At 44.8% G+C, this 576,716-nt stretch overlaps 1 protein-coding gene across 4 annotated transcripts; it reads left to right on the top strand.

Annotated features, from left to right (window-relative positions):
- Positions 1 to 131,143: 131,143 nt before the first annotated feature.
- SETBP1 (SET binding protein 1) lies at positions 131,144 to 397,423 on the top strand. 4 transcript variants are annotated; one of them, XR_014556165.1, is made up of 6 exons: positions 131,144 to 132,300; positions 153,374 to 154,030; positions 311,595 to 315,066; positions 380,874 to 381,047; positions 388,487 to 389,426; positions 389,483 to 397,423. XR_014556165.1 is itself a non-coding variant. In XM_083702558.1 (5 exons), the coding sequence occupies exons 2-5, from the start codon at positions 153,515 to 153,517 to the stop codon at positions 389,038 to 389,040; spliced, it is 4,716 nt and encodes a 1,571-aa protein (XP_083558684.1). In that variant the 5' UTR covers positions 131,144 to 132,300; positions 153,374 to 153,514; the 3' UTR covers positions 389,041 to 397,423. The 4 variants fall into 4 exon arrangements, 2 of the variants coding, with proteins under 2 accessions (XP_083558684.1, XP_083558685.1); XM_083702558.1 differs by having other exon boundaries at positions 388,487 to 397,423; XR_014556166.1 differs by lacking the exons at positions 131,144 to 132,300; positions 153,374 to 154,030 and adding an exon at positions 220,059 to 220,695.
- Positions 397,424 to 576,716: the final 179,293 nt, after the last annotated feature.

Here is a 576,716-nt window from a genome sequence, read left to right as displayed (position 1 = left end):
TTACTCTTTCTTCTTGCACGCAAACCTGCTTTGACATTCAACACATACACCTCTCATCCGGAATGAAGAAGCCTCCAGAGTTGCCAGAGAATCAAGCCAATAGATTCCCTGCTGACAGGTGCTCAAGGTTCAAGGTCAATCGGATATTCTGCAGTCAAATCCGGTTCCCCAATCCCTCCATACATCAGATCAAATTGCCCGCCTGTCTTATCTCTTGTCTGGCTCTGCTTTTAAACAGCACATGTTTATGGATGCCAGGCCTGTGTTTGCACAGAGTATACCCCCGGGAAGTGTCCTTCCTAGAGATCTCTTGGGCTCATTAATTTTGTCAACAGATCTGGGTGTTTTTTCATGCTACTGTGGGAAAGGCAAGGGGAAAGGCTACGAACACCAGAGTGAGCTATCTGCTAGAAACCTGCTCTAAGGAGGCAGGGAAAGTCAGCTGTTATTCAAACACTCTGTCCACTATTCTGCTGGGGCTGAGGAAATGAATGGTTAGACATCCTAAAGCATGGGTAGGCCCGGGGGCTGGATCTGGCCCAACTGCCTTCTAAATCTGGCCTGTGAACAATCTGGGAATCAGCGTTTTTTGACATGAGTAGAATATGTGCTTTTATTTAAAATGCATCTCTGGGTTATTTGTGGGGCATAGGAATTTGTTCTTTTTTTTTTCCTTTCCAAAATATAGTCCACCCCCCCCCCAAGTTCTGAGGTACAGTGGACTGGCCCCCTGCTAAAAAAGTTTGCTGACCCCTGTTCTAAAGAGTTGCCGCCAGATTTCAGTTAAAGGAACAGTTCACAGTGAAGAGAGAAAAGGATGGGGAACCTGTAGCATTCCAGATATTAAAAGGTAAAGGTAAAGGGACCCCTGACCATTAGGTCCAGTCGTGACCAACTCCGGGGTTACAGTGCTCATCTCGTTTTACTGGCCGAGGGAGCCGGCGTACAGCTTCCGGGTCATGTGGCCCGCATAACTAAGCCACTTCTGGCGAACCAGAGCAACACACGGAAACACCATTTACCTCCCCGCCGGAGTGGTACCTATTTATCTACTTGCACTTTGAGATGCTTTTGAACTGCTAGGTTGGCAGGAGCAGGGACCGAGTAACGGGAGCTCATAACGTCATGGGGAATCAAACCGCCAACCTTCTGATTGGCAAGTCCTAGGCTCAGTGATTTAACCCACAGCGCCACTTGCGTCCCACCACTCCATATATTACTGAGAAATAACTCCCATCTTCCCTGACATTTGAACATAAGAAGAGCCTGCTGGATCAGGCCGATGGCCTATCTAGTCTGAGCACAAAAACCCTCTCAGTTCCTGAGATTCCCAGCAAATGGTATTGTCAGGCTTTGGGAGATCAGCTTCTTCCCCCATGGCAGTAAACAAAGGATCAAATGAAAGGAACATCTTACCAGTTAGAAACTTTAATAATCACAGTGAGAGAACAAAAACACATCTCTTAGAAATGGTGGTGTCTCCAATTAAAGCTCACACCCCCTCCGTCCCTATTAATCTGAGTCACTCCTACATCTTATAATCTGAGTTTGTACCCTCTGTGCTTTCTGTTCTGAGACTTTCTGAGTTCTTCTTGACCTTGGGCTGGGTGTAGGAATGCTGTCCGATGACTGTAAATCTGTTAACCCTCTCCCTTCCAGTGTTTCTTCTCCTAGCTGTTCCCCATCCAGTGTTTTCCAGCTTCTGCCTTCTGAACTATGCCCTTCTGCAAACCACTGTTCCAAATCTATACTGTCCTCCTGCTCCTGGGAAGATTCAGGATCAGGAGGGGGAGGGGGTGGCTCCCACCTTTCCTCCTCAGTGCAGCCCTCCTCAGCACGGTCCCTGACAGGTATTCAGAAGCATTGCTGCCTCCAAATGTGGAAGCAGAGCATAGTCATCAAAGCTAGTAGGGCAGGGCCTGATGGGCTCTATAAAGGACTACTGCTGCTGCTGCTGCTGCTGCTGCTGCTGCTGCTGCTGCTACCACCCAGGAGGACTCCCCTGCACAGTGCCTGATGGCCCCAGTCCTGCCACTCACCACCTGGCCTTATGGGCTCTATAAAGGATTGTTGCCGCTGCTGGGCTGAGAGGGCTCTGTTTTCTTTTGTTTTTTGTTTAAATTGCTGCTATTTTTTACCTATGTCATTTTAAACTGTGATATTAATGCTGTATCCTTAGCTTTAGGTTTTGATTTATGTGGAAATTGTTTTCCATTTGGTTGTGTATTTTTTTGATGTGATTTATTTATTGTTTATGACTTTTGTAGTTATGTAAAATGTGTCATGTTGAGCATTGTTTATTTGGCATACAAATAAAAAATGGTGGCTGTTGATTGATAATCCTCTCCTCCATCAATTAGTCTAATCCTCTTTTAAACCATCTAGGTTGGTGGCTATCACTGCCTCCTGGGGGAGCAAATTCCGTAGTTTAGCCTATGAACAGCATGTCTTGTTTCTGTTTACCTGTTCTGATTCTTCCAACTTTCAGCTTCATTGGATTTCCATGAGTTCTAATGTGACGAGAAAGGAAAACTTTCTCCTATCTGTCTTGCATGATTTAGACCTCTGCACAATCAGGGGTTCCAACCACCCCCTTCCAAACTATGGGAAGCAGGGAGTCCAGGCAACAGATATGAATGTGGGGGGCAAGGCTAGTTAACAAAGCCCTTCTTTCTTTTTCTTTTTCTTTTTTTTTGAAATAATATTTATTGAAGTTTCAAAAAAGTTACAAAAATGAGAAAAAAGAAGAAAAACAGAAAATACAAAATACAGAAAAATAAAAACAATTAAAAACAAGACAATCTTTCCTTGTCATATCTTTCATTTGCTTGTTTCCCTGACCTCCTCACACTTCCCTTTTTTGTATTCTAGTTCAATTAATTATTTCAGCAAATCCTTTCCATCTTTGCTTTTATCTTAATAATTTATCTTATTGCGTTGTAACTTCACATTCTCACCTATTTCATAATCCGATTTTACTTAATTCTATAACATTGCTGCTAAAACCACATAACTTCATTCCAGCATCCTTCTAACATTCCTTAATTTTACAATGTTTCTGTAAATAGTCTTTAAATTTCTTCCAATCTTCTTCTACCGACTCTTCTCCCTGGTCTCGGATTCTGCCAGTCATTTCCGCCAGTTCCATATACTCCATCACCAACAAAGCCCTTCTTTCTTCCACCGCCACATACATGAGAGCAAACAAGGAGATGGGCAGAACAGTCTATAAATTATGGTGATTTTGCATTTATATGTCAGTTCTACCAGATTTTTGAATTAACCCAATATAGGCAGATATAGATATTTAAAGACCCATGTGAAAATTCATATTGTATCACGAAACCCATGCTTAAACCCATGTTATGTCACTGTACACATTTATAAATGTGTTTTATCCCAAAACATTCCATTTCTAATGCATTTGATACATTTTCACTCAGCCAAGGAGTGGATTGCAAAATTCAGAGAGGTTGTTCAACCTGAAATATAATTACGTTGCAATCCATGCATTCATCCATAAGGTGCAAATTAGGTTGGTTCAGCTTTTAAAATGCAGAACAAATGAAATTCTCCTCCACCCCTAAGTGGGACACTGTAATTGAGCACAGGTAATTCAGGAAGCCCAAATCCAGTGAGAAATTCAGATGGGGGAAATTTGGCAAGGATGCCCGATTATTCTGCGTGAAATACTGGTTTTAAAAATGCTGCCTGAAAAATGCATCATAGTGTTACAATGCTAGGGATAGGTGAATGTGTCTATTTTGGTTTCTTTCAGATTCTCATTTTTCTAATCTTAAGTTCAGTTTACCACATTTCTATGGAAAGCCCTTGTAAAAATTCATCAGCATTTTAATGTGAGTTTCTCCTAAAATACACATTTATGTATATAATGCTTTTCTGCATGTTATTTCCACTAGTGTAAGATCTACATTGGCTCTCTGTACGTTTCCGAGCACAATTCAAAGTGTTGGTGTTGACCTTTAAAGCCCTAAACAGCCTCAAAGGCCCAGTATACCTGAAGGAGCGTCTCCACCCCCATCGTTCTGCCCAGATGCTGAGGTCCAGCACCGACGGCCTTCTGGCGGCTCCCTCACTGCGAGAAGCCAAGTTACAGGGAACCAGGCAGAGGGCCTTCTTGGTAGTGGCACCCGCCCTCCCACCAGATGTCAAAGAGAAGACAACTACCAGACATTTAGAAGACATCTGAAGGCAGCCCTGTTTAGGGAAGCTTTTAATGTTTAACAGACCACTGAATTTTAATATTTTGTTGGAAGCCACCCAGAGTGGCTGGGGAAACCCAGCCAGATGGGTGGGGTATAAATAATAAATTGTTGTTGTTGTTGTTGTGTATTTAAATGCACACTTTGTCCAACCATTTGCTGCCTAATTTCATTGCGAAACCTGCAGAAGTGAGAATTTTGAAAGACGGTGGTGCTTCAGTTGATGACTTGTTTCAGAAAGGGCAAGTTATTTCTCCCACATACCCCAGCTCAAGCACACAACTTGAATGTGAAAGGAGGCGACTGAATTCTACCTCGCAATTTTGAGCGTGGTAGCAGCAATGTTGTTTATTTACTCCAGCCAATTAGCACACATGATCATACAAAGATCCTTAAAAGTCGCAAAACGCTAGAAATCATTTCCCAATGATTTGAACAGTCCCATGGAGAAACTTGAAAGACAATCAAATGAGCCAACTACACACTTTAAGCTCTGCAGATATGGTCTCAACAGGCAGCAATTACATTTCGAAGGAAAATGTTTTACAATTGTAATTAGACATAATAGGAGGAATGTATTTTTTCCCTTTATCCTTCTCCCATGGCGAGTCAATTTAATTCTTAAATACAAGAGACATAATTGATTTTAGCCCTAGATTAGTACTGAAAATGATCTATATGCATTCTCGCTAATGGAACAAGAGAATTCACCTTCCTTGGGGACCACAGCCCAGCCCAGTTCACGGCAACAATTATTAGACCCTGACAGGTTAGCTAATGGGGAGGTGGGGGAGAAGGGGAGGATCATATACCCCACAGATTAACAATTTATTGCCATAATTAATGCTGCGTTCTTCCCAGTTAATTATTGGCTGTGTACACAAACTTATTATTGTTGTTATAAAGACCACAAAGGGGAAATGGCAATGTGGAACCATGACATCAGCTGAGCTGCAAAGGGAGAAGGGCTAAGAATTATAAGAATGTATGAGCATAAGGAGATTTTGCAGGATCAGGCCAATGGACCATCTAGTCCTTTTCTCACAGTGGTCAATCAGGTGCGTGTGGGAAACCTCTCAAGCAGGATCCAATCACAAGGCACTCTCTCTTCCTGAGGTTCCCAGCAATGGGCATTCAGACACTCTACAGCTTCTCACCATGGAGGCAGAGCATGCTCATTATGGTCTGTAGCCATTGATAGGCTTATTCTCCATGAATTTTTCCAATCCTCTTTTGTAGCCATTCAAGCTGGTGGCTATCTCTGTGTCCTGTGGTAGTGGGAGCCATAGCTGAACTATGCACTTTTATCTATCCCCGGGGATAGACTTTGGTAATTTTTGGTAGTACGGCAACCTGAGGAAGGCTAACATTTGCCCCCCACTCCCAATGGATCTTCTCTGCTGTGGATCTTCTTGATTTTGCACCCCTTTGGCTGTAAGGGGAAAGCGCCTGCCTTAAATCTGGTGCTGTGTCCTGAATCTCTCAACTTTATTGGATGTCCATGAGAGACGGCCAGCCTTCAACATGGCCCCTAGGCCAAGAGCGGTGAGCCATCCCTGTTCTAACCTGAGGTCGGCTGTACCATTAAGCAGAATGAAAAAGGCAGCACAGTTTTGGCATCATTATTTCCATACAAAGATAGTCAATGTGCTGTACCAGTTAGAAAGATGGACTGGGAGCTCGGAGACTAGGCTTCAAATCTCCACTCAGCCAAGAAGCACTTTGGAGCAGTCACTTACTTTATAAGTAAGTAAGTAAGTAAGTAAGTAAGTAAGTAAGTATTTTTTATTAAACAATTTCAACATAACAAAATATCAATCCACATAATCAATCACATTATTTCCCCCCTCCCTGACCCCTCCCTCTCCCCCCCAAGGACTTCCCTCAGCTCCCCTCTCTGATTTCTTTGCACATACTGTTCTCTGCATGTTATAAAATTGTTCATATCCTTACTTTATCATGTGTTCAACTAATAAATTTGTGGGTGTTTATTCAAAATCTGCCAAGGAGTCCAGATCATTTTGTTGTCTTTTTAAGTACCGTATTTTTTGCTCTATAAGACTCACTAAAAAGTAAGGGGAAATGTGTGTGCGTCTTATGGAGCGAATGCAGGTTGTGCAGCTATCCCAGAAGCCAGAACAGCAAGAGGGATTGCTGCTTTCACTGCACAGCGATCCCTCTTGCTGTTCTGGCTTCTGAGATTCAGAATATTTTTTTCTTGTTTTCCTCCTCCAAAAACTAGGTGCGTCTTGTGGTCTGGTGCGTCTTATAGAGTGAAAAATGCAGTAATTTGTAAAAAGTTCCTATTCTTCCTTGAAGTCACTGTTGTCCTTTTCATGCAGTTTATATGTCAATTTGGCCAGTTCCACATATCTCATCAATTTTTCTTGCCACTCTTCTTTTGTTGGGATTTCCTCATTCTTTCATCCTTGTGCTAACAAGACTCTTGCTGCTGTTGCAGCATACATAAATAAATTCTTTATTTTCTTGGCAGGTCTTGTCCTACAATCCCTAACAAAAATGCTTCTGGTTGTTGTTTTTTTTACAAATGTCAATTTAAACATTTTTTTAAATTTATTATATATCATTTTTTTTAACTTCTCTGCATTCCCAACAGGCACTAACTTTCAACCTATCTTATGTCACAGGGTTGTTGTGACAATGATATGGAGACTGGAAGACCCATATATGCAACTCTTAACTGCTTGGAGTGAAGGTGGGATATAAATGCAGTCCTATATAAATAAATAAAAGCTAAACATTATTACTAACTGGGTTTTTATTTTGCCATTCATCATTTTTGCTTCCCCACTTCTCATAGCCATTCTGTCTTGGGATGGTTCTGGCCCCATCCCATAACACAGAGGCTCCTTCCCCCCCCCCTCCCCATCTCTTCATCCAATGAAGATTTCTTTTTAAAAATAAAAATAAAAAATTGTCATCAGAACTCTTCGTTGCAAGCCCTGATCAATAAGCAGATTGGATATTCCAAACCAGAAACCTCAGAAAAGCTCAGAGAGGGGTAAATAATCACTCAATGTTATTAAAGCAATGGCTGATGGCAGCACTATTCTCCCGTCTTGCAGCTTATTGATTTGTCCTTATAACAATTAGACTCCATTCAATGAAGCAAAGGAGGCAGGAATAGCCTAGCAAAACAGAAACAACAAAAGGAGGGCTCTGCAAGGTAACCCTTAGCTGGCTTTAGAGCTGGCTGGCTGACCGAACCCAAAGAGTTCTCATTAATGGTTCCTCAACATTCTGGGGGGGGGGGGCAAGGCGGATGCTTCAGGGTTCTGCCCTGGGCCCGGTGTTGTTCAATGTCTTTATAAATGACCTGGGCAAAGGAATTGAGGAGTTGCTCATCAGATTTGCAGAAGGCACCAGACAGGGAGGGGTAGCTAATGCCGCAGAAGACACAATCTGGATTCAATATTGTGATGTTAACATATGAGAGTGCTGGAGGTGAAATGGTTAAAAAGGTTACCCAATCAGAACCCAGGGGAGTGGAGTCAGAGGGACTATAAAACCAGCTCTGGGAGGGGCAAATGGAGAGTTCTTTGGGAGTTGGGTGGTTGGTTGGAGTGGGAGTGAATTGGGATAGAGTCTGTGGGTAGGTTGAGTTAGTGTAGCAAAATAAGCTGAGTCAGGAACAGTTAAGGGCTAGGAAGACAAGTAAATATCTGAGAGGTGGTTTAGTGAGTGAGAGCAGGTAGCGGAAGTTATAGGTCTGGATAGGAACCCCATGATTGTAATTGACCGATATTGTTTCTGAAACCACACACTTGTTAAACTGCAATAAATAAACAGAAGTTTATGTTCCAATTTAAACCTGACTGGACTCAGAATTGTACCAGGTAGGGCCTGGGTGGTGGCAGCGAGAAATAAAGTGGTGGCACAGGGATCAATAGACGGTGAAACGTCCGGGGACCCTGTGTAATCGCCACAAAGATGACCTTAACAAATTGGAGAATTGACCCCAAAAAACAACAAAAAGAATTTGAGTAGAGACAAATATAAGGTTCTGCACTTAGGGAAGAATAGCCAGCTGCACAAATATAAGATGGGGGAGACCTAGCTTGTCAGTAGTACTAAGATCGAGGTATCTTAGTAGAACCACAAGTTTAACATGAGTCAACAGTGTGATGCAGCAGCAGCAAAAACAGTTAATGCTATTCTACGCTGCATCCACAGAAGTATAGTATCTAGATCAAGGAAAGTAATAGTGCCACTCTATTCTGCCATGGTAAGACCACAACTGGAGTCCTGTGTCCAGTTCTGAATGCCACAATTTAAGAAGGACATAGAATCATAGAATCATAGAGTTGGAGGAGACCACAAGGGCCATCGAGTCCAACCCCCTGCCATTCCACATGGACAATGTGGAATGTGTGCAAAGAAGGGTGATCAAGATGATCGAAGTCTGGAAACCAAGCCTTCTGAGGAACAGTTGAGGGAGCTGGATATGTTTGCTTGGAAAAAGAGGAGACTGAGAGGAGATATGATAGCCATCTTCAAATATCTAAAGGACTGTCCCATGGAAGAGGGAACAAGTTTGTTTTCTCCTATTCTGGAGAGTAGGACTCGAACCAATAGCTTCAAGTTACAAGAAAGGAGATTCCAACTAAACATCAAGATGAACCTTCTGATGGTAAGAGTTGTTCGACAGTGGAATGGACTACCTTGGAAGGTAGGGACTCTTCTTCCTTGGATGTTTCTAAGTGAAGGTGTCAGGGAACTGCCATCGGAGCCAGAGGCGGAGGCAAGGCTCCCAAGCGATGCTGGAGAAGGGCCCAGCAGGGAGAGAGGCAGCTTATCGGCTGGGGAAGGAAATCAGCGTGACACCAAGGATAAAGGGGGGCAGATGGGGGAATCGGCGAGGGGGCTCCAGGACTCCTCGCCGGAGACCAGCAGGGAGAGCACGGGTCCTCCGCTGCCCACACCCACCCTGCGCAGAAGACTTCCGCGCAGGGAGAGTAGGCGGAGACTTGGCGTCAAAGAACTTCTTTGCTGGAAGAGGTTCAAGAAATGCCCACTGACGGATTCTGCTAGCGACTGAAACAGCCACGAAGTGAAGGGCTGTCAAGACAGAAAAGGTTTAACCAGGCAACCTAGCCAGGAGTGGCAGCAACTTACGCACGAGCAACCCCTATAACCATTACAGAAGGTTTCAAAGCAGAGGTTGGATGGCCATCTGTCATGGATGCTTTAGTTAAAATCCTGCATCCCAAGGGGGTTGGACTACATGATCCTTGGGCTCAATTAAAGCATACATGATGGATAACCAACCATGAAAGGAGATTCTACCACCTCTCATGCGAGTATGTTTCACTGTCAAAGGACAAAGAAGTTGAGGAATTACTTGCTACAAAATCCCAACATGAAAAAGGGGGAAATTGTTAATTACCAATCAAATTCATATGTTCACTCCAAAAATATTTAAAAGAAAAACAGTTTTTCATCACACACTTGTGTTAAGAAACCCACTCACCTGTTTTTAAACCAAAATTAAGAAACTGCATTGTGCATAGAAACACTTCAATACCAGGTCAATGTGCAGAGCAGGTGGAACAACCACCAAATCCAACTCCCAGTTCCCAAAATTTGTTCATTTTGTTCTCACATAGAGAACATACCAGATATTAAGCTGAAAAACATACTAGATATTAAAACCCCATGCATACATTTCCATATGTCTGAGTGGGATGGTCTGTACTGATGTTATTGAGAGAAATGGGGGGAGAAAGTTGATTCAGTTCACACTGAAAGGCAAACCTACTTAATTCATACTTTTCAAAACAATAAGCGGACTGGTGCACAGCCATCCTTCAAAATCTGATGATCTTTGAATTTTGCATCACAGTTCTCCAGCCAAATAAAATGAACAGAAATGCATGTACTAGTGCAAAATGTGCATAGAAGATGCTTATGTTAGTGAAATCAACACACAAAATTGTGTTGTATTAGGGGGAACTGCTTTGCGATAAAGTATTTATTAGGCAAAATTACACACAAAAAGTGTATTATTGGATGAGATTTGCAATAATGTGTTAATGGGGACTTTAAAAAAAATAAGAAGACAGCTGATAAGGAAATGGGAGAACTGATCTTAAAAAAAAAGAGAAGATGAGTAAAACCAAAACTGACGGATTTGTCCACCACTAAGACATGTTCAAATGAATGCACATCGATGACTGTCAGAATTTGCAGTCATGATTTAAGTCTCATTGCCCACCCACTAAAACACTTGAAAGTAGACACAACCCTTTCCATCTGTGAAAGGCAGGAAAGCAAACGGTTCAGAAAACTATATGCACACCTTAGCATTAACCTGCTCTGCTGACGTTCTAAGAGGCAGCTGCATCCCACATGTCCTTGCAAACAGATTCTTGTGCAATCCTTCCCAAGAAGGCCTAGGGTAGGGGGTGGGGAGGCAGCAGGAGACCAGCTCACAAGTTCACTTTCCGACACCACCTTCATCGCCTCTCAAAACCCACTTGGTCTATTATTTATGAAAACAACGGCACGGTGAAACAATTGCATTAGCAGATTCCCCCTGTAGTATTGGCGTGTGAGGCATCTTATAATTATTGCAAGACAATCACACTCTTGGGGGACAAAGGCTGAGAGGAAAATGAATGGCATGTTTTTTTTGCCGGGGCTGGTGGCAAAAGAAGTGGAGTGCCAATGCATAACTTAGCACCGTAATAATGCCACTTGGCTCACATAAATTTTAAATGATGCATACGTCTTGTTTCAGTTTAGCTGCATTTTGCTCTCTCTCTCTCCAAAAAGTGTGAAACAGTCACAGAAACTCCCTGTGGTGTCTATGGAAGGGTCATTCACCTCTTCCCATTAGCAGGCCCAGAATAGTTTGGGGTTTTTAAAAACAACAACAACCTTAGGTAAAGGTAAAGGTAAAGGGACCCCTGACCATTAGGTCCTGTCGTGGACGACTCTGGGGTTGTGGCGCTCATTTCACTCTATAGGCCGAGGGAGCCAGTGTTTGTCCACAGACAGCTTCCGGGTCATGCAGCCAGCATGACTAAGCCGCTTCTGGCGAACCAGAGCAGTGCACGGAAACGCCGTTTACCTTCCCGCCAGAGTGGTACCTCTTTATCTCTTTGCACTTCGACATGCTTTCAGACTGCTAGGTGAGCAGGAGCTGGGACTGAACAATGGGAGCTCGCCCCGTTGTGGGGATTCGGAACCGCCAACCTTCTGATGGGCAAGCCCTAGGGTCTGAAGACATGTGTATGCACACGAAAGCTTATACCAGAACAAACTTAGTTGATCTCTAAGGTGTTGCTGGACAATTTTTTATTTTTTTATTTTAATTTCGACTGTGTCAGACCAGCACAGCTACCTACCTGATCCTATCTTAGGAGGATCGCCTCCTGGAACCTTATTATTTAACTTGCCTATTTACATAATTACGACATTCAAAGCATTTTGGAAACAAATCTTTAGCATTGCTCTGTTTATTGTCACTATCTGCTGGTGTCTGTGGTCATCCTCCATCCTTCTGGATCATAGAATGTATCAAGCCTCAGTCTTGACGATCGCTTATCAGATCTGTTCTCCTTGCACGCCATCTCTGTGACCCTCAACTGACTCTGTGGCTTGCAAAGCAAAAGATAATTCAAGTAACAGAGTTTTCATTTAACTCAGCATTATTTAACATGGTATTCCCTCAAGGGCATGTGTGTATGTGTGCAGGAGGTGCTCTGACTTTTTCCAATGGTGAGAGAGATTATGCTTCTTATGGAAGACCTGCAGAAGGGACATGGAAAAGAGTTAAGAGCCTCGGACATAAGATCACCAGGTTGATGGACTATATGGAGTTGACGGAAAGGACTGGCAGAATCCGAAACCAGGGAGAGGAGATGTTGGAAGAAGATTGGAAAATTTAAAGTTTATATATAGACATATGGTAAAACTAATGAGTGATATAAAAATGGTGGAATGATATTTTATGGGCTTAGCAGAAATGTTATAAGGAGTTAAGCATATATAAGTATTTTAGTTTTAATGGAAAATAAGGTTAAAAAATATGTTATTTACAATATGATAGAAAATGGAGAAAGATGGAAAGGATTTGCAGAAACAATTAATAGAAGTGGAATACAAAAAGCGAGGTGAGAGGAGGTCGAAGAAACAAGGGAATGAAAGATAGAGTATGGAAAAGGGATGATGTATGTTTTTAAATTGTTTTTGTTTTGTTTTATTTAGGCTTAGGGATAGGGAGTGGGTTTTGTTTAGTTTAGTTTAATGTGTTTAGTTTTGGGTTTAGGTTGTGTTTTGCATTGTCTATATATTGCATTGTATTTTTTTTCTCTTTTGTTTTTTCTCCTTTGTCTTCTTTTTTTTCTTTTCCTTTTTTGTAATCTATAAAAGTAATAAATATTATTATTTTTTTTAAAAAAAGAGATTATGCTTCTTATGTCTCTGTTTCCATTTGATGATTAAACTCCAGTAGTTAATCAAAGGAAATTATATTGTAGCAGGAAACCAGAAATGGCTAAGTAGGTTGGAAAGGAGATTATTATTATTATTTTTTAAGCAGCATATGTGAAATCTGCCTCAGGAATTCCATATCCTGCTCTCCACCCCCCTCCACCCCATCCCAAGGGTAAAAGATTTCCATGAAGAATCCAACAACCTGGTTGAATTGCCTCTCCTGGCCACTTGGATGTTCATCATCTTTAAAGCCCCTTCATATAATATCAACAATTCAATGATGGTGCACTTCCTTGAGTGAAACATGCAGGCATAAAGATGACTCACTATGCTTCCCACAATACTTTTGGAACTTGAGAACACTGGCAGGTAAAGCTAGTGGTTACTCCTGTCCTATCAGAATCCACAGAGGGACACTACCAGTTGGTATGGACAGTAGTCTTCAACTTTTTCAGGTCCAGGACCAAGGGTGGCCAAATCTATCAATTTCAATTTCTCTCAGTTTCTCATTTTTCCAACCTTAAGTACAGTTTTCCACGCTACTAGATTTGTTTGCATTTTTGAAAATCATGAAAATTCACCAGCATTTTGGTGCAAATTCCTCCTAATATTCACACATTCAGATGCAATTTCCCCTAATATACACATTTCTGCAAATCAATTTTCCTTAATAGTTTAATATTTTAGATTCTTCTTATGCACACATTGCCATAATATTTGCATTTTTCTACACATTGCTTGGCTGGTGAACAGCATTGCGAAATTAAGAAAAGTACAAATTTTGAAGGATAATTGTGTTTTGTATTTTCATATTTTTTAAGAATGTGTGATTATTATTTTTAGAATGTGTTTAAGAATGTGTGGAGTTCATGTTCACCTTTAAACATGAATTGAATCAAATTTCTCCACCATCGCTACCTAGGACCCACCTTAACACATCCATTTCTTATTTTCTCCCTATATATTTGTTTGGCATAAAGTAGTTTCCTATCTTCCTTACAGCTCCCACTGAGGACATCTGAGGCAAGGCCATGATGAAGTCGAGTCTTCCTTTGGGAAGAATTAGCCAAGTCAGCAGTCAGGAGTGAAGAACAAGTCAAGACCAGAGGACAAACTAGGATGCAGTGCTGAGAAGCAAGCCGAAAATAAGGACTGAAGAATAAATCAAAGCCAGAGATAGGATCAAACAGCAAACTGGACTGCTTGAGCAACCTGGGATCATTCAAAGATCTAGGAACACGCCAGAACTGAGGATGGGTCAAGTAAGGTTCAACCAGAACAGGAAACTCTTTCTACTCCTTCCTGCTGAAAGGATCCAAATGACAGGTTGAATGAGCTGAATCAGCTTGGGGCTTAAAGGTACTTTATGGAGAGATCCATCACTTGCTGTTTCACCACAAGGGGGAGCCACACAAATTCAGACCCAGCAGTTCTAGAGATTGCATTCTTGGAATGATAAATTTGTGAGCTCTATCCTCTTATTTCAAGGCCCCGTGATCTGATGGTGTAAAGCAGCTTCATTTGTTTGTAATAATCAAATGAACATCTATGATGAATCTCAGAAGATTAAAGATGCTTTGCTGTTAAAAGTAACATGTCAGGAATCTGGCTGAAGGTGCATAAAGTAGAAAGATTCAGGACGCAAGTGTCTTCGCGAGTAAGTATTTATAAAAATCAAAGCTCCCATCATAACAGGCAACATGCTCTCATTAAACTCTGATACATGAAATAATAATACAAAAACTGAAAGTGTTTTCACATTCTGAAATCCTTTGAGAAATCTCTGCTATCTGCATCAAATGGTACCTCACAAATAACTGTCCCTGAATGCTAGTTCATTCATCTTTTTTTTTTAATCCGTCAAATTTACTTTCACTTTGGGAAGAAGCAAAGGTTATACAAAGCCAATTATATATATTTTTTTCTTTTAACAGCATCATGTTACTATGAAGAATTGCGCACAATTCATATCAATTAGTTCCTATTAAATTTAATAGAGGTTGAGTTATTGAGTTTAATTCAATTTCAATACATTTCAATTAGGTCCACATTTTTTTTATTAATCCCAGTCACTATCAATTACCTTCAATTAATTTCATTTACTCACAATACATATTCAGGTAGTTCTCCATTACTTTCAATTAGTTGCTATTAATTTCAGCCAGAGTCTGCGGCTGTGAATGGACTTCACAGGAAACAAATGATCCTCTTGAAATGTGGATCCGTCATATCACCTATACAGAACCAAGTTTCCTCCTAGGTTTTCACAGCCCAGGCATGGTGATATTCAGTGGTTTGGTGGCAAATGCTGGAGTGCAGGATCTCTTTGTCACACCCCTGAAAGCCACGTCCCCATGGAGCACGCATGTGAAGGCTTTCAGCATAGTGGCACCAGTATTTCAAAAATCTGTAACTAGAGAAATCAGTTAATAACTCATTTATTAACTAGCAGTGGCCATCCATGCTTTCATATCTGTTTTCCCCGCCCCAGCCCTACCTAGAGATTATTATTTATTATTTATACCCCACCCATCTGGCTGGGTTTCCCCAGCCACTCTGGGCAGTTCACAGCATATAGCAGAACATACTAAATCATCAAATAATAAAAACTTCCCAATACAGGGCTGCCTTCAGATGTCTTCTAAAAGTCAGACAGTTGTTTATTTCCTTGGCGTCTCTGGGAGAGTGTTCCACAAGGAGGGCGCCACTACCAAGAAGGCCCTCTGCCTGGTTCCCTCACTTCTCTCAGTGAAGGAACCAGCAGAAGTCTCTTGGAGGAGGATCTCGGTGTCTGGGCTGAACGATGGGGGAGGAGGTGCTCCTTCAGCCAAGGCCATTTAAGGCTTTAACGATCAGCACCAAACTTTGAATTGTGCTTGGAAACTCACTAGGAGTCAATGAAGATCCTTTAAGACTGGTGTTATATGGTCCCAGAGGCCTCTCCCAGGCACTAGTCTATCTGCTGGTCCCGGGGGTAAGGTACCGGGGGTGTAAGCAGAGTCCACACGAAGAGGGGCGAGGTCCGAGGCGGAGAGCCGGGCGGGGAACAGGAACGCTGGAACAGGAGACCGAGCAGGGAACAGGAACACCGGATGATCAAGAACAGGAGGCCGAGCAGGGAACAGGAGCACCGGATGGTCAGGAACAGGAGGCCGGGCAGGGAACAGGAGTATCGGATGGTCAGGAACAGGAGGCCGAGCAGGGGTCAGGAACACAGGAAGGTCCGAAGCCAACAACGACGTTGCTCCCGCAACCTGGGACCGGGCTGACTAGGCCTTTATCCTCTTCTAAGGCCGGGGGCAGTCCCGGCCCCCAGGAGCCCCGCCTCCTCTGGCCTTAAGGCGAGCACTCCTCCTAGGAGCAACCAGTTCCCTTCACCTCTCTGCCCTAAGCCTCTGCAGATCAGGAGAGGCCGAAGGGTTACTGGGCCCTGGAGGAGGCTCACCTGACGCCACTGAGTCCTCAAGCACCTCTGGGGCCAGAAGGGTTTCACCTGGGGCCAGCTCCTGGTGCTCTGCCACAGGTGCAGGCTCTTCAGCATCTAGGCCTTGCCCCAGTTCAGCCGGCCCTGGAGGCGGGGACTCCTGTGCAGGCTGGGATTCCTCTGGTTCATCCTCTGAATCGGAATCCCAGGCCATCACACCATCCCCCCTCCCAGCCCCCCCCTCAACCGAGGGTCCGGACCCGGCTTGCCGGGGTACATCGCATGGACCTCTTGGAGGCAGGCAGGTGCGTGGACGTTGGCTGCTGGTTCCCAGGAACGGTCCTCCGGTCCGTACCCCTTCCAGTCAATGAGATACTGCAGCTTTCCCCTGCGGTATCGGGAGTCCAGTATGCGTTCCACCTCGTACTCAGGCTCTCCCTGAACCAACGCTGGCTGCGGTCGGGGACGTTTCAGGTGGAACTCGTCGGGTGGGGCCACCAGACTCAGAAGGGACCTGTGGAAGACCGGGTGAACCTTCAGGGTTGCGGGTAACCGGAGACGGAATGCCACAGGAGAGACTTGGTCCACGATAGGGAACGGGCCAGTGAAGCGGGCGTCCAACTTCTGCGAAGGTTGAGAGGGGTGGAGGTGGCGAGTGGAGAGCCAAACCAGGTCACTGACGCGAAGTTCCGGCCCCACCTGGCGGTGGCGGTCGGCCTGGGCTTTGTACGCTTCCTTGGCCTGGTGCAGTTGCTCCACCAAAAGCTGTTGCTGGGACTGGAGCTCTTGAAGCCACTCCGTCACCGCCGGGACCGCGGAAGCCGGCAGCACATCTGGAAACAGCCGTGGATGATAACCGTAACTGGCCTGGAACGGGGTCTGCTGGGTGGATGCATTCACCGCGTTGTTGTAGGCGAACTCCGCCAATGCCAGGTGGTCGACCCAGTCATCCTGCTGGTAGCTGCAGTAACACCGGAGGTACTGCTCCAGCACTGCGTTCGCCCGTTCCGTCTGGCCATCGGTCTGTGGGTGGTAGGCTGACGAGAGGCAGACCTCTGTCCCGAGAGTCTGGTGTAATGCTCGCCAGAACCGGGACGTGAACTGAACGCCCCGGTCGGACACCACGCGCTCAGGTAGGCCATGCAGGCGGAAGACATGCTGAAGGTAAAGCTGAGCGGTTTCCTTGGCTGTGGGTACAGATGGGCAGGGGGCGCAGTGCACCATCTTGGTGAAATGGTCGGAGAAAACTAGAAGGCAGGTACAGCCACGAGACGGGGGTAAGTCCACTACAAAGTCCAACGAAACCGTGTGCCAAGGGCGTGGTGGAACTGGCAATGGCTGAAGTAGGCCGGGGGGTTGCCCGGTAGGGCCCTTGGCGCACCGGCAGACATCACAACCAGCAACGTAGCGAGCCACGTCAGCCTTCAGGCGGGGCCACCAAAACTCACGACTTACCAGATGGGTGGTCCGATATCGTCCAAAATGCCCCGCTGCTGGGACATCATGAGCCATCCGGAAAACCTCCAGCCGCAGTGGCCCTGGCGGGATATACAGACGACTGTGGTGCAGCAGAAGGCCCTGATGCAGGACCAGCCCCGGATACTGAGGGCTGGACCCTTCAGCCAGCTCCCGGAGTCGTTCCTGGGCCCAAGCGTCGACCTGCTGCTGTTCCTGCACCCGAGCCTGCAGTGGCTCCGCCTCCTGGGTGGCCAGGAATGCAGCTGGAGGTAGGATCGTGGTGGGTACTGCTTGCTGTACCGTGTCTGCGTTGTCTTCAGGTTTCCGGGACACGGCATCCGCTTTCTGGTTCTGAGAGCTAGGGATATAGCGGATCCGGAACTGGAACCGGGAAAAGAACAACGCCCACCGGATCTGTCTTTGGTTCAGCTTGCGGGTGGTCTGGAGGTACTCCAGGTTCCGGTGGTCAGTTCTCACCTCCACCGGATGTCGTGCCCCCTCAAGATGGTGGCACCAGACCTCAAAGGCCACCTTGATGGCCAGTAGTTCCCGCTCCCACACAGTATAGTTACGCTCCGCTGGTAGGAGCTGGCGGGAATAGAAGGCACAGGGTAAGAGTGGCGCTTCAGGTCCATTCTGTTGAGACAGGACGGCACCGAGAGCCGTACTGGAGGCGTCGGTCTCCACCACAAAGGGTCGAGAGGGGTCAGGGTGTTGTAAGATTGGCGCCCTCTGGAAACAGGCCTTCAACCCCTGAAACGCCTCCTCTGCCTCCTTGTCCCAGGAAAACGGCGTCTTTGGGCGCAGTAGCCGGGTCAACGGGGTGGTGCGATGAGCATAATCTGCAATGAAGGTCCGGTAGTAGTTGGCGAACCCCAGGAAACGCTGTAGGTCCTTGCGGTTCCGGGGTGCCGCCCATTCTCGAACTGCTGCCACCTTCCCAGGGTCCATCCGCACCCCATCTGGAGAGAGCCGGTGACCAAGGAAGTCCACAGTCCGCTGATGGAACTCGCACTTGCTGAGCTTTGCGTACAAACGGTGCTCACGCAAGCGCTGCAGCACGGTCCGGACATGTCCCTCATGGCAAGCCGGGTCACGGGAGTAAACCAGTATGTCATCCAAGTACACCACCACGTACTTGTCTAACAAGTCCTGGAACACGTGGTTGATGTAGCGTTGGAACACAGCAGGCGCATTGCACAAACCGAAAGGCATAACCAAGTATTCGAACTGCCCGTACCAGGTCCCAAACGCTGTCTTCCACTCATCCCCGGCTCGGATCCGAATCAAGTTGTAGGCCCCCCGGAGGTCCAGCTTGGTGAACACCTGTGCCCCTTGCACCCGCTCCAGCAACTCCGAGATAAGGGGCAAGGGGTACCGGTCTGGGATGGTAATTTTGTTCAGGGCTCGGTAATCATGGCAAGGGCGGAGTTCCCCACATTTCTTCTTAACAAAGAGCACTGGTGCCGCGGTAGGCGAGGTGGAAGGCCTAATGAACCCACGCTCCAGGTTCTTGCGCAAGAAGTCCTGCAAAGCCTCGCGCTCTGGCTCTGTTAGAGAATATAAGCGACTCACTGGTAAAGGCGCTCCGGGTTGGAGGTCTATGCCGCAGTCAAAAGGCCGATGCGGCGGCAGCTGGTCTGCCCCCTGTTCCTCGAACATGTCCTGGTAGTCCTGGTACATGGCTGGGAGCGTGGGTGCTGCCTCCTCCGTGGGCGCGGCCGCCAGCGTCTCGGATTGAGCATGGGAACATGGGTCTGGGAAGTGCACAGTCCGTTTGACCCAGTCAATCTGAACGTTGTGAGCTTCCAGCCAGTCCATCCCGAGCACTAGGGGGAACCGGGGCATAGAGGCAATGTCCAAAGTTCGCAACTCCCGGTGCTGCTGGAGACACAGGACCAGGGGCTGGGTCTCCTGAGTAACGGCACCTGAACGCAGAAGCCGTCCGTCAATTGCTTCCACCTGAACCGGTTCTGGCTTGTTCCGAAGTGGCACCTGATGATGGGCAGCAAAAGCAGCGTCCATATAGGAGCAGGTTGCTCCTGAATCTACCAAAGCATGAGTAAAAATCCAGGGCCCACCTGGAGGGTATAAACATACCGAAACCATAAGATGTTGCAAGTCCATTGGTGCGGGCCCATTCTGCGCTGTTTGGGACCCCCGGTAGCTAGGGCCATCAGCTACTGGGGTTGGCGGTTTCCCTGCGGCTGGCGCTTCTCAGGGCAGGACCGAGCGTAGTGTCCACTTCCGCCACAGTAGAGACATAGATTTCCCTCCCGACGCCGCGCCTTCTCTGCGGGGGAAAGGCGTGGCCGCACTGCCCCAAGCTGCATAGGCTCCTCCGTTAAATCAGTTGTGACCGTGGGGCTGCCGGAAGGAACTGGTGCCGAGAACTGAAAGTGTCCGCGACCCCGGGCCTGACGACGATCCTCCAGCCGGTCGTCTATTTGTAGACTCCATTGAATGAGAGTGTCTAGCGTGGTGGGGCGTTCCATTGTGGCCAGCTGGTCCAGTATCTCGTCCGAAAGCCCTTCGAGATACTGGTCCCGCAGTGCCGAGTCATTCCAGGTCAAGTCCTGTGCCAACAGCCGAAACTCCGTGGTATATGGGGCCACCGTGGACTTGCCCTGTTTCAACCGCCGAATCGCCCGGTTGGCTTGACTCCCTTTCTGGGGGTTGCCGAACGCGGCCTCCAAAAGATTGCAAAACCCCGTATAGTCTGCCAGCAAGGGGGAGTCTTGCCTGAGTAGCGGCAACGCCCACTTGGCCGCCTGGTCCTTTAACAAACTAATCAAAAAGTGCACCTTGGTGCGGTCGTCAGGAAAGTTCCGGGCTCGCCCCTGAATATACAGCTTGGCTTGGGCAAGGAACATGGGAAAGCTGGCCGGGGCCCCATCAAATTTCTCAGGCAAAGCCACTGGGTACTTGCCAGGAGCCGGGGCGTCGGCCCCAGGAGCCGGTAGGGCTTCCAAGCGCTGCTGAAGTGCCGTAACCGCGACACTGAGCTGCTGCACGGTGTGAGTCAAGGCCTGGTTCTCCTGGGCCAAAGCCACCAGCGCAGCAGCCTGGTCAGCCATGGCCTCTGGCTCTTCCCGAACGCACCCCAACGAAGGGGGAGTGCGGGTGTGGCGGGAGCAAACTGTGCTGGTCCCGGGGGTAAGGTACCGTGGGCGTAAGCAGAGTCCACACGAAGAGGGGCGAGGTCCGAGGCGGAAGGCCGGGTGGGGAACAGGAACGCTGGAACAGGAGACCGAGCAGGGAACAGGAACACCAGATGATCAAGAACAGGAGGCTGAGCAGGGAACAGGAGCACCGGATGGTCAGGAACAGGAGGCCGGGCAGGGAACAGGAGTACCGGATGGTCAGGAACAGGAGGCCAAGCAGGGGTCAGGAACACAGGAAGGTCCGAAGCCAACAACGACATTGCTCCCGCAACCTGGGACCGGGCTGACTAGGCCTTTATCCTCTTCTAAGGCCGGGGGCGGTCCCGGCCCCCAGGAGCCCCGCCTCCTCTGGCCTTAAGGCGAGCACTCCTCCTGGGAGCAACCAGTTCCCTTCGCCTCTCTGCCCTAAGCCTCTGCAGATCAGGAGAGGCCGAAGGGTTACTGGGCCCTGGAGGAGGCTCACCTGACGCCACTGAGTCCTCAAGCACCTCTGGGGCCAGAAGGGTTTCACCTGGGGCCAGCTCCTGGTGCTCTGCCACAGGTGCAGGCTCTTCAGCATCTAGGCCTTGCCCCAGTTCAGCCGGCCCTGGAGGCGGGGACTCCTGTGCAGGCTGGGATTCCTCTGGTTCATCTTCTGAATCGGAATCCCAGGCCATCAGTCTAGTTGCCACATTCTGGATTAGTTGAAGTTTCCGGGTCACCTTCAAAGATAGCCCCACGTAGAGCCCATTGCAGTAATCCAAGTGACTTAGTCATGCTGGCCACATGACCCAGAAAAACTGTCTACGGACAAACATCGGCTCCCTCGGCCAGTAAAGCGAGATGAGCGCTGCAACCCCAGAGTGGTTCGTGACTGAACTGTCAGGGGTCCTTTACCTTTTGTAAAAAAATAAATAAATAAAAGCAGGCAGCCCCCCCCCATCTCCTCCTTTCCCTTGGGTGGTTTTTGATGACTGTATTTGGTTTTGAGGGGAGAGGAGGGGAACCCCTCTCTCTGGGTCTGTTTACATGAGCAGAGCCCCTCTGCATTGTATTTGGGTTTAAGCGGTCATGTGTTTCCTCTTGGCAGCGGGAGCCGGTCCGAGCAAATTACACCTTGGCTTCAGTCAATGCTTATATCAGTTTCAGTTCAACTGTTCTGCTTTGGCAAGGAGAGATCCTGGCACTATTCATCCTGCCATGGAGCTCAGGTTACATAAAACAAATAGTTCAGCTCCATTCATATGGACTGGATTAAAATGTATTGGATGGAAGAGGAGGGAGGGAGGACAACACAGCCCAGCAGCTCAGAGGAAACCTGGCCTTCATTATAACTCAGCCTGTTCCAGCATCAGCGCAGCCCAATGGCGAATAAATGCTGGCTGTACTTAACACACATTAGTTCGACAAAGAAAATAAGCACCATCTAAGCATTCCTCTCACTCGCCCACCCCTATCACTTCTCCCTCATCCAAAGGCTTTCATTAGGAAAGGAACTGGTTTCTGTAAATACCACAGTGAGTTCAAGCCTCTTTCAAAGTGTCCAAGGCCATGGATGAGACTGAATTTCTAGCTGTGCAGATTGGCTGATGGTTCTTCTTCCTCTTCGAGGGATGGGAATTAAGAACATCAGAACCTTAGAAGAGTCCTGTGGGTTCAAGCCAAAAGCCTCTCTAGTCCAACCTCCTTGTTTTCACGAGTGGCCAATCAGCTGCCCATTAGGAAGCCACCAAGCAGGACCTCTCCCCACATGAGATTCCAAGCAGCAGACAATCAGGGACATCCTACCTCTGAGAGCAATGGTAGAATATACTGTACTCCAGTACTTCCATTATGGTGCTGGAGGAGACTCTTGAGAGTCCCATGGACTGTAATAAGAACAAACCTATCCATTCTTAAGGAAATCAGCCCTGAGTGCTCACTGGAAGGACAGATCCTGAAGCTGAGGCTCCAATACTTTGGCCACCTCATGAGAAGAGAAGACTCCCTGGAAAAGACCCTGATGTTGGGAAAGATGGAGGGCACAAGGAGAAGGGGACGACAGAGGACGAGATGGTTGGACAGTGTTCTCAAAGCTACCAGCATGAGTTTGACCAAACTGCGGGAGGCAGTGGAAGACAGGAGTGCCTGGCTTGCTCTGGTCCATGGGGTAACGAAGAGTCGAGCACGACTAAACAACTAAACAACAAGTCCTTCCATTCAGTTGCCATGAGCTGCGTGGGGCATGCTGAAGATTTAGCTCTTTGCCAATATTGTGTGGTGTTCAGAGTCTAGCTCATAATTTCTACCTTACTGTCCATCACTGTTGGCTCAATCACATAGGGCATCAATGGGACTGCAAGATACTGTAAAGCTCTCTTGGCAGGCGGTCTCCATGCAGCCTATGGGAATATATAGCCTGCTACACCAATGGGCTTTTGGAACAGAATGTCAACATGCCTTCTTTGACATGACTTTCCCTCAGCACCTAAACACATACTGAAAAGGGTGAGGCACAGAAACAGGGAACTTTATGAATGCAATTTAATAAATGGGTAGCAGAGGCTGGACTTTCACAGCAAGAGACTTTAAAGACAACTGGATTTGGTGAGCAGTGACTCATTCTCAGGTCGTGTATTGTACTGGCTGAAAACAGGGAATAGATCTTCAAAGAAAATGCTGCCGTTTCATTGTGTCTCCCTAAGCCCCAATACCAGAGGGGGGAAGAATGACTTCAGTCCAACACAGTGAAATCGGTGGGTCTAAATGCCTGTAACTTTGTGAAGAATTGCAGCTAGGGAATCTACGATACACCCTCACCCTGACCCCCAAAGCATATCAGTGCAGGGAGATTATGTGTGAGGACTGATTTGCCTGCAGCCTGAAGGGTTTGTGCATGAGCCTAGCTACTCGGAATGGTGAGCCCCACCTCATGCCAGAGCTTCAGGTGGGAGCCGGTTTCTTCAAAATGATGTTCCATTGTTTCTCCTGCTGTTTGTCCCTCTCCACCCGCAGGATCAGTGCTCAAGGAAGATCACTAGCAAAGAAGGCTGGCTCAAAGAAAATTAGGATGCTATCGATGCTTGGGGAGCACACACACAAACAGGAACATAGGAGGAATCCTGCTGCATGAGGTTTAGAGGTATCAAAAAGCTATCTAGGTCAGTAGAATCTCTGTTCGCAGTGTCCACAACCAGATGTCTATGGAAACTTGCAAGCAGGACCTGAGTGCAACAGCTCATCATCCTTCCCCTAAGCGGTGCAGGATGACATGCATGGTGTCACTCCCATTTTATCTTCACAACAACCATGTAAGGTAGGTGACTTGCTAAAGGCCATCCAGGGAACCTCAAAGCTCATAAGTGATTTGAGACCTACACTCTCCTGTATAAGTCCAACACTCCAACTACTACAGTGGTACCTCGGGTTACATACGCTTCAGGTTACAGACTCTGCTAACCCAGAAATAGTGCTTCAGGTTAAGAACTTTGCTTCAGGATGAGAACAGAAATTGTGCTCTGGCGGCGCGGCAGCAGCAGGAGGCCCCATTAGCTAAAGTGGTGCTTCAGGTTAAGAACAGTTTCAGGTTAAGAACAGACCTCCGGAACGAATTAAGTACTTAACCCGAGGTACCACTGTACATCATTAGAACATAAGAAGAACCTGTTGCATCAGGTCAGTGGTGCATCTAGTCCACTGTGCTGTTCTCGCAGTGGCCAAGCAGATGTCTGTGGGATACTGTGATAGGAATTTTGAGATCTTAGATATATGTTAAATGTTCATAAGTGTACCAACCAAGCACATACATAGATCAGCACAGGAAGACCGACCTGAAATCATTTTTGATTCCCAAACTGACCAAATGTTTTCTCTGCAAGGAGGGAGCGGGGTCAGGGAGCCTTACCATTGTCTCAGGAATTGAGTAATCAGCATTTTAATGGGTGACAGACCATCAGGAAAGGCAATCGGATAACAGGGCAGACAGGAAAAACACTACCACCTTTTCTGTGATGTAGATATGATGTTTGGGGGGGGTGGTCTTGGGTTACACCCCTTCTGTGATGTATGTATGATGTATGGAGGGGTGGTCTTGAGCTCCAGGGCAGGGAATTTAAAATGTCTATATAAGGCCTTGCACGCCATTGTTCTCGGTTCCTCCTCCTTTCCTGTGTGTGAGGGAAGCACCCTGTTGCAACAGATCAATAAAGATCAGGCTTACTAGCTGCTTTGTTTCTCAATATTCTCTGGTTGGCCTCTGTTATTTTCTCCTACCAATAGGGAACCTACGTAAGGACTCTATATGGGCTCTTGGATACCCCATAAGGGGAAAAGGGCAGATTTTTGTTTACAACAATACCAGCAAGTAGGACCCAAGCACATGAGCACTCTCTACTCCTGTAGCTTCCAGAAACTGGCATTCAGAAGCATAAAGATAAAGGTAAAGGGACCCCTGACCATTAGGTCCAGTCGTGACCAACTCTGGGGTTGCGGTGCTCATCTCGCTTTATTGGCCGAGGGAGCCGGCGTACAGCTTCCAGGTCATGTGGCCAGCATGACTAAGCCGCTTCTGGTGAACCAGAGCAGTGCATGGAAACACCGTTTACCTTCCTGCCGGAGTGGTACCTATTTATCTACTTGCACTTTGATGTGCTTTTGAACTGCTAGGTTGGCAGGAGCAGGGACCGAGCAACGGGAGCTCACCCTGTCGTAGGGATTCAAACCGCCAACCTTCTGATCGGCAACTCCTAGGCTCTGTGGTTTAACCCACAGCGCCACCCGCATCCCTTATTCAGAAGTATAGCTGCCTCTGATTGTAGAGGGAGAGCATAACTACCATTCATAGCCCTTTTCTCCAGGAATTTGTCTGATCTTCTTTTAAAGCCATCCAAGCTGGTGGCGGCCACCACCTCCTGTAGGAACGAGTTCCATAGTTCAGCTATGTTCTGCGTGAAGGAGGGCAGTGTGAATTAGGCAGGTTCACCATGAGAATCAAATCGATTTTCTCACTTCAAGTCCAGCCTAGATGTTCATCTGGGGCCAAAGTGGTTTCAACTGTCCAATTAGGCTGGAGGACCAATTTGGATGAAGCACGACCTCATTTCCCAAGCCTACCAGATTCCGTGCTGCATATATTGACGCAGGTTGTTTATTAGTTCATGATAATCACACAGCCTCCGCTCTTCCTTTACTACTATTATAAAAATGCTTTTATGCTGGAGAGATGCGTTATTTATTGCGTGCTACAGGAGGAAATGAAGCTGGTAGCTTTGCGTCTTGAGCGGTGGTTGGCTGAGCTGTGGCCATGCTACTGCAAGCCCAAGAACCCTGTCTCCTCTTTCGCAATCATAACAATGATTTACTCGCACGGTGCCATCAAGGCCTTTTGGAACGGCTCCAAGCAACTCTCCGGGCTGGCAATTCTCTTAATTTTATTTATTTTTTGTCATCTTCCCCAGTGCTGTGATAGCTTCAAAGCCAAATTGTGGGAATGTTCTGGGGTGCAGGAGAGAATATATTGACTAATTATATCCTTATCCAACTTGTGCTAACAAGTTCCCAAAATATCAGCAGAGTTTATAGACATTCCCCTTTAAGTACGCAACGATAACGTGTGCACAGGTTCGCTAGAACCTCTATAATAATTACTCTGGTAATTTCCCCTTTGTTCCCTCTTAAAATACAAGACACGACACAGTCTTTATAAAAGTATAAAAGAGTTTACTCACGTTCTGTTCACAATATGATCCCAGAAGGCATACAGCTTTAAAAAGGTAAAATACATTTAGAATTTATCTTATAGCAAGATAGTCCTTATCTTCTCTCTTGGCTGGGAGCCAAGAGAGCATCCTTAGATGTTTCCTCATCAAAGGAAGATGGCAGAGAGAGATGGCAGAGAGAGAGATGGCTGCCTGCCCTGTGCTTTTATCATTTACCTGCACAGGTGAGGCCACACCCACCTCTGGTCACATGCGGAGGAAGTCCGTCCCCAGGAAGTGTACCTGCTTGCTAGACAGACATCCCTCCCCATGTTCTAACATGTACACTCTAGGAATGTTGTCATTGACTGCTCCTGTGTTTACATCCCACACAAATGAGCCGCATTCTTTCATTTCTCACCAAAGTTTGCATTGGACTCAGCACCAAGTTCATCCATCCTGCAACTATAAAGCTAATAAAAGTGAAAGTTCAGAACCCTCCGTTCAGTTCCATACCCTCCAACATTTCTCCAATAAAATAAAGGATGAATAATAATAATAATAATAATAATAATAATAATAATAATAATAATATGCCCATCTGACTGTGTTGCCCCAGTCACTCTGGGCAGCTTCCAACATATATAAAAACAAAATTAAACATTAAACATTAAGAAAATTCCTGATACAGGGCTGGCCTCAGATGTCTTCTAAAGGTTGTATCTCCTTGGCTCCAGGGGTTGCATAACTGCAACATTTCTCCGGTGAAAATAGGAACATCCTACTGTACCCTCCAACATTTATCTAATGAAGAAGAAGAAGAGTTTGGATTTGATATCCCACTTTATCACTACCTGAAGGAGTCTCAAAGTGGCTAACATTCTCCTTTCCCTTCCTCCCCCACAACAAAGACTCTGTGAGGTGAGTCAGGCTGAGAGACTTCAGAGAAGTGTGACTGGCCCAAGGTCACCCAGCAGCTGCATGTGGAGGAGCAGGGAAGTGAACCCGGTTCCCCAGATTACGAGTCCACCGCTTTTAAACACTACACCACACTGGTGTGGTGATGTCCTAAGGAAAAGCTGGGATCATAGTCCTGGACAGCTTCTGTAAATATGGGACTGAGGCTGAGAAATAGGGACACTTGGAGGATCTGCAGTCCCCTCATCCAAAAATTCTAGGGTCCCTCCAGAAACCCTTTTACTTGCACATCATAATGCTAGTAGCCACAAACACACTCTGCTTTTAATACTGTTTGTAATAAATTACATTATTGTAATAGTTTTTGCAAAGGTTTGGGAGCAGTCACACTGCTTCATTTCCAAAACAGTGCACATCGTGTAACTTCCTGCTGCAATCCCATAACTTTTTAAAATGATAATTGTTCCAGTTTATTTTTGTCCCGTTGTGCTGCAGCCCCTCCATACACTAGTAGTGGGGAAGCATCGCAGAACAAATCAAACCAGAATAAACCCACCACTAATGCACTATTAGGGATGTGGGTGGCACTGTGGGTTAAACCACAGAGCCTAGGACTTGCTGATCAGAAGGTCAGCGGTCCGAATGCCCACAACGGGGTGAGCTCCCGTTGCTCGGTCCCAGCTTCTGCCAACCTAGCAGTTCAGAAGCATGTCAAAGTGCAAGTAGATAAATAGGAACCACTCCGGTGGGAAGGTAAACGGCGTTTCCGTGCGCTGCTCTGGTTCACCAGAAGTGGCTTAGTCATGCTGGCCACATGACCCGGAAGCTGTACGCCGGCTCCCTCGGCCAATAAAGCGAGATGAGCGCCGCAACCCCAGAGTCGGTCATGATTGGACCTAATGGTCAGGGGTCCCTTTACCTTTAATGCACTATTGTTGTGTTAAGAACACTGCCTGTCTTAAGAGCAGCATGTTGTGGTGGTTACAGTGTCAGAGTAGGACCTGGGAGACAAGGGTTTAAATCCAGTCAATGCCTCCCATCCTAACCTACCTCAAAGGGTTGTTGGGAAGATTAAATGAGGAGGGGTGGAACTATGGATGCCACCTGGAGCAAAAGAATAAAACAAGGCAGTTGTTCTGAAGTGGCTGTTCAAGTTACGGTAAGTTCCAGTCTTACTTGCATGTTCAGTTCCAGAACAGTTACCATTGTACTGTGGAGAGTGTATTAACGTATGGTCTGTGTGTGTAGTTTGGGAGCTGCACAGTCAGGGGAAAAAACTATGCTGTCCAGGGTTGTAAAGACTGCGGAGAGAATAATTGGGTGCACTCTTCCCACCTTGGATCAAATCTATGCTTCCAGGTGTCATAAGAAAGCTGCAGAGATAGCGCAGGATAGTATGTACCCCGGAAATAATCTCTTTCTGCTTCTGCCTTCTGAAAGAAGGTACAGGGTTATAAAGACTAGGATGAGCTGCCTAGTTGGGGAGTGCTCTTCAGCCCTATTGTGACTTCAATGTGGGCTTCCTCAGGGTTTGATTTTATCCCGCAGACTGTTTAACATCTACATGGAGTACGTTGTTATCAACATATTGATTACATGCAAAAGCCTGTAAAAAGTGTGCTTGCCACTCTGAGGACAGACCCTCCAAGTGTCCCTATTTTCCAGGGAGGTCCTTGGTGTAGAGAAGCTGTCCCGGTTTCTGATTTGATCCTGGAATGTCCCACTTTTCCTTAGGATGTCCTTATTTTCATTAGTGAAATATTGGAGGGTATGGTAGGATGTCCCTATTTTCATTGGAGAAATGTTGGAGGGTATGGAGTTATCCGACCCCTAAGCAGTCTGATGGCAATCCTGTATAGGGAAATTTAAAAAATAATAATTCATGTTTTCTTACGTTTTTATATATGTTGGAAGCTGCCCAGAGAACTGGGGCAACCCAATAAGATATGTGGGATATAAATAGTAAAATTATCATTATGGAATGGGATGTCCCTATTTTCATCAAAGAAATGTTGGAGGGTATGCTGATATATAGCCATTTTCAAGAATAAACAAGAAAACCAGCAATAGCTATTTCGTGATTAGCAACATTTTCTTTTTCTCTTTCAAAACGACTTCGGCTCCTAAGCTGATTAGAGACATACATCTGGAAAACTGAACTTCATCCAAACCTCCTCAAAATGACAGTGCCTGTTAATTTGCCACATTTGTTCGTTTTGGGGAAAAATGAGAAATTCTGCCACAGCGTAACATTTCTCTCAGCATGGATTGTGCCAGAGATGCTGGAACCAGGAGGAAATATGGTTTCAATGTTTCCATGGCACGGAAGTGACATTCTGGAGAAGACGGGTGGAAGGCCGCGGAAGGCTTTTGAGTAAAATTTGACATACTTAATCTGCCGGCGTTCATGGAGAGCAATTTACTGATCAGTTATTGTGAAAAAGAAGGCTGGGGAAGGGGAATGCCATGCAAATGGAGCCAAAAGACAGAGGGAGGTGAATCCCCAAAGGGTTGAGGCAGAATAACGAAACTGTTCCTCTTCAGAAGCAGGAATATATTCCCATCTTTAATTTAAGAAAATCTGCAATACTCATCAGAACATAAGAGCCTGATAGATCAGGCCATCAAAACTGAGGGACATCCCTAGCGCCTATGGAAGTGAGTTCCATAGTTTAACTCAGGGGTCAGCAAACCTTTTTAGCAGTGGGCCAGTTCACTGTCCCTCAGACCTTGTGGGGGGGCTGGACTATATTTTGAAAAATATATATATATGAATGAATTCCTATGCCCCACAAATAACCCAGAGATGCATTTTAAATAAAAGGACACATTCTACTAATGTAAAAACACGCTGATTCCCGGACTGTCCATGGGCCGGATTTAGAAGGCGATTGGGCCAGATCCGGCCCCCGGGCCTTATTTTGCCTACCCATGGTTTAATTAGTTGAGCAGTACATTCATTCAGCAACATTCAATGTATGTGGACTATGTGCCCAATAGTTGAGCTGTACAAATCAGCATTGGTCCATTCTTGCACACAAATATTTAACATAAGAACAGACTAAGAGCTTACTGGATCAGGTCATTGGCCCATCAGGTTCAGCATCCTGTATCCACAGTGGCCAATCAGATGCCTGTGGGAAACCAGCAAGCAGAACATGTGCAAAAGAGCACTCCAGTGGTTTCCAGCAACTGGTATTCAGAAGTGGAGGCAGAACAGGTAAAAGTAAATGAACCCTGGACAGTTAAGTGCAGTCAAAGGCGACTCTGGGGTTGCGGCGCTCATCTCGCTTTTCAGGCCAAGGGAGCTGGTGTTTGTCCACAGACAGCTTTCTGGGTCATGTGGCCAGCATGGCTAATCCGCTACTGGCACATGGAGGACCATGACGGGTGCCAGAACACACAAAAATGCCATTTACCTTCCTACCACAGCGGTACCTATTTATCTACTGCACTGGCACGCTTGCGAACTGCTAGGTTGGGAGCAGCTGGGACAGAGCAACCCTATCATGGATTTGAACTGCCGACCTTCCGATTAGCAAGCCCAAGAGGCTCAGTGGTTTAGACCACAGTGCCACCAACCATCATCGCTAGTAGACCTCTACTCCATTAAGTTGTCCTCCCTGGAGAGAGCATTTCACAAGCATTCAAAGTTGAATGACACATTCTGGAGAGGCAACAACTCTCGAGATGAGAAGCAGAGGCAGTGAGGGGCATGGCCTGGGGAGAGTGCCAAGGGCCAGACAGAGAGCACTGGAGGGCCACATAAACCCCCCAAGTCTGAGGTTTCCCAGTCCCCACTGAAGAAGAATACAAAAAATGCCACACAGAGAAAACACCAAGCTGGAACTAAACTATTACATGACGCCTTCCTTTTGTTTATAACCTCCTCCTGAAGTCCCTTATTTCATGCTTCAAGCAGCCTTCCCCTAAATAAAATTGGGCCGTATAAAGTGTTCTTATGATTTCCAGTGCTCATTTCCAGAAAGGCTCTTGCAACTCTCTAGCCATAACCGTGATGAAAGGGGGCCTCATGGAGCCCACTGCAATCATTCTCTGTGATCATCCATCAAGGTGCTTGGTTGCACGAGGAGCTTCTCCTTGGGACAGAAGCGCAGAGGCATAAAAATCATTGTGCTTCTTCACAGGAGGGGAACGAACTGTTGTTTTCCTGACTGCGGGTGCTGCCTGGAAAGACAGGAAGCTGCCTTTTGATACAGAGTCAGACCATTGATCCATCTGGCTCAGTAATGTCTCTGCACTGACTGGCAGTGGATCTCCTGGGCTGCAGGCAGGATCCTCTGCCAGCCCTACCTGGAGATGACAGGCATCAAACCTGGGACCTTCTACATGCAAAGCAGACACTCTACCACTAAGCCATGGAGATGTGCCAAATATAGATGTGGGTCAGCAGGAGTCTGCCCTCAAGTGTGTACAGTTCAGGCCTCCTCGGGGTCTACAGTTCTGCACTATAAGACAAAGGGAACAGGTTGTAAACTGGGACTTCAGTGGTGTTGTTGAGTGCATGCATGCACACTTGTCTCAAGAAACAATCATAGAACTGTAGAGTTGGAAGGGACCCTGAAGGCCATCTAATGCAACCCCCTTCAATGCAGGTGTGCTGGGCCTGGGCATTAACCCGAGCCACACGTTCCAGGGCCAGTCCCGAATCCAAGGATTCCGCAAGGAGTCAGTCCAACAGGGCCAAGGCAGGAAACTGGGCTCGGTCAGGCACAAGGTCTCAGGCAGGTTCCAGCAAGCAGCAATGTTGCTCCCGCAACCTGGGCAGGGTCCAACAGCCTTCTATCTCTGATGGGGTAATGGCTGGTCCTGATCCCCTGGTGACTCACCTCCCTGTCTCGCCCGAAGGCGAGCACTCCTCCTGCAAGTACTCAGGTCTCTCCTTCTTCTCCTTCTCTCAGACCTGAGTCTCTGCAGCTCGGGAGATGTCGGTGGGTTACTAGACCCAGAGACCGCCTGGTAGTGGAGACCCAACTGGTAGTGGAACAGCTGTACGTGATGGCCCAGCTGAAGGCAACAAGGTAATCCCCGCATCTGGAGCCAGGGCAGACTCAGGCCCCTGACTTGGCCCAGCTGATGCTTGTTGCAGGGGAACCTGTGCAGACTGGGGCTCTTCAGAATCAGGCCCCAGGCTTGGTTCAGATGCCCCCTGAGGCAGAGGATCTGGTGCGGACTGAGACTCCTCCGGCTCCGAGTCCGAGCCCGAGTCCCAGGCCAGCACAGCAGGAATATTTCACCAAATGTGGGACTCACACTCACAACCCTGAGTTTAAGAATCTCATGCTCTACCAACTGAGTTATCCAAGCTCATATGGAGGAGTGCACTTTTGGGAGTGAAGCCAAACCATTTGAGAGTTACAGAATCTGAAGTGACTGTAGAGACCAATATGAGAGACATTTTTTGTTGCAGCTGGGGAAGATAAAGGCATTTGGTTGTGCTGCTAAGGGTGACCCATGATGTTTCTTCTTTCTGCATTCCTCCCAGTGGTCATTCCTTCTCTGGTCACCCTGTGGATACACAACTTGACTGATTGTCTCCAGGTGCTGCAAAGGATCCCCATGAAGCGGGATGAATGTTGCCAGTCTTCACGCCATGTTTGCAGACATCTTTGTAATGCAGAAATGGTCTGCAAACAGGCCTGGTCCCTGAAGCCAGCTCCCTGTGGAGCACATCCTTAGGGATCTTCCATTTTGTGGCCATGACCAAGCCAGTGTAGATGTCACTGAGGTAGGAATGTGAATGTGCTGGGAATGTGGCCTTGGGAGAGCACATCTTTGTTTGCGACTCAGTCCTGCCATGTGATGGCCAAAATCTTCCTGATGCAGTGTATGTGGGAGGCATTGATCCTGGCAACTGAACCATAGCTCAGTGGTAGAGCATCTACCAGGTTCCAGGATTCAATCCCCAGAATCTTCAAGTGGGAATGACTCCTGTCTGAAACACTAGAGCGTTGCTGCTGGTTTGTGTAGATCAGGCATGCCCAACTTGGGACTGTGATCTACTCCCACTATAAATAAACTGGCAGTGATCTACCATTGGATTGATCAGAGTTGTTGAACTTTTTGGGATGAAGCTTTACTAAAGTTGGTTTTTTTTGGGGGGGGAGCGTTCAATCAGGATCCCGCGATCGACCATGATTGACCACAGACATACCATGATCGACCGGTAGATTGTCATCGACCAGTTGGACATGCCTGGTGTAGACAATACTGTGCTAGATGGACCAATGGCCTGACTCCATACAAGGCAGCTCTCTATGTTCTCCCATAATAATGCATGGCTTCCATCAGTCCATCTTGCCTTCTGCAAACAATGCCCTCCTGACATTTAATAGGTGAAGCTCATTCACTGGGTGACTTTGGGCCAGTCACCTATTCTCAGCCTTTGCAGGGTTCTTGTGAGGATAAAATGGGGAGGGGAAGAAATCTTGTGTGCCACCCTGAGTGTCTTGGAGCTATGGGGGATAGAAATGCAATGATAAAATAAAGTAAAATATTTCCCTAGTGCAATATGAGTGAGCTCTATGGGGCAAAGGCTCAAATATGTGACTGCCACTAGGGTTGCCGCCTTTGGTTGGGCAAAATACAGGACAGGACTGGGAGGCACACACACACACTCATGATGCAAAAAGCAAAACAAAAACAACCACCCTTGTGGAGGGGGGTTCCCCTCATTCAGTCTCCTGCCTCCCTCACCACCCTGGCCCTGCTCTTCCCCTCGACTCACATAGATGGGCAAAAGAAGATGGGATGCGGGTGGTGCTGTGGGTTAAACCACAGAGCTTAGGACTTGCCGATCAGAAGGTCGGCAGTTCGAATCCCTGCGATGGGGTGAGCTCCCGTTGCTCGGTCCCTGCTCCTGCCAACCTAGCAGTTCGAAAGCACAACGTGCAAGTAGATAAATATGTACCGCTTCAGCAGGAAGGTAAACGTAGTTTCCATGCACTGCTCTGGTTCACCAGAAGTGGCTTAGTCATGCAGGCCACATGAACCGGAAGCTGTACGCCGGCTCCCTCGGCCAGTAAAGTGAGATGAGCACCGCAACCCCAGAGTCATCTGCGACTGGACCTAATGGTCAAGGGTCCCTTTACCTTTTTTAAGGAGTGTCAAAGTGGCTAACAATCTCCTTTCCCTTCCTCCCCCACAACAAACACTCTGTGAGGTGAATGAGGCTGAGAGACTTCAGAGAAGTGGAGCTAGCCCAAGGTCACCCAGCAGCTGCATGTAGAGGAGTGGGGAATTGAACCCGGTTCACCAGATTACGAGTCCACTGCTCTTAACCACTACACCACCCTGGGCAGGGGTAGACAGCTGCCTGCATCAGAAGAGACTTGAGTGCAGAGGGGGAGGAGTGAGGAGGGAGGAGGGAGGAGGTCAGGTTGGCGTGGCAGAGGAGGCCAATTGGCAGCAGACCTGCACCACGCTAGACCAGCAGGCAGCAACTGAGGAACACCAGCGACAGAGAAGGAAAGAGGAGACAGAGGAAGGAGATAGATGAAGTCTCTCCTTCCCTGTTCTCTCTGTTGTCACTCGACCCAGGCAGGGCTCCTTGTCAACCACTCCAACAGAGACACAACTGAGTTGGCGGAGATCAAATACAGGAAGAAAGGAATCCTGTTTGAAGTACAGACGATGGGACAGGGGGCAAAAACAGGGTGGTTGTATTTTTCTAGGGATGGGTGACAACCTTAACTGCCATGCAGGATTGGGACCATAGGGATTAAAGATGCTGATCATTAGAGAGAGAGAGAGAGAGAGAGAGAGAGAGAGAGAGAGAGAGAGAGAGAGAGAAATGTGCAAAAAACACCGTGGATGAAGCAAGTTTGTTCTGGCAAACGGCGCTGCAAAGCTTTGAGTCTCATATGTTGACCTTTTCGTGATGTGTGTGTGTGTGTGTGTGTGGTACATTTTGAGCACATTTCCAGCTCCAGTGTTGCAATCCAATTTTTGCAGCGAATATTTAAAAATGCCTTGGCAAGCCTTTGTCCAAATTCCAAGGCTGGGTTCTTTGAAATCACGGCAAAACTCTCTCTCCAGGGAGGCATCATACAGAGAGAGCTATCTTTGCGGCTCACCCTTCAATGCACTTTGAAAAAGCAACTGCTTTTACTGTAAGCATGTTATTCACGGTCTCTTTTGAAAAGCAAGAGATAGGACCCTGGAAAACGATGTATTGATTTTCCTACCACTTCTTCCCTGTCCTTGTTTCAATCACAGCTGGTTTGAATGGCTTTCATTTTTAGCAATGACATGAGATTCTTCAGGAGTAAGCAGGAATGTATGTGTGCGTGAGACAGAGAGGGAGGGGGGAGCTTTAGAGATTCCCAACTTAAATAACATCACTGCTCAATTTAAGCTTTGGAGGAGGAGAAGAAAATACTATTGATGTTTTTAATAGGCCTTTGGAGCAGCTATTGGAGGGTTGATAATAGCTACAGTGTGTTGGACTCGCGGGCCATTTTGTTCCTCCTCCTGTACATGCTTTAACGACAAATGGTTTAAACCTTGACTTGCTCTGGATCAAAGGTCTCCAGAACATGAAAGCTTTTTGCTCTCAATATTTAAGGAAGGAAAGGTGGCAAGGGAGTCAATGGATGTATTATGTACATAAGGAGTGGGGTGTGTTAGGAGCTATCCCATTTAATAATGATATCCACCTCCTGCTCCATCTCGTCCTCTGTTTAAATTGGGAGTGGGAAACTTTCGCCCACTGGGTCCTTCACTTTAGGCCATGGGACTCTCCCCAGGACATACTCCCGCCTCTCTACACCCCTTTGAGGTAGGTAAGGCTGAGAGACGAGGGTGGTGCTGTGGGTTAAACCACAGAGCCTAGGACTTGCCGATCAGAAGGTCGGTGGTTCGAATCCCCGCAACAGGGTGAGCTCCCATTGCTCGGTCCCGCTCCTACCAACCTGGCAGTTCGAAAGCATGTCAAAGTGCAAGTAGATAAATAGGTACCACTCCGGCGGGAAGGTAAATGGCACTTCTGTGCACTGCTCTGGTTTGCCAGAAGCGGCTTAGTCATGCTGGCCACATGACCCGGAAGATGTACGCCGGCTCCCTCGGCCAATAAAGCGAGATGAGTACCGCAACCACAGAGTCGGCCACGACTGGATCTAATGGTCAGGGGTCCCTTTACCTTTACCTTAGGCTGAGAGACTGGCCCAAGGTCACCCAGTGATCTTTGTGGCTGAGAGGATATTTGAGCCCTGGTCTCCAACGTCTGAGTCCAGTATTCTAACCACTATACAGTGGTACCTTGGTTCTCAAACTTAATCCATTCCAGAAGTCCGTTCCAAAACCAAAACAACCCCTAAAACAGCAATTTAACATGAATTTTATTATCAAACGAGATCATTGATCCATAAAATGAAAGCAATAATCAATGTACTGTACTATAAAATAAATAAGACAGTATTGTACATGACAAAAATTAAAATTCTTTTTTCTTCTTCTTACCTGCACTGATGATAGTCATTGTTTGGATGCGGGGCTTTTATCCATTTCAGCAGTCATACAATCAATCAATCATTCACTAGCTGAACTAGTCACTGTCACAAAAACAGATTAACCAAAAAAGCCTCAAAAACAAAAACGCAAAATAAATGCAAAAACAAAAGCGCCAAACTTAATCCATTCCGGAAGTCTGTTTGACTTCCAAAATGTTCGAAAACCAGGGCACAGCTTCTGATTGCAGGTGCTCCAGAAACAATAGCTGACAGCCTCATTGGACATTCGGCTTCCGAAAAACGTTTGAAAACTGAAACACTTACTTCGGGTTTTCGACGTTTGTGAACCAGGGCGTTTGAGTACCAAGATACCACTGTGCTGGTTCCTTGGGAGATCTGTGGGATGAACAGTCTTGGGTGGCTGATGAGCTGTTTCAGTCTCTTCTCTCAAACATTCTGGGCTCCCACTTCTGGGAGTGGAGTCTGGTAACTTTTCTTCCTCTTTCTCTTTCTCAGAGGGGCACAAGCAGGGTTTTACCCCCCTGAAATCCTACCAGAATCAACCCTACATAGCTGCCCTGGGTCATGAACCACCAGGGCTTCAAGACGGAGCATCCCCACCCATACAATTATTATTTTTAGATAACAATTTATTGATTTTCCAAAAATTAAAAACAATAACAATACAAAAAGAAAATGAAAACAAAACAATGCAATATGAAACAAATTGACTTCCCTCTAGTCCCTTCCTTGGTTCCATTATTTATCAATACACCACATGTTCATTGTTCAGTTTGAAACCTTATTTAAATTTCTTATCATCCATTCATAACAAAATTACAAGAAGTTTTCAAACCCTGCTAATGTATTAACCTGTGTACAATGCTTCTGTAGATATGCAATAAACATCTTCCATTCTTCCTCAAATTTGTTGTCGTCTCCTCCTCTTAGTTTCATTGTCACTTTTGCCATTTCAGCATAGTCCATTAATTTAACTTGCCAATCTTCTTTAGCAACCCCACCCATACTGAGTCTTTCCCAGGTCTGGTGGAGTTCTGCCAGCCATTGGTTCTTCAACAACAGGAATGGCCTTAGCAATTTCCTGTTATGACCCAGGAAACAAAAGCCTTTTCCCGGCTGTGGCTCCAGGTCTGACCATTGACTCCTGCATTGATTCCTAGACTTCTTTGGATGACTGTCTGTATGTGAAAGGACCCTAGGCAGTGATTCGGCCCGGAGGCCTGTATCAGAGAGGTCACTCAGAAATCAGACTGGGTTACCTTGAGCGAGGCTTTCCGAACATTTCCTAGCTTTGCCTCCTTTTACTACTGCGGCTGTTCTTTTTATTTCTCTTCAGTGCATTCAGCTGGAAGCTAATATTTCCTTGCTGACTGTCAGCTCTTTTCCCTTCTACCCCATAATACAGGGTCATCTCTGAAAAGCTCTGAAGGTTTGACTCACAAGCAAGGAGCAAAATTTGTTTCAGGTTTTAATGTTCCCCAGTAGGAAAATGCTTGGCAAAGTACTTTGTTATGAGAATATAAAATCCATTTCCAGAATGAACAAGGGGATTGTTTTTGTTTGTTAGCACTGGGAAGATAGCGAGCAAGCAGCCAGGGCAAGCCAGAAAACAGGCCAGATCATGCTTTATTTTCATTTCTGCCACCATCTAACTCTTCCTGTCCCCCCCCCCTTTCTTTTTTGTTCCCAGCTGCAGAGAGGAAACCAATCTTAAGAATTAACGTGTGCAACCTGGAAACTCCAAAGCACAGAGCCACAATCCTCTGTCCACAGATAATAAAGAAGTTACAGTGGAACCTCGACTTATGTATGGCTCTACAGTGGTACCTCGGGTTAAGTACTTAATTCGTTCTGGAGGTTTGTACTTAACCTGAACCTGTTCTTAACCTGAAGCACCACTTTAGCTAATGGGGCCTCCTGCTGCTGCCGCGCTGTCGGAGCCCGATCTCTGCTTTCATCCTGAAGCAAAGTTCTTAACCTGAAGCACTATTTCTGGGTTAGCGGAGTCTGTAACCTGAAGCGTATGTAACTTGAAGCTCATGTAACCCGAGGTACCACTGTACTTTTGTACGATTCCAGTTACAATCTTCAGTAGGTGCTTCGACTTATGAAGTTTTCTCTAGATACGAACAGAAGCCTTGCCAGCAGCCTGGAGTTCACCCGGGAAGCTGTGGAGCAGCGCTGAGGCCTCTGCCACCAGGGACAGGGCCTCCATCCCACCCCTGAAGCTGTGGAAGAGGTCCTCCTGCAAGAGGCACAGCAGGGCGCACTGCAGCCCCAAACCCCACCAAGGAACTAACCTGAGGAAGTCCAGAGAAGAACCTGGCCTGGCAAGGGGGGGGGAAATGACCCTGGCCGAAGTGAATCAGCTCTTTACTGACCCTTGCCCCTCCCCCAGCTTGTAGCCAGGTAAGCCCACCCACCCTCAGTGCACATAAGAAAAAAAATGTTAATTTTTTTCATCTACAATACTCTCTTATTTATTTTATAGTATGTTGATTATTAAAAGGGACACAGGTGGTGCTGTGGGTTAAACCACAGAGCTTAGGGCTTGCTGATCAGAAGGTTGGCAGTTCGAATCCCCTCAATGGGGTGAGCTCCCGTTGCTTGGTCCCAGCTCCTGCCAACCTAGCAATTTGAAAGCATGAAGTGCAAGTAGATAAATAGGTACCACTCCAGCGGGAAGGTAAACAGCGTTTCCGTGTGCTGCTCTGGTTCACCAGAAGCAGCTTAGTCATGCTGGCCACATGACTCTACGCGGGCTCCTTTGGCCAGTAAAGCAAGATGAGCGCTGCAACCCCAGAGTCGTCCGTGACTGGACCTAATGGTCAGGGGTCCCTTTACCTTTATGAGACCCAGAGAGAGGGAGAGGGAAATAAACTTCATGTTAGTATAACAAAAGTTCTGTGTGCAGAGAACTGTACACATGGAGACATCCTTTGCAGTTGTTGTTATTTAGTCGTTTAGTCGTGTCCGACTCTTCGTGACCCCATGGACCAGAGCACGCCAGGCACTCCTGTTTTCCACTGCCTCCCTCAGTTTGGTCAAACTCATGCTGGTAGCTTCAAGAACACTGTCCAACCATCTCGTCCTCTGTCGTCCCCTTCTCCTTGTGCCAACGTCAGGGTCTTTCCCAAGGTGTCTTCTCTTCTCATGAGGTGGCCAAAGTCTTGGAGCCTCAGCTTCAGGATCTGTCCTTCTAGTGAGCACTCAGGGCTGATTTCCTTAAGAATGGATACGTTTGATCTTCTTGCAGTCCATGGGACTCTCAAGAGTCTCCTCCAGCATCATAATTCAAAAGCATCAATTCTTCGGCGATCAGCCTTCTTTATGGTCCAGCTCTCACTTCCATCCTTTGCAGATCTTTTACTAAATACATGGAGCCATGATCCCACTCCTGCTCTGCACATTGGGTTCAAGGAAATATATAAAAGCAGAATTCCTGGATGCTAAGATCCAAGTTTGTGGCAAGTGCTCTTTGGTGAGAGAATCCCAGATTTTTTAAAGTTTCCCTCCCAAGGTTTCCCTCTTCCCCCAGCATAACTCACTTATTTGGTGAGTTAAAAAACGGTTTACTTACAAACTCCCCAATGGTCAGATTCATGTGTTTTCCCATATATCAGAAAAGTTGCACAGGCAGTAAAGCATAGCCCAGTTACAAAGTGGTAGACACTCCTAAACTGTTGTTATAGGAACACAAAAGAAGCTATGTAATTATGTAATTGTAGAGTTGGAAGGGGCCTTGAGGATCATCTAGTCCAACCCCCTGCAAAGCAGGAATATGTAGCTGTCCCAAATGGGGATCAAACCTGCAACCTTGGCATTATCAGCACCATGCTCTAACCAACTTTCCACAGCCTCAACCTCAAGCCGTGTGGCTGAGCTGAAGCAACCAGCTCAGACCTCCTCAAGCACTGAATTCACAGAAAGATTGGGTACAAAAATAGGCTTTATTACCTATTTTCTCCCATGGTGAGGGAAAGTGGCAGAGCTAAACCTGGCAAGGCATTAATTAGACTTCAGCATGTCAGTTATATGAGGCTGGCTATCCCACAGATGAATGAAGAAGGAGGTGCAAACTGGGCTGGGTCAGTAAGTCACGTAAAGGAAACAAATCCCAGTCAATCACTTGGTAGCAAGGTTTAGTTGAGCGAAGAGGGCAGGAGGGCTCAGTACTTCATGAAACCATCTTTTCCTTCCTGAAACTTTGTCCTTCTCCATAGAGAACTGCTGGAGACATGATGCAAAGCATAGGAGCCAACTCCTAGGAGCTGTGGGGGCTCCGCCCCCCACAATAAAATATTTGAGGGGTCCGGGCCCCCACAAAGTTGATGGACATTCCCACTTAAATGGTGTGTGTGCACTGCTTTATGTGATCGATTATGCAGGGCAGGACTTACCCTGGTGCAAAGTATTGTCTGCACTGTGCACAGCCAACCCACAGGTCTACCAGCTCCCCTCCAGGTAGGCCAGAAACTCTTGCTGCCTGTGAAATGTGTGGCATCTGTGCCACTTCCGACCTATGAAACACTGCTGCCCTCTGCTCCGGAGCCTTCTGTGAGTTGTAAGCCTTTCAGCAGCGAGGGAAACAATGGAACGGAATTAAATGAATGTTCCTTTTTTTTCAATGAGTGCAGCCGAGAAGAGCTGATGGCACAGGAGTTTATCATTTGGCGTCCAAAGCTGGGAGCGAAACAGCAGTTCAACACCCCATTCCAGTAATGCACAGCTGGCTACTAGCGTATTGATTTGCTTTTATCCTTTTTTTTCCTCCTCAAGTAGGCACCACACGCCAGGAGACAGGATGCTTGACTTGATGGAATAAATGGACCGCTATATTTCCTGGAGCTCAAGATCAATAGACCTTCATATCTGGAAGTATTCCTGTCAACGGGCCAAGTGATGAGTCTCTTCCTTATGACAAGATGGTCCTATTCCTGGGCAGTCATCATCGCTGGCTGTAAGACAGAGTTCCTAAGTAAAATAGCATTTTGTTTGAGTTAAGGTTAACTCTTTGCATCTTTCTCAGTCCTGGAATCCACAGGTTTGTCCACAGTTGCCCCATGTGACGTTCCATGCATTATTGGACTACAATTCCCATCATCCCTGGTCACTGGTTGTGCCAGTTGTGGCTGATGGTTATTGTAGTCCAAACCTCCCAGAGGGTGATTTAGTCGTAGATTTCTTGCCGCTCACCCTGCGAACAGTGAGATCCTCCTTTCCCCAACTATTGGTGGTTTTGTTCGTTTGACCTTGAAATAAAATATTCAGATGCATGGGGGTGGAACTCTATCTGATGCTGTCCCTAAGGGGTGTGATTCATCCATGGAAGTAAAATAATATAGAAGGGCAACCCTCAATTGGCAGTGAGTTGGGCTCCCGAAACAAGCTGCACGAGATTTGAAAAATCCTTATTCAAGAAACACTCCCCACACCAATACACCCCCCCCCCAAGCCTGCTCAATTCTTATTGGGAGTGGAGTGCAGAGGAAAGAGATCAAGAGGTTAAATAATGTTGTTAACAAACTGAAGTGGATTTTTATCTTCCAGCTACACAGAGGGCCTTTTGTGTGAGAATAGCTTAAGCCATACAGCAGATTGCTTTAGTGGTTCCTGCCAAGGTAGGATGGGTACTCCATGAAAGGCTGCTCTTTGTGTCGGGCATGGCTTATATTGACTCTCGAGATATGCTCCTTTTGCAAAAAAAAAAGAAGAAGAAAAAAGCTCTATTAACATTTGGCACATCCCAGAGTTGGAATCAGCCCATTTGTGCATCCTGGCTCTTGAAAGAGGACCTTGTTTCATTCCTCTGCCTACCCCGCCCCTCTGCCCCCACTCCTTTTTACAACCTCTGGGACTATTTTTAAAATAAAATGTAAACAGTTTGAAAGGGTTCATTACAGCTGTTAATACATAATTTCTAAAGAGAATGAAGCTGGGGCCCAGGGAATGCCTGGGAGCATCGCCCTTTCAACTGGAAGGCCTTGCCATTCAACCCAGATGTTGGTCACACTAGAGTGTGACATGATGTTGAGGAAAACCCCTCCTCCCTAAAGAAAATATACTGGCAGCACAATAGCCCTTGTTCACACAGGGAATGTCCAAATGGTGGAATTCGCTCTCTGATGATGTAGAAATGGCCACTCACTTGGATAGCTTAAAAGCAGGATTGGACAAAGTCATAGAAGATGTTATCAGTGGCTACAACTAATCCAGAATGCGGCAGCTAGACTGGTGACTGGGAGAGGCCGCCGAGACCACATAACACCAGTCCTGAAAGACCTACATTGGCTCCCAGTACGTTTCCGAGCACAATTCAAAGTGTTGGTGCTGACCTTTAAAGCCCTAAATGGCCTCAGTCCAGTATATCTGAAGGAGCGTCTCCACCCCCATTGTTCTGCCCGGATGCTGAGGTCAAGTGCTAATGGCCTTCTGGCGGTTCCCTCACTGCGAGAAGCAAAGTTACAGGGAACCAGGCAGAGGGCCTTCTCGGTAGTGGCGCCCTCCCTGTGGAACGCCCTCCCATCAGATGTCAAAGAGGTAAACAGCTACCTGACATTTAGAAGACATCTGAAGGCAGCCCTGTTCAGGGAAGTTCTTAATGTGTGACATTTTAATGGCTGGGGAAACTCAGCCAGATGGGCGGGGTACAAATAAATTATTATTATTATTATTATTATTATTATTATTATTATTATTATTATTAGACCTTTGGGCGAACACCTCTCTCAATCCCATCAGCACTAGAGGTATGGTGGGTGGTCACACAAGAGACCTTTTCTGTGGCTCCTCCCATATTCTGGAACTCCCTCCCAAGAGAGGTTAGACCAGTTCCCTCTTTTTCACCCTTCCACTGGCAGGCTGAGACTTTCTCGTGAAAGCTAAGGTGCAAATGGCGCTGATCTCTGGTTTGCTATCAGGGCACGCTGTGTTTCAACTGCCGGTTTTAAGTGTGTTCCAACATATTTGAACTTCATGCTTTTAGCTAGTTTCTTTTTATTACATTGCATTTTACAGCGTTGTTTTTTCAACGTTGTAAAGTCACATTGAATCCCAGGAAGGCGGGACAGAAATGCATTTAAACAATAATTGTAATGTCCTCAATGCCTGCATAGATTTACCATCACTGTTAGTGGCCCTCTGGCTCTGAACGCCAGTTGCTGGGAACAGACATCTGGTTGCCCACTTTGCAACTAAGATACTGAATTGCATCGGTCTTTCAGCCGATCCATCTGGGCTATTCTTATGGCCTCATATCTCACACCATCTCCAGGAAGCCCTGATCAGCTCTGTGTCTCCTATCAGCTTGCAATATATTGTGGTCTGCACTGAGTAAGCTGCACACTGTGTGTGTGTGTGTGTAGATGGAGATTGTGTAGTGCTAGACATGGAATGATCCTGACTCACAGGAAGTGATTGGTCTGGATGGGTTTGGGTTTTCTTTTGGTGATGAGGACCCTGTTCCCATTCTGCTTTATTTTCCCCTAATGGGATCATTAGCAGTAACTGCCTTCCACCTGCATTCCTTTCCCTTTGCTTTCAAACCTCAGAAAACAGTTTCGGTGCAGGACTCCGCTCAGCCAGTCTCTCATTCATCAGCCATAATGCCACTTTTGTTAAATGCCAGCTTGAGCAATTGTTCCTTGGCCATATTACCAGTAGGTGTTTTTTGAGGACTTGGCATCCTAAGGAACGACCAGCTATCATTCCCACGCGTAACGAAAATAATAACCAACTAGGATCTCAAAACCAGGTGATAAATCTCACCAGGGACCATAGTTCATTATGAGGATTATTCCTAGAATTTGGGAAAGGTTCATTCTGTGGGAGAAAGAATACTGTACTGCTTTCCATCTCCTCCTCCTTCCTTTCCACTCTCTCCCGCCCCACACGAGAAGCAAAAGTCTCCTTGTTCCTCTTCTACATCCTGTTACTTCTCTGTGTGACTCACAGCTACCCAGTTGGCTAAATAATTAACTGAAATGACACACACACCCAAGCCAATTATCCTTTCAGATTACACTGTGCATAGAGTTGAACTATATCATCCAAGTTATTTTTAAAGCTCCCTTTAATGATCATTCCTAAATCTTATTCTTCCTTTCACTATTTCTTTTAGCATGGATATAGGACGGTGGGGGAAATTGGGGAGCAAAAATGTGGCAGCGCTTCTTCTGCCCCTGATGACTTGCTTGAATGACTGTATTCTATAGGGTCTCCCCAGACTGGGTTTTCTTGCAGGCGGTCAGGGAAGCAAGTGTATTCTGCAACATGCCATTGATGCAATAATAGGGCATCGGTGGTGAGTTTTTACTGGAACGTCCACACATCATTCTGCTTTATTAGTTGCGCTGGGATGCTTCTCCGATGTTATCGGATTATTGCCATCTGGAGCAATGCTCCTGCACTCAAGCAGAACAAAAGCAAGACAAAAAATAAATAACGTGGAACATTTGTGGCACAAAAAGTTACAGGATGAGGGCAAGGTGTTATGGGATATGTACTGATTGGAAATGAAGTGTTGTGACTGCCCGAAAACTTTTGCAGGCACAACAGTTGTCTCTGACTTTGCTCATTAACTACTCAGGCCTCCTCTTGACTCAGGTGGTACCTTTCCTGATCCACGATATACATCCTAGCTGAACATGGAACTTGTGCTTTCCATTGCTCCCACATTCCGGAGCAACATTTACGTTCTCTTGTTCGGACGTGTGCAATTTAACTGGAGAATGTGCACATTGCCCAGAGGATGTACGAAACAAAGTCAAAGTGTGCACATTCCCTAAGTCCTGTTGAGGATTGTGAATATTGCCCCCAAAATGTACAAAATTCACTTGATATACAGGCACATTTTCTAAGGCCTGTTAGAGATTAAGATTAACAGAAGGCCTGGTGAATGTGCACAATAGCTGGTTGTTTTGCACATTAACCACATAACATACATTCCGCTTAAGAGAGAGAGAGAGAGAGAGAGAGAGAGAGAGAATTCCAGGCCAGACTATCTTTTTTTTAACCATAGTTATTCTTGAAGTACCCTCAGATATATCCATGTGCAGATAAGCATATCAAAATATATATCTTATCTCTTTTCCTTTCCTTTCCTCCCCAGAAAACAGTTTCAATGTTATCTGTTTTAAGATACTTTATACCTTCCATCTCCACTCAAGGAAGAAACCATGATTCACCATTAGCAATGTCTTTCCTCCAGTACTCCCCAAAATGGCTTTGTTTCTACTGCTTTATGTCGGACATTTCTTAACAGCCCAGAGAGGGTGAAGAGAGGGTGTCTATAAAGGAAAGTGTGAAAATGTTATTGTACTTTTTATATAAAAAGGACTCCGAACAAATAGTAGAACTTGGGCAAGTGTGTGGCTTTTTATTGCTTTCCATAGAACTCAAACCTCCAGCCAGGTATAACTGTCAAGGTGTTGTTTATACATCATAAAATGTTAAAATCCACTTATATGTTTAGCTTGGATAGAGAAGGTTCTGTCTACTCCTTTGCTATTTGACACTGAAAACCATGTTACAGTGGGGGGGGGAATGAAACCCTCCACATTGTCCCTCCCCACACAGGGTGGCGGGGTTGCAGGTGTATTTTGCAACACGTCATTACTGCACTAATGATGTATTAGTGGTGAAATTGTGCCGGACCATCCACACCTCATTTATTCATTGTTCTCTGAGGCAGTGTCGCCACACTGCTGATGTCTGGAGGAGCACTCTTGCAATATACAGTCAAACCTTGGTTCCCAAATGCCTCTGTTTTGGAATGTGTCAGTGTCAGGAGTGCACGCAGGAGCCAGGCCCTGTGACCAGTAGGGCTTTGCAGGACTGGGGCCTTCCTAAGTTTGTTCTACTAGCGTAATCTGTTCGTTACTATTACTTTTCAAATAATTCATATATTTACTCCAGTCTTCTAAGAATCTCTGGTCCCGCAGGTTTCGAATCCTTCCTGTTAATTTATCTAATTCTGCATAGTCCATCAGTTTCGCCCTCCATTCTTCTTTCGTCGGTAATTCTTCTTGCTTTCATTTTTGTGCCAATAATATTCTTGCGACCTGAGGAATTCTTGAGTTGTAGCAATGGCCACCAACTTGAATGGCATTAAAAGAAGATTAGACATTAATTTCACAGAAAGGGGATTTTCCCCCCTAATGTCTTGATAAACAATTGAATGCAGATTATTGAAATGCAATAGTAGAACTAAAACTGCAAAGAGATAGAGGGAAGTCAAGAAACCTATAAGGGACTCAAAGCAGTTTAGTGGAAAAGAAAGTAACTGTGAGGAAATGGGGGGAAAGAAGAAATATGAAGGTAACTTCTTTCTAGGAATTTTGTGTATAGAATATTCAAGTCATGGTTTGTACTCCTTAAATAATGTGGTATTTGATAAATATGCTTTGTTCTTTTTGGTTTTTATTTTCTTTATGATTTATTGTTATTATTTATTCTTTTTTGTAAATTTTGAAAATGTAGTAAAGATGTTTTAAAAATAAAATAAAAATAAAAAGAAGATTAAACAAATTCATGAAGGATAACAAGGCTTTCTAAGGCCACTAGCCATGACTAAGTTCTACCTCCAATTGTACCTCTGGAGACCAGTTGCTGGAGATCACTAGTGGATCAAGTGTCCTGTTGCAAACATGCAACATCTAGATGCCCACTATAAACATCTAGATGCCCACTGTGAGACGGAGATGCTGGACTACACTGGCCATCAGCCTGATCCAACAAGATTCTTCTTATGTATTGATGGACTTGTAAACTCACCTGAGAGTTCTGATCTAGGAGGTACAGAAACTTAATAATGAAGGATGACCAATAACAATCACTCTCAGGGTTTCACTTAAAGAAAATAAAAATGACCATGATGCAATATAAAACATCAAAATCCAAAACTCAACCCTTATAACAGCAATTATAAAACAGCTGAGGACCATTATCAAGCAGCAATCGACCTAAAAAAAATAAAGAGCATAAAAACCCGTTCAAAGCTACGAGAATGGAGAATTTAAACGGAAAATTTAAAAGCAGCAGATGTTAAAAGCTGCAGTTTTAAAAGCTTGGGGGGAAAAATCTGGGAGAACATAAAGGGATTTGCCTGGCATTGAGGAGATATTAAAGTAGGTGCCTGGTGAGTCCCCCTGAGGCTATTCCATAGTTGAGGGGCCACCATTTGTAGCCACTGTTGCATCTATGCAGACCAGAGCAGTTGAATGGAGTGTATAATTCAAAGGCTCCCAGAGGCTCAAAGGCACTTGTCTCTGCCACCTCTGAGCCTTACAGAGCTCCATTAAAATCAGTTGAGATCATAAAGTAGAAGCACCAGACAGTTCCTCAGATGTTGCCAGACAACATCTTCCATCATCCCCAGTGATTGGCCATGATGGCTGGGGATGATGGGAGTTGTAGTCCAACAACCTTTGGAGACCCAAGATGGAGGGAAGCTGGGTCAGAGAAATTCATGAAGGAGGAAATTGTCAATGAAAATGAGCCCTGACAGCTAAATGTACTGTTACAGATAGTGTAACTCTGAATATCCTAGCTTTTTTTGAGGCTGAGCCAAAACGACCCACTCTTTACATTTCCCTCAAGTTAGAAAGAAACAGCTTGCTTATTCTTTGATTTGCAGCACTAATCTCAAGAAATTTTTTGACCATGTTTTAAATGGTGATGTTCAAGCTGCTTCCTAGAGAGGCTGCACTATGGATGCGGCCGTGTTAGATGATGTCATCCAAGCTGGTGGCCTGCATGGCTGAGCTCTCTAGGGAGCAGCTTGAATGCTCCCGCAAGTATCCTTATTCCAGTCAAGCACCTGCTTTTGTTAACAGAATGTAAAGTTATTTGCATTAGCCAAATGAGCAGACATGTCCCCAAAACTTCGTGGTAATCTCTGGAGAGCTTTTATTATAGGTGCCACCTCAAGAGGTCCAGAGGGTGGCAACACAATAAAGGGCCTTCTCTGCAGTGGCTCCCAGTGTACGGAATGCTCTCCCCAGGGAAGTGCACCTCGCACCTTTATTATACGCATTTAGGCACCAGACAAATACGTTCCTTTTTAACCAGGACTTTGATTGACATCCTATGCCCTTTTGAAATGTGTAAACACTGTTTACATATAAAAACACTGACAGGTTTGAGATAAACCTTACAACATATAATTGATGGAGTGTTCTATTGAGGGAGCATTCTAAACGCAGTGTAAGTAGTCTCTATATGAGTATATTGTATTTTAAAATGGGGTTTCAGAATTTTTAGAGGTTTTTGAATGTCTTATGTAGATTTTTCAATTTCATTGTTCTGTATGGGACAATGGCAATAAAGATATCATATAGAAAGAACTATGTATAGATATGAACAGTAAAGGGTAAAGGTAAAGGGACCCCTGACCTTTAGGTCCAGTCGCAGATGACTCTGGGGCTGCGGTGCTCATCTCACTTTACTGGCCGAGGGACAGCTTCTAGGTCATGTGGCCAGCATGACTAAGCTGCTTCTGGCAAACCAGAGCAGTGCACGGAAACGCCGTTTACCTTCCCGCCAGAGCGGTACCTATTTATCTACTTGCACTTTGACGTGCTTTCAAACTGCTAGGTTGGCAGGAGCTGGCACCGAACAACGGGAGCTCACCCCGTCGCGGGGATTCGAACCGCCAACCTTCTGATCGGCAAGCCCTAGACTCTGTGGTTTAACCCACAGCGCCACTTGCGTCCCTCATATGAACAGTATGCTGATATAAATCAGTGTGTAAATATTATAGTGTTGAAACAAGAAAACCAGAAGAGGGGTAGAGGGAAGTGGTAATCCTGAGAGTTCTAGGTTACTAATATGGTAAGAATGTATAAATATATAATATGAAAATCAATAAAAACAATTGCAAAAAATAAATAAAATGTGGGGGGTTTGGGGGGGAGGTTATCGAGTTGTTTTTATTTTGATTATATATTTTGCGGTTTTATATTTTGATTTTGTTCTGTGAACCACCCTGAGACCTCCGAGTATAGGGCGGTATATAATTTTAAAAATAAAATAAATCTTGGGTGCCTACTGCTATATCGTTATATATTTCTTCCTGTTGGCACTAGGGATCTTCCTTAGCTACACAGTTTAGTAATTAGAAATTACCTAACTGCACGAGTTAAAGGTAAAGGGACCCCTGACCATTAGGTCCAGTCATGACCGACTCGGGGGTTGCGACGCTCATCTCGCTTTATTGGCTGAGGGAGCCGGCGTACAGCTTCCGGGTCATATGGCCAGCATGACTAAGCCACTTCTGGCGAACCAGAGCAGCGCACGGAAATGCCGTTTACCTTCCCGCTGGAGTGGTACCTATTTATCTACTTGCACTTTGACGTGCTTTCAAATTGCTAGGTTGACAGGAGCAGGGACCGAGCAATCGGAGCTCACCCTGTCGCGGGGATTCAAACCACCAACCTTCCGATCGGCAAGTCCTAGGCTCTGTGGTTTAACCCACAGCGCCACCCGCATCCCAATTGCACAAGTTAGTTAGCTATAAAGTACACAGCTTAGTAATTAGGCAAAAATCTGTTACTTTAGCTTAGCTGTACTTTGCTTTCTATCATTGATACTCAGTGGTTATGTGCAGGCAGGCCATGGAAGAAGCCTAGCCTGTGCTCTAACAAAACTCTCTTAAAAAAAAAATAATTATTAACAGTTTAAAGATTACAGAAAAAAGCAAAAAAAAAATAAACGAAACAATACAATACAGTACAAAAACACACATAACAATAACACTAAAACATTAAATTAACATAACAAAACAACAACAGTTTAAAATACATCCAATAGTTTCAATATCTTATCTTTCATTCACTTGTTTCAACGACCTCCTCACACCTCCCTTTTTGTATTCCACTTCAATTAACTGTTTCAGCAATTCCTTTCCATCTTCCTCTGTTTTCTGTCCTGTAATTTTTCTTAACATGTTCAAACCTTTTCCCCCCCCCTTTAATACATTAGTATCTATTTGTACTTAGTTCCTTATAACCTTTCTATTAAAGCCATGTAACTTCATTCCAACATTTTTCTAACATTCATTAATTTTACAGTATTTCTGTAAATAGTCTTTAAACTTTTTCCAGTCTTCTTCCACCGACTCTTCTCCCTGGTCTCGGATTCTGCCAGTCATTTCCGCTAGTTCCATGTAGTCCATCAACTTCATCTGCCATTCTTCCCGGGTGGGTAAATTTTGTGTCTTCCAATACTTCGCAATGAGTATTCTTGCTGCTGTTGTTGCATACATAAAAAAAGTTCTGTCCTTCTTTAGCACCAATTGGCTGACCATACCCAGGAGAAAGGCCTCTGGTTTCTTCAGGAAGGTATATTTAAATACCTTTTTCATTTCATTATATATCATCTCCCAGAATGTCTTAATCCTTGGGCATGTCCACCAAAGGTGAAAGAATGTACCTTCAGTCTCATTACATTTCCAACATTTATTGTCAGGTAAATTATATATTTTTGCGAGCTTGACTGGTGTCATGTACCACCTGTAAATCATTTTCATTAAATTCTCTCTTAGGGCATTACATGCCGTAAATTTCATACCTGTGGTCCATAACTGTTCCCAGTCAGCCATCATAATGTTATGTCCAACGTCTTGTGCCCATTTTATCATAGCAGATTTCACCGTTTCATCCTGAGTGTTTCATTTCAACAGCAAGTTATACATTCTTGACAAATTCTTAATTTTTGAGTCTAACAATTCTGTTTCCAATTTTGATTTTTCCACCTGGAAACCAACTTTTTTGTCCAAATTGTATGCCTCCATTATTTGATAATAATGGAGCCAATCTCGCACTTTATTTTTCTATTTTTCAAAACTCTGCAGTTTTATTCTGTCTCCATCTTGTTCCAGAATTTCCCAATATTTCGGCCATTTGGCCTCCATATTGAGCTTTTTCTGTGCCTTCGCTTCCATTGGTGACAACCATCTTGGGGTTTTATTTTCTAACAAATCCTTATATTTTATCCAAACATTAAACAGTGCTTTTCTAACAATATGGGAGAAACTTGGACTGTCATTCCTGTTTGACAGCCTGATTGTGGAATCATTATAAGTACACCTGTGATAACTGGGTCCAGCCATGTGACCAGACAGCAGCTGGGCATTTACTGCAGGCAGAGATGGAGATGGTGTGAAATTTCTGCAAGAAAGCCTAATGTTGAACTTGTTGTTTTATGTTGCCCATCAAATTCTCCCCATCAAAAATGGATATTTTGAGCTGGCTCTGCTGCCACCTCCTTGGAACAATACAAAGGCGCTCTCAAAAAGGACCAATACAAGGTAGTTGTATTTTACTTTATGTCCTGTTTTCCCTTCTGCACAAAGAATTATTTATGAGTCTGCAGGCGCTCTTTGCAGCAGATATAGATGTTAGCTCTCACACCATTGCTGATTTTTACACCCAAAAAAGGTATGAATCTAGACAAAGGGAAAAGGCACGCGTATGGACCAAAGACCCTTTTTGTTGTCAAAATTTGTAATAACACTGCCAGCCGAACAATCCTATCTGGTTTCTGTGTGCCAGCCACAGGGTTATTTTGCCCCATTCCCCTGGAGTTGCACAAATGAGATTTGGCAGGAGGTGTTGTGTTGTCCCTCTGGTGGGCTGCAGAAAGCGCACATCTCTCACTCTGGCACATCTGGCCACTTTGACTGGCAGCCACTGGCACGGTGCTGCAAATTTAATTATATTTCAGAGGCTCGGCTCAGGCAACCATCCCTCGTGCCAAACGCCGAACCTTTGCTTTGGTGCCAGATGCCAGACATCTGCTTCTCTTGACTGAGCTTAATTCCGTTTGGCAGCGGAGGTGGCATAAAGCAACACAGCTGGAAGCTGGGGGAGAGGTGCAGGGTGGGCAGCTGAGTTCAAGGGTTCAGGGGAGATGTGGGAAGCTGCCTTCTTCCATGTCAAGGCACCCAAGACACATCCATCATCCCCATCACCTTTCCTACTTGCATTGCTTAAATCGTAAAATATCAGCATATCATTGGTACATCAGAATTGCCACCCTGAATCACACCAGAGTCCATTTAATCCAGCGTTCCATTGCCAGCTGCAGCGAGCCAGATATCTCTTGTTTATTTAACATCCCTGTTATGAGTATCTAGGCTTTATCTGCGTTGCTGCTGGTCCACAGTTCTCATTCTCCCTTACCGTTGGCCATGCGGGCTGTGGTTGATGGCAGCCAAAGTCGAACAATAACTGGTAAAAGTACAGTGGTACCTCGAGTTACAGACGCTTCAAGTTACAGACGCTTCAGGTTACAGACTCTGCTAACCTAGAAATAGTACCTCAGATTAAGAACTTTTCTTCAGGATAAGAACAGAAATCGTGTGGCAGCGGCACAGCAGCAGTGGGAGGCCCCATTAGCTAAAGTGGTGCTTCAGGTTAAGAACAGTTTCAGGTTAAGAACGGACCTCCAGAACAAACTAAGTTCTTAACCCGAGGTACCACTGTAAAGGTAAAGGGACCCCTGACCATTAGGTCCAGTCGTGGACGACTCTGGGGTTGCAGCGCTCATCTCGCTTTATTGGCTGAGGGAGCCAGCGTACTGCTTCCGGGTCATGTGGCCAGCATGTCTAAGTCGCTTGTGGCGAACCTATTCCTAGAACAATAGGATTCAGAATGCAGCAGTCTGACTGGTCCACAGGAGCCACCCAATCCAGCTCCAGGTGGAAGTGAATCCGCAACCTGATTGGCCTACAGGAGAATCCCGGAATTAGCCAATCACGTGGGGCCCATTGTGTAAATAATGTATATAAAGCAGACATTCTGGAGGAACTTCCATTCCTCACCACTATGAGCTGAATAAAGAGCATGAAATCCACTCTCAACTCCGAGTATATTTCAGTAGCCATTGGTTTGTGTCTTACCATCCAGAGCAGGAGAGAACAAGCTTTCTCCATCTTCCATGTGACAGCCCTTTGGATGAAAGGCAGTATAGAAATTTAATATATCATCATCCTCACCCCAGGTAGGACTGGGAGGGGACAATGGCTAAAACATTGGAGAGCCACTGCCATTCAGTGTAGACAAATGGACAGAGAGGAAATGGACAAATTGTCTGACTTGGTATAAGGGAGCTTCTTGTGTTTATTTTTTCCCCCCAAATAATATTTATTGCTTTTAAAGTTTACAAAAAAGGAAAAGAAGAAAGAAAAGACAAAAGAAAAAAACAAAAGAAACAAGAAAAAGCTTGTTGTGTTTATGCCCCACTTGTGAGATTCTCAGAGGCTGGGCACCCTCAGAAATCAAATGCAAGGCCGAATGAAACCTGGCCGGATCCAGCAAAGCTATAGCATGCCATTACTCTGGCTCAGAATGACAATCCTCATCCTTATCAAGTTCCCCCTGCTAAATCAGTTCCAATATCATGCTGTACTTTTCCTTTCTTTTTTTAAACTGCTGGCTTTAATGTCTACTTTGGAGTAAATGAGGTGTGCAACGTTATGCTATTTTGTTCGTTAAATGTGGCTGCTCCACCGTGGCACGTTCCTTTTTAAAAATGTCTCCTTCCTGCTCATCCCCTTTCTGTTGCATGCTAAATAACATGAAAAACCCACCCTGTTTTTGCACAAACGTATTTATTCTTCCTTTTGTAATTAGCACTTGGGCTGCACTCCTCTATTCCTCACACTTAAATGTGTCACCTTATTGATTGTGCTCCAACAACCCGACTCGCTAAACAATTTTATGTGGTAGCTTCCAGTGATTTACTGTGACTAATGATGTAACTAAGGAGTATCATTTGGGCTAGCTAATAGGAAGTATGATGCCAATCAATAGCCGTAATGGCTTTGCTAATAGCTGGGGGGCCCTTATTCCGTGGGAATGAGTTGCCCTTGCAAACCTATTATCTCTAGGCCTGATCTCCAAGTTGATTTAAATCAACTTGGGTTGCAGAAGAGCTGCAGAGATTTATGCCCCTGGTGACTTTTGGGTCTCTGGCCCATGTAATTAACCACCTTCAAAATGTAAGCATCTGCAGGGATGGGTAGCGCCAACAGATAAGTAGAACTAACTTTGATGGTGGATAGAAGATAAAGGTAAAGGTAAAGGGACCCCTGACCATTAGGTCCAGTCGTGACCAACTCTGGGGTTGCGGCGCTCATCTTGCTTTATTGGCTGAGGGAGCTGGTGTACAGCTTCTGGGTCATGTGGCCAGCATGACCAAGCTGCTTCTGGAGAACCAGAGCAGCACACAGAAATGCCATTTACCTTCCCACCAGAGTGGGACCTATTTATCTACTTGCAATTTGACATGCTTTCGAACTGCTAAGTTGGCAGGAGCAGGGACCAAGCAATGGGAGCTCACCCCGTCGCGGGGATTCGAACTGCCGACCTTCTGATCAGCAAGCCCTAGGCTCTGTGGTTTAACCCACAGTGCCACCCAGGCAAATGATTCAAAATGAAGATCCAACTTCAACAGACAGAAATGGATTCTTCCTTCCCATTGATGTGTGTGTGATATTCTTTGGCGTAGACATGTATCCTAGTGGGGAAATGTCTCAAAGGATCATGGCAGAAGCCCGTGTAAGGGAGGACTAAAGGGAGAGGGAAGAGAGACCTTTTTTTCCCCCTACCTACATCCCAAGCTGTTTTTCATGCAGAAGATTTCAGATCCACTATCCAGTTGGGCTGGGAAAGAGTCCCTTTCTGAAACCCTGGAGAACCACTTTCAGTCAGTGTAGACAATACTGAGCACCTGCCTGTCTCGAGAGACAATGGAGTGTGCCTTTGGGGGTGAAGTCAAACTGCTGGAGGATTATAGTGCCTGCTGTGGCTGTAGAGACAGATACGGGGGAGACATGCTTCGTTGCAGCTGGGGCAGATGAGGGCTTCTGGTTTTGCTGGTGCAAATGCTCCTGGTTTCTTCTCTCTGTGTTCATCCCAGTGGCCATTCCTTCTCCGATCACTGCTATGGATGCATGACCTGATTGTCCCCAGGAATTGTGGTCAACCCCATGGGATTCCCAGTGCTAATGTTACCAGCCCTTATGTCGTGTCTGCAGAGTAAATATTTCTGTGGCTGGGGAAACCCAGTCAGATGGGTGGGGCATACTGGTAAATAATAAAATTATTATTAATGCTGTTAAAGGTCTTGTAAATTAATGCAACCTTGGCCTTGGTGGTGAAAACCCAATAGAGATGAAAGTAAGAACACGTAACTAAATTCAGTCTTAGACTGGATGGGCCAATATGCTCTGTGTCCGGACTGTGACTGTCTGTGAGGAACTCGAGAAGCTGTCTTGCAACAAGTCAGACTATAAGAATATAACCTCAGCCTGCTGGATCAAACCAGTACCCCATGTAGTCCGGCACCCTGCACTCATGGTGACCAACCAGATTCCCATGGGCAAGCTGCAAGCAGGACCTGAGTGCAACACACATGGAGCACTTTCTCGTGTGTGCAAAACACGCATGTGGTGTAGGCAGGGCAAGTGACAGCAAAACAAGCTATTTCTTTTACAGTGGTACCTTGGTTCTCAAACGCCTTGGTACTCAAGCAACTTGGAACCCAAACACTGCAAACCCGGAAGTGTTATAGTTTGCAAACTTTTTTCGGAAGCTGAACGTGCTCCGTTTTGAGTGTTATGCTTCCGATTTGAGTGCCACGCTTCCGTTATTGAGTGTTACGCTGAGGTCTGTCTGTTTTTGCTATTTTCTTTTTGTGCCTTTTTGTTTTTGTGACTGTGCGGAACCCAGTTCAACTCCTGATTGATTGATTGATTGATTGATTGATTGTGTGACTACATGATTGTGTGACTACAGTACATTGTTTATTAGTTTCATTTTATGGTTCAATGGTCTCGTCAGACAGTAAAATTCATATTAAATTGCTGTTTTAGGGTTGTTGTTTGTTTTTTAAAGAAGTCTGGAATGGATTAATCCATTTTGCATTACTTTCTATGGGAAAGCGTGCCTTGGTTTTGGAATGCTTTGGTTTTGGAACGGACTTCCGGAATGGATTAAGTTTGAGAACCAAGGTCCCACTGTATTGGGGTGCACTCAGGGCCTACAATGCGAAAAGGCTATCATGAATATACAGCCAGCAAATAAAATGCCTTTGTACAACAACCGACATATAGGCAGGGCACAGGGTAACAATATGGCAATAACAGCATGGCTATGAGTTGCACATCGCATGGACGGAAGTCAATGTAAGAGGATGTAAGGAAAGCTTGGCTGGGTCAGGTCAAAGGTCTCTATAACCCTGTGTTATAGATGCCCTAGTGAGAAGACCACAAATAGGATCTGATCACAACAGCAACATTGACCATGGAGGCAGAAATCTGTTGCCTATCGCCAGCCAATCCAGTACAAAATAAATGTTTTGCCTCCCACACTCTTCGCCACATAGAATTTAGGGTGCATTTGAATTAAGTATTAAACAGCCTCACCTGTAGCATAAAATTCTGTTTCGAGAACATGCTGCGGAAGTGCTAAACTATTACAGTCAGCCATGGAAGCTATAAATTAATAATATGGGTACATTTATACAACGGATAAAAATAAATTTTTATTTCCTCTATCTTGCAACATCTCCCCACCGCCGCCACCCGCAAGCTTCCTGTTCCACGGAGTCGTTGAAATGACACCCCTCGAAAGCTCATTGATAAATGCTGATTAATTTGTTCACAATGGGTTCTGTTAGAGCGCAGGAGACATGTAAATAAATATAGAAGGTGAAGCAGAGTTCAGGGTGTCACCACAGAGATTAAAGACCCTGTCTAGCTCCTGAAGCTCACTTATTACCATTGTGATGTCGATACATCTTTTTGACTGGTGTAGGATGCTGCCTTAATCGAGTTTTCTTTTAGTTTACAGGAGAGACTGGGATTTTCAGAGCATGGATAAGGAAGCTTTCTGATAGCTGTGCCCAAGCAGGATTCAGCCACACACAAGTTGGGATGTATATTTCCAAGCCACTTGATTGCCCATGAGCCAAGCTATTGTTCTGTAAATAGTGGACACACACCTATTTTAGCAGCGTCCGTATTCTGTGATGCTTTCATTTTAGCTCCTTAACGTAACTATTCTCTGAGAGTATACAAGGAGATGCTATTTGCGTCGGGTGGCTACTCTGGGGAGTGCTGGCGGTGTAGGCACAAAATCAGCACATTTGCTTGCAACCTATTTGTTAAGTTGTGGGTGAACATATCAGACGACACAGCGATTCTTCAAACAGCTCTTGTTTATTCACAGGCCAGAACAGAACAGAACTGAAGGGTTCAGCCAGTCTGCTTATATAGAGCTCCACTAGAATGCAACTGTAACCACTTTCTGTAACTATCCAATCACTGAATGTTACTTTCAATCCCCTATTTGCATATGTGGACCTGAGGGGAAACTATCTACAGTATCCCCCTGCTGGCCCAGGGTGAGAACTTCAGTACATAACACTATTTTGATTTCAATGACATATGGAGGAGGAGGAGGAGGAAACATAGCTCAACTTGGAATACCATTGAGCATTGCAACCTGGGAAGAGTCATATTCAGGCCCGTTGTTTTTGAACTTTGACAGCACAGCATTATTGATGACAAAATATACATTTGCAGTCCTCCCTGATGTGGGCAGAGCAAGACATTTGGCACCAGCTTGGTGGCAGGAGTTGCTGGAAGGAGGCATACAAGACGCCATCCAACCATCCTAGTTATTTCACTCCAGATTTGAGTAGCCTTTTCTTCTCCCAAAGACATCTCTGAAGGAAAGCGACCTGATAAGCAGCAAGGACTCTTCATCAGTTTCATGTAAGTTTATTTACAAGAAAAACACATCCAGGGCATGGCGTTCTGCTTGATTTCATTAACAGTAGTTGATCAGTCTGACTCATCATCCCTCCTCCAACAGGAAGAACACCAAAATCCCGCTTTTCTTCTCCTTCCCTTCTGTTCTTCTCTCCAATCTCCTCATACAGGCACTGAACGGCTGGCCTGTCTCTTCCCCAGAAGACACAGCCTCAGATTCTGGCTTATCTGCTGGTTGCCTGGCACGCTTTGGCCAACTTCCAACTCTTCCTCTCCTTGGGAGCTAACAGTGCTTTCCCTTGGAAGGAGGGAAGCCGGGATGTCCCCTCTAAACTCTCACAGACAGCTCTCATTCTCAGAGTCAGCCCCTTGCTTGCTCAGCTCAATTTCTGAGGCTGACTCTTCCGCTATGCTCTGGGGGGCCATGTTTCTGACATCCTGCAAGGCACTGGAGGTTTAGGATCAGAGTTTTCCTTCTCCTAGGTTGGCTACCTTCCCAGGTTGATGAGCCCCTCTGCATGTGCAGAAACTGTTGGGCCCACTATTAGTTTGTCTACTCAATTCACCAGAGTCTGTCTTCACACGCAGGGGAAGTCTCTAACTTACTGAGGGTTTGAGACCCACCAGTTACCCACAATGTGTTCCTTACCAGACATATTGCCCTTCCTTAATAACACCATTGTGTCATGCCATTGATAGTTTCTACAAGAGTTACACATCCAAAACTCCAGCTCTGTGTAATTTCCAGATTTCTGCAACCGACTACAAAGAAGTCCAAAAATATCCCCCCCCCCAAGCGTGCACACTGCTGCGAGTGCTGCTTTCCTACCAATGGTTCCTAACAATTTTCTCTGCAGTGATATCTGAGCCTTTGAAGACCACACACCAGCAAAAGCTAAAAGCATCCTGCAAGATGGTGCTCTTTGAATTTGGCTTGACAGTCCGCTCTTTGCCTTCAACACTTATGGAAAGCGAACCATTTGTTTGAAGTTAGGGGTTTGAAAATATTCCACTGTGATGAAATGGTAGAGGTGTAAGTGGCCTTGCGGAGAGAAGCGGGAAGGATGGGATCCTGGACACATGTGTTGCACTTAACAACATATACGACTCCTTTCTTAGCAAATTTAGGTGATGCTTTTGCACACCTGTGCACAGTGAAGCTGGGGGTGGGAAACGGGGAACCAAATAACAACCAAGAGTCACAACTTTATTGGTTTTGTGTAGGCAAGGGACATGGTGTCATAGAATTCTACTCAATATTGATCCAGATCAGATTCCAATGTATAGTTAGCAGAGTAAAAACTTAAACACGTTGCAGGATTCCCAAAAAATAGACCAGTGGCAATTGTATTTCATCCAGCAGAGCTTTACTGCTACTGAAGGCAAATGAGCATAATGTGTCACAAATCCAATACATTCAGGATTGGCACTGTCCATAAGAAATCCAGTTGCAGTAGACTTAACTTAAACTTACAATAACTTATAATAAGTCTAAACCTTTAACACTAAGCATACTATGTACAGAACACCACACCAGAAGGAAAAGAGATAGAAAGAAAAAGTGAAACCCAGGCTCCTTGTGGCCTATTTTTATAGTCAGCATGGCCTTGACAGAAGAGATAAGAGAACCAGTTTAAGCCAGCTGTACTCAGCTTCTCTGAAGGAATAACCCAAACATCAGGAACCTCCTGCTTGTTTCTTTCACACAGAGAAGCTTCCAGAACCCTCTTGAATGAATTAGAATAGGAAAGAACTCTACACATCAGATCAATACTTTCTGCACTAAGAAATGCAAACTGACGCATGCATCCATTGATCAACCAGTCCAAATACTGGTCAATATACAGTGTACAGACAGGAGGGGTTGACCAATGTTGGGGTCTTCCACAGGGTGGACTGTTTCTAATGAACCCCAGCAAACCACAGGTATGTATCAATGTGGCCCATCATACTCTGGGCTGAGCTTCTGGACAAAAGCTGTTGTCCTCTAAGATCCCAATGGGATGGTGCAGGGTGCCCCTACCCAGGCCATCCTGTGGAATGTGAAACACAAGAGCAGTCAAGTACAACATTCCTAGAGTTAACATGTTTACACATGGGGAGGAATGTTTGTCCAGCCAGCAGGTAAACTTCTTGTTTCCTTCTGGGCTGGGACAGACTTCCTCTGCATGTGACTAGAGGTGGGCATGGCCTCACCTGTGCGGGTAATGACAAAAGCACAGGGCAGGGCAGCCATCTCTCTCTCTCTCTCTCTTTGACTACATGCATCAAAGAAGCAACATCTACTTAGCCAAAGATGCTCTCTTGGACAAAGGGATTGTCTTCTTATGAGATAGTTTCCAGATGTATGTTACTTTTCTAAGCTAGGTATGCCTTATGGGATCCAATTGTGAACAGAATGAGTAAACTCTTTATACTTTTATAGAAGACTGTGTCATGTCTTATCTTTTATGAGGGAATAAAGGGAAAATACCAGAACAGTTATTATAGAGGCTTTAGCGAGCCTGAGCTAACGCATCCGCTGCAAGTTTAAAAAGGGGAATGTTACTCTGCTAAATTGTGAACTTGTTAACACAAGTTGGAAAGGCTATAATCAGACAATATATCCTCTCCTGCATCCCTGAACATTCCCACACATACTTCTTAAGGATCCAACGCAATGTCTTTCCTGCAACTAGGCTTCTCCCAGAGTATCCTGGGAAGTGTAGTTTGTTAAGGGGGCTATCCCCCCCCCCAGAACTACAATTACCAGGGTTCCCTGTGAGGGGATTTGGGCTCTCTTAACAACTGAGATTCTCTGTGGGAAGCCAAGACTGTACAGTGGTATCTTGCAAGACGAAATTAATTCGTTCTGCGAGTTTTTTCATCTTGTGAATTTTTTGTCTTGCAAAGCACGGATTCCCATGGTATTAACGGTTTTGAGAAAAGGGAAACAAACTCGCAAGACGTTTTCGTCTTGCGAAGCAAGCCCATTGGGAAATTCATCTTGCGAAGCAACTCAAAAAACGAAAAGCTCTTTTGTCTTGCAAGTTTTTCGTCTTACGAGGCATTCGTCTTGCGAGGTACCACTGTATAAAGTGGTATGATACAACTTCAAATGTATATACTGAACGTTGGGGGCATTGCTTCATAGTCCCTGTTCCCCATCACATTGAGCCCCATCCACCTGATTATCCAGTTGGGTCCAGCAGGGGTGGGAAAACATTACAGAGCCCCTCACATCATAATGGCATACACTGTCAAGTGCTCCATAGGATGGAGAAGAAAATTCAGCTTGCTTCACCTTTTATTGCATGTCTATCCAATTCACACACCCTGAAACAATTTGCAAAACTGACAGGTAGCCATCCGTTCAAATTCCTTGACATTTACAGTTCTCCAGATTTTTCAACGCAGTGCTCCAGCCAAGTAACGTGTATTAAAAATGTGGACATCAGGAGAAAGCGTTCATACAAGTGCATATATTAGTGAAATTGTCACAAAAGAATGTATTCTATATGGTGAAAATTGCATGCCAGAATGTGTGCAGAAATTCTCAAGAAATTCTGCCATTTCTTTGCAATAGCTTATTTTATTTTATTTTTTATTGATTGATTGCAAAATTATGCAGAAATGTGGGAAGCTGCAATTAAGATTGAGAAAATGAGAAAAACAAGAAATTGAGAGAAAATAAAATTGGCAAGCTCCTTAGGTGTCCATGTAAAACGAAAGGCTCAAAGAGTCCAGGGCTCCAGCAATATGACCTTAACTTACACATATTCGTTCTGAACCAGCTTTGAAAACTCACCTGGCTGTTATCTCATTTAGCTCCTAGTTGCTTTATGAATGGGCTACATTTATCAGTGCCCAGCAACCTTTGGCCTGGATTCTTGTAAATGAGGCATTTACAGTTAATGCAAGTGATGAATTAAAAACCCGACTGCTGAACATTTAATGTTGCTTATGGAATAACCATGACTTGGCTTGATGGATGGAGCCCATTCCCCAAACTTCCCACTGACATTTTCTCTGTGATCTTTTATTAAATAGATACGGATTGAAGCTGTTGGAATGCAATTGGGGGGGGGGGGAGATTTTAACTGGCTATATAATTTGTACAAATCTCTCTCTCTCTGTGTGTGTGTGTGTGTGTGTGTGTGTGTGTGTGTGTGGATTGAGAGTCATCCACCCCAGTCCAAATTTTTCCCTATTTCTCATTTTTCCAACAGTCCTGCTTATGAACGTTTCAGGTTATGAACTCCACAAACCTGGAAGTAGGTGTGTGCTGGTCTTGAGGGCTAACCGAGAGGTGAGGTCCTAGTCCAGTCCGAGGTCGAGGGTGCGGTATGGAGGCTCTCCATCAAAGCTGTAGCTGGGTCCAAGGCAGGGAGTCGGGTGGGGTCAGGAACTCTGGCAGAAGAGCAGGACAGGGTGCAGGAAGGAGCAGGCTAGCAACAACATTGCTCCCGCAACCTGGGGCTGGGGCTGACTGGCTTTTATCTGCCCCAAGGCATAGGGCAGCCCCAGTCCACAGGTGACTCGCCTCTCCTGGCCTGGAGGCGGGCATTCCTCCTGCAGGAACTTAGTTCCCTCCGCCTCTCTGCCCTGAGCCTCTGCAGCTCAGGAGAGGCTGGAGGGTTACTGGACCCAGAGGCAACCTCCTCTTCCCCTGACGGGGCTGAGAGTGGAGCACCTGCAGGCAATGGGTCCTCCATCACCTCAGGGGCCATAGCAGACTCAGCTGGTGCCTGCACCTGAGGATCCAGCACAGGTGAGGACCCTTCAGGCTCAGGCCCCAGCCCCGGCTCAGCTGGTTCTGGAGACGGGGACTCCTGTGCAGGCTGGGATTCCTCAGGTTTAGCCTCTGAGTCTGAATCCCAGGCCATCACAAGGTGTCCTCGGTTGCAAACTTTGCCCCAGGATAGAAACGCAATCCACTTCTGTGGCCACGGGAGGCCTATGTAGAGAATGCATGCCTTGGGTTAAGAACGCTTCGGGTTAAGAACGGATTTCTGGAATGAATTAAGTTCATAACCCGAGGTACTACTATAGAAGCTCTCATGAAAATTCATCAGCATTTCAGTGTCATTTTTCCACACACACACACACACAATTGCTTGCAATTTGGTCTAATATACACATCTTTGCAGAGCAATTCTCTGCTAGCACAATACATTTTTACATGTTAGTTCTGCCAGTATATGTATTTTGAATCACAATTTCGCCTAGTATATGCGTTTGTGTAAATATTACCTGGCAGGAGAACAGTGCTGCAAAATTCAGAGAAATGCGAATTTTGAAGGGTGCTGTTTTTTTCAGTTTATGTATGCGTTTCGGAAAATGTGGATTAGGTAGGTCTGCCTTTAAATGCAATCTGCATCCAGTTTCTACGCTACACAAATATGTAGATAAATATATAGATGGCTTTGGTTCGATTTCTCTTTGTAGGTCTCCATACTGGCCTCCCTATTGATGTTTCCCCCGGAGGTACCCCTATATTCTTCTGGAGGAAGAGTGGAGAAGCTCAGGCTGAGGCACCAAATGCAGCCCTCCAGGTCTCTATCTGACCACCAAGAAAGTCCCCACACCGCCCCCCCTCGCTGTCAGGCAAGCGCAGGTCATCCACAGGGGAGGAAAGAACATGAGGCATGAAATGCAATTAGCTATCAGTATCAGTAGCAAACTTTATTTCAGTCACAGACCAGCATACAGCTAAACAGAACACATAAGACTTAAAACAAGTAAGGGATAAAAACTAGTAGTTAAAAAGTGATTATATCATAAAGGGACCCCTGACCATTAGGTCCAGTTGTGGCGCTCATCTCGCTTTATTGGCCGAGGGAGCTGGCGTACAGCTTCCGGGTCATGTGGCCAGCATGACTAAGCCACTTCTGGCGTAACCAGAGCAGCACACGGAAATGCGGTTTACCTTCCCGCCGGAGCGGTACCTATTTATCTACTTGCACTTTGACGTGCTTTCAAACTGCTCAGTTGGCAGAAGCTGGGACCGAGCAACGTGAGCTCACCCCGTCACGGGGATTCGAACCGCCAGCCTTCTGATCGGCAAGTCCTAGGCTCTGTGGTTTGACCCACAGCGCCACCTGTGTCCTGATTATATCATACATAACTTAAAAAGATGGAAGCAAGGACAAACGGTTAATAGCAATGATAAGGGAGGGAGCATGAAGGCCTTGCATTTGGGGCCTCAGTTAACTTTTATTCACAGAAAGTAACAACACAGTAGAGTTATTCTGGCTCGACTCATTCAGCCTGAAAGATTGCGGAAACTGACCATTGGCCCTGCCTCCCCTCTCTAGCCTCTCACTCTGGATCCCTCCCAAGCAGACAGAGTCTGCGATGAGGTGGTGGGCTCCTCCTTCAAGCCTGCTTGGTCCATTGCTCAACAACATGTAGGACTCTCCTCGAGAGAGAGGTGTCAGGGGGAGGCAAGCCAGCAGGACTGCGACTGTCCAGCTGCTGGGTGGAAAATCTCTGACTCCTCTCTCTCCGAGTCTGAGCCAACACTGAGACTCCAGCCCTGTCCTGGAAAGGCCGCCTCCTTCTGACCCTCCTTGATCAGTCAGTCAGTCAGTCAGTCAATTTTATTGCACATAGCCAAAGGCTGCCGCAATGTACACAGAATCATTCAACGATTAAAAGAAAATATACTGAATTGATACAACAGAACTTAAAGCATTTATATTATCAATACATTACCTACTCTAACAAAGCTATAAAAGTACCTTAATGTACAGGTTAAGACATTAAACAATAAAATTTATAGGCTAAAATTATCACATGGCCACTAATATATTAAATAACAATGTTAATTAATACAGTATGCAATTATATTCAGAGTTTGGTAATAAAGATAGAGTATAGCTTGATGTAGATAGGGTCAAATAATTTCATCTCCTTTACAGTTGGTGGCTACCTTGGCTATATAATTTGCTCTAATTTTCCTAGCGGCAGTTGCAAAGTGTGCCCTACACTAGGTCACATACTTGATCACACAACTCTCCTGCATCTTGCATCTCCCAGCTCATCCCTTCCCCAGGCTGCTCCCCAGTGTCCCACCACTGCAATCTAGGGTCTAAGCCATCTTCTGTGTATTCCCACCACTCTTCCTCATCCAACCAGTTTCTGACATCAGGCCTGCCCCACTCTCTCTTTGACTGTTTTTCCCTGGCTGCAATGTGGCCTCGAACTTGGATCACGCTTCTTGCCTGCCTGGGTGGAGAACAGAGAGAGGTCTGTGAGCGTCTGTAGAAACTAGTCTTCGCTACAAAGGTAAAATTTACATTTCTTGCTCTGCCCAGTTTTTGCCTCTGGCCCCACCCTCCACTGGCAGGCGGCCCCTGCAAGGTTTCCCAGGTGGGAATAATGGCCCTTAGACTGAAAAAGGTTTTCCTTCCTCCTCCACAACCCTTTGCAAGGGATGAATGCTCCTGTGGAATGAGGAGGTATTTGGCTCAGACGTCGTTTCCACAACTGCGGGAGCTAGAAATTCGCCTAAAATACCCAGGATATCACACATCAGTGTCCCCTGGTTACAAAGGAAATCTTCAGAGAGAGAAACACAAACTCTGTCACTGGGACATCTTCCTGTGCCATAATTCATGGCTGGCCTGCCCATAAATCTGTAGTTCTCTTTGAGAGAACGAGACAAGCTAACCAGAAAAGTCAATATTGAGTTCTAACTAACTTGGCTTGCAGGAAGAAGCAGCGGTTTGAACCAATCCCAGAGATTCTGAAGCTGATGAGTCAAAATGGGAACTTTCTAGCCTCACCAAAAGAGCCTGCTTCCCCTTGGTTCATCTGTCAATGCGCTCAGCTCGTGGTGTCTACCACCTTTATCTTGCCTTTTTCCTCATCAGCGGGGCATCAGACTTCAGCGGGCCTTATTGAACTGGAACTTGGCAGTTTGTTGGAACCAATAAAGGAAATGCATGAAGGTTAGGCCAAATTGATATAAATCACTGCCCCAGAGGAAAAGGGCTATTACTTTGTCTTTGTCAAATTGTGACTGTAATTGAAACTTAAAATGCTGTTTCTTCAGCCTACGAATTACATCATCTCGCAAGCTGGTTCTCTTGTCTCGTCATAAGCAGGGTCCCTCTGGACCACAGCAAAGGCCAATCAAGCCTAGTATATTATTTCCAGCAATGACCAGCCAGATAATTGTTGGCACCCATCAGTCTCAGGAGACAATGGAGTGTGCCTCTGGAGGGGAAGCTGAATTGCTGGAGAATCACAACACCTGCTGTGGCTGAAGAGACCAATAACTCATAACTGCTGCCTCCTTTCCAGGGCACAAGCCTGGGCATAATGTATGGACGTCCTGGGATGCCCAAATGACAAGATCCCCCTCTTGGCCTCAGTGGTGTGATCCAAAAGAAAGAGCAATAAGTTTGGCACCAGCCTGGCTGCAGGATTTGTCAGAAAGAAGGGTACCAGATTCCATCCAACTGTCTTATGGACTCTACTCCAGATTTGTGTAGGGTTTACATTTACTCCATAGCGTTTTCTTCTCCCAAAGATATCTGACAAGGCAGCAGAGGTTTAGGAGGTTCTCTTAGATGGGCTAGCTTCCCATGTTGACAAGCCCCATCTGACCCTCACATCCTTCCACAGCAAGTGCAGAAACCCCGTCGCGGGGATTCGAACTGCCGACCTTCTGATCGGCAAGCCCTAGGCTCTGTGGTTTAGACCACAATTTGATGGTTTTTTCTTTGAACGTGTACTGGGTTGAATTTCTCATCCGTCCCTAGCCAGGGGTTTGCCTACCAATTCTCAGCTCTGAAAACTGAGAAAGAGGGGTTATTTATATTACTACCAATATCTAGATTTATTGATATGCTCTATTCGTACCTCACCTTTCAGCCTATAGGATAAAGGTGAGCTGAAATGATATTTTAAACTTCTTGTCAAAAAGCACTTCCAACAGCCTCCCTCTGCCATTTCTCTCCTGCTCTCACCGCCAAGATCAAGGGTGTTTGCTTACTTCGAAATCCCTTCCACAAACCAGTGTGATCAGAATGGGCTTCAAAAATAATCTGCTGAGATCTCCCCTCGCTCCCCTCTCAGGCTCTGAGTGTTCCTCCCATCAGTTTGGTTTCCTTCCCTGGAAAAGAAAAGGAGAGGGAGGTCATGTGTTTCACTTTATAGCGGCCACAGTGTGACTCAGAGGTCTTAGGGGATTACTGAACCACCTTCAAGGTGCCTTGTTAACAGTGCATCCCGGCTCAGGAACATGAAATGGTGACCTAAGTGAAACACCTGAAGCATTTCGTTCCTCAGGGTACTCAGAGCCAATTCACACATCACAAGCAAATCAGAACGAAAGCTCAATAAAGACTCGATATAATCTAACCCCCAGGTAAGGTTTGTGCAAGCATATCAGGATGGAAGCTCTGTAAATAGATTGTCTGGGAGAGGGAATCCCCGAGAATTCAATACGGTTGTTCCCAATGTTACTCCTACTCAGAGTAAACCCACTGAATTTAATTTAGGTTCGTACATTTCAGTAGTTCAGCTCTGTTTAGGACCAGGATTGGCATTCGCCCTCGTTTTGTAACTGGGGTTTCCTTTAAGATATCTGCAAAAAAAATCCCCAAGGTTGCTAATAACATCCATTTCCGCAAATGCAAACAAGCCAAAGGTGAGCAGAATTACAGCTAATTACACAAAAGCCAATTAAATGGTGGCACGTCAAATTAGGGCTAACGAAGTTCCCATCAGTCAAAAGCAAAGTTCTCAGAGGGTAAGTTAATGAATGACTGATGCAAGAAATGTTCATCTGAATTTGATTTATAAGATAGACTTGCCCTTTTGAAAAATGTACTCTCAGAAAGATGGATTTTTCAAGGCAGTTTTTGTCTTTGCTTTTGCTTCAAAGATTTGTAAAATGTGATCCAGAAGGTTCTTTTTCTGATGATATACTCAAGGAAAGGAATGATCTGTGCTGCAATGACTCTTGTGTTATGAGGAGTTGTTTACCAAAAAAAAAAAAAAGGTTCCTTAAGTTGTTTACAAAGATCAGTAGCCAATATACATCAGTACTGTATAGCTTTGCAATGGGAAAAAGGATGGAAACAGCTCAGAGCATCTCTTACCCTTTTTTAGGGGTTCAGGTCAAAGTTGTTGAGCTTTTTTAAGGGGAACCAATAATCTACCTGTGATCTACCACAGACATCCTGTGATCTCCTGGACTTGCCTGCTCTAATCTAAAACGTTCCAAACACTGCAACCTGTCTTCACAATGGGGAGTTTCTCCCTCCCCTTGATCATTTTGGTGGCCCTTTTCTGTGAACCTTCTCCAACTCTACAATATCCTTTTCGAAGGGAGGCTACCAGAGAACCACACACACAGAGTATTCTAAAGGTGGTTGCGCCACAGATTTGTACCAATGGGTTGAAAAGGTACTTATTATTTGGCTGGATTGTGGCCATCAAATGTCAAGCTGCCCTTTTCTACTGCATTAGATCATGTCTTGGCATACAATCAGCCGTTCTGCTCCAGGCTTTGCTCCAATACAGAAATCAGAAAGTGCCAGATCTTCTGATACAGCAAAGGCCCCGATGCTCCAAATAACTCTTTAGCACTTAGGTATGTGACAGCATTACGGCAGCAATCTGGGGAGATGAAGTAATTGGCTACTCTTCACAATATAATTGCGGTGGAAGCTCTCGCCTTTCTGAATAGGATAAAACTTTGCCAGTACACCTGCTGTTCATACAAGCATCAAGAAGAAACCCACTTTCCTACAAAGTGTCAGGGAGCAAGTTTGAATGAGGATTGTGTAACGCTATTATTTGGATGAGGTCGTGATCAGGGAAGGGCTGTAGCTCAGTGGCCAAACACTTGCTTTGTGCAAATAAGGTTCCTGATTCAACCCCCAGCACAGCACCAGGTTTATCCCAAGATTGAGGGGCCCCAGTGTGCAACACACACACACACATCATCTTGTTGTCTGGAGGAGGCCAAGAGTTCTGGAGGACATCACATGCACACATGATGCCCCAGCCCCCCTTAACATTGAGGGGGCCCAACCTGCTTCCAAGGAACGCGGGTGGCACTGTGGGTTAAACCACAGAGCCTAGGACTTGCCAATCAAAAGTTCGGCAGTTCGAATCCCCATGATGGGGTGAGCTCCTGTTGCTCAGTCCCAGCTCCTGCCAACCTAGCAGTTTGAAAGCTCATCAAAGTGCAAGTAGATAAATAGGTACCACTCCTGCAGGAAGGTAAATGGCATTTCTGTGCAGTGCTCTAGTTCACCAGAAGTGGCTTAATCATGCTGGCCACATGACCCAGAAGCTGTACGCCGGCTCCCTCAGCCAATAAAGCGAGATGAGCACCACAACCCCAGAGTCGGCCAGAGATGAGCACCACAACCCCAGAGTCGGCCACAACTGGACCTAATGGTCAGGGGTCCCTTTACCTTTACCTTCTAACATGCTGAGTCCCAAAACCTTCCTGTCCATGCTCCCACACAAGTCATGTGACCCACGTGAGATCACAGAACCCAAAAGATACACTTTTTGGGGGGCGTGCTGTCACAGTACCCAAAAAATCATATTTTGAGTTGCCATGAGATCAGGGTATGAAAAGTTCACTTTTTGGTGTGAGATCACAGTGCAAAACCATGAAATATTGTGGCGGTCAAAACAGCTGCCAATCTCTTGCAGGAAAAATTGGGATGTCCTGGTTTTTCCAGGACCCTTGTGGCGTATCTGTAAGCATTATTGAGTATAAATTGGTATAAATTGTTTAAATAAGTAACACCGAGACATGCACACAGACATACAAGGTGTGAACAGAAAGTTCAGTGAATGGTCACAGAAATTGGATAGCAAGAAATATTCAAACATACATACCTTACAGGCCTTCAAAGTAGACCCCCCTCTGATACAATGCACTGTTGACAATGTTTGTAGAACTGTTGGAAACTTCTGAAGAAGTCCTCTTTTCATACTGCTTTCAGTTCCGTTGTCACAGCAACCTGGATGAGTGAAATGTTGGAAAATCTATGCCCTTTCAGTGCAGATTTCAGTTTTGGAAAAAGAAAGAAATTCATTGGGGCCAGATCAGGAGAATATGGAGGGTGGGACAACTCAGTAACCTCAGTAACGATTTCAGGCGGAATATGTGATTCTTCCACCACCATTCGGATGGACAAAAAACGATCCCGCATCAATTAACTCATAAATTCTGTCGACATTTGCCACCGTTCTGCTTGTTGACGGTTTGCTAAACTGAGGGTCATCTTCGATGGTTTGCCACCCTTCATGGAAACGCTTAAACCACTCATACACTGTCTTTTGAGTTACAGCTTCATCTCCGTACACAATTGTGAGCATTTTGTGGGTTTCCGATGCTGAATGCATGTTCGAATATTTCTCGCTGTCCAATTTCTGTGACCATTCACCAAACTTTCCGGTCACACCTTGTCTTTTGCTTTGCCTGCTCAATTTTTTCTCTATGCCATTGCAGGTTCACAGGGGAATTTCTTTTCAGTTTGTGAAATCTTCAGGGGAAAAGACAAAGGCTGTCTTTGGGGTTCAGTGTGATGGCCATTCAATTCAAGTCTGAATATATCATCTGACTTCCCTCAGAGAACTACAACGACCAGAGTTCCCTGGTAAGAGACATTGATTGTTAAACCACTCGAGGAAAGGTTCAGGCTATCCTTGAAGTATCCTGGACCCAAGTGGCTCAGGGCTTTTACATTGATACAAGAACCTTGAACCTGGCCCAGTAGCAGATGATTGACAAGTGGGTACTGCCCCACCCACCTGTCAAACGTGGTCTGGGGGAGGATCCAGCCTTCAAGCTGGGAGCAGCACCCTCTTCCTGGGGTAAACAGCACTGAGTTGCAAGCAAATGGCCTGACTCAATATCAGGCTGTGTGTGCACACTGTACGTTTAAAACACATTCTCTCTCTCTCAGAGAATTCTGGGCACTGTGGCTTGTTCAGGGTTGCTAGGAACTGTGACTCTAAGGGATAAACTACAGTGCCCAGAATTCTTTGAGGGAAAGAATGAGCTTTGAATGTGTTTTAAAGGGAGAGTGTCTACACAGCCTTTGCCACCTCCCTATGTTAATATGTACCAGAACCATAAATAAAAAGGGAGAATTGAGTATTTCCTGGGCATCCGTTCCAGTTCAAGCCAACAACCAAATAAATCAGAACTCCAAAAATGTGAGGAACAAATCTGAGGAGAAGAATTTCAGAAGCCCCCCCCCCCACACCTCATTTTTTCTCTATTTTTATTTTCCGCCACAAGCTGTTTGAAGGCATTTAAACCCCGGAGAAGAAAAACAGAAGTTAAAACACACATACTCGCAACTTAAACAAATAAAAGCAACGTTAGGCTTCAGCTTCTATAATTTTATGTGTTTGCTGTTTGGAATGTATGATTCATTCGCTGTCGCATTTTGCTAAAGGGGCCAGCCTGGCCATTTGGAAAAACACAGCAGTTTTAGAAAGAGAGACAGCCTCCACCCAGCCAGACCTCAAGGAGGTCATATCCTCCAAATATTTTCATTGCTTTTCAACTGCAGAAAACTCTTGGGTGTAGCAAGGAAAACTGAGTGCCAGCGGCCTGAGCATTCTGGGTAATTGGAACAAGTCCTTTTGCAGAAGAGATCTGCACCAAGACTCGGGGAAATATAATGCAGCTAAGAAGAGGAGGAGAGTCTCATGCATCAGGCCAATGGTCCATCTGTCCCAGCATCCTGTTCTCACAGTGACCGACCAGATCCCTATGGGAAGCCTGCAAGAAAGACCCAAGCACAAGAGCCCACACCTCTCCCGTAGCTTCCAGAAACTGGTGCAGTCATCATACGTTGGAAGTCGAATGGCATCCGTTACAGAAGTCCATTCAACTTCCGTTACAGAAGTCCGTTCAACTTCCAAAACTTTCGGACACCAAAGCATGGCTTCTGATTGGCTGCAGGAAGCTCCTGGCATACATTCAGAACACTGGCAATTTCTTAAACACAGAATCATAGAATTGTGGCAAATATAAGGTTTTAAGTGTGTTTTACGTGCATTATACAAATGTGACACTAGATTGCGAGCTAATGGCAAATTCAATATAGCGCTAAAAACTTTTTTAAAAAGCAGTCCAAGGGTCATCTAGTCCAGCCCCGTGCAATGCAAGGATCTCAACTGTAGCATCCATGATAGATGGCCATCCAACCCCTGCTTAAAAACCACCAAGGAGTCCACCACCTCCAGAGGGAGTCTGTCCCAATATCAAACAGTTATTACCATTAGAAAGTTCTTCCTGATGTTTAGTTAGAACCTCCAAGTTAGTTACCCATCCAATTGGATTTTAATTTGATTCTGACTGTTTTTAGGAGTTAATTTAATTACTGTTTGATTTTATACCAATGTTATATATTTGATGTTAGCCGCCCAGAGCCCAGTTTCAGCCTGGGAGGGCAGGATAGAAATAAAAGTTTATTATTATTATTTCTTGATGAACTCGTTGGTTTGGGTCCTACTGTCAGGAGCTCATCCTACACTTGAGTAGGACTCTGGCAGAGACACATGCCCGACTGGCATGTTCTCTCCCTCCTGGTCGACCGTTCGGGAGCTTCATAAGCTTTCTTCAACCCGAACATCACAGCGACCAATGCCAACAGACATCAGCACACTTAGGGATCCGCAGAGTTTGTGCACCTTGCGTAACAGACCTCAGCAACTCAGCATTTTGGCTAATCTACTTTATTTACATATAAACACGGAGCACTGCAACATGGCTCCCTCTCTCTCTAGCATCAGACAGCAAAGAGAAAAAGACAAAGGACAATAGTCCCACTTCACGGAACACAGTAACACAAACATCCTGTCTCTGTCACTTCCCACTTTGTGGAGTCAAAACATACACCGTCATGTGATAGACAAAAATCCCATGACTGCAATCATGGAGCAGGAATTCTAACACCTACCCTTCAGAGCAGGAGAAAACAAGCTTGCTCCACCTTACATATTTGAAGATGGTTCTCATATCTCCTCTCGGTCTCCTCTTTTTCAGGCTAAGCATACCCAACTCTCTCAACTGTTCATAATCAGGCCTGGTTTCCACACCCTTGATCATCTTGGTTGCCCTCTTCTGCTATGTTCTAGCTTGTCAACATCCTTCTTAAATTGTGGTGCCCAGAACTGGGCACATTGCTCCAGGCATAGTCTGGCTAAGGTAAAGTAAAGCAGGACTATTCCTTCCCTCGAAGGCCCAATGTCACTTGCTTTCTGTTCTCCCAAGAAATCTTTTCTCTGTCTTTTAACCATTTCAGGACTTTGCACAGCTGTGCAGAGCAATAACATACTCCGTTAGGAGTTTGAATCAGGTTCTAAATTTTCATTATCCAGGTGGTTGATTTCTGAGCTTTCACAGACACCCCCTTCCCCTTCCGTCTTTTAAACTATAATCTTGCCTCTCTTCCATTTTTCCGTAGATGCTTTGCTACAGTGTCTCTGCAAAGGAACACACAGGTTTCAGGGGGGCCGGTCACACCTTCTCCTCGTCACCCACCACAACACACACACACCCCATTCATGCAAACATCTGCCTTCCCCCAAGAATCATTCGGCACATAATTAAGGAAACACAGACCCTCTTCTGGTGAAATGGCTGGCTGGTGACATCATCTAGTAAACACCAACTTGACTTCACAGTCTCATCCAGCCTATTGGGTTTCAATGACCACAGAGCATTTATGCATCCCTGAATGTCTAAGGGGAGGTAAAGGCACAGAGAGAAATTGTGTGATGCTATTTTTGTAGAAGAGGAAACGAAAGGTGGGGAGGCAGGGGAACAGCTGTCTCACAAACATTTCTAGTAGCTCATCTGATAAGAATCATTTGTTTTTGAGGGTTTGTTTGTGGGGGGTTGCTGGGGCAGGGTGCTGATGACGTTGCTCTTGGGTTTTTTAATCTTTATTTTAGATCTTGTGATTTACGTAGAAATTGCTCAGTTCAGATGTGCAGTTTTAATGTTTTGTTGTTTTGGAATACAGTCATACCTCAGGTTACAGATGCTTCAGGTTGTGTTTTTTCGGGTTACGGACCCGCCAAAACCCGGAAGTACCGGAACGGGTTACTTCCAGATTTCGGAGGTCGCGCATGCGCAGAAGCACCAAATCGCAAACTGCGCATGCACAGATGCGCCGCTGCGGGTTGCGAACGTGCATCCCGCATGGATCACGTTCGCAACCCGAGCATCCACTGTACTTTTGTTATATGTCACAAGCACATGGTTTGAATTGTGGGAAGATGAACTACAAATAAAATTAAATGGCCTCAGCTCAGTATACCCGAAGGACCATCTTCAGCCCCCATCGTTCAGCATTCAGATCATCTTCAGCCCCCATCGTTCCCAGCACTCTGGGAAGTGAGGTTACAGGGAACCAGGCAGAGGGCCTTCTCGGTAGTGGCGCCTATTCTGTTGGAGCGCCCTCCCATCAGATGTCAAGGAAATAAACAACCAACTGATTTTTAGAAGACATCTGAAGACAGTCCCATTTAGGGAAGTTTTTAATATTTGATATTTTATCATGTTTTTAATATTCTGTTGGGAGCCTTCCAGAGTGGCAGGGGAAACCCAGCCAGATGGGTGGGGTACAAATAAATTATTATTATTATTATTATTATTATTATTATTATTATTATTATTATTATTATTATTATCTGTATGTATCCAACCTATCTTATTCACTTAGTTCATAGCATTTATGAACTAAGTTCAAATCTCACCAGTGGGAATGAGGTCTAAGGCAGTGGAGGCTGCTTCATAAGATTTGGGATTAAATGAGACTGAACTGTGTATACCAGCTTGAGGAAAGGTTGCAGATAAATTTAATAAATAAATAAGTAAAAAGGGGGGGCACTGCTCCACCAACCTCCGTCAACATCTAGGCAGCCCCCACCTGCCTGCCTTCTTACTTACAACCAATCTAGGGGGTGGCACCCACTATCAGCCTCCTCCTATTTTCCCTCATTCTCATAAGACTCAGCAAAGAGGAGGTGGGAGTCCAAACAAGAAAAGGGTGGCTCTGCAGCGCCACCTTCTGTTGTACTCCCTTCCTTCCACCCTATCAGTCTCAATGGGCACCAGTCACTACTGCCCTTATGTTTAGCTATCCATTATCCTAGTATCTTTGACCCGCTACAGGCATCGAAACCCTACAATTCCTGTGTTGTTGTTTTTATTCCAGGTCACAACACAACCCTTTCAGCTGAAATAAATTCTCTTTCTTCCTCCAAGGAAGAGGGTCCCACTGCCGTTTCAAGGTTCAGCAGCTAGTTCGGCTTCAACACTCCCTGCTATGTTACATCCATGGAACACAAACACAAAAAAAGGGCTGAGAATTTCAGGTCTCAAAGAGCAATGATTGGAAGGGGGTGGGCAGGAAGGCATCTGTTACATATTGCTGTGAATTTTGCCAGCTCTCTTTTTGAAACGGGAAACAGAGCAGAGAGCCAAATGGGGGCAAAGGTCTTTATCTCTCTCTCTCTCGCTCGCTTCACTTTTTCTTAATCGGCTAGAAAAATATGCCCTGCGCCCCAGTCATAAAAACAAGCTGCTATGAAGTAACCGCATTTGAAGTCAAACAGGAAAAGAGAAACAAAACAAGTCAGGTCTGAGAATTTCCCACAACATTACAGCTTCAAAAATGTCACAGAACTGTTGACGGAACGAGGAAGGCTGGAAGGCTTTTGTCTGACATCAACTCTGCCTAAGGATGGTTCAGTCTGCCAGTTTCGGATTCTATTGGTTTCTCACTTTTCTGCATCAGTTTCAGTCCTCGTGAAAATCTGTCAGCATTTGAGTGCAAATCCCTCCAAATACAGTGGTACCTTCGTAGTTGAGCAGCTTGGCTCCCGAACAAATCGGCTCCCGAACGCTGCAAACCCGGAAGTAAGTGTTCCTGTTTGCAAACTTTTTTTTGGAAGCCGAACACCTGATGCAGCTTCCATGGCTTCCAGTTGGGTGAAAGAAGCTCCTGCAACCAATCAGAAGATGCACCTTGGTTTGCGAACTGTTTTGGGAGTCGAGCGGACTCCCAGAACGGATTTAATTCGAGAACCAAAGTACCACTGTATACACATTTTGGGGTGCCTAATGTACAAAAAGTTGCAAAGCAATTTCCCTTAGTATAATGTATGTTGCTTTCACTAATATGTACATTTGTGTGCAAGCTTTACCCTATCATACTCATTTTGGTACACATTATTTGGCTGGAGAGATTAATTGCAAAATTCAGAGATACACGAATTCCAAAGGATGCCTGGGTTTCAGTTCTTATATTGGTTCCAAAAGTGCGGATTAAGTAGGTTTGCTTTTAAACACAAACTAAATCCATCTCCACCTATATCCCTACCCACCCCCACATGCATACTCCTCTTAGTGTTTGTTCTTAAGTCATTGCAACATAGGGTGGATCTATACACGGGGGGAAACCACTATAAATAAGTCATAAATTAAATCATTATAACAAAAGAAAAAAATTCTATGTAAAATCACATAGAAATGTTTTGTGCTCTACAGCGCCATCTGGTGTTGCATGCTCATAATACATTTATACAAAATACATTTTAAATGCTGCTTTTTGAGTAATGTAGCTGAGTCCCCACTGACCCTGTTTATCAAGGGCTGCTCCATCATGGTATGGATTCCCATTAAAGCCCTAGGCACATGTCACAGGAGAATGGACTGGAGGAGGGACATTCTTTGAGCCTGTTTGTCTGTATTGACAGGCCAAATCCAGAATTTTAATTGCAAAAACTTGGAAGGGAGAAACCATCCCATCCAAAGCAGACTGGCAAAACAAACTAAGAGAATATGCAGAATTAGCGAGGCTATGAGCAAGGCTACGAGATGTTACAGAGGGAAAAATTGGAATATATACAGAGTCAATGTAAAAGAACATTGTCAAAATATCAATCCGTTGGCAGGTCTTGACTGAGCTTCTGTGTGTAAATAGGACAACTTGAAAAATCTTTAAGTAAGCTAAATAATAGGGTGAAAATAAAGTTAAGTGTGTATTTAAGGAATTTGATTCGGAACACAATGGAAAGATCGGAGGTCATGTTAAATTGAATTTCAGAATGATATAGAAAAAAGGACTAACCAAGGAATGAACGAATGTTTATTTTTATTTTGGTAGCAACTTTTATTGATCATTTCTGTTGTATAGTTTTCAAAACCAATAAAGCATTATTTAAAAAAGCCAAAGCACAATTATCTCACTAGGCAAAGGACCTGCATGCAATCAGGACATTGGGTGGTGGAGAGGTCCCAACTCAAGGAGACGCTTGCCCAATGGCTTTTCTATGAAGAAAACCAGTGCTCAGTTGCTCCAACAAGACTTCTGAGAAACTGGGGGCAGATTTTGGGACTGGACTGCAAAGGAGGCTGGTCCATGAGGGCAACCAAACCTCAGACCTGTGAAGTGAAATGCCCACCATTCGCAGCATCGTTGAATCATGGAATTGTATAGCTGAAAGGGGTCCTGGGTCATCTAGTCCAACCCCCCTGCGATGCAGGGATCTCAGTGAAAGCATCCATGACAGATGGCCACCCACGGGTCTCCTTTTCCTCATGTTACCCTTACAACAACACAGTGAGGTAGCGTTGTCTGAGAGGGACAGGGGCTGGCCCAAAGTCACACACTGAGTTCCCTTGCAAAGTTGGGTGACCACCTTATTTCAACCGTCACCCAAGCACTTACCAGTACAGTAGTACCTCGGGTTAAGAGCTTAATTTGTTCTGGAGGTCCGTTCTTAACCTGAAACTGTTCTTAACCTGAGCTACCACTTTAGCTAATGGGGCCTCCCGCTGCTGCTGCTGCGCCGCCGGAGCACGCTTTCTGTTCTCATCCTGAAGCAAAGTTCTTAACCTGAGATACTATTTCTGGGTTAGTGGAGACTGTAACCTGAAGCATCTGTAACCTGAAGCGACTGTAACCTGATGTACCACTGTACAGTAGTACCTCGGGTTAAGAGCTTAATTTGTTCTGGAGGTCCGTTCTTAACCTGAAATTGTTCTTAACCTGAGGTACCACTTTAGCTAATGGGGCCTCCTGCTGCCACCGTGCCACCGGAGCACGATTTCTGTTCTCATCCTGAAGCAAAGTTCTTAACCCGAGGTACTGTTTCTGGGTTAGCAGAGTCTGTAACCTGAAGCGTCTGTTACCTGAAGCGTCTGTAACCCAAGCTACCACTGTAACCTCTTCTCTGGTTGGCAGACTAAATGGCCTCTAAGTCTCCTCCAGCCCCTGTAGCACTGCGATTCTTGAAAATCAATGCCTTCAGGGGAGATGTGTGTCTGTGTGTGTGTGTGTGTGTGTGTGTGAGAGAGAGAGAGAGAGAGAGAGAGAGAGAGAGAGAGAGTCTGTCCTCTTCTTGCACTTCTCTGTATCTCTCCAGCTGCGCCTGACAAGACACACTATTATGCAGCACCAAATTAACACGCAGGGAGCCTTTGTCATTAAAGCTCATTTGTTTTTATTATTGCTGGCAAGAGAGTCGTGTTTGCAGCGCAAACAGCAATGCAATTATCGGAGGTGATATTCCTCCATGTGGTGCGGTTCTAACTCACAGTAGCCTAGATTCAGGAACTGGGGTAATGTTTGTGTTCCGAGTCCCTGGGGGAACGAAACTTCTTCAAAGCTCCACAGTTAGCAGCGCAAGCTAACTATAAAGTTAAATACACACAGCCCATCAATTTTGCCGTCATAATAAAAAAAAGAGAAAGAGACTGGCAGGAAAGGAACCTGAAAGTGTGTCGTGATTTTACATCAGACTGGAAATAGCCTAGATGTATGAGGATATAAATGCTGGATTTTATCCAAATGGGATTCAAGACTTTGTGTGTGTGTGTGTGTGTGTGTGTGTGTGTGTGTGTCTCCCAGGAAAGCTTTTAACGAAGAGTAGAGTCATTGTTATTTTTTCCTTCATGAAAGCAGGCAGTAGAGGTGTGTGGAACATTTCACATGAAGGAAATATCCTAACTGGAAAATGTCGTTTTAAGCACTTCTTTTTTCGAAAGAAAAAAGTCATTTTCATTCTCTCTCTCTCTTCAGAAAAGGAGGGGGGGATACACCACTTACCCTGCGAAACAGCTTGGAAAGATTAATTATCAAAGAGCTCCAAGTGTCAGGTTTTACTGGAAAAGGGAAATGAACCCACCCACAGTTCTCTGATCATCATTTCTGCTGCAGAGAAAACACTGCAAATTCCTTCAAGGGAAATCTTTAGTAGTGAAGCCAAGGTGGGCTTTTCAGGGAGGTGGGTGAAGACCAGAATGAGGTAGAAGGTGCCAAGACGAGAATGTGGGTTTCTGAAAAATGTGAGATCCTTAAGTGGCAAATCTAGAATGAAGAAAGTGCTTTATTTGAGGAGCAACCTTGCATGAAGAACTCAAATGCAGAAACAGGGAACCTGTTCATTTAGCAAGCATGCAGAGATCGAATATTTTCCTATTGCAGCTTCTCTCATCATAGCTCTAGGATGGAGGGGAAAAGTACACATCCTAATCATCTTAGACCTTTGCAAGCCATTTTCCCATAAGCGTCTCATCACATATTAAATGAACGTAATGATTCAAAACATATTAGGAACTACTTATCATAATATCAATAAGAGCAAAAAAAAAAAATCAATTTATACAATGTTGTGTAAAATAATACAAATAACCTAACCTAATTTAATAGCTTGCCGAAATCTCACCTGTTGCAGAAATCAGGCCCAAGCAGCTATTAAATTCACAATCTCCTCTAGACTGAACCTGGTCACTCTTAGAAGGATATGGATAGTAACACATTTCGCCTATAAATTAGACAGGCGTCGATGATCTGTGCTTTTTGCTGCATGCTTAAAAAAATATTATTTCCTCAAGCCTTTCAAGAATGATGAAGAACTGGTTGGTCAATTTTTTTACTTTGTTATCTGTGATACTGAATTCTTAGAACTGCTTTTCGCTGTATTCGGCTACTTTAATTTTGTAACCCACTTTGTGATGGCTTCTTTTTTTTAAAAAAAGTGGTGTATAAGTCCCTAAATAAATATATGCCAGCTCTAACCATATCCACCACCTTACCAGAAGCCTTTTTGTTAGGTATAAGGTAATGGGACCCCTGACCATTAGGTCCAGTCATGACCAACTCTGGGGTTGCGGTGCTCAACTCACTTTATTGGCCAAGGGAGCCGGTGTACAGCTTCCGGGTCATGTGGCCAGCATGACTAAGCCACTTGTAGTGAACCAGAGCAGCACACGGAAACGCCGTTTACCTTCCCACTGGAGCGGTACCTATTTATCTACTTGCACTTTGACGTGCTTTTGAACTGCTAGGTTGGCAGGAGCAGGGACCGAGCAACAGGAGCTCACCCTGTTGTGGGGATTCGAACCGCCGACCTTCTGATCGGCAAGTCCTAGGCTCTGTGGTTTAACCCACAGCGCCACCCTCATCCCTTTTGTTAGGTATAAGAGATATCAAAAGAAGATAAGAGAATGTTCATGTATGCAACGATGGCAGCGAGAATGTGTTTAGCCCAGAGATGGAAGGAGAGAGAAGTCTGGGTAGGACCAGAGAAGAATGGCCAATTTAATGGAATATGCAGAGATTGTGAGACTGATGGGAAAGATCAGAAACCAGGAAGATCAAGTATTTATAAACGACTGGAATAATTTTTTAACATACTTTTTAACATACTACAACTAATCCAGAATGTGGTAGCTAGACTGGTGACCGGGAGTGGCTGCATAACACCGGTCTTGAAAGACCTATATTGGCTCCCAGTACGTTTCTGAGCACAATTCAAAGTGTTGGTGCTGACCTTTAAAGCCCTAAACGGCCTCTGTCCAGTATATCTGAAGGAGTGTCTCCAACCCCATCGTTCTGCCCGGACACTGAGGTCCAGTGCTGAGGGCCTTCGGGTGGTTCCCTCACCGTGAGAAGCAAAGCTACAGGGAACCAGGCAGAGGGCCTTCTCAGTAGTGGCGCCCGCCCTGTGGAACGCCCTCCCATCAGATGTCAAAGAGAAAAACAACTACCACACTTTTAGAAGACATCTGAAGGCAGCCCTGTTTAGGGAAGCTTATAATGTTTAATAGACTATTGTATTTTAATATTCTTTTGGAAGCTGCCCAGAGTTGCTGAGGAAACCCAGCCAGATGGCAGGGGTATAAATAATAAATTATTATTATTATTATTATTATTATTATTATTATTATTATCATTATTATTACTTAAAAGACCAATGTAAACAGTTAAAATCATTTGCAGTGATATAATGACACTTGTAATGTGAAATGAACTTCGGAAACTATGATTATATAACAGATAAACGTAAAGGTAAATGGACCTCTGACCATTAGGTCCAGTCATGGCCGACTCTGGGGTTGCAGCACTCATCTCGCTTTATTGGCTGAGGGAGCCGGCGTACAGCTTCCAAGTCACTTGCTTCTGGCGAACCAGAGCAGCACATGGAAATGCTGTTTACCTTTCCGCCAGAGCGGTACCTATTTTTCTCCTTGCACTTTGACGTGCTTTCGAACTGCCAGGAGCAGGGACCGAGCAATGGGAACTCACCCCATCATGGGGATTTGAACCGCCGACCTTCTGATCAGCAAGTCCTAGGCTCTGTGGTTTAACCCACAGCGCCACCCGAGTCCCCCTTATATAATAAATAGATAACGGTAAAAGATGCAGAAAAAGAGAAAGAACATATTTTCTTTGACTTGTAACCCATGGAGGGAGGGGAGGAGGTCCAAAGGTTCAAGAGAACCTTTTTATTTTTTATGTTTTGAAATGGTAAAATTATAATGTATAAAATTATGTGAAACCAATATTTTTTTTTTAAAAAAACAACAACACACACACACACCATATCCACCACCTTGGACTGGGCAAATTCATGGAAAATAAAGCTGTCAATGGCTACTAGGCATGGTGACTGTTCTGCTTTCACTATTGGAGGCAGTGATGCTTCTGAATACCAGTTGATAGAAGTCACATGTTAGAGGATGCTGTTGTGCTTGGGTCCTGCTTGCTGACTTCCCAGATGTATCTGCTTGGCCACTGACACGGGTGGCGCTGTGGTCTAAACCACTGAGCCTCTTGGGCTGGCCGATCAGAAGGTTGGCGGTTCAAATCCCCACAACGGGGTGAGCTCTTGTTGCTCTGTCCCAGCTCCTGCCAACCTAGCAGTCCAAAAGCACGCCAGTGCAAGTAGATAAATAGGTACCGCTGTGGCGGGAAGGTAAACAGCATTTCCGTGAGCTCTGGCTTCCGTCACGGTGTCCCGTTGCTCCAGAAGCAGTTTAGTCATGCTGGCCACATGACCTGGAAAGCTGTCTGTGGACAAACACTGTCTGTGGACAAATGGTGGCTTCCTCGGCCTGAAAGCGAGATGAGCGTCGCAACCCCATAGTCACCTTTGACTGGACTTAACCATCATGGGGTCCTTTACCTTTACCTCCCTTGGCCACTGGCAAGACAGGATGCTAGACTTGATGAACCTTGACTCATGAGCCAAGAGGTCAGGTAAGCAGCCCAGAGCCAGCCCACCAACTATTACTGTCATTTTCCAAATAGCAGATCAGGGAGGACGATCTAATGTGACTTGCTTGTTCTGCATACATACGTACCTCTTTTTTCCCCCCATGGGGGGAAGAATTTCAGGTATGGGGTCTTTGTCCCTTCCCCACTACAGTCTGAAGCGGTAGAGCCTGGTGACAAGTACGGTATATGAGGCTTGTGATCCTGCTGCCTGCCTCTAATATTCGTCAGGTGCTTATTAGTTCTTTGACATCTATTTCTCTCTCTCAAAAGAGGAAGCCTGTGTCACATTTATTTCAGACATTCGCATCAGGGTCCCACTGCTCTGGTAAAATATGTATCCTTTGTTCAACTTCGTCCTGGCCTACATACGCGTTTCGTTAATATTTTAAAAGAGAGAACACAACAAAGAGAGGCGAAATTAACAGTTGTTGAACTTCTCCAATTACCGCTAATCACATTTACACCCCGGGGTGTGCGGAATTGGAAAATCAATCGCAATGTGTCTCCCCCCTTCTTTCTTTCTGCCCTTTCCCCCCCTCTTTTTCCTGTGGTAGGCAGTAAAAGCGATGTTTTTTTGCAGGGGCCAGAAAGACTTCGGAGGCATCTCAATTCAGACACACACGCACCCCCATCACCATCACTGCTAAATACCCCCTAGTGAATTTATCACCTCACCTTTGATGTGACAGAAAGATTAGACAGAATAATTTACTGGAGCGATAAAGCGTTCTGCACAGTTGATATTGAAAAATACCAGTATCGCCCCTTGTCCTCCCCCACCCAAACCCGATTCAGCCCTTTCCACACTGGAGGAAATTGCATGCCTAGCAAAACACATGGTTGAGATAGTGCTGAAACGTTTGATGGGCAATGCATTATTTTTTGAAAGGGATGAAAAATGAGTTTTCAAAAAAAAAAAAAAAAGGAGAAGGAGGAAGGGAGAGGGATGAAGGGTGACACCTCGGATGATGAACTGCAGTTGGTATTATGGAGCAAAAATTCAGGCTTCCCAAGCGCTGAGTGGCAGCATGCCTGCCAAATTCAGCCAGGGGGAAGAGTATTCTCATCAGCGCCTCTCCAGCCCAGCCTTTCAAGTAGAGAGCGTCGCCTAAAGTGGTTTGCTCAAGTTCATTTGGGCCGTGCACATGTTTTTAAATGCCGCGTATGATCATCGGGGAGGGTCAGGGCAACCGGAAGCATCTGTGATCCTTTACGCGGGGAAAAGTCTTAGCGGGAGGTTGTCAAAGCCTATCTGGCCATAAGTGCATGAAAATAAACCGACACTCAAGTAAACACACGCTTGTATTGGCAGCATCAGTTTGCGGCGGCGGCTGGCTAGGAAATTGCAGAGGGGCGGCAAAGGACTTTCCGAAAGCACAGCTTTTGCAAGATTGGTTCTGAGTTAGGGGCGGGGGATTTGGGTTGCAGTTCTCTAACGCACACAGAGAGGTTGCAATAGAGGCAGCATTGCAGAGCCGGCCTCCTAGAAACATTCAGCAGCAGCACGTGAGACATTCCCTGGAGGCTGCCTCTACTATCCCTGTGTAGGGCTGCCATACGTCAGGGATTTCCTGGACATATCTGGGATTTGTTCATCGGAAATAGTGTCCAGTCGGAATTTCAGAAAATGAGTAAAGATGTCTGGGGAAACCCGGGCATATGGCAACCCATGTCGGAAGTGTTTTTTGGGGTGAATTTCCTTTAAAATAGCTCAAAAAGCTTTGGAGGGGGGAAAGCTCAATAACTTTGCCGCCACCCCCAAAAAGAAAAAGATTAACAACTTTGTCAAAAAAAAAGCTCTGGGTTTTCACTTCTTGAAACATGGCAACCCTATCCCTGTGGATGCTGCCACCTGAGGCAGTCGCCGTCGCTGCCTCATGGGTAGGCAGGACCTGCTGTGGACTAAGAGGGAAGCTTGAGAAAACCTCTGCTCCTCCCAGAGGGGAGGAGTTGTGATTGGGAGCTGTTTCCTGGCTTTAGCAGGGGGCGTTCTGACCCCTGCTATGTTGCCCCGGCTGCCGCGCCACACCCCCTGGCAGCCATCCAATCTGGGGGAGGCTTGGGGGCGGGGTTTAGCCGCTTAAAATGCAGCCGCGGCAGCACTTCCTCCTCATTGCACTGCTGGTTTTCGTCGGATCACCCACCCACCCTCCCTCTAGCTTATCGCTTTTCTTGACCTTGCTATGACCTATGGTTGGTCGCCTTGGTTGTCCAAGGATCCTGGTAGGAATTTTTATCCAACTGGCAAGTTGGCACCAGCCACTTGGTTTTTTGCCAACCTCGTAGCAAATCGTCACAACTTTTGGGTATTGGCGGTTAGGCATTGGAATATGTTTGTGTATTGGGGGCAGGGTGTGGCCATTGCCTACCCCTCCACTTTATGGGTATTCCGTTAAAGGAATCCGGTGGTTGTGGATCCTGTCCGATGCCCCTGCTGGTGGCTAGGGCCATGGCATGACCCCTGGTGACATCAGGGGGAGCTTTCAGTTGTATTTGCATCAACAGGCTCCTCCTAATAGTGGTTAACCCTTGTTAGACTCACCCCTTCCTGAGAGGGTGGAGTCACGCTCCATTGTTGTATCCAATGCCTAAGCCAATACCTCTCACATGCTGCAATCAATAAAGTTGTGGCCTTTTTTAGCCCATTAACCTAATATTCTGTGCCCATGTGTCTTTTATTATCCTCAAGCGAGTGACGGGTCCTCGAATCACAAAATGATGGATCCAGGATCCAATCTGTAGAATCCAGAAGGTTCCAAACAGAAAAGTTCAGAGTAGAGGCGGAGGCAGAGCCGCTGGCCATTGAACTTGTGTTTCTGCCATGTTCAGCTCCCCACAACACTCCTCACAACATCCTGACATTGTGCGCATGACGCTGCTTATGTGCAACGTCATGTGCAATGTCACACATGTGACGTCCCCCCCCATCGCCCTCACAAGCTGCCACCCCTGCTGTCCATCAACCCACAGATGGTTTTCTGCTGGAGACAAGCTACATGAATACAGGCCCTAAACTTTTCAGGAAATTCACCACTGAATGAAGGCCATCAATGTGATCTTTATTTCAGTCGCACAAACGACAAAATGATGAACCTGTGCATTTTATTTTATTTTACTGACTGGAGTCTTGTGCAGTTCATTCCTCTTAAAGCTCGTGTCCTCTATGTCCCCCTACTCTTGTGTCAGCAGCAAACTTCCCCCAGTGTGCATCAAGTTGTTAAGAGTGATGTGCTTGGAAAGCAGCTTTTCTTCAGTAAGTTGAGGGTTGTTGGCTTAAAAAAGAAAAAAAGAAAAGCATTCATTGATGCTTCTCTGCTCCAGGGGTTTTTGTGAGCAAACTAACTGCACTTTCCCCATTTTGGAAGCAGGTGCAGGAGACTGACAATAATCTAATAAAAAAAAGCCTATTAGCCGTGTCTCCATGACACTCTCGGTATCCCTGGGACCTGCAGTATCTTTAATGTAGACAATAAATCCAGACCATTTCCTCCTGCAATTGCTCCCAATATGGGTCCAGCTCCTCGCGATGTTCCACTAACCTTCCCGTCGTTGCATTTTACCCTGAACACGGAATCGCTCTCTAATCTTGGCGATGGAACAAGCAGAGTCCCCACTAACTGAAACAAATCTATCCTGTTTGGATAATCAATAGTGGTTGCAACCAGAGCTGCTTCTGTAGAATTACCACCGTCGGTGATACCAAACCAGAGAACCATAAAATACCAGTAGCGTGAGTTCATCACCGGTAGGATGAATCACAGCAATTACAGGACAGTCCGGGACGGAGGAGAAAATTACTGACTAACCTCATCTTACCCGAATGCTATCATAGTAGCCTTGGAGCTACCTTTAACGCTGCTCCCAACACCAGAATGTTGTGCTTCTTCTCCATTCTGTGAAATTGACTGTGTTGTTCAACACTCTGTGAAATACGTCACCCTAATAGAACTTGCTTGGTTAGGACTCATATCGTAGTCGCCTCAAAGGTACCTTTGATGCTGGCAACCTGCTACTCCAACCCATTATGCTCCTCCTACCCATTCTGTGCAATTGCATGATTTGTGAAATACTACTGCAATAAGAGGGACGCAGGTGACGCTGTGGGTTAAACCACAGAGCCTAGGACTTGCTGATCAGAAGGTTGGTGGTTTGAATCCCCACAACAGGGTGAGCTCCCGTTGCTCGGTCCCTGCTCCTGCCAATCTGCAGTTCGAAAGCACGTCAAAGTGCAAGTAGATAAATAGGTACCACTCTGGCGGGAACTTAAACGGCATTTCTGTGCGCTGCTCTGGTTTGCCAGAAGCTGCTTAGTCATGATGGCCACATGACCCGGAAGGTGTACGCTGGCTCCCTCAGCCAATAAAGCGAGATGAGCACCACGACTGGACCTAATGGTCAGGGGTCCCCTTACAATAAGTCCCCACTTTGTTCATGGCTTCTTTCTGCAGATCTGCAGTAAATTTTCAGAAACGGGACACAATTCCCGCATTTGCAACTTTGTTATTTCACTTTGAGAAATGGAAACCGCTGCTTTTCCTTACAACCTTGTTTGTCTGCCTGTCCCTCCCTCCATCTTTCTTTCTGTTTTTATGGCCAAGGCATCCATCACCCAAAGAAGCTTTAGCATACAAATAATAATTATTATTGTCTGATAAAAGATACAAACTCCTTTCTCCAAATGATAGAAAGATTTTGGAGTCCCATACAATTTGTGTTTCTAGTAAGGATTGAAAACTGCCTTTGACTACCATTCTCTGTGTGGCAGTGACATCACACTGATAACATCAGAGTGAAGCAGACAGTTCTATTTAGGACAAAAAGGAACAAGATGGTGTCATAGACCAGGGGTGACAAACTGGAACCAGGGAACAGGTAGGATCATTTTCATCATCCCCGTGAGTCCAGGTTTGACAGGTGGGTGGGGCTTCCCCTGCCAGTCACTTGTATTAGGATATTTCCATTCCACCTTAAAAGGGAGCAGGCTTGTGAGTCACAGGGTTTGTGTATTTCCTGTTCACAGGATGTTTATGTTTGCTATTGCTTTCGTTTTCTCTCTCGATGCCTGAACACGCTAGCAGACGGTCATGTTTTTCTTTGTTCTGACCAACGCAGAATAAACTTGTAAATATGTTCTCCTGCTGTGCAACTTTTGCTGTGTGTGAATTCTGCTGATAGAGTGTGCATCAGCCTAGGAATGTGGCAATCTATTTCTGGAGCTTGTGTCGCTAATAGCTGATACTGCGTGACTACGGGGGATCAATGGACGTCCGGAGTCCGGCTGGAGGCAGTGACGGTCAATGTCTCCCTGGCAGTATCCCAACAACTTGATGTTTAACCTGCAAGAAAGAAGGGCTTTTTCGCTGGATAGGTTCAATTCTAATCCTTCTAACCTCCTTTTGGGTAGGTTTGCAGGTATGGCAGAAGGAGATAGGATCTGCCCATGTGATGCTCACCTGATGGAAACTCTAGCTCACATGGTCCTTAAATGTAGAATGTATGATGATCTCCACCAACAATTTTTAGACCATCTATGTATTCCAACATGGAAACCAGAGACAGAGGTTATACGCTTCTTATTACAAGGGAGAGACCAGGAGCTCACCAAGACTCACTAAGTTCCTCTATTTGATTTTTTTGTTTTTTGTCGCTGAAGTACGCTACAGTATCCTGCCCTTGCTGAAGACCCAGAGATGAAATATATTGCTCGCCTCTTCCTCCCTTTGGCAAATGACTGCATTGTTGAAATGGCGACGAGTTCGCACTGGCCTATTTATTCTGAAGGTTTGTAAGTGATGCCAATAAAGGTTTGATGATGATGACTTGATGTTGTAATAATGTCAGGTGACTTACCGGTACATTTGCTCACACAGTCTGAAACGAAAACATGCAGATGCAAACCCTGCCAATCAACTGATTGTTGGGACTTTCAAAGCGGCATGTACTGTGCTATACATTTTATTTTATTCCATTTATATGACACCTTTTTCTTCCGGGGGGCTCAAGATGGCGTACATGGTTCTTCTCCTCCCCATTTCATCCTCACAAGAACCCTGTGAGGTAGGTAAGGCTAAGAGATGGCCCCAGGTCACTCAGTTAGCTTTATGGCTGAGTGAGGATTCGAACTCTGGTCTCCCAGGTCAACACTCTAATCATTATGCTAGTCAGCTGATTGGTGGTGTCTGAAAACCCGATTTGGTCCCAGCCCTGTCTCTACCTGCCCACACCTAACATGGCTTGGTCAGAATGGACTCATGGATTAGACACCATCACTGCTCGGCACTTTTTTCTGTATCTGTGGTTGGAACAGTCATCTCATCTGCATAAATATGTAAAAAAATGTAATAATAATAATAATAATAATAATAATAATAATAATAATAATAATAATTTTTATACCCCGCCCATCTGGCTGGGTTTCCCCAGCCACTCTGGGCGGCTTCCAACTGAATATTAAAAACAATACAGCATTATTAAACATTAAAAGCTTCCCTAAACAAAAATATGTAAAAAATACAGCAATATTAAACATTAAAAGCTTCCCTAAACAAAAATATGTAAAAAATATGAACGTTCGCTCTTCTCATATGACTCATGGAAGCAAGTCAAGCTGCATTCTGAATACCATATTGTTCTGCAGGTTTATGTAACAAACTGAGCATCTGCTTTGTTCAACTGAGAGCAATAAAGGCAGACTTAAGACAAAGGGGAGAGAAAATACCGTGTGGTATCTCTGTTGACAAGCTCCACGAGTTCCCTGTCCATGAGTTCCCTGTCAGTCTCAGAGCCATGGCACTAATTCTACCCTCCAATCACCCACTGGAGCCACTATCTCCAGGGCAAATGTTTCCAGGAAGAGAAGTGGAAGGGAATGCTAAGTGGCTTGCTTATAATTTCAGCGCACTTTCCCATGATTTAGAACACGTTCTTTAATTCGTTTACATGGCTGGCTGGTCAGCTGAATAGAATTTCACATTGTTTATAGACCTTATTTCAAATTTCAATATGTGCTCCAAAGTTATGAAATTGCCTTTGTCCTCTAGACTTCAGGAGAGCTAAATATGGTGACCCACACCTCTTTCTTTCTGTTCTTGCCCATACCAAAGAAACCACAACCTCTGGTTCCTTTTTCCTGTTCGTTATCTCCTGTGATTTGACTTACTCTTATGCATCCAGCTTCTAATCTCCTTTTTTAAAAGTTACCTCTCTTCTATCTAGGTCTTTTTCACAGTTGGCCAGGCAAACATCTGAATTTGCACAACATTCCTATCAGGTACAAATCGGAAAATATAATGCAGAAGATCACCTGTCTTCTCTTTCAGAGCAACATCAGCTCTGTGTGCTATCTTTTTTAGGAGTAAGGGAGAAGGTTGGGTCCAGGCTTTTGGTTGTATCTAAAGCAGGGCTTTGGGATGCGGGTGGTGCTGTGGGTTAAACCACAGAGCCTAGGACTTGCCAATCAGAAGGTCGGCGGTTCGAATCCTCACAACGGGGTGAGCTCCCGTTGCTCGGTCCCTGCTCCTGCCAACCTAGCAGTTCGAAAGCACGTCAAAGTGCAAGTAGATAAATAGGTACCACTCTGGTGGGAAGGTAAATGGCATTTCCATGCACTGCTCTGGCTTCACTAGAAGTGGCTTAGTCATGCTGGCCACATGACCCGGAAGCTGTACGCCGGCTCCCTCGGCCAATAAAGCGAGATGAGCGCCGCAACCCCAGAGTCGTTCACGACTGGACCTAATGGTCAGGGGTCCCTTTACCTTAAGGCAGGGCTAAGTCACAGTCGCATCAGCAAAAGGATTTTTGCTCTTGCAACGGGACTTTCCTCCCCTCCTCCTCCTATTTAAACCTGTTCTAGGAGTTCTCCATACCCTCTTGAGCAGATTTGGGGAGGGTGCAAATGGTGTCTGCAAGGAGAGGTTGAGGAATCCCATTTCACATGCAGAAACTGTTGCACTGGTGGGATACCATTTGCTGTATACCACCCTTAGATAGTTGGATCCCGCTGAGATCAAGGAGGCAAATTAGCCACGACTTAAGTCCTGTGCTTGGAGACAGACAGTTTCAGGTGTGCATGCAGGAGCCAGGCCCTGTGACCAATAGGACTTTGCAGGACTGGGGCCTTCCTAAGTTTGTTCTGAAGAGGCAAGGCCTCACAGGTGAGGACAATTGGTCACTCACAGCACCTGGTGGCAAAAGCTGGGAAGGGTTATAAGGTCAGCATTTCCCTTCTTTGCCAAAGCAACACTCTTCCTATCTTGCTGCGTTTGGCTTCTAGCTTCCTAATCCTTGAACCTCGGCTTCTTGACTCCCTGCTTCTTGATCCTCGGACCCTTGACTCCTTGCTTCCTGACCCTTGGCTTTCTGAATCCTGGCTTCTCAACCCCCGTTCCTGCTGCCACCGCACCATCTTGCCCCTGGTCCTGACGTCCCCTGCTGGGACTTCGATTGCCTGTGAACCGGACTGTAACAGACAGTGAGGTTGTGCTTCCATAACAGTGTCAAGCAGCAGAGGAACCAACCCCTAAGGCAGGTTGCCAGGAGTGGACAAGACAAAGGAAAGTCCTTACCATCTGCTTTTATTCAATATTCATGGAGAGAGGCTTGGGAATGTGGCTTCTCGGAAGAATGGTGTTGCTCCAAGTGAGTCTCCACCCTCTTGCCCTCTCCCTTCATGCGTCATCACTACGGGTGCTGAGAAGTGCCCTCTGTCTCTGAGCTTTCCTACTTTCAATGCCTGCCAGGTTCTGGGAGAGGGGGGTTCTGGAATGCTTTCTAAAGACACTGTGTCTGTCAGCTGCCCCCCCCCCTCTGGTGGTGGTGCTTCTTCTTCCTCCTCTCCTATTATATCCCAGTATCTTCCCCTCTGAGCTGTGATCTCCCTCAAACCCCTGTTGTAATTCTGAACTGTCTTCCTGCTCCTCCTCCTCCTCCTCTCCCTCCTCCTCCTCCTCCTCGGTCAGTTGGGGGGGCAATCTCCACCATTCCTCCTCTGCCCAGTCCCTGACAAGCAGTGACCAGAGCAGGAATGACCGCTGGGAGGAACTCAGAGAGAATAAATGCCTTGGTGCATCTGCAGCAGCAAAACTGGGCCCCTTCATCTGCCTCAGATGCAACAAAACATGTCTCTCCTGTATTGGTCTCTCTATAGCCACAGCAGATGCTGCAACTTTCTAGTTTGGCATCGCCCCTCAAAGGCACACTCCTCCATTGTCTCCTGAAACAAACAGATGCCAACAAGTCCAGTGATTTCAGTATTTAAGTTACTCATCAGGTGCACAGGGCTATATGGACACCGACACCCACCGAGAAACTTGAAGAAGAGGAGTTTGGATTTGATATCCCACCTTTCACTCCCCTTCAGGAGTCTCAAAGCGGCTAACAATCTCCTTTCCCTTCCTCCTCCCCAACAAACACTCTGTGAGGTGAGTGAGGCTGAGAGACTTCAGAGAAGTGTGACTAGCCCAAGGTCACCCAGCAGCTGCATGTGGAGGAGCGGGGAATCGAACCCGGTTCACCAGATTACGAATCTACCGCTCTTAACCACTACACCACAACTTGCTAGCCTTGACAAAAGTTTTCATGTGTCCTGATTTACAGTGGTCTGTCCTCTATTTGAAGGCATCCTCTATTGCAGGGGTGGCCAACTCCCAAGAGACTGCGATCTACCCCATTTCCCCCTGTAGTGCTCTACCCCCTTTTTGGGGGGTGCAGGGCAAAAGTGTTGAGCTTTGTTTAGGGGAGCCACAGTTGTTGAGCTTCTTGGGGGGGCAGTGATCTGCCAGTGATCTACCATAGACGTCCAGTGATCTTCCTATTGGACGTGCCTGCTCTATTGGAAGGGCTGTATGGCTCCAAAGATCATTTAAAGAGGAAGAACTATGAGAAGGGAGAGCAGGAGGGGCCTTGAGGTTTCCGTGGAAAACCTGACTGCCGTTTGCTCCGACTGTGGCAAAACACTGGTTTTCCCAGAGAAAGCCCTGGGGCAAAAAATGACCTGCTCAGACCTGGACCTGGAAAACTTGGACCTGTGCCTAAAGATTTGGCACAAAATGAAGTTTGGATGAGCCCTAAGCAAGCACAAACAGGACACGTGGCCACAGTCTTCCCCACTAAGGTGTGATGGACTGTGTTTCTATTTAAATTACAGTAGTTATTTCTAAGGGGACGCAGGTGGTGCTGTGGGTAAAAGCCTCAGTGCCTAGGGCTTGCTGATCGAAAGGTCGGCGGTTTGAATCCCTGCGGCGGGGTGCGCTCCCATCGTTCAGTCCCAGCGCCTGCCAACCTAGCAGTTTGAAAGCACCCCCGGGTGCAAGTAGATAAATAGGGACCGCTTACTAGCGGGAAGGTAAACGGCGTTTCCGTGTGCGGCTCTGGCTCGCCAGATGCAGCTTTGTCACGCTGGCCACGTGACCTGGAAGTGTCTCCGGACAGCGCTGGCCCCTGGCCTCTTGAGTGAGATGGGCGCACCAACCCCAGAGTCTGTCAAGACTGGCCCGTACGGGCAGGGGTACCTTTACCTTTACTTAATTATTTCTAAATGTGTATTTCTACATTCACACACACAAATTGAAATGTGAATCAGTGCCCTCTTTCCTTTGCTTACTTCTGTGATGTATAAGTGGTCACCCCATTCACCTTGAACTTTTGCCAAATTTGTTGGGGATCTAGGACAGAAACTGGGGGAGGAAAAGCAAAATAGTTTTGAATGGGGCAGGATCCCTCATCAGAAGCTTTCAACTTTCAAATTGATATCACAATAACAGCCGTGCTTGGCTGGAAGTAAGAACAATGGATTTCGAGGTATCCATGCACTTTTGCTAAATTCATAATTTACGGTCCTATTGATTGTGGAAAGGAAAATACAGTAAGAGGAAAAAAACCATGCTGAACAAATCTGTGTTCATTGAGCAGAAATAAGACAGGGAAAAATGTGGGAAAAAACAGCAGCATGTCAGTTTATTGAGTGCAATTCTAGACTTCACAATGAATCTTTATGCATTAAAAAAAAAAGACCCCAAGAATCTGTTCATCAGCTTCAGTTTTTGCAGTTGGAGTCAGTCCGGACCCCACCTCCCAGGCCAGGTGGTAGAAGCTCTACTAGGCAGGGAACAGGTCTTCCAGGACTCACAGCCAAGATGGTCTCTGGCAGGGTGTGATGTCATGGTGTCACATTGTGATGTGACATCATGCTCCCCCCCCCCCGGCTTCAGAATCTGACTTCCTGTGGCACCAGAAATCAGGTTCTGAGACCTTCCAGCAGGGGTGGTCTTTTTTTCAAAGAGGGCCAGATTTGATGAAGTGAGCATGCGTGATGAAGTGAGCATGCGTGAACATGCGTGAGGGCCCTTTTTTTAGGATTCAACTTGTTTGACTGAAGTTGTAGAGCTTTTTTTTTTTAGGATTTTACCCCAGGAGATAGACTGTCATGGGGGCCGGATTAAACTGACCGGTGGCCCGGAATAGGCCCTGTTCAAAGGCCTCGGACATGACGTCCAGTGCTTTCTGAGGCACCGGACATTGTGTTGGGGGCCCCCCAGTGTGGGTGCTCAGGCACCCAGAGCCACCTATAGTTGGTGCCCCTGGCCTCTTCAGCAACCTCAGCTTTCGTAGCTGGAGTCAGTCAGGGCCACCACTGAGAGTTGAACCATGGGCCTTCTGCATCTAGAGCAGATGTTCTAGTACCACAGAGCCACAACCCCACACCCCCTGGCAGGCTGGGCATCCCATTTGCTTTTCAGGCTTGGCCTACAGACAGTTACCAGTGCTAGGCTACCAGAAGAAGCGAAAGCTGCAAGCCACAGAGGCCAGAGGGGTTTGGAAATGTGGAGGAAATGAAGACATCTGACTGAAATTAGCACTTTTTGAAGTGCGGCCTTATGTAAGAGGCAGGTAGGCAGCTGTCAGAACAGAATTCCACCGAGTGGCTTAATTAGTCTTTTATGCTGTTTAACGTTTTGAAAGATTACTTGCCCGAAGTTATAAATTTAGTTATTAAAGACTCATTATTCATTAGCAACGTGGCATGTGGGACAAATAGAAGGGATAGGAAGTGTTACGCACAGATCATGTTTTTACCCCTAGGTTGCTACACCCAGAGAGCTTGCAGTGTGTTTACCTTTAGATACCTGCATTTAAGGGTTGGCTAGATGCAATTAATTAGAGATAAGTGAGAATCTCCAATAGAGTTGGCAAAAAATAAATAAATCCTAGCCTTATCTAGCCTGCTTGCCTGCTTGTGTTCAAGTTTCCCGTTCCAATAACTGGGTGAGCTGCTGTGATGTCATGGAATGTTCAGGAACATTCCGGGGTGAAAGCTTCAGCCACATAAGATGCCAGCAAACAAGCCAGCTTCTGTGCTGGGTGGGGAGAAATTTATCATGTGACTTAGGGATGACAGACAGAAGAAGGCAGGGGACGCTAGAAGGCAGAGGATGATGGAAAGAGGGTGTTAAAGGGTGTGTGTGTGTTAGGTGTGGGTTCAGCAACTGGGATCTGGGCACCCACCTTATTCCTGCCACGCCCTTCTGAAAAATACAATGGGCATTTTACCTAATCAGAAACCACAAGTTGCCTTGGAATTTCACTCCAGGAAAAATTTCGCTGCAACTCTTAACGTTTCCAGATTCTGAGTTGAAAAATGGATTTGGGCTACATATACACAACTCTTTATTCCAGAATCAATGAAAAGAGAGGGTTTGAAAAAAGCCCTGTTCCCACATGGCACCCCGTAAGTTTAGCTTGCTGCTCTCTAATGGGTTGCAGAATGCATCTCCACCCTCAGCAACAGTTAAGTAGGATCCCATCGCCAATGCAAGTGGCTTCTGAACATGGAACTATGGGAGAGGGGGAATCCTGTCCCGCATCAAGCAGCAAAATGTCTTGAGCCAGTCCTGGTGAATTGGGATCTCCATAATTCAGGGGAAATTTGGATTAGAAGGCCGTCCAAAGCACCTCGGTCAGTTGTTTTGTGCAAGAGGGGCTTCTTGACTGAAACAGGCCGCTTCTTCCTGTCAGTGTTCTCCCACAATGTGCAACCAGCGCATGTGTGTCCATTGTGCTGCATTCTCACAGAACCCACAAACTTCCTAAAGCACATACAGTTTTCCTCAAAAGCTGAAGTCTGCAAAGTCTCTTGACAACTATTTTTTTAAAAATAAAATAACTCTGTGCTGCAGCTGTGGGAGGGAGGGAAATCCCTTGAAATATTTCCTCCCCAGTCTGATTGAAAACAGACTTTTAGATTCTCCTGGGGTCCAACTTAAATGTAGATTTAAAGTGGGAGGGGGGAAAGGAATAACTCTTTCCATTTCTTGAAGAATGAGTTCCCAACTTCTCCGTGCAACTTTGACAGGCTACCATCTACAGTTGACAAGGCTTGTCATCGTCAGGATTTTAATAGAGGAAACACCACCCAACCCCCTCCCTTTGGGTCCCATATTAGGCTGAAACACATTGCCTTGTTTAGACTAGATCCAGGTTGGTTTGACTCCCTGGGAAAAAAGGCCAGCTTTCACTTCCTGGCACTATTGGACAGGTTGCAAATCATAAGCCGCCCTAATTACCCAGCGCTGGATTCCATAGCATGCCAAAGTAGGGGGTCATGCGCCAGAGAAAGGGGAGGACTGGAATTTGAGCAGAACTGAAATATTGGACAGATGGTAGGATTAATGCTACAACACACCGGCCCTTTTCTTGCTACTTTCTGGTAGATCTGAACGTGCGCGTGCACACACTTTTCAAGAATGATTGTTATTCCTGTAGATGTCAGATAGACCTCTGGATAATGAAAAGAACTGAATAATTTGCAAAAAAATAAATAAAAGTCAAAACCCTATTACGTCCATAAAAGGATGTTAGAACACAGTAATTAAGGTCTTCTGATTTGGGGGGGGGCATGCAAATTGCCTTGAAATGCAAACTGGTTGATTCAAACACTAGGGGTTCGTCCTAGGTATTGATCATTTGGAATCCCCCAGGGCAAACAGAGGGAGCTGCCTTAAACGGAGGCTGACCTCTGGTTCATATTGTATTTTTATTTATTTACTGGGTTTTATAACGTGCGCTGCTCTGATTCGCCAGAAGCGGCTTAGTCATGAATCAGAAGGTCGGCAGTTCGAATCCCCGTGACAGGGTGAGCTCCCGTTGCTCGGTCCCTGCTCCTGCCAACCTAGCAGTTTGAAAGCACGTCAAAGTGCAAGTAGATAAATAGGTACTACTCCGGCGGGAAGGTAAACGGTGTTTCCGTGTGCTGCTCTGGTTTGCCAGAAGTGGCTTAGTCATGCTGGCCACATGACCTGGAAGCTGTACGCTGGCTCCCTCGGCCAATAAAGTAAGATGAGCACCGCAACCCCAGAGTCGACCACTGAACCTAATGGTCAGGGGTCCCTTTACTTTTACCTTTTATAAACAAGAATAACATTACACAAATAAGTCTAACAAGTTTTCTCATGTCATATGTATATCACAAAAACAGCACAATAAATGTGGGAAAATATCTACAACATATGTTTTATTATTAGCGGTCAATGCATGAGTTCTTGGTTGATGAATTGGTTTAAACAAGAAGAAGAGGAGGAGAAAAAAGGGGGAAGGGAGGAGTGGTGGGTGGGGTGGGGTTAGGTGGTTATGCTTCTATTATTCTACTTAGCATGTGTGAAGGGTTGTGTCAGCGTTACTTGTATGGGTTCTCTTACTATTCACTTGTATTTTCTTGGAGGTGAGAAAGGTTGGGTGTGGTTGGTTGTCTTTGGTGGACTGTAGTGAGAATAGTTTTTGTGTGAGAGTGGGGTGTGAGTGTGTATTTTTGAATCAGGTTAGCCAGATTGATTCATACTCTGTCGGGGGATTCTTCCAGTGTCTTGTTGGGCTGTGTATGTGATAAAGGGGAGCCATACTGGGGTGAATGTGTCATCTTCTATTTGTCCCCGTGTCAAGTTTCAGTTTATTGGTTTAATTGTTGTTTTGTTGTTTAGTCGTGTCCGACTCTTTGTGACCCCATGGACCAGAGCACGCCAGGCACACCTGTCTTCCACTGCCTCCCGCAGTTTGGTCAAACTCATGCTGAAATCTTTGAGAACACTGTCCAACCATCTCGTCCTCTGTCGTCCCCTTCTCCCTGTGCCCTCAATCTTTCCCAGCATCGGGGGCTTTTCCAGAGAGTCTTCTCTTCTCATGAGGTGGTCAAAGTATTGGAGCCTCAGCTTCAGGATCTGTCCTTCCAGTGAGCACTCAGGGCTGATTTCCTTCAGAATGGAGAGGTTTGATCTTCTTGTAGTCCATGGGACTCTCAAGAGTCTCCTCCAGCACCATAATTCAAAAGCGTCAATTCTTCGGCAATCATCCGTCTTTATGGTCCAGCTCTCACTTCCATACATCACTACAGTGGTACCTCAGGTTAAGAACTTAATTCATTCTGGAGGTCTGTTCTTAACCTGAAACTGTTCTTAACCTAAAGCACCACTTTAGCTAATGGGGCCTCCCGCTGCCACCGCTGCGCCGCCACTGCACAATTTCTGTTCTCATCCTGAAGCAAAGTTCTTAACCCAAGGTAATATTTCTGGGTTAGCAGAGTCTGTAACCTGAAGCGTATGTAACCCGAGCTACCACTGTACTGGGAAGACCATAGCTTTAACAATATGGACCTTTCTCGGCAAGGTGATGTCTTTGCTTTTATTAGTTTTTCTAATAGGGCTGCTTCCCATACTATTTGATACCATTGGTCCATGCTTCCTCCTGACAGGTCTCTCCAATGTCTGGCTATGATGCTTCTGGCTGCTAAGAGTAGGTGGGTTGTGAGCTCTATATGATATGTATGGGCATTATTATCTTGGACGGCCAGTTCTGGGGTGACTTCTAATACATATTTCTTGCATGATTGATGTCCACAAGAGTTGGACCATATTGTATTGACTTCACAGAGTAGCAATGGCTCTGCATGGTCTTAGGCAGGGAAGACTTGCATCCCTACCTGGGGAAGCTACGCATTGAACCTGGGACCTTCTGCGCACAGGCAAATGCTCTACCACTGAGCTATGGCCCTTCCACAATATATGGTTCCCTTGATGTCATGGACTGGCTGGACACAGAAGAATGGTGAGAGGCACCAGTTGAAGGACCCCCAAGGGAAGAAGGCCCCAAAACCGGGGATTGGTGGTAAGATGACATTGTACTACAATATCCCACCATTGCTGACTGCTGCTTCTGCTGGACTACAGATTTGTAGTCCAACAACATCAGGAAACCCAAGTTTTTATATAGTATGTTCTTATGTGAATGTAAATTTTAATATGGAAAATCAAATATTTTTTTGAAAAAAAATGTTAAAATAAAGCATCCATTTAAGTTGTTTTCAAAGCATGTTTTACCCCTCTTTTGAGTGCGACACTACACAGACTCTAAACATATTTATGGAGTAGCGTTGACTCAGCCTTGACTTATCAGTATTGTCATATTTCATGACATTTCATCTCTCAGTGTTGCGTGGGAGGTGGGAAAGTCACCCCTGACCCAAGAGTGCAAATAGACCCCGGCGGCATTCCTGTGTTTTTGAAATTGCAAGATAAAGATTTGGAGCTGTAAACCTCCTTATGATCAGAGACCCCAGAATGAGGTGGGGGTGTATGTGGGGGGGGTTTTATCTCTGGGATATTAATCTTCGTGGCAACCCTAGAAAGACAAGCAAGAAGACAGCCTTCTTTAGGTTAGGTCCTCTAGAGCTCAGAAGGCAAGGGGAGAGACCCAACCAATGTTGCAGCACTTAATTTACATGACCATAAGGAAGCAGGGGCAAGAATCTAAGGCAGAACTGAGAAGCGATGTAGTTTGGAGACTCGGGGCTGGCTTTGAGGCTGGATTACTGCAGTTCACTCTCTTTGGGGCTGTCCTTGAGCCTGGTCCAGAAGCTCCATCTAACGCAGAATGCGCCAGCTGGACTGCTGATGGGGGCAGATGGCCAATAGCATGCAAAACCTCTGTTCGAACATCTGCACAGACTGCCCATATCCTACCACGCCAGGTTCAAGTTTCTGACATTTATGTACAAAGCCCTGCACAACTTGGATTCAGGATACTTTAAGGACCTCCTGAGCCCTTCTACCCCAGTTCGATCATTGAGATAATTTGGAGGAGCACCAGTAATTGCCACCCACAATTGACTGTGTTTCCGAACCCCACCTGGCTTCAACTATGCTGTGGAGCACACCTCAACAGGGATCAATGAGGTTCCTTGCTGCTAACTTTCAGCCCTGTGTTTAGAGAGAGCCCAACATAAGCTAGAGACAGTTGCCTGGATGAGTTTTCTTTATGCTGGCTAAGCATTTGTTTTTCAGCAGACAAAGTTACCTTACTCAGTGAGGTTTTGTCTGACTCCTTCCCTTCCCCAGGACTACAACTGTTTTGTACAAAATTACGGCAACTCGGGCTTTCAGAGGGTCTCCTGGGCGCTGTGGGACTCCCAGTCACCAAGACCATGTTAAAAACTAGGCTGTGGGACATAGATTGCCAGGAACTAATCCCAGCTGTGGAAAAAAACATGCTCCCCTCTTTATTTTTGACTCTCTTGGGCGCAGGAATTTAATCTTAATTATTTACAATTTTTGTTTCATCCTCAAGAAAGAAGGGCCTTTTCGCTGGCTAGGTTCAATTCCAATCCTTCTAACCTCCTTTGTGGGTTTGACAGAAGGAGATAGGATCTGCCCATGTGATGCCCACCTGGTGGAAACTCTAGCTCACATGGCCCTTAACTTGTAAAATGTATGATGATCTCCGCCAACAATGTCTAGACCATCTATGTATTCCAACATGGAAACCAGAGACGGAGGTTATGTGCTTCTTATTACAGGGGAGAGACCAGGAGCTCACCAAGACAGTAGCTAAGTTCCTCTATTTGATGTTTTGTTGCCGGAGTATGCTACAGGATCCTGCCCTTGCTGGAAACCCTCAGAGATGAGGCGGATTGCTCGCCTCTTCTGCCCTTTGGCAGGTGACTGTGCCTTTGGGGTAGCAATGAGATTGCACTGGCCTATCTATTTTAAATGTAGTATGAATGTTCTTATGTGATGCCAATAAAGGTTACTTGACTTGTACAGTAGCATTTTCTATAAGGCCTCAAAAGAGCCCTGCTGGATTTTGATTTTGATTTTTACTTTATTTTATTTATTTATTTTCTATCCTGCCCTTCATCATAAGATCTCAAGGAAGTTCACAGAATAAAATACAGGATAAAAACAACAACAAATAAACAAGGAAAACAAAAGAGGAACATTTTAGCCTGGTGCCTAAAAATGCATAATGAAGGAGCCCGATGGACCTCCCTGGGGAGAGCATTCCACAAACAGGGAGCCACTGCAAAGAAGGCCCTTCTTGTGTTGCCACCCTCCGGACCTCTTGAGGAGGAGGCACACGAACAGGGCCGTCAGATGATGAACCAAGAGACTGGGGTGGTTTATCTGGGAAGAAGCAGAGGCCAACCAGATGCCTATGGGATGCCTGAAAGCAGATCCTGAGAGCAATGGTGCTCTCCCAACCCTCAGCAACTGGTATTCAGAGACATATTGCCTCTGACATTGGAAGCAGAACATAGCCATCAGGATTAGTAGCTACTGGTAGTCTTTTCCTCCATGACTTTGACTCATCATCCTTTAAAGCCATTGAAGCTGTTGACCACCATCTAGTGGGATCAAATTCCCTAACTACTGACACTGGGATCCTTTCCTCTGTCCTAAATCTTCCATCATTCAGCGTCATTGGATGGTCCTGAGGTGTAGTACTATACAAGAGAGGGAGATAAAAATGTCTCCTTCTCCACTATAGGGAGAACCACATGATGATGGTGATGCTGAATATATTTATACACCGCCCATCTGGCTGGGTTTCCCAGAATAATAAAAACACAATAAAACATCAACCATTAAAAACTTCCCTAAACAGGGCTGCCTTCAGGTGTCTTCTAAAAGTCAGGTAGTGTGCTGGAAATGCAGTCCAGGACCGGTCCAGAATCCGAAGGTTCTGCTAGGAGTCGGTCCGACAGGGCCAAGGCAGGACACGAGGCAGGAAACCAGGCAAGGACAGAGGCAGGATCTGGCATACAGCAATGTTGCTCCCACAACCTGGGGCAGGGTCTGACAGCCTTTTATCTTTATTGGGGTAGCGGCTAGTCTGATCCCCCAGCGACTCTCTCACCTGAAGGTGAGCACTCCTCCTGCGAGTACTCAGGTCTCTTCTTCTCTCAGACCTTAGTCTCTGCAGCTCAGGAGAAGTTGATGGGTTACTAGACCCAGAGGCCGCCTCAACCTCTCCTGATCCAACTGGTAGTGGAGCAGCTTTAAGTGATGGCCCAGCTGATGGCAAGAAGGTAATCCCCGCATCTGGAGCCAGGGCAGGCTCAGGCCCCTGACTCGGCCCAGCTGATATTTGTTGCAGGGGAACCTGTGCAGACTGGGACTCTTCAGGATCAGGCCCCAGACTTGGTTCAGATGATGCCTGAGGCAAAGGATCCGGTGCAGACTGAGTCTCCTTTGGTTCCGAGTCTGAGCCCGAGTCCCAGGCCAACACAGGTAGTTGTTTATTTCCTTGACATCTGAAAGGAGGGTGTTCAACAGAGTGGGCGCCACTACCGAGAAGGCCCTCTGCCTGATCCCCTGTAACTTCACTTCTCGCAGTGAGGGAACCCCCAGAAGGCCCTTAAAGCTGGACCTCAGTGTCCGAGCTGAGAAATGGGGGGTGGAAACGCTCCTTCAGGTATACTGGGCCAAGGCCATTTAGGGTGTTGAAGGTCAGCACCAGCACTTTGAGTTGTGCTCGGAAACGTACTGGGAGCTAATGTAGGTCTTTGGTGATATATGGTCTTGGTGACCACTCCTGATTATGGAATCAGGGTGACACCATTAGCATAGCATATCAATGTATGGCACAACTTCAAAAGGTCGTTGTGACACGCTGGGAAGCTGTTCTATGGCGATGGGGTGTGTTACCCGCAAAAAGTGGCTAGATGGTGCTAGACCACAAGAGTGTGACAGTCCGGGAGTGCCGTCTTTATGGATGATAGGAAGCATCAAGGCTACATCTAAGGACATGCATAAATCAATTTGTAGGGCCAGACTTCAAAGCTCTTAGTCCTTTTTTGCACAACCCCAACTCCAAAATTCGTTAGAGTGAATAGATTGACTTAATGGAGGGAGAGAGAATCCCTTTTGCTGGCAGCAGGCAGATGCAACTTGCCAGGAGTGAATAACTAAGAAAATTTAACTTGTCCAAAGCGTGTCCTTTTCCTTAGGCACCCAACTGAACTCAATATCTTGTTTCCACAGTAGAAAAAAGAAAGCCAAAATTTTAGCTCTCAGAAATGAGAGAAATGCCATTTTGGGTCCAATGAAAAACCTTTATGTTTTAATCGGATTGTTTTCCTTTCATATGGTACGTCAGTGAATTCATTTGTTCATCCAATTCCTTTCCAAGCTTTTTCTTTTTCCCCCCTTTCAGCATTTTGGTTATCATTTGTCCTTGTTTTAAAAGGTTCAGTGGGGAATTATAAAACATAACACATCAGTTGTTCCCCAACCTGAATCCAGTGCACAATTTTGCAATCCGAAGTTGTAAACTATAGAAAGCATAACCCAGTATTTATTTATTTATAAAAGTACGCATATACTACTAAATCACAAAAAATATCAAAGCAGATGACAATGTTAAAATTATAAAAACCGTACGATAAAGTCATTTTTAAAAATTTATAAGAATTAAAGCAAAACAATTTAAAACAAGCATTAATAAACCATTGTGGGTGATATATCATTATCTGCCTGCAAAGACCCGGTGGAATAGAACATTTTCAGCAGGCATGTAAAAGCTGGCACAGAAGGCGTCGGCTGAATCTCTATTGGCAGAGAGTTCCACAGGACTCAGTGGCGTAGCGTGGGGGGTGCAAGGGGGGCCGGCCGCACCGGGCGCAACATCTGTGGGTTAGGGTTAGGGGGCGTAAATCCACGGGTTAGGGGGTGCAAATTACTTGCCTTGCCCCGGGTGCTGACAACCCACGCTACGCCACTGACAGGACTGGGCCAATCACACTACAGTGGTAGCTCAGGTTAAGTACTTAATGTGTTCCGGAGGTCCGTTCTTAACCTGAAACTGTTCTTAACCTGAAGCACCACTTTAGCTAATGGGGCCTCCTGCTGCTGCCGCGCCGCCGGAGCACGATTTCTGTTCTCATCCTGAAGCAAAGTTCTTAACCTGAAGCACTATTTCTGGGTTAGCGGAGTCTGCAACCTGAAACGTATGTAACCTGAAGTGTATGTAACCCGAGGTACCACTGTAAATGCTTGGATTCTCATTGTTGTCAAATGAGCCGCACCAACTCATGGAACGACCAGCAGCACTCCTGCAGATGGTCTCAGTGATCCAGCTGGGCTATAAGGGTTCAGAAGATCCCTGAGGTGGTGGTGGTGATAATAATAATAATAATAATAATAATAATAATAATAATAATAATAATAATTTATTTATACCCCACCCTTCTGGCTGGGTTTCCGCAGCCACTCTGGGCAGCTTCCAACAAAAGATTAAAAATACATTAAAACATCAGTCATTAAAAGCTTCCGTAAACAGGGCTGCCTTCAGATGTCTTCTAAAAGTCAGGTAGTTGTTTATTTCTTTGACATCTGATGAGAGGGCATTCCACAGAGCAGGTGCCACCACCGAGAAGGCTGAGAAGGTATCCTGAGACTAAGTTGTTTGTAAATTAGTACAGAAACCTTGAACCCAGATCAGTGCAGCTGTTTTCATCATGGTGTCACATGTTCTCAGCCTTACCCAACCTGTTGCCATAATAGTAGTAGTAATAATAATAATAATAATAATAATAATAATAATAATTTATTTGTACCCCACCCTCCCTGGCTCAGGCTCAGGGCGGCTAACATCATAAAACTAACATAGTATACAAAACTATGTATAGAATACATAAAAAAACAGACAATCAATTAATTAAAATACATCTTAAAATTAGTTCAGAGCAAATTTAATAATAATTTTTTATTTATTATTAGATGTTTTTCTAGATGTTTTGAACTACGACTCCCATCATGGTCATACAGACTGAGGCAGGTTGTAGACTAGATAGGGTTGCCATATTTCAAAAAGTGAAAATTTGGACACAAAGGTTGTTGAGTTGTGGTGTGGTTGTTGGCCAAAGTTGTTGAGCTTTCCTTTTTTAAAAAAATAATAATATTTATTGAAGTTTCAATTGAAAACATATAAAAACAAAACAACAACAATAAAAACAAACATAAACAAAAACAACAAGTATAATTTCAAACCTTATTTTCTCAACCTACTTTCCCCGACTCCCTCATACCTCCCCGTTCTGTATTCTATTTTCATTATCCAGTCAGTAAATCCATTCCCTTATTTACCAAAGTTTTTTGACAATTCCATTCCTTTTCTTATTTAGCATCTCTGAACACCGTATTATTTTCCAACCCATGTCTTTCTAACCTTCATTAATTTTATAATAATACCTATCCGGGCTACCTGCTGTACATTTGAACTTGGCGCGCGCGCCCAGCCGGTAACTTTCCTCTTGACCGTTTCCCCGCTCTCCGATGGAGGCGTGGTCAATCCTGACTCATCTCCTCTCGCTGGTGGTGAGAACACTGGTCCCGATGCCCGGGAATCCTCCCCCCCACTGCGCTCTGGTGGGGAAGCTGGTCCTGATTTCCAACTGCTGCTCTGGGAGTCCCCGCTGGCCCCTTCCTTCTGGGGTTTCCCCCTTGGCACCCCCCTTGCCCTGGCCATCGGCGCTCCCTTCTGTGAATCTTCCGATTCGCTGGAGAGGCTCATGGAATCCCTCTGACCACTGTCACCGCCTACGCTCCCCTCAGATTCCTCCCCCTCGCTCTCCATTTCCTCCCTCTCCTGTGCCTCTGCTCCTGAGCCCCTGACAATATGCAATAATACCAGTAAAATACCAGTCCAGCTCTGGTTTCACCAGAATGGACTGGAAATTCCCTCTTTCTGAAACCTTGGGGCACCACTACCAGATTGTGTGACCTAGATATATCAATGATCTGACTCAGTATAGGGCAGTTTTGGACTTTTGCAACATGCAAAAGGAGTAAACAGCTGCTTTCTTAGAATCCCGCATTCCAAAGCTCACTTGCCTATGTCTTCCTGGTTAAAAAAAATCCCTTCAAAAGCGAAAACTTGGAGCAATCTCTTGCTTTAAGTCTTCTCAAGCAAAGGGGTTACAGTAAAATGCACCCTATTTACCTTCTGCAATAATATGTTAATGTGAGGTTAAAAGACAAGCAAACCTATTTCTTGTACAGAATGCAGTTAGTTCTGCTGCCTTCCGATATTATATATGATGGGAAAGAAAGCCCGCTGCTATATTTCACGTACCCATGCACAGAATGTAACTAAACCAACAGGAGTTAATATTCCTTTTTTATTGGTATCTTAGGTGTGGAATTTAGTCAGTGCAACTGGGAAAATTTGAAGCTGAGCTAATAAAGTTTTCCTGGCGCAGCTGTTTATTAAATAAACCATCAGCCTCCACTGAGGAAACAACACTTTAGGGGTAGTAAACTATGGGTCTTTTGATCCAAACTTGGCATGAAGAAGATCATCTTATTTTGAGAGGAGAGAAAAACAAGCTTAATCCACTTCCTGATTAAACTGAAGTACTTGGCTTTACAACCACCGACTCACATTGAGATCCTTCGGACAAAACATCCTTTAAAATGTTGGTCTCAACAGAGCCTTTTAAATCTGGTATCTTCATCGCCTACGACAAAAGTATTTAACCAGAAATCTCTATCTTGGAATGAGTCTATATCAGGTGCAGAACCTCCAAGTATCCCTATTTTCCGGGAATAGTCCTGGATTTACAGAAGCCGCCCCGGTTTCTGATTTGATCCTGGAATGCCCCACTTTTCCTTAAAGTAAAGGTAAAGGGACCCCTGACCATTAGGTCCAGTCATGGCCAACTCTGGGGTTGCGGTGCTCATTTTGCTTTATTGGCCGAGGGAGCCGGCGTACAGCTTCCGGGTCATGTGGCCAGCATGACTAAGCCACTTCTGGTGAACCAGAGCAGCTCATCGAAACGCCGTTTACCTTCCCGCCGGAGTGGTCCCTATTTATCTACTTGCACTTTGACGTGCTTTCGAATTGCTAGGTTGGCAGGAGCAGGGACCTAGCAATGGGAGCTCACCCCGTCGCGGGGATTTGAACCGCCGACCTTCTGATCGGCAAGTCCTAGGTGCTCTGGTTTAACCCACAGCGCCACCTGCATCCCTTTCAACTTTTCCTTAGGACGTCTCTATTTTCATCTGAAGGATTTTGGAGGGTATGGAGTTATCCGACCCCAGAGCCGTCTGAAGGCGGCTCTGTATCAGGAAATCTTTGATAATTTATTGTTTTATTATGTTTTTATATATGTTAGAAGTCGCCCAGAGTGGCTGGGGCAACCAGTCAGATGGACTGGGTATTATTACTATTATTATTATTATTATTATTATTATTATTATTATTATTATTATTTATTATTGAATAGGGCATCCCTATTTTCATCAGAGAAATGTTGAAGGGTATACTGGTGAGAAGAAATTTGCCATGCTAATTGAGAGTTGGAGTTCAGCAACATATAGACCAACACAATGTCCTCCCATCTGGTCTATGGCAAGGGTGAGTACCAGCAGGCATGGCCAATGATCAGGGATGATGGGAATTTTATTTATTTTCCATTTTATAATATACATTCACATCATAACACTCCACTTTATGTCCCTGGCTCTTTAGAGCCTGTCAACATCCTTCCCTCCCACCTGATGGCTTTCAAAATGAACCTTTATATCTGTCAGAGCTGCCTCTAGGTCCCAGCTCACAGAGGACCAACACCCGGTTGATGTAATGTACAAAAGTCTTTATTGAAGTTTAGTTTCCATTTCAAACCCCAGAGCGTGCAGCCCTACGTCTTGACTCTAGATCGGCGAAGTCCCCTCGGAGTCACTATCCCTTCCGCACCAGTTTAAGATCCTAGCCCGGCTCCACCTCCTGCGCTGTTCCTTCCTCCTCTGGGTCCTTCTGCCCCCTGGGGTTTCCTCCTTCCTGGACTCTTCTGATGCTGACCCCCCTGAGTCTTGCCCTTCCTTCCGGCGGGCTTTAGGACCTGGCTCCCTATCCGGCTCCCTGCTGTGCCGCTCGCCTGTACATTTGAACTTGGCGCGCGCGCCCAGCCTGTGACTTTCCTCTTGACCGTTTCCCCGCTCTCCGATGGAGGCGTGGTCAATCCTGACTCATCTCCTCTCTCTGGTGGTGAGAACACTGGTCCCGATGCCTGGGACTCCTCCCCCCCACTGCGCTCTGGTGGGGAAGCTGGTCCTAATTTCCAACTGCTGCTCAGGGAGTCCCCGCTGGCCCCTTCCTTCTGGGGTTTCCCCCTTGGCACCCCCCTTGCCCTGGCCATCGGCGCTCCTTTCTGTGAATCTTCCGATTCGCTGGAGAGACTCGTGGAATCTCTCTGACCACTGTCACTGCCTACACCCCCCTCGGATTCCTCCTCCTCGCTCTCCATTTGCTCCATCTCCTGTGTCTCTGCTCCTGAACCCCTGACAATATCATTGCATTTTGTACGTTTTCCAATTCTAATTATGGAGGCCCCATTAGCTAAAGTGGTACCTCAGGTTAAGAACAGTTTCAAGTTAAGAATGGACCTCCAGAACGAATTAAGTTGTTAACATGAGGTACCACTGTACAAGTCTTCAAACAACCCTGCTAGTGATGTTAATTGCTTAGAATAATCTTTCAGATAGCGTATAAATTTACTCCAGTCCTTTTGCAATGCTTAATCTTGCTGATTCTGATTTTTCCCGTCAGCTCCACCAGTTCTGCAAAGTCCACCATCTTCATCTGCCACTCTACTTTCATTAGTGCTTTTTGTTGTTTCCATTTTTGGGCTATGAGAATTCTTGCCACAATTGTTGCATACACAAACAGTCCTTTATCGTCCCTTGGTATCTCTTCACCCACTATACCTAATAAAAATGCTTCTTTTTTTTTTAAACAAAAGTATTTTAAACATTTTCTTTAACTCATTATACATCATTTCCCAGAAAGCCTTTACCTCTTTACAAGTCCACCACATGTAGTAATAGATCCCTTCCTTTTCTTTACATTTCCAGCACTCATTAGTTCTTGTCTTATACATTTTGGGAAGTTTAAGGTAAAGGTAAAGGGACCCCTGACCATTAGGTCCAGTCGTGGCCAACTCTGGGGTTGCGGTGCTCATCTCGCTTTATTGGCCAAGGCTTCTGGGTCATGTGGCCAGCATGACTAAGCCGCTTCTGGTGAACCAGAGCAGTGCACGGAAACACCGTTTACGCAGCTTGCATAACAGACCTCAGCAATTCAGCATTTTAGCTAATCTACTTTCTTTACAAATAAACACACACGGAGCACTGCAACATGGCTCCCTCTCTCTCTAGCATCAGACAGCAAAGAGAAAAAAAGAACAAAGGACAATAGTCCCACTTCACAGAACACAGTAACACAAACATCCTGTCTCCGTCACTTCCCACTCTGTGGAGTCAAAACATATACCATCATGTGATAGACAACAATCCCATGACTGCAATCACGGAGCAGGAATTCTAACAGTTATATCCTGGGTGGGCTGGCTAAGCCTGCCCCTTCGTGGCCCATGCCTGCTTGCGATTCACTAATTATGCAAGCAGGCAGGACCCAGGCAGCAGGCTGAGCCAAGAGGCTTCCTTTGCTGCCTGGGAAAGAATCCCTGGGACTTCCCACATTGGACCCCGGTGCGCGGAAAACGCCAGCCCATGATGGCACCCACCAGAGAGGGTGAGTGGACTTTGCAGAGCGAGATGCCCAAAGGAACCTCAGTCTATAATCAAGATTTATGGCCCCAGTTGGAACTCTGAACAGCTGGTTTGAGAGTGTCAGGAGGAACTGTTGGAAACGAGGGGAGTGCTCTTAAGCTCCTTAATTCCCGCAGTTGCTCAAACAGGGTTTCTGACTGCCTCCGGCAGAAATAAAGATGCATTGTCTTTCAAGCGACATTATTCTTGGCATCAATTTGTTTATGGATCAAGATGAAACTCATTCCGAGAAATAGCAACACTGGCATGACATGAAAGAGTTTTGCCATGGGAAGAGTAAAATAAAAATAATAATAAATCAAAACTTATTAAGGTCAAGGCGGCATGGGGCGGGGGCAAAATACTCAAAGGGCCATGCTAAAATAAACACCGCACAAAAATTCCACACACCTGGATAATTAAAAATGCAACTTTTTGGAATGTGTTGCTTATGAAGTTGGCAGCCTAAGGCAGGAGATATAGCTACACCTATGAGTAAAGAACTCCTTTTAAACTCAACGGGCTGGCTTTCAAGTAAATGTGTATCCAAATTTTATGTCTTTCCATTTTATCCATAGTATTTACTACATTGCAAGTGTTATTAGCAATCCTGCTAATGTTTTCATCTGCTTACAGTGGTCTCTCAGGTAAATTATAAAACTGACCCATTCTTTATTAAAGTTTTCATCCTCTTGGTTCCTGAGCTTTCTGGTCAGTTTTGCCATTTTGGCATAATCCAACAGTTTAGTTTGACATTATTCTTTGGTAGGGACTTTGTCTTCTTTCCATCTCTGGGCTTGTAAGATCTGTGTGGCTGTCTTTGCATACATGAAAAGTCTTTTCTGCTCCTTTGGGATCTCAATATCTACAATTCCTAATAAAAAGGCTTCTGTTTTTTAAAAAATAAAAGTTATTTTAAACATTTTATTCAATTCGTTATATATCATTTCCCAGAACAGTTTCAAAAGTTTTAGTCTGCCATCTCGATTCAAAATGGAATCCATTTTAAAGATTGAAACCTGCTCCTCCATCTCGGGGACCATCAAGCAAAATGGTGCCCAAATGCCTAAAAATAATACAGACAAAGAGACAAACGAACATTTGCTCGGCACCTGTCTGTTTCGGAAGACAATGAAAGAATGTTCCTTCGGAGGTGCAGTCAAACTGACGAAAAGTTACAGCGTCTGCTGTGGTTGTAGAGATCAACTTCGTTGGACTGGTCATGTTGTGCAGATGCCTGATTATCGTCTTCCAATGCAACTACTCTATTCCTAACTTTAAAATGGAAAGCGTAATGCTGGTGGTCAACAAAAGAGGTTTAAAGACTCTCTCAAGGCAAATCTTTAAAAAATGTAGTATAAACACCAGCAATTGGGAAACACTTGCCTGTGAGTGCTCCAATTGGAGAACAGCCTTTACCAAAGGTGTCATGGGCTTTGAAGAAACTCGAACTCAGGACGCAAGGGAGAAATGTGCTAAGAGGAAGGCATGCTTGGGAAATCTACACCATGATCAACTCCTGCCCAGAAACCAATGTCTCCACTGTGGAAGGACTTGTGGATCCAGAATTGACCTCCACAGTTACTTACCGACTCATTATTAAAACCGTGTATATGGAAGACAATCTTACTCGGCTATGAGGGATCGCCAAAGTAGAGACCGATACGGGAAAGACATGTTTAGTTGCAGGTGGGGCAAATGAAGGCATCCGGTTGTGCTGTTGCAGATGCACCATGGCGTTTCTTCTCTCTGTGCTCCTCCCAGCAGCCATTCCTCCTCTGGCCACTGTTGTCTCCAGGTGTTGCGGTCATCTGGAAGAGATTCCCAAATGGCAGGGTTAATGTTGCAAGCTGTCAGGGAACTGCCATCGGAAGAACAGGTGGTAGAAAGGCTCCAGGAGAATAGGAGAGACTCTGCAGCAGAAGAGGGAACCAGTAGGGGGAGAGCAGGAGCTCAAAGGGAAAGGGAGTCGGAGGGGAGGCTCTGGGATACTTCCAGTGAGAACAGTGAGGAGGTAACAAGACCCCCTTTAGCAACCCCCACCCCTCGCCGGAAGCTGTCACGCAGAGAGTCCAGGAGGCGCATGTCCGTCAAACAGCTTTTATGTTGGAGTAAGTTCCGCAGACGCCCACTGTCGGATTCTACCAGCGACTGACGGAGTCATGCTTTGGGGGGCTCCGTTAGAGACTTAGGTTGGCTGACCAGCCAAAACCCGGAGGGATCAAGCTTTACGCACAAGCAGCTCATTATCCCATCACACAAGCCTTCAGGTCACATATCTCCAGGGACCCACTCCACAGAATCCATCACTAATCTCCAATGGAGTCAAACCATTCCCAAACAGTATAAAAATTTATTTATGTATGCTACTATATAACACCAGTCCTGAAAGATCTTCATTGGCTCCCAGTATGTTTCCGAGCACAATTCAAAGTGTTGGTGCTAACCTTTAAAGCCCTAAACGGCCTCGGCCCAGTATACCTGAAGGAGTGTCTCCACCCCCATTGTTCAGCCCGGAGGTCCAGCTCCAGTTCCCTCACTGCGATAAGTGAGGTTACAGGGAACCAGACAGAGGGCCTTCTCATTAGTGGTGCCTGTCCTGTGGAAAGCCCTCCCAGCAGATGTCAAGGCAATAAACAACTATTTTACTTTTAAAAGACAACTGAAGGCGGCCCTGTTTAGGGAAGTTTTTAATGTCTGATGCTGTATTGTTTTTAATATTCGGTTGGAAGCTGCCCAGAGTGGCTGGGGAAACAAACTCTTTAGAAAGGAATGGAAGTGGTTCACTGAGTATTTACAAGCCTATTGTAAACAGATTAAGACATTGGCAGGATATATGTATATGAGATATATATCAGAATAGACGAATAAAAGAATAAGTTGAGATAATTTGCAGTATGCAGGAAACGATGAAAATAAATGTAAGGAACTGCAGAAGGAGGGGGAAGGGAGTCAAAATTGAAAATGTTAAAATTTGGCAAAATAATTGTTGTAATGTATATAAATGAAAATACACACCCACACCCACACACCCATTACAGCTCTGTGGTTCTGGTCCTTCTGGTTGAGGACGCTATTACCAGATTCCTTATGGAGGGGAAATGCCTGAAGATTCACCCCACTGCTTAACCTACAAGGATTTAGGAGCAATTTTGTTCAAAGATTTAAATCTCCCAGTTGAGGGGTCAGTTGGGTATCTGATTAACATTTTACACCTCTGAAAAAGTGGCCTATTGATGCAGCAATTTTAAGGAGAAAATTTTGTGGGCATGATAAATTAAATTGTTTTTAATAGTTTTAATAGTTATTTGAACTGCGTAATGTGTTTTATTCTGCTTTATGTATTTTGTGTTGTTTTTTGCAATGGCTTCGGCTACATTGAAGTGAATGGAGTTGTTCACATAGTGCCAGCCAGAAAAACACACACACACACACACACAGAGGGGGGGGGAGAGCCAGAATACTGTGTTCTCTCCAGCAAGATATACCTTGAAAATGGCCTTTCGAAAAAGTGCTTTATGCAAGCAGTTAACATCCAACTACTTTGAAACTATGCCATAAAGGGCTACAAAACAGACTATATTCTTTTATTCCTTCTTTTCCTAAATAATAAAGCTTTTTAAAAATCTCAGGGCCCAGAATAATTTTGTATATAGCAATGGAAGAAACTTTTTGCTCCATCTGGTATTCTGCAATGCTCCCTTGAAGAATAAAGTTTTGCAGCCATTTTTTTGTACTCTGACGCACTGACTGGAAACCATTGAGGGCTAAATCCCGGCTGTGCAAACATTGCTCATGTGTGCAAAATATGACTATGGCTGACACGGGCAAAGCACATGAGGGGCAGGCGGAAAGATAACCAAATCGGAAGTAATTACAGTGGATTACAAACTTATGGAGGCCTTTAGAAAGACAACAGATGGAGCTTTTATTTATTTAACTTGTATACCACTTTACACTTCAAAAAATCTCAAGGTGGTTTATATCAAAATACAAATTTCTGCATTCAATGCAGCGGATGCTACTGCTAATAACAAAGTTAATCATCATAATAATATCCCATATTTTAAGTAACGTAATTGAGAAATAAATCTCTAATTGATATACCTAAGTGCATAAATAAAATGAGAGCAAAACCAAATTGGATACAAAGCAAAAATGCAGCACCAGAATACAACATAACTACAATACATACCTAACAGAAATCACATGGTATTATCCCCCCAAAAAATGTTATCGTGAGTAATAATACAAATCAGGGATTCAGGAAACATATTGTTATACACCCCCCTTGAATAATCGTACTCTCTTTGCTCCCCACCATCAAACTACTCTATCCACTCAATTCACACTTCAGCAGAACATTCAAACATTCATTAATCAATAATTATGTACAAATCCAATAGGCGAAAAGCTTAAACAACCAATTGTTTGCTTCCCATCTCTCACATGAGTCTATACAAACACCACCTCCCCATTTCTCACCTAGGGAGATCAAACATCTAAAGTTAAAACATTCTTTCTTCCCACTTCAATTAATCTTATCCACAGCAACTCCAAAACACCTATCACCGCCTTTCTTTTTCAGGCAATGAGATTGCATTTGTATGATGATGCAGCCTTCAACACAGAGCAACAGACTTCCTATGCCTGGCAGGAAATTCCAGTGCCGCGTTAAGCCGTTCAGCAAGTGAGGAAGTTCTGGCTTAGGACAGTCAGAATGGGCTAAGGTGCAGGGGAGGTCTACTGTACAGTCTTTGAATTATAACTAAATCAATAGTTTGCATAATATCAGTTATGATGTGGATATAAAGGTAAAGGGACCCCTGACTGTTAGGTCCAGTTGTGGACGACTCTGGGGTTGCGGCGCTCATCTTGCTTTACTGGCTGAGGGAGCCGGCGTACAGCTTCCGGGTCATGTGGCCAGCATGACTAAGCCGCTTCTGGTGAACCAGAGCAGTGCACAGAAACACCGTTTACCTTCCCGCCATTTGCCTATTTATCTACTTGGACTTTGATGTGATTTTGAACTGCTAGGTTGGCAGGAGCAGGGACCGAGCAACGGGAGCTCACCCCATCGCGGGGATTCGAACCACTGACCTTCTGATTGGCAAGTCCTAGGCTCTGAGGTTTAACAAAACAGCGCCACCCGCATGGATATAAAAGGGGTATAAATCCAGATGCATGTGCCTGCATTACCCCATTGCATTTTTCATTCTGAGTATTTTTTCCGGTCAACCAAGAATAGGGTATCCATCAACTGATTAGGCATCTCCAGTCTAAGGGCTGAGCTAGTCATCCCTCGTGTTTTATATAAGAGCACACAGACTATGACTCTTACTTGTGAGTAAGAATGAGACCTTTATTCAGGCAAGAAATTGCACAGTCTAGGCCAGGGGTCAGCAAACTATTTCAGCAGGGGGGCGGTCTGCTGTCCTTCAGACCTTGTGGGGGGCCGGACTATATGTTGTCATGATTATGACCACATTTTTGGCAAAAATCCTTATTGGGACCAACCCAAACGTTGCCCAAATGTGATTTTTTTTGGGGGGGGGGGGTGTTCCCTCAGACACCCACGCTGCTTCCTTTGCCTTTTACGTGTTGACGGTTATTATTTCTCTCGTAAGGCAAGGTGGGGGGCTGAGGTAAGTGTGCCATTCCTGTCAGCCCTGGAGAGCATGTGCGCATATGTGGGTGAAGGGAAAAGCCATTGGCCACGCTAAGTCCGACTGGCGCTGCTCAAGCAAGAATGTTCTTTTCTCCATGTGAGGGAAGACAAGGCGGCGGCTATTTACCTTTCCATGGCTTGCTCCATGTAGCTAATGAGTGGCCTCCCCAGCAGAGCACAGAACTACTTCAATGTGCCGCTGCCCTGGCGCTCCCCGCTTCCTCTGGCGGGGAGCACCGCCACCACAGACACCGCCAGGCGTCACTCCCAAGACGCCTCTGAGCCCCTGCCACCGCAACTGCTCTTCCTGAAGTTAGTCACCGGCAGCTCCATAGTGGAAATCCGAACTGTGGCCCCTTTTCCCTCTTCCCCACCCCGGAAGAAAAGATTGCTGCGCATGTGCGATGGATGGACAGCGAAGGTGCTTGTCTTGAGCTGCCGCCTGCCTCACTTTTGACCCCCAAGCCTGGCTGACTCTCAAAAGCCATTGCACATGCACGCTATAACGGCTGCCAGGATTCCTGGATCATCCATGGGCCCGATCTAGAAGGCAATTGGGCCTGATCCAGCCCACGGACCTTAGTTTGCCGACCCATGGTCTAGGCAGCAGGGCTTAAGAGTCACGATTCAGGAACTCAGCAGCAGGGCATTAAATTCAGAACTGGATGGAAGCAGTTTAACAAAGTGACTTCAGGGAGTTGGAAATATTTTTCCTCAAAGATTTTGATATTATGAATTCCCAACTTTTCCTATCTCGTTTGCTATAGCTGTGAAAAGCCCTGGGCAGTATATATTATATTATATTATATTATATTATATTATATTATATTATATTATATTATATTATATTATATTATTATTATAATATTACAGTGGTACCTTGGTTTGCATACATTTTGGATTACAAACACGCCAAACCTGGAAGTGCGTGTCCCGGTTTGCAACCTTTTTTTGGATTACGAACAAAAAAAATTGGAGGCCCTATTGGTGAAAGCGAGCCTTGGGTTGCAACCTGTTTTGGTTTACAAACGGACCTCTGGAATGGATTATGGTTGTAAACCAAGGTACCAATATATTATATTGTATTAATTCTATTCTATTCTATTCTATTCTATTCTATTCTATTCTGTTCTGTTCTGTTCTGTTCTGTTCTGTTCTGTTCTATTCTAAATTATTATAGCTGCTATTATGCCATTTGGGGGAGCAGGTTTCAGGTAAAAGTGGGTGGGGCAATGGGTGTGACTTCATCAGTTACATCATTCTGGGCAATCTATGAATGTTCATGGAATAATATCTTTGCTAATCGCTAAAGTGTTCCTTGACTATCATTTCATTTCTGCTGTAAATCCTGGCTTGTTGGCTACTCCTTCGACTGGGAGGATGCAGCAGTCATGTTCCCAACAGCACATGATGAGCCAGCGACAGAGAGGAATATTTTTAAGTTAAGCCTCCAGATCCTCTGGTATGCTTGTTTTTAAAGGTATTCAGACAAGGATGCTCTTGCCAATTGGCTTACTGAGAAGGAACATGTGCCGGCAATATTCTACCCAATCTAAGTTTGATGCAGCCTTAAAGGGTTTAACTACTAAGCATCACCAAATCCTCCTTCCAAACCGCAACGTCCTCTCACAAATCTGAGCAGCCTAGGTTGCCATATGTCCTCTTCTTCCAGGACACGTCCTCTTTTCCATGGGTAGAGTCGTCATAGCGGTCCATAGTTAAAAGCAAAAGTCAGCAAATGGGTCAGGATTTTTTGCTCCTCAAAATATGGTAACCCTCAGGAGACATGATTAGGGAATATAAGCCTCAGAAATAAGTAACATGAGCATGTACAGAGTTTACCTGTCTCACCAGTGAGGAACCCCTGTATTTAATGAAGTGATAAGGAAGGCTGATCACCGAAGAATTGATGCTTTTGAGTTATGGTGCTGGAGGAGACCCTTGAGAGTCCCATGGACTGCAAGAAGATCAAACCTATCCATTCTGAAGGAAATCAGCCCTGAGTGCTCACTGGAAGAACACATCCTGAAGCTGAGGCTCAAACACTTTGGCCACCTCATGAGAAGAGGAGACTCCCTTGAAAAGACCCTGGTGTTGGGAAAGATGGAGGGCACAAGGAGAAGGGGACGACAGAGGACGAGATGGTTGGATAGTGTTCTCGAAGCTACCAGCATGAGTTTGACCAAACTGTGTGAGGCAGTGGAAGACAGGAGTGCCTGGTGTTCTCTGGTCCATGGGGTCACGAAGAGTCGGACACGACTAAACGACTAAACAGCAAGAAGGCTCATGGCATCCTTTGTATAAACAGTACATTTTACAGCTACCACAGTTGAAGAGCCTGCCAGATCATGCCAAAGTCCCATCTAATCCAGCATCTTGTTCTCACAGTCACCAACAAGCCAAACGCACATTTTTAAAACCTAAAGAAAAAATGAATGCAAGCCCTCGTTACTTCTCTCAAACCTAGGGATGCACACAAACACTTTAGTTCAATGGCACACAAGTTTTGAGAGTTGAAACACACACAGAAGCCACCCACCTGTGATGGCCTGGGATTCAAACTTGGATGCTGAACCTGAGGGAACCCAGCCTACACAGAATTCCCCGCCTCCAGAACCATCTGAGCCGGGGCTGGGGCTTGAGCCTGAAGGGTCCTCACCTGTGCTGGATCCTCAGGTGCAGGCATCAGCTGAATCTGCTCTGGCTCCTGAGGTGATGGAGGACCCATTGCCTGCAGGTGCTCCACTCTCAGCCCCATCAGAGGAAGCTGAGTTGCCTCTGGATTCGGTAACCCTCCAGCCTCTCCTGAGCTGCAGAGGCTCAGGGCAGAGAGGCGGAGGGAACTATGTTCCCGCAGGAGGAGTGCTCGCCTCCAGGCCAGGAGAGGCGAGTCACCAGAGGATCAGGGCCGCCCTATGCCTCGGGGCAGATAAAAGCCGGCCAGCCCCAGTCCCAAGTTGTGAGAGCAACATTGTTGGTTGCTAGTTCCTGCCTGAACCCTGTCCTGCTTTCCTGCCTGAGCTCCTGGCCCACCCTGCCTCCTTGCTTGCAAGCCTGTTCTTGACTTCATCCAACTCCCTGCCCTGCAACCAGCTTTAGCTACTACGGACTGCCTCCACATTGCACCTTTGACCACAGACCGGACTTGGCCCTCACCTCTTGGGTAACCCACAGGACCAGCACACCACCATTTCTCCTCCCAGTCCCTCTCCCCATTCACAAAAATAAGTGCAAATGAGTAAATAAGAAATGGATTATTATAGAACAATACAGATACACTCCTGTCCACCATTGCTCTTGCTTAACAAACATTAATTTAAAAAAAACCCAAGCTGTTCAAACCAGCAACCTCCTTCTAGCTAGCCACAAAGAGTGTGTGTTGATGTGTAGCCTTCAAGGAAACAGATCTGAGTATGCTCAAACTGCCTTTCAAGGCAACCCTACTAGGCCATACTTAAGACAGTTGGTTATCCCTCATAACAGCAGATAGAGCTATGAGGCGCTGGGGCTGGAAAAGACGCAGTCCTCCTACATTTCAAATGTCAGTCACACGTTGTTGTTGTTTGTTGTTGTTGTTTTCTGCCCAGAGGCACGTGGGAGAGACCTCTTTGCAATAATATTTCTGGATTATTATTGACTGAGTGCTACTGAAACCTGACTGGCAGGGAACAGTACAATAGTAGAAATATTTGCACAGTATAAAATGTGTGAGGGGTAGAAAGGTGTGGCTTTGAGATTTGGGGGGGGGGGGGATTCCTAAAAAAATAGCTTGACGTTCTCATTGGGAAGGCTTTGCTCCAGTAGCCCTAGCAGATCATCCTTTTTCTGTCCTTAGAGAAAGCATATGTACTATCACTGAACTATCACTTGCACTTGAAAATGTTAAATGCCCTACCCCGGCTGCCTGGGATTTGGGGGGTTCATTTTTGGAATTTGGCAGCTCAGGCACATCTCCAGGATTAAACAGGAATTCTGAATGTTTTGCATCATTGCGGAGAAGACAGCAGAGCTGGTTTCTCATCTTCGTCCCATTTGATTTTTCTCCCTCCATAGAATTGGTTTTATTACTTCCATTCCTGCAGATTGCGACTTATAAACGTTCAGAAGAGCATCTCTAATCCTTCTTCTTTGTACTGGATCCAGCAAAATCAATGGAGACGTCAAGGAGGCAGAGCTACACCGCTCAGCCTGATCACTACAAGCTTTTTAGAGGGGGGGGGGGAGAATACTACAAGGGACTACAAAATTGCCCTGCTCTAAGGCATCTGTGATCACACATCTGAGGCAAATTATTAGCATTTTTAGGAGAGGGTGATGCTTTAGTGTTTTGTACTTGAAGGGTTCCAATGTTAACTGGCAGCTTGCAGAACTCATCCCCCCTCATTTCCCTTTCTCAGGCTTAGAGGAATTGTCCAAGATAACGCACAAAGACCGACAGGTGGGTGTCTCTGCAAGATAATTCTCACTAGTGGAGAGACTAGGAGGTACCCTGCAACAACAACAACAAAGTCCAGCAGATAAATATAGATGTCTGCATACGCTTCCCCCAAGATCAAGACCCTACCCACGAAAGTGCGAAAGAAAAGTTGACCTGTCAGAAGCTTGACCTAGCCACATCTGTTGTCATGGTATCAGTATCCTTGCAATATTGCAATTGCAATCCTGTTGGTGCCAAACCATCTCATTTAATCCCATAGTATAACATTTCTTATAAATGCTTGTTGAAAGCAAGAAGGTTCATTGTTGGGCTAGGAAGCAGTGATGCCTCTGAATATCAGTTGCTGGAAACCAGTCTTATCTGGCAGCTCTTAAATCATGCTGACTGCCTCCTTCTACTGGCTTTAATTGCCTGGCACGGACTTCAAAGCCCTCTCGCCTTTGTGGCCGAAGTATGGTCCACATTACCTCATAAATCCCCGGAACGCTGCAGCAGCCAACAGCAGTCCTACTCCGGTGTAAAGCCTTGGATCTGGGCCCATAACCTCGATGTCGGAATCTGGGGGTTGAAAGGCCAGCTGGCTTGGCCTCAGATGGAGCGTCTCCCCTCAGCCTTGCCGCTGCAGAGATTCATTGACCTCTGCTCCGACGTGAATCAGTGACTCAGACTTGAGCACACTTTACTCAGCAGTGTACACTGCACAACAGAAGAGGCTTGAGGCTGTATACACATACTAAACTATGCATTTAATATACATAAATCAGGACAAAGAAAACATGGCATCTCTCCTTGTCGTCTTCTCGGAGAGAGACTAAAAACAAAAGCAATTCAGAGCGGAAGTTCCGCTCACGCCAGCAATCTGTGCTGGAATGTAAACAGATATGTGACACGCAACAATCCCATGTCTGCAGCAAAGGGTGGAATGGAATTCCCAACAGGGAGAGTTGCTCTTGTGCTCAAATCCTGCTTGTGCATCTTCCACAGGCATCTGGTCAGCCATTGTAGGAACAGAATGCTGTGCTAGATGGGCTAATCCAGCAGACCCTTCTTATGTTCTTATTACACGTGTGCATCAAATGCAATCATATTTCTGTGTTTCCATTTGTTTAACCAGGAATAGTAAACTGGTGTCCTAAGAGCTGCATCTGGCTTTACCCTGGGCTTTCTCATATACATCCCAGGCCAGATTTGATGGTATATTAGTAATCTGATTAAAGCATAAAAGGAGAATTCCCTGGATACCTAGATCCAGGTTTGGGGCAAGTACTCTTTAGGGAGAGAGTCCCAGCAGAGATTTAAAATAAAAAAAAAATGCAGCAAAGCCTGGAAATAGAGGGAAGTATAGATACCCCCTTCTAAGTTCTTTCCAAAGTGTCCCGCTTTGAGACCACACATTTGCTAAATTAAAAATGGTCTACTTACAAACTATTCTAAGGTCAGATTCATGTGCTTTTCCATATGGCAGCAGAAAAAGACAGGCAGTACAACGTAGTTTCAAAAATACTAAGAGTTCCTAAATTATTTGTTTAGAAACACAAAGTTGGCTTGCTAAAGCAATGTGGTCTAAGCTTGGAGCATCTAGCTCAAACATCCTTGCTGGAAGGGTTTGCATGGTAGGGGAAAAAGAGAGAACAAAGGCTTAGGTAACCCATCCTCCCAAGATGAGGATGTGTGACCTAGCTAAACCTGGCAGGACAGCTTACTCCATGGTGTTAGCCCCTCCCAGCATTAATTAAAGTTATTTGTTATATGTTGGTTATATGAGGCTGAATTATCCCACGATATTTGGATTCTAAGGCTATCAAATGGAAGATAAGACTATCAATGGGTACTAGCTATGATGTCTGTGGGACGCAGGTGGCACTGTGGGTTAAACCACAGAGCCTAGGACTTGCCGATCAGAAGGTCGGTGGTTCGAATCCCCGTGACAGGGTGCGCTCCTGTTGCTCAGTCCCTGCTCCTGCCAACCTAGCAGTTCAAAAGTACGTCAAAGTGCAAGTAGATAAATAGGTATTGTTCCGGTGGGAAGGTAAACGGCGTTTCTGTGTGCTGCTCTGGCTCACCAGAAGCAGCTTAGTCATGCTGGCCACATGACCCGGAAGCTGTACGCCGGCTCCCTCGGCCAATAAAGCGAGATGAGCACCGCAACCCCAGAGTCGGCCACAACTGGACCTAATGGTCAGGGGTCCCTTTACCTAGCCATGATGTCTATGTTCTACCTCCACCACCAGTGGCAGGATGCCTCTAAATATCTCTGAAGAGGAGAAACGTGCCCTAGCCAAGTTGCTGGCGTGACAGGGCAATGATGTCTCCAGACCAGTGCTGCTTGGCTGATGGGAATCAGCCCTCCCAGTCTCAATAAGTTGATTGTCTTTTGTCTGAAACACTACCCATTCTAAACTTAGTCAATTCCTTTGATGTGAACAAAGGAATCTGCTTTATACCAAGGGCAGATCTACACTTGTCCATTATAACGTTGAAAGTGCATTACTAAAACATTACGCCAGACGGCAATGGAAAACTGCATTATATGTTTTATTTTATTTTTAAATATTTTTATTGGTTTTTATCATATAAAATTATAAAACATACCACACAGTTTAACACAAATACAATCTTATTGGACTTCCATCAGCACCTCTGATAATTCCTCCGTCTTAATCACTTCTTATGCATTTCCTAACTTAATATTGCCTTTATGTCTTTTAACATATCATCTCTCCTTCTACATTTTTACAATATTTCTTATCTTATTCCTCACAGAACTTCTTGTAAACCTACAAACGTCGTCTGGTCATCACAAATACTTTTCAAATAATCCATAAATTTACTCCAGTGTTTGATGAATTTCTGGTCCCGCAGGTTTCGAATCCTTCCTGTTAGTTTGTCAAGTTCCACATAGTCCATTAATTTCATCCTCCATTCTTCCATCGTTGGTAATTCTTCTTGCTTCCATTTTTGGGCCAATAATATTCTTGCTGCTGTTACTGCATATAGAAAAAGCTTACATTCCTTTCTATTTATATCATTTCCAACAATACTCAAGAGAAATGCTTCTGGTTTCTTTATAAATGTATATTTCAACATTTTTTTCAACTCATTATATATCATCTCCCAGAAGCATTTCACCTTTTTACATTCCCACCACATGTGATAAAATGTTCCCTCTTTTTCCTTGCATTTCCAACATTTATTACTAACTTTATACATTTTTGCTAACTTCACTGGTGTAATATACCATCTATACATCATTTTCATCACATTTTCTTTTACTGCATTACATGCAGTAAATTTTAAACCTTCATTCCATAGTTTTATCCAATCGCTCAGCTGTATATTATACCCGAAATCTTTGGCGCAATGAATCATAACCGACTTAACCTCCTCTGCATTATATGTTTTAAACGTTATTAAATATAGCATTCTATAAGATCAATGTAGATCCAGCCCAAGTCAACCCAAGCTCAGTACTCTCTACACTGACCAACTTTCCAGAGTTTCAGGCAGGAGAAAATCCCAGCCTTACCTCGAAATGCCATGGATTGAACCTGAGACCTTCTGCATGCAGAGCAGATGTTCTACCGCTGAGCTATAACCCTTCGACATTCAAGCTCTAGGCGCTGTGCTGTAACACAGGGAATATTTTGAATCCACTGCTCGGCCATGCCCTAAGTCTCCTGGACATGCAGGACTAGGTTTCCTGTTGCACACACTTGGAGGGAGGGGTCCCTGGTGCAACCTGATTGTTTTGTTTTCATCTTGAAAGGAATTTGCATTTTGGTGACAAGAAAGAAGATGGCCATTGTATAAAACAAGGACAGATCAATGATTCTGAATAAGAAAGAGCTGAAGACGCTAATCAGGCTCCGTTAAAGACGTACTATTATGCCGTCAGCTGCAGATCCTGCTCTGGGTTTCCAATCAGTTTGTAATCAGTTTGTACAATTTGTCAGGTGCATTGGGAATTTGGGGGTGAAAGGTGTTGAGTAAATGTCAGTCAGCATTTGCTGTTAACCATTTGAGGGAGACTGGCTGCAGCTTTCCCAGAAAGTACTGTTTATCTCCTGAGTGTGGAGAACAACAGGCAGGGTTTGCAGTTCTGATGCACAGTAGGTTTGAAACAGCTAGTCACACCACGTTTTTTATGGGACAGCCACCAACTGGGATGTCTTTAAAAGAGAATTAGACAAATTCATGGAGGAGAAGGTTCTCAGTGGCTACTAACCATGATGGTTGTGTATGTTCTGCCACTGTTGTCAGAAGCAGTATTCTTCTGAATACCTTTTGCTGGGAACCACAGCTGGAGAGAGTGCTGCTCTGCTGCACTGAGGTTGTGTTTGGGGAACTTCCCATAGGCACCTGGTTGGCTGCTGTGAGAACAGAATGCTAGACTAGATGGGATTCTGGCCTGATGCAGCAGAGATCTCAATGGCTGTCCCATGGAAGAGGGAACAAGTTTGTTTTCTTTTGCTTTGGAGGGTAGGACTCAAGCCAATGGCTTCAAGTTGCAAGAAAGGAGATTCCGACTTAACATCAGGAAGAACTTTCTGGTGGTCAGAGCTGTAGGAGCGGTCTCCTCTGGGAGGTTGTGGATTCTCCTTCCTTAAAGGTTTCTTTTTTAAAATATATTTTTATTAATTTTTACATGAAATTTCCAAAAAAACAAACAAACCCAAACATATTTTCTCATCTTATTCAGTGTTTTGGACTTCCATCAACCACATCTGAAGATTTTTCAATCTTTATCACTTAATCTGCATTTCATTAATTTCACTATTACTTTTAATAGTCCTTCACTAATAGTTCTCTTCATACTTTTCTCTGCAATATTTCACATAGTCCTCCTTACAAAACTTCTCGCAATCCTACTAGCGTAATCTGTTGATTACAATTGCTTTTCAGATAGTTCACATATTTACTCCAGTCCTCTGAGAATCTCTGATCCCGCAGGTTTCGAATCCTTCCTGTCATCTTGTCTAATTCTGCATAGTCCATTAATTTTGTCTGCCATTCGTCTTTCGTCAGTAATTCTTCTTGTTTCCATTTCTGTGCCAATAGTACTCTTGCTGCCGTAATTGCATATAAAAACAGTTTATTATCCTGTCTATCAATATCCTCCCCTACACCTTCCTTGGAGGTTTCTAAACAGAGGTTGGAGGGCCATCTTTCATGGATACTTTACTTGAGATTCCTGCATTGCAGGGGTTGGATTAGATGACCATTGAGATCCCAACCAACACTACAGCTCTATGAGTCTATGATCCTAGTCTTGTTTTTCAGGTTTCCTGAATCTGAGGGTTGCTGCATTTGATATTTCTTCTGCCAGACCTACACCATAGTATTGAAATAGGCAGAGCTGGGAACCTACTCTGCCAGTTGGTGTGGGTGGGCTTTCACACGAGCATCTATCACTTGGTGGCTTGCACATCTGAATGCGCCTGCCTCCTTCCTTATGGCAAACACCACAGACAGAGCAGATTAAACTTCAGCAGCCATGCATGTCAATGGTGTCAGTTCCCACTTTGACAGTTAGGCATCACATGCAGGAAAATTACTTGTTTCACTAAATGGCAGCCTCATATGTTCGTACAAATGATTATAGGGTTGCTTACATACCTTAAATATATCCAAATCTGATCTTAAGCAAGACGCATGAGCCTGGGAATTAATTTGGTTATTAATCAATCCTTCTGTTGATGTTATGCAAACAGAAAATCATTTACACTGCAAGAAGTTCCAGCCTCCACCAATCAACTTTGTCAGTTCCTTAGCTACTGAAAGTGGCTCAGATATAAACAACAAGTGGGACACGAAAGACTGTGAGTACCAACAGAAAAGGCAAAAACATAAAAAGTAGGAAATAGATGCACAAATGTGGAGAATTCCCATAGTTTATTGCCACAGACATGTTCTGGTGGCATGTTCTGGTCTCTCAGCCCAACATGACTTGGCCGTGGGGATGCATCCATTGGTAACCTCAAGCATGGACTACTGTAATTTGATTTACCATCACAGTTTCATCAGAGGTTGTGTTTCCCCTCCAACGGATGTTTGGATAACAAGGGGGTGAGAAGGGACAGGACCTTTTCAGTTGTGGCTCCTTGCTTGTGGAATGCTCTCCCTATTAAGGTCCATCTGGCACCAACACTAATGGTCATTCAACTTCTAGTGGAAAACTATCTCTTCTCTAGGCATTTGACAGATTATGATGATTTGCTGCCCAAGTTCTTTGCTGCTGTTTTACCAGGTCTGTTCCATGAATTTTGTAGGGTTCTTTTTATAATGTTTCATTTTTGGTGACGGATGGAAAAGTAGTCCAATTGCCATAACTGCCATTGCCCTTGGCTGTCAAGATCCTTAGCTGTATCAAAAGAAGTATAGTATTCAAATCAAGGGAAGTACCACACCTGGAAGACTGTGTCCAATTTTTGGGCACCACTATTTAAGAAGGATATGGACATGCTGGAACATGTGCAGAGTAGGGCGACCAAGTTTATCACAATCATCATCATCACCACCACTAAACCTTTGGCATCACATACAAACATTCAGAATAAATAGGCCAGTGGGATCTCATCGCCATTTCAACAGTACAGTCATTTGCAAAGGGAAGAAGCGAGCGATCTATTTCACCTCTGTGGGTCTTCAGCAAGGGCAGGATCTTGTAGCGTACTTTGTTGACACACAAAAAAAAATCAAATAGAGGAACTTAGCTACTGTCTTGGTGAGCTCCTGGTCTATCCCCTGTAATAAGAAGCACATAACCCCCGTCTCTGGTTTCCATGTTGGAATACATAGATGGTCTAAAAATTGTTGGTAGAGATCATCATACATTTTACATTTAAGGACCATGTGAGCTAGAGTTTCCACCAGGTGGGCATCGCATGGGCAGATCCTATCTCCTTCTGCCATACCCACAAACCTACCCCAAAGGAGGTTAGAAGGATTAGAATTGATTATCAAGGTTCTGGAAACCAAGCCTTATGAGGAACGGTTGAGGGAATTGGATATGTTTAGCCTGGAAATGAGGATACTGAGGGGAGATATGCTAGCCACCTTCAAATATCTCAAGGGCTATGGTATGGAAGATAGAACAAGTTTGTTTTCACCTGCTCTGGAGGGGCCGGTGGGAAATGAACTAACGGCTTCAAGTTACACAAGAAATGAGATACTGACTAAACATCAGGAAAAACTTTCTGATGGTAAGAGCTGTTCGACAGTGGAACAGACTCCCTCAGGAGATGGTGTACTCTCCTTCTTTTGAGGTTTTCAAGTAGAGGCTGGATGGCCATCTGCCATGGATGCAGAACCCTGATTCTATTTTCCCAACTTTTTCAAGAGACTTGGTTTGGATGTGGGCAGTGATGGTCCAAGCAGACAAACCTCTCATGTTCACGGTAACCTTAATGGTAGGCACAATTTTGCAGTCCCATTATTATTACCTAGTTGATCTTTTAATGATCATTGCAATTATTGTTTATTGGTTTATGAATCATATTATACATGTTTGCCAAGGTGATTTACAAACACGTCTTAAAAACTGCTAAAAGTAGTTATAAAGCAGTACAATGCAAAATTTATATCTAAGGCAGAGACCTTTCCATCTGGCTGGAGAAGCTTGACAAAAGAAAAATGTCTTCAGTTGTTTCCTGAAAGATATTGGGCAACAGTTGCATCTCAGACAGAGTTACTGTTCTACTGAACAGGGGCAGCCACGTTCAAAGCCCTGCTCCAAGTCACTTCTAGAATTTTCTGTGGCTTGAAAAAGAACCTTTCCTGTTGTGATATTTGGAAAACCTGATCCTAACCCGTATGTGGCCTTATATCTTAGTATAATTAGTGCTAACTGTTTTTCCGGATATTTTCCAGATATACCGGTATTAAAAAGAACGTAAAATCTTAGTAAAATTCTGCATAAATGAAAGTGTGTTATACTATAATGCTGTTTTTTGTCATTGCCGTTTCAGCAAAGTGGTTTCCCCGCCCCGCCCCGCCCCGCCCCCCTGTTAAACACTTCCAATCTACACTTTTGATCCATCATTTTTCTCAAAATGTGAAAATGTTAGCAAAATACTGCTTAAATGAAAGTGTTATAATGCTTTTTTTTAAAAAAAAAAAAACTTTTCCCAGTCACCATCATTTTAGCAAGGTGTTTTTCCCCCTAATTAAACACTTCCAATCCAAAACAAACACTAAAACACTTTAGTGTATCTGTGTAAACACCTGTGTATCTGAAGAAGTGTGCATGCACACGAAAGCTCATACCAAGAACTGACTTAGTTGGTCTTTAAGGTGCTACTGGAAGGAATTTTTTTTTGTTTTGACTAAAACACTTTGTTTTTTGACATTTCATGGCTTGCAATGAGAAATCATATTTAAATGAATAAGTGCTTAGCACTAAATAAATAAATGATTTTTTTTTAAAAAAAAATATCATCCAGATTTATTATATATTTTAAAATAGCCTTTTGGGTGACATGTACCATCTCCAGACTTACCTACAGCAGGCCTGTAATACCCACTGATGTGCAGAGACCATAGGAGGATGGATATATAGGAAAAGTGAAACACCCCCTGACAGTGTAGAAGATGAACTGCAGCTGTGCTCGTAGCTTCTTGCAGAAGAGCCATGCTTTATTTGTGCTAGGAGCCATCCATCTGGATCAACCAGCATGTCACAAATGAATGTACAGTCTTGTCTCTGACCATTGGGTCCACCTAGCTTATCATTTATGGAAGGAACAGGCAATCTGTGGCCCTCTAGATGTTGTGTAGTGTTTAGGACAACTTCCATCCTCCTGGACCATTGCTTATGGAGTCCAGCAAGACCATCCCTGGTCTCACATGCCCGCCAAGTGTCCCTGTTTTCCAGGGACAGTCCCAGAATTACCATCCCAGCTTCTGATTTGATCCTGGAAAGTCCCTATTTTCCCCGCCAGAGCTGCTACCACCGAGCTTGGGGAGGAGAATGAGCCAGCACTTGTCCTGAGCACTTGAACTGCGGTGGCTGTGGCAACTGCAACATAATATCCTGTTGTCACTCCATGGCCTCTCCAGAGCTGCTACTGCTGGCCTCCTCCCTTGGGCAGCTTGTAGTGGCTGCTGGAGACCAGGTGAGGAGGAAGAGGAGAGGATGCTACCGCTGAGGCCAAGTCTTGTGTGGTGTGCTGACTCTGAGGAGCAGCCAGAGGGCAGGGCTGCGGTGTAGTGGTTAAGAGCGGTAGTCTCATTATCTGGGGAACCGGGTTCACGTCTCCGTTCCTCCACATGCAGCTGCTGGGTGACCTTGGGCCAGTCACACTTCTTTGAAGTCTCTCAGCCCCACTCACCTCACAGAGTGTTTGTTGTGGGGGAGGAAGGGAAAGGAGAATGTTAGCCACTTTGAGACTCCTTAAAGGGAGTGAAAGGCGGGATATCAAATCCAAACTCTTCTTCTTCTTCTTCTTCTTCTTCTTCTTCTTGTGCAGGAAGAAAGGGGAAGTGGTTCACAAGGAGTGGTTGGTGTGTTTTTTTAAGGCTGTAGGTTAAACCACAGAGCATAGGGCTTGCCGATCAGAAGGTCGGTGGTTCAAATCCCCATGATGAGGTGAGCTCCCGTTGCTCGGTCCCTGCTCCTGCCAACCTAGCAGTTCTAAAGCACATCAAAGTGCAAGTAGTTAAATAGGTACCGCTCTGGCGGGAAAGTAAACGGCATTTCCGTGTGCTGCTCTGGTTCGCCAGAAGCGGCTTAGTCATGCTGGCCACTTGACCCAGAAGCTGTACACCAGCTCCCTCCCCCAATAAAGCGAGATGGGCGCAGCAACCCCAGAGTCGGCCACGACGGGACCTAATGGTCAGGGGTCCCTTTACCTTTACCTTTATGTCTGCATCTCTTGGGACATGGGTGGCGCTGTGGTCTAAACCACTGAGCCTAGGGCTTGCCGATCGGAAGGTCAGCGGTTCAAAACCCCATGACGGGGTCAGCTCCTGTTGCTCAGTCCCAGCTCCTGCCCACCTAGCAGTTCGAAAGCATGTCGAAGTGCAAGTAGATAAATCGGTACCACTCCGGTGGGAAGGTAAATGACGTTTCTGTGTGCTGCTCTGCTTTCGCCAGAAGCAGCTTAGTCATGCTGGCCACATGATCCGGAAAAACTGTCTGCAGACAAATGTCAGCTTCCTTGGTCAGTAAAGCGAGATGAGCGCCGCAACCCCAGAGTCACTTGTGACTAGACTTAACTGTTTCTGAGCACAATTAAAAGTGTTGGTGTTGACCTTTAAAGCCCTAAATGGCCTCAGTCCAGTATACCTGAAGGAGTGTCTCCAACCCCATCATTCTGCCCGGACGCTGAGGTCCAGTGCCGAGGGCCTTCTGGTGGTTCCCTTACTGCGAGAAGCAAAGCTACAGGGAACCAGGCAGAGGGCCTTCTCGGTAGTGGCACCCGCCCTGTGGAACGCCCTCCCTTCAGATGTCAAAGAGATAAACAACTACCTGACATTTAGATAACATCTGAAGGCAGCCGTGTTCAAGGAAGTTTTTAATGTGTGACATTTTGATGTATTTTTAATCTTTGTTGGAAGCAGCCCAGAGTGGCTGGGAAAACCCAGCCAGATGGGCGGGGGTACAAATAATAAATAATTATTATTATTATTATTATTATTATTATTATTATTATTATTATTATCATCATCATCATTATGGTTTTTTGTTATTGTGCTATGTAATTTGTATTTTTAATGTTGTACAGTGCCCCAGGATCTTCAGATAAAGGGCGATATATAAATTGAATAAATAATGTGTGTGTGTGTGTTATGGCTCAGTAGGTTAGAACACCGTGTGGATAACACCAAGGTTGCAGGTTCGATTCCCTTATGGGACAGCTACATATTCTTGCATTGCAATGGGTTGGACAAGATGATCCTCAGGATCATCTTGACCATTCTTTGATTCTAGGATTCTCTCTCTTTCTCCCTCGACGCTCCTTTCCCGCGCTTGGCCACCGGGGGCGCTGGAAGGGAAGGGAAAAGCGACGGAGGGGGGAGCTATGGAGCAAGCCAGAGACCTGCACAAGCCACCGGCGGCGGCAGCAGCAGCAGCAACGACGCACCGAGGAGGCGACAGTGGCGGCGGCGGCGGCGCAGGCTTCTCCTCTCCGGCTCGGATGAAACTGCGGTGATCGGCAGAAACCGTTTCTCCAGCAGCCCTCGAGGGCTCGCCGAGCCAGAGCGCGAGAGGAAGCGAGCGAAAGGGAACCAGGCAGGTCGCCCTTGGAGCCGCGAGCGGGAGCAGCCGGGCACAGGCTGGGGTCCCGCTCGCGCCCCCGGATTTGCCCTCCCGCGGACCCACTGGAGAGAGAAAGAGAGCGGGGGGAGGACCCCAAGCGGCAGCTCGCCCTGCGTCGACGGGGATTTTACGCCAGCGCATTGATTTCCCTTCTTCGCAACGAGAAGAGCAATTCCTTCCCTCTCCCTTTCTCCTCCCCTCCCCAGTCTTTCTCCTTCTTTTCTTCCCTCCCCTCCACTGCCACCCCCCCTTTTTAAAAAAAGCCCGTAGCAATTTTTTAAACCTCCCTCGGCTTTTTAAAATATATATATATCTTTTTTTTGTTTTTGCATGCGTGATTTGTTTTGAAAAAAGAGAAATTGTTCGAGAGGCGCCATTTTTCACCTCCTTGGGAGGAAAAAAAAGAGAGAGAGGAGAAAATCTGTTTCCATCTCCCTTGTTTCTCCACCGTGTGCAATCGCCTCCCTTTCCTTTTTCTCGCCCTCCCTCCTTCCTTCCTTCCCTCTCCTCCCTCCCTCTTTCCTGAGTGGGGGTCTCCGCCGAGCAGCCCCCGCGAACCCGCCCCTCCGCCTCCCGCCCCCCCCCCATCTGACAGTTCCCCGCGCGCCATGGCGCCCCTGCGCCAAAATCGCCAAACAGAAGCGGCAGCCGAAGGAGCAATAATACCTTAGGGGGCGGGGAAGGGTGCTTTGCTTTGCTTTTATTTATTTTTTAAAAACAATTTTTTTGGAGGGGTGCAAAAAAAGGGACTTAGGGGTCGGGATCTGGAAACCCGCCCCTCCCTACTCCGTTCACACGCCTCCCCAACCTCCCCTCTACACGCATCGCGGTCGGCTGAGAAGAAGCGCGGAGAAAGGAGAGGCAAGGCGCGCGCTGCTCCCACGAAGGACTTTGGGGAGCTTAGCGAAGCCGGGCGCTTGGCTTTCCGAGAAGATAATGGGTGAGTCCTCATGAGCTTTGGGGGGAGGGCTGGGAGCTTTTTTTGGGGGGTGGGGTGTCTGTAGGGGGTTCCAGAAGGCTGGCGGATGGATGCCAGGAGGACGAAAAGTTGAGCTCTTTTTTTTTAGGCGCGGGAAAAGGGGGATTTCCCGGCTGCTTCTTGACGCTGCGTTTGCTGCTCAGAAGTCACTCGTATTGCAATAACCTGTGAGTATTATATGCAGATATTAGTTGCGGATCGGCGTGGGTTTGATGTGCTTTTGGGGTTTTTTTTAAGGGGTGCGAGGGAAAGTGGGGGGTCGTGATTTGGGTGCTGGAAGGAGTTTGCCCAAGTACGCATGCGGCCCGAGGCTAGGCGTGTTTACTCGCAAGTAAGCCCCCAACCAGTCACCCCAGGCACAGGCAGTGCTCAAAGGGGCTTACTCCCAGGTAAGCCTGCGGAGCAGACTCCCCTCCCTTTCCTTAAGCTAGCTCACTGTGACTTGGGATGGCAGTGAGTCCCCCGTCCACCACCACCACCCTCTGCTGAATTTAGAGAGAACAGGCGTCGGATCGGGCCCCTGAAGGCGCTGGCTTGGGAGCAGGCCCCGATCCAGTCGGTTTGCTTCCGAGGAAAGCTGCCCAGCTCGTGGCGCTTGCGCGGCTGTCAATTTCCCCGCGCGCTTTCCTTGGGGCCGAGAACGCAGCAGGACTTCCTGCGGGAGGGATCCGGCTGCAGGGCTGTTGCAGGCTTACTTGGGAGTAAGCAAGGCTAGCGCACGGCCTGCAGGGCACTTGCTCGAGAGTAGGCTGACCTGCGAGCAAAACAGGAGCCAGGATCGGGTTGCAAAGGGGCAGGCCTGAGACTTATCCCAGAGTAAGCATGCGTATAGGACTGGACTGTTAAATTCCTTCCTCTACGACCCACCTACCCGTAGTAACCTGCCTGCTTATGGGGTTTTGCTGGTGGTTGGCTAGGAGGTGGCAGACTCGGTGTGTCTGAGGTGCGCGGAGCGGGTGGCAAGACGGCATTCCCTGCAGCTTCCAGCGTGGATTTGCGAGAGTAACGAGCTTCGCGCCAGGAAAGTGTGTCTGTCGAGGAGAATGAGATGGCAGCGCTTCTTTTTTAAGAGAGAGAGAGAGAGAGAGAGAGAGAGAGAGAGAGAGAGAGAACATGCATCAGAATTTGGGGGTATTTCACAGTGCACTACGGCCACACCGTTTCATGTTTGCGCCCTTTGCATTAGATTTTGGCTCCCAACCCCCACCCCTTCTCCGGCCAAGCCTTTTGCGAGGCTCTCCGAGTGCTATTTTGACATTGGCAAAAGGACACTCTGCCAACTGCTACGGTTTGCGGCGCATAAACAAGCCGTGCTCGCTCTGTGTTTGTCCGTGTAGCAGGGGCTGGATAATTAACAATACAGGTTTTCTTTTCTCTCTCTCCCGCCCCCTTCCCTGTTTGTGTCAGAGTCAACCTCGTTAATAGATCGGCTACTAATAAATCCAGGATTACCCTTCAGCTACCCTCCCATGCCTTAGTTGGTTTTATTTTTTTAAACAACAACACACACTGAAAACACAGTGTCTGCGTCTTCCCCTCCAAATCCCCGAGCTCTGCTTCAGATTCCTGCAAACACTTGCTGTGCTTTCCCCCTCCAAAGCTATTTATTTATTTTGCAAGAGGGGAGAGAAAATGCTGGAGGTTGAAGGCATTAAGAAAGCGAAAGAGCTTGTAGCACATGTGGGGGCGAGGGCAGGAGGTGATCTTAGCCTCTGGTTACCTCCCTTTCCTCTTATCATGCCTTTTCTTTTACAAACAGCAACAGAATGCTGCGTGCTTTGAAAAAAAAAATAAATAAGAGGTTGAAATAGCCTGATAGCAAATGCTGCGAGTAATAAGCTGGAATAGATACTTTTGTGTTTGGTGGAGGGATGGCTCCTTTGTAACGCAGCATTGTGATGTATTTGGGAAATTGTAGAAACACCATACAGGTTATGTTGTGTCCAGAAGATGGAGGGAAGAGAAGAATTTCTTTCCTTGTTGTTTGAATGGGGTTTCTCTCCCAACTTCGGAACATTGCAACCTCCCCAAAATTGTATCTACTAAAGTTGTGGGTTAGGAAAATCTAGTTCTCATTGTTGCGATGATTGTTGCGAACTGGCTTTTTGTGTGTGCCTTCTCTTCATCTGGATGTGTTGGAAGCAACAGATTGAGTTTGGACCTGTTTGTGGGGTGGGGTGGGGTGGAAAAACCCTGTCAACTTTGCCAGTCTGTTAGAGTGCCCAGACCTCCCCAGCAGGGAAGAAAACAAACCCAACACCCCCTACACATGCCCTTCCCTCCCCTACTGCCGAATCCAAGACTCCCCCTTCCAAACCGAAGCAGAGGGAAAAGTAGGGAGAGCGGCTTTTGTAGGAAAACCCCATCAGAGCTGCAGTAGTGAGGTTTTCCTTTGCATGGGGTGGATGGCTTTTGGTGTAGAGGGTGTGTGAGGGTGTCTGGGTGTGAAGGAGGGGTGGGTGGGATCTGGGAGGAGCCAGTGGCTGGGAGGGTGAGTGGATTCAGATTTGCATGGCCTTGAAAAGGTTCCTCCTCCTCCAGATCAGTTCTTCTGTGGTGGTTCCTATGGCATGGGTCATCAGAAGCATCTATTTTGCTCCAGGCCTATTTCCTTAGTGCCTGGAGGAGAGACTGCAGTGGCAGCGAAGTGCAAGTGTTCATGTGTTTAGTGTTTTGGAGCTTCTAGGCTCCATAGTCCAAGAGAATGGGTGGGTAGGAAGGAAGCAGAGAGCTAGTTTCTGTTTCTCTTCCCTAGAAAGCTGCCTAGGATGAATTTATACTGGGGGCGAAATACTATTTGTTCTGAGGAAGTAGGAATCCTAGCAGAAGGCCTCTTGAACTCAAGAGCTGAGTACAGTGGTACCTTGGGTTAAGAACTTAATTCGTTCCAGAGGTCTGTTCTTAACCTGAAACTGTTCTTAACCTGAGGTACCACTTTAGCTAATGGGGCTTCTCGCTGCCGCCACGCCGCTGCTGCATGATTTCTGTTCTCATCCTGAAGCAAAGTTCTTAACCCGAGGTACTATTTCTGGGTTAGCGGAGTCTGTAACCTGAAGCGTCTTTAACCTGAGGTACCACTGTACAGTCATACCTTGGGTTATAGCCGCTTCAGGTTGCATTTTTTCGGGTTACAGACCGCCAAAGCCCAGAACTGGAACAGGTTACTTCCGGGTTTCGGTGGTCGCGCATGTGCAGAAGTGCCGAATTGCAACTTGTGCATGCGCAGATGTGGCTTGTGAATGCTGCGGGTTGCGAATGTGCATCCCACATGGATCATGTTCGCAACCCGAGTGTCCACTGTATCTCTCCTTGCTCCTCCTAGCAACTCTGCTCCTGCAGAAACTTCCTAGAGTTTGCATTCTGATGTAGCAGTTCTCCCTCTCCCTGCCACAGATTCCCACATGGGTGCCTTTTCACGGAGGTGGAACGGAATTGGTCCAGAGATAAAGAGGATGCCCTCAAGATTGGTAGGAAGCAAGCTTTCTAGGAAAGGTCTCTCTACATTAGCTGAGAGCTTGAGAAGAGGGGGAAGAGGACAGATTTTCGGTTATGCTTCCTCTCTTGACTTATGGAAGCAAACGGTGGTCTAGACAGAGCCCTGTCAGAGGTTGGTGGCATGTAAGCAAGCGGAAGGGAGGGAAAGCATATGTGGACCATATTTTTGCCTCCCGCCCCGTCCTTTCGCCTCTTACTTTATATTGAAAGCAGAGGTGTTTCATTAACTCTAAGATGTCAGCAGCCCGGCAGTGCGGTCAAAGTGGTGAGGCAAGGGAGCGATGCCGGCCAGCTCGCTCCGGGGTGGGGGCACCCAGTGTGCCATTGCCTTATATGTACATCTGTGGAGTTGGAAAGGATGTTCCAAGCAAGCCGACTGTTGATCCTGCTCATCTTCTTGCTGGGGGGTGGGGAGGGAAGTAACTCGATCCCTTCCATACTGACAGGAGGATTTTGCAGGGTGGCCAAGAGCTTGCAACTCTGGCCAGCTTCAAGGGTGCAGTCAGTCCTAGGAACCTGGGTGGCAATGGTTTTTTTTAAATTAAGAGACACATGTATTTAAAGTCATGCCCTGCCAATCTGATGCAAAGGGCCTGAAAAGCTTTTGGAGCTGGGTTCAACTTGCTGAAGGAGTTCAGAAACAACCAAGTGCCCGGACCTTCAGTCAGAAGGAGGGTTTTTATACTTTCAACCAATAGAAGTATAAAGGAGGTCATATTGCTTGTCTAAACTTTGTGATAATCTGAATTTACTGTACATTCATACCTCAAGTTACAGACACTTTGGGTTGCACGATTTCAGGTTGTGCACCACGCCAAACCCGGAAGTACTTGAATGGGTTACTTCTGGATTTCGGCGCTTGTGCATGTGCAGAAGAGCTAAATCACGCTTTGTGCATTCACAGAAGCGCCGAATCGCAACCTGCGCATGCACAGACGCTGAGCTGTGGGTTGCAGGCACTGCGAGTTGCGAACATGCTTCCTGCACGGATCACGTTCGCAACCTGAGCATCCACTGTACAGTGGTACCTCGGGTTACATATGCTTCACATTACATACGCTTCAGGTTACACACTCCGCTAACCCAGAAATAGTGTTTCAGGTTAAGAACTTTGCTTCAGGATAAGAACAGAAATCGGGCTCTGGCGGCGCGGTGGCAGCAGGAGGCCCCATTAGCTAAAGTGGTGCTTCAGGTTAAGCACAGTTTCAGGTTAAGAATGGACCTCCGGAACAAATTAAGTACTTAACCCGAGGTACCACTGCACTGTAAGATTCCCTGCAAAGCTTTATGTCTGTGTGACCCTAAGAGAACTGCCTTCCTTTTTTTTTCTGAGCATCTGATGATACAAAGTTTCTCTCCCTTTCCTCTTTGGTTTTTGTTTTGAATCTGTTACTTTCTGTTATGTTCTCCTTTTGGACATTATGTATTTCTATTTCAAATCTGCCTTGTCTTTGACAGTTCATTTCCCCTACCTATTTCTTGCAAAGCTCCAGTGCCCTTTTACAGCCGCTGCTGCTGCAGCAGGCAGAAATTCAGCAGGAGAAGCTCCTCCCAGCACAGTGAAGTGGGAAAGCTGTTCCTGTTGGATTTTTTGGCAGCATTAATGGAGTGTGGGGGGTTATGTTGGGGAGGGGGATAACTGAGGCGGTCATTTGGACCACCCTGTGTTGCTCATTGTCTTTGTCCCCATTTTACAGATGGGCAGCTTGAGGGCGAAACAGGAATGGCTTCCCCTCGTCACACAGGGAGTATACCAGGTTTCTCAGGGCTGATTTTAAATGCTGTAGACTTCATGTATAGAGCCCTGCCCTGGGTTTAAGCTTGAAGCTGGAATGTTGTAGAACCTGAAACTAGCTGGCTGTTCAATAGATAGAGCCCTTTTCTTTAAATTTGCAAAATTACTTGCAGGGCTCCTGTGTCCGGGATAAAGCCTGGTGGCATTTGAAGCCCCAGTATTGGCCTTCAACATTCCTACCACATTCTATACAAATTAGGGGCACGGGAAAATCAAAAGATGTCTTATACTGGAACAGATCACTGGTCCATTTAGCTCAGGATTGTCTGTGCTGACTCAGAGTGCCTCTCCAAGGTTTCAGATAGGAACCTTCCCAGCCCAACCTAGAGATGTCAAGGACTGAACCTGGGACCTTCTGCAAAGTGGTTGCTCTACCACTGAGCTATGTAAAAGGTAAAGGGGCCACTGACCATTATGTCCAGTCATGACTGACTCTGGGGTTGTGGTGCTCATCTCGCTTTATTGGCCAAGGAAGCTGGCGTACAGCTTCCGGGTCATGTGGCCAGCATGACTAAGCTGCTTCTGGCAAACCAGAGCAGCGCACGGAAACACCGTTTACCTTCCCGCCGGAGTGGTACCTATTTATCTACTTGCACTTTGATGTGCTTTTGAACTGCTAGGTTGGCAGGAGCAGGGACCGAGCAACAGGAGTTCACCCTGTCGTGGGGATTCAAACCGCCGACCTTCTGATCAGCAAGTCATAAGCTTTGTGGTTTAACCCACAGCGCCACCCCCCTCCTAAATGGAACCAGTGTTAGAAACTCAGATATATCAGCTAGGCACCAATTACCTCCTCCAACCGGGGTTGTGGTCGTCAAAACAGAATGCCCGCTTGGCATTTGGGGGCCAGACAGCTCAAAAGTTGTGTTTTCCATCATGACTTTTTGGTTCCTGAAATTCGGTCTGATGGTGCAGATAAAATATAACTGATGGAATTCCCCAGGATATGTTGCTAGTGTGTGAAAACAGGTAAGGTCCAAGGATCCCCAGGCAGATGGCAGAGGTGTCAGGTGGCATCCTGGTGCCAGGACATCTTCACTTGTTCACAAGTGGCCAAAAGCCAGGTTCAAAATGTTCCTGGTGAATTTTGAACGCTGAACAGAACCATGTAGTACTTTGAGTGATTTGGAGGAAAGGATGGGATATGAATGCAAGGAATAACTAAGAGATAAACTTGAAGGCTGTATCAAGGGCCTTGAAGATGGATCAGCTAAAAAGCCCAGTGGTCTGACTCTGTACAAGGCAGCTTCCTACATAAGACATTCTAGTTTGTCTAGGCATTTGGATATTGAAGACCATTTCCCCCACCCCATCCCTGAATATGGCCTTTGTGTATTATCTACTGTTTTACTTTACTCATTTGAAATAAAATAAACTTGAAGAAGTTGGGTGAACTTAGACCCTCCCTCCCCAATTTCAGGTTAAAGCAGGCTTTGGACTACAACTCCTATCATCGTCCTTGACCGCTGGCCGTGCTGGCTAGGAATGATGGGAATTGTAGTCCTACAACACCTAGGGACCCAAGATTGAGAAAGGTCTAGAATATCCAGGGTTTGTTTTTTCCCCAGTCAGAACTCACTGGAACTCAGTTCCGGCACTTCTCAGCTGGGCACCATTACTATTATAAGAGAACAAGGGAGGCGTTCATGGTGAGTTCTGGCACCTCTTTTTCTAGAAAAATAGTACTGAGAACATCTTTCGCCAACCTAGTCTTGGACTACAACTCCCATCAACCCCCAACCGTTGTGGTCTGAAACATCTGGAGGACTCCCCTTTTGGCAAAGGATGGCCTAGACTAGCCCTCTGCAATGACCACTCCTGTCTTCACCTGTAAGAGGGCTTGGTGAGCAGGGCCTTATCTACTTTGCCACCTTTTGCTCTTGTGCCCTTTGTGGCAACCTGGTGCAGGTGAGGCTTTTCCTGTGTAATTGGTGGGAAGAGCTTCTGCCTTAAAATCTTGCATGTTGGGGTCAGACTGGACACACATGCTTAATCACACAATCGCCCCATTTGTATGAAGCAGGTGTGTTTTAACATCAGATGGGACCACCCTCCACCGTCTTTGTTTCATTGCTCCCCGTCGTCTCAGGATCTTCACATCCAGTTGTGCTAACGTCTGGAACTGAAGCGAGGATTTAGGTACCTGAGTATTGGGGTGATAATAAGGTAAGGAGGGACTGAGACATGCTCCTTTTAAAATCCAGACCTGATTTATCCATGAATGTGAGGCAGACAGGTGGCTTAACAAAATGGCTGCTGTCATTGAGCCTACTTTGGCCTTCAGGCTGCCATTAAAGTCGTTGTTCTCAACGGCGGGCACACACCCCACAGGGGGGCAATTTGATTTTTAAGGGGGGGGGGCAATTTGAGAATGAGTTATTAACAGTTGATGGCCTTTGAGGCTTCCTCCATGTGAATAGGAGTTCACTTTTTGAATAACAAGAATTACCATATTTTTCGCTCTACAAGACGCACCTAGTTTTTGGAGGAGGAAAACAAGAAAAAAAATATTCTGAATCTCAGAAGCCAGAACAGCAAGAGGGATCGCTGTGCAGTGAAAGCAGCAATCCCTCTTACTGTTCTGGCTTCTGGGATAGCTGCGCAGCCTGCATTCACTCCGTAAGACGCACACACATTTCCCCTTACTTTTTAGGAGGGGAAAAGTGAGTCTTATAGAGCAAAAAATACGGTATGTTGTTGTTTAGTCGTTTAGTCGTGTCCAACTCTTCATGACCCGGATCACTGCCTTGCCGTAGCGAAGGTGCTTGAATAACTCAGAGAAGCTATGAGCAATTCCTTGCAGGGCCACCCAAGATGGACAGGTCACAGTGGAGAGTTTTGACCAAACGTGATCCACCTGGAGCAGGAACCGGCAAGCCACTCCAGTATCCCTGCCAAGAAAACTCAATGGACAAAGACAACAGGCAATAAGAATTATAGGTCGGGATTTTAGAGATGCTTAGGTTGGGCATCGCCAAAAAAAGGTTGGGAACCACTGTATTAAAGGGAGAGGAGGAGGACCCGCTAAAGGGATAACACCTAGGTTTAACACATCTTCCACTGCAGATTCATTGAGCGTGCTTCTTGAATTCATTCCCATCCTGCTACTCTTCCCCTCATCTTGGGTGGAGATTTGTGAGCGTTTGCCTCCATTCCCTTCTGTTCCTGCTTTCTTGGACCTACAGAGCATCCTGAGGGCAGGGCCTGTGTATTTTCTTTTGGTTTGTGTACAGTGCCTGGTTAGCATGGGGACTCCAGTAGTAACAGTGAATCACAACAATATGAAGGCATTTGGAAGCGTTGTATAAATAGCCAGCCGTAATGCGGCAGATAATTCAGTTGATGAGGCATTTCAGGTCACTGAAGTATGGGGTGGGGGGGGGGGGTGTCGGGAAAGGGAGATTCCTGCAAAATCTTAATTTGCAGGGCTGTGTGTACCTGGTAATTACACCAGGGGGGGAATTTGATAGTGGATGTTTACTACCCCGAGACTCTCAGCTTCCATTTAAAAACAAACAGCAGTGTGAGTGTCTGCCCTTTACAGAGACCGTTGCCAGGTTTCAACCTGCAGATTCATTATTACCAGATTTCTTTCCCACCTTAAGGTCCCAGGGCGAGTCACGGCAATGTAAGAATACAATATCACGCCTGTGAAATTGGACGGGAAAGAGAAATGTCTGCTGTAATGTCAGAAACCCCCCAGGAGGACTGGGCAAGGTTTCCAGTGAATAGGACATAGAGCCTCAAAGACCTTTATTTGTCCCTTTGTAGGGCTTCCAAAAGTGGTATAAATTATGCAAAACAGGCATATGCAAATCAGCCTTGTTTTTGCAACTTATAAAAACCCAGGTTCTCTTGGTGCAACATTTATATTTAATTTCTGTTTTGTTTTGTTTTGCACATATTTCCCTGGCTGAAACATTTGCATAGAGTGCTGTAGCTCCTAAGCTGTGATGGCAGTCTGTGGGGAAAATTGGAATAAATCAGAACTTTCCCCATAGAACCCAGAAATCTGACAAGTCTTATGAGTAGATCTCTTTTTTCTGAGCCTTCAGAAAACAGTGGGGTTCTTCCCATTTCAATTAATGCAACCAGGAAATGACTGTTTGACTGTGGAGTACAGGCAACAACCAATTACTATTATTTTTGTTTAATCGTGTCCAACTCTTCGTGACCCCATGGACCAGAGCACGCCAGGCACCCCTGGCTTCCTCCCACAATTCGGTCAAACTGATGTTCGTTGCTTCGAGAACACTGTCCAGCCACCTCATCCACTGTTGTCCCCTTCTCCTTGTGCCCTCCATCTTTCCCAACATCAGGGTCTTTTCCAGGGAGTCTTCTCTTCTCATAAGGTGGCCAAAGTCTTGGAACCTCAGCTTCAGGATCTGTCCTTCCAGTGAGCACTCAGGGCTGATTTCCCTCAGAATGGAGAGGTTTGAACTTCTTGCAGTCCATGGGACTCTCAAGAGTTTCCTCCAGCACCATAATTCAAAAGCATCAATTCTTCGGCGATCAGCCTTCTTTATGGTCCAGCTCTCACTTCCATGCATCACTACTGGGGAAACCATAGCTTTATCTATACGGACCTTTGTTGGCAAGGTGATGTCTCTGCTTTTTAAGATGCTGTCTAGGTTTGTCATCACTTTTCTCCCAAGAAGCAGGCGTCTTTTAATTTTGTGACTGCTGTCACCATCTGCAGTGATCATGGAGCCCAAGAAAGTAAAATCTCTCACTGCCTTCATATTACATTTTACAACCAATTTACACACATCAGTTGATGTGCGTCTGTGCCAAACCTGGAAGCGACTTTAAAAATGGCCAAAACAGTCCTAAAAGAGCCCAGAAAGGGGGAAAAGACATGAAAACAGTGCTTAGCAATCCCATGAACCTTTGCAAGTGCAATTCCAGGAGCACTTGCCCTGACTGTTGAGGCCTGTGGAGAGTTGGAGTTTGGAGCAAGGAGGTTTAGAGGGAGCAATTGTGGTGGAGTTTGGCGCAGCTTAGTGTCTCGTAAGCATTGCTGGTTTCTCAAGGGTTTGCAGAGGTTTAGAAGGTGTTTGTAAGCTTTTCCAAGGGTGTTTCAGATATATGCGATAAAAGCCTGCTGCCCAGGAACATAACCCCTGCGTAAATGGGGAATTGCCTGTACATGTTGCACATTTAAAGCACATTGAAATACAGTGGTACCTCTGGTTAACAACTTAATTCATTCTGGAGGTCCGTTCTTAACCTGAAACTGTTCTTAACCTGAGGTACCAGCTAATGGAGCCTCCCGCTGTGCGCCGCCGGAGCACGATTTCTGTTCTCATCCTGAAGCAAAGTTCTTAACCTGAGGTACTATTTCTGGGTTAGCAGAGTCTGTAACCTGAAGCGTCTGTAACCCGAGGTACCACTGTACATCTTTCAAACACATGACTTCCTCCAAAGAATATTGGGAAGTGTTGTTTCCTTCTCACAGAACTATACTTCCCAGCACCCCTAACAAACTACAGTTCCTAGGATTCTTTTTTCCCCGGGGTGGGGGAGGGACCATGTGTTTTAAACGTGTGTTGGATGAGCTTTGAAAATATGGTTTGCTAGGGCAGTGTGATTCCTCACTTCCTCCCCCTAAGTATGTGCTCCATGTCACCCCAAAATCTGCACTGGAAGAACCCTTAGGCTATATTTAGGGAGCACACAGGCGGAGGAAAGAGGAGGATCATTTATTATTCAGTTATAAAAAAACCATATACCTCTAATTCATAAATAAAATATCCCAGCGGTTCAAAACAAGAAAAGAAAAAAAGAATAGTAATTTTATTATTTATATCCTACCCATCTGGCTGGGGTTCCTATACATAACAACCGTACATATAGCCAAACTGTAAACACCATGTAAAAAGGTTAAAATCAGATAATTAGCATGGGAAGACGTGGTCTTAATTGCAACACATAACCCTGATGGAATAAAAATGTTTTCAGCAGGTGTGTAAAAGTTACAACAGAAGAAGCTTGCTGAAGGATGATAAATCTTTGCACTGACGGAACGTTCTCCTTAATGCCACATTGAATACTATTCAGTAGTTATAAATGTTCTCTGTAGAATTATATGCAGTATTTATCTTACAGTATTTATAACTTGCCTTCTAATCTGGTAGATTCCAAAGTTGGCTAACAGGCTTTCTTAAAAAATAAATAAAAACAAAAGCCAAATAAAGATGTCAATAACGAAAACGGATATAGCGCCAGACTTTGAACGCTGTTTCAAAATGGCATAAAACTTTGTTGGAAGTTTGAGAGAGAGAAAAGCAGGATTTCTGTTTGAGAATCAGTGAAGCAGGGGGACTTGCCCAGGTGGACAGAGGGAAGCAGTGTCCGAAATTCACCAGGTGCATTTTGCACCTGGATATTGGCCACTTGCGACTAAGTGAAGATGCCAGAGTGCCTGACATCTCCACTCTCTGGAGCTGCATGCCTGGGGATCCTTGGATCTTGCCTGTTTCCACACACTAACAACACATCCTGCAGAATTCTGTCCGTGATATTTTATCTGCACAAGCTGAACGAATTTGAGGAAGCAAAAAGTTGTACGATTTTAGAGCCTCTTGGTTTCAAAATAGCAACCATACATTCCCTTTGGGGTGACCATAACCCTGATTAAGGACCCATTTGGTGCCTAGCTTATTTACCTGAGCTTCTAACGCTAGAAGGAAGGCATTCCAAAGGCAAGGCGCTACCACTGAAAAGTCCCCGCTTCTTGATGCTGCCTGCCTCACTTCTGGATGCGAGTAGGAGAGGTTCATCTGGAAGCAATTATCACGTTGCATGGCTCATAACTTATGAGCTGCACACTGCGATATATTATGTACAGCTCTTCTCCGTAGGGCCACTCATCAGGGAGGCTTGCTTATGTTACACATTCTTTGCCAATCTCACTTTGGGCGTATTTTCTGCTCTCTTGGTAGGATCAATTGCTCGTATGTAATCTTCTTCTTAGTTTTCTTTCTCCCTTCGGGCCAGCTAAACTTTGACCTTGTGCTTAGGGATGCATAATTGCTCTTTGATTTTGGACTCTCTACTTGGCTTAGGAGATGCCTCTGTCTATAATGAGACAACCTTCACCTCCACATCCCTTCCTCTGAAGGTGTGAGCATCTATTGTGGTTAGAACCATGGTCCCCATGAAGAGACAATGGCTGATTAATGTCTGTATGCCTGGATGCACAGTTGTCTTTCTGTTAATGGTGGCTTCATCTGTTTAAAAAATGCCCTGCCATTGCAATCTCCCTGTTGACACCAGTCTGCCTTGGGTTAGCCTGGGTCTGTGTTCGAAACTCAGACATAAATGGCACCTTAAACCTAGGTTGTGGTCACCACAACAAGGTGCCATTTTCCCCTCAATGAAATTTATTATTATCATTACAGCGGTACCTCTGGTTGTGAACGGGATCCATTTTGGAGGCCCGTTCGCAACATGAAAAGAGCGCAACCCACAGTGGCGTGTCTGCGCATGCGCGGGTTGCGATTCACCGCTTTTGTGCATGCGTGTGATGTCATTTTGTGCATCTGCGCATGTGCGAGCGGCAAAACCCAGAAGTAACCCTTTCCAGTACTTCCGGGTCGCCGCAGTACGTAACCTGAAAGAATGTACCATGAAGCGGATGTAACATGAGATATTACTGTAGTCATTTCATTTCTATACAGCTTTGTATTTTAAAGAACAAATCTCAAAGTAGTTTACAACACATTAAAACAACCCAGAATAAAAAAAGTTCAAGCTTCAAGGAAAATATTTCACTCCTCTAAGTGACATTTTGCTTTCCCCAAATTTATTTACCTACTCAATTTATATCACTGCCTCACAGCAGAAATACTCTAGGAAGCCAGTGTGGTGTAGTGGTTAGAGTGTCAGACTAGGACCTGAGAGATCAGGATTCAAATCTCCACTCAGTCATGAAGCTCATTAGGTGAGCCTTAGAGTCATTTGCAGTCTCTTAAGCTACCTCACAGGGACGTGGGTGGTGCTGTGGGTTAAACCACAGAGCCTAGGACTTGCCAATCAGAAGGTTGGCAGTTCGAATCCCCGCGACGGGGTGAGCTCCCGTTTCTCGGTCCCTGCTCCTGCCGACCTAGCAGTTCAAAAGCACATCAAAGTGCAAGTAGATAAATAGGTACCACTCCGGCGGGAAGGTAAACGGCGTTTCCATGTGCTGCTCTGGTTCGCCAGAAGCGTCTTAGTCATGCAGGCCACATGACCTGGAAGCTGTACGCCAGCTCCCTCGGCCAATAAAGCGAGATGAGTGCCGCAACCCCAGAGTTGGCCACGACTGGACCTGATGGTCCCTTTACCTTTACCTTAAGCAACCTCACAGGGTAGTTGTATGAATTAACTGAGGAGGGGAATGAACTGTAAACTCATTTGAAAAAAGAGTGGGATATAAATGCAATAAATAAGATCTTCTGCTTTTACCTGCTTAAGAAAGCTGGAGGGGTCAGCCAGATGGGGCGATCAGTCACCAACCTAGCATTCAGAAGCACCTTATAGACCAACCAAGTTTCTTCTGGTATAAGCTTTTGTGTGCATGCATACTTCTTTAGATACCTGATGGACTTCCATTTCATGCTGCTCAATGTGGTGCCTTCCATGATTCTAGATTTAGGTAGGTAGCCGTGTTGGTTTGACGCAGTCAAAATAAAAATATAAAAAAATTGTCCAGTAGCGCTTTATAGACCAACTAAGTTTGTATTGGTATAAGCTTTCGTGTGCATGCAGACTTCTTCAGATACCAATATTTTTATTTTCATTTTATATATTTTTATTTTGACTGCGTCAGACCAACATGGCTACCTACCTGAATCTAGCATCCAGAGATCTCCACATGGTCACAGTTGGACCTGCACCAGTTGCAAAACACGCCTGGCGAATTTTGAACAATGCCTGGCAAATTCTGAACACTTGCCTTGGCAATCTCAATGAATAATACTGCAGGCCATAGAATATAATATAGCATGGTATTTAAGTGCCCACGTTTCCCACATATGGCTTCTTGGAGCAAAGGAGCCCTGTGAACTGCGAAGTTCAGTTGTCGGATGCAAATGATGGTATTCAGTATGGAACGATGACTGTGGCTCATGCAAAGTAAGTTGAGAAAAAGTTACTGGCAGAGGAAGTTACAAAGACCAGGTTTAGTCTCCCTGAAAAACGATAGCTTTGTTGTGTTATGAAAGTTAGGCAGAGGAATTTGCAAATTTTCATCACTGAACTTAGTGTTCTGGAAAACTGTTACGGGTCTTGCAGTAAAATAATATCTGCTTTCAATATTGACTTCTGCTGCTAGTACTTTGACACCTATGGCTGTGACTAATACTGGCGGTACTTAAACTTTATTTTGCCCTAGCAATTTCATTAAATTAAGAGAATTCCCTTGCTTGTGTTGACATGGGTGTGTAAGGGGGACTCACATAACTATTCAGACTTAATTACAACTCACACAAACACCACCCAGGCCATGTTGAGCCATAGTCAGGTTTAAAAATTGAATTAAATTCGTCACCAAAAGGAGGACAAGCTTCTGATCTAAAATTTCATTGGCAGAGGTGAAGATGTTCCTGCAAAATAATCATATGTGGTCTGAAATACATCTCCCTGCCTTCCAAAAAGGAAAAAAAAATCATTCTGCTGCCCTCAATATGTTTCCACAGTGACCAGTAATTTTAAAAGGATTTGTATTACAGCTTGAGGAGTGGCTGCATAACCTATATTGCTTAACTTGGTATACAGCGTAGGTGTATAATGTACATCACTTGGCATTACATTGTGTAAAGCATCCTACAGAGGCTCTGTATTTTGAATGGCTCTGGTCCCAGCCAATTTACAAATTCTCCTGCTGCAACACTAAACTATGGTGAATGATTGCACAGATGAGCCTCTGGCTTGTGCTGTCCCTGTCTTCTTCTGCTGCAGGGAGATTCAATTTTTGTTACAGACTCATCCCGCTTGCTATGACACCCGGGCACAGGTAAACTGTGGTTAGTCTTAACTGTGGTTCACTAAAACAAGCCAGTTTCAAGCAGCAAGCAGTTGGCTTGCTTTAGTAAACAAGAGGTTGGACTCAAAAGCTGTAAATGACGGTCATCTAAAATGGAAGTGGACTTTTCCAACCTCTTCCTCACAGCTGCGCTGGCCAGCCGCCCACATTCAGCTTTAGCTCCCCAGGTGTGAAACGGAAATGGTTTGTGGTCTGCCTCACTAGGTTGCTGTGAGGGCAAAGAAACTCAAGCCTCTTGCCACTGTCAAGGTTGCTGGTGAGTGGCATGGAGCTGTACTGAATAGAAAAGTATTATGGGTTGAATATGCCAAATGTCATCCTTTTCTCCAAACTACTATTCATTCATTCATTCATTCATTCATTTCATTCTTATCCCGTGCTTCTAAAATAATGGCCCTTGAGGAGGTGTGGCTTAGGTTGCTGAGGTGTGGGTCGAGTTAGTGTTCAGAATTTGCCAGACACCAGGCACATTTCGCACCTGGCTATCGACCATTTAATAATAGTAATTATTATTATTATTATTATTATTATTATTATTATTATTATTATTATTATTATATACCCCGCCTTCCCTGGCCAGAGCCGGGCTCAGGGTGGCTAACACCAATAAAATCACAGTAAAAACATAATAGGGGAAAAAGAGAGAGGAAATAACACCCCCATTTAAAATACAGGTTAAAATGCAATTTAAAATGCAGCCTCATTTTAAAGTAGCTGATAAATCAAGACCATAAGGGGAGGAAAACCTAAGGGTCAGACCCGAGTCCAAACCAAAGGCCAGGCAGAACAGCTCCATCTTGCAGGCCTGCGGAAAGATGTCAAGTCCCGCAGGGCCCTAGTCTCTTGTGACAGAGCATTCCACCACGTCGGGGCCAGTGCTGAAAAGGCCCTGGCCCTAGTTAAAACCAATCTAACCTCCTTGAGGCTTGGGACCTCCAAAGTGTTGTTGTTTGTGGACCTTAAGGTCCTCCATGGGGCATACCAGGAGAGGCGGCCCTGTAGGTATGTGGACCTAGGCCGCATAGGGCTTTAAAGGTCAAAACCAGCACCTTAAACCTGACCCTTAAACCTGTGACCAAGTGAAGATGCCTGGGCACCTGACATCTCCACCAACTGGAGACGCATGCCTGGGGATCCTTGGATCTCCCGTGTTCTCAACTCATTCTGAAGAATTCTATCTGTTACATTTTATGTGCACAATCCGAATGAATTTCAGGAAGCAAAAAGTCGTATTGAAAAATACAACTTCCAAACCATCTGACCTCAAACTGGCAACCAACCAGGTGTTCCTTTTTGGCGACTGTAACCCTGGTTTAAGCAGCCATTTGGTGCCTAGCTGATCTATCTGAGTTTCTAATACTGGGTTCAGCCCCTGACTTCAGCCAATACTGCTTAGTTTTAGAAGGTCACGACGCCATGTCTCTTCAGACAGACGATGTCCCTGAATCTGTTTGTTGGTTTCTTTTTAAATGCCTCTGTCTTGGATTTTCTGGTCTCGCATAATCTGGAGCCATTTGGTCTCCAGGTAGCTTTTTCCAAATAGGGCACACTGTGTTCAGGAACTGCACAGACTGGACTGGTGAGCGCCATTGAATCTGACCTTTGACTTAGCATTTCCCATAAGCCAGCTTAATGTGCTGTTTACTTGCTTAGAGTTCAGCATTTGTGTTGTTGTTGTTTAGTCATGTCCGACTCTTCATGACTCCATGGACCAGAGCATGCCAGGCACTCCTGTCTTCCACTGCCTCCCTCAGTTTGGTCAAACTCATGCTGGTAGCTTCGAGAACACTGTCCAGCCACCTCGTCCTCTGTCGTCCCCTTCTCCTTGAGCCCTCCATCTTTCCCAACATCAGGTTCTTTTCCAGGGAGTCTTTTCTTCTCATGAGGTGGCCAAAGTATTGGAGCCTCAGCTTCAGGATCTGTCCTTCCAGTGAGCACTCAGGGCTGATTTCCTTCAGAATGGAGAGGTTTGATCTTCTTGCAGTCCATGGGACTCTCAAGTGTCTCCTCCAGCACCATAATTCAAAAGCATCAATTCTTCGGCGATCAGCCTTCTTTATGGCCCAGCTCTCACTTTCGTACATCACCACTGGGAAAATCATAGCTTTAACTATACGGGCCTTTGTTGGCAAGGTGATGTCTCTGCTTTTTAAAATGCTGTCCAGGTTTGTCATCACTTTTCTCCCAAGAAGCAGGCGTCTTTTAATTTTGTAACTGCTGTCACCATCTGCAGTGATCATGGAGCCCAAGAAAGTAAAATCTCTCACTGCCTCCTTTTCTTCCCCTTCTGTTCGCCAGGAGGTGATGCCCCTCCTTTTTCACGTGCTCTTGGCATTTGGGACAACATAGATAGCAGAGGCCCTTAGGGCCCAAAGTGACAGGCTGAATGCTTCTTTGTACAAACAGGCAGTGGTGGTGCTTTATCGTCTATGGCGTTGCACTCGAACATCAGTGCATTCTGTCTCGATGTTTTTTCTGGCATGCTGGCACCTTAGGCTGTGTTTCCTTTATGGGCTTTGTGATTTATGGCGGCATCAGTTGTTTAATCACAGTTGGCCTTCCCATCCCTTCTCCTGTTACTCTGTTAGCTACTTACATGGAAAGGTAACTATCTGATCTAATTATGGCATCTCAAACCTAATTGCAGAGTCAAATATGATTCTGTAATCTACTACCTAACACCTCTGCTTTGGGAAGACAGAAATGACACATGCATCTTCTTTTCACATGCCTTGAGAGTTCTGGGTGTGCTACTTTGAGTTGGAGAATGGCACTTCCAATTTTCTAAGCAGCACCCATGTGACATTTCTAGGGTTCAGACCACTGAGATTTTTGAACCCTCCTTCAGCATTTTGGATGCCTTAGCAAAGGGTGGCGGTAGATTGATGGATCAAAATAATTTTGATTGAGATACAGTCATACCTCATGTTACACTCGCTTCATGTTACGTTCTTTCAGGTTATGTCCTGTGGTGACCCGGAAAGGGTTACCTCCAGGTTTTGCCGCTCGGCATGCGCGGAAGCGCAAAATGATGCCACGCACATGCGCAGAAGCGGCAGATCGCAACCCGTGCAGACACGCCACTGCGGGTTGTGCTCTTTTCATGTTGTGAACGGGCCTCCGGAACAAATCCCGTTCGCAACCAGAGGTACCACTGTAGTCTTTCTTGGCACTTAATTTTCCCTTTGAAGGCTTTATATGTGTCAGTCCTTCTGATAGTAATTGATAAAAAGGTGATATATATTGAGGAGGAGTATATGCAGGCAGGGCAACTTGAATGAAGAAAGGTGATGGAGCATCTCTCCTGTGAGGAAACATCCAAGCATTTGAATGTTGCGGGAGACTAGAGTACTAGGGAGAGAGATGCGAGATGTTCATAAAACATTATCAGTGAGGGGAGAGAACGAGTTGAAAGGGACTTGAAGATCAAGTAGCACAGCTTCATGTGCAACCCAGATCACAGAATATTTCAAGCAAAGATTAGGTCTGCTGCCTCCCTCAAGCTCTGATTGGCTCTCCAGTTTGCTCCAGAAATCTCTAAAAGTCCCAGATTCAGTACCTAGCATCTGAAACTCTGGAGAGCTCCTTAGACAGTACAGTGGTACCTGCGGTTAAGTACTTAATTTGTTCCGGAGGTCCGTTCTTAACCTGAAACTTTTCTTAACCTGAAGCAACACTTCAGCTAATGGGGCCTCCTGTTGCCGCCGTGCCGCCGGAGCCCAATTTCTGTTCTTATCATGAAGCAAAGTTCTTAACATGAAGCGCTATTTCTGGGTTAGCGGAGTCTGCAACCTGAAGCGTATGTAACCTGAAGCGTATGTAACCCGAGGTACCACTGTACTAAACTAGATGGACCTAATCTCTCTCTCTCTCTCTCTCTCCCTTGGATTTTCTCTGCGTTCCCCCTTTGACCTCAACAGACCTTCTGTCTCAAAACCTTAACAGTTCCTTCATTTTGAGGAAGGAACATCACCAGCTACCCATCAAGCAAATGCTCGCTTCCTTTCCCCCTGCCGATTTAGCTCTGTGGCTGCTCCCTTTTTATTGCCTCATTGTGTCCTAAGGTCTTCATTCCTTCTGCCCACAGCTCTGGCACAGCCCAAGCTGAGGAAAGATGGGGATTAGAGGTGGTGAAACAGCCTCTTTGAAGCTCCCTAGATAGACACTATTATTCAGGCAGGTGGATTAAGTTTTCATTGATAGCTCAGGTGTATGTGCCAGAGCCAGGTGAGAGAGACAGGAGTTAGTGGACACACCTTATTAAAAAATCAGCGCAAGACAATTATTTTATTGTTTAGCCAAGAGTCATTGTAACATTGTTTACCATTGCTGGTAATTAAACATGTATTATCCACATTTAAATTACCTTAAGGACCAATTGATTTCTTATGCTCCACCTTGATCGCTGAGATCTTCTGGTGAGATGCTTTTGTTGGTCCCCTATGCCACTCAGGTTCATTTAGCATTTACCTGGGATTGAGTCATAGAATAATAGAGTTGGAAGAGACCCAAAGGTCATCTAATTCAACCCCCTGCAATGCAGGGGTCAACTAACTCATGTTCACAATGCACTCACACCTAACTTGGTTTGGGCGGTCTGCTCCAAGTATGAGACTAAGATATATTTGTGGTTGCTGGCTCCTTTCGGTAGCAACTCATTCAGTATAGTAGAGGTGGCTTGACTTGAAATTTTGGGGCTGAAAATGCCTTGTGCAAGGCGTTAGATTGTGGGAGGTAGTGAAAATTTGCAAATCACAAGCCTCTTAATATGCAGCATGGGGAGAAGATGATGTTTGTGTTCATGAAAAACCCTTCTGAGTGTGTCTATCTATGTTTCAGAACTTAGTCCGGGCTGCTAGTTCTTTAATGTTTGAAGACCCAGGTTGTATTATGACATTCAGCTTTTGGTTTTGAACCCTCTGCCTCTGTGCAATTGAAAGAGTTAAGTAGGGCTGTACACACTGGAAGTGTTATGATGCAAGCACTGACCTCATCCCAGGTGAGGCCTTGTTCAGGACTCGGGCCAAATGCTAGACAAGGTGACATCACTATGCAAATGTTGTAGAGAATTGCCACCTTCCCCAAGACCATCACAGTTGTCTGAGGGGTGGAGGGCAGTGGAGTTCCCTTCCCCTTAAGTCAACTCCATAGCTAGAAATTGTCTGTCTTAGACCTTGCTATGTGCAACTAAGCTTACCATGGTAAGTGACCACAGTCATACCTTGGTTTACAGATGCTTCGGGTTGTGTGATTTTGGGTTGCGCACCTTGCCGAACCAGGAAGTACTGGAACATGTTACTTCCGGGTTTTGGCGCTTGTGCATGCACAGAATCGCTAAATTGCACTTTGTGCATGCACAGAAGTGCCGAATCGCAACCCCCACGTGTGCAGACGCATGGGTCGCAGGTTGCGAACACTGCAGGTTGCAAACGTGCCTCCCGCCTGGATTACGTTCGCAACCCGAGCATCCACTGTATTTAGTAAGTCTCCATTCTCCCAAAGAACAAGTTTATATATTTGACAGAAACAAGTGAATCAAGTTTCTTGGACTGTGCCATTTTGAATTCTGGGTGTGTGGTTGGAATGTCTCCTTGCACATATGGAAGTAAGGTTGTAGGATGTAAATGAATGAATGAACAAACCCAAGTTGACATAAACCTCATTATCAGTAGCTGCTGAAGTTCTGACAGCATTTTCCCTTTCTGTTTTCTCCCCAGTTGCAGATCTGAATGCTTCTGAGCTCGTCACAGTGGTTGGACTATTGGGACTCTAAGAGACCTTAACTGAGAAGCTACCATTCCCTTCTTGGGGCTCCCCAACTCTTCTCACCTTCCCCCTCCCCCCTGTGTAAAAATCCCATGGACCGGGGGGTCGCCATGGAGCCAAGGGAGAATTCGGGCACTTCCCGGCAAAGGGGAGGAGAGTCGGATTTCCTGGGCTCGGCCATTGCTTCTGCTAAGGCCCCTAGTGGTGCCCCTGGTGGCGCTGGGACGGAGGCCATGCTGCCTCAGCCCAGCTCTGCCAAAGGGATCCCTGTGAGCAGTGACCGGATGGAGCCCGAGGAGGAAGATGAGCTCTGTTCCGGGAGAGACGTGGATTCCGCTTCCAACACAGACAGCGAGAAATGGGTGGCCGGAGACGGCTTGGAGGAGCAGGAGTTTTCCATCAAGGAGGCGAACTTTACAGAGGGGAGTCTTAAGCTGAAAATCCAGACGACCAAGAGAGCCAAGAAGCCCCCCAAGAACTTGGAGAACTATATATGCCCTCCCGAGATCAAAATCACCATTAAGCAGTCAGGGGAGCAAAAGCTTTCGAGAGCTGGGAAAAATAGCAAATTAGCTAAAGAGGAGGACCGGTCACACTCCAAGAAGAAGGTAAGAGAATCCATTCCTTCTTCTTTCTCGATGATCCTCATTTTTTATATTATTTTTGCATCTGCCGGTGTCCTGAATGCAACATTTTGCCCTTCTCTGTCTTGCTAACTTTAGGGGATCTCCTTTGTCACACGAAGTCAGCCTTGTTTGGTTCGGGAGCGAACGAGGCAATCTGTGCACCAAAAGGGTGGTTTTTTTTTGCAATCTAAATATGTGACAACAGGTGGACGGGATAAACAGATGGAGGTGGAGAAAGGGGGATGGGTGGGCGTAACAAGACAATGGGGAGAATGCTATTAGCATAAGCGGCTCCCTGGCCCCCTGCACACCAGCTGCCTTGCCATTGTCGGGGGTTCAGCTGAAGGGTGTTTTAAAGAGCCATTTGAAGGGCAATATAATGGCCCTGTTAGTGTTATACACACAAAGGCCGTGCCTTTAAGACCGGAAGAGCTCGTGCGGTTTAAAGGCTCTGGCATGCAACTGCAGTCTCTGTTGGTGTGTGTGTCTCTCTTAATGGCTTCTTTGCATCAGAGCAAGTTCTAACAGGCTGTGTTGACAAGGAAGGGATAGATACAAGGAGAAGGTTTTCCAGAAGCAGAGGGTCATGTGGTTGTTCCATTAGCAAGTTCTGCATTAGGTGGATTGTGTGATGTTTGCTTTTTTTTTTCTTTTAAAGAGAAAATCCAGTTGTCCATGGATGGGGTGCTCTTTGCAAGGCAAAAACTTCCAAGTAGATTTTCCAGGGAAAGCCCACCCTTCCCCAATATCATTTCAACTGTTAGGGATTTAAAGACAGAGGTGAAAGGCTTTGAAATGAGGGACAGCAGAAGTGGTTCTTTCTTTCTTTCTTTCTTTCTTTCTTTCTTTCTTTCTTTCTTTCTTTCTTTCTTTCTTTCTTTCTTAAGTGTTCATTTTTGGCAAGCCACAGGTGGTGGGATTTCTGTTTTGAGTACTTCCTGAGAGGACACAGGAGCAAGGGCTCATTCCATGGTGCATTATGGACGTGGGGGGATGTTTTGTTCTGTAGAAGAGGAATCTTTGGGAAGAAAGTACATTTCTTAGCAATCTTGCAGACCCTTGGAATGACAGCCGACTTTCAGAAGGTGTTTTGCAATTAACATGTCTGTCTGCGTGCTGAAATTTGAGGAGCGGGGGGATAATATGCATCCCCTGGGTGAGATATTTGGAAGAGGATTGCCACTCAAGTGAGCAACACCACTTTAGATGCGACGTAAGGTTGAAGTTTCTGCAGTGCACCTTATTATGGAAGGCCACTGGATTAACTCTAGAGCACTGAAACAGAGCGTGGAAGGTCCACCTGTCAAACCATCTGGAGTCTGGTTTGGTGTGCTTCCACAAGGGTGAGGTCTAGGATACACAACGAAATCATTCTAGGGTTAATGCCTCTCCTTTCCCAAATCTGTGGAGGCTCTTGAACCTTCAACTGCTGCAAAGGAGTTGAGAAATTCAACAAATGAATTTCCTTTTTGTGACACCTTCCATGTTGAGATGGAGCTTCATCCGTGGTATTGTTGCTTGCAGCACAACAGTCAGAGGCAGAGCAGCCATGCTTATTGTTGTTGGGGGATATGGAAACTTGTGAAGCATCCCTAATTGTGGGATTACATCTTCGATTTGATTCTCACCCCTCACAGGATGGGGAAATATTCAACTGGTTGATTTCTACTTATTGCATAACTGCTTAAGGTACAGGAGGGACGCGGGTGGTGCTGTGGTTTAAACCACTGGGCCTCTTGGGCTTGCTGATCGGAAGGTCGGCAGTTCAAATCCCCGCGACGGGGTGAGCTCCTGTTGCTCTGTCCCAGTTCCTGCCAACCTTGCAGTTTGAAGGCACACCAGTGCAAGTAGATAAATAGGTACCGCTCCGGCGGGAAGGTAGATGGCGTTTCCGTGCGCTCTGGCACTCGTCACGGTCCTCCGTGTGCCAGTAGTGGTTTAGCCATGCTGGCCACATGACCCAGAAAACTGTCTGTGGACAAACGCCGGCTCGGCCTGAAAGTGAGATGAGCGCCGCAGCCCCATAGTCGCCTTTGACTGGACTTAACCATCCAGGGGTCCATTACCTTTTTTTTTTTACCTTACAGGTAAAAAAGGTGCCTGTGGGGAAATCAAATGTCAGTTAATCAAGAACTGGATAAAACAGGAGTGTTTGGAAATGCAAACAGCAGGTTATTGAAGATAGTCATTGCATGCCTACTCTGAAGTAAGTCCTGCTGAGTTGAGTGGAGCTTACGCTTAGGTAGGCACGTATAGGATTGCAGCTTGGGGATTTGCTTGAGCCAGGGAGTTCTTGTAAGGTTCCTAGTGAATCAGGAGGCCAGGCTGGGAACCAATCAGGATTTGAGGGTGCTCAGAGGATATATTATAAAAGATGACAAGTTTCCAGGGACTCGCCACTGGACCCAAAGCAGTCAGGCTCCAGCTTCTCAGGGGATATCCTCTTGGTTGCCAGCCACTTTCACGCTGTTGTGTTTCAAGACGCAAAGCAAACACATTAAGGAACCGCTCTCCTCTGTTGCTCTAATTGCCTCAGGGGTGTTTTGCGATCATTGCAACCTGGGAAGAGAAGGCAATTGGAGAAGGCAATCTCCGCTTCTCCCAAGGTGTGGCTCCTCATTAGAAAAATATTTTGAGAATTGCTGGTGTTGTGGTTCTGAGGTGAGTTTATTTTTAGGCAGTAATTCGGGGATGACTGTTCTTTCCTTTGACTGCCTTCTCTCCGGAGAGCAAAGTGGCTCTGCATGTTATGATGATTGCTGCAGGGAACGTCAGTGCGCATGCATGTTTCTCATGCACATACATGCGTCTGGAAATACAGGCCCAGACAGGTCCACATGGCTGTTTAAAGATGGATATGGAATAATGTGTCTGCTTTGGGAAACATTGGTGAGGGCCCCATGTAGTGACTGTAACATGTGAGTCTGCCCAGATCGTTGTACCTGGGGCCATTTTGCACAATCTGCTCTCTGCTTTCACAGGTAGAATCTGTCACTTCTGATTTCTCTCCGTTTCTCATTGATCCAACCTTACGCTCAGTTCTCTGCATTTCTATACCTGTTTGGGATATTTTTTCAAGCCCTCATGAAACTTTCTCGCTGTGTTTGTGCAGATTTCTCCTGATGTATGCAATTATTATGCACAATTTTGTCCGATACACAAATTTTTGCAAAACAGTTTTCCCCAATACAATGCATATTTCTATTATTATTTTTGAAACATTTAGATGAAAACTTTCCCAAGAATATACATTTTTCTGTACACACTACTCGGCTGGAGAGCTGCATTGCAAAATCTGGGGAGTTGTGACGATCAAAGGCTGTCTGTATTTCAGTTTGTGTCTTGTTTTGAAAACTGAAAATTATGTAAACTCACCTTGAAATGCTAACTGAATCACTTGTCATTGGCCATGGTACCTTTTCATCTTTGTATGCAAACTCTTACCATCAGAGCTGTAATTTATGGCTGTCCCATGACTCCCACATGCGCAGAGGACACTGCCTAGGAAAGCAGAAGGTGCTCAGAACTATATCTTACCTGCATGCAAAGGGGGAATGGCGGGAAGCTCCCAATAGCTCTTTCAGCACTTACTGAACACCAGAAGTACAGCTGATCTAGAGTGAGCAGCAGAGATGCAGTGTTCAACGCTCCCATTGTTCTAGGCGCATTTTGCGACAGGGAATTTCCTTAGCGTGAGCAGTTTCTGAGCTCCAGGCGCAGTGCTGCGCCTAAGATTTCAGATTAAAACTGCAGAGTGGAAAGAAAGGAATACCTTTTTCTGCCTCCCCGCTTCCAGCTACTCTCTGAAGACTGGAGAAAGAGACCTTCTTAAGAATATTAGGGGGGTGGGCAGGGGAATGACTAGACCATGTTAAAAATGAACATCATATTTTAGCTGTAGTTCATACATTTTCAGCACCGTATTCTTGTTATAAAAAAGCACACCTAGACATTCTGTTGTTGCATCCATAACCTAGCTTTAAGGTGTCATTTAGCACGTAGCTTTCATATCTCTGTTTCTTATGCTGCAGGGAGGTGACATTCAGGAGTAAATCAGTGGTAAATGGGCCAGTGTGAATGTTCTCCTGGGTTCCATTATCCAGATCTTCTCCCCCTTGCTTTTAGGATGTTTTGGACTCTGATTATTCATTTGATCCTGCTTTCTAAAGGATAAAATAGATATTTTAATAAATTCTGGTGCTCTAATGTCAGGGTGCATCTGAATTGCAGCACCAATGTTTTGGTGCTCATGCATGAAACTTGAAATGCAAAAAGCAGGGTGTGGCTGGACTCTTTAAAAACCCACCCACCCTAAGTGACCACGATCCAGGATGATTCAAGCCCTGTGCAATGTAAAGTCCACCATTTCTCTCTACCATCAATATTGCCACAGGAATATTGCCTCTTATTTAGAATGACTTTGCTAAAGTCGTCCCCCAAATCAAAGGGGCTTTAATCTCCCTTCCCTAAACCTGATACAATATGTTAATTTCAACCGTTTTCAAGGTTGTCTGGACTTTAACCAACCAAGCATGAATGGAAGGGACCAGATTAGTCTTCCAATTTTGAGCTTCCCGGATTCTGGTTGTTATCTATAAATGGAAAATTAATGCAATCTTTGATTTAGTACCCAACTCTTCTAAGACAACCTAGAAGTAGGAAAACAGGGCCTGTAAGTACCTCTTTCCACCCTGTTTTTGATGGCTGTGTGTGCACCAGGGTCAGAGTGCCCTATGCTTTTGGCATGCATGAGCCTGCCTACCTAACCAGGGTTGTCCAAGGTGTGGTCTGTGGACAACCAGTGTTTTGCAAGCTTCCTTCAGGAGGCCCACAACTTGAAAGAATTTGTAAGACAGAGCAAGAGGAAGCAGTGTATGTGAGAGAGAAGACAGTCAACACAGGAGAACAAAGGTGAGCAGGAAAGACCTGAATTGACCAGGGAAGGAGGCATTTGAAACACAAAGGGATCATACATTGCATAGCACAGTACATTACAATAGGGCCGTGAGTGGCACTGTGGTCTAAACCACTGAGCCTCTTGGGCTTGATGATCAGAACGTTGGTGGTTCGAATCCCCGCAATGGGGTGAGCGCCCGTTGCTCTGTCCCAGCTCCTGCCAACCTAGCAGTTCGAAAGCACACCAGTGCAAGTAGATAAATAGGTACCACTGTGGCAGGAAGGTAAACGGCATTTCCATACGCTTTGGTTTCTGTCACGGTGTTCTGTTGCACCAGAAGCGGTTTAGCCATGCTGGCCACATGACCCAGAAAGCTGTCTGTGTGCAAACGCCGGCTCCCTCGGCCTAAAAGCAAGATGAGTGCCACAACCCCATAGTCACCTTTGACTGGACTTAACAGCCCAGGGCTCCTTTACCTTCACCTTTTTTTTTAACATTACAATAGCCACAACGGGCAGAAAAATGATTAAGTGGTCCTCCAAGACCCTCAGCCATTTCCAAGTGTTCCATGGGGGGCAGGAAAGTTTGGGAACCACTGTGCTAGGCTATAGATGTGAATCCTGTTGTTGCTGTTGACACCTGACGTACGAGTTTCTATTTTACTTAAGCAGCACCAGTATTTGAAATTCTCCAGGCGCCAGGCACGTTTTGCTCCTGGCATGAGTCCAGTTGCTACTACGTGGAGATTTCTGGGTGCCAGGTTTGAAAACCTCTACCTTAGTCCATAGTCAATAGCATTTCCATTTCCGCTGTGTGTGTTTTTCCTTGCCTACTGGAACAAGTGAATTGTTGTAAGAGCAAGCTACAGTCAATGTAGTTGGGATCATAGAATTGTAGCGTCGGAAGGGACGACTAGTCCAACCCCCTGGCGAATAGATATTCTGTTGTGGTGACCGTAATCTAGCTTTAGCACCTAGTTTATATCTCTTGAGTTTCTGATACTGAGCAGCAGTATCAGATGAAGCACTAAGCTAGAGTACTGTAGTGTGATCTCTTTGGTACCTCAGTCGGATGTGATGTGGGTGGTTAGTTAGCCTGCAGGCCAATGGGAAGCCTCTTGATGACTGTTGTGGTTTTGCAGAGCCTTCTTCCGGCTCTTATCACAGCCCCCTGGCCTGCTTTACTCACCCTCCAGCTGTGTCTGACATATTTAGCAGGTTCAGAAAGGAAATTGCAAGTGTGAACAACTGCAGTGGGAGGGTGGCAGTGCTCAAGAACCGCTAGAAGGAAGCTGTCAGTGAGTGGTTGTAGCGAGAACTAATAGCAATTACAGTCACCCAAAGGCTTCTCACACCATATTGTTGTGTTTAGGGCTCCAGAATGAAGTAGGTGTTTGATTTGGTATACACCTGTGATCACTATGCTTAAAAGTAGCAGGAAAGTTAGTCCTTTGGGCAGCAACTTTTCGGTTTACTGAGTTCTGTTTGTTTGCTGCTTTAACTTGTCACTTTCTCCCTACTCTCATTTTAAAAAAGTGCAGCCCTCCAAATTATGAATTTCATTAGAACACCTTTCCTTTATGTAACACGCTGTTCTAGACGATGGAATTTCACTTTTATGTTTGTTCTGGGAAGAGTGACTGACATTATCAGCTTTGTGATAAGGGGTTGTATCCGGTTTGGAAGTAGTAAATTTCCTCCGGTGGTTTTCAAGGGAGAGCAGAGTGGGGAAGGGAGCAGAGAGAAATATAATGAGACAATGTTGTGTTGGGATAGTTGGCATGGGTGTTACATGAGGGACTGACCAATGGGTGACCCATGGACTGCCTCCCTGTTCTGATATTTCTCTGTCTGTTGGAATAATTAACTGGGAAATATCTGTCTCAGTGCAAAGCGAGTGGTCAGTTTAAAACAACAACAAACCTGCACAAAGAAAACCCTCTCTGGACAACTGCAAGAACTTGGCTTGATGTTCTGAACCATGCTTAGCTTCTTATGTGATGTGACTGGGCTGTGCAAGCAGGGCCGAGGTTTCCAGAGGTGCATGTCTGCTGCAGCAAAACCAGCAAAGGGTCTTGTGGCAAAGACTTGAACCATTTTATTTTCATTATGGAATAAGCTCTTGTGGACAAGATCCCACTTCATCAGATACATGGAGTGTGATCCTCTTTCACCCGTTTGCAATAATATTAATTTTCCCTGCCCATCTGGCTGGGTTTCCCCAGCCACTCTGGGTGGCTTTCAACAGAATTCGTTGAATGTTTTGGTTGCCGTTCACCCACAATAGGCAGGCAAGGTTTGCAGGGATCAAATCAGAGTCCACTCAAGATAGTGCCAGGAATTTTGGCACTGTGCTGCCCTCCCACCCCAGGCTGTATCCCACCTTCTCCTGTGCCCAGATGGCATGATGTGTGTTTTGCGTTGAGCTGTTCACGCTTCTAGTGTGCTGCCAGATTTTCTGCTGGAAGGGCGTTTGCAAAACCTTTCTCTTCTAGACCACTGGGTCCATCGAGCTCAGCATTCTCAACACTGACCGGCAGAAGCTCTCCAGGGTCCCAGGGAAGGGAGAGCCCTACCTGGAGATATGCTGAGGATTGAACCGTGGACCCACTGCATGCAATGCAGATAGCTCTCCCCCCTAGTTATGGCCCTTCCTTGCTCTCTTAGGGACACGGGTGGCACTTTGGGTAAAACCTCAGTGCCTAGGACCTACTGATCAGCGGTTCGAATCCCTGCGGCAGGGTGAGCTCCCGTCTTCGGTCCCAGCTCCTGCCCACTTAGCAGTTCGAAAGCACAATTAAGCACAAGTAGATAAATAGGTACCGCTTTATAGCGGGAAGGTAAACAGCGTTTCCGTGTGCTGCGCTGGTGCCGGCTCGCCAGAGCAGCTTCATCACGCTGGCCACGTGACCTGGAAGTGTCTCCGGACAGCGCTGGCCCCCGGCCTCTTAAGTGAGATGGGCGCACAACCCTAGAGTCGGACACGACTGGCCCGTACGGGCAGGGGTACCTTTACCTTGCTCTCTTGCTTGGATTAAGACTGTGTTAGTTGAAATGCACCGCCTATATCCCAGCCAGCTAGCATCTTCTCTCCCTCTTGCCTTGCTCCTTAAGGAGTCACTCGCTGCTCAACCATTCCTTTTCAGAGGGCCCTGTGGGCATTGCGCTCTTTCCTTGCTTCCCTTCCAGATCACTGGCTGCCTCTGCCTTTGCTTTTCCTTCCCAGCGGGCTCTTGGGGGCTTCCTTGGTGCCTCTGCCTCCCGCCGCATTAGCCGTATTCTTTCCCCTTGTGGGCGGCTTGAGCAGAGTGCCTGGATGTTCACGTTCCATGGTGGCTTCTCGCTGAAAAGGGCAGCCCATTGTGGGATCCCCTCTGAGCATATGATCTTCTCCTTTGGGATCTGCAGTTGGATTTGAAGCCAGAATAATCTTCTTTTCTTCATTCCATGAGAAGGCTGTGGGTTTTTCATATATATATATATATATATATATATATATATATATATATATATGAAATATTCCATGATGAAGAGGCTGATGAGAGAGGGACAGAGGATTTCCCCTGCTTCTACTCATTCCTCACACCTTTCTTTATATTCCCATGGGATCAGTAACTAATATTTCTTAGGGGTCCGTGAATAGCTTAGGTCAGATTAGTTGAATTTATGAATCACTTGCCACAACAAAAGTCCCCAAGCAATTTACAACAAGCATAAAATGCAGGAATGAAGAGACATAAACACAGTTAGAGTAAAACATCCAGTCATTGGTGCTTCTTAAATTCCCGGGAACCGAAGACGTCTTTAGGCCTAAAAAGGTTTGTGCTAGAATATCTCCCTTGGGAGAGCACCTCATAGATAGGGAGCTGTGATAGAAGAGGTCTATTCACTCATTGCTGGTCCTCCCTTGGAGGAGACACACAAAGAAGGGCCCTCAAATGATGACCTCAGGGTCTGGGCAGCTTCACATGGGGAAATGTGGCCCTCAAGCAGAGGTTCTTGAAGTTTTAACTCCATCTCCTTGAGTAGGTTGAACATGTAATGGGCCCAGCCTCCTGGGAACTGGCTCCCAACTTGGACTCCATCTTCCATCAGCCCCAGGCAGTATAGCCAACATACTGGATCTGACTGGTGGGGGGCAGCCCACCTGTCAATCAGCGGTTGTTGCACGGTTGCCAAGCTGCGTTATGTGAGAGCTAGTGATCATGACGATGCAATGCAAGGCCAGTGTAAGTTGTAAGATGGGCTGGTGTGCCTTGGCTGAAACAGGCCAAATGGGGAAACCTAGATGGAAGATCTTTCTGTGGGCCATTACTGTAATTAAACCTCCTTAAACACTAGTTGACGTGAGATTTGAACCAAACCACCAGTGAGAAGTAGAATAGGCACTCGTGTAAGATTTTGGTTTTGGTGATGCAGAGATCCTTCTGCAGGGAAGCTGGTTGAAGCAGGCTGAATCCATCACAGCTGTGATTCATCCTCTTTTCAGCTGATAGTAGCGTATGAAAACCAGGAAGCGAAACTTTGTGTCTGGTTTCACTGTGCTTCAGCTATATACAGAAACGGAAATAATGAAAAACAAAGTATACTGTGTCATGGGAAAGGATGAGAAGCTACTGTAATGTTTATTGTTATGATTAGCGCTACTGAATAATATTTATATAGAAGGAGCCATGTGCTTGGAGAGACATAGTTTGCTTGCTAGTATTGAATACACAAAATCATAGAATTGGTAGGGATCCCAAGGATCATAAAGTCCAATCCCCTGCAATGCAGGAACATGCAGCTGTCCCATATGGGGATCAAACCTGCAACCTTGCTGTTATCAGCACTGTGCTCTAACCAACTGAGCTATCCAGGCTGACTGTGATGTAGACCAGGGGCGGCCAACTCTCAAGAGACTGTGATCTACTCTGAGAATTAAAAACTGGTGGTGAGGAGTTCCGCTCAAAGTCAAAGTTGTTGAGCTTTTTTTTTGGGGGGGAAGGAAAGTCACATTTTTTAGGGTTTTGGAAGGAATAAAGGGGGTAAAGTCACTCTCAAAACGATCACTATGCATGAAAGCACAGTTTTGGTACTCCCTTCTGGAGATCAAACAACAAGGGCGGGGCGAGGGGGCAGGAGTCAGTTTTAGCAACTCTAAGGAAAGGGAGCCAGAGATTGACTGTGATCTACCAAAACCTTGTGGGGATCTACCAGTAGATCTTGATCGACCTGTTGGACATCCCTGATTTAGACGTCACAATCACTGCCCACAAGGCATTGGGTTTCCAATAGTCATGTAAGGATGGGGGATACGGAGAACACAGTTTGATAAAAAGTCATGTGAATGGGGTCTGGGGAGCATCAGTTGTTGTACAGTGTCTATATATTGTACAGAATATATTCCACAGGTCAAATGACGGTTGCAGTGCAAAGCACACACACATGCTGGGAGAGCCACCAGACAAGGACCAGGCAAATCCAGCTCCTTCCTGTTTCTCTGTGGATCTGCTCTCCCATGTGCATTTACGGTCAACCCACCCTATGAAGCCAACCACAGTCTTGGCCCAGTAGGTGTAAGAGACTTCTCCGCACATTCCCACATGCTCAGACCAGCAGCTTCTTCCATCATCTTCTTCCATCAAGTGTGGAATGTCCTTTTCCTGGAGACCCACCACAGACCAAGGCTGAGTCAAAGCAGAACCAAAGAGTTAAACAGAACTTACACTCAGCTGAAAACGGCACCTGCATCTCTACCCCATCCATCCCCACCACCAGCCACCATTTGGGACGGCCACTTTAAGCATTGCCTCTGCTTCATGGAGCCCCGTTGTGCAGAATAATTTCCCCAGTGACTGATTATAATTTCAATATTTATTTATTAAATTTGTGTACTGACTTTCACCCTTGAGTTGGTGTTTGACGGCCAGTAGGCTGAGGATCAAGCTTTAATATTTTGCATTTTTTATAGCGTTCCTTGCTTCTTTCTCCAGTACAGTGGGTGCTCGAGTTGCAAACGTGATCCGTGCGGGAGGCACGTTTGCAACCCGCAGCGTTCGCAACCCGTAGCAACGCGTCTGAGCACGCGCGGGTTGTGATTCGGCACTTCTGCGCATGCGCAGAGCGCGATTTACTGCTTCTGTGCATGTGCGACCGCAGAAACATGGAAGTAACTCGTTCCAGTATTTCTGGGTTTCGGCGGGTCCGTAACCTGAAAAAATGCAGCCTGAAGCATCATCTGTAACCCGAGGTATGACTGTAAATGGATGGATATTTCTGACACATATTTTTGTTACTGAACCATGGAAAGGAAGGTCTTCATAGCCTTCAAATTTACTCAATTGGCTTCCTTGACTGTGTAGGCTGGATTTTATTTTAATTCTCCTCTCCATAGCCCTCTAGCCCCCTGGCATTCTCTCTCTCTCTCTCTCTCTCTCTCTCTCTCTGTGTGTGTGTGTGTGTGTGTTTATATATATCTCCATGCAGTCTCCTCAGTTGTGTTTCCTGGTTTATTTAGCACTCGGTGTCCCTGTGCCTTTAAACAAAGCCTCCAGTCTCTTTGAAACATGATAAAACAAAATGTCCCTTGCGCTGCTTTGTGTATTTATTAGAAATGAGCTGCTGTGGTCAGGAAGTAATTGGAACTGGTTAAGGGCAGCTGAGGGCAGAGAGCACCACACTTGCCATTCCAAGAGAGCATTTTAGTGTGGCTGATTTTTCTGTCCTTTTATGGGAGGAGGAGGGAAGTGAGGTTAATGGGCGGGGGTGGAGGGAGAGGGGCCATAACTTCCCCTCCTCCCTCAAGCATAATGTTGTAAAGCAGGCATCTATAACTTGTGACCCACCAAGCCAAACAAAGACCACCAGCCATGTATCGTGCCTTCTGAAGCTCTTGCCCACTGCCCACTCTATTTTTGGACCTGCCCCTCAGGCAGGCGACAAACTGGCAGACCACCATACAGTTTCTCATTGTTCCAAATTTAGTTTCAGTTCACCCTATGTATGCCATAGTTTGCAAACTTTATTATTATTATTATTATTATTATTATTATTATTATTATTATTAAAAGTGTGTATGAAGATAGTTGTGTGCATTTCTCCTAATGTAGATCTTTTTTTGCATTTTTAGTATGGCACATATTTTGGTGTTATTTTTTTTTTCTAAACATGGGCATTTTTTCTGCAGATATTTTCCAAATACAGCCGTACCTCAGAAGTCGAATGTCTTGCAAGACGAACGTTTTGGCTCCTGAACGTCGCTAACTGGAAGTCATTGTTCCAGTTTGCGAATGTTCTTTGGAACCTGAACGTCTATTGCACCTTCTGTGGCTTCTGATTGGCTGTAGGAGCTTCCTGCAGCCAATCGGAAGCCGCACCTTGGTTCCCGAATGTTTTGGAAGACGAATGGACTTCCGGAACAGATTCTGTTCGACTTCCGAGGTATGACCGTATATGCTTTATTTGGTCCGTGTTTTTTCATTGTATGATTGCATCATGAAATTTGGATAAGTGCAAATTTTGAAGTGTTCTTCAAAGCAATCAACCAACAGTGTGACACAGCACGTTTCCCACTACATGATGCTTGAGTGATTTTAGAGAACAAAGCTGAGGGTCATGAACCAATTTTAGCAAAGTATCCTAAATCTGTGACTTATCTGGACTTGAGTGACCAATGCAACACAGGCCCCATCTGCACAATGTATCTAAAGCAGTATCATTCTTCTTTAAACAGTCATGGCTTCTTCCAAAGAATTCTGGGAGTTTTAGTTTGATAGGGCTGCTGAGAATTAATAGGTAGGAGGTTTAAAGTGGTATGATATTGCTTTAATTGTATAGTGCATATGGGGCAACAGGTGAGTTTCGACATACTTCTGTGTGCAACCGAGAACTGAAGCACACTATCCTTAAGAGATGTAAACAGTTGCTGATTCGTTTGCCAGTAGGGCAGTGCCAGTTGGACAAGTTCTTGCCAGGACCGACTGATAACCTAATAAAGCAGTTGGTTGGCCAACAGCTAGCCCTCACTGTCCATTCAGAATTCTTGCCCCTTCCCAGACACCAAGGGTGGGAGCGTCCCCTACCAATAAGATTAGTGAGCTCACACACTAGACCTTTCTTTCTACGACGTGCTTGCAGGAGCCACACTGTGGTCATCTCTAGAGCAGAGCTAAAGGAGTCAAGGAGATTAGGATCCTGCTCAGAGCTGAGAACTGAGCTCATCACTATCAGTGTGGTCTCGCTTTGTGGTGGGTGCATGTGTGCTTGCACAAGCGCTCTGAAATTAAATTTCTGTGCCAATCTGGGCTTCTGATTTTTTCCGTATTAATCCATTCCTTGATGTGGAGACATCAAGTTCTCAGGAGGCAAAATTCTGGAATGCTCCATTTCAGGCTGTAGGTGAGTCATGTTTTCATTCTTCTGCAAAGTTCTCTGGATATAGTAAACTATCACACACCAGGAAAAAGGTTGTACCTTTAAAAAAAAATCTTACAAGTGCTAAAGTACACATTGAGTATTTTTAGGTGAGTTACTGACCTCCAGTTTCCCACCATATGAAGCACAATGGCTAGGGTACAATTCTTTTGCATGTTCTCATTGCACAACCTCCTGGGTTAAGAAGACGTTAACTGGAGAGAGCAACTCTGCACATCTGTGGGTTTTGACAGCGAGACATTCGCTGTATTAGTGGGATGGCTTTTATTATTTAACGGGTATGTTTTACAATCTGAATCCCTGAACATTTTCTTCTCTCCGTGCTTGTTGTCTTGTTATTAATATGTAAAGAAAGGAAAGGAATAGAGAGAAAGAGGCAGCACAGGGTTTCTCAGCTGAAACCTTCTGTACTAAAAACCAGCCTGGAACGCTTTTGTGGTTGCTTTTTATGGCTGGGTGTTGTAAACTCCTTTGAAAGCACAAGTTTACAGTGGCTGCACAGACAGACCTGAATCTGCGAGAGCAGGGGGTTCCGTGGGAAGTCTCAGTTGCGCTTTATGGGTACAGGCAGCCAGAGTCTATTGTTTGAGATGCAGCAGGTGTGTAATTTCCTGACATAACAACCTGTGAATATCAGGGTCCAGCAACAAACGAGAACCATGTCAAGGCTGCAGGAGAGGCTCAAGATGGGAAATGTAATAACAGGCTAAAGGAGAAGCCAGAGACTTCTGTAGTGGTATGGCAATCATTCCTGTTGAAAGATGCACTCAACGTTGTGTGTACATACTTGAAACACTTAATATTTAATCATCTCAATGAGTTCAGCAGCAAAAACTCGGACCGCCTGAAACCCACAGAGCCTCATAAGGGGAGTTACTCATTGGTTTCAGGGCCCCAGCAAACAATAAAATCATAGCGTTGCAAGAGGAGACCTGTTATTATTTTTTGGAAACCGTTTCATACATTTGCAAGTTGCCCTTTCTCTTAATGAAAACACACAGCGACTTGCAAAAACCAATCATCCAGTTGCAACAATGGAAACAACCAATGTGAAACAATCTGTTTTCAAAACCACAGAGTTTCGTTTTTAAAATAACAGCAGAGAAACAGGCAGGCACATCAATAGCAAGGGAAAGCTTATGGTAGCAGACACGTCAACTTCCTGGTTTTGCTGAAAGAGCCTGAACAGAGATACAGAGTCAGACCACTGGTCCATTCAGATCAGTCTTGCCTACACTGTCTGGCAGTGACTCTCCAGTGGTTCAAACAGGGATCTCTCCCTGCCTCACATGGAGATTATGGGACTTGAACGCGAGTCCTGCGTGCAAGGCAGATCCCTAAGCAAATGAAGGAGGGGAAAAAACCACCTTGTCCATCCACCTATCTCAGGACTAAAAGCTTTAGAAGCCCCCACTCATAATGTTAGAGTTTGATGTCATCCAGTGAAGCTAATTGTTGGAAGGTTTGGGACAGGCTTCTTCACACATCACATAGTTAAACTATGGTATTCATCCCCAGAAGAGACAGTGATGGCTACCAATTTGGATGGCTTTATAAGAGGACTGGAAAAGATCAAGGATATAGCTATGTCATAGGTTCACTGTCAGAGGTAGCTTCCCATTGTCATTTGGTTGGCCACTATGAGAACAGGATGTTGGAATAGATGGGCCATTGACCAGATCCTGCAAAGCTTTTCCTTGTGCCCTTCCTGATCGAACAGATCATATGTGTTATGGAACACTTTTGAGGAGTTGCCCTGATTCACACATGGATATGTTGAAGCAAAGATACCAAGCAGTGTTTTGTAATCCATAGTCAACATCCAGTGATAGACAAATGTACATGGTTGGATTCCTGAGCATCCTGTTGAGCACATGCTCTCCTGGATCATGCTGTGGGCATATGAACATGGCTTTGGTAGCAAACCATACAGGGCACATTAGTTTTCTGCTTCCGAACAGGACAGCTTGCACACACTTCTTGGAAGGCTTTTAGCTTCTTTCTTTGTTTAGATTAGTTTTTAAAATAAACCTAACAAGACGCACAAGCCATACATTCAGTCCACCTGTGTTGAGATGTTGAGTAGACTAGTGAATCTACAAGCCTGTTAAAAATAAGAGCGCTTACTTACTTTTAAAAAGAAAAATACCCTCTAGCTAACTAATAGGAAGCTATATCTTTTCAGGCTAATAATCTCCTTGATTCTGTTCTCACGACTGATGAGTTGTGCTAATGATTTCCTCAGAACTTGTTCCAAACCCCTGTAATTGTTTACTCTCCATTCTATCACACTGCTATCTATCTATCTATATCTATCTATCTATATCTATCTATCTATCTATCTATCTATCTATCTATCTATCTATCTATCTATCATCTATCTATATCTATCTATCATCTATCTATCTATCATCTATCTATCTATCTATCTATCTATCTATCTATCTATCTATCTATCTATCTAATCTATCTATCTATCTATCTATCTATCTATCTATCTATCTATGTATCTATGTATCTATCTATCTATCATCTATCTGTCTATCTATCTATCTATCTATCTATCTATCTATCTATGTATCTATCTATCTATCATCTATCTGTCTATCTATCTATCTATCTATCTATCTATCTATCTATCTATCTATCATCTAATCTATCTATCTACCATCTATCATCTATCTATCTATCTATCTATCTATCTATCTATCTATCTATCTATCATCTATCTATCTATCTATCTATCTATCTATCTATCTATCTATCTCTATCTATCTATCTATCTATCTATCTATCTATCTATCATCTATCTATCTATCATCTATCTATCTATCGATCTATCTATCTATCTATCTATCATTATCTATCATCTATCATCTATCATCTATCTATCTATCTATCTATCTACCATCTATCTATCTATCTATCTATCTATCTATCTATCTATCTATCTATCTATCATCTATCTATCATCTATCTATCATCTATCATCTATCTATCTATCTATCTATCTATCTATCTATCTATCTATCTATCTATCTCTATCATTTATCTATCTATCTATCTATATCTATCTATCTATCATCTATCTATCTATCATCTATCCCATTCTGTTTTCATAAGGCCTGGAGTGCGACTATGTAAAGCAGCAGCTGCTCACTGTATGTACCAGGGAGCCTATTCATTCATGTTCTTTAATAGCCCTTTGTGCAAATGCTGGGTTAAAGGCCGCCCCAACATGCCTGCCTCGGTCACATCCCACTGATTTGATTCGTGGCAGCTCTTCTCCCCCCCTCCCTCCTCCCTCCTACTGCCTCCCTCCCCAAAAAAACACTCCTGCTTGTGTATGGAAAGAACCATCTGCTGATCTGGCTTTCAGAATAAGGTTCAACCCCCCCCCCCCTTCTTTCTTTTTACGGCATTTTCTCTTTTGTTCTAAAAGAAAACTCAAATCAGGCCAGTATTTGCAGGGTGGTTTTTCTTCTTCTTTTTTAAAAAAAGAAAGAAAAGGACTCGTATTGTGTTTCTTGCTCCCCATGGAAAAGTTGTCCTCTTTCTTCTTCTCCTTCTCCTCCTACTTGTCTTGGATTTGATTCTCTGCCATTCGGCAAACGTGTCGCAGGCTGCAGCTGCTGCTGTCAGCTGGGAAGGGAGTCCCCCTTGTGTGTGTATGTTTAAATATATATATATCTCCATGTGTTAATCTCCCTGGGTGGAAAAGCAGAAACACTTTTTTTTCAGCATTCCCACCCTCTGGCCATTGATTCTCAGGCACTGCTGCTGGATGGACATTGTTGTTTTAAAGGTTTAGCCCCCCAAAACAAGCTAAGTCTTATCTTAAGGGTTTGGCCTGCAGAGGCTGACATCATCCGAGCTGGGCTATGCCGAATCTTTGCGAAGTCAACTGAGGATGGTTGGGATTTAAAGTGGTGCTGTGGGTTAAACCACAGAGCCTAGGACTTGCCGATCAGAAGGTCGGCAAGTGCTCGCTCCCTGTGTTGGTCCCGGGGGGAAGGTTACCGTTGGCGTAGTCAAAGTCCGGTCCTGGGTCACTAGCCTGGAAACAGTTCACAAGGAACGGGGTGAGGTCCGAAGCAGGAAGCCGGGTGGGGACAGGAACACTGGAGGGTCAGGTCTGGGTCCGGGCAGGAACAGGTACTCAATGATGTTGCTCCCACAACCTGGGACCGGGCTGACTGGCCTTTATCTTCTCTGAGGCCAGGGGCGGTCCCGGCCCCCAGGAGACCCGCCTCTCTTGGCCTTAAGGCGAGCACTCCTCCTGGGAGAAACCAGTTCCCTCCGCCTCTCTGCCCTAAGCCTCTGCAGTTCAGGAGAGGCTGGGGAGTTACTGGACCCAGGGGGAGACTCACCTTCCTCTGGCAGGGCCGGGAGAGGTGCACCTGTAGGCACTGTGTCCTTAATCACCTCTGGAGCTAGAGTGGAATCACCTGGTGCCTTCTCCTGAGGATCCGACACAGGCGCAGGCTCTTCAGATCCAAGGCCCTGCCCCAGTTCAGCCGGCCCTGGAGGCGGGGACTCCTGTGCAGGCTGGGATTCCTCCGGTTCAGCCTCTGAATCGGATTCCCAGGCCATCACACTCCCTGATCCTGCCAACCTAGCAGTTCGGCATTTCCGTGTGCTGCTCTGGTTCTCCAGAAGCGGCTTAGTCATGCTGGCGACATGACCCGGAAGCTGTATGCCGGCTCCCTCAGCCAATAAAGCGAGATGAGCACCGCAACCCCAGAGTCGTTCACGACTGGACCTAATGGTCAGGGGTCCCTTTACCTTTATGGCCAGGAAGGTGAATTGGGACTGACCTTTTCTCAGATGCATTTTTCTCCCTCTTTGTGTGTGTGTGTGTGGGGGGGCAGTTTTCTCTCTGCAGGCAGATGGGTTGCTTGACATGCAACTAGGTCTCAGGTGAGAATAATGGTTGGTAGGCTGGTGTTGTGGAGTTTCTGGAGTCTGCTTGAAATAAGGGCAAGCAGAGGAACATCCGGTCCAGTTCCAAGCGGCCAAAGGCTGCAGATTTGCTCAAAGCATCATTTACTGCCTGCCACTCTGCTTTCTCTCTCCCACCCTCACTGCTGAAAGTATTGAGGACCAAGAAGTGGGACTGGTAGACAAGTTTGGTCATTATTATATAAGGGAGACTGGTGTCCTGTAAACAGCCCTTACCATGTTTGAATGCTCTCTTGGGCATCATTGGCCATCCTTCAAGACCAAGGGTGTGAGCTGGGCTTCTTGGGCGTGTGATTTCTCATGTCCTTGAGAACGCAATAGAGCAGTAGTGTTGGTTGTTTCTGAAATGCCAACACTGAAACATTCATAACACATGGTGGTATTAGTCATAGTTTAGTGTATTGCATTTATATATGTCTTTTCTATTAGACCTCCCTTAGCTAACCTGGTGCACTCGAGATGTTTTGGACGGTGGCGACTCCCTCCAAGTCCAGCCACTGTTTGGGGAAGGCTGAATTAAATGAATGCAATAAAATATAATATGATGAATTGTACGTTGCACATAAAGAAATAGCAGGCTACTGATTAAAAGTGAGCTTTTTTTATTTTTACTATCCATTGAAAGGCATCTTGAAGAAATGTCACACCAGCTGTGGTACGTTAGGACGTGGGTGGCGGTGTGGGTTAAACCACAGAGCCTAGGACTTGCTGATCAGAAGGTCAGTGGTTTGAATCCCTGCAATGCGGTGAGCTCCCGTTGCTCGGTCCCTGCTCCTGCCCATTTAGCAGTTCGAAAGCACGTCAAAGTGCAAGTAGATAAATAAGTACGCTCCGGTGGGAAGGTAAACGGCGTTTCCATGCGCTGCTCTGGTTCGCTAGAAGTGGCTTAGTCATGCAGTCCACATGACCCGGAAGCTGTACGCCAGCTCCCTCGGCCAATAAACTGAGATGAGCACCGCAACCCCAGAGTCAGCCACGACTGGACCTAAGAGTGAGGGGTCCCTTTACCTTAGGGGACATTTGGGCTTCCAGATGTTGCTAAACTACAACTCCTATTATCCCTGGCCATTGGTCATGCTTGCTGTGGCTAATGGGAGTTGTAGTTCAGCCACATACAGAGGACTACAGGCCACACCTGCATTAGACTCTTGGTTAGATGAGTTTTTAAGTTTTGCTTTGTCCTGTTCCTGTTAGTGAATTATCTTACATAAACTTCCTTAGTTTGGTATGCACTTTGAGCATGGTTCACCAAGGAAACGCAGCTGCAAATAGATGATGTTGAGGGTAAGAAGCAGTTTCTGAGGTAAATTGGTCCCAGGCCAGCTAAATTGAACCCCGAAACAGATAAATACAGTGGTACCTCACGTTAAGTACTTAATTTGTTCCAGAGGTCCGTTCTTAACCTGAAACTGTTCTTAACCTGAAGCACCACTTTAGCTAATGGGGCCTCCTGCTGCCGCAGCGCTGCCGGAGCACAATTTCTGTTCTCATCCTGAAGCAAAGTTCTTTACCTGAAGTACTATTTCTGGGTTAACAGACTCTGTAACCTGAAGCGTATGTAACCCGAGGTACCACTGCACCCAGTAAAGACAAAGTTAGGCCCTTGGTTGTCACACAGTAGCTTGGCAGCAGGATTTTGCCCTAACTGAAGTTTCAGACTGTGTTTCTTTATTAATTACATTTTTATCCTGCGCTTCATCTGAAGACTACAGGAGTGGTTTGCAACATAAAAATACAAAATAAGAACACAAAATACATAGCCAACCCCAACCCCCCAACCAAATCGATAATATGGGCAGACTCATATTGTGCTATTATTAGAAGTGTGTATTGTGACTTAGTCTGGGTACAAAGAATAAGTGGAAATGTAGTTAGAGGTTGCTTGTAATTTTATCTCTCTGTGGGGCAAACTATAGTCCGCAGGATGCTTTGCGGGGAAATAATGCGCGTTGAAAATGTACATTGTGTACATTTCCCCCTGTTCACAGTTACTTTACTGGCGCAACTGGCGGTGGACATAACCTTAACTTTTCCCGTGGCTTATGTCAGACTGTTGCAGCAGGAAACACCACTTTGATGTGACATCTGAGGATGAAGTCAGCCGTTATCTCGCTTTGGACGTATCGCAGATCTTTGACAGCTGTAGGAACTAACGTCCTTTGCCTGCTCGCCGCTCCTGGGGGACGTTAAGCGGGCTTATGCTGTGTCTTACAAGTGACTTTGTAATACGCTTGTGGCTTCTGATTCGAAGATCCATCTGGTGCTGGGCCTCTGTGGAGGGATGACCTTCTGTGTGATCGAGCTTCTTTCCTTTAGATTATGGGCGACCTTTGCTCCCAATTTTAGGTCTTGCAAATTAACCTGCATGCCCGTTTCCATATCATTTGGGTTCCTCAGTCTTGGAAGTCGAGCCTCTTTCTTCGTCGTCCAGCTCCCTGTCATGTTAAAAAAAAGAGAGAATTAATTGTCGCTGTGCCAAAGACTTGCCGATCAGAAGGTCGGCAGTTCGACTCCCCACGACGGGGTGAGCTCCTGTTGCTCGGTCCCAGCTCCTGCCAACCTAGCCGTTCGAAAGCACATCAAAGTGCAAGTAGATAAATAGGTACCGCTCCGGCAGGAAGGTAAACTGTGTTTCCGTGTGCTGCTGTGGTTCGCCAGAACGGGCTTAGTCATGCTGGCCACATGACCCAGAAGCTGTACGCCGGCTCCTTCGGCCAATAAAGTAAGATGAGCGCCGCAACCCCAGAGCCGGTCACGACTGGACCTAGTGGTCAGGGGTCCCTTTACCTTTACCTTTACCTTTACCTAAGCCAGGAGTGGGCAAACTTCTTCAGCCCAGGGCCCCCAATTCCTTTGGGGGCAGCTTTTTAGGGGCCGCATGGCAGTGTTTGATGGGTGGGGTCAGGGGCAAAAGTGGGTGGAGCACCAGTTGCAAATTTTACCTTGGTACACTAGGTTAGTTTCTGTATATGCTCACATGCCCCTCCACCCAAACAAGCAACAGGTATTGTCAAGAGTTCAGAAGACACATTGTGTCCTCTGTCACTCGATGTTTTAAGTCTCCTGTTGCCTTTGTTGTCCCCATTTTCTCAGAGTGTTCGCCCAGAACGGCATACACTTTTGTTTCCCCACCCCCATTTTGTGTTGTTGTTTCTATGTATGTTGTGCTATGGCCGCATGGCTAATGCAATAAAATCATTACATAGTCAAGAGTTCAGAAGACACATTGAAGCCAGGCAAATACACTCCAGCAGTGGAGCAGGGAGAGCCAGTTGGAGGTACAGTATAGCCTGGAAAGACACCTGAGGGCCACATTTGACCCACCCAAGCCCAAAATTCGTCACCTCTGCTGTAAAGGGTAGACTATAACCATACAGAAAAATAACCGAAGGCCCCCATCTGTAATGATAAGCAGTCGTATCAAATTGAAGTCAGAGATTACAGGTATGCAATCTTTTTATATCTTAGTGCAGGGGTAGGCAACCTAAGGCCCGAGGGCCGGATGCGGCCCAATCGCCTTCTCAATGTGGCCTGTGGATGGTCTGGAATAGTGTGTTTTTACAGGAGTAGAATGTGTCCTTTTATTTAAAATGCATCTCTGGATTATTTGTGGGGCCTGCCTGGTGTTTTTACATGAGTAGAATGTGTCCTTTTATTTAAAATGCATCTCTGGGTTTTTTGGGAGGCATAGGAATTCGTTCTCCCCCCTCAAATAGAGTCCAGCCCCCCCACATGGTCTGAGGGATGATGGACTGGCCCCCTGCTGAAAAAGGTTGCTGACCCCCGTCCTGTTGGGTTTCAGAACTTGCGGTAGGTTCCTGGTTCCTGGTAGCAGATAGTTTGTTTCCTTCACTTTATAAGCCCCACCCATGATAAAAAACACACACACACTTAAAGTGGGTTACAGTAGTAAACCAACAATAAACTTGTGTGTATGCTCTTAAATGTTAGATTTTGAAAGCAAGCATCATGTAGCAAGTGATGCCGCTGCCCCAGTTGCTTCACTCTCCTCCATCAAGCTACACAAAGGTGTGTCCTTCACTGCCGCCCAAAAGTTATCAGCACCAGCATTGTGCCAGATGAACCTTGGAAAGGAGGAAATTCTAAAAGAGAAGAGGAGAACTTTGATACCTCTTTTTAATTTCATCCCATCCTTCATCCATGTGTTATCCATCCAAGACCATATAACACCAGTCTTGAAAGACCTACACTGGCTCCCAGTAAGTTTCTGAGCACAATTAAAAGTGTTGGTGCTGACCTTTAAAGCCCTAAACAGCCTCGGCCCAGTATACCTGAAGGAGCGCCTCCACCTTCATTGTTCTGCACGGACACTGAGGTCCAGCGCCAAGGGCCTTCTGGCAGTTCCCTCGCTGCGAGAAGCCAAGTTACAGGGAACCAGGCAGAGGGCCTTCTTGGTAGTGGCACCTGCCATGTGGAACGCCCTCCCACCAGATATCAAAGAGAAGAACAACTACCAGACTTTTAGAAGACATCTGAAGGCAGCCCTGTTCAGGGAAGCTTTTAATGTTTAATAGGTTATTGTATTTTAATATTCTGTTGGAAGCTGCCAAGAGTGGCTGGGGAAACCCAGCCAGATGGATGGGGTATAAATAATAAATTATTACTATTATAACGCTGTGACATACATGATTCTTCCCCTCATGTCATGCTCACAACAAGACTGTGAGGTTGGGAGTGAGAGAGAGTGTCCCAAGCTCACACAGTGACAGAGGACTGAATTCCTGTCTCCTGCCCCACTACCCTTGCGAGGAGAAAGATTGGAATCTACTGATTGATTTCCGCGTCATTTGCAGTAGATCAGCCAGGACTCTGACTCACTTCTAGCAACCCCCCCCCCCCAAAAAAATAGATTCATAAGCAAGTCATTTACGGCAAAAAGCAGGCTCAACAAATTCCTCCACCATCCCTTCTTGGTATCCTGTTAGGATTGCTGTTTGGTGTGTGAGGTTTTGGCTAGACGTTTTGCTTTGAAAGCCATTCAGGAAGCACAGGAGCAGATGGTGGGGAGATTCTGCTTGTGTTATTTTTGGACATTCACATGCAGTATTTCAGATGGTCTGTGTGCCTTCCCATCTTCCTCTCCTCTCCCAGCCCCTCCTTTCAAATCTTTTGTTGCATCCTCCCTTTCTCCCCCTCTCCTCCTCCTCTAATTCATGGCAAGCCAGTGAAATAGGTGTGATGTCTTGGAGGAATGTTGTTGTTGTTTAGTCGTGTCTGACTCATCGTGACCCCATGGACCAGAGCATGCCAGGCACTCCTGTCTTGCACTGTCTACCGCAGTTTGGTCAAACTCATGCCGGTAGCTTCGAGAACACTGTCCCACCATCTCGTCCTTTGTCGTCCCCTTCTCCTTGTGCCCTCCATCTTTCCCAACATCAGCGTCTATTCCAGGGAGTCTTCTCTTCTCACGAAGTGGCCAAAGTACTGGAGCCTCAGCTTCAGGATCTGTCCTTCCAGTGAGCACTCAGGGCTGATTTCCTTCAGAATGGATAGGTTTGATCTTCTTTCAGTCCATGGGACTCTCAAGAGTCTCCTCCAGCACCATCATTCAAAAGCATCAATTCTTCGGCGATCAGCCTTCTTTATGGTCCAGCTCTCACTTCCTTACATCACCACTGGAGGAATGTGCAGAACTCCAAATACCGACTTTAGATTTCACTCCAAGCAAAACGCAGTGTCAACCTTAGCACGCCAAAGGTCCTACCTAGTTCTCACCGGGGTCGTATACCTGAGTCCAGGCTGCATCTCTTCAGATTGCAGGTGGATGCTTGCCATTAGCACATGACCTGCTGGGGATGTGACCAGCAGGCACCTTGTTATGGGCAAGGCTATCAGCCACGATTGCAGTTTCCACCTCATGCGTTCCACAGGGTACATGTTGGGAAGATATTTCTTTTCTATGTAGCTCATATCCCAGTGAATGTTCATGGTTGAAGCCGTGCAGATGGATGTGGATCGCATCAGAACCAGAATGGAAAATCACTGAGAAGACCCGCTGGAGCTGCTCTTGGATGGAGCGAGATGGGAGCACAACAATGAAGAAACGAATCCCATTCAGAGGGCTGGTGTCTTTCTCCCCCTGCCCCCCGCCACCTCCTCCCCACACGGGAGACAGATCAGCAGTGAAGGGTTTGGCATGTTGAGAAATGAGCTGAGCAACGGTCTCAGTCCTAGACAAAAGGCAAAACTGACCTACTATTTATGTAGTTACTTAAACATGATTTAACCTATATAATACTCACTGGGACTTGGGCACGTCATTCAGGGTGGGGGGTTGTGGGGCTGTCGGAGAGAGAGGGAAGCCACTTTCTAATGAGTCAAGAGCCAAGCACAATTAATTACATGTGAAGGACAGATAACAGACAACCGACTGCATTCAGCAGAGAGGAGCAAAATACCATTGCAAACAATTAATCTGGCCATGTGAATAAAAGGTCAGCCACTTTCTTCTCTCTTTCATACTGTGAAGGGGAGAGGTTGCAGCTTGGGTATCGGGGAGGTTCAGATCAGGATTCAAATCACCAATAAGGGAGGGGGGGTAAAGGAGAGAAGATTGACGCTAATCACCCATTTAAAATCCAGCCTCCCATTTTTGAAATTCTTACGTTTCCTGAACCAGCATGCATGTTATCTAGCTGCTTGGTTTGTGACTAAATGGAGCCTTTATATCTTCCAGCAGTGTAATCTAAAACCTTCGCTCATGGAGCCCACACACTTGCTGCAAAATTATACCTGCTTAAAGAGGGGAGACAGATTTTTTTGTTTCCTTTTTTTGCTTCTGCAGACATGCAAGGCTATTATGCAGGATCGCTTACTTGAAGGCTAGGACTGCAGTTTCGCGAACATGCGTTTGGAAATGAGTCCCAGTGGGACTTAACTTCTGAGTAATTATGCTGTGCTAGGATCAGCCTATACGGGGCCAGAGCCATCCCATCAGGAGGGACTGGCAGTTACTGGGCAAAACAGTGTTTCTTCACGAGACAGGAAGTAAATCTCCTTGCTATTTGGCCAGTACAGTCATAAAATAGTCGCAATTTGTGAACTGAACACATTTCAGAGCTCAGGTATCTTAGAGGGCATAAAATATGAGTAGAAGATCTCCCCCATGAGCTCTGTGGATGATCTTGGTGATATATAGGATGGCATCGTGCATCCTACATGGTGATTTGCTGGTCCCTGGGTCCGGAAAGAAGCCCACAATAAAAAATGTAATGCATGATTTAAGCATTTACTGTGCTTAACCTCCAGAAGTCATATGGCTCTTTTCCCCCACCGCCCTTTGCTTTTTTCTAACTCTTGGATCGAATGGAGGCCTAGCAGAATTGGGAGGCACAAACACCACTTGTTTTGGAGTCTGTGTAGCCCTTTTCAGGGGCTCTTTCTCGGATGAAGGGACACGTGGGGGCCCATCCCTTCACACTGTGAGTTGCAGGGTGAGCTTTTTCCATGCAGTGCATGTTTTACTCTTTTGCAGGCTTCCTGTGCAGCCTGGAACCCTGGAAGATCAGGAATTCAAATCCCCCAGGGAGCCTGAAATAGTGGGAAAGGTTCCCCGCTGCAGACTTTCAGGCCCCCAACATGTGAAGAGTGATGCTGACACCCACATGGCTTTGTGAGTGGGAATCTAGCACCCTCATTCTTCATCCCATGGGGTAATTAGTGTTATGTACTGAAGTTTTCACCCTGGGCCAGCAGGGGAATACTGTAGATAGTTTTCACACTGGTCCACATATGCAAATAAGGAATTGAAAGTGATGCTCAGTGATTGGATAGTTACAGAAATTTGTTACTGTTGCATTGTAGTGGAGCTCTATATAAGCAGGCTGGCTGAACCCTTCAGTTCTGTTCTGGCCTGTGAATAAACAAGAGCTGTTTGAAGAATCACGGTGTCGTCTGATATGTTCACCCACAACTTAACAATTAGATTGTCTCAGTAGATTTACCCCGTGTCCCTTGTCCCAAAACAAAGGCTTTGCTCGAGAGTCCCTTGATCCTTGCAAAAGCTTTTCAGGGCAGTGCAGGGAAGGAAGTTGCCATGTTGGCTGGGACTGGTGGGAGTTGTAGTCTCAAACATCTGGACGGCACTGAAGTTGCATCATTTGGTCCTTGAAAGCCTGGCTAAGTAAAGGCGGCGTATTGTTCTTTTCTGGAATGCACTTCCACAAGACACAATGATGGCTGCTGGCTTAAATTGCTTTGCAATGAAAATACTGGCAGTACATCCCACAAATAAATAAATAGCTGTATCCACTTAGCTGGGCTTTTGAGGACTGGATAATGCAACCTTTGCCAGCCCTGGTGCCTTCCAGATGTTTTCAACTACAACTCACATCAGCCCCAGGAAGCATGAGAGGCCTGTCAGTGAGTATTAGCACTGATGGCCCAATAGAATCTGTAGGAAGCTGAGTCCAGCCATTGGTCTTATCTGGCTCGATGTTGTTCCCTCTGTCTGGTGGCAGCTGTCCAAGGCTGCAGGCAGGGGTCTTCCCCAGCCATGTCTGGAGACTGAACCTGAGGTCTTCTACATGTAAGACAGATGATGTACCACTGAGCTGCAACCCTTTCCTATTCAGATGAAAGAGTGAGAGCCCTGAACGGTGCCATGTCCTTATGCAACAGCACCTGGCAGGCCAGTATTATGAACAGGATGCTGGACTTGATAAAGTCTTGCAGGGCTTCTGCAATAGAGAATTATATGGCATGGGCGCACCCAGTCCCTCTCCAGAAAGTGGTGGCACCTTAATCCACGTGCAGCATTCCGATCATGAGAACAGACATTAAATACAGGCAACAACCAATTTCTGCACATCCAATTGGAACACCATTGAGCATGTGTGTATGGCGCCAAACCCAGAAGAGACCCTAAAACGTCACTAGAAGGTCAGAACAGAGGCATAGCAGGGTAGAACACTTTACACAAGACCTACCAGGCATGGCGGTCTGGAACGTAACCCCTGCACGAAACGAGGATTACCTGAATATTATATATCATTAAAAACACAATCTGGACTTCTGCTTCAAAAATCCTTTTTTAAAAATTCAAGATGTTTCACTTTTGACATTTCTTGGCATCAAAACTCCCAGAGACTTGGAAATCCTGTGGCCTCTTGACCCTCCCTAGATTTATTTGCCCACTGAAACAGCACTGAACTCCTCTACTAGTTTCTCCAAATCTTTGGAATGCAAACATTCTGCGCCCATTGTCCTAGTGGTTCTCTTTCATTTCATGCCTCAATCTTTAGCAGGATTCCTATTAATTAATTGATAGATCTTCTGCTGGGAGGTCAGAAGTATCAACAGTTAAGTTCCTTTCTTATCACAGAGTGAATTCAAATTACATTGATCACCATTATCCATGTCCCAGAAGCATCAATTTGCGTTGCTTGACTTTGGCAAGAGTTGTGAGTCAGAGAGAGTCTCTGTTGTTTGTCACTACTGATTGACAATTAGATACCTTACAGATGGTGATGTGGGCTCCTTAAATCTCTCTCTCTCCCCCCTCCCCCCTTTGACACATGCAATTTTCTCCCTAGTGCCTTTGGAACATGGCAACAGAGACTGGCCCTTTGTGGGTCTGATTGAGCTATTAGGGCTGGCGGAGATATATTTCTTTCTCCTGCCCCCTCCCTCCCTACCCCCCCCCCAATCCTAAATATTAGATCTTGAAGCCCATCTACAGCTCCTCTCCATGCATGCCCTTTAGTCATTTTGTGGCTGCCAAGATTTGAACTTAAAGGCCAATGGATTAGACCAGGAGAAGGTCAAAGGTTAAATGAGAGCGGTTAGCAGCAGGCAAAGAGCTGTGATTGAAATATTTGCCGAATGCTGACAGGCAGCAGAATAGAGGCAGACAAGTGGCAAATTCTGTTTTCTCTCCTAATTGAGAAAAATATTTTGAGTGGGATTCAGGCGGACTGCATAATGAATTGGAGAAAGAGAGAGAAAGAAAATCTGTTTTATGTATGTCCATGTGCTGGGTAGGACCCTGAGGGGAATTTTCACAAATGCAGATTTGGTTAAGTCAGATCATTTTGAAGAAACAGAAATTATAGGAAGATGGGGATTTAATCAGTCCTTGGCATCAGTGGGCTGAGTACTCCAGCAGGCTGGTATTGGGGCATGGATTCCACCCTTAAAGCTCAGAGCCCAGCCTCTGGAAGCAGAGGTGCAGAAAGTAAGACAGCAAAGTCTGGAGGCTGGGACCTGGAATGTGGTATCGCATCTTCCCTCATCATTGGCCATGCTGGCTGGGCCTTATAAGAGTTGGGAGTCCAACAAGATCTGGAGGACCATAGGTTAGCCAACCCTGCGCCAAACCACAGTTTAGTGTGACATGTTGTTGTTGTTTAGTCGTTTAGTTGTGTCCGACTCTTCATGACCCCATGGACCAGAGCACACCAGGCACTCCTGTCTTCCACTGCCTCCCGCAGTTTGGTCAAACTCATGGTGGTAGCTTCGAGAACACTGTCCAACCATCTTGTCCTCTGTTGTCCCCTTCTCCTTGTTCCCTCCATCTTTCCCAACATCAGGTTCTTTTCCAGGGAGTCTTCTCTTCTCATGAGGTGGCCAAAATATTGGAGTCTCAGCTTCAGGATCTGTCCTTCTAGTGAGCACTCAGGGCTGATTTCCTTCAGAATGAATAGGTTTGATCTTCTTGCAGTCCATGGGACTCTCAGGAGTTTCCTCCAGCACCATAATTCAAAAGCATCAATTCTTCAGCGATCAGCCTTCTTTATGGTCCAGCTCTCACTTCCATACATCACTACTGGGAAAACCATAGCTTTAACTATACGGACCTTGTTGGCAAGGTGATGTGAGAATACAGCAATTGAAGAAAAAGTCCATCAGCAGCTGGAGATTGACTGCCAATAATAAAGGTGTTTTGCCTTCCATGTGCCAGAGGGGAAATGTTTTGAAGCAGAGGTTCCAATGTCCAGACTTAGCTGTCTTCATTCCTGCAGCAACTGGCTTCCCCTGACCCAAGTAACAAATTTTATTTTCGCTTGAGATTTTCAGAAGCGTGGTTCTAGATCTGTTTCGACTGCCCTGTGGTTCTCGAAAATGGACTTGCTTACAATGAAAGCTGAGGTTCCTAGGAAATTCTGTGGCGGGTACCCAATATCCGTGTCAAATTCCTTGCTTGTGTGTGATTGCAAAAGTCGAACGGCCAGGAAGTAACATCTGGTCTTGTAAGTCTGGAGGACCCTGTGTTGATGAGATCACAGGGGGAGAAAAGAGATCTGGAAGGAAGTGCTGCTTCCCTGGCACATCACTAAATCAGCTAAATAGCATACTAATGTTTAATCTGTTCACTGCTTGCTCCCCACGCACAAGCACCTTAAATGGAGTAAATTCCATCCTGGGTTGTGTGTGTCGCCTTAATCTCACAAACCCATCTCTTGCTCTCACCTCTGACTCTCAACTTCTAGGAAGAAATGACTCAGAATTCCTTGCCTAGTGAAGAAAAAAGCCCCTTCGCAGAGCCTTCTCTTGATCGACGCTGACAAAGGACAGTAAGCGATTTCAGTTTGGGCAATTTCCTGCCTATCTAGAAATCTGTGGTTAGTTGAGAGGGTGGTAGGAAAGTCAAGGCAAGATCGGTGTGTGTGTGTTTAGGAGACAAACACCACTGCCATGGCACAACTAGCTGGGGCTGAAAAGGCACAACACAGCGCACTCAGCCCGCTAAGTTTGCTTTTGCTCCGATAGAATAATCCCATAAAACCCAAAGCGAGGTTGTAAAAACATTTTCTGCAGAACGCCATGTCCGCTAATAAAGAACTGGAGCAGGGAAGGATCTTGGCAAGAGGCAGAAGCAGCCGTGGACCACATGTAATGTTGCATCTGGGGCCTCAGAAGCCCTGAGCTCCTTAAAGATGCCCCAGAGAAGCTCAGAAGCTTTTATGGTCAAGTGTGGGTTTTGTTAAAGTGCCCAATGTTTTGTCAGAAGGTCTGCAAATACTGCTGGTTATTAAGTGCAGGAAACCCAACCGTGAGTCATGGATGTTTGACTACTGAGAGAAAAGGATGGGCTGGATGCCACGGAATTCCAGGGCTCCGTTTCTACAGCATCTCTAGAGTTATGGTGGTGGAGAGACACACTTCTAAGTTTCCTGTGCACTGGTGCAGGGAAGATGGAGGAGATTTCCTCACTTCTTCCATCCCTCCCAATGCTGAGAGAACAGGCATATTGATGGAAGAGTGTCCATCTAGACTGTGCTTAACCAAAGGATTGGAGCAAACGTCTCCTTCCTTGTTGGGTATTCCTTTAGTACGTTTATCTCCCACTTTTCTTCTTTTAACCAGGAACTCAGCTTGGTGTTCACTAGTGCTGAGTGACAGGGTATCTGGCTTTCAACATCACAATATATCACCAGCTAAATATCCATAAAGAATGAATGAAGAGTGTCCTGAACATCAGAAGTGGAAAGAGGTACCTGAGACTGCACTGCTGTTCACGGGGAACCAGCCTAGGCCACCACAACCACCAGATGTGGAGCCAATGACTCACTGATGGCAGTCTTGCTGGATGAGATCCTGAACATTCACTTGATGTTCAAAAGGGCACAAGAAGAGCCTGCAGGATGGGGCCAGTGGATCATCTAGTCCAGCATCATGTTCTCACAGTGGCCAACCAGACGTTTATTTGGAAGCACACAAGCAAGTCCTGAGCACAGCAGCACCCTCCCTGCTTGTGATTTTTAGTAACTGGCGTTCAGAAGCATAATGCCTCCAATAACCAGTGTTCGAAATTAGCATTTGCACCTGTCTATCGACCACCTGTGACCAAGTGAAGATGCCTAGGCACCAAGATGGCACTTGACATCTCCACCATCTGGGGATCATCCTGTAGAATTCGATCCGTTTATCTGCACAACCGGAATGGATTTCTGGAACTGAAATGCTTTTTTTTTTGCAGAAAATAAATAATAAAAAGAGGTAGGAATAGGCCAATATATACGTGGACTGTCCCCGGATCGAGTGACTTTTCTATCTTTTCAGTTCTCAAAGTTCTTAACCTAGCTCAAGGTTGCCATCTGAACCAGCCAGATGTTTAACTTATTTTTCAAATGATGAACTGACGGTGATTGGATATAAGACTTTATAGAGCCATCTTGCCCCTAAATGGCAACTGGACATTCCATTTGGGTGACTGCAACCTTGGTTTAAGGAGCCATTTGGCACCTAACTTATATATAACACTGCTCTGTATCAGTTGAGGTGCAACCTATCCATTGTGACTTGCTGCCATTAATAGCAAACATATAGAGAGAGCACAAAGGGTTATTTTTAGAAAGAAAGAACACACCCTAAGTATAGCTGCAAGCAGAAATGTTATATATTCATTTATTAGCTTTGGATATTGATTAACCACCCATCAAATGTGTCCACCGGGGCGGTTTATACTAACGATAAAATAGCTATATAGATGACTATTGGGATGGATGGACCAGTATGTATGGATTGGGAGAAAGGCTTGATTGATGAGAGAGATGGATGGACCCAAATGTTGGGAATTGATTCATGTGAGCCGAGCAGAATGCATTCAAGTTAAGACATTTCTTGGAAGAGGAGAGACTGTTTGCCCTTTCTATCTGCAGCCCAGAGTTCAGAAATGTCAAAGCTGGTAGTTTGAGGTCAATAATGTATCATTTAAGGCAGGGAGACCAATTGAAAAGAGAGCCCCATAATAACGAGGCATAACAAATGATTTGAGAAAATGAATTCATCCTGTCCAGGGAATCCGCTGGCAATGGCATCATAAACCACTCCTGCTCTTTGTGGCCTATGATCTCACCAGAAGGCTTCCCTCTACCATGGGATTATTTCACTGCATCCCATCCATTATTGTCTCCATAATTGCTTCCACAGTGCTCTCATATGAGAGGAGATTTCCTACAGCTGAGCACTTAGATCTCCAACAGTTGTCACCCTCTGGGTCAACTTCCTCAATCTTCTACATTTTGTGCAGCTATATGGGGGATGGAGACATTACAACGAATAGAAAATGCTATATATACGTGTGTGTGTGTGTGTGTGTGCGCGCAATAACGGAAAAACAACAACCCCAAACCCTAGCCATCAGTTTACAACCCAGAGAAGGTTGTGCTCCATTTGCTAAGGAGGGGTGGAGAAAAACTGAATGGTCATCAAGTACTAGCCAAGCAAGGACCCACTAAATCAAAATTCCTTAGCCAGCAGGAGACCAATAAATTGGAAAAGCATGTACAGGAGATGAGGAATCTGGGAGGGAGTCCTGGAAGTAGTCTGAGGAATTTTTACACATAGATGAGGACCATAAAAGGAACCCAGTATATGGATGCATCTGTCTGAAGAATGATCTAGAGCAGCCTTCTCCTCTATAAGCATCCCCATGCCTAGGCAAAACCTTTGCAGCGGGGATCCACTGTAAGCACGTAGGCTTCCTGCACTGTTTAGAAACCTGATATCCCAAGGTTTGAAATCGATTCGGGAGCTGCAGGAAATCACGATTCTAACACACAAGGGGCCCCACAGATGGGGCGGTGAGGATGCGTGTACCAGAGGACCACTCTGACATCAGCAGCTGGGAGACCAGTCTTCGCCCTCAGCCATCTCCTCTATTTGTATTATTTAGAAAGCCCCCCAGCTCTTCAGCCGAGAATCCATGGTGCAGAAATCAAAGGTGCTCATTGTTTAGAGAGCATCCTGATGGCAACTGAATATTGTGCAATAAAGCAAGTATCATTCTCTTCCTCACCAGACTCCTCCCCTCCTCCAGCCACCTTCTCCCACAAGGAGACGGACAGCACCTGGCGTCCTTCCTCATTTGTATTCAACACGAGTTGCTGCTGCCTCTGTGAAAAGCAGACTGTGCCGTGTGTCCCCAGCTGCTGCTTCTGTGGGGCAGGGAAGGAAGGAAGGGGCTGTCCCTTGTCATGATCTGATGAGCTTTATTTTTTTGGCAATTATCCATGTGTCCTGACACCCCCCTTTTTTCTCATGTGTGAGATTTCCTTGTTCTTGGGCATGCTCACACTCTTGTGTGAAAGTGTAATGAAGCAACAAACAGGCACTTGTTTCCTGCAAGGTCTGGGGAGGACCTGAAGTCTGCACAAACGAACACTAGGTCAAAGGGAAAATTGAGCACCCCAAACCTTTGCTCTGCAAGTGTCATTCACAGTGGAAGTCAAACTGCTGAAGTCAAACTTGGGGCTACCTTTGAAGGTGACCCGGAAACTGCAATTAATCCAGAATGCGGCAGCTAGACTGGTGACTGGGAGTGGCCACCGAGACCACATAACACCGGTTCTGAGAGATCTGCATTGGCTCCCAGTACGTTTCTGAGCACGATTCAAAGTGTTGGTGCTGACCTTTAAAGCCCTAAACGGCCTCGGTCCTGTATACCTGAAGGACCGTCTCCACCCCCATCGTTTAGCCCGGACACTGAGATCCAGCGCCGAGGGCCTTCTGGCGGTTCCCTCATTGCGAGAAGTGAGGCTACAGGGAACCAGACAGAGGGCCTTCTCGGTAGTGGCGCCCGCCCTGTGGAACGCCCTCCCATCAGATGTCAAAGAGATAAAGAATTACCTGACATTCAGAAGACATCTTAAGGCAGCCCTGTACAGGGAAGTTTTTAATATGTAATGCTGTACTGTTTTTAACACTGATTGGGAGCCGCCCAGAGTGGCTGGGGAATCTCAGCCAGATAGGCGGGATATAAATAATAAATTATTATTATTATTATTATTATTATTATTATTATTATTATTAACTTAGCAGGCTCCTGGTACAAGGAACATAGGAATTTGGCTTCTGCTGGGTCGAACCATTGCTCCATCTGGTTCAGTATCGTCTGCACTGACTGGCAGCAGTCTCCAGGGTTTCAGACAGTAAAGGTAAAGGGATCCCTGACCATTAGGTCCAGTCGTGGCCAACTCTGGGGTTGCGGCGCTCATCTCATTTTACTGGCCAGGGAGCCGGCGTACGGCTTCCGGGTCATGTGGACAGCATGACTAAGCCACTTCTGGTGAACCAGAGCAGCGCACAGAAATGCCATTTACCTTCCCACCAGAGCGGTACCTCTTTATCTACTTGCACTTTGACGTGCTTTCGAACTGCTAGGTTGGCAGGAGCAGGGACCAAGCAACAGGAGCTCACCCCATCATGGGGATTTGAACTGCCGACCTTCTGATCGGCAAGCCCTAGGCTCTGTGGTTTAACCCACAGCGCCACCCACGTCCCAGACAGGTTACAGATAAAATAAAGTGCTCCGCACAACACATTGTTAAACTACGGGGCTCGCTCCCACAGGAAGCAGCAAAAGCCACTAACCTAGGTGGCTTTAAAAGAGGATAAGACAAATGCATGGAGGACAGGGTTATCAATGGCTACTAGTCGCAATGCCTGTGTGCTTCCTCCACAGCAATGCTTCTGAGTACCAGTTGCTGGAAACCACAGGAGGAGAGATTTGGTCTTGTGCTCAAATCCTGCTTACGGGTTTCCCTGGTTAGCTCCTGCAAGAATGAGATGCTGGACTAGGTGGACCATTGGCCTGATATAGCAGGATCTTCTTCTTCTGCTCAGGGTAATAAAATAATAATAATAATAATAATAATAATAATAATAATAATAATAATAATAATAATAATAATTTATTTATACCCCGCTCATCTGGCTGAGTTTCCCCAGCCACTCTGGGCGGCTCACAATCGAGTGTTAAAAACAATACAGCATTAAATATTAAAAACGTCCCTAAACAGGGCAGCCTTCAGATGTCTTTTAAAGATAAGGTAGCTGCTTATTTTCTTGATATCTGATAGGAGGGCGTTCCACAGGGCGGGTGCCACTACCAAGAAGGCCCTCTGCCTGGTTCCCTGTATCTTCATTTCTCGCAATGAGGGAACCACCAGAAGGCCCTTGGAGCTGGATCTCAGTGTCCGGGCAGAACGGTGGGGGTGGAGACCAGTGGTGCACCCTCTGCGATGAGGGCATCACCCCTCTTCAGAGAGGGAACCAGGATGTACCAGAAGGGGCCCGTGGAATGGCATTCCTTCCCGCTGGTATAGTAGGGTCTCCTACCGGCCACGCATAAGCCAGTCCTTGTCGGTTCAGCTGGACTGTTGCCATGAAAAAAAATAGTTGCCATGAGAAAAAATAGTTCCCTTCTCTGCCTCTTTTCCGTATGGCCAAAGGCGAGGCTTTTGCACTGGGAAGCTTCTTGATGGAAAGGAGGGCTCTTTTGTGCCAAAGGAGCCATGTCTGAGCTGATATATCTGAACAGGTTAAATAAACAGGCCTCTGTTTGGGTTAATTGTCGCTGGTTCTGCTGTTCTCCGTTACTGATCTATCCGGGAGTCTGGCCAAGGAGCAGATGGGAGAGGCAGCGTTGCCTCTTCTCCCTCCTCTTCCTCCTCCTCCTCCTCTTTGTGTCTGTCTTTACCTTTCTCCTTATTCTGTTTCTCTCCCCCCCCCCCTCACCCTTTTGCTTGATCACATAGGCCAGATGGCAGGGGGGCAGCAACAGTGAAGAAGTGAAGCGTGGCATATGGACGGCCTGTTTAATTCCTAAGCCCGTTTGGGAGGAGGGCATGGAGGGAAACAACGAAAGGTTTTGAAAAGAGATGGGGGGGGAATGTGGAGGAAGGAAAGGAAGAAGAGGGAGGGATATTTTCAGTACCCACCTAAAAATATTGGGTGGTGAAAGTGAAGTCTGGGGGGGGGGGGCTTAATTTGGACTGGGGTCACCAGCCCCATAACCACCAAACCTTTCAGTGTCAAGAGAGGTCAGCCTTGGGGCATTTGAAGAATTGAGAGCCAGCGTGGTGTAGTGGTTAAGAGCGGTGGACTCGTAATCTGGTGAACCGGGTTCGTGTCTCCGCTCCTCCACATGCAGCTACTGGGTGACCTTGGGCTAGCCAAACTTCTCTGAAGTCTCTCGGCCTCACTCACCTCACAGAGTGTTTGTTGTGGGGTAGGAAGGGAAAAGGAGATTGTTAGCCTCTTTGAGACTCCTTAAGGGGAGTGAAAGATGGGATATCAAGTAATGATGATGATGATGATGATGATGATGATAATTTATTATTTATACCCCCTCCCCCCATCTGGCTGGGCTTTCCCAGCCACCCTGGGCAGCTTTCAACTAAATATTAAAATACAGTAATGCATCAAACATTAAAAGCTTCCCTAAACAGTCCAAACTCTTCTTCTTCTTGATGACAAAGATGTAAGCTTTGACCATGTGCAGAGTGCCTTGCAATGACCATTCCTGGTTGCTCCTATTTTTGCCCATCTGAAACAGATGAGACTGCAGAAGTAGCATCTCTCTCTTTTTAGGGGTAGGAATCCTCAGGAACTCAGCAGGAACATAAGGCTTTCGATGACTACTGGCTACGATTGCTACCTCCAATATCAGAGGCAATACCTGAATACCTGAGACTGGGAATCACCTGTGGGGAGAGTGCTGTTGCACCCATGCCCTGCTTGTGGGCTTCCCAAAACATCTGGTTGGCAGCTATGAGAACAAGGTACTGGGATAGATGGGCCTTTGAGCCAAGCTCATCTGGCGCCCTTAGCTGGAGATTTGGCCGAACCCCTTTCTTCTTTTCTGCCGGTGCTGCTTTCGGAGGTCGTTCAGTGGAAAAGCTCCGATGAGAAAAAGAAGAAACTGAAGCAGAAAACTTTCTCTGCCTCTCCTGAGAGACGTGACCTCGATGTGATGGTGGCCAGTTTTGAAGGAAAGAGAAGGTGGGGAGATGCGAGAAGCTCTTGGCTGCATTCTGGTCACACAGCCATAAATGAGCTGCCTCTACTACCGTGTCAGCTAGCCATGGAAGCCTTGTCAGCTCTGCAGAGAGAGTAAAGATGGAGTTGTCTGCTTTAAAATGCAGCAGCAGAGGAGAGGGAGGGGGGCACGTGTCTCCAATTTCCACCTTCCCTCCCCTTCCACCCAACCTTGAGGTTATGATGGATGTGGGACACTTCCAGGTTGACACAAGTGTATGCGTGGAATGCTGTTGCCACTGACCTTTTGTGTCTGAACGTTAGACAGGAAGAACTAATGAAGCAAGCTTCTTCCATTAAAAAGGCAAGGGGAGGGAAAGGAAAATGCCATTCCAAGGAGAGAGAGAGAGAGAGAGAGAGAGAGAGAGAGATGTTTAGGTTGCAGTCCGGTTTAGGAAGGGGGGGGAAGGGGGGGTTTATCCTGGACTCTAAAAATAGGGTTTTAGCCCATTGGAACTAAGGGAGAGTTTATACCTAAATTATGCAGACTGTAGTTTGTTGCAGACTTTAATAATAATAATAATAATAATAATAATAATAATAATAATAGTAGTAGTATTGTAAAGGAGAACCCTTTTGGTTGAAGTTTCCTTTACCATTAGAAGGCATGTTTGAAGGCTTTTTAACCAAGTCGATGTCTGGCTTAATATTTTCCCTTGTCAATCGCTCCTTTGATTTTACCCACCATGTAGTAATTTTCGGAATTTACATCTATTCTTTTGGTGATTTCTCTCTTTGCACACCTGCCCTGTAGGGAAAACTGCCAGAGATGATTTACATATGCACATCTAGTTGTCATTGCCTGTATCTGTGTTGGCATAATTTTGACTCAACCGCAGATGCTCTAATGAAGGTGATCAGGGCTGGAAGATAATTCTTGCAGTGATGTGGCCAAAGTTGATCCAGTGAGAGTCAGGCTTTTAAAAAACAAACCAAACCAATGGAAGTCTAGGCAATGGGATTCCGGACGCTGACTCCCAAAATGGTGATCTCTTTCAGGTTCAGAAGATCCAATTGACACATGTCTAAGTGGGCTTCCCAGTCATTGTGTTAAAAACAATGGGAGATTTCTGATGATCAGATATTGTCTTAATAAGCTGTCCCATCCCTTTTTTGTGCATATTTTAAAAAAGTAACATCCTACAAAATCTGCATGGAAAACCCTCCTCTTTATTAATATTTACAAGTTTGTCAGAAGAAAAGGCACATGATTTCATGCTGTTGATCTCTGGGAGATTGCATCCAGCGTTCTTAGCTCCTTTCTCCCTTCTCGTTTTCCAAAATAATCTTAAAACAGTGCACATTTCAGTGCCAATTACTATATTTCTTTTCTAATCAGTTCTGAGACTTGCCTTAAAAGCTCCCTTACTCCCCAAATACTGAATCAAATCCAGAATGGAAGTATATTCTCTCAAAGCTTTCTATGTTCTGTGGTTCTTCTCCTGTGGTCACCTTATCATTTAGGGTGCATCCAGCTATACATCCTTGTTATTATGACAGCGAAAGGGAAGTGGTTATGCTTTAATCAATATCTAGGCATGAGAAGTGACCACAGAAACCAGGTCCCTCTGCTTTTAACATACTTTATTTTATGAACTCATGATTGCAGAATAGTATTGGCTAGCTGAATATGATATATGAAATTTCTCCCTTAGCTTACCCACTGTAGCCCATGTGTTGGTAGTCTAAAGGCTTGATTACTACAATGCACTTTATATGGGGCTACTCTTGACTCTGGCCCAGAAGCTTCAGTGGTGCAGAACATGGTGGCTTGATAGCTGATGGGAGTAACTTTGTGACAGCATTATTAGAGACATGGTTTTGCATGCATATCACATGAAACCATGGGTCAGCACAAGATACATGAGCTGTAACAAAACCAAGCTTCAATTATGGTGTGTGTGTGCAGGAATCCATGGGTTATGAAGCTGGCTTCTAAAAACTGGCCATCATTAGTGACGGACCTGAATCTCAGGCTGGGCTATGATGCTAAACCAAGTTTAAGTGAAAAGTTAAAACTTCAAAAGTTGTACGAGCCACATAGAAGGAGGATATGAGAACCCGGAAGCATGGAAGCCCAAGGCATATGTAAATAGAGGTGTCTAACCTCTGGCCCTTCATTTGTTTGTGAACACTGTAACTCCCATCACCCCTGACCATTGACTATGGTGGTTGGGACTAATGGGATCTGGAGTCCAACAGCACCTGGACAGCCACAGCTGCATTACAGTATGTTTGGTATGATGTAAGAACACAGGTACAGTGGTACCTCGGGTTAAATACGCTTCAGGTTACATATGCTTCAGGTTACAGACTCTGCTAACCCAGAAATATTACCTCGGGTTAAGAACTTTGTTTCAGGATGAGAACAGAAATCGTGCTCCAGCGGTGCGGCGGCAGTGGGAGGCCCCATAAGCTAAAGTGGTGCTTCAGGTTAAGAACAGTTTCAGGTTAAGTATGGACCTCCGGAACGAATTAAGTACTTAACCTGAGGTACCACTGTATTAAATAAAACTAATAATGAAGAAACATTGGGTTCCAGCAGCTTTTATATTTTAGTATTTTATATTAGATGCTGCAAAGGGTTTTGATTGTGTTGAGTGGCACCTGACATAAAACTTGTTTGTGTTTGGAGGAAGTGGAATTTTAAAATAGTAGGTATTGGATCTGTAATCATGCAGTGGAAAAATGAGTTAACAATTGATTGTTTCCTGAATACTCTGTTTTAATTGGAGGCACAAGGTAGGGTTATAGGTCACCATGGCAGTTAATAACAGAATGGTTTTCCATGCCTTAACATTTGTACTTTATATGAAGATATTACTTAATTAGTGGAAAACCTATTGCAACTTTTAGAAGTGATGCTATGGATAATTAATGAACATATTGGAAATGAAATAGGAGACGTTTAGTTCTTAAATCTGTGGGAAGGGTTTCCATCATGATTCAGGAAGTACTATTTCACCCACTAATGTATATGCAACTTGGACAAAGTAAGTTTGAGGTATCCCAGCCTCCAGTATCCTTCACTGCTTGTGGTCTAGATATAACATGCATATCTCTTGATTTTGCCAATCTTAATAAGCTCACATGTCTAAAACAGGAGTATGTACCCTGCAGTAATGAGAGGAAGTTATGAATGGGGACGGGGGAGAGAGAACCCACAGAACAGGCAGCTTGTCACTTTCAAAGTTGTTCATTTTATTAATAGACTGCTGTTGTTATTAGTGGCTACAAAAGTTGTTATTTCTATGTTGTTTGCATAGGGTGGTGTTGCTTTTTCTCCTTGGGGGAAAGGCCATTCAAATCATGGTGATATATATGCATATAAACTATTTTCCCTTGTTGCCTTTGGAAACTATTGGTTTTCTCAGTTTGCTGCTGCTGCAGAAAACATGCATGATTCCACAAACTATTGCATTGATAATAAAAACATTTCTTTATCGTATCATGATCTCTCTCTCTCTCTCTCTCTGTGTGTGTGTCTGTGTGTGTCACACCATCATTCCAAGTAGAATGCAGAGAAGCAAATATTGGGCTATCCATTGGTTGGTTTTTTCTTAGTTGTTGTTTTACATACTTCTGGGGAGCAAGACAAGGGCCTCATTGGACCATGTCTAAAACATCACCTGTTGGAGCACATTGACTAATGTAGATTTGGATCATTGTTGAGACCTCAGATGTGCTTCCAGATATGGTTTTACCTTCTCTGGTTGATGATGGTGTGCCTGCCATGTGTGTCATCCAATGAAGCTGTGTGATTGAAGATTCAGAGAAACTGTGGGACTCATGGCCACAAAGCAAGAGTGATGGCCGCCAACTTGAATGGCGTTAAAAGGGGGGTTGACAAAAATATGCTAGTCAGGGTGGCTATATATTACCTCCAGTATTGGAAGCGATAGGTTTGAATTCCAGTTGCTGGAGAGCATGAATGGTAGCGTGATGTTGTGCTCACATCCTGTTTGTGGGCTTCCCATAGAGATCTGGTTGGCCACCATGTGAAAAAAAGATGCAAGATTAGATGGGGCCATTGGTGTGATCTAGCAGGTCTATCCTTATGTCCTGTTGTAAAGGTAAAGGTAAAGGGACCCCTGACCATTAGGTCCAGTCGTGACCGACTCTGGGGTTGCGCACTCATCTCGCTCTATAGGCCGAGGGAGCCACCGTTTGTCCACAGACAGCTTCCGCGTCATGTGGCCAGCATGACTAAGCCGCCTCTGTCGAACCAGAGCAGCACACGGAAACACTGTTTACCTTCCCGCTGGAGCAGTACCTATTTATCTACTTGCAGTTTTTGGGGTGCTTTTGAACTGCTAGGTTGGCAGGAGCAGGGACTGAGCAAAGGGAGCTCACCCCGTCACGGGGATTCGAACCTCCGACCTTCTGATCGGCAAGCCCTAGGCTCTGTGGTTTAACCTTTATGTCCTGTTGAGTAGTGTTTAAATATTACATAATCCAGTAAAGGCAGGCTGTGGGCTTCATTCAGGGTTTACAAAAGAAGCATCTTTACTGAAATTGCAATATGGAGATATGTGCACATTTAACAAATGGAAAACATAATTGGTACGAAGCCACACAGTTAATTGACTAAAGGCTGTCTAATTGTTTGAGAGCTGGTGTAGTTAGTGGTTAACAAAATGAACTGTGAGCAAGGAAGTCCTCAGTTCAAGCTTTTTTCCTCAGTCATGAACTGACTACAGGCCTTTTATGATAATAGATATAGCAGCAGCAGCAGCAGCAGCAGCAGCAGCAACAACAATCACTATTGCTATTTTGGCAAACCAATAGATCCTCAACTTCAGGTCTCTGGCTGCATAGACCTACCTTACAAGGAGGATCTATAGATTACTGAGGGAATCTATGTGGAAATACATTCCGTACTTTCAGCCCTGGGACCCAGCACAGCCAATGTTAACTACTTTTGAGTCACACTGATTATGTGTTAATGTGCATGTCAACCACCTGCTTAAAGCTCTCTTAAACGAATGCGCCTTTTAAGAGTGCTTAACCGATTGGATTGTGTCCTTGAATCAGTGTCCCAAATCAGTGCCAAGTATTGTATTACAATGGATTGGAGTATGTGTATCATTCTAATTTTCAATCCTTGGTGTGTGATTGCTTTATGGGAGTTTTACTAGCTAGGTGGCTGTATGTTCCCCCTGTTAAACAAAATTGTTTGGTTTTTTTGGTAGGGTATGAATTTTGATATGAATGAAATGAATGATAAAAAAAGCCCTAGCTTTTAAAGGAAGGAGGGTTAGACACCTGATAATGTAAATCCCAGTCATTTTGTGCATACACACACACACACACACACACACACACACACACACAATCTCTCTGTCTCTCAGAGGCGACAAGCAGGAGCTCACACACTTTGCATAAAATGTGAATATAACCCAGCAGCCCCAACCATACCATTGACAACTCCAGCACCATTCTTTGCCCCCCACTCTCTCCCCCCTCTCTTTTCTAAATTCTTCTTTTACTTCAGCCCCTTTCAATGCCAGGACTGTGGCGGTTTTGATCTCCCTTGAATGCTGTCCCCTCATTTGGGTCTCCAATTCTGAGAAGATTTGGGGCATTGTCTGAGGTAGCGGGATGTCGGATTGATTTCGGAGCTTTTGTATCGACTCTGGGCTCCTGAATGAAGCTGTCATGTGTGTCTATGGCTGGCTAGCGGGCTGTCCGACTCCAAGCTGTGCCTTCCTTTGTTATTTAGGCCTCATTGAGCCGAGGGAAGAGGCTCATTTCAGGGTGATTTACCACCACCCAAACACCAGCTGTCCGTTGCAGAGCTGCTGCTCTCCACCTTGGCTCTGCTAGCTGCGGTCTGTCCTGCCTCCACCCCCATCCTGGTTCTCTCTTAGGAATGGCCAAAAGGTTCTAAAACTAAGGGAGGCTGGATATTTCCCCCCCACTGATTCCAAGAGGGGTTGGAGGGAGAAGTTTAAAGAAAATGGAGGGAGGAGGAATTCAGTATTTCCAGGCTTCCGTTCCCTTGTCACTGGCAGATTAAGCTGTAAGGATCAGGCTGATTCCTCTTTTAGCATGGAGGGAGAGAGTGAAAGAATAGTTGAAGAAGCTGTGCGGAAAAGCCGGGGTGTGGGTTGCAAATATTAATATGAATATTAAAAAATATAATAGTAGTAAATAACAACATCAATAATCGTTAGTGCACCGCGTGCAAAGGTCTGGGTGGTTCATTTGAATATTATTTTATGTCAAAGAAGCTGGTCGTTAGCTAAATTTTACTCAGAGTAGACCTGTTGAAAATAGTGAACCGAATGCAATCATGTTCATTGATTTTCAGGGGGTCTACTCTGAGTAAAACTTAGTTGAATGCCACCCAAAGATGGTATACTTTTTCTAAAAGTATATTATAACATCATTAGCAGAGTTCTCGTTTATATCAAAAGGGGTATAATTTGGGCAGTGGAGCGGGAAGTATGTTAGTTTTGCACCAGCATTTTGAGATAGGTTCAAAAGAACTTCCTAGAGAAGGCACAGGAAGTTTTTATATATTCTAGCGTATACAGGTGATTTCCAAGTGTCCATAAATCATTGATTCATTGAATCCCGACCCATATTTCCTAAAATGTTCTTTTTCTTTTCTTGATCCTCACAGTACATTTGATTGAAAGATGTCAGAACTACATGTGCACAATGGCACACATAGGCACCTATATCCAGGTTTATGTGACCCCAGGAAAAACCCAAAAACAATTACCCATCAATTGTGTACATCTTATTTTTATTGTGGTCTGAGAATGAATTCCTCACTGGTTCCATTCTGAGATCCTGTTTCCCCTTGGTTTAGCCACTTGTTGACTACATAAAGTGTGTTTCTGCATGTGTGTGGAGGTTGTGTGAATTCAGCCGCCATTAAGAGAGCAGGAAAACTCTGGACGAATGAGAAGTTTTTTAAAATGTTGGATTAGTTAGGGGCGTGACAAGCTGAATAGACAGCTGATGGCCAAGGATGGCAGCTGAGAGGCAGAACATCTGCTTGGTACGCAAAAGGTCTTTGGTTGAATCCCTGACATCTCCAGAATAGGCCTGGAAGAGATCCTTGTTTGAAAACCCAAAGAACTCTGGTTCATCACTGTTGACAATACTGAGTTAGATGGAGCATTGGTCTGAACTGCATCAAAGGCAGCTTCTTATGTTCGTGATTCAGTGTGTTAAGAAGTGGTTCCAAAGTTCCCAAGGAACCCAAAACTTTTTTTTAAGGAATGATAGATAATGATATACCAAAAGTGTTGGTTAACTTATTTATGTATATAACAACAACACAACAAGAATACCATATGCCCAAAGATGGAAAGAAGTTCCAACACAGGAAGAATGGCTTTTGAAAATGATGGAAAAGATCAACGGCAGCAAGAATTAGAGAACAAAATTACAGAAAATTCCTTTTTCTGGAGTCCTTTTATTCAGTATTTAAAGAACTATGATAGTGTTATTGAGCAGGACTTGAAACATGAGCAACAATGTTAACAATTAAGATAAATAGGTTAAAATGGATGTATTGAATATTATACATGAAATGTGCAGCTTTTAAGGTTAAATATGAAATGCGGGTGGCACTGTGGTTAAAACCACAGAGCCTAGGGCTTGCCAATCAGAAGGTGGCGGTTCGAATCCCCATGATGGGGTGAGCTCCCATGTTTGGTCCCAGCTCCTGCCCACCTAGCAGTTCAAAAGCACGTAAAAGTTTAAGTAGATCAATAGGTATAGCTCCGTCGGGAAGGTAAATGGCGTTTCCATGCACTGCTCTGGTTTGCCGGAAGCAGCTTAGTCATGCTGGCCACATGACCCGGAAGCTGTCTGCAGACGAACGCTGGCTCCCTCGGCCAGTAAAGCAAGATGAGCACCACAACCCCAGAGTCGTCCATGACTAGACCTAACATCAGGGGTCCTTTACCTTTATGGAAACCATGGAAGGTGGGGACAGGAAGTCAATGGATAAAGTAATTTATCATCTATGTTAAAATCTGTAGGGTTTTTTTTGGGGGGTGAAAAATCAATAAATAAGATTTTAAAAATGCAGGTCCAAAGCATTCATAAAGAACCCAACGTTAATATAGGAAGTACATACTTCTTTTGTTTTCAGCAAGGGTCCATTTGGGAGTGCAACGTCCTTTTACCATGTGACTCAGGGGCTACCCAAACCTAGGCTCAAGAACAGTAGGCATGGACTGAATTGCAGTGTGTCACTGGAGGAAAGTTGCACAGCCAGGATTCCACAAAATCCCAAAGTCTGTGTGGATATGCCAGACCTGCATCTTTATCATACTAATTCAGCAATGCAAAGTGGCCCTCAGTTTAAAAGTGGGAACAAGTGGGGATAAAATGGTTATTTTTGACATACATTCTGATGTGCAGTAGATCAACAGCAGCTTGAAAAGGGAACGGAAACCACGTTAGTCTAGGTTGAAGGATCATCTTTTGCTTGGTGACAGAATCAAAAACTGAGCGGCCATGAATATGCATTTGTGGAGGACGGAAAGGGAGAGGGAGAGATTTGTACTAAAATAATATATACATTATGTATACATAGTAATCCGGTACAGGGTGGTGCAAAATAATTCATCTTTGTCCTTTAACTCCCCTCTTCCAGGGACCATTCCATCAACAACAATGCAATTATTGCCTGGAGGTTAGGAGAGAGAGAGGGGGGAAAAATGGATATGGTATTTCATGCATGAATGCCAAAGGTTCTGGTTCTCTGTGAGATCAAGTTGCTAGATTTGCTTCCATCCACAGGGCAGCCTAGGGGACGCGGGTGGTGCTGTGGGTTAAACCACAAAGCCTAGGATTTGCCGATCAGATCAGAACGTCGGCGGTTCGAATCCCCGCGACAGGGTGAGCTCCCGTTGTTTGGTCCCTGCTCCTGCCAACCTAGCAGTTTGAAAGCACATCGAAGTGCAAGTAGATAAATAGGTACTGCTCTGGTGGGAAGGTAAACGGCGTTTCCGTGTGCTGCTCTGGTTCACCAGAAGCGGCTTAGTCATGCTGACCACATGACCTGGAAGCTGTACGCCGGCTCCCTTGGCCAATAAAGCAAGATGAGCGCCGCAACCCCAGAGTCAGTCACGACTGGACCTAATGGTCAGGGGTCCCTTTACTTTTACAGGGCAGCCAATTCATCATCTCTTTCCCAGTCTATAACATAATTTGTTTCAAGAGCCCAGAACTCCGATCTAGGTGAAGGACAGGAGTTAAAAGCAAGAATAATACCTGCAAAATACTTTCAGGGCAGATAAATACTCAAGGTGGAGGATCTTGGTGTCTCTGCCGGCATTCCTTCACACATAAGAAATCTGTGATTAAAGCCAATGGTATTGCTGTGCAGTCTGAGATTATTCATTTAAACGCATCTATGAACTGCTTGGTCTAAGCTGTAGACAAGAGATTGCTCCATCAGCAATAGAGTTTCTTCTCGTCTGATAGAACCAACTCCTTCCAACTCTTCTAGGGTGTCCCAAACCCCATAAAGCAGATGGAACCAAAGTGTGGAGTATTTTAGGCTTGCACAACTCTGGAAACATTTGTTTTCCTGTTATAAGTGAAATTGTGGACTGATGGTTTTTGACCAGGTTTTACGAAAGCTTGGCAGGGCTACACTGGATGGGTGATAAAAAAGGGTTAAAAGGTAATGGACCCCTGGACGGTTAAGTCCAGTCAACGGTGATTATGGAGTTGTGGTGCTCATCTCGCTTTCAGGCTGAGGGAGCAGGCATTTGTCCACAGGCAGCTTTCCAGGTCATGTGGGCAGCATGACTAAACCACTTCTGGAGCCACGGAACACCATGATGGAAACCAGAGCGCATGGAAATGTTGTTTACCTTCCTGCTGCAGCCATACCTATTTACTTCACTGGTGTGCTTTGAACCTGCTAGGTTGGCAGGAGCTGGAACAGAGCAATGGGAGCTCACCCCGTCGCGGGGATTCTAACTGCCGACCTTCTGATTGGCAAGCCCAAGAGGCTCTGTGGTTTAGACCCCAGCGCCACCCAAGTTCCTGGATGGGTGATATCCAGGGTTAGTCATACTAAGAGTAGGTCCACTGAACTTAATGAACTTTTGTTTCAGTGGGTCTACTCTCATTATGATTAATGTTAGATGTCACCTTTCCCAAAGTTCAGATTACAGTGGTACCTCGGGTTAAGTACTTAATTCGTTCCGGAGGTCCGTTCTTAACCTGAAACTGTTCTTAACGTGAAACACCACTTTAGCTAATGGGGCCTCCTGCTGCTGCTGTGCCGCTGGAGCACAATTTCTGTTCTCATCCTGAAGCCAAGTTCTTAACCCGAGGTACTATTTCTGGGTTAGCAGAGTCTGTAACTTGAAGCGTATGTAACCCGAGGTACCACTGTAGTTCATTGGATTGAAGCTGCTCTGTTTTACGTTGGGTTTTTCAGTAGTCTTATTCTTTTATCTGTAGACATTCCCAGGACACTATGCTAGAGCCAAGCTGATAATAAATATTTTTGCTGGTCAGCTATAAACTCAATCTACTGGTTGACTTTTTGTTTTGTTTTTTGGTCTCTACAGAATGTGAATCCACATTTTCCAAATATTTCTCTCTCTGTCTCCCTCTGGCATTCAAATTTCAGTCTTTCAACCCTAATTAAAATTTCAAGTGTGCATAGCTAGTCCTGTACCCCAGGCTCTTTGAGGGGTCTTCCTTGCAGGTTCCTCAGACCTAGAGGCAAAAATCAAAGCGAGAAAGTGTGGGATGATGAAGCCTCCGAGCTGCCACCATGTTTCATCAGGGTGACGTGGATTTTATCTTCCTGTTTGTAATGACTGACACCAGGGGGTTCACCTCTCTGCCATGTCCTGACATTGAGAAATGGATGCAATTCCTTTAAAAGAACCTTCTCCCCTCCCCTCCATTTAGGCCATCGAATTTTCGCCTTGCCAAACTCATTAACCTCCTTAATGCCACAATATCCTTTCTCCATATAAACCTGACTCTCTCTTTTCACCCCTCTCCCTCATCTTCAAAGCAAGTGGATTCTCTCTCTCTCTCTCTTGTCATTCAGCAAGCACCACACATTTTATCTCTCTCTCTGCAGACAGCCAAAGCCGGAGAAGGGGAGAGATTCCTGTCTGTTGGGTTGGTAATGGGAAAGAAGAGGGGTCATGCAGTGAAATGGATCTCATCTTCTCTGTTGGATCTTGAATCGAAGAAGTTTTGGAGTCTTGGGGGTTTAGCGGGGGGGGGGGGAGAGAAAAAGGAAATGTTTGTAGGCACTAAAAAACCTTTCAGAGAATACCCAAAATGCTCCTTCCACATTTTCATCATAGGAGTCAAACCAGGTCGTTCTCCCAAGGCTTTGGCACATTCATGACAACAGCCTCTTAAAATACTGTGTTGCATAGAGAGCAGCTGCTTGATCAGGACTTGATCAAGGTTTATTTTCAGAAGTGACAGCCCACATCATCTTCTTCAAATGGTGTTTCTGCTCCTAACCAGGGAAGCGTCTTATTGAAATGTGGAAAATTAACATGGGTTGATTTACAGGTCTGGGTTGTGAAGTCCCCTGACCCAGCAATCAGGAGTGGACGAAATTTGTCAGTTTAAGTCTCTTTAAGTTTCTTATGTGTGTGTTGTTGTTTTTTTTAAAAAAGTCCTCTCAAAAATTGATTAGCATTTTTGGTGAAAATTCCTCCTAATATACCGTATTTTTCGGGGGACAGCGGGATGGCGCTCTCCAGACTTCAGCAAAAGCCTACATTTGCCCCATAGGACGCACACACATTTCCCCTTCATTTTTGGAGGGGAAAAAGTGCATCCTATAGGGCGAAAAATATGGTACATGTTTGTATCCAACTTGGTCTAATAAACACATTTTTGTAAAGCAATTTTCCCACAATAATGCATTTTTGAATGTTATTTGCTGTAATATTTGCATTTATACGGACACTTTTAAGCAGATTTTTGCATTTTTATATACCTTATGTGGCTGAAGAACTGCACCGCAAAATTCAGATAGTGCCGATTCCAGTTTTTGTATAGTAAAGGAAAGTGCGAATTTCCTAGGTTCACCTATAAATGCAAACTGGATTGAATTTTCCTGCCATCGCTGCCAACTCAATGTGTATTTAATTGTCTTTATAGCCAGCCCCATCCTTAAGGCTCACATCAGGTCACAATTCACCAGAATAAAGCATTCCATTGATTTATTTGAGCAACATATCGTATATATTTATTGCTTTTCAGTCCATGGGGACACAAAGTGATGCTTGATGGCTTTAAAACAAGAATACAGAGATCTACAAGGTGCATCTTGAATCGCTTGGGCAATTTAGGAAAAGGAAGTCAAGAGTTTGACTTTGCATTTAGGACATTACAATGCCAAAGAAAATAGGTATTTATTTAGAATATAATGAAACTTTCTAAGAACATATTAATGCTAAAGTTTTCACTCCCAGCTCCCTGCTTCCTTGAGCCCAAGTCGGTGTCTTTGAGCAAGTGGTATAGGCACCTAATGGCTTTCAGTATTGTTGATGGAGAAGGTTGTATGTGGTGCTGAGGAATGACAACAGTGATACAAACACCCTCTCTTCCAGCCCTTGTATTGCTGTTGTTGTTGCAGCAGACACACGGGAATAGCAACACACACAACCTCCCCAGAAATGTGTAACTAAGCACTGGTCCCAACTAGGAAAAGGGTATTTTCCCTGCCTTTAGAGTCCTCTCCTCTCTGATTTGTGCCCGGCATCAACATTGTTTATTTTTCCTGTGCTGGTTAAAGACCCACCTCTTCGCCCAAGCTTTTGGAGAGGGATGAGAGGATGTGCCAATTGCTGTCTGAGTTCGTTGCCCACTCTGTTGTAGCTTGTTTTAGTAATTATCATTTGCTATGCAGTCGTACCTCGGGTTGTTGTGTGTTTTTGGGTTATGGATGCTCCGAACCCGGAAGTACCGGAACGGGTTACTTCCGGGTTCTGGTGCTCGTGCATGTGCAGAAACGCTAAATTGTGCTTTGCGCATGCACAGAAGTGCCGAATCGCATCACAGGCATTTGCAGACACGGCACTGTGGGTTGCGAACGCTGTGGGTTGCGGACATGCCTCCTGCACGGATCACGTTCGCGACCTGAGGATCCACTGTATAGAAATGTTTTGGCGATAATTGGAGATGTGATTTGTGCAACATTATCTGTTTTGTTCTGTAAGTGGTTTGTGGTGAAAGGAGGGCTTATAAACCCTAAACAAATTGTGTCGAAAGAGGGCAGCTTACTTCTCATTGCCTGGGTGGAGGAGACTGCTGAAGAAGCTGGAGGAGCAATGATGTATAAAGTCCCTTCACTTCCCAGCTTCATGGGGTCTTGTGGTGTTTCCCACCCCCCTTGCATGCTGCTTTATAGCTTGGATGGATGAGAGGCAAGGTGGCTGCTTTCAACAGCATTGATGCATTTGAGAATTCAGATATTTTAAAAAGAATTCTTGAGCCAACTGGATAAACAGATGGGCAAACGTATTAATTAATGACATCATCATTTTTTTTTTATCCAGTGTTGGAAATCGGATTGTGGAAGAAACTTTGAGGAGTTCTCAGGCACAAGTGAAGCAAAAGAAACTAGGTTATTCTCAACAAACGATATGTGCCACCCTGTTGAGTTTTCTTTCTTGTTTCCCACTTCATTTTGAGGGGTTTCTCTCAGCTCTTCTCAAGTTTTTTGGCATCCCTGGGAGTTAACATCTCCTTTTCCTTTTTAGGTTTCATCTTGCAATGATAGATGTGTGCCTCTTACCCTCGCTTCTCTGGAAATAATATCCAGGCTGTTGAGCAATTATTTAGTGACTGGTTGATGCAGCTTGTGTTGGTAAGGATCAGATTAATCATTATTAACCATGACCCTTCTGACAGTAACTGCATCCTGGGCCTAAGTGCTGGCCTCTATTAAGAACTAATAGCTATTAGTGAATGGCGGTGGGTTGCTTCAGTTACACTATCGCTGCAGCCTCAGGATGGTGTCTGGAGATGGAGACACACCAGGTCAAAGAGTAGCACAGAAGGCATGGTATCTTCAGATGATGACTTCTAGAACTACGGTACTCAAAGTGTGGTAGCCCCTTAGAGACAAAATGGTCAATGGTAGCATGAGATTTACTGAGCAGGGTCTTAGTTCATCACATGCATGAAGCCAGCTGAGAAACTGGTTGGGATCTCATGCATGCATGACTGTTCCTTCAGGCTCGTCCATTTGTTACCTCTGTAATGTGACATGGCTCATGCGTGTTGGTTTCTCCATGCAACCAATGTTACCGAAGTGCTGCGAATGACATAATTCTTACTCGTGAAATGGTGTTTTTGTTGTTGAAGGTGGTGGTCCCTGGGGACAGTTGCAATTGCTGCAAAAGCTCTCTAAACCAGGTAGAACAGGGGTTGGCAAGGTTTACCTCGCCTGGGCCAATTCACTCCAGCAGAGATCCCTCTGTGGGCTGGATTGCGCGTGCACGATTTCCGGCGTCTGCGCAGACGCGATTTCCAGCGCTGTGGAAGCGAGTCCCCATACCGCACTGTGCCGGTTTAGTGCAGCGCACGGAGATTTGCCGAGCGGGCGACTCGGTTTGGGGGCAGCTCGTGGGCCAGTTAAATGACCCCCGGGGCCACTTGTGGCCCATGGGCTTTAGGTTGCCTACCCCGAGGTAGAAGTACCATGAGATCTCATGATGGGGCACCACCAACATTGGAACTGAGATGTAACTTTGAATGAGTTGTTGTGCTCCATGGCATCTTTCTCTCTCCCTATAGTTGAATGTGATGGTTATGCTTACTGCATATTGCACCAGACATTGAGAGTATCTAAATGAAAATTTTACCTTAACTAGATCCAGGTAGGTAGCTGTGTTGGTCTGACGCAGTCGAAATAAATTAAAAAAAATAAAAAAATTGTCCAGTAGCACCTTAGAGACCAACTAAGGTATCTGAAGAAGTGTGCATGCACACAATAGCTTATACCCAGAACAAACTTAGTTGGTCTCTAAAAGCGAGATGAGCGCCCAGAGTCGTCTGCGACTGGACTTAACTGTCAGGGGCCCTTTACCTTTACCTTTTAAGGTGCTACTGGAAAATTTTTTTACCTTAACTAATATGGCTGCATTTTGTGGGGACAACACCAATGATTAAGAAAAACTAGATATTTCCCCACAACATTGGCACTTTGGCCACTGCATGGATTGCTCTGGCAGACAGATAATTTTATCTCCAAGGTGTGTCTCACATGGACTTCCCATACAAGAAAGGTAGCACTCTAGATGATTATGAAAGTCCTGAGGTAGAAAGCAGGATACTCAATATGTCACCACATTGTTGTTTCTTTTCACTTAACTTTTGGCCAATTCAACTTCAGTGGAATGAGAGAAAATTCTGCTGTTTCCAAAAGTTGTGGGCTCCTTCTCCACTTTCAGGTTTGTGGAAGCCTGATACTTCTTAGGGAATTTCCGTTCAAATTGTCTGAAGTCAAAATGTGAATCTGCCAGGTGTTTTTCTCTCCCCAAGTAAATATACTTCCTTCTCAAAATTACTAGTTCAACTGAGCCTATTAATTGGCCTTAAGCCTGTTATTATAATGAGACTGAAAGTTGGTAATTTAAAAGATCTTCTCTTCAAAAACTGTTTACATTCAGCTGTGTTCCATCTTCCACCTTCATTTTCTGTTTCTCAGACCTCCTGAGAAGAAAATAATTGTCCTCATCCTTGTAAAAGTTTGTCTTCAGCTTTTATGTGAGATTTTTTTTTCAAAAAATGGAGGTGGAAAGTATTTGACATTTTTGTTAATAGTGCTGTGTTTTCCTTGCTTCGCCAGCTGGATAATGAGTAAAAAACCCAAAGCTTAGGTAAACCATGAGCCTTAAACCTGTAATTGCATTATAAATTAACTTCATTGGCTCTTTGGAAATCTTGAAAGCAACACCCACCCTGGTTTTGGCTAGCGCAGGATAAAGTTGGAAGTGGCAATGTGGTGTTGGCAGGAAATCAAACCTAAATAAAGGTTGTGTGGTGGGGTCTTTTTGTAGAGTGTATGAACAAATGCTTGAATCCAGTTTGAGGAGGAGATTTGAATCTGGAGCCAACCTGATTAACACTTTTGACCTGAACAACAGTTCTTCTGAGGGTAATATTGCTTGACCCTTGAAGGAGCTTATTGAAAAGTAAAAGTATCAGAGTGCAAGAAGAGCTAATTCAAATATTATTATTATTATTATTTTAAAAAAATCAATAATAAAAAAAACCATTTTTAACGTGTGCTGGAATACCTTGTGATTTACTGGCCTTTCTATTAAAGAAAGGGAGAATCAGAGATGCGGGGAAAGACTTAAACAAATATATCAAGCTGTTCAAATAAGTAGCTGTTGAGATCCAAAATGGGAGCGAGGGTGTGTGTTCTGCATGCAGGTACAGTATATTTTGCTATTTATTCAAGGCGAACAGGGCATGCAAAGGACTCCAAGAAGATTGACTTGGCCTTTCTTATATAGTTCCTGGTTACATTCTTTCGCTTGTCAGTAAGAAAATCACTAAAGCGCAAAAAGTTCAGGAGATCACACAGTTGGAAACCGTCCGAACAAATCTGGATCGAGCCCCGGCACTTGACTTTCCTTCCTCTCGCTTTCAAAATTGTTCGGTTCACGTCAGAGAGGAATACGTGGGTAGGTGGAAGCGTGGCGCTCGCAGCCTTTCTGGCCATGACCGGGGATTGTCGAGGGCGTAAAATTTCAGGGATGACTTCACCAGCCAAAGCCTATTGATCACCGTACTGTGCTGTCATCGGGAGTTGCATTCCTCCATGCCTAATACATGCTTAAGCGGAAGTCTTCATAGTGGAGCTGAAGGACTCCCAGTCTCCACCCAAAGTTTTCTGAGAAGTCACACTTTGGTGAGGAGCATGAAGTCTTCCTGAGCCATTTGTTCCCAGTTGCCATTTTGTGCTGGATTAGATATTTGTGTTCAAAGAGATCTCCATGCAGAGCTCCCCCTCATTTAAAGTAAAAGGGAAAGTCCCTCTCATCAACGCTCTTTAGATGGCATAGAAGGCTTTTGGTAGAAGCCCGTAAAGGTAGCGTTGTCATACATCTGGATTTTCTGGGATTCTTGGGGGGAATTTTGGGAAATCAGCAAAATGTCCAGGCTCTTTGAAACGTTCCCAAAAAACTCAACAACTTTCTTAGGACGATTTTCCAGTGAAGAGCATCATAAGCCAGACCTCACCTGGAGTACTGTGTCCAGTTCTGGGCACCACAGTTCAAGAAGGACACTGACAAACTGGAACGTGTCCAGAGGAGGGCAACCAAAATGGCCAAAGGCCTGGAAACGATGCCTTATGAGGAACGGCTAAGGGAGCTGAGCATGTTTAGCCTGGAGAAGAAGAGGTTAAGGGGTGATATGATAGCCATGTTCAAATATATAAAAGGATGTCACATAGAGGAGGGGGAAAGGTTGTTTTCTGCTGCTCCAGAGAAGCGGACACGGAGCAATGGTTCCAAACTACAAGAAAGAAGATTCCACCTAAACATTAGGAAGAACTTCCTGACAGTAAGAGCTGTTCGACAGTGGAATTTGCTGCCAAGGAGTGTGGTGGAGTCTCCTTCTTTGGAGGTCTTTAAGCAGAGGCTTGACAACCATATGTCAGGAGTGCTCTGATTGTGTTTCCTGCTTGGCAGGGGGTTGGACTCGATGGCCCTTGTGGTCTCTTCCAACTCTATGATTCTATGATTCTATGATTCTAAGTTCATGTCTGGTTCAATCGCTAGCAGAATCCGGGAGTGCTCTGTCTTTGTACCTCCCCCAGCATAACAGTTTCATCACCCCCAGTCTTTTCCGCCCCTCCTTGCACCTCAAACTTCTGTGCAGGATGGGCGCTGGCAGGGGGGTGCTCTCCGCCTCTCCGGCTTGCTCAGGCTTGGTGTTGAGGCTCTCCCTAGCATCCTCTTGTTCTTGCACCTCTTCCTCACTGAAGGTGGGGCTTTCCTCCTTGCCGGAGGAGGAACTGCTTTGCAAGATTTTCGGAGGCTCCTTGTAACACAACTGCCTCTCTACCTCCTGCCTCTGAGCTGATGGCAGTTCCCTGACACGTGTATATTTGAAATACCATTGTAAAAGCCTGCAAACACCCTCTACACCTCTGGAAACCCTTGGGAAACCCTTAGAAACAACAACCACCAGCATTGACCAGAAGCCAAACGCTGTCAAACTCCACCACAATCGCTCCCTCCAAATGTCTTTGCTCGAATTCCAACTCTTCGCAGGCCTCAACAGTTGGTGCAGAGGCTCATGGGATAGCCAGGCTGTGTTTTCATGCCCTTCTGTTAAGAGTGCTTGGGTTAAATTCCAGTTCCCAGAATTCTTTTGGGTCAAGCCATGTACTTTGACTGCATGGTGTGGGTGTGACCCAGGAGTGGGAAGTTTGTTCCCCTTGGTGAGTGTAATATCCAGCTACCTCCCTTTGTTGTTGTTTAGTTGTTTAGTCATGTCCGACTCTTCGTGATCCCATGGACCAGAGCACGCCAGGCACTCCTGTCTTCCACTGCCTCCCACAGTTTGGTCAAACTCATGCTGGTAGCTTCGAGAACACTGTCCAACCATTTCGTCCTCTGTCGTCCCCTTCTCCTTGTGCCCTCCATCTTTCCCAACATCAGAGTCTTCTCCAGGGTGTCTTCTCTTCTCATGAGGTGACCAAAGTATTGGAGTCTCAGCTTCAGGATGTGTCCTTCCAATGAGCACTCAGGGCTGATTTCCTTCTGAATGGATAGGTTTGATCTTCTTGCAGTCCATGGGACTCTCAAGAGTCTCCTCCAGCACCATAATTCAAAAGCATCAATTCTTCGACGATCCGCCTTCTTTATGGTCCATCTCTCACTTCCATACATCACTACTGGGAAAACCATAGCTTTAACTATACAGACTTTTGTTGGCAAAGTGATGTCCCTGCATTTTAAGGTGGCTACCCCCCCTAGAAAGCAGTAAAACTTTCTCCCTGCACCACCATCCTGACAAAAAAACCCCTCTTCTTCCAAGATGCAGCCAGGCCAATGTTATTTTTCCTCTTGTGCCCAAATACTTGTGTTTTTGTTTTCTTGGGGGTGGGGAGCAGTTTCTTTAGGAACGTGGTGCATATTTGCAGGGCCACAGTCGCACTTGTACTCCACCCCCCCCCCAACATTCACACTGCAAAAAAGGAGGAGGAAAAAGCCTATTTAAAGCCCTGACAGAATATGCAATTCAAAAATACAGCTTTAATTTAACATGTAGTTTGGCACACATTTCTCTCGGGTGCCTCATCTAAAGATAAATGTTTACTGCGCTGGCTATGAAGTTATTGTAAATGTTGGCAGTGTGTGTTTTTCTTCCTCCACATTTACGGCGGCTTTTCCACGCTCGCTCTATGAATAGTTTTTACGCAGCTAACTTTGGAATTGCAGAGGGTGAGGAGAAGGGAGGAAATGTGGGTGAGGAAGAAAAATGGCTCAGGGAGGGATTTATTTGGTGGTGGTTGTTTTTTTGTAAAATGAAAGATTAACTGGGCTGGCATATAAAATACTGTGGGCAAAGATTCAGAAGGTGCCACAGAGGGGGGAAATGTATGAAGTGTGAACAGGGGGCAAAGATCTATTGAGAGAGACCCAAACCGAGCTTGCCGCCATGAGTTTGTTTTGTTGCTTTTAGTGCTCCCAATCCAGTTTTGATGAGGTAATATATGCTAAAATACACTCCGACCCCAGACTAGGTGGGCGGGAAAGGAGGCCTTCTGGGTGCCCAGACAGTAAGGTGTTGGCTTGTCAATGTACAGCTGAGTTGGCAGTTGACGTTTGTTGATTCTGGCAAACCGTCATTACCGAAGTATTTCTTTCCCCCCTCATTCGGTATGGTGAGGAGAATTTTCTCATTCGCTCGGTTCTTCCTTCGTGGTAGATTAAAAAGCTTCCCTCTCACCCTCTTTTTGGGTTGAGAGGGACTTCAGCTGGTTGCTAAATGGACTTTGCCAGATATCTCTGAATAATCCATCTTTGGGAAGATTGTGTGGAAATCACAGCTGCCGCAGCTACTTCACTGCTTCATATGCAGGTTCGATTTTCAACAGATGCCCGGTCCAAAACCACAGAAGGTTGCTGCAAGTCAGTGTAAGCAATACTGTGCTCAATAGACCAGTGCTCTGACTCTGAAATATGGCAACCCTATGTAATCACATGTGCGACTTGGGCCCTCTGCACTACATCATGTTCAGAAGGAATCTCATAGGGCATGTTGTTGTTTAGTTGTTTAGTCATGTCCGACTCTTTGTGACCCCATGGACCAGAGCACGCCAGGCACTTCTGTCCTCCACTGCCTGGCCGCATTATGGAAAGCAGCCTCCCTGGGTGTTTTTCTTCTCTCCTCTTCCTCCAGCTGCAGGGCACCTGGTTGGCAAAGGCTGGGCTGCAGAGAATCAAGCTGTGTGCATACACACAGGAGATCTGAAGAAGGGAGTGTATTGACTTCCACTCAATTTACTGGAGCAATTGAGTATGTCAGTGAAATGCGACCGGCTCCTTCAGCTGTCACACTGAGACTGTCCTGCCACCGCTCTCAATAGCTTCGAGTTTCTGATCCTTTCTCTGATTAGCTGGGGGAGAGAACATCAAATGCGAGGATGCTTGGAGTGTGGGAGGGAAGGGAGAAACTCTGAGCAGTTACCTAGGAGTCAGTTTACAGGCTTCAAAGTGCTGTCAGTTTTTATCGCGATGGCACGTAGCACCGGGCAAGGAGCAAATAAATGCTCTTGAGTGTAATTTAGATTCTTCTCTTTGGGGACGGTGCCCATACACAAACTGATAACACTGGGGACACAAAGAAGACAGGCCCCCTTCCAGTGTGGGAGCCAGCGGCCAAGTTTCATGATGCTATAAAGACCTTGTTTGAGGTCTAAAGTTTCCTCCCATGGTGAAGGCTCTCCCTGTTGGCGGGAGAGACTCAGGGTCCCTCTGGGAAGCAGGAAAGAGTGGTAGAGCAGCTGATTATTGTGCTTGAGGTTCCAGGTCTGGTCCCTGACCTGGTACCAGACATGGTGTCCACTGTGGATGAACAAGAGACATCCCACAGGTTGTTGATCTTAAGGTGTTAGGCAGAGTCCCCTGGAAACACTTCTGAGAATCTCACTGCTGAGGGGCCCACTGGGTTAGGATCTGCTAGGGAATTCCTGGGGTTGCCAGGAGACATGGTAGACGCTCCCCTCAAAGGCCTCAAGAATCCCAGCTGGTAACTGAGTTAAGATCTGAACCCAGGTTCCCCCCAAACCTAATCCAACATGCTGGGAGTGGGTGGCACTGAAACAAAAGTTCATTAAGTTCAGTGGACCTACTCTTAGTATGACTAGGAGGATATCACCCAGGGGCGTGGGTAATGCTGTGGTCTAAACCATGGAGCCTCTCGGGCTTGCTGATCAGAAGGTTGGCGGTTTGAATCCCCACGATGGGGTGAGCTCCTGTTGCTCTGTCCCAGCTCCTGCCAACCTAGCAGTTCGAAAGCATGTCAGTGCAAGTAGATAAATAGGTACCTCTGCAGCAGGAAGGTAAATGGCGTTTCCATGCACTCTGGCTTCTGTTGAGCCAGAAGTGGTTTAGTCATGCTGGCCACATGACCTGGAAAGCTGTCTGTGGACAAACGCTGGCTTCCTCGGCCTGAAAGCGAATTGAGTGCCACAACCCCATAGTAGCCTTTGACTGGGCTTAACTGTCCAGGGGTCCTTTACCTTACCTCTCCTTTCGGTAATTCAGAAGGGATACATTGTAGAAAGTGCTTTGAAAACCCCAACTGCATTATGACATTCACTGAAACTTCTGCTGGTGAGAGAGAGGATTGTTCTGCCGGAAAGAATGTGAGCAAAAAAAGAGAAAAGAAACAGAGTTCTCCTTATAGGGCGTTTCAAAGTGAGTGCTGGACACATACCTTCTGTGACCTTTCCTTCAGATTAGCCCTGCTTTCAGCTGGTGCACTAGGATTTCACATTCCAGAGGCAGGACTGGTTTGTGAACAAGGTAAGGTGTGTGTTTGTGTTGTGTGTGTGTGTGTGTGTGTGTGTGTGAGAGAGAGAGAGAGAGAGAGAGAGAGAGAGAGAGAGAGAGAAGAGAGAACGAACCTGTTGGGCCTGCCCTTTCACCACTTCCATTCCTAATAATCCTTTTAAGGTTTTGTTTATTTAGTGAGTGGTGAGATGCCTCAGATATTTCATACCATTTAGACTCTCTCTGAGTCTCTCAGGCTTATCAGGAGCTCAGATCTGCTTCTCTAAGCCCTCCCTTGTCAATTGGTGAAAATGGGGTAGAGATTCCTCAACCCAAAATTTATGTTCACTACTTGCTAGTCTAAATGCCTTCCTTTGTCATTTCATTGGTAGTGTTGCTTCTTGTTTGTGTGGTGATGATTCTGTTGCTTCTTGTAGCAATAATGTTGCATGGATTATGACTGTGGCAAAAATTGGAGACCTCGCCCCATTTAATTGCTACTGCAGCCAGTTGTTTCTTTTGAGACATACCCACAACCACAATGCCTATCATGGATTAATGGTGGGGCATAGTTATTGCTCATTTGTTAACACAATAGCCATGTGTCTTCCTTTGAGGAAGCCGTTTTTAAAGTTGGCTTATTAGATTTATTTATTGCTTCATGCAAACAAGGAAGAGTCCTGAAGCGATTTAAAAGAATGATAAAATACAAAATGCAATATACAGGGAAGAATTGGCTAGCACCACTGATGTTATCCATGATGTATATATATATACACACACATACATACATACATACATACATACGTATCATTTTCAACAATTATAAAACATACTTTTATATCTTATACAACTTTTTGATTTCCGTCAATCACATCTGAAAATTTTCCAATCTTTCCCACTTAATTTACATTTCTTACTTTCACTATTGCATTTAAGTATCATAACTAATGTCTCTCTTTATTTTCTTTGCAATATTTCACATATTCCTCCTTACAAAACTTCTTGTAGTCCTACTAGTGTAATTTGTTGATTACAGTTGCTCTTCAAATAGTTCGTATATTTCTTCCAATCTTCTGTGAATCTCTGGTCCCGCAGGTTTCGAATCCTTCCTGTCATCTTATCCAATTCTGCGGGAATTGAGCCCTGATAAGGCAAAGGACGGGACACGGGTGGTGCTTTGGGTTAAACCACAGAGCCTAGGACTTGCCGATCAGAAGGTCGGCGGTTCGAATCCCCACGACGGGGTGAGCTCCTGTTGCTCGGTCCCTGCTCCTGCCAACCTAGCAGTTCAAAAGCATGTCAAAGTGCAAGTAGATAAATAGGTACCGCTCTGGCGGGAATGTAAACTGTGTTTCCGTGTGCTGCTCTGGTTCGCTAGAAGCGGCTTACTCATGCTGGCCACATGACCCGGAAGCTGTACGCCACCTCCCTCAGCCAATAAAGCGAGATGAGCAACGCAACCCCAGAGTCAGTCATGACTGGACCTAATGGTCAGGGGTCCCTTTACCTTTACCTAAAGCAAAGGATGGGCACAAATCAGTGGCGTAGCGTGGGTTGTCAGCACCCGGGGCAAGGCAAATAATTTACGCCCCCTAACCCATGGATTTGCGCCCCCTAACCCGTGGATTTGCGCCCCCTAACCCTAACCCCCAGATGTTGCGCCCGGTGCGGCCGGCCCCCCCTGCACCCCCCACGCTATGCCACTGGCACAAATTCTCCTCTTTGAGAATCTCCATTTTAATTATTTTAAAAAGCAAGTTTCTAGATGTCAAGGCTATGAGGTAGGCTTGAAAGGATGCTGGTAGTACATTCCGGCTCCATCAGTCAGGGCTTCGGTGATCTGTCACCTTGTATCTTCTCCTGACTAGCAACTATATTATATTGTATAGGAATCAGCTTTATACTAAGCCAAGCCATTGGTTGCCCACACTGATGCTGCTCTCCAGTATTTCAGATGGGAGGAAGCCAGAACTTTGCAAAAATTCAAACTGGCAGAATTGTGCAAGGTAGGAAAGAAAAAAACATTTGCTGCATTTTGGTTGTTGTTGTTTAGTGGTTCAGTCGTGTCTGACTCTTCATGACCCCATGGACCAGAGCATGCCAGGCACTCCTGTCTTCCACTACATCCCACAGTTTGGTCAAACTCATGCTGGTAGCTTCGAGAACACCGCCCAACCATCTTGTCCTCTGTCGTCCCCTTCTCCTTGTGACCTCCATCTTTCCCAACATCAGGGTCTTTTCCAGGGAGTCTTCTCTTCTCATGAGGTGGCCAAAGTATTGGAGCCTCAGCTTCACGATCTGTCCTTCCAGTGAGCACTCAGGGCTGATTTCCTTCAGAATGGATAGGTTTGATCTTCTTTCAGTCCATGGGACTCTCAAGAGTTTCCTCCAGCACCATAATCCAAAAGCATCAATTTTTCATGATCAGCCTTCTTTATGGTCCAGCTCTCACTTCCATTAGCACTTTGCTGCATTAGCACACTTTATTCAGCGCTATAGTGGCATGGATTGGGACGCGAGGGCAACAAAACCCTTCTCCAAAGCCCTTTCAGTATCTGCAGATTCCGTTTGCAAGATGAAGACTTCTCATCACTAAAGGAGTTCATTCCCAGCCAGCCTTGTCACTATTTTCCTGGGATGGAGCTGGCGAGTGGTTGCCATAGTGTTGCTTTTTAGCTGATTTTGTTGATTGCATTCCTAGTGGCTGCTTTATCTGAATTCAGGTTTTTGGCACAGCTAATGATGACGGCTCCTGCGCAGAGGATGCCTTTCGTCTCCAAAAATCTGACAAATTGCCAGAAAAAGCCGAAAGCATCTGTGTCGTTAAGCGGTTTTCTTTTCATGTATTTGCAGCATAAGCACCTCGTATGCTCCTTCGGCGTTCAGCATCTTACCTGGAGAAGAATGAAAGTTCTGTTTCTCTAAATGTCTTTTCAGGGTGTGTGAAACCTGGCCCTTTATTTCTGTGGAGTTTTCCGCTTTTCCACCCTGTTGTCTCAGATATCCCCAGATGCTCCATGGAGTGTCTTTGCCGTCTTTGCTTGAAACACCTGCAGCTGAATTGAATGAGCATCGGAATACAGATGCTGTGTTTAGCTTTCAGTGAGATGTGTGCTTCTGTTTTTGAGCTCTGTTCAGTATGCTGGTCTTATTCTCTTAGTGACTTGGGAATCTGGGTAATCTGAAAGTCAGCCTTCTCCCACATAAAGCCCTACACGGCCTAGGACCCACGTACCTACGGGACCTCCTCTCCTGGTTTGCCCCACAGAGGACCTTAAGGACCATAAATGACAACACTTTGGAGGTCCCAAGTCGCAAGGTGGTTAGATTGGTCTCAACTAGGTCCAGGGCCTTTTCAGTACTTGCCCCGACTTGGTGGAACGCTCAAGAGACTAGGGCCCTGCGGGACCTGACATCTTTCCTCAGGGCCTGCAAGACAGAGCTGTTCCACCTGGCCTTTGGTTTGGACTCAGTCTGACCCTTATGTCCCCCCCCCTTAAGGTTTTGATCCTTGGGCTACTTTTAAAATGAGGCTGCATTTTAAATTGCATTTTAACCTGTATTTTAAATTGTCCCCCCCCCCATTATGTTTTTATTATAGTTTTACTGGTGTTAGCTGCCCTGAGCTCTGGCCAGGGAGGGTAGGGTATAAATATATTATTATTATTATTATTATTATTATTATTATTATTAACCTACCCAGTATTTGAGATCTGCTTTCAGTGGTGAGGCAATTGTCTGCTGCAGAAAGGGCCATTCAGATGTGCCATCCAAATTTTGGAAACTCCTCCCTAGACACACGTGACTTATTCATAATATTTTGGCTCCAGGTGAAGACTGCCCTGTTCTCCTGTGTCTTTAATGTCTCTTAATGATGTTTGAGACTTTTTCATTTGCCATTTGCAGTATGCTGATGTTTCCTTTGGTTTCCTTGTTGTTGCATCCAATGAAGATTCATGGCAGAGCAAATGAGATGAAATGTGGAACTCGCTCCCATCAGATTGATGCTGAACTTAGTGTGGACACTCGATCCATCCGTTCCCTGACCATTTGTCTTCCTTTGTAAAGGTAAAGGGACCCCTGACCATTAGGTCCAATTGTGAGCGACTCTGGGGTTGCAGTGCTCATCTCGCTTTATTGGCCGAGGGAGCCGGTGTACAGCTTCCGGGTCATGTGGCCAGCATGACTAAGCCACTTCTGGCGAACCAGAGCAGTGCACGGAAATGCCGTTTACCTTCCCGCCGGAGCGGTACCTATTTATCTACTTGCACTTTGACGTGCTTTTGAACTGCTAGGTTGGCAGGAGCTGGGACCGAGCAACGGGAGCTCACTCCGTCACGGGGATTCGAACCGCCGACCTTCTGATCAGCAAGTCCTAGGCTCTGTGGTTTAACCCACAGCACCACTGTCTTCCTTGATAGGGCCCCTAAATCTGATAGGGCCCCTAAACTTGACAAGAACATAAGGACAACACTTCTGGGTCAGATTGAATTGGATGGAAAGTGGGCTGTAGTCTTCCTGGCTTGTGGAATGGCTACATTTGCTTCATAAATGGATCTCTGTTTGATATTGAATATGCTTTGCTGAAACTGGGTGACCCTGACTCCCCCCCCAGAGCCATTGCAATAACTGTGGGATCCCTTGGCTCAGGAGTAGCCAACATAGTGCCTTTCAGCTTCTGTGGGTCTCCAGCCCCATAATGAGACCCCAGTAACATCTGGAGAGCATCAGTGTTGGCTAGTGCTGCCTTAGGCAGTAAGCTTGAGAATGGAAGCCGTGTGTGTGTGTGTGTGTGTGTGTGTGTGTGTTTGATGAGACACAGAGGTGGATACACTCAAACCTTTCTGCACAAGACTTTCCTTCCTCCCCTCCTACCCCAGCAAATATTATGATAGGTTTAGCTCTGTAGGCTGAGAAATGTCTTTCAGACTTCCTCAGTGCTATCCTCCTTTTGACTGGCTCTCCTAGTGATATATTAATTAGCCCAAGCGCTGCAGACTAACGAGGAGTTGCAGGCCAATCTCGTTAAATGTTAATGCTTAACTAGAAAAACAGGACCAGCTACCTGACAGGCATGGATCAGGGTTCTTTCCTTGTCTGGCCACAAAAGAAGTTGGCTCACTCAGACGGGAAGGTGTTGAGTTTCCTAAAGGAACGGAAAAGGCGGGATCCAGCGAGAGCCATTTTGCAGACGCTGAGGCTGCTGGAAACACTAAAAAACTGCAGATGTCCTGAATTGATATTAATGCCAGTCCCAGCCTTCTGTGAAAGGCTTGGGTGTGCCGCTTCTTGGCATCGCATTTGGTTTTCAGCTGTTCCTGATGCTCTTTGCACTGTTGTTTTCAGCTCAGGAGGCCTATTCCTAGGGAGATCCCTTCAGAGTTATGGGTTATGGGGCGAAGAGGGCCTAACCCTTCAGCCTCCAGCCTTTTCAGACCCACCTTTAACCCAGAACATACATTTGGGGATCTGTTTCTTTCTTCTTATTTCTTTTTTTTACCATATATTTGGTAAAGCATCTAATAGATGTGTTGTTGCAACGCACCTTAGAACAGGCCACAACCTGGTAATGAGTTCTGGATCACCAGTTGAAGACCAGTGGTCTAAACATGATGGAGGGCTCCTTCACCCAATTGACGCAGTCAAAGATACTATGCTCTTTAGCCGTCAAACTCCTGAAATTACAATATTCTGAGCCATCAAAAACGATAGTCTCCCAGCTGCATTCTGAGGCTCCTTGAAAGGTTATCAGCGTTTTCTTGATAAGAAGAGAATTTGTGCCCTATATGCTCATTTTCTCCTGTGTCATTCAGAAGTGACTTTTGTCAGCTGCAGTTGCCACAATAGCTGCTACTGTTCCTGGACTGTGAAAGCCTGGCCATGCTAGTTCATACGTTGGATTGCTGCAATATGCTATATGTGGGGTTTCCCTTGCACTTTATCTGAAAGTTACAGGTAGTGCAGAGTGCTGCAACATGATTTCTGAAAGGAGCAAGAATAAAACACCTGTGCTCACGAGCTCGGCACTGGCCACTGGTTTGTAACCAGGCTAGGTTCAAGGTGTTGCTGTTGGTATATAAAGCCTTCAGCAGCTTCAGAAAAATTTCTCTATAAGAGTGCCTTACCCCAACAGTTTCAATCTGTGGCATTGGCTGTGTTGCAGGTGCTACATAATGCCCATTCCACATTTGTAAGAAACCATTCTTTTAGTGTGGCCTCACCTATAATAAGAATCATCACCATCATCATTAATTTGTACCCCGCCCATCTGGCTGGGTTTCCCCAGCCACTCTGTGCAGCTGCCAACATAATATTAAAAGCACAATAAAACATCGGACATGAAAAACTTCCCTAAACAGGGCTGCCTTCAGATGTCTTCTAAAAGTAAGATAGTTGTTTATTTCCTTGACATCTGATGGGAGGGTGTTCCACAGGGGGGGTGCCACCACCGAGAAGGCCCTCTTCCTGGTTCCCTGTAACTTGGCTTCTCATAGTGAGGGAACCACCAGAAGGCCCTCAGCGCTGGACCTCAGTTTCCGGGTAGAACGATGGGGGTGGAGATGCTCCTTCAGGTATACTTTGGAACTCTCTGCCTATTGAAATCAGGCAGTCACCTTCACTGTACTCTTTCTGGCGTCTGCTAAAGATTTTGTTGAGACAAACAGATATCTAGAATGTTGATGTTTGTCCTTACCTGTTTTTAGTTTATCCCTGATTTAACTTTTTTTGGACATTCTGAAATGATTGACTGTTTCTACTGATAATTTTATTATTTTATTTTTTTCGTAAACTGCTTTGAGGGCTGTTGTTGTTTTACAATCAAGCAGTTTATAAATTTTAGGAAACAAACAAACAAGCCTTTGCTTGTCTCCTTGCATAGCCCTAAAAATAACCATTTGCATTTGCTAGATCTGTAAAAAACCAAAGTGGAAAAAAAGAGCTGCATTGACCTGGGGCGGAGAACACATTTGGTTGCAAGACGATCAAGCTCCTGTTTTTTTTTTAATTATACTAACTGCATTCAGAAGTGGAACATCAGAAACTGAAAGGCATTCTTGGTGACACTTGGGGGGGAGACCTGTTTAAAAACCAAAAACCAAAACCCCAACAACCTGCCACATTAAAAGGATATACTCAAAACAGTGCTGACAGTTTTCCAAGCCAAAGCCATGTGCTCCTTTATGTGTGAATACAGGAGTGCTTTTATTGCTGTCTCCCTCCTGACTTTTGACATGATTGGGCTGAGAGAGGGAATAGAAGGACCCTGTTGAGTTCATAAGCAGCAGCCACAGCAGCAATAGCCGACTTAATGGAGTGCTATTGACTTTAGCTAAATTTAGAATGCAACGTAATGTACACAGAGAGGATCACATGTAATAACCCAGGACAGAATGTGCCGGTCAGATTTTCGAACATTGTTTCTTCCGAGACTCTCTCCTGGGTCTTGCTGCTCTCGTAGCTGTTTCTCACACTCACACACTTCGAGTGCGGCTGTCATGATTGTGCAAAAGCATCCAGTGTTTCGTTCCATCCAAAGGGAGGAGGAGACGTCTCAGCGAACCTCTAGAGTTATGTATTTTTATGCAGGTACAAGCTATTAATATTTCGTGTTTCTGTAGTGCCTTGGAGTGTTTCATCTTCCTTCTGTGCATGGGTTGGGCAATTCATACAGCATAATGTCGGAAGAACAACAATGGCCTGTACTATAGGCCAGTATAATTATCACTATGTTGTAGGTGTCAGAGCTTAATCTGAGATAATAGTAGCTTGGTGAAAGCCACTTTGTGAGTTTGTGGTTCCAGTTCTCTCTCTTAGCTGCTACGTTATTTCCCCCTCTCTTAAAAATGGCTGAGAATTATTGTTGTAAATAAAAATTGCCCTTTTCCCTTATGGGGTATCCAAGAGCCCATACAGAGTCCTTACATAGGTTCCCTATTGGTAGGAGAGAATAACAGAGGCCAACCAGAGACTATTGAGAAACAAAGCAGCTAATGAGCTTCATCTTTATTAATCTGTTGCAATAGGGTGCTCCCCTCACCCGCAGGAGAGGAGGAGGAACCCAGAACAATGGCGTGCAAGGCCTTATAAAGACTTTTGAAATTGCCACCCTGTAGATCAAGACCACCCCCAGAACCATCATACATACATCACAAAAAAGGCGGTCTAAAACAGAAAATTTGAATATTGTTTTTCTCCTGTCTGGCAGGTTACTTGATTGGATTTCCTGGGTAGCCTGGCCAGTCTTTTGTAATGATAAATTCTTAGTTCCTGGGCCAGGTCACAGGCTCACACCCTATTCAAACACAGACATACCCTTAAGACAGGATTTGTGAAGGAAAAGACAATGGGGAGGCTTTTCCATTTTCCTTTGACCTTGCAGAGAAAACATTTGGTCAGTTTCGGACAGTTTCGGAATCAAAATGGTCCCAGGTCGGACTTCCTGTGCTGATCAATGTATGTGCTTGGTTGGTACACTTATGAACATTACCATAGGTCTAAGACCATAAAATTCCTATCACATTATCCACATCACATTCTTCTTGAGTGTACAGTTTGGCCCATGTGGCCAAACCATCTGTTTTCAGCCACCTTTGGTGGGGTGTCCCTCCCTTGCTCTGGGTTCCTATGTGTGGTTTGTTATATGGAGGGAATCTTTGGAAGGCTGATATGCAAAGGAGAGGGAAATACTTTAATTCATAGGGAAATACAGAATTCTAACATTCACATTCCTTTATTGGAAGTCTTCATCCTGCATCATTCCACCCCCCTCAATTTCTCTTTCAGTTTCTTCTTACATGCTTATGTTCAGTTATTCAAGCAACCTTGAAGTGTTCTTATAAATATTAATGCATTGAAATTCTTTTTGTGCAGTGTTTTACCCAGCCACCCATCTGCTGCTGTGCATTGGTAAAACACCACACACAAAGAATCTTGATGCAGTTGTATGGCTGCATCTAAGGTTGCTTTCTTGCAGTGTTTTATCAGTGCCTCATGCCATTCATTAATGGCGAGGAGGAGGAGGAGTGCAAGGATAGTGAAAGCTTCAGCAAACCATGTAGGCACCACACTTCATATGAAGTTTGGAAAATCAAACCCCAAAGAAGTCCTAATACATTGGTTCCATTTTGGAAACCAGATCAGGGAAGTCAGAGATTGGAAATCCAGAAAGAAATTCAAGTGAGCAGAATTTCGGAATCCTCCTCTTTCCTCCTCAACTCAACTTGCACATTGCAGGACAGTTATTTATGGTGGACAATATTCCCACCAACTTGGCTTTTGACTACCATCCTTGGACATTGCTTTCAATATACCCTTCCTTAGATGCTCACCGTCAACCAGTTCCTTCAACTTTTCCTAGAAATTACCTGCCTTTTGATTGCAAACGCAACAGTGATATCGTGGTGGTGTGAGATGCAAGTGGTCTTCAGTTGAAATAGCATGTGTTTGTTCATCAGGAGAATGACTAATGTACAGTCATAAAAAGGTAAAGGTAAAGGGACCCCTGACTATTAGGTCCAGTCGTGACCGACTCTGGGGTTGCAGTGCTCATCTCGCTTTATTGGCCGAGGGAGCCGGCGTACAGCTTCCGGGTCATGTGGCCAGCATGACTAAGCCGCTTCTGGTGAACTAGAGCAGCGCATGGAAACACCGTTCACCTTCTCGCTGGAGTGGTACCTATTTATCTACTTGCACTTTGACATGCTTTCGAACTGCTAGGTGGGCAGGAGCAGGGGCCGAGCAACGGGAGCTCACTCCGTCATGGGGATTCGAACCGTCGACCTTCTGATCGGCAAGCCCTAGGCTCTGTGGTTTAACCCACAGCGCCACCCGCGTCCCAATGTCCAGTCATACCTCGGGTTAAAGTCGCTTCAGGTTGAGCGTTTTCAGGTTGCGCTCCACGGCAACCTGGAAGTAACGGAACACATTACTTCCGGGTTTCGCCACTCGCGCATGCACAGACGCACAAAACGACGTCACACACATGCGCAGAAGTGACAAATCACGACCTGCGCATGGGCAGACGCGGGTTGCATTCTGCTCTGGATGCGAACAGGGCTCTGGAATGGATCCGGTTCGCATCCAGATTTACCACTGTAATTTTACGGTATTTTTAAACTCGGCTCATATCAAGGCACAAGAGAGTCTGTATACTCGGTGGCATGTTAATGGCTCTGCAGGGGAGCACACCTGCTTTGGAGGGTGTGTGCAATTTATATGTGCACGGAAACCCAAGCTGTAGAGTAATGCTGGGAACTTGGCACGTCTGCGCGGTTGCCCCAAGGCATTGCCCGCAGCTCCCAGAACAAAGTTCACTCAGCCTTTTGCCGCATCCCTTCCCATTTCTTCTTACGTTTCCTTGTCACAGGATGTGGCAGGTTTTATTTTTTAATGAAGCTGTTTTGATTTGTGCAAATGCACCGGGCTTGGCTATTTCTAGGGAATTGAGTCGGATATGCCTTTGCGGGTGGGTGTATCATAGGTTTGTACGGACTGACCTGAAATGCAGGCTTGCTGTGATAGGGACAGGCTGTAAGGAGACGTCTGAAGAGGAGCCCTTCGCACAGGCAGTGTGGGAGCGGCTCCCCTCCCTCGCTCCCAGTGCAGTTTCCGGGCTACTGAGGCGTGTGCATGAATATTGCATGCATACAGACATGCTGATCACATAGATGTTTTCCATCTAATTGCCACTCTGCTGGAGGGAGGATGCCAAGCAGGTGGAAAAGATGCTTGGAGCTCTTTTCCTGCCCATGCAGTTGAGATATTCTTATATACTCCTTTTCAGGATGAGTTGGTTCTCAACCGTAGTTCCTCTCTGCCCTGTTCTACCTTCCTGCAAGCAGGCCTATCCCAGGGAGTCCCATTCCTTCCTGCTGTAACCTTTTTGTGTTCCTTTTGTGCACATTCTTCAGTTCATTCATCAGCAAAAATACACATTTTGTACATGGCTTTTATGTAAAGCAGGGACACTGGTGGCACTGTGGGTTAAACCACAGAGCCTAGGACTTGCCGATCAGAAGGTTAGTGGTTCGAATCCCTGTGACGGGGTGAGCTCCTGTTGCTCGGTCCCTGCTCCTACCAACCTAGCAGTTCGAAAGCACATCAAAGTGCAAGTAGATAAATAGGTGGGAAGGTGAACGGCGTTTCCATGCGCTGCTCTGGTTCACCAGAAGCGACTTAGTCATGCTGGCCATATGACCCGGAAGCTCTACGCCAGCTCCCTCGGCCAATAAAGCGGGATGAGCGCCGCAACCCCAGAGTCGGCCACGACTGGACCTAACAGTCAGGGGTCCCTTTACCCTTTACCTTTTATATAAAGCAGATTTCTAAAATGGATTTTTTTCTAAATATCAGAAGTTTGCAAATTGATACATACTTTCTAGATACCAATCCATTTCACATTCGACTCACCCTCCACGGTTCCCCCCATAATTTCTAAATTTGCGGCATATTATAAATATTCTAAGCCTTCATCTTTTCCACGCTTTACTCCCAACAAGTATTCAACTGCTTCTCTTTATTCAAATCCTACCTGCAGTAGTTCTTTCAATATTCAACAAAAGTTTCCACTCCTCCTTAAAATCGGCCTCTTCTCAGTCTCTAATTTCCATAGTTAAATTTTCCAATTTGGCATATTCCATCCGTTTTAACTGCCACTTTTCTTTGGTAGCTATCTCTTGATTTGGCCATTTTTGTACATAGAGTATTCTTGCTGCTGTCATAGCACACAAGGATAGTAAAGTAGGGGTTGTTGTTTTTGGCACTTTATGTGAACTGAAAATATATCAAAAGCCCGGAGAGGCATTCAACTCAGCTGGGAGATGCCTTCTGATTCAGGAGTTCAGTGGACACTCGGGTTGTGAACGTGATCCGTGCGGGATGCACATTTGCAACCTGCAGCATTCGCAACCCACAGTCTGTGCAAACGTGGGTTGTGTTTCGGTGCTTCTGCGCATGCGCAAAGAGCAATTTAGCGCTTCTGCGCATGCACGACCGATGAAACATGGAAGTAACCCGTTCCGGTACTTCTGGGTTTTGGCAGGTCCGTAACCCAAAAAAACACAACGTGAAGTGTCTGTAACCCGAGGTATGACTGTATTGGATCAGGCCTGCCTGCCACAGAAGCTCTTGTTCTTAACCGTGTTGTGGCGGCCTTCATTGTTTTGTACGTTCACACCTGATTTTTGCAAAGCTGCTTTGAAGACCAATTAGCCCAGATATTGGTGGTAGCCGGTGATTCAAAAATGCAAAGGACCTTGGAAATCCAGAGCCTGAATGCCTTTCTCTGCAGCCTCTTTCTGCCTCTATGAAGTCAAACTGCCTTACAGTACCAGCGACTGCATTTCTTTCACTCTGCCCCTGGGGAAGACGATCTGTTAGCCGCAGAAGAAAGCTGGAAAAATGAAGTTAGATTTATATTCCAGGATTAGAGGGTGAGAATAATTAAATTTTGGCCTAGGCCATAAACTGGAGGAAACCCCCACAGGAATAAGGCCAGAGGACGGGCGATCAGGAGAGCCAGGCCTCAGCCCCCCCCCCCCCCGTAACGGATGATTGATGTCTGCAAGTGTCACTGCCCCAGCTGATTCCATCTCTAGTGCCTGACCTTGCGGGATAATGAGCTTTGCTAGATTAGAGCCACACAGTATATCACTTGCAAACAGGGTTCTCCACATCCTGCTTTATCGCAGATCTTGTGATGGTGCATGAACTTCCTTCTACCTTTGCAGCGGACGACGCTTTGCCCTCCTCTGTGCCTACAGGAGGGGTGCTGTTTTTGCTGGCTCCTCTGTCGGAGTCTGCTCCCTCGGGTACTCTGCCTCCTTTGCTCTTCTGCCGCTTCCATAACCCAGCCGGGCGCTGCTTTGAAGCACTCCGTGAGCCAGCAGAAGTCTCCGAGTCGCAGACGGAATCACCGCTCTCCTCCCTTCAAGCACTACAGTCGGACTCCACCAGGCACCCTGCTGTGCCTCTGAAGTTCTGACTGCAGGCAGGGAGAAAAAGGCGAACCTAACTGGGAGCTTCCTTAAGGAAAGAGGTAGGCATCTGCCTCAGAACCTCGCGGGAGGCCAAGGAGTCGAGGAGCAACTTTCAAGTCGGCGCTCGAGATCGCCGCCGGCTCTCAAGGGCCAAATTCTGACCTCGTAGATTTTGTTCACAGCTCACACCAACTTCAGTCTTTTGATCTGCCACGCTTTTGACAGCACAAAGGTGCTGGGCAGGCTGCAAGGGGTTGCTGAGCAGCTGGGCACTTTGCAGTGAAACCAGCCCAGGGCGATGGATGCAGAGACTGTTTGCATTCCTCACAGCCCCTCTGGCAGTGCTGGGTCTACCAGAACACTCAGTGGTGGACTCGGGTCTCTGTTGAGCAGCTGCAAAGTGGCAGCTTGAGATGCAGCTTTCACTTGAAGCTTTCCTAAACATAGGAGCACGGGGAGTTGCTTTGTACTGAACCAGAGTCCATCTAGCCCAGTATTGTCTACACAGACCGGCAGCAGCTATCCAGGGTTTCAGACAGATGTGCTGGGAATTGATATTGTTCTTCTAAGTAGCCTTGAACATGGACAGCTCATACGCTAAAATGTGCCACACGTTCACAGAATGCATTCTTGTGTGGGACATTATGCATGCATGTTTCACCTTTTTCCTTGGGTTTCTATGTAGGGAAACATGTAATCTTCTTTGGCCAGCGGTTCTCAATCTGTAGGTCCCCAGATGTTGTTGGACTACAACTCCCATCATCCCTGAGCTCTGACCGTGCTAGCTAGGGGTGATGGGAGTTGTTGTTCAACAACATCTGGGGACCCACAAGTTGAGAAAGGCTGTCTTTAGCAATCACTCGTATCAGAGTAAGACTACCAACATCTCCTTAATCTCAACTCCCCCAAAGCTGTAGAAGTCCTCTCACAAATTCTGCAAAAACAAGTTAGAGATGAGCTTGCAGTATCTCCAAATCTGGGAGAGTTGTGTACAGCTATGAACCAAATGAAAAACAACAAAGCCAGTGGACCTGATGGGATACCTGCCGAAATCTTCAAAGTGGGTGGAATTGAATTTACACAACAACTTCACAAGCTCATCGGAAAAAGTCTGGGAAAGAGAAGCGATCCCAGCAGACTTTAGGGATGCCAAAATTATCAATCTCTTTAAGAAAGGTGACAGAACTGATTGCGGACACTATAGAGGCATCTCTCTATTAGCTGCGGCTGGCAAAATTCTTGCAAGGATCTTAGCAAACCGTCTCTTAACAATATCCGAGGTGACACTTCCTGAAACATGTAATAAGTCGTAGCTGAGCAGTTGCTTTGAATGCAGAAGAGCCCATGTCCAATCTCCAGCAACTCCAGGGAAGCAGCTGCCAGTCAGTGTAGACAGTATGGAATTAGATAGACCCAAGAGTCTAACTTAGTATAAAACATCTTCCTAGTTTGTTAAACAGCCCTTACTCTGTAGCTTTGAAACTGCTGCCAGCCAAACTATTCAATAGCCCAGGCCACTTTTGAGGGCCAGGGGGAGGCACAAGTCAAAAGAGGAAGCGTGTGTCAAAACTGCCTACCCTTTTTTTGGGGGGGCAAATCTGCCCCCGTTTTAGGCTTGGAGGCAAATTTTGAGAGCAGGAGTAACAAGATTCACCAGCTATCCTTCTTATGCATGGCCAGCTTGCATGTTTCAGTCCTCGGAATGCTGCTTTGTCATGACTTGATGGAATTGCAGATATTATGGACTTTAAATATGGCATTCATCAGCCATGGACAGCTCTGGTGAGTTTTGTGCCCACCCTGAAACTTTGCCCCTTGTCAAAATAGCCGCACACACCTAATTTTTAAGGACTGGGAAACTGGGGAGGAAAGGGAGTCATAGCTTTATCATGAACCACCGTGATCTGTTTCCTTGCTTTTTAGCATTATACGTAATCTGTGAAAATGTGAAAATTTGTCCTTCTGAGAATATCCTCTGAATTGAAAGGCCTTTAAAGACACTGATGGTGTTTTTGTTTGCTGCACACCCTTCTGGAGTCAAAGTTTGCCTCTCTGGAAGGTTGGGGTGAGAAAGCCCTTGGCAGGGTCACATGGCAAGGGTCACATGACAGCTTTGCCTAGAGTTAAGGGCATTAGAGCCTGAGTTCCTTTCCACTTTGATCCTCAGCGCTTGCTTAATCGTGCTAATGTCCTGTCTAATTATGGTAAACACCGCACCCATTTGCATATTATGCCCGATGAAAAATGCATGCTGCACTCAGTTTGTCTGCCAGCCTTTTTTTTTTTTTTTTTTTTTTTTTTTGCACATTAGGGCTTGCTCTGCCGAAACACCCTCTGATATGAACCGGAGGCTCTATATCACTCCCTTAGCTGAAATGGAAAATCATGCATATGTGTCTTTTCGCAGACCGATTCAGATAATGGCTTTAGCTGCCCACTTTGAGTGGAAACATGGAATTGCTCGTTTGAAAAAACGTGGTGTTTCTTTTCTAAAACAAACAAACAAAAAACATATTTGCTTCCAAGTATACTCCCCCCCCCCCCGCAACAGGATTGTGAAAATCTGGGTGGGAGAAACCACATTGCCCTTATCTAGTGCTATAGCGGATCGTTTAAGAGGTGCTTCCAGACATCCTTTTTATTTCACATTTGTGATGAATTGCGCTTCCAGTGCTATTGGTGCAGTCACATGCAATTCCACTATCGATATTGTTTACACCTGCCAAATGTTTTGCAGTAGTCACACAGCTTCATTTCCAACCCCATAACTTCCTGCTGGAATCCCGTAACCTTTTATGCCACAAATGTTCTGGTTTATTTTGGTCCTGCTTTTGTTCTGACAGCAATAATGTAGCATTTGGGAAGCATCACAGATCATACTAAAGCCAAATAAAGCCATTTGTATAAGTCAAGAGCATGTTGCAAAATGAAAACCTAGCCTGGAGGAACCCCAAGATTGGGTGCAGGTCCAGCCATCATAGCTAATGGTTAGGGATGATGGGAGTTGTAGTCCAAAATATTTGGAGGATATCATGTTTGGGAAGGTGGAGAGTATTGCCCATGTTGCTTATATGCCAAAGGGGCAATCTAGGTTCTGAACTGGGCATAGCGGTTTTAAAAAGAGGTCCAGTGGAGATGATCACATCAGGGAACACACTTGCGGGCTGTTCAAAAACTGACTTATCTTTCCAGTTAATCCAGCACCAAGGGTCTTCTGGCGGTTCCCTCACTGCAAGAAGCAAAGCTACAGGGAACCAGGCAGAGGGCCTTCTCAGTAGTGGCACCCGCCCTGTGGAACACCCTCCCACCAGATGTCAAAGAGATAAACAACTACCTGACATTTAGAAGACATCTGAAGGCAGCCCTGTTGAGCGGAGTTTTTAATGTGTGACATTTTAATGTATTTTTAATCTTTGTTGGAAGCCGCCCAGAGTGGCTGGGGAAACCCAGCCAGATGGGCAGGGTACAAATAATAAATTATTAATATTATTATTATTCCAGGCTCTTTTAATATGAATTTATTTTAAAGCTCGCTTTGCCGGCCTTGAACCCAGAACTTAAAAATTCATCATCACCAACAACTTTTGTATGAGCAGCTGAATGTTCTGCTCCTCACCTTCCCTGCGCTGTTAGACGTGCAAAGTCTCACTACCAGCCAACGCCAAGTTTTTTTTGCATCTCCAGAGAGACTATTGAACTGCCCTTTCTCTCGTTTGGTGCTTTGACTGCCCTCTGTTGTGAGGTTAGTGTCGCAGCATTGGTCTGGAGAAGCAAGCAATCTTTTTATGAAAGAGTTGATCTGAAGGAACTGTTGTTTCCTGCGGCGTCCGCTGAAATCTCTTTTCTCCCATGGCCATCCGTCCGGTCCAAACAGGTTTTGCAGATCTTTCTTTTTTTAAAGTGCTACAAAACTCCTGCAAAGCCCATGAATGGAGACAACAGTGAGATGAAATTACTGTATCGTGCCACTTCCAACAATTTAAGGTGGGCAGGCAGGAAGGAGGGGGTTATCTATTCTTTACATCCTTTGGAGTAGCAACCCATTTTATGTCTCCTTCATCCACCTTCCCCCCTGCCCTCCCTCCCGGCTTTCACTCCTTGGGGGTTGATTGCTGAAAGGATTTGTCCCCTTGAAATCTAACTTTTTTTTTTTCAGAGGTGGCCTGCGAACCCGGCTCAATTGCTTTCTATCTGTCCCAGGTCACTCGCTTTGTTCCCGCGGCTTTTTCTTTCAGCATTTTGGGACGAGTTCCCAGACTTTTACAAAGTTAGGGAAATGTGATTCTCAGGAATCTCTCCTTGTTTCTGAGTTTCATCTTCAGCCCCGTTCTCTCTTCTAAACACCCCTCCCCCCCAAAAAAAACACCCCCTCCGTCTTTTTATTTCATGAGATCCTCTTCAAACAGTTTCACAAATGGGCTCTTGTTTTCTGTGGCTGTTTGGAAAATGTTTCTGAGTTTAAAACCAGCCAGTGTAATCCTTCAAGGAAAGTAAGTTTTTGCCGCTCAGCACAGCTGCTAGGAGAAGAGCTTCCCCCTTTTATTTGCATGCCATTATCCTTTTTAATAATAATAATAATAATAATAATAATAATAATAATAATAATAATAATAATAATTCATTTATATCCCGCCCTCCCCAGCCGAAGCCGGGCTCAGGGCGGCTAACAATAATCAAATAATCAAACAATCAAATAGTTACACATTCAAAATATTTCATTATAAAAATTAATTAAAATCAAATTAATGGCAACCGATTAAACAAGATTCTGTACAGGTTGCCAGAGGAGGGAGTCAGGCTGCACCCTGACCAAAGGCCTGGTGGAACAACTCTGTCTTGCAGGCCCTGCGGAAAGATGTCAGGTCCCGCAGGGCCCTAGTCTCTTGTGACAGAGCGTTCCACCAGATTGGAGCCGCAGCCGAGAAGGCCCTGGCTCTAGTTGAGGCCAGCCTAACCTCTCTGAGGCCTGGGACCTTGAGGGTATTATTATTTGCAGACCGTAGGTTTCTCTGTGGGGCATACCAGGAGAGGCGGTCCCGTAGGTTTGCAACATGAAACTTCCAAACTCTCAATCAAGGCAGAGTTGATAGCTACTTAGCCAAAATAGGGGGCTCCATGGGTGACAACCCTGGGAAAGGAGGTGATTTTATTTCCTCGATGGAAGAGATGGGGAACGAGAGGACCACATTCTGTTCTGGGCAACCTTCCAAGAACCACTGGCCAGTGGTGGGCGTGGCCAGAAAAAAGAGCGGGTGGAGCAACTAATGCAAATCTTCCCTTTGTACAGAGGAAAAGGCTGAAGTGGGTGGGATGCTTGCCATGGCAAGTAGAACTGTTGTTTTGTAGTAGAACAAGGCAGGTTCTAGAGTCTCTCTTCTTCATTTGTGCTGGTGGGGCGTTCTTTGCCTTCTGCGGTGGGATTTTTTTGCCCTCTGCGGTGGAGATGCAGCTGTACAGGAAACATGGACATGTTGTCAGAAGACAGATGGTGGAGGAAACAAAACAAGACCAACTTCTCCTTGACATGCTCACTTCTAACATGGATGAGCCTTCGGTCACAGCAACCTCCACTTGCAGCACTGTGCCAGGGAGTTTGGGGCATGTGTGAATGCATAGACCATCTTGAACCTGCACTTTGTTTCTCCTGGAGGGATGTGTGAGTGTGTCTGTGTGGGCAGAGGTTATGTGCAGACTTCTTCACACAGTGCTTTGCAGTCGTGTGTACAAAGTGTTGTGTGAACTGGCAGTCCCTTACAGTTGGCGGGACTTGCACAATTGTTTCCTTGACAGATGGCTTCCTTGCACTGATTTTGATCAGAGAGGTTGTTGAACTGAAACAACACAGAGAAATGCATGAGGAGAAAGAGTGACAGAGAGGATGCACAGTGTTTGCAAGGATTGGACATTGCAGGACTTTGCTGCAGATTAGGAACAATCGTGGCTCTTTGACCTGTGTTTACTTGCAATGGTGAAAATTTGTTTGCTCACCAAGACCATCTCACTTTATTGGCCAAGGGAGCCAGTGTACACCTCCCGGTTCATGTGGCCAGCATGACTAAGCCGCTTCTGGCGAACCAGAGCAGCGCACGGAAATGCCGTTTACCTTCCCGCCGGAGCGGTACCTATTTATCTACTTGCACTTTGACATGCTTTTGAACTGCTAGGTTGGCAGGAGCAGGGACCGAGCAATGGGAGCTCACCCCGTCACAGGGATTCGAACCGTCGACCTTCTGATTAGCAAGTCCTAAGCTCTGTGGTTTAACCCATAGCACCACCCATGTCCCTTGGTTCTTCCTACCAGTGGCCAAAAAGCAGAATTATGCTCATTGTTCTTCCAACTGACCTGTAGCCTCAGAAAGTTGCCCAGAAGGGGATGTGGCTGTTTGGTTGAAAAAAATGTACTCCACCCCTGATCTAGACCAATGCCCAGAATGTTTAGTTCTTGGTGAAATTACACCCTAATCTGAAAACCTTAGACCTCAGGGGAAACACTAGACTGCAGCTCTCTACTGTGACCTATAGGCCTTTCAATGTGGACTCCAGTTTTCATGTTGTGGGTGGGAGAGGCTTTCTAAGAAGCCAGCCACCATTGGATATTTGATGCAACAGTGAGAGGGGCTCTCATACCTCTGGAAGGGAGGATCAAATTGGCTTGAGAGAAGCAGGGTTAAATGAGACATCTCCAGGAACTGGAAGCCAATTCCAGCTCTAAGGGCTGCAGCTGCTCCTAATAGCTCCTCACTCCAGGGGAACTTGGAAGTGATCCACCTGAAGGATGTTATGACATCTCATAGAGGTTCTTTATCTTTCAGTACTAAGGTGCAGAGCTGCTACATAGAGGCCTGCCTCCTCTTTTCACAGCAGGGGGAGATTCCTCACAAGGACACCCAGCTGGGAACTCAAATCCATCCTTACTGCCGGTCCAGCCTCCCTTCAAATGGGTCTGGGGAAAAGTATGTAGCAGGCAAAGATCTCCTTATCTTGAAGGATTGGCCCGTATTACAGAGCAACACAGTGTAGTAGACTGCTACTTCTCAAGCTGCTGACATCTGAAGCTACTGTTCCTCAACATCACTGTTCAGTTTGTGGTGCACCAAGGCCTGGACTTGTAGGACTTCACAACATTGTTTTTTTTATTATTATTGCAAATGCTGTCAACAGCAAACACAAGTTCACCTGAAACAATTCTGGGCTGGGGCTTTGAGGTTGGATACTTCCATGTTTATTGGACATTGATGAGGTTGCTCAATGTAGATGGCTGTCTTTGGGGTACCATTATAAGGCAGCATATTGTCAATTATGCAGTTAGTTGTTGATATTTCTTTACATACCATCCCAGGTAGCATTATTATTTATGCTTTCTGCCTCAGGCACCAACATAGCTTGAGCTATTATTGTGCACCTGTCTCTGCCAACCTTTGGATTGTTGGAGAAAGCCATGGAGCTTCTACCAGCTCCACGGAGCACTGGCAGGGGCTGATGGGAGGTATGGCCCAAAACACATGGAGGGTACCAGGTTAGTGAAGGCTGCTGCACATCCATTAAATAAGTGTCAAAGGAAAAATTAGGTTAATAACTCCATGGGGCTGGGGAAACCCAGCCAGGTGGGCAGGGTATAAACAATAAAATTATGATGATGATGGGGTAGCTATGCTAGTCTATTGCAGCAAAATCAACAAACAATGCACTGCAGCTTCTTGCAGGTGCAAGTCCCTCTGTCTTTGATGAGGCTTAATACTCCAGGTTAAACACATATATTGCAGCCAAGTGGTCCTTTAGCACCTGGAAGATTTACAGATTTATTGAGACATACACGTCATGCTGGGGACACGGGTGGCACTGTGTTCGAAACCGCAGAGCCTAGGGCTTGCCGATCAGAAGGTCGGCAGCTCGAATCCATGCTGCCAGGTGAGCTCCCGTTGCTCGGTCCCTGCTCCTGCCCACCTAGCAGTTTGAAAGCACGTCAAAGTGCAAGTAGATAACTAGGTACCACTCTGGCGGGAAGGTAAATGGTGTTTCCGTGTGCTGCTCTGGTTTGCCAGAAGTGGTTTAGTCATGCAGGCCACATGACCCGGAAGCTGTACATTGGCTCCCTCAGCCAGTAAAGCAAGATGAGCGCCGCAACCCCAGAGTCGGTCACGACTGGACCTAACGGTCAGGGGTCCCTTTACCTTTACATGTCGTGCCACGTCATCACACATTTTCTGAGTTTTATCAGTTGTGCACAGATCTCCTTCTCTGGCTGAAGTAGCTTGACTTCCACTCCTCCCTCAATCCCGTCTTCCTTTAAGGAATTGAGAGAATTCGACGAAAACCAGTCCTCTTTCCCCAGCTCCCTCTTTTCTGCTTTTAATTATTATTTCATTTTGCTTCTTTGCCCGGATAAGGCGGGCTAACCAAAGAGGAGGGAAGGTTGGGGGGGTGTTGAGCCATTACAAACAGGCTCTTGTGTCCCTCCTTCAGCCTGTTTGTTTGCTTTGGAGTTGTCGGAGTCTAATCAAGGGCTTTTCAAGTTTTCCTCCCTCCACCTCCCACTTAAAGGGGGGAGGAAGAAAAGAGAAAACAACCAAACCAAATAAAATCAAACAAGAAGAACCAAAATAGATCTCTCTCTCTCTCACACACACACACTCACTTTATCCCTCTCACTACACTTTGCTGCAAAGACACGGACCACAAGTATCTGGGCATCTCTTGACAGCCAGCAGTGAAGGGGAGGGCAAAACGTTATCAATCATTCGGGGTGTTTTGGAGGGAGAGGCAAAGAGAGGGCAAAGCTTACGCCAGGAGGAGTGGAGGAATGTCTCTCTGCTCTCTCCCACCCCCCAAGAAAAATCCTTGCCCCCTTTTTTGCTGCCTTTGTTGAAGCGAATGGTTTTTGTGCGTTGTTTGGTCTTTCCTCTCTTTTTTATTTTTTTGGACATCTGCCTAGACACATGCAGATTAAAGGACCCGAATAAATTTCTGGAAGGAAGACAAGAGAGAGTGAGAGCGGGAGAGAGAGAGGATGGGGTGGGGAAGATTGCACAAAGAACGAAAGGGTGTATTGGGGGGGGGGGGAGAAGCAGAGAGGAGAGAGAAGAGACCAGAGCTCAATAGCAGACAAACAAGCTGATGGTGATGTGTTTATGAGCGGGGAGAGGGAGTTCAACATAATCTCCAGATCCCCAGCCTTCATTTTAAAACAAAGACTTAAGTTTCTTGCATTTGTAGGGCCAGAGATACAAGGCAAAATGCACAGGCAGTGTTCTTTTCTGGGGTTTTTTTTTAGGGATGTGGGTGGCACTGTGGGTTAAGCCACAGAGCCTAGGACTTGCTGATCAGAAGGTCACGGTTCGAATCCCCGTAACGGGGTGAGCTCCCGTTGCTGTGTCCCAGCTCCTGCCAACGTAGCAGTTCGAAAGCACGTCACAGTGCAAGTAGATAAATAGGTACCGCTCCTGCGGGAAGGTAAACGGCGTTTCCGTGTGCTGCTCTGGTTTGCCAGAAGTAGCTTAGTCATGCTGGCCACGTGACCTGGAAGCTGTACACCGGCTCCCTTGGCCAATAAAGCGAGATGAGCGCCGCAACCCCAGAGTTGTCCGCGACTGGACCTAACAGTCAGGGGTCCCTTTACCTTTACTAGTTTGTTCATTCTGTCAGTGTTTTGCTTAGCTCACCCAAGGGGGGTGGGGAGCCTGTGGATGTCTGTGTTGTGTTTGTTTATTCCATATTTGCACTGCCCTTCAATCAACAGTGATTGGCTAGAAATGAAAATGTCCTGAAGTCCTATTCTGGCCGTAAAAGGGCTCACAGGACAACAGGAGTCTTATCTATGCCCTGGCCCTGTCTCCTCCTTGCGATACGGTACTCACGGATGCCTCTGGTGCAGTTTTAGAATACCAGTTATGTACAGAGAGCCTCCATGAGCATAGCACAGTCTCTATTACAAACCCTCAGGCTCCAGCACCTGGAGGGTAGTGTGTCTGTGCAGTGGGGGGGCAGGGTTAGTTACTACCTGCTCTCTGTTTATATAATAGTGTGGGGAATTTTTTCATCAGTTTAGGATTTTCCCAATCAGCAATTAAAAATAAATAAATAAATAAATAAATAAATAAATACAAACCCATTGCATTCACATTCTCTGTGGTAGCCATAAGATTTATGAGCTTTCCTCATATCATAGAATTGTAGAGTTGGAAATCTAGTGTCATCTAGTCCAGGCCCCTTGCAATGCGGGAATCTAATCCATGACAGATGGCTACCCAACCTCTGCTTCAAGGAAGGAGAGTCCACAACCTCCTTGGGGAGACCGCTCCACTGATGGAAACCAGTATGGCATAGTGGTTAGTAATGGTGAACTAGGACCTTGGAGACCAGAGTTAGAATTCCCGCTCACTGGTTGACCTTGAGCTAGTCATGACCTCTCAGCCTGACCTACCTCACAGGGCTGTTGTGGGGATTATATGACGAGGGGGAGAACACCATCTTGAGCTCCCGGGGGGGGGGGGTAAAAGGTGGGATAGAAATGTAATCAATCAAGCCATCAATCAGTAAAATGACATTTGTTGGCTTCCTGGAACTGCTTATATTTTGTTCCATTTGTGAACTTGTATTTATCATTCTTTTTTTTATAGACCACCCTGCATCCAAGGAATTAGGGGGTTGGACTAGATGACCCTCAAGGGAACCTTCCAACTCTATGATTGTGTGAATTCAAGGAAGCATAATAATAATAATATATAATAATAATTTATTATTTATACTCCGCCCATCTGGCTGGGTTTCCCCAGCCACTCTGGGCGGCTTCCAACAAAACACTAAAATGCAATAACCTATTAAACATTAAAAGCTTTCCTAAACAGGGCTGCCTTTAGATGTCTTCTAGAAGTTTGGTAGTTATTTTTCTCTTTGACATCTGGTGGGAGGGCATTCCACAGGGCGGGTGCCACTACCGAGAAGGCCCTCTGCCTGGTTCCCTGTAACCTGGCTTCTCGCAGCGAGGGAACCGCCATGTCAGGTCCTGGAAATATGCACCTCATGTGTAAGAGGCACAGCCAGTACAATGTGGTGGCTGGGAGTGGAAGAGGGAGAAGTGGGTTCAGATCTGAGCACAACCATGGAGTTTTCTGGGTTATATGGAGCCAGTCATTCTCTCTCACATCCTTCACTGAGAATAAAAAAAGGGAGGAAGACACATGTATCATCCCGCTCTCCTCTTGGGATAGGTAGAATGAATATCTATTGCTCTGAATTTGCTACTAGAGAACTTCTTTCAGCTATAGGAGGGCCATGGTTGAAGGCCATAAATTTAAAGACTGGGGTGGCATATGGCCTAGCATGCCTAAGTTGTGGTCCTCCGAGGAGGCGCCATCATAGCGTTCCTTGCTGACGGATGTCCTCTGGCTGCTTCTCACATCAAAAGGCCCATGAATGATTCATGTTGAAATACATTAAAGGAGATAAATAGATAGCACAGTTCAGTCGACGAAGCAAAATATGTGTGGCAAATTATTTTACTAATGACAATAAAGTGGACTGTTTCCTGGGCATTCCGCAAATGGATCTCTCTCTGGAGAAGCAGGCCTTTGTATCTTAGGGGGTTATGAACGGGATATATGGTCTTTTTTTTTTTAAGTCACAACCTCTGCTGGTCCTGGTGCAACTGAAGGTGGAGGTTTCATCATTCTTTATGGAGCGCTGTGGGCCTTTTGAGATTCACCCCTAAGTTTGGAGAGAATGGTACTTTGCTGGAAACTGAAAGAGAGAAGTTCTTGCTTGCAGAGATTCTCCCACCTTCTGCAAAAAGAGAAATGCACACACAACACTGTTTTGGGTTCTTTTCTCCACTTAGGGAAAAGGAAGCAGACTTTTTTGGAGGGGGTTGGATATTGGAATGCTGGCAGTATTTTGCTGGCTAAACAACCAACTTTGGGCTGCGATATAAAATATTAAGAGACTTTCCTTGATGCAAGGTGCCAGCCTGGGGTTTCAGCTGAGCGGTTAAAGGAGATTTCAGTGGGAGTTGGCAACACCTGCACAAAATGTCGCAGCACTGTGCCCCCACAGCACGCAGCAGACAGTGTATTTGTTGTGCTCCTATCTGTATACTAACTATACCTATGGTATCAAGGCAGGTCAAACCATCACACCTGCTATTTTGAGCAACATGCTTTATGTCTGGCTTGCGTACCTATAGTAGAACCAGCTTTATTTATTTGTGAACAGCAGATAATGAATGTTATTCACATTTATTTGTGAATAACTCAGCGTGCAGAAGGGAGAAGCTAGCTAGAAATATATAGGCTCCTGTTCCCAGAGGTAGCCAGAGACATAGGTCAGTGAGAGGACTTACAGATGACCAACTCCACAATTCTGTCATAAAGACATCTGCAGGTTCAGTTCCTGCTTGAAAACCTAGAGGGCCTGACTTGGACATGCTTGAAATAACCAAAAATAATGGAACCCTGGAGAGGGGAGAGGGAAGTCACGGGACTGGAAAAAAACCCACATTGTGACATTGTATCGATGTTTATCTTATATGATGTTTGTTATGGAAAAACTAATTAAAAAAATTATAAAAAGGAAAGGTGGAGGGCCACTGCTAGTCAGTAACGGGGACAATACTGAGCTACATTGATCACAGCTCTGACTCTGTAGGAGGCAGTTTTCTATGTTTCTTGGTAACTGAAACACAAAGTTACTTTGGATTCACCTGCAGGATCTAGCATCCTTCATCCGTCGCTGGCCCCAAGCTTCCATTAAGCTGTCCATCTCCTTTCCCTCCTCTCCACATTTATTTATGTTAGTCCTTTCCATCTGCTGCCATAGCACAAGAAATGTCCCTGTAGCGGCCATGCATATTGAGACATGATGATGGTAATGATGGTTGATGCATTGATGACTCATATTGAGGCACGATGGTGATATTTGTGCACATGGAGGAACGTAAGAAAAACAACACAAAAAAAGCTATTTCTCTGGGAAACTACAATTTAAGCTTTTAACGGCGCCGAGGCAAAGAGTTACAAAGTGGAGAGATTTGCACGTTGACCCCCTCGCTTGGGTGCAAGAAGGTCCTGATGCTGTTTCTCCGGGAGAACTAAGTGGCTTTCCTTTAAGAGACCTCGCTAGTTGCTGTCTCCCCAGGGGTCTGGACTGACTGTATCCTTCGCTGATCTCCGATTACAGCTGTGCATGCCAACCTGATGTTGTGCTTGGCTCTCGCCCGCTCCCGATTTCTCTCTCCGCAGCAGCGAACTGTGCCAGAATGAAAAACATCTGGTGAAGTCTCAGGCTCTGTTTAGGCTGGATACACAAATGCATGATGTTATGCAAGCCCGGCTCTGATTTATCCCATTTCTTCGCTTCCCTCTCAACTCCACAACCCATTTCAGGGGGCATTTCACAATTTGTTTTATAATCACATCAGTCAGGGCTGTAGGAGAGGTTCCAGGTGTTGCTTTTGAGATCACAATCCTGGCAACATGACCCATTCCGGTCTGCGTTGCTCTGCCACTGTTTTATGATTCTGAAACATGTCTTGTGTGTGCTCCCGACAAAGTGTGTGTTAGTAACACGAGTTCCCTGCAAGGCATTGCTGAACCAAATCCTTAGTCTCTAGCTCAGTAGTGTTGGTACGCAACCCATAGTCTCCTTTGACTGGACTTAACAATCCAGGGGTCATTTACATTTACCTTACTATCTATCCAAACCTGGATATACATTGTGAAGCTTTAACCTGGGAGCTTCTGTGTTCAGTGCATGTTATCTGAGATACAGTCCTTATGTTAACAGGAAGGTAGCGGTTCATTCAGCTTGATCTCCCTAAACCTCTTCCCCAAAACAGAGACTTTAGAAATGTGATTGTTTTATCTGGTAGGGTTGGACTGAGACCACTCAGCTGTGTGGATTAGGCTTGGTTGGTGCAAGGAACAGATGAGGAAATAAGACTGTACCACACCAGACTGAATGTGGAGCAAGCTATGGGCTTGAAGTCTCTGTATAAGTCATACCTCGTGTTGCGTTTGCTTCAAGTTGAGCATTTTCAGGTTGCATCCCGCAGTGACCTGGAAGTACTGGAAAGGGTTACTTCTGGGTTTCGGTGCTCGCGCATGCGCAGATGCTCAAAGTGGTGTTACGCACATGCGCAGAAGTGGCAAATCGCGATCTGCGCAGATGCGCAGACGCGGGTTGCATTCTGCTCATGTTGTGAATGGGGCTCCGGAACTGATCCCGTTTGCAACCAGAGGTACTACTGTAATTGGTAACTTGCAAGGTTAGAGGTGTCCTGCTCCAGATCACAGTGTGAATTGCCTATGTCCCCCTCACCCCTTTTAGAAACTGTGGTGTGTGTCAGGAACATAGGAAGCTATCTTATGCAGAGTCAGACTTATTTCAGTACCATCCACACTGGCCAGCAGTCACTCTCCAGAGTTACAGAAATGGGTCTTTCCCAGTCCTTCCTGAAGATTGAACCCAGGTGCAAAACAAAATGCTCTGCCAGTGAACTACAGGCCTTTCCCATCTACGTTGGGGGTATAAAGCTACAGAAAGTCTCCAGAGCATTCTACTCATTGGTGGCGATGCAGAACTTATTATTACTACCAACGATAACAGGAAGCTTCAAGAATAGTTATCTGATTTCTCTAAGACCTCAATAGGCTGAACATTCATTGTAAAGGAGTTTGGACTAGATGACCATTGCGGTCCCTGCCAACTCTACAATTTTATGTTTCAGTGGGAAGTTTGGTTCAGAGCCTGGTTTTTCTGTTTCTGGGCCTAGATGATGATGTTGGACGGATACCTTCATTTCCATTCCACAGCGAGAGAGGCAGTCAGCAGACATGTTCGCTCTATTGTTCTGAAGTGTCTGGCACCTCTTTGCTGGTGCTTCCCTTGGCTTCTGCTGCCTGAAGATTATAGCAGGGACTGATCAGAACTCCTGTTAAAATGTGGAATAAGAAGGCAATGAAGGGGCTGATTAGTGCTTGTTATCTCCACAGCTCATGCTGCTTTCCCATTGTCCACTCAGTAAGTCCTTTACAAAGATTTCCCTTTTATCCCATTTGTCTTAATCCTTGGCCCTACCAGCTGAGAAGGAGGAATTGCTCCTTTAATTTGTTTGGAAGCCATCCAACCTCTGGAATCTGGTTAGCTTTTAACTGGGGCCATTTGAGTGTGTGTGTCTGTGTGGGGGGGAGCTTTAGGAAAATGTAGAATTTTCCCAGCTGATATCCATAGTGGTTGGGTTTGTTTTCCCCCCGTTTGGGTTGAAGCTTTCAGGCCATTTCTGCTTAGCCGCCGGGATGCAAAAGGCTCTCTCCTTTTGTCTGGAAACCATTGATGGTCCTCAGTGTTTTATTGCTGAAGCAACACCTGCTGCCCGACTCACTCATTCCCATCCTCGCCGACTCATTAGCATCTGAGAAACTGCAGTTCCCTTACACAAGTTTGCCGGGTGGATCATATGCTGAAGGGGCTGCTGCAAACAATGTGAATTTTTTTCATTTAAAAAAAAAAAAACAGACCCGCAGGCTTCCTGCCGACTCTGCATTTTATATCATTTGCGCCTGTACGCAAGAAAGATTTAGCACATCTCTGCTTTTATAAAAGGTCATTTAAAGCGTCTGGGTACGAGTGGCAGTTGGCCTTCTGTGATTCTCGTGTGCTCAGCAGAAATCTGCACATTTGTACAGAAGGGCTGTGGCTCAGTGGTCAAGCATCTGTTTTGAATACAGGTGCATCCCAGGTTCAGTCCCTGGAACCTCAAGGCAGGGCTGGGAATATCTCCTCCTTGAGAGCCAGTGTGGTATAGTGGTTAAGAGCGGTGGACTCGTAATCTGGTGAACCGGGTTCGCTTCCCCGCTCCTCTACATGCAGCTGCTGGGGGACCTTGGGCTACTCGCACTTCTCTGAAGTCTCTCAGCCTCACTCACCTCATAGAGTGTTTGTTGTGGGGGAGGAAGGGAAAGGAGATTGTGAGCCGCTTTGAGACTCCTTCGGGTAGTGATAAAGCGAGATATCAAATCCAAACACTTCTTCTCTTCTTCTCCCCAAAATCCAGGAGAGCCACTGCCAGTGGTTGACAAACGGACCAGGGGTGTGACCGTGTGCAGAATGATAGAATTGTAGAGTTGGGAGGTGTAATAAAAAATTTAAGGTCACACACACACACACACACACACACACATATATATATATATATTCATATTCATAAATGTACCAACCAAGCACGTACATAAATATATGTCTGGAGCAGCACAGGAATACAGTCCTGAAATCATTTTAACTTCCAAACTGACCACATGTTTTCTCTGCAAGGAGGGCGGGGGTGAGGGAACCTTCCCATTGTCTCAGGAATTGGGTAATCACCATCTCAAAGGAATGGCTAGACTGCCAGGAAAGGGAATCAGATAAGGCATTATCAGATAACCTGGCAGACAGGAAAAACAACAACATTCAAGTTTCTGTTGTAGACCACCTTTTCTGTGATGTAGGTATGATATTTGTGGGGGGTGGTCTTGGGTTACACCCCTTCTGTGATGTATGTGTGATGTATGTGTGATGTATGGAGGGGTGGTCTTGATCTCCAGGACAGGGAATTTAAAATAAGGGCAGGCACACCTTTGTTCTGGGTCCTCCTTTCCCTGCATGTGAGGGTAGCACCCTGTTGCAACAGTTCAATAAAGATCAGGCTTACTAGCTGCTTTGCTTCTCAATATTCTCTGGTTGGCCTCTGTTATTTTCTCCTACCAATAGGGAACCCTCTTAAGGACTCTATACAGGCTCTTGGATACCCCATAAGGGAATAAGGGCAGATTTTGTTTACAACAGAGGGACCCCGAGGGTCATCTAGTCCAAACCCCTGCAATGCAGGAATCACAGCTTAAACATCCATGGCAGATGGCCATCCAACCTCTGCTTAAAAACCTACAAGGAAGGAGAGTCCATCACCTCCCAAGGGAGATCGTTCCACTGTCAAACAGCTCTCATTGTCAGAAAGTTCTTCCTGATGTTTAGTCTGAATTTCCTGTCTTGTAACTTGAAGCCATTGGTTCAGGTCCTGGACTCCGAAGCAGGAGAAGGAAGGAAGGAAGGAAGGAAGGAAGGAAGGAAGGAAGGAAGGATAGACAAATGGTATTAGTGAAATTTGGCCTCTGTAGCCTGTAGCAGCTGACAAACGTCATTTGCACTGGACAGGAGGCGAGGTTAATCTTCTCCCCCACACTTGCCCCGAGCGTGTGAAATCTCTACCGCAGCGTAACGACTCCTGAAAATAAATAACTGATAAAGCCTGTAGTGGTGGAAGGGTCTGTGAGGCAGTTTTCACTGCTTTTTCTCCCCTTTCCAGGGTGTTGTCGAAATTGCACCCAAATTGTGGTAAAATGCACATCTTCCCAGAAATGACTAGCGCATTCTCCTCCAGCTCCTCACAATAAGGGGGAATTGCTTTGTCGGGAGCCCCCCCCCATTGCTTTCCATTGATTGCTGCTGGAAGCTGCAGGCGGAGTTTGCCGGTCACATGTGGCGGCGTTACATTGGAGGGGCCGTTCTGGTCTCATGACAAGAGCGGCTGAAGTCGAAACACATGTGTGTCTAAAACAGCCTTGGAGGCATATCAGAACGGCCCTGCCAGGCAGTTCCCCTGTGCCAGAAATTCCCAGGGTTTGTGGGAAAACCAGTATTAGGTTACGTGGCAATCGCTGCTAACAGTCCTGCTGTAATGGAGAGGCCAAGGATCACATGGTTTGCTTTTTGCCACTCGTTTCATCGATCCAAACCTCTCCCCTGTGCATAAAAGAATAAAGTAAAATGCATGTTTTAATTAAACAGTTTCGGACCACTGTATCTATTCCTAGCCACCATGGGTGCTTGTTCCTGCCCTCTGTGTTTCCACGGATGTAGGATAGAGCAGCACTTTTTAGAAAATGTCCCGTAAAAATGGTTTAGGAAGATAGCACAGAACAAACTATGTTTGTGTGTGTTAGAGATTCTTGGGGAGATTGATTTCTGTGAGTTCCTATAGAAATCTAACCTAACCTGCTCCCCTCAGACCAATGTGCAGATGGCAATGCAATTATCCATTGAATTTTGCGCTTCCCTGAATTTTGCGATATGGCTCTCAGCTCAAAAATGTGTACATGGAAATATTTAAATGGCAAATTTCTATACATATATTTTGGGATGAAATACTACTTACACAGAAATTTCCATGCACATTTCTTCCTTCTTCTTTTTTTTTTAAAAAGAATATTAATATGGAATTTTCTCATAATGAGAAAAATGTAAGATTGAGATTGAGCTTCTGGCCTTTCCAGGTGTGTACACACACACACACACACACACACACACACACTTTTTTCTGGCTATATAACAAAAGTAAAATTGTTCCTTAGCACCTGTTGAGATCATCCGTTAGGATACCTGTTAGGTATCCTATTTGCTTCACCATCTTGAGAAAGGCTTAGAAACTCACTTTTGCTTCCCTGGTCACAGAAGAAGGAGGCATCTGTTTATACATTCCAACTCTGGCCTTGGGGTGTGGAGAGGTCAGCAATGCATAGGACAGAGAGCAGGGCAAGCCAGGATGCAAACCCCCAAGAACTGAGGCTTTCTCAGTCATGGTTTGCTTATGTTCAAATTCCTTCCCCGCATTGGGGTTCAGTGTGAATCCCAGATGTGGAAAACTTGCTCTGGAGCACTGGCTTTCGAATCTTGGTCTCTGGAGAATCCTGGAGCTCAGAGCTCCTGCGTTGTCATTCCATAATAGTGAAGAAGCATCCCTGAAGGATAGGTTGCCAACTTCTCCCAATCTTCTCCAGAAGTTTATAGCGATGGGGAAGTGTAAGAAGGGCTATAGGTGTCTACACAGGGTGGTGGTATGCTTGGCTGTGTCTGAGCAGCATTACTCATTACAATAACTGAATGCCTATTCTAAAACACACACACTCATGCACCCCTGACCGCTTTCAAGAGGACTGCTTGGCAGGTAAATTAAGGTGGGAAATCATCATACTCAAAGTAGACCCACTGAAATCAATAGACAAGTATTTAAGAGAATTGGTTTCAATGAACACTTGGGGTGGATCTACACACAGGAAAAACCTGCTATAAATAAGTCATAAATTAAATTGTTATAACAGAAAAAAACCCTATGCAAAATCACAATGAAAAGTTTTGTGCTCTATAGTGCCACCTGGTGTTGCATGTTTATAACGCATTTAAAACACTGGTTGTTGTTTTTTACTACAGTGGTACCTCGGGTTAAGTACTTAGTTCCTTCTGGAGGTCCGTTCTTAACCTGAAACTGTTCTTAACCTGAAGCACCACTTTAGCTAATGGGGCCTCCTGCTGCTGCCGCGCCGCCAGAGCATGATTTCTGTTCTCATCCTGAAGCAAAGTTCTTAACCTGAGGTACTATTTCTGGGTAAGCGGAGTCTGTAACCTGAAGCGTATGTAACCTGAAGCATATGTAACCCGAGGTACCACTGTAATGTAGCTGAATCCTTGGTTGAATTTCACTCTTTTATTTGGTTACCCTTTCAAAACAGTTTTTACAGCAGGAACCTCTTCTTGGAATTCTCTACTTGGTTTATCCTTCTCTCTCTCCCCCATCCCATCCTCACGGGGTCTCCACTTCCACTTTGGGGCTACAGTGGTACCTCGGGTTAAGTACTTAGTTCGTTCTGGAGGTCCGTTCTTAACCTGTAACTGTTCTTAACCTGAAGCACCACTTTAGCTAATGGGGCCTCCTGCTGCCGCCGTGCCGCCGGAGCACGATTTCTGTTCTTATCCTGAAGCAAAGTTCTTAACCTGAGGTACTATTTCTGGGTTAGTGGAGTCTGTAACCTGAAGCGTATGTAACCCGAGGTACCACTGTATTAAGAGTTCCAGGAAAGAAGGATCTGTTACATGGTGCCTCTTTCAATTAATTTCCTACCTTGTGCTCATTAATGGTAAGGGATGTTGTCGATTCAGTTCCTCCAACATTTAGCTGGAAAGTGTGCTGCCATTATTACAAGCCCACTGCTTCTGCGAGAAGCCTTAGGATTTTTCCCGGTTGTGCCTATAAACGGGCGAGATGCAGCAGCTCCTAAGAACACAGAGTTGTGTTTCAATATGGCTCAATCCATGCAATGGAGGTGCTGCTGCCACCAGGGACTGCAGGCTGGAGAGTAGATCTCTGCCCCAGACATGGTTCCAGCCAAATCCATCCTTCCTCTTGCTATTTCATTTATTTTAATCCAATCGGTGGGGGGAAGAGAGAAAGAAACGGCTTTTAATTAATTGCCGTCTACTCCAGGCTCAAGAGGAAAGCCCGCTTCACTTCAGAATGAATTAATGCAATGAAAATCTGCAGGTTGTACAACTTCTGGCAGAGTTCCCTGCTGGTGAGTAAGTGAGTATACGTCTCTGGCTTTGGAAAGAGCTCAGAGTGTAGTTAGCGCTCTGGGATCATGCTCACGGCACTTCTGAATCCGGAAGAGTGCTTTAGGGATCAGGAGTAACTTAGAAAGGGCTCGAGAGTCTGCACATCGCATGGGAACCTGTTGGAATGAGTCACTTCTGCCACCATGTTGCTCTTTGTGGAAGAGAAATTGACCCTTGCACAGTTGCCAAGCAATCTTAAGGTGCACTCACATCTTCTGTCTGTTCCACAGTGGTGGCATGTCAGAAGGTCCAATGATTGAAGACTTCAATAATAATAATAATAATAATAATAATAATAATAATAATAATTTATTTATACCCCTCCCATCTGGCTGGGCTTCCCCAGCCACTCTGGGCAGCTTCCAACAAAATATTAAAATAAAGTAATGCATCAAACATTAAAAGCTTCCCTAAACAGGGCTGCTTCAGATGTCGTCTAAAAGTCTGATAGTTGTTGTTCTCTTTGACATCTCTATACGGTGGTACCTCGGGTTACATACGCTTCAGGTTACATACGCTTCAGGGTACAGACTCCGCCAACCCAGAAATAGTAACTCAGGTTAAGAACTTTGCTTTAGGATGAGAACAGAAATTGCGCTGTGGCAGTGGGAGGCCCCATTAGCTAATGAGGTGCTTCAGGTTAAGAACAGTTTCAGGTTAAGAACGGACCTCCAGAATGAATTAAGTTCTTAACCTGAGGTACTACTGTATAAATACCCACACAATAACACAATCCCCCCCCCCCCCAGTGTATTATGGAAAATGCTAGCCTAGATTATTCTTCCTAATGCAATACAGACAAGCCTCACTTTGTTACACTCTGCTTTCTTGTGCTTCACATTTATTGCTCCTTATGAGAACATGGGTGCAACTGCAGGCAGCCCAGCCACTTACAGGGAAAGCTGCCACCCTTCTTCTGGCCACGGGAGTGAAGCTGTTGAGGGCTGGAGTCGTGCCTTTTCCCTTCTGGCCCCTGCAGGCAGAGTGGCCTAGCTTAATAGACTACAGTATAGTGTAAACACACTTTTATATGCTCTGGAAAGCAACAAAAAATCAGTGTGACTCATATTATGATTCACTTATATTGTGATATTCACTTTATTGCAGTGGTTTGCAACCGAACCCACAGTAACTCTGAGGTATTTGTGACTTTTCTATGTGCGGCGAGCATTTTGCAAAACTTTTAGTTTTGTTCTGATCAGAACTCTTGTCATTTTATCTGTTTGGGAACTTCAACTGGGGCACATCTGGGCCAAATCCTGTCTGCAGAAAGATGTTCCTTCCTGGCTGCCCCAGCTCCCGTTGCTAATTCAGTGGCAGGAGAGGCAATGAGAGAACGTTGCTCTATTTCAAACTTGATAGCAGGCTGCTCCAGGGGCTGTTCAGATGAGTGGGTACCATCTCAGGCTGTGGAGGAGAGTCGACCCCACAAGCCACGCCCCTCCAACATCATTGCACACATTGTTGGTTCCACCTGTGGCTGCACACTCAGCTTCGGTGGGAAAGGGGAGTTGTGTGCTGATGTAGGTAGGGTATAATTTGACACCGATGTCCAATGCACCATTGTCATGGCGAACAAGCATCTCTGCATGGAACAGACGCAAGGCTAGCATTCCAGAAAACTGCTTTCTGGGAGGATGCAGATGTTGTTTTGATGTAACACTTAGCCCCCTGTGTGCACGCTAAGTCAAATAAAGCAAATAAACGATGCTCTCACCTCTCAAGTAACCACAGTCCTGCTGAAAGAGCCTTCTGTCTTCCCGCATCACAAATTGTTTGCCCTTGAGCCATGGCACCTGCAGAGTTCAGATGCAAGAGCTATTCTTCGGCCAGCCATTCTTGGATCTAGACACGAAGCATGGGATTGTGTCAACCCAATTTCAGGGATGAGGCTCACCATGGTCCAGCAGTAAAGAGGTGGGGCAAGAAATCTGATGACCCAGAAAATGAGCAATGAGTATGGTGCTCTTCCCCTCATTCATATTCTTGTGTTTTTGTATGGCCAACTAGCAACAGGGCAATCCGTTTCTCTTGAACGCCTCTTACTGCTCTAACTCTTGGTACTGCGCGTGCCGTTGACCTTTAAGGAAAGGGCTGTATGTAGCTCAATGGCAGAGCATCTTTGCATGCAGAAGGGGCCTGGTTCATTCCCCAGGTTCTCCAGGTTGAACTGGGAATGCCTGCTGCCTGAAATCCCAGAGAGATGCTGCCAGTCAGTGTGCGCAACACTGAGCTACATGGACCGTGACTCTATATAAAGCAGCTTCCTAGGCCCGTTGCTATGGTCCTGTTCAGCAGTGGAACGGTCTCCCTCAGGAGGTGGTGGAGTCTCCTTCTTTTGAGGTTTCGAAGCAGAGATGGAATGAAGGTGCTGGAGGAGACTCTTGAGAGTCCCATGGACTGCAAGAAGGTCCAACCTATCCATTCTGAAGGAAATCAGCCCTGAGTGCTCACTGGAAGGACAGATCCTGAAGCTGAGGCTCCAATACTTTGGCCCCTTCATGAGAAGAGAAGACTCCCTGGAAAAGACCCTGATGTTGGGAAAGACGGAGGGCACAAGGAGAAGGGGACGACAGAGGACAAGATGGTTGGACAGTGTTCTCGAAGCTACTAACATGAGTTTGACCAAACTGTGGGAGGCAGTGAAAGACAGGAGGGCCTAGCGTGCTCTGGTCCAAGGGGTCATGAAGAGTCGGACACGACTAAATGACTAAACAACAACAACAAGCAGAGATGGAAGGGGCATCTGTCATGTATGCTTGAGTTGAGATCCCTGCATTGCAGGGCGTTGGACAAGATGACCTGGGTGTGTGTGTCTCCCTTCCAACTCTACAATTCTGCTATTCTAGCACCAGCAGCCAAATGTTCAGCTATCCTACCTCACCTGTACACTCTGAAGGCACCACAAAGTGATTTAATTTAGAATATTTTTAAGCATACATGCCAGCTCTGTGGGGCTGAGGACAGCTCAACTCCCCCAAAGAATGTGGGAATAGGGCAGAGCTCCCCCCCCCCCAATATTGAGGGGCTGGGCAGCCTCCCTGTGGCTGCAAGGATTCTCACTGGGCTTCCCCACAGTGCCAGAGGGTTTCATCGGGTCTCCCCGCAGCGATGGAGAGCCTCATGGCCTCCTCCCTACACGCGTGACTGTGACGTTAACATATGAGAGTGCTGGAGGTGAAATAGTTAAACAGGTTACCCAATCAGAACCCGGGGGGTGGAGTCAGTGGGACTATAAAACCAGCTCTGGAAGAGGTGAAGAGGTAGTTCGTTGGGAGCTGGGTGGTTGGTTGGAGTGGGAGTGAATTGGGATAAAGTGTGTGGGTAGGTTGGGTTAGTGTAGCGAAATAAAATGAGTCAGGAACAGTTAGGGGCTAGGAAGACAAGTAAATATCTGAGAGGTAGTTTAGTGAGTGAGAGCAGGTAGCGGAAGTTATAGGTCTGGATAGGCAACCCATGATTGTAATTGACTGATACCGTTTTTTATGAAACCACATGCTTGTTAAACTGCAATAGATAAACAAACGTTTATGTTCCAATTTAACCCTGCCTGGACTCAGTATTGTACCAGGTCGGGCCTGGGTGGTGGCAGCGAGAAATAAAGTGGTGGCACAGGGATCCATAGATGGTGAAACGTCCGGGGACCCTGTGTGATCGCCACAGTGACATCACACACACATGACAAGCCCTCCCCCATGTTTTGCAGCACTTGGTGCCTCTGTCTTTGAGTCTTGGTTGTTGTTGTTTTAAGAGCACACTGAACATACTGCGCTGGCAGAAATTCCACAATTTCTGTGAATCACCTGTGGGCAATGTGGATTCTGAACCTTCTTCCTCTTTAAGTGTGTTTGCTTTGCTTTGCTTTATCCTCGTCTGCTGGGGATGAGAAAAAACAGATCCGTCCTACACAAAATAACCAAATTCTTCCCTGCCACACATGTGCGATCGAAACGCTTTGTGAGCTTTGGAGGAGCGGGGAGCCTTCCTCTCTCCCCCCTCTCCCCACCCAGTTTGCCTTCAGAATCGGAGGCCCTGTTTCTGCCAGCGCATAATCAACAAGCTTGTTCGAGGGTCTGTCATTAAGCAATGCCCTGATTATTCTGGCAGCCATGTTCGTCCTCCGAGTCCCTGCGGATGGCAGCAGACACGGAGAGAGTTGTGTTGCGCCAAGGATGGGGCTAAAGGTCACCCCACACACTGGACAGCTTTGTCTAGTCAAATCGAAGTGCCGTTTCCCTCAACCGTTACCGACGGGGAAGAGCCGGTAGCTCTTTGTCAGTTTATTTATGCTGAAGCCCAGCTGCAATTCAAACTGAAAATCGAGGGTTTACTCAAGGAGTGAAAACCTTCTTCCCCGCCCGGTGATGCCTCTCTGGCTGTGCTAACAAACAGAGGAGAGGAGGAAGGAAAACTGGTGCACAGAGTGGTGGTGGTAGTAGTAGTAGTAGTAGTAGTAGTAGTAGTAGTAGTAGTAGATTTCTGCATTTGTCCTGCCACTCCAGCTAGAGCTCAGGCTGCGCAATGAAAATAAACAATACATTAATAGCTAATAACGAGTTAATATCACATTCTATTAAAACGAGCCATTGGCCATGCCCAGGATGAATGAATTCTTGAAGGGTGGTATAGAAAATCAATCAATCAATCAATCAATCAATCAATCAATCAATTAGGTTTTTCACTTTTTCAACATTAAATCCAGTTGACCACATTTTTGTGCCAATTCGCATTTTAAACAAAACCCACCTGCAATTTAATGTGCCTTTCTCCTCATATGCACACATTTGCAAAGCACCATTTTTGCAAACAATTTCCCCTAATGTAACACATTTCTTTCTGTCGTTTTCCACCAATGTGCACGTTGACTTATGCATGCCTCGCCCATGGTTTGATTGGAAAATTCAGAGCGGGGTGAATTTTGAAGGATAATAGTGTTTGTTTCAGATACTAGCTTGAGAAGTGTAAATTAGGTAGTTTCTCATTAAAAACCAACAACCCCCATCCCACCCCAGTCCCTCAGCCAATCTCACCTACTGTTACTCAAATATGCCACAAATCTCCATTCCATGTTCTGGTCACGCACTGTTTGGGCGATCTTTGCTCTGGCGTTCAACAACACAGGAACTGAGTTGACCTAGTGTTGTGTGTGCTCCCCCAAGTCTGTACATAGAGCATATGCATAAGACTGCAAACATCTGTAGGAAGGGGGCATTTGTGCATATAGTTGCATCTGAGAAGGTTTACCTGGAGTCTAGAACCCCAGTCATTCAGCTTGACTGAACTCCTATTCCTTGTCCCCAAAGGCCCAGGTGGATTGGGGAAGTACTTTGAAGGACACTCTGTCCAACCTACTGCCAGCCGTCCATCAAAATTTGATTTTTCACAAACATGTGGGGAGTTGGGCATTGGGGTAAAGAAATTTAATTCGTCTTCAAAGGTTGACAGGGGAATTTGCTCATGGATCTCATACCTACATCTGCAGAAGATATCGTTTCATCTTAGCGACCCGTATGGCTGGGTGATACCTAGCTTTTGACTTTGTAATAAATCACCAGCTAACAATTGTGATATACCAATATATCGCAATGTCTGAATTCACGGTTTCTCCCGCATTGTGATTTTTGCATCGCACATACACCCACACAAACATGGTGATTCACAATATATTGCAAGATCAAAAACTATGAAACCGATATCACCATATGGACTTCAAACCAGTTTGGGACAATAGCTTCCAGTTCCATTTTGGGGTGGAGGAGGGATAGCATTAGATATTACTTCCACCTGACAATTTTTGCAAAATGAGAGCAGGAATGAAGCCTAGGGAAGAATTTGTGACCCCAGAGTGAATGGGGCTTTGCGAACCACATGGTGCAAACAAAAATCTGTCTAAAACTAGCAATGGGTGCACCAATGCTTTTGCAACATCCTTTGAACCGGCGGGCTGTTTACTCATCGGCCTGATAGTGGTTTTGTTCTCAGCCTTGCTGGGAAATCAACGATCCCTGGGTAAGCAATGACAGGAGCGGTCTGACCGACCACCTGTGCAATTTGGCCTGACGAATTCTAGTTTAAAACCAGTAATGGAGAGACTCCCCTACCCTGTAAGTAATCTTAGATGAGAGAGAGGCAGCTCTGGCTTCCCGATGCAGGGCCTGTGTCTCTGGTGCATTGCAAGTGAGGACGAATTTGGAGATTGGATGTCAAACAAGCAGGGTCAATGTCCCCCTTTTTAAATAGCTTCCTTGGCAAACAAGTGTTATGATGACCTTCCTGCCCTCCTTCCGACATACAGCATGGCTTCAGCAGATGAGCTTTGCACCTGTGCAGAGGGACTGGCTGAATTTTATGCTCACGGCCAGATCTCTTTGGAGAAGGGGGCAACTGCTTACACAAATACTACCTCCAGCTTTTTAAAAAAGCAATTTCCCGTGCATAATTATCAAACATAAGCAGATGACAGAACAATAATCGATAGCATTGGAACTGAGTGGGTCCCCCCCCCCCAGTTGAATTGGCTGTGGTTTCTATTTTCAGGTTGGAAATTTTTATATTGATATGCATTCAGAGCCTGCTCTTCCCTGTGAGGTTATTATTATTATTATTATTACTATTATTATTATTAATCTTTATTAGTTTTGATTAAAAAAGAGAGAAGTCTATATATACAACAGTATTCAATACCAAAGTTGGAATGAAGAAGAAGAAAGAAAAGGAAGATAAGGAAAAACAAGTACATAATTTTATACAATTCTTCTGTACGATTATACCGTATTTTTTGCTCTATAAGACTCACTTTTTCCCTCCTAAAAAGTAAGGGGAAATGTGTGTACGTCTTATGGAGCGAATGCAGGCTGCGCAGCTATCACAGAAGTCAGAACAGCAAGAGGGATCACTGCTTTCACTGCCCGGCGATCCCTCTTGCCGTTCTGGCATCTGAGATTCAAAATATTTTTTTTCTTGTTTCCTCCTCCAAAAACTATGTGCATCTTGTGGTCTGGTGCATCTTATAGAGCGAAAAATACGGTAATAACAAATTGTCCTTAATGTTCATACAAATGCAATTTTGTAAAAAGAAGGAAAAGAGGTGGGGGAAAGAAAAAAAGATTTCTATAACTTTAAAAGACTTCCAGAAATTTTTGTGTGGTCTTAGGACAGGTTACATGAAGCTCAATGCAAAAAAATGGTGTAAGGCAGAACTATTTCTTGACCATTTGCTGCCCCCCCCCTTTGCCCCAGTTGATCATCAAGGATGATTCCAAACAAGAAGGAAATGGGATTGCATGATAATTCATTCTGCACTGCCTACTCAGTTAATCAGATGAATTGATTAAAAACCTTTTGACTGAACAGAAAGGTGTCCCTAATTAATCAAGGATATTTTTTAAAAGGTTTTTAATACAAGTGCTTACAAAAATCATGGGCAGTAAGTTTAAAATAGGTGTTCTTACTTCTGTTGGACAACAAGTGAATGCCTCTATTAAGACGTTGTCAACTGAGACTTGTGTCCATCATCTAGAAAAAAGAACTTCTTAAAAAAAAAAGAACTGTTTTGGGGTTTTTTATCCATATGCACTGTTACAGATGCACAGTGTCATCCTGTGGATGTCGGCTAGAATTATCTGAATCTGAATTCAATGGGACACATTTGTGGGGATGCAGGATTCCAGGATTGAGCCCTTAATTTATTACTTGGTCAATTGAAAAAGAAACCCACACAACTCACTTGAGATCTCTTTGTCACAATGCTATATATCGTGTTGCTTTTGATATTGCTGACTCATATTTTGCAACACAGGGGTTGGTTTGTTTACACAATGCTATATAGCCAGTCAGAAAGTGTGAAGCCCATTGCGAATGACGGGAGGGGAAGACGGTGTAAAAGTATGAGCCAGAATTTTTGCAAGGTATGTTGAGAAATTATCCGGGAAATCCAGTGCTATTGAAGTGAATCAGTTTGCAAAGAACTGTGAACAAGTTTGGCTCAACTTCCTTGTGTCTCTTCCTTTCTTACACCCATTGCCTCTGAGGAGAAACCAAAGAGCAAGCTGAGGTAGAAGTGGGTTCATCTCTGCTCACGGTCTACCTGATTTCGCTGTCAATACAGGTTGGGTGCAGAAAGTCCTACAAATAACGTATGAGATGATAACACAAAATCGATTACTTAGTACCCCTGACCAAAACACCCATGTGCTTAGGGGTGAAATGGAGTCCCCCCAAAAAACAGGGTAGTGGTTTCTATGTTCTGAGGTTTGCGGAAGTGTATCTATAAGCTTGCAATTACAGATAGGTAGCCGTGTTGGTCTGCCATAGTCAAAACAAAAAAATTTCCTTCCAGTAGCACCTTAAAGACCAACTAAGTCAGTTCTTGGTATGAGCTTTCGTGTGCATGCACACTTCTTCAGATACACAAATTAAGCTTGCAAATTAAGGTGGTGGAAATCATGCATGAACGCAGATGCAGAAATGGTCTCCCAAAAGCCTGAAGGTCTCTTGGACATCCCAAATGTATGGCGGTTTTCTGGTGGGGGAGGGGACAAAAGACAATACAGTTGGATATGGTATATATGGGATGCGGGTGGAGCTGTGGGTTAAACCACAGAGCCTAGGGCTTACAGATCAGAAGGTTGGCGGTTCAAATCCCCACAACGGGGTGAGTTCCCATTGCTCAGTCCCAGCTCCTGCCAACCTAGCAGTTCGAAAGCACGTCAAAGTGCAAGTAGATAAATAGTTACCGCTCTGGCGGGAAGCAAAACGGCATTTCCATGTGCTGCTCTGGTTCGCCAGAAGAGGCTTAGTCATGCTGGCCACATGCTCCAGAAGCTGTACACCAGCTCCCTCAGCCAATAAAGCGAGATGAGCGCCACAACCCCAGAGTCGGTCACGACTGGACCTAATGGTCAGGGGTCCCTTTACCTTTACCTTTACCTTTACATCTTGATGTACATTCTATCATAGTATAATTCGCCTTGCCTGACTGGCAAAATGCATTGCAAAATTCGGAGAGTGTGCATACCAAAGGATGGCTGCGTTTCTGTTTATGTATTTTTTCGGGAAGTATGAATTACATAGGTTCACCTTTTCAGTGCGAAGGGAATCCAGTTCCTTCCCCGCCCCCATCTAGATACAATGCACAGAATCTTGTTCGTAAAATTGACTTCCATACCAGTTTTGAAGAAATGGCAGATTTAGCAAAGGATCCATCTGCTCTGGCCCGCATCCAAAATAAACGAGTCAGCCTTACACAGTTTTCTCAAAGTGGGAGTAATGTCCTTATATGCAATCCTGTCTAGATACTTTATTACACTTGCGAGAGCATACACACCCTCTTTTTTTCCCTTCATTTTGTTAAAAAAAACAAATGCTTCAATTCTTCTATAAACAGCCTGAGGCAGGTTTATCACTTGAGGAAAAACCAGCATTGCAAAGAAAACAGAAACATATTGCAAAGGATTAGTAACCACACTGAATTTAAGAATGAGGGGCTTGGAATAGGAAGTTATGTGTGTCGACACTTTAACGCCGAGGCCTGATTTTGAATGAGCTCACCCATAGGGATGACTGAGGAATTGGATTTCACTGAATTCCAGTGTGAGCTGAGGGAATCTGTACCTCCAGGACGAATGTGTGGATCAGAACACAATCTATTCCTTTGAATGCTCGTACAGTTTTCCTCACCACCCCACACAAGCCTTCTTCCATCCTCTCTTACCACCGAGAGCTGAGTACCATTCGTCTGCACACAGGGTCAATAGATTCCTTGCTTTCAGAGAACGAAATAGGTTGTGTACACACATGTCCTAATTCTTAACTCGTTGGAACGTTGCATCCTGTTTCGTTCAGCCTCTGACTGGCTTTGCTTAGGATTTTCAGGCAGATTTGGGTGCGAGGTGTAGGAAAAGTCCCCATCTTTGGGGGAGAAAAGGTAAGGGGGCATGCCGCCGAATGCTTAAATGAAGGAGGGAGGGATGTAGAGGGACTGAAACAACGTTGATGCCAGACTCAAAAAAGGGCTCCTTGCCAAACTCCGCTGACGAGCTGGAAATGAAGTTGGGGACAGCTCTCCGTGCCATCTTTGTGTGATTTCTCTTTGATTTCTCTTGTTGTCTGACAGTGGAGGGTGAGAGCGGTGTACAGCAGGAGGCAAACCCTTTCCCCCATATCTGTTTGGAATAAAGGAGAAGGAAGGTGCCATCTAAACAAATCCCAGTGTGCTTTTTGAACATGCATGTGCCTCCACGGCGCATCAGTGGTGCCTGGTATTTACGCTGGCACATAAACAACAACAACAAAAGCACCAATATTGTGGGGCTGTTTAGGTGCAGCTGTGTGCTTGTGCTTCCCTCTGCAAAGAGCGAGACAAAAAGAGATGGCTACTCTTTTGCCATAACGTTAAAAAAAGGAAGAAAGAAAACTAGATGAGGAAGAAGATGAGAAATACATTTGGAGAAATTGGAGGTTTCGTTATTGTCCCAGAAAATATAGATGAGCAAAACCTAAAGAGGTGGCCATCGATGGGGTGACTGCGAGTGAAGGAAAATGGGCCGTCAGGTGGCTGCAGCGACCGTTTATGTTGCGGCACATTTTTTTGCTGTTGTGGGGAGAGTGGCAGAAAGAGGGAGGAGGGATGTAGAGGTGAAGGGGCCACGCCTCTCGTTCCATAGCCCAAGGGTGGCTTGGTTTTTCATTTATTGTTTTCTCCTCCTTCCCCCGCTCCTCTGCTTTTGGGGAGCTTCGAAGGGAAGCGGCGGTGCGGAGGGCGAGAGACAAAAAGCTGAACCAGTGCCAAGAACGAGCATCGCATTCTGTGCTTCACTAATATTTTGCAGCAGGACTGTTTGGGAAAGAGCAGCAGAAACGTGACGGGAATACAAACGGCCCGAGGAGACAGAACTGCTAATGTGGTTGAGGAGGGATTTGGGGGGGGGGGAGAGAGAGAGAGCAGGGGAGAGTCCTCCAGCCAGATTAAAGATTTTGCCGGCACCTTCCCCTTCAGTCCCTGTTCTGCCAACATCACCAGTCCGAAAAATGCAGCAGATGTCTAGCTGTTGGGGTTTGGGTGGCGGGTGCAATTTCAGGTGGATGTTGGCTTTTTAAAACAAACAAACAAACAAAAACATGAACCCCCCCAAAACCTTTCAAAGAGTCTCCCATCACACACAACCATTTTCAATATAGTTTCCCGCACCAGCCTTCTCCTTGCTACCTATTTATATTGTACGCAAGATATTTGTATGCATCTGGGGTTTAATGGTTACAGGAGATAAAGTCGCTCAAGGGAGGGGGGAGGTCTTCCTTGCAGCCTCCCCCCCCCACTCCCCAAAATACTATCCCTTTAAAAAAAATTGATGCCTTTCTTTTTCCCCCTTTCTGGTATCATTTGAAGGCTTACGTTTCCATGCATCTTTTTTAGGGGTTGTTGATGAAGGGAAGGGCAGCTGGCAGTAAAATGAGGCGGGGGCCGGCTTATAATCCCCCCACACACACCTCTGTGCTATTTGGTCATGTGCCCTTTTCTTGATGGGGAAGCATTGCTTCTGTTCTCTGGGAATGTTTTTCTGAAAGCTGCTTTCCAATATTTCTGTAAGGCTGTGCTCTCTCTCTCTCTCTCACACACACACACACTGGTGTGATGCAAGGTTACTTGTAGGACATCCAGATCTCTGCAAAGGTGCAGCGTCACTTGAATCAGTGTTCCTCACTTCTCATTTGATGTGGGGCGAGTCAGTGCATGAGCCGAACTGTTCAGCTTATGCTGCTTTGCAGTGAGGTTTCCGCTAAGGGGCTGAGATGGGGGTCGGGGGAGGAAATCAAAAACGCAAGCTGTTTCTGAAAGATCCATGTAGCTGTCTGATGCCAGCCAATTAAAAAGGCTTGATCCACTAATAATCAGCATTTTAGCTGATTAAATCAATAAAATGTGAATCAATTTACATTTTATCCCAAATCTCTCAATTGGGGAACCAGGGGTTTGCTTCCTCTGAAAATTCCCATTCCATTCCTAGTTGAGTTGCGAAGAACATCCACCAAAAGCAACATTTTTTTTGGATCTTTGTTTTGAGAAACATTGGGGGAATTTCATTGGGAGCTCCTCACACTGCTTATCTTTCCCGCCCTGACCTGGCCACAGTGATCCATGCGACGGTCACCTCCAGGCTTGACTACTGTAATTCGCTCTACGTGGGGCTGCCCTTGAAGCTGTCCCAGAAACTCCAGCGGGTGCAGAATGCTGCAGCGAGGCTCCTCACGGGGTCTCTGCCATGGGAGCATATTCACCCAGTGCTTTTCAAGCTGCACTGGCTCCCGGTAGAGTACAGGGTCAGATTTAAGGTGCTGGTTTTGACCTTTAAAGCCCTTCGCAGCCTAGGACCCTCATACCTATGGGATCGCCTCTCCCGGTATGCCCCATGGAGAGCCTTAAGGTCCATAAATAGCAACACCCTAGAGGTCCTGGGCCCTAAGGAAGTTAGATTAGCTTCAACCAGAGCCAGGGCCTTTTCAACACTGGCTCCGGCCTGGTGGAACGCTCTGTCTCATGAGACCAGGGCCCTGCAGGATCTGATTTCTTTCCGCAGGGCCTGTAAGACAGAGTTGTTCCACCTGGCCTTTGGCTTGGAGCCAATTTGATTCCCTCCCCCTCTTTCTCTTCCCTTTTTCCTTTCTCCTCCCGTGATGAGGCTGCATTTTAATCTTTTAATGTTTCAATCTTTTAATGTTGTATTTTAATCTTGTTTTAAAGTTGTATTCATTCAACTTGTTTTTATTATTGCTTGTTAGCCACCCTGAGCCTGGCCTTGGGTGGGGTATAAATAAAAATTATTATTATTATTATTATTATTATTATTATTATTATTAGGAAGATACCCAGTCAAAACCCATGTCATTGGGTTTTGTCTAACTGGCTCTCCCAAACCTGGTGCCCTTGTGATGTTTTGGACTTCGACTCACAACACCCCCAACATGTACGAACATGATGACTGGGATAATGGGAGTCCAAAACCTCTGGACAGCACCATGTTTTTGAAGGCTCCTCTTCTCTTCTATCCATCTAGTTCTCATTAGGATAGGATAAAGGTAAAGGTAAAGGGACCCCTGACCATTAGGTCCAGTCACTGACAACTCTGGGGTTGCGGTACTCATCTTTGCTTTATTGGCCAAGGGAGATGCTGGGTCATGTGGCCAGCATGACTAAGCCACTTCTGGCGAACCAGAGCAGCACACAGAAACACTGTTTACCTTCCCGTCGGAGTGGTACCTATTTATCTACTTGCACTTTGATGTGCTTTCGAATTGCTAGGTTGGCAGGAGCAGGGACCGAGCAACGGGAGCTCACCCCGTTGCGGGGATTCGAACCGCCAACCTTCTGATCGGCAAGCCCTAGGCTCCGTGGTTTCACTTGGAAGAGGGAACAAGCTTGTTTTCTCCTGCTCTGGAGGATAGGACTTGAACCAGTGGCTTCAAGTTATAAGAAAGGAGATTCCGACAAAACACCAGGAAGAAATTCCTGACAGTATGGGCTGTTTGAACGTGGAATGGTCTCCCTCAGGAGGTTGTGGACTCTCCTTCCTTGGAGGTTTTTAAACAGAGATTGGATGGCCCTCTGTCATGGATGCTTTAGCTGAGATCCCTGGATTGCAGGCGGTTGGAATAGATGAGATCCGGGGTCACTTCCAATTCTACAATTACTGCATATGTTTCCTGTTCAGATGTCAGGAATCGAATCTTGAACCTTCTGCGTACTAGAACACTGAGCTATACCCACTCTGGTTGTCACCAAATTTTAAAATGAATGGGAAAGTTCTCTGTGGGATAAACATCTGAGGAATTTCAAGGGAAGGCAAACACAGTAAGATGAGGAAAATTCATTGAGATGCATGGAATGTATGTATCTGTGCCCTGTTCTTGTCTTCAGGGAACAAGGAGACCTCCTAGAGATCAGCTTGCACCAAGTGAAGTAGATCTTTTGATCCTCTTGTCTCCAGTAAACCTCTCCTAGTTTCCCCCGCCTTGCTTGGAGAATTGATGTCTCCTAAATGGTCATCCGTAGAGTCTAAATATTGTCACTGCTGTGGTCAATGGGCTTCTGCCTGGGGCAATTTAGCCATAACCCTTTATAAACTTTAATGATCACAGCAAGAGAACAAAGAATCTATTTCCTAGGAATGGCAGTGCTCTCAATTAAGAGTTCCACCACCTTACCTCCCTAGTCACCCACAGCATTCCTATGACTTGTAACCTTAGCTCGTACCCTCTGTGCTTTCTGTTCTGCCACTTTCTCAGCTCTTCTTGAACTTGGGGAGAGTGGATGAATGCTTTCCAGAGACAGTGAATCTGTTAACTCTGGAACAGAGTGCTTCTTCTCCTAGCTGTTCCCTATCCAGTATTTCCCAGCTTCTGCCTTCTGAACCTTGTCCCTCTGCAAACCACTGTTCGAAGTCTATACTGTCCTCTTGCTCCTGGGAAGATTCAAGATCAGGGGGAGGGGGCGTCTCCCACCATTCTTTCTCAGTGCAGCCCTCCTCAGCACGGTCCCTGACTATAGGGAGCTCAGTGTCACAGCAAATACAAATACAAAAATAAAAATAAAAATCATACCATGCAAACCAGATGATCTGTAGAGAAGGCTGAAGTCGATTTCTGAAAGGCAGTGGCCCAGCAGTTTGTTTATAAACTGCAACTGCCTGTGGACAAAGCCTTAGTGATTCATAAATCTACAACATCTGGTTGTCTGCACAGCTTGCCTAAGATTTTAGACAGACCTAATCTTCAGTCTAGCGTTTGACATCCTACATCCTGCATGCGCCGGTCAAAAAGATAAGGATGTTCGTCAGCTTCCGGGTTGCATTTACAGAAGCTTCTTGTGACACCCCATAAGATCTACAGATCTTGGAAAGGATCATGAGCACATAGGAACCTAAGGTGGGATGAAGCACCAGACTTGAAGCAAACACCTTCCATATTTGTGCAGAAGGCACGACTGTTTAGGAACAGATATAATCACTGGGAAGGTCGCCGAGTTGAAAAAAAGTGAATCTTCTTGCCGTCTTTTAAAGTAGAGAAAGTTGTGTGCACCTGCCTGACATGAACCTACCTGCACCCTTAGATCTTCTGAGCCCCTTTTCCAGGTCTCTCCTCTCTGGAGGGTGGTGATATGGCAGAGGGCCTTTTCCGTTGTGACACCCCATCTGTGGAATTCTCTGCCCAGCAACCTCCACCTGAAGCTTTCATTGACATCTTTATGGTTCCAGGTGAATATTTAACTTCCTCCCACAGGCCTTTGATGGACTGAGATGGTGCTGTTTATATTAGTGGGCTGCCCTAGCTTCCTGTGGCTGTTATTAGGGCTTGGTGTGTGTATTTGTGTGTGCATATACATGCTTGGGAAGTCAGAGGCTCTGTTCCTGAGTCAGGAAAGTAGACCAGTTACCTATTCTGGAGGGAGTTGTACTCCCTCTAAAGGAGCAGGTAGATAGGTTAGGTGTACTCCTGAATGCATGTTTGTCATTAGAGGCATAAGAGACTTCAGTATCTCAAGTGCCTTTTATCAGCATCGTCTGGTCCCCCAGCTACTGCCGTATCTGGATTAAGATACCTTGGCCACTGAAGTCCATGTGTGGTTGACATCAAGACTGAGTTACAGATAGGTAGCCGTGTTGGTCTGCCATAGTCAAAACAAAAAAAAAAATTCCTTCCAGTAGCACCTTAACGACCAACTAAGTTAGTTCTTGGTATGAGCTTTCGTGTGCATGCACACTTCTTCAGATACACTGAAACAGAAGTTTCCAGACCCTTCTATATAGTGAGAAGGTGGGGAGGGGTGTTACTCAGAAGGCTGGTGGGAATGGGTGATTGGCAGATAGCTGTGATGAGCCTGTTGACGACTCTTAACGACTGTAATAGGTCTTACAGGAAAAAGCAAGGGGTGAGAAGGTGAAAAATGGCTTTGTCATGTATAATGAGATAAGAATCCAAGGTCTTTGTTTAGACCACTTAAAACCATGGAGAAACCTGGTCTGAACAAAGACCTTGGATTCTTATCTCAATCACCCATTCCCATCACCCTTCTGAGTAATACTCCTCCCCACCTTCTCACTATATAGAAGGGTCTGGAAACTTCTGTTTCAGTGTATCTGAAGAAGTGTGCATGCACACGAAAGCTCATACCTAGAACTAACTTAGTTGGTCTTTAAGGTGCTACTGGAAGGAATTTTTTGTTTTGTTTTGATCAAGACTGAGTTACTGTTGTGGAGTTTTGTATGCCTTCTCTTAATGGTGCAATGTATCAATGTTCATGCTTTTGAAACAGTTATATGTCACTTGGAGACCTTTGGTTAACAAGTGACTAAAGTCTAAGAAATAGTTGTTATTATTTTATTTTAAAATATCTTATTTTGGGGTGGGGATGAAGGCATCTGCTGTGGTTGCTTGCTATGAAGCCTCAAGGTGTTGTGTTCCCTTCATCTCCCATTCATACAGAGATATGAATTCCATTCATTGAAGGTATTCCATTCATAAAAAGGCAGCCTTCAGGCTCGTGGGACCTGTTTTGATTTTTACTCCATCAAACAGAGCCAGGTGCAGAGTAGTGACTTGGAGCAATAGACATGCAGTGAGCATTAAAGAGACCAAGGTGCTTCTAAGCAAATAATCACATCAGGATCTTTGTTTGCAGCAGCATGAACCCAATCACATTGTTTTGCACACAAAATCCAACCCCCCACAATTCTTCACTTTTTAAAAAAAAAAATATTTATTAACAGTTTAAAGACTATAAAAGAAATAAAAAGAATTCAACAATACAATACAATACAAAAATGTCTCCTTTTAAAACGCAGTTCAAACAATAAAGTTAGTTTCAATTTTCAGTTACTTTTACTCCTTTTTAAGAGCAGACGGAGACAATGGAAACAATGTATTTCTCTTATTTAACTATCTGTCAACAAACGTTCTATTCGCTGTCAATGAACATTCCAAAACACGTCAGTCTTACCAGCAGCCCGTTTCCAGGTTTGGAGCAGTGGTATTTTAACTTTCTTCACTCTCTCCTGCAGGCATACACAATCCAAAACTTCCCCCCTCTTCTGCTTCCAAGGGGGGTTTAATATTTTTTACCGATGGAAATTTAGTCCTTTACGGAAGGCTTTCCAAGACTTTAGCTTGCAGCCTCTTTGCTTCAGTCTATTTACAAAAGGGGAAGGCGGACTTCCTGTTTTGAACCTCCCTGTTTCGGTGCCAAATTAAGACGTTTAAAAATCCAATTCTCCTTCTTCGCTCTACTCACGGGTAGTTGCTTTAAGATCAAATTGTCCACAGGAAAAAGTCAGCGCTCTCTGGCAACAGCTATGCGGCTTCACTCCGTGGAAGAAGCAGTCGATTCAAAGCACCGCGCCACTCACCCCACATCGCTCCGGATCCCTGAAACTGGGTTTCCCCGTGAGTAGGGGAGGCGCAAAACGTGCCCGCCGAATCCCACGTTCACAGGCTTCACCCGCCTGTGATTTTTAGTGGGTCTCCGCCTTCGCTGTGGCGGCCAGACCCGGATTTCCACGAGGCAAATTCCTCCCGATCAGAGAAATTCCGCCATTACCGGAGGCGCAATTCTTCACTTTTTTGCAGCCTGCTTTGTTATGTTTGTGAAAGGAGCTGTTGTTGCTGCTGCTGCTGTGAAAACCTTTTCTGATCTGCTGCAAGCCACCCAGAGATTAACCAGTAGATCCTGAAATCTATTCCTGCCCACTATTGTGTAAAGCATTTTAAAAAATAAATAAATTAAAATGCAACCTTCTCTTTCGAGATTGTGATATGGCTGATTGTGGCAATATTATTTTCTTGGAAGAAAAGTGAGGGCTTATAGAGAGATAAGATTGATTCGTTAAAGAGCACAACCAGGAATGGGGCAGTACATGGCCGTATGAACTTCTTGGGCTTGTGCTGAGATGACTCTCTGCCTCACCATGGCCAAAGTCAACATTTTTATTGGGTTAGGACAGTGGAGCCTCATCCATCAGTGTGAAAGAGCAGCCCCCCTGCCCAATTCAGCCAGCCCTAGCTCCCTACCTTCCATGCCACCAGTCGCAATGGGCACCAGCCACCACTGGATTAGGGATCTGCATACCGAAGAGATCTACCTGGGCGAGCGCAGAGGACTCTCTGGTTTTCCTGTACCACAAAGAACAAAGTACAGTGGTTTTGAGCATCTTGGAAGCTGGACAATTCGGAACCCGAACACTGAAAACCTGGAAGTGAATGCTTCCATTTTTGAACATGCTCAGAAGTCGAACATTTCTCCATTTTCTCAATGGAATTTGCCAACCGCCCAATGGAGCCCAATTTCTCAATGGAATTGCATCTCAGTGGTCTAACATTTCAGAAGTCGAGCTGTCTTCCGGAACAGATTACGTTTGACAACCGAGGTACCACTTTAGCCATCTTAATTCTCCAATTAAATTCTCCCAGTGTTAATGCTGTTTACACAGATAGCTCAGTGGTCAAGCATTCTGCGCATTTAGAGTACATCAGGTTCACTTCTTGATGTCTTCTGTCAATAGGATCTCACATGGCATGTCTGTGGAAGAGTTTAGCTCAAGACTTTGGAAAACTACTGGCAGATGAAATAGATGGTGATGGGCAAGATGGACAAATGGTTTAATTCAGCATAAGTCAGCTTCCTATGTTCTCCAGATGAACTTGAGTTGTTGTTGTTGTTGTTTTTAAAGAAATCTCCTTCTGCAGAAACTTTTCGGAACCCCATGTATGCTGCTGGGGCACTTAATACCTGCTTCTGAAAGGTGTAATGCCCTTCTCCTTTGTCTCCCTCCTAGCGACTTCATTGCTATCAAGTATCAATGCACGGCTACATCCCCCAAATAATCAATACCCCTGACAGATTTGTATGCCCTGGAAACAGAAGAGTTGCTGTTGCTATCGACCTGTCCATCTAAACAAAGCCATCAAACATCAAAGTTGGTACATGGGAGAGACTGGGTTCTCCCCACCCCCCACCCCACTGTTTGAAAGTCTTCTTCTCAACTGCTAAATGTGTGGGACCCTCCAGGGTGCAGCTTTTGAGCACACGCACACACACACACACACACAAACACAAACACAATATCAAACAAACAGTGTTACAGGCGCTTTCCTTTTCCTTTAGGCGTATACTGCCTTCCAGACTAGAAACAGATCCTGGCTCTCTAGCAGTGGCAGGTTACCCTTAACATTTGAGATTGTGCCATTGTTGGTGTGCATGGCAAGCACACATTTGCTGCATTGCAAACTCACAATTTTTGAGGGGTTTTTAAACTAGGTTTCTTCCAGTTCTACATTTCTATGATTCTATTTTTTATATATATATACCTTGGGTAAAGTACTTAATTCATTCCAGAGGTCCGTTCTTAACCTGAAACTGTTCTTAACCTGAGGTACCACTTTAGCTAATGGGGCCTCCTGCTGCTGCCATGCCGCCACCACATGATTTCTGTTCTCATCCTGAAGCAAAGTTCTTAACCCGAGGTACTGTTTCTGGGTTAGCGGAGTCTGTAACCTGAAGCATCTGTAACCTGAAGTGTATGTAACCCGAGGTACCACTGTATATAATTTTTATTAGTTTTTTAACATATCATCTTCAACAATAATTAAACATGCTTGGTTTTGTCGTTGTTTCAGTACAGTGGACGCTCGGGTTGCAAATGTGATCTGTGCGGGAAGCACATTTGCAACCCGCAGCGTCTGTGCATGCGCAGGTTGTGATTTGGCACTTCTGTGCATGCACAAAACACAATTTAGTGCTTTGCATGTGCTAGCACCAAAACCCAGAAGTAACCCGTTCCGGTAATTCTGGGTTCGGCGCGGTGCGCAGCCCAAAATCACATAACCCGAAGTGTCTGTAACCCAAGGTATGACTGTATTTTTGTTTTAAATGTTTGTTGCTTAATTTTGCTTAGAGATTATATACACACACACACACATACACAGAGAGAGAGAGAGAGAGAGAGAGAGAGAGAGAGAGAGAGAGACAGTCGTACCTTGTTTCTCAAACAGAATGCCTTCTGGGAGTCCATTCAACTCCCAGAACCATTCGAAAACCAAGGCATGGCTTCTGATTGGCTGCAGGAGCTTTCTGCACCCAATCAGAAGCTGCAGAAGCCACACTGGACATTTGACTTCCGAAAATCATTCAAAAACTGGAACACTCACTTCCGGTTTTTGATTGTCCGGGAGCCAAAACGTACCAGTTCAGAGGCATTCAGCAACCAAGGTATGACTGTATATTAAGCTGTTCGTATAAGATAACCAAAACCTGCCACAACAAAAAGGCCTCATATCCACATCAATTAAGCGATGATCATGAAAACCTACAAGCTCACAGCCAGAGTTGGCCAAAGAGTGAACACACATTCGCACACAAACACCTCCCAACCCCCATCAAACAGGGACAGTTTTTCCTCCAGCCAGCTGTACGCTGCTAAAGAGAGACCCAGGTGTGAAACCCAAGCAGGCTGGGAGGTGGAAATGGAAGCAGATGTCCCCATCCTGTGGACAAATGAGGCCAGATGGGTTTGGATGTGGAGGGGGGGCGCACAGGAAGCTGCTAAGTGTGATTACTGTAGGGGGGAGTAAAGACCCCATTGACACTTGCCTAGCAGAAAAGGATGAGTTGCAAAGTGTTCTGTGTTCACTATTTGGATTGGTGAGGAAGACTTGCTGCAAAAATGAGGATCATAGCACAGTGGTAGAACAGCTGCCTTGCATGCAGAAGGTCCCAACTTAATCTGTTCCAGAAATTTGTTTGACTTCCGAAATGTTTGAAAACCAAGGTGCAGCTTCTGATTGGTGCAAGCGCCATAGCTGTCAGTGTTTTCCCTTTTTTAAGGGAAATCTCCTTATTCTGAATAGGATTCCTTGCAAGAAAAGGGAAAAGTTGGTAGCTATGGCAAGCGCCCCAGAAACAATAGCTGACAACTGCATCAGACGTTCGGCTTCTGAAAAACGTTCAAAAACCAGAACACCTACCGTATTTTTCGCTCTTTAGGAAGCACCCGACCATAGGACGCACCTACTTTTAGAGGGGGGGTGGAAACAAGTTAAAAAAAATTCTCCCCCTCTCTGCTCAGCGCCCCTTCAGTGAAGTGGCAGGAGAAACGGAGCCCCTTCCATTTCTCCTCCCGCTTCGCTGAAGGGGTGCTGCGCAGAGAGGGAAAACTGCGTCGCGCCTCTCCAGCAAAGCAAAGCCAGGAGAACAAGAGGGATCGGTGCGCACCGACCCCTCTCGCTCTCCAGGCTTCAGTAAAAGCAACTTGAAGCCTCCGGAGCCTCATAAAGCCTGCATTCACTCCATAAGATGCACACACATTTCCCCTTAATTTGGGGAGGGGAAAAGTGCGTCTTATAGAGCAAAAAATACAGTACTTCCGGGTTTTCGAGGTTTGGGAACCAAGGCGTTTGCAAACCAAGGTACCACTGTATTTAAATACGGGCCTTTTCTGCACAACTGGGCCAGATGGAGAAATTGCATATGGCGGCTTCCTATGTCCAGGTTGCTTATAGGACCAAGAGTGCTGCAGCCACACATAGCTTTTCTTATATCTATGGAAGTTATAGTAAACAAGCAGTAAATGAGGACCTTGAAAGCACTGGGAAGCCTCCCCAGGGAGAGGAATTGGCTCTACTTGGCATATTCTGACTTGTGAGCCACCTGCAAAACATCTCCCATCTCTACGGCTGAAGGAAACGCTTCTCACCGAAACAAACTCAAATGCAAAAGAACAAGAAAATCCTGCAGCCCTCTCCCATCTGCGCCTTGATGATGAGCAGGGAAGAAAGGGGGAAATTAAATCAGCTTTTTAAAAGAACCCCAGTAACCATGGTACTCGTTTGCATGTGCATTGTCAATCAAGCAGATGTATTCCCCTCAATGTCCATGATTAGTTCCCTTCCCCAATTAGTGGGAGAAGAATCACCGCTCTTGTTCAAAGTGCCTGCAGAGGCACATCCATTAATTTCTAAAGGACTGGCATGAAAACAGTAATGAACACTTCCATTTGCTTTCCAGAAATAAGGGAATGAGATTTTTTTTTTTTTTTAAGGTTTTAACCAGGAAACGGGCTTTCTAGATATGCTCAGAAATCATCTCACGGGAGTTCAACAATCTGTTTGCTTAGAACGAGGTTGTGCAGTGTGCATCTCCTGCACCATGGAGGGAAGATTCTCACAATAAAATATTGGTGCACCCCATCAGTTCATGGGCGTCAGAGTTCTGACGCTCCTGTAGGTAAACAGATTGTGTGAGCTGAGTGATCACAGATCTGGCTAGCCACAATTTCCAGTCGTCCTGATGGTTACCAAAACTTCTGTCAGGCGTATGGATAGCTGTCATATTCAAAAAATCAGTCTATTTTAGGTTAGTATCACTTTATGTGTTAATTTGTAAGTCCATTCTGTCCTTAATCTGCATTTTTTTTAAAAAAAAAAACCGCACCAATAGGCACATTTAAAATGCATTTTGATACTTTTTTTAAGCGAGATGTAGGCTGGAACATTTCTGTAACAGTACATTTCCGAGCACAATTCAAAGTGTTGGTGCTGACCTTCAAGGCCCTAAATTGCCTTGGCTCTGTATACCTGAAGGAGCGTCTCCACACCCATCGTTCTGCCCAGACATTGAGATCCAGCTCTGAGGGCCTTCTGACAGTTCCTTCACTGCCAGAGGTGAAGCTATAGGGAACCAGGCACAGGGCCTTCTTGGCAGTGGCACCTTCCCTGTGGAACGCCCTACCATCAGATGTCAAGGAGATAAGTAACTATACAGTGGTACCTCGGAAGTCAAATGGAATCCATTCTGGAAATCCGTTCGACTTCCAGAACATCCAGAAACCAAGGTGTGGCTTCCAATTGGAAGCTCCTACAGCCAATCAGAAGCCACGGAAGCTGTGTCGGATGTTCGGGTTCCAATGAACATTCGCAAACTGGAACACTCACTTCCAGGTTTGTAGCGTTTGGGAGCCAAAACTTTTGACTCACAAGGCATTCGGGATCCAAGGTACGACTGTACAACCTCTGAAGGCAGCCCTGTATAGGGAAGTGTTTAATGTCTAACTTCCAGATGATCTGTTATTGAGCATTTATTTCTATTTGGGGGTTTTGGAGGGAGAAGGTCCTGATCTCAAAAAGTCCAGTCTCTGTTGGAAGCAAGTTTGCTGTAGAATACCATCCTATCTAGTATAACTGGGCAACCTGAACTTGCAGGTATGTGACTGAATGTCCCTCCCAAACCAGCCGCAACCTGGAGGTGTCCTAAGATGCTAACTTCAGCTGAAGCTCTAAGAGCAGCTTTCAACATTAATTTTTATTTTAGATTCATAGCCCACCTTTCTACACGGTGCTTCCCCAAAGTGGCTAGCAACATGTACGATGAAATATAACATAAAACAGTCATATTAGATTTAGAACGGTATAGGAAACAATCAAGTTAAAGCAACATCATCAACAACAGGTCAATAAAACAATGTTAACAAAACAACTTGCCGCTCCTCAGGTATGCAAAATTTGCACAGTCCGCACAATGCCATTGAAAATCTGCCCCACGTTATTTCTCCATGTGACCCAGATGTACTGTTTCTGTGGAAAATCTGCTAAGTTAACAACAACAACAACAACAACACTCTGCAGAAAGGGAAAGTCCAAATTAAACTGGGAGCAGGAGGCGGGGAAATAAGGCGGCATTTCGATGTGGCTGATGGTTTGTGTGCACTAAGAAAATTGTCCATGCCTCAGCAGGGCAAGTTTCACAAGAAACCATATGAACCTGCCCTGAATCTGATCTCTAGGGAGTTCCAGAGGGGGTTGCCAGGAGAGCGGGCCTTTCCTGTAGCAGTTTCCCATCTGTGGAATTCTCTCCCCAGGGAGACCCGTCTGGCACCGAACTTGACATCATTTTGGCATCAGGCAAATGTGTTATTTTTCCAGGGCATATAAGGTATTAACCATTGGTTGGATGTCTTGCTCCAATTATGTTTTTAATATGTTTCTTTTATTTCTTAATCATTTATTTATTGTGTTTCTATCCCATCTTTTTCACTCAAGGTAGCAGCATAGACGGCTCCCCCCTTCCTCGTTTTTTGCCCACAACAACTCTATGATGTAGGTTAGGCTAAGATGTAGTGATGGGCCCGCAGTGAGCTTCAGGGCTAAGTGGGGGATTCGAACCCTGGTCTCCCAGGGCCCTAGTCCGGCACTCTAACCCAGGGGTTAGCAACCTTTTTCAGCCATGGGCTGGTCCACCGTCCCTCAGAGCATGTGGTGGGCCAGACTGTTTTTTTTTTTTTTTTTCGGGGAGGGGGATGAACGAATTCCTATGCCCCATAAATAACTCAAGAGATGCATTTTAAATAAAAGCACACATTCTGCTCATGTAAAAACATGCTGATTCCCAGACCATCCGCGGGCCTTATTGAGAAGGCAATTGGGCCGCATCCAGCTCACGGTCCTTAGGTTGCCTACCCCTGCTCTAACCACTGCAGCACCGCATTGCTTCATTTTGCAAAATTGCTTCGGGACTTTTCATTCGGGGAAGCGAAGCGATTCATAAATTCTAAAAGTGAAACCTAAATTGCTGTGTGGAAGTGTCTGTCATCTCTTCACCCTCACATATTTAAATTTGTTTTGTGTGTGTGTGTGTCTTCTTTGGTGATCACTGGTGGCCGAGTAAGATTGTCTTCCATATATATGGCCTGAACAGGGTGTCCGTAAGTGACTGTGGAGGCCAATTCTGGATCCACACATCCTTCCACAGTGGGGACAGTGGTTTCTGGGTGGGAGTTGATCGTGGTGAGGGTTTGCCAAGCGTGCCTTCCTCTTAGCACGTTTCTCCCTTTCATCCTGAGTTTGTGCTTTTTCAAAGTCCATGACACCTTTGGTTGTGGTTTTTTTTCCCCAGGGAGTAATGAAGGGCATGAAGTACTGGCACCTATTTTTGTTGTTGTTAATAATTCTGGCACTTACTGTAACAACTTCATGGTGAGTACCAACACCTATTTTTCTAGAAAAAAAAGAGCGCTGGACAGAGGCTATTCTCCTATTGGAGAACTCGCAGACACACACACAAACACACACATGTATTGTTAAAAATAAGAGTTATCTTCAGTATTCCAGTCTTTCCCCTTCCTAGAACAAACACCATGTCTTAGCCTTTGACAGCAAGTCACTCAATTGTCAGTAACTTCAAATACCCTTGCTAGCAGTCAGCAGTATATATTTATCGACCAAACGGTTAATCTATAGGGAGTTTGGGGAGGCAAAAGATCAACCAGGCATTTACTCAGTATTGTGAGAAAACTTAGTTGCTGCCACCTGCAACATCTCAACATCTCCCCATCCACAAGCAAGAGGCAGATATCAGGGAACCCCGAGGTTTGCAGATGTACAGAAAATATTTGGAGGGGATACCCCAATAATTGTGAGGGGCAGAGAGAGAGAGGGTGACTGAAGATGTTCAGTGGATACACCATACTGGCTCACCAAGTAGAAAAACAGAACCCCCTCAAAAATTCTGGGGTGCTGGTGGAATGGGATATCCTGGATTGAGAGGAGTACTATTCCACCCCGTGCTGCAACATGTCGTTGCACATCCTACCGGTCATTAAAGTCCGACAGATATGAAAGAGGAGATGAATGAAATATTTTGGTTTGAAGGGAGGAGGAAGAAAGTCTAAGGTGCATAGAAGCAGGAACTGCTAGAGGGAGGGAGAGAAAAAGAGGGAGATGTGCTGCAAAACGAATATTCAGGACAAACAAGAGCAATGAGCCCAGGCAGAGAGTCCGGCATATGATTGCGCTAAACAAATAGTGGCAGATTCAGCAATTGGCAAAGTAATTGGCATTATTACAGCTGATAGGGAATTTCAGGCGCTGCCCTTGCTTTCCTCTGCCGTCTGCACTCCACCGTTTAATTTGCTGCTCTCTCCTTTTTCTGATTGCTCTCCCCTCCACCTTTCTGCTTCTGGAGTTTGTCAGGAATAAACCTCTGCAGACTTTGCAATCCCAACACACACACACACATTGTAGGTTAGGGACATGGGAGCAAAGCCTTTGATCCATCTGGTAACACTGAACGGCAGCATCTCTCTAGGATGTCAGGCAGGGAATCTCTTCCAGCCCTACTTGTGGATGCCGTTAGAGATTGAACCCAGCACCTTCTGCATGAAAAGCTGGTGCTCTACCACCAAGCTATGGCCTTTGCCAGGATTTCTCCACCCTGTGCTTTTCTTATAGACTGTAGCTGTAGCAGTAGCAGTAGCAGTAGCAGTAGCTGTAGCTGTAGTCGTAGCAGTAGCAGTAGCTGTAGTCGTAGCTGTAGCTGTAGCTACTCTGCAATTTTGCAGTGTGCATTTGCATCAATTTCCCCCCACCATTTTAAAGCACACTTTACCCTAGTACAGTGATGGCCAAACTTGACCCTCCAGCTGTTTTGGGACTACAACTCCCATCATCCCTAGCTAACAGGACCAGTGGTCGGGGATGATGGGAATTGTAGTCCCCAAAACAGCTGGAGGGCCAGGTTGGGCCGTCACTGCCCTAGCACGTGCATATTTTTTGCACACATTGCTTGGGCTGGAGAATTGCACTGCAAAATTCCGAGGAGTGCAATTAATTAATTAATAATACCCTACCTGTCTGACTGGGTTGCCCCAGCCATTCTTGGCAGCTTCCAACATATATAAAACATAATACAACATTAAACATTAAAAAGCTTCCCTATACATATCAAAAGGATGGCTGCATCCCGGTCTTCGAAAGTGCAGGAGAGGTCAGTCAGTCAAATTTATTGCTTATAGCCAAAGGCTGCTGCAGTGTGTACAATATCATTCAACAGAATATATACTAATTTGATACTAAAACTTAAAAACATTTATATTGTCAAAACATGACCTAATCTGCACAAAGCTATAGAAACTCCTTAATATACAAACTGAAACATTAGACAATAAAATGTATAGGCTAAAATCAGCACGGGGCCACTAATATATTAAAAGTAATGTTAAATGATAGAATAGACAATTATGTACAAAGTTGAGTGAGAAAAATAAAGCTTGGTTTATATGAGATCAAATGAATTCATCTCCTTTACAGTCGATAGCTATCTCGGCTATATATTTTTTTCTGATTTTCCTGTCGGCAGTTGCAAAAAGTGCTACACGCCAGGTGTGCAGGAGAGGTAGGTTCACCTTTCAAGGCAAAAGGAATCCAATTTATTCCCCGGCTTGAGGCTCCCAAGTCAAGATGGGGGGCCTTTGCATTGTAGGAACACCAGGATGACAGCCCATCAGGGCAATCAGAAGTCGAGAACCCTCTCCAGTCACAAGGGGCAGAAATGCCCTTTGCCATCGCCTCCTCTTTCCCGGCACAAAACCAGCGTGATGCTGAGAGGAGGCTTAGACACAGAGTCGGGTTAGGGCTGAGGGAGGCAAAGGTGGCCTTTGGGAAAGAGGAGGATGTGTTTATTCCTTTCACCCAACTCCCCTTCACCCCCTCCCCAAGCTATAAAAAATGATTCGGTGATTGCACATGACCCAGTGTCATTGTCTGCTTTCCCAGAGAATTACAATATTACCCCCCACATTTCGGTTCCTCTCGAGGTACGACTGAATCCGGGCGAGAGAGATGATCAATCTCATGGTGCTTCAAAAGCGGTTGCCTGAACCGGGGCAGATTCTGAAGCTTGTCTAATGAGCCAATTTGAGAGCGGGGGGCGGGGGGGAGAACTCGAGCAGCTGATTAGTACAGTGAGGAGGTCAGCTCTTCCCTTAATATGCTAAACAGCAGCAAAAGAAGATGAAGGAAAAAGAAGGAAGCCACATGCATAGGAGCCCTCCCTCCCCAGAATCAGCAACCAATAGGCCAAGTTATTTTATTTTTAAAAAAATTGATATATGTATGATGAAGCTCTGCATTCCCTCTCCCCACTTTACTGGGCCATTAATTTACAGTGAAAAGCCCTGGGCAAGCCATTGTCTCTCTGTGTCAGTTGCCCAGCTGTCAGATGTTATTAATTCGCCTCACACCATTACTGTGAAAATGAACAAAATGTCGCTTGTGAACAACCCAGGTCTCTCTCATCTATCTATATCTATCATCTATCTATCTATCTATCTATCTATCTATCTATCTATCTATCTATCATCTATCTATCTATCTATCTATCTATCTATCATCTATCTATCTATCTATCTATCTATCTATCTATCATCTATCTATCTATCATCTATCTATCTATCTATCATCTATCTATCTATCTCTATCTCTATCTATCTATATCTATCTCTCTATCATCTCTCTCTCTCTCTCTATCATCTATCTATCTATCTATCTATCATCTATCTATCTATCTATCTATCTATCTATCTATCTATCTATCATCTATCTATCTATCTATCTATCTATCTATCATCTATCAATCTATCTATCTATCTATCTATCTATCTATCTATCTATATCTATCTAATCTATCTCTCTCTCTCTCTCTCTCTCTAGCTATCATCTCTCTCTCTCTCTCTATCTATCTATCATCTATCTATCATCTATCTATCTATCTATCTATCTATCTATCTATCTATCTCTATCTATCATCTATCTATCATCTATCTATCTATCTATCTATCTATCTATCTATCTATCTATCTATCTATCATCATCTATCTATCATCTATCTATCTATCTATCTATCTATCTATCTATCTATCTCTATCTATCTATCATCTATCTATCATCTACCATCTGTATCCATATATGCAAATTTACACTGCAAAAATAGTTAACAAAACTCCCCCCCTGCAAAACTGGGAGGTCATTCCTATGGGAAAAAGCCATGGCTCAGTGGTGGAGCAGCTCTTTTGAAAGTTCAATTCCTGGTGTCTCCAGGTGAGACTAGGAGAAACCTGTGTCCGAAACGGTGTAGAACTGCTGCCAGTCAGTTTAGTCAATACTGAGTTAGACAGACTAATTCCTTGTAAGACAGATTCCTATGTTCCCATGAAACCTACATTTTCTCATGCAACACAGCCATATTTAAGGACCTCAGTGTACTAACATGTGATTGCAATTTGCTAGATAGTACCTGGATCACCATAGGGACGCGGGTGGCACTGTGGGTTAAACCACAGAACCTAGGACTTGCCAATCAGAAGGTCGGCGGTTCGAATCCCCGTGACGGGGTGAGCTCCCGTTGCTCAGTCCCAGCTCCTGCCAACCTAGCAGTTCAAAAGCACGTCAAAGTGCAAATGGATAAATAGGCACCGCTCCGGCGGGAAGGTAAATGGCGTTTCCGTGCGCTGCTCTGGTTCGCCAGAAGTGGCTTAGTCATGCTGACCACATGACCTGGAAGCTGTACTCCGGTTCCCTCGGCCAATAAAGCGAGATGAGCGCCGCAACCCCAGTCGTCCGCAACTGGACCTAATGGTCAGGGGTCCCTTTACCTTTACCTGGATCACCAGGGTGGGAAGTGCACATCGTTACCAAATGTGATTGTGAGAATAAAAAATGGCCATGGGTGAGCCCCACGCTCCCTTCCACTTCTCAGACAAAATGCTGTGGTAAGTAGGACAGACAAGGACAAGCCACCCAATTATTCCATTATATATAAAAAAGACTTCCACATATCAAAAACACTGTTGACAGTTACGAGATGTATGGTTTTATTAGAAATGCAGAAATCAATCTGGCCATTAATCCTCTACTGTGGACTTGCCAGAGTCCTGTTTCCTTTTTGCTTTGCTTTGTCCTTTTTTTTTTTTTAATGAATGAGCTTTGATTGTCATTCACAAATACAGTGAGATTTAATAACGCTGGGTATTGGTTTTAAGGAACTCCCCCCTGTTTCCGTGTGTGGGAGACCTTGTGCAGAGCTGCTTCGGGGTGTTTTTAATGACCAATTGTGTTTCAAAAATAAATAAATTGTGCTTCTCATGTCCATGTCTAGACGTTGCTTCTGGTCGCTATGGCGTTGTCAAATTGCAAGGGGGAAGCCTAGAAAGGGAATATGAAGTAGTATTTTGGGCAGAGATGTTGGAACGTGGAAAAGCAACTGTGCCTCTTCCACAATTAGTTCCTTTTTGACTCTTGCTATCAGTCTTTCTGTTACTGTTCAATATACTGTTCAACTCATATTTACGGGACCGCCTCTCCTGGTATGCCCCGCAGAGGACCTTAAGGTCCATGAATAATCATAGTTTAGAGGTCCCTGGCCTTCAGGAAGTCAGATTATCCTCCACCAGGGCCAGGGTCTTCTCAGTGATGGCTCCAACCTGGTGGAATGCTCTGTCCCACGAGACCAAGGCCCTGCAGGATTTAACTTCCTTCCACAGGGCCTGTAAGACAGAGATATTCCACCTGGCTTTCAATTTGAACATTGCCTGATCTTTTATTCCCCTTCCTTCCTTCCACCCCCCTCCCCTTTTTATGAAGATTACCCGCACTGGGATCCCACAGCTAATTCTCCCCTGGTCTCCTCACTGGCCCAAATAGGACTAGTTTAGCCAGCTAACCCTGGTGATCATCTAATGTTTATTGGATGGATTCCCCCCTAAATTGATTTTTGAATTCTGAATTTATTGTTATTCACATTTTATTTTATGCTGTTTTTTGTTGCATCAATTAAGTTTTTTTAAATCTGTTGTTAGCCGCCCTGAGCCCAGTTTTTTGAACTGGGAAGGGCGGGGTATAAATAAAAAATTATTGTTATTATTAGCAACATGTGGCCCTCGATGCCTTTTTGGTTGCCCTCAGCAACATTTTACACCTTCCGCAGAGCCCTCATACTGCCTTCTCAAAGGCAGGTAAGCAAGGCACTTGGTTTAGGGACACTTCCTTATTCATTTAGGAAGTGTCTGTGCTGCCTGTCATGAAAGCTGCCCCAGAGCGGTTCACAAATGAGTTTAATCAACAGCAGCAATAAAAGCATTCCATATACAAGATATAAATCTGCAGAACAAACATCCGCTCAGCAGCCCATCTAAACAATTCAATATAAAGTATGTAATCCCATATGGCACACAGTCTAGAACTTGCCTATTCTACAACTGTTTTGGTGTCAGTCGAGGTCAGTTGCTCTCTGCCTCAGTTTCCCACCTGTAAAATGGGAATAATAGTGTCCTCCTCTTTGAGTTGGTTGTGACAGCAATTGCAATAAAGTCTTCTTCTTTTTTACAAAGTGGAAACATATTGATAGCAGCCTTGGGACCCAGCCTTGAGACCAAATCCGAAAAACCTACTTTTTTAAAGGGTAAATTGTAGTTAACTTTGCTGGAGTCAGGTACTACCTATGTAGTAATGTACAGAAATACAGTGATGCCTCAGGTTAAGAACTTAATTTGTTCTGGAGGTCTGTTCTTAACCTGAAACTGTTCTTAACCTGAAGCACCACTTTATGTAATGGGGCCTCCTGCTGCCGCTGTGCCACCGCTGCACGATTTCTGTTCTCATCCTGAAGCGAAGTTCTTAAAACGAGGTAATATTTCTGGGTTACCAGAGTCTGTAACTTGAAGTGTATGTAACCCGAGGTACCACTGTAAAGAGAAAAAGAATAAGTAGTTCATACCTAATACAACACCTACTTCGTTTACAAAGCTAAAAACTTTTGTATTTACTTACAAAATGGAAAATTATCAATGGAAAAAACAAAGCAGTTACTTGCTTGTTTGTTGTTTTAATGCTGAAGCCTAGCTCTTTACCCCGTGGCCTTTGACACCTGAGCTAAATATTTTCAGGTCCTACCCTTTCCTCTTGATTGTAACCCGCTTTAACCGTTTTAATATTGCGTTTTTTAAGTTGTTGCAGCTTCCTGTAGCCAAACAGAAGCCACACTTTGGTTTCCTAATGTTTTGGAAGTCGAATAGACTTCCAGAACGGATTCCGTTCGACTTCCAAGGTCAAACTATAAATTATTTTTTTAAAAACAACAACAACAACAACCTATAAACATGCAGCACAACGCAAAAACCTTATTCTGCCCCTGAACAGCAGGCAGGTGGCTTTTTCCTGACTCATCCAGGACCTCGTAGCATTCCCTGAAAAGTGGAAGCATCAGCAGCCTGTGGTATTTGTTTAGTGTTTCAGCCTCTGAGGGACTGGCGTGACTGTGGAAAAAGCCCTGACATTTTAGATTCTCAAATGTAAGGGCACATATACAGGATTCCTCAGAGTTTTTCTCAGCAGCTTTCCAAACCAGATTTCACAGATATCTTCTTTGATGTGCAATTAAAAGCCCTGGGTCGGGTAGGGATGGGAGGGTTGGAAATAGCTTTGGGTAATGTATAAATAGAAGAACGGGGAGATAAAGGCAGCCGCTGACAGCTTGTCATTTGAGCATGAAAGGTGCATTCCACTATCTTTTCTTAAGGATGGATTTCTGCAAATCCAGGCGCCTTTTTTCGTTCTGACTTCCTTTTCTCTCTCTCTCTCTCTCTCTCTGTGTGTGTTTCTGTCCCTTGCAATGGGTTTTGCCAGTTTGGAGTACAAATTTCGGCTGCATGTGCTTTGGTTTTTTTTTTAAAAAAAAAATTTAAAGTAATATTTATTAAGAGTTTAAGGATTACAGAAAGAAGAAAAGAAAAAAACAAAGTTAAACAAAACAAAACAATACGTTACAATACATAAAAAAACACTACTTATCTTAACAAAACAAAAACAAAAACAGAAACAATTAAAAACACATCCAATATTTCCATATCTTATCTTTCATTTACTTGTTTCATCGACCTCCTCACACCTCCCTTTTTTGTATTCTAGTTCAGTTAGCTATTTCAGCAAATCCTTTCCATCTTTCTCAGTTTTTGTCCTGTAATTTATGTTAACACAATCTAACCTTACTTTTCCCCCTTTGGCCCATTAACAATCTATTTTTACTTAATTCTTTATAACATTTCTGCTAAAGCCATATAACTTCATTCCAGCATCCTTCTAACATTCATTGATTTTACAATGTTTCTGTAAATAGTCTTTAAATTTTTTTCCAATCTTCTTCCACTGACTCTTCTCCCTGGTCTCGGATTCTGCCAGTCATTTTCGCCAGTTCCATATAGTCCATCAACTTCATCTGCCATTCTTCCCGGGTGGATAAATCTTGTGTCTTCCAGTGCTTTGCGATAAGTATTCTTGCTGCTGTTGTAGCATACATAAAGAAAGTTCTATCCTTCTTTGGCACCAATTGGCCGACCATGCCCAGGAAAAAGGCCTCTGGTTTCTTCAGGAAGGTATATTTAAATACCTTTTTCATTTCATTATAAATCATCTCCCAGAAAGTCTTAATCATTGGGCATGTCCACCAAAGGTGAAAGAATGTACCTTCAGTCTCATTACATTTCCAACATTTATTATCAGGCAAATGGTAAATTTTTGCAAGCTTGACTGGTGTCATGTACCACCTGTAGATCATTTTCATTATATTCTCTCTTAAGGCATTACATGCCGTGAACTTCATACCTGTGGTCCACAACTGTTCCCAGTCAGCCATCATAATATTATGTCCAACATCTTGTGCCCATTTAATCATAGCAGATTTCACCGTTTCATCCTGAGTGTTCCATTTCAACAGCAAGTTATACATTCTTGGCACGGCTGCATGTGCTTTGAAAGGACAGCTCTCCTGACAAAAAGAGACTCCTCTTAAAAGCATTATCTACGCTTCTCACATTCCTGCTACTCCACCCCCCACCCCAACCTAGCAGGTCAGTTGATAGCACTTGCTCTGTATACAAATAACTACTTGTCAGTAAAAGTCTACAACTCGTGCATCATTTGCGAAAGGTACTTGTTTCAGGGCTCTGTGTCTGTGGCAGAGTTTTGCCCAGGTGCAAAAGCATCAAAAAGACACCCATTAGTGTCTTTCCACTGGTGCAAAATCCATTCCACTAGCAGAAGCCTTGTTCTCAGCCTTGCACAACCGACTAAATCAGTGGTTTGCTTCCACTTGTTCATGATACCGAGCAACAGGGCGTGTGCCTTGTTTCTTGTGTGTGATTTGATACCCTACGACATGCACAATCAATGGCCCCCAAAGAAATTGCTGGTGGTACAATGAAAACACCTCACCTTGGGTGATAATAATAATAATAATAATAATAATAATAATAATAATAATAATAATAATAATTTATTATTTATATCCCGCCCATCTGGCCAAATCTCTCCAGCCACCCTGGGCGGCCTCCAACAAAATATTAAAATACAGTAATCTGTTAAACATTAAAAGCTTATGTAAACAGGGCTGCATTCAGATGTCTTCTAAAAGTCTGGTAGTTGTTTTTCTCTTTGACATCTGGTGGGTGGGTATTCCACAGGGTGGGCCCCCTATAACTTGGCTTCTCGCAGTGAGGGAACTGCCAGAAGGCCCTCAGCACTGGACCTCAGTGTCCGGGCAGAACAATGGAGGTGGAGATGCTCCTTCAGGTATACAGGACCGAGGCTGTTTAGGGCTTTAAAGGTCAGCACCAACACTTTGACTTGTGCCCGAAAACATACTGGGAGCCAGTGTAGGTCTTGGCAGCCGATCCCAGTCACCAGTCTAGCTGCCGCATTCTGGATTAGTTGTAATTTCCGGGTCACCTTCAATTTTTGCATCACGTAGAGCGCATTGCAGTAGTCCAAGCAAGAGATAACTAGAGCATGCACCATTCTGGCGAGACAGTCTGTGGGCAGATAGGGTCTCATCCTGCATACCAGATGGAGCTGGTAAACAGCTGCCCTGGACATAGAATTGACCTGAGCCTCCATGGACAGCTGGAGGTCCAGAATGACTCCCAGACTGCACACCTGGTCCTTCAGGGGCACAGTTACCCCATTCAGGACCAGGGAGTCCTCCACACCCACCCGCCTCCTGTCCCCCAGAATCAGTACTTCTGTCTTCTTGACTCCTGGCTCTCTGACCCTTGGACTCTGTTCCCACCCTGCCATCTTGCCCCCGCTCCTGACATCATCTGCCAGGAATTCGATCGCCCATGAACCAGACCGTGACATGTAGAACTTCACTCCGCTCTTGTTCCTGACGTAGATCTTTCCCTCCCTCTTGTCCCCCTTGTAGATATTGACTCACTCCTCCTTTCCTGGTGGCGGGGGTACCATTTTGCGTTTCGCCTTGGGTGCCAAAATGACTCTGGCTGATGCCCATGCGGTCCATTAGTAGTTGTAGGTGTCCAGTGATGGACTTGAGCTTTGCTCGTTCATCCCAGAGGTTCTCCATCAACACCCTCAAAGTACAAGAGCAGCGGCAACTGCTGTAGAGATGCATGTTCACAGCTCTGCAAGTCGGGCAGTTGTGGCAAGGGCTGTAGTGACAGTAGCAAGCTGGCGTCTATAGTAATTAAGGAAGGAGATGAGTTACGGCCTGGGGCTGAACTCATTCCCAGATGTCTATGCAAAGCAGTAATAAACGAACTGGAGTGTATTATAGCGAAGAGCATTGGGTATCTTCGATGCACTGTTAGAACTTTAGACCAAAAGAGATTTAATTATGCCCTTCTTTAACCAGATTATCAGAGCTACACACCGGTTGCCTTATCCTGGAAAAGCTTTAGGGCAAAAACCTGCGGCTTTATCAGCAAGGAAGGCTAAAGTGTACATCCCAACTTGCCCTTTTTCATAGGAGCGAAATCCATTTCCCCAATATCCGGAGCAGAGTAAATAAATAAATAAAACACCCGTGGCACCTACTGTTTGCAGAGAGAGGTTATTCCCCTCCCCTAATTCGCTCTCTCCTGGCCTTTAGAATATTTATAGTTCTTTCCGGGGAGATCCTATCATGGCAACTAAAGTTCAAATGTCAATGGTTCTTCCAGGATCTTCTTGTGACTGGTAAAGCAAAATGCTATTTCTAAGGATTTGCACCAAGTTTTTTTTTTTTCCTTTTCTAAAAATCATAATCACCATCATCCAAACTAGTGAAACACATTTGTGCATGGATTGTTAAAACCTCCGTACCACTCGCCCCCCCCCCCACGAAAACTTCCCAAAGCAGCGTGTAAAGATTATTTTTACAAAAAAATAAATAAATCTAAAATGTATGCAATGAAATAAGATAAATACCACCCATAATGACGACAAACAGCAGAAAACTTAATTGCCTGTTCTGCACAAAGCTTCCTTCAAAGTGAAGGGGTTTGACTTACCTTTCAAAATTCAGCGGGGAGGGGGGCGTATTAACCTCTCAGGAGAAAGGATCTCAGAGTAATGAGGCCCTAATGGACCCCCGCCCCCTGACGAAAGGAAAGTTATAGCCTCACTTTCAATTTTCTAGATTTGCAAGTATGATCTAGGGTGAGTAATACTCGCCTCAAATTGGAAGAGTGTGTTACAAATTCCTAGTTCTTCCCTGGCTCAGATTTCAATATAGGCCAAAGATAAAAGGCAAAATATCTGTTTCCTGCTTCTCCTGAACTTCCCTTTCCCACATATTGTGATGTTCAAAACTGCACAAAGTCACCTCAAGCAGAGTCTTTATAGTTGACATTTGCCTGTAGAATGAAAAAAGAATAGAAAAAAGGAGAGATGTCATGGAATATTAACCATGCCTATGCAGAAGTAAGTCCTATTGAATTCAGTGGGGTCGACGGGTTAGGAATGCAGTCTTAGGCATTTGAGATGAACCTGATTCATGTGAAAACAAAAAGAAATTCCTTCCAGTAGCACCTTAAAGACCAACTAAGTCAGTTCTTGGTATGAGCTTTCGTGTGCATGCACACTTCTTCAGATACCAACACGGCTACCTATCTGTAACTGATTCATGTGGTTCCTTTCGGGCTGTGACTTTTACATGTTGACTGCTATCTGCACCAGGGTAGCCAACAGGGTGCCCTCCAGATTGTGGGACCACAGCTCCCATCATCTCTGTCCATTGGCCATGCTGCATGGGAGTTGAAGTCTGACAACATCAGGAGGGCACTGCATAGGCTACCCCAGTCTGCAAACTGAACTAAAACCATTTTTTAAATTGTTAGATTGAATTTAGTTTATTATTTTTTTAATCACCTGCCTTTTCCTTGTTTCAATGCAAGACCTTTCAAACAAAAGTTGGGGTGGCAGAGACACCCACTTCCCCGTCTCATGCAAAATGGAATACTGTGGTACCTCTAATAATAATAATTTATTATTTGTACCCCGCCCATCTGGCTGGGTCTCCCCAGCCACTCTGGGCGGCTTCCAACAAAGATGAAAGATTCACTAAAATGTCACATATTAAAAACTTCCCTGAACAGGGCTGCCTTCAGATGTCTTCTGAAGGTAGATGTTTATCGCTTTGACATCTGATGGGAGGGCGTTCCACAGGGCAGGCGCCACTACCGAGAAGACCCTCTGCCTGGTTCCCTGTAACTTGGCCTCTCGCAGTGAGGGAACCGCCAGAAGGCCCTCGGAGCTGGACCTCAGTGTCCGGGCAGAACGATGGGGGAGGAGACGCTCCTTCAGATATACTGGACCGAGGCCGTTTAGGGCTTTAAAGGTCACGTAATTACGTTCACCTCTGGTTACGTATCCTTCAGGATATGTACACGGCAAACCCAGAAGTATTTTTCTGGGTTTCGCTGCCCCGTGCATGCGCAGAAGCGCTCTATGCGCTGTGCGCATGCACAGAAGCGGCACCTCCGGTTGCGAATTCCTCAGAATCCGACCGGAGCTCTGGAACAGATCCCATTCGCAATGGGATATTTATTGTACTCCTGGAACATGTGTGCATTCCCTAAAAAATAAGGGAAGTGGCTTTTCACCCGCTTCCAATTTTTTGATCCAGATGTCATCACATGCAGATTTCATTGTTAAATGAAAATGGTTGATTGACTAACTTCCTCCAAAGACTACTCAGAATTGTGGTCTTCTTTTGCTTCGGAGAACCTCCTTCCCTACGTTTTCATTTGCGGCCTTTGTTCTCTCTGCGATGAGCGGGAGTTCGCATTGAAGGGTTGAAATGGCACCAGCAACAGGCGTCTGCCAGAGCTGGCTGGTCCCCCTCGCCACATGACACTCGGTGTTCGGTCACGTGACGTCTTTGGAATGCAGGTATTTTGAGATATCTCTGGAGAGGTTCTCCATTGACGGGTCCCCGGGGTGTACAGAACTAAGAATAAGCTTGCCACCACCACCCAGGTTTGGGAAAGAGAGCACATTCCTTCCAGGATTAGAGGATTAAAGAGCTGAGAAGTGATTCAAGTTCTTCATTAAACAGGAGGGGATAACGAGAGAGATGAGAGGAAGCTCTTCAATGCACGCATCACTCTACATGTTTTCCCGGTAATTAAAGGAAGTTATTGAAAAATATTTGAAGGGATTAAATGCTCAGCAGTATATATATATGTATATGCACACACACATAAACACACACACACATACAGGAGAGGAGCTCACATTCTTCCTAGCTTAAATGGCAGAAGAATGTGGTTATCACTGCAGCTCCATTGCGATGGCATGCTCCAGAGTTTACCGTGGATGCTTGTTTGTGGCAAAAAAAAGCAAGTATCACAGGATGGGGGGGTGTAGAAATATCTGGAAATGAGAACCAGAATTTTAATCGCAAAAAAAGCTGAAAGGGAGAAGCAATCCCTTCCAAATCAGACTGGCAGAATAAATTGAGAGAATATGCTGAACTAGTGAGACTATCAGCAAGGTTACAAGACGTTACAGATGAAAAAATTTTCAAAGAGTGGGATATACACAGAGTCTACCTAAAAGAATATTCCCAAAATATCAATCTGTTGGCAAGTTTTGATTGAGTTTCTGCTTGCAATAGGACAACTTCATGAATTTAAAGCAACTACAGTGGTACCTCGGGTTACATACGCTTCAGATTACAGACGCTTCAGGTTACAGGCTCCGCTAACCCAGAAATAATACCTCGGGTTAAGAACTTTGCTTCAGGATGAGAACAGAAATCGTGTGGCAGCAGCAGGAGGCCCCATTAGCTAAAGTGGTGCTTCAGGTTAAGAACAGTTTCAGGTTAAGAACGGACTTCTGGAATGAATTAAGTACTTAACCCGAGGTACCACTGTAGTATAACATACAGAAGATAAAGTTAAGTAACTAAAGACTGTAAGTTGGGAACACACTGGTGTGATCGAAGGTCATGCCAAATCTAATCACAAATTGATAACACAACAAGTATCAATTATAGAATGAAAGTTTGTTTATTTTTACATTGTCTTTAACATTTAATGACTATTTGTGTTATACAATTTTAAACCAATAAAGCAATTAATAAAAATAAAAAAGGAAATGAGAGCCAAGGATGTTCTCCAAATCGGGCTATTCTTTGTGGGAAGAGGAATGGCATGAGATGGATTCTGTGTTGTCATCTCCTTCCCCCGATTCTGTAATGACCTGAGCACTCACCATGTGGTGGAATGTGATTGCCTGCAGTAGTTCAGTTCAGGGTGGACTCCCGGGTCTGACACTCTTCCCATAAGCGTCAGAAATCTTGTTTGGGAAAGATGTCAGCAGGATCCCTTGCGGGATCCCAGTTGTGCCTGGGTATTGCCAAATGGTAGGATTTACTTCCAAACTCCCATGCACATGATTCCACTGTTTAACTTTCAGACGCACGGGCAGAACCTGAACAAAATTAAGACATTGGGAAGAGAAGCTGCCATGACTCTTAAGGGTCAACGCAGCCCAGTAGTAGACAGGGGTGATGAACAGACTGTGCTCAGTTCTCTGCTCAGAATTCAAAACTTAGTTTTTCACAGGAGGGGAGGAAAAAGAGGGTATAATTTGGATTGCCATTCATTGTATGCTCAGCATAAAGTTCTATCTGGTCCTTCGGCCAGCACACCTTTTATGAAGCTCATCATTATTATTTATTAAATTTGTATGCCATATTTGCCATATGTTTAATTCAGCATTTAAACAAAAGCAGCAATTCATTTTCAAATGTTCAGAAGACCTTGCTATTCATTAATGTGTTACTGGCCTTGACAACAACTCTGCAAAGCGGGCGACTATTATTGGTCCCATCTTGCAAACAAGTGAGAAACGGGCTCACTTAAAGCTGCCTAGCGGATTCATGACGGGCCTGAGATAGGATTCAGGCTGTGGTATCTTAGCCTGCAGCTCTAAAACCCATTTCCTGGGAAGTAAACTCCCATGAATTCAGTTTAATTCAGGGGTTTAATCTGGAGTGCAGAATATACAAAGATTTCAGACTTCGTTCCATGAAAGGAATACAATCCGGACGTGATTCTCTTATGGCAAAACCAGGGTGACAAATTAAGCTCAGCTTCACCTTGGCTACTAAAGGAGCTGTGATTCATCCATGCCAAGTGGGTATCATAAATGCCTACAAGAGGGATATCTTGGTCAGTAGAGTATGAGATTCTTAATCTCAGGATCAAGGGTTCAAGTCTCATGTTGGGTGAAAGATTCCTGCATTGCCAGGGGTTGGACTAGATGATCCTTATGGTCTCTTCCAACTCCACAATTCTACGATGCTATGGACAGTGCTGTTCTGAAAGGCTTTTTCTGCCTTTCCTGAGACTATACTGCCATGAGGGCTTTAAAAAGAAAGTTTATTTGTTTATGCATGCAACGACAGCGGCAAGAGTATTGATAGCACAAGGATGGAAGAATGGGGAAATCCCAACAAAAGAACAGTGGCAAGAGAAATTAATGAACTACGCAGAACTGGCAAAACTGACATGCAAATTGTGAGATAAAGACAACTGTGACTTTAAGCTAGAATGGGAACCTTTTACAGTCTATTTAAAAAGACAACAAAATGAACTGGACTCCTTGGCAGGTTTTGAACAAACATACATGAATTTATTGGGTTAAAATGGCAGATAGATAATATAAGGATATATACAATTTTATAATATGCAGAGAACGATATGAAACGAGAAATCAGAGAGAGGAGCTGAGGGAACTCCTGGGGTGGGGAGGGTGAAAAACAATGAAGATGATTTGTATTGTTGATTTGTTATGCTGAATTGGTTAATATTTTTTTTTAAATAAAATAAAAAGAAAGTTTAAAAAGGAAAGAAAGGAAAACATACCTCTCTTCCTCATCTTTTTCTGTTTACCCCTTGCTATTGGGCCAAATGCTGTTCATCTGCTTCCCACAATTCCTAATACCATTCCAATGACTTTTCTGACCTCCTGCGTTCCTCTTTCCTTCCCCTCCTCCCAATTGTTGCTTTCCTAAAAGTCTAGCCAAAAGACATGCATGGAATTTAGGGGATACAGTGTCCTTTTAAGAAGGAGTGGGTCTTTATTTCCTTTCTGTTTTGAGTTGTTTTGTCTCCCCCTTCTCCCACCCTCCACCCCACCCCTTTTAACCGCAAAGAAAGCTCTTCTCAGAAGTGACCCGGCAGTGGATCTGGACTCCGGACTCTTTGTACCTTCTGATGTAAAACAGTCCTCTTTAATGGAAACAGCTCCTCCGCAGTCGTGGAAGGAGTGTCTATAGTTTCACAACACGGTATCCATTGCATGGACAACTTGTCCCTTAATGTAGGTGCTGAGAGCCAACATTTGGTTTTAGTGAAGCTTAGCTCAGACCCTCCAAGTATCCGTATTTTCCAGATTTGTAGAAGCCGTCCTGGTTTCTGATTTGATCCTGCAATGTCCTGCTTTTCCTTAAAGGTAAAGGGACCCCTGACCATTAGGTTCAGTCGTGACCGACTCTGGGGTTGCAGCGCTCACCTTGCTTTATTGGCCGAGGGAGCCGGCGTACGGATTCCGGATCATGTGGCCAGCAAGACTAAGCCACTTCTGGTGAACCAGAGCAGCGCACGGAAATGCTGTTTACCTTCCCGCTGGAGCAGTACCTATTTATCTACTTGCACTTTGAGGTGCTTTTGAATTGCTAGGTTGGCAGGAGTAGGGACTGAGCAACGGGAGCTCACCCCGTCGCGGGGATTCGAACCGCCGACCTTCTGATCGGCAAGTCCTAGGCTCTGTGGTTTAACCCACAGCACCCACCGCATTTTCCTTAGGACACCCCTATTTCCCTCAGAGAAATCTTGGAGGATATGGAGTTATGCAACCCCCAAGCCAAGGAGAAAAGTAACTGCACAATCTTTAGAAGACACCTGAAAGCAGCCTTGTATAGGGAAGTTTTAAAATGTTTAATGTTTTATTATGTTTTTATATATGTTGGAAGCCACCTAGAGTGGCTAGGGCAACCCAGTCAGATGGGCAGGTTATTATTATTATTATTATTATGGAATAGGACATCCTTGTTTTATCAGAGAAATGTTGGAGGGTATGTAGCTTTGTTATCACGCATTACAAAATGGCCTTATTTTATTGTTGTTTTGTTATTTTTTTCATTTTTGGGGAAGGGGAAATATCTAAGAAAGTGGAAGAACCATTTTTGCATCTATTCCAAATCTGCTGCATAGAAATTTATTTCTCCTGTAAGGCTCGCAAACACAGCTTAATCCTCAACGTCATTTTGCACTTTGCAAGGTGCATTCAATTAATAAACAAGCAAATTACAGCATAATGTAAAATACCTGAGCAGAAGTCAGCCAAGCTGAATATATATTGAGATGTTTTATTATCTAATCCCCAGTGTCAGTTTGCTTGCTAGTTTTTCCATTTCAAATGTGTTTGCATGAATTAAAGCCCCCTTAAATAATATTAGATGCTTAAACCACAAACCTCAGACTGAGGAAGAGAATAGCAGAAGTAAACAGAGGGTGAGTTTTCACCTACTGTTTGATGTGCATAGGTAGTGGTCTTTTCGCGGACAAACAGTGCCATGGCAGAGTGTTTACACTCCTGGAAGCTGAATGTACCCCTCCCAACTCACCACAACTTCTTGTGGTTTCCCTTAAAGAAAAAAGAATGAAAGAACTGAGCGCTAAACCCGATTTCAACCTGCAGGTTCCTCTTGCTGAATTGTGGTTTATATGTTATATAGCCCTGTTCAGGCAAGTGGACATTACAGCACCATGCAGCAGTGAGTTCCATAGGTTGTACATGGCAGACACATGAGCAGGGTCATGCGCACATGTGTATGTGTGCATATTGATGTGCAAGGTATCTAAAACCTGCCGCCATTCCATTTTTGCGGGTGAATTTTTGCTTTTCTTGTACTGCAAGCGAATCGGCATTTTGCTGTTGTTGCGGTGGTGCATAAGTTTTATGAAATGAATAAGAATGCAATTAAAAACGAGCATTTTGCTGTACGAAATAGTGCAGACACGTCCAACAGGTAGATCATGATCTACTGGTAGATCACTGGACGTCTGTGGTAGATCACTTTTGAACTGAACCCCCCAAAAAGACCGAATCCCCCAAAATGGGGTAGATCACTGCCAGTTTTTAACTCTGTGAGTAGATCGCAGTCTCTTGGGAGTTGGCCACCCCAGTAGTGGAATCATAGAAATGTAGACTTGGAAGGGATCCCAAGTGTGATCTAATGCAGGAATCTCAGCTCAAGCATCCATGACAGATGGCCACCCAACCTCTGATTTAAAAACCTGCAAGGAAGAAAAGTCTGCAACCTCCCAAGGGAGACAGTTCCACTGCTGAACTGCTCTTACTGTCAGAAAGTTCTTTCTAAGTTTTCATTGGAATTTCCTTCCTTGTAACTTGAAGCCACTGGTTCGAGTTCCACCCTCTGGAGCAGGAGAGTGTGGTGTGTTTCTTTTGAAACTTTTTAAACAAGCGAGAGCTGAGCGTCCTTGTAGAGTCCAGTGACACATTTTTACAACAACACCGACTGTGGCAGGTGCAATGTTCAAACCCCTTCCCTCTTTGATTTTTTCGGTGCAAGCAAATTGTGAAACCAGGACTTAACGTAAAGAACAGAGACCCTACGAAATGCCCTTCTCGGTGGTCACATTGTGTGGTGGTTTCGCTCGCCTGGCATCAAATGACAGCTCGAGATGCAAGCGAGCTGCTCAGGACGTGAGTTCTTTGAAGGTCATCTTGAATTTCCGACGTACTGGGTTTATTTACAAGTCTTCTGAGATGGGTTGGTTGGGCTTAGAGGCTTTGGAGAGAGGGAGAAGGGAAATAATTTGCACAAATACCTCAATGACAACTTACGAAACTGTGCGGTTTTCTTGTTATTAAGGCAGCCAGCCAAAATCTGGTCTCCTGCCCTCACATTGGTGGCCAGATGTTCCCTCTGGGTTCCAAATTCCCCACCCTTTCTCAGCTGCCTTCACCATGGGCTTGCTTTTAACCACTCCTAGGTTTCAAGAAAACACCCGGTTTCCGTTCTCAGGCATTTGATCGCTTTTATTGCAGCTGTTTGTTTCGTGGTGCGGTCGGTAGTTTTCGGCGACTGTTTTCAAAGCTACCTCTTAATTCTCTCTCTCACTCTCTCTGGTGAGTCTCCTCCTTGGGACTGACTTTGAAGGGAGGGATAAGGTACAGTCAATCTCTGTGTGTCAATTTGTGTGTGTGTTTATACAAAGGATTCTCTTAAGAGTCATTCCCCCCTAGAAAGGTACCATCTTAGAAATAAATTGTATGGCGTCTCTATATATAGTTGGCTGAAATGCCAACATTTGACGGGTGCAATTTGCACAGAAACACCAATGAAATCAGATAAAAGGCCAGAATTAGGAAACATGTGGCAGCACAATTTGATTATCTCACCCTGCTCTATGAGGATCAAGTCTCTCTCTCTCTCTCTCCCTGCTTTCTCCTTACTAAATTTCTCCCTCCAGTGGAGCAGAAAGCCCATTAAAAGATATTTGATTATCTGATATTCCTGAAATATCTGATATTTCTAATTCTGCAGAATGAGTTTCTGAAGGGCTTTCCCTGATGGCTTACTTTTAGACAGATTTCAGTGATGGTTCTGAATTTATGGTTATTGTCATTTTTTTGGCTGCTCCCCTCTCCACCCTCCTTTCTCGGCAGTGTGAATCAATTATGGTTTACTCCATTCATTAGCAGAAAACAGCATCTCAGGGCTGTCGGGAACAGTTGGGTTTTAAGCCAGAAACAGAGCAGGGCCTTCTTTGTATTTGCAGCCTGCTTAAGAAACTTTTGCCCCATAGAGCAGGCTTCCTCAACCTTGGCCCTCCAGATGTTTTGAGGCTACAGTTCCCATCATCCCTGACCACTGGTCCTGCTAGCTAGGGATCATGGGAGTTGTAGGCCAAAAACATCTGGAGGGCTGAAGTTGAGGAAGCCTACCAAAGGCTCTTCAAGACTGATGGGATTTTGTTGCGTGGTAAAGATAGGTCTGTTTCCTAGAACTCCCAAAGGGCCTTGATTCTTAGATAATTTTTAGCCTGTAGTCTCCATCTGACTTGTTGAATTGATCGTTAACTTCTGTGGATATTGTGTTAATTGAATTGAATTATTTGTGTGACCTTGAAAGACTTTCTGTCCAGGTTTTTAAAAGAAAATGAAGGAGGGCAGTGTCTCCTGTGTGGCTGCCTATAGATGCCCATGCATGGGTTAGAATCATAACATTGTAGTAGTAGTAGTAAATTATTATTATTATTATTATCATTATTATTATTATGAATAATAATAATAATAAATTTACATTCCGCCCTCCCTGGCCAGAACCGGGCTCAGGGTGACTAACAGCAAAAAATGTATAATACATTAAGACATAAAATTCAGCCATTGACTGAAATACAGCTTAGATTCGCATTCCCTGCTTAGGAAAGCTTTTAATGTTTTTTAATAGATATATCATATTTTCATATTCTGTTGGAAGCCACCCAGAGTGGCTGGGGAAACCCAGCCAGATGGGTGGGGTATAAATAATATATTATTCTTATTCTTATTCTTATTCTTATTCTTATTCTTTTTCTTTTTCTTTTTCCTTTTCTTCTTCTTTTTCTTCTTCTTCTTCTTCTTCTTCTTCTTCTTCTTATTATTATTATTATTATTATTAAAATCAAAATAACATCAGATAGCTATGTGCAAATCATAACTATAACTATAGGGGTTGGGAACCTTAAGCACTCACCAGGCTCAGTTATTTGTATGAGCCGGTGAGAAGAGTTAGAGAGGCCACTTATATGCAGGGTCTTGTAAAAGGAGAGGGGTCAGACTGAGCCCCGACCAAAGGCCTGGCAGAACAGCTCCATCTTGCAAGCCCTGCGGAAAGATGTCAAGTCCCGCAGGGCCCTGGTCTCTTGCGACAGAACATTGCACCAGACTGGGGCCAGGGCTGAAAAGGCCCTGGCTCCGATCAAGGTCAGTCTTGAGACCCAGGACCTCCAAGATGTTATTGTTGGTGGACCATAAGGTCCTCTGCGGGGCATACCAGGAGAGGTGGTCCCATGGGTGCGAGGGTCCCAGGCGGTAAAGGTAAAGGGACCCCTGACCATTAGGTCCAGTCATGACCGACTCTGGGGTTGCGGCACTCATCTCGCTTTATTGGCCAAGGGAGCCGGCATACAGCTTCCGGGTCATGTGGCCAGCATGACTGAGCCGCTTCTGGCGAACCAGAGCAGCGCACGGAAACACCATTTACCTTCCCACCAGAGCGGTACCTATTTATCTACTTGCACTTTGACGTGCTTTCGAACTTCTAGGTTGGCAGGAGCAGGGACTGAGCAACAGGAGCTCACCCCGTCGCGGGGATTCGAACCACCGACCTTCTGATCAGCAAGTGCTAGGCTCTGTGGTTTAACCCACAGCGCCACCCGCGTCCCTTGTCCCAGGTAGTATAGGGCTTTAAAGGTTAGAACCAGCCCCTTTAATCAGCACCTTGTAGAGTTGGAAGGGACCGAGAGGGTCATCTAGTCCAACCCCCTGCAATGCAGGGGTCTTTTGTCCAATGTGGGGCTCGAATGTGAGACATAGTCAAGTGCTGTGAAACCATTCTTGACTGGAAAGACCCTTATGACTTGTGCAGCGCCTGTCCTGCATTCCACCTTAAGCTTCTCCCTCGAAGCTTCAAACAGCTGCCATTTAACAGAGAGAGAAGGAAAGAGGGGAGTTGGGGAGGAAGGGAGAGAGAAATAAAGTCAGGCCAGCTTGGAGGCTGGGGAGTGTTTTCCTTTGTCTCATCAAATATGATGGGATTTCCTTCTAACTCCCACGGTAAAGAGTTTTACATAACCAGGGCTTAATGTGGATGAGATTCATTTCTGTGTCAGGTTTCCCATCCATAAAAATGTCATGCTTTTAATGTCTGATATTTTGTTCAACAAATGGGAATTTCATACCGTGAGGCGGAAGACAGTCCATTTTCTTAATGGAATATGCAACTTGCGGGATAATCCTAGATCTAAAGACCTGAGACGTTTATATACTTAGAAAATCTACTTTATCTCTAAATGGTTTTACCTTTTGGGCAGGATTATCTTCTTCTACTCCCTCCCCCCCCCCCCCAATTCTAAGGTGGCTGATCTCATTGGGGGAATTGCTAAAATGCTGAAACAAAAGTTTGTGGGACTCTGCGTCATTCCGAAATAGTTTATCTGAAACACATGTACAGTGGTACCTCTGGTTACGTACTTAATTCGTTCCGGAGGTCCGTTCTTAACCTGAAACTGTTCTTAACCTGAAGCACCACTTTAGCTAATGGGCTCTCCCGCTGCCGCCACACGATTTCTTTTCTCATCCTGAAGCAAAGTTCTTAACCTGAGGTACTATTTCTGGGTTAGCGGAGTCTATAACCTGAAGCGTATGTAACCTGAAGCGTATGTAACCCGAGGTACCACTGTAGTGTGAATAGACTGTACACTGGCTGGAAAAGGTATAAAAATCTCATCATTGTGGGAAAAACTTACAGGGCCACGCAAAGGCATGGATTTTGACTGTATATCAAACTAGGGTCCAGAGCAGATGTAACATTAGCTTCCTGAAATCCATGGTTTCTAAAACTTACACTTCCTCTCCTATCTTCCCTTGTTATTATTATCCATGGTTTCGTGTTACATTGGCTGATTTCAAGGGCTGGGCAATATCTGGTTTTCAACATTGCAATATATCAAAAGCTAAACATTGTGATATACCTGAAATAAGGATGGAGCTATGTAGAGGCGTTGGCTGGCTGAACGATTTCCCCCACATTGTTATCTTTGCATAGCAAAGCACACACATCATGATTCACGATATATTGCCAGGTCAAAAATTATGAAACCGATATCACGATACGGACTTTAAACCAATTCCGGACGATATATCACCCAGTCATACCGATTACATCGGAGATGAAGATTATAGTTTGAAGTTGATACAATATAGGAATCCATAGTTTAGTGAAGTAAATCCCTTTTCATCAATGAAAGGTTTCCTCATTCCCTTCTTCCTCCTTTTGTTTTGTCAGTGGTGACGTGGTAAATTTGGAAGTTGCATTAGCTTAGCATGATGGCCATTAAAACTTCCAGCCTGAAGGAGGAACCCCATTAAAGGAAAGGAAAAGTATACCCACCCACTACTTCTTCATTTCTTTCATTTGCTAACTTCCTCTATGCTCATCTGTCACAAACAACCCCTTCGTTATTATCCTATTCACTTATGGGAGCAAGTTGCACTTGCTTTCCAACCAATTACATCTTTACTCCTCCTCTGAAAAAAGTAAAAGTAAAGGAGAGACATCACCTTGCCAACAAAGGTCCGTATAGTCAAAGCTATGGTTTTCCCAGTAGTGATGTGTGGAAGTGAGAGCTGGACCATAAAGAAGGCCGATCACTGAAGAACTGATGCTTTTGAATTATGGTGCTGGAGGAGACTCTTGAGAGTCCCATGGACTGCAAGAAGATCAAACCGATCCATTCTGAAGGAAATCAGCCCTGAGTGCTCACTGGAAGGACAGATCCTGAAGCTGAGGCTTCAAGACTTTGGCCACCTCATGAGAAGAGAAGACTCCCTGGAAAAGACCCTGATGCTGGGAAAGATGGAGGGCACAAGGAGAAGGGGACGACAGAGGACAAGATGGTTGGACAGTGTTCTCGAAGCTACCAGCATGAGTTTGTCCAAACTGCAGGAGGCAGTGGAAGACAGAAGTGCCTGGCGTGCTCTGGTCCATGGGGTCACGAAGAGTCGGACACGACTAAACAACAACAAAGGGTCCCAGAACTGCTCTTTCTCTGCATTCAACCTGCACTGCTGAAACACAAGTATTCCCATGGGTGGCAGATAACATCATTAAAGAGGCATTCTTCTTTACTCTTATACCGGAAACAACACCTCTTCTACGATGGTGCCTGTTGAGAGTCATGCATAATCCCCAAGTATCTAAAATGTCACTAAACCCTTCTTTCCATCCTGCAATTGCTCCAGTCGAGATTGAATCAGCAACACTCGCTTTCCATTTAAAGCGGATCTGCTGGTTTTTAAGTTCTTTTGCATCGTTAGTGATAACTTGATTATAAATGGAAGATGTCAGGAAGATGCTGATTTCACCTGGAAGCAGGCATTAAAAAACTGCAGCGAAAGCTGTGAACTGTATTATCTTAGCTCGTCATTCTTATTACCATTTACCTCATTGAGCAGCTATTACCAAATTAATTCTTGCAGAAAGCAACTTGAGTGCAGCAGGGGTTGAAGCAAGCTGAAGCAGGCTCTGAAAGTTTGATAATTGGGAAGGAAACCAATTTCTTCTTATGCTGTATACACACGAGTCCCTGAATAATCAAGGGCTCTTGAAAAAACTGGACTAAGTACTAGTGAAAAGCAATATCAGGTACACAGAAGTGAAATCATAGCAAAAAAACAACAACCAAAAACACCAGGGGCTTTGGAAAAAGTGAGAAGATATCTTGTTTTATATATATATATATTTATTCATTTTTTAATATATTATTTTCAACAGTCATTCAACATAGGTCACATCTTATACAGTTTTTTTGGACTTCCATCAACCACATCTGAAAATTTTCCAATTTTTTCACTTAATTTACATTTCTTAATTTCACTATTGCTTTTAATTATCTTATCTATTAACTCTCTCATCCTAGCCTTCCTTACAATATTTCATATATTCCTCCTTACAAAAGTTCTTGCAGTAATTTGCTGATTACAGTTGCATTTCAAATAGTTAACATATTTATTCCAGTCTTCTGACAATCACTGGCCCTGCAGGTTTTGAATACTTCCCATCATCTTATCTATTGCATAGTCCATTAATTTCGTCTGCCATTCTTTTTTCGTTGGTAATTCTTCTTGTTTCCATTTCTGTGCCAACAATACTCTTGCTGCTGTTGTTGCATATAAAAACAATTTTTTGTCCTGTCTGTTAATATCATCACTTACAATAGCAAGTAAAAATGCTTCTGTTTTTTTTTTTTTTTAATGTATATTTCAACATCTTTTTCATCTCATTATATATCATTTCCCAGAAGCTTTTTACTTAGAAGTGAGAAGATTCCATCAGGTACCAAGCCAAAATGAGAAAAAGGGGTAGGAGTGGAATTAATGAAATGTTTGCCCTGAGTGAAGTTTTCACCTTTCTCAAAGAAGTACTAAACCCTTTGAAAAGAGATCATGGAACCAAAGAATTGTAGCGTTGGAAGGTATCCCAATGATCATCTAGTCCAACCCCCTTCAAAGAGGGAATCTCAACTAAAGCATCCATGACAGATGGCCGTCCAACTTCTGCTTAAAAACCTCCAAGGAAAGAGCGTCCAACACCTCCCGAGAGAATCCATTCCACTGTTGAACAGCTCTTACCATCCAAAAGCTTTCCCCGATGTTTACAGTGGTACCTCGAGTTACAGACGCTTCAGGTTATAGACGCTTCGAGTTACAGACTCTGCTAACCCAGAAATAGTACCTCGGGTTAAGAACTTTGCTTCAGGATGAGAAGAGAAATCGCGCAGCAGTGGCATGGTGGCAGCGGGAGGCCCCATTAGCTAACGTTACCTGAAGGAGCGTCTCTACCTCCATCGTTCTGCCCAGACACTGAGGTCCAGCGCCGAGGGCCTTCTGGCGGTTCCCTCGCTGCGAGAAGCCAAGTTACAGGGAACCAGGCAGAGAGCCTTCTCGGTAGTGGCACCTGCTCTGTGGAATGCCTTCCCACCAGATGTCAAAGAGAAAAATAACTACCAAACTTTTAGAAGACATCTAAAGGCAGCCCTGTTTAGGGAAGCTTTTAATGTTTAATAGGTTATTGTATTTTAGTGTTTTGTTAGAACCCGCACAGAGTGTCTAGGGAAACCCAACCAGATGGGCAGGGTATAAATAATAAATTATTATTAAAATTATTATTAAAGTGGTACCTCAGGTTAAGAACAGACCTCCAGAATGAATTAAGTTCTTAACCCGAGGTACCACTGTACTTGCAATCTCCTTTCTTGTAACTTGTATCCACTGGCTTGGGTCCTACACTCCAGAACATTTTTACATTTTTTTTTAAGGGGTGGGGTGGGGATGCAAAAAAATAAAACTGCTAGCATATTTGCAAAGCTAAGCAGGGTCAGGGGTGGTTTCAAATTGGATGGGGCACCAAGTGTCAAGGTTCCTGCGTTGTAGAGGTTTGGACTGAATTGCCCTCCAACACTACAATTTTACGATTCTATGAAGCACAGCAGCAATGGCTGTGAATAGGTATAAACAAGGTGTAAGGCAGGAATTGTGTTCATTTTATTTAGGATGGTTTGCATGCACACGTGGAATCAGAAGCCTTTTTGCCTTGAAAATGTTTGGGGTGGGGGAAGTTGGTATAAAGGTTCTCAGATTTGGGGGTCAGCAATTTTTTTCAGCAGGGGGCCAGTCCACTGTCCCTCAGACCTTGTGGGGGGCTGGACTATATTTTGAAGAAAAAAATTGAACGAATTCCTGTGCCCCACAAATAACCCAGAGATGAATTTTAAATAAAAGTACACATTCGACTCATGTAAAAACACCAGGCAGGCCCCACAAATAACCCAGAGATGCATTTTAAATAAAAGGACACATTCTGCTCATGGGAAAAAACACTGATTCCCAGACCGCCCATCGGCCAGATTTAGAAGGCGATTGGGCCGTATCCGGCCTCCAGGCCTTAGTTTGTCTACCCATGGGCTGTGCAGACCTGGTTGCAGACAACAGTGAACCTTCACCTTGGCCTTCTCTAGCTCAGCGGTTCTCAACCTGTGGGTCCCCAGATGTTGTTGGACTACAACTCCCATCATTCCTAGCTAGCAAGGCCAGAGCTAGGGATGATGGGAGTTGTGGTCCAACAACATCTGGGGACCCACAGGTTGAGAACCGCTGATCTAGCTGCTTTAAACAAGGGACTGTGTCACCTGCAGGAGGGCAAGGAGCAGTTTCACACTGAAGGCTCTCTGTAATGTAGAAAAGTACTCAGATCCGCACACCCATTTCTGCATGCTCTGTGCCTGAGTGCCTCTCAGTAAGAGCAGAAGCTTCTTCAATTACAAAGCTCCAGCTCCAATAGTAGGCTTTATTTAGTGTGCTGTAAAAACAGTCATTTCTCAGATCATAAAAGGGCCTCCACGTCATTTTCTCTGCAGCAAGCTTTCCGGCGGAGTGGCTGTATCGCTGGGCTTTCATGCCCCATGACGCAAACTAGTTCTGTGTATTTATGTGCCAAAAGTAAAATGCAATTTTGCAAGTTTTATTAGGTGTAAATTCACACTGGACGGGGGGAACGGGAGAGGAAATGGTGAGATATAATAGACACCTGCAGATTGAAATTCCTTAGATGAATAATAGAATCGTAGAATTGTAGAGTTGGAAGAGACCCCAGGGTCATCTAGTCCAACCCGCTGCAATGCAGGAATCTCAGCTAAAGCATCCATGACAGATGGCCACCCAACCTCTGCTTAAAGACCTCCAAGGAAGGAGAGTCCACAACTTCCCAAGGGAGACTGTTCCACTGTTGAACAGCTCTTACTGTCAGAAAGTTCTTCCTGGTGTTTTGTCGGAATCTCCTTTCTTGAAGTCATTGGTTTGAGTCCTACCTTCCAGAGCAGTGGAGAAAAGAAGTTTATTCCCTCTTCCATGGGGCAACCCTTGAGATATTTGAAGATGGCTCTCAAATCTCCTCTCAAGCTCCTCCTTTCCAGGCTAAACCTATCCAGCTCCTTCAAACATTCATCATACAGCTTGGTTTCCAGACCTTTGATCATCTTGGTTGTCCTCCTCTGCACACGCCCCAGTTTCTCAACATCCTTCTTAAATTGTGAGAATGAGTCTTTGACAGGATGGATTAAGCAATGTCCCAGTTTGGTCAGATTAAGCTAGATGGCTTGCAAGTTGACCCAGAGCACCGAGGGAGGGAGAGAAAACAGCTATTGAAGGTATTAGGTCACCATAAACAACAAGTGAATCCTAGGACGGTAGAAGTGGTGCATCTCTTTTTCCCCCCCATAACAATTTATTACATTTTCCAAAACAACTTCAACAGATTTTTAAACCATAGTTTTGGTTGACTTCCCTCCCTTCCCCCCCTTCTTGGTTTCATGGCTTGATATTCATTCGCACACATCCTTAAAACCTTACACACTTAATATTTCAAGCTTAAATCTACTTCATCTTATATTACAAGTGAGTTTTCAAAGTTATACTAATGTAAAAATATGTACACAAAAGATTTAAAGCTATGCATTGAACATTTATCCCTCTTTCTTTCTTTCTGGGTTTCAAGTTAACTAATTTGTCCTGCGTAATTCAATAGTTTATTTTGCCAATCTTCTCTGGCAGTGGCTTCTTCCTTCTGGGCTGGCTGGTCTTGGCCTGGCATACACATTTGAGTACAGGAACAAAGTCTTTTGTTCAATAAGTCCAACAAAACCTGAATATCTCAATATCATGACTTCAATATTTTTTAACAACAGTCATTTTCCCAAACCCTTTCCAGCCTTTGTATGTCTTCTCCCAGGCCTTTTTAATGATTTTACATCACCACCACATACAATAATCTTTTATGACCCTCCCTTCCTGTTTCTTCTCTATCACAATCAAGGCCTCCCAAATCCATTCCCCCCAGGTGTCATGTTGATCTGTCAAAGGCTCCCAAGTCACTTCACATGGGATACCATTTTTTTTCTTAACCACTCTTACTTTCCCATGTAGAAGTGGTGCATCTCTCAACCAGTGTGGTGTAGTGGTTAGGAGCAGTGGACTTGTAATCTGGTGAACCGGGTTCGATTCCCCGCTCCTCCACATGCAGCTGCTGGGTGACCTTGGGCTAGTCACACTTCTCTGAAGTCTCTCAGCCTCACTCACCTCACAGAGTGTTTGTTGTGGGAGAGGAAGGGAAAGGAGATTGTTAGCCACTTCGAGACTCCTTAGGGTAGTGATAAAGTGGGATATCAAATCCAAACTCTTCTCTTCTTCTTCTTCTCCATCTTGAGACTTTGCATGCTTCAGGTGCATGGAACAAAGATGAACCTTTGGCAGTGTTTGGTAAGCAAGAGTAGATTCCAGCCCCCAAAATGTTGAATAGCTTCCAAGAGGATATCTGCTTCAACAGTCATCAAAGCCATTTAGACTGGTACCACATTAGTTTTGGCTTATATTTTGATAAGAGTTTTCCCGTTATCTGTAATGTCTCATTTTACTAGCAGACCAAAGCATCACAACAGCTTTGTTCTTCCTTTCTTCGGGCTTTGTTGGCCTGGTCTGAACTCAATGTGGAAATCCAAGCCAAGGTTCACTGGGCCCAACAACCCAAAACTTACTCCCACCTTTGGCACTGGGAATGTCTCAGGAATGGCCATGCAACTGCCAGGATTATCTGTGCCTACCTCTAGCTTCAGAGCTGGCAGTAAGGCTGGCTGCCCGCCATGCCAACCAGAGGGCATCACCTCGTTTGCCAAGGCAAGCAGAATCGCCGAAGCCTGAGCCTATGGCATTGACTTAGTCAAAGGCAGGCTCCTCTGTTCATCAAGCGCTAGGAAATACTGGCGATCTAAAGCCGCACTTTAGCACAGTTGTCAGTCTGCTTTCCCTTAATCAGAACTCTTGGCTGAGAAATAGATGCTTGGTGAAGAAGCAACTCAAGGTTTGGTTTATGAAAGATTAACACAGATCCTCCCACAAGGTTCCTTTCCAGAGCTTCTGTTTTATACGCCCGTTGTTTAAATATTTACTCAGCCTGAGACGTGTTCTCTGTGTTTGCAACATTTGCTGCAGCTCTGCCCTTTCCTTTCACACCAGCAAAATCAGGTTTTGCTGTGCACAGAAGTACCTGGAAAGATCCCCCCCCCCGAGAACTTTATTTCACTGAGCACAGCAGGTTTATGATACATGCGAGTTTATTCTGTTTATTTTAGCAAGGAAGTTGCAGAAAGAGGTGGAAGATACAGGAGGTACAGTGGCCTAGTGAGTAAAACTCTAGATCGGTCATCTATTACTGCTGCTGTTATATTTCTATCTGACCTTCTTCCAAGGAGCTCAAGATAATAATAATAATAATAATAATAATAATAACAACAACAACAACAACAACAACAACAACAACAATAATTTATTTGTACCCCGCCCATCTGGCTAGGTTTCCCCAGCAACTCTTCCAACAAAGATTAAAAATACATTAAAATGTCACACATTAAAATCTTCCCTAAACAGGGCTGCCTTCAGATGTCTTCTAAATGTCAGGTAGTTGTTTATCACTTTGACATCTAGTGGGAGGGCGTTCCACAGGGCGGGCACCACTACCGAGAAGACCCTCTGCCTGGTTCCCTGTAGCTTTGTTTCTCACAATGAGGGAACCGCCAGAAGGCCCTCGGCGCTGGATCTCAGCATCTGGGCAGAATGATGGGGGTGGAGACGCTCCTTCAGGTATACTGGGCCGAGGCCGTTTAGATGGCATACATGGTTCCCTTCGCTCTGTACTTTAATCTCACAATAACTCTGTGATGTAGGTTAGGCTGAGAGCTGATGACTGGTCTTAGCTCACTTTTGTTGTGGATGTTGTTCAGAGAGATGCACAAGAGATGCAGGAGGAGTCCAAGGCTTAGCTGCAGCAAAGATCTAATATGGTCCTCCTTACAACTTAACGTAAGATTTTTATTTTAATGAGTATAGCCATGATTGCATGACCCAATCTTCTGGTTTTCCACACAAAGGAGCCTAGGCAGGAGTTCTTGCACCAGTGCATGTTGCAGGACAGCCGACAGGTGTTGTTGCACAGGTGGTAGCAGCAGAGAAATGAGCAGTGGCCCCGACATTGTTCTGTCATCAATTAGAATTTTGCTGTTACCTACGAATCAACTTCAGCTCCATTATTTGGTTTGCTTTGTGCCTGGGATCGCCATTGAGGACTCATTGGAAACTACAGCAAATCCAAAACACAGACTTGCTAGACTTCTGGCAAGGATCTGTTGTTGGAGACATATCTCACCAGTACTTACAAGGTGGCACTGGTTGCTGCTTTGCATCAGAGCACAATTCAAATTGCTCCCTCTTGGATGTGGCCCTCTGGTGGCTGTTGAACTTAAACTCCCATCATGTCTGACCATTGGCCATGCAGGTTGCGAACGATGGGAACTGGGCATCCAGCAATATCTGATGGCCCCAAGTTCCCCATCCCTCCCAGACATGGGGCTGGGATACCCGATAGAATATCTGCCTGCCCATTACAGTCATCATCCAAGGCCTTGCTCCAGGTGTCCCTGCCTTCAAAGCTGAGGTAGCTAACAACCGGAGAGAGGGCCTTCTCAGTTATGGAATCCTTTCCCCAACAAGTCCACCTTGTTGCCTTCAGCTTTTAGCTTCTGAAAGATTTTCAGTACTTCCCTATGAAAGATGGCATATAAATTCATCAGATGAATTCATGGCTCGCTTGCCTGATTGTCATTCATTTGTCGAATCTGGGCAATGTTGCTGGGAGCCACCAGGTCTAAAACGTGGAACTTTGGAGATCTGTGACCTGCTGCCTCTTTTGGTAAGCAATTCAGGGCTTACCAAGGTCCGTAGGGCTCTTCCTGGTCGACTCAACCATCACAGAAAACCTATTGCTCTCCCCTGACTTGATAGCACTATCTAAAGCAGTGTTTCCCCAACTTGGGTCTCCAGCTGTTTTTGAACTATAATTCCCATCACCCCTGACCACTGGTCCTGCTAGCTAGGGATGATGGGAGTTGTAGTCCAAAAACAGCCAGAGACCCAAGTTTGGGAAACAGACTTGGGTATTCCTTGGGCAACATTCAGCATAGCCTTCTATGCCTGCTTTCCTGACTCTGGATTCTCCAGCCTCCAGGTTTCTGCTTAGGCCTTGGTCCCAGAGATGGGCTGCTTCTATATCCCTCTCCTGCCACCCAGCACCACGAAAGCCAGCTGCTTGTTGCAGCAACCTGTTGGGTGCCTTTGACAAGTAAGCTGCTGCCTTCAACATCCTGTAAATCTGTCCTCCTAAATTCCAGAGCCGAACAAAATGCAAATCAACAAATGCAAACAAACGACTTGAATGTAGGTGAACGCCACGGAGTACCGCGAGTGATCAAAGGCTCCCGTGCACATGTTCAAACGCAAACAAACATTGCTGTGCTTCTTGGAAGGGTACAAATGCGCAGTTCAAAACTTGTTAATATTAATGAACATCCAAAATGTGTCTTCTGAACTTTTCAAGGATAGATTTGTTTGCCTTCATATTTACATTGGCTTTTTCAGATCCAAATCTGTGCTCCCTCCCTTCAGAAGGTAAAACAAAATCAACGCAAGGTAGTAGAATAAATAGAGATGTTTTCCTTTACAGCGAGGATTTGGCTACAGATTTAATTTTACCCAATATAATTAGACTTGCCACCTTGGCCAGGAAAATATATATATAAAGCTAGTCTGGTCTGCTCCTGAGCCAATAATAATAATAATAATAATAATTTGTTATTACAGTGGTACCTTGGGTTACAGATGCTTCAGGTTACATATGCTTCAGGTTACAGACTCCGCTAACACAGAAATAGTACCTCAGGTTAAGAACTTTGCTTCAGGATGAGAACAGAAATCGCGCGGTTACAAGACGTTACAGATGAAAAAATTTTCAAAGAGTGGGATATACACAGAGTCTACCTAAAAGAATATTGCCAAAATATCAATCTGTTGGCAAGTTTTGATTGAGTTTCTGCTTGCAATAGGACAACTTCATGAATTTAAAGCAACTACAGTGGTACCTCGGGTTACATACGCTTCAGATTACAGACGCTTCAGGTTACAGACTCCGCTAACACAGAAATAGTACCTCAGGTTAAGAACTTTGCTTCAGGATGAGAACAGAAATCGTGCGGTTCATGCCTGGCGTTCCTTGGATTTTGCCTGTTTTTACACACTAACAACACATCTTATAGAATTCTGTCCATCATATTTTGTGTGCACAATCAGAATGAATACCAGGTACAAAATAATAATAATATGACTTTAGAACCATCTGCCCATCAAATGGCAACTACAAGGTGGGGACGGTTCGCCCTGGGTGTCACCTCTGAGGGGGGTGACAAAATAGACTCTGCGGCGATCTCAGCAAAAAAATGTTCAACAACACCTGTCAATTAATAGTTGGAGTAGATCACAGTCTCTTGGGGCACGCCTGTTATAAATAAAATGACACAAGCCAAAACACAGTTCATTCTGTAGATTTAAGTATCTGTCCACAGTCGCCTACTTGTTACCAGAGGCCCAGAATCCACATTCCTTTGTAAGAAAATATGAAATAAAGTCAAACCATTTTTCAGGCAAAAATAAAACAAAAATTCAATGCGGGGGCGGGGGGGGGGTGACAAGAAATTTTCTGCACCCGGTACCACCTGACCTTGCTGTGCCACTGACTACATATTCCATTTTGGCGACGATAAGCCTGGTTTAAGGGGCCATTTGGTGCCTAGCTTGTATGTCTGAGTTTCTAACACTGGCTTGGACATCTGCGAAGGTCACTTGATCAGTAGAGGCAGATCTCATGGGAGTCCTCTAGTGTTCCTGCATCCTGTGATGTGTTGATGTTTAAAGCCCTTGAAAGTTAGATGGCATCCCCTCTCTGGAAAGGGCAGCCTTCCCAGCCACACTGTGTTAATAATACCCGTTCTTTGTCAGGGAATGGGGACGTTTTCAAAGGTGGAGTTACTTTGCATGAAATAGTAGATGCACAGAAGCAATCCCTCCGAAAGTCGTCGCAACCTCTTTGCCGACAGTGGCAAAACCTTGGCATCTTTAAGCAGTACTTGAAGCCCATTTAAAGCGGCTTGACACTGCCGCATTGTTCAAAGAAGGGTTATCCGCTTGGTGTGGGAGGGGTCAAGTTTTTGTAAGTAGGGCTGTTGTACTGTACTTAAGGTCTGATTGTTCTCACACAGCTGCCTAAAAACCGAACCGCCAAACTGTGTTGCGCTCAGGCACAATATTTAAATGGATTTGTTATGTCAGCAGTGACGGGCCCTTTGTTCGAGTTGACAGAAGAATTCTATTGTTCCGGATTTTCCCAGAGTCTGTTCCTCCTAATACTGCCCTCTGAAGATAGCTAGGCTGTTATTGAAAAAAAAAACATCCCTAGAGATGGACAAAGTTGGGGGTGGAGGGAGGGAGGACCCACCAGCGTTACAGCAATATTTCATTAGTATTTGGCTAAAAAGCGAACCAAGCAGTTCAGGACTAAATATAGACTGAAACTTGAAGCTATAGCTCTTTCCAGCTCCCAATAATCAACACATATAGAAAGTTCTTTTAATTAAAGATGTGTGTGTAACTTGCCCTAAGGACGCGTAGCATGTGTAAAGCTCATAATCTACATGTAGGGACCCAAAATTAACAACAATAACAACAATTTTATGATTTGTATCCCATCCATCTGATTGGGTTGCCCCAACATAGATAAAAGCATAATGAAACATTATACATTAAAAGGCTTCCCTATACAGGGTTGCCTTCAGAGGTCTTCTAAAGGTTACATAGTTACTCATCTCCTTGACATCTGATGGGAGGGTGTTCCACAGGGCGGGTGCCACTCCCGAGAAGGCCCTCTGCCTGGTTCCCTGTAGCTTCATTTCTCACAGTAAGGGAATCGCCAGAAAGCCCTCGGTGCTGGACTTCAGTGTCTGGGCTGAACAAAGGGCGTGCAGAGATTCCTTCAGGTCTAAAGGTTGAGTTTGTTTAGAGCTTTAAAGTTCAGCAACAACACTTTGAATTGTGCTCGGAAATGTACTGGGAACCAATGCAGGTCTTTCAGGACCCCAACTTCTCCAGTAAAAGGGTCTGAGGTTTTGGAGCCAAGAAAGCATCTTGTAGAGTTAGAGATGGTCTAAGAGGTATACTTCAGCTTCACCCGAGGCATTTGTGTAATCTTACTGAAATTCCCTAAAAAAAAAAAAAAGCAGCTATTTTGCCTAATCACCACCCCATATCCACTTCAGTTTTCATTCTAGGTGGAAATTTGGTGCCAACTCCATTTGCCAACACTTCTTAAACAGTCTTGGGTACGGGCGTTTTCCAAAAGAGGTTGTCTCTCAAATATTTAGGGCTTTAAATACTAACGTGAACACCTTGAATTTGGCCCAGAAATGAACTGGCAGCCAATCAACGCTCGGTTTGCCCTTTAATGCTTTCTGCGAGGAGGCTGTGCACTAATGAACCCAGGGAAACAATCAGCGATATGTCTTTTTATTTTACTTTCCCCGCTCCTCACAAGATTCAGAGTGATTAGAATATGAAAATGATGGGCACAATGGTGCAGATGTTTTAAAATCACAGCAGACAGCAATTAGTGACATGGGAACCAGCTGCTTATCTATCCAGATAAAGCTTCTTAATAGAGAATTACATTTGAGGAACTGTGGTGTGTGTGTGTGTTTTTGCAGATGGATCTCCCAATGCTTTAAAAGAGAGGGCATCGAGGTACAGTGGTACCTCGGGTTACAGACACTTCAGCTTAAGAACAGACCTCCAGAACGAATTAAGTTCTTAACCCGATCTACCACTGTATTAACTTTGATTTGTGAGCCAGCTTCCTGTCAAACGATCTAACTGATTCCCAGTGGCGTAGCGTGGGGGGTGCAGGGGGGGCTGGCCGCACCGGGCGCTACATCTGGGGGTTAGGGTTAGGGGGTGCAAATCCACGGGTTAGGGGGCGCAAATTACTTGCCTTGCCCCGGGTGCTGACAACCCACGCTACGCCACTGCTGATTCCTCTCTGAGAAGATGGATCTTAGGCATTAGGGAGAGGGGTTATGCGCAGGTTAGGAGCTGATCTTCCTTCTCCCTCGAAAAACAACACGTAGAACTTGTTTTATGATCTCTTCCCTGCGTGCTTGATCCCTAGATTACAGATTAACCTCGCTTTGGCTGTTATACCACCTCCGTGTCACAGCTGTTGGTGTGCTTGAATATTAGAGAAGGGTTTGAATAGAGGGTGATTAGACTGTCTGCATAAAGTTTGAGGCGTGTCGTCGATAAATAGAGAAGATAATTTCTTAGGCAGGGAGGCATCAGCCAAGGCTAAGAACTTATTCATTCATCCCAATCAAACATTCTAGAAGCTGCATTTTTCTCAGACCCTTGGCCTACAAAGATGGTGACCAAATGCGTACTTCACTCAATTTCTCTCATTCATCCGTGAATATAAGTGATATGTTGATAGTATGGTGGCAACATTGGGTTTTGCCTAAAGAGTCACTTTTGAAAATTCCTGCTTGGAAAGAACATTGAGGATTTTAAAATGTTAAGAGTGATAGCATTTGCCGCAGTAGGTAGTTTCTCAATATCGCTAGAGCTGTCCTCTAAAGTGAAATTTCGAGACAATTTGAAGGATTCGGTGTGGCCAATACATACAAGAAATTCTGAGGAAAGCGCAAGTTGATAATGGATGAATTCAAATGGCTCTCCCAACTCATAGACTGGGGAATGACCCCATGGGCACAACATGTCTTCCTTTTCTTTCGTGCATAGCAATTAATAGGTCACTTCCTGGTTTCATCAAACCATCGTTTGCTATTACGTTTGGAGTTGGAAACCGTGGATTGAGCAAGCCCTCCATGCCAGGCCTGCAAACCATCAGCAGATCTAATTTTGGCAGATTCCCACCCCCCACAATACATACTGGGATACCCATAGCTCCCACACACCCAAAAACTCATCCTTATGCTAGAAGTGACAGAATTATAACACCAGCCAGTCACTTAAACACTGCCCTCAATGTAAAATTCAGTTCAACATGTTGGACCAATATGCAATGATCATGGCAGCTGTTTTAACCTTATTGCTGATCCATTCACCTCACAAGTGATTTATTGCTCCTTACTCAGGACAAGCTTTTTGCCACAATTATTATTATTATTATTATTAGTAGTAGTAGTAGTAGTAGTAGTAGTAGTAGTATTTCAAAGTGTTTTTTTTCAAAATAAAGTGAAAAAGGAAAGAAGAAAAATGTGATATTGATTGATTGATTGATTGATTAAATTTATATACTGCCCTGTACCCAGGGGTCTCAGGGCAGTTCACAGAATAAAATCAAGATACAAAACCACAAAATACATAACAACAGCAGCAGCAGCAGCAACAACAACAACCCAATAGCCCGCCATTTTTTAAGGGCATAGGATGTAAATCAGATCAACCAAAGGCCTGGTTAAAAAGGAACGTTTTTGCCTAGTGCCTAAATGTGTATAATAAAGGTGTCAGGCAAACTTCCCTGGGGAGAGCATTCCCATTCCACAGATGGGGAGCCACTGCAGAGAAGGCCCTTTTCTCGTGTAGGAGGCAGATGAAGGAGGGCCTCAGAATATATATAGTGATAGATAGATAGATAGATAGATAGATAGATAGATAGATAGATGATAGATAGATAGATGATAGATAGATAGATAGATAGATAGATAGATAGATAGATAGATATAGATAGATGATAGATAGATAGATAGATAGATAGATAGATAGATAGATAGATAGATAGAGATAGATAGATAGATAGATAGATAGATAGATAGATATAGATAGATGATAGATAGATAGATAGATAGATAGATAGATAGATAGATAGATGATAGATGATATAGATAGATAGATGATACGATAGATAGATATAGTCATATGCTAATATGCATATGATTATTAATCATATTCTATTCAGTAGAAACTCATTGCAAATATCAATATATTTATCCAAACAAAGTCTGTGTCTGTAAGCAATCAGTTCATATGTTGGACTGAAGACATGACAGCACTCACAACGTAGGAACAGAGCTTTTTGCCACTTCTTAAAAGTTAAAGAGCATGAAGAGAGCAGATTGGGAGGCTAGGAAGGCAAGGAGATAGGGACTTCATCTCAAGCCACTTGTTGAATTAATGGCGGTGGTGAGATTTGCACCAGACACTTCCTGATTCAAAGCTCAGGCTCTTAAGCACTGTGCTAACCATTGACTGCCATCTAGCCTGCCTTACCCAATCTACTGGTGGTGGTTGTTTTAAAGTCTCTCTCACTCTCTCTCTCTCTCTCTCTCTCTCTCTCTCTCTCATTACTTTGGCATGTTGGCTGTTGCTTTTGTGTATGTTCTCCTCCCTGCCTTTTGACAGTGCAGTTCACCCAGCGGGGGAAAGAGAAGCCAAAACGTTAGGAGCAACAGGATCAGGCAGAGAGCCAGATGGAGACACTGGGAGCAAAATGCGCTCTGAGTGCATTAATTTCAGCTGGCTGTGCCAGTTATTCTGAGTAAGCAGTCTACACGTATCAGTTGCAGCTAATGAAACTCAACCTGCTCTGAGCCACAGGATCTGTGGTTACCATGCAGCAGTCAAGCACGCGGAAATATCCCTGTCCTCCTGCACATGTGCTCGCCCCCAAATGATCAGTCTTGACAAGTATGATGAAACTAAGAGAATCTTACGGTATCAGGGTAGAAAACAGGAACCTGGATTCTGGAGGCAGAACCTGAAATTCAGGGCTTTGGATTGGGTCAGATTTGGTCCAACCCAACTTGACCGGAATGGTGGTAACTCAAAATCTAATCTCCAACCTGGTTAAAGGGAGCAGTAGACCAACACATCTGAATGGACTGGGAGAGCTTGCTCTAACCACTGCGCCCTGCTGTCATTTCATTTCTCTGTAGCTGGGGTGGTGGACACATGTCAGGCTTGCAGGATATACCTTTGCTTGTTACCCTTTACTAGAATACTGAAATCTGCTAGTTGGTGCCAGGTGTAAAGTGACTAACATGAGCATTTCTGAGTCCGTAAATTTGTTTTTGAGCACCAGGATTAAACTCAGTCCTTTCACTCCTGGTGTCCTTCCTGCAAGCTTTCTTGATTTCAAGAATACAATTTCGGGGTGTTGGGGGTGGTCATTTTGTTGTGTTTATTGTTAAGCAACTGGAAATCCTTGCCAACCAAGACCAGATTCCAGTCTACCTCCTGCCCATCCCTGGTCTGTAGCAGCTATTTTTTCCCCTAAAATGATACTTTTAAATGAGAAAATGTTATGCTAGCTCTTGTAAAGTCTTCTGAAATAATGGAAATAATGGAATTCGGAAAAGAAAGGCGAATGGGAGCCAGGATATTTCAGGGGTTTGTTTTGTTTTTTAATGGATCTGCTGTGTCAAGAGAATGTGACAGCAAGCTCTGGATTTGTGCCGAACTCTTTTTCCCTCCAATTTGGAGCATGAATTCTTATGACACTCCGTATAAAGGTCCTTCCATCTCTTTCACTATAGACAGTATAGTCATAGATATCTCACCATGGAAAGGATAGGCATCCTCTTTCTAGAAAGTATGTTCTTCCAGTGCATAGACAGGGGCATAAAAAATAGAAGGGTGCTGTTATAAGTTCACTGGTCCCAGGTTGTTCTATTCTATACATAGCCCCTTTTTACAAACAGAACAAACAAACAATTACAGTCGTACCTTGGTTTTCAAACGCCTTGGGAGTCGAGCGTTTTGGCTCCCAAATGATTGAAAACTGGAAGTATTTGTTGTGGTTTTCGAACGTTCTTTGGAACCCGAATGTCCAATGTGACTTCCACAGCTTCTGATTGGCTGAAAGAGCTTGCTGCAGCCAATCGGAAGCTGCACCTTGGTTCCCAAACGTTTTGGAAGTCAAACGGACTTCCGGAGCAGATTCCGTTCGACTTCCAAGGTACCACTGTATTTATTGCAGACCCACAAGTCGCTTATTTCCTAAAATATATATTTAGGATAAGAATATTTATTATATTGTGGGTTTGTTTGCTTTGTTTTCGTTTTGCAAGAAAACAAAAACCCATTCTGGTGAATTCTTTTCAGGTATCAGAAGCCCTAACTTTTTTTTCTCTTCTTTTCTCTTTTTCTCATTCCCAGGTTTATGACAGACTGCCAAAGCATTCTGCTGTGCACTATGATCCCGTTCTCCAGCAAGACTTCACCAGTGACACCTTAAAATCGCGGCACCAGCAAAAAAGCAACAACCAGCATCATCTCGACTGGTCGGTGAGCTCTGAATCGGGGCCAGCTCCTCAAGCCTGCTTCATTGCCCCAGAGCCACACCGAGAAGCCACCAAGATCCCTGGTTCGGAGCCCACTGTATCTTTCAGCAAGTCCCAAGTGAAGAAATCTAACGCCAGCAGCACCTGGGCTCAGTTGTCAAACGGTAATAATAAAGACCTTGCAGCATGCAATGCAGTCCCAGGGTCAAATAGTCTCAGCGCAACTTCCCAGCCAAACAAACTGTCTGATTGCAATGGTTTTTCTCCCCTAGTGAGTCAAGAGGGAGAGGGTCAGGTAGAAGCCCTCAACCAGCCCACTGGCAGCACAAAGAAGAAATCCAGTAAGAAAGACTTGATCAACCAAACCATCCAAAATGCAGACATAGAATGGGTGAAAAATCCTCAGAAGTCATTTGAAGCCAAAACCCACGACAGCATGGAAGGGAAGAAGGAATCCAGCTCAACTAAGCCATCACCCCCCAGGCAAAGCCCACATTCTGCCAACACTTCTGAAAACGATTCGAGTCACGTACGGATTACTATTCCGATCAAGACTCCAGTAGTGGAGACACCTGGTCACAAAAGGAAGAAACGGCAGTCTGCAAAAGCCGTTGTTGACAAGAGTGTCCCAGAGAAAACCTCTCCTTCCGGGCATCCTGTGAGCAGCGATGTAGCCAGCATGACTAATGCACAGGCAGAGGTGTGCAAGAAAGACCTGCGAGTTACAAAGCAAGGGAAAGCGATGGAAAGCGAGCCTCCGTTGGTACCAGTGGAAAGCAACGAGATAGTCAGCAAATCTCCCGCGACCAATGCCACCAGGCTCAGAAAGTCCGCAGTTGTGACGCCTGCTTCAGTTACACACGTGACATCTGCCTCCGTTACACACGATGCCCCGACACCTTGCAAGCAGCCAGAGGTTCAGCACCCGAAGTTTGCAGCAAAGCGAAGGTGGACATGTAGCAAGCCTAAAAATGTGCTCCGGGAACCTTCTCTAGGTCTCCCTGAGAAACTGATGGTAGAACCTCCTTCAGCTTATCCCATAACACCATCCAGTCCTCTGTATACCAATACAGACAGTCTTACTGTGATTACTCCCATCAAGAAGAAGAGGGGGCGACCAAAAAAACAGCCTTTGCTCACTGTTGAAACCATCCATGAAGGAACGTCCACCAGCCCAGTCAGCCCCATCAGTCGGGAATTTCCTGGCACGAAGAAGAGGAAGAGGCGGAGGAACTTGGTGAAGTTAGCTCAGATGACCCCCGGGGAAGATACGAACACCATCAGCGAGCTGAAGTTTCACAAGAAGGTTGGCAAGCTTGGTGTTCTTGATAAGAAGACCATCAAGACCATTAACAAAATGAAGAGCCTCAAGAGGAAAAACCTTTTGAGCCAGATCTTGTCTTGTTCGAGTAGCATGGCTCTGAAGATGAAAACACAGCCGCCAGCCAACACAGGGGCTCCCACCATCGATGCAAGACTAGGGAAGCAAATCAATGTCAGCAAGAAGGGGACTATCTACATTGGTAAGAAAAGGGGAAGAAAGCCGAGATCCGAGCTGCAGCCCCCACTTGAAGACCCGAAGACAGCCATGAAACATTTGAGGCCCGTATCCAGCCAGCCAGAAAACCCAGCAGTGCCTTCTACCTTGCAGTCACTTGTGGCATCATCATCACCAGCAGCCGTCCATCCGCTCTCGACGCAGCTAGTGGGCTCTAACGGCAGCCTTAGCCCTGCCAGCACTGAAATGAATTTTTCAGAGTTAAAGACTATGCCAAATCTACAGCCCATCAGCGCTCTTCCCACAAAAACTCAGAAAGGAATACACGGCGGGACTTGGAAGCTGTCTCCACCCAGGCTCATGGCGAATTCTCCTTCCCACCTTTGCGATATAGGTTCCCTGAAGGAGGTCACGCTGTCTCCGGTGAGCGAATCCCACAGCGAGGAAACCATACCAAGTGACAGTGGGATCGGGACTGACAACAATAGTACATCCGACCAAGCGGAGAAGACTTCGGAATCTCGCAGAAGATACTCCTTTGACTTCTGCAGCCTGGACAATCCAGAGGTCATTCAGTCTGACACCAGCACTAAGAACAGGCACAGTCACCGGCAGAAGCATCTCATCGTTGATAACTTTCTCGCTCATGAGACTATGAAGAAGCCAAAGCACAAGAGGAAGAGGAAGAACCTGCAGAACAGAGATGACCTCCAGTTCCTTGCAGACCTGGAAGAGCTCATCAGCAAGTTCCAAGTGTTCAGGATTTCTCACCGTAGCTACACATTTTACCACGAGAATCCGTATCCCAGCATTTTCAGGATTAACTTTGATCACTATTACCCTATGCCATATATCCAGTATGACCCTTTGCTGTATCTTCGCAGGACGTCTGACATGAAGTCTAAGAAGAAGCGTGGTAGACCTGCCAAAACCAATGACACCATGACGAAGGTGCCTTTCTTACAAGGGTTTGGTTACCCTATTCCCAGTGGGAGTTACTATGCACCCTATGGAATGCCTTACACATCAATGCCTATGATGAACCTTGGCTACTACAGTCAGTATCCTGCTCCTTTGTACTTGTCTCACACACTCGGAGCAGCTTCCCCGTTCATGAGGCCCACCGTGCCTCCTCCCCAGTTCCACGCAAGCTCTCACATGAAGATGCCCAATACTGCCAAGCATAAAGTGAAGCATGGGGTCCACCTGCAGACACCAGTAGGGATTGGCCTTGGGGATGTGCATTCTTCACTGACCTCTCCAAAGGCCGCAGGGACAAGCATACCCAGTGGCCGACTTCACAAAAGGAAACACAAACATAAGCACAAACACAAGGACGAGCGGATATTGGGGGCTCACGACGACCTGAGCAGTCTCTTCGCAAGCAAGTCCACTGGCTTCACCAGCCATTCGGTCAGTGACAGATTAAACGTCTCAGACAAAGAGCTCTCCTTGCTGACGGAGAAGAGCAAGCATAAGGAGAAACAGAAGCACCAGCATTGTGAAACCAGTGGGCACAAGGTTTCCAAGAGCAACTTCGAAGTGGATACCTTGTCTACGTTGTCTCTCTCTGACACCCAACAGTGGGCGCAGAGCAAGGATAAAAGTAACTCAAGCAATGATCCCATGGACTCTTGCATGAAGAGGTATTCTGGGAACACTGACAGCAGTGCACGGTCCGAGTCCCTGGACGTCTTTGGCGAGATGAATTCCTTGAGCGAAAAGCGGGACAATGATGGGAGCAAAAGGCGGAGTTTCGAAGGGTTCGAAACATACAGGGAGAAGGACCTTCACACCTTCAGAACAAGCAGGAAGGACAGGAGCTGCTATGACTCATTGACAGCTTCAGGTAGGAATCTGAAAATATATATTTCTCTCAGTGCCGTTTTTTATGTGTTTATTTTCCTTGCAGCTGGGTGTTTTGATGCCTGTTATTTGATGTTTATTTATGGCATTTGTATACTGCTGTTCTGTCAATGCACTCAAGGTGGTTGATTATTTAAAATAATGGTTTAGAGCCATCTAGACACTTCACAGAAGGGGCAAAGGGAAGAAGATTATAAGCTGGTACCTACTCTCTTTGGATGGTGTTATTGCTGATGCTATACAGTGGTGCCCCGCAAGACGAACGCCTCGCAAGATGAAAAACCCGCTAGACGAAAGGGTTTTCCGTTTTGGAGGCGCTTCGCAAAACGAATTCCCCTTTGGGCTTGCTTCGCAAGAAGAAAGCCCATAGGGCAATCTCCAGGGACCTCTTTTAAATGCTAGCGGTGGGGAGCAAAGCCTCCCCCCCCCGGCCTTCAGAAGAGGTCCAGGAAGGCCGGCGGGGGCCGAAAGGCTTTGCTCCCCACCGCCAGCATTTTAAAAGCAGTCCGGGATAGCAGGGAAGCGCTTCCCGCTATCCCGGATGGCTTTTGAAGGCAGGCGGGGGGGAGCAAAGACTTTTGCCCCCCGCCCGCCTTCAGAAGAGGTCCTGGACCTCTTCCGAAGGCTGGCGGGGGGCAAAAGTCTTTGCTCCCCCCTGCCTGCCTTCCGGGAGAGCGGAGAAACACCGGGAAGGCAGGCAGGGGGGAAGCAAAGACTTTCGCCCCCCGATGGCCTTCAGAAGAGGTCGGGGGACAGACTGTCCCCGGACCTGGTCTGAAGGCGGTTTCCATAGGAACGCATTAATTGATTTTTAATGCATTCCTATGGGAAACCGTGCTTCGCAAGACGAAAAACTCGCAAGACGAAAAGACTTGCGGAACGAATTAATTTCGTCTTGCGAGGCACCACTGTAAAATGAAGCAAAATGATGCCCACATGAAACAGTCATTGCAGGAGACAGTTCTGGGAGTGGAGGAACCAATTGGCAGTTGGTGTTGGCCATCTGATGGAGAGTCCAGGTTGAAGGCTTGAACATGATGATTCTCCAGTGGGCAGGGTATTCTTAAATAGCATAGTGAGCTCACTCCAAGATACTGTTTTAGTGCAGAAGTCCATGTACAGCTAAGCAAGAAAGATATTTTGGCATTGCTTGGTAGTAGAACACATGATCTACATGCAGAAAACCCCGGGTTCAATACCTGCCATTTCCAGGTGACAGGTGCAGGGAAAGGCCCTCTACCTGAAGCCTCGGAGAACTGGCAGTCAAGAGTAGGCAGTAAAGAACTAGATGACGCAGTTTAAGACAGCTTCATCTGCAGCTTCATAAATCAATCTGTGATTCTGGAGGCAGGTCCAGGCAGCTCAGGATAGTTCCCTATGTGTCTTCTCCAGTCCCCCTATTGGTTGTTCTGTTTGCATGTAAAACACTCAAGCAGATAGAGAGGGGATGGACATAATAAGCGCTTTCATGCTCCAGTTTGAGGAGGACCAAGATCTGAAAAGAGGCACCTCCTCTATGTGTGGGCGTGAAGCTCTGTGCAGTTTAGAACTCGGATTACACAGCCAATCACACCCGCCATCTTCCTTTCCCCAGAATGCAACAATGACTCCAGGGGCACTCTGGGGAAAGGACAATGCTGTGTAGTGCACAGACTCAACAAAATGCAAAAAGAAAAAATAGAATATGTTGGAGGCCAACAGCAGCCCGTGTCAGGGGCTGATGCCATCTTTGTTTCTCTCCCAACTCTGTTATCTAGTAGTCACTGGCTCCCCAAGGTTTCTGGCCCTGGACTTGGTCCCCGAAGCCCGGCCCTGACAGAGCCACTGCTCTCACATAAACAGGTTTGTGGGTCAAGAGATAACAGATGCCACCATTTATTTATTACTATTTATTCATAAAAATGTCTGTTCATTGCTGTCTCATAACAAAGCAGTTTCTGACAATATAAAATGTAAAAGTTTAAAATCAGAAAGCAGCATGCAACAATTATGGATAGATGTTTTCTTTATTTCTTGCATAACCCTAGTGGTCAAGACAACACAAAAAGCTGGTCAGTAGATGCTTATAACTTCCTCATCCCTGGTCTAAGGCTTGGGATGCCTGGATTCATGTGTTTTGTCAGGCAAATTACCTTAAAAGTCAAGGTTTAAGGAGCCAGTTCATGTAATTGAGAAATATGCTTTGAGGTAGGTTGGGCTAAATGTTTGGGAGTAGTTGTGTGGTGGTTTCTGTACTTGCTGCCCAAATTGTTCAACTTGGGGAGACATTTTTATCGGCCACCTCCAAGAAGCCTTGTGGTGGCCAAGTGAAACTCCAGACCTCTTTGAAGTGCCATGACTCACACTGTGACCCGAAGATCACTTAAATTCCAAGCACTCTCTTATTACTATTATTGTTGGGTTACAGGGAAACGTGTTTTTGTCTTGAGCTGAAACTTTATGTGATTCCCTTCGGCTTTGGGAGCCTTTACATTCCCACCGCTTCTGAGAAAACACTTTCAACAGAGCTTGCATCGTACACCCCTAATGCAATGGCCATATTATTATATACATATATTATATACAACACTGTTGTATTCAGGATCTGCTTGCAGGCTTCCCATATGCATGGAGCGGGCCACTATGAAAGCTAGATGCTGGAGTAAATGGGCCTTTGCCCTGATCCAGTATAAGAACATAAGAAGAGCGTGCTGGATCAGGCCAGTGGCCCATCTAGTCCATCATTCTGCTCTCATAGTGGCCAACCTAATGCCTGAGGGAAGGGAAACCAGTGATCCGAACATGAGCACAAGACCCCTTTCCCCACCCATAGTTTCCAGAAAACGATATTCAGAAGCATTTCTGCTGCCAATTCTGAGGGCAGAGCATAGCCATCATGGCTAGTAGCCATTAATGAATTTCTCCTCCATGAATTTGTCTAATCCTCTTTTAAAGACACCCTAGTCCAGAAATGGAACAAGTTCTATAGTTTGACTGTCCTCTGCATGAAGAAGTATTGTCTATTATTATTATTATTAATAATAATAATAATAATAATACCCTGCCCTCCCTGGCAGAGCTCAGGGCAGCTAACACCAATAAAATCACAGTAAAGGGGAAAAAGAGGGGTGGGGGGCGACACAATTTTAAATACAGGTTAAAATGCAATTTAAAATACAGCTAATTTTAAAGTAGCTGATAAATAAAGACCATAAGGGGAGGGAAACATAAGGGTCAAACCGAGTCCAAACCAAAGGCCAGGCAGAACAGCTCTGTCTTGCAGGCCCTGCGGAAAGATGTCAAATCCCTCAGGGCCCTAGTCTTTTGTGACAGAGTGTTCCACCAGATCGAGGCCACGGCCAAAAAAGCCCTGGCTCTGGTTGAGGCCAGCCTAACCTCCTTGAGGCTCAGGACCTCCAAAGTGCTGTTATTTGTGGACCTTAAAGTCCTCCACGGGGCATACCAGGAGAGGCGGTCCTGTAGGTACATGGGTCCTAGGCGGGACTTCCTTGGATGTCCAAGACTTCTAGTGTTATTGGAGAGGGAGAAAAACCTATACAAGATGAAAACATGGAAGTTGGAAGCGTTGGGGCAAACTGCAGCTGATGAATGGGGCCATGCTTCTGAATTCTTAGCAAGATACCAAATGCTGCAGACACCTATGTGCGGACGCGGTCCAGATTGTTCGCCACCTCTCCCTCCTAACTAGATTTTCCGCCAGTGCCTCGTTCAGGCCTAGCCCTTTTTTGCTAGGCCAGAGAGAATAGGGGAGCCTCTGTTGCGGTTGCCTAGCAACGGCTGCATGTCAAGTGTTGGTCCAGGCACCAGAGCAGATATCAGTTGTCCTGGTCTCAGTTATTAAGAGACAAATAGAAATGAAAGAGTAAAATCCTCTTCCTGTCTTGAAATAATTCCATTTGGCCTTCACGGGTCACCGTGACGTCTCTAGGCCAAGTTTTCTATCCCTTAAAGCCTATTCACATGTTTGCACATACTTGGGAACAGTTCTCCAAGTACAAAATAATTATGATTACTAGGTGTGTGTTTGGATATCAGCCTTTTCCCTGCAAAAATATATAGAAGGAAGGTTTCAGTCTCTTTTTTTACAGCCTTATTTAAACCAATTCAGGATCCAGGATTGATGTACTTTGTACTTATAAGGAACAAACCACATCTATGAAACTAATTGATAATACGGGGTCAGGTGGCCAGGACCTGTTCCGTCACCTCCCAGTTTCTCGTGGTGAAGAAAAATAGTTTAGCAAAACCTCCAGCCGAATCCTTACACAAAAATCAAAATAAAATGACATGGCAAATCTACTATTAGGCAACTTTCCCTCATTGTTTATTAACAATGAAAAGGCCTTCCCAATGCTCCTCCATGTGGTAACATTTGGCATTTATTACTGCAGTTCTCTGTCATCTCCACAAAGTAGCAAATCACACGTCCCACTTCGTGGACGAATATTCGGAGAAAATGGGCACCACTCAAAAACGTCACTTAACAGTCTGTGAAGAATGTGTGCAAGTATTGTGCCTTAAAGGAGAGAGTCTCTGAAAGCAAGGGAACCAGTAAAATCGCAAAGATTTTTCAGAGGATGTAAAAATACAACAGTTACTCATGAATGGAAAATAAAGTCATCTTTCCTTGAGTTCTAACTAAACTGGGTTTGCTGTTCCAGCTTCTTCTTTTTTAAAAAAACTTTGTGTTTATTTTCATGTCTGCAAAAATGTGGGGCTCTCCATGATCTAATCCATCAAGCTGCAGATTATGAACTTGGTTTGTTCTTTGTCAAAAGTATTATTTGGATGGAAAAGTCATCAGCGTTTAGCTAACCAGAGCCATACTTTGTACTATACAAAGAGGAAAAGAAAAATATATTAAAACTAAAACGAGCTCTGCCAGGAAAACCGGGAGCCAAGAGCGCTCATTAAACTCTATGATTGTCTGCTTATGATTGTCTGAGGCTGCGGCGCAACATTTTCTTCGGACCCTTGTCCTTAAACAAGAATCACCGCCAGTGTTTCTTCACTTGAATTGCTTGTAGTTCGGATGGTTTCACACATTACGCAGCAGGAACTCCTGGTTTACCCATCAAATGTACACTCAGCAAGAGCCAATCCCTCGCAAATTTACATCCCACATTATTATTATTATTATTATTATTATTATTATTATTATTATACTGCCCTTCATGAAAAGATCACAGAGCAATTAACAAGATAAAAACAAGATAAAAGCACAAATGAATGGTTAAAACTGAAACAACAAAACAGTAACTTCCACCCAACAACACCAGAGGCTGTAGACTATTAATCAGCCAAATGCCTTGTTGAAGAGGAACATTTTTGCCTGGCATCTAAAGATATATAAGGAAGAAACCAGGCAAACCTTCCTGGGGGGAGCATTCCATAAACAGGGAGCCAGTGCAGAAAAGGCCCGTTCTCATGTTGCCACCCTCCAGACCTCAGATGACAAGGGGTCTTATGCAGGTGTCAATGTACACAATAAACACACAAGACCTAACCGGCTGTACTTTTGAATAAATAAGATATACTATTTATCACTACTGTGCTATAAGGTCCTGTGATATTATATATGAGCCTGTTCTACTGATGAATCCTAGGATGGCGAAACAAGGCTAATATTCCTGAAATCCTTGTCTTAGACTCTGTCTAAGTTTGGAGGCAGAGGTGTGGGTTGGTAATGAGTTGAGAGAGCTGTTTTCCTCTAGTTGAGCAGTCTAAAACCTGCTGTGTGGTAACAGTGAGACAGGACATGGTGTTGACATCACTGTGACATGGCAGAGTGATCCAGTGGAGGCAACAGGCTAGCCTCTCAGGTAGGGATGGGCAAGAGATTCGAATCAGTTCACATATACAGGTGAACCTACCCAGGAGCAGGATGGTGGAATGGGAACATGTTCCCCTGCCACTGGCGCTGTGCCTCTCTTGTGTTGCCTGGCAGCGCCCACAAAGTACCTGTAGTGCATCGACATCCGGTGAGATCTTGCAAGATCCTACCAAAGTCTCACGAGATCTCATGCACTCTGTGAGATCTTGCGAAATTTGGGCAAGTCTTATAAAATATCACTGGAAGTTGGTGATGCTTCTCTGCTGGTGGCAGAGCACTGCCTCTTGGGCTTCTATTACTTGAGACAAGAACTTCACTTTCCCTTATCTTTTTTTTATATAGAATATTTATTAAAATTTTCAATAATAATACAATAAAAAGAAAAAGAAAAAATAACAAAAATACAAAAATAAAAATAATTAAAAACACACATGATTTCCATTACTTATTTTCCTTTAACTTATTTCCCGGACCTCCTCATACCTCCCTTTTTTGTATTCCAATTCAGATTGTTAGTTCAGCAAATCCTTACCATTAAATTCATACCTATTTCTAAACCATCTTAAAGCATTACAGCTGGAAACCACTTGATTTCTATCCAACATCATTCTAACATTCATTAATTTTACAATATTTCTGTAAATAGTCTTTAAATTTCTTCCAATCTTCTTCCGCGACTCTTCTCCCTGGTCTCGGATTCTGCCAGTCATTTCTGCCAATCCCATATAGTCCATCACCTTCATCTGCCAGAGCACTTCACTTTGCTTTATATGTGGGCTGGACTTGAACCTACCTCTCACCTGTACTGCTAATCTGTTAGGAAAGCCTACAACAGGGAAAGTTTTGCTCTCCATCCCCAATAAAAGGGTAAAATATCACCTGTCATGGAACTACCTGAGATTACCCCTTCCTTGAGTCCAACATCCATGAGTCAACTTAGATCATCAGGAGGAGTGCAGACAGGCGAGCTGTTGGCCACCTCCTATAGTTAAGTTCAAGGTCAAGTTTAAGACAGTATAACGCAAGGGAGATGAACGTACCATATCAAATGCAATGAGGAATAAAACGGAATTAAGCAGAAATCAATGCAAACTGAATGTGAAGAAGTAAACCAGAATTAAACATAAATCAATATAGAACAACTTAATTAAAACCTGGCAGTTGTCCTTACAGATGGCATAATTAAAAAGTCCAGCTCAACCAATTATTTACCTAGGTGTAAATTTCCATCTTTTAATTGTCAGGCAATTATTAACCAAAAGAAAACATGCAGAATAAAACCATTGCTCATTGAATCGATCAAGCTTCAGCAGTAGTATGTATTTACAATTCCTGTATCAAATTTGGGTTAGTGCTGTTGAGAAGGTAGGAACTGTTCCCAAACTCGTGATACACTGTTTAAAAATCAGGAAATCTATTGTTTGATACACTGAGCAATAGGTGTCATTTTTGAACAGAGCAGCAAGGTATTTTATCTCCAGCTATCATAGCCAGAAACTCACCTCCATAAAATAAATTTATCGTGCTCGCAATTCTGGAGGGTTGACAAGACCTGGGCATCTTGGAGAACTTCTCCAAATCCTGCTTATTTGGATGTGAGCTTTTACAAAACACATATATCATTCAGGCATACCTGTCAGGGAGTCGTGATTGGCTGCAGGCCCATTTAGAAGGTGGCAAAATTAGATTTGATTCTGAGTAAGGAGTGTTAAATCTCTCCCACTGAGACCGATAGAACTTAAAAGTGCTTATTGTCAGCTGAGTGGTGCCCATAATTCCGTTTTATCTGCGCTCTACGGCTCAGCTTCATGCAGACAAATGGGTGGGACAGCTTAGGAAATACACTGGTGGAATCCAGGAGGACTCCAACCTTCCAACCTTTGTGATTATCTCAATATGCTTCATGTTGTGCATGGAGACCTTTCTGCGCATTTCTATATTAAGCCCTGTGCCAAGCATTGCCTCCATGTTCAGTGCACACATAACAAATGTGCAACAGGTCAAATCGAAATGCGATATTCCCACTGCAGTTCACAGAAATTGCTAATTGCTCCCTGGTGTCAGTACCACTTACAACAGGTGCTCCTCTCAAGACCTTGAAAACCGTTATCTCTCTGCAAGCTCTCATCCCTCCCTTTTCCTCTAATGTTTGGTGGTAATTTGAGCCAGGCAGCTGCAGTTCACGGAAAGCCGTATTGCGGAGAATGCTTCCATCTCCTTTATAGCCTCTTGCAATGTTGGCACTGACTCATAGGGCAAACTCCATTGCTTTAGCAGTGGGCTTTTTTAGTTCCAACCCTGTCTTCTGGGGTGACAGAGAACAATTTGCCCGAGGCCACCTATTGAGTTCTTAGTATTGAGAGCCAGTGTGGTGTAGTGGTTAAGAGTGGTGGACTTGTAATCTGGGGAACCGGGTTCACGTCTCTGCTCCTCCACATGCAGCTGCTGGGTGACCTTGGGCCAGTCACACTTCCCTGAAGTCTCTCAGCCTCACTCACCTCACAGAGTGTTTGTTGTGGGGGAGGAAGGGAAAGGAGAATGCTAGCCGCTTTGAGACTCCTTCGGGTAGTGATAAAGCGGGATATCAAATCCAAACTCTTCTTCTTCTAGTATAGGTGAGATTTGAGTGTCATCATTCCTGGGTTCCAACTCATGCGGTTTGGACCCCCTTACACATGGAGTCTTTAAGCTGTACAGCTCTACATGTTGTCCCCTAATACAGTGGCACCTCGGGTTAAGTACTTAATTTGTTCCGGAGGTCCGTTCTTAACCTGAAACTGTTCTTAACCTGAAGCACCACTTTAGCTAATGGGGCCTCCCACTGCCGCTGGTCCACCACTGCACGATTTCTGTTCTCATCCTGAAGCAAAGTTCTTAACCCAAGGTACTATTGCTGGGTTAGCGGAGTCTGTAACCTGAAGCGTATTTAACCTGAAGCGTATGTAACCCGAGGTACCACTGTAATGTACAGTGATACCTCGGGTTAAGAACTTAATTCCTTCTGGAGGTTCATTCTTAACCTGAAACTGTTCTTAACCTGAAGCACCACTTTAGCTAATGGTGCCTCCTGCTCCCGCTGCGCCACTGGAGCACGATTTCTGTTCTCATCCTGAAGCAAAGTTCTTAACCCGAGGTACTATTTCTGGGTTAGCAGAGTCTGTAACCTGAAACATATGTAACCTGAAGCGTCTGTAACCCGAGGTACCACTGTAATGTACTATACGGATGTGATAAAGAAGTAAAATGTGTGAAGAGGTACATTTGTGAGAGCCAAGATTGGCTGCAGTTGCTTCTTGGCTGTTCCTTTGGTCACAATCCTTGCTGGTGCTATGCGACTTGTGAAATTGCCCTTGGCCATTCCAGCGCATTACAATATGAGCTTGCATAACGTAGCATTGATGCAGTCTGTCTTGTTGACGCACCCCCTGTGTGTGAATGCCCTGCTTTGTCCCAGCTAGCAAATCCACACGAGACCTTTTTGCAGCGGTGTTGTCAGCATGCGGTTAGCAAAGATGCTTGTTTTAAATCATTGCTGTGGGTCAAACCTTTTTCCCTTGCAAAGGAGAACTTTCCTAACCTTCTAACTCTTGCGCTGCTTTAAAGCTCGGCGAAGGGATTTCACAGGGAATATAAAATTCACCAGAAGGATCATTGCTGTGTTAGTTATATATATAAATAGCCTGAAGAAAGCACCAGTTTTGCCCTTTTAGTAGCTAGAAATGCATCAAATCCATTACACATAGCCTAATATTTTACCTTTGAAGACAAAATTGCAGCCTGTGTTTTCTGTCCAGGAGGATGTTATAGATTCTCTCTCCACCCCCACCTTGCCAACATGCTTCCAAGGGAGTTTTAAAACAGCTTCATTTCATCCAAACAGCATTGTTTACTTGATGAATATCACACTCCTACCATAAAATGGTCCGTAGGATTATCTTGCTTCTCGAAAGGCCTTGGAAGATAAAGCCTTAAATAGGAGCAACTGTTTGCGAAAGGGGGCTTGCTTATGTATTGCTTCCATATACAAAGAATAAGAACAGCAAACAAATGAGCAGCTGCACCGATGATGCTCATGACCTGTTAAGAGCATGTTCTCTGTTAAGTTCTTCGCAATTTGCTTAGATGTTCATTGCAGTATCTGTCATGTGGGAGCCCACATCCATTTAGGGACAGCATGGTCTCACCCAGGGATTGTGTGCTAGGGCCAGCAACAGAGGCCATAGTCATCAGACCTCTGCTCAGGTCTAATTCCTGGAGACGCCTCACCTGTCCACTGCTGCCTGTTCACCTCCCCACTCTGAGCAAGGAAGCAGTGAGAGAATCAAGGAAGCACTAAGCTTTACACACCTTGTCAAGTCAAGTAACCTTTATTGGCATCACATAAGAACATTCAGAATACATTTAAAATAGATAGGCCAGTGCAATCTCGTCACCACACCAACGGCACAGTCACCCGCCAAGGGCAGAAGAGGCAAGCAATCTGCCTCATCTCTGAGGGTTTCCAGCAAGGGCAGGATCCTGTAGCATACTCCGGCAACAAAAAATTAAATAGAGGAACTTAGCTACTGTCTTGGTGAGCTCCTGGTCTCTCCCCTGTAATAAGAAGCACATAACCTCCGTCTCTGGTTTCCATGTTGGAATACATAGATGGTCTAGAAATTGTTGGCGGAGAGCATCATACATTTTACATTTAAGGGCCATGTGAGCTAGAGTTTCCACCAGGTGGGCATCGCATGGACAGATCCTATCTCCTTCTGCCAAACCCACAAACCTACCCCCAAAGGAGGTTAGAAGGATTAGAATTGAACCTAGCCAGCGAAAAGGCCCTTCTTTTTTGCAGACTAAACAAAAATTGTAAATAATTAAGATTAAATTTCTGCACCCAAGAGAGTTGAAAATAAAGAGGGGAGAATGTTTTTTCTGCAGCTGAGGTGCGAAGAGGTGTTGGAGTTTGGGCCCAGAAAGGGCAGTAGCCATAGTGGCAAATAGTTCAGAAGAATTTATAATATCGTTAAAGAATCATAGAATTGTAGAGCTGTAGTCCAATACCTTGCAATGTAGGAATCTCAGCTAAAGCATCCATGGCCATCCAACCTCTCCTTGGAAACCTCCAAGGAAGGAGAGTTCATCACCTCCCGAGAGAGTCTATTCCACAGTCGAACAGCTCTTACTGTCAGAACGTTCTTCCTGATGTTTAATCGGAATCTCCTGTCTTGTAACTGGAAGCGGTTAGTTCGGCTCCTACCCTCCAGAGCAGGAGAAAGCAAGCTTGCACTATCTTCCATATGACAGCCTTTAGATATTTGTAGATGGCTATCGTATCTCTTCTCAATCTCCTTTTTCCCAGGCTAAACATACCCAACTTCCTCAACCGTTCCTCATACGGCTTGGTTTCCAATTACAATTGTGATTCTAACTGGATAACAATTGTGATTATGTATCTTAGTTATGAATTGCTTTGCAAACTGTTTCACTGTTTTTGTTGGCATTTGTCTACCTCAAGAAACTATGCAGTGTGTCTCCTGGAGAATCACAGCGTCTGCTGTGGCTACAGAGTCTAGTAACTCCATAGCCTTTTCTTCTCCCAAAGGTGTTCCACAAGGCAATGGGTAAATTTCACAAAATGTATAAAAGAATTGCAAATATAAAAAACTATTCAAAATAACAGCTTGTTAAAATAATTTCAAATCCAGTACAAATATGGACTGGGATGAGAAATATCCATTTAGGAGGTTTGTTGAAAGAGGGAAATATTCAACAGTTGCCAAAAGGGACAGTAAAATAAGGCATCTGCCTGATATATCATTGGAGTTTCAAAGAGTGTGTGCTACCACACCAAAGGCCCGATTCTCAACATTGTGTAGAACAGGTCTCCTAATAGGATGGTTCTTCTGCACAGTTTTACCAATCAGTTTGGTATGTAGGAGATGAAGCAAACTTTTAGGTACAATTAGCAAAAGGTCCTTATTAGAGAAGACTCTTGAGGGCTTATAAAGTACCGTATTTTTCGCTCTATAAGACGCACCAGCAGACCATAAGACACACCTAGTTTTTGGAGAAGGAAAACAAGGGAAAAAATATTCTGAATCCCAGAAGCCAGAACAGCAAGAGGGATTGCTGCACAGCAAAAGCAGTGATCCCTCTTGCTGTTCTGGCTTCTGGGATAGCTGTGCAGCCTGCATCCGCGCCATAAGACGCACACACATTTCCCCTTACTTTTTAGAGGACAGCTGTGAAAGGAAAGACTGAAAGAATGTAATCAGTACTTTTTGGTGAAAAATGAGGTGTTGGTACTCATACCCTTGGGGATAATTTTTTGACACTGTCTTCCTGATTCCCCCGCATTTCAACCCAAGTTTGTTGCTTTGAGAGCAAGCCTAAAATTATCTTTTATAAAACATATTCACATAACTGAAAGCTGAAAGGAAACCAGGACAAGCTGTCCTTTGGGGGAATTTTGATTTTCTGGCCATTTTGTTTGTTTATATATAAAAATAATGTTCAGTGATGTCTAGGCTCCAGGAATGCATCTCCTCATCCAACCCACAAGCCTCTGGCAGAATGCTAACACTACACAGAATGTTCTTTTTAGCCTTCCCCCCCTCCCGCTTCCAAAAGGTATAAATCACAGTGTTTAGTTTTTGCAAATTGAAGTATAGGCTTTGTGCTGTATGTCTGGCATTAGTTCTTTTGGCCAAAAGTTTGACGCTCCTTCCAAAGAAATATGGACGATCAGCTCGCCACTGTCTGGCTTTGAACACATTTACAAAACCTCAGTCTTTAAGCCCCCAAAGGAAAACAGAGAATGCCTATTAGGTTCCCTTTGGCTGTTTTGCTGCTGTGGGTTTTCTAACTCTTCTGATTCTGCATGAGAGAGAAAGACGGACAAATAGACAAAGGGAGAGAAACTCGGTGCTGGGCTCTACCTTCCTTATATGGCCTAACTATTCATCTTATCTCCAGATTCTATTGCTCTCGTTCTTATTTAAAGATTTTTGGGCATCCCACAATACACTCTGACATGCCTCAGCCACTCTGGGTGGCTTCCAACATGTATAAAAACATAATAAAACATTACACATTAAAAGACTTCCCTATGCAGAGCTGTCTTCAGATGCCTTCTAAAAGTCAAAGAGTTGGTTATCTACTTGGCATCTAGTGGGAGGGCATTTCACAGGGCGGGCGCCACCACCAAGGAGGCCCTCTGCCTGGTTCCCTGCAACCTCACTTCTCACAGTGAGGGAACTGCCAGAAGGCCCTCGGAGCTGGACCTCAGTATCCAGGTTGGATGATGAGGGTAGAGACACTCCTTCAGATATACATATTATATCCTATTTGGTTTAAAAAATAGGTGCCTCTAGATCCATGAATTTTTTCGTGTACCTGATGCTCTCAAGACACAGTTGGCCCACAAGTCCCATCATCACTGACCACAGTCATGCTAGCTGGGGCTAATATGACCTCAGTCAATAAATATCTGTTTCCCCACTACTGCACTGTTGTCTTCAAGTTTTCCGCAACCAGAATCCAACTTTAACCCCAGCCTGCAAGGTATGAATGAATCGGTCACTGACCAGAGTGAGCCTACAAGGTAGAAGCTTTCTATGTTCTTATGTTCCTCTTGATGGGGCAGAACTCCAGGCTTCAGAGCAGGTAGAGAAGGGTCACTTTGCTAAGTAGTTATAATGTTTCCAATGACACGGAAATGAGAAAAAGGGTAAGAGGGATTGTGGTTGATTTTGTTTTTTTTGGGGGGGGGGTTAAAAAAGACTGTTAGAAAAAACTTCCTTGGAGATCTGTCATGGATGAGTGGTGTATGCTCTAGTTATCTCCCGCTTGGACTACTACAATGTGCTCTATGTGGAGCTACCTTTGAAGGTGACCCGGAAACTGCAATTAATCCAGAATGCGGCAGCTAGACTGGTGACTGGGAGTGGCCGCCGGGACCACATAACACCGGTTCTGAGAGATCTGCATTGGCTCCCAGTACGTTTCTGAGCACAATTCAAAGTGTCGGTGCTGGAGCGTCTCCACCCCTATCGTTCAGCCCGGACACTGAGATCCAGCGCTGAGGGCCTTCTGGCGGTTCCCTCATTGCGAGAAGTGAGGCTACAGGGAACCAGACAGAGGGCCTTCTCAGTAGTGGCACCCGCCCTGTGGAACACCCTCCCATCAGATGTCAAAGAGATAAACAACTACCTGACATTCAGAAGACATCTTAAGGCAGCACTGTTCAGGGAAGTTTTTTTAATATTTAATGCTGTACTGTTTATAACACTTGATTGGGAGCCGCCCAGAGTGGCTGGGGAAACTCAGCCAGATGGGCGGGGTATAAATAAATTATTATTATTATTATTATTATTCCATTGCAGAAAAGCTGCAAAGTTTTTGATATTTATTGCTGATCATTTGCAACCCCAATAGCCTAGGATTACCCTTGCATCTCCATTAGAAATGGGCTTCACTCAGAGTGGCTAGATAGTGTGGTGGTTTAATTGCTTCCAGTAAATGGTCCTTGGTTGACTGGGATCACTTGGAGGAGAGGAATGCAGAACAGCAGGAGGGGAACTGCAGCAAAGATCAGCAAGCGGCCAAGAAATATAGTATTAAGACATTTGGTTGGAAGTGTGTGTGCGTCTCTCTTCCTGAAATTACTAGCAAAAGAAAGCAAACCTTCCATGTACTGAATATTTTGCTTAGGGTGCTGTAATTCCAGAACCACCAATCCCACTGAAATGGCGAGATTTCAAGGTTTGATCTGGAAAGCCTGGCTGGTCCTTTTTTTCCCACCATGACATTTTATATGGGCCAGAAATTGCTGCAAAACTTTGGGCTTCAAGCCACTTGGCAAACATTTTACTGCACTGCAATCGTAAGGATGTTAACATAGAAGATGTTGCCTTGAGATTAAACACTTTAGCTGGTCAGGAAGAGACAAGGAACATGGCTGTTACTATTACAAATAGGAGTAGCATTCCATTAATGTACCTTACAGGACAGCATTAGGCTGCGAGTACAATCATTGGGGAAACCAGTGGAAGGTGCTCAGAGTCTGTGGGATGGAGCAGATTATATATCAAGTGAATTAATGAGCAAAAAAAGAACAAGTCTTTGTGCCAGATAGCATACAATTTAAACTTTAGCCCTGCACGGTACCACAAAAGGAGGGAAGAGAAGATGTACTGATAAGGGGAGGGCAAGCCCAGTTCATTTTTTAAAGGACAAAATGCCCCCCATGCAGATTTTGCAGTGGAACCTGAATCCTACTTTAATAGTAGCAGTGGGGTAGTATCTTCTAACACACCTCAGGACAGTGAGCTGCTACCAACTCTGCCTAATAGTAGAGCCGGCGCTGGATATATAGGGTAACAAGGGGTGAAATGGAACAAAGAAATTGGTTGTACTTAAGTTTTCTCTCACTTGGAGATAAGGATTTAAGTGTTGATAGGTTCCCAGAAGCTGTCAGGTTTCTGAAGTGCTTTTAAGCAGTGGCGTAGCCGGGGGGGGGGGCAGGGACAGCTACCCTGGGTGCAAAATAATTAAGGGCGCAAAATTTCAACACCTGGTGCTGCCTCAGCGCAGCTGCACACTTCTGTCGCTGGGCTCCATTGAAAACGGCTTACCCACGCGAACCAGGAAGTGGCCTCTCCAGACAACGGAATGATTCTTCTTTTCTTATCTCTGTGGCTGTGAACTCCTGGGCGACACAGCCCACATTACACCACTGCTTTTAAGAAAGAGCATGTGATTATAGAGTAATACAATTGTAGAGTTAGAGGAGGGGCTGAAAGGGTCATCTAGCCGCCCCCCTGCAATGCGTGGGGTCAAACCCACAACCCTGAGATTAAGAGTAAATAAGAATAGCTAAAGGTAAAGGGACCCCTGACCAGTAGGTCCTGTCGTGGCCGACTCTGGGGTTGCGGCGCTCATCTCGCTTCATTGGCCGAGGGAGCCGGCGTACAGCTTCCGGGTCATGTGGCCAGCATGACTAATCCGCTTCTGGTGAACCAGAGCAGCGCATGGAAATGCCATTTACCTTCCCGCCGGAGTGGTACCTATTTATCTACTTGCACTTTGAGGTGCTTGAGGTGCTTTTGAACTACTAGGTTGGCAGGAGCAAGGACCGAGCAACAGGAGCTCACCCATCGCGGGGATTCAAACCGCCAACCTTCTGATCGGCAAGTCCTAGGCTCTGTGGTAGAGATGTATTATAAATAATTTCCACAGTCATCAAATATGTGTGTCATTCTCGCTTCATTTACCGCTTCATCCAATGCCCATCAGATGTTTTGGTCCACAGCAACCATGCTGGCTGAGGCGCATGGGAACTGTAGTCCCAAAAATATCTGGAGGGTGCTGGGTTGGTGAAGCCTGGAGCAGGTCTTAGCAGTCACTGAGTTCCAGATCCCTCGTGTGTGTGGAGTTCTGTGTTTGATCCCTAGAGCAACAGAACTGGATCTGCAGCAGTAGAAAAGAGGTTTTGGAGAATTGCCATCAGCTGAAGCGAATAAAACTGAGACAGATGGATCAGTCTAAGGCAGTTCCTTATATTTTGGTTAGCAGGTCAGGTGGAGTGGCAGGCATAAGCAGTCTCCTGGAGACCTGTTGACAATACAAGACAATCCACTGGTCTTCTCTTTGCAACCTGGGTTTCCCACACCTAACCCCAACATGCTAAGCTCAACCGCTCTGGCACGAAATAACAAGTTTCTACTATGTTTCCAGGGGCTGTGTGGGTGTTTCGGAGCTGGCTGTTTCCCTGCCTTATTAATCACTTCCATCCTCACTTCGCTAACCAGCCTTCCCCGTATATCTTGAATGGATTTTCTTATTAAATAAGAAAGTAATGGATTGCTCAAGTGAGCCAGCCGGAAGTTAGGTCTCCCCCTTCTGGGTTGCAGCCTGGTGCCAAGTCCCTGTCTGGCAACCCCTTTTGACATTCCACAGATGGCATTGATGCACAAGCGTTGCCGGTTGTGGAACTCGTAAAATCAGCCTTTTTGTCTAAGCAGTTCCAATTAAAAGCCGTTTTGCCCAAGGGAAGCTTCGCGGCAGCCATGGTTCCTTGGTGGAGAGCAAGGAAAGGAAGTGGAGGCTGGAAGATAAATTTGCAGCCAGATGCTTAATGTCATCTAGAGTAATGATGGCAAGGAGATTCCAAGCAAGGCTCCCCTACCCACAGCTTTCCTGAAGGATCTTTGCTGTAGCAAAATTGGCATTTATTACCGCCCTCATATTAATTGGCCTTTTCTACCCCAGGGCAGCCGAACGCTGCGGAAAACCCCGTTTAACGCATTTGTGCAAATGAAGTTTGTGAATGAATGAGAGGAGGGGAAATCAAAGCCAGCTTAGAGAGAACCAGTGATAAAATCAGATGACACGGTTTTGCCAGAACTCCCATAAACTTTTCTCAGCAGTCTAAACATAGAGATGAATGTGGGCAAAATGTGTCTCTCCCCACCCCACCCCCAATACTCTGTGTCTGTTGCTCCTGCCTGCTTTCACTGCTGGAGGGGGGCTGGACTGGGAATAATAATAATAATAATAATAATAATAATAATAATAATAATAATAATATTTATACCCCACCCATCTGGCTGGATTTCCCCAGCCACTCTGGGTGGCTTCCAGCAAAATATTAAAATATAATAATTCATAAAATATTAAAAGCTTCCTTCAACAGGGCTGCCTTCAGATGTCTTCTAAAAGTTATACAGTGGTACCTCTAGATACAAACGGGATCCATTCCGGAGCCCCATTCGCATCTAGAAGCAAATGTAACTAGCGATGGCATGTCTGCACACACACACACGTTGCTTTTCGCCGCTTCTGTGCATGCGCGTGACGTCATTTTGAGCGTCCGCGCATGCGCGAGCGGCAAAACCCGGAAGTAACGCGCTCCGTTACTTCCGGGTTGCTGAGGAGCGCAACTCAAACGCGCTCACCTCGAAGCGTATTCAACCCAAGGTATGACTTTGACATCCGGTGGAAGGGCATTCTTGAGCATCAGAGCCCACACAGTGGCCATGGATATCAGTATTCATCATTGTGAATTATACCGGATTCAACAATTCATGAGCATGTCCACGCTTTTTAGCAAGGCTGTAACCCTGGAAGTGAATTGTTAGTGGGAATAAGTCACCAGGCAAAATCAGAAAGTCCATTTCTTTCTGCTAATTTACTTTGCTGTCCTTGAAGAACTTTAAAAAAGCAAAACAACCCCAGACACAAATCTGAAAGTGTGAATTTGATGGTTCAAGGAAAATATTTTTATATATACAAACCTTGACAAATGAAGAAGTAAGCTAATCGGGTACCTGGCCCAAAGTCTGGATCTTAACCCCATTCCTGACCTTCCACTCCTAACAAGTCAATTTATGGTCTCACAAACTACAAATTTGCAAATGAATGTCTTTAAATGGACTAATTAGCACCGGTTATAGAATATAGTGGGACGCAGGTGGCGCTGTGGTCTAAACCACAGAGCCTGTTGGGCTTGCCAATCTGAAGGTTTGTAGTTCGAATCCCCGTGACGGGGTGAGCTCCCGTTGCTCGGTCCCTGCTCTTGCCAACCTAGCAGTTCGAAAGCACGTCCAAGTGCAAGTAGATAAATAGGTACCACTCTGGCGGGAAGGTAAACAGTGTTTCCTTACGCTGCTCTGGTTCACCAGAAGTGGCTTAGTCATGCTGGCCACATGACCTGGAAGCTGTCTGCAGACAAACGCCGGCTCCCTTGGCCTATAGAAAGGAATGAGTGCCGCAACCCCAGAGTAGTCTGCGACTAGATCTAATGGTCAGGGGTACCTTTACCTTTACCTTATAGAATACTGTATACTGCCCTTTATCTGAAGATCACGGTGTGGTTCACAACATAAAAATACAAAATGAGAACTCAAAAAAATAGCAGAATGAAAACAAGCAAATACCACCTCCTCCCTCAAGCATATTTAAAAGTCCATAGAATCTTAATCAGCCAAAGCTTGGTTATATAGAATTGTTTTCGCTTGGCTCCCAAAGGTAGGCCTTCTTGGCAGGCCTTCTTGGAGAGAGCATTCCACATATGGGAAGCCATCACAGAAAAGGCCCAGTCCAATGTTGCCTCTCATTGAGAAGGTACATGAAGAAGTGCCTTAGATGATGATCCCAGTTGGGTTGGTTCATATGGGGAGAAGTGATCCTTGAGGTATTTGCGGTCCTGAGCCATCTAAGTCTTTATAGGTCAAAACCAGCACTTTCAATTGGGCGTGGAAGCTACTTGGCAGCCAGTTCAGTCAGGCCAAGATTGGTGTTATATGCTCAAACCATCTTCCCCCAGTAAGCAACATGGCCGCTGAGTTCTGCACCAGCAGAAATATAAGCAAGCGCTGGTTACAGAATACAGCTCAGGTTGGTTTTTGCTTTTTTAAAGAGAGCTCTTGTCATTTCAGTGAGAAAACACAATAAGTTTACAAATCTTTGTGTGGAATGTCTCACTTCTCCAGACGTTAAAAGAGAAAGATAGGTTGGTCTATGGAAAAGGGACCTTGGGAACGGTTTTGCATTGTGTGTTTACAATACCAGAACATCCAAGGTGAAGGTGTTCTTCACCTTGCTGTGTTTCCCAAAGAAAATCAGCAGAGTTGGCTAGAGAGAGAGAAAATCCTGAACCTGCCCCCAGCCAGTTCTGCTTCAGCGGCAGCTGCCATTCCAAGCAGATATACTACTTTTTCGTAAAATATGTTTCAAAAATCAGTTTCTTATTTAAATCAGATTGAGCACTTGGATACAATGAGTTGTATTCAAGTAATTTTAACTCAGAGTAGACACATTGTAATTAATGGTCATGGCAAACGTAAGCCCATTATTTCCAATGGGTCGACTCTGAGTTACAGTTGTTGTTGTTGTTTAGTCATTTAGTCGTGACTGACTCTTCGTGACCCCCTGGACCAGAGCAAGCCAGGCACTCCTGTCTTCCACTGCCTCACACAGTTTGGTCAAACTCATGCTGGTAGCTTTGAGAACACTGTCCAACCATCTCATCCTCTGTCGTCCCCTTCTCCTTGTGCCCTCCATCTTTCCCAACATCAGGATCTTTTCCAGGGAGTCTTCTCTTCTCATGAGGTGGCCAAAGTATTGGAGCCTCAGCTTCAGGATCTGTCCTTCCAGTGAGCACTCAGGGCTGATTTCCTTCAGAATGAGTTACAGTTACTTGAATACAACTCATAACCCAATGTATATAACTACAGTGAACAGTGGTGAGTGGTTCACGATGCTGAGTTTTGGTGGAGGGGAGGATCTGTTTTGCCAAACCCTGATGTGTCTTTTCCAATTTACTCGGTTTGTGCAAGTGGTGCTCCTTGCTGGTTCCAGGACCTTTGGGATACTAGGAGAGGAAAGAGCGGCAACACACACACACCAGAGATCTGTACTGGATACCTCCCTGTTTTTCTGGAGCAGGTCCAAAGGTTGATGGAAAACTGTACTATCTGGTCCAGATCAGAAAATGCTTTTGTCCTGTGATTCTGGCTCAGATTCCAGCGGCAAGATTATCCTCCCATCCATATCTACGATAAATGCGGGGTTTTTTAACTTCCAGGCAGCCCTAATATACTTGAAACATGATTGTTAATAATGGCTTAAATCCATCATATAATTAAACATCCTTTAGTCTCCCTGAAATCGTTGGGGGTTAAATGTGAATTATGGACATTATTAATGGATAATGCTTCCCTTAATGCTGCAACACATTCAAGGTGGATGAAGGCAAATACACCTCCATGGAATGCATATCTAAACGGTGGATTCCTTAAGACTGGTACCAGAAGATAGCAGAAGTTACCAGAATATAAGAACTGTTAGACAGTGGAACAGGCTCCCTCGGGAGGTGCTGGACTGCCCTTCCTTGGAGGTTTTTAAGGAAAGTTTGGATGGCCATCCTTCATGGATGCTTTATTTATGATTCCTGCATTGCAGAATGACCCTTGAGGTCCTTTTCAACTCTATAATTCTATGATAAATTTAGAACATCACCAATGTAGATCTGGAACTGCTCTTAGTAGGCTTTCATCAGACATTTCTCATTAAACTAACTGGCCATCAGATCCAAACAGATAACTTATCCCTGCCTGGATAGCTTAGTTGGTTAGAGCATGGTACTAATAACACCAAGGTTGCAGGTTCGATCCCCGTATAGGACAGCTGCATATTCCTGAATTGCAGGGGTTGGACTAGATGATCCTCAGGGTCCCTTCCAAGTCCGCAATTCTCTATGAACTAGTAATACAGAATGTGACATGATCCTACAGTAAGTTGCATCCTTATTTGAAAGACACACAATAAACTAAGAGTAATGGGAACTTTGCCCTGGCTTCCAAAATCAAATGAAAGACCTCATGTGTAGCTTGTTTTTTATGTTTCAGGTTAACCTTCTATTTTGATATCATGGACAGGGATAGAATTCTCCATGTTCCTGGTACACCTTCCATAGAATTATACAACTGATTAGTTTGCAGGGACGCTGAGGGTTCTCTAGTCTAACGCCCTGCAATGTAGGAATCTCAACTAAAGCATCCATGACAGATGGCCATCCAAACTTTGCTTAAAAACCCCCAAGAAAGGACAGTCCCGCACCTTCCAAGGGAATTCATTCTACTGTTAAACAGCTCTTACTGTCAGGGAGTTGTTCTTCCTGATGTTTAGTCGTAATCTCCTTTCTTTTGAAGCCGTTGGTTTGGGTCCTAGCCTCCGGAGCAGGATAAAACAACCTTGAGATAGGCCTTGAGTTATTTGAAGGTGGCTATCATATCTCTTTTCCAGGCAAAACATACCCAACTCCCTCAACCGTTCCTCATAAGGCTTGGTTTCCACACCCTTGATCATCTTGGTCACCATCTTCTGCTCACATTCTAGCTTGTCAATATCCTTCTTAAATTGTGGTGCCCAGACTAAATAAGACTTTGGCCTGATCCAGTATGTTTCTGACTTGATCCCTATGTTCTTTGGGATAGGATACAATTTCTGAAAAGTGCTGATGCTTCTAGGATTTTCCTCTATCTGCCAGCTTTAGCAACAACCCAAAGAGAATTGCTTCCTGGCCTGGAGGGGTGCTAGAATTGAGAATCAAGAAGAGGAAAGGTCCAGGTTTTCCTTACCCTATATCTGCCGCAGTCTCCGCTCAAGCAAGGCAGTCAGCATTTTGGTGATAACCTCGTAAAGCTTCCCTGCTTGAAGGTGCCGTTATTGTCAGCGAGATGAAATATAAAACACCTTTATATTGTGCAACCTGCAGATTTTATTGACCAAAGTGTCAGCAGCGAAAATACCGGAAGTCTCTATGCTTGTTGTGAGATAAATAAACAGGGCCTATCTTCGTAGATCCTTCAGTTTATTCAATTTGTTTAGATACAAGCTGACTGCAAGCATTGATTCCAGGCAGTAGTGGATATGGATTTTGTAGGTAGGGACGCTTTGGGACTAATGGATGGGTGTGAAATTGCGTACATGGCTCTAGCTCACCTGCGGGAAGCCTAACAATGGCCTTGTTCGCGCAACCCCTTTGTTGTGGGATAGGACCACTTTTGGAAAAGCCTCTCTAGGTCAGGGTGGGAAGCCTATGTCCCTCTAGACTCCAGCTCCCATCAGCCTTGACTGTTGGCCAAGGTGCGTGGGGCTGAGGGGAGCTGGAGTGGAACGGCATCGGGAAGGAAACAGCTTCCCTGCTTCGGGTACACCTTTCACGGTTATGAAGCCAGACATCAGACCCAGCAAAATGAAGGCATGTTCAGTTGGAGAAGTAAGTGCATTAAAAACATGATCACATCAGTTCTGGGAAATCATAGACACGTAGAAATGGCCAAGTGTTGGTTGGGTAGGACTGCTTGGGAGGTTGTGCTTTGGGGGTAGGTTGCTGATTATTTTCAGCTCCGTTCGGGTGTTAAGCCTGTACCATGGAAATAAGTTGCTCATGCTAAATTCTATTTACAGTGGTACCTCGGGTTACAGATGCTTCAGGTTACAGATGCTTCAGGTTACAGACTCTGTTAACCTCGGGTTCAGAACTTTGCTTCAGGATGAGAACAGAAATTGCACGGCGGTGGCAGCGGGAGGACCTAGTAGCTAAAGTGGTACCTCAGGTTAAGAACAGTTTCAGGTTAAGAATGGACCTCTAGAACAAATTAAGTTCTTAGCCCGAGGTACCACTGGATTAAGGGAGTTGTAGTCCAAAAACATCTGGAGGGCCGAGTTTGCCTATTCCTGAACTAGACAAGCCCTCAGCAATTGATTTGTCAGTAGGTTTATTTCTTTGATTGCTTCACACCATTTTTTTTTAGCACCACATGAGACTTAATAGTGAAGAGTGTCTTCTTCACCCTCTACAGCAGCGGTTCTCAATGTGTGGGTCCCCAGATGTTGTTGGACTACAACTCCCATCATCCCTGAGCTCTGGTCTTGCTAACTAGGGGTGATGGGAGTTGTAGTTCAACAACATCTGGGGACCCACAGGTTGAGAAAGACTGCTCTACTGGATCATTGGGAGATATTCTGATTGGTTTGAATCCTGCTATGAAGTTGACAATGGGCACCATCAGACCCCTCTCTGCTTGAGGCAGGCTCAATTCATTGGATAAGGGAGTGTTTTGAACCTCACAGCATAAAACACATCAGCCAACTTGCTTCTAGGCGAACAAATTCCGGCCCTTCAGTTTTGTCAACGATCGTGTCATTAGGCTTGGCCCAGCATTTGTTGTGGCACTTGTTGATATAGGATACACACATTAGAATTTCGGCCTGATTCATCAAAACTCACTAAACTTAACTCAAATCTTAGGGGAATCAGAGGCACCTGAAGTTCTTGTCAATAAAAGCCAGCGCTTCGTACAATATAAAATTGTTTTATCATTCATCTTCCTGACAATAACTGTACCTTCAAGCACGAAAGCTTTCATGGGGTCATCGCCAGAACAACATTTCCCTTGCTTGTAAAGCAGACTCACCAGCTTTTAAGTCATATGAAACACCGAATGAGGTTACCCTTTCTGGATCTAATAACACAAAACCCAGATTTGATTTTAAGGAGGAATCTATTCTTGGCAGGCAATTTGTTCAAATGTGAATAGGAATGACAGGAATTATTAAATCATCTAATCCGGCTCTTATCTGCCAGTGAAAGATTGTCCCATATATTGTATTCTTCAGGCCACTAGCCTAATTTCATTATCTTAAATGCCACAAACAGAAGATAATTTAATTGGGCCACTTTGCTCTTTTTGTTATAGGTTTCCTAGGGCCTGCTGTTTAAAACAAACAGTGTGTGTGTGTGTGTGTGTGTGTAAATTGTTAGACAAATGATGATGCTTCAGGATTTGCAAAGTGCCTGGCTTCTGAATGTTCTTTTCTGGTTGCTGTCTTCCCAAAATATGAACGTCCAGATTCATTGCCAGAGTGGCTTTTCCTTTCCCGAGGTCCCCATCCACACAATACATTTAAAGCATTATGATACCTGGAAACTGTAGTTTGTTGAGAGTTGTTAGGACTCCCCTTACAGAGCTACAGTTCTCAAGAGTTTTCTGGGGAGAAGCCAAACAGAAGATTGCAGTGCCTGCTGTGGCCATAGAAACCTGATACAGGGGAGACATGTTTTGTTTCAGCAGGGCAAATGAGGGCTTCTGGCTGTTCTGCTGCAGATGAACCATGGCGTTTTGTCTCCTTGTGGTCCTTTCCTCCTCCGGTCACTGCTATGGATACACAACCTGCATGTCTGTCTTAAGGCATTGTGGTTGTCTACGAGGGATTCCCACGTAGCAGGTTGTCAGCCTTCATGACACCCTTGCAGACATCTTTGTAGCACAGAGTTGGTCTGCCAACGGGCCTAGAGCACGTCCTTTGAGGATCCTGGCATCTTCTGTTCTATGGACATGACTAAGGCAGCGTAGACATATCAGCGTAGTGATAAAACAGGATATCAAATCCAAACTCCTCTTCTTCTTCTTCTTCTTCTTCTTCCTCCTCCTCCTCCTCCTCCTCCTCCTCTTCTTCTTCTTCTTCTTCTTCTTCTTCTTCTTCTTCTTCTCATAGACACTGGGGTGCTTGGACTTTTTGGGAAGAGCATCACTTTCAGAGCGCGTCTGAGCAGATCACTGACTTGAGTAGAGCAGCATTTTGCATTTCTTACTTATTAAGAGATTAAATTACAGTGGTACCTCTGGTTGCAAACGGGATCCATTTTGGAGGCCTGTTCACAACATGAGCAGAACGCAACCCGCGTCTGTGCGTGTGCGGGTCGTGATTTGCCGCTTCTGCGCATGCACATGATGTCATTTTGAGCGAGTGGTGAAACCTGGAAGCAATCCTTTCCGGTACTTCTGGGTCGCCGTGGGACGCAACCTGAAAATGCTCAACCTGAAGCAAACGTAAAATGAGGTATGACTGTATTTATATAGTGCCTCTGGCAAATGGCGTGAGGTGGTGCACAAAAGTTTAAAAATATGCAACACTAATAAAACATAATGCAATGAAATATTTCCAGATGAAAACTGGCAGGAATTGAATAGATAACGGAACAAACCACCAGCAAAGACCTGGGCACATGGACAACATTTTAAGGCTTTTCTCATACTTCCAGATCTTCCCCTTACTGGGAACCCACCCTTCCTCCCAGTGGAAATGCAGAGAGAGCAATTAACAATACAGTTAATTGTAATTTCTCAGTTCTACAGTAAAGTAGAACTGAGAAACTACAGCAGAGATAGCAACAAAATAATAATCATATAATAATTCAAAATTGAGATTCCGCACATTGGAGAAGAAGTCTGGAGTTGAAATTCCTGATTTGGCCAATTCTGTTTTGAAAACAGAACAGGACAAAGAAGCTTTTTTTCCGCCTACATCGGTTTCTGCAGATGTGGTTGTTTTACAGCTTAGTTGCTGTTTGGGGAGATTTGCTGGGACAAGCAATTAGCAGTCAGGTGGCCTTGGATCTGATACCCCCTGGGACTACATCGCAACCCAACTTGGTGGCCTTGTCTAAAACATTTTTTGTCACAGCCCCATCTTCAAGATGGAAACAAGATTTCTTCCCACGCTCCCATTAAGTAAATTAATGAGATAAGTAGCTGATGTTGCCGTGTTCAGAATCTCAATGAAGGTAACTAGACCAAACGGGTTTCAAGGCCTGTATTGAACCCTAAAGCCTCCTTGGCACAGAGAGATGGGGACGAAAGTTCCCTTTCTCTTTCTCTTTGGAAATGTTCAGTCGCGAGCAAGTCTCTGCTACAGCTGCTCCAGCAGCCACCCTACAGAATTGGCAGTAATTGCTTTGATAATCCATATTTAGCATACTACAGAATTAGGCCTAATCGGCTTGGAGGATATTATTTGACACTGCACATTTCATGCTGCAACAGGGAAACAGTTAAGCTTCGTGGCCAGCCATTTTTCCGTCTCAATTTGGAACAAATAGCAATAAAACAAAACCGCACAGGTGCAATAAGCAAAAGACGGTTTTGCATTCAACTTTCTTTGGGTAGGAGCAGTAATTTGGGCATCGTGCCAGGAGGATAACCGTGTCTTCTGCAGCCATTTGGGCCTGGCATTATTTTCATGCAATTAATGGGGTCACGTACTGGGTTGTAGCCAATGATGTTTTATGCAGAGTAGACCCATTGAAATGGATGGACCTACATTAGGCATGTCTATCAATTCCAGCGGGTCTATTCTGAGTAGCATTGGATACAAGCCATTGTAGCTCGGTCAGTAGAGCATAAGACTCTTAAACTCAAGGTTGTGGGTTCGAATCCACGTTGAGCAAAAGATTCCTACATTGCAGTGGGTTGGGCTGGATGACCCTTGTGGTCCCTTGCAAGTCCACAATTCTATTATTATTTCCAGTACTATTGTCCATACAAGCCCCATTGAGGCCTTTTGTATTAGAAAAGCATGGTGGAATCCTGCAACGTATTTCTCCTACAGCTTTTCGAACGACATCCACTTTAATGGTACATTACTTTTATGATTAAAAGTTTGGAAGCTGTCTGAATGTCCAGGGAAATTTGTGGCAGAGTGCTTCTCCTAGTAAAGTCAGAGAGGATTCTCACGCCTAATTGTGTGTTTGTGTGTGTGCAGAGATGTCTTTGTGTGTGTTTTTTTCATACGGGCCTAGCTGCTCCTCCAGTAAGTTCCTCAGCTGTGTCAAACTAATCTCAGTCGTCTGCGCAAGCAGAATTGAACTTGCCGACTGAAAATCCACAGGTTTCTCTGTGAAGCACAGACAGAGCCATTTATAGACATCAAGTTTCTAATATCCCCTTCTCCTGTAAAAACATTTTTTTAAAAAAAATGTTAGGAGGGAAAATCAGAAGCCTGTCATTTCAGCGATATCTTTCAAACACAAATAGCCAGCCAAGAATAATGTTTTCCCTGCAATTGAAAAGCGTGCAGAATGTGGCTTTTCATAGAACTGTGGAAAGCATGTCTGGAAAAGACCCATAGGTCATCTTAAACTATTTCATTTGCCCCTGAACTGCGTAGGAGTACGAGAAGAAGAATCGGCAACCCACAACCACCACCATCAAAATCACATCTCCCAAAAGAAGTACATGTCTAGGGAGCGAGAAATGTAATAAGGATGCAGCTGACATATACTGACATGATATGGAAGGCCTATCACATTTGTTCGCTACTGCCCCAGAGAGCACGACTGGATGTAATGAACTTAAGCTACATGAGGATATATTTTGCTTGAACATCCAAAGTAATCTCTTGAAGGTTAGAACACTGGACAGTGGAACCAAAGACCCTAGATAGGTCCTCTCTTCCTAGAAGTCTCCAAACAAGGCCTGAACAGCTCTCTTGCTAGGGATAATCTCCCCCCAGGTTTTCTGCATTGAGTAGAATCGCCTGGAGCATTCCTCCTGTTGTGTGATAATTTCTTATTTCCATAGCCACCTCCCTCTGCAAAATCAAGTTTTCCAAACAATAAGCATGCCTCATTTTGTGCATTTCATTTTTCAAATCTCACTTATGATGAGCTGTGCCTGTTTGGAGATGCTCTAGCAGCACACCACAAGAAATATATTGATGGCAGTTGCCTGTTGTGTCTCTGTGTGATTCACTACACTGGCCTCGCCTCCTTCTAGTGAGCCTTCAGGGGGAAATTGTCTCAGCCACACTTCAGGATCTGGTGTGATCGAATCACTTCAGCCTGCAGAGAGGCAAAAGGATTTGTCTGGCCTCAGGGTAGGCTTGCCAAAAACAATGACTCATGCTGAAACAGAAACCTTTTGAGGGTGTTAGAGTACAGTGTAGGTTTTTCTACCTTGCCTTTCAATCCCGAGAAGGATTTCCCAGCAGGCGTACATAAAAAATAAGGCAATGCAATACCAATGACATTCTTTTGGCCACCTCTGACACAAGGCATTGCTCTGGAGAAATATACCCTCCCAGAATGGTTGGTCTTCTCATTGTCCAGGGGCAAAGAGGACCATTTGCATCAGTTGGACTTCCGATGAGCATCTGAGCAATGGCATTGTGATGGTCTCCTTCTTAAATACTGTTGTTGTTTTTCCTGGCTCTCTTCTCTTTAGTGCCTTCTTTGCCCAAGATTACATGCAAAGGGTTTCTCCAGTTTGAAATCAGAACCAAAAGTGCAACTTGGGTGTCAGAAGTTAGGGAAACAGTGCCTTATGGTGAGGAACTTTTGTATTTTGTAGTTTTGCTCAAAGGATGCAGAGGTCAAAGCTTCTGAGGGACAGGTACTAGCATTCAGTGCAAAGTGATGCCACTGAATAGTGAAGCAGGAAACTTGCTCCAATGCCTCACAGCAGCGGGGTAGCGTGGGTTGTCAGCACCCGGGGCAAGGCAAGTAATTTGCGCCCCCTAACCCCTAACCTGCCGCCGCTGCCAGCTTCTTCTTGCTGCTGCCTGGTCTGGTCTGGTGTGGTTCTCTCCCACGCTCAGTGCTGTGCTGGGCGGCCGCTGCACTGTCCCTCCCCCAGATATTCCCTCGCTTTCTCTCCGCACCGCACGCCTGGCACCCACCCCCTCCACAGTGGGCAGCGACCCAGCGGCTCAGATTGGATTCACACAGCCAGCACTGAAGTGAGAGAGAGTGAGTGAGCCAGGTAGGGGCAGAGAGCTGCGAGTGTGAGCGCCCCCCCCCCAGATGTTGCGCCCGGTGCAGCCGGGCCCCCCTGCACCCCCCACGCTACGCCACTGCCTCACAGTCCTTGAAACCTGTTGCCATCTGCCAGCTGGAGTCGTTCCTACATTCGCTCTATATTTTTGGTCTCTGCAAATAGCGAGCGGAGGGTTTTAAGTCAGCCAGCACCTGTTTGGCTCCCTGCGATCAGCCTGCACCCTCTTCACGAGGATCAAAGCTTATGTGTCTAAACAGTGAGATGATTATAACGCTTCCACTTCAGTGGTCCTTTACATATTCAAAGAGTTGTATGAACATTAAGTTAATGAATCCTCAGGACGCTGCTGCGAGGCAGGTGAGTAACTCTAATCCAGAGATAAGTGCCAAGAGATTAACAAGATAGAATATTGTCATATTCATTTTATGCAGTCGGGGAAATTGAAAACACAGATTTAAACTATTACCCAAGCCGCACAGAGACTCGGCAACAGAATTAGATTTGGGAACGCGGAAATCTTAGCAGGGAGGTCCGTGGTTTGCAATCAGGCAGTAGCTCATGGGCTGGAGAGGGGACATTTAAGAATCAAAAGACCATTCAGAAATGTTCTTTAAAGCAGCAATTGGCCCTTGTTGTAATGAGTGCTGCTGTAACTTGTTCCCCCTCCCGCAAGTAGCGCAGTAGAGATCATTGAAGGGTACTCAAGTACTCATCCAGAGACACTTGCAAGAAATCCTGAAATGGTAGCCACAATTCTTTCCATCCCAGCTCTTAACTCCAGGAACAGCCGAGACTACTAGCTGTGGTCACAAAGAATTCTAAGCAGGGGTTTATTTTAACCAGTTTTTTCAATGAATCATAAGTCATCTCACAATGAAAACTAAGCCTGGTCCGTTTCTCAGCTGCTCAGTCCTTTGTAGCTTGGGGAGCGCCTGGGATGGGGTAGCCTAGGAAACCATGGTTAAGCGAGGCTGCTGAGTTCAGACGTAACAGCTAACCATGGTTCAAACAAGCCATGGTTCATAAGCCTACAACAAACCATGGCTCTGCATTGTGGTTTGCTGGCAGAAAACAAACTCTGGGCTGGCAATTTGTGCTGGGCTGGCAATTTCAGGTGAACAACCCTTTAGCTAAGCAAGCCATGATTTACTGAGGCCATTTGCAAGTGTTCCTGCAGTAATTTTTCCAAGTGGGGGAGGGCAAAATGGAAAGAGCAGAGCAGACTAGATTCTTAACAAAATAATGAGAAGAGGTATATGGGAATTTCAGTATGGCTTGATTATTTGGGTGGGGAGAAATAGGAAACAAGTGTTCCCTTTGCCCCTGACACAAGAGGCCTTAAGAACTGGTAAGATGGGTTGGTGGGTCTGAACTTCAGAGCCAGGGTTGAATTTTCCTTCTTGCAAGTAAAGGTAAAGGGACCCCTGATCATTAGGTCCAGTCGTGGCCAAATCTGGGGTTCTGGCGCTCATCTTGCTTTATTGGCCAAGGGACCCGGCGTACAGCTTCTGGGTCATGTGGGTCATGACTAAGCCACTTCTGGCGAACCAGAGCAGCGCACAGAAACGTCGTTTACCTTCCCGCCAGAGTGGTACCTATTTCTCTACTTGCACTTGGACGTGCTTTCGAACTGCTAGGTTGGCAGGAGCAGGGACCGAGCAACGGGAGCTCACCCCGTCGCAGGAATTCGAACCGCTGACCTTCTGATCGGCAAGTCCTAGGCTCTGTGGTTTAACCCACAGCGCCACCCGTGTCCCTTTTTTCCTTCTTGCAAATGCCCTATGAATTTCGCCTTTAGTGAAATCCACTGACAGCCCAGAAATGTGCCAAAGGTGTGTGACATTCCATTAGTCTCCAAAATGCCTCATATGCCCAGCTTGCCTGGGATTTAATTTCAGTTGCCATTTTGGTGGTGAACCTCGTCCCATTTCTCGGGAATTCTTTTCGATTCAAAATACCACCAGTTCATCTGACTCAGGTGTTGGTTCACCTCTATGGAGAACACCCCAGCAGCAGTGCTTTTTGCTATGGTACGCCTTACTACCTTTACAACAAGGTACCAATTAAGACGAAGCAAGTTGCAGTACGTGCTGAAGATTCCAGCTTTGTTGGGTATTTAATGAGCTTCGTGGGATTTGAACAGGAGGCTCAAAGTAGCAAGGGAAACCTCATAATTAGATTCAATTAGAAGAAGTTCCTCTGCATTACGGCTATTTGCTGAACTGCAGAGGGAGAGAGAGCTACCAAACAGATACAAATCACTAGCTTTGTTTCATTTATTATTATACTTATTTTCTTCCTAATTAGCTCTGATTGGCTTATGATCCTAATTAATGCAAAGGAATCTGGAGTGGGATACAATGGCATGGTTTAGAGAAGATGCTGGAGCATACAACTGCTAAATTATTGCTAATTGTTATTTACACGGGGACAGGAAGACTAAGTAATGTGGTGTCTAATTATCATTAAAGATATGGCTTGCACTTTGAAACTCGGCTGCAGCAAATGGGATAAAAATCATTGCCGTGGGGTTGGGGGGGGGGAAATAAAATAGCATGAAAATCTGAACTTACTTGTGCAGTGATGGCAATGTTTCCCAAAGAATATATTAACGAATCAAATAAAATTGCCGTCAGAATCCTTTATGCCACCATCGTGCGCCACACTTAAATCCCAGCACTACATCTGTGGTAGGACTGTTGGTGGCCGATGGGGTAGTGCCATGACCCTTGAGTCAGATTCCTCATCTTCAGGGGATGACGGTGACATTTTTGAAGAAGAAGTGGAAGGAAATGCTGGACCAGTCACAGAAGCCCATCCACCAGATGGTTGGTGCATGTGTCCTGGCCTGAGGCTGTCGTGTTTTTGTCTTCAGACTTTGTTGACTCCATTGCAGAAGCCCCAATAAGGCTAAAGTTCCTGCCCTTGCACAGGCAACAGGGCAGTACTTTCAGGATCCAGCCCCTAGCAGAAACGGCCCCATGGTTTTGTGCTCAGTCCAAACTAGGATGGCTGCCAACAGCCCTAGCCTCTTCCTGACACAGATACCATGTTCCAACAAGCAGTACATCTCTACCACAGTGCTTACTGGACTGCCTTCAGACAGTACTTTGTTCTGTTTCCCCAAAATTTGCTGACCTGCATTCATAGGATTGTAGAGTTGGAAGGGACCCCGATGGTCATCTACCTGTAGTCCAGCCAGCCCCCTGCAATGCAACAATCTTTTTTTGCCTAATGTAGGGCTTGGGACGCCGGTAGCGCTGCGGGTTAAACCACAGAGCCTAGGACTTGCTGATCAGAAGGTCGGCGGTTCGAATCCCCGCTACGGGGTGAGCTCCTGTTGCTTGGTCCCAGCTCCTGCCAACCTAGCAGTTTGAAAGCATGTCAAAGTGCAAGTAGATAAATAGGTACAGCAGCTTCCTGAATATAGTGTTGGTGCTGACCTTTAAAGCCCTAAACGGCCTCGGTCCAGTATACCTAAAAGAGCGTCTCCACCCCCATTGTTCTACCCGGACACTACCCGGACACTGAGGTCCAGCGCCGAGGGTCTTCTGGCAGTTCCCTCACTGTGAGAAGCCAAGTTACAGGGAACCAGGCAGAGGGCCTTCTCGGTAGTGGCACCCACCCTGTGGAACTCCCTCCCACCAGATGTCAAAGAGAAAAACAACTACCAGACTTTTAGAAGACATCTGAAGGCAGCCCTATTTAGGGAAGCTTTTAATGTTTAACAGACTATTGTATTTTAATACTTTGTTGGAAGCCGCCCAGAGTGGCTGGGGAAACCCAGCCAGATGGGCAGGGTATAAATAAATTATTATTATTATTATTATTATTATTATTATTATTATTATTATTGGCAGGCATCCATTAAACCCCCCAGCTGGGAGGAGGCTCAGAATGGCACTCTGCCAAGCTCTCCCCCAGACCCTAGAACCAACGCCTCAATCAGAAGTGGTACTGTTGCAACCTGTCTAAATCACATGTAGTTTAGCCTAGCTGAAGAAAAAGGGCTGCTCCCCAGGAAAGAATGAGATCTGCTGGATAACACTGGGGAAATGCCCAGCATGGTATGCTTGTATCCAGGCATCCATTGTTCGAGCCGGAGTCTTGGACCTTGATTTTGTTTGGAAGATGGCGCGTACATGAGAAACTCCTGTTTTTAAAAGAATAGTCCTCCCTTTGGGGGATCCTTCTCTCGGCCTCTTCCTAATTGGACCAGGCAATAAAAAGCATGTGTGTGGTAGTTAAAATTATTTCTGTGGGTGAGGCAGTCCGGGGGAGAAGGGAGCTCTAGGGTGATTTTGGGTCTTTTGTTTCCTCCTGTTAGCAAAAGACTAGGACCTGTCAGGATTTGTTGAGAATCTCAACATGCTCTGCCTTCCCTTTTGGGTGGAAAAGGACAGGCTTCTGATTCCAATTATTTCCTAGTTGGAAACATTTGCAAGAGCAAGGAATTATTCCTTTTGCATGCGGGCAGAGCCGTTTGCAAAAAGAACCCCGAGCCAAATCCGGTGGAATTTTCTTTTTGTCTCCGCCTAGCCCCTTTTTTTTAATTCCTTGGGGGGCTGGAGGAGAAACAGGAGGGGGATTTAATTTAAGAACCTGGTATTAATGACAATAAGAAATTTCAGCCATCATTTCATTCCTGGATGGGGTTTTTTTCTTTCCCCCTTCCCCTCCTTCCATTTCCCTCATTATATGTGTAAAGCATAAATGTTTCCAGTGCTACTGCCAGATTTTACGGGCTGGTTGCTAGAATGCGTGGGTGGCTTGGCCCCCACCTCTCTATTCGCAGGCACCAATGTGCTTCCTCCTTCCACATGTGGAGCATTGAGGAAAATCACATTGCTTGGTGAAATTGGGCAGGGGACGACTTCGACTCCCAATTCACTTTTTATTGTGATCATTGTTTTGGGTTTCAGGGCATAATGACGTTAGGTAGAGAGTAATTAGGTGCAAAACTCTGCCTGTGTGCTAATGCTGTAGAAAGGCAGTTTCATTCACGCCCAGCTCCCTCCATCTCAATCAAGCTTTCGTCTGCAGCTCCAACAGTTGTCCTATAAAAATAGTGAAGTCCTAAGGGAAAGAAGGGGACACGGGCGGTGCTGTGGGTTAAACCACAGAGCCTAGGACTTGCCAATCAGAAGGTTGGTGGTTCGAATACCTGCGACGGGGTGAGCTCCCATTGCTCGGTCCCTGCTCCTGCCAACCTAGCAGTTCGAAAGCATGTCAAGGTGCAAGTAGATAAATAGGTACCACTCCAGCAGGAAGGTAAATGGTGTTTCCGTGTGCTGCTCATGTTCGCCAGAAGTTGCTTAGTCATGCTGGCCACATGACCCGGAAGCTGTACGCTGGCTCCCTTGGCCAATAAAGCGAGATGAGCACAGCAACCCCAGAGTCAGCTACAACTGGACCTAACGGTCAGGTGTCCCTTTACCTTGACCTTTAAGGGAAAGCAGAGACATCACCTTGCCAACAAAGGTCCGTATAGTTAAAGCTATGGTTTTACTAGTAGTGATATATGGAAGTGAGAGCTGGACCATAAAGAAGGCTGATCGCTGAAGAATTGATGCTTTTGAATTATGGTGCTGGAGGAGACTCTTGAGAGTCCCATGGACTGCAAGAAGATCAAACCTATCCATTCTGCAGGAAATCAGCCCTGAGTCCTCGCTGGAAGGACAGATCGTGAAGCTGAGGCTCCAATACTTTGGCCACCTCATGAGAAGAGAAGACTCCCTGGAAAAGACCCTGATGTTGGGAAAGATGGAGGGCACAAGGAGAAGGGGATGACAGAGGACGAGATGGTTGGACAGTGTGGTGGGAGCCAGTGTGGTGTAGTGGTTCACAGTGGTAGACTCATAATTTGGTGAAACAGGTTCACGTCTCCGTTCCTCCATATGCAGCTGCTGGGTGACCTTGGAGTAGACACACTTCTTTGAAGTCTCAGCTCCACTCACCTCACAGAGTGTTTGTTGTGGAGGAAGGGAAAGGAGATTGTTAGCTGCTTTGAGACTCCTAAGGGTAGTGATAAAGCGGATATCAAATCCAAACTACTACTACTCCTCCACCTCCTCCTCCTCCTCCTCCTCTTCTTCTTCTTCTTCTTCTTCTTCTTCTTCTTCTTCTCGAAGCTACCAACATGAGTTTGACAAAACTGCGGGAGGCAGTGGAAGACAGGAGTGCCTGGCATGCTCTGGTCCATGGGGTCACAAAGAGTCGGACATGACTAAACGACTAAACAACAAAAGGGAAAAGGGGGCATTCCAGGATCAAATCAGAAACTGGGATGGCTCCTGTAAATCTGGGACTGTCCCTGGAAAAACGGGACACCTTGAAGGGTCTGTAATGAGTGAAAGTTGGTTGAGTTCCATCCTGGGTGTTCCTGATCATGCGGAGAGTGTACTTGCATGCTTTTTTCGGACACCCCTTGAGCTTAGCGAACTGGTTTTCAGACCTTGCAGTGAACACACAGATGGAACGAATGTCTCTGTCGTCCTTCCTTTCACCGTTTCTCAAGGCTTCATCAGGGTTTGTCTGGATTGGTATTGCTGCTACAGTTGAAGGTGTGCCATGCCGTGGACTTAAAAAATAATAATGTTTCAGAAGCAAGCCTACCCACACACAGGTTGCCCTAAGAGAAGAGCCCGTCTGGCCTCAAATATCGCACATTATGATTGTGCGAATGTGGCTGCCAGGAAGTTGTGATAGTGAGCTGTCAATATCTTTCTTTTTTAAAGAACTCTTTCATCAAATATGCTTCGGGGGGGGGGAGAAAGAAAAACAACTCAGGAGGTGTGATTCCCCACACATACGTACGTTCCTCTTACAGCATGTTTGCTTGCCTTAAAGAAGTGTGTGTCAGGGGGCAGCTTTTGGCACAAATGAGTTGGGGTTTTTTTCTATTTCCTTCTTTCTTTCTTGTTTAAAAACTTTGCCAGGAATCGAGCTCGTTTTACAGCGGCAGCAGGTAATGACAGCCAGGTCTCCATGCCAACACAGGTGAATGGGAGGTTAGTCATTCTTGCGGGGGTCACTCTGACTGACACACGTCACGAGGCCTTTTATCGTGCTGGGTCTGACTCAGCTCACCTCCCCATCAGCCTAACAACCTGATACTGGAGCAAAGCTTACAGGGAGCTCTTTGCGCCTCCCTGTGAGAGTGCAGGGGCTTGCCAAACATGAACAAGGAATGGCTAGAACGTGGGTAGGCAAACTAAAGCCCGGGAGCCAGATCCGGCCCAATTGCCTTCTAAATCTGGCCTGCGGACAGTCTGGGAATCAGAGTTATTTTACATGAGTAGAATGTGTCCTTTGATTGAGAATGCATCTCTGGATTATTTGTGGGGCCTGCCTGGTGTTTTTACATGAGTAGAACGTGTCCTTTTATTTAAATGCATCTCTGGATTAATTCTGGGGCATAGGAATTCATTCATCCCCCCCCCCCCAATATAGATAGATAGATGATAGATAGGTAGATAGATAGATAGATAGATAGATAGATAGATAGATAGATAGATAGATAGATAGTCTGGCCCCCACAAGGTCTGAGGAACAGTGGACTGGCCCCCTGCTGAAAACGTTTGCTGACCCCGGGATAGAACATTCCAGAAAGGCTTTCCCTCATCCCTTTATCTGGAGCTATGGGAATACACATCTAGTCTGGTTTTTAAAACACTGAATTTGCAATTTTCCGCCAGCATCACAGTTGCTTGTCGGGGAAAGCCTACAGCTTGGGGGTAGAGCATGTTGTTTGCAAAGGAACATGGCTAACTCCCAGCATCTCTGGGTGTGACAGGGGCAGAGACCCTTCTCAAACCCTAAAGAGCTTCTGCCATTCAGGGTACAGCAGCCTTTGCCAACACAATGCCCTCCAGAGGTTTTGGGCCGCAAGTGCCATCAGCCCCAGAAAGCCTGGGCCATCAGCGAACATACAGATGGTGTGACTCAGTATCTTATCTACAGTGATACCTCGGGTTAAGAACTTAATTCATTCCGGAGGTCCATTCTTAACCTGAAACTGTTCTTAACCTGAAGCACCACTTTAGCTAATGGGGCCTCCTGCTGCCCTGTGCCGCTGGAGCACAATTTCTGTTCTCACCCTGAAGCAAAGTTCTTAACCCGAGGTACTATTTCTTGGTTAGCGGAGTCTGTAACCTGAAGCATCTGTAACCTGAAATGTCTGTAACCCAAGGTACCACTGTATTTATTTAATCTATATGCCTGCCTTCATCCGAGGAACCCAACACGGTTTACAGTATAAAAACACAAATATACCTAGCATAATAACAAGCAAAACAGTGGCCACCCAATTTAAAAGGTCATAGTTTCTTTAATCAGCAAAAAGCCCAGGAGAAGAGAAATGTTTTTCCTGTTCGCATGGAAAAAGGGAACATGCTTGTTTTCTCCTGCTCTGGAGGGCAGGACTTGAACCAATTGCTTCAAGTTACAAGAAAGACATTCGGAAAAACTTTCTGGCAGTAAGGGCTGTGGAACAGACCCCCACAAGAGGTGTTGGGCTCTCCTTTTTTAGAGGTTTTTTTTTTTTTTTTTGAATTTTTTTCTTTTTTTTTTTTTAAATATATTTTATTAAGGGTTTTCTTGTTTTACAGTGTAAGTGTAATGCCTTGTGTATTTTTTTTTCCCCGTGTAACATTTTTACAAATCCATTTCATTTGTTGAGGCATTAGGAGGAGAAGAAAAAAGAAAAAAGAAGAAGAAGAAAGGAGGGTGGAAGGAGGGGAGATGGATGGGGGTGGGGTGGGGTAGCGGTGTTTCTATTATGCTTAATGTATGTAGTTTGGTGTCAGCGTGCTTGTGTTGTTCACTTGTGTTCCTTTGGTGGTGAGAGAGGTTGGGGTTGGCCTAGGATGTGATTGTTTGTTTGTGATTGGCTGTGGTGATCTTTGTTTTCATGTGTGAGTGAGGTGGGTGGGTGTTTTGGGTCAAGTTAGCCATATTGATTTGTATGCTGTTGGTGGATTATTGTCATTGTCCTGTTGGGCTGTGTATGTGATAAAGGGGAGCCATACCGGGGTGAAGGTGTCTTCTTCTGTTTGTCCCCGTGTCAGTTTCAGTTTGTTAGTTAATTTTTCTAGTAGGGCTGTTTCCCATACTATTTGGTACCATTGGTCCATGCTTACTCCTGACAGGTCTCTCCAGTGTCTGGTTATGGTGTTTCTGGCTGCTGAAAGTAGGTGGGTTATGAGTTCTTTGTGGAGTAAATGGGCATTGTTGTCTTGGAAGATGTTTAGTAGGGCCAATTCTGGGGTGAAGTCTAATACTTGCTTTGTTATTTTACATATTTCTTGTATGGCTGTTGTCCAGAATAGTTGGATTTTGGGACACTCCCACCACATGTGGAGGTATGTGCCTGTGGAGGTGCACCCTCTCCAGCATTTTGGTGAGGTTCCTGGGTGTATTAGCGCTAGTTTCCTTGGTGTTAGGTACCACCTGTAGGTGAGTTTCAGTGTGAGTTCTTTTCTTTTTGTTGATATGGATTTAAAGGGGGGTTTAGACCACATTCTGGTCCATTGAGTGGGGTTAATCTCATAGCCTATGTCATTCTCCCATTGTTTTTTGATTGCGTCTAGGGGATTTGCGGGATTTTGGAGTAGTATTTTGTATATTGCGGATACCGTCCCTTTACCATTTCCCTTTGTTGTTAGGAGGAGGTTTTCAAAGGTTGTCAGGGGCCTAGTTGCTGCTGATTTTACTGTTGGGTTGTTTAAGAGGGCATGTAGTTGGTGTTGTGTTAACCAGGGCATTTGGGTGTCTTCTAGTTTGTCTTGTATTTCTTGTGTTGACAAGGGTTTGTTATTTTTATAAAAGTCTATTAGGCGATATAAGCCTTTGGTTCGCCAGGCTTTTATCTGGAGGTTTTGTGCTGCATGGTGGAATAATGGGTGGTACGCCAGGGGGATTAGTGGGGATGGGGTTGGGGATAGTTTACCTATTTGTGTTTTCCATGCTTTGAGCATGGTCTGTGTGTACCTGTTAAGTGTTGTGGGAATTTTCTTTAGTTTGTTTGGGAGGAGTGGGTATGTTGTGGTGCAGGTGTTTTCAATTGTGTCCCTCTCTAGGTGTACCCATTGTTTTGTCTCATCTTCTAGTATATATGGGATTATATGGCGTATTTGGTTGGCATTGTAATATGCTTCTATGTTGGGGATTCCCCATCCTCCTTCTGAGGTGGGGAGGTGCAGGTATTTGGGGCTTATTCTTGGTTTTTTATGTGAGAAGATGAAAGAGTGTAGTTTTCTCTGCCAACTGCGGAGTTGGGTTGAGGGGATCCAGATTGGGAGGGTTTGGAATAGGTAGGTTAGTTTTGGGAGTGTGATCATTTTGATCATGGCTATTTTGTCTGAGAGAGTGAAATTCGTGTTATTCCATCTCTTTAGGTCTTTGTTAATTTGCCGCCACAGGGGCTTGTAGTTGTGGAGGTACAATTTGTTGAGGTTTCTGGTTATTTGTACCCCTAGGTATCTGAACTTGGTGTGGCAGAGTTTTATTTTGGTGACCTTCGTGAGCTCTTTTTGGGTGTGAGGAGGGGTGTTGAAGCACATAGCTTCTGACTTTGTAAAATTTACCTGTAGGCCCGACACTATTGCAAATTTGTTGAGTTCTCAAGCAGAGGTTGGATGGCCATCTGTCATGGATGCTTTAGCTGAGATTTCTGCATTGTAGGGGTTTGGACTAGATGACCCTTGTTGTCCCTCCCAGCCAGCTTCTATGATTCTGAACCGCAGGCCCAAACGAGGGCTTGTGGGAGCAGTCGAATGCAGGAATTTCAAAAACATCAAAGTGATCATTTTGAGCGCTTTATTAAAGAAAGGTGTTGACTTCCAGCAGAGCAGCCTGCCAGGTCTCCCAGCCTCTACAGATATAATAAAATAATAATAATAATAATAATAATAATAATAATAATAATAATAATAATAATAATTTTTTTTATTTATACCCCACCATCCCCAGCCAAGGCCAGGCTCAGAGCAGCTTACAAGCAATAATAAAAACAAGATGAATGATTACAACTTAAAAACAAAAATAAAATACAACATTAAAATAATGGAACATTAAAATATTAAAATATGGGATGGATATCACAGCAAGGAGATGACATGTCCATGCCAAAAAAAAACAAAAACCCACGCCCATACATTCATGATACACAAAGCAGTTCAGGTCTCTTTGACCCGACTTTCCCATCGCTTCACCTGACCAGATGAGGCCATAGGTGGCGAAAAGCCAAGCTTTACAGCTATTTCCCCATTCTGGGCTGAGAGCCCAGCACCCCAAGCCCACAGATACGGATAACATCAAAGCAAAATAATTAGCCTTTATCAGCAAATGGATATAAACACACATGAGCCCGTTGTTACAACAGCTACCAGTTAATTGTGAGGTTATCCGGACTACCAAGATGGCGTTAGCAAAGCTTTCAGAATGGTTCACCTTCGGTTCAACACATTCGCCTGGTGCCCAAAGATATGTAAGGTAAAGGTAAAGGGACCCCTGACCATTAGGTCCAGTCATGACCGACTCTGGGGTTGCGGTGCTCATCTCACTTTATTGGCCAAGGGAGCCGGCGTACAGCTTCTGGGTCATGTGGGTCATGACTAAGCTGCTTCTGGTGAACCAGAGCAGCGCATGGAAACGCCGTTTACCTTCCCACCGGAGCGGTACCAATTTATCTACTTGCACTTTGACGTGCTTTCGAGCTGCTAGGCTGGCAGGAGCTGGGACCAAGCAACGGGAGCTCACCCCATCATGGGGATTCAAACCACTGACCTTCTGATCGGCAAGTTCTAGACTATGTGCTTAAAGATATGCAATTCACCAGGCATATGCATTCCAGAAGTGGGGAATCACCGCAGAAAAGGCCCATTCTTGTGTTACCTCAGACAGTGATCCCAAGGTCTGGGTTGGTTCCTGTGGGGAGACGCAGTCCTGGAGGTATCACAGTCCTCAGCTGTTGAAGGCTTTATAGGTCAAAAGCATCACTTTGTATTGGGCCCGGAAACTCATTGGCAGTCAATGCAGTTGGACCAGGATTGGTGCTATAGTCTCAAACTCTCTTTCCCCAGGAGCAACCTGGAATAAGGAAGTCTCTACCCCCATCATTTAGCCCAGATACTTAGGTCCAGCTCCGAGTTGCCTTCTGGCGGTTCCCTCCCTGCAATAAGTGAGGTTACAGGGAAGCAGGCAGAGGGCCTTCTCGGTAGTGGCGCCCGCCCTGTGGAACACCCTCCCATTGGATGTCAAGGAAATAAACAACTATCTGACTTCTAGAAGGCATCTGAAGACAGCCCTGTTTCGGGAAGTTTTTAATGTTTGATATTTTATCGCTTTATTATTATTATTAATATTCAGTTGGGAGCCACCCAGAGTGGCTAGGGAAACCCAGCCAGATGGACAGGGTATAAATAAATTATTGCTATTCTTATTATTAAATCATACCAGTGGTAGAACATCTGGAAGGCAACTCTGTAGTTGTAGAACTGTGGTTCCCAAAGGGGCCAGTGGGATTACCAAGAGACATGTTTGGGCATACCAGTCTTTCACTTTTTGCTCCTCCAAAAGAAGAAGGGATTTTCAGCACAGGATTCATTAAAAACACCTGCCTACCTAATTTTATTGTTTATCTTTTAATAATGTTTTATGGTATTTTGTGTAAAGGCATGGACCTCACAAATTTAATAAACTTGACTTGCATTAAAAACAATGTTGGGTATGACTCCATAAGAGCAGGTCATTAAATGGCACTCATCCCACTAATTTATATGCCATTCTCCACACTTTTCCCCTGCAATCTGTGTAGCATATTCAGAGAGCAGTTGTGACAACAGTCCGTTTGTGCGGCTGAATAGCCCCCTCCCAGAAATAAACCACACCCCACACCCCAAAAATACCATTTATTGAAACAACTAGCCGTTTGGGCATGAAGTCAGCCTTCTTTTGATCACACCTCAACCGGATGCCAATTATTCGTGAAGCAGGCGGAATTGTCATTGAGAAAACTTGTTCTGAGAAGACTTGTTTAAAACTGGAGAGCTGGAAATCAATAGGTGATTGTTTTCAAATTGGAAGCCATGGCAGTCATAGCTCCACGGCAGTCGAGGGTCAGTTGGCACTGCAGTTATAAGTCATGTGTCCTTTTCTTCCCTCCCTTAGAGGTCTGTTAATGTGCTACTTTTAATTCACAAATGGCAGGAAATGTGCCATGCAAGTTGCTGGGGAAAGGTGTTAGTAGGGAGGGAGAAGCGGACACTAAATTTAGCTGCTGTGTTTTTCTGTTTTGCTTTGCCTAAATTCCTACCTTGCCTTAAAAGGTGGCGGCATCTTCCAAAGGCTTCATACAGACTGAGCACTGAAATTGGCAGGAACTGCTTAGCTTAATTGCATGCAAGAGCATAATGAGCTAGGCTGCTGTCCTAACCCACATATCCTGGTGTTGCAGCAGAGCCACAGCAGCAGTCCAGCCACTCACGGTGGCGATGGGGAGGGAAGGATGATCAGGCCTGAACTCTGGCCAGCTCCGTCCCACTCTCCCCTCTGAACGCCCCATTTTGATCACCAATCTGATGTGCATTGCAGAAACCTGATAGGACAAAGCGAGGAAAGTTACTTCTGTCCATTCTTATTGGCCAGGTTTCTCCATACAGGAACAGACCAGAGTCATGTGTGGTCATGTGAGGCATGATTTAGTCTCCCTGTCCTGGTGTCCCATTTAGTAGTCCTTCTGTTTCTTGTTCTTGGTAGAGGATTGGGTTCCCGTTAGCGTACTCCCAACTTGGATGCCCAATACTCTCCATGCCTGAGATTTCTGAGTTGGTTTCGTGCAATATGGTGTTGGATAAAGGTCTGAATTTTATGGCAACCATGGGTCTGCCTGAGACAATATGTGGTCTCTATCAGATCACACTTTGGATGGTAGTCTCAGACTGGGGGATCTTTAATGTGGTTTCCTTTCTAATTGACAGATCTGTACATTGTCAGGTTTTCCAAGATGCTTAAACTTGTGCAAGATGCTTAAACTTTGAGTTGGATCTGTGATGGATCCAAACAATTCCTCTGATTACTCTTGGACTTTCCCTTTTTAATGTAGCTGGTCAATTTGTTGAGGTCCTGATCAGTCTCTGGTATTGGGCAATAGCTTGAGCAACTGGCACAATCCCTCCTGGTCTCCGATTTCTGAGAACCCAGTCGATCCCTTAGTTTTCTGGGGACATACGGTATTCACCATGACATACTTACTGGCCATGACATACTCTCCACCGTTGCTCACATTGAGCCAATGCTACAGGGGTGTTCTCCCAGCATCAATTGTCCACCAGGCTGCATTGGTGTCAAAACTGGGCTGAGAATCAGATTTAAAGGACGGTAGGGCAGCCCTTTCCAAATTTTGGTCCCTGGATGTTGTTCAACCATAACTTCAGTCATCTGCAGTCAGCATGCCCAATGACCAAGGATAATGGGAATTGTAATCCAATGACTTGAGTTCAATTTGGCGGCAAGATTTCAGCTTCTGCCAGTTGCCTTAAAGGCCAGTTGTTTTGTGGTGTGATTTCTTTCCTTTTTGCACTTCCTAGCTTGCATGCTTGATTAAAATTTGTAGGATGTATTGCAGCAACTCTGTGACTGAGCATCTGTAGCACATATGGCCAAGACAGGTTTCTGGTAAGGTTTTTTTGTCGGGTGGAGTCTTTGTATTTTAACCCTTAATGCTTAACCTAGGCATTGCCATTCAGAGCTACCACTCCACAAGATTGTGTGATGGATCCTGAAAGCTGGCAGGGGGGCCCCTATGATTTCTTCCTAGTCATCATCTGACCAGTGTAGTGTAGTGGTTCAGAGAGGTGGACTCGTAATCTGGTGAACTGGGTTCGCTTCCCCGCTCCTCTACATGCAGCTGCACACTTGGGCTAGTCACACTTCTCTGAAGTCTCTCAGCCTCACTCACCTCACAGAGTGTTTGTTGTGGGGGAGGAAAGGAAAGGAGATTGTGAGCCGCTTTGAGACTCCTTAGGGTAGTGATAAAGCGGGATATCAAAGCCAAACTCTTCTTCTTCTGACATGGTGCTGAGTGTTTGTTGGCTAGCATGGAGGCAAATGGGATTGTGAACCCTCTGCCACGTTACCAGTTCAAGCCACCAGCCACACGTCTCTGCCTTCTCCTACCAGAAGAATTAAAATAAGACTTTCAGCAAACGGAAGGGGGGTGGGAATAATCCATTCTTCTCCCGTCTCCCCCCGTGAAACCCACACTGTCTTTGAGAAAGCAATCTGCTTTTGCAACACAGGCTATAATTGAATCCCAGCTGAACGCAGCTCCTATTGGGAAAGAGGTGCTAACGCTACAGACAGAAGAAGAACGGAGCGAGCCGTAAAGCAGAAACAGCCAAACTAAAGGAATATTAACAAGGAGGCAGCAGGTAGATTAGGGTGGGGAGTCAAAGGATACTTGCACCCGTACGATAAACTCCAGTATACAAAATGGTGGCTCTGCTTACCAATTCCTTCTGATATAATATAGAAGTCCGTGCATGCCAGGAATAAATATATCCACCAGACAATGGTTCTGCCATGTTGTTGATCATATTTTGATTTTGAGAACTAGTATTTAAAGGGGGGGATTTGTGTTTGGACGTTGTTGTTTTAACCACATCCTCCATACCCTCTCTCTCTCCTTGCTGCCACCCCCTTTTTTTCTTTCTCTGGGATATGATTCACACATTTCCAGATTTATTTGAGCAAAATGCAATAAATATGCTGCCTCAATTTTAACCGCTGGAATGCAGCCAGCAGTTTTAATGAATCTGCCCTGTGCTGTTTGAAGTGGTCCTCGCTCTCGTTCCCTCTGTAAATCTCTGAGCGCTGTTACATTATATATACACACACACGTATATGCACACTTCGTCTCCCCTCGCCAGTCGGCCTCTGACTCCCTGCAGGATCTCATGAGTCACCCGCGACTGCAAGAGAGGAGCGTTTTCAATATTTCACTGTGTTTAGGATTAACGAAAACTTTTATTATTCCAGGCACAGAAACATCCAGGCATGTTCGTCGACAGTTCCATGGTGGCGGCCAGGGAGCCGGGGGGGTCTTCCTCTTCTTTTGTTTCCCTTTTGAAACAAAAATATTGTCTGGCTGTGGTCCTATCTCCAGCACGTTTTAATTAAAAGCGAATGATCATTGCATTCATTTGTAACTAAACCTCAGACTTTTCCCAGTGTCTGCGTGCACAAGATAGATTTCCCCTATCTAAAAAACTAGATTCGGGGAGCTTAATAATCCTGATTAGAAGATGCATATTGAACAGCCCTGAGAAAATAGTTATCTTTCATTACCAGGGCTCCTTTCAGTCTTGACCGGGAAGCATTTTTGGCACTAAATTCAGTGACAATTGTAAGGCAGAACTGCAGGGTGACATTCATCCTCAGTGCTCATGAGTGGCAGAGAGTGGGAGTGGCACATTTTCCAGGCCGGTGCTCCAAACGCAAAGGGTTCAGCAAAAAAGGTGGGCACCTCCATTCTGTGTTGATGTTGTACAGGAAATGGCTGTCTACCTGGGGATTACATTCCTGACCCCCCCGCTCTGCACCTATTATATCCCCTTTTCCGGCCACTTAGGGGTTGCGGTGATGCGCTTGTGCGCAGTCGCACACATATTGGACACATGCAAAATGGTCATTGCGTGAACATGAAACTTTGCTCAAACTGAGCTGGCATTTGTGTGGATGGAATCGTGCTTGCAATCCAGAAACAAATACAGTGCTACCTCTGGTTACATACGCTTCAGGTTACAGACTCTGCTAACCAAGAAATAGTACCTCAGGTTAAGAACTTTGCTTCAGGATAAGAACAGAAATCGTGCTCCGGCAGCAGCGGCAGCAGCGGGAGGCCCCTTTAGCTAAAGTGGTGCTTCAGGTTAAGAACAGTTTCAGGTTAAGAACAGACCTCCGGAACAAATTAAGTACTTAACCCGAGGTACCACTGAAAAGAAAATGAAGCCTCCCCTAAAAATCAAAATAAATTATGCAGATTCAGGGCACATTTCCCATTGGTTTCAGTGGCAAACTCCTGAGCCTTTGCCTAATTCTCCCCCTGAAAGCAGGGGAACGCAAAAATGCTTTGCTTAACTCAGTTATGTCTCAGGTGTTTGCATACTGAGTTGTCCATAGTTGTTGCCCTTTGCAAATAGCTTACTGTTTGCTTTGACAGTAATGAGGCAGTAAAGGGGAATGTTGGTAAGGAATGCACATAGAGCTGTTTCCAAGCTTTTCTGCATACTCCTGAGGACTAGGAAGTTTGTTTTAATAGCAATAATGAAAACTCGGGGTTCTTGGGCTGTAAAAATCCATGCCGGATATTAGATTTGGTACTTTTGTGACGGATGCATGGAATGTGCAATACCCTGCTGCAGAATATGGGGGCACCTGGATCCACAAGTTGAAAGCCCTGACATCTGGCAGCTCTGATTAACAGACCTGAGAAATGTGCGCACGCACACACACACACACACGTGCGCGCACACTGCTCTCAGCAGTAGGCACTGCTGAGGCAGCACAGCATAAGTGGTACCTGCTGCGTACACTGTTGCAATATACTACGGGTAATTTTGCAAGCCGAGGAATATTTCCCCCCCTTTAGCACGATGATGAAGAAAGCAAACAAAAGACAGGAAATTAAAATTTATGCAAACACCAGGGTTCCCAGAGTAACGATAACAGAGCCGCATTGTACATATAGATGAAGGCATAAAAGTTAATGCCATGTGCAGCGATTGCAAGCAGCAGACTCGGGGGCCGGCAGGGAAAGGAGGAAGAGGCAACAAGGGCCAGGTTACATTTACTCCGGGACTAATAATACTGAATGCACTTCTCTCCCCCCCTCCACACACACACACCTTCCCCCCCCCCCTTCTTTTAATACTCTAAAAATCCCAAACATAACATTGCATTCATGTTGTGACCAGAGGAGTAAAGGAGAAGGCAGAATTTGTTTGCTGGTGTGCATGTTCCCATGGAGTTATTTGCATTTCATGAGGCGCAAACGATGCCTTTTCGTATCGTAAATGCCATAAACAAGCAAAGTGGCCCAATTTGGAGGTTTCAGAACAGCCTCAAAGGAGAGGCTTTTATATTAGTGCAATCCTCTTTCCCTGGATAGGTGGATAGATAGACCGATAAGGTTAGATTAAATTTCGAGAGCTAGGCAACTAAAGTTTGTGCATACTGGTCCAGCAGCAAAACAGCAACCCCGGATTATGATAGATCAGGGGTCAGCAAACTTTTTCAGCAGGGGGCCTTGTGGGGGGCCGGACTATATTTTTTTTGGGGGGGGAATGATGCAAGAGCACAACAAGCCCCGGTGGCTGCTTACCTGTGTCTTGCAAGCGGCAGGGGCTGGTGGTGGCGGCGGAGGGACGATGAGTGTGCGCGAAAGGGCTCCGGAGAGGGGCTGCTCCGGAGAGCGCTGCTGCTGCTGGCACCAACAAAGCCCAGCCCCCTTCCTCCTCTAGGCAGGGCAGGGAGAAGCCAGGAGGAGGGAGGGAGGAGGTGCCGCCACCATGGGAGGGAGAGGGAAAGAACGTGTGCGCTGGCAATCCATGCAGTGATTCCCTGACCATCCACGGGCCAGATCCAGAAGGCAATTGAGCCTGATCAGACTCGCGGGCCTTAGTTTGCGTACCCATGAGATGATAGATAGGTAGAGATGATAGATAGATAGATAGATAGATAGATAGATAGATAGATAGATAGATAGATGATAGATAGATAGATTGATAGATAGATGATAGATAGATAGATAGATAGATAGATAGATAGATAGATAGATGATAATAGAGATAGATTGATAGATGATAGATAGATAGATAGATAGATAGATAGATAGATAGATAGATATAGATGATTGATGATAGGTGAGATAGATAGATGATATAGATAGATAGATAGATAGATAGATAGATAGATAGATAGATGATGATAGGTGAGATAGATAGATGATGATAGATAGATAGATATAGATAGATGATAGATAGATAGATAGATAGATAGATAGATAGATAGTTAGATAGATAGATGATAAATAGATAGAGATAGATAGATAGATATAGATAGGTGATATAGATAGATAGATAGATAGATAGATAGATAGATAGATAGATGATAGATAGATGATAGAAAAATATGGGATGTGTGTGTTTGTGTGTGTGTGTGTGTGTGTGTGTGTGTGTAAGTAGAGAAGAGGAGACCCATGTTGGGCAAAAGTAGGGTTGCCATATTTCAAAAAGTGAAAATCCAGAGGAAATTGCCAAAGCTAACACTTCCAACATGGGTTGCCATACCTCCAGGTTTTCCTGAACATTTCAGCAATTTCCTCCAGGACACTTTTTCCGAAGGCAGAATGCAAGATACGTCCGGGAAATCCCAGACATATTGCCGCCCTGTACAAAAATTCCTGCCCTGCAGGGGGTCAGACTGGATGACCCTTGTGGTCCTTTCCAACTCTACAATTCTATGATTATACACATTCATAATTCTTACTGCATTCAGTGGGACTTACCGTCAGGGAAGCGTGGATAGAATTGCAGCATCATACCAATGGGTGGTATTCGGTAATGCCAGTCAGTTGATGGTAAGGCTTCTATCAATGGAATATGAAATGGAGCCGTTTTCAACAATTCCCATTTTCCCCATATAGTGCCCCCTCCACCCAAAAAAATCCTGGATGTTTGAGGACTCTCCAGATTTAGTAGGCGGGAAAGAGGAAATTACTAGAAATTTCTTCTCTCCCCTTTCTGGTGACAGAAGCCATATCACCTGCTCAGCAACCTCACTGGATACAACCCAGCATGGGTGACTTGGTCGTTGTAATTCCAAGGCTGTGGTCATACAAATATATTCCAGTTCCTTCCAAAGACTCGTTTTCTTCACCTGACTAATAGAACTGGAAGCTTTTTTTCAGGTTCACATGCCTTCTTCCACCAGCACTGAATGGATCAAAGAGACTTCTGCTGTTGCATACATGGGACTTATTCATGTCTGTGTGTGTTGTCCAGTTACTTTACTGTCATGAGTAGAGACCTTAGCTTGGGAGTAGAGCCCCTTGCTCCAATAGGCAGCCTGAAGTCTCCCTTCACAGCTTAGTTGCTGGGGTCAGGGAAGGTGGAGGCAGCCCAGAAGCTGCATCTTAGAGCTCCTGAGAGAGAGAGCCAGTGTGGTGTAGTGGTTGAGAGCGGTAGTCTCGTAATCTGGTGAACCGGGTTCGCTTCCCCGCTCCTCCACATGCAGCTGCTGGGTGACCTTGGGCTAGTCACACTTCTCTGAAGTCTCTCAACCCCACTCACCTCCCAGAGTGTTTGTTGTGGGGGAGGAAGGGAAAGGAGAATGTGAGCCGCTTTGAGACTCCTTAAAGGGAGTGAAAGGCGGGATATCAAATCCAAACTCTTCTTCTTCTTCTTCTGAACCACCATCATTGGGGACTTCTGAGCAGCTCCTGAAGCCAGCCAGAGGCAACTGCTCCAGGCTGCTGAGACTGCCGCTGATGCATTTCCCGGGGACATTAGATGAAATCCAGGGACATTCCGGGGATGGAATTTGTCCAGGGACTTATTCACAAATCCGGGGACTTTCCCCGGGAAACAGGGACGTCTGGTAACCCTACCCTGGAGGGCAAGGAACCACTACTTTGAAGGCTAGGGTGACACCTCTCTCTTCCTCTTCATCTTCTTTCTTCATTCCTTGCTTTCCCACAATCTTGTAGAATAGGTCCAGTTACAGATAGGTAGCCGTGTTGGTCTGCCATAGTCAAAACAAAAAAAATTCCTTCCAGTAGCACCTTAAAGACCAACTAAGTTAGTTCTTGGTATGAGCTTTCGTGTGCATGCACACTTCTTCAGATACACTGAAACAGAAGTTTCCAGACCCTTCTATATAGTGAGAAGGTGGGGAGGGGTATTACCCATTCCCACCACCCTTCTGAGTAATACCCCTCCCCACCTTCTCACTATATAGAAGGGTCTGGAAACTTCTGTTTCAGTGTATCTGAAGAAGTGTGCATGCACACGAAAGCTCATACCAAGAACTAACTTAGTTGGTATTTAAGGTGCTACTGGAAGGAATTTTTTTTGTTTTGTAGAATAGGGTTAGATTAGGTTCATAAGATATCTCCATCACTTCCTGCTGAAAAAGTCCCAGAACAATTTGAAATCAAATTGCAATAACCAAGTCATGTAAACATCCTTTAATGGTACAATATATATGCTGCCAAGCAATTCTTCTTTTCAATATACCCATTCAAACAGTGCAAACACAAAAGAGATGTCGCCCCAAAGCATTTTCTTTCCATATGAGATAGTCAGGAAAAAACTACGAGAGGGGTAAGACATTAGATGTGGTGGAGGATGTTTTGGGGTGTGTGCTAAGTTTTATTTCTCTATAGTGCATTCAAAGTGTTGGTGCTAACCTTTAAAGCACTAAACAGCCTTGACCCAGTATATCTGAAGGAGCATCTCCACCTCCATCATTCAGCCCAGACACTGAGGTCCAGCTCCGAGAGCCTTCTGACTGTTCCCTCCCTGTGAGAAGTGAGGTTACAGGGAACCAGGCAAAGGGCCTTCTTGGTAGTGGCGCCCGCCCTGTTGAACACCCTCCCATCAGATGTTAAGGAAATAAACAACTACAGGGGTACCTTGGGTTACAGACGCTTCAGGTTACAGACTCCACTAACCCAGAAATAGTACCTCAGGTTAAGAACTTTGCTTCAGGATGAGAACAGAAATCGTGCTCTGCAGCAGCAGCAACAGCGGGAGGCCCCATTAGCTAAAGTGGTACCTCAGGTTAAGAACAGTTTCAGGTTAAGAACGGACCTCCAGAACGAATTAAGTTCTTAACCCGAGGTACCACTGTATCTGACTTTTAGAAGACATCTATAGGCAGTCCTGTTTAGGGAAGTTTTTAATGTTTGATGTTTTCTTCTGTTTAATATTCTGTTGGGAGCCACCCAGCGTGGCTTGGGAAGCACTATCAGATGAGTTGTTTATTATTATTATTATTATTATTATTATTATTATTATTATTATTATTATTTAATCACAACACGTGTTAAACAATCCCACTCTCCATTCATCACCATTCTCATTTTGCATTTATCTGTGCACACTCTCTGCCCTGAGGCTTTGCAGCTATTTACTCTCATTAATTCAATCTGTAGTCTTTACTGGTGATTGTACAATTTCCTCCTCAGATGTAGAAGGGAAACCATTTGCGAGTTAATACGTATCCCTAATAGAGGAGGAGGAATCAAAAGCTCCATCACTCTGGAGTATTAATGAGAAGATAAAGCCTCAATGTATATTATTTCTCCTATCTGCATAGATAAGGCAAACATACCTTTTAGTGATAAATCAGAATTAAACCTTGAATTGACTCAGATAATATAACAAAGCCAAAGCAAGACTTTAAAAAAAAAAATGCTTGGCAGCAGGTTTGGGGTTTTTTTTTTGGGGGGGGGGGTAATTCTCATTTTCTCATTTTACATGTGTAAATCAATCTTACAATAATCAATCTACATTTTCTTCACCTCCCCTCCCCTCTGCAGTTATTTCTTTTATATCTAGTTATTAACTTCCTATTATATTCCCTTTTAATTACTCTTACAACACTACTACTACAACCCTGCTAAATGTTTTAAGTTGTTTACACTTCATCTTCAGATAATCCATACATTTTCTCCACCCAGTCATAAAAAGTCTCCCTTCTTGATTTCCCCTACTTTCGGTAAGTTTTGCCATTTCTGCGTATTCCATCAATTTTATCTGTCAATCCTCTTTGGTTGGGACTGTTTCTTCTTTCCACCTTTTGGGCGTATATCATGAGAGCTGCTCTTGGCAGCAGTCTAAGTCTGCAGCCATCATTGAACTCAATGGGACTTGTTTCCCCTTTTGTAAAGTTATTAGGTTTTGTTTCGTTTTTACGTCTGCATACTTCAGGGCTCCCCTCAAGGATGCCAAAACCTCATTTTCTCCCACTGTGGCCCCATTTTGTCTCCAGTCCTGTCACCGCAGGGGCAGTAAGTTCACTGTTAGAAGCTGCGGTTATTGTCAGTTCAATGTAAGCCTTCCATTCATTGGGCCTTCATGTTTGGTTCTTTGGCTGCCCATTGGATTCATAACCTCTGCCCCCACCTTGGGTGGCGTAGGATGTTTCTCCCAAAGCAGAACAGAGGAATCATTCACGATTCCTCCATTATGGCATCCAACTTTTGTGCAGAGTGTTTGTGGGGAGGAGCTGTGAGCCCCAGAATATTTGCTGGAGGAAGCGTGAGTCACTTGTGCTTCCTCCATTGCCTCATGAGGCGAATATCCGAAGCCACCTCTTGTCTCTCTAGTTTAGGAGAAGACGAGAGCGTGTGAAACATCATCTCACATGCCCAGGCTTGGGAAGTGAAGTAGGAGGCCTGGTAATTGGAGCAGCCTGCCAAAAACATAGAATACCAGTTTGACGGAGCTGCGCTGGCGGACAGCTTGTTCCAAGGTCAAGTTGCTTGTCACGGCGTATAAAGCCCTACAACGGGGAATTTGCATGGTTCACTTTTCTCAGCAAACCATCCCGGTACGATGGTCCCAGACATGTCTGCAGATCAGAAAGTAACTCCTGATCGGATTGTGCATTTCTCCGGATTTTGCAGTGTAGACCTGATTCAAAAAACAACAACAAACCTCTGGTTACGTGAAACATATTCAATAAACACCCAAGACGTAACCGGATGTACGTTTGAAAAAATAATATATACTATTCATTGAATTGAATTGTAGATGTCAACAGAAGTAGTTCATAAAATTCAACGAAAAAAGTAGAAGACCCAGTGGATCAGTTCATTCTCTAATCGGTTTATGCATATGGTCCATATATGTGAAAGTTTCTATTCCACCTGTCTGTTCATAGAGCCCAACAATCCACATGAAAGGTTGTTGCAGTTCCACAGAATCCTTTCACAGAGACTAAGGCAAGGGTTTCCAGAATATTAGCCTTGTTTTGCCGTCTTGGGCTTCATCAGTAGTACAAACTCTAGGTAATGCAAATAAATACAATATCGTAATCTCGCACATTTTTTACAACAAAAATAATACCATATATGATATCGCAGGGTGGTGGATCTTATAGCATATTAGTATCTGCTGTAAGCAGCATCTTTTATATAGTAGAGTTATATGCACAAGCACAATATTGATTCGAGTGACAGGTGTTTTCAAATGTACAGCCAATTACGTCTTGTGTGTTTATTGAATAGTGTAGACCTGGTGGGCATCCAGTTAAAAATACATGTTTTAATGCATCCTTTATAGAAAAGTGCATTGAGAAGCATTGCACTGAAAGATACACAACTGGGGGAAAGGCTTAAAATAATGCGTATAATAATCCAGACATCTTAAATGCAAACTTTTTGGGTGTTCTCTTAAGAAATCCACACAAAACTGGGGTGGAACAGACCAATAACTGAATGTCAGTGAAAATGAAATGGGATGAATCTGGGCTCATCTGTCTATCCCTACCTACGCAGCTTATGTCCTAGATACTTGGATGGACTGCCTGCTCTCACATAAACCTGACCAAACTTTACAATCAGATAGGGATGCCATCTTAACAGTGCTTCACTTGTCTACTGCGCAAAATGCAATGACATGTGAGAACAAGATGTTTGGCCACAGGAGTTGCCAGAAGGAGGTGTACAAGGCCCCATCCAACCGTCTTAGGACTCCACTCCAGATTTGTTTAGCCTTTTCTTCTCCTGAAATCCGACAAGGCAGCGGAGGTTTAGGATCAAAGTTTTCCTTCTCCTAGTTGGGCTACCTTCCCATGTTCCCAAGCCCCATCTGCCCCTCACTTCTCTCTACAGGATGAGAAGAAACTGCCTTCTTGACTTTGGGACAGACTATTGGCCTCGTCTGTTCAATCTGCCAGAGGCTGTCTTTGCATGCAGGAAAAGTCCCTAACTCACTGAGGGTTTAAGACCCATTGGCTACGCTCACCTGGTTTGGCCAACCAGTCAAACCCATTCCTGGGCTGTGACTGTTATTGCATGCTGAGAGCTTCTAGGAGCCATAGGTGAGAGCTGAGTGCAGGGTGAGAACCAAAGGTAGACAAACTACTCCAGAATGAGCATGATGTGTTCCCCACAAGAGGTACTTAATTAACCATAACAACAACAACGACAAGAAGTGTGCATGCACATGAAAGTTCATACCAATAACTAACTTAGTTGGTCTCTAAGGTGCTACTGGAAGGAAAATTTTTATTTTTTCATTTCATTTCATCTTTTTTTATTTTGTTTTGACAATGACAATATAGACTAGGTAAAGGTAAAGGACCCCTGGACAGTTAAGTCCAGTCAGAGGCGACTATGGGGTTGCGGCGCTCATCTCGCTTTCAGGCCGTGGGAGCCAGTGTTTGTCCACAGACAGCTTTCTGGGTCATGTGACCAGCAGGACTAAACCGCTTCTGGCACAACGGGACACCATGATGGAAACCAGAGCGCACAGAAATGCCATTTACCTTCCCACCACAGTGGTACCTATTTATCTACTTGCACTGGCATGCTTTTGAACTGCTAGGTTGGCAGGAGCTGGGACCGAGCAACAGGAGCTCACCCCGTCACGGGGATTCGAACCGCAGACCTTCTGATCAGCAAGCCCAAGAAGCTCAGTGGTTTAGACCACAGCGCCACCCGCATCCCATAGACTACATTCTTACAATGCATGGGGGTCATCTGAATCCTGCTTTTGTGAGCTTGCTAGGATTGCTGGTTGTTAGGGCTTGGTGTCTACTCGCTGAATGCTGGAGTGTGTTGCTGAACCACCACGGAAATGGCCCTCTTATTTTTAGGCCATTTAAAAATATTTCTATCAAAAGTTTCTCTCGAAAATCTTAAACAGGAGAGCTATGTATCGGATTTCCTTGGAAGTCAACCGAGAGGCCGAACAAAGTAGAAAGGGATGGCAAGACGTATTTAACCTCATTAGTTTGAGCGGGGCTGACTCTGCATAATCCATCAGCATAGAGGCTCGGAGGAGGAACACAACTGTTTCCACATTTCATTTGCATAATGGATGAGATGTGAAACGAGTCCGAGGGAAAGAGAAGCGCCCTGAAGGGACGAAAGTTTATCATAGTGCAGAAGAGTTCTCTTAGATCGTTGCCTTAAATTTCCACTAACAAGATGACAAATTAATTGTTCCGAATTGCTGCATCAACCGAAATAATAATAATAATCTGAAAAATGGCAAAACGGGTCCGTCTGATTGCAGCAGAGGAAAGGAACAATTTGAAGCTTCCTTGCGCGGCAGGAAGAGGAGAAGGAGGCAGATTTGTGCATTGTGTCTCTGAGCATTTGCGTTCCAGCACACCAGCTCCTACGCCGCTCCTTTAAGAAGCTTGCCGCCGTTCTAATCTGATATTGGGCCTCAGCTTTATTAGTGAGGTGAGCGAATCGACTCTATCAGACAAGCCTAAGGACATCCAGGAATTGATCATCCTGCAGGAATAACCGCTTGGTGTTTATTAGCTTGGGAGTTCATCACTATCACTCCCTTCATCCGATTCCTGAGAGGCTTCTCAAAGCTATCATTGTGGCATTAGCTCTTCTGGGTGTGCTAGCAGAGATAAAGATCAGGAGATCTAGGTAATGATGGCTCCAGCACAGACACACACACACACACACACACGAAAACCCTTCTCCTCCTCTTTCTCTCTCTGCAGAATTTAGAGCAGGGATAACGGATGTTTTCATCCGTAAAGGAGACAATATGAGCATGTGAGCCAATACTAATTGTCATGTGATTAACATAATTTGCATACCATGCCGTTATCCTTTTCACCTGTCAAACAACTGTCAGTGGACCCATTGCCCTGTCTCTACATTATTCTCTTTTAAAAAAACAAAAACCCAACATCACCGTATTTTTCTGTGTATAAGACGCCCACCCCATGTATAAGACAACCCCTATTTTTTCGAACCCAAAATTAAGAAATAAACATCAAACAGAACAACTTTGAGCTTTTTGCGGGGAGGTAGCCCAAAGTTAGGGTTGCATATTTTTAGAGCCAGAGCGTTCGCCATCCATGTATAAGATGACCCCCAATCTTTGACTAAAAAAAAATAGCAAAAATAAAATCAAATCCTCTTATACATGGAAAAATACAGTGCAGTGGTACCTCAGGTTAAGTACTTAATTCGTTCCGGAGGTCTGTACTTAACCTGAAACTGTTCTTAACCTGAAGCACCACTTTAGCTAATGGGGCCTCCCACTGCCGCCGCGCTGCTGGGGCACAATTTCTGTTCTCATCCTGAAGCAAAGTTCTTAACCTGAAGCACTATTTCTGGATTAGCGGAGTCTGTAACCTGAAGCGTATGTAACCTGAAGCGTATGTAACCTGAGGTACCACTGTATATTTATTGGGGAATAAGGAAAGAGATTTCAGAGAGATCTCAGCTCCTACTAGCTCCTACGAGCATGTGTACTACTGAATAGAAACTGTTACTATACCTGCCTTAAGATCAAAAGGAATGTTGTCTCTGTATTTTCAAAGTTTGGCTTGTTCTGAAAGTGGTAGTGCATGTCATACGGGGCAGAGAGAGCATTTCTTTAAGAAAGAGCAATTACTTCTCTTTGCTGCATTTATCATACAGTAATTCCATTCTCTCATTCAGGCTATGAAGCCAGGCATTGCTCTCAAAGATCCACTTAAGATCTTCCATTTTCTTAAACCTTTCTTTTTTAAAAAGAGAGAGATTTCTTGGATATCATATTTCTTCTGAATCTTTATTCAAGATAGTAATAAAAATGCAAATAATCTGACCCAGCCAATGTTTCAGGGTGCATTATGTTGCAAATGCCGCGCCTAACTAAATTAAAAAGCAAAAGACCACAAAGGAGTTTTGCATTGGAGGTGAGCTGTATGCATCAGTTTATAAAATTAGCAGACCTGTGGAGTTTAGAGGAAGCAAAACCCTGGAGGGCTTATCTCCTGCGTAAATCTTCTGCTCTGGAAAGCCTTATATGCCAGTCTATGACTTCTCTTACAGGAAGGTTTATGGCCACAATCCTATGCAACTGGAAGTAAACCTAATTATATGGAGCTTGTTTCCCAAGTAAACATGCATAGGGTTGTACCGTTAGATTTCTGTGCCGAATGTTCAGTTCATTGTGGTACAGTGGTACTTTAGTTCTCAAACGCCTTGGTACTCAAACAACTTGGAACCCAAACACTGCAAACCCGGAAGTAAGTGTTCCGGTTTGCGAACTTTTTTTCAGAAGCCAAACTTGCTCAGTTTTGAGAGCCACACTTCCATTTTGAGTTGCACACTTCTGTTTTGAATGTTACGCTGAAGTCTGGCTGTTTTTGCAATTTATTTTGCGTTTTTGTTTTTGCGGCTCTTTTTTTGTTTTTGTGACTGCGTGGAACCCAGTTTAGCTACTGACTGATTGATTGATTGATTGTGTGATTGCAGTACATTGTGTTTTGCTTTCATTCTATGAATCAATGGTCTCGTTAGAGTGAAAAATTCCTGTTAAATTGCTGTTTTAGGGGTTGTTTTTAAAAGTCTGGAACAGATTAATCCATTTTGCATTACTTTCTATGGGAAAGTACGCCTTGGTTTTGGAACACTTTGGTTTTGGAGCGGACTTCCGGAACAGATTCAGTTTGCGAACAAAGGTACCACTGTACTTTATATTGTCGTCGCTGTGCCCCACTGCCCTAGGTAGATCATGGGGAATAGGAAAGCACTGGGAAATTGGCAAAAGGCCCTTCGTTATTCTTGAGATCTTGGGGTCATAGCCGATAGCTTGTTGAAGATGTTGACCCAGTGTGCAGAAGCTGTGAAAAAGGAGAATACCATTCCATTGATTGTTAGGAAAGGAACTGAAAATAAAACTGTTGGTAACATAATTTGTTGTTGTTTAGTCATTTAGTCGTGTCCGACCCTTTGTGACCCCATGGACCAGAACACGCCAGGCACTCCTGTCTTCCACTACCTCCCGCAGTTTCGTCAAACTCATGCTTGTAGCTTCGAGAACACTGTCCAACCATCTCGTCCTCTGTTGTCCCCTTCTCCATGTGCCCTCCATCTTTCCCAACATCAGGGTCTTTTCCAGGGAGTCTTCTCTTCTCATGAGGTAGCCAAAGTATTGGAGCCTCAGCTTCAGGATCTGTCCTTCCATTGAGCACTCAGGGCTGACTTCCTTCAGAATGGATGGGTTTGATCTTCTTGCAGTCCATGGGACTCTCAAGAGTCTCCTCCAGCACCATAATTCAAAAGCATCAATTCTTTGGCGATCAGCCTTCTTTGTGGTCCAGCTCTCACTTCCATACATCACTACTGGGAAAACCATAGCTTTAATTATACGGACCTTTGTTGGCAAGGTGATGTCTCTGCTTTTTAAGAAGTCAGGCCACAAACGACTTAGATGTGATAGATGTTCCTAAATCCAAAACCCTTGGCATTATTACCTTAACCACATATCCTAACGGAAGCATAAAAATGTGTAAATCACCCGAGTCGATAGGCTCTGTAATCCAACAGCTTCTATGGGCCTTTAAAATTTCCCCTCTGTACACACACATGCACAAACAGTTGATTCAAAGCATTGATTGACTTTCCTGCCAGCTATAGGTATCTCTCTGTGCAGTCACCAAATTCACAGATGGGGGAGAACCACACCTGTCCTACTTGACGCAGTCAGAGTGAGGCCCCCTGGTTAGTGTATGCAAGATTTTTTTTTTGGGGGGGGTGTCTCAGACACCAGTTGATCACAGAATTTTAGAGCTGGAGGTCATTTAGTGCAGCCTCGCTTTCCATTGTAGGAACTGCAACAAAAGATGCAGTTACACAACAATCCCTGATAGATAGGGGACTGCCTCACCTCTGCTTAAACATGTCCAGCGGTTGAGAGCCCATAATGCCTTCTAGACAAAAGTAGGTACAAAAACTGACTGAATATGCTGAATTAGATAGTCTATCTGAAAAAATAAACCAAGAATTGAAATAGTATCAAAATGGAAGGCCTTCAGCGCATATCTTAAACTAAATTATACCATGTTAAAATCTGTAGCAGCTTTTGAGTGATCCCAGCAATTTTTATTAATTGCTTATATCAACATTTCTAAATTATGAAAATATTAACATTAAAAATAGTATTTTGATATGGCAACAAATTTATGTAAAAAGAGTTAAGGAATAAATGGGAAGTCGGGTATAAAAGATAATGAGATTTTTTTTACTTTTATTGTAACATTAAATTGTAATCACAATTTTTTGTCATATTTTTTATCTAAATAACAGATTGTGTAGATTTCCTTTTCTTTCCTTTTCCCTCCCCTTTTAAGTTGTACCCCCTTTTCAGTATTGTTCCCCTTTTTTGTAAGTAAGCATGGAAAGAGAGAGAGAGAGAGAGAGAGACCATCTCTGGACCACTGCAAAGCAGCTCTCAGCACCTCTTGGGTGCTGGGCTCAGCTGGCAGCCTTCCCCTCAGATAGCCCCTTTATAGCTGCTGGATTCTGGCAGGAGCTATGGACCAGAACGCCCTTCCCAAACCTGCTGCCCTCCAGATTGTGTCTCCGACTTTCCCATCAGCACCAGCCAGCCCATGGTCTAGTCTCTCCCCCCCTATGGTATGCGTGTAGGCAGGGACTTTTCTCAGGGTTCTTCCAAACAGGTAGTTTGATTGTGAAACCAGACGACCTCATGCATGCACTTTTCTTTATTTTTTAGCAGCCTCCACATGCTGATGACAGTCTGTATTTCCCTCCCACCCCCAGGTACCGTATTTTTCGCTCCATAAGGCACACCAGACCATAAGGCACACCTAGTTTTGGGAGGAGGAAAGCTAGAAAAAAAATATTCTGAATCCCAGAAGCCAGAACAGCAAGAGGGATCTCACTTCTGGAATAGTCTATGGCTGTTCTGGCTTCTGGGATAGCCGCACCAAGCCTCTTCAGGACAGCGGGATGAAGGCTCCCCCTGCCCCTTTGGGGCTGCACGCGGCTAAGGCAGAAAGCCAGGAGAGGTGCTTCATTGAAGGGGCGCAGCACAGTTCTCCCTCTCTGCGCAGCACCCCTTCATCCAAGCGGGAGGAGGAACGGAAGCAGCCCTTTCTGTTCCTCCGCCTTCGCAGGACAGGCGTGTCGCTGTGAAGCAGGGCCGGCATGTCGCTGCGCAGGAGCCCCTTCTGTTCCTCCTCCAGCTTCGCAGGACAGGCCCATCACTGCAAAGCGGGACAGGCGCATTGCTGAAGCGGCGCTGCACAGTTCTCCCTCTCTGCGCCGCAGTGCCCCTCCTTTGCAGGAGAGGCACTGTGCAGAGGGGGAGAACTGTGCAGCGCCCCTTCAGCCAAGCGGGAGGAGGAACAGAAGGGGCCTGTGCAGCTCTCCCTCTCCACGCAGCGCCATTCGCTCTATAAGACGCACTCACATTTCCCCTACTTTTTAGGAGGAAAAAAGTGTGTCTTATGGAGCGAAAAATACGGTAACCTGAATTCACCCTTTCTGTTGCCCACAACCCATTTGCAACCCTCCTCTGGTTTCCAGCTGGCCTTTCTCCAACTGACAATTTGGACTTTTGACGCTCTCTCTTGGGGTTCTCTCACCCAGCCGGACTTTCCCTCTCTGCAGGCAAAGACAGGCATGCGCATTCTACGGTGTGTTGCGGGCAGCAGTTTTCACTTGCGATCTCCGCTTTCCGGAGTGTCTGTTCTCTGGGCAGAAAACTACTACCACTGCACTTTACATGCCATGTCTGTCTTCACCCTGAGTTCACTTCTTCAGAACTTGTCGACAGCCTGCCTTTTGGCCCGGATATTACTTTCAGTTAACTTGGCCACCTCTTGCACAAGGTTTCACTGCAACGGGGGTGGGCTGCAGTCAGTCTTCAAAGGCCTACATTCTTTTTCTTTCTTTCCTTTTTCCCAGACCCCCTGTGGTCCATCAATGTGTTTTAAATTTGCAATGAAAAGAGTGCACATTCAGGGTCTCCGAACAGGTATGGAATAGCTAGTCTTTATGATGTGAGCCTGAGCTTTTTGCCCTACTTTTATTTATTTTTCTATTTTCTTGCAATTATAGCCCACCTTACTTCCATCAAGGAAGCAGACATGTGCTCCCCATCCAAGCACTGACCAGACCCGGACCTGCTTAGCATCAGCAAAGTGTTGGGCTGATGTTTCCTCTTACCATACCATGATCTTGCAAGAGTCCACCTCAGTAGAGAATCACAAGTGGTTCAATTGGACCCCTGCCTTACAGTTATTGAAATTGAATTGAAATACTTTATTGTCACTTGTACAACTTGTATACACGAGCACCCCACACTCAACTCTTTGTCTTAATTCCCCTCGTTTACTGACGCACACCCACCAAACCCAATAGTCAGTTGCCCTGTTGTTATCTTTTCATTCAGTAGCCTAACAGCCCATGGATAGAAGCTGTTCTTTACCCTGTTGGTGCGACTAATCATGCTTCTATATCTTCTGCCTGAGAGCAGGAGATCAAGAAAGTGCCGGCCAGGGTGTGAATCATCCCTGAGAATTTTCCTCACTCTCCTGAGGCAACATTCTTCCGCGATGTCATCCAGCGGATTCACGGGACAGCCCAAATATCTTGTGCTGTATTCCCCACCCTCTGTAGGCACTTCCTATCAGTTGATGTCATACCAGAGTACCACACAATGATGCAGTATTAAAGGACACTTTCTACTGGAGACTGGTAGAAGGAGATCATCAAATGTTGATTAACATTGTTCTTACACAATTCTCTGAAAGTTCTTGAGTATCTTTTGGGGTTTTCGTGGAAAACGGCCATAGAAAACTGTTTGCCAGTCAGGCCCAATATAGTCTACTCTTACTGCTAGTAGATTTCCAGACTGCTTCCCATCAACAGCTATTAGCTGGAAATGTCCAGGATTGAACCTGCAACCTTCTGCACCCAAAGCACTGAGTCACGAACCCTTTAACTTCAGGCTAACCTCTAGTGGCTAGGGAGAATGTTAAGTGCCCAGAGAAAAGGAGACATGCTGCCAAAATAAGAAGACCATACATTAAATAAAGGTAAAGGTAAAGGTACCCCTGCCCGTACGGGCCAGTCTTGACAGACTCTGGGGTTGTGCGCCCATCTCACTTAAGAGGCCAGGGGCCAGCGCTGTCTGGAGACACTTCCGGGTCACGTGGCCAGCGTGACAAAGCTGCATCTGGCGAGCCAGAGCCGCACACGGAAACGCCGTTTACCTTCCCGCTGGTAAGCGGTCCCTATTTATCTACTTGCTCCCGGAGGTGCTTTCGAACTGCTAGGTTGGCAGGATACATTAAATAGGGACATCCTAAGGCAAAATGGGACATTCCCAGAGAATTGTGAAAGTTTTGATGATCTCCTTCTACCTGTTTACAATAGAAGGTGTCCTTTCATACTGCATCACGGTGTGGTACGCTGGTTTGACATCAACTGATAGGAAGTGCCTATGGAGGGTGGTGAATACTGCACAAGATATTATGGGCTGTCCTGTGAATCCGCTGGATGAAATAATGGAAGAACGTTGCCTCAGGAGAGTGAGGAAAATTCTCAGGGATGATTCACACCATGGCCAGCACTGTCTTGATCTCCTACCGGGCAGAAGATATAGAAGCATGATTATTTGCACCAACAGGGTAAAGAACAGCTTCTATCCTGGGCTGTTAGGCTGCTGAATGAAAAGATAACAACAGGGCAACTGACTTTTGGGTTTGGTGGGTGTGCGTCAGTAAACGAGGGGAATCAAGACTAAGAGAGCTGCGTGGGGGGTGCTTGTGTAATCTCACTATATACAAGTTGTAGAAGTGACAATAAAGTATTTCAATTTCGATTCATACCCTCCAACAATTCTCCGGTGAAAATAGGGACATCCAGTGCTCTTTTTCTAGAAAAAGAGGTGCCTGAACTCACCATGAACACCTCCCTCATTCTCTTAGAATGGCAATGGTGCCCACCTGAGGTGAAAAAAGGCCCCTGGAACACCCTGTTCCATACCCTCCAACATTTCTCTGATGAAAATAGGTACATCCTAAGGCAAAATGGGACATTCCAGGATCAAATCAGATGGCTTCTGTAAATCCGGGACTGTCCATGGAAAATTGCGGCACTTGGAGGGTCTGGCATGACAATTTAGAAATTATTCTAGTCTAAATAGAAATACAATGCATCTTGCCATGGGGAGGGGGGACAAGATCCGTGTGCCTGCTCTGTTTGCTCTCCAGGTGCAGCCAAGTGTTGATGGGCTTCTTAAAGGCTTATCCAGCTCTCCCTTCAGATTGCTGTTTTATCTTTGAACCAAACTTGGACTCTTCCTCAACACCCCCGGGATGGCATGCTCATGTTTGCAAAGCTTTGTTTCTTCATTTCCATCTATTTAGTGCTTTTATAAGTTCTTAAACGTGCCGCCATCTGGACCGAGCATTCGAGAAGGCGTGGGTTTGCATTTCCAAACAGGGCTGTGGTGAATTAGAAACAAGAGTGAACTCTCAAGATGCAAAGCCAGTGGCCCTGTGGAGAACTAATGTCGAGCCGAAGGGTGGGCAATACGTTCTTTTGAAGTCATCTGTCAGATTGGTAACGGCTCCCCAGGAGAACGCTGTTCCTCAATGATTTGTGTGACCTTGCGAGGTCCAGCTAGGTGGCAACCAAGCGTGCACGCACGCCCACGAGCATCTTTGGAGGAAACCGAATAAAAATATTGAAAGTATTGACTCCCCCTGAAGGGAGTAGGCAGCACTTTGGTCTTTGACCTTTGAAGCAGCCTAGGGTAGTCAATAAAATCCGGCTGTTAGATGCTTGGGCCTGCCACTGATTTTGAGCTGAGAGTAGTTTAACCTTGAACCAAGAGCCAAGTAACCACGGCAACAGGAAGTAGGCCCCTACATCCAAGGAGAAGGGATCCATAAATCACGGGGTCCCTAATGCAAACACTGTGTGCAGGTAGAGATTTTGAGAGGATAAGTGGTTTGTGAGGGATTACCTTTGAAAAATGGATGACTGCCTCTTGATAGGGTGAAGCACAGTTTCACAGAGACGTGGGTTAGGGGCGGGGGGAACTGGGGGTTGGGTTGGGTTTTGGTTTTTTTTTTAAGCAATGGAGGTCAAGAGGTTACAGCTGCTAGTTTTCATAGTGCTTTTTATACAGGATCTTCAGCTTAATTATCAACAGATGTTAAATCCAGGAGGTGGTTAGCATTGTATTCTAAATATACAAGCTCTCTCTCTCTCTCTCTCTCTCTCTCTCACACACACACACACACACACACACACACACTAAAATTGTTTCCATCTTCGAAATATTGGCATGACTGCTAATTTGCTGCACATTTCTACTGTGTCTGACACCATCTCATGTGGTTTGTGCATTCTGCTTTGTTATCTGAAATATGTGCAGGGGAGCTGCTCATCTCGAATCACTTCAGGCTTTCACAGTGCAAAACCATGCTCCACCTTGTTAGAATCTGTACATTTGCAATAAGGAAATGCCAGGTTTTCCTTCCAACACAGGTAGTGGTGTGGGATATTAGGGATGGATTAATCTGTCAATTTTGGTTTATCTCAGTTTCCCGCTTATCTGCAGCAATATGCAAAACAAACAAAAAACTCCTTTTTTTAGAATTCCTCATGAAAACCCATCATGGTTTCAGTAGGAATTTCCCCCTCATAAACGTATTTTTGTACACAGCTTCAGCTGATCTACATGTTTTTGCAACCCATTTCGCCCAGTACGATGCATTTTTGTATGTAACTTTTGCTAATGCAATACATTTTTGTGCACAATGCTTGGGTGGAGAACCTTGCCGTAAAATTCAGAGAAGTGTGAATCTTGAAGGAAGGCTATACTTCAGTTTGTGTTTTGGTTCAGGAAGTGTGAATTAGGTAGCTTCTTACTAAATGCAAAAAACCCCACAACAATCCACCCTTCAAATTTCTTCTTCTAGTAGTAATCATAAAAAAGCTTTTCATATTCAGGATCCACATTGAACTCCAACCATCAACATGGAACCTGCTTTTGAATTCTTAAAGCTTTCGCCCTTCATCATTCTACTTTTCGTTGCCCCAAGTCCAGGGATGTGAAAGTTTCAGGGTGTTGTAGTTCAATCAAGGTGTGTGTCAGTGAAGGCTCCGTTCAAATCCCTGTTCAGCCACAAAGTACACTGGGTGACTCTGGGCCAGTCATATTCTCTCAATATGCCTTGTTTTGCGGGATTGTCCTAAGGATAGAATAGGGCAATCTCAAGGTGAGATACAAATAAGATAGCTGGTGAAGATTTGAGTGTGTTGTACTCAACAAATCCATCACCTGCGTGGCCCTGATGTAGTAAGAAAACATGCACTGGGCTAGCAAAGTCTGGAGGGTTGTGCTGTAGGGTAACTGGTTGGACCATAATGATATTCCTGTCTGTTCTCGTCCTTGTGATCATGTGGTAGATACCAGCATGTACAGATGCACATGGAGAAGCAACCCTAAATAGCGACGTGATTATCATCTTTCCTCATATTGTTTTAAAAATAGACTTGCAAGGCAATAATGTGTTGGCCAGGAATCAATGTTTATGTTATGTCCTGAAGCAAAATGACTGAAACCCAATAATAATAATATATCATAATCCTCAAAACTGTATTATTAGAAGCACATTTACAAGCAGGGAATACTGGGGTGCAGGATTTCCTGCGAAACACAGCGGGGCATTTATTGTATATTTCTGATAAGACCAAGGTTGTATTTTTCTTCTTCTCCTGCATAATAATTGATTAGTGTTGCTTATGTTTTTGCTCTCCAGGAATTGCCGGTTCGCATCTAAAAGCAGACCAGACTTCGCTTCATAATAAAAATGAGGGTTCTGCTTCTTCTGTGATGACCCGTCGAAAACCAGCATCTCTTGATAGTATTGTGATATCCTCAACCCCAGTATTATCTCTTTTACCGTCGTCAACGGCAGTCACCTCAGAAGCAGGTAATTATGTTCAAATGAGCTCGGGTGTTTCAGTTATTCCTGTTTTATTACATTTATAGCATTTGTAAACATCTGGAGGACTCCATGTCGACAAGATGCAAACAGAACGTGACTCTCTCTCCCCAATTGGGATTCCCAGAAAGTTGCCTTCAGAGGCACACTGGAATTAGAGCACAGCCGTCACGACTAGTTGTATTCTTAATAATAATAATAATAATAATAATAATAATAATAATAATAATAATTTATTATTTATTATTTATACCCTGCCCATCTGGCTGGGTTTCCCCAGCCACTCTGGGCAGCTTCCAACAGAATATCAAAATACAATAGTCTATTAAAGATTAAAAGCTTCCCTAAACAGGGCTGCCTTCAGATGTCTTCTAAAAGTCTGGTAGTTGTTGTTCTCTTTGACATCTGGTGGGAGGGCATTCCACAAGGCAGGGGCCACTGCCTGGTTCTCTGTAACTTGGCTTCTCGCAGTGAGGGAACCACCATAAGGCCCTCGGAGCTGGACCTCAGTGTCTGGGTAGAACAATGGGGGTGGAGACGCTCCTTCAGGTATACAGGACCGAGGCAGTTTAGGGCTTTAAAGGTCAGCACCAACACTTTGAATTGTGCTTGAAAACGTACTGGGAACCTATGTAGATCTTTCAAGACCAGTGTTATGTGGTCTCGGCGGCCACTCCCAGTCACCAGTCCAGCTGCCGCATTCTGAATTAATTGCAGTTTCCGGGTCACCTTCAAAGGTGGCTCCACGTAGAGCGCATTGCAGCAGTCCAAGCGGGAGATAACCAGAGCATGCACCACTCTGGCGAGACAGTCTGTGGGCAGATAGGGTCTCAGCTTGCATACCAGATGGAGCTGGTAAACAGCTGCCCCAAAAACAGTACTTCTGTCTTGTCAGGATTCAAGTTACAAGAAAGGAGATTCTGACTCAACATCAGGAATACCTTTCTGACAGTAAGAGCTGTTTGACAATGGAACAAGCTCCCTCTGGAGGTTGTGGGCTCTCCTTGCTTGGAGGTTTTTAAGCAGAGGTTGGGTGGCCATCTGTCATGGATGCTATAGCTGAGATTCTTGCATTGCAAGGGGTTGTACTAGATGGTCTTGAGAGTCCGTTCCAACTCTTGTGATTCTGCTCCCAGGTATGTGTGCATAGAATTGCAGTCTGGCCAGTGAATCTTCCACAGATCCAAGAAGCGGAAAGCTTGCACAAAAGTTTCATTCAGATTCAGATAATGGGTGCACTTTGCAGTGTAGCTGGCGTCCAATTAGACGGTTGGTCAGTCTGTCTGTCACCCAGATGTTGATCATTCATTGAAAACTGCAGCTGCGTTAATGAGATAGGAGATGGTGTTGAGGATATCCTGTAACTGATTGAGAATGCTTTGGGAGGAAATAAAAATACTCTTGTGATTCAAACCAAATGGGTGGCTTGAGGCCACCTATTGAACAGAGAGTCTTCTTCTGCAAACTTTCATGCAGACGCATTTCACACACACACACCACACACACACATACATTGCTACAGCCTGCAGTGCATCAGACAAAGATTCACACATCTGCACAACCACTTCAGGACTTGCACAGCTTTGCTGAAATTGTACCTTCCCATAGCGCATGTTACCTTGTCCTTAGGACAAAGTGAGATTGTGTTTCACTAAACGACAAAGTACAGTGGTACCTCGGGTTACATATGCTTCAGGTTACATATGCTTCAGGTTACATATGCTTTGGGTTACATATGCTTCAGGTTACACACTCCACTAAGCCAGAAATAGTGCTTCAGGCTAACAACTTTGCTTCAGGATAAGAACAGAAATTGGGCTCTGGCAGCGCAGCGGCAGCAGGAGGCCCCATTAGCTAAAGTGGTGCTTCAGGTTAAGAACACTTTCAGGTTAAGAACGGGCCTCTGGAACGAATTAAGTACTTAACCCGAGGTACCACTGTATGCATTATTGTCGGTGCTTTTTTTCTTTTAAAAAATGCTTAGGGGTGCTCTCATTTTGACTCAAGAAAATCACCATTTTATAGTTCAAAGTGGAAAAATAAACACAGTAAATGGACAAAAGTACAAAGATGCACAAAATGTTTAGGGGTACGCTTACCCCTGTGTCTGTCAGGAGCTCAGCCTACACTTGAGTAGGACCCTGGCAGAGACACATGCCCAACTGGCATGTTCTCTCCCTCCTGGTCAATCGTTCGTGAGCTTCATAAGCTTTCTTCTGCCCGAACATCACAGTGACCGATGCCAGCAGACATCAGCACACTTAGAGATCTGCAGAGTTTGCACATCTTGCGTAACAGACCTCAGCAACTCAGCATTTAGGCTAATCTACTTTATTTACATATAAACACACGTGGAGCACTGCAACATGGCTCCCTCTCTCTCTAGCATCAGACAGTAAAGAGAAAAGAACAAAAGACAATAGTCCCACTTCACAGAACACAGTAACACAAACATCCTGTCTCTGTCACTTCCCACTCTGTGGAGTCAAAACATACACCGTCATGTAAAAGACAACAATCCCATGACTGCAATCATGGAGCAGGAATTCTAACAGTGCCCCCCCCCCGAAAGAAGGACTGAATTATTGTCATTGTCATTTTATTATTTTATTTGTTTGTATGTATGCCCTTCATCTATAGATCTAAGGGCAGTTCACAACATTAAAATACAATATAAAAACACAAAATATGTGATAAAAACAAGAACAAACAACACAAAGCAACAAAGCTCTCCCACAAATACATTTAAGAGGGGTATAAGATGTCAAATGCCTGGCTGAATAGGAACATTTTTGCCTGGTGCCTAAGCGTATATAGTGAAAGCACCAGGTAAGAGCATTCCACAGATGGGGAGCCACCGCAGAGAAGACCCCGTTCTTGTGTAGCCACCCTCTGGACCTCACATGGAGGAGGCACATAGAGAAGGCCCCAGATGATGAATGCGGAGTCTAGGTCGTTTTATATGGGGAGAAGTGGTCCTTGAGGTATTGCAGTCCTGACCCATTCAAGGCTTTATAGGTCAAAACCAGCACTTTGATTTGGGCATGGAAACTAACTGGTAGCCAGCACAGTCGGGCCAGGATCATTGTAATATGCTCAAAACATCTTGCCTAGGTGAGCAACTTGGCCCAGTGCCGGATTTACGTATAAGCTAAACAAGCTATAGCTTAGGGCCCCACTCTCTTGGGGGCCCCCAAAAAAATTAAAGGAAAAAAACTGGATGTACATTTCCAAAATAAAAGATAAAAAACAAATAAAATAAAACCTACATACAGTTAGAGCTTAATGATTATTTCACTGTTAATATACTTCTTCTTAATTGTATTTCACCATTAATATACTTCTTACACCAGTGTGGTGTAGTGGTTAAGAGCGGTAGTCTTGTAATCTGGTGAACCGGGTTCGCATCTCCGCTCCTCCACATGCAGCTGCTGGGTGACCTTGGGCCACTCACACTTCTTTGAAGTCTCTCAGCCCCACTCACCTCACAGAGTGTTTGTTGTGGGGGAGGAAGGGAAAGGAGATTGTTAGCCGCTTTGAGACTCCTGAAGGGGAGTGAAAGGCGGGATATCAAATCCAAACTCTTCTTCTTCTTCTTCTTCTTCTTCTTCTTCTTCTTCTTCTTCTTCTTCTTGTTAATTGTATTTCAGTTCAACAATTATTCTGAAAAAATACATTTTTTGTCATGTGCAAATGGCTTTAGATACCTATTAGGTCCATAAATTACCATATAGCATATATTCAACACACACAAAAAAGCAGCAATTTGTTGTTGACAAAGGACAGCTGCACATATAAAGGGCCCTATGACCTTCAGTAGCTTAGGGCCTCATCAAACCTAAATCCAGCCTTGAACTGGCCACTGAATTCTTCACCAGCTGAAGTATCCAAACCATCCTCAGAGGCATCCCTGCTTATAACGCATTGTTTAATCTAACCTGGAGGTTACCAGAGCATAGACAACAGTAGTTAGGGTGTCCCTATCCAAATAGGGGCATAGCTGGGCCACCAGACAAAGCCCCCAGAGCCTCAAATGACAGCAAAGGAAAAGAAACTTCTATGCAATAGCTTACCGTATTTTTCCCTCTATAACACGCAGATTTTTTCTCCTAAAAAGGAAGGGGAAATGTCTATGCGTGTTATTGAGCGAGTGTGTGGTCCCTGGAGCCAAATGGCAAAAAAAAATCAGGCAAAAATCAAATTGCGCGTCTCGGAGAAGGGAAACCTGAAAAGAGGAAGCGGCTGCTTTCCTGCATTCTGCCTCAGGGTCTTACTGCCCACCCACCTGTTTCCTTGCTGTGTTTGCTCAAACGGAACAAAGAGCAGGGAAAGCCCCTCCCCTCCAGGCAAGCAGAGGGGAAAGCAGAATGTCGTCTCTGTGCTCCGGTGCTGCTGAAAACATGCAGGAGGGAGAGAGAGAGAGAGAGAGAGAGAGAGAGAGAGAGAGAGAGAGAGCTGGCTGGCTGGCTTGGGTGGGTAGGTGAGGGAAAACTTTTGCCTTCCTTTCCTCCCTCCCATTATACCCCTCTCCTGCATTCTTAGCCAGCTGCTTCTCTGCACACCCCTCTCGTGCTCCTTGTCCATTCTGTGTTTTTCCTTCCCTCCCCACTTAAAATGTGGTTAAAAAGCATGGATCCACATGGACCCTCAGGATCTTTGCATTGGGTCACCCCAAATTCACCATCAGATCACATAGCATGTCCATGGCTACAGCCTGCCCCCCAAAAATCATGCACCCACTGTTGCCTGGGGCTGCAATGGTGCAAAAATGTGGTTTAAAAGCATGGATCCACATGGATCCTCAGGATCTTTGCATTGGGTCACCCCAAATTCACCATCAGATCAAATAGCATGTCCATGGCTACAGCCTGCCCCCAAAAAATCACGCACCCACTGTTGCCTGGGGCTGCAATGGTGCAAAAACGTGGTTACAAAACATGGATCCACATGGATCCTCAGGATCTTTGCATTGGGTCAGCCCAAATTCACCATCAGAGCACATAGCATGTCCATGGCTACAGCCTGCCCCCCAAAAATCACACACCCACTGTTGCCTGGGGCTGCAATGGTGCAAAAACGTGGTTACAAAGCATGGATCCACAGGGATTCTCAGGATTTTTGCATTGGGTCACCCCAAATTCACCATCATATCACATGTCTGTGGCCACAGCATGAAGCACAAAAATGATACATCCACTGTTTCATTCAGAATGTTTTTTCCCTTGTTTTCCTCCTCTAAAAACGATGTGCGTGTTATGGTCAGGTGCGTGTTATAGAGCGAAAAATACGGTAATTCAGTGAATGATGTGATGTCTAATTTGGCCCCACCTCTTCGGGTAAATTAAGAATGAACGGTGATGAGGTAAAGGAATTTGAAATGGAATAGCTTCTTGAATGTAAGAACCTGAGATGCCCTGAGAATGAATCTTTGAATGTTTATTTAATTTAGAATATAGGTGTGGAGATATGAAAACCAGTCTTTGAAAGACTAAACACCCACGTTCCTATATATTTATATGAGAGCAAATGTCTGGTTGTTTTTCTTTTAGGATTTGCTCCTGCTTCTTGTATTGTGACAAGATGTTGGGCTTGTTTGCACAAGACCTTTGCCGAGGCCAAATAACATGGTAGCACATTATCCAATTATGTTTAAAAAAACCTCAATACAACAGTGTTGGGGTTGCTTGTTGTTGTTTTTAAAATGAAACCTTCCAAATGACAGAAGTGTGGGGGTGTGTTTATATTTCTTCCACTACATAGTTCATAGTTTTCTATTGTGAAGACTCCAACAGCAGCTGTATTTTTAACACGGTCAGCATGGTTGCAAATATAATAGTCATTCTGGAAATGAGTCTTCATAGAAGATCTGTCTGCTTTCTGAAGACTTCCAGGAGTGCTTGAATAGTAAAATGTAGCTGGAGGTTGTGGGAACTTCTGAACTGAAGTTAATTTAGAGCAGCGGTTCTCAACCTGTGGGTCCCCAGATGTTGTTGGACTACAACTCCCATTATCCCTGAGCTCTGGCCTTGCTAGCTAGGGATGATGTGAGTTGTAGTCCAACGACATCTGGGGACCAACAGGTTGAGAACGGCTGATTTAGAGGGAATCCAATATTGAGAGAATTGTTTTTCACAGAATCAAAGAACTGTAGAGTCGGAGGGGACCCTAAAGTTAATCTAGTCCAGGGTTTCCAAAACTTGGGTCTCCAGCTACTTTTGGACTACAATTTCCATCATCCCTGACCACTGCTCCTGCTAGCTAGGGATGATGGGAGTTGTAGTCCAAGTTTTGGAAACTCCGATCTAGTCCAATACCGTGCAATGTGTGAATCACAGCTAAAGAATCTAGGGCCATCTAACCACTGTTTAAAAACCTCCAGCACCTTATGAGGTAGTGTGTTCCAGCTCTTGCCATCAGAAACTTCTTCCTAATGTTTACGTGAAATCTTCCTTTCCTGTAATTTGAATCCATTGGTTGAAGTTCTACCCTGCCCCCCCCCAGAACAGAGCAGTACTATTACAGTTGAGATATACTGACCTTGTCATTGGATGATAATATTAGATATGCTAAGGAAGGACTTCAGCCCTTGTACTCACAGGCAGAGAGCACTGAATCTGGGCCACATACAATAAATGTTATCTATCTATCTATCTATCTATCTATCTATCTATCTATCTATCTATCATCTATCTATCATCTATCATCTCCAGAGGGTGGAAAGAAGGGAAACTCCAAAATTGCAACTACAGTGGATACTCGGGTTGCGAATGTGATCCATGCAAGAGGCACGTTTGCAAAACGCAGCAGCGCATCTGCGCATGCGCGGTTGTGATTCGGCACTTGCGCAAAGCACGATTTAGCACTTCTGTGCATTCACGACTGCCGAAACCCGAAAGTAACCCATTCCAGTACTTCTGGGTTTCGGCGCATCCATAACCCCAAAAAAACGTAACCTGAAGCATCTGTAACTAGTCATAGGTATGACTATATTGAAAACTTTTTTTCTTCCAAGAAGGGAAGGAAGCAAGAAGCCATTAGTGCCGCAACAATTCATACCTTGAAAGAACATTGGGCCCAATGATACATTAGGAAATGAAAACTGTGTTTCCTTGCTGGAATGTTACTAATTTTAATTCATTAATTCAGGCAGTTTACTAAGGTAATATTAATGGCAAGCTTACAGGCACATTATATAAATTGCTGTTCTTCCGTGACAGTCTTTATAATAAATAATTCTGAAATATTTTCTGTTATTCTGTTCTGTATGCGGCTTCCCATCTTTGGGCCATTTTTCATAATCTGCAGCCCCGGCGAATCTTTACGCCAGCCGGCATTAATCATGCCGCAACCCTTATTTTGCACAAACCCCGCGCAGCAAATTCCGATTGATTCCAATCTTAATCACCATCGTTTTCTCTCCCCTGCAGCCAGCTCGCCGCTCAAGAAACGGTTCAAGCGCTGTGAGATCGAAGCGATCCAGTGCGAGGTGCGCAAGATGTGCAACTACAACAAGATCCTCTCCACCAAGAAGAACCTGGATCATGTCAACAAAATCCTGAAAGCCAAGCGGCTGCAGAGACAATCAAAGACGGGCAACAACTTTGTCAAGAAGAGGCGAGGGCGGCCACGCAAGCAGCCCCTCCCCTTCGACGAAGACTTCAGAGACCAAATGCCAGTTTTGGAGAAATGCGTCGACCTGCCTTGCAAACGAGGCCAGAGGTTCGCGCTGAACCCTTTGATACTGGAACAAACAGCCAACAGCCATGATACCATCGCAGCCACCATTGAGGCTGTAATACACATGGCCCGGGAGACGTCTCAGCCGCCCCCTCCGCCCCCTCCGCCGCCGCCTCCTCCTTCCCGGACGCCAAAAGTCGGGAAAAGGAAAAGCAAAGCGCAGCAGCACGCGGAGGCAGAGGACGAAGTGAAGGTGAAAAGGCACCGGAAAACGAGAGGGTGTGAAAGTGAAGCCCTCCCCTAGTAATGGACGTGGCCAATCAAAAGACAGTGCTGGGTGGTTTAGCGCCCTGGGACCAAAGGACCAGGGTGCTGAAATGGGCAGGTCTGTTTGGCATCCTATGCAGCATCAGACTTGCTCTGTATTTCAGTAGCGCAGCAGCCGTTAAAAAACATCAGATAGGAATGACCAATAATAATAATAATATAATTACAATAATGACAAAACTTTGGCATTAGCCCTTAGGTTCTTAGTGGGGGGTGGGGTGCTGGGGGAGATGTTCAAACCTAGCGAGTCCACTGGTTTTTGCAGAGTTTCTGTTAACAAAAACCAGCTTCGTTCTTGTGTCTTGGAAGGGAAAGAGGGAAGCATCCTGCTTAAAATCACATGGCGGGACTGGCAGTATCCCTGCTGCTAGCAAGCTCTTAGTAGGAGCTGCTGTCCCCTTTTTGCAGATGCATCGCAGGGAGAAATTCACCACCACCAGCAGCAGCCTTTGCAGTCACTGCTGCTGCGCGAAGGGGCGTGGGGGGATTGCACCTATCAGATTTCTTCATGCCACCTTTTAAGGCACAAGGGCATCAAGGAACAAAGCTGGCAGCCCTCTGAGTGAAAATTACTTTCACTTTTCAACACAAAAAAAGTGTAAATTCCTCAACTGTGCTCTCGGTTTTAAACTGCTTTGAAAGTATTTGTATTTTGTTTTATAGAGGTTTTGGGGTGTGGTTTTCTTCCTTTCTTTCTGGAAACTCTTGCCAGGCTCCAGGCAACTGAATCGCTAACTCTTAAATCTTATTGTTTCCCTTCTCCCTCCCCGCACAAAGTAATCTGCAAGTGGCAAGTAATGTAGGTGAGAGAAGTGGAGCCCCTACCCTGCGGAACAAGATGAATCTTCAGTCACCATCCAAAATTGTAACCGAATAGCGGAGCGCATGTCATAAAGGGGAGGAAAAAAGCCAATTTGTCACTAACATGGTCTTTGCACTTGACCTCTTTGGTGGTTTTCACTGGTGGTGGAAGCGAGGGGACACCAATAAGCTACTTTAGTTTGACAGTAGAGCAAGGCTTGAGATATGTTAGCAAAGAACAGAAGGAATGAAGGGGCAATGTTACTCTAAAGAGGCAAGGGCTCTAAGATGGATACGAGCCTGTGAAAAATTTGCTGCCCAAGGGGAACTTGGAGCAAACTTTTTTGCAAGATCTCATCGGAGCAGTGTAGCATGATGCCTTGACTTGTTTTTCCATAATGAAAACAACAAAAGTCATTTTAAAAATAATAATGATAATTCACATAGAATGAAGCCAGAGAAAGAAATATGTCACTAAAATTAAAATAATAAAAAAGAATAAGTGTTCTTATCTAAAATTATAATAATCTTATTGTTCAAAGGGTGTCACCACTGCTGTTGAGTTAATGCCACTTTGAACACTTCCCTCAACCCCTGTTGTGGTTGCCTTAATAAACTGAAAAGTATTTTTTTTCCCTTTTGTACATAATGTAATTATAAAAAGAAAAAAGAAAGGAGGAAAATCAGTTTGCATGGACACAAACTGTGTGTGACAAATTGTCTCTTTAAATCATCAGTTTCATTTGTCCGGTTAAAATTCAAAGTGTAATTTTATCCACTTTTAAAGCTTAGATATACATATCTATATCTCAAGCAAGTTTCCATACCAAATCAAGTAACTCTTATTTGTTATTTTTTTGCTTTAAGCAAAGCTGTTCGGACTAAACACAAATGTCGAAAATGCTATTTCATTGCAGTAATAGTACTTTCTTTTTAAAAGATAAAAAAGAAACGAAAGCTGTTGAAATATTTAAAACCAGTACCTGACAAATTCCTTTCCTCTCCTCCATTACTTTCTCGTGCGGTAGACAGACCTTAGTCGAGGTGCAACTTCTGCTCTCAAAAGTTCATACTGGAGAAACATGGAGAATTTGATTCAATGATACCCAAGCCAATTTTGGAGTCTGGTAACTGATATCTAGGAGAGAAAATTATAATCAGCAGAACACTTACATTAAAAACGAACAAAATCCTTACCCCTTTCCCCCGGCCCTAAAACCTATTTGAATCTTTCCCACGACTTATTTGCAAATTGCCATCAAGACAGCTTCCCATGAAGCCCTCCATTGGGTGCATCAGCCTCTACAAAATCTGGGTCTCCCCTTAACTGTGACAAAATGTACACATGTACATGTGATGGAGCCTGCTACAAACATCGAAAAGAATGAGGTGTTTCACCTGCATGGGACCCTCCTCTGTGCTCATTTTGAATAGTATTGGGGTACCAGAAACATACAGGATTAAGCCATTGAGCAACACGCCACACATATTCAATAAGAATGATTGTGGGGTGTTCAGGAGTCAGGCCCACCAGGTTGCACCAATAGGCTTCCTCCCATTTGTAAGACCCTTTTCAAACTTAACATTTTCAAGTATCAAAGCCACCTTAGAAGGGTCTGTCCCCATGTTGCTCCAGTAATTTACGGCTGTTTCTCCTCCCGCCACTTCCAATCTGGCCTTGTACCCATCTGCTTCTAGCTGTCCACACTCATTGTCTTTAACGTTAAATAAGTTGGAGTTCTTGTTATTAAATATACCAAGAAAAAAGCACGCCAAGAACTCTGGCCAATATAACTTTCAGTAGTGGGAGTTGTCCATACTCACAAATCCATAGTCAATTGTAACAAAAACTACCGTATTTTTTGCTCTATAAGACTCACTTTTTCCCTCCTAAAAAGTGAGGGGAAATGTGTGTGCATCTTATGGAGCGAATGCAGGCTGCGCAGCTATCCCAGAAGCCAGAACAGCAAGAGGGATTGCTGCTTTCACTGCGCACCGATCCCTCTTGCTGTTCTGGCTTCTGAGATTCAGAATTTTTTTTCTTCTTGTTTTCCTCCTCCAAAATCTAGGTGCGTCTTGTGGTCTGGTGCGTTTTATAGAGCGAAAAATACGATAATCCATTCAAAAGTATGTATTCTGACAAGGATTACAAACTCAAATAGAGACTGCAAACTCAAACAGAGATTACAAACTCAAACTCAAAAGGATATGTATAACACAATAATTCACTACAGTATTAGAGATAAGAGTTTGTGAGTAGAGTTAAGTTCATGTTAGTCCATAGTCAGATTTGACGTGAAGATCTTAGTTTCAGTCTTTGTTTGTAATCCTTGCCAGAAGACATACTTTTGAATGGATTTGTTTATGTTACAACTGACTATTGATTTGTGAGTAGGGACCACTCCCACTATTGAAACTTATATTGGCCAGAATTCTTGGTGCACACACATTGTCATGGCAGCTTCCTCGCCATTTGGACTGGCTTGACCATCCCTTCTCCACCCAGTTGCCATTCTGCCATGATGTATAAAACTATTAGGCAAAGACCGTGCAAGAATGCCTGGGTGATGGTGGGCATTTCATAGAATCATAGAATCATAGAGTTGGAAGAGGCCACAAGGGCCATCGAGTCCAACCCCCTGCCAAGCAAGAAGCACCATCAGAGCACTCCTGACATATGGTTGTCAAGCCTCTGCTTAAAGACCTTCAAAGAAGGAGACTCCACCACACTCCTTGGCAGCAAATTCCACTGTCAAACAGCTCTTACTGTCAGGAAGTTCTTCCTAATGTTTAGGTGGAATCTTCTTCCTCGTAGTTTGGATCCATTGCTCCGTGTCCGCTTCTCTGGAGCAGCAGAAAACAACCTTTCTCCCTCCTCTATGTGACATCCTTTTATATATTTGAACATGGCTATCATATCACCCCTTAACCTCCTCTTCTCCAGGCTAAACATGCCCAGCTCCCTTCGCCATTCCTCATAAGGCATCGTTTCCAGGCCTTTGACCATTTTGGTTGCCCTCCTCTGGACACGTTCCAGTTTGTCAGTGTCCTTCTTGAACTGTGGTGCCCAGAACTGGACACAGTACTCCAGGTGAGGTCTGACCAGAGCAGAATACAGTGGCACTATTACTTCCCTTGATCTAGATGCTATACTCCTATTGATGCAGCCCAGAATTGCATTGGCGTTTTTAGCTGCCACGTCACACTGTTGGCTCATGTCAAGTTTGTGGTCAACCAAGACTCCTAGATCCTTTTCACATGTACTGCTCTCAAGCCAGGTGTCACCCATCTTGTATTTGTGCCTCTCATTTTTTTTTGCCCAAGTGCAATACTTTACATTTTGCCAAATCCCACAGGTATTTTCTTTCTTCCTTTCCTTCCTTCCTCATGGAGAATAGTGCTTTGCCGATTGCAATTCCCTACACTGCCATGCACCCCGAAACGAGTGTGTGCTTTGTGTAATGTGAGAACAGGGAGACAAGGGCGGATCTGGCTCTCCAAATGTGGAGAAGGCATCCTTTCATGTCCAGATCTTGGCAGACAGTTATGGCGCCCCTCACTCCCTTCATGTGTGTCTTGTTTTACGGCAAGCCCACACAAGTTCTGACTCACCAATCCGAATGCGGCCCAACAGCCATGTACTTACCACACAGCGCTGAAGAAAGCAGCAGCAGTTGCTTTATCAAGCTCTTGCAAGACAGGCCACCATGGTGTTGTTGTTTAGTCGTTTAGTCGTGTCCGACTTTTTGTGACCCCATGGACCAGAGCACGCCAGGCACTCCTATCTTCCACTGCCTCCCGCAGTTTGGTCAAACTCATGCTGGTAGCTTCAAGAACACCATCCAACCATCTCATCCTCTGTCGTCCCCTTCTCCTTGTGCCCTCCATCTTTCCCAACATCAGGGTCTTTTCCAGGGAGTCTTCTCTTCTCATGAGGTGGCCAAAGTATTGGAGCATCAGCTTCAAGATCTGTCCTTCCAGTGAGCACTCAGGGCTGATTACCTTCAGAATGGATAGATTTGATCTTCTTGCAGTCCATGGCAATCTCAAGAATCTCCTCCAGCACCATAATTCAAAAGCATCAATTCTTTGGCGATCAGCCTTCTTTATGGTCCATGGCCACCATGGTAGCAATGGCCAAAAGCTACGGTTTGACTTGCTGGGTCACAAATTGTGCATAAATGTCACCAGCCCGTCGAACCCCCTTCGAGTTTGATCAGGAATATACTGTAGGAAGCCACTTCTTAACAAGTCAGATTGTTGGTCCATCTAACTCAGCACTGTTTCTGCTGACCAGCAAAGGCTCTCCTAGATTTCAGGCAGAGAGTCTCTCCCCATTCTACCTGGCGATGCCTTCTGCGTGCAGAGCAGATGCCCTGGCACAGAGCTTTGAGCCTTCCCTTTCGATACACACATGTTACAAGGCATTAACCCTAATATTGGAGGGGAGACACCTGAGCTATTTACTAGTGAGGAGCACTTGAGATGTTGTGTATCTGCTAACCACCACAGATCCTTTCAGGCCAAATCAGTCCCTGCATTGCTTTTCTAGCTGAGGTACCCTTGAGACACACACACACACATGCAAACATATGCCTGTGAGTAGGCGTCATGACAACGTCGTCACATGTTTTGGGTGAATTTGGTATAGGTCTGCAATAAAAATGCTATAACTTCATAGATCAATTTTGATAACCAGTACATGTGCAGATAGAAAACTACAGAAATGGGGACACACGACCAGCCACTGTTTCATGACAGGTGTACAGAGGGCGAGAGGCACGTCTTTGCAAAATATTTGATGCCCTCCTGTAACTGTGCCCCACTCTTTGACTAGGAAGGTTATCTACGTTGGACCAAGCACTACAGGTCTTCCCCATCCCAGCAGTGCTAAAGCAGGCATGTAGGCACAAAGGACCACTAATGGTGCAATCCTGTATGTGTTTATTGAGAAGTCACATTGAGTTGAGTGGAACTTGCTTTCAGGAAACTTTGTCTAGGATTGCAGCCTCAAGCTGCAATTCTGGGCATCCTTGCTGGGACTAAACCCTGTTGAACCCAATGGGACTTGTTCTCAATTGAACATGTGTAGAATTGGACTACAAATGTCTGCCCATCATAGGACCAAGTCTCATTGGCAAACCATCTTTATATTGCATTTCAAGCTAGTGCCAGCATTTAACAACTGGGCTGTAAAACCCTCCCCATTTATGTTCCTCCTCTCTCGCCTCCCCACCCCCATTTAAATGTTCTGAAAACAAAAGATTTACCATTGCAATGAATGAGCCACACTGAAGCCATAGACTTTTAGCCGGTATCTCAAACTTTCACAGCAGCCTGCATGGGATAGCTCTTGAGGGTACTGCTTTCCCACGAAAATTTGCAAAAAGAAACAAAAAAATGAAGTGAGGAGATGCTGAGGCCCACATAATCTAGCTTGACAAATATCTAGCACACACTGCACCACAGTCTCAACCCAACCCTGTTCCCTCTAGATGCCATTAGAAACTGCTGTAATCTTCGGGGCTCAAAGGCGTCATTCATACCAGAGCAAGCTGATGCTGTTAGATGGCCACACAGATTAGTGTTTTGCGTTCCACGTAACCTGTCCATACAATTAAAAAGCCACTGACAGAAATAGTAATATAAAGGAATGTACTACATGTAGGTTGCCCAGGATTTGATTTTTAGGGCTCAAGGCTGCACAACCCTACACAATCTTTGAACAATGTGCTTTTTTATATAAAAACAAAAATTCACCCCATCCCTTCCATTTCCTTAGTTGAGGAGATGTTTTAAATTCCCAAAACACATCTGTCAGACCCAAGTGTTGCTGTTTTTTTCCAAATGTAATGGGGGACAAGAGGCAGGTCTCTGTTCTTGATACAGCTCTGCGTCTAAACGCACATGCCAACCAGTTCAGTAGAGCACAGATAAGCATTGGGAATATGCACCAGGAGGTGCACATGGAAATCTCCATGTGTGTGCAGATCCCGCTCACGGGATCAGGGCCATGGTGTTCCTTCAGTGCATCAGGGCAACCAATTCTGTACTGCAGTTTCAAAGACCTCACTTAAGATCTATTTGAAGGGAAAGTTTGCCCATAGAAATTGATCTCAGCAAAAAAGGTGGTTGGGTAGACATATTGAAATATTGAAACGCTGGAGTTTCACTGTCAATGTGACGGCAGATGAAAAGTATAATCTTGCTTTAGGAACAGTATGGTTCATTGATGATGCTTCTGTCTTGGTCCATGAGGAATATCATGATAAAAGATGCACCACAATCTGTTCCCCACCCGCCCTAATTCCCCCCCCCTCTCAAATGAGTTTGGGGGGAAGTTAGAATCTCATGTATTTTTTATACAGGTCTGCATTCTGGTAAGCACATGCTCTTTTCAGTTTTCCAGTGGGAATGCCCTCCAGAGTGAGGTCTGTTTTGGACATGTAGATTGAGTGATATTTTCAACTGAGACAAATCCCATCCCTAAAAAAGCGAGGTGCCGCCATTACTGAGTTACACCTCGATCCTGTATATAAGTATCTGCTGGTATTTGGTTAGCCAGGATCCTGGACTCTGTGGGCCTTTGGTCTGATCCAGCAGGGCTCCAATGAAATCCTTAATATTAAGACAACATCATCGTTATTTGAAAACTTGTTGCCTCTGTTGGCTTTTTCTCCATTCAAGCAGTTTTAGCTTTTAAGGCAGCAAGTCTTTAGGACTGGGTTGTTAATCCAACAAGCACATTTCAGCAATGATATCTACAGAAGATCTCTTCATAAGAAGCCTGCCTACATAGTAATAAAACAAGAAATCGTTTAGAAGCTTGTTTTCCTCTTTCAAATGGATGGGGGAGATTGAAGGAAAGGAGAGGTGAGGCCAGTTTTGTCAATGGGGAGGGAGTTGTGAACAGTACAAGCTCTCGTCGTACGGTTTGTTTATTTTTTTTAAATGCTGTTTCTTAAATAGTAATACTAAATGCACACAAAGTGTTAAATATGTATATACTGTATTTCAAAATTAAAAAACAAAATCCTACAAAAACAAATGGGGCACAAGATTGTTCTATAAGTCGTGCTGGCTACTTTTTAGTTTATACTCATAAGTGGTTTTTAAAAGCCTTTTTTAACGTGTAATTTGCATGTTCTACTTTGATTGTATGTAAACATATTTTAGAGCAAAAAAAATGTATTTGTATTTTATTGAATATAGAGGCAAGACAAAAAAAACTTGTACATTTGTTTGAAATGTTCTTTTTGTAACGGTTTTTATTCATGAAGCATTTTTGTACATTTAAAAAAAATGGATACAGACTTGCTGTTATTTGAGGGTTAGGTACATCTGGCATGCTAAATTGTCATGCTCTTTCATGATTTTAGATGTTGGTTTTTAAACATTTTTTTCTAAAAGGACGCTCCAGTCTTTTCGCTACCAGATCAGGTTAGCACAGTATAGAGCACTTAACTATTAAAAAAAAAAAATACCAGAAAAAGGGGGGAAAGTTAATCCTATTCATATGTTATTCATTGTGTGAAATTAAAGGAATTCAAATCAGTCTACCATGAGTTGTGAATTCTTTTGTCTTATTTTCCATCTGGTTCCCATCACAGGGGAGTTTAATAGCTCTGAGGATACAAATGGAGGCACTCACCAGCCCTCTTTTGTGGTCATGGATAAATCTGGGTTTCAGGGGTTTTTTCCTTAAAAAAAAAGTGAGAGAGAGAGAGAGAGAGAGAGAGAGAGAGAGAGAGAGAGAGAGTAGTGTAGGCCTCTTTCTCTAAGAGCAGTGGCAAATCTTGAGTCTGGGAAAGTGGTAAATCATTATTCTGAAGGAATGCAAGTACCCTTGTTCCCATTGCTGAGTCCTGCACTTCCCAACTCAGTTCACACATGCATGTTCATTCATTCTTTGATTACTGCAAGTAGCAAGTAAAGGATGCAGGTGGCGCTGTGGTCTAAACTACTGAGCCTCTTGGGCTTGCCGATCAGAAGGTTGGCGATTCGAATCCCCGCGACGGGGTGAGCTCCCATTGCTCTGTCCCAGCTCCTGCCAACCTAGCAGTTCAAAAGCACGCCAGTGCAAGTAGATAAATAGGTACCATTCTGGTGGGAAGGTAAATGGCATTTCCATGCGCTCTGGTTTCCGTCACGGTGTCCCGTTGCGCCAGAAGTGGTTTAGTCCTGCTGGCCACATGACATGGAAAGCTGTCTGTGGACAAACTCTGGCTTCCTCAGCCTGAAAGCGAGATGAGTGCTGCAACCCCATAGTCTCCTTTGACTGGACTTAACCGTCCAGGGGTCCTTTACCTTTACCTTTTATGCAAGTAGCAACTGATGAGCTGCCTCCATCCTCAGAGGTCAAAGATTCCCACCATTCCAATTCAGCAGCAGAATTCAGGCTGCACCAAACTTGTTTTGCTTGCGCACAGCTTGCACAGAGGTTAGACTGTGCTCGGTGTAGTGGTTAAGAGCGGTGGACTTGTAATCTGGTGAACCATGTTCACGTCCCCACTCCTCCACATGCAGCTGCTGGGTAACCTTGGGCTAGTCACACTTCTCTGAAGTCTCTCAGCCCCACTCACCTCACAGGGTGTTTGTTGTAGGAGTGGAAGTGAAAGGACAATATTAGCCTCTTTGAGACTCCTTCGGGTAGTGATACGGTGGGATATCAAATCCAAACTCTTCTTCTCCTCCTCCTCCTCACTGGGTCCACAGTTAGGCAGTGGTTCAAATTGCTTGGAGTCATGGTTTCAATGAAGCTTGAGTCCTGTTCATGCACTTCCTACAGACGTCTGTTTAACCACTGTGAAAACAAAATAAGCCTTGGGCCTCATTCAGAGGAGCATGTTCTTATGTTCTTAAAACTGGTGGAGAAGACATGTGCCTGCTTGTTAAAAGAGGTGAGCTATGGTACTACCCCTAAAATGGGCCCAAATGCTGCAGTTAATGCCTTTTCCTTCCACATCTCTACAGATCGTGTTCAGCTGTCAATATTGGTTCTCTCGCTGCTCATTTTCCCAGTCTTAAATTCAGTTCTCCACATGCTTGCAGCAACGCACATTATTTGTTTGAGATACAAAAATTTGTCAATTTTAGTGTGAATTTTCTTTAGTAAACACATTTTTGTATGCAGTTTTGACTGATATACATGATTTTGCAAGCAGGTTATTTTCACTCATCATTTATGCACCTTTCCCCCAATCTATGTATTTTTATAAACATTGCTTGCCTTGAGAACTACATAGCAAAATTCAGAGAAGTGCAAGTTTCAAAGGATCGCTGTATTTTGGTTTGAGAAGTGCAAAGTAGGTCCCTTCTCTTTTAAATGCAAACAAAATCCAATGTCTCCCTACCCGTGTCCATCACTACCACAGCAGATCAAAGCAATGGATCCAGGAGTTATACAGAAAATTATTTCACTACCTCCTCTGTATTTAAATTAGTTTGGATTTGTCATTTGCACTGACCCGATTCCAGGATTTCTGTGCCCTGTGGCTGTTTATGCCACTAACTCAGGGATATGCAAGGACAACAGGAGGCGAGAGGGTGTCCTTGCAGACTAGGTCATGATGACAAACGTCAGGCTACAAATATCTGTTGTGGTTGTTTTAACTCTTTGTTACTTGGCTTTCCATGCCGATGCATAGCCTTTGATTTAGACTCATTAAACCACCCCCAGCCCAAATGAGAAGGAGTGATCAGTCATTCTGCTGCTCCCCAAATACCTTTGGCCTTCATTCAGAGGAGAGATTGGTTTGGATAGGTGCCGGAACTCATATATTGCTGATTGAAATGCCATGATAAATGTGCCAAGGCCATGGATAAAGGGAGGGGGAGATAAATCATGGTACTCCATACTCAGGGCCAGCCCATGCATGAGGCAAGGTGAGGCAATCGCCTCAGGTGGCAGGATCCACAGGGGCAGCATAAACACCCTCCAAGGACTGCATCACATGTAGATATTCGCTCCCATCTTGTTCTTGGTATAGGAACTCCCATCTTGTTCCCCTTCTGGCAGGGGAAGCGCCACTTTGTGGTTTGCCTCAGGTGGCAAAATATATTGGGTCTGCCCTGTTCATACCAGTGAGTACTGTCACAAAAAGCACTGGTCAATAATATAATTAAACCACAGAGGCTAGGGCTTGCCGATCAGAAGGTTGGCAGTTCGAATCACCACGACGGGGTGAGCTCCCGTTGCTCGGTCCCTGCTCCTGCCAACCTAGCAGTTCGAAAGCACGTCAAAGTGCAAGTAGATAAATAGGTACCACTCCGGTGGGAAGCTAAGCAGCGTTTCCATGTGCTGCTCTGGTTCGCCAGAAGCGGCTTAGTCATGCAGGCCACATGATCCGGAAGCTGTACACCGGCTCCCTCGGCCAGTTAAGCAAGATGAGCGCCGCAACCCCAGAGTCGGCCACGACTGGACCTAATGGTCAGGGGTCCCTTTACCTTTACCTTTACATATCTTTAGTCACCAGGCGAATGTGTTGTACCGAAGGTGAACCATTCCGAAAGCTTTGCTAATGCCATCTTGGTAGTCAGGATAACCTCACAATTAACTGGTAGCTGTTGTAACAACAGGCTCACGTGTGTTTATATCCATTTGCTGATAAAGGCTAATTATTTTGCTTTGATGTTATCCCTATCTGTGGGCTTGGGGTGCTGGGCTCTCAGCCCAGAATAGGGAAATAGCTGTAAGGCTTGGCTTTTCGCCACCTATGGCCTCATCTGGTCAGGTGAAGTGATGGGAAAGTCGGGTCAAAGAGACCTAAGCTGCTTTGTGGATAACGAATATATGGGCGTTTTGGGGGGACATGGACGAGTCATCTCCTTGCTGTGATATCCATCCCATATCTGTAGATAATAACTGATAATATTATCAATTACTCTTATATTATTAATATAATATTGTTAATAATATAAGTTATCATTATTATTTAGATATTAATATCAACAATAAAGTTGGATTATTATTATTATTCTCCTCCTTATTATTATTGTTAAGCAACCAGAGAAGAAATTTTGCATCACTCAACAGTGTACCCTAAACAAGGTAGTCATGCACATATTTTTAATTTTAAAAATATCCTCCATTTCCTCTTTTCTTTCCCAAAACACTAAGCAACAAATTCCAAGCTTTCTAAGTAAAGAGCTCGAATATGTTATTATTCAATAGGCAATTATACGAGGGCCTCGGTTTGCGTTTAAAAGTAAGCCTACCTAATCTGCACTTCCCAAAACAATTGTCAAACTGAAACAGCCATCATTCAAAATTTGCACCTGCTCTCCAACCAGGTTATAGGTACACAAATGCATACACAAGGGTAAATTGGGCATTAAAAATGCATATATTATTGAAAATAATGTAGAAAAAATGGTTATATTTGGGAAATTTTCTTTGCGGAAACAAGTATATTAGGTAAGATTGCATAAATACAGAAGTTAGTATATTCAGATTTGCACCGGGGAATCCTTTTTAAAAAACAAGAAATTCAAACCAGTCTAGAAATGTGGAGGAGCAGAGAAACCAAAACCAACAGACCCCCCCCCCCCCCGAGGAGAGTTAGAAGGGAATTTTTTGTGTCCCTAAAAATTCAACATGTGCTACTTCTGTAGAACCTCTCCTACCAGGTCTTCTGGAGTGCCATCTTTTCTGTCAAGTCACCCATAATTTCCCCCCTCTCAAAGTCCTATTGCCTTGAGAAAATTGCATTTTCTACATTTGCTTGGGGAGCGGGTGAAGCTCTCTTACTTGACTTAACGATTTCATAGATTCCAGGAATATGAAAGCAGTCTATGACTACCCTAACTAGGACAGCCTCTTCTTCAACATCTGTCCTTGACAGATGTCAAATCAACCATTCCTTGAAAGGTTTCTTGAATCTTATCCAGGAAAACCGATCGCACGAAAATAGGCAGCATTTATTCTGTTGCTGAAATGTCCTTGCACTAGAAAGTTGCAGGAAGCAAGTTTCCTGCATATTTAACTCATTAAACATGGACCCATAACATTGTCATGCTGCAGTACCACCTAGTCCAGTATTGTCTACTCTGGCTGGCAGTAGCTCCCTAGGGTCTCTCTCTTATTGATGGGTTGTTCCATAACCTGCTACTCAATCCTTTTAATAACTTTGTAAGCTGTGGGTTAAACCACAGAGCCTAGGACTTGCCGATCAGAAGGTCAGCAGTTCAAATCCCCACGACGGGGTGAGCTCCCGTTGCTCAGTCCCTGCTCCTGCCCACCTAGCAGTTCGAAAGCACGTTAAAGTGCAAGTCGATAAATAGCTACCACTCTGGCGGGAAGGTAAACGGCATTTCCGTGCGCTGCTCTGGTTCGCCAGAAGCGGCTTAGTCATGGTGGCCACATGACCCGGAAGCTGTACACCGGCTCCCTTGGCCAATGAAGCGAGATGAGTGCCACAACCCCAGAGTCGGGCACGACTGGACCTAATGGTCAAGGGTCCCTTTACCTTTACCTTTGTAAGAAGAACAAATGCACATAATTTGCTTTTTCCACTCCTGCAGGGATTCAGAGGGGATCTGGTAAATTCTGGCTACTTAACTTAGCATTTGTTCCAGGAAAACTTGCATAATGCATTATTAAAGATAAAATTTTCACTCCTTGTTAGGCTAGAGGTGATCTGGCAGACAATGTCTATTTAGACTTCCATAAAGCTTTCGATAAACTCTGTGGCCAAAGACTGCCAAGTAAGGTTAGCAGTCAGGGGATAAGTTGTGGTTCAGTATCTAATTAAAGAACAGGAAGCAGAGGAATAATAATAATAATAACAACAACAACAACAACAACAACAACAATAATTTTATTTATATCCCACCCTCCCCAGCTGAAGCTGGGCTCAGAGCGGCTAACAACATTAAAATGATACAACATTCTAAAATCATTTCATTATAAAATGCACAACTCTCACAGCGAAGGAAGTAAGCAATGAGATCCCTCAAGGATCATTTTTTTAAAAAAAATGTAAGTGAGTTTAGTAGCAGGGACTTCAAGCTTGCTAGTGGCACCAAATTCTTCTGGGTGGCATGAACAAAAGAAGATTGTGTGGAACTCCTAAAAGATCTCCCCAAACTGAGTGAATCGACATTAATATGACAAATGCAATTCAATGTGCGCCAGTTGCACATTAGGGCAAAATATTCTGGCTTCCCGTATACACTAATGGGGTGTGAACCAGTGGTAACTAACCAGAAAGGAGAACTTAGTATGCAGAAACTGTTAAAAAGGCAAATTCCATGATAATTAAGAAAAGGGTTAACAATAAAAGCAGCTAATATTAAAATGCCATGGTGCAGCCACACTTGGAATATGGTGCACAGTCCTGGCTAACTGGCCATCTGAAAAAAAGGAGTTGTGAAAGTTTCAGAAAAGGGCAACCAAAATGATAAAGGGATTGGAACAACTTCCATATGAGGAAAGGCTATAACATCTGGCACATTTAGTATGAAAAATGGCAAGTAAGGAAGGGATGATGTCGACTGAGAGAGGTTTTTCTCCTTCTCACACCGCACTCGACACCATTCACCTACAAGGAAGCTGAATGTTGAAAAATTTAGGATAGATGAAAAAGATGTGCTAATAGCATTGTAGAGTTGGGAAGGAGCCAATAGTCATCTATTCCATTGCCCGGCAATGCAGGAATCACAACCAGAGAATCCCTGACACAGTGGAAGAAATCACTTCACAGTGATTTCCACAGTGGCATCCACGACCACAGGATGCAGCAATGGTCGCCATCTTGGATGGCTCCATTGGAAGGCCCATGGAGGAGAAGGTGTTCAGTGGCTAGTGGCCATGATGACTGAGTGTGATCTGCAGTGCTGGAGCTGGCATGCCTCTAAATATCAGTTTCTGGGAATTGCAGCTGAGATGAGTGCTGTTGGACGTAGCATTGGAAAACCAGGTGAGCAACTCTACCCCACCCACACTGCCCCACTGACCACCACTGATTCCTGCTCTGTATACAATGGTGAGCCAGTTTGCATTTCACAGTAAACCATGGTTAGAACCAAACACCAGTTCGAGGTAGATAAGGAAAAGTCCTCGCACCACTCCTCCCACACTCCCCCAAAGCTATTCAGTGTTCCCATTCGGAGGGGGTGCACATTCAGAACCATAACCCACAAGGAACCAGTTTCCAACCTGGGTAAGCAACCTCTTGCCTCTAAATGCCTCTAAATACAAGTTTCTGGGAATTGCAGCTGAGGTGAGTGCTGTTGGACATAGCATTGGAAAACCAGGTGAGTAACTCTACCCCACCCACACTGCCCCACTGACCACCACTGATTCCTGCTCTGTATACAATGGTGAGCCAGTTTGCATTTCACAGTAAACCATGGTTAGAACCAAGCACCAGCTCGAGGTGGATAAGGAAAAGTCCACGCACCACTCCTCCCACACTCCCCCAAAGCCATTCAGTGTTCCCATTCGGAGGGGGTGCACATTCAGAACCATAACCCACAAGGAACCGGTTTCCAACCTGGGTAAGCAACCCAGTGCCTGAAGTTCCCCACTAACACATCGGGGTGCACTGCCCTGCATGCTACTGGCCCATGCCATCACCATCCTGGGCAAATAGACACCCTGCCTGCCTGCCTGCCCAACTGTCACCAAGAAAACTGGGGAACCAATTGAGTGCCAGGAGGGCAGCAAGGGCAGCTTAGAGCCGGAACTGAGCCCGAATTGCATGTTATACTAATGACTCCTCTGGATGACAGATGAGCAGGATTTCTTTATTTTTAGATGTCCATGAGAAAGAAAAATGCTCTTAAGAATAACTGTCGGCCAATAAATCCACTGGCCTTTCCCAGTCTTGGGCAACCTGTGCCTTTGCTGCTGTTCCAGGAAATGGTGGCTTCAAAAGAGCCTATCAAAAGGGTACATTTATGTTTCCTGGACATCCTGCTTTATCGGAGGTTAATTTCTTCTGACGCACGTGGCCTGGTGCTGCCAACCAAGTCAAATGTATTTTACGCTTTACTTTTTTCTGCCGCCTTGCAGGCTTTTGTTGGGAATAAACGGGGGCGGGGAGGGAAGCCAAAGATTTAAAAAATGTATAAAGAAGTCTTGCCAAATGTTGTTAAATGATTTGATCCGCTGATGGCAAGATAGCATTGCTAAACAGATAAAAAGAGGGATTCCAGAGCCGGAGGCAATATTTTAATATGTTCTTGAAACTGCATTGTCTGTAAGATACTTGTGATAGCGGAGGAAAATGTATATACTAATAATGCATCCATATATCCTTGCCTCATTGGGCTGGATTAGAACTCTTCCATAAAACAGTGCTTCCCCAACATTTTGGGGGGCCTTACGCCTTGGTTCCATAAACTCATTTCCAGTGCCCCCTACTCTATAAAAAGCATTATTCAGAATAGTGGTGTACACAAGGCACTAAGGGAATGCCATTCAAAGCAGTAACAATTACTTGCAAGTTTATTCAAAATCCAATTAAAACCAGTTTAATTAATCCAACTAAACTGATGAACTGGAAGATCAAACCTATCCATTCTGAAAGAAATCAGCCCTGAGTGCTCACTGGAAGGACAGATCCAGAAGCTGAGGCTCCAATACTTTGGCCACCTCATGAGAAGAGAAGACTCCCTGGAAAAGACCCTGATGCTGGGAAAGATGGAGGGCACAAGGAGAAGGGGACAACAGAGGATGAGATGGTTGGACAGTGTTCTTGAAGCTACCAGCATGAGTCTGACCAAACTGCAGGAGGCAGTGGAAGACAGGAGTGCCTGGCATGCTCTGGTCCATGGGGTCACGAAGAGTCGGACACGACTAAACAACTAAACAACAAAAACAAACTGATGAACTAGTATGCATAGAAATGCATGTATCTGTAAGGGTAATACAGTGCATCTATCTATCTACAGTATCTACCGATCTATCGATGTATCCTACATATTGTTGCAGGAAGTGCATGTTGGGTACATTCACCTTTAAATACAAACTGAATCAAATTCTTCCCCTTCCCTAAGCAGAGGACACCCAGGAAGAAACAGACATAACTCATGACTCTGTTTCATTTTGTTAGTGCATGCCTGAGCAAATTTTTCAAGATGAGCCATTTGTCAGTCTTAGATTTAGGCAAACTTTGACAGTTATTTCATTGTTGTTTGGAAACCTAATTTGGTAGCGATTGGGAGCCCCTGATTAGGAGCTGTTACCTCTCATGCTAATGATTTGATTTTTTAAAAAGATTGCTGGTCCTCAACTTGTGTTTTGTGTGTGTTGAGCGGGATGGGACTCATTCAAGATCTCTCAACAAAGCAATAAATATTCATGCCTCTGATTTACACAAACACTAGTCTCCACTATGTTTTGTCAGATTTTATGACCCATTTATCGTCTCATCTTCTCCTGGTTAAAGGTAATTATTTCTTAATTAATCTTGTCTATATCCTTTGCCAATCTGGCTATAAAAAATGCATTCATCACAGGCGATGGCCACAGCAGTTCTGTCCATATCACGGTATGCATCAAATCTAGTCATATCTACTTGCTGTAAGGTCTGCATGTTGTTTTATAAAAAACATTTGGGAAAGGAGAAGTTGTGAATAAATTCTGAAAGCAGTGGGCGAGACAAAGAGTCTATACACCCCATGATCTATTTTGGGCTGGCTCTCAATTCATTCAGCTCTCGGTTCGGACCCTTACATTACAGGCTTTCTGATTCTGAAACACAGTACAGTGGAACCTCACTTTTCGAGCATCTCAGAAGTCAACCGATTTGGAACCCGAATGTCGAAAACCCGGATGCGAATGCTTCCATTTTCAAACGCGCCTCAAAAGTCAAACGGCTTCCAAGGCACATTTCTACATTTTTCTCAATGGAACTTGCCGACTGCTCATTGCACCTTGGTTGTCCAACGTTTCAGAAGTCGAACTGTCTTCTGGAATGGAGTACGTTCGATAACCGAGGTATCGAATTGCCAAGGTTTAGAGGCTGAGGCCAAGGTTTAGATGCTGAGACCTCACACCAGGTCTTGGTGTTTCTGGGAATGGAGTTGAGAGATGACCTAACCTGGGGAGAAAACAGTAAAGACCTGATGAAGGGAGCACAGCAGAGGTTATATTTTCTGAGAATCCTCCAGAAAAGTAATCTCTCAAAGGACCTGTTGATGGCATTTTACCATTGTACTGTTGAGAGTGTATTAACTTATGGTCTGTGGGTGTGGTTTAGGAGCTGCATGGTCAGGGGAAAAACAACAATGTGCAGGGTTGCAAAGTCTGTGGAGAGAATAATTGGGTGCACTCTTCCCACCTTGGATCAAATCTATGCTTCCAGGTGCTATAAGAAACCTGCAGAGATAGTGCAGGATAGTGTTCACCCCAGAAACGATCTCTTTCAGCTTCTGCCTTCTGGAAGAAGGTACAGGGTTATAAAGACTAGGACTAACTGAGAAACAGTTTCTATCCAAATGCGATTTAGGTTTTAAACACAATGTAAGGTAGTCTCTATGGGAGTATATTGTATTTAATTATGGGGTATCAGAGTTTTTAGGGTGCTCACCAGGCTGGGATATCTGGGATAGTAGGTTTGTTGGTTTTTGAATGATGCAGATTTTTTCAATTTCGTTGTTCTGTATGGGACAATGACAATAAAGATTATTGTATCATATTGTATGGTATCGTAGCCTTTAAAGCATGTCTGCATCTGGAAGGTACCAGGCTGAGAGAGCTAATGTAGAACATAGATATCCCAAAGCAGAGAGGTTATTGGAGGCATTTGTGGTCAGGTCCACAGAATAGAAGGTGGCAGGATCTCCACGACTTGCTCTATGGGGAGCTGATTTCAGGCACCAGGCCCGTTGGCAGACCAACTCTGCCCTACAAAGATGTCTGCCAACATGACATGAAAGACGGCAACGGCAACCCTGCTGGGTGGGAATCCCTTGCAGGTGACCACAGTGCTTGGAGACAGACAGCTTGTGCATCCATAGAAGAGGAGGAATGCCCACTGGGAGGAGCACAGAGAGAAGAAACGCCATTGTGCGCCTGTAGCAGCACAACTGGATGCCTTCTCCTGCCCCAGCTGCAACAAAACATGTCTCTCCTGTATCGGTCTCTGCAAACCCTCCCAACGGTTTGACTTCATCCCTGAAGGAGCACTCCTCCATTGTCTCCCAAGACAGACAGTCGCCAATCAAGTTATCCTATGCAAATCCCAATTTGCAAGGGAGACGTATGGTCTTTCGTCAGCTTACAAGGAAAATGAAGAAGAAATTTTGCTTACAATGATGGCATTTGCTGTGAGCACAGAATTCATGGTTGGGTAGTGTTTTTTTTCTTCTTCTTCTTTCAATGCCACTGGAAAATGAACACAGCCTTGGCTTCAGCCCAACAGCTTTCTCCTTCGTCCTCCTCCTCCTCCTCCGAGAAGCTCTCAAACTATAAATTCCACCTACATCGTGACAGCTCTCTTTGATGCGAGTGATTATATCCTTTCAAGATGTTTTGAGTGCTGAAAAGAAACAGGAACATTATGGGAAATGGCTCTTGGGAACACATTGGATGATCAATTGTCACCCAAAATTGCCTGCAATTTTCATGGGGTGGGTGGCATTTCATTACTTTTTTCTTAAAAAAAAAAACGATGGGAAAAGCCGCCACGTCTAAAATTGCAAGGTGCTACAGTGGATTGTGAATCTCAGCAGACACATTGCTATATGGCCATTGTGCTGGAATTATGGAGAGGGGCTGCTAGTAGGGGTTGAGAGGGGACAGGCTATTAAGGCAGGCAATGGGCAGCGGCGAGTGAGGGGGGTTGGGGAGAAGCTGAAATCTTTGGCTGCCATTTTATGCCTTGGAGAGAGAAAAAAACAGATTATGGATTGGGGATCGAGCACTGAGTATTGGATGACAGAAGATTGTGCAGGTCTGTGACCTGAGCAGGTAGGAAACAGTTGCATCTGGAATGTGTAGAACAGGGGTCAGCAAACTTTTTCAGCAGGGGGCCGGTCCACTGTCCCTCAGACCTTGTGGGGGGCTGCACTAGATATATATATTTATATATATATATTTTTGGGGGGGAATACATATATGAATTCCTATGCCCCACAAGTAACCCAGAGATGCATTTTAAATAAAAGCACACATTCTACTCATGTAAAAACACACTGATTCCCGGACCGTCTGCAGGCCAGATTTAGAAGGTGATTGGGCCAGATCAGGCCCCCGGGCCTTAGTTTACCTACCCATGGTGTAGAACAAGCATGAAACATAAATAATTATTTATGGATTATAATCCAGTCTAACTAGCTTGTTGTCTTTGTCTATGGAGTTTTCTTCGCAGGGATACTGGAGTGGCTTGCCGGTTCCTGCTCCAGGTGGATCACGTTTGGTCAAAACTCTCCACTATGACCTGTCCATCTTGGGTGGCCCTGCACGGCATAGCTCATAGCTTCTCTGAGTTATTCAAGCCCATTCGCCACGGCAAGGCAGTGATCCATGAAGGGGATTACTTTGGCCACCTCATGAGAAGAGAAGACTCCCTGGAAAAGACCCTGATGCTGGGAAAGATTGAGGGCACAAGGAGAAGGGGACGACAGAGGACGAGATGGTTGGACAGCGTTCTCGAAGCTACCAGCATGAGTTTGACCAAACTGCGGGAGGCAGTGGAAGACAGGACTACCTGGCATACTGTGGTCCATGGGGTCATGAAGAGTCGGACACGACTAAACGACTAAACAATAACAACAACTAGCTTATTTTTCTGGGGCAGCCCTCTAAGCTGTGGATTTGCCTCTCCACAAAGGTGTGTCTGGCATCTTTCTTGTGTAGCATTCGCCATATGCTGAAGACACATCTCTTTAACCTCTTTTAGCCTTTAGCTGCACACACTCTGTTCTTTGGATTGTAAAATGTTCTAACTGTTCTTAATCTTGTTTTTTCTCTTGTGTTTTTATGCTGTGAACCACCCTGAGATCTATGGATGGAGGGTGGTATACAAATTTTAATAATATCGTATTGGCCTGAATATAAGCCTCACTTTTTTCCCAAATTCTGACTGTGAAAAGTTAAAGTGGAGCTTAAATTCGCGACCTTACAAAAAATGGCTTTTAAGATATTGCTGCTGAAACTGACAGAGAGGTGTGAGTGCCTGCAGAATTTTAAGGGAGCAGCTTATATTTGAGTATTGTTCCCCCCCCCTTGAATTTTAAAGGTGTGGCTTATATTCGGGTGCAGCTTATATTTGGACCAATATGGTAATAACAATTTTATATTGTTGGAATCCTGGGTGGGTAAGAATTGTATTATTATTATTATTATTATTATTATTATTATTATTATTACTGCTGCAATTCCAGTGTGAGGAGAGGGATGGAGGCCAGCAGAGAATCTTTGGACAATTGTCTGCATAATGACCCTCTTGTTTGGGATGGGGGAAATAAAGAGGAAGAAAATCACAGAAACCTCCTCAGAAAAATGCCTTCTGGGAAACATTGGGTTCTGCCTTTGACATACTATTCCCTTTTCCCCTCCAGACTTGGAGTCCTCTGTGTGCCTCATTATTCCTCACCAAACGCCAAACCTAAGAGTATCCGCCTTTGTCTCAGCACTGAGGGAAACCCTTAGAAATGACAGCAGGGGACAGGAAAGTGTCAGACTAGATGTTTGGGGTGGACATTTCCAGCAGTTGCTCTAAGACACTGATTTGCATTCATCCAGACCCACTCCAAGAAAAATAAGCATCTTCAAAAGGAGTTGTGGTTCTCCCTTGACAGAATGCGAGTAAGGCCTCCTAAACCTTATCTCAGCCTTCAGCAACATGGCGGCCTCCTGATGTTCTGGCCTACAATTCCCATCAGCCTCAGCTCAGTTGTTTAGTCATGTCTGACTCTTCGTGACCCCATGGACTAGAGCACACCAAGCACTTCTGTCTTTCACTGCCTCCCGCAGTTTGGTCAAACTCATGCTGGCAGCTTCGAGAACACTGTCCAACCATCTTGTCCTCTGTCATCCCCTTCTCCTTGTGCCCTCCATCTTTCCCAACATCAGGGTCTTTTCCAGGGAGTCTTCTCTTCTCATGAGGTGGCCAAAGTATTGGAGCCTCAGCTTCAGGATCTGTCCTTCCAGTGAACACTCAGGGCTGATTTCCTTCAGAATGGATAGGTTTGATATTTTTGCAGTCCATGGGACTCTCAAGAGTCTCATCCAGCACCATAATTCAAAAGCATCAATTCTTTGGCGATCAGCCTTCTTTATGGTCTAACCTTATCAGCCTCAGCTAGCACAGCTTAAATCCAGTGACTGTTTTAAACAACGGAGGTGAAATTCCATGACTTGTTATGCCACAATTGTTTTGCATTGGGGCCTATTCCACTTCTGTTATTCTCTAAGCCAGAAGTGCCCTTCAAATGGCAATGGCAAATGTTAAGTTTAGTGATTTAATTTACTGAAATTGGGGATGCTTAAATGCATTACTGTGTCAAAACAAAATAAAAAAATTCCTTCCAGTAGCACCTTAAAGACCAATTAAGTTAGTTCTAGGTATGAGCTTTCGTGTGCATGCACACTTCTTCAGATACCTAGAACTAACTTAGTTGGTCTTTAAGGTGCTACTGGAAGGAATTTTTTTATTTTGTTTTGACTATGGCAGACCAACACGGCTACCTATCTGTAACTGCATTACTGTGTGTTTAATTCTGGAATGTTCTCCAGTAACTCTCATGTGATTGGTGAACTCTGGTCACATGGGAGGCATCTAATTACGTTCTCCCTTTTGTTTTGTGAGTGAGTGACTTGACTCTGCAATGACTGCATCTCCATGAACATTGAAGAGACAGGACTCAGCTACATTAGCCAGAAAAACAGCATTTTGAATGTGTTATAAACATGCAACACCAGATGGCACTGGAGAGCAAAACAAATTTCTATGCAGTTTTCCATAGCTTTTTCTTTCTTTCTTTTGTTTTAACAATTTAATTTCTGACATTTCGGGGTGGGGGTTCCCTCCTGGGTGTAGATTCACCCACAGTGTTAGATAACTCTCCTGCTAAGTGCAATAGAGGAGTGGAGTGCTAATATTTCTTTGTGAATGTATGTGACAGAAGAAGTATCCAAGTTGATGTTTTCCTAAAGAAGCAATAAGGAGAAGTCTGCTGGAAGAAGAAACCACTCGGAAGGAACTGCGTGGCCGAGCTGAGTAATGTGCAGAAGGTTGTGTGCAAATACAGTCACACCTCGGGTTGAATATGCTTCATGTTGAGTGCGTTCGAGTTGCGCTTCGCGGCAACCCAGAAGTAACAAAGTGCGTTACTTCCGGGTTTCGCCACTCATGCAAAATGATGTCACGCGCAGAAGCAGAAGCGGTGTAAAGTGACACGTGTATGTGCAGCCGTGCCGTCGCTAGTTACATTTGCTTCTGGAATGCAAACGGGGCTCCGGAACAGATCCCATTCGCATCCTGAGGTACCACTGTACTGAAAGAGAAAGTTTGGATGCTTAAGGAACAATCTGCAATCTTCAACTAAGAAAAACCCATGCTTGGGTAGGCATGTGAATGCAAATACTTTGCTCACATTCTTCTTTATATGTTCTGCAAGTCAAAGCTTTGGAATGGTTTAACAAGAGTTTGGACACAGTTTTAATTCTAAGAAAAGAATCAGCATTACTCGTAATTTGGCTTCCTAGCTGCAATTTAGCTACTTTGCCAATACAAAGGACTCAGGTTAAGTCACTGGTATCTCCACACCTGAAATCCCATAGTCAGTTTCAACAACATTTGGGTAGGTGGGTCCAAAGCTGTGACTTGGTATAAGGCAGCAGCTGAAAGTTATCCTATGATACCGTCGTCATCAAGAGATGGACACCCATGTGAAAAATTAGGCCCTGAAATGGCCTGGCAAGTTCCATGATTCAGTACTCAAAACTGGAAACTGCACTCTGATGTTTCTTCTTCTCTGGAACACTTTCCGTAAAAAAAAAGTATAGGCGAATTTTGTTTGTGCACATCTCTCCATCTAATTGTATGTAGGTATATTAGTATATTCATAGCCTTGGCAGCGCTTGCTCTCAAGTGTGTTAATAGCCGCGTTTCTTTGGTATTTATAATTCATGGAAATAGCCTCGGGATGCAGAATCTGCCTAGCTGATCATGCCTTGGTGTGTCATCCTCGCTCTTCGGGGCTGCAGTTGTCAAGTGCAGAAATGTTGCTTCCCCTTCTTCTCTTCCTCCTCTCCTCTCGCCCAAGGCAAGAACAACACCATGAGTGTCAAAGCCTGCGTCCTTTCAGTCTTTTCCTTTTTTTAAAAAAAATAACACATAGGATCAGTTCCGTTTTGGCATCTGAGGGACGCTTGCAAATTAAACGGATAATCCTGGCGCTTTAATGAGAGCGGGTTAAGTGTGTGCCATCGTACATCCTCATTACTATCCCCCTGACTGGATTGGAAGTCTCTTTTACCAATCGCCATCTGCAGGCGCAAGCCTTCACACCAAGGCCACAGCGACAGCCTGCTCATTAGGAAGCTGCGATTTTGTTGCAATATGTAGGTCAGAGTGGTGAGGCTCAACTGGTCCCACAGGCGGGTTATTATTAAAGCCCCATTCAAGTGGCAGAACTCTGTGTTGTATTTGGGGTTCTAATTAGGGATGGACTAGCTCCCTTCAGCTCAGTTCAGAATCAGCTCGACAGAATCGTAGAGTTAGAAGGGACCCTGTGGATCATCTAGTCCAACCCCCTGAAATGCAGGGATATGCAGCTGTCCCGGACATGGATCGAACCTGCAACCTTGGCGTTATCAGCACCATGCTCTAACCGACTGAGCAATCCATGCCATATTTAAGAGATTTTCATTTCATTTAACTTCCCTTTTCATCTGCATACTGCCTTTCTGTATTGCTATCCACAAGTCAAATCTTTTTAAAATGTAGTATAAACACCAACAACTGGGAAACACTGGCCTGTGAGCGCTCCAATTGGAGAACAGCCTTTACCAAAGGTGTCATGGGTTTTGGTCTAGTATATCTGAAGGAGCGTCTCCACCCCCATCATTCAGTCCGGACACTGAGGTCCAGCGTCGAGAGCCTTCTGGTGGTTCCTTCACTGTGAGAAGCCAAGTTACAGGGAACCAGGCAGAGGGCCTTCTCGGTAGTGGCACCTGCCCTGTGGAACGCCCTCCCACTAGATGTCAAATAAAAGAACAACTACCTGACTTTTATAAGACATCTAAAGGCAGCCCTGTTTAGGGAAGCTTTTAATGTTTGATGGATTACTGTATTTTAATATTTTGTTGGAAGCCGCCCAGAGTGGCTGGGGAAGCCCAGCCAGATGGGTGGGGTATAAATTAATTATTATTATTATTATTATTATTATTATTATTATTATTATTATTAAATACACTCGAACTCAGAACTCAGGGAGAAACGTGCTAAGAGGAAGGCACACTTGGCAAACCCTTACCGTGATCAACTCCCGCCCAGAAACCTATGTTCTCACTGTGGAAGGACGTGTGGATCCAGAACTGGCCTCCGCAGTCACTTATGGACTCACTGTTAAAACCGTGTTCATGGAAGACACTCTTACTCAGCTACAAGTGATCACCAAAGAAGTGATCACCTCAGGACAGTTTCTAAGCCACAGAAGCAACAAAATATACAACAAAGATCACACATCCTATAACAATCCAGTTCAATGCAGATATGTCATAATAAAAATATGACTTTAAGTAATAGTCAATAATCCATTTAGAAGGCAATAATGCGCGATGAAATTAACTCCCAGAATATCAGCAAATAACAATTAAACTGAAATTCACTCTAAAAATTACAAACTGGTCCAGATTCAATGTCTAATCCTCAATCTCTTCTTCTTTGTGTGCAAAGAGATTCCTGGGAGATGCTGGAGCTACCCATGGGGCCAAAATGGATGGAATGAGCTCAGGCTTGCAAGAGAGGTTGAAAATCATTAAAAAAGGTGTCTTCAGCTATGTTCAAAGCAAGAGGAAGAACAATAGAGTAGTAGGCCCTATGCATGGGAGAAGATGGAGAAATGCTATTGGGTGACAGAGAGAAAGCAGAACTGCTCAACCCTTACTCTGCCTCTGTCTTCACCCAAAAGGAAAGCAGTGCCCAGCTTGGTGATAACATTGTTGTTCAATTTCTATAAATGACTTGAATGAAGGAATTGAAGGGGTGCTAATCAAACTTACAGATGACACCAAACTGGAAGGTTAAATAGTGCTGCTGAAGACAGATTTGCGATTCAAGATGACCTTAACAGATTAGTGAACTGGGCCAAAACTAACAAAATGCACTTCAGTAGAGACACATGTAACATTCTACACCTACCTAGGCAGCTGCACAAATACAAAATGGGGGACACCTGCCTTTCTAGTAGCACATGTGAAGACTATGGGTCTTAGTGGTGGACCACAAGCTTAGCATAAGACAACAGTGTGATGCAGCAGCAAAAAAGAAAAAAGAAAAAAGCTAATGCCATTCTAGGTTGCATCAACTGAAGTCAAGTGTCCAGATCAAGGGAAGTCATAGTACCACTCTATTCTGCCCTGGTCAGACCACATCTGGAATACTGTGTCCATACTGTGGGGACCACAATTGAAGAAGGATATTGACAAGCTGGAGGGTAACCAAAATGACCAAGGGTCTGGAAATCAAGCCTTATGAGGAACTGTTGAAAGAGCTGGGTATGTTTAGCCTGGAAAAGAGGAGACTGAGAGCAGATATGATAACCCTCTTCAAATATCTAAACGCTATCCAATTCTACAATTCTATTATTCTAAGTTTGGTGTGTGTGTGTTTGCTGATGGTGCCAGATACATGCATGTTGTTATTAGTAGGTGTTGCTGCTGTTATTGATATTATTTTTTTGATTATTTTTTTTTGTCTTTTAAATTTGTATCTTTATTATGATTTATGTGTAAATTGTTTGATGGGGTTGTGCACTTCTTGAATTTTTATATATTGTTTATGACTGTTGTTACATTTTGAATTAGTTCCCCCCCTCATGCTGTAAGCCGTTATGAGCATGGCTTTAACTCTGGAAAGGTGGCACATAACTAAAATGATGTATGTATGTATGTATGTATGTATGTATGTATGTATGTTATCGTGCATGAGAATTGTAGTTTAGGAAGGTAAACGGCGTTTCCATGCGCTGCTCTAGTTCGCCAGAAGAGGCTTAGTCATGCTGTCCACATGACCTGGAAGCTGTACGCCAGCTCCCTCGGCCAATAAAGTGAGATGAACGCCACAACCCCACAACCCAGTCGGTCACGACTGGACCTAATGATCAGGGGTCCCTTTACCTTTACCATGTTCCCCACACAACCTTTTGTGGCTGCCCCCCCAGCACTTTCTCAAAATTCCCAACACCCAATGACCCCAAAAGTTTATTGACCCTGGGTTTAATGCTACAGGTAGATGACAGAGACCAATGTGAATGCTCAATGTTTTTTGCTGATACAATGAAACACATGGAAAACACAGAAACATACACACAACTTGGAAATGTGGGTTTTGTTGTGGGTTTGTTTGCTTTTTTGCACTTTTTTTAATAGTCAGATTCTCCACTGTGGGAATTGCAAAGCTGTTAAGACACGTGGATATTTCACGTTGCATCAAGCAAAACTTCAAACATATTAAATGATTTAAAATTGCAAAAAAAGAGGCCGCAGTCTCCAGTGGCCAATTCTTATCTAGGGTTTTGTACTTGGGAACTGAGACCCAAGAATATGAGAAGACACTAGCCTACAATTTATGAAGGTGTAAATCATGAATCTTGCCAGCAACATACCAGCAAGGCTGGGGGCCTTGCCCCTCTACGTTTTGCAAGCGAAACCTTCTAGCATTTGCATATTCTTTGCTTTTAATTAACTGCGAGGGAGTTGGGTCGTTTTCCTACAGGCTGGGAGGTTCTTTCTCCACTTTAAGGCTGAAGTTCTAATTATCTGTGATGACCAAGAATTCCCACCGCCGTTATCACAATGGGAGGGATATTAGCTTTGCTATCCTGACCACAGTGTTATTAAAGCTCCTGACCCTGTTGTATGGGGGGATCAACAGACCCAGCGTTTCATGTTACTCCCTCCTTAGACTTGGCCCATTTATAATCACTTGCATAGATAGTTATTCTTCCAGGAAATGAGTTCTTAAATAGTAGAGTTTTCCAGCTTCCACATTATATGCCCTGATCTAGCATTTGTGTGAGGACTGTATGGGGCAGGGGAAAAGATCCAGCAACTGATCCTGACTTTTCCAGTTATTGTTATTTATTCAACCCTGTAAATTTTGAGATCAGGACACCTAAAAGATTGTCTTATCCCTTATATAAACCCAGCTGATCACTGCATTCTGCAGGAGTGGGCTGTTAGAATTCCTGCTCCATGATTGCAGTCATGGGATTGTTGTCTATCACATGGCGGTATATGTTTTGACTCCACAGAGTGGGAAGTGACAGAGACAGGATGTTTGTGTTACTGTGTTCTGTGAAGTGGGACTATTGTCCTTTGTTTTTTCTCTTTGCTGTCTGATGCCGAAAAGAGAGGGAGCCATTTTGCAGTCTGTGTTTATATGTAAATAAAGTAGATTAGCCAAAATGCTGAGTTGCTGAGGTCTTTTACGCATGATGCGCAAACTCTGCGGATCCCTAAGTGTGCCAGTGTCGGCTGGCATCGTTCACTGTGATGTTCGGGCAGCAGAAAGCGTTTGAAGCTCCTGAACGATCGACCAGGAGGGAGACAGCATGCCAGTCGGGCATGTGTCTCTGCCAGGGTCCTACTTGAGTGTAGGCTGAGCTCCTGACAAGGGCATCCATCCTGCAGAATACCATCTCATCAGGAGATCTGCTGTGTACAATGTTGGAATCGTGCCTTAAGTGTGGTGGAAATCTTCCATTCCATATCAGACAGGAATTGTATCCATTGTACTTTCCAACATTGTTTTTATATATGTGATTGTTTTCACAGAATCATAGAATTGCAGAATTGGAAGGGACCTCGAGTGTCATCTAGTCCAACCCTCTGCAAAGCATGACTCTCAGCTAAAGCACCCATGACAGATGGCCACCCAACCTTTGCATACATACCTCCAATGTGCTTTTCTTGGATTGTGAAATCACTCTGAGAATCTTCATAAAACAACAGTTTTAATAGTTGTGTTAAAACAGTTGTTTTAACAGTCAAAAAACAACCGCAACAATTTATACGTGGGAGTACCTATGATATTACAGTTAATAGGAATTCCTCACTCTCCTTCCCTCAATGAATCCCACACTGTTGATACTTAAGTCTAAGCCCTTAGGACACAGACCTGCTGCTTTAATTTGCTTGCGATCATCTCTAATGCTCTGCAGAAAAATTCTCCCTTGCTCTCCCCCTATTTTCTATCAATTAATGAGAAAAGAAATTACATTTGAAAATTATCAAAGGGGAGAGACCATTTCAGAGCAGCTCTCACACAGGTGGGGTGCATGTGAGGTGGCCAGAGCATGAGTGTGAGTGTCCTTTCTTTCATTCTACAAATTGTCACTTCAGTAGCCTGCACTCAGCAGCCTTCCAGGTTTTCTGCACTTCCAGAAAACCCCACAACATCCTCAGCTAGGCTTTCCTGCCTTACATACACCTGGCAGCTGTTTATTGTAATTGTAAGTAGTCGTCGTCCCCCCCTTTACCACTGAAGAAATGAGCCAGGAAATATTCTTACAGAGTTTTTAAAAAAGGAGGGCAGAGAGTGCCCAGATTTCAGGCATTTGGTTGGCAACCTGCCTGGCTTCCTGTTCATATGATAAAGTTCAGGAGAGAATGCCCACAGGACTTTTTCAGATCAGAAAGTGATGGCAGCCAGGGAGGCTGAAGAGTGCTGGAGGAATGTTAACTGGAAAGAAAAAACACCCATACCATCCCCAACCACCTTGCAACAAGAAGGTAAGCTCGATGTCACACACACCATAATTCTAAAGTGCAGAACTTTAGAAAGAGACAGAAACATCGAAGCTTCTTCCGCAGGGGAAGAAATCTTTAAGGTGTTGTGTGTATCAATGCTGATGAGATTTATTACCTTCTCTTCACCAGAAGGTCCCAGTGCACGTTACAGCTATATAGAATAAAGCCTTAGAAACAGTTTAAAGGGAATTACAATCATAACTAGAGTGGGTGCTAAATATATATGTTTTGATTGTCAAAAGCAGAGTAAAGAGGTGTATTTTCAATGTGACAGCTGTGCAACGAAGGTGCCTGACACAGCTCTGTAGAGAGGGGATTGCACAACTTATGATATATAAGTTACCAAAGGCAACAATAACACACAGTTGGTGGAATAGTATCTTGCCTCCTACGTGGAAGGAAGTCTGACTGATGTCCCATGGTTTAGTCTTTAAAAGGGAATAAAGCTATTTGGATATTAACCATGGTGGCCATCTTCTTCCTCCCCAGTGAGAGGTAGAGTGTCTCTGAATACCAGTGACTGGGACTTCCAGGTGAGGAGAACACTGTTGCCCTTGACTCCTGCTGGTGGGTTCTCCATGGGCATCTGGTTGTTCATTGTGAGAACAGAGCACTGGATGAGGTGGACCTTTGGCCGGATCCAGCAGGGCTCATCTTATGTTCAAGAGTAGGGAGAAGACAACATGGTCCCCAAGAAGCCTGAGTGCAAGGCATCAGGATCAGATGCAGTGGATTAAAAGCTCTGCACACAGTAAGTCCATTTCCCCTGCAGACTTGGATTCAGTGGCCTGAAAAACCAGAGAGTATAATGAGGGAGTGGAGGGGAGGCCCGCTTTGTCCTCCTCATGCAAATTCTTTGCAAGACCTTGAATCACCTCAGGACTTGAAGCGTTTCGTCTTGTACCTTCTGCCTGCCAGGATCCTGCTGTTTGGACCAGCCACATGGCTCTCTTGGCAACCCTCCATGCCTCTCTAGGGATGCCTGCTTGACACTTGGAAAATCACTGTCTTGGACCGATAGGCCATGGCGTCACGTAAACAGCAAAGTTGTTCTGAGGCAGCTCATCTGTCCAGAGGGAAATGGCTGCACACTCCATCCATCAATTGCCAAGGAACTCTCCCTGGGCTCTGCTGCTCCTTCCACAGAGGGATGAAGGTTAAGTTGTGTAGCATCTGAGCCAATGACCTCTACTAAGACATTCCATGTGTCTCTCCCCCCACCACCCCTGCTCTAGATTTCTTTTTCTCTTCCTCTCCCTTACATGCTTCAGCTATTCCCTCCTAGTACATTAGAAGGATGGCTGTCTTTATTAGTCACCAATAATGCTCTAATACATTCTTTCTCCTATTACCTCAGACACTAATTTGGTGAAATTGGATACTGACAGTACATTGATGTTGTTAAGGTTAATGACCCAGAGATTTACAAGGAAAGTCGCATTAGAAGTCAAATTGATTGTAATAATTGTTTCACTGAACAGTGTCAACATTAAGTACAGTGTGTTGTTCCGTGTTATCCTGAAGAGGCTACTTGACTGTCCATTAGCTAGCAACCTTTGGAGGTGGGCTGGGAAGAGAAAATGAGGTACAGCCCAGAGAAAAAAGCAGTTGAGGATGAGGAGCACCTCTAAGTCTCCATTGCCATCCACAAAAAAATGTCAGAGAACATGGTTCATAGGATTATAGAATTGTGGAGCTGGAAGAAAACCTAAGGGTCATCTTCTGCAATACAGGAACCTCAACTCAAGCATCCATGAAAGATGGACATCTGCTTAAAAATGTCCAATGAAGGAGAGTCCATACCCTTTCAAGGGAGACCTTTACACCGTTGAAGAAGCTCTTATCATCAGACAGTTCTTCCACTACAAATTCACCACAGAACAGGAAGGCGCCAGAATAAGATGAGTTGGCGTGTGTGGTCCCAAATCACTGCTGGATTGGTTAGACTCATTCTTCAAATTTAGAATAACAGAATCATAGGAAGTCAGGAGAGGGGCATTTAGTCTAACCCCGTGCCATGCAGGAATGTCAATGAAAGAATCCCTGGCCAATATAAGTGTCAAAAGTGGGAGTGGTCCCTACTCGCAAATCAATAGTCAATTGTAACAAAAACTAATCCATTCAAAAGTATGTATTCTGACAAGGATTAAAAACTCAAATAGAGATTACAAACTCAAACTCATAAGAATATGTATAACACAATAATTCATTACAGTATTAAATATAAGAGTTTATACAGATAAGTGAGTCCATAGTCAGATTTGATGTGAAGATCTTAGTTTCAATCATTGAGCAGAAGTCAGAAGTCAATTATGGATCAGAAACCAGGACAGGGCCCTGTTTCGATGTATTCACCTTCATCAGCTGGAAGTATCAAACATAACATGAAAATACATTTAAATTCTAAATTATCATAAATTATAAAACAGTATTATATATATATTAAAAACAAGAACTCCAACTTATTTAACGAAAGAATCCCTGACAGAGGACCATCCAATCTCTTCTTAAAAACTTCCAATGAAGGAGGGGGCTTCCAAGGCAGTCCGTCCCACTGTCGAAAAGCTCTTACCATAAAAAAGTTCTTCCTGATGTTTAGGAAGACCTGGTTTCCTTTTCCTATGTTTTTAGCTTTTCTTATTTTCTCTGTTAGCTACCTTGAGTCCCTTGCTCATCTTCCTCTGCACACATTCCAGCTTGTGAGTTTCCTTCTTCAACTGTGGTGTCCAGAACTGGACACAATCCTCCAAGTGGAGCTTGACCAAGGCAGGATAAAGTGGTACTATTGTTCCCTTGAACACCGTCCAACCTAGAGTAGAATTAGCATTTGTTGCTGCTGTATCGCGCTGTTGACTCATGCTAAGCTCGTGGTCTAACTAAGACAACCAAGATGCTTTTCTCACATCCCACTGCCAAGCCAGGTATCCGAGACATCAATGCATTTGTTAAGTTTCACCTCATTGACCAAATCGCTACACTCCGTGAGCCAAAGTTCCAGTGCCCTCAATCGAAATCTGCACATCTGATATCTCTCCTCCATTTCCTTAACTGCAATGAATTATGGGTGCCCCTTAGTGCTGCCGCAACCACTTGCACAAACAACAGAGAAGTAAACAGATTGCACCATCTGGAACATTTCCCCAGGAATGTGAATTATTGGCATTCTGCTCTGCGAAGCAGCCTTGTCAAAACACGGGCTCGTGTTCTTGCATGCCTCAGAGATGCTAGCTGGCATCTCCCCATTTGAACTTTTGAGGGGTTTTTTATTATTATTAGTATTATTAAAAGTAACTAGAGCTAGGGAAACGCCAGCCCAGTTTGTCTGCTTGGTTTTAATATGCAAGAAGCCTAAGGACAAGAGGGGACTTTGGAAGGGGAAGCACCTGGGAATGGATAACATCAGCGCTCAGAATCGCCTGTTCTGTCCAGGAGGGGAAAACAAGGGAAGGGTTTTGCTACAGAGTGGGTGGTGCGTTGTGGGTTCTGAACCATCTGCTGTGGGGGGGGGGGAGCAAAGCAGCACATCAGAGCTGCAGTTTGAAAGCACGGTATGATGCTCACAGTGTGAGATTGCTAGCAGATAGATTGTTTGTCTCTTAGATGGGCTTCCCGGTTTACCATTTTCAGCGCAGCAGAAATTAGTCTTCTGGGGGCTTTATCTGCCTAGTGCGGCAGTTCTCAACCTGTGGGTGCCCAGATGTTGTTGGACTATGACTACCTTCATCCCTGAGCTCTGGCCTTGCTAGCTAGGGGTGATGGGAGTTGTAGTTCAACAACATCTGGGCACCCACAGGTTGAGAAATGCTGGCCTAGTGCATGGGTAGGCAACCTAAGGCCCGGGGGCCAGATCTGACCCTATCACCTTCTAAATCCGGCCCGTGGATGGTCCGGAAATCAGTGTGTTTTTACATGAGTAGAATGTGTGCTTTTATTTAAAATGCATCTCTGGGTTATTTGTGGGGCATAGGAGTACGTTCATTCTCCCCCCCCAAAAAAAGTATAGTCTGGCCCCCCACAAGGTCTGAGGGACAGTGGACCGGCTCCCTGCTGAAAAAAGTTTGCTGACCCCTGGCGTAGTGCTACACCAAGAGGCACCATCTTCAGTTGACATGACAATTGAAGTTGCCCTAATAGGCCAGGTGTTGACATGGATTCAAATTACAAGGAAGGACATTCCGCCTAAACATTAGGAAGAACTTTCTGATGGTAAGAAATGTTCAGCTATGGAACAGACTCCCTCAAACTCTTCTTCAAGGGACATTTATAAACAAAGGTTGGAGTCCATGATTCTATGAGACATCCCAAAATAGTTTTAAAAAACAAGATGTCCAGAGAAGCAAGAAGAACTCTGGTTAGGTGAGCAATTCAGCTCTCCACAAAGTGAGGAATAATAAAGGAAGTGTGTGGAGAAGGGCCATGACTTAGTTCATAGGTTTATTGTTCTAGAGACAAACACCATGGCAACTTGTAACAATAGTATTAATAAAATAATACAAAACATATATGCATAATATAAACCGATATCGCTTAATGTTACAACATCTGCCAGAAACCCTGCATAGGCACGGCCAGAGTAGACAACAATGAGCTTGGTGGATCAGTTGTCTGACAGCTTCCTATGTCCCTGTGGGGTCAAATGTCTTCTAATCCAAAATATAAGCACTTATGATACTAGCCTGTTGGTTTTTGGTGAGTTTTATTCGAAGGGTTGAGAGTCGTTCATGCAGATGCCTGATTATTGTCTTCCAAATCAACTACTCTATTCCAAACTTAAATATGGAAAGCGTAATGCTGGTGGTCAACAAAAGAGGTTTAAAGTCTGTCTCAAGGCAAATCTAAAAAAATGTAGTATAAACACCAACAATTGGGAAACACTTGCCTGTGAGCGCTCCAGTTGGAGAACAGCCTTTACCGAAGGTGTCATAGGCTTTGAAGACACTCAAACTCAGGACAGAAGGGAGAAACATGCTAAAAGGAAGGCATGCTTGGCAAATCCACACCGTGATCAACTCCTGCCTGGAAACCAATGTCCCCACTGTGGAAGGACGTGTGGATCCAGAATTGGCCTCCACAATCACTTACGGACTCACTGTTAAAACCGTGTTTATGGAAGACAAACTTACTTGGCTACAAGTGATCACCTAAGAAGAAGAAGAATCCAAAACACAACATGTTCCTATCAAGAAAATGGTGCCAGGGCATTGTGGTGTTTGATTTGATCTGAATCATAGAATCACAGACCTGCAGAGTGGGAAAGGGCCCTGAGAATCATCTAGTCCAACCCGCCAAACTGTAGCTGTCCCATATGGGGATCAAACCTTCAGCCTTGGCCTTATCATTATTGTGCCCTAACCAACTGAGCTATCCAAGCCCATTGATTTGATTTATTATATTTCTATGCCACTCTTCATGCAAATGAATCCGAAAGTGACATACAAACAATAAATAAATAGCAATAACATGATAGAACATCACAAATCCTGGATAAATCATGTAGAATAATTAACAAATCATCAATGAAGCAACTGCAATCTAAGACACTTAGATGGCACAGCAACAGCTCAAAAAAAAAAAGCTAGATATCATAATTAAATCAAAAGCCGTTTTAGATGATTAGCAAATCAGTGCAGCATTTATAATAGACAATAAAACAATATCAATAACATTAACAAAATGGCATACACACACACTCTCCCCAGCCCCATAACTCATATTCTTTCACTCTGTTCAGCTCATTAAAATACACATCGACATTGTGCCTCTGGCAGAAACTCCCTGTTGAAGGTTCCTTGGGTTGGAGATGAGGCAGCACAAGTAAAACCAGCCACCCTCTAGCGGCAAACAGAGTCTTTCTCCCATCATAGTTCTTCCCCTGGAAATAGGTCCCTAGGGCTGGAAGGTGGGACAAGGCAGGTGGAAAAAGTCATTACCTGCTGGCTAGCACAGTCTCTCTCTCCCCTCACAGTTCTTCACTGATGGGAAGAGAGAACAGGAGGAAGGCACCCATGTGATATTGTGGTTACAGTAGGTATTCATGTCAGATGGGAACTTGGGACACTCAGATTCAAATCCCACTTCACCCAAGAAGTTCACAACATGGCCTTCAGTCATCTCGCTCTCAGCTGGCCAACCTTATAGGTTTGCTGTGAAGGGGAAGAAGACCTTGTGACGTTAACATATGAGGGTGCTGGAGGTGAAATAGTTAAACAGGTTACCCAATCAGGACCCAGGGGGTAGAGTCAGAGGGACTATAAAACCAGCTCTGGGAGAGGTGAAGGGAGGAGTTCTTTGGGAGTTGGGTGGTTGGTTGGAGTGGGAGTGAATTGGGATAGAGTCTGTGGGTAGGTTGAGTTAGTGTAACGAAATAAGCTGAGTCAAGAACAGTTAGGGGCTAGGAAGACAAGTAAATATCTGAGAGGTGGTTTAGTGAGTGAGAGCAGGTAGCAGAAGTTATAGGTCTGGATAGGCACCCCATGATTGTAATCGACCAATACTGTTTATGAAACCACATGCTTGTTAAACTGCAATAAATAAGCAGAAGTTAATGTTCCAATGTAACCCTGACTGGACTCAGTATTGTACCAGGTACAATGGTGGTGGCAGCGAGAAATAAAGTGGTGGCACAGGGATCAATAGACTGTGAAACGTCCAGGGACCCTGTGTGATCACCACAGACCTACCTTGTCCATGCTTAGCACCTTGGAGGAAAGGTGTAATATAAAACTAAAGAAATAGAGATGGGACTACTGATTTTTTTGGTTTAAGACTCTACAGAGTCAGTGACATCTAGTTCCAGCCATAACCAATACACAACCCCAGCTCACTACACCAACTAAAAAAAAAATTATTTTTTTTGTCTTAATTAATGGAGTCGTCAAAAAGTCAGTAGCAAACGACATTAATCATCCTGGCTCACTCGGCAATGCTGGCATCACCCACTAGCCCACGATCCTTAATGTCTCAATTTGCAACATGTAACATTTAACTGCCGTGACAGTTCTGGGGCCCAAGTTACTCAAAGCTGCCAGAAGAACATGCTGAGCTCTGTCATTAAAATCAGAGAGTCAGTTCCCTTTCTGTGACCCAAATGCTCTCAGAGTCTCCTCTGCTCATAGGAAACAGGTGGAGGTGACGGGAGGCAGAGAGGAGAACGCAAGTTGCAATGTCTAATTAACACAAAATGCAATGATGATCATTCTTTTGCTTGGCTGGTTTCCTGAGCACTTAAAATTCAAAGATTGCAATGGAACAAAAAGACTAAAATTCCTAAACCTAGATCAGCTTTCCCTGATGACCTCCCTTTGTCTTAGACTAGAGTTCCAACCATCTCTGCATGGAGTCCTGCAACATCCGGTTCAGGAGCGCTGATTAGTGATGCAGAATTATATTTGGGCTACTAATTGCAATCTTCTTCCATGAATGATCAGTGTGGTTGTGTGTGCACACACATGTACTATTATTAATAGTAGTAGTAGTAGTAGTAGTAGTTGTAGTAGTATCATCATCATTTTCTATACGACCCTTCACCCAAAGATCTCAAGGTGGTTCACAATGAGGTAAAGGGACCCCTGACCGTTAGGTCCAGTCGCGGACAACTCTGGGGTTGCGGGGCTCATCTCGCTCTATAGGCCGAGGGAGCCAGTGTTTGTCTGCAGACAGCTTCCGGGTCATGTGGCCAGCATGACTAAGCCGCTTCTGGCGAACCAGAGCAGCACACGGAAACGCCGTTTACCTTCCCGCCAGAGTGGTACCTATTTATCTACTTGCACTTTGACATGCTTTCGAACTGCTAGGTTGGCAGGAGCTGGGACCGAACAACGGGAGCTCACCCTGTTGCGGGGATTCAAACCGCCAACCTTCTGATCGGCAAGTCCTAGGCTCTGTGGTTTACCCCACAGCGCCACCCGCATCCCAAAAAAATACAATATAAAAAACACCAAATACATTAAAATATAAGAACAAAAACAAACTAAGAATCCTCTCTCCCACATTTAAATGGGCATTGACTGCCAATCAGCCAAAGGTCTGGTTGAAGAGAAATGTTTTCACCTGGCCCCAAAGGTGTATAAGAAAGGCACCAGGTGAGTCTCCTGGGGGAGAGCATTCCACAAATAGGGAGTCGCTGCAGAATAGGTCCATTCTCGTGGAGGAGGCACACAAACTCCAGCCAGAATGACCAGTAGTCTGGGATTATGGGGGTTTTAGGCATCCTCAACCCCCAGTCCCATCTTTGTATTGACCCTAATTCTGCAGAAAGCCATCTAATTAGATTTTAATTTGATCCTGACTTGTTTTTAGCAGGTGATTTAATTATTGTTTGATTTTATACCAATGTTACATATTTGGTGTTAGCCGCCCTGAGCCTGGTTTCGGCCGGGAGGGTGGGATACAAATATTCTTCTGTGCTTTGAACAGAGTGTTAGCTGTGCCGCTCATGCCTCATTCTCAGCTCTCACACAATCCGCTCCATTGCCTTTTACATGCACCATTATGGTTAATTCAAGGAGACAGGACATTCTCCAGCACCGGGGGATTAACATCTTGAACTGTAAACTGACAACCTACATTAAAGCTGTTTTTAGAATGCTCTCCCCACTTGACCATCCTTCTGTGGTGCTCCGGAAGTTTAGCAAACCAAAGTCACATCAGTCAATGCCCTTAGATGCCCCTCTTTTTTTTAAATTTCTCTTTATTAATTTTCATACACACATATACACACATATGTACAAAAAATAAATTCTTCATGAAAAAAACAATAATAAGAACAACATAACTTAATTATAAGAAAACAAAACAAAAAACAAAGACAAACATGTAAGTTGTTGACTTCCCTCCACCTCAGTTTTGGGTTATGTAGTACATTTTCCCCCGCAGTTTATCTTTAAAACTTTTGTATGTCAAAGGGTTATATTAACCCTACTGTCATCTTTGGATTTTTTAAATCTACTTCAATATAGGTTATGAATTTATTCCATTCTTTAATAAACTTTGTTTCTTTCTGGTCTCTGATTTTTTGTGTTAATTTTGCCAATTCTGAATATTCAAATAATTTACTTTGCCAATCTCTTACTGTTGGGATATTGATTGATTTCCAATTTTGGGCGATTAAAATTCTAGCAGCTGTTGTTGCGTACTGGAATAAGGTCTGGTCCTCTTTCTTAATTTCATTGCCAATCATTCCCAGAAGAAAATTTTCAGGTTTTTTAACAAAAGTATATTTAAACATTTTTTTTAGTTCATTATAAATGAGCTCCCAGATGTTCTTGATTTTTTCACAAGTCCACCACATGTGGTAAAAACTACCTTCCTTGTTTTTACACCTCCAGCACGTTTTATCTCCATTCTTATAGATTTTTCCTAATTTTACAGGGGTCTTTTCCAGGGAGTCTTCTCTTCTCATGAAGTGGCCAAAGTATTGGAGCCTCAGCTTCAGGATCTGTCCTTCCAGGGAGATTTCTAGTTGATGGAAATCATTTTGGCTCAACAAACTGGCTGATAAGGCCATCCTATGACATTGAGAAGGATGCTGGGAAGATTTATGTAAGGCGGAACCCCACCAAGCTATTCCAGGGTATAGCTATTTACTTAGAAGATTTTTCTCCCAGTTTACCTCCAAAGAGTTCAAAGGGGTATGCGTGGTTTCTTTCTCTTCAAAGCCTGTGAGATAGTTTAGACTGGGAAGCAATAACCAACCCTAGTCAACTTTGGTACTGAGAAGGGGAGTTAATATCTGTGAAGTGTCTTAAACCTGCCAACCCCAACTTGGTATCGTCCAGATGTTTTGGTCTACAACTTCCATCATTCCCTGATCATTGGCCAAGCTGGATGGGACTGATGAGAATTGTAGTCAAACATCTGGAGGCCACCAGATCCAGGAAGACTCCCTTTGATACTCAAGGAACTCTTCTTTTCCAAGAGCACATTAATATGGAGATAACCCCCAGATATATTTTCCATTTAGATCTGAAGCAGAGCAGGTCCTGGGCACCTGGGGTATCACCTGTTCTGAACAGCCCCCATAACACAGTCAGTCTGACTATTGCAAAAGTGGTTGCTTTTTTAAAAGAGAGGGGGAAAATGAAGGGGGGGGGAGAAGAACTACAGCCTTTATTTCTGGTTCAAATGCACATTTTTCCTCCTCTTTATTGCTTGACTTCTGGGGTCAGAGGCTAAAGGAAATAAACAATCAAGAAGACAACAATTGAAATAAAGATTGTTTTCTTTGGAACAATCGCCTCTGATGTTTGTGGCATTCCGAGGTCACGCTCTTTCCTCCATGTTAACCTTTCCTGGTGTTCATGCTGCACTTGTTGCTATTGGGAACCTCTTAAAAGGGAAGGTGGAAGGAAAAACTGGCCTTTTTGTTGTTGTTCGTTTATCTACTGGTGGCAGAGAAGATTTCCCAGGCAAGAAGATCAGGCGGCTGCACTGATCAGAGCCCCAAAGGGAACATGCTGTGTTTGCGGCCAATTTCTCCCGAGGGCTATTGTGACAGAGAGCAGCATGCCATGGCAACAGAGAGGGAAACAGGCTGATCCACATCTTCCCATCTGCCATCACAGCTCCAACTACCATCACCCAGGACCTCTTCAAGGCGATGGGGGAAAGCTGCTTTGAGGGTTGGGGGTTGGCAAGGAAGGCGGGAGACAAACTTTCCAAATTTAGGCATGGCTCGGGCAATAAACCAAGCTCTTTACATCTGTGTACTTTTTAACGAGCAGGGAGGAAACTTGTTTGTCGATAGTGGTCTTTTGCTGAAGCAGTGAAAGTGCACCAATGTTCCCCATGAAAATGCTGTAATAATAATAATAATAATAATAATAATAATAATAATAATAATAATAATACAGTGGTACCTCAGGTTAAGTACTTAATTCCTTCCAGAGGTCCATATTTAACCTGAAACTGTTCTTAACCTGAAGCACCACTTTAGCTAATGGGGCCTCCTGCTGCTGCCGCGCCGCCAGAGCACAATTTCTGTTCTCATCCTGAAGCAAAGTTGTTAACCTGAGGTACTATTTCTGGGTTAGCGGAGTCTGTAACCTGAAGCGTATGTAACCTGAAGCGTATGTAACCCAAGGAACTACTGTAATAATAATAATAATAATAATAATATAATACCGTCCTATACCCGCAGGTCTCAGGGCAGTTACAACATAAAACAGCAATATAAAAACACAAAGTAAATAATAAAAACAAAAACAACCCAATTAACCCCCCCTCCCCCCAAAAACCCTCACATTTTAAAAGGGCATTAGATGTCAATCAGCCAAAGGCCTGGTTAAATAGGAGCATTTTCAACTGGTGCCTAAAGGTGTACAGTGGTACCTCAGGTTAAGAACTTAATTCGTTCTGGAGGTCCGTGCTTAACCTGAAACTGTTCTTAACTTGAGGTACCACTTTAGCTAATGGGGCCTCCCACTGCCACCGCGTGATTTCTGTTCTCATCCTGAAGCAAAGTTCTTCACCTGAGGTACTATTTCTGGGTTAGCAGAGTCTGTAACCTGAAGCATCTGTAACCCAAGGTACCACTGTATAATGAATACACCAACCGAACCTCCCTGAGGAGCGCATTCCACAAATGGGGACCCACTGCAGAAAAGGCCCGTCTCGTGTTGCAAAAAAATAGCATTATGGGTCTTATTCAATGAAGGAAGCTCATGTAGCTTTGGGACTTCTTTCAGCGCAGGAGTGATGATGTCATCAGAGTGCTAGGTGGTTTTATGGGCAGTCCTTGCTCTGGCAAGCAGGTGGGTGATAATACGGCTTTCAAGTTTGTGATGGATGGAGAAAGGCACAGAATGAATTAAGCAATTAAGGAGAGGCTAGGTCTTCCTTTCCTTTTCTTTAACGGGGCTCCTCCTTCAGGCTAGCAGTTTACATCTTTGCAAGATTGTTTGCATATCTGTTTAAAAAGCTAAAGGTTACATTCCAGTAAGATGAAGATCTTTTGTGAAAGCTTGATGTGTCTTGCAAGCTGAGCCTATGCAATCAGAAGTAGGCACCATTGGGTTTAGTGGACCTGAACCCCAGGAAATCATGCATAGGATTCCAGACATGCTGGTCCTAATAAACTGAGCATTATGCTGCATTCTGTTCGCTGGTGTGCATGTGTCGGTATATAACCTGTGTGTAATAACAGATCTGCACAGCTGCCTGCATTTCTGGAGTTTCCATGTGGCTACAGCATCTGTTGTGCTGAGCACCCGCACTTCAAAATTTGCCGTTACAATTGCTGCAAAATGCTCCAATTGTCAAATGTGCGTTGACTACATGAATTGAAGCAAAGCATCTGTTTTAAAGGAAGTGGGCAGGCTGATTTGAAAGAAGAAGAAGAAAGTGAAGGGAGTGAATTCCTGTTACCTTGTCTGTCAATTGCCCAGATTTGATTTGTCAATTTTGAAAGCTCCTTTGGTTCCTTGCCTCGCTCTGAGAGTCCTGCTCACCTAGCAGTCCTGTAGTTGCACTTGATAAACCATCTTCCCCATTCTCCTCCCTGGCTGTGTGTATGCATAATTAGAAGATCAGATATACACAACAAACCCATAATTTTTCTTCCCCGCTGCTAGTTTGTCAGAGCAGATTTCATGTACTTGGATGTGTCTTCGAGCTTTAATAGAGTTGTCACTCTGTAGTCGCCTGGCAGAAATGACAAATGACAAAGCACTCCCTGCTTATTTCAGTAGATATCCCTAACACGCTGCAGCAAATTGTATGGCAAATTTGGGGATCCTGTTTATATCATACAACAGGCTTCCTCAACCTCGGCCCTCCAGATGTTTTGAGACACCATTCCCATCATCCCTGACCACTGGTCCTGCTAGCTAGGGAACATGGGAGATGTAGGCCAAAAACATCTGGAGGGCTGAGGTTGAGGAAGCCTGTCATACATCATGGACACATGGCTCTTCTTCTTCTTCTTCTTCTTCTTCTTCTTCTTCTTCTTCTTCTTCTTCTTCTTCTTCTTCTTCTTGCTGGTTATGGAAATGAAAGAAGAATCAACCACCTGGATAGAATCAAAAGGTCCAGCTAGTCCAGGAAGAGGGGACATGAGGGGACCTGGAAAGAGGGATTGATCATTAAATCACTCTGAGAATTGTATTTCTATGAGACAGATGCAGCCTTACTTAACCACTAACCCAGGGGTCAACAACCTAGGGCCCATGGGACACAAGCAGCCCACGGGGCTCGTTTTACCGGCCCATGAGCCACCCCTGAAACGAGCCACCTGCTCGGCAAGTCCCCATGCATGGTGCTAAATCATGGTACCAGAAATCTCTTCTAAGCAGACGCCAGAAATCGTGGGCGAGCATGCTCACATACATCCGCAGTCCAGCCCATGGAGGTGGCTCCGCAGAATTGAACCGGCCCCGGCAAGGTAAGCCTTGCTGACCCCTGCACTAACCTTTCCTGATTTTCTTCCATCATGGAGCTCAAGGTTGCTTCCATAAAGATTTCTAGATCATCTCTCCTTCAGGTGTTGACCTGCTTAGCTTCTGCACAGAGGCTGCATCAGACATCCTAAGAGGGATATGGGTGGCGCTGTGGTCTAAACCACTGAGCCTCTTGGGCTTGCCGATCAGAAGGTTGGCAGTTTGAATCTGCATGACAGGGTGAGCTCCTGTTGATCTGTCCCAGCTTCAGCCAATCTAGCAGTTCAAAAGCATATCAGTGCACTTCCGGTTTGGCGCCATCGCCGAATGGCGGACTCCCTCCGAGCCCCGGAGGGAGCCTGCTCGGCAGGGGCTGGGTCCTACCGCACCGGCGATGCGGGGACCCTTAAAAACCACGGCCACGGAGGCCGTGGACATGGAGACTCGGCTGGCACCGCTAGCGCCCTCCCGACTCGTGAAGGAGCCTTTTTAAAGGCTACGGATCGGGTGCCGGGGAGAAGCGTGGTGCTTTGAGTCCTCTGCTATCCCTGCCGAGCGAAGCCGCATGCCATCCGGCGGAGAGCGCTGACTTCTTCCATTGAGAATTCGGACTTTCAACAACAACCCGTGAGTAATTTGGAAACCGGGCTTAAAAGGAGAAAAAAAGAATTTTTTTTCGGATTTGATACGAGCGGGGGGGGGGGGGATCCAAAAAGGAAGTCAGTCCCCCTCCCTACTGTAAACCTTCCAAAACAAGGACTGGGAAACCAAGGTCCAAAAAGAATTCTATTGCTGATAAAAACTAAGAATTCCACGATGGGAAATTACAAGAACTGTGCTGGAGGAAGAATTGAGGGAGAAGGAAAACGTAACCCCCCCCCCCTGGGAACCGGGGTGATTGAGGAGAGAGCCTGGCGAAAAGCGAAGGAGATTTTGACAGCTGTCAAAGTAGCTGTCAAAGTCGGAAATTCAAAGAGGACCTTAATACGAGGACTTTGCTGGTTAAATTTTGTTACAATTAGTTACAACCCGTTAAAACTTGGATACAAAATGGCGAAAACATGGATAACATTCGGAATTTTGGACTAGAGAAAACAAAGTTACAATAATCCCCTAGAGGAGCTTCGGGACATTACAAAGAAGGTCGTAAGTGGAAAAATACCATCGGAATTTTACAGGACTGGTTATCTTCTGGGAAAGCTGCAAAACGGAAACAATATTGTGTCTACAGGGTGTCCAGCTAAAGGAGACAATAGAATTTTCTATTGAAGAAAGGAAGGGACTGAACACAAGTTTTTGTTCCTGAATAACAATAACCCCTGCAGACTTACTAAATTTCTGAACTAGAACGTTTTAGCAGCGGAACAAGAGGAAACTGGACTACAACTTGGAAAGAACAATAGGGGGAGCGTTATTAAAGATTTGATGCTAAATGGTTTAAAAATAACTCTAAAAATAATTATAAAACGAAAAAGCCAGCAAGGAGTTGGGGGAAAAATGTGATTTATGGACTTTAAAAATTCCAGGCAGACAACATGGATTGGTGGTCAGGGGGAAACTAAACCGGGGACGGGGGGGGGGGAGAAATAGAATCCAAAGGCGTGTCAACTATTTTCTGAATTGGTTTTCTTTTATTTACTATACTTTCTATTTTTTATTTTCTTATATTTCTATTGTGTGGGGTGTCTTTATCATTAAAAAAAAGGGAAATTGTGGAATGGAAAGGGGGTGGGCCCTGGGGAAAGAACTTTTGTTTTGTTAGTAAGGGTATTGATGGGGATTGTACAAATTTAAACTTAAATTCGACTAATGGTTTAAACAAACTAAGTTTTAATTAGAACTGAGAGCTTGTGGAGCCAACAACACGATAGGGGAATATGGTAGGGGTGGGGGAAAGAGGGAGTCCCGGAAAGTGGGTGTATGAAAAGAAGGCTTTGAATGTACTTTAATCTTTTCTTTCTGTATTTCTGAAAATCTTAATAAATATTATTTAAAAAAAAAAACAAAAGCATATCAGTGCAAGTAGATAAATAGGTACCACTGTGGTGGGAAGGTAAACGGTATGTCCGTGGGCTCTGGAACTCGTCACAGTGTCCTGTTGTGCCAGAAGTGGTTTAGTCATGCTGGCCACATGACCTGGAAAAGCTGTCTGTGGACAAATGCCAGGTCCTTTGGTCTGAAAGTGGAGGTGAGTGCCACACCCCACAATTGAATTCAGACTTTACCTTACTTACTTTACCTAACAGCCGCCTTCTTCTTGGGAGAAAAGCAATGACAAACCTAGACAGCATCTTATAAAGCAGAGGCATCACCTTGCCAACAAAGGTCCGTATAGTTCAAGCTATAATTTCCCAGTAGTGATGTATGGAAGTGAGAGCTGGACCATAAAGAAGGCTGATCACTGAAGAATTGATGCTTTTGAATCATGGTGCTGGAGGAGACTCTTGAGAGTCCCATGGGCTGCAAGAAGATCAAACCTCTCCATTCTTCAGGAAATCAGCCCTGAGTGTTCACTGGAAGGACAGATCCTGAACCTGAGGCTCCAATACTTTGGCCACCTCATGAGAAGAGAAGACTCCCTGGAAAAGACCCTGATGCTGGGAAAGATGGAGGGCACAAGGAGAAGGGGACGACAGAGGACGAGATGGTTGGACAGTGTTCTCAAAGCTACCAGCATGCGTTTAACCAAACTGCGGGAGGCAGTGGAAGACAGGAGTGCCTGGCGTGCTCTGGTCCATGGGGTCACAAAGAGTCGGACACGACTAAACAACAACAACAACTTTACCTAAGGTCATGTCTCCTTGTTGCTTTGAAAAACCCCATCAGTGGTGGCCACCGGGAGTTTTCACTTAAAGAACGGTAGCCTTTGACTTCAAAGTGTTCCCCCACAGTGCTATTTTTCTAGAAAAAGAGGTACTAGAACTCACCCTTGTTCTCTTATAAGTGCGATAGCGGCAGGTTCTGGTCTGAAGAAAAGGCCTTGTTCCCCATGAATGGGTGAAAAGGAGCCCCTGCCTGCTAATTCTGGAGGGGAATGAAAACAAAATTCTACTCAAATCCTAGGAACGTAGGAAAATGCCTTATCATATCAATTGTCCATATAGCTCAGTAATGCCCACACTGACAGGCAGCTGCTCTCCAGAACCCAGACAGGTGTCTTTTCCCAGCCCTACCTGGAGATGCCAAGGAATGAACTTTGAATTGCACCTGGAAATGAATTGGTAGCCGGTGCAGTCGTGCCATGATTGGTGTAATATGCCCAAGGTAAGCACAGGTGTCTTGTCCTGGTGAGCAATCCGGACATGGAATTCTGCACCTTTTCTCAATACGTGCCACCATCCCCATTGAAGAAGAAGAGTTTGGATTTGATATCCCGCTTTATCACTATCCGAAGGACAGTGGCGTAGCGTGGGTTGTCAGCACCCGGGGCAAGGCACGTAATTTGCGCCCCCTAACCCGTGGATTTGCACCCCCTAACCCTAACCCCCAGATGTTGCGCCCGGTGTGGCCGGCCCCCCCTGCACCCCCCATGCTACGCCACTGCCAAAGGAGTCTTAAAGCAGCTAACATTCTCCTTTCCCTTCCTCCCCCACAACAAACACTCTGTGAAGTAAGTGAGGCTGAGAGACTTCAGAGAAGTGTGACCAGCCCAAGCTCACCCAGCAGCTGCATGTGGAGGAGCGGAGACGCGAACCAGATTACGAGACTACTGCTCTTAACCACTACACCACACACTGGCTCTCAGTGTGATTAGTTGAACTGCACATGGTCGCTTAGTCCACCTGGATTTGAGAATTACCTAAGTCACATTCCCGCAATTAGCAAGGCACTAGAGAGACCAGGGATCAGCGACGGAAATGTTCAGTTTATAGGTGCTGGCTTAATAAATTATTTACTTTGGAAACAGATGCATTTTTCCGTCTTTGGGAGCCCAGGAACAAAAGCCTGGAAGTGTCGTCTTCACACTCTCGCTTGCCAAAGGAAAGGTTTCCAGATTCGATGTCTGAATCACAAAGGCCTGAAAAGAGGCTCCTTTAATAATTCATATTTATTCCACTGAGAATGAAAAATCTGACCTCTTAGCTGATTAGCATCCACACCGCTCACACGCTAATTATGAAATATTTAGCACCGGCGCCTTGCAAACAAAATATTGCGAAAATTAGAACATTCCTGCCGAAAAGCCCAGTTTCTGATTTAGGACCTGCCATTGCCGAGATTGAAAAAAATAATTCCATTTCCTCCCTCCCCGCTAAAGAATAATACTAGGAAGAAGAAGAGAGGAGAAAGATCTGAACGATAAAGTATTCAGTCTGACCTGGACATTTGCAATTCCTTGGAAATTCCATGTTTCTTGAAAGAGACCCTCTTTTGCCAGTCTAATATTGTGTGTTGGCCTCTGAAAAAATAATATATTTCTGGACATGCAGCTGAGCAGAACACCTCTCCGGACTCAGCTACATTGGCAAAGAAAAATAGCTTTATATGCATTGTTTATGCATTCTAACACTGTGACACCGAATGGCGCTGTGGAGTTCAGTTTTGGCTAACCCGATTTCTCATACAAAGTTTGCAACGTGTCTAACTGGAATGCTTCTTTGATGTGTCTAGATCCAGCCCCAGCCTGTCTGTTCTTGAAACAATCCCAGTGCCAACTTTGTCCCCTATTGACTCAGGCAATGTAACTCCTTACAATTAGGGGGTTGTTCATAGGTGGGCTATGGACACATAGATGGACGGACTATGGCCCTAAAGATCACTGACACCTGTCTTACACTGAGTCAGGTTATCAGCTCAGTACTGTTCCTTTTGCAGCGTAGAACAGAGGTGGATTTAGGGGAGCACAGGTAGTTCGGTTGCACTGGGTACAGAGCCTCAGGAGCACCTCAGAGGATGTTGCAACTAAGATGCAGAGAGGCAGGGGTAGCTGAATTTTAGTGAATTTGAGACCCCAAGAACCATCACTGTGAAAATCAGTGCGTAAGCTAATCATACCTGTTGATTTACCTGCATTGATGATTTGCTGTTGGGCTTATTTTGGAGTCTGGCTGGTAGGAGACGGGATGTGGCCTGATATACTGAGTCATTTCGTCCCAGTACATTTCCGAGCACAACTGAAACCTTTAGTGCTAAAGCCCTAAACAGCCTCGGTCCAGTATACCTGAAGGAGCGTCTCCACCTCCATCGTTCAGCCCAGACACTGAGGTCCAGCGCCGAGGGCCTTCTGGCGGTTCCCTCACTGCGAGAAGCCAAGTTACAGGGAACCAGGCAGAGAGCCTTTTTGGTAGTGGCGCCCGCCCTGTGTCACACCCTCCCACCAGATGTCAAAGAGAACAACAACTACCAGACTTTTAGAAGACATCTGAAGGCAGCCCTCTTTAGGGAAGCTTTTAATGTTTGATGGATTACTGTATTTTAATATTTTGTTGGAAGCTGCCCAGAGTGGCTGGGGAAGCCCAGCCAGATAGGTGGGGTATAAATAATAATAATAATAATAATAATAATAATAATAATAATAATAATAATAATTATTATTATTATTATTATTATTATTATTATTATTATTATTATTATCATCATCATCATCATCATCATCATCCCGCTAGACAGGCCAAATGCAGTTTCCTTGTGCCTTTCAGATTATGGCTTTCTTATAGCCGACCGGTCCAAAGCTTTTCTTTTCTTTCCTTTCCTTTTTTCTTCTTTCAATATTCAAAACATTGTTATTGCTCTTGTCTTCATCTACTGTATCAATCGCTCCTTATTAAGATGGTGGAACGGAGACACACAACCCCCCTTTGTCTTCCTCTCCAGGCTTTGACTAGTCTTCCGGACTGATTTTCTGCTTGGATTCCTTTGCTAATGATAATTTGTGTTCTCATCATATTGCATTTATGGTGGAAATGGACGTTTTAATTTAGGCCGCAATGCATTGTGTAGGATATTGGCTTTATTATCTCGCTGGTAGTGCCCTGGAATACGGTTCCTCACCAAGAGGGTAAGTAAACCTCGTCAGCTGACATTTTTTCATCCAGAAAATGCCTCTTGATTCAATTGCATGCGTGTTACATGAAAGATAAGTTCTTTCGGCTGCAATCCTAGACACTTTCCTGGGATTAAGCCCCATTAAACTCAATTGGGCTTACTTCTGAGCAGAGAGGCATAGCGGTGCACTGTTAAAAATGCAAGCCTATGCATGCCTACTCAGAAGTAAATCCCAATGAATTCACTAGGGCTTACTCCAAGGTAAGTGTTTATAGCACTGCAGTTTTAAGCACTGTTTTGTAACGCAAGTGATTGGGTTTTAATGTCATAAACGTACATCAACAGCCCTGCAGGAAGATGAGCTTTTTATGGCTTATGATTGGCTTCACACATTAATGGATTAATCAGTCTTCCAATTAATACCTATCATCTTTCCCTTTAGTGTTTGGTGCACTGTGAGTTAGGAGCATAGAAAATTGCTTTATACTGAGTCAGAACAACAGTCCATTTCACTTAGCAGTCATGGAATCTTCACTAATTGGTGGCAACTCTCTAGGCTTTCAGACAGGGGACTGTCCTGGCCCTACCAAGTACATTTTGCATGCAAGGTAGACCCTCTGCCATTGAGTTATAGCCCTCCCTATCCTGATGTAATGAAGCACAATGCCATGTGATTTGACCAGGCTGGCTGGAGCTGCTGGGGATTCCAGTTCGAAACATCTGGAGCAGAAACTGGTTGGAGAAGACCTGGCTTTTGTGTCAGTGACTGGCTGGACCCCAAGGAGTGGTGACTGGAGTGGGCACTGGGAGAAGTGGGGTTGGAGGAGGAGGAGGAGGAGGAGGAGGAGAAGAAGAAGAAGAAGACAACAACAACAGCAACAACAACAAAAATTATTTATACCCCACCCATCTGGCTGGGTTTCCCCAGCCGCTCCGGGTGGATCCCAACAGAATATTAAAAACACAATAAAACATCAAACATTAAAAACTTCCCTATACAGGGCTGCCTTCAGATGTCTTCTAAAAGTCAGATAGTTGTTTATTTCCTTGACATCTGGTGGGAGGGTGTTCCACAGGCGGACACCAATACCAAAAAGGCCCTCTGCCTGGTTCCCTGTAACTTGGCCTCTCGCAGTGAGGGAACCACCAGAAGGCCCTTGGCACTGGACCTCAGTGTCCGGGCAGAACGATGGGGGTGGAGACACTTCTTCAGGTATACTGGACCAAGGCTGTTTAGGGCTTTAAAGGTCAGCAGCAACACTTTGAATTGTGCTCAGAAATGTACTGACTGACTGGAGACTGGCTTGAGAGAAGCATAGGACTTAGGCTGTAGAGCCTTGTTTTGAGCAAGTCCACCTATGAAGTAACCTGGCTCTCCTTTCTTACCCCACTTAATAAAGAATCAGGCAACAGCATGGGAAGGAAGTTTAAAATTAATACTTACTTAATAATCGTGCATTGGTTCACAGCAACAGTAGCAGTATAAACTATGGAGGCAAAATACTTATATTTACATTGTAACCAGTTTGGGGCATGTGCCTAAAACTGGAGGAAGGAGAAGCAGGAAATATTACATGTTCCTTCCTCTCCAGGAGAGGAGGGGAAGTGATGTCACACAGAGCCCTCTCTATCAATTGTATTTCTATGGTCTGAATATCTTCCTATCAACGATACAGCTCCCACAGTTTCTCGGGCCAGTCCTGAGTTCAAAATATACAATGGCAGCTGCAATGTGTGAAATTATAGTCCAGCCCAATGCATGGTGGCTTAGTTTTCATGAGCATACACCGAAACTAAGATGACTCCCCACTCCATGAGAGCCAGTGTGGTGTAGTGGTTAAGAGCGGTGGACTCCTAATCTGGGGAACCAGGTTCACGTCTCCGCTCCTCCACATGCAGCTGCTGGGTGACCTTGGGCTAGTCACACTTCTTTGAAGTCTCTCAGCCCCACTCACCTCACAGAGTGTTTGTTGTGGGGGAGGAAGGGAAAAGAGAATGTTAGCCGCTTTGAGACTCCTTAAAGGGAGTGAAAGGCGGGATATCAAATCCAAACTCCTCCTCTTCTTCTTCTTCTTCTTCTTCTTCTTCTTCTTCTTCTTCTTCTTCTTCTTCTTCTTCTTCTTCTTCTCCAACCCTCATACCTGAACTGGAATTCTAGAAACCCGGGAGGTAGCTGAATGCTGAAGGACAACTCTAGTAACTGACAATGGAAAGGAAACAAGTCATGCCTGGAAGGCGCAGTAGTTTTTCAAAAATAAAAATTAGGAAGTCAGGACTGTCTTTGGTAAATAAGGACTATATGAGCTTATGATAGGGCTGTACCAAATCTGCAACAGTATAGCTAAGCAAAGCGATACCCAGGACCATATTTTCCTATCTCAGCAATTGGCTGTTTACCCCCTGTCTTGTTGTCGGCTTTCAAGCCACTTTGTGGAGCAATTGAAAGTGGGCTCCCTATGGTGGCCTTAATGTACAAACCAGCCTGAAGACCCTTCTTACATTCTCAGGCTGTGTGCCTTATCCTAGAATGAGAGACGAGAGGAAACTGGTCTCGCCCGCTCCCCTATCTCACAACCCGAGATGTCCTGTGGTTTCAAATGCCCCTTAAGGATTTACTCATTTCCTTGTTACTCCTCCAATAAAGTGGTCATTGACAATGATATGGGAATTCCTTGTGGTTCAGTTTAAAACACACAGAGACAACAACAATGAAAGAGTATGTACCAGAAACCGCGGAACGCAGGCTTTTATCGTCACTGGGGACAAATGTCCACTATTGATCTGTTTTCCCTTGCCTTGGTTCACTGAAGCTTTTATTTATGATTACATGACTTATGCCTCTTTGCTTATCACAAGGCAAATGCAAAGATTTGCAGAAGATACCCACATCCAGAGGACATATGAAACCCATTCTCTTCTTTCTTATTATTCTTTTACTGGCTTTGGGGGCTTTTATCTGCAGAACTAAATCTGGATTTACCCCCCTACAATACTTAAGGTCCCAACCTGGATGGTGCTTTGTATACCACTTGCAGCATCTTCAACGTAGCCAGGCAGCCAGTGAAATTGTTTCAGCAGTGTCATAATATGATGGCAATATTCGGCCCCAAAGAGAAATCAAGACTTTTAGAAGACATCTGAAGGCAGCCCTGTTTAGGGAAGCTTTTAATGTTTAACAGACCACTGTATTTTAATACTTTGTTGGAAGCTGCCCAGGGTGGCTGGGGAGACCCAACCAGATGGGTGGGGTATAAATAATATATTATTATTAGTTGTTGTTGTTGTTTAGTCATTTAGTCATGTCCGACTCTTCGTGACCCCATGGACCAGAGTATGCCAGGCACTCCTGTCTTCCACTGCTTCCTGCAGTTAGGTCAAACTCATGCTGGTAGCTTCGAGAACACTGTCCAACCATCTCGTCCTCTGTCGTCCCCTTCTCCTTGTGCCCTCCATCTTTCCCAACATCAGGGTCTTTTCCAGGGAGTCTTCTCTTCTCATGATGTGACCAAAGTATTGGAGCCTCAGCCTCAGGATCTGTTGTTGTTGTTGTTGTTGTTGTTGTTGTTGTTGTTGTTGTTGTTATCAAACCACTTCATTTTGCAATAGCTGAAGCTTCCAGGTCAGCTTCTGGGTCAGCCCCATACAGAGAGCATTGCAGTAATCCAATCCAGAGGCTACCAGTGCAAGGACAGTGACCAGACTATCTAGGTCCAGAAGCATCCATAGCTGTCTTGCTAGTCCAAGCTGGTAAAGGGCACTCCTAGTCACTGAAATGACCTGGGACTCTAAGTGACAGAGACCACAAACCAGTTCCTTAAGTGGGAGCTTGGGCCCAATAGGCAATTGACCAGCACAATTCACCAGACTAGACAGCAGCATCAATTGCCTGTAAATCCTGAGCAGATTCTACCATTTCCGTATGCATAATAGACAGAGAGGGAGCAAATGTGCATAAAATATCCTTCAGAATCATTTAAGCTGATCTCGGGCAATCTGTATTAATAATAAAAGCGTCACAAGGCAGTATCTTTCCGCACAGTTTTTCGGTGTCCCAGATAAGATCAAAGTAATTGCTCCATAAATTAGGCAACCGGTAATAACTAAAACAAAAGGAGCCCCTTTAATTTTCTGATTCATATCTTTAATCAATTGCAACACAGCAGAATTGAGTCTTCGGCACAGTTTCCCAATTGTTTGCTCAATAGCAATTGCTCCATTGCTTTTGACTGACGTGGCGTTATTGCATTTTTATTGACTTTTATGGCTGCTTTTACAACATCTGAGGTGCATAAGTTAAATAGAAATGTAACACGGTAACATTTCGGGATTGAAGCAGGCCATAAATGCGGGAGGGAGGTGTAACGGCCTCCTCTTTTCGATTGCAGGGAAATTGCAAAATGGGTACAGCCCACCAGGTCTATCCAGCACCTGCAGCAAAAGCCACATCATTCCGCAACACTCAGTGAATCGTGAAACACAAGCAGGACATAAAATGCACTTCAGTGCTACGGTGAGGAAGGATAATGGTTATCACCGAAAATAATTTCTCCATCTTCAATTAGATTGGACTTCCACAAATACATTATAGCAAGGAGACGATGGAGAGGATGATCACGCAAGAATATGGGCTCATCCAATGGAATCGATTAGCAGTTAGGGATGTAAGGAGGCAATGTTCTCCACTCAGTCCTCTGTTCATCACAAGCAACGCTGTTTCAATTCCGCTGCAGCTTGTCTCTCTCCCCTCCCCCAATTACATTATCCGTCTTGCTGTCTGTTGTGGCAAAATCATGTAACTTGCGTAACATGTGTAGTAACTTATGTTTTCGTTATCTTATTTCACTCCAGTCGTTCTACTACAAAGGAAACACAGCACAAATACTGGGCAAACTCAGTGCAAATACTGGCTTTAACCCTGCCCACAGTCATGATCTGCCCCCTGGCAGAATACCTCCTAGGGAAGATGGCTAGGAACAGCAACACCAAAAATTGTTGCATAATAATAATAATAATAATAATAATAATAATAATATATTTATACCCTGCCCATCTGGCTGGGTTTCCCCAGCCACGCTGGGCAGCTTCCAGCAAAAGATTAAAAACACATTAAAACATCAGTCATTAAAAACTTCCCTAAACAGGGCTGCCTTTAGATGTCCTTTAAACGTCAGATAGTTCCACAGGGTGGGCGCCACCATCAAGAAGGCCTTCTGCCTGGTTCCCTGTAACAACTGCCAAAAGACCCTCAGCGCTGGACCTCAGTGTCCGGCCTGAACAATAGGGGTGGAGACGCTCCTTCAGGTAACCAAAGATGGCTTTCAAAGAGGATGGGACAAATTCAGGGAGGATGTCCATTAAACACTCTTATCCATGAGAGTTAAATATAACATCTGTTTCAAAGACTTTATGGGTTTCAATAACCAGTTCCTCTGGGGCAAACCACCGGGAGCAACTCATTCCTTCACATCATTCTGGTGGGTTTCCTAGAAGCATCTGTTTGGCCATTGTCGGTACCGTGGTTCTGATGGACCCTTGATCTGATCCAGCAGGACTCTTCTTCATGTCCTCATTGGACACAACCCATTCCAGGAGCATGGAATCATAGAACTGTAGAGCTGGAAGGGACCCCCAAGAGTCATCCCCCTTGGGATGCAGGAATTTCAGCTAAAGCATCCATGACGGATGGCCAGCCAACCCCTACAAGAAAGGAAAGCCCACAAACTCCCAAGGGAGACCATTCTGCTGTTAAACAGCTCTTACTTTCAGAAAGTTCTTCCTGATGTTAAGATGGAATCTTCTTTCTTGTAACTTGGTTCAAGTCCTACGCTCTTGAGCAGGAAAAAGCAAGCTTGCTCCCTCTTTCATGGGACAGCCCTTTATGTGGGAATGTTCAGGGATGCAGGAGAGGATATATTGTTTGATTATAGCCTTTCCAACTTGTGTTATCAAGTTCACAATTTAGCAGAGTAACATTCCCCTTTTTAAACTTGCAGCGGATGCGTTTGCTCAGGCTCGCTAAAGCCTCTATAATAACTGTTTTCCCCTTATTCCCTCAAAAAAGATAAGACGCGGCACAGTCTTCTATAAAAGTATAAAAAGAGTTTACTCACATTCTGTTCACAATCGGATCCCAGTAGGCAGACTTAGCTTAGAAAAATAACATACACTTGGGAACTATCTCATAAGGAGACAGTCCCTTTGTCCTCTCTTGGCTGGAAGCCAAGAGAGCATCTTTGGCTAAGTGGATGTTGCTTCTTTGAAGCATGTAGTCAAAAAGAGAGAGATGGCTGTCCTGCCCTGTGCTTTTGTCGTTACCTGCACAGGTAAGGTCACGCCCACCTCTAGTTACATGCAGAGGAAGTCTGTCTCAGCCCAGAAGGAAACAGGAAGTTTACCTGCTGGCTGAACAAACATTCCTCCCCGTGTGTAAACAGCCTGCATAGGATTCCCCGCCTCCAGAACCAGCTGAGCCAGGTCTGGGACATGAGCCTGAAGGGTCCTCACCTGTGCTGGATCCTCAGGTGCAGGCATCATCTTAGTCTGCTCTGGCGCCTGCAGGTGCTCCACTCTCAGCCCCGTCGGGGGGGGGCTGAGGTTGCCTCTGGGTCCGGTAACCCTCCAGCCTCTCCTGAGCTGCAGAGGCTCAGGGCAGAGAGGCTGAGGGAACTAAGTTCCCGCAGGAGGAGTGCTCGCCTCCAGGCCTGGAGAGGCGAGTCACCTGTGGACCGGGTCCGCCCTATGCCTCGGGGCAGATAAAAGCCAGCCAGCCCCAGTCCCAGGTTGCGGGAGCAACATTGTTGGTAGCCTGTTCCTTCCTGCACCCTGTCCTGCTCTTCTGCCAGAGTACCTGACCTTACCCGACTCCCTGCCTTGGACCCAGCTTCAGCTTTGACGGACAGCCTCAATACCACACCCTTGACCTCAGACTGGACTCGGACCTCGCCTCTCAGTTAGCCCCCAGGACCAGCACAGTTGAACTTGACTGCTCTTGTGTTTCACATCCCACACTTTAGATATCTGAAGGTGGCTAACATCTCTTATGGAAGCTGCATGAAAATGACTTGGGGTGCGTAGAGGGCAATGCGAGGGCAGATCTGTCTGCAATTAGCTTTTCAAACATGGGGGACCTGCCCCATCCAGCCTGATACTGTCCTCTGTTTTCCACCGTGCTAGAGATGGCAGGGTCCCTCTGCCTGTGACAGGCAGAAATTGAACAGCTGGAATGTTCCCCAGCCATTATATATTGATTTTATTTCAATCCTGCCATTCAGTCCATAACGGGACCCTCAAGACAGCTTACATTGCAATAAAACCTCCAAGTACAAAATCCACAACCTAATAAAAATGCTAATAAAATATGCAACCTAATAAAATTACACGGCATTAAAACAATTAAGGCAGCCCCCAAACTCACAGAGCCCTATGGGTGAATGTGCATCAATGGAGAAAGCTTCACCTATTGAATTTCTATCTGTCATGTGGCAACGAAAGGCAAAGGCATGCTTTCAAATAGCTGGCCATCTGCTCCTAACATGTCAATATCCTTTCCCAGCTCTGTCTCTGTCTAAAATAAAACTGTCTAAAATGTCTCACCCCCACAAAAGAAGGCTGCATCCCTTATTTGCTTCGCCTTGCAGAGGATACTTGCTCCGCTAATGCATTCTGAAGAAGGCAGCTGGAACTTGGGTACCACAGCATCACCATGTTAAAAGGTAAAGGGACCCCTAACCATTAGGTCCAGTCGTGATCGACTCTGGGGTTGCGGCGTTCATCTCACTTTACTGGCCGAGGGAGCCGGCGTACAGCTTCCGGGTCATGTGGCCAACATGACTAAGCCGCTTCTGGCAAACCAGAGCAGCACACGGAAACGCCGTTTACCTTCCCACCGGAGTGGTACCTATTTATCTACTTGCACTTCGACATGCTTTCGAACTGCTAGGTTGGCAGGAGCAGGGACTGAGCAACGGGAGCTCACCCCGTCACGGGGATTCGAACCACCGACCTTCTGATCGGCAAGTCCTAGGCTCTGTGGTTTAACCCACAGCGCCACCCACGTCCCTCATAAATCTGGGTGTTAGAAAAATGCAACCTGCGCTGCTGATAGAAGTAGTACGACTCATGCAACACCTTGACAACTAATATACACACAATAATTACCAAAATAATTATACATTCTTTATCAATCTTCTGAGAAAAATACAAAACATTGTGCAAAGGCACAGAGACTGATGAATTACCCATCCTAAGATGAACTTACAATGTCTAATTTCAATGGATTTTTCAAATGCTTAACTCAGTCTTTTGTTTTCTTTATCTTTTTAGGTAAGTTCATGAAGGTACCAACAAAAGGTAAGTTTGGTGTGGTTCACAATACTGAGAGATGCTAGTGAAGTTGTAAGGTCAAGGTAAAGGGACCCCTGACCATTAGGCCCAGTCGTGACCAACTCTGGGGTTGTGGCACTCATCTTGCTTTATTGGCCGAGGGAGCCGGTGTACAGCTTCCAGGTCATGTGGCCAGCATGACTAAACCACTTCTGGCGAACCAGAGCAGCAAACAGAAATGCCATTTACCTTCCCGCCGGAGTGGTACCTATTTATCTACTTGCACTTTGGCGTGCTTTTGAACTGCTAGGTTGGCAGGAGCAGGAACCGAGCAATGGGAGCTCACCCTGTAACAGGGATTCGAACCACCGACCTTCTGATTGGCAAGTCCTAGGCTCTGTGGTTTAACCCACAGCGCCACCCATGTCCCAGTGAAGCTGTAGATGGATGTTAATGAAGTTGTAGACAGGGTGCCGGCGTTTTGCACCTGTTTCGCCCTGGCAGTCCAAGTAATCAAAAGGCCGCTGTTCTCCCCCGATGGGGCCCTTTTACTGGGGCTTGCAGGAAGCGCAACCCAAAGGTAGTTTTCCGGGCTTCTTCAGTGGTCTATTCTCAAAGCCTTGATACGTATTTTAATATTTACTAGTAATAATTCAAACCAAATCTTATTAGATTTAAATTATTTTGGTAATTATTGTGCATAAATCTGGGTGTGACAACAGAGCCAACACAACACTACAATCAACGGACATCTAATGAAGCTGAATGCTGGAAGGTCCAGGACAGACAACAGAAAGGGCGTCTTCACACAGTGCGTAGTTAAACTATGGAACTCACTGCCACAGGAGTCTGTGGTGGCCACCATCTTGGATGGCTTTAAAAGAGGATTGGACCAATGCATGGAGGGTAAAGCTGTTGATGTCTGCTAGCCATGATGGCCCTGCTCTGCTTCCACAGTTGGAGACAGAGCCATGTTTCTGAACGCCAGTTGCCAGGAGCCAAAGGAAAGTTGACTTAAGAGTAGCAAAAACACAGCATAGCTTTGGGGCAGGGGTGCCAACTTAATAATAATAATAATAATAATAATAATAATAATAATAATAATAATATCCCACCCTCCCTAGCCGTAGCCGGGCTAACAACAGTAAAAGTAAACACAGCATTCTAAATTCAATTCATTCTAGAATCAGTTCAGAATCAAATTTATGGCAACCATTGGGCTAGAGTTCCATAAGGATTACAGAAGGAGGGGGTCAGACTGTGCCCTGGCCAAAGGCCTGGTGGAGCAGCTCCTTCTTGCAGGCCCTGCAGAAAGACGTCAAGTCCCGCAGCGCCCTAGTCTCTTGTGACAGAGTGTTCCACCAGATCGGGGCCACGGCCAAAAAAGCCCTGGCTCTGGTTGAGGCCAGCCTGACCTCCCTGTGGCCCTGTGAACAAAATATTGGATGAGGGGGGCAAGTAAGCCCCGCCCTGCATCATTGATCACATGATGTGGTGCATGCACACCATTTGAATGCAATGCCCATCGGCTTTGGGGGGCCTCGCCCCCTAAAATATTTTATTGGGGAAGCCAAAGATCCTTGGCCCCTTGGCCCCTATGCTTCTGGGAAATGGGGAGAGCTCACTTTGCTGCCACCAGGAAGCCCATTCCCTGTAATTTCACCTCCATTTCATCCTCCCTGCCTCCAGGCAAAAAATGTGTGGGCATTTTGGCTCGCCCTTAATTCCTTTTAAAACTGTAATCTTGGCATGCACCGGAGTACAATATCTTCCCTTCCTCATTCCCCATAACTTCCTATCCAAATAGAAAATGATGGTGAGTGAGGTTGAGTTATAGCTCCTCAACAGCTAAGACAGCCCAAGTCCCAAACACGACGCCCTTCTATCTCCTATTTGCTACATTTGTTGATAGACGAAATCCTTTTTCCGAAACTGCAAATATCCTATTACATTTCACCCCAGAGACAATACTACGGTTTCCACTAAGCTTCTACAAATGCATTACGCTATCATTCTGCTATATTGATGTATCATGTTATTTTCACCTGCCATAAAGGCATGTCTTAAATTTGCCAGGTCACTTATTCTCACCTCCCGTTATCCCCCAAAGTAAATTGCCCATCAGTTATTAATCTCATTACATTACCTCCCCCCCACCTTCCACGCTGGATAAATTCAGCTGCAGATAATCTCACTGCTGCATAATCTTATTCAGCCCTCACGCTTTTATTCCTCTACTCCCACTGGACGCTGTCAGATCGTAATCTGAGCAGCCGAATCCCAGGGATGCTTGATCCTGTTGGCATTATCCTGGGATCCGGGAAACTGAGAAATTACTACTTCACCTTTTAACATTCTTTGGCCTCTTTGTTTCAAATATTGTGGGGAAATGGAAACTAAGGTCTGTGCAGCTTATTTTGCCTTACAAGTGCTGTATTGCAACACAGGAATTAGAGACGTCCGAAAGAAAGTCTACTTCAGTCATATTTCTACTGTAACAGAGAATTAATTTTGCATCATGTGCCCAGGGAAAGGTGGAGATTGTTTCCTTCTCAAGGGAACAGTGCTTCTACGTAGGACTACATTTTACCAAGGGCAAAATGGCCAGGACCTCTATACCTACATTACAAGAGCTGTGACTTGAAGAACATGCACCAGAGCTTCCTTCCTTTTCCTCCTCCCTCCTCTTTCCTTTTCCTTGTGTGCCATGGCACTATGTGCCTTGACTGAGAGTAGGGTTGACAGCAGCTGACAGTCATGTTTCTCTTCTTTTAGCTAAAGGGTATGGAATAAATGCTGTAAGTAAATACAGTGGTACCTCTGGATGTGAACAGGATCCGTTCCGGAACCCCATTCGCATCCTGAGCAAAATGCAACCCACATCTGCGCATGTGCGGGTCACGATTAACCGCTTCTGTGCATGCACATGACATCATTTTGAGCGTCTGCACATGTGCAAGTGGCAAAACCCGGAAGTAACCCTTTCCGGTACTTCCGGGTCGCTGCAGGATGCAACCTGTAAAGATTTAACCCAAAGCGTCTTTAACCCAAGGTATGACTGTAAATAAATTTGGACCCAGGGAAAAGAAGGGGAGTAGGACAGGCAGATGTCAGGCAAACCGTCCATGACTTTCAGCTGCTGCTGCCAAACTCGGAATACCAAGCTAGAGATTTGCATCTTCCTTTTGCCAGCTTGGTGAGTCATTGTGGGAGACATAAACATCTGGGAGGGCTGTGTAGCCCCTAGGAGATACCTCCACGCAGCTCGTGTTTTCTCCTCGTTCTGGGCAGAAAATTTGCCTATGCAAGTCATCTTTTTGGCTCAAGGCTCCATGGTTCTTCAGCGTTCCCCCTACACTCTTTTTATCGAAGAGGAAAGAACGTCTCCCTGATGGCCGAGGCTCCATGATTTGAAAGCCAATTTCAACAATACACATAACTTTCAAGTTTAGATGCCCCGGGGCAAAGTATAGTTCAGAAAGTTTGTTCTCACTCCACAGGAAATTTCCACAGGAAATGTCTTAATCTTCCATGAAACTACACACAGAGAGAGACAGGGAGAGAAAGCATGCCTCAGAGTTTGTGATGGAGTGAGGCTTTGAAAACCTTGCAACGACACAGAAGTCAGGGGTGCCTTTTAGGTGGGAACGAGAGGACCGGGAGCTGCTTCTGAAGAAGGTCGATCTATTCTAACACCTGAACGAGAGAGTCTGGATTTGAAGTGGGGCTAGTAGTTTATAATCTGATTGTCCTTGGACTCTTATTGCCTGCAGAAGCCCTCTTTCACTCATCTGGGACCACTGGCTGGGATGAAATATCACCTTGGTGGCAGAACTGAGGTGGTGTAACTCTCCCCAGAGAGGCTTAGTCTGTCCCTTCTGCTTGGATGTTGAGTTGAGAACAACGTTGGTCCAGAGGGTGTTTCAATTCACATCTTGCTTGGAGAAGAGTGAATTAGGTAGCTTCTCAGTAAAATGCAAAAAAAGATCAAAATTCTCGCCTGTCTCCACTGACAGCTATTAACTTCCTGACCCAACCAGTAATTCAGAATTCTGTCTTCAGGGTGGCCTGAAAAGTTAGATTCTGTCGTGATCCGCTCCATTTTGGCAGGCTCTACCCATAACCTGCCAGGTTTTGTCTTGGCTACGACAGCTCCAGTCTTTTAAAAAATCTGTAGCTGGCAGCCCTGACCTAGCTCTGTGGTTACATCAAGTGACTAATGTCCTACTGTAGATCTTTTTCTTTGCAAGGCTAGCCTAGAGGTGTGCCAAGAGAAATTAACAATTTATTTTTGTAGATTTGTACCTGGGCCCATCCCAAAGGGTGGGGGTGAATCACCAAAGTGCGACCCCCCCCCTTCCCCACCAAAAAGAATTAAATAAAATTGAATCTCATTTTCCGGGCTGCTCCACCTTCCTCTCCTCACTGTTACTGTATATTCTATTAATTGATCAAGGGAAACTTACAAGGCAGCTCACAGATCCAAAAGAGGACATTTGAAAACACAAAGCATGCGGATGGCGCTGTGGTCTAAAAACCATTGAGCCTCTTGGGCTTGGTGATCAGAAGGTTGGTGGTTCAAATCCGCACAACAGGGTGAGCTCCCTTTGCTCTGTCCCAGCTTCTGCCAACCTAGCAGTTCGAAAGCACACCAGTGCAAGTAGATAAATAGGTACCGCTGCAGCGGGAAAAGGTAAATGGCATTTCTGTGTGCCCTGGTTTCCATAACAGTGTCCCATTGCGCCAGAAGCTGTTTAGTCCTGCTGGCCATATGACCTGGAAAGTTGTCTGTGGACAAACGCCGGCTCCCTCAGCCCAAAAGTGAGACGAGCGCCACAGCCCCATAGTTGCCTTTGACTGGACTTAACCACCCAGGGGTCCTTTACCTTTTACCTTTTTTTAAAAAAAACACCCAAATGATGAATATTTAAATGCAATAAAATAGTCCCTAAAGTTAAAAGAGAATAAAAAGCTGGGGGGGGAAATAAAAGCAATATCCAGAAGTATGAGGATTTTTATTTTATTTTATTTTATTTTATTTTGGCTTCAAAAGCCTGCAGAAAATATAACAAGAATTTCCATCAGTCACGCTGCTTCTCTGCCATCTTCCAACACTGCTCACCTGTATGTCTGCTGGGCATCCCTCTGAACTCTCAGGTGGTAGCGACTGACTGTTGCACACACACACACACACACACACACACACAAAACCGCATCTCCTTTATGCATGGCTGCTTGCAGAAAGACTTACATCTTCCTTACCCCCAAAAGCTAAATGGACTGTTGGTGCTGTCACTTGTTGGGGTGATTGATGAGCAATCAATAGTTCCTGTCAATTTCGACTAAAACTACTTTCTACTGTCGGCTGCCTAATGGTTATTTGTGGGGTCCACCTCCCCACCTCCCGACACAACATACTAACCATCCCATTTTCCACCCCAGTGCATTCTACCCAATCAAAGAAAGAAGTCTCAGGGAGAGATGATTAGATTGATGCCAGTGTGTGCCAATGCAACTGGGCTGGTTTTCCTAATCTTATTTTTATTAAATAGGATTTGAGGGGATATATTTTGCAGGCTGGGAAGAAGAGAGAGAGATGGCAGCAATCTGTGCCCCCTTTAAAGAGCAACGCCTCCTTTGCTCAGTGTCCTCCTGAACTTTGTGTTCGGCAAAGATACTGTTTGCAAAGGAGCCGCGGCTCGTGGATGCAATCATTAGAGGCTCTTGCAGGTAAGGGAATTCAATCAATATGCTTTTCACAAAATCACGTTCCCTGCACTTTGGGGCTGAGCAAGCTCACGAGGAGGGGAGAGGGAACGCACAGAAGGAAGCCACTGCAAACAGATGTGGAACTTCAGTTCCCAAACTGGTAGGTATGGGGTTGGTCCATGGGAGAGAAATTTGGTTAAATTCGCCTTTCAAGACGAACATGCACTTTCCAAAACAATATATGAACCGAAACAGTGGCTTCCCTTCAAATTCGTGCTTCTCTGAATTTTGTAACGCAGTTCTCCAACCAAGAAAGGAAAATGCACCTACTAAGTTAAAAGAATATAGTTGTGAATGCAAAAATGCATTGTGTTAGAGAAATTTGCTTTGCAAAAATGTATTCGGCAATATTGTAGGGGGAAATGTCATTATTAGAAATTCACACAAATATGCGGATGAATTTTGCTGCAGAAATGTGGAGAAATGGATTGCCCATCTGTCCATCTCACTGGGTTGCCCCAGCCACTCTGGGCGGCTTCTAACATATATAAAAACAGAATAAAACATTAAACAAAAAAACTCCCCTATACAGGACTGCCTTCAGATGTCTTCTAAGGGTTATATAGTTACTTATCTCCTTGGCTGAAGTGTCAGATAACTCCATACCCTCCTACATTTCTCTGACAAAAATAGGGACATCCCTGGAAAATAGGGACATGTGGAGGGTCTGTTCAGGAAGCCAAGTTATTTTGGGCCGACACCATGAAGGTTTTTCAATAAAACCAAAATCAAAATCTCCTTCTTGTGGTTCCAGAGAGGAACGAAGAATGAAATGTGCCTTTCCCTTCACATGGCAAGTGTGAAGAAGATGTCTACATATGGTTGGGACACTGATGGCGAGCTTCCAAGCCACAGGGCAGGGCTCTGAACAGACTGTGACCATCGCTGTGCTTTTGCCTCAGCTGTGTGGTGCCCAAGCTGGCAGAGTCAGTAGATATTAGTGGTGCCAGCCAATCTGAGCAAAGTTCGTTCTCTCTCTCTCTCTCTCTCTCTCTCTCTCTCTCTCCCATGTACCAAAACATTGATAGATTACAAACACAGCCAGGGTCCCTCCCACTTTCCTTAGAGGAAAGAATAAGAATAAGAATAAGAAGAATAAGAATAAGAATAAGAATAAGAATAAGAATTTATTATTTATACCCCAGCCACTCTGGGCAGCTTCCAACAGAATATTAAAATACAATAATCTATTAAACATTAAAAGCTTCTCTAAACAGGTCTGCCATCAGATGTCTTCTAAAAGTCTGGAAGTTGTTTTTCTCTTTGACATCTGGTGGCAGGGCGTTCCACAGGGTAGGTGCCACTACTGAGAAGGCCCTCGGCCTGGTTCTCTGTAACTTGGCTTCTCACAGTGAGGGAACTACCAGAAGACCCTCAGCACTGGACCTCAGTGTCCGGGCTGAACGATGGGGGTGGAGACACTCCTTCAAGTATACTGGACCAAGGTATGAAATGCAAACGTGCCTCTGAAATGCCCATTTGTTATTGCTCTTTTTGCTTTTTCTCGCTCATTTCAAATGTAGTGATTTCCCCCACCACCTTTCCCAGCAGGTAAAGGTAAAGGTACCCCTGACAGTTAAGTCCAGTCATGAACGACTCTGTGGTTGCAGCACTCATCTCGCTTTATTGGCCGAGGGAGCCAACGTTTGTCCACAGACAGTTTTTCCGGGTCATGTGGCCAGCATGACTAAGCTGCTTCTGGCAAACCAGAGCAGTGCACGGAAACGCCATTTACCTTCCCGCCGGAGCGGTACCTATTTATCTACTTGCACTTTGACGTGCTTTCAAACTGCTAGGTGGGCAGGAGCTGGGACCAAGCAACAGGAGCTCACCCCGTCACAGGGATTCTAACCGCCAACCAATAATAATAAAAACAAAAGAGAGCATTAATGAGGAATATCCCAACCCCATCTCCTGGCTGATGAAGAGTTGCTAACAATGTGCCCTCGAGTGTCAGGGAAGATTGGAGTACTGGGCGCTGACCCTTAATCTTCCCAATCGCCTCGGTGTCAAATTCCAGTTTTTAATGTGTTGCTGTTTTTCAGCACTATGCGGTTTTTGCTTCTTGGCTGGGTCATTTTTAGCATTCATAGTGTGTGCCTTTCTCATCCTGCAGCTTTGCACATACGGAAGGGGAGAGGGAGTGAAAAAATGCACTTGGTAGAGATCTCTGGAGAATTATGCCTCTCACTAGAAAACCACTGAGAAAGACCGGGTTGTTTATTGGACTTAAGCAACATATTGCCATCTTCTCCTCACAACTCAACCACCTTTTAGAAGAGCAAAACACTCTTTTCTGCCTCCAGGTCCTGATGTTCACCTTTGCTTCTGTAGTCCTCTTGTGACCAGCTGAAGGGATTTCAGGTCTTCAATATCTTCTGAAGCTCCAGCAACACCCACTGGTTTCTGCTAATTTGAGGGGGGGGGAATGGTATGTAACACTGACTAAATTGGCAAAAATGTATAAATCTCAATCAAATAAGTGTTGGAAATGTAAAGAGAAAGAAGGTTTTTTAACATATGTGGTGGTCTTGTAGTAAGGTGAAAAGCTTACTGGGAAATGATATATAATGCATTGAAAAGGTTGTTTAAAATAACCTTTGTTTAACAAAAAAAAAAAAAAAAACCCCAGAAGGTTTTCTTTTGGGAATGATATGGACAGAAGTAGCTAAAATGTATAGAAACTTATTCATGTATGCGACTACAGCAGCAAGAATGTTACTCGCCCCAAAATTGAAAGAAGCAGAAGTCCCAGCAAAGGAAGAATGGATACAAAAACTTATGGAATATGCAGAAATGGCAAAACTTTCCGGAAGAATAAGAAATCAAGATAACAAACTTTTAATAAAAGAATGGAAATGGTTTATTGAATATTTACAGATAAATTGTAAACAGATAAGATCATTGGCGGGGTTGTTGTAATAACCTGCAATTTTATGAGAGCATATATTTAAAGTAGATGAATAAATGAGCAAATTAAGTTAATTTGGATATGCAGAGGGTATTAAAAATAAATTTAAGGAACCGCAAAAAGAGGGGGAAGGAAGTCAAGTTTTGAAATGTTAAAATGATTGTAAAATTAGTGAAATGTATAAAACTAGTGAAATGTATAAACTTGAAAAGTATGAATAATATTTGAAAAACTGAAAAAAGAAAAGACTAGAAATCTGGAAATCTAAAGAAGAAGACAAATGTCACCCTTTACGTCTCTCCCTGGCCCTCAGGACTCTCTCCAGGGTGCACACCCTCCCCCCCCCCGCAAGACACCTCCCTTACTGGGCCTTCTTTTCATGCAGCCTGAGTGTTTCTGCCAGGCTGGAATGGGTCCTTGCACTCCCAGAATGCCTCTTGCTAGCCTGGGTGGAGGCCTCCAGACAGGGCCTCCTCGGTGGCTGCTCCCAGGTTTGCAACTCTCTTCCTAGGGAGGCTAGACTGGCTCCCTCCTTGCAATCCTTCCGCCAGCAGGTGAAAACTATTTTATTCGAACAGGCCTTTGGGAACTGTCTGACTTACTTTACCGTTACTTTGTTTCGTTTTGCTTTGCTTTTAAGGAAAGGGCTTTAATGGCACAGTTCTGTTTTTACCATCTGCCTTTTAATGGATTTTTGCTCCTTATATTGTTCTTATTCTATTAGAGTTTAAATACTAATGATGATCTTTTAGATATGTTTTTCTGCTTTCTGTATTTCACTTGTGTTGCTTTAATTTGTGTCCCCGCCTGAGAAAAAGATGGGATACAAACAATATTTTGAGCCATCTTATGCATGGATTGCTATGGAAATAGGTGGTGATTGAGGGCAAGGGAAGCTTTGCATCGATGGATTCCAAGTCCTTCATTTCCCTGCAATGGAGAAAACCAGTGGGAAGGAAAATGAAAAACAATCCCTTGCAAGGGGGAAATGGGAGCCAAAAAGTCACATTTCCCACTTTCTTCTGCCCTGAGTATGTGAATCCAGTGGGTCTTTGAATTTGGAACTACCTCTGCCACAGATTCTCCCTCTCCTGCTCCATTCGTTTTGCTCTACCCACCTGCCAAATCGAGGAGAGACCAGATATTTGTTGTAGATAAAAGGGATTGTGGCGCTCATCTTGCTTTCAGGCCGAGGGAGCCACCGTTTGTCCACAGACAGCTTTCCGGGTCATGTGGCCAGCAGGACTAAACCACTTCTTTCACAATGGAACACCGTGACTGAAACCAGAGTGCATGGAAATGCCATTTACCTTCCTGCCACAGAGGTACCTATTTATCTACTTGCCCTGGCCTGCTTTCGAACTGCTAGGTTGGCAGGAGCTGGGACAGAGCAACGGGAGCTCACCCGGCTGCGAGGATTCGAACCGCCGACCTTCTGATCAGCAAGCCCAAGAGGCTCAGTGGTTTAGACCACAGTGCCACCCGTGTGCCAAATATTTGTTGTAGCACTCATGCAAACCTAGAGGGCTATTCAGGGGCATTTTGTGGCATGGCATCATAGTGGGTGTGATTATTTAAAATAACAATAACAATAACAATAACAATAACAATAATAATAATAATAATAATAATAATAATAATAATAATAATTGCTCAGTATGGCATTGAAAATCAGGACATGAATGCCTAATGGCTGCTATCTTCCCTTATTATCGTAGGCTGCAATTTCAGTTCTTAGTATGAGCATAATCAGAAAAAGCCATGATACAGCTAAGCCCCATATTCCTAGAAACAATTTTCTGATATTATTCCTTGAAGCAGACATGCTGCTGCTCTTTGCTTCCTCCAGAAGTCCTCCCTCCCACCTTCCTCAAGCACATGCCATTTTAAGCCTTGGCCAAAAAAAGAAAATCACAATGTTCTTTTATCTCTGAATTGTGAGAAGCTCCGAGGGCTTACTTTCCTTTAGAGGAAGCATGGAGGGCCAGCATTTTAATCGTAGGCTCTGTGCCTTAATTCCTAGCAAGTGTGTTCAGAATTGCAACCCTAAGGTGCCTTTATAATATTTGCCTTATTTCCAAATATACCAGAACAGCACAGCAGGGACACATCTAGAGTCTTTCAGCTGATAGCGTCACCACTAATCCTGCATCAGATCTCCAAAGAGAGCAATTGCTTCCCCAAAATGATTATGTTTCAGCCAGCTTCAAGACCCCTTTAAGAACATTAGAGCAGCTCTGCTGTACAGAACCCACCTAGCCTGGTCTCCTATTTCCCCACGGTGGCCAGACAGATGGTTTTGAACTGCCACTTTCACAAACATTGGTGATATGCCCAAAGCTGGATGGAGATTTTGAGTGATCCTGTCACTAACAACCATTTCACAGAATTATAGAATCATAGAACTGTGGAATTGGAAGAGACCCCAAGGGCCATCCGGTCAAACTCCATGACAGATGGCCATCCAACCTCTGCTTAAAAACTTGCAGTGAAGGAGAATCTACAATCTCCTGAGAGAAACCTCCAAAGTGTTAGAATTCCTGCTCCATGGTTGCAGTCATGGGATTGTTGTCTATCACATGATGGTGTATGTTTTGACTCCACAGAGTGGGAAGTGATGGAGACAATATGTTTGTATTATTGTGTTCCGTGAAGTGGGACTATTGTCCTTTGTTTTTTCTCTTTGCTGTCTGATGCTAGAGAGAGAGGGAGCCATGTTGTAGTGCTCCGTGTGTGTTTATATGTAAATAAAGTAGATTAGCCAAAATGCTGAGTTGCTGAGGTCTGTTACGCAAGCTGCGAAGACTCTGCAGATCCCTAAGTGTGCCGATGTCTGTTGGCATCGGTCACTGTGATGTTTGGGCTGAAGAAAGCTTTTGAAGCTCCTGAACGATTGACCAGGAGGAAGGGAACATGCCAGTTGGGCATGTGTCTCTGCCAGGGTCCCACTCAAGAGCCAGTGTGGTGTAGTGGTTAAGAGTGGTAGACTCGTAATCTGGTCAACCGGGTTTGCGTCTCTGTTCCTCCACATGTAGCTGCTGGGTGACCTTGGGCTAGTCACACTTCTTTGAAGTCTCTCAGCCCCACTCACTTCACAGAGTGTTTGTTGTGGGGGAGGAAGGGAAAGGAGAATGCCGCTTTGAGACTCCTTCGGATAAAGTGGGATATCAAATCCAAACTCCTCCTCCTCCTCCTCCTCCTCCTCCTGACACAAAATTCTTCATTTATGTTGAGTCGGAATCTCCATTTTCATATCTTGAATCCATTTGTCTGAGTCCTACCCTCCAGAGCAGGAGAAAACAAGCTTGCTCCATCTTCCATGTGACAGCCTTGAGATATCTGATCATTACCATACCTCCTCTTAGCTGCCTCTTCTCCAGGCTAAACATACCCAGCTCCCTCAACCACTCATCATAAGGCTTGGTTTCCAGACCCTTGATCATCTTGGTTGCCCTCCTCTGCACATCGTCCAGCTTGTCAATATCCTTCTTGAATTGTGGCACTCAGAAGTGGACACAGCATTCCTGGTGTGGTCTGACCAAGGCTGAATGGAGTGGTACTATGACTTCCCTTGATCTGGACGCAATACTTCTGTTGATGCAACCCAAAAAAGCTATGACACACCAAAATTGACAGATTCATCCAACCCTAATCCAGTCCACAACTACTTTTCTCCTTGTTAAGAGCTGAACTCCCCAAGTACAAACAAGACATACAAAATTACAAACCACTAGCTGCCTTAACAGGGCTGTTGATGCAAGTCCTTCTAAGGTCACCATCCTATTCTAGTAATTCATGAGGGAGAGGGAGGAAATGGATTTAATACAAGAGAGAGATTACCTCCAAATGAAATTAGGTTACAGAAAGGCCCCCAAAACTATGGCGCTTTGCACCACATAAAAATGGCCTGAATTAAAAATAAATAAATGAAGGCGTAAAGAGAGATAAATAAGATTCCCTAAATCCTAGCTATTGTGTTGGGCCGGTAATAATTTAGGATATCTTAAGAAGGAGCAACACAAAGGGATGCAAAGGTGAGGAATAAAGATAAGAGTGATTCATAAATTGAAAGATGATATTCCTCCCCCTCTCCTTGCTCCGTCTATGGAATAATGCATGTGGAGAGTTAACAAGTGCTTTTCAAGGGCACGGGAGGAGCACCGTACATTAGATATTGAAAACAGAAGAGCTCACAAAGAATGCAGCCCAAATGCTGAGGGTAATAATATTTTATTTCTGTAGTAATTGCTATGCATTGAACCTCGAGTTGACTCTGAAGATGTGTTCTCGGAAAAAGGAACAAAGGAATAAATAGAGGTAATCTGCAGAAATGGCTTGGCAAGGAATTTACTCATTACAGAAGAAGTGGAAGGGCAAAAGAGAAGGGGGGGGAATATCAAGGTTTTGTCATCTAAGGGCAGCGCATTAGGTGGCTGTATTTGCAGAGCTCTGAAGGGCTTGAGCTGTGTGCCTAATGAGAAGATTAGGCTTAATGGCTATATTGAATGATTCTTTTTTAAAAGGGGGGCGTTGTTTGTTGGATGCATCCTTTTATTTATTTGTTTATTTTGGCAAATAAAAAAGGGTGGGAATAGATGAGCAGAAAGCTGCTTTTCCTGAAAATGAATCAAGACCTTTTGTGGGTACTAGCCATAAGGGCTAGGCTAACAGATTGAGGCTGAATCCTGACAAGACAGAAGTACTGTTTTGGGGGGACAGGGTGTGGGTGGGTGTGGAGGACTCTCTGGTCCTGAATGGGGTAACTGTGCCCCTGAAGGACCAGGTGCGCAGCCTGGGAGTCATTTTGGACTCACAGCTGTCCATGGAGGTGCAGGTTAATTCTGTGTCCAGGGCAGCTGTCTACCAGCTCCATCTGGTATGCAGGCTGAGACCCTATCTGCCCACAGACTGTCTTGCCAGAGTGGTGCAGGCTCTGGTTATCTCCCGATTGGATACTGCAATGCACTCTACGTGGGGCTACCTTTGAAAGTGACCTGGAAAATGCAATTAATCCAGAATGTGGTAGCTAGACTGGTGACTGGGAGTGGCTGCCGGGACCACATAACACCAATCCTGAGAGATCTGCATTGGCTCCCAGTACGTTTCCGAGCACAAATCAAAGTGTTGGTGCTGACCTTTAAAGCCCTGAACAGCCTCGGTCCAGTATACCTGAAGGAGCGTCTCCACCTTCTTTGTTCAGCCAGGACACTGAGATCCAGCGCCAAGGGCCTTCTGGCGGTTCCCTCACTGCGAGAAGTGAGGTTACAGGGAACCAGACAGAGGGCCTTCTCGGTAGTGGCTCCTGCCCTGTGGAACGCCCTCCCTTCAGATGTGACGGAAATAAGCAGCTATATTCTCTTTAAAAGACATCTGAAGGCAGCCCTGTTTAGGGAAGTTTTTAATATTTAATGCCATATTGTGTTTAACACTTGATTGGGAGCCATCCAGAGTGGCTGGGGAAACTCAGCCAGATGGGTGGGGTATAAATAAATTGTTGTTGTTGTTGTTGTTGTTGTTGTTGTTGTTGTTGTTGTTATTCCTCCACAGATGGAGGCAATAGTGCTTCCAGAAACCACAGGAGGGGAGACTTGCTCTTGTGCTCAGGTCCTGCTCGCAGGTTTCTGGCAAGTATCTAGTTGGCTACTGTGAGAATAGGATGCTGGTCTAGAGGGGCCACTGGCTTCTTATTTTCACTTGAGTGACTGTCAGGGACTGGGCAGAGGAGAAGGAGTGTGGTGGAGTCTCCTTCTTTGGAGGTCTTTAAGCAGAGGCTTGACAACCATATGTCAGGAGTGCTCTGATGGTGTTTCCTGCTTGGCAGGGGGTTGGACTCGATGGCCCTTGTGGTCACTTCCAACTCTATGATTCTATGATTCTATATGGCGGAGACTGCCTCCCCAGTCCGACATTCCAGAGGAGGAGGAGACAGTTCAGAATCACAACAGGGGTTTGAGGGAGGTCACAGCTCAGAGGCAGATGAGGGGGAAAGCTGGGAAATAATAGGAGAGGTGGAGAAGGAAGAGGAATCACCAGGAGGGCAACAGTTGATGGGCACAGTGTCTTTGGAAAGCATTCCAGACCCGGCCCCCTCTCCTAGAACCCGGCGAGCCTTGAAAATAGTGGAGCTCAGAGCTCAGAAGCAAAGGGCCCTCAGTGCCACCCATAGAGGAGGTGATGAATGAGGAAGTGGGAGAAAAAGGGGGTGGAGAGTCACCATTATTCCAAGAGGTTGCGTTCCATGCCTCTCTGTGTAAATATTGAATAAAAAGCAGATGGTAAGGACTTTTCCTTGTCTTATTCTTTCCTGGCAACCTGCCGTGGGGGTTGTTTGCTCTGCTGCCTGACAGAGACCCAGTTGCACGTTGGCCGATTGATGTTTGATCAGGCTTTCCAAGGGTGGGCAAGGATTTCCAAGGATTTCTCACACAAAAACCACAAAAAAGAGGTTTAGCGACTCTCAAGGCAAGACACCCGAACTCAGGACAAAAGGGAGAAACATGCTAAGAGGAAACACGCTTGGCAAACCCTCACCATGATCTACTTCCACCCGGAAACCTATGTCTCCACTGTGGAAGGACGTGTGGATCCAGAATTGGCCTCCACAGTTGTTTATGGACTCGTTGTTAAAACTGTGTTTATGGAAGACAATCTTACTCAGCTATGAGTAATCGCCAAAGAAGAAGAAGAAAGGAACATAAGAAGAGCCTGATATTTTGAGCCAATAGATCCTAAAGTCCAGCATCCTATTCTCACAGTGAGCAACCAGATACCTTCTCGCTGGTGGACATTCTTCAGTAACTGGAATACAGTACAGAGGCATATTGCCTCTGGTCTTAGATGCAAAGGCAAATCTAGGGTAGTGTGACCACTGCAGTCACAACGTGTGGCTCCAGAATTGGCCTCCACAGTCACTTACGGACTCATTGTTAAAACCATGTTTATGGAACACAAACTTACCCAGCTACAAGTGATCGTCAAAGAAAGAAGAGATAATGATTGTAGCGATTGCAGTGTTTGCTAACATTCTAATGTTACCATTGTTACTGTGAGCTGCTGTGAGCTCAAGACTTGCTGTCGCGAAAGCGGAGTACAGGTATTAAATCAAATCAAATCCCAGGCAAAGAAACATAGGTGATGCTGAGACAGGCAGGTGGACAAGCCTCTCCCCTTATGAACTGACCTGGAATCCTACTATTGCCATCTGAGGACCTTGGTAACATGACAATGGGACTTTTCAGGGATGGCTCCCTGTTTGTGGAATGGTCTCGCTAGAGAGGCTCCCCTACTGCCATCATTTGATATCTTTAGGTGCCAGGCAAAAACTTTCCTCTTTAACCAGACATTCGGCCTCAAACTTATCTGTGGCCTTTTATAATAATAATAATAATCAATTGTTATTTATACGCCACCCTTCCCGGTTCAAAAACCGCAGGGTGGCTAACAACAAATTTAAAACACTTAATAATAAAAGTAACATAAAATACAGTATAAAAACATCAACAACAATAAAATTCAAAAATCAAAAATCAGTTTAGGGGAAATAAGCATTAGATAATCCCCAGGGCTAGCTGGCTGAATTTGTTCTACTTGGGCCAGCGAGGAGGCCAGGGGAGAATTTGCTGTGGGGTCTCAGAGTGGGTGGGGACACAGGTGGCGCTGTGGGTTAAAGCCTCAGCGCCTAGGACTTGCCGATCGAAAGGTTGGCGGTTCGAATCCCTGCGGCGGGGTGCGCTCCCGCTGCTCGGTCCCAGCGCCTGCCAACCTAGCAGTTCGAAAGCACGTCAAAGTGCAAGTAGATAAATAGGGACCGCTTACCAGCGGGAAGGTAAACAGCGTTTCTGTGTGCGGCTCTGGCTCGCCAGAGCAGCGATGTCACGCTGGCCACGTGACCCGGAAGTGTCTCCGGACAGCGCTGGCCCCTGGCCTCTTGAGTGAGATGGGCGCACAACCCCAGAGTCTGTCAAGACTGGCCCGTACGGGCAGGGGTACCTTTACCTTTACCTTTACCTCAGAGTGGGTGATCTTCATAAAAGGGGAGGGGGAGGGAAGAGAAGGGAAATAAAAGATCAAATTAAAGGCCAGGCAGAATAGCTCTGTCTTACAGGCCCGACAGAAGGAGGTTAAATCCTGAAGTCTCCTAGAACAGAGCATTCCACCAGGTCGGAGCCATCACTGAGAAGGTCCTGGCCCTGGTGGAGGATAGTCTGACTTCCTTAGGGCCCGGGACCTCTAAACTATGGTTATTCATGGACCTTAAGGTCCTCTGCGGGGCATACCAGGAGAGGCGGTCCTGGAGATACGAGGGCCCTAAGCCACAAAGTGGCTGGGATGTGTTCCGACCCTCACTCTAATGTATTGGGGGGAGGAGGCTGGTTGGCTGGAAGGTGCTCTGAGCAAGAAAAAGTGACTAATTTAATGATGTTAAGTGTATGATGAGGATCAGGTGGGTTGTCCTGCTCAAGTCAGACTTACGTTGCCTTCCCTTGATTCTGATTACAGAACTGGTTGGCATCCGTCAATTTGGCATGCTTCCCATGCAAATCTAGGATTATTCTAAAGTGCTTAATGAAGTGATCCATAAGGACCAGGCCGGCTTTCTCCCTGGTAGGCATTTGTTTGACAACACAAGAAACATTATCGACATTTTGGAACTTCTACAAACAAATCTTAACACTAGAGCGGTGTTAATTTTCATCGATGCGGAGAAAGCCTTTGATAATATCTCTTGGATGTTTATGAAGAGAAACTTGTAAGGGATGGGAGTGGGGCGGGGGTTTGAAAATGGAATAGAAGCAATATATTCAGAACAAAAAGCCAAATTGATAGTAAACAATGTGGTGACAGAGGAGTTTAAAATTGAAAAAGGGACACGACAGGGGTGCCCCCTATCCCCCCTATTGTTTATTTCAGTCCTGGAGGTACTATTGAACATGATTAGAAAGGACCGGTTGGTACAGGGGGTTGAGGTTGGAGTGAAACAATATAAACTGAAAGCTTTTGCAGATGACCTGGTATTAACACTACAGGAGCCAGTCTCTAGTACTAAAAGAGTGTTAGAATTAATTTCTGACTTTGGTCGGGTGGCGGGATTTAAGTTGAACAAGCAAAAAACTAAGGTTCTAGCAAAAAATTTGACAACTACAGAAACAGATGAGTTCCTGAAAGAAACAGAACTAAATGTGGTTAAAAAAGTAAAATACCTAGGGGTGTATTTGACCTCCAAAAATTTGAATTTGTTTAAAGATAACTACGAGAAATGTTGGTCAGAAATCAAAAGAGATTTGGAAACATGGTCAAGATTGAAACTTTCCTTGTTGGGCCGAATAGCAGCTATAAAGATGAATGTATTGCCAAAAATGTTATTTTTGTTTCAGGCCCTACAGATCGTGGACAAGGTGGAATGTTTTGGAAAGTGGCAGAAGGATATTTCCAAGTTTGTTTGGCAGGGCAAAAAGCCCCGAATAAAGTTTAAAATATTAACTGATGCGAAAGAAAGAGGGGGATTTGCCCTGCCAGACTTGAGGCTATATTACGAATCTGCAGCCTTCTGCTGGTTGAAAGATTGGATTTTACTGGAAAACACTGATGTCCTAGATCTGGAAGGGTTTGACAATGCTTTTGGGTGGCATGCGTATTTGTGGTATGACAAGGTTAAAGTGCACAAACTGTTTAAAAACCACATCGTCAGGAGAGCAATTTTGACGGTCTGGACAAAATATAAAGACTTATTGGAGAGTAAGACTCCGAGGTGGCTCTCACCGGTGGAGGCCAAGGCACGTAAGAGACTTAACATGGAGGCCAATTGGCCTAAATATGGGGAAATAATTGAAAAAATTGGAGACAATTGGAGGTTGCAGAGCTTGGAAAAATTAAAAAACAAGGTGTGAGATTGGTTGCACTATGCACAAATTCAAGAGGTTTTTAAAGTGGACAAGAAGGTTGGATTCCAGGTGGAAAAATCGAAACTAGAGACAGAACTGTTAGAGCCAAAAAGTAAACTACTTTCGAGAATGTATAACTTGCTGCTTAAATGGAATACTCAGGATGAGACAGTCAAATCCGCCATGATAAAGTGGGCGCAGGATTTGGGGCATAACATTATGTTTGAAGACTGGGAAAGGTTATGGAACACCGGAATGAAATTTACGGCATGTAGTGCCTTGAAGGAAAACATTATGAAAATGATATACCGGTGATACATGACCCCAGTCAAGCTTGCCAAAATATATCACCTGTCTGACAATAAATGTTGGAAATGTAAGGAGGCGGAAGGGACATTCTTTCACCTCTGGTGGACCTGCCCGAAAGTGAAGGCCTTTTGGGAGATGATTCATAATGAACTAAAAAAGGTACTTAGATTTACCTTACCTAAGAAACCGGAGGCCTTCCTCCTGGGCATGGTGGACCAGAGAGTGCTTAAGAAAGATAGAACTTTTTTTATGTACGCCACTACAGCAGCAAGGATCCTGATTGCAAAGCATTGGAAGACACAAGATCTACCCACACTGGAGGAATGGCACACGCAGTTGATGGACTATATGGAATTGGCCGAAATGACTGGCAGAATCCGAGACTTGGGAGAAGAAACAATTGAGGAGGACTGGAAAAAATTTAAGGACTATTTGAAAAAACATTATAAGCTGTATGAATGTTAAAAAATGCACCTTTTAGGAAATTCTAGCTTCAGCAATGTTAAACTAAAGAAATGGAAATTAAGGCACAAGAAGTCAGAGATAGAATAATGAAACAACTTTATTGTGTTTAAATGAAAATGTACATGATTTGGGGTATTACACATTTGAAATTGGGTAACATGATAAAATGAAGGTTACAATAAGTATTGAAACAAGTTAACAAATTGCTGATGTTCTGTATTACAGAGAATGCAGGGTTGGGAGGACGCGGGGAAGTCCAGTAGATTTGGAAAAAAGAACATGAAAATTTGTAATCTTTCTATTTTATTTTTATAATCTGTTCTCTATTCTTTTTTCTGTACTTTATAAACTTAATAAAAAAATATTATAAAAAAAACAAATCTAGGATTATTCTTTCTTTCTCTTCCCCCTCCCCCCCAAAAATCCTCATTTCTATTACGGCCAGCACAGCATCCTTCTTTTTCAGAATATATATATATATATTCTCTAAGCTTAAGCCACCGGCGTGCTTCCAATTCTACCTTCTTATTATGCAGGCTCCTTGCATCTGGGTCCATTCCTTCCAACTTTGAAACCAATGCACGGTCCATTACTTTCCCCCTTCCTTATGCCAGACACGTTCAAATTATTTCCTTGCTGCATATTGCCCTGATAATAAAGTAATCTGCAGAAATGGAGACTGGAATTTTACCTGTCTCTAAATGCCAGCTGTATGAATGTAGGGGAAATATCAAGCAATTGCAGCTGGCTGCTTTCCCCCCAATGATCTTTTCTAACCCCAAATGACTGGAGCCAGCTTGAAAATATGTTGTGAATGTATAGTAGTTGTTCCCTTCTTCTTCCTTCCTTCCCTCTCTCTCAACACCTTCCCAGTTAAGAGCAAGAGGAGTTTAGGATGAATTCTTTGACAGATAAAACTCCCGTGAGATCCTTGATGATTAATACGTAGAGAGCAAAGGTCTAGGAGATATTTCAGACGTCTAACTTTGATGCTACTGCAGGAATGAATGCTTTGCAGATAGGTGAAATATTCACACGCCCCCCCAAAAAAATTCCGGTTTCATAATGCTGAATGTGAACTTTCAGATTTTACCTTCACATGCCAAATGTGAAAGGTTAGCTCAGGTTTTGAAATTTGAACACTGTAGACTGGTTGCCATTTCTTGGTTGACTTGGCAGAGTTGAAATATGAAATATTGTACTGCTAAATAGCAAGCACCATTGCATGCTAACTATCAAAATAAAATCAAAGACTAAATACTGCTGCATACCAGCTATTGACACCAGAGAATATAAAATGCCATTGCATGTCAGCTATCTGATATCAAATATCACCGGATGCAAAACTGGAGATCTAAAAAAACTCAAAAGCAGTTCATATATTATTTAAGGGTGTTGGTGCTGACCTTTAAAGCCCTAAACAGCCTTGGTCCTGTATGCCTGAAGGAGAGTCTCCACCCCCATCGTTCAGCCTGGACACTGAGGTCCAGCGCCGAGGGCCTTCTGGCGGTTCCCTCACTGCGACAAGTGAGGTTACAGGAAACCAAGCAGAGAGCCTTCTCGGTGGTGGCACCGTCCCTATGGAACACCCTCCCATCAGATGTCAAAGAGATAAACAGCTACCTGACATTTAGAAGACATCTGAAGGGAGCCCTGTTTAGGGAAGTTTTTAATGTCTGATGTTTTATTGTGCTTTTAATTCTGTTTTTTTTGGAACCGCTCAGAGTGGCTAGAGAAAGCCAGCCAGATGGGTGTGGTATAAATAAATGATGATGATGATGATGATACTCACAATCACCCTTTGGTTACCTCAAAAGGAAGATAAGCACAACCAAAAACTTGGGTGAGAATTCTGCCGAATTTTCAACATCCCTTTGATAGTTTTTGAATTCAATTTCTATTTTTATTAATTGATGGAGAATGGCAAAAATTCAGGAGAAACAGTAGCGAATGGTGAGGTGGGATGACAGCACTTATCTGGCTGGGGAGGCCCGGCCAGATGGGCAGGATATAAATATTATTATTATTATTATTATTATTATTATTATTATTATTATCCCACTTGCATGTATGTGGTGCAGTGGGGTGGGGAAAATGTGAGCAAATATTTTTCCCAGTTAATGTTCAATAGAATACACCTGGTAACAATTTCTCAGTCTGAATTTTTATAAAAACGACACAACTTGCAAATAGGTACACCTAGGATGAAGACAACCTAGACAGCATCTTAAAAAGAAGCAGAGACATCACCTTGCTGACAAAGGTCCGTATAGTTAAAGCTATGGTTTTCTCAGTAATGATGTATGGAAGTGAGAGCTAGACCATAAAGAAGGCTGATCGCCAAATAATTGATGCTTTTGAATTATGGGGCTGAAGGAGATTCTTGAGAGTCCCATGGACTGCAAGAAGATCAAACCTATTTATTCTGAAGGAAATCAGCCCTGAGTGCTCACTGGAAGGACAGATCCTGAAGCTGAGGGTCCAAGACTTTGGCCACCTCATGAGAAGTGAAGACTCCCTGGAAAAGACCCTGATGTTGGGAAAGATGGAGGGCACAAGGAGAAGGGGATGACAGAGGACAAGATGGTTGGACAGTGTTCTCGAAGCTACCAGCATGAGCTTGACCAAACTGTGGGAGGCAGTGGAAGATAGGAGTGCCTGGCGTGCTCTGGTCCAAGGGGTCACGAAGAGTCGGACACGACTAAATGACTAAACAACAACAGCAACAAAGGATGAAGACCTCTCTTGCCAAGTCCCCCTTTGGAAACATGGAGTTGTGCTTCCATGCATGTAGAACGTTAACTTGGCATATTTGTTGTTCAACATTCCCATTGCTAGCTATCACATATGAGGTTAGGGATTTGCATCAGCTGCAAAATTCAGTTCCCTATCCTGATTTGGCACTCCGGGAAAGAACAAGACTCAATCCGAAGTGCTTGGGAGTTTGTCCAGTTTGACTTGGGGCTCCAGTCTGAATCTTGAGTCAGAAACAACTAAGACTGGCATCGCCCAGCCCCATATCCCTCTCTCCCCTACCCCACATCCCTTCTCCCAATGTAGTGGTGGGCTTCAGGGTGGGACGAGAAGGGCTCTTCCTGGCCAACCGGAAGTCCTCAGCACAAAGATCTCTGGGAAGTGTAGCTTGCTATGTCTTTGGGGCCCTTAGTAAGGATCGAAGAGACCTCTTCAAAGACCTGCGCCATGGAATGTGATCTTGGTAGGCCTTCTGCAGCAAAGAGAAGCTCTCCCCCTTACAGTACAGCCCTCTGGTTCCTGGGAGATACTTTTAGGGTAAGGGAAGCCGTTCAGAATGGTCTAAGCGTGTTCAGGAGCTGAGGCAAAGTTTTGGTTCAAATCACAAAAAGCTGCTTCTTTCCAAACTAGGAAGGGTGTGTATGTGTGTCTCTGTGTGTGTTTCTGAACAGCACCTGTTCCAAAACTTGCCACCTTTCACTTGGAGCCACAGTGATGGCTCTTTTCTACCTTCAGTGGCGGACAAGGAATCACAAGCGAATAGACATCTTTCCGCAGGGCCTGCAAGATAGAGCTGTTCCGCCTGGCCTTTGGTTTGGACTCAGTCTGACCCTTATGTTTCCCTCTCCTTACGGTTTTCATCTATGGGCTACTTTTAAAATGAGGCTGCATTTTAAATTGCATTTTAACCTGTATTTTAAATTGGGTGTTTTTTTCCCCTATTATGTTTTTATTGTAATTCTACTGGTGTTAGCCACCCTGAGCCTGGGTGGGGTATAAATTATTATTATTATTATTATTATTATTATTATTATTATTATTATTATTAACAACTCTGGAACTCACTGCCAAGGGAGGCAGTGAAGATTACCAACTTGGGTGTCTTTAAAAGCAAATTTAATAAATTCACGGAGAAGTGGATTATTGATGTGTACCAACCATGATGTCTCGACTCTGCTTCCACAATTTGATGCAGCAATGCTTCTGAGTTGCCGGACACCACAGGGGGGGGGAAAGGGGTCTTGTGTTCGAATCCTGCTTATGGGCTTCCCACAGGCATCTGGCTGGCTGCTGTGAGAACAGGATGCTGGTCTAGATGGGCCCCTGGCCTGATCCTGCAGTCTCTTCTCAAATTCTTATATTCCCAGCTGAAAAATAAACTATGTGACCTTTTTGTCTTTATGTATACCGCTCACAGCATACCAACATCCCCAAAGAGAGTATTTTTCTGTTCTTATCTCTTTCTCTTCATTCTGTGGCAAGTTGGAAAAATGATCGACCAAAGAGACCAGGGTCTGCTGGATAAATGAAAGAACTGCTGGTCTATATCTTCAAGTTTAACTCTGGCTCTTTCCCTGATTAGGCCCGATGGATCTTTATCTCCTGCAAAACACCAGGCAAGATTGCTCCCCTGACATTTGTGCCTCGCAATAACAACTTTGCTGAAGAGGTACCAACTCAGAAATAAATATTGACCATGTATGCTTCCATGATAAGGAATTAAGTCAGGCAACCTGATTGCTTTCAGTAATGTTGATGTTATAAATCTCCAGATAGGGTAGATTAAATTGACTGATCAATAGGTGTCCCTTATGACAGCAGGGCTAGGCTAAAACAGAGTTAAGACCTGACAATGAGTAGTGCCATTGAGGGGAAAACAGGGCAGGAGAGATTAACAGTATGCATTGAATTGAAATGCCCATGTTTCTGTAATTATATAGGAGGGGAATAAAAAACAAGCATCTTAGGCCACTTTCACACCTTGTATTTAAACTCCCTTGAGGTTTCTCTATATAAATTTTATTAGATGAATAAATAAATACGATGCCACTTTTTGAACAGTCATGACTTCCCCCAAAGAGTCCTGGGAGCTGTGGCTTGTTAGTAGACCCCTATCTCTCCAACTGAGGAGCAATTCCCAGAGTTTCCTGGAAAGAGAGATTGATTGTTGAACCACTCTGGGAATTGTAGCTCTGTGAGGGAAAACACAGGGGCCGTGGGTGGCACTGTGGTCTAAACCACAGAGCCTTGGGCTTGCCGATCAGTAGGTTGGTGGTTCGAATCCCCGCAATGCAGTGAGCTCCTGTTGCTCCATCCCAGCTCCTGCCCACCTAGCAGTTCGAAAGCACGTCAAAGTACAAGTAGATAAATAGGTACCGCTCTGGCAGGAAGGTAAACGGTGTTTCCGTGTGCTGCTCTGGTTTGCCAGAAGCAGCTTAGTCATGCTGGCCACATGACCCAGAAGCTGTACGCCGGCTCCCTCGGCCAGTAAAGCGAGATGAGCGCCGCAACCCCAGAGTCGGCCACGACTGGACCTAATGATCAGGGGTCCCTTTCCCTTTAACAACACTCAGCACAGTTAACAAACTACAGTTCCAAGCATAGCTGTCAAGTGTCCCTTATTTGAAGGGACAGTCCCTTATTCCAGCGCCATGTCCCGCTGCTGTCCCTTATTGATGGATGTCCCTTAAATTATGTCCCTTAAATTTCAAAGGAAGCAGCAACTGTGTTGCTTGGCTGTGTTGCTCACCCAATAAGAAGTCTAAGAACGACTGGGGTGGGTGTGTGGAGCTTGCATGCCTTGTGTGTGGCTAGTTAATGTAAACTGAGGGGTTTTTTGAATGCTGGACGCCATTTTGTTGCATGTGCTGCTGCAAACTTTGCAGTGCAAAGCCAGGCCGGGGAGCCATCTTAAGTTGAGGCTGCATAGGCCTTGTGGTCCATGTGATTCAGATTCTATTCAGTTGAACCTCTGGTTACAAAGTTGGTTGGACCGTGTTCTCGGAGCTACCAGCATGAAGTTTGACCAGACTGCAGGAGGACAGGAAGACTGGAGTGCCTGGAACAGGTGAGTCTGCAGGTCCACTAACGGTTGGGTCAGGGGAGGCTGAGGCGGCCACTGGGTCTAGTAACCCACCAAAGTCTCCCTCGCTGCAGAGACTAAGGTCTGAGAGAAGGAGAGACCTGAGTACTCGCAGGAGGAGTGCTTGCCTTCGGGTGAAACAGGGAGGTGAGTCACCAGGGGATCAGAACCAGCCATTACCCTGACAAAGATAAAAAGCTGTCGGACCCCGCCCCGGGTTGCGAGAGCAACATTGCTGTATGCTAGATCCTGCTGAGATCCTTGCCTGGTTTCCTGCCTCATGTCCTGCCTTGGCCCTGCCGGACTGACTCCCAGCGGAACCTTCAGTTTCTGGACCGGTCCTGGGCCACGTTTCATGGGTTACCCCTCGGCCCAGCACAATAGGCATCTGGTTGACCACTATGAAAACAAGATGTTGCACTAGGTAGACCATTGGTCTGTTCCATCAAGGCTCTCCTTACGTACTTATAGCAGCAAAGAGTGGAAGTAGCTCAGATTGGCAACGGGCTCCTGAGTTGTAGGGGGCTTGGCAGGTGCCCCATGCAGGGCCCTCCAATTGGAGAACAGCCTTTACCAAAGGTGTCATGGGCTTTGAAGACACTCGAACTCAGGACGCAATGGAGAAACACGCTAAGAGGAAGGCACGCTTGGCAAATCCACACCGTGATCAACTTCCCCCCGGAAACCAATGTCCCTACTGTGGAAGGACGTGTGGATCCAGAATTGGCCTCCACAGTCACTTACAGACTCATTGTTAAAACCGTGTTTATGGAAGACAATCTTACTCGGCTACGAGGGATCGCCAAAGAAGAGAAGATGATCCCACAGGGATGGTATAGTCGTGAAAACATTGCTTCTGGCACTCGCTGCCGAACTGAAATGCACCTCTGCATGGCAGTAGGAATCACAGGGAAGTGATTTAAAACTGCCTTCTCCGCTGTGGCAGTCACAACACGTGAACCACCTTTTGTCTCTGGGGACCAGAAATCCCTTCATGGATAGCGGAAGCTTTCCTCGCAGAGGACCGTCCCTGAATGTTGATTCACACCCCGCCCTCTTGTGTACCTGGAAGCAAAGCAAGCAAGACGGTCACCATCTTATTCCTTCCCCCCTCTGTCGTGCTCCCTTTCTCTAAACGATTTGCCCGTGTCCTTTCGAGAGTCCCCTTTAATGCATCACGACACCTTCTCCTCCGTGAGCCTCAGTCTGTGCATGCACTTTATGAGAGATCCTCTCTCTCACACACACACACACCCGCTTCTACCCCCTCCTAGATATAATGGCACCAATTAAATTACCTTACCGCCTGACCTTAATCTGGCAGGAATGATTATTCCATGAAACAGTTAGGGCTCTAATTGACATGAAGTGTGAGGAACAAAAAAAAGAGAGAGAAAGAGAAAGAAAGAAAAAAGAGGAGGGGAAAAATATCTCTTGCAGCAGCAGCCCGTCAAAGTCACATTGATATGCTAATACTTATAGCTGGCAAAATCACTTCATAAAGAGAGACGTTGAAAATTGAATTATTTCAATTTCACTACCTAGGAATCTACTGATCCGCCTGTATACGCAGCTAAGTAGCTGCGGCGCTTTTCAACGGGTAAACAGCTGTACTAGGGCGTTGCCGTGGCAACCGCTTGACTCATGACAATTGCGCTCGTGATGAAGTCATTAGCGATGTGAAATGTACTTTGAGGTTGTCAAGTATACACTCCAGGAATATTTCAGCAGGATTAGCAGAGCCCATATATATATATATGAAAAAGAAAAGAAATTAGCATAATTTTGGCTTTCCACACATGATCTCATTAGGGGCGCAAAGGAAATGACATAGGGAGAGATGCTTGTGTGTCATTGTGCTGGGTGTGCAAAAAGCAAACCAGGTGGGGTTCCAGAGATTAAAAGAAATGGATCCTTGTGAATGCAAAAATAATTTTTTTTCAAAAAAATCTCTTTATTTAATACGCATGCACTCTCTGTCTCTCTCTGACACACACACACACACACACACACACAGTGTTCTACCCCACTATGTTTTGAGCATTAGTTCATAGGACGGATGGGTTGGGGCATTTGCGCTATGTTTCTTCAAAGCTTTCTGTAAATACCAGACCTCTGCCTCCTCATTTACCAAAATGGCATCAACAAAGGACATGTTGACCTGTTAGTGACATGCTTCAGCCGTGAGGCACACAGACTTCTTTCACCTCCCATGGGATCACCTAAGCCAGACATGGTCAAACTTGGCCCTCCAGCTGTGTTGGGACTACAACTTCCATCACCCCTAGCTAGCAGGAATAGTGGTCAGGGATGATGGGAGTTGTAGCCCCAAAACAGCTGGAGGGCCAAGTTTAGCCACCACTGACCTAAGCAATGTCCTTCCATGCAATGATAGAACGTCCCCTACAACGTTGATCTGCAAATTCTAACTCTTAATATCTCTGGCGCAGCTCACTTTACCTTCCTTCTCAGGGGTCATATTTTGGTGTGAAGTAAACATGTTGAGGGCACACATTGGGAACCGGTGCGCTAGCTCCTCACACACCCCTTGCCATCTCAGTAGCCTTCCAAGACCTACATTCGCTCCCAGTATGTTTCTGAGCACAATTCAAAGTGTTGGTGTTGACCTTTAAAGCCCTAAACGGCCTCGGTCCAGTATACCTGAAGGAGCATCTCCACCCCCATCGTTCTGCCTGAACACTGAGGTCCAGCGCCGAGGGCCTTCTGGTGGTTCCCTCATTGTGAGAAGCAATGGGAACCAGGCAGGGGCCTTCTCGGTAGTGGCACCTGCCCTGTGGAACGCCCTCCCATCAGATGTGAAAGAGATAAACAACTACCTGACATTCAGAAGACATCTGAAGGCAGCCCTGTTCAAGGAAGTTTTTAATGTGTGACATTTTAGTGTATTTTTGGTCTTTGTTGGAAGCCTCCCAGAGCATCTGGGGAAGCCCAGCCAGATGGGCAGGGTACAAATTTATTATTATTATTATTATTATTATTATTATTATTATTATTATTATTCCAAGATCCTGTGGGTTGAAGCAGTGGGGATCTGATTTAGCCCCTGCTCCTTCACTCCATTCCCCCCCTTGGCTTATGCATAAGGTCACATCCTTAAAAACCTTTAAAGCCATGGCATACCACTTTAAACAGCCTTGGTTTCACCCAAAGAATTCTGGGAAGTGCAGTTCGGTAAGGAGACCCCTTGTTCCCCTCAAGGAGCTACAATTCCCATTAGCCCCAATAAATGTTGGAAATGTAATGAGACTGAAGGTACATTCTTTCACCTTTGGTGGACGTGCCCAAGGATTAAGACATTCTGGGAGATGATTTATAACGAAATGAAAAAGGTATTCAAATATACTTTCCTGAAGAAACCAGAGGCCTTTCTCCTGGGCATGGTTCGGCCAATTGGTGCCAAAGAAGGATAGAACTTTTTTTATGTATGCAACAACAGCAGCAAGAATACTTATAGTGACGTATTGGAAGACACAAGATCTACCCACCTGGGAAGAATGGCAGATGAAGTTGATGGACTACATGGAACTGGTGGAATCCGAGACCAGGGAGAAGAGTTGGTGGAAGAAGATTGGAAAAAGTTTAAAGACTATTTACAGAAATATTGTAAAATTAATGAATGTTAGAAAAATGTGGGAATGAAGTTATATGGCTTTAGTAGAAATGTTATAAGGAATTAAGTATAAATAGATTATTAGAGTATTAAAAGAAAAAAATAAGGTTAGAATATGTTAAGATAATTATAGGATAGAAAACAGAGGAAGATGGAAAGGAATTGCTGAAACAATTAATATAAGTGGAATACAAAAAGGGAGGTGTGAGGAGGTCGTTGAAATAAGCGAATGAAGGATAGGATGATGAAATGGTATGATGTGTTGTAAATTGTTTTTATTTTGTTGTGTTAGTTTAATATGTTAGTGTTGTGTGGTGTTCTTGTACTGTATTGTATTGTCTATTTTGTTTTGTAATGTCTGTAATGTTTAAATTGTTGGAAAAGTAATAAATATTATTTTTTAAAAAATACAATTCCCATTAGCCCCTCTTCCCAGCGAACTTGCTTCAAAAGATGGAAGTCTTGTCCGAACAAGGAGAACAAAAAGGACCAAAATTCTGACAAAGCAAGGTCACATCCAATCACCATTCCTATTTTATATTTTTTTAAAAAAAAAATATTATTAATTTTCCGTCTCATAACATTTAAATACATCCTTGTTCTTCACATTTATTTTTGCTCATATGAGCTAATCGACTTTCCTCCCTCCTGCCTGCCTAATGGTTTCCGTAATTCATTTCTGCATCATAGAATTTGTACCTCTTCCAGTTTACAATTAATTCATTTCAATTTTCACAACTTTTTAAATAAATGCAAAAAGTTATGAATCATTAACATAGCAAGTCTTTTTAAGTCAAGCCTACTAATGTTGTTAATTGTTTACAATTTTCCTTCAAATATTGCGCAAATTTACTCCAGTCTTTTTGGAAAGCTTGATCATGCTGGTTTCGGATTTTACTGGTCAGTTTCGCCAGTTCTGCATATTCCGTCATCTTCATCTGCCACTCTTGTTGGTAATTCCTGTCTATTTTTGGGCTAAAAGAATCCTAGTTGCCATTGTTGCATGCATAAACAATTTTTTATCTCTTTTCAGAATTTCCTCACTTGCTATACCCAATAAAAAAGCTCCTTTTTTAAAAAAACAAATGTACTTTTCTATTTTTTCTTTAACTCATTATATATCATTTCCCAGTAAGCTTTTACTTTACTGCACATATGGCAGAATTCCCCCTCCTTTTCTTTACATTTCCAACATTCCTTATTTCTAGTCTTATCCATTTTAGCAAGTTTTTGGGCGTTATATACCATCTATACATCATTTTCATAAAAAAATTCTTTTAGTGCACAACAGGCAGTAAATTTAATTCCTTCATTCCATAGCTTTTCCAATGATTCTAACTGAGTATAATAACCAAAGTTATTTGGCCCATTTTATCATAACCACTTTACAGCCAATCACCATTCCTGGTACAGTGGACGCTCAGGTTGCGAACGTGATCCGTGCAGGATGCACGTTCGCAACCTGCAGCGGTGCGTCAGCACACGCACGAGTTGTGATTTGGAGCTTCTGCACATGTGCAAATAGCGATTTAGCGCTTCTGTGCATGCACGAGCCCTGAAACCCGCAAGTAACCCACTCCAGTACTTCCGGGTTTTGTAACCAGGTACGTAACCCGAACAAACACAACCTGAAGTGTCTGTAACCCGAGGTATGACTGTACTCTAGAGTGTAGCTATCACAATGAAAATGATCTACAGGTGGTACATGACACCAGTCAAGCTCATAAAAAATTATCAAATGTTGGAAATGTAAAGAGACTGAAGGTACATTCTTTCACCTTTGGTGGACATGCCCAAGGATTAAGGCTTTCTAGGAGATGATCTATAATGAAATGAAAAAGGTATTTAAATATACCTTTCTGAAGAAACCAGAGGCCTTTCTCCTGGGCATGGTCGGCCAATTGGTGCCAAAGAAGGATAGAACTTTCTTTATGTATGCTACAACAGCAGCAAGAATACTTATTGCAAAGTACTGGAAGATACAAGATCTACCCACCCGGGAAGAATAGCAGATGAATGTGATGGACTACATGGAACTGGCGGAAATGACTGGCAGAATCCGAGACCAGGGAGAAGAGTCGGTGGAGGAAGATTAGAAGAAATTTAAAGACTATCTACAGAAACATTGTAAAATTAATGAATGTTAGAAGGATGTTGGAATGAAGTTATGTGGTTTTAGCAGAAATGTTATAAAGGTTTAGGAAAAAACAGACTGTTAATTGGTGAAAGGAGGAAAGTAAAGTTACATTATATTAAGATAAATTACAGGACAAAAATTGGAAAAGATGGAAAGGATTTGCTGAAATAGTTAACCGAACTAGAATACAAAAAAGGGAGGTGTGAGGAGGTCAAGGAAACAAGCAAATGAAAGATAAGTTATGGGAAGATTCGCTGTGTTTTTTAATGGATTTTATTTTTCTGTTTTCTTCTTTTTCTTTTTCTTTCTTTCTTTTTTCCTTATTGTGATGTGCTGTTTTGTTTTTGTTTAATATGGTGTTTTTACTTTTTCTTTTTGTAACCTTCAGAATTTTAATAAATATTATTAAAAAAAAAATAGAGTGTAGCTATCACAGTGGGCTCTGAGGTCTGCACCAACCAGCTGATCAACAGTGTCTTTGAGCCTTGCTTTGGGCATGAATCAGCTCCACTCCCATCAACACTGGCCATTGGCCATGCTGGCTGGGGCTAATGAAGTGTGGCTTTCAACAATATCTGAAGGCCCATAAGTTCTCCATCCCTTCTGTAGAGGACGTTACTGGGGGATGGATAAAAAAAATCAAAGGCTGGTATGCATGTCCATTGCATAATTGCCGTATTTTTCGCTCTATACGATGCACCAGACCATAAGACGCACCTAGTTTTTGGAGGAGGAAAACAAGAAAAAATATATTCTGAATCCCAGAAGCCAGAACAGCAAGAGGGATCGCTGCACAGCAATCCCTGTTGCTGTTCTGGCTTCAGCGATAGCTGCACAGCCTGCATTCGGTCCGTAAGACGCACACACATTTCCCCTTACTTTTTAGGAGGGGAAAAGTGTGTCTTATAGAGCGAAAAATACGTTAATTCACCATCTCCCATCTCTGAATGGGTCACCCAGTGCCCAATACAGAATTCTCCTATCACCTCCAAGACCATGTTGTTGTCAAAGGAGTCCGTCCACAACTTTGGGTGCCAGGCTGCAGCTGAAGCTTCATCAAGTGTTACAAAAGCATGTGTGAACCAGTTCCTAATGAGGGCCTCGGATCAGAATCGGTGGCACAGAAATGGAAGCAAACAGAAGCCTTCATTTGTCAGCGATGAGGCTGAAAACAAGAAAATCAATTCAAGGTTGCAGGATTGTCATTGATTTGGACAGCTTATCAGGCTACTAATTTGAGTCTCTCTTGAAGATCCCGCTCCTTCAAGGTGCCTGAACCTTTTTATTTTTTCCTTCCTGAAAGGGCACGTAATGCTGGATGCTCTCTCTATACATTCAGCTGTAATGCCACATAATCACCGCCTCTTATGTATTAATTACAGCTTAGCTTTACAGCTGGGATGAGCAGAAAAGTAAGCATGAAAATCAAAGCTGGATTTGATTTGCATACTTTACCATCAGCCACGGTTTCCTTGGCTATTTGCGCTGAGGAAGGGTGTGTTGGATAACACGCCGTGGCAAACAAACAAAAAGAAACCCTCCACAGTATTTGACTTACTCAGAGACCAAAATGGGGTTTTTTTCAGAGACAATTGCTCTGACTTAGCAAGCGGGACCTGCGATGCTCATGTGAGCCCAGCTTGGGGATGTCAAAGAGCAAGCTCATCCAGTAAAAGGTAGGTAGGGACCTCAAAGCTCATACGTTTTGATGCCAGCACAAACAGAGGACATTAATTTTGAAGGATGGCAGCATTTCTGTTCACTTTTAAAGGCAATCTGAATTTAGGCGGAATCTACACACATATAAAAAAAAACGCTGCGAAAACACTTTTAAAAAAACGTTTTGAAAAATGCATTGAACTTGGCATAGCTCACTGACGCCATCTAGTGTCTGACCACAGAGGCAGAACATAGCTTTAATGTCTAGTAGCCAATGGCAGCCTTTCCTCGCCATTTTCAGGAAGAGAATCCTTCTGCTCATCGTGTGTGTGTTGTTGTTGTTGTTGTTGTTGTTCTAGGGACCTCCCTAGAAATTAATAAATGATAAAATGTTGATTCTTTGGGATGTGAAGGGAGAAATACAAGCTGCAGAGGAATTCCTGGGCTAGCCCATGCAAAACGACCTGGCCAAGCTAGGGATCTTAAGAAACTATACAGGGCCTTTAAGGGCCATTGGCAATGCAAGAGAACTGCCCTCCTCACTTGCCCTGAGGTGTGAACAGAGATTGGGGATCTGGAAGGCTGGCAGGGTAACTAGGTGTGAGGTGACAGGAAAAGAGAATTTTTAGCAAGGGTTGCTGGGAAGAAGCAACAACAAGAAGGAAGATTGGAATCCATCTTGGGCAGGCTGGCTGCGGGGCTGCTGGGATAAATGCCTTGGACTCCTGGGTTGCAATGCTGTAGGGTACAAGGCCCTCTTGAAATGACCATGCTGTAAGATCTGGACTTCTTTTAAAAATTGTTTTAACTCTACAAGAGTTTTGTTGTTGTTTAGTCATTTAGTCGTGTCTGACTCTTCATGACCCCATGGACCAGAGCACACCAAGCCCTCCTGTCTTCCACTGCCTCCTGCAGTTTGGTCAAATTCAGAGCTGATTTCCTTCAGAATGGATAGGCTTGATCTTCTTGCAGTCTATAGGTTTGATCTTCTTGCAGTCCATGGGACTCTCAAGAGTCACCTCCAGCACCAGAATTCAAAAGCATCAATTCTTCGGTGATCACCCTTCTTTATGGTCCAGCTCTCGCTTCCATACCTCACTACTAGGAAAACCATAGCTTTAACAATACGGACCTTTGTCGGCAAGGTGATGTCTCTGCTTTTGAAGATGCTGTCTAGGTTTGTCATTGCTTTTCCCCCAAGAAGCAGGAATCTTTTAATTTCGTGACTGCCGTCACCATGCATGGTGGAGAGCCAGTGTGGTGTAGTGGTTAAGAGTGGTAGACTCGTAATCTGGTGAACTGGGTTCGCTTCCCCGCTCCTCCACATGCAGCTGCTGGGTGACCTTGGGTTAGTCACACTTCTTTGAAGTCTCTCAGCCCCACTCACCTCACAAAGTGTTTGTTGTGGGGGAGGAAGGGAAAGGAGGTTAGCCGCTTTGAGACTCCTTAGGATAGTGATAAAGCGGGATATCAAATCCATACTCTTCTCTTCTTCTTTTAAACAATTATCTTTTTGCATGTTTTTAGCTTTTTGTGATCTTCCTTGTTATTTGAATTTGTGTAAGCTGCCTTGAGTCCCAGTTAGTAATTAGATATTAATATTAAATGCAATTAACAACAGCAACAACATGTATTGGTGGTCCCAGCACTCTGTGATGCCTAGTCAGGACTTATAAGAGCCATAATCATGTTTTTCAAGTTCTCCTGAGGTTTGATTTTCACCAGCATGTACAAGGACTGCCACACCCCCCCCTAAAAAAGAAGCAGCAGCAGCAGCTAGGAAATGCTAATGGGCTTCATTTTATGCGCTCAGCCATCTCAGGTGTGACCCTGGCCTCCTTCCCTGCTTTGTTTGTGCTCTCGATGCTGATGGGGCTGGATTTTCGCAAGACAGAGCCGGATAATTTGGGTGGCAGGGACGCTGCTGCAAGCCAATTAGAAAGCCAGCTTGATCGGGAAAGGTTTTGGAGATGCCCACGGCTACTTTAATAAATGTTCTTATGTATCAGTATGATACCATTGATTTCTTCACTGCTGCGACGGAGTATCAAAGTTCAGGTTCTGAAACAGGCTAGCACCTGATGAAGCTTAAAACCATGGGCTTCCATTATTTTAATGGGGCTAAAGAAGAATCCCCCTCCCCTCGGTTAAAATAAAAGAAAATTGTAGCTCTATTCGTAGATCATGAAAGTGGGAGGCTATTTCAGCTTTTGTGTTGGTGAAAGGAACCTTGAGCATCATCTAGTTGAACCCCATGCAATGCAAGAATTCCTGGCTCCATGATTGCAGTCATGGGATTGTTGTCTTTCACATGACTAGTCAAACCCCATGCAATGCAAGAATATGCAGCTGCCTCATATGGGGATTGAACCTGCAACCAGGGTATTTTCAGCACCATGCTATAACCAACTGAGCTATCCAAGTGCTGAAACTGTTAGAATTCCTGGCTCCGTGATTGCTGTCATGGGATTGTTATCTTCCACATGACTGTGCATGATTGTTGCTTTCACATGACTGTGTATGAAGAGTCCCCCTTCCCTCAGCAAAAATAAAATAAAATTGTAGCTCCATTCGCAGATCATGAAAGTGGGGGGCTATTCCAGCTTTTGTGTTGGTGGAAGGGACCCTGAGCATCATCTAGTCGAACCCCATGCAATGCAGAAATATGCAGCTGCCTCATATGGGGATCAAACCTGCAACCTGGGCATTATCAGCACCATGCTCACCAACTGAGCTATCCAAATGCTGAAATGTGTCTCTCCAACACCGGTCTCTACAGCCACAGCATTGGCCCATCTATACAGCACAACCGGTGCTGCAACCTACCAGCCTCACCCCCAAAGGCGCACTCCTCTGTTGTCTCCCGAAACAGATGGATGCCAAGAACGCACACACACACACCTCCACCCAGGCACTCAATTCTTCACTAGCTGGAGATTTCAGGCCAAGGGCAGCCTCACGTAGAGCGTATCAAAATAGTTTAGTCTTGAGCATCCCCATGGCTATGCCCTGCCTTCACGGTTGGAGGCAGTAAATACTTTTGAAGACCAGTTGCTGGAACAACAAGAAGAAGAAGAGGAAGGAGGAGGAGGAGGAGGAGGAAGAGGAGCTTTATCACTACCCAAAGGAGTCTCAAAGCGGCTAACATTCTCCTTTCCCTTCCTCCCCCACAACAAACACTCTGTGAGGTGAGTGAGGCTGAGAGACTTCACAGAAGTGTGACTAGCCCAAGGTCACCCAGCAGCTGCATGTGGAGGAGCGGGGAATCGAACCTGGTTCACCAGATTACAAGACTACCGCTCTTAACCACTACACCACACTGGCTCTCATGAGTGCTCTCATTCTTGGGTCCTGCTTGAAGGTTTCCTACAGGCATCTGGGTGGCCGCTGTGAAAACAGGATGCTGGACTCGATGGGTCACTGGCCTGTTTAAACAGGCTCTTCTTATGTTCTTAATGCATTGGCGTCAGTGATCAGGCAATTCCAATCCACAGGTGGTTCTATGGTCTAAACCACTGAGCCTCCTTGGGCTTGCAAGTGAGACAGTCGGCGGTTTGAATCCCAGCAATGGGGTGAGCTCCCGTTGCTCTGTCCCAGCTCCTGCCAACCTAGCAGTTCGAAAGCACACCTGTGCAAGTAGATAAATAGGTACCGCTGCGGCGGGAAGGTAAACGATGTTTCCATGGGCTTTGGTTTCTGTCATGGTGTTCCGTTGCGCCAGAAGCGGTTTAGTCATGCTGGCCACATGACCCAGAAAGCTTTCTGTGGAAAACGCCAGCTCCCTCGCCTGAAAGTGAGATGAGTGCCGCAACCCCAGAGTCGGCTTTGACTGGACTTAACTGTCCAGGGGTCCTTTACCTTTTTTTTGGGGGGGGGGGACTATAGTAGGTATACCTCCAGTTCTGTGCAGTAGGACCTCCAGTTAAAGTCCCACAGTGCATGACCTCATCTAAACACAGTGCCTTCAAGAATCCATGCTCCCTTTGAAGATCCTGCAACAACAGCAATTTGGAAGTCATTCTCTCTCTTTTTCAGTTTTCATATGAAATTAATTGCAGTGCAAAGTGGACAGGATTTTGCCCCCTCCCTTTTCTCAGTCTCCACTACCAAATGTCTTTTCAGCCTTATTATTTCTTCCAAGGCATAAAACATTAAACTGATAATTTTTTCTTTTTTACGACTCAAAATGACCTTCAAAATTCACTGACTTCTGCTTGACTGTAATATTTTGGCTCGTTAATTTTGCCGGTGATATTCCGATTTGTAATTTTATTAAGTTTTGGAGTGCAACCATTTATTATAATATGCTTCCCAAGATGATGGTCCAGATCCGTAAGTAGCGTGAATAAAGGCCAATTGGGTTACACAGATTTGCTGGTGAAAAGCTGTCCCAATGTTCTCTATTTTCTTATATTAAAGGCAATATATGGCATATCTCCTATGAATATAACTGGTGACATCCACGAATATTATCCATTACCTCCGGTATTTGAGCAAGGACATATTAGAAATCACCAATAGCAGAAGATACCATGCCTTCTACACCTTGCTGTCTTGGGTTCCTCCTGAGGGAGGGGAAACTGTGGCTTTCCCAGATGTTGTTGGACTACAACTCCCATCACCCCAGGCCATTGCCCATGCTGACTGGGGTTGACAGGAGTTTGTATCCAGCAACATCTGGAGGTCCACTGGCTCCCCATCCCTGGCTTACAGTCTAATGGCATATGGCAGTGGAAGTCAACATGAGGGCCTTTATTATTATTATTATTATTATTATTATTATTATTATTATTATTTTATTTATACTCCACCCTCCCCAGCCAAGACTGGGCTCAGGGCGGCTAACAACCAATAATAAACACAAGTTGATTGAAATAGAACTTAAAAAACAAGATTAAAATACAACATTAAAACATTAAGATGCAGCATCATCACAGGAAGAGAAAGGAAAAAAGAAAGAAAGAGGGGGAGGGAGTCAAATTGATTCTAAGCCAAAGGCCAGGTGTCTTACAGGCCCTGCAGAAAGAAATCAGATCCCACAGGGCCCTGGTCTCATGAGACAGAGCGTTCCACCAGGCCGGAGCCAGTGTTGAAAAGGCCCTGGCTCTGGTTGAGGCTAACCTGACTTCCTTAGGGCCCGGGACCTCTAGGGTTTTGCTATTTATGGACCCTGAGGCTCTCTGTGGGGCATACGGGGAGAGGCGGTCCCGTAGGTACGAGGGTCTTAGGCTGTGACGGGCTTTAAAGGTCAAAACCAGCACCTTAAATCTGACCCTGTACTCCACTGGGAGCCAGTGCAGCTGGACAAGCACTGGGTTAATATGCTGTTGGACCAAAAGTCCCGTCATCCCTGGCCATTGGCCAAACCGGCTGAAGCTGATGGGAATTGTAGCCCAACAATGTCTGAAGGACACCACATTGGCTTTCCATGACATACAGTGTTTCCTTGAATCTTGCATCTATATTGAATGCAAACACATAGTTCTGTTGAATTGCTCAAAGTAAGGAACACACCATGAAGCAGTGTGATGCAGCAACTTCAAAAAAGGATGGAAGGCCAATGTGGTTATAGGGTACATTAATGGGATCAGCGTTGTGAAGCCATAGGAAGTAATAGTTCCACTTTATTCTGCACCAATCCAACCTAATATGGAGCACGGATTCCAGTTCTGGATAAATGTGAACATGTTTGGAGTAGGGTTGGGTTAGGGCTAGGGCTATTTCCATCAATTTCTCATTTTCCCTCTCTTAAATTCATTATTTGATGTTTCCACATCAGTTTGTGATTTATTTTTTTAAAAGATCCTCAGGAAAATTCATCGGTGTTATAGTGCAAATTTCTCCTAATGCATCCATTTCTCCCAATACATCCATTTTTGCAAAGCAAATTCCCCAAATGCGATGCATGTGCTATTCATCAATGTATACATTTTTTAAGCACCCTTGACCATGTATATGCATTCTTGCACACTTTATGTGATTGTAAAACTGCATTGTGAAATTGGGAGAAATGCCAGTGTCAAAGGATGGCTGTGTTTCAATTCATGTATTGTGAGAGCCAGTGTGGTGTAGTGGTAAGAGCGGTAGTCTCGTAATCTGGGGAACCGGGTTCGATTCCCCGCTCCTCCACATGCAGCTGCTGGGTGACCTTGGGCCAGTCACACTTCTGTGAAGTCTCTCAGCCCCACTTACCTCACAGAGTGTTTGTTGTGGGGGAGGAAGGGAAAGGAGAATGTGAGTCGCTTTGAGACTCCTTAAAGGGAGTGAAAGGCGGGATATCAAATCCAAACTCTTCACTGGAGAGCCAGTGTGGTGTAGTGGTTGAGAGCGGTAGTCATGTAATCTGGGGAACCGGGTTCGCGTCTCCGCTCCTCCACCTGCAGCTGCTGGGTGACCTTGGGCCAGTCACACTTCTGTGAAGTCTCTCAGCCCCACTCACCTCACAGAGTGTTTGTTGTGGGGGAGGAAGGGAAAGGAGAATGTTAGCCGCTTTGAGACTCCTGAAGGGGAGTGAAAGGCGGGATATCAAATCCAAACTCCTCTTCTTCTTCTTCTTCTTCTTCATAAAGTATGAATTAGGTAGGCTCAACTTTCAATGTGAACTGGATTGAGTTTTGGAACCAGCCCTTGTTCAGAAGAGGGCAACAAAGATGGTCAACAGTATGGAGCAAAGAATGTGTGTAGCTTACAGTATTTATTTATTTATTTATTTATTTATTTATTTATTTATTTATACCCTGCCCATCTGGTTGGGCTTCCCCAGCCACTCTGGGCTGCTTCCAACCAAATATTAAAATACAGTAATACATCAAACATTACAAGCTTCCCTAAACAGGGCTGCCTTCAGATGTCTTCTAAAAGTTTGGTACTTGTTGTTCTCTTTGACATGTGGTGGGTGGGCGTTCCACAGGGCGGGCGCCACTACTGAGAAGGCCCTCTGCCTGGTTCCTTGTAATTTGGCTTCTCACAGTGAGGGAAGCGCCATAAGGCCCTCGGCACTGGACCTCAGTGTCCAGGCAGAACGATGGAGGTGGATACGCTCCTTCAGATATACTGGACCGAGGCTGTTTAGGGCTTTAAAGGTCAGCACCAACACTTTTTTTTTGATGGGACGCAGGTGGCGCTGTGGGTTAAAGCCTCAGCGCCTAGGACTTGCCGATCGAAAGGTTGGCGGTTCGAATCCCTGCGGCGGGGTGCGCTCCCGCTGCTTGGTCCCAGCGCCTGCCAACCTAGCAGTTCGAAAGCACCTCCGGCTGCAAGTAGATAAATAGGGACCGCTTACTGGCGGGAAGGTAAACGGCGTTTCCGTGTGCGGCTCTGGCTCGCCAGATGCAGCTTTGTCACGCTGGCCACGTGACCCGGAAGTGTCTCCGGACAGCGCTGGCCCCTGGCCTCTTGAGTGAGATGGGCGCACAACCCCAGAGTCTGTCAAGACTGGCCCGTACGGGCAGGGGTACCTTTACCTTTACCTTTACCAACACTTTGAATTGTGCTCAGAAACGTACTGGGAGCCAATGTAGGTCTTTCAAGACCGGTGTTATGTGGTCTTGGCGGCTGCTCCCAGTCACCAGTCTAGCTGCCGCATTCTGGACAGGATTGTTTGTTTTGGTGGGTCAGGAAGCATGATGACACTCACAGTAGCATACCTGAAAGACTGTCATATAAGGAACCACAATAATTTCAGAGTTAGAGAGGTCCTTGTAAGCTATCTAGTCAAATCACCAGCTCAGTGCAGGAAGTTCATTGCAGCAATGTCCCTAACAGATGAGTGTCCAGTCTCTGCTGTCCAGCAAAAGGAAGCCCATTGACCCTCTAGATCACTGACTCCATTGTCAAAATGCTCTTAGTGTTAAGACATTCAGCCACAATCCCCCGTTCTTTAACTAAGGTACCAAAACCCATTTTTTCTGGCTGCCCTTGGCTGCCATTTTGTACTGCAATTCGTGACACTTTTTTCAAGATTTGAGTACCAGCACAAGACATACCCCCCAACCCCCACCCCCACCCCCCACAGCTTGCAATGTAAACCCATAAGATCTAGTGCTGCCTGGGGAGTGGGGTAGAAGAAATCACGTTATTGTCCTTTTGTATTTAACAATCCTTCAGGAATTAGAATTTTGCTACCAAAGGACTATAGGGAAATTTAGAAGTTAGAGGAGACCAGATTTTGGCTGAATATTAGAAGAAAGGACTGGCAGTAACGATGGTGGGCTCTCCTTTGATGGGGGGTCTACAAAGTGGGGGATGCTGCAGGTCTCAGTTTCCTGCATTGAGCAAGGGGTTCAAGCAAATGTTGTAGAAAACCTTGTCCAGCTCCATGATTCTATGAAACTGAAAAAAAAAAGTCTGATTTTCATATCATTAACAGTAACTTCTTTTTTTAAATAGTTTTTATTCATTTTCCAAACAAATTTTATACAATCAACAAATTATTTTGCACTCATTCTTCAATTTTTGACTTCCCTCAGTTTCTCTGTCAATCTTTCGTAAAATTTCTATTTATTGACGCATTTCTAAACATAATATTGCCTTTCCCGACTCCTTTTCCTCTTACTCTCTTTTTTGCAATATTTCTTACTATCTCACAGAGTCTCTTCAAAACCAACAAGCGTTGTCTGTACATCCCATATATTTTTCAGATATTCTGTAAATTTTCCCCAGTCCTCGATAAACTTTTGGTCTTTCTGATATCGAATCTTTCCAGTCAATTTGTCCAATTCTGCATATTCAGTCAATTTCCTTCTCCATTCTTCCACTGTTGGAATTTCTTCCTGTTTCCATCTTTGGGCCAGAAGTATCCTTGCGGCAGTCACTGCATATTGAAACAGTTTACAGTCTCTCTTATTAATTTCGTTTCCAACCATTCCTAATAGAAAGGCCTCTGGTTTTTTAACGAACGTATATTTCAACATCTTTTTCAATTCATTGTATATCATTTCCCAGAAGTCTTTGCTACCAAAGGACTATAGGGAAGTTTAGAAGTTAGAGGAGACCAGATTTTGGCTGAATATTAGAAGAAAGGACTGGCAGTAAGGATGGTGGGCTCTCCTTACAAGGTGGGTCTATAAGGTGGGGGATGCTGCAGGTCTGAGTTTCTTGCATTGAGCAAGGGGTTCAAGCAGATGTTGTAGAAAACCTTGTCCAGCTCCATGATTCTATGAAACTGAAGAAAAATGTCTGATTTTCATATCATTAACAGTAACTCAATACAGCACCACTGAGGTAAATGTGGCTTTCTCACAGGTAAATATAGGACCCCGGCCTTGATTAGATTATGCCATCCTTGCAGTAGATTAAATGTTGAGCTGAGTCTGCAGCGATGGTGCATCTTCCAAATAATGTTCATAATTAAGGATCTATTCTTTGAAATAAGAAAAAACAGCTGCTCAACCCGGAGAACAATAAAGGAAGCACACTGAGCAAACATCGTATCTCTAGCTCTGCCCACGATCTTGTTGTTTTCATGAGGAAATACTTGCACTTCAGATATCTTTCCCTTTATTTTGGTCTTACTTCAAGTAAGTGAAACCACTCTATCACTGGCTTCTTTGATTGAAACATTTGTCTATAAAACACAATTTCTGGCTGTTTTGCAGTTCGTTGACTCGTCAATAATCATTGGTTTACCTCACTAAAATGAGTATAAATCATTTTCCAAAGTGGGCCCTGGTATATCTGATGTATAAAGGGCATTCACGTTTTAAGATGACATTGCCTGCCTAGTTTATCATGGATAATTTTTTGCTACTTGGGTGCATCTCACTAGGTAATCAATACTTGACAGCGCAGGCCAACCGGCAATGATGTGATCTATTGATTTGGAATGTTGGCAACATTTACAACATTTGTCATTTTCTGTCCTTTTAGTGATGAATTTGCTGCTATCGTTTGTGACAATTCACCTGCTTGTGGTATACAGCACGCAACAATCTAGGTTGGGAATGATGGTCTGTACAGGGATGGCCTTGTTTTATGATGGTGAGGGCTTTGTTCTTTGGATGGGGTAGTTAAGGTTCTCCATTTAATTTAGAGGCCTGCTCTTAGATACATGTCTAGGTTATAGACAGGGGTCAGCAAACTTTTTCAGCAGGGGGTTGGTCCACTATCCCTCAGACCTTGTGGGGGACCAGATTATATTTTGAAGAGGGGGGGAAATGAATGAATTCCTATGCCCCACAAATCACCAGAGATGCATTTTCAATGAAAGCACACATTCTACTCATGTAAAAACACCAGGCAGGCCCCAGAAATAACCCAGAGATGCATTTTAAATAAAAGAACACATTCCACTCATGTAAAAACATGCTGATTTCCGGACCACCTGCAGGCCGGATTTAGAAAGCGATTGGGCTGGATCCAGCCCCCGGGCCTTAGTTTGCCTACCCATGTTCTAGAGATAGGGGAGAAAATCACTCTGTTTCCATTTTAATGAGAACCTACCTCATTCTCACCAGGATGCAGGTGGCGCTGTGGTCTGAACCACTGAGCCTAGGGCTTGCCGATCAGAAGGCTGGCAGTTCGAATCCCTCTGATGGGGTGAGCTCCCATTGCTCGGTCCCTGCTCCTGCCAACCAAGCAGTTCGAAAGCACGCCAAAGTGCAAGTAGATAAATAGGTACCTCTCTGATGGGCAGGTAAACGGTTTTTGTGTGCTGCTCTGGTTTCACCAGAAGCGGCTTAGTCATGCTGGCCACATGCTCCGGAAAAACTGTCTGTGGACAAACGCCGGCTCCCTCGGCCAGTAAAGCAAGATGAGCACTGCAACCCCAGAGTCGTTTGTGACTGGACTTACCTGTCAGGGGTCCCTTTACCTTTACCTTTTACCTCATTCACACTGAATCATGAACCAAAATGCAGCTACCCTTTGAAATTTGCGCCTCTCCGAATTTTGCAATGCACTTCCGCAAAACAACAGATGCGTGCAAAGATGCTCATATTAGGGGGAATTCCTCTGAAAAATGCACATATTTGTGAAAACAATGTACCAAATGTATTAGATTAGCGGAAACGGGTGCCAATATGAAGCCAAAATGTGGCCCCAAATTCATTGATTAGGGAAAACATGCACCACGCTCCATACCAATTTTCATGCAGACTTTAAAGGCTGGGGAAGACCGAACCTAAGTTTGGAAAAAAGGAGGACTGGAGAGAAGCCAACTGCAGAGAAGTGTTGCCCACCCCTATCACAAAGATAGATTGATAGATAAACTTTATTCTCATTAGCCAACGGCCATAGCAACATAAAACAACAATAGGTAAAAAGGGCATTCAAATGACCAAGATTATCGTTCAGATAGTGGCCCTTAATCCCATTGCACCCTCGATAAACCTAGCAACCTTTGCTGTTGTCTGGTCATTTTGGTCTGATAAAAGAAAGAACAGTGTGGCCGCAGATGGGCGGTCTGAGATGGTAAGTAAGAGTGGGGTGATGATCTCATTCCTCAGATCTTTATAAAGGGGACAGGACAAGAGAACATGGGCCACTGTTTCCAGATTGCCATCTCCACAAGGGCAGAGTCATTTCTCAGTTGGAATCTTTTGGTATCTGCCCTCAAGTATGGCAGAGGGCATCACATCCAATCTCGTACCCCTATCACATTCTTCAGCCAAACCTTTCCAACCAACATTGGAGGTTTTAAAAGAGAGGATGGATGGCCTTCTGCCAAGTATTCTTTCGTTGTGATTGCTGCATTGAAGGGGGTTAGACTAGATGACTCTTGAGGTCCCTTCCAACTCTACAATTCTATGATCATATGACTCTGCCTCTACTTGTGACACATTTGAGTGCAGATTATAGTGCTCCACCACCATCCACCATGCCTGGTCAATGGGTTGCCAAACTACCCCACTTACTCATTCAAAACAGTGGTTTCATTTTCATCCGTGAAATGGTGGAGGGTTTGTGATCCTACACTACTCTGTTACCTATCTATCATATTCATCTATCTTCATACTATTGGGGATTTTCTGAATGTAACAGCCATTTCAACACACAACACAAGCAGCCGTTTTTAGATTGCCTTCCAAAACATGGTTGTATTTTTTAAATAAACTTTGCTTTAGCAACATCTTTGTGAGACGTTTAACTTCTTCAAAAGGAGGTTTCCTTCATGCAACCTGGGAGTTTCATGGTGGCCACAGGAATGCTGAGAATTCTGCTAGATTCTTAGCCCCGTTGCACAGAACAATATTTCCAGAATTCTTGGGAGGAGAAAACCACTATTAAATAAGTTTGTGCTTTAGATATGACCTCTTCTTGCCATTAATAAACATCAGGCCAAGTCTCTCTTCCGTTGGATCCTTGCCAAAGTTTGCCTAGCTCTTCTTCATCCTTATCTCATTCCTTGAAAATCATTTTCTGATAAAGTGTGTGCGCATGTGCACTTGCTTTTCCCATTAAATATCTTGACCAGAAATATAGCTGATATGTACTCTGTAGCCTTAGGCTTGTTTTGGACCTAAGGGATCCATAATCAAAACAGGGGAAGAGTTTGTATGATGCATTCTGACATCGTTCATGAGTCTTTAGGCAGTTGTAAGCAGGTCATGTAGATTGGTATCCGACTCTTTACCAATCCCAAAAGTGCATGAAAAAGAAAGATTGTGCGCGGGGGGGGCAATATTGATTCATAATTTGAATGTTTCTTTAGAGGAATTGGCCACCAAAGCAGCGCTCACAGTGGGAGGGGAAGGAAGGAAATGGGATTGTCAAGAGGAAAGAAAATAGATGTTTTGTTTTTGATGAGAGCACATTCATCTAGACAGGAGTCTACATCGGCTGGGGACTCTCACGTCTGTCCATCATGGGTGAACAGAAGAGAGCTGAAAAGGACTTCTGCTTGAACAGTCAAGTAGGGTCTGGATTGGCCCGTTCCTCTGCCTCAGGGCTTCTCAAACTTTCTACTCCAAGTCCCACTTGAGATGCCTGAAAATTACTCAAGCCCACCAGTCACAAAATGGTGGTGCAGCAACAGAGCCCGTCATAAAATGGTGGCAGTTGTAGGCAGAGTTTAGCACAATCAGGCAGCATTTACTGACATCACATTCTGATATGTAATCCATTTTGGGGGAAATGTTTACTTTGAACCTACTATATTTTGTATAATGAATTCCAAATGTCATTATAGTTGTCCATGCAAAGCCTACGTCTATAATTTCCATCTCTGGAATTGCTTAATTCTTTGCCACAGCATATTCCTTGCAACAAGGAGTTCCATAGCTCAGCTTTGCTCAAGCTAAGTACAAACATTTGCTCTTGGAGGTATTGTGACTCGACCTTCACATTTTAGGGAGAATTTGCTGATCCAGAAAACTGTAGATGCTAGGTCTTCCCTGTCCAAAGATCTTACATCCAGATATTGAGGAGAGCCAGAATAATCCCTATATCAGGAAGGACCAGTCTGCTTGATGTAATGGAAAAGATGGCACCCACATCTTAGACTGATGGTTGAATCTTATTTCAACACTGGTGATAGGATAATGTCCCACATATGTGGAGGGTACTATTGCTAAAACCATTTGGTTGAATGCCCCCTTTTCTTTACCCAGATATTTGGTTACATTGGAAGATCTAATTGGTGTCCTCATTGCAGTTTAGGTTTATGATGGAGCTGTTAAATATGTTATTTATGTAGCTGAGTTTGTCATTTTTATTAATCTGTCCCCTGTATATATATTTTTATTACAATATTTCCTTGTTCCCTTCCCTGGGGTTGAAAATGTTCAATGAGGAGCAGGCTGAAAATACTTCAGATAAAGAATTGTGGGCACAGGGCAGAAGGCCGTGCCACTTTCTGCCCTCACACCTTGGCACCTGCCACTCGAGGTGGTCAGTTTACTTTGCCTTATGGTAGGGTTGACCCCTGATATCAGGTCTGCAAAACTTCTGGCAGCAATTTCTGTTCTGACCTGTTTTCATCACAATCAACCCTGTTTCCATTCCACTGTAGTTCATTTCCCTTAAAATACTATGTTATTCGTCTTGCTGCCCTCTGTCTAATGCAAGCTACTTAATTTAAACAGCAGGCAATGAGATGAACTATAGTACTTAGCTTACTTTCATTTCAATGTAAAGGAATTGCAAAAACAATGTGGAAAAAAGTCAATAATTGCTTATCGCTGGCAGACTTCAAAACCCTCACAATAACAATGTGAATGAATACAGATAACATTTACTGGACTGGTTTACATCCCAGACCGCAGACAAACATGTAAAGTGTAGCAATTTCTAATTCCTTTTCCATTTTTTGTCAGTATTCTCCAACATCCGTACTTGTGCTGAGACTGAAACTTGGTACGTACAGCTTCATATTTTGACTGTTTTGTAGCTATACAAGGGCTTCTATATTTTGAGTGAGAGATTTTACTTTCTTGGGCTCCATGATCACTGCAGATGGTGACAGCAGTCACAAAATTAAAAGACGCCTGCTTCTTGAGAGAAAAGTAATGACAAACCCAGACAGCATCTTAAAAATCAGAGACATCACCTTGCCAACAAAGGTCTGTATAGTTAAAGCCATGGTTTTCCCAGTAGTGATGTATGGAAGTGAGAGCTGGACCATAAAGAAGGCTGATTGTCGAAGAACTAATGTTTTTGAATTCTGGTGCTGGAGGAGACTCTTGAGAGTCCCATGGACTGCAAGAAGATCAAACTGATCCATTCTGAAGGAAATCAGCCCTGAGTGCTCACTGGAAGGACAGATCCTGAAGCTGAGGCTCCAATACTTTGGCCACCTCATGAGAAGAGAAGACTCCCTGGAAAAGACCCTGATGTTGGGAAAGATGGAGGGCACAAGGAGAAGGGGATGACAGAGGACGAGATGGTTGGACAGTGTTCTCAAAGCTACCAGCATGAGTTTGACCAAACTGTGGGAGGCAGTGGAAGACAGGAGTGCCTGGCGTGCTCTGGTCCATGGGGTCACGAAGAGTTGGACACTATTAAATGACTAAACAACAACAACAACAACAATATTTTGAGTTCTTGTTGGCTGCCATATGTGGCTTACAGACTCCATTTAGATTAGTTGTTGCCATGTTGTACAAAATATGACCTATGGTTTTTAAAGACACCTTGTCCCCAGTTCCATCCATCCCCCATTTTGGAAAGATCCTCAGGCCTGAGTCCTACTCACGCTTCCATACGAAGCAGACGTCTACCCTGCCATAGTTAATTCCACTTTATGACCACAATGATGACTTCTATGGTGCCCTGATTCTATGAGTATGTGCCCTGCTTTGTTTATACCTCTTGCTTTCTAAAAAAAAATTGTGCACCGTGCAGCTCACCCTGAGATTATCATACTAAATAGGATGGCGTCAGCCATTGCCATCATTACAGAATGCGGGGAGGCAGTTCCATTTGTATTCCCTCTCCGGGGGACCAAATCTTTGAAGTCCTGAAACTGTATGCATTCTTTACTTTTTGATTAGGTGGGGGTGGGGGGAAAATAACATGATTGAAATGCTGGTTGTAAAAAGAGTTGGAGGCTGCTGGCTGGCTGCCAGGGCATTCGGACGAAGCAACACTGTTGGAGTCGAAATAACAGACGACCAGCAAGGAAAGAGCTGTAATCTTAATGAGACAGAATACGATATTACGGGGAGGGGGAAAGTTGCCGCAAATGTCATATTGAGTTGGGAACGCTCTGGACTGAGAGAACGCATGGAATTGCTATTCATTTAGAGCAGGTGCTGAGTGAATGCAGGTACCGTAATCCTTCCTTCCTTCCTTCCTTCCTTCCTTCCTTCCTTCCTTCCTTCCTTCCTTCTTCTTTTTCTTCTAGGATTTATCATACTAAGATTTTCAGGGAGGGAAGAGTGGCTTTAAAAAGAACCCAATGATCTGTTGTGAGCTTGACAGAAGTGTACAATAGATGAGCTTTCCTGCCTTGGCTCCTTTTTCTTTTTCTTTTTTTCCTATTTTTCTCTTTTCTTTTCTTTTATCTTTCCCATAGTTGCTTATGTTCTGTGTCATGTACTTCGATATTTTTTGTAGTTTTTTTTCATTACTATTAAGGAATTTTCCTTTGTAATTTTGGTTGTCTATATTTATATGTACCTATTTAAAGCAAAATAAAAGTTCAATAAATAAATAAATAAAAAGAACCCAAAGTCAGTTGCTGGCTCTGTTTACATTCTGCATCGAGACCTGCATGTGAAATGAAAAGATGTGTGACTACAGTTACAAAGGATATTATTATTACTAGTACACGCAGCCCACGGTTTTAGTTCCTCGGCTGGATTTCTAAAGTTATTCTTGGCCAGAAATGGTGTGGGGGCAGCCCCCAACGATTAATAAATAAATGTGTTTCCTTTCTCAATGCACTGATCAAATTATGCTGAGGCAAAAGCATCTCCTGACCTTCGCACCCCTGTTTTCTAGTTGCAAAAGTGAAGAGTCCTTTTTTTATGCTTTTGCAGTGGGTGGGGCAGCAAGCAAAATCTTCATACTTTCAAGGTGTGGGGGGAAATTATGTTTATAATAGGTTGCAGCAGAAGCTTCTCCCCCCTTTAAAAAACACATTTCACCACTGCAGGAGGCTGGAGCACACCTGTAGCATCCTTCCAGCAGCACAGAGGCAGGGGCAGGAAAAAAGGGCTGCCCTCCTTTATCTACTGGAAAATTCCATTCAGAATGTTTGGCCCCATACTACATGGAACCTTGCTGCCATAATCCTGTTGCAGTCTCTAATCAGCAGAGGGTGTTGGGATATTCTGTTCCACCTTAAGGAACAGGCATGAGATTGCTGCATGTCACATGTCTGTTTACACTCCAGCACAGTATGCTGGGAACTTCCATTTGTGTATAGCTTTTGCTTTAGCTGTTTTGCTATGGACACGAAGGAGATCAAACATGTTTCCTTTTGTTCTGATCTATGCTGAATAAGGTAAAGGTAAAGGGACCCCTGACCACTAGGTCCACTTCATGTTACGTTCTTTGAGGTTACGTCCCGCAGTAACCCGGAAGTACCGGAAAGGGTTACCGTACTTCCGGGTTTCGCCGCTCGCACAAGCGCAAAAGCGTAAAATGACATCATGCTCATGCGCAGAAGTGGCGATTCGCAACCCGCGTTTGCAACCAGAGGTGCCACTGTAGTGCGGTTTTAGGGTCCAATGGAACATTCCTGATGATTCTGACCATTATGCACCAAAGAAATAGACATGCTTTATTTACAGTGTGTCATGTGTTGGAGGTGAGGAGATAGACTTCTGTATACAGGATAGCTCCCAGCTATAAAACTACTTCATTAAGTACATATTGCCTAGTTCCTGTGGCAAGGAGCCACTTCCTTTCACTGTGCTATTCTGTGTTGGGGGGGATTTGGGGGGGGTTAAGGGTCCTTCAGTATAAACACAGGAATGCTGGAAAATGTGTTTCTGTTTATTTTCAGCTGCTTCAGTCTAGGAGCTCAATAGTTACACAATGGAGGGAGAGGAAGAAAATACATTTTTTTAAAAGGGCTTGTGAGATAATGTGTGACACTTTGTGCACACAGAACAGATTCTTTTTGTGTATTCAGGAACAAACTCCAATGGGGCAAATGTGGCTGGAGGAATTGGTTGCGAGGTTTTCCACTGACTGAGGAGAAAAATAAGGGGGTTGGGGGAGGAACGCTTTGCCAAGCATGTTAACTTACATGATGTAGCACACAAGCCCTGTTTATATACACTGACAGATGAATCCAGAAACCAAATCCAAATGCACACACAATTATCAGCAGTGGGATGTTGACGGAAGTTTGCAAACATCTGGTCCAAAGCCTGTTTTGCTCTACTTCTTGCACATGGGATGTCGACGCCTGCTTTATGGTCTGTCAGGGGATGTGGGAACCAGCCAGGAAGGCATGCAGAATGCCAAGCCTTTCTCCATGTGCATCCATGTGCAGACAAATGTGTGCACCGAGTGCTTTATGTGAACAGCAGATCGCGCTTCACCCGTGTGCTCTGATTCAGCTGGGGCCATTCATAGGCAGAAAATCGGCTACATGTGCATGTATCCCAAGCTGTGTAAGGATTTGTGCAGGCCGATGGATGATTTGCACAGAACTCCCCAGAATAATCCAGTACCAGGATAATTGCATCTTGAGTCCTTGTCGCGGCTCAGGGGTTGCTAACAAAGCAAGTTTATTAGCAGGGCTATATACAACTCCACGGGCAGGTCTGTTAACACACGCGTGCAGCAGCAGGTGTGTAGCTCTATGCATGTCTGTGTCGTAGGCACAGGGTATCTGATGATGATGATGATAATAATAATAATAATTTTTTTCTTAACTCCTCAGTGGGACTTAAGAGAGACAACTTTGTAATATTACGATGGAAAGAGCGATGTTATCTATGAAGGAGATGATATATGGAAACCATCTGAACTTGGATTGGAAGAATGGGAAATTCAAATGGGATTAGTATATTTGTGTTTATCAGCTTAAGGAGACTATCAGAAGAGATCATAAAGAAAAAAGAGGAATTATATGAACAAGATATGATGTGGAAACAGCAAGATAAGACTGGATAGAATTATGAACTCTGTTTGGATTGATTGGGACTGATTTGGACATTAACGCAGTAGCAAGAAGATGATTAGAATCCCCCTTTGGATCTTGAAGTATGGGTCCCCCCAACAAAATTCAAAATTTGGCTTTGTAATTCGGAATTTATGTGATGTGATTTAATTTGATGTGATTGGCCAGTTAATAAAAATTATTTTTAATAATAATAATAATAATAATAATAATAATAATAATAATAATAATACTTTATTGATATCCCGCCCTCCATAGCCGAAGCCAGGCTCAGAGCAGCTAACAACAATAAAAGTAACACAGCATTCTAAAATCAATTCGTTTTAAAATCAATTCAGAATCAAATAAATGGCAACCATTGGGCTAGAGTTCTGTGAGGATTACCAAAGGAGGGAGTCAGACTGTGCCTTGGCCAAAGGCCAGGTGGAACAGCTCTGTCTTGCAGGCCCTGCGGAATGATGTCAAGTCCCGCAGGGCCCTAGTCTCTTGTGACAAAGAGTTCCACCAGATCGGAGCCATGGCCGAAAAAGCCCTGGCTCTAGTTGAGGCCAGCCTAACCTCCCTGTGGCCGGGGACTTCCAAGATGTTTTTGTTTGAAGATGGTAAGGTCCTACGGGACCACCAGGAGAGGTGGTCCCGTAGGTACGAGAGTCCTAGGCTGTACAGGGCTTTAAAGGTTAAAACCAGCACCTTAATCCTGATCCTGTACTCCACTGGGAGCAAGTGCAGCTGGTATAGCACCGGGTGAATGTGATCCTGTGACGAGGACCCCATAAGAAGTCTCGCTGCAGCATTCTGCACCCGCTGGAATTTCTGGGTCAGTCTCAAGGGGAGCCCCATGTAGAGTAAGTTACAATAATCAAGTCTGGGGGTGACCATCACGTGGATCACAGTGGCTAGGTCAGAGCAAGAGAGGTAAGGAGCCAACTGCTTAGCTTGGCGGAGATGAGGAGGAGCTGCATGGGGCAGAGGAAGGGGATGCGGTAGGTGCGGCCCGCCCAGGGTGTCACCATTGAGGAGGGGGTGACAAAATCCTGGGTGTCAGTCACCGCGGGGCCTGCAGCATGCCCGAACCACACATCTCTCCTGGAATACACAGTAACTTGGGCACATGCAGGCTCCGCGCTGCCTCCCCATAGCTGTGGGGCGGCTGAGTGGGAGGAGGCAGGCAGACTCTAGAAGCCCCGTGGTGTGCCCCACACCTATGGGTGGCTCACCCCACCCCTATGGCTGGGACACCCCATGCCTGGGCGCGCTGCCCCAGGCACCCGAACGGCTATCTCCGCCGCTGCCTATAGCTGTGTACAGTGGTACCTCGGATTACAGACGCTTCAGGTTACAGATGCTTCAGGTTACAGACTCTGCTAACCCAGAAATAGTACCTCGGGTTAAGAACTTTGCTTCAGGATGAGAACAGAAATTGTGCAGCAGCAGTGTGGCAGCAGCGGCAGGCCATTAGCTAAAGTGGTGCCTCAGAATGAATTAAGTTCTTAACCCGAAGTACCACTGTATACTGAGAGATGGGGCACTCCTTCTTTTATGCATAGAGCCATAGCTGTCAACGTTTCCCATTTTTTTATGGGAAATTCCCTTATTCCAAATAGGGATTCCTCACAAGAAAAGGGAAAAGTTGACAGCTATGCATAGAGCATCGGGAGGAAGGAGTGTCTGTGGCAATGACTGAACATGGGCTTGTGTGGGTTTAGAATGACTATCATCCACCGCTAGCATTTATGATAAAGTATCTTTATCTCTCCATCTCTCTATCTATGGAGTCTCTCAGCTCTGTTTATCCATCCTTACTTTGACAAATCTATCAAGAACCCACTTGGTCTCTGTATGGTTGGATTTTAAGCAAACAAACCAAACCACTGCAAAATTCCATTTACTGTAATTGCTTACACTGAATTTTTTTTTTGGGGGGGGAGGGGGCGGTTACCCATCAAATTTAATGCCAGCCATTCTCATACTGCAAAAATCCAGTTATTGTCATTTGTTGCATGCAGTCAAGGGGAGAGAGGAAAATCTTACCAGGGATTTATTCATCTATTTGTTTGCTATGTATGTGTATATATATATATATATATATATATATATTTGCTTTCGTAGATTTTCACGGGTACAGGAATGCAGGTTTTGGTGTCCTCGGGTGTCTTCCCGTGTAAAAGTTGGGGTGTCTAGGCGACGTTTCGACGAGGTCTCACTCGTCATCTTCAGGCTGGTGCTTTCGGCTTCTTGTTACTGGAACAGAGCGGGATCTCAATGTTTGAGTTCCTATAAATACTGTAGAGGGGGTGTGGTGTCTAGCCTCCAATGTTCTGGGCAGAGAGGAAGTTCCCAGGCTAGTGTGCCTTTTCTTCTTTTGTTCCTTAATTACTTGAGAGATACCTTGAGTGATTTCTTGAGTGATATCCTGAGTACCACTTAGGTGGGTCATTAGGTGTGGATTAGTTGCTAAAGTCTTTGTGTCTTGACCTCTTGAACTTTGTGAAGAGTTTTCCTGAGAAGATGGCTGTATTGCACTTAGTTGTGCTTTGGCTTGGCTTCGTGTATAGGGGCGAGCTGTGGTTTTGTGGCTTGTGTCAGCCAGATCTGTGTAGGGATTGCAGGGGGGTGCAGCATCCGGAGGTGCCACCATGGATTGGCTACTGGATGGTGTCAGTAATTCATCTGTGGAGAGGGTCTGGGTTTGGGTCTGGTGTGGTTGATTGGTGTTGGCGTTCTGTGTGCCTCTGGATCTGGTGTCAGTTTTTGTGGGGAGGGCTAATTTCCAGATGTCTGGCAAGCGGGATGTGTCGTCACGCTTGTTCATGTTGTGAGGGTGTTTCTCTATCTCGATGGCTTCCATGATTATTCTCTTGTGGTGATGTTCCGTGTTAAAGAGCAATTTGGAATCTGCAAAATTAATTTCGTGTCCTGTTTCTTTCATGTGTTGGAAAAGAGAGGAAGTTTTTTCTTCTTTTTTGACGGCATTCTTGTGTTCTGCGATACGTGCATTTATTCGTCTGTTTGTTTGTCCAATGTACGTGGCTGGGCAGACTTTGCAGGGTATTTCATAGATCCCTTGGTTTTCCAACTGGATTTTATCCTTGGTCTCTGTATGGTCTTCTATCCTTGGTCTTCTTCAAAAAAGAAGAAAAAACTTCCTCTCTTTTCCAACACATGAAAGAAACAGGACACGAAATTAATTTTGCAGATTCCAAATTGCTCTTTAACACGGAACATCACCACAAGAGAATAATCATGGAAGCCATCGAGATAGAGAAACACCCTCACAACATGAACAAGCGTGACGACACATCCCGCTTGCCAGACATCTGGAAATTAGCCCTCCCCACAAAAACTGACACCAGATCCAGAGGCACACAGAACGCCAACACCAATCAACCACACCAGACCCAAACCCAGACCCTCTCCACAGATGAATTACTGACACCATCCAGTAGCCAATCCATGGTGGCACCTCCGGATGCTGCACCCCCCTGCAATCCCTACACAGATCTGGCTGACACAAGCCACAAAACCACAGCTCGCCCCTATACACGAAGCCAAGCCAAAGCACAACTAAGTGCAATACAGCCATCTTCTCAGGAAAACTCTTCACAAAGTTCAAGAGGTCAAGACACAAAGACTTTAGCAACTAATCCACACCTAATGACCCACCTAAGTGGTACTCAGGATATCACTCAAGAAATCACTCAAGGTATCTCTCAAGTAATTAAGGAACAAAAGAAGAAAAGGCACACTAGCCTGGGAACTTCCTCTCTGCCCAGAACATTGGAGGCTAGACACCACACCCCCTCTACAGTATTTATAGGAACTCAAACATTGAGATCCCGCTCTGTTCCAGTAACAAGAAGCCGAAAGCACCAGCCTGAAGATGACGAGTGAGACCTCGTCGAAACGTCGCCTAGACACCCCAACTTTTACACGGGAAGACACCCGAGGACACCAAAACCTGCATATATATATATATATATATAATTTTTGCACCTAAAACTGAAGTATGATCTTTCGATTGAGCTATTCAGTGTTGCAATATGTTGGCCGTGTTTCGACACAGTAACTCAATATCTATTTACTAAATTGTTTGGCACATTCAAGATATCCCCGGGGGATTGTTGAAGAGAACTTGCAGTACATTTTTCACTCCTTCCCTGTGCATTAGCAGACGTGGGGTCATGACAGCCTCGCAAAGATGGGTGCTGCCTCAGGCTCATTAGCTCTCAGCTAGCTAGCCAGATGAGGCCATGTGGTGTTTTCCTTTCATCATTCAAGCTTGAAAGAGAACTGTCAGCTGCCACTTGCTCTTAAAACAATGAGAATTTAGGTGACAGCCATCTCATTAGCTGAAGGGCAGCGTTCGGCGGAGATGAAGATTTCGAGGTAAAGATTTCCTACCCCTCGCCCCCGCAATCCAGGCAGCATAATGCATAACTAAAGAGCAAGCCATACCTTGGCAGATATCCCTCCCCCCTCAATAAACCCCCACACTCTTGAATCAAGAACAAAAAGTCCTTGCTGGATCTTATAGTCCAGCTACACACTTCTACATTTATGGATGACGAGCAAGCCTGTAGAAGAGAAATAAAAGCTAGCATAGAACAGAGTCAGAAGTGTTCCAAAAATTTTCCAAGTTCTGATTTTCACTGGAACACAGAAAGTTCAGCAGGGTGGGAATTTCCATGCATATTCAAGAATCCTGAATATTCCTCCTTTCCCCCATCCTGTTCGATATCAGTCTCCACTGCAGGAAGTGCCACTGCTTCAATTCCATCTCCTCACCCCCTCGCCCATCCCAGCTGATTCATCTTCTCTCTGCCTGGTCCTCCCACCCAATCAGGGATGACACAGAGTGATGTCATAGCACTGAACAGCCAGCTGGATTTGTCTTCGTGATCTATTGGTTTGTTTATTTATATCCCACCTTTCAATGGGATTCAATGTGGCTTCTGACATTTCAAAACATCAGTATAAAATACAAAGTTTGTGTGTGTGTGTTTTAATGCAAATTGGTTAAAAACAATAGGGTAAAGGTAAAGGGACCCCTGACCATTAGGTCCAGTCGTGGCCGACTCTGGAGTTGCGGCGCTCATCTCGCTTTATTGGCCAAGGGAGCCGGTGTACAGCTTCCGGGTCATGTGGCCAGCATGACTAAGCCGCTTCTGGCGAACCAGAGCAGCACATGGAAACGGCGTTTACCTTCCCACTGGAGTGGTACCTATTTATCTACTTGCACTTTGACGTGCTTTCGAGGAGCCTGCCTACAGAAATTGCTCCATGCTGCAGAAGTTTATATAGTTCTGGTTGCCTCACCTCAAAAAGGATGTTGTGGAGCTGGAAAATATTCAGAGAAGGGTGCTGAAAATAATCAATGAGCAGGGAGCAACTCCCCTATGATGAAAAGGTAGGTTAGGGACAAAGTAGTGATGGCTAGCAACTTGGATGATTTTAAAGATTAGACAGATTCATGGAAGTTTAGGTTACCATTGGTACTTCTTGCAGATATTAATATTGTGCAGATTGAAGTGACTGGATGCGCAAAAACTGACTCTCATTAGCTTGCTCAAAACTTTATTTGCAGAACTTTCTTAAAATCAGAATAAAACATGAAAGATACATCCAAATAATTTCATAAAACATGCTTATCTTACTTCCACAGAGCCTGGGAACAAAAACTAAAGGCACCTCCTTTCAAAATGGAGATTTGCAACCAAATACCTTTGTCACCTGATCTTAGGTTAAACACTCATGTATTAGCTAGCAAAAAGCAACAATAGCTAATTATCAACCCGCCAAGGAGTTCAGAGATCACTTAGAATTCTCCAGTGGAATTCCACCATGTTAAAGCCTTCAGTAATACACATTTAGGCATTCCCCACTTCAGTGTCAATTAAACAATTACACTTTATGGTACTAGCCACAATGGCGAAGTTCTACTTTCAGTGTCAAGACAGTATGTTTCTGAATGCCAGTTGTGGAAAGGTGACAAATGCCATGTGATGATAGGGACAGGGCTAAAGGCCCTTTCTACCCCCTTTACTCCTTTTATCACATGGGGGTTTCTCGAAACAAATTGATATCCTTCCATGTTTTAAAGCAACTGGGCTCTTGACAGCAGTTTCTGCCGTGCAAAAGTCTTTCTCAGGCTGCTTCCGTCTCTATTTCTTTAAAAGTGTTTTAAAAGATGATATGCAGACCTTCTGCGAATCCTATTCTGTGTTGCTTATTTCTCCTGTGGGAGCAACTTTTCCTTTATTGAGATTCCAGAAGTACCCATAATTCATTCCAAATGTTTCCAAAGGAGCTAAAGCTCGCATTCTTTCCAAAGTTTGGAGAAAATGGAGACTTTCTAAAGTAGGATGGAAAATTGTGATGGGATGGGGCGGGGGCTGGCTGCAACTCTCTCTCTCTCTCTCTCTCTCTCTCTCTCTCTCTCTCTCTCTCTCGTGTGTTGTGAAGTTTTCCTGGAGCAGATGAGACTGGAGGCTGGTCTTAAGTCATCTGGTTTTATTATAACAAACAGTTAACACTCTGCCCTCAGCCAGCCAAGTTTTGTGCATGCTATAAAAATATCAGCTGTTTCTGAGACTTCGGCTTTCAGGAATAAGCATAACTCCTGTTTGCTTTCCGTCCTCCTCCCCATAACCTGCTCCCTCCATTTCTAATATGTCATACTTTTGAATGTTTTCCCAGATTCTGCCACATTTCTGCTTCAACCTCTGCAGCTTCCTCTCCTTTTCACCAGGGCTGTGCAATAATCTGTGCTTTTTAAAAAGTTAACGCCATTCATTTAGTTGTGAAAATCTGCTTTCATCATAATTCACTTACGAAGGCTGCAGTCATTTCATTATTCATTCATAGGGCTTGCATTCATTTCATTATTTGCATCTGTTTTCGTTCTTTTTCTTCCTTTCTCCACCTACTGATTGTGGTGGCTGCGGCAAATGGACAACTTTGTTGACTAGGGCCAGCCTAAGATATTCTGGTCACTAAGGCAAAAGACGAGGCGACTCTCCACACATCCCACTTTCCACATGGCAATCTGTCCAATGAGATCACTGTTGTGTCATGACATGCCCTCTGGTGTGAATGAAATTTAGCATGGCATGGCAGTGTATCGATTTAAAAAGCCACACTTCCATTACACAACAGGTAATTTGGTGTGAAAGGAACATTAGGGATCGGGACAGAAGCGGTAGCATTATAACTGAGGAATCTGACATAATAAACATCATATCTGAATGCCATCTTCCCCCTCATCTTCATCACAGACTAGTTTTTGTTACTGCTCTTTCCCTTGCCCTGGGAAACTACAATTCTGTGGCAGGTGAATTCTCCACATCTGCACCAAACTACAGTTCCCAGAATTCTGACCATTATCAAATTGCTAATAATACCCCCCCATACCACCCAGATGTGTAATTTTAACATGTGGTTTAGATTATGAATAACAACGATTGCCAGTTTTACCTTTTTTAATGTTGACTTGTTTTTAATGTTTGCTTTCATTGCTATTCTGTAATAAATATAAATATTTCACATTGTCTTTTATAAATGGTTCAGAGAGCTCTTTTATCATGTAAGCAATATACAAAGTTTGTTGAATAAAATTATTAGAATAGTAATATTAGGCAGGCACCTTCGCTGTAATGTTCATTGTAAAAAGAAATGTTTAGGCAAACATATAATTTGATAGTGCATATTTGTTTTCAAAGCAGTGCTTTATCTCCACTTTGATTAGTTAATTATATCTACTTGTTTTTAAACTCTGCTGTTTCCTTACGAACATTTCATATTATCTTATGGTCTCCTTCTTTGATTATGTGGAAAATATAGATGTTGCTAAATAAAATAAATGCATAAGTTATCTGGAAGCAGCCAATAAAATTAGTCTGCTACACAGCAATTTGAGACATAGCTTCTCTCCGCCCTGAGAGACTTTTGCTTCTCAATATCTGAGAAGCCCATGGTTCTACAGCCCGAGGTCAGGCACCCAAAACCTTTTGTAACATACAGTCCCTTCACTGGAGTTTCTCATTCAGGTACTCATACGGGTACATGCTATGCTAGTACTGGATTTGGACCAAGAACTTGAAATAAGTCATGAAGAGGAAAAGGATATAAGCAACATTTCTATACAAGACCAAACTTGATGGAGAATCCGACCTATGACTCCACTGCTGTCAGGCTACGGAATGTTACTTTTTGCCTGGCATATTGATTCATTCAATTACATAAGAAAGAGAACATAAGTAGCCATTGAGGGCCTTAACCTCCACAAATTTCTCTCATCTTCCTCCAAAGCCATCGAGGTTGTTGGCAGCTGTCAGGAGCTGGATTGAGGAAGAATGGTAGGAACCGCCACCCTCTTCTCCTGAACCTTCCCGAGGGCAGGAGGGCAGTATAGATTTAGAACAGCGGTTTGCAGAGGGGCATAGTCCAGAGGGGAAAAGCTGGGAGATACAGGAGGAGAAGAAGATGAAGAGGAAGAGGAGGAGTTTGGATTTGATATCCTGCCTTATAACTACCCGAAGGAGTCTCAAAGCAGCTAACATTCTCCTTTCCCTTCCTCCCCCACAACAAACACCCTGTGGGGTGAGTGAAGCTGAGAGACTTCAGAGAAGTGTGCCTAGCCCAAGGTCACCCTGCAGCTGCATGTGGAGGAGAGGAGATGCAAACCCGGTTCCCCAGATTATGAGTCTACCACTCTTAACCACTACACCACACTGGCTCACAGGGTGAGGAACGCCTAGAAGAGGAAACACTAGGAGAGAGACAGCTGGCAGATTCACCATCCTTGGACAGCATTCCTGATCCCCCTTTGCCCAGGACTAGGCGAGCATTGAGGGCGATAGAACAGCAAGCTCAACCACAACAAGCTCAGGTTACCTGACGTAGGGGTGACGTAGATTAATGGAGGGAGTAAACCTTTACTGGGAGCAACGCCATATTTTTAGGGAGATATGCATTCCTTTGTCTCTCACTGTGATTATTAAAGAAGCTAACTGGTAAGACACTCTTTCCTTTGATGTGCTTTTTTTACTGCCACCGCGGGAGGGATATGATTCCCCAACGTCTGACAGCCACTACTATTTCTTGTGAAAGCAAATTTCAGAGTTTAATGATGAGCTGTGTGAAGCAGTTGTTTCCTTCATCTGTTCTGAATCTACCAGCATGCAACATCACTGGGTGTCATGAGGGAGGGAGAAAAGAACATGATAAAAGAAAGTACTTCCTTACTGGGTGCTTAGTTAAACTGTGGAACTCACTTCCACAAGAGACAGTGATGGCTATACTCTACCTCCACAGTTGGAGGCAGGATTGCTTCCAGTTGCTGGAGAACACAGGCGAGGAAAGGGCTCTTGTGCTTGGATCCTGATTCCAGGTTTCCCACAAGCATGTGGTTGGCCGCTCATCATCATCAAACCTTTTATTGGCACCACATACAAACATACAAAACAAATCAATACAGAATTAACACTTCCCCAGTGGCACAAAACATTTGCTAAAAGAAAGGAGGCAGAGAAGTCACATCTCTTGGTCTCCAGGGAGATCAGACGTCTGCAGTGTATTTCAATGACAAAAAACCAAATAGAGATTTTTGCCACTAACTAATAATAATAATAATAATATTTTTTTATCTATACCCAGCCCATCTGGCTGAGTTTCCCCAGCCACTCTGGGCGGCTTCCAATCAAGTGTTAAAAACAACACAGCATTAAATATTAAAAACTTCCCTAAACAGGGCTGCTTTCAAATGTCTTTTAAAGATATGATAGCTGCTTATTTCCTTCACATCTGAAGGGAGGGTGTTCCACAGGGTTGGTGCCACTACCGAGAAGGCTCTCTGCCTGGTTCCCTGTAACCTTACTTCTCGCAATGAGGGAACCGCCAGAAGGCCCTCGGCGCTGGATCTCAGTGTCCGGGCTGAACGATGGGGGTGGAGACGCTCCTTCAGGTATACAGGACCGAGGCCATTTAGGAGTTTAAAGGTCAGCACCAACACTTTGAATTGTGCTCAGAAACGTACTGGGAGCCAATGCAGACTAACTTGGTGAGCTCCTGATCATTCCCCAGTAATAGAAAATGTATGACCTCCGATGCTTGTTTCCATTTGGGGATACAGAGTTGATCTAGAAATTGCCGACGGAGATATAGTTTACAATTGAGAACCATATGTGTAAGGGTTTCCACCAGATGGTCTTCACATGGGCAAGTTCTTTCTCCTTCCACCCTGCCTGAGAACCTTCCCCAAGGAGGGTTGATGGATTTGAATTAAACCTGGCCAGCGAAAATGCCCTTCTTTCTTGAGGGTTGGCCACTGTGAGAACAGGATGCTGAGCTAGATGGACCATTGTCCTGATCCAACAGGCTCTTATGTTCTTATGACTGCATTATCCTCCTCATCTATTTACAGGCCAACTGAAAATATATACCTTCTACTGGTCCTTTGATGCATAATATGCCTGAAACACAGATGACTGACCATTACTTTTAAGCTGATCTTAATATTTGACTGTTTGCGATTAATGTTGCAATCCATCCTGAGGTTGACTGACAAAGGGCAGGATATAAATTATAGAAAAGAAATTATTTAAAGGTAAAGGATCCCTGGACGGTTAAGTTCAGTCAAAGATGACTATGGGGTTGTGGCGCTCACCTCACTTTCAGGCCGAGGGAGCCGGCGTTTGTCCACAGACAGCTTTCCATGTCATGTGGCCAGCAGGACTAAACTGCTTCTGGCACAACAGAAACACCGTGACGGAAACCAGAGCGCACGGAAATGCCATTTACCTTCCCGCCACAGCAGTACCTATTTATCTACTTGCACTGGTGTGCTTTTGAACTGCTAGGTTGGCAGGAGCTGGGACAGAGCAACGGGAGCTCACTCCCATCACAGGGATTCGAACTGCCAACCTTCTGATCAGCAAGCCCAAGAGGCTTAGACCACAGTGCCACCCGCATCTAAGAAAAGAAATTAAATAAGCACGTCAATTGCACAGCAACACCTACACGTGTGACACATTACAAAGATCAGGGATGGCAGCTCCCTACCTCAAGGAGTTTATAGTCTGCAATGGACAGAGGAAAGCAGCAGAAGGCAGGCCGACAAAGGAGGGATGTGTGATCATATCACTTGCCCGTGTTTTGACTGTGGTCAGTGCAAGACTGCCACTATTTTACAGGAGGTATTTAATTACTTACCAACAAATTCAGGATGTGCAAATAAGGTTGTTTTGGAGGGTTTGCAGAACTATCCCACTCCCATCCAAGCCCCGATCAGCATTTTTGCAATATGGAATGTGACAGAAAAACACACTGTCATTTTTAAAACCTTCTCTTTCACGTTTTTTGTTTTAATTAGTAAGCCATTTGCCATTTTCAGCACTGCATATTTTGGGGGAGGCTTTTAGCAGGAAAGCAAGTCTCCAGTTTTGCAAACAAACAAAATAATGGATACAAGCAACGTTGCTCTTGCTTACTGCTTTTTCAGCCTGATTTTTTTTATAAAACAAAAACAATATAAAACCTCACCCAGTGCAAATAGCTACTGAAAACAAGTGCCCAGTGTTGTCTTCCTTTAGCCAGTTACCTAAGATTGTCCATTTTAGGATATGCATGTATTTTTAGAGGGATGTTTCTGCATCACTGAGAATGACAGAGAAGAAGTAGGACCAGTTCAGAGCCAATATACCCAACCTTTGCCCCACCAAGCCAAGCATGTGGGGTGGGCTTCCAGAAGTTCAGCAAACCTCTTATTTTTAAATTTGCTACCAGCTGCAACAACAATGGCATTGCCAAGCAACTGGGGAACCACAATGCATGACGGACAGGCTGCATTGAGCTTGATGAGTAATACGCAGCAGAGGTTTGGTGCAGACCGTGCCCAAGCGACATGAGACGATGGCATCGCTGGGTTCTGACCCTGGGCACCCTTCGATTCCTGGCATACCCTGACGCTTCGCTCCACGGTTTTGGAGTTGAGTTGGCTGTCTGGGGCCGGGATTTATCTCATTAGGCTTTACTGCCCCCTGCTGGCTGATGCTCGGCGCTGCGCTGGGGTCAGAGAGAATTGGGTGTGACTTTGGGCACCAGGTAGCTGGTTAGACGTTCCAGGGAAGGGTTGAGACATTGCAAGCCTTCGAATTTCTCAAGAAGCCTTGGTGATCTGTTCTTTCTCTTGTCTTTCCTTTTGAAATACATTTTTGCTCACCATTGGACCACTAAAATTTGCGGGGCTACCTTTGAAGGAGACTCCGAAATTACAACTCATCCAGAATGCAGCTGTCAGAATGGTGTTTGGGAGCAACCGCTGGGACCATTTAACATTGGTCCTAAAAGATCTGCACCATGGCGTTTCGTCTGAGTTCCTCCCAGCAGCTATTCCTCCTCTGGTCACTCATATGGATGCACAACCTGACTGTCTGTCTCCAAGCACTGTGATCGTCTGCAAGCAACTCCTAGGCTTTGGTCCCCACCAATAACTCCTAGGCTTTGGCCCCTACCAATAAAATATTTGAGCCTCCCTGCAAAAAGTTGATGGGCATTGCCATTCAACTGTTGTCTGTGAGCAACATCATGTGATCGATTATGCACAGCAGTGTCTGGAGGCGATTGGAGGATGGATGGCAGCTAACGGATTGAGGTTGAATCCTGACAAGACAGAAGTTATTGGGGGACAGGGGGCAGGCAGGTGTGGAGGACTCCCTGATCCTGAATGGGGTAACTATGCCCCTCAAGGACCAGGTGCGCAGCCTGGGAGTCATTTTGGACTCAAAGCTGTCCATGGAGGCTCAGGTTAATTCTGTGTCCAGGGCAGCTGTCTACCAGCTGCATCTGGTACAGAGGCTGAGACCCTCCCTGCCTGTGGACTGTCTTGCCAGAGTGGTGCATGCTCTGGTTACCTCCCGCTTGGACTACTGCAATGCACTCTACATGGGGCTACCTTTGAAGGTGACTTGGAAACTGCAATTAATCCAGAATGCAGCAGCTAGACTGGTGACTGGGAGTGGCCGCCAAGACCATATAACACTGGTCCTGAAAGATCTTCATTGGCTCCCAGTACGTTTCCGAGCACAATTCAAAGTGTTGCTGCTAACTTTAAAGCCCTAAACAGCCTTGGTCCTGTATACCTGAAGGAGCGTCTCCACCCCCATCATCCAGCGCGGACACTGAGGTCCAGTGCTGAGGGCCTTCTGGCAGTGAGGTTACAGGGAAGTGAGGTTACAGGCAGAGGGCCTTCTCAGTAGTGGCACCTGCCCTGGAGAACACCCTCCCAGCAGATGTCAAGGCAATAAACAACTATTTTCCTTTTAAAAGACAACTGAACTGTTTAGGGAAGTTTTTAATGTCTGATGCTGTATTGTTTTTAATATTTTGCTGGAAGCAGCCCCGAGTGGCTGGGGAAACCCAGCCAGATGGGTGGGGTATAAATAATAAATTATTATTATAATATTATTATTATTGCACCTCCCCCCAAAAAAAACTATTTTATTCTCTTTGGCAGCCCCATCTGCAAGGGATTCAAATATGGAACGGTTGATGTTGGCAGCCTTCATGTTACCTTTGCGGACATCTTTGTAGTGCAAGAGTTGGTCTGCCAACAGGACCATACCTTCCAACATTTCTCTAATCAAAATAGGGACGTCCTATTCCATATTATTATATTATCATCATCATTATCATTATCATCAACAACATGCTATATATACCCCGCCCATATAACTGTGTTGCCCCAGCCACTCTGGGTGGCTTCCAACATATATAAAATACATAATAAAACACTAAAGATTTTTATAAACTTTCCCTATAAAGGACTGGCTTCAGATGGCTCGGGGGTTGGATGACTCCATAACCTCCATCATTTCTCCAATGAAAATAGGGATATCCTAAGGAAAAGTGGGGCATTCTGGGATACCGGGGTGGCTTCTGTAAAATCCTGGAAAATTGTTTCACTTGGAGGGGCTACAGGCCTGGTGTCTGAAGCTAGCTCCCCATAGAGTTCATCCTCAAGGATCCTGCCATCTTCCATTCTGTGCAAATCACCAAGCCAGCATAGAGGTTTGTCTCCAGGTAGAGTTAGAAAAATGCTAGAAAACTGTTGCCAGTCCGTGTAGTCAGTAGGCGGACCAATGTTCCGATGAACCAATGGTAGCTTTCCATTTGATGGAGGTCTGGAGTGACATTTCCTTGTTTTTTTCCTGAGTCGCCTTCTGTTTCTATCTCACGTGACCTCTGCTACAACAGCTGTAAAACCAGCAGTACAGAAGAAAGCCTCTTGCACACACACTTTCCATGTCTTTACCATCCAATTAATTTCTTTTCTTTTTTGTACTATCTCCTCTTTTTATCGAGCCTTTGTAATTGGATTCCCACTTTCTCAATTTCCATGATGGTGGTGGAGTACGGGATGATAGCGAATTGCTGATTAGGGGGAAAACACCCACAGAGAGAATGCTCTGATTTTTTAAAAAAAATAAAAAATTCCCCTTAAAGGATGCTCTCCTTATGAGCCTCCCTTTCTTATTACACCCCACCCTTCTTTCTATCACTTGAGAATGGCCAAGCTAGAGAGAGGTTCTTCTTAGCCTAATCAAAGCAGCGATGCTGTCGGCTGCAGAGGGCCGGGAGATGGATGAGATTAAGAACTCGACACTCCAGGGAACTCCTCAAAAAGCAAAAGCCTCCAGATTCTAATTGGGAGGTTGCCATGTTTCAGACTGCGAAACGTGAAAACCACCCAATGCATAATTCACTTTTTTTATTATTGATTTAGGTTTTTGCTTGAAAAGTTTTATACACCACTCAGTCGACAAAGAAAACCACACACACCTCTAAGCTGTTTGCACAGGAGAATATGAAATATTCATTAAATGTGTCGCTAAAATCAAAAGTTAAAAACAAATCAACAGTCCCCCCTTCAAATATATACAAGGCAGCTGTTTCTAAAAAAACAAATGTACATAATGAAACTCCATGTTAAAATTGCATATCTGGGTAGTCTTGCAAGTTTTTAGCAAGTGTTGAATATAGCAAATGTGCTATGTGCTGGGAATTCCAGAGAATACTTGCTGGCTGTCACACTGACGGAGCAATTCCTTCCCAATATGGAATAGATATTATGTAACACTTGTAAAAGCACCAGTTGTGCAATAACTCAAGGTCCGCCTCTTTCCATATGAACCTACCCGGACCCTAAGATCATCTTTTTAGTCCCTTCTTCATGTGCCTCCTCCTGAGAGGTCCAGAAAGTGGCAACATGAGAACATGGCCTTTTCTGCAGTGGCTCCCCATTTGTGGAATGCTCTCCCTAAGGAGTTTCACCCGGTGTCTTCATTATACACTGTTAGGTGTCAGGTGAAAATGTTCCTCTCTAACCAGGCCTTTGGCTGATTGACATCCGATGCCCTTTTAAAATGTGTTGTGGAAGGAGGATTATTGGGTTGCTGTTTTTTATTATTATGTATTTTGAGGGGTTTTTATATATATTGTGATTTTATGTTGTGAACTGCCCTGAGATCTGCAGGTACAGGGCGGTATATAATTTAATAAATCATCATCATCATCATCATCATAATCGGGGTTGAAATAAGCATATAGGGTGTAAACTGGTCCCAAAGGCTTAGGGCTTTATCTCCGAACAGTAGCACCTTGAATTTCGCCCCATAATAAACTGGCAGGCAATGCTGACCTCTGAGCAAACTCTTTTTTTTTAAAAAAAAAAGATATTTATTAAGAGTTTAGAAATTACAAAAAAGAGAAAAAGAAAACAAACAGCAAAAAAATTAACAACATATACATTACAATATATAAAAAATAGATAGAAAAAAGAAACAAAAATGAAAGAAAAATACAGCAAACTCAATAAACACAATAAACACGAGACATAACCGGCTGTGTTCTTAGAGAAATAAAGTATACTATTCATTGTATCAAATCGTAAATTGCAACAGGCTCGGTCCCTGCTCCTGCCAACTTAGCAGTTCGAAAGCATGTCAAAGTGCAAGTAGATAAATAGGTACCGCTCCGGTGGGAAGGTAAACAGCATTTCCGTGCGCTGCTCTGGTTCGCCAGAAGCGGCTTAGTCATGCTGGCCACATGACCCAGAAGCTGTATGCCGGCTCCCTTGGCCAATAAAGCAAGATGAGCACCGCAACCCCAGAGTCGGCCACGACTGGACCTAACGGTCGGGGTCCCTTTACCTTTACCTTAAACTATCATGGTCCAGGAACCAGCTACTGCTGCTGTATCAGCTAAAGGTGATAAAAGGCACTCCTAGCCATTGAGGTCATTGGGACTTACGAAATCCACACACCCACGAGCTATGGTAATGGCCTCTAGCTTCAAAAGACTTCAAATCAGATTAAGTCTACCTGGGAAAGCTCAGGTAGAGGATGAGACTGTTAATCTCAGGGCTGTGAGTTCAAGCCCCATGCTGGGCAAAAGATTCCTGCCTCACAGGGGGTTGGACTAGATGACCCTTGTGACCCCTCCCAACTCTACTGTTGTGTGATTCTGCATTGCATTGCATGTAAGTTCTCACCCTGGGCCAGCAGGGGGATACTGTAGATAGTTAGGCAAATAAGGGATCGAAAGTGTCGTTCAGTGATTGGATAGTTTTAGAAAATTGTTACAGTTACATTGTACTGGAGCTCTATATAAGCAGGCTGACTGAACCCTTTACAGTGGTGCCTTGCAAGACGAAAAGAATCCGTTCCGCGATTCTCTTCGTCTAGCGTTTTTTTCGTCTTGCGAATCAAGCCCATTGACAGTTTAGTGGATTAGCGCTACAGCGGTCTAGCGGCTTCTAGCGCTCAGCTGTTAAGCGGCTTATCAAGCAGCTTATTTAAGATTTTTTCGTCTTGCGAAGCAAACCCATAGGGAAATTCGTTTTGCGAAGCACCTCCAAAACGGAAAACCCTTTCATCTAGCGGGTTTTCCGTCTTGCGAGGCATTCGTCTTGCGGGGCACCACTGTAGTTCAGTTCTGTCCTGGCCTGTGAATAAACAAGAGCTTTTTGAAGAATCGCTGTGCCGTCTGATATGTTCACCCACAACAAAAACAACAAGGAAAGACCTTGATCTTGTGGGCTTCCTGGAAGCATCTAACTGGTCCACAACCTGATGACCAGGAAAGCATGGTTAGAAACCACAGGCAAGTGCTTAAACCGTTCCATTCAGCAACTGTGCCCATTAGTTAACAAGGAATTTTAGCTAAAAAGTGACTGTGAAAAGCCTGTCCTGTTCCTAACAGGGCCCTTGCGCCAGGCTGTCACTTGATCCCTTGATCCTTGTGGTATGGAAACCACAGCTCAATGAGTCTAATGGTATTTTCATGGAAAGGAGCTTTGCTAACTCGGCACAAACCCAGCTCTTGGTTCTCTTGGTCCTAGCCCTATACAGCCTAGGACCCTCGTACCAACGGGACCGCCTCTCCTGGTACAGTATGTCCCACGGAGGAACTTACGGTCTACAAACAAAAACATTTTGGAGGTCCCGGACCACAGGAAGGTTAGGTTGGCCTGAACGAGAGCCAGGGCTTTTTCAGCTGTGGCCCCGATCTGGTGGAAGGCTCTGTCACAAGAGACTAGGGCCCTGCGGGACTTGACATCTTTCCGCAGGGTCTGCAAGACAGAGCTGTTCCACCAGGCCTTTGGCCAAGGCACAGTCTGACCCCCTCCTTTTGGTAATCCTCACAGAACTCTAGCCCAATGGTTGCCATTGATTTGATTTGAACTGAATGAATTGATTTTAGAATGCTGTGTTACTTTTATTGTTGTTAGCCGCTCTGAGCCCAGCTTCAGCTGGGGAGGGCGGGATATAAATAAAATATTATTATTATTATTTATTCTAATGAAAGGAAAAGTAAGCATGAAACCACAAGATTATGCCAAAGGTCCCAGGTTCGATTCCTGGTAGCTCCAGATAGAGCCAGGAGAGAGCCATGCCTTGAAATCCAATTGAACCACTGCTAGCCGGGGTGAAGATAATACTGGTATACAAGGGCTAATGGTCTGATTTCGTGAAGGACACCTTCCTGTGTTCCACAGCCCCAGGGGTAGGACAGGCCAGATACAAAAAAACAACAACCCTGTGTTGTCATATTGGGCATGCTACTCCCCAGTCTGGAAAAGTCATAGGAATGGAATGATAGTTCTGGGGTAATGGGAGAATGCCTACCCTGCCCAAGCCAGTGTCTGACTCTGGAGTGAACACCTGGGCCTCTTGCCTCTTTCCACCTGGCGTGGGGCAGGCTCTTAAGGACTGCTGCTGCTCAGCAGAGAGGGCTCCTCTTTTAAATTGTTTTTAATTTCTATCTGTGTTGCTTTAAATGAGACCATCTTGGCTGTGAGCCCTGGAAGAACTGCACCCTGCCTTGCTGGCCTTTTCCTATCTGGCCAGGGAGAGTGGAGTGCGGACTGACTCCAGCTACAAAAACTGAGGCTGTTGAACAGATTCTTGGGCTGGAGTATTGTTCACGGGAAGTTGAGAGAGCTTGTTGCTGTGATTGATATAATTGTTGTATGTTTAGTTTTCGATCTTATGATTTACGTGGAAATTGTTTCCATTTGGTTACGTACTTTTTGATGTGTTTTATTTATTGTTTATGACTTCTGTTTTGTTTGTAGTTATGTAAATCTTGTCATGTTGCAAGCAGCATTGAGCATAGTTTCAACTATGGAAAGGCGGCATAAAAATACAGTGGTACCTCTGGTTACATACGCTTCAGGTTGCATACGCTTCAGGTTTCAGACTCTGCTAACCCAGAAATAGTACTTCAGGTTAAGAACTTTGCTTCAGGATGAGAACAGAAATCGTGCTCTGGCGGTGCGGCGGCAGCAGGAGGCCCCATTAGCTAAAGTGGTGCTTCAGGTTAAGAACAGTTTCAGGTTAAGAACGGACCTCCGGAATGAATTAAGTACTTAACCTGAGGTACCACTGTAAAATGATGATGATGATGATGACTATAGATGATCCTTGAGGTCCATTCCAGCTCCACAGTTCTGAATTCATATGCTCAGAAAGAAGGGGAAAGGATGAATACCTGTATATGTGCAAATAATAAATTAAAAACTAGTCCCAAGTTGCAAATGGATCTTGAAAGGCTGGCGATGGACAGCTGGAGTCCAGCATTAAAGGGAGTGATGTTATCTCTTCTCATTCCCCAAAACACTTGCTTCAATCCATTTTTATATTACCGAAAAATCTCTGAGTCCTACCTACTGTATAGAAAGCAGCTTTGGGCTCCATTCAATCGCAGTAATGACTTCACTGCCAGCCTTCATTCTTCCCACGATAGCATCAGTTCCCCCGGGCTTTATCTCCTTCTATTATGCCTAATTGCCTCCGTCCGAGGAACTTTCACCTCTTTGTCTACTGTCCTTTCAAAATGCTGGGGACAATCATCTTACCTTTCCTCTGTTCATTGTGTGCCAAGTTACAGCTGTTCAGTTGTTCCAGCTTCCACATTCTGTTTGTTCCATTAACGAGAGGCCATCCGGTATTTTATCTAGCAGGAGAGAGAGGTTTTAAAGAGGCTCATTTCGCTCAGCCAAACAGGGCTGCCACTGGGTTATGGCCATGCTGTTTTCGTCCTGCAAAATGAAGAGGAAACCCATGCCTCTTGGCTCTCAGATAGCTCAGTAACTGGCCATTGCTGCTTCATGGCACTGGTGGCCATCAAGGAATCCCTAGAACCTGGAATGCAGGGCACAAGGTCAGATCAGAAACCAGCAAGCTGGGCTGAATGAAAGTGGCATTCAGAGGCATACTGACTATGATTCTCCACTGTAGTCATCATGGTTGGCACCCACTGACAGCAATATCCTCCATGTATGTCTCTTATCCTGTATCTTGTGAACTGCCCTGAGATGAAGGGTGGTATCGTGTCATCGTCGTCGTCATAATCAACATCATCCCTCCACCCCAGTTGGTGGCCATCATTCTGGAATTTTAACTAAGCATTGTATGAATAAGTATTTTTGTTTCTGACCTGAATCTTTCATCATTGGCTGCTGAGGGCGGTATCCAATGTTCAGAAAATTCAGCTTGTTCTGAATTCAGCAGCCATGTCGCTTCCTGAGGCAAGATGGCTTGGACGTATAATGCCAATCCTCGCCCAACTGTGTTGACTGCCAAGTAGTTTCTGAGCCCAATTCAAAGTGATGGTTTTGACCTATAAAGCCCTAAATGGCTCAGGACTTCAGATATCTCAAGGACCACCTCTCCTCATATGAACCTACCCAGACCCTGCAATTGTCACCTGAGGCCCTTCTTCATGTGCCTCCTCCGTGAGAGCTCCAGAGGGTGGCAACATGAGAATGGGCCTTTTCTGTAGTGGCTCCCCGTTTGTGAAATGCTCTCCCCAGGGAGGCTCGCCTGGTGTCTTCCTTACATATCTTTAGGCACTGGGCGAAAACCTTCCTCTTCCACCAGGCCATTCACTAATTAAACAATCTATGGCCTTTTAATCCTGCCAACCTAGAAGTTCGAAAGCACATCAAAGTGCAAGTAGATAAATAGGTACCACTCTGGCGGGAAGGTAAATGGCACTTCCATGTGCTGCTCTGGTTCGCCAGAAGCAGCTTAGTCATGCTGGCCACATGACCTGGAAGCTGTACGCCAGCTCCCTTGGCCAATAAAACAAAATGAGCACCGCAACCCCAGAGTCGGCCACGACTGGACCTAATGGTCAGGGGTCCCTTTACCTTTACCTTTTTATGGCCTTTTAAACTGAAGGGGGATTGTTATTGTACATTATAAGGTTCTCATATGTCCTCTTTTTCCAGGACACAGCCTCTTTTTCATGGGTTAGAGTCGTCATAGCGATCCATAGTTAAAAGTCAGCAAATGTCTCCTCTTTTTTGCTCTCCAAAAATACGGCAACCCTAGTATTCTATGTGATATATTTTTGTATTTTTATATTATAAACCACCTTGTGTTCTTCAGACTGAGGGTGGTATAGAAATTTAATAAATAAAATAATCAACGGGTGCAGTATCCAATGCACTCATTCGACAGTGGAACTTCTCCCCACCTTTCTCTCCCCACATGCAAGGTGTGTGTTCCCACCTCGGCAGAAATATAGCCGGGTGATCGCCCATCCCTGCTGCTGCTTTGGAAAACCGCCTGAGCTGCGATTTCTTTCTCCAATGGCTTTCCCCGCAGGTGAGCCTGCAACTGCTCAACCCACTGAGCCCTTAATGACTTGTGCAATCTCCCTTTGTTTGCCAACCCTAGCAAAGGACCATGTCCAATGCCGGGTTTAAATTGCATAGCAAACAAACACCTTGAGCTTCTCCCCCACTCCTGAGACTCTTTGGCCGCCTCTGCATTGATCCTGAGAAGGGCAGGACTGAGAGGTGTGTGTGTGTGTGTGTGTGTGTGTGTGTGTTTTCACTCTCTCCTGGCTTGCTTTCTTTTCTTCCAGACAGAGAATGATAAACAAATACGGGAGGGTGCCCTGAACAAGGTATATTTTTGCCTTCCAGAAAGCCTTATGAAAACAGAGGATACCAGAACCAGGGATGTTAGCATTGGGGTTGGAGCTGTAATTAATGTGGACCCCCAATTTTTCCTCATAATTTGCTCTGGTGAGGCGGGCTAGGCTGAGAGGCAGTGACCGGCCCAAGATCACCTGGTGAGCTTCATGGCTGAGTGGGGATTCGAACCCTGCTCTCCCAGGTCCTAGTCCGGAACTTTAACCACTATACAAGGCATAGGCAAACTCAGCGATCCAGATGTTTTGGGACTATAGTTCCCATCATCCCTGACCACTGGTCTTGTTAGCTTCTTTGGCGATCACTCGTAGCCGAAGAAGATTGTCTTCCATAAACACAGTTTTAACAATGGGTCCGTAAGTGACCGTGTAGGCCAATTCTGGATCCACACGTCCTTCCACAGTGGGGGCATTGGTTTATGGGTGGGAGTTGGTCATGTTGAGGGTTTGCCAAGTGTGCCTTTCTCTTAGCACGTTTCTCCCTTTTGTCCTGAGTTGAGTGTCTTCAAAGCCCATGACACCTTTGGTTGAAAGGTGTTCTCCAACTGGAGCGCTCGCAGGCCAGTGTTTCCCAGTTGCCAGTGTTTATACTACTTTTTTTTTTTAGATTTCTTTTGAGACAGTCTTTAAACCTCTTTTGTTGATGTTCTTGTTCAGATAGACCTTTCCAGAAGAAAGTGTAGCCCCCTTTTTCTTCCTTCAGTTGTCCCTCGCCTGCTCTTCGAGTCTCTTGAAGCACTTCAATATCGATGTTAAAACGTCACAGCTCTCTTGTAATGATGGCAGTTCTGTGTTCAGGACGCTCGCTGTCTGTGTTATCTGACAAAGTCTGTATATTCCATGTTCCAAAGTTCAATTGTCTTTTACGACCGCTAGGTGGTGATCCCACTGGGCGCAGTAATCCAGTCAGGGGAAAAGGGAGGCAGACTATGTTTAGGGAACCTTTTCTAGCCCCTCCCCCTTTTCGGAGTCAGTAGAGTGGATCCTAAAAAGGGCTGCTCACTCATGGATAGAGCTGCTGAGCTGCTCAACTGCCTCATTCCTTGAGTCAGAAGGACTGAATCTGTATCCACCGCCCATGTGCTGGTTCACGACTAGGGGCTTCCAGATTTCACAATCCTACCCCCGTTACCATTTGCCAGTCGCCATGGGACTTTGGGGGGTTGGGTTGGGTTTTTGGAAGATGCCTGTGCATGAATTTGTTTTATGCGTGTAGATCAGTGCATGTTGACCAACGCACAGTCTTCGCAGTAGGGCTCTGTTCTGATGGCATGATGTAGTCACAACAAACCTTCATCTGCCTTCACAGCCGTTGTAGCATACCGCTTGTTATCATCCGCCTCTTCTGCCGTTGAGGACTTCTTGGATCATTCTTTGTCTAGCTCCTTCCCTTTGACCTTACCGCCTTGGGTGACCCTGCTGGGAGCAAGAGATTCCCGATGGCTTCGCTCACAAGGGTCATAGGAACATGCAAGCCCACTCACCACAACAAGGTGATGATCCAGCGAGTGGGTCCTGTTAGCTAGGGATCATGGGAATTGCAGTCCCAAAACATCTGAGGTCCAGCTCCAAGGACCTTCTAGCGGTTCCCTCGCTGAGAGAAGCCAAGTTACAGGGAACCAGGCAGAGGGCCTTCTCGGTAGTGGCACCCGCCCTGTGAAACGCCCTCCCACCAGATGTCAAAGAGAAAAATAACAACCAAACTTTTAGAAGACATCTGAAGGCAGCCCTGTTTAGGGAAGCTTTTAATGTTTAATAGGTTATTGTATTTTAGTATTTTGTTGGAAGCCGCCCAGAGTGGCTGGGGAAACCCAGACAGATGGGCGGGGTATAAATAATAAATTATTATCATTATTATTATCTGGAGGGCTGAGTTTGCCTATGCCCTCACTATACCATTTTGGCTTTCAAAGCAAAGAGAGGAAAATCCTGGGACTCTTAACCACTGTTCCCTAACCACCAGCACCAAATCTAGTAGTGTTTCCCCCCTGTATTTTCTTCAGTTTTGTATTTATTTTATTCTGCACATGACCTTATGCTATATGAAAAGCAGCCTGTCAATCTATTAAGGGAATAAAATAAATAAATAAATAAATAACGGAATTTGAGTAGCTCTTTTTTAAAAAATGATGCTTTGCCGCACTTATTAACTATAGGCCTTCAGGAAAGGTTTGACTGAGTATAGGGATTTGCCTGGTCTACACCGTTCATAAGCCAGGTTCAAGGTCATCAAATCATAGAATTGTAGAGTTGGAAGGGGCCATAGAGGTCATCCAACCCCTGCAATGCAGGAATCTTTTGCCCAACCTGTGGCTCGAACCCACAACCCTGAGGTTAAGAGTCTCAGGCTCTAATGACTGAGTGATCCCAGTCTTGTATTAATTTACAAAACCTTGAGCAACTTAGGTCCAGGGTACCCTAGGCACAGCCTGAAGCCTTATATCCTAGCTCGACCGCTGAGATCACCTGTAGGAGTGTCACTGGTCACTCCCCGAGTTAGTAAAGCCCATTTGTCATTGCCATGAAGCTGGGTTTTTAGTGTCATCAGCCCAGCCCTGTGGAATGCTCTTCCAATACAGGTTCAGCAAGCTTCTTCTACGTTGACCTTTCAACATTTGCAAAAAACTAAGGGACACGGGTGGCGCTGTGGGTTAAACCAAAGAGCCTAGGACTTGCCAATCAGAAGGTCGATGGTTCGAATCCCTGTGACGGGATGAGCTCCCGTTGCTTGGTCCCTGCTCCTGCCAACCTAGCAGTTCGAAAGCACATCAAAGTGCAAGTAGATACATGGGTACCGCTCCGGCGGGAAGGTAAACGACGTTTCCGTTCGCTGCTCTGGTTCGCCAGAAGCGGCTTAGTCATGCTGGCCACATGACCCGGAAGCTGTATGCTGGCTCCCTCGGCCAATAAAGCGAGATGAGCACCGCAACTCCAGAGTCGGCCACGACTGGACCTAATGGACCCTTAACCTTTACCTTTTACCAGGCTTATGTAGATAATTAAGCAAATCATATTCTGTAATGGTTCGCTCGTGATTCCTCATTTATTAATTTTTTTTAAAAAAATGTTTTTTTAAAATATAAATATATAATTCTTGTAAATCATTTTGGGTTTTGTTTTGTTTTGTTTAAAAAAAGAAATCATGGTATGCATGCATTATTAAAAGTAAATACATAAATAAAATTGAGCACAGACTTGGTATTTTCAGTTCCCAAATAAACCGTCTCCCAAACAGAGAAGCCTTGTGGTGTGATTTATACTGTTTACCGCTTCTCAAACGCAGCACCATTTTCTTTCTCTCTCTCTCTCTGTTTGTGAAGGTTATTTCCTCCCTGACAACGTGCCTTTTTTTCTGGCCCACCCTATGCATTTTCTTCCTGAAAGGGAAAAGAAAAGAAAAAAGGATGGGAGAGGAGAGAGAAAAGGTAGAATTCCCAAACATCTTTTCAGAGTGACTTTCCTTTATGCAATTCCTCCTCCTCCCTCTTCTCCCTCCCCCCTAACCATCACCCAATATACCTTGAAAGGCCCTTTTTGTAAATCCTCTTTTCTTTTAAAAGCGAAAGCAAAATAATAATTAAAAAAATACAGCTGCTCCACTGAAGCTATCCAAATCTAATTAACTACAGAAGCTGAAGGTTTATTCTTAGTATTATTATTATTATTATTATTATTAAGTATCTCAGTTTCTCGGTTTCTCAGAATCCCCATGTATACCTTCATTCACTGAGGCCACACAAAAACAAGAGAAAGGCAGAGAGACCCCACTCATTGTCTCCATAGTCTCAGAAACAGAAAGCGACTAATAAGCAGGCTCTGTGAAACCCAAGGGGAGATCGAACCTTTCCTGAACTTGGCCACTGCAAACTTTGCAAGACAAAGAGGAGTCGGGAGGGGGCAGCTGAAAGGCTTAAGCCTCAGGTCACTGAAAAGCTTGTGAGAATTGGTTCAACCTCTGAATAGAAGTTCAGTTCCAAATCGTCCCAGCGCCGACTCCATGGGATGCCTGCTTCTTCGTAGGAAAAGAGAAGCGGATTGGTTTGCTTTCCTTTCCTTTAAGGTGGAGGGCGAGGAAAGTTTGCAGAATATCAATGAGGCAATATGTGGTTTGAAGAGCGAGTCGGAAACTCCACCGAGGTTTTCTTCTGGCAGATGTACTGCAACACACCCACAGCAATAAAACTGTGTCCTTGGCCCTCTGTGCTAACGAAGGATAAATCTTAATTCTTTGGAGAGCTGCGATTGAGGCAAAGGATCTGAAAGACTGAAGCAAGGCTGGGTCTCTTCCGTGAGGTATTGGGAACCTGTCATCAGAACTCTTAGATGCCTCAACTTTAACTCTGCAAGGTGTGAGGCGCTGAGAGGAGCAGGATGAAGCCTCTGGGAAACTGTAGTCTGTTCTTCACAGAGTCATGCAAAAGGGGCCTTTGAAACCTTTTGTCTTAAAGACTCTGTTCATTCACTCATTCATTAAATTTCTATCCCGTCTTTCTTTCCCTCGTAGGCACTTAAGGTGCCAAGGCTAAAGAAGCGAAACAAGACATTTGAAAATAAAACACAACACATTTTAAAATTAGGTTAACACTTTTTAAAACAATTGCAAACATTAAGATCATTTAAAAACAACCACCCTCATTTCAGGGTTGCCAGGAGCAGCACTGTGTCAGACCATACTTAGAAGACTGTGTCCGGTTCTGGGCACCACAATTTAAGAAGGATATTGACAAACTAGAACATGTGCAGAGGTGGGCAACCAAGATGATCAAGGGTCTCAAAACCAAGTCTTATGAGGAACAGTTAAGGAGGTTGGGTGTGATTAGCCTGGGAAGGTTGAGAACGAGAGGAGATAAGATGTTGTTGTTTAGTCATTTAGTCGTGTCCGACTCTTCATGACCCCATGGCACACCAGGCATTCCTGTCTTCCACTGCCTCCCGCAGTTTGGTCAAACTCATGCTGGTAGCTTTGAGAGCACTGTCCAACTATCACATCCTCTGTCGTCCCCCCAGTGTGGTGTAGTTGTTAAGAATGGTAGTCTCATAATCTGGGGAACCGGGTTCACGTCTCCACTCCTCCACATGCAGCTGCTGGGTGACCTTGGGCTAGTCACACTTCTCTGAAGTCTGACTAACAAGATCAACAATATTGTCAATCTCTCACAGCAAGCACTCAGCCCAGCTGAGGAATCAGTCCTTTCACGTGGACTGTCATTCTGCCCTGCCAAATCCCCACACATGATCCAGTTCTGCGGGGACATGGAAGCATTTTTCCGCCGTTTACGCCTGAAGGAGTATTTTCAACACACACAACAACAAGACAAAGCAGAACAAGCAACAACTTCACAACACAACACCTCTCAACCTACTGGAGAACAACAACCACCCTCCCAACAGAACACTGACCACCAACTACCACCGAAAAAGTGTTACACAAAAAGGGACTCCACATGGACCCCTCCTGATGGACGCAATACCACACTGGACTTGTACATTGACTGCTTCCGCCACAGAATCCAAACAGATGTGACCAGAAAACACCATCGCTTACAACAAAATCTAAACCATGCTGAAAGGACAGCCATAGATAATCTCAGAAACAACCCAGACATTATAATTAAAGAAGCGGACAAAGGTGGAGCTGTCGTCATCATGAACAAAACTGACTACATTCAGGAGGCTCACAGACAACTTTCCAATACCGCCTTTTACATAAAATTGGACTCAGACCCCACACAAGAATACAAAAAAGAACTGAACAAGATTGTAAAGGAGCTACCCCCACACATCCAAGAACAGATCCTCACTAACACACCAACAGAACCTCGACCAGGAACTTTCTATCTTCTACCTAAAATACACAAACCAGGAAATCCAGGACGCCCCATCATTTCAGGTATTGGCACTATTACAGTGGGTGTCTCCGGTTATATGGACTCTGTTCTGAAACCATATGCCATCAGTGCTCCCAGCTATGTACGTGACACCACAGATTTTCTGAGGAAAATACAATCTTTAAATAATCTTCCCAACAATACTATACTAGCTACTATGGATATGGAATCTCTGTATACCAACATCCCACACAACGATGGTTTACAAGCTATAAGGAACACCATTTCAGATAAAACCACAGCGGACTTTGCCACCAAACTCTGCCAATTTGTCCTTACCCACAACAACTTCAAATTCGGTGATGACCTGTTCCTTCAGATCAGCGGCACAGCAATGGGCACCCGCATGGCCCCACAGTATGCCAACATCTTCATGGCAGATTTAGAACAACGTTTCCTAAACTCCTACCCACTCAAACCTCTCTTGTACCTGCGATACATTGACGATATTTTTATCATCTGGACACATGGTCAACAGACCCTGAACACCTTCCACCAGAAATTCAATGATTTTCACCCCACAATCAACCTAACAATGAATCAATCTATGCAAGAAATACACTTTTTGGACACTACTATAAAAATACAGGATGGGCACATAGACACCACCTTATACCGTAAACCAACTGACCGACAAACATATCTACATGCCTCTAGCTACCATCCCAAACATACCAAACAGTCCATTGTATATAGCCAGGCACTACGTTACAGCCGCATCTGTTCCAATTCTACAGACAGAGACTCTCACCTAAGAGATCTACAGCAAACCTTTTTAGAACTAAAATACCCAACAGATGAAGTTAGACAACAGATCAACAGAGCCAGACTGATACCCAGAGAGAACTTGCTGCAAGACAGACCCAAAAAAGAAAATAACAGAACACCTCTAGTCATCACATACAGCTCCCAAGTTAAAACAGTACAACGCATCATCAGAGATCTACAACCTCTCCTGGACAATGACAGTTCTCTTTCTCAAGCTCTGGGAGGAAGACCTTTCATTGCCTACAGACAGCCACCCAGTCTTAAACAACTCCTAACCCACAATAATACTACAACCAGACCTAACACGGACACTGGCACCAGAGCCTGCAATAAACCCAGATGCCAACTTTGCTGCCACATACACCCAGTCAACACCATTACTGGCCCCAACAACATCACACATACCATCTCGGGACTATTTAATTGCTCATCGTCTAACATTGTGTATGCCATCAAATGCCAACAGTGTCCTTCAGCTCTCTATATTGGACAAACAGGCCAGACCTTACGCCAAAGAATAAACGGACATAAATCGGACATCAGGAATCACAAGACAGAGAAACCAGTAGGAGAACACTTCAATCTCCCAGGACATTCTATACAAGATCTCAAAGTAGCTGTTTTACTACAAAGGAATTTCAGAAATAGACTGGAAAGAGAAGCTGCTGAATTACAACTTATCACCAAACTTAAAACCATTGAGAAACCTGGTCTGAACAAAGACCTTGGATTCTTATCTCATTATACATGACAAAGCCATTTTTCACCTTTTCACCCCTCGCTTCTTCCTGTAAGACCTATTGCAGTCGTTAAGAGTCGTCAACAGGCTCATCACAGCTATCTGCCAATCACCCATTCCCACCACCCTTCTGAGTAATACCCCTCCCCACCTTCTCACTATATAGAAGGGTCTGGAAACTTCTGTTTCAGTGTATCTGAAGAAGTGTGCATGCACACGAAAGCTCATACCAAGAACTGACTTAGTTGGTCTTTAAGGTGCTACTGGAAGAAAAAAAAATTTTGTTTTGACTATGGCAGACCAACATGGCTACCTATCTGTAACTGGATTTATTGTCACTTGTACAACTTTTATACAGTGAGATTACACGAGCACCCCCACTCAGCTCTCTTAAACTTGATTCCCCTCGTTTACTGATGCACACCCACCAAACCCGAAAGTCAGTTGCCTTGTTGTTATCTTTTCATTCAGCAGCCTAACAGCCCACGGATAGAAGCTGTTCTTTACCCTGTTGGTACAACTAATCATGCTTCTATATCTTCTGCCTGAGGGCAGGAGATCAAGAAAGTGCCAGCCAGGGTGTGAATCATCCCTGGGAATTTCCCTCACTCTCCTGAGGCAACATTCTTCCACTATTTCATCCAGCGGATTCACGGGACAGCCCATAATATCTTGTGCTGTATTCACCACCCTCTGCAGGCACTTCCTATCAGTTGATGTCAAACCAGCGTACCACACCATGATGCAGTATGAAAGGACACTTTCTATTGTGGACCAGTAGAAGGAGATCATCAAATGTTGATTGATATCGTTCTTTCGAAATATTCTGAGGAGATGGAGTCAAATGAAAGCTGATTAGAAATCACTGATTAGAAATCATTGTTTAAATACTTGAATTATTATCATTCACAGCATCCTTATGTGAATGTCTCATTCACACATGAATAAAAGCCAGGTACACACCTTGAAATATATAATGTGCAAATCGACACTGATACCTTTTCCTGGACCAATGCAGAAATCAAAACAGGCCTCACACTGCCAGTGGGATTTTCGCCCTACAGAATGTGGAACTAAAGTTGTTTTTAAAAAGCCAGTCTTTAAGCAGAAGCAAAACGATGGGATTGTTGATTTCTCTGATATCACTTTCATCCAAAAAAACAAAAAGCCGACTTTAAAAACCACCTTGCTTTCATTCTTTTTTTGCTCCCCCTACCCCCGTTCTTTTTCTTTTGGTGCATCAATGAAGACACCAATTTCAGCTCTGTTGTTAAATATGCTAACAACATATCTGCTTTTCGTGGCTCTCCACCAACAGCATTTCTTTCTGTCCTGCTTTGAAGCTCCACGTAGAATGCCCCGAGGCTCTTTAAATCTAAGCTGTAGCACAAATGAAAGTTATCCTTCTAGTTAAGAAATGCTACTCAGATGCATCTGGTACGGTTTTATATGCCATAAGGTTTAAAGAGATGCTTCCAAAATTATTCACATTTTATACGTGGCCCATTTAATCAATTACTTCAAAAGTGTCCGTCAAACACCTTAATCGTGAGCAAAATGACTGAAGGAACCCCACAAAGGGAGGATTAAAACAGCGTTCACCAACTGGGAGTCCTCCGGATGTTTGGAACTACAACTCCCATCATCCCAAGCCAGAACCCCTCCCTCCTAACTAGGGCTGATGCAAGTTGTATTTTGTATTTTTGTATTTTGTATTATTGTATTTTGCATTATTGTATTTTAATATTCTGTTAGAAGCCGCCCAGAGTGGCTGGGGAAACCCAGCCAGATAGGTGGGGTATAAATAATAAATTATTATTACCGTATTTTCCGGCGTATAAGACGACTGGGCGTATAAGACACCCCCAACTTTTCCAGTTAAAATATAGAGTTTGGGATATACTCGCCGTATAAGATTACCCCTCTTCCAACGCACACCAAATTAAAAATTTTAAAAAACAGTCTCCAGTCCGACTCAGAAATCCGCTCTACTTCCCAGTGGCTGGGGTTGCCCTTAATGCTGTTGTTGGTTCCCTGCCTTTGTTGGGAACCTTTCCTTTTCTTTTACTGCGGGGGCTGCTTAGGCTGAGGCAGCGGCCACGTGCCTAGTTGCTGGGGCAACACGAGGCCGCCATTTTGGACCACATGGTCTACTACCGGGAGCGGTTAGGGTCATTCTGTTGCTGGTGATTGGTGGGGGGCTTCTGGAGCCAATTTTCAAGCATATTTCTGCTTCATCTAGAGAGATTGGTGTCCTCTGATTTAATTTGCTGTCGTTTTGTCCTTTGGTGGGGAGTTGCTGCAGGAACTGCTGCTGTAGCCGGCGTATAAGACGACCCCCAACTTTTCAGAAGATTTTCCTGGGTTAAAAAGTAGTCTTATATGCCAGAAAATACAGTATATATAGTTTGATTTTAGTTTCTACTGAAATGAGGCTGCATTTTAATGTTGTACTTAATCTTGTTTTAGAGTTGTATTTTAATCAATTGTTTTCACCTGGTGTTAGCCGCCCTGAGCCCGGTCTTGGCTAGGGAGGGCGGGGTATAAATAAAATTTGTTGTTGTTGTTGTTGTTGTTGTTGTTGTTGTTGTACTTCCAAACTAGTGGCAGCTGGAATTGACAGCGATTGTTTTTCCTTGCGTGCTTTTAGCAAAAAATAATTACATTTGTCGCCAAAAGCAAACTCAGTTATGGGGTTATCAAGCTTCTGCTCTTTACTAAAGAGTTTCTCAAAGCCCCGGTTCTTGCCGTTTGATACAAACCTCACAGCATTTAAGCGCATGACATTGTATACATCAGTTATGGAGTGATCCTTTATCTGGTTTGATTCTGGCCCCGCACATCTGAGTTAAACTTTGTGAGTGTGAGTTTTTATAAAATGGAAAACATGGCTGCTGAGAGGGTGCGTGTTCTCCAGAGCAACTTCACCTTCCAAGACATTGCCCTTGGTATTCAACTTAGCTCTGGCCTAAGCCTTACTCTTGAGATACCCATCCCACCACCCATTGATGTGCCATTGAAGTGAATCAGCAGCCTTTGAAAGAGAGAATCTCTCTTGGGTGAATCTGTCAATTCTGGTATATCTGTTTCTTATACCTCGGAACCTGAGTTCCCAAATACCTCCGTGGTCAAACGTTTCAGTTCTTGGACACTGAAAACCCGGAAGTAAATGCTTCCATTTTTTAACGTTTTTCAGAACTCGAACATGTGACACGGCTTCCGCTGAGTGCAAGAAGCTCTTGCAACCAATGGGAAGCCGTGCTTCAGTTTTCGAATGTTTTGGAAGCTGAACGGTCTTCCGGAAGAGATTACATTCGAGAACTGAGTTACCATTGTATTTCCAGTCCTAAGTTTGGACTTTCATATTTCCACAACAGTTTGCAAACGTGTTTGTTTGTTTGTTTGTTGTTTTGGCGGGGGGAGTGCTCATGAAAATTCAAGCATTTTAGAACAATGTTTTCATCATTTATACATTGCCATATGCAGCCCAGGAATTTTCTTAGTCTTAAAATAAGTTCACCTGAGAGCTGGGAGGGAGCAGGCAGTGGGCTTTATTATTAGTTGATGGAACATTCAAAGCCCAGGTTCAGCACTCTCCGTGAGAAAACAGCTGTACACCTTTTCATAAAGTTTCACGTTTAATAGTGTGCGAGGGAAATGTTAAAATAAAGTATGGCTGAGCAATATTTCAGTATTTTGTTTCTTTGTCCTGCATGAGAATTATGGGGTCCCTGTGCTGCCTGCAACACATTTGGTAGGCTCTGTAGACGCAAACACAGGCCAAGTCAGCAAAGATGGCAGTTGTAATGGTTTAGATGGCATGGGCCTTAACCTTTTAAAGCTCCAAATGGACTAAGGCCTGGATGCTGTGGTAATCTTGGATACAGTATTGCCTCTAACCGATGGGGCAGAGACCAGTGATTGCTGAGAGATGTAGAACTAGTCTACACAGCCTCGGCCCAATATACCTGAAAGAGTGTCTCCATCCCCATTGTTCAGCCCAGACACTGAGGTCCACCTCTGAGGACCTTCTGGCAGTTCCCTCACAGTGAGGCTACAGGGAACCAGGTGGAGGGCCTTCGCGGTACTGGCACCCCGTCCCTCCAAAATGCCCTCCCATCAGATGTCAAGGAAATAAACAACTATCTGACTTTTAGAAGACATCTGAAGGCAGCCCTGTATAGGGAAGATTTTAATGTTTAATGTTTTATTATGTTTTTATATATGTTGCAAGCCACCCAGAATGGCTGGGGAACCTAGTCAGATAGGCTGGGTCCTATTATTATTATTATTATTATTATTATTATTATTATTATTATTATTACCTGACATTCAGAAGACATCTTAAGGCAGCCCTGTTCAGGGAAGTTTTTAATCTGTGACATTTTTGTGTATTTTTGGTCTCTGTGGAAGCCACCCAGAGTGGCTGGGGAAACCCAGCCAGATGGGCGGGGTACAAATAATAAATTATTATTATTATTATTATTATTATTATTATTATTATTATTATTCCATACTAAAGTGGTAAATCTATATCCCGGATATACCATTTCACCATGCAGATGAGACTTGCCAGATGGAGTCATTTGTATTCTTCGTACATCGGAAACTAGGGATTCAGATACATTGGCAAAGAAAAATAACTTTATATGTGTTGTTTATGCATTCTAACACTGTGGCACGGGATGGCGTTGTGGAGTTCTGTGTTTGCTAACCTGATTTCTCATACAAAGTTTGCAACACGTTTAACTGAAACACTTTTTTGATGTGTCTAGATCCAGCCTAGCTTTCTCTCTGACTTGTCATTTTTCTGTGTGCCAGGATTTTTACCTTTTTACAGAAAAGTGTTCAGTTATGTGAGCAGCTTCAATGTGCACACACAAATGCAGTCTGAAGGCACATATGGCCAGACACACAGTTTAAGCACCTCAAGAAGAGCAAGTTATGAGCTCAACCTTCCCTTTCTAGAAATTTCAGCCAATCTTAATTCCATTGAGGACCTTCCGTCAGGTCTCCTTTTGGCCAAAGTAACCAGTGCTGATGGACTACAACTCCCATGATCCTTTACCATTGGGCTATGCTGGTTGGGATGGATGGGAATTGGAGTTCCATAACATCTGGGCGGCACCATGTTCCTTTTTCAGCTGTTGGCCAAAAGGAAGATCAAAAGAGCCTGCTGGATCAGGCCAAAGGCCCATTTAGACCGACATCCTGTTATCACAGTGGCCTATGGGAAGCCCACAAGCAGGATCTGGGAACAATAGCACTTAAAGCAGGAAAAGTGGAAAGTGTATTGGTTTCTGGTGCTTTTCATCTGCCATTGGCTTTCCAGTGACATACAGTTTTATACACACACACACACACACACACACACACACACACACACACGATACTGTAGGGAATGTCAGGCTTCAGGGAATTCTATCCCTCCCCCAGTGGCAGCAAGAAGCAGAGAAAACAAAGAGGAGTTCTTACTAATGAGTTTATTCCATCATCACAGAGAGACAAAGGAATGCAGTCTGCTTCCCGTTAATGACGTTGCTCCAACTGAGCTCCTCCCGCCTCTCTTCCTACCAACAGCACCTCCCCTTATGGTGGCCACCAGGGGCTAATAGTCTCTGAGTCTTTTGGTCTTGCACTCTCAGTGAATGCCAGGTTCTGGGAGAATGGGGGTCAGAAATACTCTCCAGTGATAACGTGTCAGCTGGCTGCTCTGTCTCTGTCTCGCCCTTCTCTTCTCCCAACACCTCCCAACTCTTCTGTTCACCTGTTTCTGAGCTGTGGCCTTCCTCAAACCACTGCTGTAATTCAATACTGCCTTCCTCTTCTCTGGGAGCTTCAGGGGAAGGGGGGGCAATCTCCACCATTCCTCCTCAGTTTCGTCCCCCTCAATCTGGTCCCTGACAGTGAATGAACCCCTCGTGTGTAACTATTAGTCATAAGAACATAAGAAGAGGGTCAAGTGGAATATCTGGTACAGCATCTTGTTCTCACAGTTGTCCACCAGATGCTTGTGGGAAGCTCTAGAGCAGCGGTTCTTGACCTGTGGGTCCCCAGATGTTGTTGGACTACAACTCCCACCATTCCTGAGCTCTGGCCTTGCTAGGTAGGGGTGATGGGAGTTGTAGTCCAACAACATCTGGGGACCCACAGGTTGAGAACCGCTGCCCTAGAGACTTCCGGAGGCGGCGCGAAACAGCAATGGCGGTCCTCTTTGCGCTGTGAAGAGGGGCTCCGCGAAAAAGGGTCGTCCGCTGCGGCAAAGTGGAGACCCATCAAGAAAAACCGCAGGCAGAGTGAGCCTGCGGCCGTGGGACTCGGCGGGCGCCTGGAGCCCCCCCAGAAGCTGTGAAGGAGCCTCGTAAGAGGCTCCGGAACGTGAAAGGGGGAGCGGCGCTGTGAGTTCATCGCTCTTTTCGTGGAAGCAAAGCCGCGCTGCTGCTGCTGATGAGCGCTGACCTTTCTTCTTGAAATTATCGGAATTGGAGCAACATACCCGTGAGTAAGGGTCCTAAATTTTCCAACTAAATTGAAGAAATTCGGCCGAAAGCGGGAGGCGAGTAACAGGAAGTCCGCCTTCCGACTCTGCTAATCAGATCAAAGCAAGGGCTCGGAAACGAGCTGAAGTATTTAAAAAGGGATTGTTAAAGTGGAAGAAAGGGTGCATTGAGAGACTCTGTATTTTGAAGCCAAAAAGGAAAAGAACTGTGGGTTGTATAGACTTTTATTCTTTAGAACTATCCTCCAATCTTTGGGCTAAACGGGGGTGAAAGAGATAACCCCGTCATCGGGCTGCCAGTGCATAGAAAAAGAACTGTCAAACTGCTGTCAAACTGACGATACTATTGCAGAGATCGAAATTGTTGCATAGACTGAGATACTAATATTAAACATTGTTACATGGACTTGTATTGATACTTTATGGCTGGATTTTAAAGAAACTAGAAGTCCTGGAAACCTTCCTTTTGTGTTTGGGAATTATTAAACCCAATATGGGGAATTGAGGAACTTCAATGGCGGAAAATAGTTCCTTTCTTTTTCGAAGCTTTGGAATACTCCCCCTATAGGACTGTGGAAACATAGTTGCATGGGAACTGAGTTTTATTGAAATCTTTCGTGGTTTTTTTATTTATATTTGGGACTTGTTTTTCTCATGGGACAAAAGACCATTTGACCTTGAACAGAGGCAGGTGTGGAATGAGCGGCACAGGGAGAACAAGAGCAGCTAAAGCTAAAGATAAAGAAAAAGAGAAAAAATCTGGGCAACTTTTGCAAACAACTTTAACTCATCATCGCAGATCATCTGTCCCAACTGTGCTGACAGCACAGGAGGTGGAACTAGTGCAGCCTGCTGCAGAAGACATGGCAACTGGAGGATCTGAAACAGTTTTAAAACAAATTTTGGAACAATTGGCAGTCTTAAACCAAAAAGTGGACAATCAAACATCAAAGATTGACCAAGCTACATCCTCTATTGGCAAATTAACTGAACAGGTTTCGCAGCACACTCAGGCAATTGAGAAATTGCAAGGAGCTACGGCAGAAAACTTTAAATTAGCTGTGGAAGCCAACCAAAAAGCAGAACAGGCGAACTTAAAGGTGGATGAAATTAAAGGAGAGGTAAGACCTTTGAGAAGGCAGGTAGGGGAACAACAAGCCTATCTGGCATTGGTTGAATTGAAGAGTAAAGATAGTAATCTCAGGATAAGGGCTATCCCGGAATTGGAACAAAATAATTTAGAGGGATTTTTGACACTTTTGTTCACCAAATTCTGGGGAATTGAGGAAGAAAAGGACTTTAAAATTGTGACAGCCTTTAGACTGGGAAAATCAGTAAAGAAAGATAAGCCCAGAGACTGTTTGGTTGCTCTGAGATCAAGAGAAGAAAGGGATAAGATACTAGGCCTACATTTTAAGAAATCTTTGGAGGTAGAAGGTAAAAGGGCCGAAATTTACAGAGATATACCCAAATATCTCTTGGAACTTAGGACTACCTATATAGATTTGACCAAATTGTTGAGACACAACGGAATTCCTTACAGGTGGGAGTTTCCACAAGGACTTTCATTTACTTACAAAGGAAGGAAAATAAAGATTAAATCACCTGAAGACCAGCAGAAGTTCCTACACGACCACGAGGAGGACCTGCAAAAAGGAGCCGCAGCTTCTTGGCCTCCACCACCACCGGGACCATCTCCAAGAGATATACCACCAGGACCAGGACCAGCATTACCTCCCCCGGGATCGGGAGGAAGCTTAGATACCCCTTTGTAGAACCCGTCAACTGATTCAGGATGTCTCTGCAGCTTCTTAGTTGGAATATAAATGGCGGAAATTCCCCGGAAAAAAGAAGGAAAGTCTTTCACATTTTGAAAAAGGAACAATTGGACGTTATCTGCCTACAGGAAACACATGTGACAAGGCTCCATAGAAAAGTGTTAATTAACAAAAGACTAGGCCAAGAATTTATTTCTTCGGACAAAGTTAAGAAGAGAGGAGTGGTGATTTATGCAAAGGAGAGCCTGTCACCGAAATTTTTATTTAAAGATGAACACGGCCGAATTTTGGCGATTGAAATACAGACACAAGGAGAAAAAATTTTGATATTAGGAATATATGCTCCAAATGAGGGAAAGTCGGAATTTTTCAGGAAGCTGCATGAGACCATGCTGGATTATTTGGATTATAGCAACATCATTATGCTGGGTGATATGAATGGGGTTGTCTCTGTACATATGGATAAGTCACAAAGTGCTAACATATCGAAAGACGGCAGACTACCCAAAACTTTTTTTGAAATGACAGACAATATGGACTTAGTGGACATCTGGAGGGTTAAGAACCCTCTAGGGAAAGAAGGGACTTTCTTTTCTGAAGCTCATCTGACATGGACACGAATCGACCAAATCTGGACAACTAGAGGACTGGCACCTAAGACTAGAAAAGTGGAAATCTGCCCAAAAACCTGCTCCGACCATAGTGCTTTGAAAGTGGAATTGAGACTTAACACAACCGGTACCTTCAGATGGAAAATGAATGACACCTTATTAAGAGATCAGGAGATTGTGAAGAAGGCCCAAAAAACCTTAAAGGACTATTTTGAGATAAATTTGAATACCACCGTGGAAAAAAGAACAATCTGGGACGCAAGTAAGGCAGTTATGAGAGGGTTTCTAATACAACAAAACACAATTAAGAAAAGGCTCTGGAATGAAAAGAAGGAGAAGATATTGGAGAAAATAAGAGAAGGAGAGAAAAAATTAAGATCTAGGCCTAAGTCGAAGGACGTGTTAAGAGAAGTGAAATTCTTCCAGGCGCAATATTCAAAACTGATAAACCAAGAGGTGGAATGGAAAATTAAACAAATGAAACAAAGATCCTTCGAATCGGCGAATAAGTGTGGGAAACTGCTAGCTTGGCAGTTGAAAAAGAGACAAAAGCTTAATACGGTTACAAATCTAGAGATCGAAGGGAGAATGGTTCAGAAACCCGAGGAAATCAGAAAGTGCTTCCAGAGGTATTTCAAAGAACTTTATACACAAGGGCCGCAAAAAGCCTCAGAGGTGGATCAATTTCTAAAAACTAATGGATTACAAAAAATACCCCTGGAAATGAGAACAAACCTGAACTGTAATATTACACAACAAGAAATTGAAAGTGCCATTCAAAATCTTCAACTTGGCAAGTCCCCAGGCCCGGACGGCTTAACCTCCAAATATTATAAAGTTTTAAAGGACTATTTGACACAACCTTTGATGGAGGTTTGCAACCAGATAATGGAGGGAGGGAGGGCACCGGAAACGTGGAAAGAAGCTTTCATCACATTGGTACCTAAATCAGAGACTGAAAAGACCCAACTTAAGAACTACCGCCCCATCTCACTCCTAAATGTGGATTATAAAATTTTTGCAGATATTTTGGCAAATAGACTTAAAAAAGTACTAAATGAAGTGATTCACAAAGACCAGGCTGGCTTTCTCCCTGGTAGGCATTTGTTTGACAACACAAGAAACATTATTGACATTTTGGAACTTCTACAAACAAATCTGAATACCAGAGCGGTTTTGATTTTTGTTGATGCAGAGAAGGCCTTTGATAATATTTCTTGGATGTTTATGAAGAAAAATTTGGAAGGGATGGGAGTGGGGCGGGGGTTCGAAAATGGTATAGAAGCAATCTACACAGAACAAAAAGCTAAATTGATAGTAAACAATGTGGTGACAGAGGAGTTTAAAATTGAAAAAGGGACACGCCAGGGGTGCCCCCTATCCCCCCTATTGTTTATTTCAGTCCTGGAGGTGTTGCTAAATATGATTAGAAAGGACCGGTTGGTCCAGGGGATTGAGGTCGGAGTGAAACAATATAAATTGAAAGCATTTGCAGATGACTTGGTATTAACACTTCAGGAACCAGTCTCCAGCACTAAAAGAGTGTTAGAATTAATTTCTGATTTTGGTCGGGTGGCGGGGTTTAAGTTAAATAAGCAAAAAACCAAGGTTTTAGCAAAAAATTTGACAGTTACAGAAACAGATGAGTTCTCTAAAGAAACGGAGCTGAATGTGGTTAAAAAAGTAAAATACCTAGGGGTGTACTTGACCTCCAAAAATTTGAATTTGTTTAAAGATAATTATGAGAAATGCTGGTCAGAAATCAAAAGAGACTTGGATATATGGTCAAGATTGAAACTTTCCTTGTTAGGCCGAATAGCTGCTGTAAAGATGAATGTATTGCCGAAAATGTTATTTTTGTTTCAGGCCCTACAGATCGTGGACAAGGTGGAATGTTTTGGAAAGTGGCAGAAGGATATTTCTAAGTTTGTTTGGCAGGGCAAAAAGCCCCGAATAAAGTTTAAAATATTAACTGATGCGAAAGAAAGAGGGGGATTTGCCCTGCCAGACTTGAGGCTATATTATGAATCTGCAGCCTTCTGCTGGTTGAAAGATTGGATTTTATTGGAGAACACTGATGTCCTGGATCTGGAAGGGTTTGACAATGCGTTTGGGTGGCATGCATATTTGTGGTATGACAAGGCCAAAGTGCACAAATTGTTTAAAAACCATATTGTCAGAAGAGCAATTTGGAGGGTCTGGATAAAATACAAAGACTTATTGGAGAGTAAAACTCCGAGGTGGCTCTCACCGGTGGAGGCCAAGGCACGTAAGAGACCCAACATGGAGGCCCATTGGCCTAAATATTGGGAAATAATTGAAAAAACTGGAGACAATTGGAGGTTGCTAAGTTTGGAGAAATTGAAAACTAAGGTACGAGATTGGTTGCACTATGCGCAAATTCAAGAGGTATTCAAAATAGATAAAAAAGTTGGATTCCAGGTGGAAAAATCGAAACTAGAGACTGAATTGTTAGAGCCAAAAAGTAAACTACTTTCGAGAATGTATAACTTGCTGCTTAAGTGGAATACACAGGATGAGACAGTCAAATCCGCTATGATAAAATGGGCTCAGGATGTGGGGCATAACATTATGTTTGCAGACTGGGAAAGGTTATGGAACACCGGTTTGAAATTCACGGCATGTACTGCCTTGAAGGAAAATATTATGAAAATGGTATACCGGTGGTACATGACCCCAGTCAAGTTAGCCAAGATATATCATCTGTCTGACAACAAATGTTGGAAATGTGGAGAGGCGGAAGGGACATTCTTCCATCTCTGGTGGACCTGCCCGAAAGTGAAGGCCTTCTGGGAAATGATCCATAATGAACTAAAAAAGGTATTGAGATTTACCTTACCTAAAAAACCAGAGGCCTTCCTTCTGGGCATGGTGGACCAGAGAGTGCTTAAGAAGGACAGAACCTTTTTTATGTATGCTACCACAGCAGCAAGGATCCTGATTGCAAAATACTGGAAGATACAAGATTTACCCACGCTGGAGGAATGGCAATCGCAGTTGATGGACTATATGGAACTGGCTGAAATGACTGGCAGAATCCGAGACGCGGGAGAAGAAACAACTGAGGAGGATTGGGAAAAGTTTAAGGACTATTTGAAAAAACACTATAAGTTGTATGAATGTTAAAAAAAAAATGCACCTTTCAGGAAATTCTAGCTTCAGCAAATGTAAGTTATTGGAATGAAAATTAAGACACAAGAATTCAGAGGTAAAATAATGAAATAACTTTATTGTGTTTAATATAAAACATATAAGAATTGAGCGACAGTAAAATTGAAAATAGGGAACATGATAAAATGGAAGTTACAATAAGTTTTGAAATAAGTTAACAAATTGCTGATGCTTTATAAGACAGAGAACGCAGGGTTCGGAGGATGAGGGGAAGTCCTATAGAATAGAAGGAAAAAGAATATGGAAACTTGTTACCTATACCCTATCTTCTTATAACCACTCTTTATTCTTTTTTCTGTATTTCTAAAAAGCAATAAAAATATTTAATAAAAAAAAAAAGAGAACCGCTGCCCTAGAGCATGGGTGGGCAAACTAAGGCCTGGGGGCCAGATGCGGCCCAATCGCCTTCTAAATCCGGCCCCCGGACAGTCCGGAAATCACAGTGTTTTTACATGAGTAGAATGTGTCCTTTTATTTAAAATGCATCTGTGGGTTATTTGGGGGGCGTAGGAATTTGTTCATCCCCCCCATTATAGTCTAGCCCCCCACAAAGTCTGAGGGACAGTGGACCGGCCCCCTGTCAAAAAAGTTTGCTGACCCCTGCCCTAGAGAAGGACCTGAGTTCAAGAGCACTATCCCCTCTTGTGGTTTCCAGAAACTAGTATTCAGAGGTGCATTGCCTCTGACTGTGGAGGTACAGCATATCCTTCACGATTCGTAGCCACTGCTAGCCTGATCCTCCATGATTTTGTCTAATCCTCTTTGAAAGCAGGAAGGGCAGACATGCCAAAATAGCATAAGACCTAAACAAATGACACAGACACCATAGGAAGATGGTAAGCTGTTGCAGTAGCTGCAAGGCTATTGATTGCGAAAAATTGGAAAAGTGGTATTATACCAAGAAAAACAGAGTGGCTTGCCAAATTATTGGAGTATTACAATATATCCAAAACAATGGGAGAAATTGGAAGGATCTCAAAAGAGAAGGTAGACAGGGCTTGGAAGGTGTTTAAGGATACTTGCAAAACCATATTGAAAAATCAGAACTCCTATTAGAATAAACAAGTACCGTTTTAAATACTGAAATACTAAATAATTTGGATAACAATGTGTGATAGAAAAAGAAGCATGAAATTAGTTTAAAGGTGTGTGAAAGAAAGCAATAAAAGTGGAAAGAAATTGCAATTGAGTAGATTGGAAGTCTAACACAAAGGGTGAGGGGTGGTGGATGGTGATAGGAAAAGGAATTATCTGTGGCATTGAGTGTAGGTATGTTTGAACATTTTTAAGGATTGTATGAAATGCATGTTTGTATGCTTGTATATTCACAATATGTGTGTATTAATGCTGAATTATTTTAATAATAAAAACTTAAATTTAAAAAAGATGATAAGCTGTTGCTTTTGCCCTCAGCTTCAACCAGAATTGCTCCCAAATCCCATCTAGTTTGTTCATTTCTCAGGAGTTAGGTGCACCCCTTCTTTCCAAAGCAGCTGGTGACTGACCACCCACCAACGTTCACTTTTGCAGCAATGAAGAGGTTAACTCTGGCATTCTCCAGACCATCTTTTCCATACCGCCCTAAAAAAAAAAAAGGCTACATTTTTATTAGGCCTCCAAATTCCAGTAGATGGTTTTAATGCCTCTACCAACGAGTGCTGCATACATCAAACACACATTTTACTAGTGCTACCTGCTAGTATGAAGTTTATTGCCGAGCCAGTAAATATTTTGTTTCTGGCAACGCAAAGGTGCAGCCTGGTTTTCTCCTGCACTGCTTGCTGTGTGTGGTCTTCATCTGCAAGGAGAAAATAAACCCCCCCCCCCAAAGGAGAGGGTTATTTCCATTGTACAGAGAGACAGCTCAACCTGAGCACTGCTCTTCTTTCCATATGAAACTGTCTCCTAGGTTTGGCTCACCTTTCTTAAAAAAAATCTCCCTGCCCCAAACAATAATAAAGACATTACAGCAGGAAGCAATATCAACTGACGTTCAGTCCCAGGTCCAATGTTCAATTCTAGGGCTCGCTCTACTTTATTTCATTTTAAATCATTTTGGCATCTCAAGTGCAAGTTTAGTATATTTGGTCTACAGACCATAAGCTACAGATACAGTATAGGATTCTCAAGAAACAATGCAATGGATATCCTTCTAAAATAAGAGCGTAACAAAATCCACAATTGAAACCAGGTTAGAAAATACAGACAGTGTTGACACAGATCTCATTGTCACAACTGTGTCCTCGTTTTGAGGGTTACAGTGAGGAACTTGGCAATATTTTCTGTATCTTCAGGTTGGAGTCTGCCATATTGGAATCGAGCCTTTAGAAGTCCTATTTAGAAGTCCGTCCTATGGCATACCAGACAGACGCTGCCTCTATTGCCTTTTCAGCATCTGATGATGATGCGCCTAATGATGTTGTGTGGATGCCTGATTGTCATCTTCCAAAGCAACTACTCTATTCCGAACTTTAAAAAGGAAAGCATAATGCTGGTGGTCAACAAAAGAGGTTCAAACACTCTCTCAAGGCAAATCTTTAAAAATGTAGTATAAACACTGACAACTGGGAAACACTGGCCTGCGAGCGCTCCAACTGGAGAACAGCCTTTACCAAAGGTGTCATGGGCTTTGAAGACGCTCGAACTCAGGACAAAAGGGAGAAATGTGCTAAGAGGAAGGCACGCTTGGCAAATCCTCACCATGTTCAACTCCCGCCCAGAAACCTACGTCCCCACTGTGGAAGGACGTATGGATCCAGAATTGGCCCCCACAGTCACTTACGGACTCACTGTTGAAATTGTGTTTATGGAAGACAATCTTACTCAGGTAAGAGTGATCGCCAAAGAAAGAAATGATGCTTCTAAAGCTTTCTAAAAATCTTTATCCCGGTTGCTAACTGTCTTGGATTGATTTTCTGTCTGTGATGTTGTTGCTTCAAACTGTTTTTATACTTCTTTTTTAACAAAGCAATTGTTGAGACTGCTTTTCTATTGGTTGGGAAGCTCTCTGTCCCGAGAGACACTGGAGTGCACCTCTAAGGGTGAGGTCAAGTCATTATGTTATCAGCACTGAAGTGACCTCCCCTGGGTGCAAAGTTGGGCAGTGCATATGGAGGTCCTGGGCTGCCCAGATGATAAGATCTTCCACTTGGGCTCTCTGATGTGGTCCAAAAGAAAGCAGAGCAATACATTTGGCACCAGCTTGGCTGAAAGAGTTGCCAGAAGAAGGCGTACAAGGTGCCATCTAACCATCTTAAGGACTCGACTCTGGATTTGTGTAGGCTTAATACCTTAGCTTTTTCTTCTCTCTCTCTTTTTTTCCAAATGCTTTTTTTGGAGAGCCAGTGTGGTGTAGTGGTTAGGAGCGGTAGTCTCGTAATCTGGGGAACTGGGTTCGCTTCCCCGCTCCTCCGCATGCAGCTGCTCGGTGACCTTGGGCTAGTCACACTTCTCTGAAGTCTCTCAGCCCCACTCACCTCACAGAGAGTGTTTGTTGTGGGGGAGGAAGGGAAAGGAGAATGTTAGCCACTTTGAGACTCCTTCAGGTAGTGATAAAGTGGGATATCAAATCCAAACTCTTCTTCTTCTTCTTTTGTAACATATACAAACAAAATAAATACTCTAAAGTTCAACAATCATGTGTCTACTTATTTACTACATGCTCTATCGCGCACGGACTTCCCTCCGTCCCTTCATCTGGCTTTCGTATTAAGTTTTCTCTTTCACAGGTTCTTAATTACATTCTATCCACATCACAAGATTTATTTTAATCCTCCTACAGTCTTCAAACTTCTACAGTTGTTACCTATATACTCAACAAATTTACTCCATTCCTTTTTGAACTTTGTTTCTTCTTGGTTACGGATCCTGTGGGTCAGTTTTGTTAATTCTACATATTCAACCATTTTTGTCTGCCACTCCATTAGTGTTGGCATTTCCTGAGTTTTCCATTTTTGGGCTACTAAGATTCTGCAGCCAGCTTTTTCTTCTCTCGGAAGATATCATGCAAGGCAGTGGAGATTCAGGAGCAGAATTTTCTTTCTCCCAGGTTGATGAGCCCCATTTGCCCCCCCCCCCTCTCTCTCTCTCTCTCTATATATATATATAGCATTGTAAACCACTTCAGGATGCCTCATGGGAAGTAATTCATAAATGAAATGAAGAAAAGGAAGAATATTGAAACATAAAATTCATCTGAGTACGGAAAGTATAAAGAAAATACTGGAAAGATAAATCAGCACCTTGTACTCATAGATACAAGGATGCTGTCAGGGAAATTGGCATTTTAATGCTGGTTCTAAATGTGCTTTATTGTATTTTAATGATTGTTTTCAACTAGTTTGTCTTTATTACCTTGTGTTTTACAATGATGCTTTTAAAATGCTGTAAGCTGCTATGAAACTCAGCTTGGGGAAAAGGTGGGGGTAATAATATTGCCACTACTAATAATATTAATAACAATAACAATATGGACTTTTATTCAGCAAAGCCCCAAAATGAAACAGTATTGTTTGACATCTTCCATCCTCCCTGACCATTGGCCATGCTGGTTAACTGGGGGATGGTGTGAGGAGTTTGGTTTTGTTTATTCAAAATATTTTTAGGCTACGCTTTCTGGGCAAACGTCCATCCAAAGTGGCTTACAACCAAAAACACCAAAAGCTAAAAATAAAAATAGGACAAAATTTTAAAACATAGAACTACCAGTCAACAACACTCCACTTTTTTAAAAAATGGAGTCAGAAAGAACATAACTGAGTCAGACCACCACCCAAACTTCAAACATGGAAGGCTTAAGAAAGTGGGGAAGAGACATTTTCAGGGTCTTCCAGAAACCTGCAATGTATAAATTTTGTTAAGTTGTGGGTGAACATATCAGATGACACAGCGATTCTTCAAACAGCTCTTGTTTATTCACAGGCCAGAACAGAACTGAACTGAAGGGTTCAGCCAGCCTGCTTATATAGAGCTCCATTACAACGCAACAGTAACCGCTTTCTGTAACTATCCAATCACTGAACGTCAATTTCAATCCCTTATTTGCATATGTGGACCTGAGTGAAAACTATCTACAGTATCCCCCTGCTGGCCCAGGGTGAGAACTTCAGTACATAACAAATTTTATCCCAGTTCAATGGAAGATAAGCCCACAGCTATGGGGCCACTGTAGAGAAGAACCTCTCACTTCTTGTTTGAGTCCAGCAAATCTGGTGGATAAGAGATTCACCGCCTGTGGATTAAACCAGGCTTCCACAATCTGGTGCTGTTTTGGACTACAACTCACATCAGCACCAGATACTTTCAGTCCAAAACCAGTTTGGAGGGCACCAGCTTGAGAAAAGCTACAGTAAAAAAAAAAGACACTGTTCTATATTCAAATATTAGGTTAATATAAATTACTAAGGAATATAGACCAGTATCAATTCCTTCTCCTGCAGATACCCTTGTCCTCTCAGTCTCCTGGCTCTCACCAAGGTATGCAAATATATTCTACCTGGGGTCCTTGTCAAAAAGTGGTCTGTACATTTTTTTTTTTGAAATAGCAAATTACATTAATTAGAAAAATCAATTAATTGTTTGTTTGTTTAAAAAAACACCTACTGATCAGCTAAGAATATGCTTTTCATTAACGGAGCAACACTTTTTGAAAAATGTGTTAATCGTCTTTCAAGTAAGAACCAACAAAAAAAATCTAGATGTTGATGACAGGCGCGGTCTTAGAACAAAGACACATCCTCACATACATCGGACAAGTGCATAACATAAATTGGAGTCCATTGCAACCCGTGTGTCTGGAGACAAAGAATGTTTCCTCCCCTTCAAAATAACTGCTTTATTTATTGAAACTTGAGTGCTGATTTTATCAATGAATTGATCGATTTGTTGGTTACAACTCAAAGAATTCATTATCTATCATACCTTTGAATGGGAGACAGCCCTGTGATTTGTTTACATAGACTTAAAGTCCTCCTCATCCTTTCAGGTTTAGGAGTAAGGTATAGATGCACTGCAAGGGACGTGGGTGGTGCTGTGGGTTAAACCACAGAAGCTAGGACTTGCCGATCAGAAAGTCAGTGGTTCAAATCCCTGCGATGGGGTGAGTTCCCATTGCTCTGTCCCAGCTCCTGCCAACCTAGCAGTTCGAAAGCAAGTCAAAGTGCAAGTAGATAAATAGGTACCGCTCCGGCGGGAAGGTAAACACCGTTTTCGTGCGCTGCTCTGGTTCGCTAGAAGTGGCTTAGTCACATTGGCCACATGACCCGGAAGCTGTACACTGGCTCCCTCGGCCAATAAAGCAAGATGCGCGCTGCAACCCCAGAGTCGTCCACGACTGGACCTAATGGTCAGGGGTCCCTTTACCTTTACCTTTATAGAGACACTGCAGTGTGCAAGTTCAGAGGCAGGACTGCTGGGCTAGGGCCTAGGAGACCTGGGTTCAAAACCTCCCTCAGCCACGAAGCTCTGGAGTAATTGCTGCAGTTTTATTTTGGAAAATGCTCCATGTGGACTGGAAGCCTCTGTCTAATTAAATGAGAGCAAGTTGCACTGAGCTCCTTCCTTACTTGAGCAGAGAAGCAAGCCATCAAGTGGTTGAGCTGGTACTGCAATAAACTTGCTCACAAGGGAGGAAGATGGAGACCAACAGGCTTGATCCCACATGATCTCCTAGGTACCCCATAAGATCTGAGTTCCTGGGCAAGAGATGTTGGACACAATATAATGTTGGAAGATTGGGAAAGGTTGTGGAAGAAAGGGGTTAAGTTTACTGCATTCACTGTATTAAAAGAAAACATTGTGAAAATGATGTATAGATAGTACTTAACCCCAGTAAAACTAGATTTATCACACAAATGATAATTTATGTTGGAAATGTAAAGAAAATGATGGCACCTTATTTCATATGTGGTGGATGTGTCCCAAGGTGAAAGACTTCTGGGAAAAGATTTATAATGAGTTGAAAAAAATGTTGAAAAACACATTTATTAAGAAGCAAGAAGCCTTTCTACTTGGAATAATAGGATTGGAATTGCCCAAAAAAGATGTTAGACTGTTTTCTATGCCACTACAGCAGCAAGACTTTTACTAGCCAAAAATTGGAAATTGCAAGAGATACCAACAACAGAAGAATGGCAGATGAAGATGTTGGACTTTTTGGAGCTGGCCGACCTGACTGGAAGAATCCGCCACCAGAAGGAAGAGGAATATCAAGAAGATTGGAAGAAATTCAAAGAATATTTAGCCAAATATTGTAATATAAATAATTAGAAATCACTTGGAAGTATTAAATAGGTTTAGGATTAGATTAAGAATGAATTGTAAAGAATTAAGGATAAGAATACTAATAAAAGAGAAGAGCATAGTAAATTGAAGGAGTTAACTTTATTAGAAATATGATTTTGGAGAACTGTTACAAGGTGATACAATGAAATTCAGCTAAGGGTGATCTGAGGAAGTCAGTTAACAATGAAAGTTAAATTAAGTTATATGTAATAAGTGTTTTTATTTGTCTTTTTTCTTTTTTGTATTGCAATGTGTTTTCTTTAGTGTGTTTTGTATGTTATTTCTGTTACAAATTTGGAAAAAATATATAATAATAAAATATATATATATTGGGAAAAAGGAATAAAAAATGGTAAAGGTGAAGGACCCCTGACAGTTAAGTCCAGCCACCCAAATGCAGCCATCTTTGATTCTCTGCTGGGATTGTTTGCTGTTCTTTTCTACTAAGAAACGAAGGGAAAGAGTTCAAGAAGGCCAGCAGAAAATATAACGCTGGCTCCTGCATGTTGCATAGATACAAAAAAACAAGCAGTCAAAAAATTGAGGCTGAAGAATATAAATCTCTCAACGTCTTGGTGATGCAGAACTCTGCAGGAATGGGAACAGCAACAGCAAATTCTGTCAGAATGTAATTCACAGGGCCAGAGAAGGAGACGGCGAAACGGCTGTCTGAAGGTGGCAAGCAAACGAGAACCTAATAATTATTATTTTTTCTCCTCCTGAAAGGAACCTTCACTCACTGCTTCACATCGTTTCCTCTAGGCTGTAAAACTAGGCCACCTTATCTGCAGCACATTATCTCCAGGAATCTTGCTCAGAGGAGCAGAAAGTTCATATATAATAGCGCCGAAGAGAGAGAAAGAGAGAAAGAAGGGATGCAGCAATGCCGTCGTCTCCAGCAGTGTTTGGACGACATCCATGCTGCTGTCATCTTCTGCCCATAATCAGAAAGCCCTTTCAGGGATGTGGGGAAGGGATCTCCACATTGTCAGCTCAAATGTTCCCTTGTGAAGCGACACCACGCTGCGGTGCCTCTGAAAATAGACCGCAGATGAATGTTAACCATTTGCCACAGCCTAGGGGAGAAAAGGGGACAGATATCACTGGGCACTTGGACAGTGAAGATCATCTGAGTGTCTCAGAATGTTGTTGAAGCATCAGGGATTCAAACTTTCAAAAGATCTCAGTAGGTATGTGTGACCCAGCAGCTAGCACCATTTTTGTTTCTCCTATATCATTGTCCTACATACTCAATAAAATGTACCATCTGAAAAGACTATACAGTCTTGTTACGTTTGATTCAGTCAGTCAGTCAGTTTTATTGCACATAGCCAAAGGCTGCCGCAATGTACACAGAATCATTCAGCAATTAAAAGAAAATATACTGGATTGATTCAGGTTGAGCATTTTCAGGTCCCATGGCGACCTGGAAGTACCAGAAAGGGTTACTTCCGGGTTTCACTGCTCGCACATGAGCAGACGTGCAAAATTATTTCACGCGCATGTGCAGAAGGGGTGTATTGCGAACTGCGCAGATGTGGGTTGCGTTCTGCTCATGTTGTGAACGGGGCTCTGGAACGGATCCCGTTTGCAACCACTGTATACTGTAAGTACAGGATAGAAATTTGTTTCAGCTCACATGTAAAGGTGAATTTGGCTAGACAACGACCCAATAGGGGGCTAAGTTCTCTTTACCACATTTGTCCATGTATAAGACTAGGGTTGTTCTTACCAAAAAATTAGGTTTAAAATTGGGGCTTGTCTTATACACAGGTAGTACTGAGGGGTGTTTTCTTAATTTGAAGTCCTCAAAAATATGGGGCGTCTAATACATGGGGCGTCTTATACACAGAAAAATACAGTGTTTTTCTGCAGGAATTTGACATTGATATTTTTTACAATGGGGGAAATCAGAACTTTGTAAGGGGTCTCTTTTTCTCAAATGAAAATAATAAAAACAAACTCTCAGAGAACAATGCGTCAGGACAGAGTTGAATCATTTCCCTACTGTGTAGAGAGGTAGGCATGCTTCATCGAGTCAACTTTGATGAACTTTTCCAGAATTCTGCAATCAGAAAATCTAGAAAGGAGCTGCTTTAATTTCAGCATACATATAAGTTTTGTGTCATTTTGACAAAAAGAATCCCCTTGTTTTTATTTTGAATTACATATGCAGGGTACAATAATTGGTTCGTTGTTTAGGGCCTCTGAAGGTCTTATTCTGGCTCTGTATTTAAGGCCCTATCTGCAGTGTGCATTTAAAGCAGCATTATACTACCTTTAAGTCCAAGCAATTTATTTTGGTCACAGAGCAGTAAAATTCAGCACAAATATAAGAGACACAACATTGTAAAACAAATAGGAATAATGATGCATTTTTCTTCTCTCAAGAAGCCAGCAAGACTTTTCTTCTCTGATCTGTATAGAGGTTAGAAAAAACTGGCAACCCTTTTGAGGACATAAGAAGGCACATCCCTTAAACACTTCGGTACCAAGTTTGCAAAGGTGTGGGGGGTGTTAGGAGAGTTCTGGTACCTCTGTTGGGGACACATCATGCTCCTTCTGGACAGGTTTGTCCACCTTGGTCCCCACCCTGCACTCAGCTCTTACCTGTGGTTCCTAGAAGATGTCAGTATGCGGCAGTGGCCACACCCTGGGAATGTCTTCAACTAGCTGGCTAAACCAGTTGAGGGTAGCTGATGGGTCTCAAACCCTCTATGATGGCCTGGGATTCAGGCTCGGGCTCGGAACCAGAGGAATCTCAGTCTGCACCGAATCCTCTGCCTCAGGCGGCCTCAGAACCAAGTCTGGGGCCTGATTCTGAAGAGTCCCAGTCTGCACAGGTTCCCCTACAACAAGCACCAGCTGGGCTGAGTCAGGGCCTGAGCCTGCCCTGGCTCCAGATGCGGGGATTACCTCGTTGCCTTCAGCTGGACAATCACTTACAGCTGCTCCACTACCAGTTGGGTCAGGAGAGGCTGAGGCGGCCCCTGGATCTAGTAACCCACCAACGTCTCCTGAGCTACAAAGGCTTAGGTCTGAGAGAAGGAGAGACCTGAGTACTCACAGGAGGAGTGCTCAGCTTCGGGTGAAACAGGGAGGTGAGTCACCGGGAGACTGGCCATTACCCTGGCAGAGATAAAAGGCTGTCAGACCCCGCCCCAGGTTACGGGAGCAACATTGCTGTTTGCAAGAACCTGCCTGTGATTCTGCACCTGACCTAGCCGGGTTTCCTGCCTTGACCCTGTTGGACTGACTCTTTGCAGAACCCTTGGATTCGGGACCAGACCTGGACTGCATTGCTCAGGTTTACCCCCGGGCCCAGCACACCCTCAGTTGGTTAGAGACATCCCCTGCATGAGAAGACCGTCTCTGGCATATTGAGCAAATGAGACCAATAGTGGGTCCAATGGTCAGGAAGGGGGTTTCTGCTTTTACTGTGGAGGGAAGTGAGGGGCAGATGGGGCTTGTCAACCTGGGAAGGTAGCCCATGTAGGAGAAGGAAAACTCTAATCCAAAGTTTTCTGCTGATTTGCAGGATATCTTCAGGAGAAGAAAAGGCTGAGGAGTAAACCCTACACAAATCCAGAGTGGTATCCCAGAGGCAACTCCTGCCACCAAACTGGTTCCAAACATCTTGCTCTACTTTCCTTTGGACCACTTCAGCAAGGCCAAGAGGGGAGTCTTGTTGTCTGAGCAGTCCAGGACCTTCATACCCACTGCCCAAGCTTGCTCCCCAAGGAAATCACTTCGGTACTGCTAGCACAGAAGCTTCACTTTACTCCCAGAGGCTCAAGACAGATGGATGCTAACAACCAGTTTGCAAGAAAACAACCAGTTTGCTCCAAGAAAAGCTGTCTGGAAAAGGAAAAATAACCTCCCTCTAAACCAGCCTTTTGCAACCTGTGGGTCCCCAGATGTTGTTGAACTACAACTCCCATCACCCCTAGCTAGCAAGGCCAGAACTCAGGGGTGATGGGAGTTGTAGTCCAACAACATCTGAGGACCCACAGGTTGAGAACCACTGCTCTATACACAACTCAGGAGAACATGTACTGCAGATCCTACTCTTCCAGCTCCACACAGAATGTTGTTGTTGTTGTTTAGTCGTGTCCAACTCTTCCTGACCCCATGGACCAGGGCACGCCAGGCACTCCTGTCTTTCACTGCCTCCCGCAGTTTGGTCAAACTCATGCTGGTAGCTTCGAGAACACTGTCCAACCATCTTTTTCCTCTGTCGTCCCCTTCTCCTTGTGCCCTCCATCTTTCCCAACATCGGGGTCTTTTCCAGGGAGTCTTCTCATGAGGTGGCCAAAGTATTGGAGCCTCAGCTTCACTATTCCAGTGAGCACTCAGGGCTGATTTTCTTCAGAATGGAGAGGTTTGATCTTCTTGCAGTCCATGGGACGCTCGCAGTCCACACAGAATATCCCCTCATTAAGTGGGGTCTTATTGAGTTGTCCGTTAAACAGTGCTGATAACTTTGATACACTTAACACAATTGGTCCCAAAGTGGGCAGTGCCATCCTCGGGGGTGGGGGGAATTACCTGGGGGGATGCTAAGAGGCAAGGGGGCAGCCGGGGGTTGCAGGAGATGTAAATGACTATCAGACTTTGAAAAGCTGGTATCACTCGATCAAGTTCATCAGTTGTGTTGAATTAATTAAACTAGTTTAAATTGGATTTAGAATAAATGTGCAATTAATCGTTACTGTTTTGAATTTTATTGTGCTATTATCTTCCTTAGTGGGTCGTGCAAACCGATATTCTGAATAGTGCTTTTTATAGGGTAGGGTAAGGGACACCAGGGACGTGTTTATGGAACCAAGGGGGCAGTGGCATGAAAATGATTGGGAGCTTCTGGGGTAATGTACACAGATATGAAGCTGTGCTGATGCCATAATTTATAGGGCTATTATGGAGTATTAGAGAACAGGGTTTACTGGAAGCAATTCCTGTAGATCTAGGCCTATTAGTTTTTGAACAACAAGATGCCGGGCCTGTGTTACACCACTTTAAACAGTCATGGCTTCCCACCAAACTCCTAAACAATACCATATCTCAATAGCCTCTAGAAATCTTGTGGGTCATCTTCTGCAGGAATCACAAGTAAGAGGGTCTCTAATATATTCAGCATGGAAGAGGACTTGCAGCAAAAATAGTCTCTGTTATGTATTCAGTGGGCTGTGTTTGCCTGAGCTTGAGTCTGGACTAAGGATTCTGAGCCCCTGTGTTCTGATTCGATACATGATTTCCAAGCACAGAACATTTCAGGATTTGGGCCTCTGTCGTTGGCTCTTAAACTCTGAGTTATGATTCGCAGCTTGGAAGTTTTGTCAGCCAATCACGTTGGGAGTGGGAGTGGCCCAGGCCTTCGGAAGTGTATATAAACAGTTGCTTTTGCCCCTGTTGTCCAGTTCTGTTAGTTCAATAAAGGTTCTTGCTGTTATCACTGTGTCTTGCCTCGTGGGAACCCACCGACACTTCAGTCTCTGACCCCTTCATCAACAATAGTTTATCCAATAATGGATGGCCCAGACGTTAGGATATAGTTCCATTCCACCTTAAAAGGGTCAGGCATGACTGTTGTGTATCACATGCCTGTTTACTTCCAGCACTGTCTGCTGGGAACTTCTGTTGTATTTTGCTTTTGCTATACTGCTGTTTTGCTGGAGACGAAGGAAAGCAGATATGTTTTCCTTTGTTCCTGAACTATGCTGAATAAATGCTGTAAATAATGCGTACGTCTGCCTCTGTCCACCTCATCTGCTGTGTGATGATTTACACACTCTGCTGACAGAGCAGAAATAACATGTCTGGCATGTTCTCTCCCTCCTGGTCAATCGTTCGGAAGTTTCAAAAGCTTTCTTCTGCCCGAACATACTTAGGGATCCGCAGAGTCTTCACAGCTTGTGTAACAGACCTCAGCAACTCAGCATTTTGGCTAATCTACTTTATTTACATATAAACGCACGCGGAGCACTGCAACATGGCTCCCTCTCTCTCTAGCATCAGACAGCAAAGAGAAATAAACAAAGGACAATAGTCCCACTTCATGGAACACAATAACACAAACATCCTGTCTCCGCCACTTCCCACATCAATCCCATGACTGCAACCATGGAGCAGGAATTCTAACACCACCATCCTGTCTAGATGTATCCTAGATTAATTTGGAAGATGACAGCTAAGAGAAAGTTCTTCTTCATGCAGGAGGCAGGGATTTCAACCAGCTTGGACGCCTTTAAGAATGGATTGAAGAAATCAATGGAGGAGATGGCTATCAATAGCTACTCGCCATAATGGCTATGGCAATTCTTCCAGGTGCCAGTTCCTGGAAACTGCAGGAGTGGAAAGATTGCTCTTCTGCTCAGCTCCTTCTTGTAGGTTTCCCAAAGGCATCTGGTTGGCCACCGTGAGAACAGGACTAGATGGGTCATTGGTCTGATCCAGTGGGCTGATACCTTGCTCTTATGACTGATAGTTACACATGGCCGAGGGCAACTGGTTCGAACCCTCTCCTGTGCACTTTAAAGTGAACCATGTTCACTTTGGTGTGTATATGAGTGGAAGAGAAATGGGATCCTCATAACAAAGGTTCCTGGTTGCGTGCGGGACCCAAGAGCTCACCTGATAGGGTTAAAATGGGGGGAGGAGCAAGAAGTCCTGGCTATTCCCCTGGGATCACATCAGGCAATTTTAGCCAATAGCCAGTGGGTGGCGTGATCCCAGGGGCTTTAAAATCAGCAGTGTGGTGCAAGGAGGGGCACTTGCTTCACATTGTTGAACACTCGCCCGCCCTCCCTAGTTTAAGTAGAGTTGCTTGGCCTTGCTTTGGTTTGGGTTGCCTGTTTTGGAACAGGGGCTGGGTAGGAATTTTTCCATTTGGCAGATTGGCTTTAGCCATTTGGTTTTCTCCTACCCCTTAGCAAATCGTCACAACTTGTAAGGTGGCGGTTAGGCATTGGCTCAGTTGGATTGTGGGGAGGGGAGGTGTGGCCATCACCTGCCCCTCCAGGAACTGGGTATTCCGTTAAAGGAATCTGGGGGTCCTGGTTCTCGTCCAAAGTCCGCTTGAGGGGCTAGGGCCATGCCAGGACCACAGGAACCCCGGGGTGAGCTTAGGTTGGTCCTCATCGACCTTGCTCCCTTGTTTGCTTTACCCCGTTGGACGATCACCCTGAGAGGTGGAGTCAGTTATAGTGGGGAGTCAATGCCTAAGCCAATACCACTCATGTGATTGTATTTCAATAAAGTTGTGGCCAAAAATTTTGCCCCAAAACTTAAACTAATATAAGTGTCCATGTGTATTTATTTTGGGGGCGGGTCTTGGGGCCTCGAGACGCAAATGGTATTTCACTGGAAAGCCAGGGGTAGATTAAAAGCACCAGAAGCCGTTATATTTCCCATTTCTCCTGTGTACGGCGTTCCGAAATACACACAAAGAAACAAGGAAACGACTGCAGAAGCAATTAACATCAAGTCACTATGAAGTTGACCTTCCGACTTTCCAAGATCCGATCTTTGCCTCTAACATGTCTGAGGCTTTTTGTACCCAACAAATAAATAATAATGCTTAGAAAAATGGTAGGCTCCTTTAAGATGTGGAAATAAATAAGATCTGGAAACGGGGGAAACATTGTCTTTTTTCTTCTTTTTTTAAGAAGTTGGTTTTAATTAAATGCACAATGATCTGGGCACTGAGTCAAGATTCTTTCTAATGTGGACATGAGAATCTGGCAGGGAGCAGGGGAGGTATTTGTTTCATTCAGGATTTAGTGGGCAGTTTTGCTTGTGTGTGCTAGTTTCCGTATAATTTATCGCAAGCCAACTGAGCATGGCCACTACAATCCATTAGGGAGGTCTGTGGCTGAGTGGCACAAAACACATATTTTCCGTGCAAAGGTTTGCAGAGTTGAGACCTGACATCACCAGGTAAAGGTTATTGTTTTCTTTTTTAAAAATTTGTTTGTTTTTTAAAAGAGCTGCTCTGGTTCTCTCATGGAGGAAGTACCTGAAGAAGAATCACTGATCGCATGATCCAGGTTGGTTAATATGGGATTTGGGGTACAGGGGCACCCTCAAAACATGTGATTTTCCCTACTAGCAGTCCTACGGTCCCCAGACTGTACCATGTTCACCAGCAAAGGAAGAATGGATACAAAAACTTACGGATTATGCAGAAATGGCAAAACTTACCGGAAGAAGGAGAAATCAAGATAACAAACTTTATAAAAGAATGGAAATGGTTTATTGAATAGTTACAGATAAATTGCAAACAGATAAGGACATTGGCAGGATTATTGTAATAGCCTGCAGTTTTTGTAAGAGTATATACCGGTATTTAAAGTATATGAAAAAATGAGCAAATCAAGTTTATTTGGATATGCAGAAGATATTAAAAATAAATTTAAGGAACCGCAAAAAGAGGGGGAAGCAAGTCAAGTTTTGAAATGTTAAATGGTTGTAAAATTAGCGAAATGTATAAACTTGAAAAGCATAAATAATTATTATTATTATTTAAAAAACCCAGACAGTACCATATTTGATTCTTCTGTTTGTGTGCAGGTCAGTCCTATGGTGGGGCTCAGTTGATTCCTGAATTATTTGAACAGTGTGGAGAAATAATTAATTCCATGTGTATTCACCCACCCACAAGTATTATTCCAAAATCACACCATTTGCCTTGGGCAAGCAGCAGTCTTCTGTCCCTGTTCCAGATCCCCAGGATATCAGCAAGCATTGCCTTTCAGGTGTGATCTTGCAAGTGTAATGCAGAACATGGTAAGACTCCAAAATCACACTTTTGGAAGTTCCTGACTCACCCTAATAGTAGCACATTGCCAATTAAAAATCACACTCTGCGCTAATCACTTTAACACACCAATTTTCAGGTTACAAAAATAGAGAAGGCTCCAGCAAGCTTCTATCACACATTTTTAGTTCCTAGCATTGTCTTCTATTCATTGTTACTCACACAGCCAAATCTGTTTTTCATAGAAAGCAGTGAACCTCAGGCATATTGCACTCCAGAACTTCCTTTGGTGAATGCAATTTGTCTCACGTCTTGCACGCACACACGAGGGGAGAGACTTGGCTTGAAATAGTATATTTCTATTACATCAGAAATCTGATTCACCATCCAGAGAAACGCATCGCGGTGCTCCACGGCAGGTTTGATCCCTTTTCACCTGATTAATAATAATAATAATAATAATAATAATAATAATAATAATAATATTTATACCCCGCCCTCTCTGGGCGGCTTCCAATCAAATATTAAAAACACAGTAAAGCATTAAACATTAAAAACTTCCCTAAACAGGGCTGCTTTCAGATGTCTTTTAAAAGTAAAATAGTTGCTTATTGCCTTGACATCTGATGGGAGGGCATTCCACAAGGCAGGCGCCACTACCGAGAAGGCCCTCTTTCCATGGTTCCCTGTAACCTCACTTCTCGCAGTGAGGGAACCACCAGAATCATAGCTGTCAACGTTTCCCTTTCTTTAAGGGAAATTCCCTTATTCTGAATAGGATTCTTCGCAAGAAAAGGGAAAAATTGACAGCTATGATCAGAAGACCCTTGGGGCTGGACCTCAGTTTCCAGGCAGAATGATGGGGGTGGAGATGCTCCTTCATGTATTTTGGACTAAGGCCATTTAGGGCTTTAAAGGTCAGCACCAACACTTTGAATTGAGCTCGGAAACGTACTGTGAGCCAACGCAGACCTCTCAGGACCGGTGTTATGTGGTCTCGGCAGCCACTCCCAGTCACCAGTCTAGCTGCCGCATTCTGGATTAGTTGCAGTTTCCAAGTCACCTTCAAAGGTAGCCCCACGTAGAGCGCATTGCAGTAGTCCAAGTGGGAGATAACTAGAGCATGCACCACTCTGGCGAGACAGTCCACAGGCAGGTAGGGTCTCAGCCTGTGTACCAGATTGAGCTGGTAGACAGCTACCCTGGACACAGAATTGACCTCCATGGACAGCTGTGAGTCCAAAATGACTCCCAGGCTGTGCACCTGGTCCTTCAGGGGCACAGTTGCCCCATTCAGTACCAGGGCGTCCTCCACATCAGCCCGCCCCCTGTCCCCCAAGAATAGTACTTCTGTCTTGTCAGGATTCAACCTCAATCCATTAGCTGCCATCCATCTTACAACAGCCTCCAAACACTCACACAGGACCTTCACTGCCCTCACTGGTTCTGATTTAAAAGAGAGGTAGAGCTGGGTATCATCTGCATATTGATGAACACCCAGCCCAAACCCCCTGATTATCTCTCCCAGCAGCTTCATGTAGATGATGGACCATAGGGCAAAAAGGGGTTGTTGGGACCACATGATTGCCTATGCTATGGAGAACATATCTCCTGCATATTTTCAACCATTCACCATCCATTAATGAGAAAAGAACTTGCACCTGGAAGTTACTGAGAGGGAGGGGAAATTTCAATGAAATTCTCATAGGTCCAATGCAGGGCTCTGTTGCTCTTGCCTTAATATTGAGTGTCTTTTAGCTTGTTCTGCAAATAATGTCTCTGCCGGTCTGCACTCTTCCTAGGCGCATGTGTTCCCTGAAAATCCCACAGTGCCCTTGGCTGGGCTTTCATAAGAACATAAGAATAGCCCGCTGGATCAGGCCAGTGCCCCATCTAGTCCAGCACCCTGTTTCCCACAGATGCCTGTGGAAAACCAACTAGCAGGATTTGAGCACAGGAGCACTCTCATTCCTGCATTTTCCAGAATCTGTGGACTCAGCTATACAGCTGCAAAAAAAAACCCATTTCATGCTGTAAAGTGCATTATACAAATGTGACACTAGATGGCGATGGTGAGCTATGACAAATCTAATATATTTTTCAGAACTTTTTTTTAAAGCATTTCCACAACATTTTTTATATGTGTGTAGATTCCACCTGGTATTCAGAAGCATTATTGTGTCTAACTATGTAGGCAGAGCATAGCTATCCTGACTAGCAGCCACCAATTGAGCCCTCTGCTCCATGAATTTGTCTTCTTTTAAAGTAATCTAGTTTGGTGCCCACCACTGCCTTCTGTAGGAGGGATCCATAGCTTAACTAGGCGCTGTGAGAAGATGCACTTTCTTTTCTCTGTGTTGAATTTCGCAACATTCAGCTTCATTGGATGTTACTGAGATCTAGTGTTAAATGAAGACTTCATGCCCAGGAGGAGTTTTTAGAAAAATATCCAGGAAGTTCCCTTCATTTCTGCCCAGTCATTGCCAGAAATGCCTGACTCTAAAAGATTTAGCGCTCATAAAGGGGCCCCGTTGCAGAGACGCGATTACTGCTTATGGTTTCAGTAGGGCTACGCTGGAGTAACAAAGACACTGGATTGCTCCCTGAAGGGTATCTCTTGGACAGACTTAATAACCCTGCTCAGTCTAACCTCAGAAGAGCTCAGTGACAAAAGATCCATCAGAAATATTGGCTCGCAACCATCGAGTGGCTTAAAAGAAAGCTGTAAAAACCCTGAAATCGACCGGGGATTTTACTGCCAGCCTCCACAAACCTGTAAAATATGAACAATGTCTTCACGTATGAATTACTATTTTCTTAGGGGGGGGGGTCTGTCCAAAGGGCTGCCACCTGAAGATGGAGCAAGCTTGTTTTCGCCAGCTCCTGGGGATAGGACTCAAACCAAAGGATTCAAGTTACAAGAAGGGAGATTTCAAAAGTTAATAACAGTAAGAGCTGTTTGACTGAGGAATAGTCTCCTTCGGGAGATGGTGGACTCTCCTTCCTTGGAGGTTTTTAAGCAGAAGACGGATGGCCATCTGCCATGGATGCTTTGTTTGAGATTCCTGCATTGCAGGGGATTGAACTAGATGACCCTTGGGATCACTTCCAACTCTGGATTTCTATTTATTTATTTTTAATTCACATAATATATCGTATTTTTCACTCCATAAGACCAGTGGCGTAGCGTGGGGGGTGCAGGGAGGGCCGGCCGCACCAGGTGCAACATCTGGGGGTTAGGGTTAGGGGGCGCAAATCCACGGGTTAGGGGGCACAAATTACTTGCCTTGCCCTGGGTGCTGACAACCCACGCTACGCCACTGCATAAGACGCACTTTTTTCTTCCTAAAAAGTAAGGGGAAATTTCTGTGTGTCTTATGGAGTGAATGCATGGTCCCTGGAGCCAAATTGCCCAGGGGCAAAAAGCAGATCATTCTTCTTTTTTTTGAAAGAGGGAAGTGGGTGTTGAAATAAAGCCTCTGCTTGTTTGCCAGTCAAGGAGAGAGATAAGGGACGCTAGAGATAAAGGAGGTTGCCTGGGAGGGGGGAGGTAAAGACAGCAAAGTTGCAAAGGGGGGAAACAGGAAGACTAAAGCAATAAGGAGAGAAATTAGAAGAGAAGGAGGAGGGGAAAAACTGCTCCAGCTAAGGAAAACACACTAAGGCAAACAAGAGGGAAGGGAGTGTTGAAAGGAAACAGCTGATCAGTGGGATCGGAAGAGAGATAAGGGAATCTAGTTGAGGCTGCCTGGGAGGGGGGAGGTAAAAGCCCATGGATCCTCAGGATTTTTACATTGGGTCACCCCAAATTCACCATCAGATCACATAGCATGTCCATGGCTACAGCCTGCCCCCCCAAAATCACGCACCCACTGTTGCCTGGGGCTGCAGTGGTGCAAAAACGTGGTTACAAAGCACGAATCCACATGGATCTTCAGGATTTTTGCATTGGGTCACCCCAAATTCACCATCAGATCACATGTCTGTGGCCATAGCATGAACCACAAAAATCATACATCCACTGTTTCGTTCAGAATATATTTTTTTCTTGTTTTCCTCCTCTAAAAACTAGGTGCGTCTTATGGAGAGAAAAATGCGGTACATTCTTTACAACCAACAACTCCAAAATAAAATCATATGTAGCAAAACCATAAGTCTCATGTTTTACTTTACAGTTATCTCCTCTCTGATACCTTTACTTGATATTTCTTGCTGCTTTCTGCCTTCCTTATAGAATCTTTATAAAAATTTAAATCTCTTAAATATTATACCAATCTTTAACAATTTCAATTAATCCCTTCACCTCCCTCCCCCATAACCCAGTACTTCCCTCCACCTGTGTGTGATCTTCTTTACCTACTATTATTTTTGTTATTGTTGCGTTATTCACTGTATTTGTTATTCCATCCTTGATACGTTATTATCCTATCTCCTTGCACCTTTTAAACTTTTGCATATTAATTTTTAAACTCCAACTTTTTTCATGTATTCCTTAACGCATTCCCACTCTTTATTAATTTTTTGATTAGAGTAGCCTCTAATTGATGCTGTTAATTTTGCCATCTCCGCGAATTCAAGAAATTTGGTTCTCCATTCTAATAATTCTGGTATTTTATCAATTTTCCAATTTTTTTGCCACTACAATTCTGGCTGCCATGGTTGCTTACAGGAATACATTCCTTTTATACTTAGGGATGTCACTCCCTAGGGTGACATCCCAACTCTGGATTTCCATGATTCTACAGTTGATACCTGTAACTGTTGTAAAATGTTACTGGGTGATTGTGGAGCCCCAGGGACAACAGCCCAGGAGACTCTACGAAGGACAATAATGAATACAGTGGTGCCTCGGGTTACATATGCTTCAGGTTACAGACTCCACTAACCCAGAAATAGTACCTCAGGTTAAGAACTTTGCTTCAGGGTGAGAACAGAAATCGTGCAGTGGCGCAGCAGCAGCAGGAGGAGGCCCCATTAGCTAAAGTGGTGCTTCAGGTTAAGAACAGACCTCCAGAACAAATTAAGTTCTTAACCCAAAGTACCACTGTACTACTTTCCAGTACAGCACCTCTGGTTGCTGTTGGGTCAAGTCGGTTTGTCCTTTTAATGACTGATGTTTTAATGTATTTTTAAATCTCCTGTTGGAAGCCACCCAGAGTGGCTGGGGAAACTCAGCCAGATGGGCGGAATATAAAAATAAATTATTATTATTATTATTATTATTATTATTATTATTATTATTATTATCATCATCATCATCATCATTATTATCATCATTGTTATCATCATTATTATTGTGGAATATGGATATAAAATTTACAGCATGCTATAGTTTAAGATAAAATTATATGAAAATGATATATCGATGGTATCTAACACTGAGTAAACTGGCAAAAATGTATAACTCTAAATCAAAGAAGTGTTGGACATGTAAAGAGAAAGAAGGTTCTTTTTATCACATGCGAGTCTTGTAGTAAGGTTAAGGCTTACTGAGAAATGATGTACAATGAAATGAAAAGGATGTTTAAATAACGTTTGTAAAAAAAACAACCCAGAAGTCCTTCTCTTGGGAATTATAGGGTTAGAACTACCTAAATTGTATAAAACCCATTCATGTATGCGACTACAGTGGCAAGAATGTTACTTGCCCCAAAATGGAAAGTAGCAGAAGTCCCAGCAAAGGAAGAATGGATACAAAAACTTATGGAATACGCAGCAATGGCAAAACTTACTGAAAGAAGGAGAAATCATGTTAACAAACTTTTTATAAAAGAATGGAAATGGTTTATTGAATATTTACAGATAAACTGTAAACAGATTAAAAACATTGGCAGGATTATTGTAATAACCTGCAGTGACATAAGAGTATATATTGAAAGAAGCTAAATAAATGAGTAAGTTAAGTTAATTTGGATATGCAGAAGATATTAAAAATAAATTTAAGGAACCGCAGAAAGAGGGGGAAGGAAGTCAAGTTTTAAAATGTCAAAATGATTGTAAAATCAGTGAAATGTATATAGCTGAAAAGTATGAATAAAAAAAGGAAATGTCCAGCACCACATGACATGATCATGTGACACTATCCAGCTTTCAAGAGTTTCTGTCATTTAGAGCATAGAGCACAGATGCAGAGTAGATCGGCAGCAAAACTGGTATATAAAATGTTGCCAAAATGTGTACAGGAATAATAGATGTGGATAAAATTATGAAAACTCAGTGATATATGTTCTCGCCTCTCCAGACCAATGCTTCAAATGTCTGTGGCAAGCAATGAGTGATGATATCTGTGGTTTCAAAGCATCAATCCAACTCTTCCATCTTGTTTCATTCAGTGACAGCTATGCCTAAGTCTGATACACAGCTACTTAGAAATGGCCAACGCTGAAGAAACTGGTTGCTTCCAGACAACACTTATTGAGTTTAAAGCATGTGTATTGCAAGGCACAAAAAAGACCTGTAGGTTTATGTCCACGACTCTCTCCTGTACGCCATTTCCTTTGCCTTTCATTTTACTCCCATTATCTTAACATTGACCACGCAGATTCTCAATGGGAAATCCCATTTGCTCAAACTTCTCGAGAAGAGAAAGACACCTGTAGCCTCCTTTAGTGGAACAAATCCCAATAAATCTTCTCTTATGATAACTTCAGACTCAAACATCTCATTATCTGATGGCTTGATTACATCAACGTAACGTACAATCATTGTCATTTGTTCAATATGACTAGCAGCAGGTGTACGGCCCAGAATAATTGAGTAGTATTTGGCTGAGTCTGCATGTGCTAAAAATCTTGTGCTGAAAGAACCCGCGAGAAGCTGTGATAGCTCATTTTTGAAATCTTTTCCTAGGTAAGTAAAGGGAAAGGGACCCCTGACCATTAGGTCCAGTCGTGACCGACTCTGGGGTTGCTGTGCTCATCTCGCTTTATTGGCCAAGGGAGCCGGCGTACAGCTTCCGGGTCATGTGGCCAGCATGACTAAGCCGCTTCTGGCGAACCAGAGCAGCACACGGAAAGACCGTTTACCTTACTGCTGGAGCAGTACCTATTTATCTACTTGCACTTTTTTATGTGCTTTCGAACTGCTAGGTTGGCAGGAGCTGGCACCGAACAACAGGAGCTCACCCCATCACAGGGATTCGGACTGTCGACCCATTATTTCTTGACCTTCAACTCTGCACAAATGTCCATTCGTGATAGGATCAAAAGGGACTAGTGTACAAATGTAAATAAATAATCAGTGGTCAATGGGGTTTTCCTTTAGATAAGCTTTTATTGCAGGGTTAATGCAGTTTTTTATTTATTTATTTTTGCTGAACAATTTACAGCAAAAAAAGGGGGGCCATGTCTTTTGAGTTTGAATATATCAACCATCTATGACTCACTTCACCATTTGCCAATCTCTTCTTGTAATTTATAGGAGAAAATCTTCTGGGTTTTTTAGTTTTTGTTTTGGGGAAAATCATGTGATAAAACCTGCCGTGGTCCTCATTGTATTATTATAAGGTGTCACAAATTATCATTGCAATGGTTAAGCCAGTTAGCAAGGTCACTGTATTGAAGTCAGGCACAATACCATCTTCCTTGCAGACTTTGCAGCTCTCTCCCTTTTCTTGACATTCTCTTTTTCCTCAGAGTCCCCCCCCCCCAGTAATATTTCCAATTTGTGAAACTTCTGCTTCTACTATCATTTGTAGCAGAAGCACCACATTTCAGTGCTAGCTTTAACAAGAGTACAATCATATTCTCGTTCTCTCATCGCTTTCTGTAGCCTCTGATGGTTAGTGGTTTGTTTGTTTGTTTGTTTAAAAGTTAAGAGACTATTCAGTTGTCTCCCATGTAGTGATATCACAGGGAGGATATTTGGGTGTCCAAATAAAATGTCAACACAGAGATACAGTGGTACTTCGGGTTACATACGCTTCAGGTTACAGACTCCGCTAACCCAGAAATAGTACCTCGGGTCAAGAACTTTGCTTCAGGATGAGAACAGAAATCATGTTCCGGCGGCGCTGCAGCAGCAGGAGGCCCCATTAGCTAAAGTGGTGCTTCAGGTTAAGAACAGTTAAGAACGGACCTCCAGAACGAATTAAGTACTTAACCCGAGGTACCACTGTACTCCAGATTCTGGATGCAGCCACTGAGTACATTTCACAGCCTCCTTGTAAGACATGAAAACTGCAACTACATTGGGAAAAAGTGACTGCAAAGTTTTCCTTGAGCCTTTTCCGATATGCTACTTTATATTATACAAAGTGTAATAAACAAAATCTGCCCTTATTCCCTTATGGGGGACACAAGAGCCCTTATAGAGTCCTTTGTAGGTTCTCCATCAGTAGGAGAAAATAACAGAGGCCAACAGAGAATGTTGAAAAGCAAAGCAGGTAGTAAGCCTGGTCTTTATTGAACTGTTGCAACAGGGTGCTCCCCTCACATGCAGCAGGACCCAGAACAAAGGTGTGCCTGCCCTTATATAGACATTTTAAATTGCCTTCCCTGGAGCTCAAGACCACCTCTCCATACATCATACATACATCACAGAAGGGGTGTAACCCAAGACCACCCCCCACAAACATCATACCTACATCACAGAAAAGGTGGTCTACAACAGAAATTTGAATGTTGTTGTTTTTCCTGTCTGCCAGGTTATCTGACAATGCCTTATCTGATTGCCTTTCATGGCAGTCTGGCCCTCCTTTGAGATGGTCATTATCCAATTCCTGAGATAATGGGAAGGTTCCCTCAAACCCCCTCCCTCCTTGCAGAGAAAACATTTGGTCAGTTTGGGAGTCAAAATGGTTTCAGGGCTGTATTCCTGTGCTGCTCCAGGCATGTGGTCCACATATCTATGTACGTGCTTGGTTGGTACACTTATGAACATTTATTATATATATATATATATATATATATATATATATATATATATATAACATAAATTATAAATATATAATATATATATATATTTATATATATATATATATATATATATAACATCTTAATTTTTTTATTTCAAAAGAAATCACACAGAGCCCTGTAAATGCTTCCTATACTTAGTCCATGTAACGCCAGGTTCATAGGAAATCCCTGCTTCGTCGTATCTGTCCATTTCTCGTTTTCCCATTTCTCCGTTCCGTAAGATCTTTTTCTGCTTCAAGAAGGCAAGCCTAAGAATGGGAAGAAAGATGGGAATATGCACATATATAATAAAGTTGGCTGAAGAGTATCTCAGAAACCACAAATTGGCTGGAGCTGGTTAAGACATCACACACACCTCATTTCTCCTGAGAAGTCCAAGCCAAAGTAAGAATAATTGACTAAATATATAATACTTTTCTATTACTGTGCTACAGTGGTTGACTGCTGAAAAGAATTTGAAATAACTCAGTCCTAAGTTTGGCTCAGATGCATCATATTGTGGGGAGGAACCGTTTGCAAACATGTAATTCTTAAGAGAAATTGCACTAAAATTCTGTCAGGTTTTCCTGAGGATTTCTCTTAAGTAAAAAAAAAATTTTAAAAAAATCTGCAACCTGCTGCTGAGATGTGGACAAACAAGAAACTGAATTTGACAGATTTCTCTGTCGGAAAGTGTTACATGGTGGCTAAAGAACAAGCCACAGGGAATCCCCACAACTTAGTGGCCAGCTGTGTGCACTAGGCCTCAAGTCTGTATCCTGGCGTCTGCAAGTTCATCGTGGCGAAGAGTTGCCCACAAGTGCCACCTGGGGGTTTGCAGGCCACACATATCGATGATTCTTTCCAGGTTGGGCCAGATCACAGCTCTGCGTGGTTGCTGCTTTGGTAATTGAAATATACCCGGAGTCAAGAGTGGATTATGAGCTCTTTATTCAGCTCATAGTGGTGAGGAGGAATGGAAGTTCCCCCAGAATGTCTGCTTTATATACATTATGTACACAAAGGGCCCCACGTGATTGGCTAATTCTGGGATTCTCCTGTAGGCCAATCAGGTTGCAGATTCACTTCCACATGGAGCTGGATTGGGTGGCTCCTGTGGACCAATCAGACTGCTGCATTCTGGGTCCTATTGTTCTATGACCAATCAGACTGCTGCATTCTGAATCCTATTGTTCTACGACCAATCAGACTGCCGCATTTTGGATCCTATTCAACTCAGTACATAACAGTAACAGACATTGATTTAGCCTACATATTAGAGTGGAGGTTGCAACGGTGAGAAAAGGAGGGGTGAATTTGTGAATCGGGTGAAGAAAGTATTTCGTTTCCCCATTCCCAGCTGCAGAGTAATATGCGCAACACACACTTTGCTGCCTTATGCAGTTCCAAGAGTCTCACAAGCATATACAGGCTGGCCAAAGAAGATTTCCTCTGGGAAAGTCCTTGCAGCTGTCTAAACATTACACAGCCATATTCCCCACCACCACCACCTTGGTGCAATATATTTTGTTCACGCATCTCTGAAAGATGCTTCCAGGTCTCATTCTATGTGGTTATCATTCGAAGACATAGGATCTGCTTTCCAACCATTTCCATTTTCACAGTAAATGCCTTGCCCTGCGAGTAATAATCACTTCCTACTGGGACTCTGAGTGTCTTTCTCCAAAGTGGAGGGCGTTCAGAGTTCAACCAGAGAACATGATGGCTGCAAACCACAACTTACTTACACTAGAAGGAAAAGGGATGTCTGAGATGTGCAAACTATGGTTTTAGATGCTGGTGTTTACCAGGGGGCAAGCCCTGTGTTATCAACCTCATTTGCCCGGGGGGAGGGGAGAGTCAGGGAATGCTTCTTGAAAGGTTGGTTCTGTTTTATTTGAACTATATCTACAGTGGAAGTAAGAGCTGGATCATAAAGAAGGCTGATCGCCGAAGAATTGATGCTTTTGAATTATGGTGCTGGGGGAGACTCTTGAGTTCCATGGACTGCAAGAAGATCAAACCAATCTATTCTTAAGGAAATCAGCCCTGAGTGCTCACTGGAAGGACAGATCCTGAAGCTGAGGCTCCAATACTTTGGCCAGCTCATGAGAAGAGAAGACTCCCTGGAAAAGACCCTGATGTTGGGAAAGATGGAGGGCACAAGGAGAAGGGGACGACAGAGGACGAGATGGTTGGGTAGTGTTCTTGAAACTACCAACATGAGTTTGACCGAACTGTGGGAGGCAGTGGAAGACAGGAGTGTCTGGCATGCTCTGGTCCATGGAGTCACAAAGAGTCGGACATGACTAAATGACTAAACAACAAAAATACAGTTTTGCTCAGCTCTCACCTGTGGCTCCTAGAAGTTGCCAGCATGCAACAGCAGCCAGACCCCAGGAAATGGCTTAAACTGGCTGGCTAAACCGGGTGAGTGTAGCCAATGGGTCAAAAACCCTTGGTGAGTTAGCGACTTCCCCTGCATGCAAAGATTGAGCGGACGGGACCAAGACTGCATCTGATGGTTAAGAAGGCTGTTTCTGCACATGCTGCAGAGGGAAGTGAGGGCCAGATGGGCCTCATTAACCTGGGAAGGCAGCCCATCTAAGAGAAGGAAAACTCTTACCCTAAGCCTCTGCTGCCTGATGCTTTGTGAGAAAGGCTTCTGGAGTAAACCCAAAGAAAAATCTGTACCCTCTACCTTGAGGGACATCTTCAAGAGTGACTGCTCCCCACATTAAATGGGGGGCGTCCTTTGCTTGGTTGCGGCACCATTAGAACAGGCTTGGCTTTGCCTTCCTCAGGTGGGATACCTGGAGGTCTCCGCCTACCTCAGCCAGTTGCCCAATCCCGCCTGGGGAGGCGGTGCCAAGGTGATCAGGACAGGTGGGGGGAGGGACCACCTGCCCACACAATAGGATGAGGCTCTTACCTGGGAATTATCCGTTGGCTCCAGAGCTTCTCCCACCCTACCCACCCTCAGTTAAGACTTCTTTTGCAGGTTAACCTTTTCTCCACAGGTACACGGGCACTGCTATGTCAAGGTCGCTGTTAAAGGGCCGGAAAGGAATTCTCCTGCATTGGCAGGTCTTTCCCATAGCAAAGCAGTATCAGGCCTTGGGAATCCTTGGGAATCCTTTAGTCTATCTTCCCTAAATTGGGGGTGGGCATATAGCAGTGACTCACACCCCCTTCTCTTTGCGGCGGCGATACCAGGGTTCCCTGTTAAAGGGGTTGTTTTGAGGGGAGGTTTTGGCCGTACGCCTAGAGGTTGTCATTGCTCTCCCCTGCGACGGCGTCGTAATGGGGGCGGCTCTCTGCTTGAACATATGTTCTCCAGAGAGAGCCCTTTCCTCCCACACACTCTGGATAACCCTGATGTTCCCCAGATCCCCAGCGGGGGACTGGGAGGGATAAACGCCCAATGCCTAACCCAAGGTCTACCCACATCTGAAACATAATAAAGTTGTGGCCAATTTTAATCCCATAGCACATTGTCTTGGGTCGTTATTCCACACGGGGGCCGCCCAGGGTTTTGGGGGACTCCGCCTGTCCACACAAAAGAAAAAGGCTAAGAACTCTCTGCACAAATCCAGAGTAGAATCTCTAAGGTGGTTGGATGGCACCTTGTATGCCGCCTTCCAGCAACTCCTACAGCCAACCTGATACCCAGTGTATTCAGAGCCATGTGTCTTAACCCTTTGCTCACCTAGCAAGCCTGGAATTTTATATTTTGCCTGGAGCATCATTTCCCCACGTCCCGGGCACATGTGGGAATTGGCAGCCCACGACATCTGATAGCTTGAGAAGCCCGGCTTTAAAGCACTCCGATCAGAAGGTTGGCGGTGCGATTCCCGGCGACGGGGTGAGTTCCCGTTGCTTGGTCCCTGCTCCTGCCCACCTAGCAGTTCGAAAGCACGTCAAAGTGCAAGTAGATAAACAGGTACCACTCTGGCAGGAAGGCAAACAGTGTTTCTGTGCGCTGCTCTGGTTCGTCAGAAGCAGCTTAGTCATGCTGGCCACATGACCCGGAAGCTGTAGGCCGGCTCCCTCGCCCAGTAAAGCGAGATGAGCGCCACAACCCCAGAGTCGGTCACAACTGGACCTAATGGTCAGGGGTCCCTTTAGCTTCACCTACAGCACTTTAACAGCCATGGCTCCCCTCTCCCACAGAATCCTGGGAACTGTAGTTTGTTAAGGGTGCTAGGAATACCTCTGTGAGAGACCACCGGAGAACTCTCAGTGTGCTTAGCAATCTACAGTTCCCAGGATTCATCAGAGGGAGCCATGGCTGTGATAAGAGTGCTTTAAATATGTTACACTGATGTGGACTCACTCTCGGAAGATCTGATGTGGACCCCCCCATGAGAAATTCTTCTGATCTTCTCAAGACTTCTTCTGCTTCCACCAGAATCCCGTGGGTGTTTATTGTAAGAAGAGCCCTCCCAACCCACCTTGAAATTTCACGTTAGGTGAAATTCGGTGTCAAATTTAAACCCCGACACCAACGGAAGAGCTATCACGTTGGGAAGGTAAACTTCACATGCCTTCTTCTGCAAGACAATTTCTTTGCTGCGTTCGTATTATGTTCGTGAGACATACGTTCATGCCAGATGATGCAATTTACATTAGCAGCTAAAGACCACCCACATGCATTGATGGATGCCAGACGTTTTGTGGATTCCTGCCCAAACTGGTGACAGCAGAAAAATGGATTTTCTCAGTGTGTGGCAGCAGCCTTTTTGGAAATGTTTCTTTCTACAGAAACATGGCATTTAAGTAGCTTAGCACAATAGGGGGAATTCAGACTAATATACCAAGAATTTGAGTCTTGGTGATATGACGTATGGATATCCTGATCTGTGTGTATGTTTGGGGAAGAACAGTGACACTTCCTGATTGCATTTCATAAACTAGAGATGGATGGTGATGATGATAGATAGATGATAGATAGATGATAGATAGATAGATAGATAGATAGATAGATAGATGATAGATAGATGATAGATGATAGATGATAGATAGATAGATGATTGATAGATAGATATAGATAGATAGATGATAGATATAGATAGATAGATAGATAGATAGATAGATAGATAGATAGATAGATGATAGATAGATAGATATAGATAGATAGATAGATAGATAGATAGATAGATGATAGATAGATGATAGATGATAGATGATAGATAGATAGATAGATAGATAGATAGATAGATAGATAGATGATAGATAGATAGATAGATAGATAGATAGATAGATGATAGATAGATGATAGATAGATAGATAGATAGATAGATAGATAGATAGATAGATAGATGATATAGATAGATAGATGATAGATAGATAGATGATGATAGATAGATAGATAGATAGATAGATAGATAGATAGATAGATAGATGGATGATAGATAGATAGATAGATAGATAGATAGATAGATAGATAGATAGATATAGATAGATGATAGATAGATAGATGGAGATAGATAGATAGATAGATAGATAGATAGATAGATAGATAGATGATAGATGATAGATAGATAGATAGATAGAAAGATAGATGATAGATAGATGATAGATAGATAGATAGATGATAGATAGATAGATAGATATAGATAGATAGATAGATGATAGATAGATGATAGATAGATAGATAGATAGATAGATAGATAGATAGATATAGATATAGATAGATAGATGATAGATGATAGATAGATGATAGATAGATAGATGACAGAGATAGATATATGATTCCAATATTTACATATCTTATTATATATAACATCATAAAAAATGGAAAACTTACATGAATTTACTATATAAGATGATCAAGTAGTATAAATGTTTCTTACTATTAACAGAAACCAACCATTAGTTATAAAAGCATATAGGATTGCTCCATTACTAACAAAGCACTTTGTTCATGCCTATTGCGATACAGAGCCTTTTTTGTAATTCTCTTTTTGCAGCAGAATTCAGTGCAATAGTTCTGTTGTTAAAATTTACTTTTGATACACAATGGGTTCATCTCAACTCCTTTGAACTTTAGGGCAGGAACGTAACTCAGTGGTAGAGAATCTGCTGTGCATGTCATAGGTCACAAGTCCTGTCCCCACCATCTGCAGGTAAGGTTGAGAGAGACTCTTGCCTGAAAACCTGGGAAACCACTGCCAGCTCACAGACAGTCCTAAACTGCAGATGGACCACAGGTCTGACTCATTATAAGGCAGCTTTCTGTGTTCCTGTATTCATGGAATATATTCTTTCCCCGCTCCTCCCATCTTTTCTTCATGTATGTGATATAATACACACATAACTTTGTGTGCAGAGGCAGGCAACCAAGATGATCAAGGGTCTCGAAACCAAACCTGATGAGGAACGGTTGAAGGAGCTGGGTATGTTTAGCCTGGAAAAGAGGAGACTTAGAAGAGATAGGATAGCCATCTCCCAATATCTCAAGAGCTGCACACGGAAATTATTGTTGTTGTTGTTATTTATACCCGGCTGGATTTCCCCAGCCATTCTGGGCGGCTCTCAGCTGAATATTAAAAGCACAATAAAACATGAAACATTAAAAACTTCCCTAAACAGGGCTGCCTTCAGATGTCTTCTCAAAGTCAGATAGTTGTTTATTTCCTTGACATCTGATGGGAGGGCATTCCACAGGGCGGGCGCCACTACTGAGAAGGCCCTTTGCCTGGTTCCCTTTAACCTCACTTCTCGCAGTGAGGGAACTGCCAGAAGGCCCATGGAGCTGGACCTCAGTGTCTGGGCAAAATGACGGGGTGGAGACGCTCCTTCAGGTATACTGAGCCGAGGCCCTTTAGGGGCTTTAAAGGTCAGCACTGACACTTTGAAAAGGGAGCAAGCTTTTTTTCTCCTGCTCTGGAGGGTAGGACTCAAACCAATGGCTTCAAGTTCCAAGAAAGGAAATTCCGACTCAACATCAGGAAGAACCTTCTAACCGTAAGAGCTGCTTGACAGTGGGTCTCCCTCTGGAGACTGTGTCCTCTCCTTCCTTGGAGGTTTATAAGCAGAAGTTGGGTGGCCACCTGTCATGGATGCTTCAGTTGAGATTCCTGCAATGTAGGGGGTTGGACTAGATGGCCCTTGGAGTCCCTTCCAGCTCTAAAATTCCATGCTTCTATAATACAGTAGAATATCTGCTTTGCATGCAGAAGGTCACAGGTTCAGTTTCCAGGTAGGGCTGGAACAGTCATCTGCCTGAATCCCTAGAGAGCATCTGTCCATCAAGATGCACAATGCAGAGCTACATGTACCAACCACCTGACCGTGTTCCTATGTTCCATCCTATGTCTCTTTTACTGTAATACAGTCATACCTCAGCTTACAGACGCTTCAGGTTGTGTTTTTTCGGGTTGCGGACTGCCGAAACCCGGAAGTACCGGAACGGGTTACTTCCAGGTTTCGGCGGTCACACATGCACAAAAGCTCTAAATTGCACTTTGCGCATGTGCAGAAGTGCCAGATTGCAACCTGCGCATGTGCAGACGCGGGTTGTGAACGCTGCGGGTTGTGAACGTGCATCCCGAAAGGCTCACAACCTGAGCGTCCTCTGTAATTATCTTGTAAGTTTTCTCTGTTTTCAAGAGATTGCTTGATTCCCACACCCCACCACCGCCATCCCTGGGGGGGGGGGGGGCCTGACAGGACAGTATAGGAAGGAGTTGATTTATTTAAGAGCAAGCATGTGTGCAAGCATGTGCACATGAGTTTGTGCATGTTTGTGAGAGAGAGAGTGCGGGAGAGGCAGAACAAGAGAGCTCTGCAAATGAAAGGGCTTGAGCTGGTTCTGTGTACGGGTGTGTGTGTTTTGCATACACAGCAAGTATAACTACGCGCCAGATTTATGGGCATTGTGGACTGGTTGCTATGACAACCCCTCCAGCTGCTCTGCACCAAATAACCTTGTCATGTGAGCATTTATCACGAGCACATCATCGAGTACAGGATGGCACTGGATGCTCATTGCCTAAACAGCAGGAGGCTTCCTGCATATTAATTGCTCCCGGCCTTTTATATGATATGAGTCAAAGTCCCCAAATTATCTCAACACCTGAGAAGGATAGAGAAGAGTTGGGCTGTCCTGTTTTTCGAAGGCAGCCTTTCTCAACTGGTGGGTCCCCAGATGTTGTTGAACTACAACTCCCATCACCCCTAGCTAGCAAGGCTCAGGGATAATGGGAGTTGTGGTCCAACAACATCTGGGGACCCACAGGTTGAGAACTGCTGTTCCAAGGCTACCCACAACCTTGCGAGCAACAGGACCGTTTGTGAAACTGGGTCAAGCCATCAGTCCACCCGTCCTAGGATTGTCTGCTCTCAGCTTGCACAACCTACAAACCATCAAGGCCAACACGACCCATCAGGAACACAAGGAGGTGCTTTATACAGATTCAGACCCTTGCTCCACCTCACTCAGCATGGTCTACGCTGGCTCAGTCAGTAGAGCATAAGACTCTTAATCTCTAGGTTGTGGGTTCGAGACCCACGTTGGGCAAAAGATCCCTGCATTTCAGGGGGTTGGCCTGGATGGCCTTCGTGGTCCCTTCCACCTCAACAATTCTATGATTCTTTGACTGGGGGCAGCACTCATAGTAGCATCGGAGGCCACCTAAACTGAGTGAGGCCCTTGATCCATCTAGCATGGTATTGTGGCAGGTGGCACACCAGGGTTTAAGGTGGCAGGTTTTGGTGTCCACTGGCCAGTTTTCTATCGTTCTGTATCCTAATGTAACATTTGTACACACACTTCTATACCCCACTTTATCTCCATCCATGCTGGCTTCTGTATTTTGCACTAGCAGCCCCATGGGGCGTGCATGAGTTCACCAGAACATCATCATCATCATCATCATTATTGTGGTGCAAGGACCCGACCCCCGCAATGTGAAATGAATACACAAGGACACGTGATATAAGGTTAATGGGCAAGGAAAGGCCACAACTTTATTGATTACAGCAGTGAAAAGGTATTGGCTTAAGCATTGGATGTCTAAAACAAGGGGGTTTATTCACCAGAAGGTAGAGCCTGTTGATGCTAATCCAACTATAGGCTCTCCCCCTGATGTCACCGAGGGTCATGCCATGGCCTCCCGCCAAGCAGGCATCGGACAGAATACACGACCGCCAGATTCCTTTAACGGAATACCCCAAAAATTGAAGGCATAGGCGATTGCCACACCTAGCTCTTCGACACAGCATAACACATTATTCCAATGCCTAACCTACCCACCAATACCACAAAAGTTGTGACGATTGCTACGAGGTAGGCGAAAAAACCAAAAAGCCTAATGCCAAATGGAAAAACTCCTACCAGGCCCCCTAGACAACCAAGGCGACCAACCTAAGGTCCATAGCAAGGCCAAGGAAAAAACTAAGACCCTGAACTCAAAGGGAGTGGAGGGTGGGTGACTCACGACGGGACGACGGAGAATGAGGCCGGGAAGAGGTTGGCACCGCAGCAAAAGGCTGCTAAACACGCCCCCCCTCAGGCACCTGGTTGGATGCCTGCCAAGGGGCATGGGTGCCAGCCAGGTAATGTAGGCAGGGGGCTAACGCCCCCTGCTAGGGGCAGAGCTCGGGCTCCCGCCCACAACCACTCCCCTCTCTTGCAGGGAGGAGAGTTATTATTATTATTATTATTATTATTAATAATAATAATAATAATAATAATAATAATAATAATATCCCGTCCTCCCCAGCCGAAGCCAGGCTCAAAGCAGCTAGCAACAGTAAAAATAATGCAGTTTACATAAAATCACAATCAATTAATTGAAATACATTCTAATATCAATTCATTCTAAAATCAATTCAAAATCAAATTAATGGCAACCATTGGTCTAGAGTTCTGTGAGGATTACAGAAGGAGGGGGTCAGACTGTGCTTTGGCCAAAGGCCAGGTGGAACAGCTCTGTTTTGAAGGCCCTGCAGAAAGATGTCAAGTCCCACAGGGCCCTAGTCTCTTGTGACAGAGCGTTCCACCAGATTGGGGCCACGGCCGAAAAAGCCCTGGCTCTGGTTGAGGCCTGACCTCCCTGTGGCCTGGGATCTCCAAGATGTTTTTCTCAACATGTGTCTCAACACCAGGCTGTGCCTGTTCAGGAATGGCTGAAGCTGTCCAGAGCTCTAGTGACACTCTGGAATTGGTGTATGTTGGTCAAGGACAACCTAGGCACATTAAGACATGGGAGATACTGTGTTATTTTCCCTTATTATAATGCTAGCACTTCTATTGTGTTTTCAAATGATCTTTAAAGCCCTAAACAGCCTTTGCCCATTATACTTGAAGGAGCGTCTCCACCCCCATCGTTCAGCCCAGACACTGAAGTCCAGCTCCGAGGGCCTTCTGGCAGTTCCCTCACTGCGAGAAGCCAAGTTACAGGGAACCAGGCAGAGGGCCTTCTCGGTAGTGAGACCCGCCCTGTGGAACGCCCTCCCACCAGATGTCAAAGAAATAAACAACTACAGTGGTGCCCCGCAAGACGAACGCCTCGCAAGACGAAAAACCCGCTAGATGAAAGGGTTTTCCGTTTTGGAGGCGCTTCGCAAAATGAATTTCCCTATGGGCTTGCTTCGCAAGAAGAAAGCCCATAGGGAAATCTCCGGGGACCTCTTTTAAATGCTAGCGGTGGGGAGCAAAGCCTTCCCCCCCCCCTCTGGCCTTCAGAAGAGGTCCAGGAAGGCAGGCGGGGGCCGAAAGGCTTTGCTCCCCACCGCCAGCATTTTAAAAGCAGTCCGGGATAGCAGGGAAGCGCTTCCCGCTATCCCGGATGGCTTTTGAAGGCAGGCGGGGGGGACAAAGACTTTTGCCCCCCGCCGGCCTTCAGAAGAGGTCCAGGACCTCTTCTGAAGGCTGGCGGGGGGCAAAAGTCTTTGCTCCCCCCCCGCCTGCCTTCAAAAGCCGTCCGGGGGCTTTTAAATTGCCCCGGACAGTCCCGGGGCAATTTAAAAGCCCCTGGGAAGGCAGGCAGGGGGGACAAAGACTTTTGCCCCCCGCCCGCCTTCAGAAGAGGTCCTGGACATCTTCTGAAGGCGGGCGGGGGGCAAAAGTCTTTGTTCCCCCCTGCCTGCCTTCCCGGGAGAGCGGGAAGGCAGCGCTGCGTTTCTCCGCTCTCCCGGGAAGGCAGGCGGGGGGGGAGCAAAGACTTTCGCCCCCCGCCCGCCTTCAGAAGAGGTCGAGGGACAGACTGTCCCCGGACCTGGTCTGAAGGCGGTTTCCATAGGAACGCATTAATTGATTTTTAATGCATTCCTATGGGAAACCGTGCTTCGCAAGACAAAAAACTCGCAAGACGAAAAGACTTGCGGAACGAATTAATTTCGTCTTGCAAGGCACCACTGTATCTGACTTTTAGAAGACATCTGAAGGCAGCCCTGTTTAGGGAAGTTTTTAATATTTAATACATTATTGTATTTTAATATTCTGTTGGGAGCCGCCCAGAGTGCATGGGGAAACCCAGCCAGATGGGCAGGGTATAAATAATAAATTATTATTATTATTATTATCATCATCATCGTTGTTGTTCATTTCGCACTGCGCCGCCTGCTATCTTGTGGAACTGTGGGGTTTTTTGACCAATATACTGTCTTGGCACACTGAATGTCATTCACACAGCAACAAAGCCGTGTGGTTTCTCCCCCATCCTTTCTGTTGCCTGGATAGCTCAGTTGGTTAGAGCATGGTGCTCATCACGTCAAGGTTGCAGGTTCGATCCCTGTATGGGACAGCTGAATAGTCCTTCATTGCAGGGGGTTGGACTAGATGATCCTCAGGGTCCCTTCCAATTCTACAATTCTACTATCCTACGTTCTCCCATGATTCGTCCATAAAAGCAGCAGGAGAGAATGGCATGCTAGTCTATCCCCCCAAATTCCATCGCTTTACTCCCATGATTTTCTGAGTTAAGGGTGTTGCAAACTGTTTTGTTTTCTTTCTGGAAGCAATTAACGTGGAAATTAGCAGTAAACTAAGATTAAATGCGGAAATGAACGATCAGGGAAACGGAATAAGGTGTTGTGTGTCGAGGTCCCCAGGCCACCCTCCAAATAACTCACAATGCACACTTAATTTTTGTTTAAGGTTTTTGGCATAATTTTGGCCACAACTTTATTTAAATACAAAACCGTGAGTGGTTGTTTAGGCATTGGTTAAGACTATCTGTCCCCCCGCCTGGGGACAGAACTGACTTCCGGGCACCACCGAAAGCCAGTAAGGGAAAACAAGTCGGGGAGAAGTGGAGCTGAGTCACAGGCCCTCAATTCTCACCCACATGCTCCCCGAAGACTTGCCGGCCCTGGTCCCATTCCAGGAATTGGACAAAAAGATGGCAAGCCCCAGGATTCCTTTAACAGAATTCCCTTTCTGCAGCGACCATGGAGGGGCAGGCCCAGCCTATCCTAACCCCTCCTCCACCAATTTATAACCAATACCTAACTGCAACCTTACAAGTTGTGACGATTTGCTACGCAGTAGGCAAAAACCAAATGGCCCAGCCAATCCGCCAAATGGACAAAATTCCTACCAGACCCCTGCCCCAACGGCAGACGACCCCATGACAGGCATAGCAAGGTCAACGCAACAACCCCTTACTTTAGAGCGGGTGGGCGGATGATCCGTTGCACGCAGCAAAGAGAAAGCTCCAGGCTGCGTGCAGAGTATTTAAACATTTTACCCCTCCCACCAGAATTGCAACATAACTTTTACCCCAGCAACCCAGCGAACCAATCATTGCCCCAGGCCATCTTTAGAGACCTTGCCTGGCAACAGAGGGGTGGCTCAGCAGACCCGACCGCAACACGTGCTCTCCATGAGGGAGAACATGCTTTGTGTGAATTCAGGGGTAGTGGCTCTCTGTTGGTGCTCCTTGTCAAGTAGAAGAATGGGCAAGGTGTGGGCTTCTTGCGCTAACGCTAGCAATTTCTATCTTTAAATTAACATTTTCAAAGAAGCCAGAAGCATTTCTACTTGGAATTCTAGGCAGTGATATCCCAAAAAATATAAGAGAAATCTTTTTGTATGCAACAGCCGCTGCCAGGTTATTAATTGCATCAAACTGGAAAGGGGGGAAAGTACCAACAGTAAGGGAATGGCAGAATAAGTTATGAGACTATGCAGAAATGGCTCGATTGACAAATAGATTAAGGGGAAATACAAAACAATCATTCACGCAAAAATGGGATACGTTCAATAAATAC

This window comes from Podarcis gaigeae (assembly GCF_964106915.1).
Source record: "Podarcis gaigeae genome assembly, chromosome: 11".
Taxonomy (NCBI): Eukaryota; Metazoa; Chordata; class Lepidosauria; order Squamata; family Lacertidae; genus Podarcis; species Podarcis gaigeae.
Note: the sequence above shows the minus strand (reverse complement) of the source record. Positions and strands in the feature narration are given on the sequence as shown.

Bases quoted from the DNA above. Each gene is read 5' to 3' on its own strand.
- SETBP1 (XM_083702558.1), top strand. From the start codon at position 153,515: ATGGACCGGGGGGTCGCCATGGAGCCAAGGGAGAATTCGGGCACTTCC. The intron at 154,031-311,594 runs GTAAGAGAATCC...TCTCATTCCCAG, and splicing joins GGTCACACTCCAAGAAGAAG to GTTTATGACAGACTGCCAAA. The intron at 315,067-380,873 runs GTAGGAATCTGA...TTTGCTCTCCAG, and splicing joins TGACTCATTGACAGCTTCAG to GAATTGCCGGTTCGCATCTA.